We start from the raw sequence: 540,995 nt of genomic DNA, 5'->3' as shown, positions 1-540,995 counted from the left end.
TTCTTTTGGTTCGTATGTTTTTAATATTTATTTTCCCACTCTTATACTTTCTGTAGCATAAAATTATGTTATTAAAATTCAGGGACTTCCCTGGTGGCACAGTGGTTAAGAATCTGCCTGCCAATGCAGGGGACTCAGGTTTGAGCCCTGGTCTAGGAAGATCCCACATGCCACAGAGCAGCTAAGCCTGTGCGCCACACCTACTGAGCCTGTGCTCTAGAGCCCACAAGCCACAACTACTGAGCCTGCGTGCCACAAATACTGAAGCCCACTTGCCTAGAGCCCATGCTCCACAACAAAGAGAAGCCACTGCAATGAGAAGCCCGCACACCACAACCAAGAGTAGCCCCCTCTTGCTGCAACTAGACAAAGCCCGTGCACAACAATGAAGACCCAACACAGCCTAAATAAATGAATTAAATAAATAAATTTATTTTAAAAATCAATCAGATAATCTTTGTCTTTTATTTATAGCATTAAGTCTACTGCATTTATGGTACTGATCAATTTTTCTATATCTAGAAAACAGATATTTCTGTTGCCATTTCTTTTTTTTTTTTTTGCGGTACGCAGGCCTCTCACTGTTGTGGCCTCTCCCATTGTGGAGCACAGGCTCCGGACGCGCAGGCTCAGCAGCCATGGCTCACGGGCCTAGCTGCTCCGCGGCATGTGGGATCTTTCCGGACCGGGGTAAGAACCCGTGTCCCCTGCATCGGCAGGCGGACTCTCAACCACTGCGCCACCAGGGAAACCCATTTCTTAATTTTTTAAATCTTATTTCTTGTCTTCTTTTGAAGTATCCTTTTTCACCTCTTTTTTTAAATTCTGCTGGTTTTGGAAGTTATATATTCTAAATTCTTTTTAAAAAAATCTTTTTATTGGGTAACCCAAGAATTATACCATATATCCTTAATTTTTTAAAGTTTAAACTTAATTATATTTACCCTTTCCCCAAACAGGAACTAAAAACACTTTTAAATTCCACTTGAGACCACATACCCTTTTCTAACGGTAAACTCTGCTTGTCAGTCAGTTCTAGTCCACTACTGCCAATCAGAAATGCAGACTTAGAATGGGATATGAGATCTCTTGATTTTTAAGTGTTGGCCAAAAATGTGTAAACAAAACAAAAACATGTTGACAGTTCAGTTATAAGCCTCTGCTAGGGTCTACAAAAGAGAAAATTTCATCATGGCTCTAATCAATACTGGTTACAACTATTTTCATGCAGAAAGCCTAACTGTAGTTCCTTGCCACATGTGCCATGCTTTTTTTCCCTGTTAGGTAAGAGAAATAAAAACTTCTAGTAGTCTCTGCTTGCCAATTATACCATATATCCTTAGCTTATTAATGAAGTCAATTATTTTTAACCTATTCCTAAATAGGGATGTAAAAACACTTTAATTCCAATTGCCTGTGGAAGACTGCATACCCCTTCTAAGGTGGTAGCTGTGAGTTAGTTGCAGTCCACAACTGACCACCAGGAACATAAGCTCAGTTCTTGATGTTTAATCTCCTGAGGTTTTTTGTTATTGTTTTTTGGTTTTGGGGGGTTCTTTCTTGGCCAATGTGTTGTCAGCCAATAGTTTACAAACTTTGCAAACCAGAAATGGTTAACTAGCAGCCAGTTTTTAGCCTCTGCTAGAAACTAATAAAGAGCTAATTATAATGTTCATTCATTCATTCATTCATTCAATACATGTTTATTGGGCCCTATGATGGTTAATTCTGTGTGTCGACAGAGCTAAGGGCTGCCCAGATAGCTGGTAAAACACTATTTCTGGATGTGTCTGTGAGGGTGTTTCCAGAAGAGATTAGCATTTGTTTTGTTTGTTTGTTTGTTTTTGGTGTTTCTTGATATATATATATTTTTTACATCTTTATTGGAGTGTAATTGCTTTACAATGGTGTGTTAGTTTCTGCTTTATAACAAAGTGAATCACTATACATATACATATGTTCCCATATCTCTTCCCTCTTGCGTCTCCCTCCCTCCCACCCTCCCTATCCCATCCCACTAGGTCATCATAAAGCACCGAGCTGATCTCCCTGTGCTATGCGGCTGCTTCCCACTAGCTATCTATTTTACGTTTGGTAGTGTATATATGTCCATGCCACTCTCTCGCTTTGTCACAGCTTACCCTTCCCACTCCCCATATCCTCAGTTCCATTCTCTAGTAGGTCTGTGTCTTTATTCCTGTCTTACCCCTAGGTTCTTCATGTCATTTTTTTCCCTTAAATTCCATATATATGTGTTAGCATATGGTATTTGCCTTTCTCTTTCTGACTTACTTCACTCTGTATGACAGACTCTAGGTCCATCCACCTCATTACAAAGAGCTCAGTTTCGTTTCTTTTTATGGCTGAGTAATATTCCATTGTATATATGTGCCACATCTTCTTTATCCATTCATCAGATGATGGACACTTAGGTTGTTTCCATCTCCGGGCTATTGTTAATAGAGCTGCAATGAACATTTTGTTACATGACTCTTTTTGAATTACGGTTGTCTCAGGGTATATGCCCAGTAGTGGGATTGCTGGGTCGTATGGTAGTTCTATTTTTATTTTTTTAAGGAACCTCCATACTGTTCTCCATAGTGGCTGTACCAATTCACATTCCCACCAGCAGTGCAAGAGTGTTCCCTTTTCTCCACACCCTCTCCAGCATTTATTGTTTGTAGATTTTTTGATTATGGCCATTCTGACCGGTGTGAGATGATATCTCATTGTAGTTTTGATTTGCATTTCTCTAATGATTAATGATGTTGAGCATTCTTTCATGTGTTTGTTGGCAATCTGTATATCTTCTTTGGAGAAATGTCTATTTAGGTCTTCTGCCCATTTTTGGATTGGGTTGTTTGTTTTTTTCTTATTGAGCTGCATGAGCTGCTTATAAATTTTGGAGATTAATCCTTTGTCAGTTGCTTCATTTGCAAATATTTTCTCCCATTCTGAGGGTTGTCTTTTGGTCTTGTTTATGGTTTCCTTTGCTGTGCAAAAGCTTTGAGGTTTCATTAGGTCCCATTTTTTTATTTTTGTTTTTATTTCCATTTTTCTAGGAGGTGGGTCAAAGAAGATCTTGCTGTGATTTATGTCATAGAGTGTTCTGCCTATGTTTTCCTCTAAGGGTTTGATAGTTTCTGGCCTTACATTCAGGTCTTTAATCCATTTTGAGCTTATTTTTGTGTATGGTGTTAGGGAGTGATCTAATCTCATACTTTTACATGTACCTGTCCAGTTTTCCCAGCACCACTTATTGAAGAGGCTGTCTTTTTTCCATTGTATATTCTTGCCTCCTTTATCAAAGATAAGGTGACCATAGGTGGGTGGGTTTATCTCTGGGCTTTCTATCCTGTTCTGTTGATCTATATTTCTGTTTTTGTGCCAGTACCATACTGTCTTGATTACTGTAGCTTTGTAGTATAGTCTGAAGTCAGGGAGCCTGATTCCTCCACCTCCGTTTTTCATTCTCAAGATTGCTTTGGCTATTCGGGGTCTTTTGTGTTTCCATAAAAATTGTGAAATTTTTTGTTCTAGTTCTGTGAAAAATGCCAGTGGTAGTTTGATAGGGATTGTGTTGAATCTGTAGATTGCTTTGGGTAGTAGAGTCATTTTCACAATGTTGATTCTTCCAATCCAGAACATGGTATAGCTCTCCATCTATTTGTATCATCTTTAATTTCTTTCTTCAGTGTCTTATAATTTTCTGCATACAGGTCTTTTGTCTCCTTAGGTAGGTTTATTCCTAGATATTTTATTCTTTTTGTTGCAGTGGTAAATGGGAGTGTTTTCTTGATTTCACTTTCAGATTTTTCATCATTAGTGTATAGGAATGCCAGAGATTTCTGTGCATTAATTTTGTATCCTGCTACTTTACCAAATTCATTGATTAGCTCTAGTAGTTTTCTGGTAGCATCTTTAGGATTCTCTATGTATAATATCATGTCACCTGCAAACAGTGACAGCTTCGCTTCTTCTTTTCCCATATGCATTCCTTTTATTTCCTTTTCTTCTCTGCTGTGGCTAAAACTTACAAAACTATGTTGAATAAGAGTGGTGAGGGTGGGCAACCTTGTCTTTTTCCTGATCTTAGTAGAAATGCTTTAGTTTTTCACCATTGAGGACGATGTTGGCTGTGCGTTTATCATATATGGCCTTTATTATGTTGAGGTAAGTTCCCTCTATGCCTACCTTCTGCAGGGTTTTTATCATAAATTGGCGTTGAATTTTGTCAAAAGCTTTCTCTGCATCTATTGAGATGATCATATGGTTTTTCTCCTTAATTTGTTAATATGGTATATCACATTGATTGATTTACGTATATTGAAGAATCCTTGCATTCCTGGAATAAACCCCACTTGATCATGGTGTATGATCCTTTTAATGTGCTGTTGGATTCTGTTTGCTAGTGTTTTGTTGAGGATTTTTGCATCTATGTTCATCAGTGATATTGGCCTGTAGTTTTCTTTCTTTGTGACATCCTTGTCTGGTTATGGTATCAGGGTGATGGTGGCCTTGTAGAATGAGTTTGGGAGTGTTCCTCCCTCTGCTATATTTTGGAAGAGTTTGAGAAGGTAGGTGTTCGCTCTTCTCTAAATGTTTGATAGAATTCGCCTGTGAAGCCATCTGGTCCTGGGCTTTTGTTTGTTGGAAGATTTTTAAACACAGTTTTAATTTCAGTGCTTGTGATTGGTCTGTTCATATTTTCTATTTCTTCTTGATTCATTCTTGGCAGGTTGTGCATTTCTAAGAATTTGTCCATTTTATTGGCATAGCATTGCTTGTAGTAATCTCTCATGATCTTTTGTGTTTCTGCAGTGTCAGTTGTTACTTCTCCTTTTTCATTTCTAATTCTATTGATTTGAGTCTTCTCCCTGTTTTTCTTGATGAGTCTGGCTAATGGTTTATCAATTTTGTTTATCTTCTCAAAGAACCAGCTTTTAGTTTTATTGACCTTTGCCATCATTTCCTTCTTTCTTTTTCATTTACTTCTGATCTGATGTTTATGATTTCTTTCCTTCTGCTAACTTTGGGGTTTTTTTGTTCTTATCTCTCTAATTGCTTTAGGTGCAAGGTTAGGTTGTTTATTCGAGATGTTTCCTGTTTCTTAAGGTAGGATTATATTGCTATAAACTTCCCTCTTAGAACAGCTTTTGCTGTATCCCATAGGTTTTGGGTCATCATGTTTCCATTGTCATTTGTTTCTAGGTATTTTTTGATTTCCTCTTTGATTTCTTCAGTGATCACTTCGTTATTAAGTAGTGTATTGTTTAGCCTCCACGTGTTTGTACTTTTTACAGATCTTTTCCTGTAATTGATATCTAGTCTCATAGCGTTGTCGTTGGAAAAGATACTTGATACAATTTCAATATTCTTAAATTTACCAAGGCTTTATTTGTGACCCAAGATATGATCTGTCCTGCAGAATGTTCCATGAGCACTTGAGAAAAATGTGTATTCTGTTGTTTTTGGATGGAATGTCCTATAAATATATCAGTTAAATCCATCTTGTTCAAAGTATTATTTAAAGCTTGTGTTTCCTTATTTATTTTCATTTTGGATGATCTGTACATTGGTTAAAGTGGGGTGCTAAAGTCCCCTACTATGAATGTTTTACTGTCGATTTCCCCTTTTATGGCTGTTAGTATTTGCCTTATGTATTGAGGTGCTCCTATGTTGGGTGCATAAATATTTACAATTGTTATATCTTCTTCTTGGACCGTTCCCTTGATCATTATGTAGTGTCCTTATTTGTCTCTTCTAATAGTCTTTATTTTAAAGTCTATTTTGTCTGATAGGAGAATTGCTACTCCAGCTTTCTTTTGGTTTACATTTGCATGGAATATCTTTTTCCATCCCCTTACTTTCAGTCTGTATGTGTCTCTAGGTCTGAAGTGGGTCTCTTGTAGACAGCATATATATGGGTCTTGTTTTGTATGCATTCAGCCAATCTGTGTCTTTTGGTGAGAGCATTTAATCCATTTACATTTAAGGTAATTATCGATATGTATGTTCCTATTCCCATTTTCTTAATTGTTTTGGGTTCGTTATTGTAGGTCTTTTCCTTCTCTTGTGTTTCTCGCTTAGAGAAGTTCCTTTAACATTTGTTGTAAAGCTGGTTTGGTGGTGCTGTACTCTCTCTCAGCTTTTGCTTGTCTGTAAAGGTTTTAATTTCTCCATCAAATCTGAATGAGATCCTTGCTGGGTAGAGTAATCTTGGTTGCAGGTTTTTCTCCTTCATCACTTTAAATATGTCCTGCCAGTCCCTTCTGGCTTGCAGAGTTTCTGCTGTAAGATCAGCTGTTAACCTTATGGGGATTCCCTTGTGTGTTATTTGCTGTTTTTCCCTTGCTGCTTTTAATATGTTTTCTTTGTGTTTAATTTTTGACAGTTTAATATGTGTCTTGGTGTATTTTTCCTTGGATTTATCCTGTATGGGACTTTTTGTGCTCCCTGGACTTGATTAACAATTTCCTTTCCCATATTAGGGAAGTTTTCAACTATAATCTCTTCAAATATTTTCTCAGTCCCTTTCTTTTTCTCTTCTTCTTCTGGAACCCCTATATTTCGAATGTTGGTGTGTTTATTGTTGTCCCAGAGGTCTCTGAGACTGTCCTCAGTTCTTTTCATTCTTATTTCTTTATTCTGCTCTGCAGTAGTTATTTCCACTATTTTATCTTCCAGGTCACTTATCTGTGCTTCTGTCTCAGTTATTCTGCTATTGATCCCATCTAGAGTATTTTTAATTTCAATTATTGTGTTGTTCATCATTGCTTGTTTCATCTTTAGTTCTTCTAGGTCCTTGTTAAATGTTTCTTGCATTTTGTCTATTCTATTTCCAAGAATTTGGATCATCTTTACTATCATTATTCTGAATTCTTTTTCAGGTAGACTGCCTAGTTCCTCTTCATTTGTTAGGTCTGGTGGGTTTTTATCTTGCTCCTTCATCTGCTGTCTGTTTTTCTGTCTTCTCATTTTGTTTATCTTACTGTGTTTGGGGTCTCCTTTTTGTAGGCTGCAGGTTCGTAGTTCCCATTGTTTTTGATGTCTGTCCCCAGTGGCTAAATTTGTTTCAGTGGGTTGTGTAGGCTTCCTGGTGGAGGGGACTAGTGCCTGTGTTCTGGTGGATGAGCCTGGATCTTCTTTTTCTCGTGGGCAGGTCCACATCTGGTGGTTTGTTTTGGGGTGTCTGTGGACTTATTATGATTTTAGGCAGCCTCTCTGCTAATGGGTGGTGTTGTGTTCCTGTCTTGCTAGTTGTTTGGCATAGGGTGTCCAGCACTGTAGTTTGCTGGTCGTTGAGTGAAGTGGGTTCTGGTTTTGAGATGGAGATCACTGGGAGATTTTCGCTGTTTGATATTATGTGGAGCTGGGAGGTCTCTTGTGCACCAGTGTCCTGAAGTTGGCTCTCCCACCTCAGAGGCACAGCACTGACTCCTGGCTGGAGCACCAAGAGCCTTTCATCTACACGGCTCATAATAAAAGGGAGAAAAAGTAGAAAGAGAGAAAGAGAAAGAAAGAAAGAAAGGAAGGAAGGAAGGAAGAAAGGAAGGAAGAAAGGAAGAAAGGAAGGAAGGAAGAAAGGAAGAGAAAGAGAAAGAAAGAAAAAGAAAGGAAGAAAGAGAAAAAGAGAGGGAAGGAAGAAAGGAAGAGAAAGAAAGAAAGGGAAGGAAGAAAGGAAGGAGGGAAGGAGGGAGGAAGGAGGGAAAGAAGGAACGAAAGAAATAAAAGTAAGATAAAATAAAATAAAGTTATTAATATAAAAAATAATTATTAAGAAAAAATATTTTTTTAGAAAAAGCAAAAAAAAAAAAAATAATAATGGACAGATAGAACCCTAGGACAAATGGTGGAAGCAAAGCTATACAGACAAAATCTCACACAGAAGCATACAGATACACACTGACAAAAAGAGGAAAAGGGGATAAAATAATAAATCTTGCTCTCAACGTCCACCTCCTCAATTTGGGATGATTCATTGTCTATTCATGTATTCCACAGATGCAGGGTACATCAAGTTGATTGTGAAACTTTAATCCCCTGCTCTGAGGCTGCTGGGAGAGATTTCCCTTTCTCTTCTTTGTTCTCACAGCTCCCAGGGCTCAGTTTTGGATTTGGCCCCACCTCTGCGTGTAGGTCGCCGGAGGGCATCTGTTCTTCGCTCAGACAGGACGGGGTTAAAGGAGCCGCTGATTCGGGGACTCTGGCTCACTCAGGCTGGGGGGAGGGAGGGGTACATTGTGCGGGGCCAGCCTGCTGCGGCAGAGGCCAGCATGACGTTGCACCAGCCTGAGGCGTGCCATGCATTCTCTTGGGTAAGTTGTCCCTGGATCGCGGGACCCTGGCGGTGGCAAGCTGCACAGCCTGCCCGGAAGGGGGGTGTGGAGAGTGACCTGTGCTCGCCCACAGGCTTCTTGGTGGCGGCAGCAGCAGCCTTAGCGTCTCATGCCTGTCTCTGGGGTCCATGCTGTTAGCCGCGGCTCGCGCCCATCTCTGGAGCTCCTTTAAGCAGCACTCTTAATCCCCTCTCCTCGCGCACTAGGAAACAAAGAGGGAAGAAAAAGTCTCTTCCCTCTTCAGCAGGTCCAGACTTTTCCCCGGACTCCCTCCCGGCTAGCCGTGGTGCACTAACCCCCTGCAGGCTGTGTTCACGCTGCAAGCCCCAGTCCTCTCCCTGCGCTCTGACCGAAGCCCGGGCCTCAGCTCCCAGCTCTGTCTGCCCTGGTGGGTAAGCAGACAAGCCTCTCGGTCTGGTGAGTGCTGGTCGGCACCGATCCTCTGTGCGGGAATCTCTCCGCTTTGCTCTCCTCACCCCTGTTGCTGCGCTCTCCTCCGTGGCTCTGAAGCTTCCCCCCTCCACCACCTGCAGTCTCCGCCAGCGAAAGGGGCTTCCTAGTGTGTGGAAACCTTTCCTCTTTCACAGCTCCCTCCCACTGGTGCAGGTCCCGTCCCTATCCTTTTGTCTGTTTATTCTTTTTTCTTTTGCCCTATCCAGGTACGTGGGGACTTTCTTGCCTTTTAGGAGGTCTGAGGTCTTCTGCCAGCATTCAGTAGGTGTTCTGTAGGAGTTGTTCCACGTGTAGATGTATTTCTGGTGTATCTGTGGGGAGGAAGGTGATCTCCGCTTCTTACTCTTCTGCCATCTTCCCCTCGTCCCCGAGATTAGCATTTGAATTGGTGAGCTGAGTAAAGCAGATGGCCCTCCCCAGTGTGGGTGGGCATCATACAATCCCTCCAGAGCTCAAAGAGAGCAGCATGGCAGAGAAGGGTAAATTTACTCTCTCTCTCTGCTTAGCATGAGACATCCATCTTCTCCTGACTTCTGCCATAGGCACTCCTGGTTCTCAGGATTTCCAACTCAAATTGGAACTATACCATCATCCCCCCAGTTCTCAGTCCTTGGAACTCAGACTGAATTATATCATGGACTTCCCTGGCCCTCCAGCTTGCATATGGCAGATCCTGGGGCTTCTTGGTCTCCACACCATGTGAACCAATTCCTATAATAAATCTCCTCTTACATATATCTCTTTCTATATATCCTATTGGTTCTGTTTCTCTGGATAACACTGACTAATACAGGCCCCTAGAATGGTCATGTACATTAATCCTTTGTTTTGTTTAAACCACTTGAGTAGTGCCTCCAAATGTCTGACAGAGCTAATTCTCTTTAGAGGACCCCACCTTCATTTTAGGCCTCTAGGAATTTCTCATGACAGAAATTAACCTTTCAGTCAGGTTCATTCAGATTTACCATCATATTTACTAGTTTATTCTTCTTCATTCCTTCTTGTATTTCAGACTTCTATCTGGGTTCACTCTCCTTTGCCTGAAGTACATCCTTTATGCTCTTCAGTGGGGAGTTTTCAGATTGTAGATTCTCAGCTTTTGCCTGATCAGAAATGTCTTTATTTTAATCCTCATTATGGAAAGTAATTTTTTGAGTATAGAATCATATATAGAAGAGTAATTTTCTTTCAGCATATTAAAATACCATTTATTTTTTCTGATTTCTGTGTTTGTTGCTAAAAAGTCAGCTGTCCATCCTATTGTTGCTCCTTTTTCTCTGGCAACCTTTAAGGTGTTTTAGTCTTTTTTGCTCTGTAGATTCATAATGATATGTTTAGGTATGGGTTTTTGTTTATTATCTTTCTTAATAGAGTTTTTGAATCTGTGCATGGGTGACTTTCTGGAATCTTTTCAGCCACTATCTGTTCATTTTCAGCATCTGTTCCATTCTCTCTTTTTAAAACTCTGAGTAAGACTTTTCTTACTCAGACTTTTCCTTTTTTTACTCTTTACTTCATTACTCTTAACCTTTTGTTTTCTTTTCATGTTCATTCTGGGCTACATTCTGCATAACACATTCAGTTCTTCCAATAATATCTTTCCCTGTATCTACCCTGCCATTAACTATATCTGTTGAATTTTTTAAGTTTCAGTTATTATATTTTTCATTCTCTTTGAGTATTTCTTCAACTCTGCTTGTAATTTACTTATTATTTTCAAACTCCTTGAAGCATATTAAGCAAAATTATTTTCATGTCTGAATATTCTCACCTGTGAAGTTTTTTCAGCTCTGATTCGGCTCACTGCTGTTTCAGCTATTCTCACTTATGGGGTCTTATGTCCTTGATGTTTAGTGCTTTTATTTTTATTGTGATCTAAGTGTTCATTTTCCTCACATGGTAATTTTTAGAGGCCTAGAATGAATGAAGTTTCCTCCAAAGAGGGTTAGATTGTGTCAAGCATCTGATGGTAGTACTAGTCCATCACAACTTTTAATTCATGATTTGAGGTTTTATGGACTACCAAAATAACAAATTCAGGCTGCAAACCTGCTTGAAGGCCAGCTTGTGAATACAAATTCTCAGGGGAAATCTTCCCTACTCCCAACATGCCACAGTTCTCAAACTGATCATTTTTCTTGCAGTCCCAGTGGTTGAGGGAGTGTGGGGGGTTATTTTTAATTCACCTTTACACTACAGGGTAGACTTCTGTGGTCTTATTTTTGTAGGACAGTCTCCTATTTGACATAAACTTTCTTTTCCTTCTTCAGAGGGAAGGCTGTAAAAACTGATGCTGAGGTTCATCTTGTTCAGCAAGTGACTCAAAGCAGAAATCAACTTCAGTACTCAAATTCTCAAATTTTCTGCATTCCTGCCTTCAATAAGTTTTCTCCTGTGTTCCTTCTTTCTTTCTAGATTATGGACCCATTTAGGAAGATTTTTTAAATATTTGTGCAGACTTTTGGGTTATTTTCAGTGAATTCTATTCTTGGCTTTGTTTGATAATGTTCATTTTCATCAGATGGTTTGGAATTTTCACCTGCAGATTCATTTTCAGTGGGAGTTTTTTTCCTCCTCTCCTTTTTTCTGTGCTCACCCTTCCCTATTTGGCAATTTTGTGGTTTCCTCCCTCTACTCCTCCAGGACCCTAGTCCAAAACTAGGCCTCCATGGCTAAAAACTCCTGCCCCAGAATGGTTTGGAGCTATCACTGGCCCTGTATCCAAGGCGGTATGCAGCTTTACTAAGGTCTCTGTGCAGTTTTCTCTGCTTTTCTTACCAATAATAAAGTTATACAGGTTTACATAAGCAGTTATGTCAGGCAGAAATCACCAACTATTTTCACACAAAGAACCCAACCATACCATGGTTCCACGCCACATATGGAGTGATTTTGCCACCTCAGAGTAGTAAATGCTCCCAGTGGCTTCTGGCTGCTTCCTGGACCTAGAAATCTGCAGGGCTGTAGCTTTAGCTACATCTTTCTGTTGATACTTTGTTGCCTTCTGCTTATGACCCAGAGAAATTCTTATTTTGTATTTGAGCATGAGTCAGGCTTTTTCTTATTGTTAATTGAATCTATAATTCACATATGTAGAGCAGGAAGAGAGTTTAAAGTGTGAATTTACCACACTCTTGACCTAAAATGTCCCTTTCATATTTCTCTAAGTTTATTTTGTTGTCCTCTTTCTAGCTTCTTTATTTGGATGCTTAGATCCTTTTGAATCATTCTTGTTTTCTAAAAATTAGTTTAAGGTGCTTATATTTTACAGCTAACATTTACTAACCATTTGCTATATGCCAGGCATTAGGCCAAAAGCACTTTATATCAATTATGTGCTATAATTGTCCCCCAAATCTTATGAAATAGAAATTATTAGTGCCATTTGTAAATGAGGAAACTGAGGCACAGAAAGAATAAGAAATTTGTCAAAGATAATCAAATAGGTAGTCTGTTTCTCAAAAGCCTGAGCTTTTGACTAGAATTAGACCAACCAGTTAAATGATACAATATGTATAAAGAAAATGTAATAGACTTTCTCTGTTTCTCATTTACACCCCCCTTACCCAACACACACAAAGTAACCAATGATAATAATCTGGTATGTATCATTCCATTCTTTGCACTCATATAAACATATAAATGCACACGTATATGCATGCACATACAGGCACATACAGATTTGCTTTTATGTGCACAAAACAGCTCTGTAAAAGCTCTTTAAACAAGGAGTACAGTAGGGAGGGGAAGTAGATGCCTGGGGGTCTGGGGTGTGATGAAGACTTTTCACTTTATACTTTTACGTACCTTTGGCATTTTGAACTATGTTAGTGAATTGCCTATTCAAAAATCAATTAAATAAAATACCTATTTTAAGCCACTAAATTTATAGTAATTTGTTACGCAGCGCAGAAAACGAGTAAAGGTTGTTTTCAGTTTTCAGCCATCATAAGCTGCTATGAGCATTGTATACAAGTCTTTGTATGGACACATGTTTTCATTTACCTTTGGTAAATACCTAGGAGTGGGATGACAAAATCACATAGTAAGTGTTATGTTTAATTCTTTAGGAAATTGCTATACTCTTTTTCCAAAGGGGCTACATTGTTTTATATTTTCATCAGCATTATATGAGAGTTCCAGTTGTTCCATATTGCCACCAGCACTTGTTATAGTCAGTCTCTTTAATTTTATCCATTTTAGTGGGTGTGTAGTAGTATGTTTATTGTAGTGGTATATCAGAGAATATACTCTACATGATATTAACCTTTGGAATGTGTTGCAAGTGTCTTCATGGTTGAGTAAATGTCAATTTTGGTTAATGTTTCATATGTACTTGAAAAGTATATATATATTCTGCAGTTGTTGGGTACAATGTTTTATATATGTCCACTAGGTCAATTTTATTAATTTTTATGATTCAAATCTCTTACATCCTAACTGATTTTTGTCTACTTGTTTTATTGCTTACTGGGTAATGTTAGTTAAAATCTCACTCTGATTCATATGTTACTCCTTTCAGTTCTTCAGTTTTTTGCTATATTGCAACCACTGACATAGTCTCTGTTACTACAGTTTTGTCTTTTTGAGAATGTCATATAAATAGAATAATACCTTATTTAACCTTTTGAGACTGGCTTCTTTCAGTCAGTATAATGCGTATGAAATTCATACAAGCTGTTCCATATATTAACAGTTTGTTCTTTTTTATTGCTGAATATCCATTATATGGATAAACCAAGTTTATGCATTCATCTATTAAAGCACATATGAGTTACTTCTTGTTTGGTGATTATAAGTAGAGTTGGTATAGACGTTCATGTACATAGTTTTATGTGACCATAAGTTTTCATTTCTCTTAGGTAAATACCTAGGAGAAAGATTGCTGGGTCACATTGTAAATGTATGTTCAACTTTATAAGAATCTAAAAAACTGTTTTCCAGAGTAGCTACACAGTTTGCATACCTAACTTTTCACATTTTACTTAGGATAAGTATTTTACCTCATAAAGTGGAATGTAGAAAACTTACCACCCTATTTCCCTTTATCCTCCTTATGTTGTGTTGTAATTGTCCTATATATTACATCTACATTCATTAAAAACTCCATTAGATAGTGTTATAATTTTTGCTTTTAAGCATCAAATATATTTTAGACTTCAAGAGAGAATAGTTTATTATATTAGAAATTACCATTTCTTTTGCTCTTCCTTTATTAATGTTGTACCAAGTCTCCTTTAGGTGTCATTTCTCTTTCCTCTGAAGAACTTCCTTTAATAATTTTTTTAGCATAGATCTAAATGGCAACAGATTCTCTTAGTTTTCCTTCATCTGAGTATGCCATTATTTCACCTTGGCTGCTAAATAATATTTTAACTGGATATTGCATTTTAGGTAGACAGATTTTTTTTTCTTCACTTTCAAAAACATACCATTTTGTTTGTGTCTCCATGGTTTCTAGTAAGAAATCAGTAGTCATTTGATTCATTGTTCCTCTATAATAAGGTGTTGTTTTTCTTTGGCTGTTTTCAACTTATTTTCTTTGGTTTTCAGCAATTTGATTTTGGTATGTTTGGGTGTGAATTTCTTCGGGATTATCCTATTTGGGATTTGCTGACTTCTTGAATCTGTAGGTTTCTGTCCTTTGCCAAATTTGGGAAGTCTTCAGCCAGGGGGAACCCTTTTTAAAAATTTTGGTAAAATATACATAACATAAAGTTTACTATTTTAATGCTTTAAGTGTACAGTTCAGTGACATTCAGTATATTCACCATGTTGTACAACCATCACTGCTATCTATTTCTAGAATTTTTTATTAGCTCAAACAGAAACTCTGCCCATTCAGCATAACTCCACATTTCTCCTCCCCCTAGTCTCTGGTAACTTCTATTCTACTTTCTGCCTCTGTGCCTTGTATAAGTGAAATCATATAATATTTGTTGTGTCTGTATTATTTTATTTCTATATTATTTCACTTAGCATAATGTTTTCAAGGTTCATCCATGTTGCAGCATATTTCAGAACATAATTCTTGTTTATAACTGAATAATATTCCCTTGCATGTATATATCACAGTTTGTCCATTTATCTGTTTATGGACATTTGGGTTGTTTCCACTTTCTTTTTCTTTCCTTTTTTGTCTTTTGGAGTATTTTTTTGTTTTGTTTTGTTTTGTTTTTTGGCCAAGCCAGGTGGCTTGTGGGATCTTAGTTCCCCAACCAGAGATTGAACCCAGGGCCACAGCAGTGAAAGTGCTGAGTCCTAACAGGGTTGTTTCCACTTTGTACCTACTGTGAATAATGCTTCCCTGAACATTTGAGTACAAGTATCTGAGTCCTTGTTTTCTGTTCTTCTGGATGTACACCTAGGAGTGGAATTGCCGAGTTGAATTGTAATTCTACATATAACATTTTGAAAAGTTCACAAACTTTTCTACAGTGGCTGCACCATTTTACAACACCATCAGCAATGCACGAGGGTTCCAATTTCTCCACATCCTCACCAAAACATACTAATTTCAGGGGTTTTGATACTAGTCATTTTAATGAATGGTATTAGCTGTTATTTCTTTCTCTTTGTCTGGAACTCTGTTAACACAAACTTTAGACCTCTTGGTAGTGCCTCATAGGTTCCTTAAGCTCTGTACTTTTTAATGTAATATTTATTTATTTTTAATTAATTAATTAATTAATTTATTTATTTTTGGCTGTGCTGGGTCTTCATTGATGTGTGCTGGCTTTCTCTAGTTGCAGCGAGCGGGGGCTACACTTGGTGGTGGTGCACCCACTTCCCATTGCAGTGGCTTCTTGTTGCAGAGCACGGGCTCTAGGCTCGTGAGCTTCAGTAGTTGTGGCATGTGGCCTCAGTAGTTGTGGTGCATGGGGTTAGTTGCTCCATGGCATGTGGAATCTTCCCAGACAAGGGCTCGAACCCGTGTCCCCTGAATTGGCAGGTGGATTCTTAACCACTGCACCACCAGGGAAGTCCCAAGTTCTGTACATTTAAGAAATATTTCTCTCTCTGTTTTCAGACAAGGTAATTTCTGTTGATCTATATGCTAATTAACTGACTTTTTTTTTTTGCCATCTCAATTCCATCGAGTGAGATTTTTTAAAATATAGTTATATTTTTAAATTGTAAAATTCTCATTTGGTTTGTCTTTTTATCTTTCGTTTCTTTGCTGGGACTTTATATCTTTCCACTCACATTGAGTGTTGCCCTTACTTGCTGGAACACTTACAATAGCTTCTTTAGTGCTTTGTCAGATAACTGAAACATCTGTGTCAAATCAGCTTTGGTAATAAAGTAGATAAGGAACACAGATATATTGTGCAGCACTAGGAAATATAGCCATTGTTTTATAATAACGTTAAATGGAGTATAATCTATAAAAATATTTAGTCACTACGTTTTACACCTGAAACTAATAAAATCAACTATACTTCAGTTTAAAAAATCAGCATTGGTATGTGTTGATTGTCTTTTTCTCATGTGAGTTCAGATCTGTCTGGTTCTTCATTTGCTGAGTAATTCTGGATGGTATCCTGTATGTTTTGAATATTATGTTATGAGACTCTGAGTTTTGTTTAAGTCCTATGGAGAATGTTGATATTTTTGTTTTAGCAGGCAATGAACCTGGTTGGTTCCAACCAGCCATCTGTAAGTTTTAGTTTCAATGTTAGTTCCATTTTCAAAGCCTTCAGTTTATATTCAAATCTGTCTCATATGTATGCTGCTCACTGGCCAATCTGAGTCCTGGGCAGTGGTCTCTCTCTCTTAGTTCAGTTCTCAGTCTGTGGTATGTCATTTATGATCAGAACCATAAGTGCATTCATCAGAAGTGATACCAGGAGTATTGTCAGGTAATTGTCAAATCTTTCTTACCAGGTAATTATCAAAAGCTTCTCCCTCTAACTATTCTCCTGAGTACTTCCCAATTTCCTGGGGCTCCCTTTTGATCTTCCATCTATAATGCTGGGGCTTTGTTTACTTCATTCTGTATCACACTTACCATAATTGCCCTCATGTCCAGCGCTAAGAGGAGGAAAGCCCATGAAAGCTAAAAGAGCAATGGGTTGTCTTTTCTTCTTGTTTATGAAGTACCACCTCACACTTGTCAGAATGGCCATCATCAAAAAATCTACAAACAATAAATGCTGGAGAGGGTGTGAAGAAAAGGGAACCCTCTTGCACTGTTGGTGGGAATGTAAATTGATACAGCCACTATGGAGAACAGTATGGAGGTTCCTTAAAAATGTAAAAATAGGGCTTCCCTGGTGGTTCAGTGGTTGAGAGTCCGCCTGCCGATGCAGGGGACACGGGTTCGTGCCCTGGTCTGGGAAGATCCCACATACTGCAGAACGGCTGGGCCCATGAGCCATGGCCGCTGAGCCTGCGCGTCCTGAGCCTGTGCTCCGCAACGGGAGAGGCCACAGCAGTGAGAGGCCCGCGTACCGCAAAAAAAAAAAAAAAAAAAAAAAGTAAAAATAGAACTACCTTATGACCCAGCAATCCCACTACTGGGCATATACCCTGAGAAAACCATAATTCAAAAAGAGGCATGTACCACAATGTTCACTGCAGCACTATTTACAATAGCCAGGACATGGAAGCAACCTAAGTGTCCATCGACAGACGAATGGATAAAGGAGACGTGGCACATATATACAATGGAATATTACTCAGCCATAAAAAGAAATGAAATTGAGTTATTTGTAAGTGAGGTGGATGGACCTAGAGTCTGTCATACAGAGTGAAGTAAGTCAGAAAGAGAAAAACAAATACCATATGCTAACACATATATATGGAATCTAAGAAAAAAAAGAAACAGATTCTGAAGAACCTAGGGGCAGGACAGGAATAAAGATGCAGACATAGAGAATGGCCTTGAGGATGCAGGGAGGGGGAAAGGTAAGCTGGGATGAAGTGAGAGGGTGGTATGGACATATATACACTGCCAAATGTAAAATAGATAGCTAGTGGGAAGTAGCTGCATAGCACAGGGAGATCAGCTTGGTGCTTTGTGTCCCCCTAGAGGGGTGGGCTAAGGAAGGTGAGAGGGAGATGCAAGAGGGAGGAGATATGGGGATATATGTATATGTATAGCTGATTCACTTTGTTATAAAGCAGAAACTAACACACAATTGTAAAGCAATTATACTCCAATAAAGATGTTAAAAAAAAGAAAAAAAAATTCAGTGTTCAGGACTTCCCTGGCGGCGCAGTGGTTGAGAATCCGCCTGCCAATGCAGGGGACACGGGTTCGAGCCCTGGTCCGGGAAGATCCCACATGCTGTGGAGCAACTAAGCCCGTGAGCCACAACTACTGAAGCCCTTGCGCCTAGAGCCCGTGCTCTGCAACAAGAGAAGCCACTGCCATGAGAAGCCTGTGCACCGCAACAAACAGTAGCCCCCGCTCACTGCAACTAGAGAAAGCCTGTGCTCAGCAGCGAAGACCCAACACAGCCAAAAATAAATAAATAAATTTATATATATATATAATTAGTGTTCAAGCTACACTCTAGACAGAGAAATTATGAGTAGGACCCAGGCATCATGATTTTAAATCTTTATAGTTGATCTGTTTCTGGCCAAAGTCGAGTGACCTAGAGCATCATAGCATATAGTAAGCATTCAATAAAGAGCTGAATGATTGACTAACTTGTAATTTGAGAAACGCAACAAGGACTTGATAAAAGTATCAGCTTGGTGACGAGTGTTCTGGCTTTCAGAAGCATGGTTGCCAATGCAAAGTTGTCCGTGATAGATTGTGACGTGTTTAAAACCTGATTCTGGAGGTTACTTGATGCTATGAGCAGAGAAAACAGTCCTCTCCTAGGACAGAGGGTGAGAACATTTTTATTTGCTGCAGTTAAGCCACCTACCAAAATTTTATTGCCAGAATAACAGCTAGGCTTCTAAAGCTACTTTCAGATATATAGAGCCAATAAATAAAAGATAAAGATCCAGGGTGAGACCTAGAGATTAAACTTCTTTACCCAAATATGCAGTCTCTAGCACTTGTTTTCACTTTAAATGTTAAAAGTGTTTTCCGGATGAGGAAAAGGTGATTTCTCCTCAAAATACCTGTTACTGCCTATCCACCAATATTTGAGAGTAGGCAGTTTATCTTAACTAGCCTTCTTTGGTTTCCCTCAAGCATTTTACCTGGAAGGGTAGTAGAACACAGTAGATTCTAGTGGAAAATTCGTTGTTTCAAACTAATGAATTCATCTACACAGTCACCCTTTCCTATGAACTTTCTCTTAATATTTGTTTCATTATATATAAGCTTGGAGATTTGAAAGAAGTGTTCAGGGATTAGTTAACCTTTAGCTATTTACTATAGTTACTTAAATAATACTACTGCTGATTGGCTGTCTTTCAGTAGCACGTGTACTGGAGTGAGGCTGTTGACTGGCTGACTTTCAGAGGGGGCTGTCATTGATTGGCTGATTACTGGTGTGAAGTTATTATTGATAGATGAGGATAGGTTTTTAATTGGTTCTGGTTGTTATTGTTGTTAGGGCCAATAAATGGTCAACGCTTTTCTAGAAGAATAAGAACGTTTTTCGTCTCAGCACTTTGTTACTTTATTTCACTCACTTGTAAAATAAGTGAGATCATAGCAACTTTTCTCCAAGTATATCCCACACCTTGGTTCTACGGCATGCAAATAGGAGTGTTGTGTGTAAATAAGTGTTTTCTGGCAAATAAATAAGGTTCGTTTCATCTGGATTAGGCAAAGATAGATGTTTCTTTATTGCATAAGTTTTCAGAGAGTTAAATATCCACAGCATGAATCTACAACTGAGAAATATAATATGCAGCTTTTTATAATGTTATTTTACTTTTTATTCTTGAGAAAGATTTCCTAGGAGTAGAGTTCCTCAAAGCACATTTTAATAAATACTATTTTAATGACCTTATAGGTTAGGAGTTGGCAAACTATGATCCAATGTCCAAATAAGGCTTACTGCTTGTTTTTGTACTGCCTGTGAGCTAAGAATAGTTTTTATGGTTTTTAATGGTTGGAAAAAAATCAAAAGGATTATGTTTTGTGATACATGAAAATTATATGAAATTTAAATTTACATGACCTTAAAGTTTTATTGGAAAACAATCTCACTTATTTGCTTACATACTGTTAATGGCTGCTTTTACACTCAATAACAGAGTTGAGTGGTTGAAACAGAGATCATATGTAGCACTCTGATCACTTCACACTGCTGTTTGATGCCACTATAAATTGCAATGATGCAGTTATAACTGAACCGTGTTTCAAGTGTCATGTGTACTTCCAAAGTGCAACATTTTATTTTACTTTTATTACCAGTGCATCCTCACTATGTCAAAACAAGTTAGGCAGGTAAAAGTGGACTCTAAATGTCTCATTTTTAAGGCACAGTGGAGCGTGGAATACTTTGTTGTCAAATTAGATGGCAAATCATTGTATTTACTATGCAATAACTTTATAGTTGTGCTATAATGGACCCTTTTGACAAAGATGCTATTCCAAATCAGAGGAGAAATAAATCCCCATTGGGATGAAAAATATGAATTTGACCTTACCTCACATTATACATGAAAACAATTCAAGGTGGATTATAATCTAAGTGTGAAAGACCAAATGATAAAACTTTGAGAGATAATGTAGAAGAATGACTTCATGACTTTGGGGTATGGAAAGTTTTCTTAAACAGAATACAAAAAACACTAACCATAATGGAATATTGATAAATTTGACTAAATGTTACTTAAGATCTTCTATTTATCAAAAGATAACACAAACAGAATAATAAGGCAAGCCACAAACCTTTGGAATTTAGATGGCCAATCCCATGACAACCAAGAGTTCAATTAAGTGACCCTTGTAGGTATCAAGTTTCATTCAAAATATTAGCAATCACAGAGCTCAAAGTATGCAGAAAAGAGAGCTAACAATCTTACCTTCCTAGTCACAAAAATATATACTAAATATAATACTCATTCTCACATATAAAAGTTAATTTCTCAAATGAGCAATAAATAACTTGATATTTATTAACACTATTAAGCAGTACTTAGAAAAGTACACAATAGATGGTATTAGAACTAATATGTTCAAACACTTTAAAATACAGTAATACAAATAAATTGTTGTTCATTCATATTACGCCAACCACAACATTTGTAAGGCACTAGTTCTGCTATATACAGAATTAAACCTGACTAAAGTGAAAAGAAAACACATTACAATGCAATTATCGATGTGGTTGTCATTTAGAGCCCTGGGTTTACTGAAATAATCATTAGACTAGTAAATAAACCTCAACAAAACCAGTGCACTATTTTATGTTGGTAGATGCATTAGCTTTATTGTAGCTGGTGGGCAAAGACAATTTGATGAAACTTCCGGAGGATAACACATTTCACAGTGAAATGTTTTTGCATCCTTTGCTTCATCTGGTAAATATAGGAACCATTAGGAGTTTAAATGTGGCCAGTTTAGGTCAATTAAAAACTCTGAATACAAATATTTAAAGTCATTATTTTGAGATCAGAGATAGAATCCCAACAGACAAATGTTAATGAGGCTCAATCAAGTGATTCTATGATGTTCATATATAACTACTAAAAAGAATTATTTCAGGAGTATAGTATTACTCATCAAAATTTCCTTCATATAACCTAAGTCTTCATGCTAAAAAGAAGCTTTCAAAAAGTTCTTCAGCTGAAAGAATATGGGGAAATCTCTACCATCCCTCTAAATTTTGCTGTGAAATTAAAGCCTTCCCTGGTGGCGCAGTGGTTGAGAGTCCACCTGCCGATGCAGGGGACACGGGTTCGTGTCCTGGTCTGGGAAGATCCCACATGCCGCGGAGCGGCTGGGCCCGTGAGCCATGGCTGCTGAGCCTGCGCGTCCGGAGCCTGTGCTCCGCAACAGGAGAGGCCACAGCAGTGAGAGGCCCGTGTACCACACACACACATACACACACACAAACCTATCTAAAAAAACAAATTCTTAAATAAAAGTGGCTGAAGAGGGCTCTCCCCTTTTAGGGACATTCACATCTTTTTACACTCCTACTTAAAGTGATGAAAGGGAAAAAACCTACAATCAAGAATACTCTACCCAGCAAGGCTATCATTCATATTTGAAGGAGAGATTAAAAGTATTAAAGACAAGCAAAAGCTAAAAGAGTTCAGCTCGATGAAACCAGCTATCCAAGAAATGTTAAAGGATCTTCTCTAAGCAAAAGGAAAAGGCTGCAACTAGAAATATGAAAATTATGAAAGGAAAAATCTCTTTGGTAGAGGCAAATATACAGTAAAATTAGTAAATCAACCACTTGCAAAGCCAGAAGGAAGGTTAAAAGACAAAAGTAGTAAAATGAATATGGTGTGAATGTTCTAATTTCATTCTTTTACATGTAGCTGTTCAGTTTTCCCAGCACCACTTACTGAAGAGACTGTCTTTTCCCCATTGTATATCCTTGCCTCCTTTGTTGAAGATTAATTGACCATAAGTATGTGGGTTTATTTCTGGGCTCTCTATTCTGTTCTACTGAACTATGTGTCTGTTTTTGTGGCAGCACCATGCTATTTTGATTACTGTAGCTTTGTAGTCTGAAGTCAGGGAATGTGATTCCTCCAGCTCTATTCTTTCTCAAGATTGTTTTGGCTATTTGGGGTCTTTTGTGTTTCCATACAAATTTTAAAGTTATCTGTTCTAGTTCTGTGAAAAATACCCTCGGTATTTTGATAGGGATTGCATTGAATCTGTAGATTGCCTTGGGTAGTATGGTCATTTAAAAAATATTAATTCTAATCCAAGAACACAGTATATCTTTCCATCTGTTTGTGTCATCTTCAATTTCTTTCATCAGTGTTTTATAGTTTTCTGAGTACATGTCTGTAGGTAGGTTTACTCCTAGGTATTTTATTCTTTTTGATGTGATGGTAAATTGGATTGTTTGCTTAATCTCTCTTTCTGATAGTTTGTTGTTAGTGTACAGACATAAAACAGATTTTCGTATATTAATTTTGCATCCTGCAACTTTACTGAACTCTTTGATGAACTGTAGTATATTTTTGGTGGCGTCTAGGATTTTCTATATATAGTATCATGTCATCTGAAAACAGTGACAATTTTAGGCCTTCCTTTCCAATTTAGATTCCTTTTCCTCCTTCCTTCCTTCTTCCCTCCCTCCCTCTCCCTTCCTTCCTTCCTTCCTTCCTTCCTTCCTTCCTTCCTTCCTTCCTTCCTTCCCTCCCTTCCTCCTCCCTCCCTCCCTCCCTTCTTCCTTCTTTCCTTCCTTCCTTCCTTCCTTCCTTCCTTTCTTTCTTCCTTTCTTTCTTTCTTTCTTTCTTTCTTTCTTTCTTTCTTTCTTTCTTTCTTTCTTTCTTTCTTTCTTTCTTTCTTTCTTTCTTTCTTTCTTTCTTCTTTCTTTCTTTCTTTCTTGTTGCTGTGGCTAGGACTTCCAATGCAATGTTGAATAAAAGTGGCAAGAGTGGGCATCCTTGTCTTATTCCTTATCTTAGAGAAAATGCTTCCAGCTTTTCACCATTGAGTATGATGTTTGCTGCAAGCTTGTCATATATGGCCTTTACTATGTTGAGGTATGTTCTCTCTATGCCCACTTTCTGGAGAGTTTTTTATCTTAAATGGATATTAAATTTTTTCAAAAGCTTTTTCTTTATCTATTGAGATGATCATATGGTTTTTATTCTTCAATTTGTTAACATGGTGTATCACATTGATTGCTTTGTGGATGCTGAAAAATCCTTGCATCCCTGAGATAAATCCCACTTGATCATGTTGTATGATCCTTTTAATGTATTGTTGCATTTGGTTTGCTAATATTTTGTTGAGGATTTTTGCATCTATGTTCATCAGTGATGTTGTCCTATAATTTTCTTTTTTGGGATATCTTTGTCTGGTTTTGGTATCAGTGTAATGCTGGCCTTGTAGAATGAGTTTGGAGGTGTTCCTTCCTCTGCACTTTTTGGGAATAGTTTGAGAATGTTAGGTGTTAACTCTTCTTTAAATGTTTCATAGAATTCACCTGTGAAGCCATTTCGTCCTGGACTTTTGTTGGGAGTGGTTTTATTACTGATTCAATATCATTACTGGTAGTTGGTCTGTTTATATTTTCTATTTCTTTTTTGGTTCAGTCTTTGATATTGTACATTTCTAGGAATTTGTCCATTTTTTCTAGGTTGTCCATTTTATTGGCATATAGCTGTTTGTAGTAGTCTCTTATGTTCCTTTGTATTTCTGTGGTGTTGGTTGTAACTTATATTTCATTTCTGATTTTATTAATATAGGCCCTCTCTCTGTTTTATTTGATGAGTCTGGCTAAATGTTGATAAATTTTGTTTCTCTTTTCAAAGAACCAGCTCTTAGTTTTATTGACCTTTTTTTTTCTTTCTTCCTTTCTTTCTTCCTTTTCTTTTTTTTTTTTTTTTGTCTCCATTTATTTCTGCTCAATCTTTGTCATTTCTTTCCTTCTACAACTTTGGGTTTTGTTTGTTCTTCTTTCTCTGGTTCCTTTAGGTGTAAGGCTAGGTTGTTTATTTGAGATTTTTCTTGCTTTCTAAGGTAAGTTTTTTTTTTGCTATAAACTTCCCTCTTAGAACTGCTCTTGCTGCATTCTCTAGATTTTGGATCATTGTGTTTTGGGGTTTTTTTGTCTCCAGGTATTTAAAATTTTCCTCTTTGATTTCTTCAGTGATTCATTTGTTGTTTAATAGCACATTGGTTAGCCTCCACATGTTTGTGTTTTTTGCAGTTTTTTTCTTGTAGTTGACCTCTAGTCTCATTGTGTTGTTGTTGGAAAAGATGCTTGATATTATTACAATTTTCTTAAATTTACTGAGACTTGTTTTGTGGCCTAGCATCTGATCTATCCTGGAGAATGTTTCATGTGCACTTGAAAAGAATGTGTATTCTGCTGCTTTCAGATGGATATTCTATATATATCTATTAAGCTCATCTGGTCTAATGTGTCATTTAAGGGCAGTGTTTCCTTATTGTTTTTCTGTTTGGATGATCTGTCCATCAATGTAAGTAGGGTGTTAATGTCCCTTAGTATTATTGTGTTACTGTCAATTTCTCCCTTTATGTCTGTTAATATTTGCTTTACATATTTAAGTGCTCCTATTTTGAATGCATATATATTTACAATTGTTATATCTTCTTCCTGGATTGATCCTCTGAGCATTAAGTAATGTCCTTCTTTGTCACCATCTTTATTTTAAAGTTTATTTTGTCTGATATAAGTATTGTTACCCCAGCTTTCTTTTGATTTCCATTTGCTTGGAATATGTTTCTTCATCCTCTAACTTTCAGTCTCTGTGTGTCTTTAGATCTGAAGTGAGTCTTTAGGCAGCATATATACAGGTCTTTTTTTTTTTTTTTTCCATTCAGCAACTTAATGTCTTTTGATTGGAGCATTTAGTCAATTTATATTTAAAGTAATTATTGGTATGTATACTCTTATTGCCATTTTATCAATTGTTTTGGGGTTGTTTTTAAAGGTGTTTTTTTCTTCTTTTGTTCTCTTGTGATTTGATGACTATCTTTAGTGTTATATTTGGATTCCTATTCTTTTTTATGTTTGTATCTATTACAGATTTTTGCTTTGTGGTTACCATGAGGTTTATATATAGCTATATATCAATATCTATCTCTATATTTATGTGATTTTTTAAACATTGCTTATCTCTTAATTTCAAATGCATTTTAACAACCCTGCATTTTTACTCTCCTCCCTTCATGATTACTGTTTTTGATGTCATATTTTACATCTAATTGTTTTGTGTACCCCTTAAGTGCTTATTGTGGATTTAGATGATTTTACTACTTTTGTATTTTAACCTTCCTACAACCTCTGTGGATGGACGATTTCCTACCTTTACTATATGTTTGCCTTTCCTGATGAGCTTTTTCCTTTCACTATTAAACTGTCCTCATTTCTTCTCATTCTTTTTTTCTTTTTTCTGTTCAGCATCCATGATTTCCACTACTCTGTTTTCCAGCTTGACAATCCATTCCTCTGCATCATTTAGTCTACTCCTGATTCCTTCTACTGTATTTTTCACTTCAGTTATTGTATTCTTTATCTCTGTTTGGTTGTCCTTTATATTTTCTAACTCTGTGTTAAAAACTTCTAACTTCTGACTCTGTGTATCCATTCTTCTCTTGAGTTCTTTGAGCATCTTAATAATCACGATTCTGAACTCTTTCTTGCGTAGATTGCCTATCTCCACTTCATTTAGTTCTTATTCTGGGGTTTTATCTTGTTCCTTTGTTTGGAACATGTTATTCTGTCTTCCTGATGAAGGACCCCTGGGATGGGGAGCCCTACCTGGGGCCTGGACCTTTGACTCCTTTGAGAGAACTCTCTGCAATTGTAATTCTTATCCCATTTGTGAGTTGCCCACCCAGGGGTATGGGATTTGATTATATTGTGATTCTACCCCTCCTGTCCATTTTGTTGTGGTTCCTTCTTTATATCTTTATTTGTAAATCTTCTCTGGTAGGTTCCAATCTTTTTCATCAATGATTATTCTGCAATAGTTGTGATTTTGGGGTGCCTGTGAGAGGAGGCAAGCTCAGGGTCTTTCTATTCCACCATCTTAGCCAATCCTCCATCAACTTCTATTCTATCTCTATGGATTTATCTATTCTAGATATTTAATATACATATGTAATCATACAATATGTGATCTTTTGTATCTGGATTCTTTAACTTTTTATAACATTTTTGAGTTTCATTCATGTTACAGCATGTATCAGTACTTCTTTCCTTTTTATTGCTGAATAGTATTCCATTGTATGTACATATCATAATTTGTTTATCCATTCATTTGTTGATGGGCATTTGGGGTGTTTTCACCTTTTTCCTATTGTGAATAGTGCTGCTATGAATGTGCATATACATGTGCCTGTTGAAGACTGTGTTTTCATTTCTTTTGGGTACACACCTAGGAGTGGAATTGTGGAGTCATATGGTAATTCTATTTTCAACTTTTTGAGGAACCACAGAATTGTTTTCCACAATGACTGGACCATTTTACTTTATTACCAACAATGTGCAAAGTTTCTAATTTCTCCACATCCTCACCAGCACTTGTTATATTCCATTGTTGTTTTTATTATTATTATCGCCATTCTGGTGAATGTGAAGTGGTACTTCATTGTAGTTTTGATTTGCATTTCCTTCATAATTAAGGATATTGAGCATTTTTCATGTACTTCTTAGCCATTTGTATGTCTTCTTTGGAGAAATGTCTATATAAGTACTTTGCCATTTTAAAAATTGGGGTGTTTGTTTTTTTTGTTGTTGTTGAGTTGTAAGAGTTTTTATGTATCCTGTCCCTTGTCCGATATATCATTTGTAAATATCCTTATCTATTCTGTATGTTTTATTTTCACTTTTTGATTATGTCCTTTGATGCACAAATTTTATATTTTGATGAAATCCACTTTATTTTTTTGTTTTGTTGCTGTGCTTTTGATGTGCAAGCTAAGAATCCATTGCCAAATCCAAGGTTATGAAGATTTACTATATTTTCTTCTAAGAGTTTTTAGTTTTAGCTCCTATACTGATCCATTTTGAGTTAATTTTTGTATGTAGTGAGAGATAGGGGTACAACTTCATTCTTTTGTGTGTGATATCAAGTTGTCCCAGCATCATTTGTTGAAGAGACTTTTCTTTTCCCATTGAATAGTATTGGTTCTCTTGTTTAAAATTAATCAATCAATGACCTCAAAGACACAAGCAACAAAAGAAAAAATAGACAAATAGGACTATATCACAATTTTGATATTTGGTTTCTCAAAAGACACTGTCAACACAGTAAAAAGACAACCCACCAAATGGAAGAAAATATTTGCAAATCATATAACTGATAAAGGATAAATATCAAGAGTGTATAAAGAACTCCTACAACTCAACAACAACAAAAAACCCACTTCAAAATGGGCAAAGGAATTGAATAAACATTTCTTCAAAGAAGATAAAAAATTATCAGGAAGCACATGAAAAGAGGTTCAGCATCACTAATAATCAGGGAAATGCAACTCAAAACCACAATGAGATAGCACCTGACATCCATTGGGAAATCTACTGTCCAAAAAAAAAAAAAAAAATAGTAAGGATTGACAAGGTTGTGGAGAAATTGAAGCACTTGTGGACTGTTGGTGGGAATGTAAAATGGTGCAGCCACTGTGGGAAACAGTTTGTTGCTTCCTTAAAAAATTAAAAATAGAATTACCATATGGTCCAGCAATTCCACATCCAGACCTATACCCAAAATAATTGAAGGCAGGGTGTGGAAGAGACATCTGTACACCCAAGTTCATAACAGCATTATTCACAATACCCAAAGGGTAGAAGCAACCAAGTGTCCATTGATGAGTGAATGGACAAACAAAATATGGTATACACATCCAATGGAATATTACTCACTGAAACTCTGGCACATGCTACAACATGGATGAACCTTGAGGACATTATGCTAAGAGAAATAAGGTGATTACAAAAAGACAAATACTGTATGATTCCACTTGTATGAGCTACTTAGAGTAGGCAAAATCAAGAGACAGAAAGTAGAATGGTTGTTGCCAGAGACTGGAGGGAGAAGATAATTAGGAGTTATTATTTACTGGGTATAGAGTTTCAATTTTGCAAGATGAGATGTGTTCTGGAGATTGGTTACTCAACAGGGTGAACATACATAACACTACTGAACTGTACACTTAAAAATGGTAAAGATGGTAAATTTTGTAATATATACTTTACCATAATCTTTTTAAAGTCTGTACAGTAAGTACATTTTGAGAGGTAGGATGGGGTTTTGATGAGGAAGGGGCATACCTATTTATTGCCATTTTACCCCTTTACTATAATTTTAATGGAATTTTGGGAGTTAAGCAAAATTGTAAATTTAAACTGTTGCATAGATTTTTGTTTGTTTTTTTATTTTTTTTAGGAGATAATATTCAAATACCAATGTGTGAAGGATAGGCTGAAATCAGGAAAACCTGATGGCAATAGAAAGCTACAGGGAGCAGTTATAATAGTCAAATTTAAACACACTCATGGGGTTGGACTCCAGCCTGTAAGAGTATTTGCAAATTAGCTTCAATTATTTATCAAGGAAATCTCTCTCTCTCTTCCAGTATCTCTAGGACTGATAAATACAGCAACAATCCAATTCAAACAACAGACATCTTGGTATGCTCACATTACTGTGATTCTCAAGAGCTTCTAATTTATCTAAAATCACTGTACCCCACAGTTTCATTTCTATCAAATATTGGAATTTGACATGGAATATTTTCTTCCTCCCATTTTAGGTCAACCTCAGCCTCATACTGTTACATGGCATTATCCAACTTATAGATTTAGAAAAGTGAAGTCCAAGATACATTCTACCTGGGGAAGATGAAAAGTGGTAGAAAACTGGAAGAGAGATGGTGGGAACCAGCACCTATTGAGTACATCTCTAAAGCTGTATTATTGATTTTAAATAGGTTATGTCATTTAATATTCATGACAACCCTATGAGGTATATATTGTCATTTTCTGTTGTATAAATTAATAAAAAGAGACTTGGAGAGCTTTGATAACATTCCCAAAGTTAACTAAGTCATACAGAATAAGAAAATTGAGTTTAGAACTCAGGTGGTCTAAAGCTGTTCTGAGGTTGTTTTCTGACCTGCCAGGGGTGGTTAGCCCTGAGCTTAGCTTGATTTTAACCAGAAAGTTGTCAGAAATTGGCCTTTGATTAAGATAAGAATGCATCACTGGGTTTTCTCATTTCTTCATGCACATTTTCCCAGTTGCTGTAACAAAGATGCTTCATCAAATGGAGAACAGATCCACACTTTGCCAATAGGAAACAGGATTCACACTCAACAGTTGCCTTTGGTGCCCAAATACACTACGAGAGGATAAACAGATTCAAATTCTGTATTTTTAAATTGAGAGCTATAGAATAAAACATCACAGATTCAGTGCTGATTATGTTTAGATGTTAAATCTGTTCTTGCTACCAAATAAAAAAACAAAATAGTGATGAGCATTGAATTTGCACCAATGCACTCTTTGTGCTTACTTATTCATGAATGCTACACTGATTTTTTCCCAACTCATAAAAGGTTTATAAGAATACAAGAGGGGACATGCTGAAAAGTTTTAAAATATTTACTAATTGAATGGCAAGTTTTCAAATTATGCTAGAAAATTAAAGTCATCTTTCTCGTTCAGTGGAACAAACTTGCATTAGAATTTTGAAGTAGTTCGTTGCTTAAATAGATCAAAATCCTGTGTTTAGAATCTGCTTCTCTTATATGGGGATATGGAAAATAGTGAATATGTTTCTAGATCTTCATAAAGCAAACCTTTGTTAGAATATCACTTCCTCTAATTTCTCCATCCCAAGCTGACCTATATAGCTGACCGCTCTCTAAACTTGTGTTCCTACTTATTGTGAGAAGCACCTGACCATTGAGATGACTGTTAACTCCTTGAAGAAAGCTTCAGACTTCAAATCTCATTCTTTGCAATACCCAGAGCAGCGCTTCTCAGCCTTGCCTACAGGTAAGAACAAATTGTGTTGGTTAATTTTATGTGTCACCTTGACTCGACTGTGATGCCCAGATATTTGGATAAACGTTATTTCTGGGTGTGTCTGTGAAGATGTTTCTAGACAACATTAACATTTGATGGATAGATTGAGTAAAGCAGGTTGCCCTCCCCAGTTTGGGTGGGCCTCATCCAATCCACTGAGGGCCTGAATAAAGTGAGATAGAGTGAGAAAGAAATATTTCTCAGCTACCTTTTCTGAATCAGTCAATGTTCCCTGGGCAAAAGCAAATCTCTGAATTGTTATCCTCTACTCTGAATCTAGCTCCGATATTTCTTCAATATCTTGTACATTTTTCAGATGCTTTTAAGAATATGATTGTTTTATTCTAACACTTTTAAAGTTGTCTTCAACAGGAGGATTGATTCAGATTATCTAGTCCATCATCACAAGAAGGGAAGTCCTAATCATGCCTAAATTAGGGATTGGGGTTTTAATGTTTTTACAGTGACTTGGCTAACTTTGGGCTATAGCCTTGAGTCCAAATAAAGAACTGGAACAAAGCCCCCAGAATAAAACTAGGATTCCCCCCCCCCCAAAGGGGATCACACTTTTTGTTTCTATGAAAAGGAAACTAGAAAAACTTCACCAATGAAGTTTTGGAAAGATGCAAAGTAGCCGGTCATTTGCCTGGTTTTGTGACATGGGGGCGATTCAAAGTCTAAGAAATTGAAACCTTGAGGCCACTCCATCAGTGGTCTCACTGTGGGCGTGATGTAGAGGATCTGAATTTATTTTAGCCCATAGTGTAAGACCTTAATTTAAAAATTATCCCTAACTATTACAATAATTTGGGGCATTCAGCAGGGAAAAAAAGAAACCACAAAATTGCTCCATGGAGATCTTTCCACACCCCAGAATTCATTAACTCACACATATAAAGCAAACCCCCATTAAAGTTAAGCTAGCAATAAAAATTTACAGACAGCATGAACATGAGATGATCTGACATGAGGAAGAGCCACCAGACACAGCAAACTAGAGAATTAATAGGCTAAGAACTTGAGGTAACAGAATATTCTCATAAAGTCTACAAAGCAAATTTGTTTAAATGATCAAAGAGATGAAAGAAGTAGTAGAAATCACACTGATGAACAAGCCACTGTGATGATAAAAAAAAAAAAAAAAAAGAGGCAAGGGCTTCCCTAGTGGCGCAGTGGTTGAGAGTCCGCATGCCGATGCAGGGGACACGGGTTCGTGTGCTGGTCCGGGAAGATCCCACATGCCACGGAGCGGCTGGGCCCGTGAGCCATGGCCGCTGAGCCTGCGTGTCCAGAGCCTGTGCTCCGCAAAGGGAGAGACCACAACAGTGAGAGGCCCGCGTACTGCAAAAAAAAAAAAAAAAAAAAAAAAGAGGCAAATAGTTAAAAGAACCAAGTATATTTTTATTAATGAATATAGTCATTATAGTCATTGGAATTTAAAACTCAGTAAATGTTTAAATTGTGAAAAAGAGAACTAGTGACATAGAAAATAAATCTCTGGATATTACACAAACACAGATTAAAAATATAGAAAACAAAAGAAGTTATAAGACATGAAGGGTGTAATTAGCAGGTCAAACATGTCTCAAAACAGTTCCACAATGAAAGAACAGAGTTGCACCAAGGTTTGAGGAGAAAATGTCTGCAAATTTTCTAGAATTGAAGAAAAGACACACACACCAAAAGAAAAGACATGAATATTCAGACTGAAGGTACATTAAGTCCCCTGTTCGATAAATCAAATGAAATGCAGAAGTAGACACACTGTCACCAAAGTAGAGAATACCAAAGATAGAAGGAAAAATTTAGAATACACCAAAGAGGAAAAGACAGTATATTTATAATGCAAATAAAACCTCAACTGATTGACTGAAGACTTGTTATATTGACAGTCATAAGATGATAGGATAATAATTTCAAATGTTGAGGAAAAATAACTCTCAGTCTATAAATCTACACCCAGATGAATTATCTTCAAGAATAAAGAAAAAATAAAATCCCTTCCAAACAAGCAAAGAATAAGTTTATTGTACTCAGATCCTTGGAGAAAGATTTATAAAAGTAAATACTTTAGGAAACTTAAACCAGAGTAAAGTGTGGGCTGTAAGAATAATATGAGCAAAACAATGTAGATAAATCAAATTAATAGTTGAGTATATAAAAATAAAAAGTAAATGAAGAATCACTATTATGGGACTGGAAAAAAAAAGAAGGTGAAACTGAGAAATAGTCCAAATTAACATGGCTCGTAGGTGCTTGTTGTAATCAGAGTCCTTACATTTTAAGGAGGAAGAACTATTGACTAATTTTAGATTTTCAGTCAAGTACGATCAGTAACCCTTTCATCCATAGAGGGGGGATCCGTGAGTAAAGAAAACTCAATCAATCAAAAAAAAATACATAAAAGTAAGTAAGCAAAGTAGAAGGAACAAATAAAAAGCCCGGAAAGTAGAAAACACAATACAATATGGTAGGAATTAAACCAAATAATATGAGTGATCATGATAAATGAAAATAGAATAAACTGGTCTTTTGAAACACAAAGATTGTCAAATAGGATTTCAAAATATAATCTAAAAAAAATACAATCTAGCTATATGTTTTATACAAAAAACTCATCTAAAATATTATGACACAAAAAGAATGAGGACTTGCGGTCCTTGCTGTGACAATGACCCCATTTGTACCCAGGCCAGGGAGGCCATGGAAAACTCATAATCTGCTGGATCTGTAGACAAATGGTGATTCATGTTTACTGACCCTGTTACTAAAAAAGATTAGTTCTCCAGTCTTCCAATTTTAACATACTCATTTAGAACAGAAGCATTATTAATTCTTCAGTATTTGACGAAATGACTGTGGACAAAATGTGTCTTTTGGGTTTTCACATGCCAATCTAGAAATGGTGCCAAGGTTCATTCACTACTTGTACCCTTCTGCAGTCTAATTCAAAATGTGCCAGCTCATTCTACCTCAGTCCTAATGAACTAGATCTGCAGTGCAATCAGACAATCACTGTTTGCTGAACTAAACATAATACCAATCATTCCTTGGAGGTTACCATAAAACTACAAAATGATTTTGTTATGTTAGAGGTCTAAATAGGGTAACTAAATATAATACTGTTAAGTTCATTTCACTGATGCTAAAAGATCAAAATTTTCCTAGTATCCTTTGTTATTACATTTTTCTTTTTAGAGTTATTATTTTAATCTAATATAAACGTAACACTCAATGATATGTATTACATAGTATATCTGAAAGACTGATACTTTGCATTCAGTTTATTAAAATTATAAGCTGAACATTTACTTATCTTTCTCATGATAAGATGCGGATAGAAGATAGATGCACACTCCTTTCTCAGGGCAAGATTGTGAATATTATCAACACTTAATAATAATATTATGTATGACTAGAAAGATTAATGGAATAATAGAATCCATAAATGAAATCTAATAGTTATATGACGAAGGTGGCATTAGTGGAGAAAAGCCGGATTCTTCAAATAAGTCATGTTCAGACAACTTATACCAAGATATATTCCATGTGAAGCTAAATTTGATGATAAAAATGACTCCATAAGGTACTAGAAGAAGACATAGATTGCTATATATAATCTTGGCATATGGATGGCCTTTCTTGGTATGATATAAAACCAGGATCATATAAAGGAAAAGAATAAGTAAATCTATTTAAAAATTAGTAACATTTCCATGAAAACTTTATATAGTAAAGTTAAAAACAACATATTGGAAAAAAATTTGAAGATAAATTACAAAGTGCCATTTAAAAATCCACATTGAGGGCTTCCCTGGTGGCGCAGTGCTTGAGAGTCCGCCTACCGATGCAGGGGACACGGGTTCGTGCCCCAGTCTGGGAAGATCCCACATGCCGCGGAGCGGCTGGGCCCGTGAGCCATGGCCGCTGAGCCTGCGCGTCCGGAGCCTGTGCTCCGCAACGGGAGAGGCCACAACAGTGAGAGGCCTGCGTACCGCAAACACACACACACACACACACACACACACACACACACACACACAAATCCACATTGAGTTTTTATAACTCAGTAAGTAAAGATGAACACCACCAATAGACACATGGGAAATGATATGAAAAGTCATTTCATATATAAAAAATACTGAGTGAAAATAAATGCTCATCGAGCAAATACTTTAAAAGATGCAAGTTAAAAAAGCAAGGGGATACTATTTTCTAATGTATAAGCTTAACAAAGATTTAAAACTTTGTTTAATATTACCCCATTATGGGCTTCCCTGGTGGCGCAGTGGTTGAGAGTCTGCCTGCCGATGCAGGGGACGCGGGTTCGTGCCCCGGTCCGGGAGGATCCCACATGCCGCGGAGTGGCTAGGCCCGTGAGCCATGGCCACTGAGCCTGTGCGTCCGGAGCCTGTGCTCCACAACGGAAGAGGCCACAACAGTGAGAGGCCCACGTACTGCAAAAAAAAAAAAAAAAAAAAATTACCCCATTAGCAGGATATTGAGGTACAGGTGCTCTCATAATGTGGGGATGCAAATTAAATTAGTTGTAACTGCTATAGCAAAAATTGACTACATAAATAATTTTGTGTCAGATTTACTGAGATATAATTACATACAATTAAATTTATTCTTTAGGGTGTATGATTTGATGAGTTTTGACAAGCACATATATTACTATAAATATTTCCATTTCCATCATTCCCAAAAGTTCCCTCCTTCCTCCTTGAAGTAAAGCCCTTTTCTTGATCCCTAGGCCTTTGCAACAATTAATATACTTTCTGGCACTATATAGTTTTGCCTTTTGTAAAATATCATCACTTTTTTTAACTGGCTTCTTTCATTTATTAAAATGCTTTTGACTGTTGTTGTATGTATCAGTTTATTCCTTTTCATTGCTGAATACTATTCCATTGAATGGATGTGTCACAGTTTGTCTATTGATAACTTGGGCATTTGAACCCAGTTTGGAGGCATTATGAATAAAATTTCTATGAATATACATGAGCAATTATTACATGGATATATGCTTTCATGTTTCATTGGTAAATATCCAGGAAAGGGATTACAGGGTTATATGGTAGATGTATGTTTAGTCTTATAAGGTACAGCCATACTGTTTTCCAGAGTGGTTTTATGTTTTGAGCATTTTAATTACTCCATATCCTCACTAGCACTTGGTATTGTCAGTCTTTTAAATTTAACCGTTCTAGTGGGTGTATAGTAGTATTTTATTGTGGTTTTAATTTGCATTTTCCTAGTGACATACTGCGAATCTTTTCATGTGTTAAAAGAAAACATAATGATAACACCAAGTGCTGGCAACATGAAGAAACTGGATCACTCCTACACTGGTGGGCATGTAACATGGTGCAGCCACTCTGGAAAACAGTTTGGTAGTGCCTTAATAAACTGAACAGGCAAGTACCATATAACCATGCAATTGTACTCCTAGACATTTATCCCAGAAAAATTAAGAAGTATGTTCATAGCAACATCTATACATTAGTGTATATAGCAGCTTTTTTCTAATAGCCAAAAACTGGAAACAACATAGGTGTACTTCAGTGAGTGTATGGTTAAACAAATTGTGATAAATCCATATCATGGAATATGACTCAGCACTAAAAAGAAATGAACTATTGATAAATGCAAGAGCCTGGATAAATCTCCAGAGAATTATACTGAGTAAAAAAAGCTAACCCCAAAAGGTTACATACTGTATTATTCTGTTTATATAATATTCTTGAAATGAATTCTAGAAATGGAGAATTAATTAATGTTTGGTTAAGGAGGGAAATGAATGTAGCTATAAAAGGACAAAATGAAGAATCCTTGTGGTAACAGAAACATTCTGTATTTTAACTTTATTAATGTCAATATCCTGGTTTTGATATTATAGTATAGTTCTGCAAGATTTACTACTGGGGGAAAACTAGGTAGAGTGTACTCAGGACCTTTGCAATATGTTTTGCAACTGCATTTGAATGTTCAATTATCTTAAAATAAAAAGTTTAACTTAAAAAAGTTAAACATACACCTACCATATGATCTAGCCTTTCCATTTCTAGGTATTCATCAAAGAGAAATGAAAGCTTATGTCCATACAAAGAGTTGTATAAGACTGTTCAGAGAAACTTTATTTGTAATAGCCTAAAACTGAAGAGAACTCAAGTATCCTTCAACAGGTAAATAGATAAACATATTGTGATATATCTAAACAATGAAATACTCAGCAGTAAAAAGAACTGAACTTTCGGTACATGCAACAAAATGAATGAATCTTAATATAATTAGGCTGAGTCAAACAAATATAAAATTCTACAAATGCACTTGAATCTTTGATGACAGAAAAGAGATCAGATGAATTTACAGGTGCATTTCAAAGCTTGTCAAATTGTACACTTTTAAGTGCATAAAACTTATTGTATTTTAAAATATAACTCAATGAAGCTGTAAAAATAGTCATTCTCTGTGTTTTTACAGAATTTTATTTAAAATCTCTATTGCCGTGTGAGCTGTGGAGTTAGAGGCCTGGGATGGAGTCCCATTTTCATCATTTATTAACCATGTAACTTTAGGGACGTTAAAATCATTTCATCATCTATAAAATGGATATAACAAAAGTGCCTATCTCAAAATGTTCAGAGGATTGAATGTAAAAATGCAGCTCTTGACACACTGCCCATCTAGTAAGTGCTCAAAAATGCCCAGTGCTATTATCAATAACATTACATAGTGACAATTTAAAGGTTAGGAGGGACCATGGCTTACCCATTCTTGTATTCCCACTGTCTGTTTTGTGTGTGTGTGTGTGTGTGTGTGTTTGTTTTTTTGTTTTTTTTGCGGTACACGGGCCTCTCACTGTTGTGGCCCCTCCCGTTGCAGAGCACAGGCTCCGGACGCGCAGGCTCGGCGGCCATGGCTCACGGGCCCAGCCACTCTGCAGCATGTGGGATCCTCCCGGATCGGGGCACGAGCCCGTGTCCCCTGCATCGGCAGGCGGACTCTCAACCACTGCGCCACCAGGGAAGCCCTGTTTTGTGTGTTTTTTAAAAATCGTTATTGGAGTATAATTGCTTTAAAATGGTGTGTTAAATTCTGCTTTATAACAAAGTGAATCAGCTATACATACACATATACCCCCATACCTCCTCCCTCATGCATCTCCCTCCCACTCTCGCTATCCCACCCCTCTAGGAGGTCACAAAGCACTCAGCTGATCTCCCTGTGTTAATTCGGCTGCTTCCCACTAGCTATCTATTTTACATTTGGTAGTATATATAAGTCCATGCCACTCTCTCACTTTGTCCCTGCCTACCCTTGCCCTTTTCCGTGTCCTCAAGTCCATTCTCTACGTCTGCATCTTTATTCCTGCCCTACCCCTAGGTTCTTGAGAACATTTTTTTTAAACACCATATATATGTGTTAGCATATGATATTTGTTTTTCTCTTTCTGACTTACTTCACTCTGTATGACAGACTCTAGGTCCATCCACCTCACTACAAATAACTCAACTTTGTTTCTTTTAATGGCAGAGTAATATTCCATTGTATATATGTGCCACATCTTCTTTATTCATTCACCTATTGATGGAAATTAAGGTGGCTTCCATGTCCTGGTTATTGTAAATAGTGCTGCAATGAACATTGTGGTACATGACTCTTTTTGAATTATGTTTTTCTCAGGGTATATGCCCAGTAGTGGGATTGCTGGGTCATACGGTAGTTGTATTTTTAGTTTCTTAAGGAACCTCCATACTGTTCTCCACAGTGACTGTGTCAATTTACATTCCCAACGACAGTGCAAGAGGGTTCCCTTTTCTCCACACTCTCTCCAGCATTTATTGTTTGTAGATTTTTTGATGATGGCCATTCTGACTGGTGTGAGGTGATACCTCATTGTGGTGTTGATTTGCATTTCTCTAATGATTAGTGATGTTCAGCATCGTTTCATGTGTTTGTTGTCAATCTGTATATCTTCTTTGTGGAAATGTCTATTTAGATCTTCTGCCAATTTTTGGATTGGATTATTTGTTTTTTTAATATTGAGCTGCATGAGTTGTTTATATATTTTGGAGATTAATCCTTTGTCCATTGATTCATTTGCAAACACTTTCTCCCATTCTGAGGGTTTTTTTTGTCTTGTTTATAGTTTTCTTTGCTGTGCAAAAGCTTTTAAGTTTCATTAGGTCCCATTTGTTTATTTTTGTTTTTATTTCCATTACTCTAGAAGGTGAGTCAAAAAAGATCTTGCTGTGATACATGTCAAAAAGTGATCTTGCTGTTTTCCTCTAAGAGTTTTATACTGTCCGGTCTTACATTTAGGTCTTTAATCCATTTTGAGTTTCTTTTTGTGTATGGTGTTAGGAAGTGTTCTAATTTCATTCTTTTACATGTAGCTGTCCAGTCTTCCCAGCACCACTTATTGAAGGCTGTCTTTTCTCCATTGTATATCCTTGCCTCCTTTGTCATAGATTAGTTGACCATAGGTGCATGGGTTTATCTCTGGGCTTTCTATCCTGTTCCATTGATCTATATTTCTGTTTTTCTGCCAGTACCATACTGTCTTGATTACTGTAGCTTTGGAGTATAGTCTGAAGTCAGGGAGCCTGATTCCTCCAGCTCCGTTTTTCATTCTCAAGATTGTTTTGGCTATTCGGGGTCTTTTGTGTTTCCATAGAAATTGTGCATTTTTTTGTTCTAGTTCTGTGAAAAATGCCATTGGTAGTTTGATAGGGATTGCATTGAATCTGTAGATTACTTTGGGTAGTAGAGTCATTTTCACAATGTTGATTCTTCCAATCCAAGAACATGGTATATCTCTCCATCTCTTTGTATCTAATTTATTTCATCAGTGTCTTATAATATTCTGCATACAGGTCTTTTGTCTCCTTAGGTAGGTTTATTCCTAGATATTTTATTCTTTTTGTTGCAGTGGTAAATGGGAGTGTTATCTTGATTTCACTTTCAGATTTTTCATCATTAATGTATAGGAATGCCAGAGATTTCTGTGCATTAATTTTGAATCCTGCTGCTTTACCAAATTCATTGATTAGCTGTAGTAGTTTTCTGGTAGCATGTTTAGGATTCTCTATGTGTAGTATCATGTCATCTGCAAACAGTGACAGCTTTACTTCTTCTTTTCTGATTTAGATTCCTTTTATTTCCTTTTCTTCTCTGATTGCTGAGGCTAAAACTTCCAAAATTATGTTGAATAATAGTGGTGAGAGTGGGCAACCTTGTCTTGTTTCTGATCTTTGTGGAAATGGTTTCAGTTTTTCAACATTGAGGACGATGTTGGCTGTCGGTTTGTCATATATGGCCTTTATTATGTTGAGGAAAGTTCCCTCTATGCCCACATTCTGCAGGGTTTTTATCATAAATCGGTGTTGAATTTTGTCGAAAGCTTTCTCCGCATCTATTGAGATGATCATATGGGTTTTCTCCTTCAATTCGTTAATATGGTTTATCACATTGATTGATTTGCGTATATTAAAGAATCCTTGCATTTCTGGAATAAACTCCACTTGATCATGGTGTATGATCCTTTTAATGCTGTTGGATTCTGTTTGCTAGTATTTTGTTGAGAATTTTTGCATCTATGTTCATCAGTGATATTGGCCTGTAGTTTTCTTTCCTTGTGACATCCTTGTCTGGTTTTGGTATCAAGGTGATGGTGGCCTCATAGAATGAGTTTGGGAGTTTTCCTCCCTCTGCTATATTTTGGAAGAGTTTGAGAAGGATAGATGTTAGCTCTTCTCTAAATGTTTGATAGAATTCGCCTGTGAAGCCATCTGGTCCTGGGCTTTTGTTTGTCGGAAGATTTTTAATCACAGTTTCAATTTCAGTGCTTGTGATTGGTCTGTTCATATTTTCTATTTCTTCCTGATTCAGTCTTGGCAGGTTGTACATTTCTAAGAATTTGCCCATTTCTTCCAGGTTGCCCATTTTATTGGCATAGAGTTGCTTGTAGTAGTCTCTCATGATCTTTTGTATTTCTGCAGTGTCAGTTGTTACTTCTCCTTTTTCATTTCTAATTCTGTTGATTTGAGTCTTCTCCCTTTTTTTCTTGATGAGTCTGGCTAATGGTTTATCAATTTCGTTTATCTTCTCAAAGAACCAGCTGTTAGTTTTATTGATCTTTGCTATCGTTTCCTTCATTTCTTTTTCATTTATTTCTGATCTGATTTTTATGATTTCTTTCCTTCTGCTAACTTTGGGGGTTTTTTTGTTCTTCTTTCTCTAATTGCTGTAGGTGCAAGGTTAGGTTGTTTATTCGAGATGTTTTCTGTTTCTTAAGGTAGGATTGTATTGCTATGATCTTCCCTCTTAGAACTGCTTTTGCTGCATCCCATAGATTTTGGGTCTTCGTGTCTCCATTGTCATTTGTTTCTAGGTATTTTTGATTTCCTCTTTGATTTCTTCAGTGATCACTTGGTTATTAAGTAGTGTATTGTTTAGCCTCCATGTGTTTGTATTTTTTACAGATCTTTTCTTGTAATTAATATCTAGTGTCACAGCGTTGTCGTCGGAAAAGTTACTTGATACAATTTCAATTTTCTTAAATTTACCAAGGCTTGATTTGTGACCCAAGATATGATCTATCCTGGAGAATGTTCCATGAGCACTTGAGAAAAATGTGTATTCTGTTGTTTTTGGATGGAATATCCTATGAATATCAATTAAGTCCATCTTATTTAATGTATCATTTAAAGCTTGTGTTTCCTTATTTATTTTCATTTTGGATGATCTGTCCATTGGTGAAAGTGGGGTGTTAAAGTCCCCTACTGAGTGTGTTACTATCGATTTCCCCTTTTATGGCTGTTAGTATTTGCCTTATGTACTGAGGTACTCCTATGTTGGGTGCATAAATATATACAATTGTTATATTTTCTTCTTGGATCGATCCATTGATCATTATGTAGTGTCCTTCTTTGTCTCTTCTAATATTCTTTATTTTAAAGTCTATTTTGTCTGATATGAGAATTGCTACTCCAGCTTTCTTTTGGTTTTCATTTGTATGAAATACCTTTTTCCATCCCCTTACTTTCAGTCTGTATGTGTCTCTAGGTCTGAACTGGGTCTCTTGTAACAGCCAATATATAGGTCTTGTTTTTGTATCCATTCAGCTAATCTGTGTCTTTTAGTGGGAGCATTTAGTCCATTTACATTTATGGTAATTATTGATATGTATATTCCTATTCCCATTTTCTTAATTGTTTTGGGTTCGTTATTGTAGTTCTTTTCCTTCCCTTGTGTTTCTTGCCTAAGGAAATTCTTTTAGCAGTTGTTGTAAAGACGGTTTGGTGGTGCTGTACTCTCTCAGCTTTTACTTGTCTGTAAAGGTTTTAATTTCTCCATCAAATCTGAATGAGATCCTTCCTGGGTGGAGTAATCTTGGTTGCAGGTTTTTCTCCTTTATCACTTTAAATATGTCCTGCCAGTCCCTTCTGGCTTGCAGAGTTTCTGCTGAAAGATCAGCTGTTAACCATGTGGGGATTCCCTTGTGTGTTATTTGTTGTTTTCCCCTTGCTGCTTTTAATATGTTTTCTTTGTATTTAATTTTTGATAGTTTGCTTAATATGTGTCTTGGCATATTTCTCCTTGGATTTATCCTGTATGGGACTCTCTGTGCTTCCTGGACTTGACTATTTCCTTTCCCATACTAGGGAAGTTTTCAACTATAATCTCTTCAAATATTTTCTCAGTCCCTTTCTTTTTCTCTTCTTCTTCTGGAACCCCTATAATTCAAATGTTGGTGTGTTTAATGTTGTCCCAGAGGTCTCTGAGACTGTCCTCAGTTCTTTTCATTCTTTTGTCTTTATTCTGCTCTGCAGTAGTTATTTCCACTATTTTATCTTCCGGGTCACTTATCCGTTTTTTTGCCTCAGTTATTCTGCTATTGATCTGCTTTAGTTCTTCTAGGTCCTTGTTAAATGTTTCTTGCATTTTGTCTATTCTATTTCCAAGATTTTGGATCAGCTTTATTATCATTATTCTGAATTCTTTTTCAGGTAGACTGCCTAGTTCCTCTTCATTTGTTAGGTCTGGTGGTTTTTTATCTGGCTCCTTCATCTGCTGTGTATTTTTCTATCTTCTCATTTTGCTTATCTTACTGTGTTTGGGGTCTCCTTTTTGTAGGCCACAGGTCAGTAGTTCCCGTTGTTTTTGTTGTCTGTCCCCAGTGGCTAAGGTGGGTTCAGTGGGTTGTGTAGGCTTCCTGGTGGAAGTGACTAGTGCCTGTGCTCTGTTGGATGAGGCTGGATCTTGTGTTTCTGGTGGGCAGGTCCACGTTTGGTGGTGTGTTTTGGGGTGTCTGTGGAGTTATTATGATTTTAGGCAGCCTCTCTGCTAATGGGTGGTGTTGTGTTCCTGTCTTGCTAGTTGCTTGGCATAGGATGTCCAATGTATCTTGCTGGTCATTGAGTGAAGCTGGGTCTTGGTGTTGAGATGGAGATCTCTGGGAGATTTTCGCCATTTGATATTATGTGGAGCTGGGAGGTCTGTTGTGGACCAGTGTCCTGAAGTTGGCTCTCCCACCTCAGAGGCACAGCACTGACTCCTGGCTGCAGCACCAAGAGCCTTTCATCCACACGCCTCAAAATAAAAGGGAGAAAAAGTAGAAAGAAAGAATTAGTAAAAGTATAAAGAAAGAAAGAAAGAAAGAAAGAAAGAAAGAAAGAAAGGAGGGAGGGCAGGAGGGAGGGAGGAAGGAAGGAAGGAGGGAAGGAAGGAAAAAAGGAAAGAAAGAAGATAAAGTAAAATAAAGTAAGATAAAATATAATAAAGTTATTAAAATAAAAAATAATTATTAAGAAAAATTAAAAAAAACAAAAAAGAAAATGGACGGATAGAACCCTAGGACAAATGGTGGAAGCAAAGCTATACAGACAAAATCTCGCACAGAAGCATACACATACACACTCACAAAAAGAGGAAAAGGGGAAAAAATCATAAATCTTGCTCTCAAAGTCCTCCTCAATTTGGGATGATTCGTTGTCTATTCATGTATTCCACAGATGCAGAGTACATAAAGTTGTGGAGCTTTAATCCGCTGCTTCTGAGGCTGCTGGGAGAGATTTCCCTTTCTCTTCTTTGTTCTCACAGCTCCCAGGGGCTCAGCTTTGGATTTGGCGCTGCCTCTGCATGTAGGTCGCCGGAGGGCGTCTGTTCTTCGCTCAGAGAGGACGGGGTTAAAGGAGCAGCTGATTCGGGGGCTCTGGCTCACTGAGGCCGGGGGGGAGGGAGGGGCACAGAGTGCAGGGCGAGCCTTTGGCAGCAGAGGCCGGCATGACGTTGCACCAGCCTGAGGCGCGCCGTGCGTTCTCTCGGGTAAGTTGTCCCTGGATCCCGGGACCATGGCAGTGGCCAGCTGCACGGGCTCCCCGGAAGGGGGATGTGGATAGTGACCTGTGCTCGCACACAGGCTTCTTGGTGGCGGCAGCAGCAGCCTTAGCGTCTCATGCCCATCTCTGGGGTCCGCGCTTTCAGCCGCGACTCGCGCCCATCTCTGGAGCTCCTTTAAGCAGCGCTGTTAATCCCCTCTCCTCGCGCACCAGGAAACAAAGAGGGAAGAAAAAGTCTCTTGCCTGTTCGGCAGCTCCAGACTTTTCCCCAGACTCCCTCCCGGCTAGCCGTGGTGCACTAACCCCCTGCAGGCTGTGTTCACGCTGCCAACCCCAGTCCTCTCCCGGCACTCCAAACGAATCCCAAGCCTCAACTCCCAGCCCCTCCCTCCCCGGTGGGTGAGCAGACAAGTCTCTCGGGCTGGTGAGTGCTGGTTGGCATCGATCCCCTGTGTGGGAATCTCTCCCCATTTTGCCCTCCGCACCCCTGTTGCTGTGCTCTCCTCCGCGGCTCCGAAGCTTTCCCCCTCCGCCACTCACAGTCTCCGCCCGAGAAGGGACTTCCTAGTGTGTGGAAACCTTTCCTCCTTCCCAGCTCCATCCCACTGGTGCTGGCCCCGTCCCTATCCTTTTGTCTCTGTTTATTCTTTTTTGTTTTGCCCTACCCACGTACGTGGGGGGTTTCTTGCCTTTTGGGAGGTCTGAGGTCTTCTGTCAGCGTTCAGTAGGTGTTCTGTAGGAGTTGTTCCACGTGTAGATGTATTTCTGGTGTATCTGTGGGGAGGAAGGTGATCACGTCTTACTCTTCTGCCATCTTCCCAGAAGCTCTCACCTTTCTGATTACTGTACTTTTGTGGTATAATCTGAAGTCAGGGAGACTCATTCCTTCAGTTCCGCTTTTCTTTCTCAACATTGCTTTGGCTATTTGGGGTCTTTTGTGTCTCCAAACAAATTTTAGATTTTTTTGTTCTAGTTCTGTAAAAAATGCCATTGGTAATTTGATAGGAATTGCATTGAATCTGTAGATAGCTTTGGATAGTATAGTCATTTTTACAATATTGATTCTTCCAATCCAAGAACACGGTATATCTCTCCATCTCTTTGTATCATCTTTAATTTCTTTCATCAGTGTCTTATAGTTTTCTGCATGTAGGTCTTTTGTCTCCTTAGGAAGGTTTATTCCTAGTTATTTTATTCTTTTTGTTGCCATGGTAAATGGGAGTGTTTCCTTAATTTCTCTTTCAGATTTTTCATCATTAGTGTATAGGAATGCAAGAGATTTCTGTGCATTAATTTTGTATCCTGCTCCTTTACCAAATTCTTGACTAGCTCTAGTAGTTTTCTGGTAGCATCTTTAGGATTTCTATGTATGGTATCATGTCATCTACAGTGACAGCTTTACTTCTTCTTTTCTGATTTGGATTCCTTTTATTTATTTTTCTTATCTGATTGCTGTAGCTAAAACTTCCAAAACTTTGTTGAATAATAGTGGTGAGAATGGACAACCTTGTCTTTTTCCCGATCTTAGAGGAAATGGTTTCAATTTTTCACCATTGAGAACGATGTTGGCTGTGGGTTTGTCATATATGGCCTTTATTATGTTGAGGTAAGTTCCCTCTATGCCTACTTTTTGGAGGGTTTTTATCATAAATTGGTGTTGAATTTTGTTGAAAGTTTTTTCTGCATCAGTTGAGATGATCATATGGTTTTTCTCCTTCAGTTTGTTAATATGGTTTATCACATTGATTGATTTGCATATATTGAAGAATCCTTGCATTCCTGGGATAAACCCCACTTTATCATGGTGTATGATCCTTTTTATATGCCGTTGGATTTTGTTTGCTAGTATTTTGTTCAGGATTTTTGCACCTATGTTTATCCGTCATATTGGCCTGTAGTTTTCTTTCTTTTTGACATCTTTGTCTGGTTTTGGTATCAGGGTGATGGTGGCCTCATAGAATGAGTTTGGGAGTGTTCCTCTGCTATATTTTGGAAGACTTTGAGAAGGATAGGTGTTAGGTCTTCTCTAAATGTTTGATAGAATTCCCCTGTGAAGCCATCTGGTCCTGGGCTTTTGTTTGTTGGAAGATTTTTAATCACAGTTTCAATTTCAGTGCTTGTGATTGGTCTAATTATATTTTCTATTTCTTCCTGGTTCAGTCTCGGAAGGTTTTGCTTTTCTATGAATTTGCCCATTTCTTCCAGGTTGTCCATTTTATTGGCATGTAGTGGCTTGTAGTAATCTCTCATGATCTTTTGTATTTCTCAGAGTCATTTGTTACTTCTCCTTTTCCATTTCTAATTCTGTTGATTTGAGTCTTCTCCCTTTTTTTCTTGATGAGTCTGGCTAATGGTTTATCAATTCTGTTTGTCTTCTCAAAGAACCAGCTTTTAGTTTTATTGATCTTTGCTATCGTTTCCTTCATTTCTGTTTCATTTATTACTGATCTGATTTTTACGATTTCTTTCCTTCTGCTAACTTTGGTTTTTTTTGTTCTTCTTTCTCTAATTGTTTTAAGTGTAAGATTAGGTTGTTTATTTGAGATTTTTCTTGTTTCTTGATGTAGGATTGTATTGCTATAAACTTCTCTCTTAGAACTGCTTTTGCTGCATCCCATAGGTTTTGGGTCGTCGTGTTTTCGTTGTCATTTGTTTCTAGGTATTTTTTAATTTCTTCAGTGATCTCTTGGTTATAAAGCAGTGTATTATTTAGCCTCCATGTGTTTGTATTTTTTACAGATTTTTTCCTGTAATTGATATCTAATCTCATAGCACTGTGGTTGGAAAAGATACTTGATAAGATTTCTATTTTCATAAATTTACAGAGGCTTGATTTTTGACCCAAGATATGATCTATCCTGGAGAATGTTCCATGAGCGCTTGAGAAGAAAGTGTATTCTGTTGTTTTTGGCTGGAATGTCCTTTAAATATCAGTTAAGTCCATCTTGTTTCTTGTATAATTTAAAGCTTGTGTTTCATTATTTATTTTCATTTTGGATGATCTGTCCATTGGTGAAAGTGGGGTGTTAAAGTCCCCTACTCTGATTGTATTACTGTGATTTCCCCTCTTATAGCTGTAGGCATTTGCCTTATGTATTGAAGTGCTCCTATGTTAGGTGCATAAATATTTACAATTGTTATATCTTCTTCTTGGATTGATCCCTTGATCATTATGTAGTGTCCTTCTTTGTTTCTTGTAATAGTCTTTGTTTTAAAGTCTATTTTGTCTGATATGAGAATTGCTATCCAGTTTTCTTTTGATTTCCATTTGTATGGAATATCGTTTTGCATCCCCTCACTTTTAGTCTGTCTGTGTCCCTAGGTCCACTATCTAACTGTTGAAGAATGTACACTCTCAATCTTTAATAAATTGAATTGAATAAGATGGCTTATTATTATAATACTCCAAAGTACCTTTACCTTTCCTCAGCATTTGAACATTTGGGCCATTTCCAGGTTGTTTTTTTCTGTTGAAACATACACAGCTACCATATGTTGTCACAGTAATCACACAGACCTTCCCCAACCCATTTCAACTTACTTCTTGGGATACGGTCTCAGGAATAATATTATCACAGCAGTGGGCATGATTAGAATATTGGATTGTGGTGACTTTTATTTTGTGTAGGATACCTGTCATCTGGTGCCATCATCTTTACTTTGAGGGATGCATGAGGAGGAGAGTAGTCTGGAGAGCGTGGTCATTCATGGTGTCCACCTTCACTGGTGAGTCTCTCATTATCCTGTATACCTCTGGGCAAGTGACTGGTTTGTTGATGGGAGGGCATGTGACCTAAGTCTATCCAGTAAGTGTCCAAGTTGGAGATCTTGGATCTTGAGATGTAGGATATAGGCCTCAGATGATCAACTGCTCAATCTTCAATAATGTTATCAACTCTAGTCCTTCAAAGTTATAGAAGAACGCTTTTTTTGCTTAAATATAAAAGAAGTCTTGACCAATATGATTAGTTTTATGGTTTTTCCCCCTAACTCTCATTTAACTTACTGTACTTAAAACTTACTCATTTGTAGTGTTACCAGAAACATATGAGTTTACTTAATCCCCTTTGCCCACACACACACGATTTTAGAATTTAAAAAAATTATCTTTTACTAATTTAATAGGTGCAAGAATTGTCTAAGTTGAGGGTTCTAAACCTGCAACCCATCTTGTCACATTGTTTTTCTCAGACTCTTTAAGAAATGCAGTACAGAAGACTCTGCAGCCCAATGCATAGTCTACACTCCTAACTAAAGCTTCTGATTCCATCTTTGTCTGCTTTAAAACCCTGGTGAGCTGGCCTGGACAGTAAACAAAATGATCTGATTCACCCACTTCTCTGAAATCCTGAGACAGGCCTAAAGTCTGGCTATGGCTCTCCGCAACATTCCAGAGCCTCCTCTATCCCTTGCTACTACTTACTGCAGTAGAGAAATACAAAGAAGACAGAGGGCAAGCAAGAAATAGAGCAGAAGAAATTTTCATTATTTCTTCACTCTTCCCACCAAAGGTTTTATCTCCTAGTCCTGAGAGAGTGATGAGCAAAAACACTGTTAATACATAGCTACCATGTATTTAGTGCTTATTAGGAGCCAGGTCTTATTTATATATATAGCCAGTTTAATCCTCATAACATTTCCATGAGCTTGGTGTAGTTATCCCAGTGAAGCTAATGAAACTGATCTAAGGGAGATTAAGTAAATATCACAGGCTCACATGTTCATAAGGGACAGAGCCAAGATTTGACCCCCCAACCCAGCCGACTGACCTCCCTGACATAGAGCACGCTGCCTCTCAGCGGTCACACCATTTAGAATGTTAAATTCTTGGCAGTGGCCCTCTCTCCCTTGGCAGGTACAGAAAGACAGTAGATACTTTAAAAAGCCTTATTAATAAGAAAACACCTCTGTCATAATATAAATTTTGAACATAGTTTAGGGTCAAGGGAACCATCTTGTATGCCTTTTCTTGCTGTAGGAAAATTGATCAAAAGAAAAGGAAAGCATTGGTGCACATAACCTTAATAGCTTCTAAGTGATCCTTGGACCACCAAATGCTACCAAAGTGCTTCTAAACTCTAAAATGCTGTCAAATTACTTTTAATTTTTCAATCAATTTAAAATACATCATTTATATTTATGTTCCTAATGTGCTATGCTTGTAATTTACAATATGTTGTGATTCTCTGCATGAGCAATATGTTTACAAAAATATCTTTGGAACTTGGAGCATAAGTTTTCTGTTTTAAGATACAATGAAAAGTTATAATTATATGTATTGTCAAGCCAATAAATCCACAATCACAAAGCTGTTTCTAAGTGAAAATACTTATGCTGTGTTAAAATTTCTAGTATCTCATCGTATAGTAATGGCCCAGTTTCTCCTTTTCAGCTGCTCCCTGGTACCCTCCTAAAAAATTTGTAGATTTAAAAACAGCAACCTTTACCTTATACTTTATAATAAGTGGCACTCCTGTTCTTATCCTACTGAAGACACTTAATGCCTACAGTATGTAAGTGTAGTTAAGTAAATGACAAAAATTCAATGGTTTCTAATTACTGTGTAACAACTTTTATTAGTTTTTCTCTTGCAGTTAAGTAGCAGACTTCTCCAAATATATTTTAAATATATATATATTATTCTTTTTTCTTGTTTCCCTCATTTTACTTGGGATTTTCAGAGCATTTTTGCTCTCAGAATCGCATGCCATTTTAAAATAAGACCCTTCTCTACATGTATCTTGTGTCAAAAAGTCTTTGGGTATAAATTCTACTTCTATTAATAATTGAGAGTCCTGGTGGCTTTGTTTCTCTGCTTGTTAGTATTCGGCTCTCACTAACTTTTCTCTGCCAAAAAGTGTTAATAACAACTTGGCTATTATATACTTTAAGTGAGCTATGCACATGAAAAGGATTATTGAAATGTTACATGAGATATAAATTCAAAAGTATATAATTATCCATGAAAAGCAAGAATATGGCTAAAATACCACTATACCTACTGAATAAACAGAAAAGACATGTCAGAACTTCACTGGTTTTGCTAAAACTAAGAGCAGTCAGGAGAAGGGTTGGTACTTCAGTAATAATATCCTTGGGGGCCTCCCATATACAGGTTGCAAATAATTAACCCTGAGCTACAAAGCCACTTATTCTAGCCTACACAGTATCAGGCCATGTGACATTTAATAACAGTGTAATTATGCACCCTTTTAACATTTTCAAATGCAGCTTCAATTAGAGATAAGGAAAATGAAAAATGTGCATATTTTTCTTCTGTGAAATTTGCATAGGGCTGAAGAGTTTTATCTGTCATGAATTAATATATTTTTTAACATCTTTAATGGAGTTTAATTGCTTTAAAATGGTATGTTAGTTTCTGCTTTATAACAAAGTGAATCAGTTATACATATACATATATTCCCATATCTCTTCTCTCTCTTGCACCTCCCTCCCTCCCATTCTCCCTATCCCACCCCTCTAGGTGGTGACAAAGCACCGAGCTGATCTCCCTGTGCTATGCAGCTGCTTCCCACTATCTATTTTACTTTTGGTAGTATATGTATGTCCATGCCACTCTCTCACTTTGTCACAGCTTACCCTTCCCTCTCCCCATATCCACAACTCCATTCCCTAGTAGTAGTCTGTGTCTTTATTCCCATCTTGCCCCTAGGTTCTTCATGACCTTTTTTTTTTTTTCTTACATTCCATATATATGTGTTAGCATACGGTATTTGTTTTACTCTTTCTGACTTACTTCACTCTGTATGACAGACTCTAGGTCCATCCACCTCACTACAAATAACTCAATTTCGTTTCTTTTTATGGCTGAGTAATATTCCATTGTATATATGTGCCACATCTTCTTTATCCATTCATCTTTTAATGGACACTTAGGTTGCTTCCATGTCCTGGCTATTGTAAATAGAGCTGCAATGAACATTTTGGTACATGACTCTTTTTGAATTCTGCTTGCTCAGTGTATATGCCCAGTAGTGGGATTGCTGGGTCGTATGATAGTTCTATTTTTAGTTTTTTAAGGAACCTCCATACTGTTCTCCATAGTGGCTGTATCAATTTACATTCCCACCAACAGTGCAAGAGTGTTCCCTTTTCTCAACTCCCTCTCCAGCATTTATTGTTTCTAGATTTTTTGATTATGGCCATTCTGACCTGTGTGAGATGATATCTCATTGTAATTTTGATTTGCATTTCTCTAATGATTAATGATGTTGAGCATTCTTTCATGTGTTTGTTGGCAATCTGTATATCTTCTTTGGAGAAATCTCTATTTAGGTCTTCTGCCCATTTTTGGGTTGGGTTGTTTTTTTGATATTGAGCTGCATGAGCTGCTTGTAAATATTGGAGATTAATCCTTTGTCAGTTGCTTCTTTTGCAAATATTTTCTCCCATTCTGAGGGTTGACTTTTGGTCTTGTTTATGGTTTCCTTTGCTGTGCAAAAGCTTTTAAGTTTCATTAGGTCCCATTTGTTTATTTATTTATTTTTTTGTGGTACGCGGGCCTCTCACTGTTGTGGCCTCTCCCGCTGTGGAGCACAGGCTCCGGACGCGCAGGCTCAGCGGCCATGGCTCACAGGCCCAGCCGCTCCGCGACATGTGGGATCCTCCCGGACTGGGCACGAACCCGCATCCCCTGCATCGGCAGGCGGACTCCCAACCACTGCGCCACCAGGGAAGCCCCCATTTGTTTATTTTTGTTTTTATTTCCGTTTCTCTAGGAGGTGGGTCAAAGAAGATGTTGCTGTGATTTATGTCATAGAGTGTTCTGCCTATGTTTTCCTCTAAGAGTTCGATAGTGTCTGGCCTTACATTTAAGTCTTTAATCCATTTTGAGCTTATTTTTGTGTATGGTGTTAAGGAGTGTTCTAATTTCATACTTTTACATGTATCTGTCCAGTTTTCCCAGCCCCACTTATTGAAGAGGCTGTCTTTTCTCTACTGTATATTCTTGCCTCCCTTATCAAAGATAAGGTGACCATATATGCGTGAGTTTATCTCTGGGCTTTCTATCCTGTTCCATTGATGAATATATCTGTTTTTGTGCCAGTACCATACTGTCTTGATTACTGTAGCTTTGGAGTATAGTCTAAAATCAGGGAGGCTGAATCCTCCAGCTCCGTTTTTCATTCTCAAGATTGCTTTGGCTATTTGGGGTCTTTTGTGTTTCCATACAAATTGTGAAATTTTTTGTTCTAGTTCTGTGAAAAATGCCAGTGGTAGTTTGATAGGGATTGTGTTGAATCTGTAGATTGCTTTGGGTAGTATAGTCATTTTCACAATGTTGATTCTTCCAATCCAAGAACACGGTATATCTCTCCATCTCTTTGTATCTAATTTATTTCATCAGTGTCTTATAATATTCTGCATACAGGTCTTTTGTCTCCTTAGGTAGGTTTATTCCTAGATATTTTATTCTTTTTGTTGCAATGGTAAATGGGAGTGTTTTCTTAATTTCACTTTCAGATTTTTCATCATTAGTGTATAGGAATGCCAGAGATTTCTGTGCATTAATTTTGTATCCCACTACTTTACCACATTCATTGATTAGCGCTAGTAGTTTTCTGGTAGCATCTTTAGGATTTTTTATGTATAGTATCATGTCATCTGCAAACAATGACAGGTTTACTTCTTCTTTTCCAATTTGGATTTCTTTTATTTCTTTTTCTTCTCTGATTGCTGTGGCTAAAACTTCCAAAATTATGTTGAATAATAGTGGTGAGAGTGGGCAACCTTGTCTTGTTCCTGATCTTCGTGGAAATGGTTTCAGTTTTTCACAATTGAGGACGATGTTGGCTGTGGGTTTGTCATACATGGCCTTTATTATGTTGAGGAAAGTTCCCTCTATGCCTACTTTCTGCAGGGTTTTTCTCATAAATGGGTGTTGAGTTCTGTCAAAAGTTTTCTCTGCATCGATTGAGATGATCATAAGGTTTTTCTCCTTCAGTTTGTTAATATGGTCTATCACATTAATTGATTTGCATATATTGAAGAATCCTTGCGTTCCTGGAATAAACCCCACTTGATCATGGTGTATGATCCTTTCAATGTGTTGTTGGAAGATGTTTGTTAGTATTTTGTTGAGAATTTTTGCATCTATTGTTCATCAGTGATATTGGCCTGTAGTTTTCTTTCTTTGTGACATCCTTGTCTGGTTTTGGTATGAAGGTGATGGTGGCCTCATAGAATGAGTTTGGGAGTGTACCTCCCTCTGCTATATTTTGGAAGAGGTTGAGAAGGATAGGCGATAGCTCTTCTCTAAATGTTTGATAGAATTCGATTGTGAAACCATTTGGTCCTGGGCTTTTGTTCGTTGGAAGATTTTTTTTTTTTTTTTTTTTGCGGTACGCGGGCCTCTCACTGCTGTGGCCTCTCCCGTTGCAGAGCACAGGCTCCGGACGCGCAGGCTCAGAGGCCATGGCTCACGGGCCCAGCCGCTCCGCGGCATGTGGGATCTTCCCGGACCGGGGCACGAACCCGTGTCCCCTGCATTGGCAGGCGGACTCTCAACCACTGCGCCACCAGGGAAGCCCCGTTGGAAGATTTTTAATCACAGTTTCAATTTCAGTGCTTGTGATTGGTCTGTTCATATTTTCTGTTTCTTCCTGGTTCAGTCTTGGCAGGTTGTGCATTTGTAAGTATTTGTCCATTTCTTCCAGGTTGTCCATTTTATTGGCATAGAGTTGCTTGTAGTAGTCTCTCATGATCTGTTGTATTTCTGCAGTGTCAGTTGTTACTTCTCCTTTTTCATTTCTAATTCTATTAATTTGAGTCTTCTCCCTTTTTTTCTTGATGAGTCTGGCTAATAGTTTATCAATTTTGTTTATCTTCTCAAAGAACCAGCTTTTAGTTTTATTGATCTTTGCTATCGTTTCCTTCATTTCTTTTTCATTTATTACTGATCTGATTTTTATGATTTCTTTCCTTCTGCTAACTTTGGGGTTTTTTTGTTCTTCTTTCTCTAATTGCTTTAGGTGCAAGGTTAGGTTGTTTATTTGAGATGTTTCCTGTTTCTTAATGTAGGATTGTATTGCTATAAACTTCCCTCTTAGAATTGCTTTTGCTGCATCCCATAGGTTTTGGGTCATCGTGTCTCCACTGTTATTTGTTTCTAGGTATTTTTTGATTTCGTCTTTGATTTCTTCAGTGATCACTTGGTTTTTAAGTAGTGTATTGTTTAGCCTCCATGTGTTTGTATTTTTTACAGATCTTTTCCTGTTTTTCATATGTAGTCTCATAGCATTGTGGTTCGAAAAGATACTTGATACAATTTCAATTTTCTTAAATTTACCAAGGCTTGATTTGTGACCCAAGATATGATCTATCCTGGAGAATGTTCCATGAACACTTGAGAAAAATGTGTATTCTGTTGTTTTTGGATGGAATGTCCTATAAATATATCAATTAAGTCCATCTTGTTTAATGTATCATTTAAAGCTTGTGTTTCCTTATTTATTTTCATTTTGGATGATCTGTACATTGCTGAAAGTGGTGTGTTGAAGTTCCCTACTATGATTGTGTTACTGTTGATTTCCCCTTTTATGGCTGTTAGTATTTACCTTTTGTATTGAGGTGCTCCTATGTTGGGTGCATAAATATTTACAATTGTTATATCTTCTTGGATTGATCCCTTGATCATTATGTAGTGTCCTTCTTTGTCTCTTGTAATAGTCTTTATTTTAAACTCTATTTTGTCTGATATGAGAATTGCTACTCCTGCTTTTTTTTTTGATTTCCATTTGCATGGAATATCTTTTTCCATCCCCTCACTTGCAGGCTGTATGTCTCTAGGTCTGAAGTGGGTCTCTTGTAGACAGCATATATACCGGTCTTGTTTTTGTATCCATTCAGCCAGTCTGTGTCTTTTCATTGGAGCATTTAAACCATTTACATTTAAGGTAATTATTGATATGTATGTTCCTATTCCCATTTTCTTAATTGTTTTGTGTTTGTTATTGTAGTCTTTTCCTTCACTTGTGTTTCTTGCCTGGAGAAGTTCCTTTAGCATTTGTTGTAAACCTGTTTTGGTGGTGCTGAACTCTCTCAGCTTTTGCTTGTCTGTAAAGGTTTTAATTTCTGCATCAAATCTGAATGAGATCCTTGCTGGGTAGAGTAATCTTGGTTGTAGGTTTTTCTTCTTCAGCACTTTAAATATGTCCTGCCAGTCCTTCTGGCTTGCAGAGTTTCTTCTGGAAGATCAGCTGTTAACCTTATGGGGATTCCCTTGTGTGTTATTTGTTGTTTTTCCCTTGCTGCTTTTAATATGTTTTCTTTGTATTTAATTTTTGATAGTTTGCTTAATATGTGTCTTGGCTTGTTTTTCCTTGGATTTATCCTGTATGGGACTCTCTGTGCTTCCTAGACTTGATTAACTATTTCCTTTCCCATATTAGGGACGTTTTCAACTATAATCTCTTCAAATATTTTCCCAGTTCCTTTCTTCTTCTCTTCTTCTTCTGGGACCCCTATAGTTCAAATGTTGGTGCGTTTAATGTTGTCTCAGAGGTCTCTGAGACTGTCCTCAGTTCTTTTCATTCTTTTTTCTTTATTCTGCTCTGCAGTAGTTATTTCCAATATTTTATCTTCCAGGTTACTTATCCGTTCTTCTGCCTCAGTTATTCTGCTATTGATCCCTTCTAGAGAATTTTTAATTTCATTTATTGTTTTGTTCATCAGTGTTTGTTTGCTCTTTAGTTCTTCCAAGTCCTTGTTAAACGTTTCTTATATTTTGTCTATTCTATTTCCAAGATTTTGGATCATCTTTACTATCATTATTCTGAATTCTTTTGCAGGTAGACTGCCTATTTCCTCTTCATGTATTAGTTCTGGTGGGTTTTTACCTTGCTCCTTCATCTGCTGTGTGTTTTCCTGTCTTCTCATTTTGCTTAACTTCCTGTGTTTGGGGTCTCCATTTTGCAGGCTGCAAGTTCGTAGTTCCCATTGTTTTTGTTGTCTGTCCCCATGTGGCTAAGTTTGTTTCAGTGGGTTGTGTAGGCTTCCTGGTGGAGGTGACTAGTGCCTGTGTTCTGTTGGATGAGGCTAGATCTTGTCTTTCTGGTGGGCAGGTCCACATCTGGTGGTGTGTTTTGGGGTGTCTGTGGCCTTATTATGATTTTAGGCAGCCTCTCTGCTAATGGATGGGGCTGTGTTCTTGTCTTGCTAGTTGTTTGGCATAGGGTATCCAGCACTGTAGCTTGCTGGTCGTTGAGTGAAGCTGGGTCTTGGTGTTGAGATGGAGATCTCTGGGAGATTTTCGCCTTTTGATATTACATGGAGCTGGGAGGTCTCTCGTGGACCAGTGTCCTGAAGTTGGCTCTCCCAGCTCAGAGGCATAGCAGTGACTCCTGGCTGCAGCACCAAGAGCCTTTCATCCACATGGCTCAGAATAAAATGGAGAAAAACTAGAAAGACAGAGGATAAAATAAAGTTATTAAAATAAGAAATAATTATAAAGAAAAAAAAATTTTAAGTAAAAAAACAAACAAACAAAAAAATGGATGGAAAGACCCCTAGGATAAATGGTGAAAGCAAAGCTATACAGAGAAAATCACGTACAGAAGCATACACACTCACATAAAGAGGAAAGGGAGAAAAAATAATATATCTTGCTCTCAAAGTCCACCTCCTCAATTTGGGATGATTGTTGTCTATTCAGGTACTTCACAGATGCAGGGTACATCAAGTTGATTGTGGAGATTTAATCCACTGCACCTGAGGCTGCTGGGAGAGATTTCCCTTTCTCTCCTTTGTTCGCACAGCTTCCGGGGCTCAGCTTTGGATTTGGCCCCACCTCTGTGTGTAGGTCGCAGGAGGGCATCTGTTCTTTGCTCAGACAGGATGGGGTTAAAGGAGCAGCTGATTCGGGGGCTCTGGCTCACTCAGGCCGGGGGGAGGGAGGGGTAGGGATGCAGGGTGTGCCTGCGTTTGCAGCGGCTGGCATGACATTGCACCAGCCTGTGACGCGCCATGCGTTCTCCCAGGGAAGTTGTCCCTGGATCCCAGGACCCTGGCAGTGGCGGGCTGCACAGGCTCCTCAGAAGGGAGGTGTGGAGAGTGACCTGTGCTCGCACACAGGCTTCTTGGTGGCGGCAGCAGCAGCCTTAGTATCTCATGCCTGTCTCTGGGGTCCATGCTGATAGCCGCGGCTCGTGCCCGCCTCTGGAGCTCCTTTAAGCGGCGCTGTTAATCTCTCCTCGCACACCAGGAAACAAAGAGGGAAGAAAAAGTCTCTTGCCTCTTCGGCAGGTCCAGACTTTTCCGGGACTCCCTCACGGCCAGCTGTGGCGCACTAGCCCCCTTCAGGCTGTGTTCACACTGCCAACACCAGTCCTCTCCCTGGGATCCGACCGAAGCTTGAGCGTCAGCTCCATCCCCCGCCCGTCCTGGCGGGTGAGCAGACAAGCCTCTTGGGCTGGTGAGTGCTGGTAGGCACCGATCCTCTGTGCGGGAATCTCTCCGCTTTGCTCTCCGCACCCTTGTGGCTGTGCTCTCCTCCGCGGCTTCGAAGCTTCCCCCCTCCGCCACCCGCAGTCTCTGCCCGCGAAGGGGCTTCCTAGTATGTGGAAACGTTTCCTCCTTCACAGCTCCCTCCCACTGGTGCAGGTCCTGTCCCTATTCTTTGTCTGTTTATTCTTTTTTCTTTTGCCCGACCCAGGTACGTGAGGAGTTTCTTGCCTTTTGGGAGGTCTGAGGTCTTCTGCCAGCGTTCCGTAGGTGTTCTGTAGGAGTTGTTCCACATGTAGATGTATTTCTGATGTATTTGTGTGGAGGAAGGTGATCTCCACGTCTTACTCGTCCGCCATCTTGAAGCTCCTCCCTGGCTCTGTGATTTTTAATCAGTTTTTATACCCTGAGTTTTATGTCTTCACTTGCCATCTGTGTCCAGTTTTCTTTTTTTTTATTTGGAGCACCTAGGAGGTAGACAGTAAGCACTTACGAGGGGAAAATCTATCAATAAGAAGGATCATGATGCATCCTTCAAGAAATTTCCAATATGTATTATTATTTACCTCACACCATACACAACAGTTAGCTCAAAATGTGTCATAGACATCAGTGTAAAAACTAAAACCACAAAATTTGTAGAAGAATACACAGGCAAAAATTTTTGTGACTTTGGGTTAGGCAAAGATTTATTATATATGATACCAAACGCACAATTCATATGGAAAAGTGATATATTGGCCTTTGCCAAAATTAAAAAGTTTTCCCCTTCAAAGGACACCACTTAAAAATGAAAAGACAAACCACTGGCTGGGGAAAATATTTGCAAATCATATATCTAAAAATGGACATGTACACAATACACAAAAATCAACTCAAAATGGATTAAAGATTTGAATGTAAGACCTGAGGCCATAAAACATCTAGAAAAAAATATAGGGGATAAGCTCCTTAACATTGGTCTTGGCAGTGATTTTTGGATTTGACACCAAAAGCAGAGGCAACAAAAGCAAAAATAAACAAGTTGGATTACATCAAATTAAAAGCTTCTGTAAAGCAAAGGAAACCATCAACAAAATGAAAAGGCAATCTATAAATCAAGAGAAAATATTAGAAACTTATATATCCAATAAGGGGTTAATAACCAAAATATATAAAGAACTCATACAACTCAATAGAAAAAGAACAAACAATCTGCTTTAAAATAGCCGAACCTCTGTCCTAACAAATACAGGAGCCCAGTGTAGGTAGAGTAGTGTGTGAGGAATCCAGAGCGGTCAGGGTTAAGGGGGATTCGGGAGTACGGGAGTGAAGGAAGCTCATGTGGACAATCCTTATCAGTATTTGTCAGTAAATAGACCATGAGCAAGGCATGAGCACTTGAAGAGATAATAAAGACATGGGACAGAAACTTGCTTAGGGAAGCTGTTTGTTTTAAAAAAGGGTAAGTATATTCATAAGCTAAGGCTTGAAATAGTTAAACTAATACAGTTTGCTGCTACATTAGCCACTGATGAATATAAGCCAGTTTAGGAATAAATGCTATGAAAATAAACACTATGAACAGCAAGAGTGGAAACTTCTGTTAAGTGCTTCTTAATAGCAGAATTTACGTTTCTACAAATCTACTGCATTGATGTTGCACTTTTAACAAAATTAAAACCATTTTATTAAGTCAAATAACCTTAATCTGGTTTGATTATGAATGAGATTATATTAGTCAAGCAACTACTATACGTACATTATCACATTATTTAAAGAATCCTCTTGCAATCATTATGACAAGAGGTGAGCATGCAGTAAACTTAGCTGAACATGAGGCAGGACATTTTCTGCATCTTAAAGATATTTAAAAACAAATTTGTATGGAGATTTTGTAGCAGAGATATAGATATGTCGGTATATACAAAAGATATACAAAACAAAATATTTGGCAGTGGTTAGGTCTGGTTTATGTACTTTCTTTTTGTTTATTTGTAATTTTTGCATTTCTGACAATAAAAATTTTTTAAAGAGGAGAAAAACTAACATTTTAAGTTTAAAAATCTTCTTTCTCCCAAACTGACATTAGTTGAAAGGAAACTAGTTAGTTGAAGGTGGAAGTAATAGATGTAACAAAACATAAACATGCACTCTGAACTGGTTTTACTTTTGTAAAGGAAGATGAGGAACAACTTCCAGAGTCAAGAGCGCTCTTTAGCTGTAAACATGCCTTTGACTGTGGTCAACTCTGTTACCCCTGTGCAGGACAGGGATTTTCCACAAGAGTCTAAGATTAAAATGGTGAATGGAAGTGACTGTGATGAGCTAAGGTGTGTTTTTAGGATAACTGAGAGTCCGGAGAAGAACTGAACAAAATGACCCAGTGGAGAAGTTGGAGAAATACCCTGTCAAGCAGGTAGTACAACCTTAAAATCCGAGGACAGGAGTGTTTGCTTGGGCAGAGCTGATGGGAAAGGCACTTGGAATGGGCTCCTGGGGGAGGCCCCAGATCAGAGAAGTGGAGTCTGGACTAGGAAACTGTAGCATTTTCCTTTGAGGAAAACCCAGGGAAGAGTTTGGCTGAGGTGGGAACAAAGGCAACTTCCAGCATGGCTGGTGGAGAAGCAAAGACCCTGCTCTGAGATTTGGAGTGTTACGAGAAAAGGAATGTGGGTGAAGTAGGATGATTAGTAATCCCAAAGACTGAGCCTAGAAGAGAAATCTCTGGACTGAAAAAAAAGGCACTATCACTAGGGAGACGCCAAAAGTTCCCAGAATTTTATATCAAAGCGTTGTGAAATTGCCTCATTGTAAGTTTAAAATTGTTTGTCTCAGCTGTGTAACTATATGAAGCACACACCTCCAGATGTCCCCCTGCTACAGGAAGTTATATCTGTATATTGACACTACAGTGCACCCTGATGGGAAAAGAAGCACTGGTGGAGACTAGAGGGTTAGAAAAGGAAGGGTACTAACATCAATAGAGAAAATGCTCCTTCACACAATTTGGCTACGTAACAAATTACAAAATTTGTTAAGCATGCAAGGTTTTCTTTCGATTTTCACAAGGACCTTGTGCAGTCAATATTATTATCCTTGTTTTATAGACATGGAGAGAAAGGAGTTTGATAAGTTGTGGCCTAGTTGACCAGTCCGCTTCAGTCTGCTCTGAGCCCAGGCCCTTATTTCTCATTTCACCACACCCATAAGTACTTTCTGACTTGAAAATGGATATTAAATTTAGGTGAGTCAAGATACATAATTCAAGTGGGAAGAATCATGTGTTTGGCATCGTTTTTTACTAGAAGGTGTAATAGTTTCAGCATATTGCCTAATTTCCCAAAGATTCCCAAGAAACACCTCCATACAAACTATTATGTATAAAATAAGCTACAAGGATATATTGTACAACACAGGGAATATAGCCAATACTTTATAATAAGTATAAATGGATTATAGCCTCTAAAAATTGTGAATCACTATATTGTACACCTGTAACATATAATATTGTACATCAAGTATACTTCAATAAAAAGTTTTTAAAAACAAAGATACACATTTCAAGACCCAAAAAGCAGAAACATTCCATTCTTTAAGTGAAAACATTATAAGTAGTTTTTTTTTTTTTTGCGGTACGTGGGCCTCTCACTGTTGTGGCCTCTCCCATTGCAGAGCACAGGCCCCGGACGCACAGGCTCAGTGGCCATGGCTCACAGGCCCAGCCGCTCCGCGGCATGTGGGATCTTCCCGGACCGGGGCACAAATTCGCGTTCCCCTGCATCGGCAGGCGGACTCTCAACCACTGCGCCACGAGGGAAGCCCTATAAGTAGTATTTTTAAAATGCAGCATCTTTATAACTGGTGCTAATGGAATTAGATACACTCAGCTATATAAGCAGGGCACACCATGTCCAGCTGGCCTGAGAGGGTGAGGAAATCAAATATTATTAAATGTGATTTAGAGATGTACAAAGATAGCTCTCATAGAGGAAGCTGTTAGTAGGTTTATACTATGTCTAGATTTTTCTTTTCTATTTTTGTATTACAGCATAGCTGTTGATAATCAAGAAGGATTACTTGTTTCCAGGGTGAAGGAAAAGAAGCAGCCAATTACACTGAATCAGAAGTATCATTTGGTAAGGAATAATAACGGATAGGAGTGATGAGTGACAAAGTTTCAACAAAGAATTTTAATGAGAACATTTTCACTCACTCATTCATTCATTCATCATTCATTCATTATTCATTTTTTTCCTTCCAGTGCCAGGCCCTGATAAGTGTCAGAGAAAAGATAATGAGTAGGGCACAATCCTTCCCTCACAGAATTTGCAGTCCAGTGAGGGCAATAGATACGCATAGCTACTACCTTGAAGTGATGGGCTTTACAAGGACAGGATGAGCAAAGGGCTGTGAATGCCAGAAGGAAAGAGGCCTCTAACGCACCTAGAACTGTGTGACTGTTAAAGTAACCCAGGGGCCAGAGGCCAGCCCCGGTCCCCGCAATGCTGCCATTGTAGCAGCTGCAGAGCCGCCGTTACACCGTCGCTGCAACAGCTAGAGAGCAAGGTGAAGCCAGGGCCGGCAACCTCAGTGTTGTGGTTAACAGGTGTTGAAGCAAGTATGAAGAAAATGTTAAGATCAAGCCACAGCCGGGTTTTGAGAGGTAAGAGCTCTATTAAATGCATAAAGAAATAACATGAGCAGGCAACGTTGGTATTTCACTGAAGTTTAAATCCATCTTCAAATTATCAGGATCCCAATACTTTTTCTTCAGTTTTTCTCAGGCTTGACACTTATCTTGGTTATAGCCCTGATGTGGAAAGGATGGAAGTGTTGAGAGTTAAATGTTTGGAAGTGAAAGATGAACTTCTGTAAGAATGTGTCTGGAGTTTTGATTAGACCCTCATCTGGAACTTTCTCACCTGCTAATTCCTCACACTCTTTTCATTATTCTTTAAAAATTGTAGTGCCCCATTCATCCACTAAACACATATCAAGTGCCTAATGTGAGCTAAACACTGAGGATACAGAGGTGAGCAAGTGCTATCATTCCTCTCTGGGAGTTCCACCTTGATGAGAGGGCAACACTGAATCCCAATATAAGACAGTAAATGTGTAAGACATACACTGGAAACACAGTGGAGAGACTGACTGATCTGCTCGAGAACGATGTCACAGCAGACAGCACCTTTGAGCTTGGTTCCCAAAGATGGGCAGGAGTTTTCAAATGGAGGATGGCAAGGAGCTTTCCAAAGAGCCTAAGCCAAGATACGAAGGCACGGAATTGCATGAAATGTTCAACAAAGGTGACCAGTTTTAGGTAAGAATTGGAGTGGCAGGAGATGAGCTGCTGGAAAGGTAGGTTGAGACTACTGTACAGAAAAGAGGAAACAAGTAAATGCATTAAAAGCTTTAGCCCCTCCGAACGTGTGGGTTCAGAGATAAGGGGGTTGCTTCTAGTTGACCTTAGATTGGCTTTTGCCTGTTGTCTACCAGCCCAGTCATTTCTCAAAAGTTTTGAAGCAAGCAGAGTGCATATAGAATGTCCCTCTCCCCCACTTCCTCTTCCCCTCCATCCTTCCCAAGAGTACCCTCTGTCTCCAGACTCCTTTCTAGCTTCTTTTACTCTGGTGATCTAACGGAGTCGACCAGCTAGAGACTCCCTTCCTCCTGGCTTTGCTCCAGGCTCAAACAAATTTGATAAACATATTAAAAAACACAGTAGCTTCACTGTGTCACTTCTCAGTACAATATAGCTGACTCTTAGCAGAAGTGTTCAATGTGTTACATACATTTTTGGATCTGGCAAGTGCATGCATGTGTGTTTGTGAAGATTTGGGGAGGGAGGGAGCAGGTGCCTTTTGGGCTACTGAAGTCATCACCTGGATTCCCATTTCAGTGAGAGTAAGGAGCTGGTCACATCTAATCACTTATTGGCTGGTGTGGTTGTGGTCCTGTCGCCAATAGTCTGGTGGTAGACAGTGGTGGTTGATTGCAGCTTCAGTGTACAATGTTCACATGTTTAAAATATTTATGATTATAAATTACCTGTGAAAGATGTAATAAATTATTTACACTAGCAAAACAACCATCACCACTACAACAGATTTCATTCATAAAGTTCCACTGTATGTTAGGAATCTGTAGGCTTCCTGCTTTAAGACTACTTGGTGTTTAATGAGATGCTTTGGACAAATTAAAGAGAGAAAACATAAATAGACAAAACTGTAAATTATATGATGGTTTTGTTGCCAGAACCAATCAGTGACCTAGGAGCAGAAGCATCACTGTCATAGTCTATGAAACCAAAAGATGTTTCCAGGATCCTACTATTCTTTCTTTGACACACAGCCCATTATAGTAGATATAGATTTCTACTACATTCTCCATTTCCTAAGTGAGGGTTCTAGAAGATATTGGGATGAGAGTGTTTAATATTATCAGTATGGATAGGGGAATATAAGTCTATCAGGGCGAGCAAACAACTGCACTGTGGTAGTAAAGGAAGAGCCATTTGCCTTGCAGTGTGTATAGTCTAAGACTTTCACAGTCTCTGGTGGCAACGTTAGGGGGCAGAAGTAAGAGATGATACTAATAAGCTCTGATCTTGCAGATGCAGAATGCTGGGCCAGGAACTGACTATAAAAGGCTTTGCCAGCTGGGGATCCAAGACTGTCACTTAAATTAAAATATGAGAACTTCACGTTTTTACACGACCTCTTTCCTCCCTACAAAGGAACAGAGGGCCTACAGTACTCTTTTCCTAATTCTACTGAGGGGTTTTAGCTTCATGAGCAAAGGGAGATGGAAGTTTTCTTTTAAACCAACATCCTAAGCAGGTCAGCTGGGAACTCTTCTACACCCCCCCACCCCCCCCCACACCCCCACACCCCGGGGAAAGGTAAAAATAGTAACATGCTCCCTTGAGGGGACGATGTCAGAAAGCGGGGGGTGGCTCTATTATATAGGGCTTCGCCACAGCAACATGATCTAGGCTTTGGCTGTGAGGGAGTATTTAAAATGCTCATTGCCAAAGGGGATGAGCTACCTCCATGCAGTCATGGGAAACAATTGTTGGAGGCTGGTGAAGTGGAGTCTGGAGAATTTTGAGCATTATCTCTTCTGAGTTGAACTCCTTCCCTCGTTTGATAGTTGCTGTGTACAAAGCAGGTTAGCCCATCGCCTTGGGGAAAGGAAAATCCAAACCGAGGGGCCACAGAAGCATTATCCATCTGCAACTTGGGCAGGGCTTTTGCATATTAGTACAGAGCTCAACGAGCAGCAAGAGGGTTGTTTGTGTTTGGCTTATGTTTGCTGTGTTTCAAAACTAAGGTGAAATCTGGCCTCCGATCCCCGAGGTCTAACTAATCCAGCAATGAACTGAGACAGCTTGATAGGCAATGTTTCCACCCAATTCCCAGACTGTTCTGTTCCAGGAAGATATTTTCTAAGTTGAAAATGGGGTAAATGTAATGCGCCCCACTCAAAAACGACAAATCTCATTGTAAAATCATCTATAAATGAATTGAGCTGGTGATGCCTTAAAATATTCCTCTGTTCCTAAAGTTATAGTCAAGAGTCTTATTGTCAAGAAGACATGATAGGTTTATTAAATACCCTATAGAATAATATACTTGAAGCGTCTGCCTTATGCAATTTTTCTGTTTAATCTGAGTTGTATGTATGCTACCGTAGCTTCAAAACATCTGGGCACAGCAATTTTTTTTTTTTTCCTGCACCTGCAAGGGTAAGTACACACATAAACAAAAAAGAAATTAAATCTTCCGCAGAGGCGGGGAAAAAAAGAACCCAACCAGCCATGAAGCTCAAGGGAGCTGTATGACAAGTGCTGAGCTGTAAACAAGCTTGAGAGGGATTTAATTCTTATGACAAGTGCCAGTGGTGGCATCTCACATGGACGCAGCATATGCACACATTTCAGAGAGGAGCCACACAGGATTTAATGCAAATAGAAAAGAAGAAAAAAAGGAAAAAGCTCTCAGTGCACCAGCTTCTCCTCATCTATAAATAGCCAAGCGAATCAGGATGAGCTAGTGTTGTAATTATCTTGATCTTCAGAATTTTTGCCACTCAGAAGAGATTTTTAGAGTCTCCTCCCTGCTCTTTATAATTATAGCTGCTGTTCCAGCCTCTGCCAAGTGTTGGTGGTTGCAAAGTGATATTAACCAGGTGGCTGCTCTGCAGCAGAGAAAATTACCGAGTTTCCTTGGTTGGTCCGGTTTTGTCACTTAGGATCCAAATCAAAACTTCAGAGGGCAGCCATTCATCATCTTGTGACAGCCACTTCTTCACTTTGCTTGTGCCTTCTAGACTCGGGTGCTGTGGGGCCCTCCTGCACTTGAGTAAATGACATGACTAAGATACCAAGTAGCTGTGTTCCACTTCGCTTAGAATCACAGACACCTGTGTCAGGAGAGGGTGAGAAACCAAGTCTTGTTAACAGCCCAGAAACTGGACCCCTTCCAAATGTGAAATGCCATGTTTACTGATCCCTATTCTCTTGGTGTGTTTAAGAACTAGAATGCAGGATGGGAAAGGAGAATAGAGAGTGATTCTTAAAAACAGACGGGTAGGATGGGAGACCTTGCTCTTTGCCTACCTAATATCTGTCTCCTACATCAAGAGTGGGCAAACTATGGTCCACAGGCTAACTCCAGCCTGCTGCCTATGTTTATAAATAAAGTTTTATTGGAACACAGCCTCACCATGTATTACCTACGGCTGCTTTCATGCTACAAGGGCAGAACTGAGCAGTTGCAACAGAAACCATCTGGCCCACAAAACCTAAAATATTTACTGTATAGCCATTTACTGAAAAAGTTTGCTAATCCCTGTCTTATACTAACAGAGCCCCATTTTGATTGTGGCAGCTATATGCCAGTTTTGTTTTTTTTTAAATCACCTTCTTGAAGCTAGGGGTAGACACGTGATCCAGTTCTGCCTAATGAGATGTAAGAAAAAGTGAACTTGGTGAGGGTGGGCTCTAGGAAAAACTATTGTTTGTCTAGATTGTAATGGGAAAGCTCCCTGAATCTCTTTCCCAAAAGTCATCTGCCTTTGTGGTATACATTAGCTATTCCTTGTGGTCAATAGTAGCGTTATGTGACGGTATAATTCTCTGACTTAGTAGGTAAACATGGTTGAATTTAGGATGTGAGAAGAGGTGGAACCAGGTAGAATTCTCTCCAGTTCTGTATTTGGAGATTTTCTTTTTGTTCCATCTATGAGGAAGTAAAAACTATTTCTAAATGATTTCCCCAGCTCTTCCCGCAAGACTTCTTCTCTCCCTTTTCCCTGCTCTCCTCTTCCTTCTCTCTGCTGTGGTTCCCATGTTTGATACGCAGGGGATGGGGGTGGTGAGAGAGAGGAAAGTGGGAGGGGCAGGGATTTTATGAAATACGCAGTGCAATGTCTTCCCCTTACCTCCTCATAACTTGATCAAACTGCATCCATTAATGGACTTTACTCAAAAAGTGATCATCACAGTTACGAAATCAGTCCATGCCAAAACAATAGCTTCAGTGCGGACGCTACCAAAACCATCCCACAGCTTCCCCTGCTTCCTTCTCTGAGCCTCAGTAGGACAGAAAGATTCTGAAAGAAACCCTTGAAATTCCTAATCTTTTCTCATAAAATCTGAACAATATCCAAAGAGACAAAATGCAGTCAAAGTTTCAATGGAAGATAATATGCCTGATACCTTCCTCCTTTGAATCTTAAAAGTCTACAATCAAATAGCTCATCTTATATAAGACCCATGTTGATTTTTAAGATACAGAGAGGGTAAAGTTTTGGAGTTGAATTACTATAAATATTTACCAGTAGGAATTTTAAATGAAAAAAATCTTTAAAAGGATTCTAATGTGGTCATTTGCATGAATGTTTCTATCTGAGAGACATCATTCAGGAAAGCATTAAAAATACTTTTTTTTGGTATTAAGTTTAAACATTATTTGGTCTATTAATGCTATCTTGATTTGGTTGTAAACAGTCTGTACCTGGTTTAACTTTTCATGGTTTTGTCTAAAAATTATTGTAGACTCTGGCTACCATGCTTATGAAGTTTTAAAGAAATATGATTGAATCCATAAGGCACTTGGTGCTTCAAAAATCACATTTCCACAATTTAAAGCAGCCATTCTTTCCTCTTTGTTCTTTTGAGAATGACATCAGATCCACCAAACCCCTTCATCAGAAATTGTTCTAAAACACAGGCATAGCTACTGATACCCCAGCCTCCTCAACATGCATCTCTGAAAATATAAATGGCCTGGAAATATTCCCAAGTTAAAACAAAACAAAACAAAACACTCTAGACTTTAAAGATTTGAGGTCAGTATGACAAATGTAAACAGACTTTTTACTTGAAAAAATATCTAGGAACTTTGAAGAGCACTAGAACTTGCAACACTGTGAAAGGCAGAATTCTGCAGCAGCCCCCAAGATTCCATCCCCCTGGAATGAACGCCCTGTATATATATCCCCTCCCCTTGAGTGCAGGCAGAACCTGTGAATATGATGAGATATTAGATATCAGGTTACTAATAAATAAGTTGACTTTGTTTAATCAAGAGGGAGATTGTGTAGGTGGACCTGACAGATTGGAAGTGTGAGAGGACTTATGGAGAAAACCATGTACCTAAATTTGAGGGCAGCCTCTAGGAGCTAAGAGCAACTCCTGGCCGACAGCCAGCAAAAAACAGAGGCCTCAGTCCCACAGCTGAAAGGAAATGAATCCTGCCAACAACTTGAATGTGCTTAGAAGAGGCCCCCAACCTCCAGATGAGACCCCAGCCCTAGTCAACACCTTGATTTCAGCCCAGTGGGATCCTGAGCAAAGAATCCAGTTTACCTATGCTTAGACTCCTAACCCAGAGAAATAATAAATTTGCGTTGTTTTAAACAGCTAAGTAAGTTTCTGGTAATTTGTTATGCAGCAATAGAAAACTAATACAATCACAAAAAGAACCCTATCTCTGATAATGCTTACAGCTATGGGACTCCATATTCTGTTGTGGGGAGGAGATGTCTCTCTTTATAACTTTCCTGCTGAGATGGATGTTCTGTTGACTGGATGTTGTACTTGGCAAGAATAACACAGGAGTAATATTCCATTGTATATATGTGCCACATCTTCTTTCTCCGTTCATCTGTTGATGGACACTTAGGTTGCTTCCATATCCTGCCTATTGCAAATAGAGCTGCAATGAACATTGTAGTACATAACTCTTTTTGAATTATGGTTTTCTCGGGGTATATGCCCAGGAATGGGATTGTTGGGTCATATGGTAGCTCTATTTTTCGTTTTTTAAGGAATCTCCATACTGCTCTCCATAGTGGCTGTGTTAATTTACATTCCCACCAACAGTTCACAAGGGTTCCCTTTTCTCCACACCCTCGCCAGCATTTATTGTTTGTAGATTTTTTGATGATGGCCATTCTGACTGGTGTGAGGTGATACCTCACTGTAGTTTTGAGTTGCATTTCCCTAATGATTGATTAGTGATGTTGAGTGTCCTTTCATGTGTTTGTTGGCAATCTGTATATCTTCTTTGGAGAAATGTCTCTTTAGGTCTTCTGCCCATTTTTGCATTGGGTTGTTTGTTTTTTTGATACTGAGCTGCATGAGCTGCTTGTAAATTTTGGATATTAATCCTTTGTCAGTTGCTTCATTAGCAAATATTTTCTCCCATTCTGAGCGTTGTCTTTTGGTCTTGTTTATGGTTTCCTTTGCTGTGCAAAAGCTTTTAAGTTTCATTAGGTCCCATTTGTTTATTTTTGTTTTTATTTCCATTTCTCTAGAAGGTGGGTCAAAAAAGGATCTTGCTGTGATTTATGTCATAGAGTGTTCTGCCTGTTTTCCTCTAAGAGTTTTATAGTGTCTGGTCATACATTTAGGTCTTTAATCCACTGTGAGTTTAATTTTGTGTATGGTGTTAGGGAGTGTTCTAATTTCATTCTTTTACATGTAGCTGTCCAGTTTTCCCAGCCCCACTTATTGAAGAGGCTATCTTTTCTCCATTGTATATTCTTGCCTCCTTTATCAAAGATAAGGTGACCATAGGTGGGTGGGTTTATCTCTGGGCTTTCTATCCTGTTCCGTTGATCTATATTTCTGTTTTTGTGCCAGTACCATACTGTCTTGATTACTGTAGCTTTGTAGTATAGTCTGAAGTCAGGGAGCCTGATTCCTCCAGCTCCGTTTTTCTTTCTCAAGATTGCTTTGGCTATTCAGAGTCTTTTGGGCTTCCATACAAATTGTGAAATTTTTTGTACTAGTTCTGTGAAAAATGCCATTGGTAGTTTCATAGGGAGTACATTGAATATGTAGATTGCTTTGGGTAGTATAGTCATTTTCACAATGTTGATTCTTCCAATCCAAGAACATGGTATATCTCTCCATTTGTCTGTATCCTCTTTAATTTCTTTCATCAGTGTTTTATAGTTTTCTGCATACAGGTCTGTTGTCTCCCTAGTTAGGTTTATTCCTAGCCATAAAAAGAAACAAAATTGAGTTATTTGTAGTGAGGTGGATGTACCTAGAGCTGTCATACAGAGTGAAGTCAGAAAAAGAAAAACAAATACCATATGCTAACACATATATATGGAATCTAAAAAAAAAAAAAAAGGTTCTGAAGAGCCTAGGTGCAGGACAGGAGTAAAGATGCAGACCTAGAGAATGGACTTGAAGACACAGGGAGGGGGAAGGGTAAGCTGGAACAAAGTGAGAGAGTGGCATGGACATATATACACTATCAAATGTAAAAGAGATAGCTAGTGGGAAGCAGCTGCATAGCACAGGGAGATCAACTCGGTGCTTTGTGACCACCTAAAGGGGTGGGATGGGGAGGGTGGGAGAGAGACCCAAGAGGGAGGAGATATGGGTATATATGTATATGTACATGTATAGCTGCTTCACTTTGTTATAAAGCAGAAGTTAACACACCATTGTGGAGCAGTTATACTCCAATAAAGATGTTAAAAAAAATGAATATAACCTAGAAATTATTAGTCATAAACAAAATGCTTTCATTTTCTGGTCTTATCTATTCCCAATAATAATAGCATTTATTGAAAAAAAAAAGAATCACACAGGAGTTCATAAGGATGGCTTGATCAACAGTAAAATTAGTTGATTAATCAATTTATTTATTGGAAAAATATTTGAGCACCTACCACATGCCAGGCATGCTTCCAGTCTCCATTTTATATGATTTTCTTATATGATGGCGCTCAATTTTTTGTTTTCTCCTCTAGATACTATCTCCACTTGTTTCTGTATCTTAGGAGGCTGAATTTTAGGGCCTTCCATGTGCTCTGGATTCAGCTAATGGAACAAACCAGCAGGAAGATGGAAGTGTAGAAAGAGAATGAAGTCAGGAAACTTGTTTCCCTGGATTTTTCCTTAATGGGCTACTTAGAGTTAGTTGCAGCCCCCAGCTCTTGTTGGTGTTCCTCTCCTAGGCATCTCTCTTTCGGAGCAGCCCCCTCCCCTCCTCCCAGCCCCGGGCTGGTAAGAGCTCCCCACTATTGCTAGCCTTGGCATTACTGCACCCTCCCTACTGGTATACCTAACCCTGGCCACACCTTTGTAAACAATTCCCTTATCAAACTCTCTTCATTTCTTTGATGTTTGACCGTGCTCTTTCCTACCAAGACCCTGAGGATACAGCACTAATAATCCCTCCACTAAAACTTGATATTTAGAACCAGTGGATCAGGGGACATGGACGCCAATCTCAGTTCATCGTCTACTTAACGGCAGGAACATGGTCTTTCAGGGACATGTTTCTTTATCTGTATAATGAGAGAAGAGGGTTAAAGTATTTCTAAGGTTTCTATCAGGTTTATGACATTGGTAAGTGGGCTGTAAAACACATTATGTGATGTTCAGAGAAAACGTAATACATTTATCTGTGACTGATCTGGACTTCCTCATGTTTCTCAACCCATGCATGGATCATGTAACCAAATAGAGTTAGAGAAACTATATTCAGGCCAATCTAATGAAATAATAGAACTAACCCTGTAGATAACACTCACTCTTTCTAAGTAAAAATGCTCAGCCTCTTAAATTTCTTCATTTAGTCTTTAGTCCCTATTCCACCTTCTCTCCAGGACAGTTCCTGGGTGTATAGAGGAAGCGGAGTGGCTTATGTTATATGACCTTATGATGAAGGAAAAGGAGTCAGCTTCTTAGATTTTCTTGGTATCCTCTGGCTCCTCTGATCTCCAAGGTACCATCTCTTGTTTGCCTCATCGCAGCCTGTCCTGCAGCCTTTCATAAGGTTTAGGGCAGGGGTTGGCAAACTTTTCCCATAAAGGGCCACATAATAAATATTTTAGGCTTTGTGGACCTTACAGTCTCTGTTATAATTACCTAGCTCTGCAGCTCAAAAGCAGCCATAGACAACATATAAACAATTGGGCATTTACCTTGTTTACAAAATTGGCCAGCAGGTTGGATTTGACCCACGGACCATAGTTTGCTGACTCCTTGGCTGACTCAGCTTCCCCGAACTCTCACTCTCGTAGACCCTGCCTTCTGCATGCTTACCACTCAGGGCTCAACTGGCTCCATCTGGAAACCTGGCCTGAGGGGTCCACTCCAAGTCTCTGCTGTGAGGTCATCTCACCACCTCCAGGGTTAGCCCTCAAGGCCCCCGACTCAGAACCAGGGCACATGGGAACAAAGGCTCTAGTTTCTTTCTGTTGTACCCCTCCCTGCGTTGTATATGCCCCTCAGTTTAGTTGGTGTTTCCATAACCACCCTGTCTTAAAGCTTGGCCCCAAGAAGAGAGAAAAAATTAAGAACTCTGGAGTCCACTGTCTCTAGTTCCCTTCTTCTCACTATCCCTTAGGGTCAGAAGGGTCAGGTTTTTTTTTTTCTCCTGACCTATATTTTTACTCTTATCACAGAACAATAAGCTTCCTGGTCTAGCTGCCTTAGTGGAAGGGGTCTCTTCTCTCTAATATGAGAGAACTCTTTGAGTTGGTGCTTCCATACTTAGTTCTTAAAATGTTTAACGGGAAATAAAGGAATTTTGAAAATCTTGTCTTGAGAAAATAATCTGTTTGCAGACTAACATCTTTCTGCAAAATTCTCTTTTAAATATTAAAAGCTGGGTATTAACTATTTCATTCTCTTTATATGCTTTTTGGAGCCACCACTACCAGTAAACATACAAATGTCTTTAGTGGAAGTACGAGACTGGGGGGAAAGTCTTGTATTCAGGAAAACAAACGAGGAAAGCACATTCATGCTTTTTCTCTAAATACTACCCCTGTTACAAGTGAAAGGAGAAGCAAAATGTGGCAGCTGTGGAAGAGTCGCCAGAAAAGCAGCCTCATTCCTAAGTAGTTGTTTTATCTTTTATTCAAATCAGTATTGATCATTCACCTTATTTAGCACCTGGGGCTCCAAATGACTCTGGGCTGTTTATTCTCCAATATACTCTCAAAAGACTAACTTTCCTGCCCAAGGATGTCAGAAGCATGTGCTGGTGGCTCTGAGGCACTTCCTGAAAGAGAGGTGTGGAATGGATGCGAGAACTTATGCTTTAGGGTCTTACAGGACCACGTTCCCATCTCTGCTTTGCCCTTCAGTTGCTATGAAATCATGGACTAGTTTTTTTTACTGTTTCTGAGTCTCATGTTTCTGATTTCTAAAATTAGCTTTGTGATATGTAGTGTTATATAACTGACTAGAATAGGGCCTGATTTTATGGTACCTATTCACTACATGGACTTTGATAGCTAAAGCTATTATCAGGAGCAGTCTAAGATGTCTTTAATTCAGTCATAGTAGTGGATAGTCACAACTCTGTTTTGTAATCTCTGTGTCTTTGTAAAGGATTTTTAGCAAGTTGAATTGAACTTGGATTGAATTGGACAGTGTCTACATAAATCTACCTTTGACTGTTTCTTCACTCATTACAGGTGGCCTCCAGTGGAGAAAAGCAGTGATAGGTTGGTTGGTACTGGATTTCAAGTACAATTTATGATAAGAATTACACATAATTGTCTTTTCTTTAAATTTTTTTTGCCTTTATATTTTAAAAATCATAATTCTTGGCTGGCAAAGAATAAACACACCAGCAGAACATACCACTTTAATTGACCAAACTGACATTTAGACCCTGTAGTTCATGCAAGAAAGGTGTGGGTTTCAGATACGTATAAGCAATTCAATAGTTGTAAGGGTTTAGTTCCATTTGTCCCTTTTGCAACAAACAGACAAGAAAAACTTGTCTCCCCTGACCCCTGTCTTTTGGCTTTACTCATAATACTTACTGGGAAATGAAATGTTAAATGAGGTCAAATAATAAATAGGTACAGGACTGTTTAAAAGTCAATACCAATTGTTACATTTCCCACAACAACTTCACACCAGAAAATAATTAGATTTGGTACCAAGCTCACTGATGCTGAGTCTTACTCCACTGATTCCTATTCTCTGTGGAGAGGCAGACTCAGTGTTATTGCCTGAAGACTGTTTTATGGATTTTAGTTTTTTAATTCCCATGAGAGAGTTCAAATGGCCACAGCTGCTGGGCTTATCAAAGTGTAGCTGCAGACATATGCGCTGTGTCTCCTGCTGTTTTTGATATTCCCTATGCTTATTTAAATGTACTGTGACTGACCTTTAGCCCAATCAGTTTAACTTTACATTGAGAGTTTATTGGGGATAGTGGAGATGGGGAGAAGAGTGAGTTTCATGATGAAAACTCATGTGAGGAGGTAAAAAGGCGTCTTTGGAGAGACCCTTTGTCTATGAAAATGAGGAAGTAGATCAAAGAGAAGAAAAAATTAAATGCACAAAGGCTGCCCAGGTAAAAACTCCATAATGAGAATGGAAGAACTGTGGAAAACAGGAAATAAATTTGAGAAATTAATAACACGTGCTTGGTCCATCCTATGCCCATTCTCTTTCCTTTGACTTTTGGCATTTCCTCTACTGCTCTCCTGGCCCAGGGACACTTACCCTAACTTCCCCTTTCTTCTTGCCCTGTCCTTAATCTTCATTAGGATGTACTTCCTCTGCATCCCTGGCCCAGGTAATGGGATTGCTAATGTGATGGTCTGATAATAGGTGTAAGTATGTTGGTATCTGCAAGGCACTGTCTTTAAAGTCTAGAATGAAGGTTTGGGTAGCCTGGGACTTGTCTGACTCTAGTGGAGAGAAAATCAATCATGGAAGCAGGACAGCTGGGGAGATCACTGTGGGTGGGAAGATGCACTGAAAGATCAGAGCCCCTCAAGTCATACCTGCTTACTGTAAGTGATGAACCAGCCCAGGACATGCATATCAGAATATAAAATTTAAGTTTGACGAGGATAAAGTTGCAAGACCGAGGGAAGAGTGTAGGGTGGGAGGGCACAAAGGTGACGACAATCACAGCAGCATCCCATAAGGGCAATTTAATAGGTCAGAGATGCTAGGAAAGTGTAGCTCCCAATCTGGTGCCTGCTGCTATCTACAGAGTAGTAGAGATGGAATTCCACAGAAAGAAGGGTGAGGTGGCAGAGTCATTGACAAAATGGAACTTCCCTACAATTTAGCTTCAGTCTCCATAACACTACACATTGGTGTTTCACAACACTTCTTTAAGAGGGTCTCTTAAAGACAGACACTCATTAGAAATCTATGCAGATTCCCACGATGGAGCACGCATCCATTCATTCAATTATAGTTATAGGAAGGCTGTGTTTTTTAGGCATGTTCCGAGGATGCCAAAATAAGACAGACTTCATGTCCTCAAGGAGCTCATGATCTAATCCAGGAGAGACACGTGAGCAAGTAATTGCAATGCCATGTGACGATAGTTACATAGGTGGGGGAAGAGCAGGTGAAGGAGGAGAAAAGGCAAAAATGTGTTCACAGAGGAGATCATGTTGAATGAATAGGAGTTTGCTGGCTGGACAAGTAGGGAAAAAGCATCCCAAGCAGTGGAAGTAGCCAGTGCAAAGACACAGAGGAATGAAATAATCTAGTGTCTCTTTAGGGAGCAGATAGATAGAAGTTCAACGAGGCTGAAGGGAGCAGGGGTCAGATGATGAAAAGTTTTGAATGTATTACTAAGGATCTTGGGTATTATTTTATAGGTGATGGGCAAGTTGAGGAATTTCTGACACCTTTGGACCTTGAAGCAATAGAGATTCGTCCCAGGCCAGGTTAGCGCTCTGCACTGTCTCTTTCTTCCATTCAATGGGCTTGCTTCCCCTCAGGTGCCAAGAGCTGAGTTAGTCACACTCTGGTTCATGGCACTCTGTTGACATGGGTCTATGCACAGCCCCTCATTTATTTCATTATGTTATATTTTAATTTTTATTTCATTTTCCCCCTTCAACCATGATCCCTACACCCATTCCTTCCTCCCCACAGAGGCCTCCAGTCTGGTGGATTTGGCAGATGTCCTCAGATATTTATGTATCCTTGTAACTTATGCTGTGCTCTTTTGTATGTCTTTTTGTTTTCTGTTGTATTTATTTATTTATGTTAGCACGTAAAAACGATTTAAAATTTTTATTTTATATTGGAGCATAGTTGATTAACAATGTTGTGTTAGTTTCAGGTATACAGCAAAGTGATTCAGTTATACGTATACATGTATCTATTCTTTTTCAAATTCATTTCCCATTTAGGTTATTACAGAGTATTGAGCAGAGTTCCCTGTGCTTTTCGTATGTGTTTTTAATTCACACAAACAGTATTGTGACGTAACTATTTACATTCAGCACTATGTTTTATAACCTATCTTATGGCTATATGTATACTTGAATTATTACTTCCTACTCCTGCATAATATCCCACAGAATCTATTCACATTTCCTGATCCCTTCCGCTAAAGTTGAACAAGAAGTTCACTGCCCTCTAGAACAAACAATGCAGTGATAAACATCCTCCTATATGAACCTTATGGATCTGGGTAGGAATTTTTTTAGGTTATGTAATCAAGACTGGGATTGTAGGTATGAGCTGTATGTATCTTTGGTTTACCAATTTGGCAGATTGCTCTCCAGAACAGCTATACTAGTTTACACTGCAACTAATTATACATGAGAGTACCATGTCCCTTCATCCTCACCAACATATAGTATTTTCTGACTTTGTAATTTTTACCAAACTCAAATATGTCAAGTGGTACCTCATTTTTTTGTTTTTGTTTTTGTTTTGGCGGTACGTGGGCCTCTCACTGTTGTGGCCTCTCCTGTTGCGGAGCACAGGCTCCGGACGCACAGGCTCAGCGGCCATGGCTCACAGGCCCAGCCGCTCTGCGGCATGTGGAATCTTCCCGGACTGGGGAACGAACCCGTGTCCCCTGCATCGGCAGGCGGACTCTCAACCACTGTACCACCAGGGAAGCCCGATACCTCATTTTAATATAGGTGTTTCTCTGACTGCTAATGTGGTTGAGCATCTCTTCAATGATTTGGTAATTGTTCAGATTTCCCTTTATGTGAATTATTCACTTATATACTTTCCCTATTTTACTCCTGGGTTTCCTTTCCTTTTCTTATTTATTTTCAGGTATTCCTCATGTATTGAGATATTAATCCCTTGGCTTCTTCAATCATTGCAAACGTCTTTTCCCATGGTGTCACCTGTTAATTTTGTCCATAGTGTTCTTCATCCAATAGAAATACTCAATTTTGATAAAGTCAAAACCATCAGGTTTTTTTCTTTATCTTACAACATATACTTTTAGGCCTTGTTTAAAGAATTTCTCTTCAACCCCCAAGTGGACAAAGATACTCTTTCACATTTTCTTCTTTTGGCTATATAGTTTTAATCTTTTATACGTAGGACTCCTTGATCTGAAGTTCACTTTTGTGTATGGTATAAAGGAGGGATCTAGATTTGTTTTTCTCCAAAGAGCAAAAAATTACCCCAACTCTGAGTACTAAGTAATCCATTTTTTCCCACCTATATGTCATCTTTTTCATTTATCGAGTACTCATATGTCCGTGGGTCGATTTCTGACGACTCTATTTTGTTTCATTGTTCTTTTTGTCTATTTCTATAGCATTGCCACAATGCTTTTTAAAAAATATCTCTTGTTTCTGATAGGGTAAATGTCCCTCAACCCCATCCTTCTTTTTCACAACTGGTGATGTTATCTGTGGACTTGTATTCTTCCATATAAATTTTGGAATGTTTGCAAATCTCCTCAAAAATTGCTGCTGAAATTTAAATTGGGATTCCTTTGCATTTATGGGTTAATTTGGGGAGAACTTATTTTTAAAACAAATAAGTCAGGACTTCCCTGGTGGTGCAGTGGTTAGGAACTCGCCTGCCAATGCAGGGGACATGGATTCAAGCCCTGGTCTGGGAAGATCCCACACGCTGCGGAGCAGCTAAGCCTGTGCGCCACAACTGCTGGGCCTGTGCTCTATAGAGTCCATGTGCCGCAACTGCTGAGCCTGCGTGCCGCAACTACTGAGCCCATGCACATAGAGCCCATGCTCCACAACAAGAGAAGCCACTGCTGTGAGAGGCCCACACACCAATGAAGAGTGGGCCCCTCTCGCTACAACTAGAGCAGCCCATGAGCAGCAATGAGGACTCAATGCAGCCATAAATAAATAAATAAATAAATAAGTCATTTCATCCATTAACATGAAAAATCTCTACATTTATTCAGGGTCTTTTTAATACCCTTTTAAAGTTCTAGATTTTTCTCCATTGATGTCTTATGCATGCTTTATTATTTCATTCCTAGATATTATATAGCTGTTGTTATTGTGAGCAGTGCCATTTTTTAAAAATAAATTTATTTATTTATTTTTTAAATTTTTGGCTGTATTGGGTCTTTGTTGCTACGCGCGGGATTTCTCTATTTGCGGTGAAGGGGGGCTACTCTTTATTGTGGTGCACAGGCTTCTCATTGTGGTGGCTTCTCTTGTTGAGGATCATGGGCTCTAGGCACACGGGCTTCAGTAGTTCTGGCACGTGGGCTCAGTAGTTGTGGCACATGGGCTTAGTTGCTCTGTGGCAGGTGGGATCTTCCAGGACAAGGGCTCGAACCCATGTCCCCTGCATTGGCAGGCAGATTCTTAACCACTGTGCCACCAGGGAAGTCCCAGTAGTGCCATTTTTAAAATTACATTTTCTCTTTAATTGCTATTAGTGTAATGAAACCACTAGCTCTCTTATTCTGACAGGTTGTTGGTTTTGAGGGTTTTCCAAGTAGGGAATTATGATATCAGCAAAAAATGATATAATAAAGTCTCTTACCTCTTAAAACTTTTAGTTCTTGCTTCTTTTTCTGTGTTATTGCACTGTCCACAACTTCCAAAATCATACTGAACAAGAGTAGTGATAGCTGTTTTCTTGCCTCGTTCCTGCTTTTAAGATGGCTACATTTAGAGTTACTCTAGTAAGTATGAAGTGTGCTGCAGGTAGCAATACAGAGCCTTTAACAAGTTCCAGACATTCCCTTCTATTCCTAGTTATCCGAGAGTTTATATTTTTATATTACAAATAGAGGTCAACTTTTTTCAAATGCTTTCTAGGCTTCTATGAGATAGTTGTGTATTTTCTTCCTTTTTTGTTCATTAATGTGGTGATTTACATGGACAAATTTTCTGTTATAAAACCATCCTTCATCCCTAGGATAAGTCCTATTTCATTATAATATATTATTTTTAAAAAACTCTGCCAGGTTCTGTTAGCTATTTTTTTTTAGGATTTTACATCTATTTTCATATATGAAATGGTTATAATTTTCTTTTACTACCATCATTTTGTATTGGAATCCAGGTTATACTGACTTTATAAAGTGAGTTGACTAACTTTCTCTCTTTTTCTACTTTCTGTAACAACCTACATATGGTAGAAATAACATATCTCTAGAATATTTGGTAGAATTTACTTGTAAAACAGTCTGGGGCTAGGGGATTTTTATTCTTTTCATGAAAAGGTGAATTCTTATTTTTCCAATTTCACTAGTGGTTTTAGCCTATTCACATTTTAGATTTCATCTTGTATTAATTTTTGGCATTTGTATACTTTCAAAGACATTTATTTATTTTGTCTAGGTTTTCAAATATATTGGTTATGTATATATGTGTGTACAATTTTAAATTTCTAATTTCTTTCTGTATTTTGTTTATTTGCAGTTTCTCTCTCTCACTTTTTTCCCCTTTAACATTCTTGCCAGAAGCTGTTCTGTTTTATTGATCTTATAAAAAAATTCAGGTCTTAATTTAGCTAAATTTCTCTATTTTTTGGTGTTGCTGCTGTTCGGTATTTTATTGATTTTAATCTTATGTTTATTATTTCCTTCCTTTGTATATCTTTGGCTATCTCTGCTGTTCATTTTCCAATTTCCTGATTTAAGCACGTAACTCATTAGTTTTAAATCTTTCTTGTTTTCTGATAGATATAAGTTTATTAAATCTATAAATTTCCTTCTAAGTAGTGATTTAGCATGTCCTACAGATTTTGACTGGTATAGTTTTAATACCATCTAATTTTAAGTTTCCTCTTTAAACAAAGGGTTTTGGTACTTATTTTTTAGTTTCCAGACAAGTACATTTTAATATTTTTTTCTTGTTACTGATTTCTTATTTTATTACATACAGTCAGGTAACACGGTATCATTTGATTCTTTGGAATTTATTGTGGCTTCCTCTGTGTACTATTACACAGTTGCTTTGTGTAAATGTTTTGTATGTGCTTGAAAAGAAGTGTATTCTCTCTTAAGGATAATAAATAGATACACGATAGATAGGTAAAAAGACACAAGCTTAATTTTGTTCTTTAAATCTATCTTCTTTATATTTGATTTTTAAAAATCTGAACAAAGTTGGCCATATGGACTTCAAATTTCCTAATCCAGGGTTGAGTGAGTGTCAATGAAACAAGATTGGGCATGAGCTGGGTGATGGAGGAGGGAATTTTTTTTACCCTCTGTGTCCAATTTGACTGTACTATGCTAATAACTTATTTTTATAGAGACATGTGTTTTATTGGCAGTGGTTGTAAGAAGAGTGGAGAATGAGGAAAGGAAATGAATGAGGTTTGGATGAATGCCTCCCCACAGTGGAAGGAGAATTAAAGAAAGTTGCTCCAATTTGCTCTAATTTGGGCCCTGTGGATGGCTTAAAACCTGGAGAAAGGTAATGTGTGTATGTATGTGTGAGTGTGAGTGTATGTATGTGTGAGTGTGAGTGTGTGTGTGTGTGTGTGTGTGTGTGTAGGTGCAGGTACCTTTAATGAACTGGAACATTTGGGCACCAAACTGCCTTGTTTTGGGACATCTTAGATGGAAGGGAAACACAAAGAAGAGAGAACACTTTGGTATCACCTCCAAACTGCTCCTTCCTGAACAAAACAAGAAAGCTCTATGCTGTGGTTGGCAGGAATAGGTAATTATTTTGGAATCATTTTTTTTCATAATTCTTGCTTTGTGTGAACAAATCTCAAAATTACCATAAATGTAGATGGAAGTTACACATTAATGCAGCCATCGGGTCTGAGACTAATATTTGTTTATGCATGTGAGCTCCCCTGGGGCTTTTAGAAATATTTTGGGAAGTGGACTTTGTAAAAGACTGGATAATCAAGCAGCAGAAGAGCTCAGGGCCATTGGATTTTGGCCATTAAGTGTTAAAATGACAATTTGTACTCACAGATAGTGACATACTAATTTTTATATGTGTGTATCTTTGTGTGTGTGTATTACCAGATTATATGTATTTGGAAAAAAATATATAAGCACATATATAACATTTTCCACAACTAGCATACAGCTTTGTAAACCTGCTTCATCCATTCAACCATATGTCATTGTTGTGATATAACAGTCAATAAAAATATTACTAGTGGGCTTCCCTGGTGGCGCAGTGGTTGAGAGTCTGCCTGCCAATGCAGGGGACGTGGGTTCGTGCCCCGGTCCGGGAAGATCCCACATGCATCCGGAGCCTGTGCTCTGCAACGGGAGAGGTCACAACAGTGAGAGGCCCGCGTACCACAAAAAAAAAAAAAAAAAAAAAAATTACTAGTAATCTGCAGTTGGGAAGAATTAATACATTTGAAAATTTGAGGAATTCACCCACTACTGGCTTGTCTGATCAGGCCAAATTTATTTAGCAAGGTAGTATCCAAACATTTAAGTATGCAAATATATAAAGCCAAGTGAGACATCATTTAATTCCTTTATTGTCTTACAGTGAAAGAGAGCAAATGAGCAAGTTGATGGCTTTATGCCAATTATTTTTACTGTGATTTCTTTTATGCTAAGGTATAGCTGAAGGCAAGCCGTCAAATTCTAGCATGAACATGCAGCAGCAATAACATGAATATTTCAGGGGCTATAAGATTCTTTTCATGGGTTATGGTTGGAAATACAAGATTTAAGTTACAACTGCTTTGGCAAATGTCATAAACGACTGGGACTAAATGTAAGAGTGTGTGTAGCCTCAATCCCAGATTTGCTTTAAAAGACCCAAGTTTAGGACTTCCCTGGTGGTCCAGTGGTTAAGACTCCACGCTCCCGATGCAGGGGGCATGGGTTCAATCCCTGGTTGGGGAACTAAAATCCCGCATGCCGCATGGCGCGGCCAAAAATAAATAAATATAAAAGACAAAGACCCAAGTTCTGGATGTTCAAGGCCCTCCACAATGTTACCCTCTTTCTTCCTTTCTTTCTAGATTAATCTTTTACCACTCACCCCACTTAATGCAGCTCCACACCTCCTTCCAGACACACAGACTTACTTAACAGGACATGCATTTTCACATTCAAGGAATATGGCCTAAGGACTATCTTCAAATATCAAAGCCAGCAACCCTGCAGTACAATGGTGGCAACACCAAGAAACTCAGATGACTGAGGCTGCCTGGCTGAGTCCCACAGAACAGTGGGTTTACATTACTTAGGTCATGACCCCCAGCATGACAACTACATTCCCTCCAGTCCTCTACCAGACTGCAGGCTTACCTTCATGCAGTCCTCTTGAAGACTGTGTCTATTGGTCGCAACGGTGACCACAGCAGGGACCACATAAAGACACTCTCCCTGTCCGAATGACAGCTTGTTGGGAACATCCATTCACACTGAAAGGGAGACATTACTAATCTTGAGGAGAATTAACCAATCAGAGTATTTAACCTATTTGTGTAAGGGTGGTTTTTCCCATTCCCGGAAAAAAAAAAGTACAGTATTTCTGTGTTTAAAGCACATCAAGAATTAATGAACCTCATTCTCTTTTTCTTACCCAAGGCACATCACTGCTTAAAACCACAAAGTGCTGACCAAGCCAGTGGTTCCAGAACCCGGGGCCTCCACACAGCATTTTAAAGACTCATCCTCATAATAACTTACTATTTTAATGATAGTCCAGGTAACATATGGTGAATGGAAAACACTTTCTGTAGATTAAGCAACATAGTTCCCATTAATGGTTTACTATACTTGAGACCTTAAAGAGATTTAAGTAATTGTTCATTTGGTGCAGTTTCTGCTGAATTATTTAAAATGCCTCCTTACTGCTTTAACTTTGAATCTGCATTAGAAAGTATAATGCCAATTAGGATTCCTCCATTGCTTCAAATGCTCTAAAAATAAATATAAGCTAAATCCCACTCCCAAATACATTTCTCTCTTTACACTGTGAGCTATCATCTTGAGCTTAGGCATAATAAATAAACAACACACAAAAGTTTGTGAAAGGAGAGAGCCAGAAAATTTGGAAATAATTAAGGTAACAAAAATTAAAGTCTAATGGACGGCATTTTGGCAGTGCCAAAGATACATGGTTCAGAGTTGTACACTTAGGTAAAAAAACTCAGCGTTTACATTTGACTAGTACAAGTTCCAGAATTACATAATCTAAAATATAAATGTAAGTACTTACACTTATATAAAACCAGAAATGAAAGATATTGGCTCAGTTGACTGATTTGAATTTTATTTACTGTGATAATCAAAAGTGAAAATCAGATGCAAGGCAAAACTTTGGCTGACCATATTTTATTTTTGTTTATTTTTGCAAAGCTGAGTATTGCTCTTGTTTCTCCTCACCCACCTGCACCACTTTCTTCTCATGATAGGAAGCTTAGGTGTTAACTTTAAGCCTCCTTCAGATAAGTTTCCCAAAGTAGACCCAAACTGTTTCATATTCCTCATATACACTTCTTTGGCTCCCAAGAAACCTTTCTGCAGGCCACTTCTCCTACCTGGAATGTCTGTCCCTTGCTGCCTCACGTCCCTTCCTCTCCATTCAAAGCACTCTACTTAAGGAAGCTCTTCCACAAAAGAGTTCTCAACTAATCCCATCTGGTGCCAGGCATTCTGATCTCTCTATAAGGATTGTGCCCTATATCCTTGTACACGCCAACTCTCCTAAAATAGTTTGCAGATATGGTTTGCATTACTTTTGTTACCACACATTTTCACCTGGATACATCTCAGCTGATTGGTACACTGTCTTCCTCACAGTTACTGCTCAGGACCTGTTCCTGCTGGACCACTGGAGGCTTAGAATATCAATTTGAACCAGAGTGCCATCTACTGGTAGGAAAGCTATAATACATCAACATAACTACCTTCTGCCCAATGTGTACACACACACACACAAACACACACACCATTTCTCACAGTGTGATTAAAGAATAAGGAATATGCTATATCAAATCAAAACTTTACTCCCACCTTTCGTAAGATCTATGTATTCAAAAAGAAATGACAAAGAAATAAGAAAAGGTCCCCATTTGGATCCTCTAAATGAACCTGTCATCTTCAAAAGATGGGTGTGAATTTTAGACTATGTCCCCAGGCTGCTTTGTAACTTTTTCCTTCTATTTATTAAAAAGATTATATATGAAATGAGGAACTGGAGCAATATACAATAAAACACCTGAATGCCATTAAGTTTCTGTGGAAATGGCACTGTTTTATGAGGAAGACTAATTTTTGTTTTTGTTTTACTCCAAGAATTGAGGCCTTCCATAAGGTGAGCCATCCCTCCAGGACTGACCATATCTTTGAGTCATGAGTCTCTGAGTGCATGATTTCTCAGCACATTATGAAAGGAGTACATAAAAGAACAAAATGAGAAATATTTAGTCCCTGTTTTTCAGGCTAACATTTTAGCTTAGTCAATAATTCCTCAAACCCTTTAATAGTGCCAATCTTTCTACTCACTATAAAGCACATCACACTGTGGGTGAATTTAAATTGCACAGAAATGGGTCTGTAAATTAAGAGAAAACTTCTCTTTCCCCACACAGAGGCTGATTTAGATAGCATGGGATCATTAGTGACAAAACAGATGCCCCCATCTATAACCCAGAGACAGCTCTCAGCTGTACAGAGAACCTTTCGTTTCCTACAGAGAGGTGAACTCAAAACTTGTCACTGATTTTTGCACCCTCTTAATCTTCCTGTTTATTCTGTGCTTCATTAAAGTCAGTCTCCACGGGGCAGGCTGTCATCCGAGCTCGGCCTGTCCTGCTGTCTGCTCTCTCCAGAGAGCATCCTTCATCCTGATAAACGGGCTATGAGCTGAGCACGTGACTTCTTAAAGTAAATAGATTACAGAGAGCTGCTCCTTCCACACTCGCTCAACAGAATTTGATAAGCAGGAGCTCTGACGTGGGCATCACGGTGGAGACAATGCTTTCCCAAAAGATGGGGTTTCAGATTTACTGTTGTAAAATGAGATAGAGGATATTTATCTTTATCACTGTGTCATACCATCCGTTTAAGACTGCATTAGCTAATGTTGTTTATCTGCCAAGTGCCTCCCTCAGGATTTGGCATCATTATAGGATGTCTGCTGCGTGCCAGGCTCTGCGCTAGGCACTGGAGACGTAAAGATATTTAGAGGGAGGGACAGTGATGACCGTGGTGGGAAACACAGTGAAGCTCCGTGGGAAGCCAGAAAGTATGCTACTATTACAATGCCAGCCCATGTTCTGAGCTTAGGGTGTGCCTGTTTGTTGGACTCACAGACCATGTTATCCCAGAGCAACTGTTATATCTGCATGAAAAAGCAACACTGGGGCCCATGACTGGTTTCTAGGCAGCTCTGCTTCTACCCTGACTCATGCTGACAGATAAAGCAGCAAACCTACCCCGAGGGTGCACGGCTCCTTCCTACCTAGGAAACCAGACGCAGACCAGACGCTGGAGAAGGAAAGTCTCATTTCTCAGAGAGGAGGTTTAGAGGCATCTTGGATGCCTGAGCTGAGGACAGTTGTGTTCCCGTGACCACCAGTGGAGCACTGGAATCACTTCCCAATACCTGGACAATGGGAACTGTGAAAAAGACACCCCATGTGTCATGGCAAGGGTAAAGGTATGGGCAGACCCATAAGACTTTGGAGGCATCCATTCCTGGATGGCCAGGGCAAGAAGCTCCCTTGTACTGAGCTAAGAAGCAGGATGAGTTCACGGGAGACTCTCAGCCACCCCACCCCAGTTTTCCCAAGGTCTGAGTAGCAGAAATCAAATCCAAGAAGTGTCCCGATGATTGGCGCTTCTTAATAATGATTGCAACATCTGCCTGGGAGGCTTGAAGATCAACAAGAAGACAGGACTCCAAGGAGATGGTGTCCTGCTCCACCAGGGGCGGCTCTGGGCTCCTGACTTGCCTCTAGTTTACTTGGTGATAATAGCAGCAGTGAAGAGCCTGCCCGGGCAAGGCATCAAGGGGAAGGACTGCAACATCTGTGGGGCTGTTGAACTGTGCAAATCCACCCACCATCAAAGCTTAGTCCAGCTAACTTCTCTTCCTTTTGGTTCTCCAGGCCCTTGTTGGATCACATGCGTCTCTCTCTCCGCTGAGCTCCTCTTACAATGTGCAATTTAGCATTTTATCACAATCAGTCTCGTAATCTAATTGTTCCTGGTACATTGAGCTACCGCAACAAAACCACATTTGTGTCTTTCACTTCTTTGAAATGAGAGAGACACGGTATCAGGTGTGCAGCAGGTGTCTAATACTTAATCTAATTGGGAATCAGAAAATAAGAGCTTGTAGAAAATGTAAGTATAGCTTCCTCCTTTCAAAGAATAGTGCACAGATCCAGAGAATTGCTGCTTTATTCATTCCACAGGTGTCTAATGAAACCTTCAAGTCACTGTGCTGGGCACTGTGCAGGAGACAGAGGTGCCCAAGAGATGGGCCCAGCTCTCACGGACCTTTCAGTGAGGCATGGAAAATAGGAGTCGTGCCCCAATCACCAAAGGGCGAAACCCAGCAGGAAGGTAAAATAAGTCTGAGGGGGGATCTCAGGTGAGGGAGATGATGGGTCATTTAAAGACTCAGGGTGGTTTTATGGAGAAGGTGGCAGCTGAATTCCATGTTGAAGGATGTGCTCTGCGGGAATGGGGGAAGAGTATTCAAGTATGAATGCGCTGTGGCCTTCACCAAGCTTTACATCCAACTCAACACCGGGCACAGGAGTCCGCTGGGACAAGTGTGATTGTGGCTGCCATCCACGCTGAGCCTCCTGAGGGTTTGCTGAAGGAGGACACGACCGTGCACCAGAATCAGAGCTGCTCTTGACGTGGCTACCCCAGCTCTCCACACCCAAAGAGGGCTGCCTCTCTCCTCTCATTTCTCAGGTCTAATTGTCCCCTCTTGCCCCCACCAAGGGCAGGGAAGCTTGTAGTCCGACTTGCCTCTGGCAGCTGAGATGCGCTCTGACCTTCTCGGGTGGCCCCAGCCCCAGGGCCCTAGACCAAGGCCCAGCTGTGCCCAGAGCCCCTCTGCCCAAACGTGCTGTGAGTTTCTGCTCTGCCCGGGCCCGGCCTGGTTATCGCGCCCCTGGAGGGGAGACAGGTGCGGCCCACTTCTGTCTCGGCTCCGCCTCCGCTCCGCCCCCGGGTTTGCTCTTCCCGGGAGGGAAGCCAGACTGGACCTGTTTCTGGGAGAAGAGGGGAGTGGTTGAGTGAGCTCGGAACGCACAGGCCAGGAGCTTCCGAGCCCTCCCCACTGAGGCCCCAGCTCGCCCCTAATTCTGCCTTCACATGTCTCCGCCCCGCCCTCCCGCCTGCACAGAAGGCTCACTCTCCCCGACGCTGCCTGCGACCCAGTTCCGCCCTCCCCCGTCCACCGGAGTAGCGGCTTCAGCCCTGGGGGCGCTTCTGCTCACCCGGCTTCCCCTCGCTGGGCATGTGCAGTGGCCAAAGCCATCTCCTCTCCAGGTCTGCTTGCTTTCTTTTGTCTCCTGTCGCTTATTCCCTTTGGATTTAGGGAGAGAGGGAAAGCATCAGGATGCCAACACAGCAGCACAGGGAACAGAACAGAGCAGAGAGGTGCTGGGTAACATGCTTCTCTTCTTAGCTTCAAAGCCTGTCCCACAATTTCCTCTCCGTTCTCCCCTCTAGACCTGGACCTTCAACTTCCTGTCTCCAACTTAACCGCCACATCAAGGGGAGTTCTGAAAGTGGCATCTGGATGAAAAGTCAGCCTCTTGGGCACTCCAGCAGCTGGTGAGGCCTTCCTGCCTTCTGATTGTTTAGGTTTCTGTCTGGTGGCGACGGGGGTAGGTAGGGTGGGGAGATGCTCCAAGCCAGGGTACCCTAATGTCCTCCCTGTTGGCTCTGAGGCTTCTTGTCCCTTTGGCCTGGGCAAGCTTTAAGTCACTAATTCTTTAGAGGTACGATATCCTTTTTACCTTTTATTTAAGTTCCTCTATCCCAAAGTTTAGTTTAAGTAAACATTTATATATGGCAAAAATATATGATTCACTTCTAATCCTGTGGTAGATGTGCATTTCACACTGTTTAATGTCACCCTGTTTGAGGTAGGACAGTACATCAGGGCTGTACCCAGTTTCCCTTTTTCCACCTTCCAACTACACCTCATTCTTATCACCTGCCCGTGGATGGGGGCCTCCATCTTCATGTCCGTCTGTCAGGCAGGCACTGGCAGTGCTGATGCTGGCCAGACTGAGCTCCCATTGCTGCCTCAGAACTTCCGGGTACTTAAAAAAACACCTTGCTTAGGGCTATCTGTGGATTTGGACTGAGGGAAAAGGCTAGAGGGGTGACTTCTTTGCTGTAATCTCATATTTGAACGTGTAGGCAGCAAACTCTGGTCTCCTGGCCTGATAATATGACAGCCCTGGGAACCAGTGGTCACAGACCACCCCGGCTTCAGTCTGAGCAAGCAGGGGGGTCATTGGACAGGGTTTCACCTGATCCTTCTCTACTTCCAGCCCCCCAAACCCCCATTAGCTCACGGTTAAGATTCAGGAGATATTCACAGACAAAAATGACATAAAATGTGCAGACGTTAAGTACTTCATATTGATCTCCTCAAAAGAGGTTTAACACCAGTAAAAACTGAAAACAGACTCAAAATAATTTTCATTTTAGAAATTGTCCTATGGAAGCATTTGAATGTATGATAAAGAGTATCCTTCTCAATCTACTAAGCAAATGTAGGATCCGTGAACCCAAGGCTGACTGAGCCCGGAAGCTTTCTCTCCAGCCTACAGGCCATGGCTCCCTCTAGTGTCCCTGACTCAGCCTTTGTTTCAGGCTTCAAATGCCCAGGGCCTGAGGAGTCTATTTATATGGAGATTCAAAGCCAGGTTCAAGGAACTTCTCTTCCTCTTAACCTTCCACGGGTGACTCTTGACCCCATGCATCTCCTCCCTCCATGAGCTCCTTTGTTATTTTCTGTTGCTTACAACTAACATTTTATCATAGTCTGTTTATAAGTTAATTCTTTCATGTCTTTACCAACCCCCCGCCAAAAAAAAAAATATCCCACAATATCAGTCATGCAATAAGTATCTAATACTTACTTTAAATTTGGGAATCAGAATATTAGAGTCAGTAGGAAAGCTAATATAGCTTCCTTCTTGCACAAAATGGGAAACAGATCCAGAGAATTGCTGCTTTATTTATCCCACAGGTGTCTAATGAAACTTTCAAGTCACTGTGCTGGGCGCTGTGCAGGAGACAGAGGTGCCCAAGAGATGGGCCCAGCTCTCACGGACCTTTCAGTGAAGCATGGAAAATAGGAGTCGTGCCCCAATCACCAAAGGGAGAAACCCACAAGGAAGGTAAAAATAAGCCTGAGGGATCTCAGGTGAGGGAGATGATTGGTCTGCTGAGGGACTCAGGGTGGTTTTATGGAGAAGGTGGTACTTGAGCCCCATCTTGAAGGATCTGGCTATGAGGGAATAGGGGAAAGTGTGGTGGTGTGAAAGCACATTCACGGAAGAAAACATGAAGGAGAATATTAGAAGCTAAGACCAGAATGCCTCAGGGTCAAATTGTAGCAGACCTTGAATGCTGGCCAAAAAGCTTGCACTCTAACCAGTAAGCAGGAAGCACTACAAAGGAAGAATTTATAAAAATTTCCAAATTCTTGAACATGTACTGAACTCTTTTTCAAAAGTGAATTCTCCATCCTTGGAGGTTTAAGGACCAACTGGATGTGCTTTTATCCACCTATCCACTTAGGATTTATAGAGATTCACAAAGAGGGTTCATGCATGGACTAGGTAACTGCTACGGTTACTTCTGATTGAGATGACAAAATCAGGATTTTGGAACTAGAAATTGACCCTAACATCACAGGAGGGAAGACTGAATTTGTATTAAGTAGGTGCTAAATGTATGCTTCCACAATTAATGAATGACATGAACAGAGCTGTGCTTTAGGAAAAGGAATTTGGCTGCAATGTTTAAACTAGATTAGCAAGAAGGGAGAGACTGGATATAGGGAGATCGCTTAGGACGCTGTTATTCATTTTCAAGGCCTAAACTAGGTTAGTGGAAATGGGAATGGAAAGTAGATAAACACGGTGGATGTAGAATCAGGATGACTACTTTGTTGTAATTATCTGTGACTCTCTTCCTCAATGGATTGAAAATTCCATGGGAGCAAGAAGTGTATCTTATTTGACTTTCTATCCCCATTGCCTAACGATGACTAGCACATCTAAGTGCTCAGCAGGTATTGAATGAGGTTGTGGAGTCGGGTGTTGCCTGGCTGAATGAGTAAGTAGTTGAGATGGTATCACTTGAGGGGCACTGGATATCCAAGCTGCTGGACAAGGGGCAGCCAGAGTCCCTGGATCTGAGCCCAGCACTTGGGTGGTCCTGGGGCAGAGAGAACACAGGACACAGCATCTGTCTCTACTTCCTCACTCTCCACGCCAGGCAGGCCTTCATCCCCACAGCCCCACCAGAAATTTTCACATTTAGGTCACCCCACTCTTGCCCTGTCTTCCCTCTTTGACTTAACTTCTCATCAGCATTTGACACAGCTGACCATTTCATTCTTGGAACATACCCTTCACTTAACTTCCAAGACATTACTCTGCTGGTTTTCTTCCTACCTTACTGATGGCCCCTTTCATTCTAGGCATTTTGGCTTAACCTCCTATTCCCAGTCTTTACATCAATGGTTCTAAGTCTTAGCTGCACATAAGAATCACCAGGAGCTTTTTTTTTTTTAACATCTTTATTGGAGTATAATTGCTTTACAATGGTGTGTTAGTCTCCGCTATATAACAGTGAGTCAGCTATACATATACATATATCCCCATATCAACTCCCTCTTGAGTCTCCCTCCCACCCTCCCTATCCCACCCCTCTAGGTGGTCACAAAGCACCGAGCTGAGCCGATCTCCCTGTGCTATGCAGCTGCTTCCCACTAGCTATCTATTTTACATTTGGTAGTGTATATGTGTCCATGCCACTCTCTCACTTCGTCCCAGCTTACCCTTCCCCCTCCCTGAGTGCTCAAGTCCATTCTCTACATCTGTGTCTTTATTCCTGTCCTGCCCCTAGGTTCTTCAGAATCTTTTTTGTTTTGTTTTTTTAGATTCCATATATATGCATTAGCATATGGTATTTGTTTTTCTCTTTCTGTCTTACTTCACTCTGTATGATAGTCTCTAGGTCCATCCACCTCACTACAGATAACTCAATTTCGTTTCTTTTTATGGCTGAGTAATATTCCATTGTATATATGTGCCACATCTTCTTTATCCATTCATCTGTCAATGGACACTTAGGTTGCTTCCATGTCCTGGCTACTGTAAATAGTGCTGCAATGAACATTGTGGTACATGAACTCTTTTTATTAATAAATTTATTTATTTATTTTTTATTTTTGGCTGCCTTGGGTGTTGTTGCGTGTGGGCTTTTCTCTAGTTGTGGCGAGCGGGGGCTACTCTTTGTTGTGGTGCACGGGCTTCTCATCAGGTGGCTTCTCTTGTTGCAGAGCACAGGCTCTAGGTGCGTGGGCTTCAGTAGTTGTGGCCCTCGGTCTCAGTAGTTGTGGCTCACGGGCTCTAGAGCGCAGGCTCAGTAGTTGTGGCGTATGGGCTTAGTTGCTCCACAGCATGTGGGATCTTCCTGGATTGAACCCATGTCCCCTGCACTGGCAGGCAGATTCTTAACCACTGTGCCACCAGGGAAGTCCCTGAGTAAATGTTTTTGTCATTCCCCACATCTAATCCATCATCAAATTCTGATAGTTTATTTCTAAATTACATTCTAGACCCAACCACTTCCCATCACCTCTGCCACCACCATTCTCAGCCCTCACTGTTCCACAGCCATGGCTTCCCGACTGTTCTTCCTGACTTCACTCTTGCTGTTTTACAGCTCACACAGCCCTTAAAGGGCTCTTCAAAAACTTACATCATATCATATCTCTTCCTCTTTAAAAATCTGTCCAGTGGCTCCCTATTATATAGAGAACAAAATTCAAACTCTCTAGTCTGGCCTTCAAGGTTCTTTGTGATCTGACCTTTCCTACTATCCAACCTCTCCCTCACTCTCCCCTTCATTCACTCTGTTCCTGCTGTGCCTCCTTTTTGCTGTTTGTGATAGCCTTTGCCTCGCAAGCTCTTTGCCTAAATCTTCATGTGGCTTGATGCTTACAGTGTTCAGATCTCTGCTCACATGCTATCTCTTTAAAAGAGTCTTTGCTGACCTAGCCTCTCACAGCTAAAATGGTCACTATCCCTCCCCGCAGTGGTCCTCTATTTTAACCTTGCTTTATTCTCTTCTTAGCTCTTATTATTATATGAAATCATGGTATTTGTTTATTTCTGTCTCCCTCCCCCCCAGGAGGAGACAGGGGACTTGTCTGTTTTGTTTATTACCAGTAGTTTCTCAGTAGTTATCTGTTGAATGAATTGTTTTTGTTTTGTTTTGTTTTGCGGTACGCGGGCCTCTCATTGTTGTGGCCTCTCCCGTTGCGTTGCGGAGCACAGGCTCCGGATGCGCAGGCTCAGCGGCCATGGCTCATGGGTCTAGCCGCTCTGCGGCATGTGGGATCTTCCCGGACCGGGGCACGAACCCGTGTCCCCTGCATCGGCAGGCAGACTCTCAAGCACTGCGCCACCAGGGAAGCCCTGAATGAATTGTTAAATGCAGACTTGGAATTCAAACTGATAGTGAAGCAGACTGTACTACCAAGTTGTCACTGTGAGGTAGATGAATAATCTCAGCACAAGGCATAATTAATTAAAGACCCTGTCAAAGGTGTTTTAGGAGAGTCTCTGCCTTAGCCGGTAGGCAGGCTGTCTGCCCTAAACTTCCTTCCTTCCTCTAGTCATGGTGTCTGAAACTCTCCCATTGGCAATTCAGATTCATGCCTCTATGTTGGAAGGTTTTCACCGCCTCTTGAATTCTCTACCAAAATTCAAATGCCTTCAGCATGTGTCTATTGGCTAATAAAAGATTCAGGAAAAAGGATTTTCTGAGAGATCAGACCAAGAATAGAAGGGACTAAAAGCAGAGGGAAGGCAGCTGATGGACATACTAAATTTTCTTTACCATGCTGTAATGCCTTTGACAGAGTCACTGGAGGGAATCAGTCCTATAGAAAGCTGGATTGCTATAGGTCTTAACAAAAGACTTTCTGTGTGGATTCCAGTGGGACCAGCAACCTCCTAATCTCTCCCTCTCCCGTGTACTTCCTGTTCCACTCCGCAATCCCCAGTATCATTTCCTGCATATGGGGGCTTGACAGTTTGGTAGTCTACCCTCCTGACTGTTTTTCTGTCACAGTAAATCAACCAGCCCAACCTAAATCCTTAAGAAAATAATGATTTTTAAATGCCTAAACAATACGTTATAGTATTCTTAAATGCTAGTTGAAAACATTTCCTTATTATAAGGTAATACTTATATTTTAATAACACGTTAGAAACAAAGAATTTAATTTCCCTAGTATTCAAATTTGGGTTCCCTGAGAAGTAGACTCAGAGATGGAGATTAGCATGCAGAGCATGTAGCAGGGAGCACTCTTGGGGTCAACGTTTGTGGAAGGGAAGGAGGCAGGACTGGGCAGAGGGAAATGCTGAGATCAGTGCAGCTTCCACAGAGGCCTCAGCTCAGCCTCTGCAGAGCTCTTCAGAAGAGCTGGGGTGGCCTTTTAGAGTTGACTCCCCTTGCAGTGAGGAAGCTAGGGTTTCAAACTCCCACATCAGACAGACGTTGGATGCAAGCTGATCCCGTGTGAGAGGGGGCTGTGTGGCCAAGGGCAATTTCTGGAGAGGACTGACAGCTGAGGGGTATCTAGTGACAGCACTCCTAACATCTAGGAAAATAAGTCCTTATACCAGAATACAGATCTGGGCAACACGACACAGCATCCATTACACCTAGTGTTTTCATGTTAATGTCGCTTTTTGGTTGCTAATATTAGTCTGGGTATCGATTGCAAGGCAGTTTGATTAATTATGTACTAAGAATCTCCCTCCACTGAGTTGGCTTTACTACTGAGAAATCTTTTCTTGTTCATGCTGTGCTTCTGAAATACTTTCACTTTTCTGTCCATAACATGTGCTATATTCATATGCAGACGAGAACTTTGTTTTTTGATGTTGTTGTCATTCTTATTTAGCATTTTGTGAAGCACTCACAGGATGTACGAGGGTTCTCAGATTGTTTCTTGGCCATCTGCAGTGGCCAGTCCGGCTGATTAGAAAAGTAAGATTCGACTCTCATTAATCCTGCAGACTCATTTGAGTCCATGTCCCAGAATTTTCTTTAAAAGAAATAAATAAAACCCTCAGCCTAGATGATGTTGGAGGAACTAATTACCCAGGCTTCCCATTATAGTTTTGTCTGTGTAAGGACTGCCAACTGGGGCCCTGAGTAAGCGTAATTGAGAATTAATGTGTTCTGTGGCTCAGAGATGGGAAATAAAACTGAGACAACCCACATAAAGGAAAAAAAGATGATTCTTATCATGTAATTGAGGCAATAAGGACCCATGATTGTTGGCTTTATTGCTCAGGCCTAGCACACGGACAAAGACAAAAGGACCTTCTTTCTGCTATGGTTTTTCAATCTGGCAAATTTGGTCTCTGAAATAAGACTAAATTATACCTTGTTCATCTCTGCAAAAACATGGACATGAAAGAGCAAAGAAGTTATACTTAGTAAGTTCAACACATGTCCCAGTGAGCATTAAGCAAATAATAGATTCTTTCTTTTTTTTTTGCGGTACGCGGGCCTCTCACTGTTATGGCCTCTCCCATTGCAGAGCACAGGCTCCGGAGGCGCAGGCCCAAGCGGCCATGGCTCACGGGTCCAGCTGCTCCGCGGCATGTGGGATCTTCCCGGACTGGGGCATGAACCCGCGTCCCCTGCATTGGCAGGCAGATTCTTAACCACTGCACCACCAGGGAAGCCCCACAAATAATAGATTCTTATTTGAGATGGTCTACTTGTCTGGAATTCTAATATTGTGGTTGGAACTAGGAGTTGGTATCAGGTGCATCATGAGCCTATATCCCTCTCCCTGCACTACTCCCAGCAACTGAGGATGATGACGGAAGTTCCCTTTTTTCCTTGCAGCTTTGGTTTATTGCTAGGGAGGCTCTACTCAGTGTTTTTGTTTGGATGGCAATATAGTCCAGTGGCTTGGCATGTGACTCTGAAATCCTGGCTTCATAACTTAGTAGTTGTATTATGTTAGGCATCCTAAACTATCTGCTCTGATCCTCAGTTTCTTCCTCTCTAAATTTACAATGACCAGAGCTCCTACTCCTAGAGTTGTTAAAATAATTAGACAATGCATGTGAAGTGCTGATGGTGCATAGTAAAACCAGTAAATATTAGGTATTATTGTTTGCTCAGAATGAGTTCACAGGTATAAGATTAGGTTGAGAGTCACTTGGACAATTTCTGGGACAAAGAAAGGGGCAGATAGATTTGGTTGAACTGCTAATTCTTTTAATATATACAGTTAAGTAAATAAAATAGCAACAAAGAAGTTTCCATGCAGAGTTGAAACCAATGAGATAGATTCCCTCTTTAAAGTTAGATTCAACAGTGGGAACTGGATTAGATAATTTATTGGTAGCAAAGGTAATATTAAATGTTAAGTTAGGAGTGGCCATTGCTGTCATTGCAAGTCCAGGAATAGCCATTTCTGTCCATCACAAAAGATATAAGTCAGTCAAGGAATTGTATTTTCCTATACCGAAAAGCCTTCCCTAGCTGAAAAGAACAAGATGTAGACTCACCAAACTCAACAACCTGCTTTTCTCACAAGAAAGCATAAAACTTAAGAACAGAATTTTAAATTTTGATCTGGTAGCCGACTTAGGCTCTGCTCCACTAAGGTATTATTAACTGGGTAGGAAAAACAGGTCTCTGTAAAACCTAAAACGTTTCTAGCACACGTATTCCTTAATCTACGTATTTTATTTGGAAATTTTAAACTTCTATGTTAGAATGCCTGTTGATTTTTATGTTTAAGAGAAGTGTTTCTTCCTATCATGTTGTCTTTTCTAGTTGAATTTGCTCCGTCTTTATTCACTCAACAAATAGTTATTGAAGGGCCACTATGAACCAGTTAGGTAGTAGGTGGGTGTTCTGAGTGGAGGTAAAAGGAAGAGGATAAAAACAGTTAACAGGCAAATGTCTTTGAAAATTCTATTGAAAATGTGTGTTATTTTTATACTTTACATTCATGTGTCTGAATGAACTCATCTCTATGCTTCCTTAGAGTTGGGACCACATCTCCATAGTATTTTGGTAAAATTTCTGTTATCTCTGACAAGCATCCACTTGACACATTTGCTAAGGGATGCTAAAAGATTGTTGTAGTCAGTAGCAGGAGACAGTGACTCTAAGGGCAACGTGATTACCAGTAATATAGTTTCTCTGATTGGAAGAAAGTTAGCTACAGGTATAAATGCAACCTGAATAAATGATACAATTTGTGGATCTGTTTCTAGACATCAAACTTTAAGAAAGTTTGAGGAGTTAAGTTTTATTTATTTAAAACCAAACACAAGAAAATCAAGCTGCAATAATCAGAAAAAGAAAAAATGGAATAGAGAGAAAAGGGAAGTTAAAATGAAAACCATAGTTTCTCTCTGAAATTATAACAGTGTTGGTAAAGGCTTTGGTATCTTGCCCGCTACAGGTGAGAATAATTTCTAAAATATAAAGTCAAGGTTTCACTGAAGGCATCCGGAAAGATTAGCATCCAGTAGAATTGAAAGGAATCAGGTTTAGTTTTTTATTTATTTATACTGCATTCTTCTATTGCTTCTTCCATCCTACTTCCTTTCATTTAAGGGAATCTCAAATAATTTGTTTTGGCTTTTCTGTGAAGACTGTGAGAGGGGAATGCAGGGCTCTACCCATAACCTCCTGAATCAGACCATCTGGAGAGTGTGATTCATTCACCTGCACACTTTTTTTGGTAGTAAAATAAACATAACATGAAATTTACCATCTTAACCATTTTTTAGTGTACAGTCCATTGGCATAAGTATATTCACATTGTTATGCAACCATCACCACCATCCATCTCCCAAACTCTTTTCTTGCAAAACTGAAAAGTCTGTGCCCATTAAACAATAACTCTCTGCTCTTGTCTCTTCCCCCAGGCCCTGGCAACCACCATTCTACTTTCTGGCTTTATGACTTTGACTATTCTAAGTATCTCATGCAAGTGGAATCAGACAGTATTTGTCCTTTTGTGAGTGGCTTATTTCACTTAGCACAATGTCTTCAATGTTCATCCAGGTTGTAGCATGTGTCAGAGTTTCATTTCTTTTTAAAGGTGAATAATATTCCCTCGAATGTATATGTCACATTTTGTTTATCCATTCATCCATCTGTGGACACTTGGGCTGCTTTCACCTTTTGGCTATTGTGAATAATGCTGCTATGAATTTGGGTGTACAAATATCTCTTCAAGACCTGCTTTCAGTTACTTTGGGTATATGCCTAAAAGTAGGATGGCTAGATTGTATGCTAATTCTATTTTAATTTTTTTAAGGAAGAACCAAACTGTTTTCCATGGCAGCTACACCATTTTATATTCCCACCAACACAAGAGTTCTGATTTCTCCACATCCTTGCCAACAATTGTTGTTTCCTTGTTTTTTTTTTAATAGTAGTTATCCTACTAGGTGTGAGATGATATCACACTGTGGTTTTGATTTGCATTTCCCTAATGATTAGTAACGCTGAGCATCTTTTCATGTGCTTGTTGGCCATTTCTATCTCCTTGAAGTGTCTATTCAACTCCTTTGCCCATTTTCAAAATTGGTTGGGTTTTTGTTGTTGTTGACTTGTATGAGTTCTTTATATATTCTGGATATTGACCCCTTATCAGATATATGATTTGTAAATATTTTATCCCATTCGCTGGATTGACTTTTCACTCTGTTGATTGTGTCTTTTGATGCACAGAAGATTTTTATTTTTACGTAGTCCAATTTATCTATTTTTTCTTTTGTTACCTGGGCCTTTGTTGTCATGTCCAAGAAAACACTGTCAAATCTAATGTCATGAACTTTTTACCCTATGTTTTCTTCCATGAATTTTACAGTTTTAGCTCTTAGGTTTAGGTCTTTGATTCATTTTGGATTAATTTTTGTGTATGGTATAAGGGAAGGGTCCAATTGATAAAACTGAATTCCCATTCAGGATTAAAACTCTTCACAAACAAGGGAATAAAACACCTACAGTGTGAAAAGCAGTTTCCAATGTGTAACTTTTATATTACAGCATATACAGTATAATTTCTGTTAAAAATCTATAAGTATATATGTGCACAGTTCACTAAAGTGTTAATAGTCATAATCTCTGGGTAAAGAAACATAGTGTTCTGTTCTTATATTTAGTTATCTATATTCTTGCTTTCTAACAATGTACATATAATGCTTTTTCAATAATAAAGCAAAAAACAAACAAAATCTGCAGCAAACATCATACTTAGAGGTGAGATGTCAAACATATGTTAAGGTTGCCCCTATTAGTTCTTCTATTTGTCATTTTATTGTAGGTTCTAGCCAGTTCAATAAGGAAGGGGAAATTTTTAGTGGTATAAGGAGAGGAAAGAAAAGCAAAAAAAGTTTATAAACATGGAAACTCAAGAGATAACAGAAATGATTATAATTTTAAATGGAATTCAGAAAGACTAGTGGATGTAAAGTCAATATGCAGAAATAATTTGCATTCTTATATAACAGCAATAAGCAGAAAATTAATTTTGTAAAAGATACAGTGCTGGATGTCTATTTGTCCCTCCGTATTTACTCTCTACTCTTGTCCATGCTTGGTAATGCCTTATTGACTAGTGATAAGAGGCTCCCTTGTTCTTTGGCTTCTCATTAGTTTAAGCAGCGGGAGATCAAGGAAGGGTGAAAGAGGATGGGGATTATATTGCCTCACCTCTCTTCCTGTGAGGTTGTTCCTGGCTGGCTGTATCCCTTGACCAAAGCTCCCAGCTCCCATCAAAGTAGCAGTTTTTTACTTTGGGTTCTGGAAAATTGCCTCTTCCCCTTGCCTTTAGGGTTAGGAGTGGTAACGGTTCCCCTCAGTACTGTACAATTTCCGGTTTCCTTAAACCCTGCTTACATCTTTGTAAATGACCCAGATGAGCTGCTCTTTCCTACTTGGACCTTAAATGATATAGATATTATTTGTGACAGCAGCAAAGAATTTAAAGTAACTAGGAATAAACCTAACAAAAAGAGGCACAAGATCTTTATAGAGAAAATTAAAAAACTTAATTAAAAAATTTTTAAAAAGGCATTCTAGAGATGTACCGTGTACATGGATGGGAGGACATACTACCATAAAGACACAGGGTTTTCTCCAAATTGGTCCACAGATTCAGTGAAATTCCAATCAGTTTTTTTTTTCCATGGAACTTGGCAAGGGAAATTTAAGTTTATATATATGAACTGAGGGCAGAGAATAGCCAAGGAAGTTTGAAGAACAGCAAATCTGGTCAAATATTATTATAATTTTACATAATAATAGTATTATATAAAAGTATTATAGGAAACACATAGTAATTAAATAACCATGAAATTGGTGCACTGTAAATTATTAGGGAAAGATAATGATGCTGGGACAATGGTTATCCATATGGACAAAAGAATAATAAAATTGTATACTTATATCACATTATATAAAAGATATGTAAATTCTAGGTGAATTATAGATGGATCATGAAAAGCTTTATGAACTCACATTATTAAAGGATTGTTTAAATAAGGCAACCCCCCCATAAGACATAAAGGAAACAATTGATAGATTTGACTACATTGGACTTAAAATTTGTGTGCATTTAAAAGGGATCTTAGAGAAAGTAAAAATATAAGCCAGAGCTTGGAGAAAACAAATAAAGTAGATGTATGGGTACTACCATGTAATTTCACAAGCACAATGTGGAATTAAAAGCTATTTGCAGAAGTATGGCTCAGTTTTATCATTAAAGCATGCAAAATAATATCACATTTTTTTCAGAGATTGAATTGATTCATGGTATTAAAAGTATAAAGACATGCATGAGAATGATAAATGCTATTAAATACAGAATAGTGTTATCTCTAGAAGGACAAAATGAGACAGGGTGATATTTACAAGTGCACAAAACAGCTTCCATAGTTTTTCTTACGTTGTATGAAAACATGGGTGTCATATTATTCTCCATATCTTTCTGTAATCAGAAATATTACCAATGAAAGTGGACATGATATAAAAGTAGAAACTAGATACCAGCAATCAAAGTTCAAGAAACTAAAAGTTGTGGGATTTAAGTTTTAAAATCTAAACTAGATATGACTGTAATATTTAAGGAAAAAGTAGGAAAATAAAGCATTGTTTAAATGAATAGATGTTAAAAGGAGGATAACATAAAACATTTCCTTATTAACGGGAAATCGAAACTGTGGGGGTTTTTTTGTTTATTTTTTTGCTAGAAAATTTACCAACGTCTTTTCTACTAGTAATTCAATGTTGACCCAAGGTAAAGGCTATTTATGGAAACTCAGAAGCCAAAGAAGAATAAGAAAAACATAATGGAATTAGATGAAGTAGGTGTGGACAGAACTAAAATCCCTGATCAGATGTCCTTGAGCACTTGGTAAAGAATTTCACAAAACCACTGTCTATCATTTTATAAAACTCTGGTAGAGTTTCTGCTGAGGTTCTGAATGCAAAAAAAAAAAAAAAAAAGGTCAGCACAAAGACTTTTTTCTTTAATGGAAAAGAACGGCCTTAGTATTAAGTCTGTCAAGTCAAATTCCTTGCCCAGGAAGCTATTGAACCTGTTTTGAAAGGATTAATTTGCAAATCTTAAAAAATAGTGTTGGACTTAAAATCAACATGAATTGGTAAAGATTAGAATCTGTCAGTTGAATCTAATTTTCTTCTGTGATGGGTCTGTTAAAGGGCAGCGACAGTGTAATTAATTGCTTGAGGCTGAGAAACCCAATTAATCTTTAAGCTGACTTTTATTTCATATAATGTTAGTGCTAGAAGAGGCCTCAAGGATCATCTAGACTACTCTGTTCATTTTATAGACGAGGAAACACACATCAGGGAGGTTAAATGATTTGTTCAAGGTCAAAGATACTGTCTGTCCTTGCCACTGAGTCCTGTAACTAGGTTCATATTGCATCCTTAAAGCTTTTATGAGTTTCTTTGCATCTGATCATGAAATATTATTTGAACATGGGTTTTTCTGGGAGTTCGTCTCATGAATGTCTCCTTGGAAGGATTTCCAAGCCTCCGTTTTTAAAATTTGAAGCCTGCTCCATAATGTTTATGCAGCAAAGGGGGAGTGGGGAGGGGCCGTGTCCTGGTCTACACACTCCTGGAGACAGGAGCAGCGCTGTGTGGACTTGTGGAAAAACAGGGGTCCCAATTTGACGGTGTGAATGACACCTAATCCTGATGGTAACTTGCAAGCCATGCCATCCCTTAAGGATTCTATGGGCCTGATTGTAAGACGTAAGTAGAAAAAGCTGGTATGCAGAGTATTTTTTGAGAAGTTATCAGTCTGGTAGCTATGATAACAAAGATGACATATGAGAAGATTAGCGGAAATGAGACAGCTACTGTAATTGCGGGAAGCATGGAGGCATGCCCTTTGTCAGTGTGGCAGCCAGGAGGTGTTCTGCTCAAATCTCCCTTTAAGAGAACCTGTTGCAAGGGTAATGGGTGTCCAAGAACCTCCAGTTGCTGTGCATTTGGATCTCAGCAGCATTCATGCTGAGCCCTCGCTCTCCCGAAGCTGTTCCCAGCCAATGCCTGAGCATAGCTGGGTGTTTTGGGCCCAACATGGGACACCTCTAATGCAGAGTCTTTGCTTGGGGACTCCCCATTGGCCTGGCAGAGACTTTCTCAGTTGTGCTGCAGTTTGAGGCTCCTCCTTTTTTGTTTCCTCTCTCCTTTTACAGGTGTCAGATCTGTAGCAGTTCTGAAGGCTCTCCCTGCTTACGTCTGCTTCCCCTCCTCTTTCATCCTTTATAGACCCGTCCCAAAATAAATGTCTTGACAGACCAATTCTGTCTTGGCATCTGCGTCTCAGAAGACCTTAGCTGATGCAGAGTATAACAATTGCCTTGGTTGATGCCAAGGAGGGATAAAAAAAAATAACTTGAAAAAGAATTAGGATCCTACTCTGCTGGTGAGGGCTGCATAGTAATTGTTTCTGTTTGGTTGTTGTCGTTCCCATTATTATAATTCCTTAACTGTGCTCCTTCATGAAAAAATTCCATGTTTCATAGATTCTAAGCTATACTTTTTTTTTTTTTTCCATTTTAACCTTTCTGAAATTGGGATAGGTCTTAAAATTGATGATGTGTGGCAGAGTTTTTTTCTTCTTTACTGATGAATAAAATAACGGTGCATCCTACCACTGATGTATTGTAGATTCAGTAAAATACATTAGCTTAATTCAGGTCACCAGATGCTAGGTACTATAATGGATTTTAAAGAACTAAGGGGCTGGATTAGCCTTAGTGGGCTGTAATTTTGCTATTTCTTAGGTATATCTATGAGGAAAGGAAAACCCTAAGGAACAGAATTGTATTATAGAGAGATGTACAGCAGATAACTGTTGCCATGGGTATATTAATATAGAAAAGACTAGAGATCCAGTGAAATATTAAGTAATCATAGAAAGCAAGGAAATATGTTCTTTCACTTCTGGCTCTATTCATTCCTTTATTCTTCCTTTTTTGGCTACTTTCATGACTGATACTTCCTTGCAGGCCATAGTCACCTTGTTTTCCTGGTTATTCTGTCATTCTCCCCATAGTATCTTGTATACCGAAACCTATGATAATAAAGGTTTTCCCCTCTATGTGTTGAACCCCATGTTGGTATGTGGGCAAGAAGCACTGCATGGAAGACCAAGCAAATTTAGTAAGCTTGCTAACAGTCTCCAGGGAGATGGGTTAGATGGAAGGATCTGTTGCCTGGAATCCCATAAATGTATCTGCTTATCTAAAATTGGAATCCTTGGCACTGACTGTTTCTAAAATTAGGATTGAAACCATTGTTTCCCTTCTCTCCAGGCACAGCCTTTATGCCTGGATAAGTTTCCCCTAGCACTCCCCGTTTCCAAAATGGGGAAGTCTCTGCCTCTGAAGAAACATAATTGTTATTCCTTATCTGGACACAAATCAAAGAGTACTGGATACTCAGTAAATAGTTACTATTCTTGTTCTATAAATCCTATGCAGAACATAAACTGTGTAATGTATATACTATTAGTATATTACATATTTTATTATGTATAAATTAAAAGTGTGTTATGTAATCTATGATCTATTGTTAACATATGCATTTTATTATAGACATTAATTATAATGCATATTTTAACAAAACTGAAGGTTAGGTTTGCATAGGAAAGAATAAATGAGGATCATCTTGATATACTAATCCATAATCGTTAAAAGGACTGGTATAGTTTGTGGAAAACATTCCGTAAAATGAGAAATTTGCTATAATTCAGAAGTGAAGAGCATCTCCCTAAGATTGGGAAAGAGAGGCAATGTGATCTAAGTCAGTAGTTTTTAAACTTTTTTGAGCTTGACCCATAGTGAGAAACACATTTTACGTCATGATCCAATATATACATGCATTCTTTCTTTCAATAACTGAAGTTTCACAAAACAATACCCATCTTACTAGATTTGATGCCCTCTAATGTTTTTCTGGCTATTCTATTTCTATTTAAATACTGTTCGTGATCCACAGTTTGAAAAATTCTGAACTCATGAAAAGAGCATGAGCTGGGGAGACAGACTTGGTACAAAACTCTGTCCCACTATTGTCCCTCTCTGTGAACTTGGCAAGTTGTTTCTTCTGAATCTTGTTTTCTGCATTTGCAAAACGAACTGGGTTGTTCTGATGATTATAGACAATTATATACGAAGTGACTGGCATGTAGTAGGTGCTCAATAGATGATAAGGTACCAGCATAATACTTTCTAATATTAACTGTTTTCCACTACATTTCTGTATACACGTTGCCATCTATTACCTCAAGGTAAGCTTGTTACAGAATTTCTGGACCATTCTTTTCTGTTAGCTCTATCACTTGATGGATACAGCTTCTCTCTTTCTCTCTTTCCCCCTCACACTCCCTACTCCTCCCTCCCCTCCAGCAATGGACGTAGCAGGGCTGGGTCTGAGGACAGAACAATGGAAACAGCCTAGTACCATTACTTCTCTGCCTGGCTCCAAGTTCCCGCAGCCAGCTTGGGTCCTTTGACTCCCTCCCCAGGGGGCTGCCTTCTTCATCTGCCATTCCTCCTGGAGGGTTATTGTGTCCCTGTTCCTCTCCTAGGACCTTAGAGTTACTCCTCAGGTTCTGAGTGCCCAGTCGTTCTCCTTTCCTGTGAGGGTGCTTAGGCTCCCCACAAATCACCTCTCCCTGGCCTGCCCTCCAGCCCTCCAGACACACCCACATTTCTCTAGGTACATAGCTGATGTGCTATCATTTACTTTAATCATTCTTTTATCATTGCATATTTCAATCACCCCTCATTTTTTGCTAAATTAGAAAATTTTACAATGAATAAATGCATTTAGTGGTTTGTAAGTTGGAGTCTTGTTAATTTTTAATTAGAAAAAATTGCCATAAATGTACCAAATTTGATCAAATTAGGCACTTTTTCTAAAGCTAAGAAATGAAAAAAAATACCTTTATAAAGGTAGTTTATATATATATTAATATGTATACTTCTAAAAATCATTGAGAGCTTTATAATTCAGAAGCGGATGCCTCTGCTCGTCACAGTGAATTAAGTGTGGTCATCTTTGCTTCACCACTAACCAAATTACAGTCTCTGTGCACTGTAACACTGGACAAATCCCTAAGCAACTGTTATTTCATATCACAAGTTCCATACCCTGTTTATGTATACATGATTTTTTATATATTCCAATCCCCTATTTTACTACTAATTTACATCACTTTCATTCAATTCTGTCTCTATACCTGTTTGTCTCTACTTTTTCTCCTATGCTTAGAATTTGACATTCAAGGCACAAAAAAAGGACATTTGAGGCAATTATCTGGATGAAGGTAATTTTTTCCCAATTATATGGTATTTTAAACAAAAGTGGCTTTTTACAAAATTACCCAGATAAAATTGTGTTCGTATCTACAACGAATAAGGCTTCTTTCTGTGTAGTGTTCCCCAGCCCTGGAAATGAGTATATAGCAATTCTGCAGTTATTTTCCAGTTTTACTTTAGAATTTACAAAGTCAGCAACTTCCTGGTCCCTGTAGACTTGGTGGGTGAGGGTGCCAGAGCAAGAGTGAAAGTGGGAGAGCAGGAGAGGAAGAGACCCACTACTCTAGGTTTAAATGGGGCAACAAATAAGCCATTTAATAGTGCCCTTCCCCCCACCCCAAACAATTATGTGACACTTGATCCCATCCTCACATAGTCAATGTGATTCCCAGCTTATGGTGGCTAAAATATCTAGAAACAGATTTCATTGTCTTAACAGAACAACCAGATCCAACACATGGAAGCTGGCCTATTCTGAATCAACCAGAACGTAGTCATTTCCTAACTGCATATAATAGAGAGAAAAAGTACAAAAGGAAGTTATATACGATGAAACCATTAAATGCAGATTTGCCACAAGGCAAGTTGGTAATGCTTGAACATTATGAAGTGCAAAAACTGCACACATTATATTTTAAACAGTCCGTCTATTTAACAAACTATGTACGCTCTTCAGCTAAATAAGATGAATTGAGATTCAAGAGGCAGCACCGTACTGGCAAATCTCATCCTAAAGGCATCCATTAATATAAATCAACAGTAGCAATTTGGTTTGATCATTTATTTGCAAGAATCATTAAGGTTTATTAGCATAATTATTCCCTGTGGGATTTCATGTCAAGGAAATGAAAAATGGCATTATCAATATTTAAAAGATAAGTATGTAATGTTCAGAGTACTTAAACAGTCATCTGCAGGTGGTGTCCAGCTGCAGCAAATTAGATTAGATTTGGGCATTTTTCTAAACAAAAGAAAAATTGTTTTGTTCTAATTGCTTCATTTTATAAAGCAATACGATTTTGTAAATAATTTCTCCTGCATAGTTAGAACTTACAGTGTGTACCTATTAACATGACTTATTTCATATCAGCACCTCCGATATGTTCCACCCTTTTATGTTGTAACTATTGGGGAACATTAATCAGTATAATCCATCATTTATTATCAGGGAAAGCTTTTTCCCTTCAGTAATCTAGACCTTTAGTCTAGACCTGTGAGTGAAAAGCTATATCCCAAGGGGATATGAACCAGGAGATTTCCCCTTAATTCTGGGAGGGCATAAATCCGTCCTTAACAATGAAATATCGTTTATAATAGTAATAATTTATCATGAGACATCTTTAAATGTGATAATTTTGAAATATATTTTTTTAATTTATTTATTTTATTTTTTTATTTTTGGCTGTGTTGGGTCTTCGTTGCTGCACGCGGGCTTTCTCTAGTTGCGGCGAGCGGGGGCTACTCTTCGTTGTGGTGTACGGGCTTCTTATTGCAGTGGCTTCTCTTGTTGCGGAGCATGAGCTCTAGGCATGTGGGCTTATAATTGTTTTTTTAAAAAGCCATACAATGGAATATTATTCAGTGATAAAAATAAATGCTCTATCAAGCCATGAAAAGACACGGAGGAACCTTAAATCCATATTACTAAGTGAAAGAAGTCAGTCTGAAAAGGCTATATACTGTATGATTCCAACTATATGACATTCTGGAAAAGGCAAACTATAGAGACAGTAGAAAGATTAGTAGTTTCCAGAGGTTTGGGTGGAAGGAGGGAAGGATAAATAGGTGGACCACAGGGCATTTTAGAGCAGTGAAATTATTCTGCATGATATTGTAATGGTGGATACATGACATAATGCACTTGTCAAAATCCATGTAGACCTGCACAAAACAGTGAACTCTGATGTAAACTATGGACTATAATGAATAATGTATCAATATTGGCTCGTCAGCTGTAACAAATGTATGGTGCTAATCATAGTGGAAATTGTGTGGGTGTGAATGGAAGAGGGCACATATGGGAACTCTCTGTATTCTATCAATTTTTCCATAAACCTAAAACTGATCTAAAAAGCAAAGACTATTAATTAAAAAAAAATTTAGGCTAATTTTCTTCAGATAAAATCAGTTAATCGTTGCAACTGATTAAATTTGTCTTTGTTTTAGATGAACAGTCAGGCCAAAAATCTTTTTCTCTGGCAGACCCCCTATTAAATAGCATAAATTATTGTAGAATCTTTCTACAATACCCATGTGTGGACTAGACACAAGGAGCTACAACTAAAATTTCCTTTAGAGTCAAAGATCCTCAGTTAGAGAAGCAAAATAAATGAGAAGCATACATGTTTGCTAAAATACTTTGCAATGCTGCATGACATTTCACTATTAGGAATTAACAAATTCTAGGCTACTGAACCTGTTATATCCTGAACTGATCCTCATCTCTTACCCTCACTTCAAGGAGCCTAACACTTTGAGAAGATGGTTATGTCAAGAAATTTGCAGTAGGCTTCATCTCAAGTCAATTTATATACAACACCAAGAGGGTAACCTTCCTCTGTTCCTCTTAGACAGTGTTGCCAATGAGTAGAGCAGTAGAGGTAACGCTGATATGCAATCATGTGACCAGTGACTCAAGGAGAGAGGGGAGCAAAAAGTTTGCAGCTCCCAAAAACTCTTTCAAGGCTCAACGGAAGCTTTTTACTCGTGCAGTGTATTCTTTTTCTCATGGTCTCAGTGTTTGCCACATACAGTGGTCCTTGGGTATCTGCGGGGAACTGGTTCCGGGACCTGCCCTGGATACCAAAATCCACAGATGCTCAAGTCCCATATACAGCCCACGGTGCCCGTGGTTCTGCATCTGCAGATTCAACCAACCAGTGATCCTGTAGTACTGTATGTATCTATTGAAAAAAATCCCTGTATATGTAGACCTTTGCAGTTCAAACCCATGTTGTTCAAGGGTCAACGGTATATACCATTTAACCACAATTTCCTTCAAGGTGACTGTTGCATGTTTTAACTTGATTATGTATGGCTCGATTTTTTAATCAGTGTTTCTTCATTAGTACACTTTGTTCTTATTATAATGTCATTACCTTAAGGTAGAGGTCCCTTTGCTAGGGCAACCGGGAGTACAGTGTGAATACTCTATAACTGAGAACTTGAATTGTACTTGGTCAAGAATCCTATTGGTTTTATTCAGCTCCCCCTCACTATTGTGTTTAAAAGTGTGGCAACCATTCCACAAATCCTTCTTTTTGTCTCTCATAACTTCTGATGACCTACATGGCTTCCCCTTAGTTTATTTGTACTAACTGAATGCAGTGCTTCCCCCACCACCACATAATAGATTCCCTACCTGAATTACCCTTCTAATCATCCTAACACTCAAATTAGTACATTCTAAATATAATGTTAATCCTTCAATGGATATTTATTGAGCTATGCTATGTTCAGGGCTCTGTGCTAACCACATTTTGGTAAATTTAGACAATTAGTACTGCATTTAAACTACTGCTGTGTGTGATGTTATGAAATATTAATTGCATGTTTTAAGAAGAAAATAGTATTGATATATTTAACTGCCTGATGAAACAGATAATCTATATATCGATGAGTGACATACTTTGTGTATTTGATTAATGAGTAGTCTCAAAGTTACAAATATTTCCTCGCAAAAACTAATATCCTATTGTGATTTAGAAGTCCATTGTACATGATAGAGCTTACCTTCATCAAGTAACTAAACATTTAAAGATCAGATTTGTACCCTGTTAATGTTTCAAAGACATTTCTATTTATTGATGTGTGAGCATTTCAGATAAATAATGTTGACTTGAGTCTATGTTTGCAACCAAAGAATTTGTCATTTGGATGCCAAGCAATTAATTAGATTGTGTTAGGTGGATAAGGAAATGAAGAAATCATAATGTATCTAGACTTTAGAGAAGTCTTTTTGGAGAATTCCCTCATTATATTCTTATAGAAGGGTATAGAAATATTGGCAGTATATTAGTAAAATTAGTGCATTGGTAAATTGTTGAATGATTGTACTCAGAGTTTGCTGATCTAGGTCCACCTGGACAGATACTCTAGTAGTGTGTATCAGGGCTCTGCGTTCTCCCAGTCTTACTCAGCATTTTTATCTATGAAGTATTTGAAAATATGAAAGGCATTTTTATCCAATTTGTAAATGATGTCAACTGAAAAAGCACAATGTAAGACCTATGAGTTAAGTTTTATTTGGGGCAAAATGAGGGCTATAGCCTGGGAGACAGCATCCCAAATAGCTCTGAGGAACTTCTCTGAAGAGGTAGGGGGGAAGGTCAGTATTATAGGTGATTTTAGTGGAGGTGGATACATGCAGTCAAGTTTACTTTTTTTTTGTAAAAAGTAAACTTGACTGCTAGGCTCATGAAGGTTGCTGCTAGTCATGAGGAGCAGATGTCTCTGTTAATGATTTTAGTGTCTTACTGCACATGAGAAGATGCAAGTATTTGGGCTCATAAAATCTTCTCCTAAAAGTTTCTAACTATCTGAAGGCCTGTTCTGCTAGTTGTTCCCAGAGCACAGAATGCCTCATTCCTGATCTCCACCCTGAACTCCTTTCAGGGTGTATTGAAGGTCAGTTACTGCAGTGGCTAGTGACTTAATCCTCGTAAAGGCAGATGGCAAGTGCCAATTTTTAGATAGCAATGACATGACTCTGGGTTATCGAATTACTAGACAAACATGTTGCATGGATATTTTGGAGAACAAAACCAAGAATTAAAAATTGTAGTCAAGACTGAGATCACAGGGATTAAAGGAAGGAAACTGGGTAGTAGCTTCTAGAAAGTAAAGAAGGGAGAGAGGAAAATGTGAGAAAGGAAATTAGAGGTTTTCCACTCTAACTACTAATAATCTTTAAAATCAAACACTGATTTTGATTTAAAAAGGCAATTAATGCTGCAAAAAGTTTTGTTTTTCTTAATCATTTTCACCCATGAAATTAAACAGAGATAGTGGTTGTATCAGTTAGGAATTGCATTTGGATAACTGTAATAGAATCCCGGGTGGAGAAGAGGACACAGAGGCTTAGACAAGTTAGTTTACTTTTCTGTCAGATAGCAGGAGGTCATGAGTTAGGTAGCCCAGGGCTGGTGTGGTAGCTCTGTGGTCATAAAGAAGCAAGGCTCCTTCTCTTTTTCTGCTCTGCCATCCAGAGCATGTGTTATCTCATTGGCAAGACAGCTGGTGGACTTTGTCATCACATACTCTTATTAAGGACAGAAACCCACAAATACAAAGGCCCTCTGACAAGAAAAAGCTCAGAGAAGTCCATTTTGGCCAAAGTTTGAAGAAGAAACCTGAAGGGCTAGATATATAAGCCTTTACAGGTCAGGTTGATGGTTTTAGGCTTTCTTTAAAGGCCAAAAGAAAACAGTGAATTCTTATCATTAAGGAAAGTTTTTCCAGTATGAGACACCAGAGACCTAGTGTGCCAAGACCTGTCTAAAATGCTGAGACTGGACCAGGATAACAGAGAACCCCCTTCCTCCCACCTCCTGGCTAGTAAACAGGAGCAACAAAGAAGAGCAATCTGCTCGGGAGGAGACGAGTATGGAGAGAACCTCTGACATGCAGGAATACAGGGAAGGCCTAAAGGTAAGGGTGAGTCAGGAATGTTGAGAGAAGCAATCTGGAAGACCAACCCCCAACATAAGCACAAGATAACACGGGAGAAATTTGAAGACAGTGGTGCACTGAAGATAACCGAAGCAACACAAAGTTCAAATCCAGCTCAGCTTCTGACTATACAGAGTCAACCTCCTACATTCACTGTAGGAGAATAGGTGTGCTATTGCCAGGCATAGATATGACTTATCTCGGTCTCTGCTGTCTTACACATGATGTCTGGCATTCAATCAAAAAGTATGAGACACACACACAAAACCAAGAGAAAACACTGCAAAAAGTGTACAAAGGTGAAGCAGTCAACAGAACAAAACTCATATGACCCAGATGGTGAAACTATCAGAAAAATTTAAATACTATAATTAATATACTCAAGTCTCTAATGGAAAAGACAGACAATATATGTGAAAAGATGGGTATTTTTAGCTGAGAAGGTAGAAAGTATAAGAAAGAGATAATGGAAATATTAGATAAAAACAAAATAGTAATGAACATGAAGAATGCCTTTGACAGGCTCATCAGAAGACTTGACATAGCTGAGGAAAGAGTCAGAAGATTTGAAGATATGGCAATAAAAACTACCTAAAGTGAAACACAAAGATAGAAAGATTGGAGGAGGAAAAAGCAGAGCATTTGAGAACTTCATGACACTATCAAATCACCTAATATATGTGGAAACCTATGTATTGTGGATTTATATATGTAAATAAAATGTATGATAACAATAGCACAAAAGATGGGATGGAGGAATTGAAATTAAACTGTTGTAAACTGTATACACACACACACACATATACATATATATAGTAAATCTTAGGGCAATCACTAAAAAATAAAGAGGTATAAATAATAAGCTGATAATGAAAATAAAATGGAACTACAAAAATTAATCAAAAAGAAGCAAGAAAAAGAAGAGAAAATGAATCAATAACAGATGCAACAAATATTTTAAAATTTGCAAAATTGTAGATATCAATCCATGCATAATATCCATAATGATATGTAGATATAAATGGCATAAACACACCAATTAAAGGATGGTGATTGTCAGATTGAATAAAAAAGCAACACCCAACTATACACTATCTACAGGAAAGCCATTTTAAATATAAAGACACATTAAAAGTAAAAGCAAGGAGAAAGATATATTATGTAAACACTAGTTAAATAAAATCTGGACTGCCTACATTAATATCAAAAAGACTTCAGAACAAACACTATCACCAGGGAAAAAGAGGGTCATTTCAGAATGTTAATGTCAAAATACTTTTAGGACATAATAATCTTAAAGGTGTATACCTCTAACAATAGAACTTTAAAACACATGCAGCAAAAAAAGAGCTGAAAAGAGAAATAAGCAAATCCACAGTTATTCTTGATGACCTCAACACTCCTCTCAGTAATTAATAAAGCAAATCGATAGAAATACAGTAACAATATAGAATACCTGAACAGCATTCTCAATCAACTTGACCTTATTGAACATCTCACCCAAAACATCAGAATACACATTCTTTTCAAGGACACATGAAACATTCACCAGAACAGACAGTATTCTGAACAATAAAACAAACCTCAATTTAAAAGATTTGAAATCATACAGAGTGTGTTCTCTGACCATAATGGAATTAAACTAGAAATCAATAACAAAAAGACACCTGGACAATCTGAAATGTTTGGAAAGTTAACAAAACGCCTCTAAATAATTCATGGGTCAAAGACGAAGTCTCTGAATATTCTGAATTGAACAAATGAGAATGCAGAACATATCATAATCTGTGGGAGGCAGCTAAAGCAGGGCTCAGAGGGAAATATAAATTATACATTTATATTTGAAAAGAAGAATGGTGTTAAAGATTTAAGCTTTCACCTTATGAAACTATAAAAAGAAGAGCAAATTAAACCCAAAGCAAACACAGAAGAAAATATGATGGTAAGAGCAGAAAACAATGGACTTGTAAATAAAAAAAAAATAGAAAAAAAATTAATAAAACCAAAAGTTTGCTCTTTGAAAACATAAATAAAATTAATAAAACTCTAACTGATGAAGAACAATATTTCTTCAAAGTTATTTCTGGTAGGGCTTTCTCTTGTGTGCATAACAGTAATATAATTTCAATCATTTGTTCATTTAACAAATATTTATTTATCACTTACTATATTCCAAGCACTATTTTAAATGCTTGGGATACATTAGTGTTCAAAACAACAACAACAGGGCTTCCCTGGTGGCGCAGTGGTTGAGAGCCTGCCTGCCAATGCAGGGGACATGGGTTCGTGCCCTGGTCTGGGAAGATCCCACATGCCGTGGAGCGGCTGGGCCCGTGAGCCATGGCCGCTGAGCCTGCGCGTCCGGAGCCTGTGCTCCGCAATGGGAGAGGCCACAATAGTGAGAGGCCCGTGTACTGCAAACAAACAAACAAACAAAATTTCTGCTGACAGCCCAGTCAACAAGGTGTAATTAGAGGCTACTTTAAGAGAAGCTATACATAAGCCATGATTTTCGGAGAGTTGTTTTGGAAGTTGCTAGACTAACAGGGGATTAAATGCAAATAATAGTTACATCCTGGTTTCAAAGTGCTTTGTACTGTACACACCCTGTTGTCAATTTTACTTTTGTAGTAACTGGGTTTATAAGACTCCCAAAAGACAGAAACATTGACAATATTCTCCCTATACACACACACGCATACACTTGCACAAGTCCCTTCTGATGTTAGAAAGCAATTTGAGTCTAAGGTGAGGTCTAAAAGCCCATTAGGGTTATCTATTTGCTATTATTCTCTTTGCATTTCAGTTTGGGAGGTTTTTATTGACATATCTTCAAGCTCACTGATTCTCTCTTCAGTGGTGTCCAGTCTTCTGATATCCTATTAAAGGCATTTCTCATTTGTTACAGTGTTTTTGATTTCTAGAATTTCCTTTGGATTCTTCCATTTCCATGTCTCTGCTTAAATTACTCTTTTGTTCTTGTATGTGGTCCACATTGTCTGTCAGATGCCTTAGTATATTAATCATAGTTATTTTAAATTCCTGTTTGATTCCACATGTGTGTGAGAGCTGAGTCTAGTTCTGATGCTTACTTTGCTTTTCAGACTGTGCTTTCCCTTGCCTCTTAACAATCTGCCTTTAGCCTTGTAATTTGTTGTTGAAAGGTGGACACGGTATATTGGGTAACGGGAACTGAGGTAAACAGGGCTTTAGTGTGAGGTTTTTTTTTATTATATGGCTAGGAGTTAAGCTGTGTTTAATGTTTGCTGTAGCTGTACGTTCCAGAGGCTTCAGATTCCTCTGTTTTTGTTTTTATCTCCTGTTGTCTTTGGATTCCCTAAGAATTCCTTGTTAGAGTGTGTTTTGAAGGACTTCCAGCTGTAATCAACTGTTATTACACTGGAGCATTGTTGGTGTGGTGATGAAGTGTGGGAAAGGGGAAGCATTTTATGGTTAAGTCTTTTGGTAGAGCTGTGTCCCTGGGCTGGGATCTTCACGCATATTTCTTAGATCCCCTTTGTCCACTTAGGTGAGACAGAAAGGCTGGAGGCAGAGAAATGTCCTTGCCCCAGCTAGAAGAAGGCTCTGGTAAAATCTTTTCCTCTGTAAAGTAGGCCTTTATTGTGGAGAAGGCTCTGGACATATTTCACAATGATTCTTCTTCTCAGCCTCCTGCCATGACCATGGGCGATCTTTTTCGGTTCTTCATTGTGAGAACCTGGTGAGATTCCTGGAGACAAAACCCAGAGAAGTGTGGAGGCCTCCCTAACATGGCAGCCCCCACTAGTTTCACTGATTCTAGTCCATACTCAGTCTCCAGCAATCCATCAAAATTACCATTTAATTATTCCTAATTCATGGCTTCAGGGGCTTCTGCTCCATGTAAGGAGGTTTTGACTGTGACTCTCTGGATTTACCTCTCCCCACATTTCAGGGTGATGGGTTGCCCTGTGACCTCAGTTTTATGATGAATGCAAGAAAAGTCATTAGTTTCGAGTTTATCCAGCTTTATCTGGTAGTAAGGGGGGAAGTGATAACTTCCAAGTTTTTTATATTTTGAAGCTGAAACCATAAGTCCTATTTTTAATTAATCTTTAAGCAGACATATTGCTACACAAGATGGACTTCAAATTAGCCCCAACTAAGCCAAGTTCACATGCTAACTACCTTAACAATTTTTTTTTTTTAGTTTGGACAAGAGTTCTCTAAATATGTCATCTCTAAAATCAATATATTTGACTAATTTCTCTGACCCATTCCTGTTCTTAAGTTCTTCCATTTAAAATGGACTTCAGTGTGTAACTTGCCAATAAAATAAACCTAACCAAAATCCTGCCATCATCTGTCTGCTCTCTCATTGGTACCTGGACCTTGTATTACATAGAATAAGATCCATGTGGCCCATATATTTTATTCCCTCAATTTACCAATAGCTTCTTTGGGTCCCCCACAGTGCACAGTTACTCAGCTAGGGAGACCGTGACCGTGCCTCCCACTGCTGAAACGAATGCCGTCATCAACCCTGCAGAACATGCATTGACGGTGCAGTAAGTACTGTGCACGGAAAGTGACTTTGGCCTCATGTCTTAGGAGTTTGCCGTATTTCTCTGTAAACAGTTTCCACACCTCAACTTGGCTCCCAACTCCACCAAACCGACAGATAGTGGCTTGAGGGAAATCTTGGCTCCTAACAGACTGCAAAGGGCCTGCCTCAGGACACATTTATACTCCCCCACCCCATCTCCTTAAAATTTATGATAAAACAAAAACAAAAACAAAAACTTACGGAAGTAGCCGCCCTGCCAAGCCTCCCAAGAAGCTCAGCGCTCATTGGATAGGGCTGCGCCCAATGGGAGACGGCGGCCTTCGCGGGTGGCTGGCGCGCTGCGCCGGCAGTTGCCGGGAAACCGTATCAAAACCGGAGAGCTCTGCTGGCGTCTTGGTAAACCGCCTGAGTTGGTGGCCGCCAGAGCGAGCGAGGGGGAGTTTCGTCGGCCGAGATGGTGAGCCTGTCGGGGGGTCTCAAAACTAGTTGGTTGTCTATTGATTTAATTCTAGTTCAGAGCCAGCCTGCTTCTAAAAATGGATTTGAAGTGCCCAATCTGAGAATAAAGTGGGAAACTCGTATTTGCTTTCAGAGACCTCAGGTGCTATTATTTAAGGGACTACTTGGTTGTCTATTGATTTAATTCTAGTTCAGAGCCAGCCTGCTTCTAAAAAAGGGTTTGAAGTGCCCAATCTGAGAATAAAGTGGGAAACTCGTATTTTTTTCAGAGACCTCAGGTGCTGTTATTTAAGGGACGCTCCTGGTGGCTTCCAGCCTTTTTTCGCATTTCTCCACAGCATATTTAATCTGCCCGGTAAAAATCTTACTTGCCACACAAGTGGAAATTTGGGAAATGTTTAAGAACCGCTGAACAAATGAGTGGAAATGAAGGTCCAGGAGAGAGCGAATGAATAAATAGCAGCGGGTTGACCTATTAAATGTATATTGGAAAAACGTGACCTTTTTAAAAACATCTTTATTGGAGTATAATTGCTTTACAGTGTTGTGTTAGTTTCTGCTGTATAACAAAGTGAATCAGCTGTGTATACATATATCCCCATATCCCCTCCCTCTTGCATCTCCCTCCCACCCTCCCTATCCCACCCGTCCAGGTGGTCACAAAGCACTGAGCTGTTCTCCCTGTGCTATGCAGCTGCTTCCCACTAGCTATCTGTTTTACTTTTGGTAGCGTATATAAGTCCATGCCACTCTCTCATTTCGTCCCAGCTTACCCTTCCCCCTCCCCGTGTCCTCAAGTCCATTCTCTACGTCTGCATCTTCATTCCTGTCCTGCCCCTAGGTTCTTCAGAACCATTTTTTTTTTAAGATTCCATATATATGTGTTAGCATATGGTATTTGTCTTTCTCTTTCTGACTTACTTCACTCCGTATGACAGACTCTAGGTTCAACCTCCTCACTACAAATAATTTCATTTCTTTTAATGGCAGAGTAATATTCAATTGTATATATGTGCCACATCTTCTTTATCGATTCATCTGTCGATGGACACTTAGGTTGCTTCCATGTCCTGGCTATTGTAAATAGTGCTGCTATGAACATTGTGGTACATGAACTCTTTTTGAATTATGGTTTTCTCAGGGTATATGCCCAGTAGTGGGATTGCTGGGTCCTATGGTAGTTCTATTTTTAGTTTTTTTAAGGAACCTCCATACTGTTCTCCATAGTGGCTGTATCAATTTACATTCCCACCAACAGTGCAAGAGGGTTCCCTTTTCTCCACACCCTCTCCAGGATCTATTGTTTGTAGATTTTTTGATGATGGCCATTCTGACTGGTGTGAGGTGATACCTCATTGTGGTTTTGATCTCCATTTCTCTAATGATTAGTGATGTTGAGCATCCTTTCATGTGTTTGTTGGCAATCTGTATATCTTCTTTGGAGAAATGTCTATTTAGGTCTTCTGCCCATTTTTGGTTTGGGTTGTTTGTTTTTTTCATATTGAGCTGCATGAGCTGTTTATATATTTTGGAGATTAATCCTTTGTCTGTTGATTCGTTTGCAAACATTTTCTCCCATTCTGAGGGTTGTCTTTTCGTTTTGTTTGTAGTTTCCTTTCCTTTGCAAAAGCTTTTAAGTTTCATTAGGTTTCATTTGTTTATTTTTGTTTTTATTTCCATTACTCTAGGAGGTGAGTCAAAAAAGATCTTGCTGTGATTTATGTCAAAGAGTGTTCTTCCTATGTTTTCCTCTAAGAGTTTTATAGTGTCCAGTCTTACGTTTAGGTGTTTAATCCATTTTGAGTTTATTTTTGTGTATGGTGTTAGGGAGTGTTCTAATTTCATCCTTCTACATGTAGCTGCAGCACCACTTATTGAAGACTGTTTTTTCTCCGTTGTATATCCTTGCCTCCTTTGTCATAGATTAGTTGACCAAAGGTGCGTGGGTTTATCTCTGGGCTTTCTATCCTGTTCCATTGATCTATATTTTTGTTTTTCTGCCAGTATCATATTGTCTCGATTACTGTAGCTTCGTGGCATAGTCTGAAGTCAGGGAGTCTGATTCCTCCAGCTCCGTTTTTCTTTCTCAAGATTGCTTTGGCTATTCGGGGTCTTTTGTGTCTCCAAACAAATTTTAAGATTTTTTGTTCTAGTTCTGTAAAAAATGCCATTGGTAATTTGATAGGGATTGCATTGAATCTGTGTATTGCTTTGGATAATATAGTCATTTTCACATTATTGATTCTTCCAATCCAAGAACATGGTATATCTCTCCATCTGTTTGTATTATCTTTAGTTTCTTTCATCAGTGTCTTACAGTTTGCTGCATACAGGTCTTTTGTCTTCTTAGGTAGGTTTATTCCTAGGTATTTTATTTGTTTTGTTGCAGTGGTAAATGGGAGTGTTTCCTTAATTTCTCTTTCAGATTTTTCATCATTAGTGTATAGGAATGCAAGAGATTTCTGTGCATTAATTTTGTATCCTGCTCCTTTACCAAATTCATTGATTAGCTCTAGTAGTTTTCTGGTAGCATCTTTAGGATTCTCTATGTATAGTATCATGTCATCTGCAAACAGTGACAGTTTTGCTTCTTTTCTGATTTGTATTCCTTTTATTTCTTTTTCTTCTCTGATTGGTGTGGCTAAAACTTCCAAAATTATGTTGAATAATAGCAGTGAGAGTGGGCAACCTTGTCTTGTTCCTGATCTTAGTGGAAATGTTTTCAGTTTTTCACTATTGGGAATGATGCTGGCTGTGGGTTTGTCATATATGGCCTTTATTATGTTGAGGTAAGTTCCCTCTATGTTTACTTTCTGGAGGGTTTTTATCATAAATGGGTGTTGAATTTTGTCGAAAGATTTTTCTGCATCTATTGAGATTACCATATGGTTTTTATCCTTCAATTTGTTAAAATGGTTTATCATATTGATTGATTTGCGTATATTGAAGAATCCTTGCACTCCTGGAATAAACCCCACTTGATCATGGTGTATGATCCTTTTAATGTGCTGTTGGATTCTGTTTGCTAGTATTTTGTGGAGGTTTTTTGCATCTCTGTTCATCAGTGATATTGGCCTGTAGTTTTCTTTCCTTGTGACATCTTTGTCTGGTTTTGGTATCAGTGTGATGGTGGCCTCCTAGAATGAGTTTGGGAGTGTTCCTCCCTCTGCTATATTTTGGAAGAGTTTGAGAAGGATAGGTGTTGGCTCTTCTCTAAATGTTTAATAGAATTCACCTGTGATGCCATCTGGTCCTGGGCTTTTGTTTGTTGGAAGATTTTTAATCACAGTTTCAATTTCAGTGCTTGTGACTGGTCTGTTTATATTTTCTATTTCTTCCTGGTTCAGTCTGGGAAGGTTGTGCTTTTCTAAGAATTTGTCCATTTCTTCCAGGTTGACATGACCAGCTTTTGAACCTCACTTTACAGCCAAATGGGAAGGGGTAGAGGGTGGAATGAGTAGGAATTCCCTCCGTAGTGGTAAAGAGCTGGGTCTATAGAGCTCAGCTGCACGTCTTTGAATTCTAGTATGGCTGTTTATTAGCTGAGGAAACTTGGGTCAAGTTGCTTTAATTTTCATGCCTCATATATAAGATGGGGAACACTAATAGTACCTGCTTCATTGATATATCATGTAGTTACCTACCACATTTGCTTTTTTATTATGATATATTTCTTTGAATTTAGGAAGGAAGCCTAAAGCCTTTCGTTTTTTACTGTTAACTATCTTCATTTCATTTGTTTCTGGGGCTACATCAATATATTAAAAAAAATTAGATCCTGGAGCACTAAAGTATGCTTTCCCCCTCCCCCCCCCCCCATTTTAGGCTTCCAGAAGGAGAACTCTGAGCTCTAGTGAAAGGCATCAGAAATTAGTAGATGTAAACTATTGCAAACAAGTGCATGTCGAGGCACTACAAAGGCTGCAGAATCAAATCAGGGACCAAATGGTGCAGAATGAGAATGATGACCGGGCTGAGCGCAAAAGGTTCCTCCGATTATTACAGAATGAACAATTTGAGTTGGATATGGAAGAGGCCATTCAAAAGGTAAGTTTTACTATTCATTTTTACATCATTTTTTTCCTTCATTTTCTCTTTGGAAACAATGAAAGCCAACTGGAATTGAGTAGAGAGACTAAGTATCAGGCAAAGGATGCCTCCCAGTGAGTCAGCCCAGTATAGTGGGAAAGAGCTGGGGTTTTGGAGCTGGACTGTGTATCTTTGAGTCCTAGTACTACTATATGTTAGCTGTGGAACCTTGGGTAGTTTGCTTTTACTTTCTCTGTCCCATCTAGAAAGTGAGAAGAATAATAGTACCTACTTCATAGGATTGTTTTAGTAATTAATCAGTTAATACAGGCAAAGCCCTTAGAATAGTGCCTGGAAGAGTAAGCACTCAGGTTTTTTTTTTTCATAAATATGAAATTCATAATTACTAACTTCCACAGTTTTGTTCACATAAGTATAATTCTGTTGCTTTCCCTAAAATTCTAAAGACAAAAATTTAAGAATACCTTTTTTGAATTTATTGAGATTAAACATGTACATTAAGCGGTAGAAAATGAACACATTTATTAGCTATGAATTTACTTGTATTTTTGATTTTTGAAATACTGCCTTGAAAAATTCAGGTATAATACGTAGGTATGTAACTACTAAGGTGTGGTGACAGTTTTTCAGTGCATATTTTAAGGGATGAGGGAGGTAGAAAAAGGGAAACCACCGAGAAAAGAAATGAGTTCTCATAAATGTGAAAAAGATGTTCTGATATTTCAGTATTTTTTGAGTGTCTGCTATATGTTCAACATTTTGTAATATATTGTGGGGAATGGCAAAACCAAGTTTTAAAAGTGGTATTCATCCTTCTGAGTTTCAAATTCCAGAAGCTTAGACATGACTTTCTAACCCTGAGCAAGAAGATCCTTGGGGATTAGATTTTTTTGCCTATTCTTTTTATTCTTATTTTTCTTTAATTTTAAAGAAAATCCCAGATATCATATCAACTCTCTCGTATACTTCAGTATACATCTTACAAAATATGGATTTATTTTTATATAGCAGCAGCATAGTGCCATTATCTTACCTGATAGAATTATCAATAAATTCAAGGTATCATTTAATACCATTCCATAATCAAATTTCTATGATTGTGTCAGAAGACTGCTTTTAGAGTTGGTTTGTTTTAATCAGATCCAAACAAGGTTTATCCAGTGTATTTGGTTATGTCAGGTCCCTTTTAATCTAAAACAACCCTTCCCTGTGCTTTTTTTGTTAACTTCATGTTTTTAACTTGTTAAAGAAGCTAGGCCAGTTGTTTAATAGGATATCCCACTTTCTGAATTTATCTATTTGCTTCCTCAGTTGTTCCTTTACTTTGTTCCGCTATCTCTTATATTTCCTCTAAATGGAAGTTAGCCCTAAGGGCAGGATTAGATTTAGGTACAACTCTTTTGGCTGTGACTCCATGGCAGTGCTATCTTTGTTATCTTATCCCACCAGCAGGCACATACTGGTGCTGATGTTGATGCTAATGTTGATTAGTGGGTTTAATGAGACAGCCTGGTTCCTCCATTGTAAAGATCCCCATCAAACTTTAATCTTTGGTTTCACCAATAAATCTTTTTCATTATTAGGGGTTGCAAAACACTGATTTTCTAATTTTGTTGTTCCTTTCACATTTAATTAGCTGCAATTCCTCTGTAAAGAACTTTCCCTCATCAACTAGCGTAATTTGGTACCCTGAGATATAGTTTTTACTGGAAAGGGAGATAAATAATTTTCAGAGTAAGAACTGGTGCCCTAGTCACTTCCATTGGTGTATGCCTATGTTGCTTTTTAAAATTTTATTTTCTTGAGCTTTGGACTTTTTCCCTTAAAAAAAATTTTTTTTTTGGAGTCATGGGCCTTTATATACTTGAATTAATTGTATTTATTATTCTTTTTCATGCTCAGATTGTCCTACATTTGGCCAGTGGATGCCCTTTTATTGCTTCTGTGTCCTTTTGACAAGGCTCCCTTTATTTGTGGTAGCTTTCTTGCTTTTTGTCAGAATACAGTGTTACAGGCTAGGGATGGTTAATTTTACGTGCCAGCTTGACTGGGCTGGGGGGTGCCCAGATATTTGGTCAGCCATTATTTTGGGTGTTTTTGGATGAGATTAGCATTTAAATTAATAGACTGAGTAAAGCAGTTTTTTTTTTTTTTTCTGTATGCGGGGCTCTCACTGTTGTGGCCTCTCCCGTTGCGGAGCACAGGCTCCAGATGCGCAGGCTCAGCGGCCATGGCTCACGGGCCCAGCCGCTCCGCAGCATGTGGGACCCTCCCGGACTGGGGCATGAACCTGTGTCCCCTGCATCGGCAGGCGGACTCTCAACCACTGCGCCACCAGGGAAGCCCGAGTAAAGCAGATTTTGAACTGAAACAATTCTTACTGAGTCTCAAGCCTGCCAGCCTTCAGGCGGGAACTACACCAGTGGCTCTCAGGCCTTTGACCTTAGACTGGAACTAAACTATTGGCTGGCTTCTGTCTCCAGCTTTCCAACTCACCCTGCGGATCTTGGGACTTGCCTGCTTCCATAATTGCTTGAGCTGATTCCTTATTATATTGTTTCTGTTTCTCTCGAAAACCCTAATACAAGGTTCATCTTGTAAATTTCTTGCTTCATACCTGGTATTGGCCATTGTACCAAGGAGTTCTATTATCATTTAGTGGAGACAATTTTGGTTTTAGGTATGCTTATTACTCTTGGGTGTTAGATATGCTTATTATATTGGTTCCAGATCTTTTCAGCAGATAGAACTTGGGCATATGCATATTTTTAACTTTTTGAGATAAGTTTAGTTTTACAGAATAGTTGCAAAAATAATACCCTTGACCTGACTTCCCTTTATGTCACCGCTAACATAATCATAGAATAATTATCAAAATGAAGAAATTAGCCTTGCCACAATACTATTAACTAAACTGTGAGATTTATTCAGATTTCATCAGTTTTTCCACTAACACCTTTTTGTTGTTGTTGTTGTTGTTCCAGTATCACAAATTGCATTTAGTTGTCAGGTGTCCTTAGTCTCCTCTAAGTCTCCTCCATTCTGTGAGTTCCTCCCTTTTTTTTTCTTTCATGACCTTGACAATTTTGAAGACTATAGTTCATTTGTTATATTAGTTTTCTGTTGCTGTGTAACAAACTTCCACAAACTTAGTGGCTTAAAACAATATCCATTTATTACCTCACAATTTCTGTAGGTCAGAAGTCCAGGCATCGTGTAGCTGGATTGTCTGCTTGGTCTCACAAGGCTGAAATCAAGGTGTTGCCTGGGATGCATTCTCATCTGGATCTTGGGGCCTCTTCTTGGCCCGTTTAAGTTGTCAGCAGAGTTCATGTTCTTGTAGTTGTAAGCCTGAAGTTTTCATCTCCCAGAGGTTGCTGACATTCCCTGCCACGTGACCCTCTCTACACATGCAGTTTACTTGCTTTCTGGTACCACAAGATGTTCCAGGCTCAGCTTATTCTTCCCTTGCCTTGGAATCAACCAGTTCTCTAAGAAGACTTGGTTCCTTTTATTGGAAAATGGTATTTAGAAACCAAGGTCTGAATGATGGACGTGTTCATTATTACTGGGGTTTTACTGCTCTACTCCCTCTAGGTGGAAAGAACTAGAAAACAAACTAGAAAATAACCATACACACACATCTGTGTTTACATTTGTGTGTCTATCTGCATGTATTTATTAATAAAAAAACCCATGAGCCTGAGTTGGTACTGCTGACTCCAATCTGCCACCACAGGGGTCATTTTAGTCTTTCTCCTTTCCTTATTTGTAATTGCATTCTCCCAACAAAAAGAAAGCTGGCTTTCATTATCTACAGTATATTTATTTATTCTTTCAACCCTAGAATACAAATAGCTTCAGAATTGCTAACCTGCACCCTTGTGAACAACAAATTTACTAACTACAATACAGACTTAGGTACAGTTCTTTGTGTCTTTAGCCTTGCAATATCTAGTCAAACTTTTTTCCAAAGTTACTTATGTCCACTCCTGCCTATCTCCTCCATTGTGGTTATTTGATTGATTTTTGTTTGGTTGGTTTTTTTGACTGATTTTTAATACAGTTAATTTGTTATAGTCTGCATTCCATTGTCCTCTCCAGTCTGATTGATTGTCCTCAATCAATCTGATTGATTTCTTTTTTTTCTAATGTTGAAATAATTACATATCCTTGGGAAGGTGCAAAGATAGTGCAGAGAGGTCCACTGTGCCCTTGGGCAGTTTCCCCCAACGGTTATATCTTACACAACTGTAATATGATATCAACCCTGTAAAATGTCATTGCTATGTTATGCGTATATATTTCTGTGTCATTTTATTACATGTGTAGATTTATGCAACCACCACCTCATTCAAGATACAGAACTAGGGCTTCCCTGGTGGTGCAGTGGTTGAGAGTCCGCCTGCTGATGCAGGGGACACGGGTTCGTGCCCCGGTCCGGGAAGATCCCACATGCTGCGGAGCGGCTGGGCCCGTGAGCCATGGCCGCTGAGCCTGCGCATCCGGAGCCTGTGCTCCGCAATGGGAGAGGTCACAACAGTGAGAGGCCCGCGTACAGCCAAAAAAAAAAAAAAGATACAGAACTATTCCATCACCACCAAGACCTTATTCATGCTACCTACCCCATTATTGTCACACACTTCCTTCAAACCCCACAATGACTGGCAATCACTAATTTGTTCTCCATCTCTATAATTTTGTTATTTCAAGAATCTTATTTTTTAAAAAAGATGTTATATAAACAGTCCTGCATGTGATTCCATACATATGTGGAATCATACGTCTATAACCTTTATTTATTTTTTTAAACATCTTTATTGGAGTATAATTGCTTTACAATTGCATTACAATGGTGTTAGTTTCTGCTTTATAACAAAGTGAATCAGCTATACATACACATGTATCCCCATACCTCCTCCCTCTTGCGTCTCCCTCCCACCCTCCCTATCCCACCCCTTTAGGTGGTCACAAAGCATCAAGCTGATCTCCCTGTGCTATGCGGCTGTTTCCCACTAGCTAGCTATTTTACATTTGGTAGTGTATATATGTCCATGCCACTCTCTCACTTCGTCCCAGCTTACCCTTCCCCCTCCCTGTGTCCTCAAGTCCATTCTCTACGTCTGTGTCTTTATTCCTGTCCTGCCCCTAAGTTCTTCAGAACCATTTTTTTTTTGTCTGTAACCTTTAGAATAGGCTTTTTTCACTCCACATAATGCTCTTGAGATTCATCCATGTTGTCGGATGTGTCAACAGTTGATTCCTTTTTATTATTAAGTAGTAGTACACAGCATGGATGTACTAGTTGATTTCATTTAAAATTTACATATTATAAAATTCGTTCTTTGTTATGTACAGTTCTATGGATTTTAGCAAATGCAGATTACTGTTTCCACCATCACAATGTCATACAAAGCAATTCATCACACCAAAAGTCCCCTCATGCTTCCCCTTTATAGTCAACCACTCACACCACCCCCCAATTCCTGGAAACAATTGATTTCTTTTTTGTCCAATAGGTTTATCTTTTCCATAGTATCATATAAATGGAATTATGTAATATGTCACCTTTTGGGTCTACTTCTTTCACTTAGCAAAACAAATTTAAGATTTTGTGTTGCATGAATCATTCATTTTAATTGCTGAATGGTATAGTAGTATTCTATTATATGGAGGTACCACAGTTTGTTTATCCATTCACAGTATGAAGTAAATTTGAGTTATTTACAGTTTTGGGCAAATGTGAATAAAACTGAATACAAACTTTTTTATGAACATAAATTTTCATTTCTCTTGGATAGATATCTGATAGTAGGATGGTTGGGTCATATGGTATGCGTAAGTTTCATTTTATAAGAAACTGCCAAATCATTTTCCACAGTTACTGCACTACTTTGCATTTCCTCAAGTAATGTATAAGAATTCCAATGGCTTTGTGTCCACAGCAGTACTTGCTGTTGCTTTTTGTTCATTGAAATTTTTATTGAGATAATTATAGATTCATATGAAGTTGTAAGAAAAATACATAAGGTTCCTATATATCCTGTACCCAATTTCTCCCAATGGTACATCTTGCAAAAGTATAGTACAATATCACAAACAAGATATCAACAGTGATGCAATTCACCAGTCTTGTTCAGATTTCCTCAGTTTTATTTGTGTGTGTGTGTGTGTGTGTTTAGTTCTATACAGTTTATAACACGTGTAGCTTTGTATATATAATACCATAGCCAAGATCCAGAGGAGTTCCATGATCACAAGGATCCCACGTTTTGTCCTTCTATGTACATACCCTTCTCTTTCTTGTCTATCCCTACCTCATCCTTAACTGTAGAAATCACTAATATGTTCTCCATTTCTATAATTTTGTCACTTAAAGAACATTACATGTACAACTCATCAGTAAAATGAGCAAAGGATTTCAATAGCCATTTCTCCCAAGAAGATATACAAGTGAGCAATAAGCCCAAAAAGCAATGCTCAACATCATTAATCATTAGGGAGATGCAAATCAAAACCACAGTGAGATAACCACTTCAGACCCACGAGGACTGCTGCAGTTGGAGGAAAAAAAAAAGGAAAATAAGTGTTGGAACCCTTGTACATTGCTGCTGGAAATGTAAAATGGTGTAGTGGCTGTACAGAACTGTTTGGTAGTTCCTCAAAAAGTTAAGCATAGTTACTATATTACATAGCAGTTACACTCCTAAGCATATGACCAAGATAATTGAAAATCTATGTCCACACAAAAACTTTTACACAAATGTTCATAGCAGCATTAATCATGATAGCCAGATAAGTGGAAACAACCCAAATGCCCATCAGCTTGTGAATGGATAAGCAAAATATGTTATATTTGTACAATTGTATATTATGCAGCCATAAAAAGGTATGCATTACTGATATGTACTGCGACATAGGTGAACGTTGAAAGCATTATGCTAAATGAAAGAAGCCAAACACAAAAAGGCCACATATTGTATGATTTCTTTTCAATGAAATATCTAGAATAGGCAGATTCACACAGATAGGAAGTAGATTAGTGGTTGAAGGGTAAGTGGAATGGTGAGTGACTGCTAACAGGTATGGGGTTTCTTTTTCGGGTGATAAAAATGTTCTGTAATGTTAAAAACTTACATCCACACACAAAACTGCACATGGATGTTTATGGCAGCTTTATTCATAATTGCCGAAACTTGTAAGCAACTAAGATGTCCTTCAGTAGGTGAATGGATAAATAATCCACAAAATAGAATATTATTATTCAGTGCTAAAATAAATGAGCTATCAAGCCATGAAAAGACATGAAAGTGAAAGAAGCCAATCTGAAAAGCTACATAATGTATGATTTCAACTATATGACATTCTGGAAAAGGCAAAACAATGCGGTTAGTGAAAAGTTCAGTGGTTTCCAGGGGTTTTGGAGAGGGTGGGATGAATAAGCAGAACAAAGAGGATTTTTAGGGCAGTGAAACTACTCTGTATGATATTGTAATGGTAGGTATATATGTCATCATACAGTTGTTTAAACCCATAGAATATATAACACCAAGAATGAACAGTAAGGTAAACTATGGACTTTGGGTGTTAATGATGTGTCAGTGTAGGTTTACTGATTGTAACAAATGTCCCCTCTGGTGTGGGATGTTGATAAGGGGCTGTGCATGTGTGTGGGCAGAGTGTTTATTGGGAACTCTGTTCTTGTCAGTTTTGCTGTGAACCCAATACTGCTCCAAATAGTAGTCTATTTAAAAAAAAAAAGTTCTGGAACTAGGTAGTGGTGTTGGTTGCACAACATTGTGAATGTACTAAAAAACTGCTGAGTCGTGAATTGTGAAATGTGAATTTTATGCTGTGTGAATTATGTTTCAGCTTTAAAATAGAACATGTTCCAAGAACATTATATAAATAGGATCAAACAGTATGTAACCTTTTGGGATTGGATTTTTTCACTCAGCATAATTCCTGGAGATTCATCCAGATTGTAGTTTGTATGAATACTCATTCTTTTTTGTTGCTGAGTGGTGTTCCACAGTATGGATATACCACAGTTTATTTGACCATTCACCTGTTGAAGGATGTCTGGGTATTTTCAGTTGGGTATTTTGAATAAATCTGCTGTAAACATTTGGGTACAGGTTTTTTTAATAAACATAAATTTTCATTTCTCTGGGAGAAATGCTTAAGAGTACAACTGTTGAGTTGTATTGTAAAATCTATTTTCCAGAGTAGCTATACCATTTTACATTCCCACCCAGTGAATAATGCTGTTTCTCACCAGCATTTGTTTTTGCTGCTACTTTTTGTTTTAGCCATTCCAGTAGGTATGTAGTGATATATAATTGTAGTTTTAACTTGAATTTCCTGATGTCTAATGATATTGAACATCTTTTCATGTGCATATTCTTTCCTAAATACAGAATTTAATCAAGTCTCTAGATCTTTCTACCATTTTATAGGAAATACAAAAGAGAAACAAGATATCCTGGTGAAGCAATCAGTCGAATTCAGAATGTGAGACATTCTGTGGGACATATGTCCTAATTTCCACAACAAATCAGTGTGCTGGTGGGGGGTAGTCTGTGAGGAGACTGTTAAAAAATAAAAGAGACTTAATAGAAATCATAACTAGATACAATATATGGACCTTGTTTGGATTTTGATTTGAACAAACCAAAAAAAAAAAGATCTTCGAGACAGCTGGGGAAATCTAAATATGGAAAAGTTATTAGACCTTACTAAGGAATTATTGTTAATTTATTTCAGTTTATTACTTGTATGGTTATATAAGAAGAAATTCTTGTCAGGTAGAGATCAATATTGAATTATTTACATGGTAATGATATATCTAGGATTTGTTTTTAAATACTCTAGTAAAAAAATATATATATAGGAAAAAGTGGGAGTGGAGTGGAAGAGTAGAGAAAAAAGATTGGCAAAATACTGATAATTTTTGAAGATGAGTGATGGCTACCTGAGGGAGTGTTTCAGTATTCTTCTTACTTTTGGTGATGTTTGAAAATTTCCATGAAAAAATGTTCAGAAAAAAAAAACATTCAGATAAAATGTTCAGAAATTTTCCGTGATAAAATGTTCAGAACATTTTCCAGATAAAATGTTCAGAAAAATTATTTATTGAAATTATATTTTGTATTTTAAAACATAAACAGTTGACTGCTCAGAAGGTACTTGTAGTTTTTTGCTATAAAACAAATTCAACCTTAATGAAAAAAAATCTGGTTCTGGGGGACAAATGACTAAAGTTATTTATTTTTTTATTTAGGCAGAAGAAAACAAAAGATTGAGGGAGCTCCAGCTTGAACAAGAAGAAAAATTAGCTATGGAATTGGCAAAACTTAAACATGAAAGTCTAAAGGATGAAAAGATGAGGCAACAAGTAAGAGAAAACAGGTATCTTGGCTTCCAAAAATTTCATTTATTTAGTCTTTTTGGCCACTTAAAAAAATTTTTTTTTTTGCATTAGGTCCTTGGTTATCTATTTTAAATATAGCAGTGTGTACATGTCAATTCCAAACTCCCAATCTACACCTCCCCTCTGCCATTCCCCCTGGTAATCATAAGCTAATTCCCTGAGTCTCTGAGTCTGTTTCTGTTTTGTAAATAAGTTCATTTGTATCATTTTTTTTAAGATTCTGCATATAAGTGATATATGATATTTGTCCTTCTCTGTCTGACTTACTTCACTTATCTTTAAACTTTTATGTAATGCTTAGCATCTGAGAGTGAGATTTCTTTCTTTATGTCATTGTACTTAGTTAATATTTTGACTAGAAATACTGCTTTAAATCCTATATATATGTTCATCTGAGAAAAGAGGTAATATTCTTAGAAATACAGTGTTAATATTTAAGGTGAAAATCAGTATCAATTCCCTCTTCTCTAAAGATAATTTTTAAAATGACCTCTTATAAAAAATAGACTCATGAATTCTACTTATAAGAAAAATCTTAGGTGATACCTAATTTAATTTTATGCCCCTACATAAATTTCCTACAGTATTTCTGGAAGGTGACTGGTCAGCTGTGGTTTAGCACGTCCAGTGACTGCCATAGGAACTTTTTCATTCAGCCCTATCTTTGAATAATCCTTTTTTCCCTATTGTTTCAAAATTAATTTCCCTGTAATATCCAGGCATTTATCTTAGTTCTGCTATCTGATTGAAAAAGAAATAAATTGAGTTTTTCTTTAGGACATCTCTTCATATTTATGAATCCACTAAACATTTCCTTCTGTAAGTTAAATGTCCCTTATTCCTTCATTTGTTCCTCAGATAACATGATTTCAAGCTTCTTTACCATCCTGGTTCTCTTCTGTAGATGTAATGTAGATTTTTAGTATTCCTTAACAAAATATTGCCCCCACAATTATGTGTAATACTCTAGGGTACTGTTTATTTTATTTAATTTTTTAAAAAATATTTATTTATTTATTTGGTTGCACCGGGTCTTAGTCGTGGCAGGCAGGCTCCTTAGTTGCAGAGCACCGGCTCCTTAGTTGCAGCATGTTGTCTTCTTAATTGTGGCATGTGGGCTTCTTAGTTGTGGCATGTGAACTCTTAGTTGTGGCATGCATGTGGGATCTAGTTCCCTGACCAAGGACTGAACCCAGGCCCCCTGCATTGGGAGCATGGAGTCTTATCCACTGCACCACCAGGGAAGTCCCTAGGGTACTGTTTAGTACTTCTAATAGTGAGACTATTAACCACATTGTTCTAGAATATGTTTCTTAATGTTGCCTCATATAGAATTACTTTTCAGTGGCAGCCTATCACACTATTGATTAAAACTCAGACTAACTAAATGCCCATTCTGTACTTATGTAGTTGAATATATTAGGAATTTACTTTGATAGTTGTTACATTTTATCTTTAACTGAGCAAGGCTTCTATAGAATATTGTATAACCCATGGATGAGCTCCAGAGATTTTGAGCCCATTAAATTATATATGTATGTTTGGCAAATGTACCCATGTGTATTTTTCTGTGTCCACAACTTTTATCACATTCTCTAAGGGATTACTAATTCTTAGAAGAAAAAAAAAGATTTAAAATTGCTGCTAATGTCTTCGTATTGCTCTAGTCTCAAACTGTCTTTTTTGATCTTAATTCTGCAATTATTGTTAGCTATCACTCACACTTTTATGTTTTCTGAAGATGAAATAAATGTTTCATATATCTTTGTCTGATTCACTGATAAAAGATTTAAATATAGGACCTATCTAGCAATTGAAGGCTAGGTGATTCAGATAAAAGCTCCCTCTCAGAGAAGACTGTCTAGAGAAAGTAAAATAATAAGATATGGGAGAGGAAGGAAACCAGAATGGTGAGCCTGGCATTTGTAGCTGCATTTCTCCTGGAAGTTTCTGCAGATGGCAAAAGTATGGCTGAGAGTAAACAAGTGAAGCAGAGCTTGGCCAGTAAGCATATAGTAAGGTGTTCAACATCATTCTACACGCTGTATGCTTAAGAGTTGTGTACTTTGGTGTATGTTTTACTTTAATAATCCAGAATTTAATTAGATTTTATTAGATAGAAACAGATGAAGAGATACTGTGCAGTTTAGTGGAAAATATCCACAATAAGCATAGAGAGACAAAAAGGTAGAAAAATACAAAAGAGAACTTAAAAGAGATAAGGGCTGTGCTGGAAAGTGCTACCACAGGCGTCCCCAACCTCTGGGCTGTGGACCAGTACCGGCCCACTCCCTTTTAGGAACCAGGCCACACAGCGGGAGGTGAGCGGCGGGCAAGTGAGTGAAGCTTCACCTGCCGCTCCCCATCGCTCACATTACCACCTCAACCATTCCCCCCACCCCTCACCCTCTGTGGAAAAATTGTCTTCCACAAGACCAGCTGGTCCCTGGTGCCAAAAAGGTTGGGGACCGCTGTTCTACCAGATGTATAATTTTCATTCTGGTAGTAGAAATGAAAGTGGATGATGCAGAAGCAGTATTCAAAGAGATACAGTCTGAGAATTTCAAAAATAAAAAAGGCATAAAGCCACAAAGACACAGTAAATAATTAAAAATACATCATGCTCATCCTAGTCAAACTTCAGAAATCTAACAATAAAGAAAATCATAAAAATCACAAAAGTAGCCACACAAAAACGACTACTGCCTTCAAAAGAGCAACAGTGAGAAGTATGACTGAACTTTGAGCAGCAACATTAGAAACTAGAAGACTGGATTTAAAGGACTGAAAGAAAATTTAGTAATCTATACATTGTGGAAAGTTTCTTCAAACATAAGGCAAAAGTCGTTCTTGAGTATTCTTTCAAATAGAGTATGTTTCCTCTCAGCAGTGTCAAAACTGCTAAGAGTTTTTAATTTTGTGCATAAGCCGTGGTAAAATTTTGACTGACATGCAGAAATGGACCATTTTCTGATCAGTGTATTCATCTGGAAATTGGCAGGTCTAAATTGAAGGAAATGTTTGCTGTGGTGCTTGAAATGTATCCAAAGTAATTAAAAATCACCTATATCATGATTAGGCTCTTTAAACTTAAAAGAAATTAATTTTTAAAACCCAGGGTAGGGCTTCCCTGGTGGCACAGTGGGTGAGAGTCCGCCTGCTGATGCAGGGGACACGGGTTCGTGCCCCGGTCCGGGAGGATCCCACATGCCGCGGAGCGGCTGGGCCCATGAGTCATGGCCACTGAGCCTGCGTGTCCGGAGCCTGTGCTCCGCAACGGGAGAGGCCACAGCAGTGAGAGGCCCGTGTACTGCAAAAAAAAAAGAAAAAAAAAAAAAACCCAGGGTAAATTTTTAAAACTCAGTGAAATTTATTTTGAAAATAATTGTTCAAGTTCAGAAGTCATGAGACTCTTTTGTATTATTTAGAACACATGATTTTTTTTAATCCAAGAAAATATTTAAAAGACAATCTAATTTTATTATAGCTTTTAACTGGAGTTGAGAAACTCACTGTCTAGTTTTATTTATTTTTTATTGGAGTAAAATTGCTTTACAATGTTGTGTTAGTTTCTGCTGTACAATGAAGTGAATCAGCTATATGTATCCCTATATCCCCTCCCTCTTGGGAATCCCTCCCACACCCCACCACCACCTATCTAGATCGTCACAGAGCACCGAGCTGACCTCCCTGTGCTATACAGCAGCTTCCCACTAGCTCTCTATTTTACACCTGGTAGTGTATTTATGTCAAACCTAGTCTTCCAATTCGTCCCACCCTCCCCTTCCCCCCCATGTCCACATGTCCATTCTCTACGTCTACATCTCTCTTCCTGCCCTACAAATAGGTTCATTTGTGCCGTTTTTCTAGATTCCACATATATGTGTTAATATACGATATTTTTTTCTCTTTCTGGCTTACTTCACTCTGTATGAGAGATTCTAAGTCCGTCCACATCTCTACAAGTGACCCAGTTTCGTCCATTTTCATAGCTGAGTAATATTCCATTGTATATATGTACCACATCTTCTTTATCCATTCATCTATTGTTGGACATTAAGGTTGTTTCCATGTCCTGGCTATTGTAAATGGTGCTGCAGTGAACATTGGGGTACATGTGTCCTTTTGAATTATGTTTTTCTCAGGGTATATGCCCAGTAGTGGGATTGCTGGGTCGTATGGTAGTTCTATTTTTAGATTTTTATGGAATCTCCGTACTGTTCTCCGTAGTGGCTGTGTCAATTTACATTCCCACCAACAGTGCAAAAGGGTTCCTTTTTCTCCACATCCTCTCCAGCATTTATTGTTTGTAGATTTTTTGATGATGGCCATTCTGACTGGCATGAGGTGATGCCTCATTGTAGTTTTGATGTGTATTTCTCTAATAATTAGTGATGTTGAGCAGCTTTTCATGTGCCTCTTGGCCATCTGTATGTCTTCTTTGGTGAAATGTCTGTTGAGGTCTTCTGCCCATTTTTTAATTGGGTTGTTTGTTTTTTTGATACTGAGCTCCATGAGCTGTTTATATATTTTGGAGATTAATCCTTTGTTAGTTGCTTCATTTGCAAATATCTTCTACCATTCTGAGGGTTGTCTTTTCGTCTTGCTTATGGTTTCCTTTGCTGTGCAAAAGCTTTTAAGTTTCATTAGGTCCCATTTGTTTATTTTTGTTTTTATTGCCATTTCTCTAGGAGGTGGGTCAAAAAACATCTTGCAGTGGTTTATGTCAAAGAGTGTTTTCCCCTAAGAGTTTTATAGTGTCCGGTCTTACATTTAGGTCTTTAATCCATTTTGAGTTTGTTTTTGTCTATGGTGTTAGGAAGTGTTCTAATTTCATTGTTTTACATGTAGCTGTCCACTTTTCCCAGCACCACTTATTGAAGAGGCTGTCTTTTCTCCATTGTATGTTCTTGCCTCCTTTGTCATAAATTAGGTGACCATATGTGCATGGGTTTATCTCCAGGCTTTCTATCCTGTACGATTGATCTGTATTTCTGTTTTTGTGCCAATACCATACTGTCTTGATTACTGTAGCTTTGTAGTATAGTTTGAAGTCAGGGAGACTGATTCCTCAGCTCCGTTTTTCTTTCGCAAGATTGCTTTGACTATTTGGGGTCTTTTGTGTTTCCATACGAATTGTAAAATTTTTTGTTCTAATTCTGTGAAGAATGCCATTGGTAGTTTGATAGGGATTGCATTGAATCTGTCAATTGTTTTGGGTAGTAGAGTCATTTTCACAATATTGTTTCTTCCAATCCAAGAACATGGTATACTTCTCCATCTGTCTGTATCCTCTTTTTGCATCTATGTTCATCAGTGACATTGGTCTGTAATTTTCTTTTTTTGTAGTATCTTTGTCTGGTTTTAGTGTCAGGGTGATGGTGGCTTTGTAGAAAGAATTTAGGAATGATCCTCCCTCTGCAATTTTTTGGAAGAGTTTGAGAAGGATAGGTATTAGCTCTTCTCTAAATGTTTGATAGAATTTGCCTGTGAAGCCATCTGCTCCTGGACTTTTGTTTGCTGGAAGATTTTTAATTACAGTTTCATTACTTGCGATAGGTCTGTTTATATTTTCTATTTCTTCCAGATTCAGTCTTGGAAAATTGTACCTTTCCAAGAATTTGTCCATTTCTTTGTGGTTGTTCATTTTCTTGGCATATAGTTGTTTGTAGTAGTGTCTTAGAATCCTTTGTATTTCTGCAGTGTCAGTTGTGATTTCTCCTTTTTCATTTCTAATTTTATCAATTTGTGTCCTCTCCCTTTTTTTCTTGATGAGTCTGGTTAAGGGTTTATCAATTTTTTTTAACTTCTCAAAGAACCAGCTTTTAGTTTTATTGATCTTTGCTATTGTTTTCTTTGTTTCTATTTCATTTATTTCTGCTCTGATCTTTATGAATTCTTTCCTTCTGCTGACTTTGGGTTTTCTTTGTTCTTCTTTCTCTAGTTTCTTTAGGTGTAAGTTAGATTGTTTATTTGAGATTTTTCTTGTTTCTTTAGGTGAAATTGAATTGCTATAAACTTCCCTCTTAGAACTGCTTTTGCTGTGTCCCATAGATTTTGGGTTGTGTGTTTTCATTTTCATTTGTTTCTATGTATTTTTTTATTTCTTCTTTGATTTCTTCAGTGATTTCTTGGTTGTTTAGCAGTATACTGTTTAGCCTCCATGTATTTGTGTTTTTTACAGTTTTTTTCCTGTAATTGATTTCCAATCTCATAGCATTGTGGTCAGAAAAGATGCTTGATGTGAGTTCAATTTTCTTACATTTTCCGAGGCTTGATTTGTGACCCAGGATGTGATGTATTCTGGAGAATGTTCCGTGTGCACTTGAGAAGAAAGTGTATTCTGACACTTTTGGGTGGAATGTCCTATAAATATCAATTAAATCTATCTGGTCTGTTGTGTCATGTAAAGCTTGTGTTTCCTTATTTTCCGTTTGGATGATCTGTACGTTGGTTAAGTGGGGTGTAAAGTCCCCTACTATTATTGTGTTACTGTCGATTTCCCCTTTTACGGTTGTTAGCATTTACCTTATGTATTGAGGTGCTCCTATGTTGGGTGCATAAATATTTATAATTGTTATATCTTCTTCGTGGATTGATCCCTTGATCATTTTGTAGTGTCCTTCCTTGTCTCTTTTAACATTCTTTATTTTAAAGTCTATTTTATCTGATATGAGTGTTGCTGCTCCAGCTTTCTTTTGATTTCCATTTGCATGGATTATCTTTTTCCATCCCTTCTCTTTCAGTCTGTATGTGTCCCTAGGTCTGAAGTGGGTCTGTTGTAGACAGCATATATGGGTCTTGTTCTTGTGTCCATTCAGCCAGCCTGTGTCTTTTATTTGGAGCACTTAATCCATTTACTTTCAAGGTTATTACTGATATGTATGTTCCTATTACCATTTTCTTAATTATTTTCATTTTGTTTTTGTGGGTCCTTTTCTTCTCTTGTGCTTCCCACCTAAAGAAGTTCCTTTAGCATTTGTTATAAAGCTAGTGTGGTGGTGCTGAATTCTCTTAGCTTTTGCTTGTCTGAAAAGCTTTTGATTTCTCTGTCAAATCTGAATGAGATCCTTGCTGAGTAGAGTAATCTTGGTTGTAGGTTTTTCTCTTTCATCACTTTAAGTATATCCTGCCACTCCCTCTGGCCTGCAGAGTTTCTGCTAAAAAATCAGCTGATAACCTTATGGGGATTCCTTTGTATGTTATTTTTTGCTTTTCCCTTGCTGCTTTTAATATTTTTTCTTTGAATTTAATTTTTGTTAGTTTGATTAATATGTGTCTTGGTATGTTTCTCCTAGGGTTTATCCTGTATGGGACTCTCTGCACTTTCTGGATTTGGGTGACTATTTCCCTTCCCATGTTAGAGAAGTTTTCTGCTATAATCTCTTCAGATATCTTCTCAGACGCTTCCTTTTTCTCTTCTTCTTCTGGTACCCTTATAATTCGAATATTGGTGCATCTAATGTTGTCCCAAAGGTCTCTGTGATTGTCTTCAGTTCTTTTCATTCTTTTTTCTTCTGTTCCTCGGCAGTTATTTCCACCATTCTGTCTTCCAGCTCACTTATTTGTTCTTCTGCCTCAGTTTTATGTTATTGATTCCTTCTAGTGTATTTTTCATTTCAGTTATTATGTTGTTCATCTATGTTTGTTTGTTCTTTAGTTCTTCTAGATCTTCTTTTTTTTTTTTTTTTTTTGTATTATGTGGGCCTCTCACTGTTGTGGCCTCTCCCGTTGCAGAGCACAGGCTCCGGACACACAGTCTCAGCGGCCATGGCTCACGGGCCCAGCCACTCCGCGGCATGTGGGATCTTCCCGGACCGAGGCACGAACACATGTTCCCTGCATTGGCAGGCGGACTCTAAACCACTGCGCCACCACGGAAGCCCTCTTCTAGATCTTTGTTAAACATTTCTTGTATTTTCTCAATCTGTGCCTCCATTCTATTTCTGAGATTCTGGATCACCTTTACTGTCATTACTCTGAATTCTTTTTCAGGTAGCTTGCCTATTTCCTCTTCACTTATTTGGTCTTATAGGTTTTTACCTTGCTCCCTCATCTGTGACATTTTTTCGTTGTCTTATTTTATTTTATTTTTTGATGGGTGGGATTGTGTTCCTGTTTTACTGGTTTTTGGCCTGAGGCTTCCAGCATTGGAGTTTGTAGGCTGTTGGGTAGAGCTGAGTCTTGGTGCCGAGGTGAGGACCTCGGGGTGACCTCACTCTGATGAATATTCCCTGGGGTCTGAGGTTTTCTGTTAGTCCAGTGGTTCAGACTTGGAGCTCCCACAACAGGAGCTCTGGCCTAACCCTCTGCTCATGAACCAAGATCCCACAACCCACGTGGGGCGGCAAAAAAAAAGGAAGAAGAAGAATAAAAGGAGCAGAACAATAACAGAGTAAAAAATAAGATTAGAAAACTAACAGATATGTTAGAAAGAATAAAAAAATAAAAATATAGATGAAACAACAACCAGAAGCTAAAACAGAACTACAATAGTAAAAAAGAGGAGAGGAAAGAAACAAAAAAAAGCCAGAAAAGGCCTTGGCTGTGTGGGGGGGTGGGGCTTAGGCAGGGGTGGGGTTTATGTGGTGGGCAGGGCCTATGCTTAGGACCCACAGGGCCGGAAAAGACCCTGGGTGGCTTGTGAGGCTTAGGCTCAAGGCAGCAGGAGGGACCCAGGAGTGCCTCTGGCCTTGGAGGTCAGAGCACCAGGTCCAGGACCCCAGCAGGCTCACTGGGCCCTAGTGGGTGGGGGGAATGCAGGGTGCTTTCCCCCGCATCCTCCGATCCTAGAGGTCCCCTCCCTGTTGGCCTCTCTTCTTCTTTCCCCTCACCTCCCTCCTGTGCCCCTAGGAGCCACGTGGCCAGAGGGAGCCCCAGAAGGCAGGGGACCAGACCTGGAAGCCCAACAGGCTTCCCGAGGCTTAGTGGGTGGGGGAAATGCCCTCCGCCCCTCCCCTATTCCTCCAATCCCAGAGGGCCCTCCTATCTGCCTCTCCTCCTCTTACCCCCCTTCTCCCTCCATCCTATGCCCCTAAGACCGTCACAACCCGACAGGGCCCGGGAGAATGGAGGACCAGGCCCGGGAGCCCAGCAGGCTTCCTGGGCCATAGTAAGCAGGGGAAACACCCTCCATGCCTTCCCTGATCCTCTGATCTTGGAGGGCCCCTCCCTGTCCACCACTCCTCTTCTCTGCTCAGTCCCGCCCCCCATCTCCCTCCTATACCCCTAGGACCAACGTGGCCCGGAGGGGGCCTTGGAAGGCGGAGGACCCGGCTGGGGAGCCCGGCAGGCTTCCTGGGGCCCGATTAGGCAAGGGAAACTCTAGGCGTGCTCCCACTGATATCTGAGCCCCTGAGGGTCCCTCCAGGCATGGGAACCGCTCCCCGCTCCCAGCCACCACGTCTCCTCCCCCCTCACTCCCCCCACGTCCTACCCATTGCTCAGGGGGTACTTCTCATCTCCTTGGGCGTCTAGGTCCCCCACTAGCGTGTGGCAGGCGCCCTAGTTGTGGGGAGACGTGAACTCCATGTCTTCCTACACCGCCATCTTGACTGCCCCCACCACTGTCTAGTTTTAGAAATCCTATTTTAATTGTAGCATTAATAATTATAATTAGTTGTACAATTAGTTATAATTATTTACAGTTATTACAACTAATTGTATAATTATGACCATACAATTTATAATTATTAAATAATAGCAATTTATATTTATTATATAGCTAACACATAGCTTTATGAAAGAAAAAATAAGTACCTTGTTTATAACTTGTATTTAAGTTCAGCAAAAACTATCTCAAAGAAGAGACAGTCTGCCCTTATTAAATGTACAACTAGTTCCTTGCTGATGCCAGTACTATTATATTACATTTCTGACTGATAATCAATATGTTAATTATTAAAATAAATAAGATGGCTTAAAAAAATAACATTTTCAGTCAAACAAAATAGAGAATTGATCACGATAACCCTGCATTAAAGGAAATACTAGCAGTTGTTCTTCAGGTAGAAGAATAAAAATGATCCCAACATTAATCTCAAAACTTCAGGGAGGAAAATGCGTAGTAAGTCTAGGTGAAATATGAATCTGTAAATCACTTATTGTAATGTCTTTGGGATTTAAAATATATAAATAGTTAAAAATGTAACAAACCATAACAAAAGTGAGGTAGGAAGTACATACATGGAGTTAAAGTGGTCAAGAATCTCTCATTGTTTGGTAAAAAATGGACAAATTTTATCAGACTTGAAACAAACATGTAATCTCTGTAATACAAATTTGGAAAAGAATATACAATTAACAAATTAATAGAGGGAAAAATGTGATAATAAAGAATGATGAGGCTGTGCAGAAAAGAGTTGACATAGCACACTTGAGGCTAATTTCCTCAGATAGCCCTGCTTTGCAAGTTTGTTCCTTGGCTGGCATCTGGAAACTTGGATTTCAAGAAGGTTCCCATCACTCTATGATAAGAGTGCCTAATTGTTTGGAAAAACAGTATGGTTCATTCTGAACTCTGTTCCTTCTGGTAGTCGTAATTTTGGTACTTGGTAGGCAGAGGGTACATGCATGACTAGCCCCTAATGAAAATCTTGGGCCCTAAGTCTCTAGCGAGCTTTCCTGGTAGACAATTCTCACATGTTGTCACAACTTATTGCTGGGGGAATTAAGCGTCTCCTGTGTGACTCCACTGGGAGAGGACTTTTGGAAACTTGCAGCTGATTTCCTCTAGACTTTGCCGACATGCTTTTTTTCCTTGTCGATTTTGCTCTGTATTTCACTGTGATAAATCATATGCATGAGTATGACTATATACTAAGTCCTGTGAGTCCTCTGAGTGAGTGATGGAACCCAGTGTGGGGGTGGTCTTGGGGACTCCAAACATAGAGACAAAAAGAAGAGAAGAGAGAACACAGAACAGGTAAGACAAATAGAAAGAATATATTAAGATTGTAAATGTAACCCAACTATATTGGTAGTTATAATAAACATGTTTGAACCATTTATGAAAACAGACCATTTGTTATGCCAGAACAAATACAACAGATTTTTAACACATTTATTTCATACATAGTATGTTCTCTGACCACAGTGGAGTTAAACTAGATATACAGTAACAAAAAGACCCCAAAAAACTAGACAATCTTTGTATATTTAGATATTTTAAAATGTACTTCTAAATAACCCCAGGCTAAAGGAGCAATCAGAATTGAAATTAGAAAGTATTTTTAACTGAATGATAATGAAAATGCCACATAGTAATGGTTGTAAGATTGGAGTGACATCTGAGAAATGGTGTAGTAGGCAGCTCCAAGTTCCTGTCCTCCCAGTCAAACTAGCAGAAACTGTCAGAATCAACTTTGTAAGAACTCTGAACAACAAAGTTTTATAGCAACCAACTGCATGCTCAAACAAGAAAAAGGCAACTTAGCAATGGAAGCAAAGTCTTTAGTGTTTTTACTTTTCCTTGCTCCATCCCCTCCCAGCTATGAGGCAGTCTTGAGGACAGCAGCCCATAGAGTACCAGGCCCTGGTTCTGGAGGAAGAAGAGCAGATCTTATTTGCAAATTATTGTGTCTGTATATTCTAACCTACCTGGGAGCTACCTGAAGGACTGACACAATGTGCTTATCTGTGTTTCTCCTAATTCAGAACTCAGGCCAGAAAAGCAAATTGTATCTCTGGTAAGATTTAATTTCCATAATATATAAAGGATGCCTACAGTTCAACAACAAAAGACAAACAACCCAATTCAAAAATGGGCCTGGTACTTAAAGATTTCTCCAAAGCAGACAGACAGTGGGCAATAGCACATGAAAAAGTACTCAACATTTGTTATTAGGGAAATGCAAATCAAAACCACAAGCAGATACCATTTCACACCTGGTAGGATAGCTGTAATAAAAACAATGGAAAATAAGTGTTGGTGAAGATGTGGACAAATTGGAAACCTCAGACATTGTTGGTAGGAATGTAAAATGGTGCACTGTGGAAGACAGTTTGGCAGTTCCTCTAAAAGTTAAACAGAATTACCATGTGGTCCAGCAATTCCACCCTTAGGTGTACGCTCAAAAGAATTGAAAAATTGAAAACAGGGACTCAATCAGATAGTTGTACGCCAATGTTCAATGCAACATTATTCACAATAGCCAAGAGGTAGAAGCCACCTAAGGGTCTATCAGCAGATGAGTAGATAAACAAATCGTGGCATATACATACAGTAGAATATTATTCAGGTATAAAAGGGAATGAAGCTCTCATACATGCTGCAATATGGTTGAACCTTGAAAAGCATTATCCTAAGTGAAGTAAGCCAGAAACAAAAGGATAAAGACTGTATAATTCCACTTACTTGAAATATCTAGGGACAGATTTGCAGAGACAAAAAGTAAATTAGCAGGGAAGGGAGGAATGGGGAGTTATTGCTTACATGGGTACAGCATTTCTTTTTGGAAAAAAAGTTTGGAAATAGTGTTGATAGTTGCCGAGCATTATGAATGTAATTAACACCACTGAATTGTACACTTAAAAATGGTTAAAATGACAAATTTTTGTTATATATATTTTACAAGAAAAAAATTCTAGGATTAAAAACCCTCCAGAACTTGTCCCATAAATAGCTAAAGCTATTCCTTGAGGATAGCTTATAATCTAAAATGACTATTAGAAAAGAAGACTCCATCTGGAATTATTTGAAAACAAAGAGAAAATTCCCATCTGGAGTGATTAAAAAATAATGTAGGATAAAGATAAGGTCAGAAATGAGCAATTTAGAATGTAGACATAAAGTAGAATCAACAAAGCCAAAAATTGTCCCTTTAAAAAGGCCAATAAAATTGATAGTCCCTGGCAGGAATATATAACTGTAAAAGAGAATGTACAAATAACCAATTCTAGGAATAGATAGTGTGATATAACTGTAGATCGTACAAATGGGAGATCACTGTAGGTCATAGCAGGATATTGTGAACAATTTATGCAAATTTGAAAATTTAGGTAAATTACTAAATAGCACATTTACCAAACTGACTAGCAGTAGTAGAAAGGGAAACTGGCTCTGCAGTGCCAGTTTTGTCATAAAATAAGTGTGCATATGTGCATGCATCTGTTTTTGCATTTTTCTATCCCATCCTTCCGCAACTGGGGTTCCATAAGAGAAGCAAGTGTCACAGAAAGTTGAGTGATTGTATTTTTAATTTTCTCAAAGACAGTATATAGCTGGTATTATTTTAGATCCAGAGGAACCAAGTTAATTCACTGCACATAATAGATGCTTAAGGGCATTAGGGCTTAAAACTTGTAGTTGAGAAGAGCTGCTCTAGTCTATTTCATTGATCCATTTGTTCATCCTGTGCTAAAACTACACTATCTTAAATATTGTGGCTTTATAATAAGTATTCATATCCTGAAGAAGTCTCCAATTTTGGTCTTCTTAAAGATTGTTTTAGGGCTTCCCTGGTGGCGCAGTGGTTGAGAGTCCGCCTGCCGTTGCAGGGGACACGGGTTCGTGCCCCAGTCTGGGAGGATCCCACATGCCGGCGGAGTGGCTGGGCCGGTGAGCCATGGCTGCTGAGCCTGTGCTTCCGGAGCCTCTGCTCAGCAGCGGGAGAGGCCACAACGGTGAGAGGCCCATGTACCGCAAAAAAAAAAAAAAAAAAAAAAAAAAAGATTGTTTTAGCCATTCCTACTTTGCATTTCCATATACATTTTAGAATCACTGCAGGGCATTCAGAAATAGACATTTAAAAAAAATGATACTGTATCAATTAGATATCCATATGGAAGAAAATGAACTTGATTTCTACCTCACACCACACATAAAAATCAATTCCTGGAGGATTATCGTCTAAAAGTTAATGGTGAAATAACAAAGCTTTGAGAGACTAATACAAGAAAATGTATTTATGTCTGTGGGGCGGGCAACATTTCTTGAAACATGACACAAAAGTTACTGACAATGAAGAAAAAGATTGGTGGATTAGAATACTCTTCATCTGAAGAAACCACTGTGAGAGTAACTGCAGACTGGAAGGAGGTATTTGCGATGCATATAACCAACAAGAGACTTGTATCCGGAATATATAAAGAACTTTTGGGCTTCTCTGGTGGTACAGTGGTTGGGAATCCGCCTGCAAATGCAGGGGACATGGGTTTCAGCCCTGGTCCAGAAAGATCCCACATGCCGTGGAGCAGCTAAGCCTGTGTGCTACAACTACTGAGCCTGTGCTCTAGAGCCCGCGAGCCACAGCTACTGAGCCTGCGTGCACAACTGCTGAAGTCTGCTTGCACAACTACTGAAGCCTGCGTGCCTAGAGCCTGTGCTCCGCAACAAGAGAAGCCACCGCGGTGAGAAGCCTGTGCACTGTAACGAAGAGTAGCCCCCGCTCGATGCAACTAGAGAAAGCTGGCGTGCAGCAACGAAGACCTAACGCAGCCAAAAATAATAAGTAAATAAATAAATTTTAAAAGACTTCTATGCAACAATAAGAAGTAGACAAACTAGTATAAGAATGAAAATATTTTTTTAAATATTAAACAAGAACTTCATAGAAGTTATACAAATGAGTCAACATATGAAGAGGTCTCAGTTCCATTAGTAGTTGGGAAACATAAATTAAAACCCCAGTGATAAATTACATCCCCCAAAAGAATGGTTAAAATCTATGAAAAGACGAAAGTGTTGCTGAGGGTGTGGAGTGGTGCAAGTGCTTAGACACTGTTTATGAGAGTGTAAATCTGACTAAGCTTTGGAAAACTGCCATTATCTACTCAATTTGAACACAGCCTACCCTGTGACTCAGAAATTTCACTTCTAGGTGTATATCCAATGGGTATGGGTGCCCTTGTCCTTCAAATGAAGGTCGTTTATTTGAATGTTGGTTGTTTGCAACTTAATGCACATTTTTTTGTAGAGACAATATTATAAATTGATTGGGTTTGTATATTGGTGCATAATCATTAGTACCCAACTCTAACAAAAATCTTTGTAAATGTATCTCAAACTCTTAGTGGAATAAAATATGTAGACTAACCTAGAAACTTAATCCTCGTTTCTAACACTTTTTATGTAAGAAGGTAATCTTGTGTCATATACATTTGCACCTACAATGGTAAGGGCAAGAAGGACCCACACCATAATACCAGGAATATCTCTCTTCCCTTACCCCTTATGATTGTTTCTTTGTAGGTAGGGGGTACTTGTAAGTTGAGTTTATAGGTAGGTGAGTGCCTCTTTGTTCCAGTAAGAATTAACATGTACATCTTGGTGACATCTCAGGGCCCTTCCAACTCAGAATTCTCATATTCTGTCATATTCAGAATTATGACTGGCACAGTAAAATAAAAATTTTTGTATGGCATATTGTTTTCATTAAATTTAGGAGAGTGATAGATTAAAAAGTAATTCAGAGATTATCTGACGCCAATCCCCATTTTTTTTAACAGATAAGTAAACAAGCCCAGAGAAGTGACCTAAATTTGCCCATGTTACTCCCTCTTCATCATCATCAAAAAATAGTTACCATATGTAGTAGAGTGTCTGCTGTTATACACATTAACTTATTTAATTGCCAAAACTACACCTTTTACAGATAGCAAAACCAAGGTACAAAATTTAAGTAACTTGTATAGGTTTAAACCTCTCCACTATAGTTATTCTTTTAGCCTAATAGTACTGGTAACTGGACAGAAATTTTAACCTATATTGATATAGCACCTTTTCTGAGCCAGGCACTGGCAGAAAGATTTTTAGTGATGATTATTGAAAATAAAAGTGTTGTTTTGTCTAGAAAAATTAATTACAATGTCTCTTTTCACATGCATTCTGATTTTTCTTGGGATGAATGGAGAAAGGGGTATTTTTTCAAAATATTTTAAAAATAATGTAAATATCTTTTATGCATTTAGAAAAAAATTCATTTAAATTGCAGATACATATTATTTTTAAAATGGTAAGAGATACATGGTCCTCGAATTTAAATTTCTGTCTTTTTTAAAACAGTATTGAGCTCAGAGAATTGGAGAAGAAATTAAAAGCAGCTTACATGAGTAAAGAAAGAGCAGCTCAGATTGCTGAAAAGGATGCCATCAAATATGAGCAAATGGTAATCATGTTTCTGGTCATTATGTTTTCCATATTTTTAGCTTCATTTAGAAAACCAAAAATAGACCAATTTTTGGAAAATTGTTACATTCTATACAGAATTTACACTGTTAGATTTCTCAAATACTTTTATACTTTGCAGATCCTTAAGGTGTAAGAAATTATGGATATTGAGCTTTGTGTAATTTAATAGTAGAACCTTTCAGAGACACAAGGAATTAGGTTGATGCTTAGAATGAACAGCTATATTCAGTAACTCCCAGCATTCTTGATGGTCTCTAACTGATTATTCTCTGACAAACCAATACAAGTTGTTAGCATAATCAGTGTATTTTAGAATGTTACTAAATTTTTAATTTTTAAAATGTTTTAAAAAATAAACTATAAGCAGGAAACTTTTCTGTTTCATAAATATCAATCTTTTCTTCTCATGTTTTCCTCTATTTTTATCCTCTTTTCTTACTCCTGACCTACTGTGCATTACTGGTAATAGTTACTCTTGGGCAAAGGAGTTTCAGACACATGCAGCAGTAGTGTTGCACAGTATAATATAAAATAGGGTTTATTAACACTTAAAAGCAGGGTGTACGTCATCACTTGAGCTCTCGTTGTCACTCATAAAGGCTAGACATAGATGAAAAGGTCTGATTGCAATGTTACACAGTCTTTTAAGTTCCCTTCTCTCATTTCTCTATTACTTTGTAGAGCATTTTGATAGCAGAGTTCCCCCTCTCCTAGATCCCTTTCAAAGATGTTATACGGCTATTAAAGAGAAAGAGGTAAAGGGAAATAGTTTGGCTTTTAAAGTTGGCCAGAATATATTATATGTTAAAAGGAAAAAAAGCAAGTTGCAAAAAAATTTGGAGAATAATACATTTCACAGTACATTTTTTAAAACTTGTACATGTATGTATGTGTATATCAGCATCTGTGTGTGCATGTATATACACACACATATGTGTTCTGTATATCAACACACATGTTCACACACACATAGAATTAGAGGGGTGATATCAAAATACTTGACCAGTGCAGTGTTATACAGGCTTCAAATAAGAACAGATGCTGGCCATAGTGAAATGTGTGTGTGCATGTGTGTTAGTATAGAAGAAGTCTGGTGGGTTGTACAGCATGCTGTTAACATGATAACCTTTGGTGTGACAGGTGGTAGGAGAGGGTAAGGAGACTTCACTTCATGAGCCATACTCTACCCTTTAAAAAATAAAGTAGAACATAAACAATGTACTATTTGACCAGTAGATTGCAGTTTAATTATTTTGATAATTGAGATTATTCGAGGCAGTTGTAGATATTTATTCTGGCTGTTGAAAGAATTGCTGTTATTTTCTAAATAAAATTGATCCACAAAAATTAAAGTCAAATACTCCTAGGACTTGACTAGGTGTCAGGATATTTAGGTGCTAGTTTTGGCTCGCTCTCTCAGCCTTAATTTTCTTATCTGTGAAATGAGAACATTGTACTTCTATAAGTGTGTGATAATTTGTACATACATGTTTTTGTCTTGTCATATTTTTTCTATAGAGCCTAGTACAACATGTGCTAAGAAAAGAGAAGGAAAGAAAGAATTTTGGTCAAGTCATATTAACAGTGTATATGTTAAAGGCATCAATTAGATCAGGAATGGCATTAGCATTCATTCTGTTTCTTCTTTTATGTTTGATGCTGCTAGCCATTCTAGCATTTGGGATGTGATCCTAATGGTAAAGGATGACTTTTTTTTTTTTTTTTTGAGGTACGCGGGCCTCTCACTGTTGTGGCCTCTCCCGTTGTGGAGCACAGGCTCTGGACGCGCAGGCTCAGCAGCCATGGCTCACGGGCCCAGCCACTCCGCGGCATGTGGGAGCTTCCCGGACTGGGGCACGAACACGTGTCCCCTGCATCGGCAGGCGGACTCTCAACCACTGCACCACCAGGGAAGCCCAAGGATGATTTTTTTAAAGTGCCCTAATATATTTACTTTAAAACATTTTGTTAAATGATTTCAAAATGCTCAAAACAAGTAAGGAGGTTAACCCATTCAAGAAGCAGGGTTGTGTCTAACTCAGAAGGAATTGTCTTGAATGAGTGAATTAAAACCTAAGAAAACAGGCACAGTGACATATGTGACCCTTTTATTAAATTAAAGTGATTACCAGGGGCCTTTAATAAATGAGAAAGAGGAGACTTCAAAGGCCAGTAGCAGGAAAGAAAATTTAGGCTGAGAGAAACTTAAGAGCTGCTCAGAGCTATTTAATAGCAGACCTGTATAAAAAAGATAGTACTGTCCTTACTCTAAATAGCAGCCAATACCCAGTGGAGCTAAAATTTGTGAAAATTGCCTACATCAACTTTTAAATAGATGAAAAAGATGACTACTGCTCTGGCAGTTAACATAGTTGTTAACAAAGCACTTCTAATTTTACTTACTGTTTTTCAAATGTGGAGTTTATTCTCCTTATTGCCCTGAGAGAGCTACTTGAAGGAATAGGAAAGCCTCTTTAGGGTTTGACTCATCATTCAAACCCTTCAGGTGACAGTGACTTACCTTTGCTTTTTACCTACACAGTTACATAATATTTTATATAACAGGCTTTATAGTATTCAATTCCATCTGCTAAAAGTATTCTATCCTACTGTGCTCAGATTTGAAAGTGGAAAGATGAATTTTGTTTTAATAACAGAAACGTGATGCTGAAATTGCCAAAACTATGATGGAAGAACACGAGAGATTAATAAAGGAAGAGAATGCTGTGGAGGAAAAACGAAACAAAGTAAAAGCACAGTACAATCGTGACTTAGAGAAACAACTTGAAGAACAAGGAAAGAAGAAGCAGGAAGCTTATGAGCAACTGCTGAAAGAGAAACTCATGATTGATGAAATTGTTAGGAAAATCTATGAAGAAGATCAATTGTAAGTTTATCCCAACTTTCTTACATGCCTAAACATTTACATTAGATTTATCTCAGGCTTGTCATGAAGAGGAAATCACCTAAACAGTGCCCAGTACATGGTAAGTTCCAGTAAATGTTATCACATAAACTGAGACCAAGTCTTCTCTTTTTTTATAAATTTCTTTCTTTCTTTCTTCATGGCTGTGTCGGGTCTTTGTTGCTGTGTGCCAGCTTCCTCTAGTTGCGGCGAGCCGGGGCTACTCTTTGTTGTGGTGCGCAGGATTCTCATTGCAGTGGCTTCTCTTGTGGCGGAGCACAGGCTCTAGGTGTGCGGGCTTTAGTAGTTGTGGCTAGCGGGCTCTAGAGCGCAGGCTCAGTAGTTGTGGCACATGGGTCTAGTTGCTCCGCGACATGTGCGATCTTCCTGGACCAGGGCTCGAACACGTGTCCCCCACATTGGCAGGCGGACTCCCAACCACTGTACCACCAGGGAAGCCCCCAAGTCTTACTTATCTTTGTTAGCATGATAATTAATTGTCTGATAGTTAAGAAATACTTATTGACAATGGCTAAACTTTGATTTTCTTAAGTAAGCCCATATCAAGAGAATTTGTTTTCTGTTCAGTTTCCCTGGTAGACAGCTAAAGTGTAGAGTGCTGTGAAACATATATAAACAGGTGGTGGCCTTTCTGAAGTGAGATGCATAAAACATCATAATAGGTTAGAGAAGAGGCATAGTAGTAGTTGACTCAGAGAAAATTCATATCTGTTGTTATATTTAGTGGCACATAGTAAACACTCAAAATGTTTGTTGCATGAAAGAATGAAAAAATTGTAAATAGGGAAGCCATTTTTCTCCACATCATTATCAACTGAAGGAAATGATACTTACATTTTTTGATATTTTATTATTATTTCTGTTACTATACAACTGCATTCACTATTGCTTTTTAGGGAAAGACAACAAAAGTTAGAAAAAATGAATACAATTCGAAGGTATATAGAAGACTTTAAGAAAGAGCAGGCTCTCTGGAGAAAAAAGAAACATGAGGAAATGGAAGAAGAAAACAGAAAAATCATAGAGTTTGCCAAGATGCAGCAACAAAGAGAAGAAGATCGGATGGCAAAAGTTCAAGAAGGTGAAGAAAAAAGGCTACAGCTTCAGAATATGGTATTAAAATAACCATTTCTTTAACACTGGAGAAATTCTGAAATATTTGTCATAGAATTTGATTCCTTTACATGTTTGTGTGTTTTTTTAAAATTTAATAGCTGACTCAGAGATTGGAAGAAATGCTGCGACAACGTGAAGATTTAGAACAAGTGCAACAGGAATTATACCAGGAAGAACAAGCAGAAATACATAGGAAGAAACTAAAAGTAAGTTTTGGAAATTGAAGGAATGATTAACATAGAGAAGAGTATCATTTTGAGATGAAGCAGTAGAAAGATAATAGATTTAAACCTAACCATATTGATCATTACCTTATATGTAAATAGTATAAACACTACAGTTAAAAGAGATTTTTAGGATGGGTAAAAATGCTAGACCCAGGCAGCAGTTCACAAAGTGCATCAAAAGCATGATGCAAGTATATTATCTACAAAGGAACATAATTTAAATATGAAGACACATATGGTTTAAAAGCAAAAGGATGGAGAAAGATATACCATACCAACACCAAACAAGAGCATGTTAGAGTAGAAATCATGATGAATAGGCTAAATTCATGTAGAGGATGTAATAGCCCTAAAGGTGTGTGAACCTAAGTAAAACTTCAAAATACATGCAGCAAAACTGGAAAAACTGAAAGGAGAAATAAATCCATAATTATTTATATTTGAATGTTTCAATACTTCTCATTACTATATAAAATAAGTAGTCAGAAAACCATGGAATATAGTGTTGAACAATAATATCAACAAATCAAGATTTGTCAGTTTTCTAAATGGGTGTTTTTTGTTCACTTATTGTAGAATTTTAAGAGTTCTTTATGTATTCTAGGTACTAGTCCTTTGTCAGGTGTGTGTTTTACAAATATTTTCACTCAGTCTATAGCTTGTCTTTTCATCCTCTTAACAAAGTCGTTTTCCAAGTAAATGTTTTCAATTTCTGTGAAGTCCAATTTATCAGTTTCTGTTTTTATGGATCATACCTTGGTATCAATTCTAGGAAGTCTTTGCCTACATCCTGAAGAATTTCTCCTTTTTTTCCCTAAAAGGTTTCATTTTCAGTTAATTTTTGTTTATAAGCTATGAGAGTTAGGTCAGGTTTCATTTTTGCTTCTCTGTGTCCAGTTGTTCCACACTATTTGTTGAAAAGGTTTTCTCTCTTACATTGAGTTGCTTTTGTACCTTTGTTTAAAACACAGTTGAGCATATTTGTGTGTATATTCCTGGGATCTTTATTTTGTCTGTTGATCTATGTGTCTATCCCTTCAGCAGTACCACAGTTTTTTTTGTGGTTGTTGTTTTTGCGGTACGCGGGCCTCTCACTGTTGTGGCCTCTCCCGTTGCAGAGCACAGGCTCCGGACATGCAGGATAATCTTGTCTGTATCTACAAATAGTCATTGGGGAATTTGATAGGAATTATATTAAGTCTGAATATCAATTTGGGGAAAATTGACATATTCATTATATTGAGTCTTCCAGTCCATGAACACAGAATGACTCTCCACTTACAGTTGCCCCTTGAACAACACGGGTTTGAATTGTGTGAGTCCACTTATCTTCAGATATTTTTCAGTAGTAAATACTACTATTTACACAGTCCATGGTTGGTTGATTCCACAGATATAGAGCAACTGTGGATATAAAGAGCTGACTAAATTTTGTGGATTAACCCCTGTGTTGTTCAAGAGTCAAGTCTATTTAGATGATCTTTGAATTTTTTCATCAATGTTTTATAGTTTTCAGCTTACAAATCCTGTACATGTTTTGTTAGATTTACATCTAAGTATTTCAGTTTTTTGAGTGATTGTAAATGGAATTTAAGTTTTAGTATCATTGTCCACATACTCATTGCTAGTGAATTGACTTTTTTAATGTTTATCTTGCGTCTCATGACCTTGCTGAATTCACTTAGTAGCTGTAGGAGTTGGTTTGTTTGTTTTTCCATACATAGTCATGTCCTCTGCAAACAGGGACAGTTTTATTTCTTGCTTTCTTATCTATATACCTTTTATTTACTTTTTTTGCCTTATTGTACTGGCTAAAACTCAGCACTGGCTAGCACTATGTTGAATAAAAGTGATGAGAGTAGACATCACCTTTCTTTGTTATCTATCAGGGGAAAAGCATTCTGTTAATTGTAGTTTTTTTTTGTAGATGCTCTTTATAAAGTTGAGGACTTTTTCTCCTATCACTGTTTTTCTGAAGATTTTTGTCATGAAGGGTGTTGAATTTTTTCAAATGCTTTTTCTACATCTATTGATATGACCATGTACTTTTTCTTCTTTAGCCTGGTTGATTGCATTGATTGATTTTGGGGGGTTACTGAACAACCTTGCATCACTGGAATAAATCTCACTTGGTCATGGTGTATACTTCTTATAATATATGACTGGATTTTAGTTTCCTAATAATGTGTTAAGGATTTTTGCATCCATATTCATGAGGAATATTGGTTTTTAGTTTTCATTTTTTATACTGGTGTCAGGGTAATACTGTCTTCATAAAATGAATGGAGAAGTATTTCCTTCTATTTTCTAGAAGAGATTGTTTAGAATTGGTGTTAATTCTTTAAACATTTGGTAGAATTTTCCAGTGAAACTATCTAGGCTAGGAGTTTTATTTTTTGAGAGTTTTAAAATATTAATTCAATATTTTATTGTATATTTATTTATTTTAAAGTTTTTATTTTATATTGGAGTATAGTTGATTTATAATATTGTGTTACTTTTAGGTGTACAGCAAAGTGATTCAGTTATACATATATCCATTCTTTTCCTGATTCTTTTACCATATAGGTTATTATAGAATATTGAGAGTTCCCTGTGCTATACAGTAGGTCCTTGTTGATTATCTATTTTATATATAGTGGTGTGTGTATGTTAATCCCAAACGCCTAATTTATCACTCCCCCCCACCTTTCCCCTTTGGTAACCATAGATTTGTTTTCGAAGGCTGTGAGTCTCTGTTTTGTAAGTAAGTTCATTTCTATTGTTTTTTAGATTCCACATATAAGTGATATCATATGATATTTATCTTTCTCTCTCTGACTTCATTTAGTATGATAATATCTAGGTCCATCCATGTTGCTGGAAATGGCATTATTTCATTCTTTTTTATGGCTGAGTAATATTCCATTGTATATACGTACCACATCTTCTTTATCCATTCCTCTGTTGATGGACATTTAGGTTGCTTCCATGTTTTGGCTACTGTAAATAGTGCTGCAGTGAACTCTGGGCTGCATGTATCTTTTCGAATTATGATTTTCTCTGGATATATGCCCAGGAGTGGGATTGCTGAGTCAAATGGTAGCTCTATTTTTCGTTTTTTAGAGAACCTCCATACCATTCTCCATAGTGGTTGTACCAATTTACATTCCCACCAACAGTGTAGGAGGGTTCCCTTTTTTCCACACCCACTCTGGCATTTATTGTTGTAGACTTTTTGATGATGGCCCTTCTGACCAATGTGGTGTGATATCTCATTGTAGTTTTAGTGATGTTGAGCATGTTTTTGTGTGCTTTTTGGCCATCTGTATGTCTTCTTTGGAGAAATGTCTCTTTAGATCTTCTGCCCATTTTTTGATTGGGTTGTTTGTTTTTTTGATATTGAACTGTATGAGCTGTTTGTATACTTTAGAGAGTAAGCCCTTGTCAGTTGCATTATTTCCAAATATTTTCTCCCATTCTGTGGGTTGTCTTTTCATTTTGTTTATGGCTTCCTTTGCTGTTCAAAAGCTTTTAAGTTTCATTAGGTCTCATTCGTTTATTTTTGTTTTTATTTCCATTACTCTTAGAGGTGGATCAAAAAAGATATTGCTACAATTTATGTCAAAGAGTGTTCTGCCTATGTTTTCCTTTTAAGAGTTTTCTAGTATCTGGTCTTACATTTAGGTCTTTAATCCATTTTGAGTTTATTTTTGTGTATGGTATTAGAGAATGTTCTAATTTCATTCTTTTACTTGTAGCTGTCCAGTTTTCCCACCACCACTTATTGAAGAGACTGTCTTTTCTCCATTGTATATTCTTGCCTCCTTTGTCATAGATTAATTGACCATAGGTGCATGGGTTTATTTCTGGGCTTTCTATCCTATTCCATTGATCTATATTTCTGTTTTTGTGCAAGTACCATACTGTTTTTTGTTTGTTTGTTTTTTTTGGCTGCATTAGGTCTTCATTGCTGCACGTGAGCTTTCTCTAGTTGCGGCAAGCAGGGGCTACTCTTTGTTGTGGTGAGCGGGCTTCTCACTGTGGTGGCTTCTACAGTTGTGGAGCATGGGCTCTAGGTACGTGGGCTTCAGTAGTTGTGGCACGTGGGCTCAGTAGTTGTGGCACACGGGCTCTAGAGCGCAGGCTAGCAGTTGTGGCGCATGGGCTTAGTTGCTCACGGCATGTGGGATCTTCCCAGACCAGGGCTCGAATCTGTGTCCCTTGCATTGGCAGGCAGATTCTTAACCAGTGCGCCACCAGGGAAGCCCTACCATACTGTGTTCATGACTGAGGCTTTATAGTATAATCTGAAGTCAGGGAGCATGATTCCTCCAGCTCTGTTTTTCTTTCTCAGGATTGCTTTGGCTATTTGGGGTCTTTTGTGTTTCTATACGAATTGTGAAATTTTTTGTTCTATGAAAAATGCCATTGGTAATTTGACAGGGATTGCATTGAATCTGTAGGTTGCCTTTTGTAGTATAATCATTTTAACAATATCGATTCTTCCAATCCAAGAGCATGGTATATCTGTCTATCTGTTTGTGTCATCTTTGATTTCTTTTATCAGTACTTTATACTCTTCAGAGTAAGGGTCTTTTGCCTCCTTAGGTGGGTTTATTCTCAGGTAATTTATTCTTTTTGATGCAATGGTAAATGGAATAGTTTTCTTAGTTTCTCTATCTGATCTTTCATTGTTATTGTGTAGAAATGTAAGAGATTTCTGTGTATTAACCTTGTATCCTGCAACTTTACCGAATTCATTGTTGAGCTCTAGTAGTTTTCTGGTAGCATCTTTAGGATTTTCTATGTATAGTAGCATGTCATCTGCAAACAGTGACAGTTTTACTTCATCTTTTCCAATTTGGATTCCTTCTGTTTCTTTTTCTTCTCTGATTGCATGTTAGGACTTCCAAAAATATGTTGAATTATAGTGATGACAGTGTACATCCTTGTCTTGTTCCTGATCTTAGAGAAAATGCTTTCAGCTTTTCACCGTTGAGAAGGATGTTTGCTGTGGGTTTGTCATATATGGCCTTTATTATGTGGAGGTATGTTCCCTCTATTCCCACTTTCTGAAGAGTTTTTATCATGAAAGGGTGTTGAATATTTTCAAAAGCTTTTTCTGCAACTATTGAGATGGGCATATGGTTTTTATTCTTCAATTTGTTAATGTGGTGTATCACACTGATTGATTTGCTTGCAGATATCGAAAAATCCTTGCATCTCTGGGATAAATCCCACTGGATCATGGTGTATGATCCTTTTAATGTATTGTTGGATTTAGCTTGCTAGTATTCTGTTGAGGATATTTGCGTCTGTGTTCATCAGAGATATTGGACTGTAATTTTCTTTTTTGTGGTATCTTTGTCTGGTTTTGGTATCAGGGTGATGGTGGCCTCATAGAATGAGTTTGGGAGTGTTTCCTTCCTCTGCAATTTTTGGAAGAGTTTCAGAAGGATAGGTGTTATCTCTTCTCTAAATGTTTGCTGGAATTCAGCTGTGTTTGCTGGAGTTCTGGTCCTGGGCTTTTTTTTGTTGGAAGATTTTTAATCACAGTTTCAATTTCAGTACTTGTGATAGGTCTGTTCGTATTGGGTTGGCCAAAAGGTTCGTTTGGGTTTTTCCATGAAATGTTACAGGAAAACCTGAATGAACTTTTTGGCCAACTCAATATTTTCTATTTCTTCCTGGTTCAGTCTTGGAAAGTTGTACCTTTCTAAGAATTTGTCCGTTTTTTCTAGGTTATCCATTTTATTGGTGTATAGTTGCTTGTAGTAGTCTCTTATGATCCTTTGTATTTCTGTGGTGTCCATTGTAACTTTTCCGTTTCCATTTCTAATTTTATTGATTTGAGCCCTCTCCCTTTTTTTCTTGATGAGTCTGGCTAAAGGTTTATCAATTTTGTTTATCTTTTCAAAGAACCAGCTTTTAGTTTCATTGACCTTTTCTATTGTTTCCTTCATCCCTGTTTCATTTATTTCTGTTCTGATGTTTATGATTTCTTTCCTTCTACTAACTTTGGGTGTTGTCTGTTTTTCTTTCTCTAGTTGCTTTAGGTGTAATGGTAAGTGGTTTATTTGGGATTTTTCTTGTTTCCTGAGTTAAGATTGTATTGCTATAAACTTCCCTCTTAGAACTGCTTTTGCTGCATCCCATAGGTTTTGGATCATTGAGGTTTCATTTTCATTTGTTTCTAGGTATGTTTTGATTTACTCTTTGATTTCTTCAGTGATCCATCAGTTGTTCAGTAATACATAGTTTAGCCTCCATATGTTTGTGTTTTTTACAGTTTTTTTCTTGTAGTTGATTTTTTTTAATTTATAAATTTTAAAATTTATTTTTGGCTGCATTGGGTCTTTGTTGCTAAGCACGGGCTTTCTGTAGTTGTGGCAAGCACGGGTTACTATTCGATGTGGTACACAGGTTTCTCATTGTGGTGGCTTCTCTTTGTTGTGGAGCATGGGCTCTAGGCGTGCGGGCTTCAGTAGTCGTGGCATGCAGGCTCAGTATTTGTGGCACACGGGCTTAGTTGCTCCATGGCATGTGGGATCTTCCCAGACCAGGGCTCTAACCCGTGTCCCCTGCATTGTCAGGTGGATTCTTAACCATTGCGCCACCAGGGAAGTCCTTGTAGTTGATTTCTAATCTTATAGCACTGTGGTCAGAAAAGATGCTTGATATGATTTCAATTTACTTAAATTGACTGAGGCTTCCTTTGTGGCTTAGCTTGTGATCTATCCTGGAGAATGTTCCGTGTACACTTGTCCCTCCTCCCAACGCCAGACCCTCAGGCTGGGGAGCCTGACGTGGGGCTCAGAACTCTCACTCCTGTGGGAGAACCTCTGCGATATAATTATTTTCCAGTTTGCATGTCACCCACCTCGCAGGTATGGGATTTGATTATATCATGAAAGCACTCTTCGTACCGTCTAGTTGTGGCTTCTTCTTTGTCTTTGGATGTAGAACATCTTGTATGGTAGGTTCCAGTCTTTTTTGTCGATGGTTGTTCAGCAGTTAGTTGTAATTTTGGTATTTTCATGAGAGGAGGTGAGCTCAAGTCCTACTACCCCACCATCTTGTCTCATCCCCTCAATATTCTTATTAGTTACTGAATAGAGTTATTCAAATTATCTTATTTCATATTTGGTGAGTTTTGGTGACTTGTGTTTTTCAAAGAAGTGATCCATTTTGTCTAAATTGTCAAACTTAGGTGTGTAGAATAGTTTGTACCATTATCCTTCTAATGTCTGCAGAGTCTCTAGTGTTTCATTTCTGGTATTGATAGTTTGTTTCTTCCTTTTTTTGGTCACTCTTACATTAGGATTTAATTTTATCTGATTTTTCTTTAAATTTCAGCTTTCTTGAGGTATAATTGCCACATAAAATTGTAAGATATTTAAAGTGTACACTGTGGTGATTTGATAAACATTTACATTGTAAAAAGATTCCCCCCATCTAGTTAATTACACATCTGTCACTTAACAGATTTGTTTTTTTATGTGTGAGAATATTTTAAGTTCTACTCTCTTTGGAAATTTCATTTATACAAGAAAGTGTTATCAACTATAGTCACCATGTTTTACACTAGATCCTCAGACCTTATTTGTTTTAGATCCAGAAATTTGTACCGTTTTACCAATCTCTTCCTATTTCCCCCGCCTGCCAGCCTCTGGCAACCACTTTTCAACTTTCTCTTTCAATGAGTTTGACATTTTTTTTCTTTTTTGATTCCACACATAAGTGTTACCATGCAATATTTGTCTTTCTTTGTCCAGCTCATTTCACTTAGCATAAAGCCCTCAGGGCCCATCCATGTTGTCAAAAATAGCAGGATTTCATTCTTTTTTATGGCTGAATAATATTCCATTTTATATAGATGTACCACATTTTTTTATCCATTCATATGTTGATGGACAATTAGGTTGTTTCCATATTTTTGCTATTGTGAGTAATACTGCAATGAACATGGGAGTGCATATACCTTGTTAAGATCCTGTTTTCATTTCCTTTGGATATATACCTGGAAGTGGGATTGCTGGATCACATGATAGTTCTATCTTTAATGTTTTGTGGAACCTCTATACTGGCTACCAATTTACATTTCCACCCACAGTGATAAGGGTTCCCTTTTTACCACATACGCACCCAACTCTTATTATCTCTCAGGTTTTTTTTGATGATAGCCATTCTAACAGGTATCTCATTGTGATCTTGATTTGCATTTCCCTGATGTTTAGTGATGTTGAGTACCTTTTCATGTACCTGTTGGCTATTTGTATATCTTCTTTGGAAAAAAAATCTGTTCAGATACTCTGCCCATTTTTTAATTGGGTTTTTCTGTTCTTTTCTGTTAAATTTTATGTCATCTTTATGTATTTTGGACATTAACTCCTATCAGATACAGGATTTGCAAATGTTGTCTCCCATTCCATAGGTTGCCTTTTCATTTTGTTGATGATTTTCTTCGCTGTGCAGAAGCTTTTTAGTTTGATGTAATCCCACTTGTCTCTTTTGCTTTTGGTGTCAAATAACAAAAAAAATATTGCCAAGACTGATATAGAGGAACTTACCCCCCTGTGTTTCCTTCTAGGAGATTCATGGTTTCAATTTCATTGATATTTTAAAGAGAGCCAGCATTTTGCCTAATTGATATTGTCTATTGGTTTTCTATTTTCAATTCCACTGATTTCTGCTCTTCATTTACTTCCTTCTGCTTCCTTTTTATGGGTTCCTGAGGTGTAGTAGCTTAGATTATTATTAATTTTAAAATTCTTTTTCAGACTCTTTTTCCTTATAGGTTATTACAGGATATTGAGAATAGTTCCCTGTGCTATACAGTAGGTCCTTGTTGGTTAAGATGTAGTTTTTTGTTTGTTTTGTTTTTAGCTTAGATTATTGATTTGAGACATTTCCTACATGCATGCCCTTAATGCTATAAATGCATTTTACAAAATGTATGCATTTGGTGCTATAAATTTCTCTCAAAACTGTTTCAGTTTCATCTTACAAGTTTTGATGTCTTGTTTTCATTTGCATTAACTCTGATGTATTTATTTTCTTGAGACTTCCTCTTTAACCAATGGATTACTTAAAAGTGTGTTACTTAGTGCCCAAATGTCCAGAAATTTTTGTGTTTTTTTTAAATTATTGATTTCTAGTTTGATTCCATTGTGATCAGAGAACACACTCAATATGATTTTATTTGCTTTAAATTCTGTGAACATTTAAAAAGAATATGTATTCTGCTATTTTGGGTGAAATGTTCTATAAATGTCAATTAGATCCTACTGATTGATAGTTTTGTTGAGTTCTTCTATATCCTTGCTGATTTTCTATTTAGTTGTTATATCAGTTGTGGAGAGAGGATTGCTGATGACTCTAACCATATATTTGTGGATTTGTGTGTTTGTCCTTAAAGTGTTTTTTTTTAATTAAGGTAAAATTCATGTAACATAAAATTGACTACTTTAACTATTTTAAAGCAGCATTTAGTACATTCACAATATTGTGCAACCATTATCTCTGTCTAGTTCCAAAACATTTTCATTACCCCAAAAGGATACCTGCATAAAGCAGTCACTGCCCTTTCTGTGCTCTCCTAGACCCTGGCAACTACTAATCTGCTTTCTGTCTTTATGAATTTGGCTATTCTGGGTATATCATATAAGTGGGATCATACAATACGTGATCTTTTGTGTTGGGATTTTTTTCCCCCTTAGAATAATATTTTGGAGGTTTATCCATTTTGTAGCAGGTAGCAGTATTTCATTCCTTTTTTTGGCTGAGTAATAGTCCATTGCATGGATATGTAACATTTTGTTATCCATTTGACAGTTTATGGATATTTGGTTTGTTTACACCTTTTTTTTGACTGTCGTGAATGTTACTGCTATGAACATTTGTGTACAAGTTTTTGTTTGAATATCTTTTTCAAATTCTTTTGGGTAAATACCTAGCAGTGGTATTGCTGAGTCATATTGTAATTCTGTGTTTACTTTTTTGAGGAAGTGCCCAACTGTTTTTCCACAAAGGCTGCACCATTGTACATTACTACTACCAGTGCAGGAGGGTTCCAATTTCTGCACATCCTTGCCAACACTTGTTATATTCTATCATGCTATAACACAAAAAAACTGAAACTAAAAAATTTCTAGACGAAGACATAAGAGAAGGTTGTTATAAACTTGAGAATGGCAAAAATTTTTTAGAAGGATAAAAAAGTCATGAGGCATAAAAAAAATTTATAAACTGGCTACATTGAAATTAATAATTTCCGGACTTCCCTCGTGGTGCAGTGGTTAAGAATCCGCCTGCCAAGGCAGGGGACACAGGCTCGATCCCTGGTCCGGGAAGATCCCACATGCCATGGAGCAGCTAAGCTCGTGTGCCACAACTACTGAGCCTGCGTGCCTACAGCCCGTGAGCCACGACTACTGAAGCCTGCATGCCTAGAGCCCATGCTCTGCAACAAGAGAAGCCACCGCAATGAGAAGCATGCACACCACTAAGAAGAGTAGCCCCGCTTGCCGCAACTAGAGAAAGCCCACGTGCAGCAATGAAGACCAAACGCAGCCAAAAAATAAATAAATTTTTTTTAAAAATTAATAATTTCTTAACATGGTTAGGAAAATGAAAATGCAAGCCACAGTTTGGGAGAAAATATTCCCTATATGTATATCTTACAAATAACCTTTATCCAGAATATATAAAGAACACTCATAACTTGATAAAAAATATAAAAAACCCATTTAAAAAAAATTAATTTATTTTTGGCTGCATTGGGTCTTTGTTGCTGTGCGCGGGCTTTCTTTCTAGTTGCGGCGAGCAGGGGCCACTCTTCACTGCAGTGTGTGGGCCTCTCACTGCGGTGGCTTCTCTTGTTGCAGAGCACAGGCTCCAGGTGCATGGGCTTCAGTAGTTGTGGCTCACGAGCTCCAGAGCGCAGGCTTAGCAGTTGTGGTGCACGGGCTCAGCTGCTCTGCGGCATATGGGATCTTCCTGGACCAGAGCTCGAACCCATGTCCCCTGCATCGGCAGGTGGATTCCCAACCACTGCACCACCAGGGAAGCCCCCCAGTTTTTTTAAATGAGCCAAAAGTTTGAACACTTTGTTTGTTTGTTTGTTCTGGCCACACTGCATGGCTTGCAGGATCTTAGTTCCTTGACCAGGGATTGAACCCATGCCCTAAGCAGTGACAGTGTGGAGTCCCATCCACTGGACCACCAGGGAATTCCCAAAAGTTTGAACAGTTTGTAAAACTAGATATATGAATAGCCAAGTACACAATATATTATAGCTATTAGTACTATTATTTGTAATATTATCAGCTATATAAAAATGGAACATTATTTTAGATACTGTTTCATTAATGAGGAGGAAATAGATACCATGTAAAATATCAATACTTATTTCATGTAAATCCTTAATTAACTGCATGTAAGAATATAAAATGTGTCCAGTTTTTTAAAAAAAGTATCTTAATGTAATCCACTTATAGATACCTAATGTCAAATAACCCCAAAAGCATTAAGAATAAAATGATGGAGGAAGGCATAACAGGCATATATGACCAAATGGGAAGCAGGTAGGCAGGGTTATCACTAGGTAAGTGGAACATCAAATGAATCCCAGATACCACAGATAAAAGGTATAATCACCAAGGGAGGTATAACAGAATGAACATTTAATCTTCCATGTAACGTTGTACTGAAGTACGCAACTTTAAAAGTTGTTAGATCGCCAAAGAAAATTTACTGGAATAATACAAGGGGAAAGCGTGTTTAAACATCACTAGAAATTAATAACAAATATTTTAAACTACTAACCGAAAATCTAAAAACTTTCTTTTCAGTTATTATTGGTTGAAGAGGATATTTGCACAAAATTCAGAGGATAAGATTATGACCTATCAAAATCTATCAGGCAATTAATTATTAAATGAGAAATATTAGAAAAAACTGTGTAAGCACCCAACTCAGTAACTGAGAAAACAATATAAATTCAAGTATGAGGCAAGAATATGGAAGGAAATAATAAAGATACAAGTAGAAATAAACCAAAAATCAGGAGAACACATTAGCATTTATTAATCCAGTTGCTTAATATTGGGAGGAAAAAGATTTTACTCTGGAAAAACGTAATAAAAAAGAAAAAAGGTGAAAACAAAATTTGAAGGAATAAAGGGTCTATAAAGAGAGTAGATTAGAAAAATACTGAAAAGTTGTTCAATTATCTACTAATAAAATGAAAATCTCAATGGCATAATTTTCTGCATTAAAAATACAGTGATTTCAAAAAATGTAGGAAAACTAGACAAAATAAGATTATTAAGGATATTTCCTCTATCACAAGACTTTTGTGCCCTGCCTCACATCTTCTCAGTCTCACCTCTGATTTCAGTGACAGCTTTGGGGAACAGTTGTGAGGGCTCAGACGGACTCTGTGCTGACGGCTTCTTAAAGTGCAGGGGTGTGTGTGGGGGCAGGGAGGTAACATCCTTTGGGGCATCCCTCAACCAACAGTGGACAGAAATTGAGGGATAAATTCTTCTCTGCCTGGCGGCCTTTGGGAAGGTCCTAAAAGGTGCTCCATGCATTCCTCACAAGGTCCTGGCAGGATTAAGCCTCAGTTGTCTGAGGCGGTAACCAGCTCAGTGATGTACCCTTGTGTTGGCTTTTCTTCTTTCCTTGTTTTACTCTGTCCCTCACCACTGAGATTCCCTCCCCAGTAAAATATCTATATATAAGTCCTTGTTTAAGGCTCTGCTTTCAGAGGAGAACCCAGACTAAGATATCTCTAAAAAGTTTCCAGCCTCAGAGTAGTTTTACAGCAAATTACTTCAAACCTTCAGTGAACAGCTGTTCCTCAAACCACATAATGGGTTTTAGAACACAGAAAAGGATGGAAAATTATACAGTTCATATTATGTAACTACATAATCCTGATCCAGACACATCAGAGTACATGAATACTTTTCTGGTTGAAAAAACATAATAAATGGTGTGTTGTTTTGCCAAACTCTTCCCTGTTCTTTAGCCAGATGTCTTCACCATTGGATTAAACTAAAATTTGTATGGGAGATGGTTGCCAGGCATGTCAACAGTTCATTTAGTTCAATATGTACTGAATTTCTCTGTGCAAAGTATTATGATAAGCTCTGGAGGAATTCAAAGCTAACTGACACAGCATCTCTGCCTTCAGTGAGCCTTTGACTTCTATGAGATATATGGCAAATAAACACAAACTATATATTACAAAATCACTACGTGCCCAGCATCCCAAAGGAATATAAGATATGCCACCTATGAATTTATTTTTAGTGAGGAGATGAGGCATGTATATATGGAATAAAATTAAATGATGGAATATTAAATGGTATAAGAGCTCACAAAGAGAAGTTTGAGTTAGAGTGATTAGAGAAGACTATGGAGGTAGGATTTGAAAAGAGGATTAGATAGGGATAAATGAAAAAAAAGAGGCTGAATGATCAATATAATGAACAAAGTTGCTGTAACTGATACTGCAGATTGGCTCTCTTAAAACCCACTCCTACTCCTACCACATCCTACCCCGTTTTAAATTCATTTGTCTTTATTATAAAGACTATAAAGTTAAAACTATATTTCTCTTCTTTTAGCTAGAATTCTTCATATGAACTATGTTACCTCCAACAGTCATCACCCCCACTTCAAGGTGTGAAGATGGAAGTGAGCAAAATGAGATAGCAGTCAGAGTTACCATAATAGGACTTGAGCAGTGTGAGGGCAGCTTGGTTCCCTGGCCTTCCTGGAAGTTCTGTATGCCACCTGATGGCCTATAGTAAATCCCTTGTAGTTTGTTTTATCTGTAGGTAAGAACCTTGGCCATCTGGGTGTTGTTAAGGCAATATTTTGAATGCTTTGAAGATTCTGGCCTACCTGGAGCTTGTATTAGAATTGAACAAAGTTTGTTAGATTAGCAAATGATTCAAATTTACATCGGTCCTAATTGAATAGATAGATGATACAGCAAAAATGGGTGATGACTGTAAAATTCTTTGTATTTTTTGAAATTTTTCATAATAAAATGTTGGGGAAATTAAACCTTGTAGGAAAGGACTTTAACTGCTTCAAGTAAATTTGAATTTCCCTGAAATACTCTGATTGTCATTGCTAGATTATTGTTCTGAAAAATATTTATCAATGATTTGAACACAAGTTTCTAGAATGATTCATAGTTGGTACAAATTATACAGATGACAAATTTGATAAACTGAGATATGCAAAAATTTTTTATATCAGCTATTTTCAAAGTTAATGCGTTAATTCTGACTACAGAAACAAGGTGGTAAATATATATTAATTAAAATAAGTAATAGGAGGCAATCCAAGGGTAACATGTACTTTGTGTAACTATTAGTTTTTAAAGGATGGGGCAAGTGTTACCTTGAAAAGCCTTAATTTTTCAGTTTTATTTCATATCGTAACACTAAGCTTAATCAAACTCTGTCCTACCCTCTCTTTATAAATCTGCTGTAAAGACATAGTTACTGAATTAACTTTTACATGTATTGTGATTTAGGAAGAAGCAGAAGAGAAATCGAGAAAGCAAAAGGAGTTGAAGCAAAATTTTATGGAACAAATGGCCTTGAAGGAACTAGTACTTCAGGCTGCAAAAGAGGAAGAGGAGATCTTTAGAAAAGCTATGCTGGCGAAATTTGCTGAGGATGATCGAATAGAATTAATGAATGCTCAGAAGCAAAGAATGAAGCAACTAGAACACAAGAGGGCTGTGGAAAAACTTATTGAAGAGCGTCGCAACCAGTTCCTTGCAGAAAAAGTAAGGAAAAGTATTTTGGGTTTTTTTTTGGTAATTATCATTGAATAACAACCAGCTAATTTATTTATCCACTAAACATTTAACTGAGAACCGTTTATGTGCCAGATGTTAGATATCCATTTACTAATCATATGATATATAAATTTTCTGACCACTTGTTAATCAATGAATCTAGAAAATATTTATTGATGCTTTCTGTGTGTTAGACATTGGTTGGTGTTGAGAACACAAAGATAAATATGACTAAGTCCATATCATCTATGAGTTTTTGGTGGTGTTTAAGAAAAATACCTTAAAAACAATGATTATAAAGATATATCAAGTGCATGTGATGATAATTATACAGACATGGACATCTTGGTATGGCAGAGAGGAGACAGATCATGAATGCCCTGGCTGCTATTCTAATGGTGGACTTTATCCAGGGAGACCCACTGAAGAATTAAGAAAGCTACATGATAAGATCTGCACTTGGAAGGATGACTCAGGTAGCAGTGTTGAGGACAGATGTGAGGGGAGTAAGACCAGAGACAGGAAGATCAGTAAGGAAGTTATTATAGTTATCCCAGTGATAGGTGATGAAAACCCATGTGAACAGAGAAGGGATCCATCTGTGAGATGTTAGGAAGGTAGAGTTGATGGGGCTTGGTGACCAATTAGTTCTGGAGAGTTGAAAGAAGAATTAGGCTACTACTAATAAATAATGCTATTATATACTTCCATCTTCAGTGAGTGGTGATGTGCTACAGAAAGTGTATGTACAAAGAAAAACAGATTTTGAGGGAGTATATAATTCCATTTTGTCCACATTGATTTTGAGGCCCAGGGGAAGATTTCTTAGTTGGAAATGTGGATTTAAGAATTGGTGAGGAAACTAGGTTTGTGACTTTGGACACATTGATTTGTGTATTTGTGTTTCATCCGTAAAACTGAAATAATACTTTAAGAACCAAATAAGAAAATGTGTAAGTGTTTTGAAAAGATAAAGAACTCTAAATATGAAAAGTACAGATTAGGCATATGGCAAATATTTTTAAGTAGTAATAGAAGTGGTAGTAATAATAACTAACATTTACTGAGCATTTTCATATGTCATTCACTATTCTATACTCATTACAAGCAAAGTAATAACTTTTAACTTTCAACCCTGTGAATTAGGTACTATTACTACCCCCATTTTAAAGATGTGGAAACTGAGGCATAGAGATTATATGTATTGCCCAAGGTTTCACAGCAAGTAAGTGGCAGAGCTGGGATTATTAAATTAATATCATAATGCTGATCTTTCCTGCATGGGTAGACAAAAAGAAATCTCAAGATATTCTTATAATCAACAGACACTGATCTGCTAGGCATTCTGCTGAGTGTTGGTGAGGGAATCAAAACAAATAAAAGCTCATTCTGGTAGCTTCTAATCTAGCAAAAGAAAATAAGGTCTAGATACCCAAGACTCAACTATATATAGCACTATATTAAGAATATATTTCTTAAATGTACAATGTAAACATTTGTAGAATGTGGTAGTGTGGGATTTACTAGTGTGCAATACCTTTACGACAGAACTATGTGGACTTATCTGGAAATACATACAAAATGAATAAAAGAAGACAGAGGAAGGCTATTCCAAGTTGGCAGCATATGGAATTATCAAATGGAGAAACCTGAATAGTAGGCAGAGGAGTTTGGACATGATACAGTAGAAACTGGTTATCATAATATGGTGTTTAACAAGAGGAGAAAGTAGTAATTTAAGAGTGAAGAGATGACCTGGAATAGGTTAACAGAGCAGTGGAAGGAGAGAGAAAGGGTAGAGTTTAAATATTTTTAAAGGAAGAATAGATGAGACTTGTATGATTATTTTGGACCATATAAGGTAGAATGGAGGAAGGAGTCAAAATAACTCTCAAAGTTTCAAACATGAGAAACTCAAGGAATACAAGTGCTGTTGTTTTGAATTGGAGCAAAAAGATATAATGACTTCATTTTTAGTCATACTGAGTTTGAAATAGAAACGCAAGTTGAAAAATCCTGAAGGCAGTTGAACAGAAGAAAACTTAGGTCAAGTATTCTTAGACAAGCATTTCTGTCATTAAGTAGCACAGAGAGTTTCAAACTAAGGTGATTCTTCCAAATAATATATTATAATGAGAAATAATCAGAGGGCCAGTGACTGAGACTTGGAGAACATTCTAGTTAGGAGGTGGAAGTAGTAGAAAAAATTGCCAAGACCAAGAAATGGTCAGAAAGATAAAAGAATCTGGCAGTCATAGAAAACCAAGAGAGATCAGCTCTTTTGACTGCTGCAATGACGTGTTGAGAGACTTGGGGTTCAATTTTTGGCTTTCCTCTATACTTAATCAACTCTTTTTAAAAAATATATTTATTTATTTTGGCTGCGTCAGGTCTTAGTTGCGGCACGTGGGATCTTTTGTTGTGGCGTGCAGGCTCTTTGTTGCGGCGCCTGGGCTTCTCTCTAGTTGTGGAGTGCAGGCTTCTCTCTAGTTGTGGCCCATGGGCTTAGTTGCCCCGCAGCATGTAGGATCTTAGTTCCCTGACCAGGGATCGAACCCATGTCCCCTGCATTGGAAGGCGGATTCTTAACCACTGGACCACCAGGAAAGTCCCCTTACGCCGTAGTTCTTTTGTCATATTTCCAGATGCCTAAAGGACACAGTTGGAAATCTTGTGGGTGCCTTAGAATTTAGGTTTCCAAAAGTGAATGTAACAGACAAACCTCCAATTTCTGTAGCCTGAATCTTGGTTAAAGACAGGCTTCAGTGACTGAGTGAATACGCTATCACCTAGGAATCATTCCTGGACTCTTCCTATTTCTTACGTAATAATTTTTAGTCAGCCACCAAATCCTATTGATTCCACCTCAACAGTCCTATTGATTTCACCTCTTAAATTCAGTTTCTCTTCTTCATAACTTAATTTAGACATTCAGTATCATTCTGTGGACTACTGAAATTGACTTATAATTGGTCTCCTTGTGGCGTCTGCTACCAGTTAGCAAGGTATAAAAAAAATCTCATTATGTCCTCCTCCTGCTTAACTTAAGTGGATTCCTACTGGATAAAACTTCAATTCTGTAGCTTTGATATAAACCAACCATTATCTACTGTAACCTTTAAGGGAGATAATTACCTTTAAAGCACCTAGCATTTTGCCTGGTCAGAGCAAAGTGATCAAGGAGACTGAAAATTAAAAGCCTTTTGAAATTGACCAGAAAACTTTGAATACTCCTTGTATAGAAAGAGGTAGAACCAGTGACTGTGACTGTCCTACTATCTCATGGCTTACAGAGCTAATCTGAAAGCTATTGGAAAAGTTAGCAAGACAGCTATAAATGGAAGAAATCTGAAAATATTACCTAAAGCATAAATACTTTTACAAAAAATTTATATCTTAATTTTTTTAAAATTGTAAACGTTCCCAATATGAAGCTGTGGGCTTAATTTCAATATCAGTGAGATTGGGTCGCATTTCTATTCTGGTCCAAGGGCAAGGATGAATTTTCATGATCATAGAATCATGAATCCATTCTATTACACAATCATATAAGGCTCTGTTTTTCTTTTTGTCCTCATGAACAAATTGGTTTCATACCTTTCTAAAATATTTACCCTAATTAACTATAAAAATGTTTTTTAGGATGAACAGTTAATGTGGTCTACCACATCCTAAAAAGGGAGATCCTGTATTACACCCAAATTAGAGCCCATGTACATCACTGGACAAAAATCTAATGAGTGAATTTTTCTCATAACATTATAGAACTTCTTGCACCTCCCTATTATAAGGAATAGATCAGTTAGGATCGTGCTTGGCTACAAGTAGTCTCAAATTAACAGTGGCTTAGTAGATAGTTTACTATTCCCTCACATGAAAGTCTAGAAATTGAGACTTTATTCATAGTCTTCAGGAACCCAGGCTCCTTCTAGCTTTTCGTTATGGCTTCTGTAGGCTATAGCCATCATCTTCATGGTTTAAATTAGATCTTCAACCTTCATATCCATGTTTCAAGCAGCAGATGGAAGAAGTGCAGAAGGGACAAAGGATATAAGATTGATTCCTGGAAACTGCCACCTGACACTTTTGCTTATATTCCATTGGCAAAATCCTAGTCCTGTTGTGACCACATTTGACCCTAAAGGAGTGTTAGAAATGTAGTCTAAAAAAAAAAACAGGTATAGTGATTCTATGGTAGATTCTATTACCCTGTTTCATCTTAGAGATAAAATAATTAAGAGCAACTCAACCCTTTGATTCAGTAGCAACATGGGTGAAAGTGTAAGTCTTTTCTCAATTAGCTGTCAGTGATACTTCTAATTCTGTAATACAAATGAATCTGACATGATAGTAGACAAAATATTCTCAGGAGAAGCAATTCCAGGTTTAACTGGCATTGGATATGGCTGTGTCCTAGCATTCCTCTGTATTTTCATTCAATAACTTTAAAGAGATTATATTGAAGCTTGCCTCTCACTGTAGCAAAAAAGACATATCCTGCTTTCTGGTTTACATGACTTTAGTTATTTCAAACAAAAGTTCAGCATTAATACTATTTTAAAGTAATTCTTGGCAGAAATTCATCAATGTTTTTTCAGTGGTCTGCCTTTAGTATCCTTCACTATCCAATAGGACTATTTGGATATATTTCCATAAGAGTTCTTTTAAGCCCTAAAACGTGTTAAAGCTAGTCAGCTCTTCCATATTTATATGGCACAGAAGTTTGGTGTGGTTGTCTATCAGACGTTTGTTTGTTTATTTTTGGCTGTGTTGGGTCTTTGTTGTGGCACGCGGGGGCTATTCTTCGTTGTGGTGTGCTGGCTTCTCACTGCGGTGGCTCCTCTTGTTGCAGAGCAGGGCTCTAGGCACGCAGGCTTCAGTAGTTGCGGCTCATGGGCTCTAGGGTGCAGGCTCAGTAGTTGTGGCGCAGGGGCTTAGTTGCTCCACGGCATGTGGGATCCTTCCAGACCAGAGCTCAAACCCATGCCCCCTTCATTGGCAGGCGGATTCTTAACCATTGCGCCACCAGGAAAGGCCCTCTATCAGAACTCTTGCCTGTTGGAACTCTTGCTCTTACTCTTTTGCTTCATACAGGCTTTACAAAACTTCATATGGCAGTACTTACCTTTTAGATATCCCTATTCTGTTTTATCTACCTTTTTTTTCATCTTACACTGTAAGCTGCTTTCAGTACCTGGAGTATGGTAAGCACGCAATAAATATTTGTTGAATTAATTAGGAAATAATTTCTTTGAATCTTTTTTCCTTGGTAATGAAGATACTTGTCCTGAAAATATGTACTTGCCTCCCTAAAATCCCAGTCATAGCTGGGATTTTTCTTGTAACTTTAAAGAAATAGTGACTGTAATATATACATATATATATATAAAATAAGGTAAAAGATATATTATTATCTAGTACTTATCAGTTTTATCTGATTTACTGCAAGAGTAAATTAGACAAATTTATCGGACACATTCTTAGTTTAATGTGTTTTCTGACAATAAAATAAATTTTATTTATATTTCCAGCAACGTGAACTGGAGGAATGGCAGTTGCAGCAAAGAAGGCAAGGATGTATTAATGAAATTATTGAAGAAGAAAGACTAAAACTTCTCAAAGAACATGCTACAAAATTACTAGGATATCTCCCTAAAGTAAGTGACATTTAACATATAACCTCTAATAGTGGGGAAAAAAACATGGTATTAAGATTTCAGAGGGAAACTGAAGATGGTGGAGTAGGAGGACGTGCACTCGCTCCCTCTTGTGAGAGCACCAGAATCACAACTGCTGAACAATCATCAACAGGAAGACACTGGAACGCACCAAAAAAGATACCCCACATCCAAAGACAAAGGAGAAGCCACAATGAGATGGTAGGAGGGGCACAATCACAATAAAATCAAATCCCATAACTGCTGGGTGGGTGACTCACAAACTGGAGAACACTTACACCACAGAAGTCCACCCACCCACTGGAGTGAAGGTTCTGAGCCCCACATCAGGCTTCCCAACCTGGGTCTGAATGTTTGCTCATTAGACACAGAACTGAGGCAAGAGCCAATCCCATGCATGAATCTGGCAAAGCTCAACCTCTTCACCCTGACCTCCCTCATATCATACATACTATAGGGCTGTTTCAAAACAAGGATAGAGGGTATAGTATGGATTAAATTAATTCCTATTCAGCCCATCAAAGCAGTAGTACTTGTAGTAATAAAGCAGAAGAGCCCAGATTCCTATGACAAGTTCTAACACAGGATCTGGTAAATCAGGAAATCAGGTCAGGCTAAGAATATTTTGTATATATCAAGTAATAATTTCAGAAAAATTTTTTTCATAAATATATTAGATCTTGTTATCTTGGAAATAACTTTACAAACCTCATGTCTGTATATCTGTTAGCGTTAATGAACATTTAGTGAATTATTCTGGCATTCACAGTAACCCACAAAATATTTTTCTTGTAGGGAGTATTCAAAACAGAGGATGATATTGATATGCTTGGTGAAGAGTTTAGAAAAGCATATCAGAAAAGGAGTGAAATTTGTGAAGAGAAGTGATATCATCAAAATTTGGTAAACCTGGATTCTTTTGTACGTTACCACTAGATGTCAGTGTAACTTCTGTTTTACAGTTCGGTGAGGGTAGGAATCCATTCTTTGTCTTTGGATTTTCTAAAACATCTGTATTTCATCATTTATAAACAATTATTTATAAGAAAACATTTGTTTTTGATAAAAATTAAATTACTGAGTATTTTTTCACTGCAAAATTAATGGCAAAGTTAATTGCTTTTAATCAAACTGTTGTTTTTGTACTAATAATTTGAAGATCTGAATTCTGCACCACACTCCATATAGAGGAATATATATATATATAAAATCCAACAACCCAGGGGACTAACCTCTTCATACCACTTCTATCTATGTTGGTGTCTTGGAACTTTACTTCCCTTATTTGGCCAGGGAAAACTTTACTTTTCTCCTCTCACAGTAGACAGGAAAAGAGTGAGGAATTTCAACGTGCTTTACTAGCGAATGCACTTAATTGTCAGTAAGAACACAAACAGTTTCTCTCATATAAACATCATTTAAAACCTAGAGTTACATCTCTAGAACATAAGTGCAGTTGAAAAAGGGCTAGATGGTCATAAGAAAGATATCAAAAGTTAAATTCCTATTGCTTTATTTCATAAAATATTTCCATTTTGTAATAGATATCAATTTTACATACCCAGATCTACACAGGGAATTTGGAATTATTTTGATTTATCAAGTATCTTCATTTCTTAGAGTAAAAATAATTCAAACCATTACAACTTAAGTTAAATAAAGGGTATATCCACCAGGCACTATAGGTTAAAAGGTAGATCACTTATTTCCCCATTCGAGTGCCTTCATAAATTCCTCTTCAGTGAAAGACAACATCTTGGCAGCTTCAATATGCATCTGTGTTTAAAAACAAATATTGTCTAATTTAGTGTTAAGAGTAGACCACAGAACAACAGGAAATTTATAAAAGTGTGTGTATAATATGCTATCAAATTAAGTTTTGTTGTAGGAATATGTAATTCTAATTACAGTGTGACATTTGAAATGGTCAGCCTCTAAAAACCTGCGTTCACTGCTGGTATTGTACCAACCTGTTGAGAGAACAATTCAATAATATTGTAATACCTAATCTTTGCAAAAAGGGACAGTGGCAAAGCCATGAATTCATATCCTCTTACCACTAGGTAACTCGTGTAGTGAACAGAACAAAAGTGGTTTGTAATCAGTTTTCACTCTTCAGGAGGCAAACGGATCCCCTAAGTTATTTCTATATATGGTATCTTCTTTAGTTAGGGAGTATCCATATTGTATTTAGTAGTCCTATTTCTACATTTCTAATTTACTTGCATTGATGTATAGGTAAAATTTTGTGACTAAGCATGTCAAAATAAACATATCTAAAGTAGAAATACTAAATATCTTAGTAGAAAGAGCCAAATAACATCTACGATTTATTTTAACTTTGTTTTTTAGGATAAACTCACCTTCTGCCTTTTCAAAACATCGATTAATTTTAATTGTTTCTTGAACCCTATCATTAATTCTCCTTTTTGTCTTTCTAGCTTCTTGTTTTCTGATTTTAACACTTCAATTTTTTTGTGTTCTTCATTTGCTATATCCTGCAAAAAGAAAAAAATAATCCCATTTATTCTTTGCAGTATTTGAATGGAAAAAATGATATCAGCAATAAAAGCTATTTTTAGTTTTTGCATTACTAAATTACTGTAACTCTGATAACTTTTAATGATGCTCACACCTCTAGCATTTTAAAAAACGTTTTTAAAATAACAACTCAGTTCTAATTCCAATAATGCCAAAGTAGCTTATATTTGAAGGCAGAGATGAGTAATCAGTAGTAGGCAGAAACTGGAGACGGTTATGAGCCTTGAAAAAAATGGAAGCATACTGGTTGAGATCCACATTCAGCTGGTTTCTGAGAGCACTTTTCAGTTCATTGGTTCACAGGGACAGACCTGAAGCAAAAAGTATCAGTCTTATTGGGCTAAGGAATTGGACAGCATGGCTGCCACGATGGTAGAAATTTCCAGGTGGGAAATCCCTCAAAATCTGCATACACAGTTCCCTCAAATCCTTGGCACCTAAATAACACGTGCAGGGTGAGACTCCTAGGAACCCATGAAAGGTAACAGTCGTGGTCTAAAGAGCTGAGCAGAGAATTCAGCCACTGCCCGTGATAAGGAAGACCGAGTTTGTAATCTCGGTAAAAATTAATTGGATGAGCTCTGCAGCAATTTGGACAATGGAGAAAAAGGACCAGTGAACTCTAAGACAAGTAAGTAGAAACTATGTAAGTAGAGGAACATCTGGTACTTGGAAAAAATGTGAAAGGATGTCTTTCATGCAAAAAGGGAAATGATACCAGAAGGAAATCTGAATCTACATACACACACATTTAAAAAAAAAGTATCAGAAATAGTAACACGTGGTAAATAACGTTTTTCGTTAAAAACTTCTCTTTAAAAGATAATTGACAGTGGGTTAGATTAGATTTGGTTGCCAAGATGGCAGAGTAAGACCCTGAGCTCAACTCCTCCCATGGGCACACCAAAATTACAACTATGTACAGAACAACTATTGATAAGAAAGACCTGAATCTAACAGAAAAGATCTTCTCCAACCAAGGATATAAAAAAGGAACCACAATAAGATAGGTAGAAGGAGTGGAGGTGCAGTATTGTCAGGACCCATACCCCAGATGGGCAACCCACAAACGGGAGGCTAATTACAATTACAGAGGTTCTCCCTAAGGAGCAATGGGTCTAAGCCCCACATTGGGCTCCCCAGCCTGTGGGTCTTGTACTGGGAAGACAAGCCCCAGAATGTTTGGCTTTGAAGGCCAGTGGAGAGGAGACCCAGAGGGCTGTGGGAAATAGATATTCCACTCTTAAAGGGTGTACACAAAATCTCAAATGCTGCAGGACCCAGAAAAGAAGCAGTAATTTTTGAAAGGAGCCTGGGTCAGACCCACCTGCTAATCACCAAGAGGTTAGAGGCAACTGAAGTTCATCCTTGGGACATAGGCATTGGCAGCAGTCATTTGTGGGAGCCCATTCTATCACGTGGACACTGATGCTGGGAAGCACCACTTCAGAGTCCTCCTCTAGCTTACTAGCAATGGGACATGGCTCCACCCACCAGCCTGTCAGCACCAGTACTGGGAAGCCTCAGGCCAGGCAACTAGCTTGGTAGGGAAAAAGCCCCATCCACCACCAGCAGGCAGGCTATCTTAAGACCCCTGAGCCCATAGCCACCTGGAACACAGCACAGCCCTGCCCACCAGAGGGCCCAGGACCCTGTCCCACACACACGAGCAGAAGCACTAGCCCCAGGATCCCCAGGGCCTTGCAGCCAGAGACCCTGGGACCCAGCTCCACCCACCAGTGGGCTGACACCAGCCCAGGACCACCACAGCTTGCCATGGCAGGACCCAGCCCAGCCACCAGCACTGGGTGCCTCCCTACCGCTAGACCCTGGCCCCGCCCACCAGCAGTCCAACACCATCTCTGAGACACATTGGGACCCTTGGCAAGATTCAACACACTTTCATGATAAAAAAACACTTAAAAAACAAGGAACAGAAGGATTCTATCTACTTCAACATGATAAAAGCCATATATTGACAAGCCCACAGCTAACATCAAACTCAGTGGTACAAGACTGAAAGCTTTCCCTCTAGGATCAGAGACAAGACAAGGATGTTCACTTTTGTCACTTTTATCCAACACAGTACTACTGCAAGTTCTGGTCAGAGCAGCTAGGGAATAAAAATAAAAGGCACCCAAATCAAAAAGAAGCAAGATTATCTCTGTTCACAGATGACATTGTCTTGTATGTACAAAACCTTATAGATTCCACAATTTATCCATCCGAATAAATTAATTTGGCAGAGTTGCATGATATAGAATCAACACACACACAAAACCAGTTGTGTTTCTATATACTACTAATGAACATTCCTAAAAAAAATTAAGAAAACAATTACAAATATAATACCATCAAAAAGAATAAAGTACTTAGGAATAAAAGTAACCAAGGAGGTGAAATGCTTTTACACTGAAAACTTCAAAACACTGCTGAAAGTATTTAAAGACAAACGAATGGAAGGATATTCTGTGGTCATACATTAGAAGATGTCAATACTACCCAAAGAGATCTACAGATTCAGTATGATCTTTATCAAAACCCCAATGGCATTTTTACAGAGATAGATCCATGCTAGCTAATATTTATATGGAATCTCAAGGGAACGCAAATAGCCAAACAATTTTAATGAATAACACAAGTTGAAGATCTCACACTCCCCAATTTCAAAACTTATTACAAATCTATGGTAATCAAAATAGTGTAATTACGGACATAAAGAAATATTTACCAATGTAATAAAGAGCCCCCAAATAAACCCTTGCATATAAAGTCTAATGATTTTTGACAAGGATGCCAAGACCATTCACTAGGAAAAGATGGCCTCTAACAAATTGAGCTGGGAAGCTAGATATCTCCATGCATAACAATGAAGCTGTACACCTATTTCATATCATATACAAAAATTAACTCAAATTTGGTCAAAGACCTACATGTAAACCCTAAAACTATAAACTATTAGAAGAAAATGTAGGGGAAATGATCATGACACTGGGTTTGGTTGTGGATTCTTGGGTATGAAACCAAAAGTACAGGCAAACAAAAGAAAAAAATAGATAAATTGGATTACATCAAAGGACACAATCAACAGAGTGAAAAAGAAACCTACAGAAAATATTTGTATATCATATACCTGATAAAGAGTTGATGTCCAGAATACAGAAATAACTCCTACAAATCAATAATTAAAACACAATCAATTAATAAATGGGCAAAGGACTTGAATAGATAATTCTCCAGAAAAGATATACAAATGGCTAACAAGCACATGAAAAGGTGGTCAACATTACTAATATTTAGGGAGATTCAAATCAAAACCACAATGAGATACCACCTAATAAACATAGGATGATGACTATTAAAAAAAAGCAACACAAAATAACAAGTTGGCAAGGATATGGAAAAATTGGAACCCTTGTGCACTGTTGCTATGGATGTAAAATGGTGCAGCCACTATGGAAAAACAGTATGGTGGTTCCTCAAGTTAAAAATAGAATTACCATATGATCCAGCAATACCGCATCTAGGCAAATATCCAAAATCATTGAAAGCAGAGTCTTTAAGAGATACCCATACACTCAGGTTCATATCAGCATTATTCACAATAGCCAAAAGGTGGAAGCAACCCAGGTTGCTTTATCCAATGAATGGATAAACAAAACCTGTTACACACATACAACGGAATATTCAGCCTTAAAAAGGAATGATATTCTGATACATGCTACAACATGGATGAACCTTGAGAACATTATGCTAAGTGAAATAAGCCAGTCACAAAAAGACAAATAGTATATGATTCCACTTAACATTAGGTACCTAGAGTAGTCAAAATCATAAAGATAGAAAGTAGAATTGTGGTTGCCAGGGATCAGGGAGAGGGGGATGGGGAATTAGTTTTTAATGGACATAGGTTTTCAGTTTTTGCAAGATGAACAAGGAGTTCTGGAGTTTGGGTACACAACAGTATGAATGTATGTAACACTAGTGAACTGTAAACTTTCAAAAATTAGTGTAAATTTTATGTGTAGTGTTAATACAAAGGTTTTTTTTTTTAATTCAGAAAGTTCATTAACTCCTCAAAGCAAAAAAGTAACAATGTAGGGTGGAGTTTGTGTATAATAAATAAAATGTATGACAACAACAACAAGGGGAGGAGAGAAGTATACTGCTGAAAGGTTCTTACATTATTCATAAAATGCTTGAAGGTAGACAATGATAAGTTAAAGGTGTATCTGATAAAAGATAAAATGTCCATAAAAAGAAGTAGAGATAATAATCCAGTAAAAGAGATAAAATGAAATTGTTAAAAATATTCAAAAGGAGAAAAATAAGAAACAGGAAGAAAGCATGAACATATAGCAAGTTAATAGAAGAGAACAAATAGCAAGTTAATAGAATAAAACCCAACCATTACTAATAATCATATTAAAGGTAATGGTCTAAGCCTCCTAATTAAAAAGTCAAATTGTCAGATTGGATTAAAACAATAGAAAAACAACTATATGTTGCCTACAAGAACATACAAAGGAGTTACAAATGAAGGGATGGAAAGGACAACACTAATGTCAAGACTAATTAAAAGAAATTACACGATTTCAGGATTTCTTTTCTTTTTTTTTTTTTTGCGGCATGCGGGCCTCTCACTGTTGTGGCCTCTCCCATTGCGGAGCACAGGCTCCGGACGCACAGGCTCAGCGGCCATGGCTCACAGGCCCAGCCGCTCCGTGGCATCTTCCCGGTCGGGGGCACGAACCCGTGTCCCCTGCATCGGCAGGCGGACTCTCAACCACTGCACCACTAGGGAAGCCCCAGGATTTATTATAAAGGTATAATAAGACAATGTATTAACATGAAGACAGACATACAGATCAATGGAACAAGAGAGAGATTCCAGCAACAAATCCATACATATCTGGGCAACCGATTTTCAACAAAGGTACCAGGGCAATTTAATAGTGAAAGGATAATCTTCTCAACAAATAGTGCTGCACATATTCCAATAATGAACCCTGACCCCTTATATCATGCACAAGAACTCACCAAAACATAAAAGCTCAAGCTATGCAACTTCTATAAGAAAACCTAAGAGCAAATCTTAGTGACCCTTTAGGTTCAGCAAAGAATTCTTAAATAGGACACAAGAAGCATAAATTATAAAAGAAGAAAAACAACAGATTGGACTTCATCAAAATTTTAAACATTGCTCTTCAAAAAAACTGTTACAGAAATAAAAGGCAAGAGATATTTACAAAGCAGGTACCTGACAAAAGACTTGTAGTTAGGATATATAAAGAACTCTTAAAACTCAATTATAAAACAAGTCAACTCAATTCTTTAAAATGAACCAAAGAGATAAAAACTAAGGAAATATGAATAAAGTATGGTCTTTAATAATAGCGAATCATAATAATGATTCATTCATTAACGGTAACAAATGTACCATACTAATGTACATATTAGTTGCAGAGGAAACAATGTGTAGAGATTATAAAAATTCTCTGTACTAATTTCCCATTTTTTATGTAAATCTAAAACTGTTCTAAAAATTAAAGTTCATTTAACAATTTTTTAAAAGAAGGAAAGACTTATACAGACACTTCACCAAAGAAGATACCAAGACTCTCCTGAACAACCAACGGATGAAAGAAGAAATCAGAGAGGAAAAAAAAATGATCGTGAAACAAATGAAAAAAGAGACACAACATACCAAAACTTATGGGATGTAATAAGAGCAGTTCTAAGAGGGAAGTTCATAGGAACAAATGCCTACATTAAGAAAGATCTCTGCATTTTTACTCCTCCCTGCATGTTTAATGTTTTCGACATCGTATTTTACATCTTTTTGTTTTGTGTATCCCTTAACTACTTACTGTGAATATAGATGATTTTACTACTTTTGTCTTTTAACCTTCCTAGTAGCTTTATAACTGGCTGATCTACTACCTTTATTATATGTTTGTGTTTACCAATGATTTTTCCTTTTGTAATTTCCATATTTCTAGTTGTGGTCTTCTCTTTTTCACTTACAGAAGTCCGTTTAACATTTCTTGGGAAGCTGGTTTAGTGGGGCTGAATTCTTTCAGCTTTTGCTTGTCTGTAAAACTCCTTCTCTCTCCTTCAAATGTGAATGACAGCCTTGCTGGATAGAGTATTCTTGGCTGCAGGGTTTTTCCTTTCATCACGTTAAATATATTGTGCCACTCTCTCCTGGCCAGCAAAGTTTCTGCTGAAAGTCTGTGGACAATCTTATGGGAGTTCCCTTATACTTAACTAGTTGCTTTACCCTTGATGCTCTTAATATTCTCTTTATCTTTAATTTTTGCCATTTTAATCATAATGTATCTTGGTGTTGATCTCTTTGGGTTGATCTTTTTGGGGACTCTCTGTTCTTTCTGGACCTGGATGTCCGTTTCCTTTCTCGTGTTAGGTATGTTTTTAGCTACAATTGCTTCACATAAGTTCTCTGCCCCTATCTGTCTCTCTTCTCCTTCTGGGACCCCTATAATGTGAATACTAGCATGCCTGATGTTTTCCAAGAGGTCTCCTAAACTGTTTTCATTTTTTTAAATTCTTTTTTCTTTTTTTTGTTCAACTTGAGTGATTTCCACTACTCTGTCTTCCAGTTTACTGATCCATTCCTCTGTATTACCCAATCTAATGTTGATTCCTTCTAGTGTATTTTTTATTTCAGTTACTGTATTTTTCAGCTTTGTTTGGTTCTTCTTTATATTTTCTAACTCCTTCTTAAAATTCTCACTGTGTTCACCCATTCTTCTTCCTAGTACATTGAGCATTTTTATGGTCATTACCACGAACACTTTATTGGGTAGATTGCTCATCTCCAGGGTTGTTAGAATGTGTTCAAACTTAAGACATCTTCAACTTTCAATATTCACCTGTGTATGTTGCTATATATAAACCTCATGGTAACCACAAACCAAAAAATCTATAATACACAAAAAGAGATAAAGGAATACAAATATAACACTAAGATAGTCATCAAATCACAAGTGAAGGGAGGAAAAGAAGAAAGGATGAAATAAGAACTACAAGGACAACCCCCAATCAATTAACAAAATGGCAATAAGTATGTACCTATCAATAATTACTTTAAATGTAAATGTACTAAATGTTCCAATCAAAAGACCCAGTGGCTGAACAGATACAAAAACAAGATACACACACATACACACACACACACACACACACATGCTGCCTATAAGAGATTCACTTCAGATCTAAATACACACACAGACTGAAAGTGAGGGGATGGAAAAACAAAGTCTGTAACGAGAGACAAAGAAGGACTATGTAATGAAAAAGGGACAAAGAAGGACATTACATAATGAACAAGAATACATAACACTTGTAAATATTTATGCACACAAACTGGAGCATTTAAATGCATATAGCACATAATTCCAAATATAAAGAAAGATATTGACAGTAACACAATAATAGCCAGGAGCTTTAACACTCCACTTACATCAATGAACAAATCACCCAGACAGAAAATCAATAAGGAAACACAGGCCTTAAACAACACATTAGATTAGATGAACCTAATAGATACATATAAAACATCCCATCCAAAAGCAGCGAATACACATCCTTTTCAAGTGCACATGGAACATTCTCAGGATAGATCACATGCTAGGCCACAAAACAAGTTTTAATAAATTTTAAGACTGAAGTCATACCAAGCCTGTTCTCTGACCACAACACTATGAGACTTATAAATCAACTATTAAAAGAAACCAAAACACATGGAGGCTAAACAATATGCTACTGAACAACCAATGAGTCACTGAAGAAATCAAAAAGGAAATAAAAAAATACATGGAGACAGAAACAAAAACACAGTGATCCAGAATCTATGGGATGCAGCAAAGCAGTTCCCAGAGGGAAGTTTATAGTGATACAAGCTGACATCAGGAAACAAGAAAATCCTCAAAAACCCTAACCTTACACCCAAATGAATCAGAAAGAACAAACAAAACCTACAGTTAGTAGAAGGAAAGATCAGAGCAGAAATGAATGACATAGACACGAAAGAATGAAAAAGAGAGAAAACAAGAAACAATCAAAGAAATTAAGAGCTTTGAGAAAATAAACAGAATCGATAAAGTTTTAGCCAGACACATTAAGAAGAAAAAGAGAGTGGGCCCAAATAGGTAAAATCAGAAATGAAGTTACAGTTGACACCACAGAAATACAAAGGATCATAGGAGATTACTCTGAATAATGACACACCAATAAAATGGACGACCTAGAAGAAGTGGACTAATTCCTAGAAATATACAGTCTCCCAAGACTGAATGAGGAAGAAATACAAAATATGAACAGACCCCAATTAACACTAATTAGATCAGTAATAAAAAAATACTCCCAACAAACAGAAGTCCAAGACCAGATGGCTTCACAAATGAATTATGCCAAACATTTAAAGAAGACTTAATTCTTATCCTTCTCAAACTATTCCAAAAAACTGAAGAGAAGGGGATGCTTCCAAAGTCATTCTTTGAGGCCATCATCACCCTAATACCAAAATCAGATAAAGATACCACAAAAATAAGAAAATTACAGACCAATAACACTGGTGAACATAGATGCAAAAATCCTCAACAATATTAGCAAACTGAATTGAACAATACATTAAAAGGATCATACACCATGATCAAATGGGATTTATCCCAGGGAGGCAAGAACAGTTCAATATCTGCAAATCAATGTCATACATCACATTAATAGGATGAAAGAAAAAAATCACATGATCATGTCAATAGACACAGACAAAGCATCTGACAAAATTCAACATCCATTCATGATAAAGACTCTTAACAAATCAGGTTTAGAAGAAATTTACCTCAATGAAAAACAGACCATATATGACAAGCCCACAGCTAAAATCATACTCAATGGTGAAATGTTGAAAGCTTTTCCTCTAAGGTCAGGAACAAGGCAAGTGCCCACTCTCACCACTCCTACTTAACATAGTACTAGAATTCTAGCCAGAGAAATCAAGCAAGAAAAATAAACAGTATCAGAACTGGAAAAGAAGGAGTAAAATTGCGTCTATTTGCAGTTGATATGATTTTATATATAGAAAAGTCTTATAGACTCCACCAAAAAACTGTTAGATCTCATCAACAAATTCAGTAAAGTTGTAGGATACAAAATTAACATTAAAAAATTAGTAGTTTCTATACACTAACAACAAATTATCTGAAAAAGAAAGAAAACAATCCCATTTAGAATTACATCAAGAATAAAATACTTAGAAATAATTTAACCAAGGATGTGAAAGATCTATACACTGAAAACTGTAAGAAATTGATGAAAGAAATCAGATAAGGCACAAATAAGTTGAAAGGTATCCTGTGTTCATGGATTGGAAGAATTAATATTTTTTAAATGTCAGTACTACCAAAGCCACCTATAGATTCAATGCAATCCCCATCAAGATTCTGAAGAAATTTTAAACAGAATTAGGAAAAAAAATCCTGAATTTATATGGAATCACAAAAGACCCCAATAGCCAAAGTAATCCTGAGACAGAACAAAGCAAGAGGCATCACACTTGCCAATTTCAAGCTACATTATAAAGCTGTAGTAATCAAAATTTGTATGGTACTAGCATAAAATCAGAAACATAGACCACTGGAACAGAATCAAGAGCCCAGAAACAAACCCCAGCATGTACAGTCAACTAATATTTGACAAAGGAGCCAAGAATACTCAGTGGGGAAAGGACAGTCTCTTCAGTAAATGGTGCTGGGAAAATTTGATATTCACATGTAAAAAGAATGAAACTAGTCCTATATTACATCACTCACAAAAATGAACTGAAAATGGAATAGGAACTTATATGTAAGACTAGAAACCATAAAACTCCTAGAAGAAAACACAGGATAAAGCACCTTGACATTGGTCTTGGTAATGACCTTTTTGGATGTGATACCTAAATCAGAACTTACAAAATGAAAAATAAACAGGTGGGACTATGTCAAAGTAAAAAGCTTCTGCACAGCAAAAAAAAATGATCAACAAAATGAAAAGGCAACCTACAGAATGGGAAAAATACTGTAAACCATATATCTGAAGAGGTTAATATTCAAAACATATAAAGAATTCATACAATTCAACATACAAAAAAGCAAATTATCCAATTTAAAAAATGAGCAAAGGACATGAATATACAATTTTCCAAAGATTTACAAATGGCCAACAGGTGCATAAAAAGGTGCTCAACATCTCTAATCATTTAGGAAATGCAAAATAAAACCACAATGAGGGGGCTTCCCTGGTGGCACAGTGGTTAAGAATCCGCCTGCCAATTCAGGGGACACGGGTTTGAGCCCTGGTTCGGGAAGATCCCACGTGCTACGGAGCAACTAAGCCCATGCACCACAACTACTGAGCCTGCAAGCCACAACTACTGAGCTCATGTGCCACAACTACTGAAGCCTGTGCACCTAGAGCCTGTGCTCTGCAACAAGAGAAGCCACCTCAATGAGAAGCCCACGCACTGCAATGAAGAGTAGCCCCCACTCGCCGCAACTGGAGAGAGCCCACGCACAGCAACGGAGAACCAATGCAGGCAAAAATTTTAAAAAAATAAATAGGTTTAAAAAAAAAAAAACCCCAATGAGGTATCACCTCATGACTGTTTGAATGGCTATCATAAAAAACACAGAACAAGAGATAACACATGATGGTGATGATATGGAGGAAAAGGAACTCTTGTGCACTGTTGATAAGATTGTACATTATATTCCAATCACTATGGAAAACAGTTTAGAGGTTCCTCAGAAATTAAAAATATAACTACCATATATCCAGCAATTCCACCACTGAGAATATATCCAAAGGAAACAAAAATACTTTGTCAAATAAATATCTGCACCCCAATGTTCACAGCAGCAGCATTTGCAATAGCCAAGACATAGAAACAACCTAAGTGTCCAGTGACAGATGAATGGATAAATAAGTTGTGGGATATATACACAATGGAATATTGTTTAGCTATGAAAAAGAAGGAAATCCTGCCATTAACATCATGGATGGGCTTTTGAAGGCATTATCTAAGTGAAATAAGTCAGAGAAAGTCAAATACTGTATGATCTCACTTATGTGTAGAATCTAAAACAACAAAAACAAAAAAATAAACTCACAGAAAAAGAGATAAGATTTGTGGTAACCAGAGGCAGAGGGTGGTGGGAGGGTGGGATTGGATGACGGTGGTCGAAATGTATAAACTTCCTGCTATAAGACAAAAAGTACTAGGTATATAATATACAACTTGATGACTAGAGTTAACACTGCTCTATGGTATATTTAAAAGTTAAGAGAGTAGATCCTAAGAGTTCTCATCATCAGAAAAAAACCATTTTTTTCTTTTTCTTTTTGTATACATATGAGATGATGGATATTAACTAAACATTATGGTAATCATTTCACAAAATATGTAAGTCAAATCATCATGTTATACATCTTAAACTTATAGAATGTTGTATGTCAATTGTATCTCAATAAAACTGGAAAAAGGATATCAAGATGGCAAATAAGCACATGAATATGCTCAACATCACTAGTCATTAGGGAAATACAAATTAAAATCATAATATGAAATACCACTAGGCACTTATTAGAACAGCTAAAATATAAAAAACCGACCACAGTAAGTGTTGGTGAAGGTATGGAACAGCTGCAGCTTTTATACAGTGCTGTTGAGAATGTAAATTGGTAAAACCATTTTAGAAAACAGTTTGGCAGCTGAACGTACATGTAAAATACAACCCAGATAATTGACTCCTAGGTGTTTACTCAGGAGAAATGAAAACACATGTCCACACAAAGACTTACACGTGAATGTTCATGTGGGCTTTACTTGTAATAGCCAAAAAGTGGAAACAACCCTAATGTCCATCAACAGGTGGTATAATTTGGTAGATTTACACCATGTGTAAAATTATTAAAAGTGAACTACTGTCACATGCAGTAACGTGGATGAATCTCAAAATATTTTACTGAGTGAAAGAAGTTACACTTTTAAAAAATATGAAATTCTAGAAAATATAAATGAGTTATCTGAAGATAGGGATTGGGAGAAAGGCATGATTATAAAGGGTCACAAGGAAACTTTTGGGAGTGATAGATATATTTATTATCTCTATTGTGGTGATTTATCATAGGTACACACATAGTCACAAATCATCAAATTTTACACACTTTAAATATGGGCACGTTTATTATATGTCAATTATACCACAATAAATGTGATAAAATAGAAATAAAAATACATACACTTAAAGATAGGCAAATAAAAAATTGTGAGACAGCTAAAGTATCATTTTGAGGAAAATTTTAGTTTTAAATGCTGTATTGGAAAAGAAGGTTGAAATATCAATGATCTAAGTCTTCAATTTAAGAAACTGAAAAGATTGCAAATTAAAAAGCAAAGCAGGGCTTCCCGGGTGGTGCAGTGGTTGGGAATCTGCCTTCCAGTGCAGGGGACACAGGTTTGAGCCCTGGTCTGGAAGATCCCACATGCCGTGGAGCAACTAAGCCCATGAGCCACAACTACTGAGCCTGTGTTCTAGAGCCCACAAGCCACAACTACTGAGCCCACGCACTGCATCTACTGAAGCCCATGCACCCTTGAGCCCGTGCTCCGCAATGAGAAGCCACTGCAATGAGAAGCACGCACACCGCAACGAAGAGTAGCCCCCGCTCGCTGCAACTAAAGAAAGCTCATGCGCAGCAACGAAGACCCAACACAACCAAAAATAATATATAACAATAAATAAATTTATTTAAAAATATGAATATCAATAAATATATTTAAAAAAGCAAAGTAGACAAAATTGTATAAGGAGAATTCAGTGAAAATAGAAAAGAGACAATAGAAAAAATTTTTAAAAAGTTGAAAAGATTAACTGATAACTGGTTAGCAAGACTGATCAAGAAAAAAAAACCTGACAACATGGATCAATCTCAACATTATTGTGTAGTGAAGGAAGCCAGTCCCAAAGGAGTACATTCTATGCAGTTCCATTTACATGAAAGTCAAGAACACAAATATCAGAACATCCTCCACTTAGGAGGATGGAGTACTTAAAAAGAGAATATAAGGGAACTTTCTGGGGGTGATGAAAATATTCTATCTATTGACTGAAGTGGTGGTTACACAGATGTATGAGCCCAAACTCACTAAATTATAGATGTACTGGGTTGGCCAAAAAGTTCATTCGTTTTTTTCCGTAGGATGGCTCTAATAACACTTAGTTGTCTTTAACTTCATACAAAACAATTTTGTTAGATTGTGACAGCTGTCATATCAGCGTGCATTTAAAAAAACACATCAAAATTGGTGAATTTTTTTTTTTTTTTTTCAGTATGCGGGCCTCTCACTGTTGTGGCCTCTCCCGTTGCAGAGCACAGGCTCCGGACGCACAGGCCCAGCAGCCATGGCTCACGGGCCCAGCCGCTCCACGGCATGTGGGATCTTCCTGGACCGGGGCACGAACCTGTGTCCCCTGCATCGGCAGGCGTGGACTCTCAACCACTGCGCCACCAGGGAAGCCCCTGCATCATTCTGTATAAGAGACTTGAGCACCCGTGGACACTGAGAGACGACTGTACTTCCAGATGCATGTCTGATCATGGCATCATCTCCTGTCATCTTTTTCAAAATAACAGTGCAGTGGCTTTACACTGCCCTTTGGATAAAATCCATAATACTTAACATGGCCTGAAGGCCTAGATGGTTTGGCCTCTCCCTGTGTTTGAAGCCTCCCTTTGCAACATCCCCTTCATATCCATCCCTGCCTTTCATTACCCTGTCTTCTTTCTTGCTGCAGAGCCATTTTTTTACATGCTATTCCTTCTGCCCACAATCTCTCCCCTGATATATAACTCCTGTATGTTTTTCAGATCTTAGCTTAGGATTACATTTTTTAAAATTCATTCACTGATCTGGTTACCTGCTCAAAGCACCATGTACCCTCCTTCATGGCATTCATCACAGTTGCACCTTAATTTTGCTTGATGTTTTGTCTAAATAACATCTAACTTCTCCACTGTAAGGTGCATGACTACAAGGACCATACTTATTTTTTATCACCTTTATATCTCCAGCCTCTAGTAAAGATCTGACAGGTACATAGCAGGTCCTCATAAATATTTATAAATGAATTAATGAAGAATTAGAAATTATCTGTTCCTAAATGAAGTAACATGTAGTTGGTGACATATTTTAAATGAACTTCAAGCAACCATCTAATCAAATGCGCAGTTAAACCATCACAGGGTTGTCTTTCATCATTCCTCCCTTCAGTGTGTTTCAGAGGCAATTATTATGTTCCAGGCACTCAGGCATAGGAGTGAAAGAGACAGGGTTCCTGCACTAATGCAGCATCTGGTTTAAGTTGACTGACTTTTCAAAAGTTACTCTAAACCAGTTTACTTGTTTCCTAAGCTCTGTGCAGAATGAGTTTATCATTATTTTTAAAATAAATCTTTAACTTTCTGATGACTGTGAGACAATATTGTTCTATTTTATGGAAACCTTACTATTTCTTACACATATAAACCTGAATAATTTTACTTGCCTACCTAACTATAATAATATGTCTAATCAGAAAGAGAATCAAGGTACAAAGAATTAAAATGGAAAAAAATATAACTACTCACAAAAGAAAAACTTATATACAGATTAGACTCCAAGGAAAATCTTACTGCGTATCTTGAAAACACCCCTCAAAGTTAGAAACAAGGCAAAATAATTTAAAAATCAAAAACTTAAGACACATACACATATTTTTTCAGAAATCTGAAACAATATACATGTAACAAGTACATTTAAGAACTCTGATCTCAAAATGTCTACTTGATAGTAAATACTTAAGAAACATATACAACAAAATGTCATCCCACTATGTTTAAATCGATCACCAAAATGCAGACCTAGGGTCAGAAGTTTGTCTTGAACACATCTAAGTTGTTTTTATAGTGTTGATGGTTTTGAACTGAGATGTTCACATACCAAGTCCTGATTACTTGAATTTGCAAAATGGCTGGCTAGAATAGGACAGTCATCTGTTGTCATGGAAATAAGTTTTTCTTTCTACTTCTCTAATGTATGTGCTAAAATAGAGCTCAAATCTGAAACCAGAATTAGCAAATACTGACATTTACATGATTATTACATTTTATTTTCTTCAAAATCCCTTTAGAATACACCAAAATTAGAAATAGTACTCCAATAACATAATTACTGGCAAGTCTGTAAAGCTGACTTCCTAACTTGTTCATTAAATACATTCTATTAATAATTCCCAGTCATCATACTATGGATGGCTCTTGAATGTTAACACAGTCTGATCATACAGCATAAACTATCACACAGACAATATCTTAAAACTCTGGGCTTCCCTGGTGGCACGGTGGTTGACAGTCCGCCTGCCGATGCAGGGGACACAGGTTCGTGCCCCAGCCTGGGAGGATCCCACATGCCGCGGACAGGCTGGGCCCGTGAGCCATGGCCGCTGAGCCTGCACATCCGGAGTCTGTGCTCCGCAACGGGAGAGGCCACAACAGTGAGAGGCCCGCGTACCGCAAAAAAAAAAAGAAAAAGAAAAAGAAAAAAAAAACTCTGTAATCACTGTAATATATTTGCCTCTGTTAAAAATATTGTACTTACCAAGATTGATTTAGTTCTATGTCCTGTTAAGTGTTACTAATTTAATCCAAAATGTATCATCTGTGCATGTAAGGAGGGTGACACCTAAATCCATCATCCAAGGCACTGTTAAATAACTAAGTATTGTCCTAATGGAGTGTCACTTTCAGGTTGACACAAACCCAAAAACTAATAGCCAGTATTTATAGAGTGTACAAAAGGCTTTCACACCCATTGATATTTGAGTCTTCATTTATTCAACAGATATTTCAGGAACTGAGTGTTAATTCTACACCAATCACTGGCTAGATGCTAGAGACACAATGGTGATCCTTATAATAACTCCATAACAGTGGTTAACAAAATGTCATCTCAGAATCACTAGCATCAGCATCAGCTGGTAACTTGTTAAACCCGCATATTTGGACTTTCCAAGATGGTGGAGGAGTAGGAGGACGTGGAGTTCATCTCTCCCCACAAAGGCATCAAGAATACATTTAGAAATAGAAAAATTCTCATAGAGCACCTGCTGAACCCTAGCAGAGGACCTCAGACACCTAAAAGGACAAGAAAGATCCCTATATATAACTGGGTAGGACAAAAGAAAGAAGGAAAAAGGAAGAGGAGAGGAAGCAGGACGGGACGGTCTGTGCCACAGTCCTGTGCACCTCAGCCTGAGACAGGTTTCTGCTGGTGGCTGGAATGTGGGGTTTGGAGAGCAAACCTGGGGAGGGGACTGCTGTTGGGTGTGAGAAGACAGCCAGAGGGGACGGGAGTAAGGAGCTCCACAACCAGGAATGCTCGTGGAGGAAGCCTGGACCTCCACAGAGGCAAAGAACCATTGTTGAGTGATGCGCAAAGGGCGGGGCGGCCATTACAGCCTCTCCCGTCACGCACCAGCCCCTGCATCCATGGGCACTAAGGAGGGCTCCCGCTGGAGCTGGCTCTCATGGCTCTGCTATTGCCTCCTCCACCCCTTCCCTCAGCCTGGGGGCCCCACTCACCTGATCGCTGCCTGATGGGCTCACATGTTCCAATCCCTACCCCAGCACCCTCCCGCCTGGGGAGCCTGCTCACCCCGATCACCACCACGGTTCCTTCCTGCCTGATGGGCTCTTGTGCTCCGACAACCTCTGGAGCAGACTCTGGTGGGAGGAACACACAGAGGTGTGAAACCACAGCTGAACCCCAGGGGCCATGTGACTAAGGAAGAAGAGCTGAAATCTCTCCTCATGGCTGCGTGAACTGCGGAGTTACACCTCCGCTGATGGCTTCCTAAATTCAGTGCCTGCAAAACATCTGAAAGGACAAGTGCTCCAGCAGGTGGGTCGAGTCTGGCTTTAGCAGCTGTGGGCTTTGTGGGCACATACATGCAGAGGTTGGGCCAGGCCAGAGTCTCAGCTGCTTCCATAGCTCCACAGCAGGTCCAGGTGCACGACTACTGTAGTCCTGGGACCTGACTTCAGTCAAGCTGTGCCAGTGGCCTGGTGAAAACAACGTCTGAGAGTCACCAGAGCCAACTGCTGGCATACCCACAGTTAAGGTGGGACCAAGATCAGTGCCAACAACAGTGTACTTTGTGAGCCCGCACAATGGGCGAAAGGGGACAGAACAGAGCACATTCACGGTGAACAGCTCCAGAGGAGGAATACTCAGTGGCTTATCTCCCAGTGGGAGTGCTCCATTCCCACCTACCTCACACCACAGTACAGAAACACAGCTAAGAAACAGATCTGGGGCCTCTACTCTAACAACCAGGGAGCAGACTCCACCCCTGACAGGACACTGACAACCACAGAGCAAAGGGAGGCCCCACTCAATATCCAGGGCAGGCTCTGGTCACCACAACACCAGTCAAACCTCCTATCAAGGGGATAATGGCACAAGCCTCTGGACAAACCTCACCCACTAGGTGAGACAGACACCAGAAGCAAGAGGAACTACAATCCTGCAGCCTGCAGAAAGGAGACCACACATACAGTAAGTTAGACAAATTGAAAAGACAAAGAAATATGTTGCAGATGAAGGAGGAAGACAGAAACCTACAAGAACAATTAAATAAAGAGGAGACAGGCAATCTACCTAAAGAAAAATTCAGAGTAATGATAGTAAACATGATCCAAGATCTTGGAAAAAGAATGGAGGCACAGATAGGGAAGATACAAGAAATGTTTAACAAAGACCTAGAAGAACTAAAGAACAAAAAACCAGAGATGAACAGTACAATAATTGAAATGAAAATAGACTAGAAGGAATCAATAGCAGAATAACTGAGGCAGAAGAACAAATAAGTGACCTGGAAGACAGAATGGTAGAAATCTCTGCTGCAGAACAGAATAAAGAAAACGAATGAAAAGAAATGAGGACAGTCTCAGAGACCTCTGGGACAACATTAAATGCACCAACATTCTAATTATAGGGGTCCCAGAGGAAGAAGAAAAAGAGAAAGGGCCTGAGAAAATATTTGAAGAGATTATAGTGGAAAACTTCCCTAACATGGGAAAGGAAATAGTCACCCAAGTCCAGGAAATGCAGAGAGTCCCATACAGGATAAATCCAAGGAGGAACACACTGAGACACAAATTAATCAAGCTAACAAAAATTAAATACAAAGAAAAAATATTAAAAGAAACAAGGGAAAAGGAACAAATAACATACAAGGTAATCCCCATAAGGTTATCAGCTGATTTTTCAGCAGAAACTCTGCAGGCCAGAAGGGAGTGGCAGGATATACTTAAAGTGATGAAAGAGAAAAACCTACAACCAAGAATACACTATTAGGTGGGGCTGAAATGAGAACCCAGCAAGGTTCTCATTCAGATTCAACAGAGAAATCAAAAGCTTTACAGACAAGCAAAAGCTAAGAGAATTCAGTACCACCAAACCAGCTTTACAACAAATGAACTTCTAAACTCCTAAAGGAACTTCTCTAGGCGGGGGATGGATGGGGGAAGAGGTCACAACTAGAAACAAGAAAATCAAAAATGCGAAAGCTCACTGGTAAAGCCAAACATACAGTAAAGGCAGGAAATCATCCATACACAAATATGATATCAAATCCAGCAACCGTGAGAAAAGTACAAATGCAGAAAATGGGAATAGCATTTGAAATTAAGAGACCAGCAACTTAAAACAACCTTGTATATATAAAGACTGCTTTATCAAAGCCTCATAGGACGTGCAAACCTGAAAATTACAATAGATAAACACACAAAAAAGAAAAAGCAACCCAACACAACACTAAAGATGGTCATCAAACCACAAAAGAAAACAACAAAGGAGTAAGGGAAGAAAAAAGACCCACAAAAACGAACCCATGACAATTAAGAAAATGGCAATAGGAACATACATATTGATAATTACCTAAAGTGTAAATAGATTAAATGCTCCAACCAAAACACACAGACTGCGTGAATGGATACAAAAACAAGACCCATATCTATGCTGTCTACAAGAGACCCACCTCAGACCTAGGGATACTTACAGACTGAAAGTGAGGGGATGGAAAAAGATACTCCATGCGAATGGAAATCAAAACAAAGCTGCAACAGCAATACTTATATGTGACAAAATAGACCTTATAACTGTTACAAGACAAGGAAGGATGTTACATAATGATCAAGGGATCAATCCAAGATGAATTTACAATTGCATATTTAAGTACACAATTGTAAATATATATGCAACCAACATAGGAGCACCTCAATATGTAAGGCAAATGCTTACAGCCATAAAAGGAGAAATTGATAGTAACACAACCATAGAGGGGGACTTTAACACCTCTCTTACACAATGGACAGATCACTGAGACAGAAAATTAATAAGTAAACAGAAGTATTAAATGACACATTAGACCAGATAGACTTAACTGATATTTATAGGACATCCCATCCAAAAGCAGCAGAATACACTTTCTTCTCAAATGCACACGGTACATTCTCCAGGACAGATCACATCTTGGGTCACAAATCAAGCCTTGGTAAATTTAAGAAAACTGAAATCATATCAAGCATCTTTTCCAACCACAAAGCTATGAGATTAGAAATAAATTACAGGCAAAAAACCCTGTAAAAAACACAAACACATGGAAGCTAAACAATATGTTACTAAATAACCAATGGATCACTAAAAAAATCAAAAAGGAAATTAAAAAAACACCTAGAGACAAATGACAACAAAAAGATGAGAATCCAAAACCTAAGGGATGCAGCAAAAGCATTTCTAAGAGGGAAGTTTATAGCAATACACTCCTACCTCAAGAAACAAGAAAAATCTCAAACAACCAAACCTTATGCCTAAAGCAACAAGAGAAAGAAGAATAAACAAAACCTAAAGTTAACAGAAGGAAAGAAAACATAAACATCAGAGCAGAAATAAATGAAATAGAGATGAAGAAAACAAATAGCAAAGATCAATGAAACTAAAAGTCGGTTCCTTTAGAAGATAAAATTGATAAACCTTTAGCCAGACCCATCAAGGAAAAAAAGGGAGAGGGCTCAAATCAATAAAATTAGATATGAAAACGGAGAAGTTACAATGGACACCACAGAAATACAAAGGATCGTAAGAGACTACTACAAGCAACTATATGCCAATAAAATGGACAACCTGGAAGAAATGGACAAATTCTTAGAAATGCACAACCTTCCAAGACTGAACCAGGAAGAAATAGAAAATATGAACAGACCAATCACAAGTACTGAAATTGAAACTGTGATTAAAAATCTTCCAACAAACAAAAGCCCAGGACCAGATGGCTTCACAGGCAAATTCTATCAAACGTTTAGAGAAGAGTTAACACCTAGCCTTCTGAAACTCTTCCAAAAAATTGCAGAGAAAGGAAACACCCTCAAGGTCATTCTATGAGGCAAGGGCACCGTCACCCTGACACCAAAACCAGACAAAGGTATCACAAAAAAAGAAAATTACAGGCAAATATCACTGATGAAAATAAATGCAAAAATCCTCAAACAAATACTAGCAAACTGAATCCAACAACACATTAAAAGGATCATACACCATGATCAAGTGGGATTTATCCCAGGGATGCAAGGATTTTGCAATAACAAAAATCAAACAATCTGATACATCACATCAACAAACTGAATAGGGACTTCCCTGGCAGTCCAGTGAAGACTAGTTAAGCAGGGTTAAGACTCCTTGCTCCCAACGCAGGGGGCTGGGTTCGATCCCTGGTCAGGGAATTAGATCCTGCATGCTGCAACTAAGTATCCTGCATGTCGCAACAGATGCCGCATACGGCAACAAAGATCCTGCATGCTGCAACTAAGACCCTGCGCAGCCAAATAAATAGATTAATATTAAAGAAAAAACAAATTGAAGAATAAAACCACATGATCATCTCAATAGATGCAGAAAAAGCTTTTGTCAAAATTCAACACCCAATTATGATAAAGAATCTCCAGAAAGCGGGCAGAGGGAACACACCTCAACATCATAAAGGCCATACATGACAAACCCACAGCAAACATCATTCTCAATGGTAAAAAACTGAAAGCAGTTCCTCTAGGATCAGGAACAAGACAAGGATGTTCACTCTCACTACTATAATTCAACATAGTTTTGGAAGTCCTAGCCGCGCAATCAGAGAAGAAAAAGGAATAGAAGGAATCCAAATTGGAAAAGAAGAAGTAAAACTGTCACTGTTTGCAGATGACATGATACTACACATAGAAAATGCTAAAGATGCTACCAGAAAACTACTAGAGCTCATCAATGCATCGGTAAAATTGCAGGATAGAAAATTAATACACAGGAATCTCTTGCATTCCTATACAATAACAATGAAAGATCAGAAACAGAAATCAAGGAAACAATCCCACTTACCATGGCATCAAAAAGAATAAAATACCTAGGAATAAACCTACCCAAGGAGACAAAAGACCTTTCCTTGAAAACTATGAGATGCTGATGAAAGAAATAAAAGATGACACAAACAGATGGAGAGATATACCATGTTGTTGGATTGGAAGAATCAACATTGTGAAAATGACTCTACTACCCAAAGCAATCTACAGATTTCATACAATCCCTACCAAGTTACCAATGGCATTTTTCAAAGAACTAGAACAAAATATTTTACAATTTTTATGGAAACACAAAAGACCACAAATAGCCAAAGCAATCTTGAGAAAGAAAAAAGGAGCTGGAGGAATCAGGCTCCCTGACTTGAGACTATACTACCAAGCCACAATAATCAAAACAGTATGGTACCGGCACAAAAACAGAAATACAGATCAATGGACCACGATAGAAAGTCCAGAGACAGACCCACACAGCTATGGTCACCCAATCTATGACAAAGAAGGCAAGAATATACAATGGAGTAAAGACAGTCTCTTCAGTAAGTGGTGCTGGTAAAATTGGACAGCTACATGTAAAAGAATGAAATTAGAACACTCCCTACCACCATACAGTAAAATAAACTCAAAATGGATTAAAGACATAAATGTAAGGCAGATACTATAAAAACTCCTAGAGGAAAACATAGGCAGAACACTCTCTGACATAAATCGTAGCAAGATCTTTTTCAATCCACCTCCAAGAGTAATGAAAATGAAAATAAAAATAAATAAACGGTACCTAGTTAAACTTAAAAGCTTTTGCACAGCAAAGGAAACCATAAACAAAAGACAACCCTCAGAATGGGAGAAAATATTTGCCAATGAGGCAATTGACAAGGGATTAATCTCCAAAATATACAAACAGCTCATGTAGCTCAATATCAAAAAACCAAACAACCCAATCAAAAAATGGGTGGAAGGGCTTCCCTGGTGGCGCAGTGGTTGGGAGTCCGCCTGCTGATGCAGGGGACACGGGTTCGTGCCCCGGTCTGGGAAGATCTCACATGCCGCAGAGTGGCTGGGCCCGTGAGCCATGGCCGCTGAGCCTGCGCATCTGGAGCCTGTGCTCCGCAACGGGAGAGGCCACAACAGTGAGAGGCCCGCGTACCACAAAAAGAAAAAAAAAAAAGGGTGGAAGATCTAAATGGACATTTCTCCAAAGAAGACATACAGATGGCCCAGAGGCACATGAAAAGATGCTCAACGTCACTAATTATTAGAGAAATGCAAGTCAAAACTACAGTGAGGTATCACCTCACACCAGTCAGAATGGCCATCATCAAAAAGTCTACAAACAATAAATGAGGAGAGGGTGTGGAGAAAAGGGAACCCTCCTGCACTGTTGGTAGGAATGTAAATTGATACAGACACTATGAAGAACAGTATGGAGGTTCCTTAAAAAACTAAAAATTCAGGTACTATATGATCCAGCAATCCCATTCCTGGGCACATATCTGGAGAAAACCATAATTTGAAAAGATACATGCACCCCAATGTTCACTGCAGCACTATTTACAATAACCAGGACATGGATGCAACCTAAATGTCCATCAACAGTGGAATGGATAAAGAAGACGTGGTGTGTATATATATATGTGTACACACACACACACACACGCACACACACACGATGGAATATTACTCAGCCATAAAAAAGAACAATATAGTGCCATTTGCAGCAACATGGATGGACCTAGAGATCGTCATAGTGAGTGAAGTAAGTCAAACAGAGAAAGACAAATACCACATGATATTGCTTATATGTGGAATCTAAGAAAAGGGTACAAATGAACTTATCTACAATACAGAAATAGAGTCACAGATCTAGAAAACAAACATGGTTACCAGAGGGTAAAGGGGGGAGGGATAAACTGGAAGGTTGGAATTGACATACACACAGTACTGTATAGCACAGGGAACTCTACTCAATTCTCTGTAATGGCCTATATGGGAATAGAATCTAAAAAAGAATGGATATATATATATATATATATATATATATATAACTGATTCATTTCGCTGCAGAACAGAAACTAACACAACACTGTAAATCAACTACACTCCAATAAAAATTTAAAAAAAACAAAAAACAAAAAAACCTGCACATTCTCAAGTCTCACCCCAAATCTACTGAATAAGAAAATCTGTGGGTGGGACCCAGGAATCTATGTTTAAATAAACCCTCCAGGTGATTCTGATATATGCTCAAGTTTGAGAACCACTGCCCTGTAAAATAGCCCCTTGCATTATATATTAGAAAATTGAGGCTCAGAGAGGTATAGAACAGACTTGAGATTCAAAACAGACTTTTCCCCACCATTTATTTATTCCAAGAGATTAGAAAGGTGTCTGGCATATAAGATGGGCACACAATAAAGATCTGTTGGATGAAAAAATGAATGAATTCTCCAAAGAGTTGTGCTATCACCCAAGTATGGCACTAGTCCAAGCAATATAATTCTAACTTATTGGAAATGTACATATTGCTAATAAGGATATTTCTTCTGAAAAGAGGTGTGTTTACCGTGACATCAAGAATTATAATTTAAAAACTATCACTTTCGAGTCTTGCCTAAAAGAGAAAGTTACCAAAGGTGATCACTACCCAAATTATTCAGTTTTTCCATACCTTGTTATTTTGCTTTAGTTTACTTAACTCCAGTTTATACTTTTCTGCTTCTTCTAGAGCTCTATTCAAGCGAACTTCCATGGCACTTTGACTAGCGGCAGCTTGTTTTTGCAGTCTTCTTTTATTCTCTAATTCCTGTACAGTAAGAGAGATATGTAGAACATTTATAAACATATCATAAGTTCTTTCTATTATTCTGAAACGTTTTCCATTTCCATATTCCTTGCTTTCTCCTAAACTGTATACACACACACACGGCCAGAGACTGAACACTGAGTGACAGAGGTTTCAGGGCATTCTCACTCTGAACTGGTTTTAGGAAAATATATCCTTAAAGATGTAGTCACAAATTAGGCTTCCAAATTGCTTTTTGTTTGGAATTTTCTGCCTTTTTATTGATCCCAAGAGTCAGTATACATGTCTTCTACATTTACTTTATAAACAACATTTTATAATCATGGTTCTTCTCTTGGGAACCTCCTAAAACACCAATGTAAGACATAAATTCTCTCATAAATACTGTGTTTGTGTAAACCTGATGAAATATATCACTTAAAAAATATTTGTTAAATACAGAGCATTCTATTGTACATTAGCAATATAGGAAAATCCCAATTCTGAGCAAAAACAACAGATTCTATGGATATTTTCCATATCTTGGTGTGGGTTTAGACCTGCATTTCTGCAAATATTCTAGAGTTGCTGTTGCAGAGTCTACAGGCCACAAAGGAAGAAACATGAACATACAGGATAAGCTCCAAACTCCATCACAATCTGGTACCATAATCTCATCTCCTCCCACAAATGTTACCTTCAGCTACAAGAGCAGTACTTGCTTGGATCTCTCCCAAACAGCCATGATATTTCCTGCAACTATTCATCCTTCAAGACTCAGGGCTATACACTGGGGTTTTACCTTCTCCCAGAAGCCTTCCCTCACTGTCTTCCTCACTCTCCTCCCAGGTTGAATTAAGTACCCTTTCTTCAGAGCTTCTATAGCACCTTGATATACATATATCATAGAACCTGCTTGTGTGGAACCGAAACTATCCATTTACTTCATTTCCCCCACTATATTGTAAGCTCCTTAAGGATAGAACTACTTTAATTTCTATATTTCCAGCACTTCAGCAGCACATAAAAGGCACTAGTGACATGTTTACTGAACTGAATTTATTTTGTAATATTTAACTTACTCTTCTTTGCATGTCCTACAATGCCTGGTACAGAGCATTATACAAAGCAGACACTCTCAGTAAATATCATGGAATTGAAATGATGCAGTTAACAACGTAGTTGTCTGTTTTCTTCTTTTACAATTTTTTCTCCTGGCTGTATCACTATGTTTTATTTGAACACTGATCTCCCTGGCTCTCAGTAATTAAGGGGAAAACAAAACAAAACAAAACACATGCTGCTCTTTATGCAGGTTTCTACACAAATCAAACTGTGCCTGGATACCATCTGCTCTCACCAGCCTTCTTCACAGCTTTGTGGGTGGTAGCTACACTAAGAGCAGCCTGATTTCTCTCACTGTTCACACGGAAAAGGCAGAGACTCTCATTAGCTACCAAGGCACAATTCTTGCTGCCTCATTTCAGCCTCTTCTCATAAGAATATGGAAATGAATCTTTGCCCTTCTCTTTCCTGCTAGTGGCTCTGTAACCTACTTCATAGAAAAAAGAAAACCTTTCTTTACCACATGATGTTCCCCTACTGCTGAATCAATACTGCCCCACTTCTTGGGAAAAAGTGAAAAAGAAAAAGGATAGTCAGAAGAATAGTAAAGTAGGAAATAAAATTTTCCTATGCGAGAAAATCCATTAAGAAAGGGATAATCTTAACAAAAACTTGAAAACACTTCTGTTTTCAATCATACTTAAGTACTTTTTACAAAGTGCAGACAAGATACCAATATTGAGTAGTTTTAGGATGAAAACTCTCTCCTAAAGCAAATCTATTATTACCTCCCAAATTAAGAAGTTTACAGGTTGCTAGAGAAAATTTTTATGAAAAATCTCAAGTCTTGAATTTCACATTAGTTTTAAAAGAAAAAGCTGGACAGCTTAAAGAAAATCAAGTCTAAGTTTAAAACTCAAATACTAAGAGATCTAAGAAGAAATAATTTGTGATTCTCCCATAATTTTTAAAGCATTCATAAAGTACTGGGATAGTGCGAGAAAGAGGCATGCATCAGTAACAGTACAAAACAAATGTAGCAAATGCTTAAAGAGTAACAAAAACAACCATAGTATTTCTGATGAGGAGAAATCAGATGAGGACAAATAAATGATCAGATAAGGTTCTAGAAACAAGTGGCTGAGGTTCAAAAAGCAATAAACTTGGAATCAAAAAATCTGCCAGCTGTGGTAGATTCAGTTTCTACATCTGAAATTGGGAGTAGTAATATCTATGTCTAATAGGTTTTACTTATTCAACACATTTATCGAGCACTTACTACGTTGCCAGGTACTATTCTACATGATGGGCACATGACAATTAACCAAAGTTCTCCTCTAGTAAAGCTTGCACTCTAGAGGAAGAGACAGATGATAAACACATACATACATACACACTCGTATGTAACATCTGACAGTGATAAGGGCTATGAAGAAAAAGAAAGGGAATTCCCTGGCAGTCCAGTGGTTAGGACTCTGTGCTTCCACTGCTGGGCTTGGTTCGATCCCTAGTCAGGGAACTAAGATCCCACAAGCCGTGCAGTGAAGCACCACCAACCCCTCTAAAAAAAAGGAAGAAGGAAAAAAAAGAGGACAGAGCAACGGGGAGGGACATAATTATTTAAAATACAGTGGTTAGGGAAAGGCTTCCAAATGAGGGAATGATTCATGTATAGATCTGGAGGAACAAAGAAGACAAAGACCCTGAGGCTGGAATGCATTTAATATATTCAAAGATCACCTACATGGTCAGTGTGGCTTCAGCTCACTGACACAGGCAGTGTTAGGTCTCGAGATTGCAGAAACACCCAGGGTGACCTTAGGTGGACCTTGTAAACCCTGCCTCATAGTTTGGATTTTATTCTGAATGACATGGGAAGTCTTTGGAGGGTTTTTAGTCGATGTGTGTGTGTGTGTGTGTGTGTGTGTGTGTGTGTGTGTGTAATCCTAAGTTTTTTTAAGGATTGCAGTTAAGCCAACATGGGTTTCAACTATGTGGGTCCACTTACACGCAGAAATTTTTCAATAGTAAATACTACAGTAATACAGGATCCACAGTTGGTTGAATCTGCGGATGTGGAACCACAGGTACATAGGAACTGGGGATACAGAGGGCCGACTATATATGGGGATTTTAGATTGTTCAGAGGATCGGCGCCCCTAGACCCCAGGCTGCTCAAGGGTCAACTGTACTCTAGCTACTGTGGTATTGCTACTGAGTGTAGGAAATCTAGGAGGTCATTAGAATAGTATAAGTGAAACACAGTAGCTTGGGCTTGGGTGGGAGTAATGAGTTTTTGAGAAGTAGTTAATTCCATGTATTTTGAAAACAGAATTGGCAGGACTCATTGATGGATTGGATGATGGTGTGAGGAAAGAGAAGGATCAAGATGACTCTTGGATTTTGGCCTAAATAACTCAATGTTTTTCCTGAGAGGGAGAAAAGGAGAAGGTCTGCAGAGAGCAGGGAAGCAAGAGCTCCCTCTTTAGGACATAGGATGTTTAACATACCAAGTACTGATATCAAGTGGGAAGCAAGATGTTAATAAGAGTCTGGAGCTCAAAGAAAGATCCGAGCAAGAAGTAGAAATGTGAGAGTGAACAACATATAGATGGTACATAAAGCCATGGAAATGAATGAGTGCATCTCAGAATTGGATGTAGACAGCACAGAGCCAAGGACTGAGCCTTGGACACTTCAACATAGAAAGGTCAGGAAAACAAGAAAGAAAATTACAAGTGTGATGCTCCAGAAGCCAAATCAAGTGTTTCAAGGAGGGAGAAATCAACTATGTCAAATGTTGCTGAGCTATAAATTACTATGAGGAATAATAACTGACTAGAACTGGCAATGTGGCTTACTAGTGACCTTGTTAAGAATGGTTTCAGAAGCAGAGTAGAGATAGAAGCCTAACTGTTGTAGTTTCAAGAGAATGGCAAATGAGGAATAGAAAAATTGAGTAGAGACAACTATTTTAAGAAGCTTTGCTATAAAGGAGAGTAATGATACAGGGCAAGAGGTACATATGAGATCTATGGAGGTTTTAAAATATATATATTGGAGATCTATGGCATGTCTGTATGCTAATGCAAATAATTTCATAGATAGAGTAAATGTGATTTTTGCAAGAGAATGGAAAACAGGATAATTGTAGGAGCAAAGTCCTTGAGTAAGACAGACTATGGGATCCAGTGCACAGTGAGGTGATCAGCTTTAGACAGAAGAGATAGTAATCCATGGTAATGAGGGGGAAAGAAGAGTAGATGGGTACAAAGGCCAAGAGACTGATGTAAAATTTACTGTTTTCTTAGTAAAATAGGGAGAAGTTTTGAACTGAGAATGGTAATGTTGGAAGAGGTATTGGAAACATGAGGAGAAAAAATAACCTGTTTAATAATCAACTCTGAAAGTGGGAGAGGGGACTACCTTCTCAGAAAGTAGGAGAGGAAAATAGCATTACACTTGATATTTGTAAATAAGTTAAAGTAGGACCAATCCACTTGGTTGTGTATTTTTGTCCAGCCATATAGACAAGCAGTATGGGGGAAATTAGGTTGGGTTTTGCCACGCACTACACTGGCAGGGAAATTAAGAATATATTCAATGGATAATTAAGTTGTGTACCATGGAACCTAAGCTGGAAAAGAAGGAAATAAAGAATATGGGGGAAGGGGTAGAGCTATGTAATAAAATATATAAAAATGAGAATATACAACTCTTATATGTATATGATAGATATACAATATTAAACAAAGATAAGGTACATTCATATAATGATTTTGCAGGATAAATACAGGCAAAAATGAAAAAAGCTTTGTTTACAATATAAGGAAATGAAGAAGGTGAGAAAATGCTTTTGAAGAGTTTTTACTATGAAAGCAGAAAAGAACAAAGCAGCTTTAGGAAATGACACAGAGATCAATTTTATCTGGAGCAAGATAACAAGAGGGCAGACATTTTTTTTAAAAAGGTGAGTTACTGATGTTAATATGAGTGTTAATATGACAAATCCATGGTCAGAGAAACTTGTGGAGTGCACCAATAACTTTAATTTAACCAAAACAAAAGTGAGATTAAGTCTTCCGGCCATGAAGAAATAATAAACACGTAACACAAAAATGCACTGTAAACAACTAGAAAAAATGATTAAGATATGTTTAATAACTGTTTAGAAATACTGGAAAACAGTAGGGTTGTGATTCCTGAGAAAAGGGAAAATCAGAACAAGTCCTACAATCACCCCAGCATTCTTCTGGGAAGCAATATCCACACTGAGGCTACAGGGAAGAGAAAATACAAACAGAGCCCAGAGGTCCACTGAGTTGAGGAAACAGAACACAGCTGGAGGAGACAGGCAGCTGGGAATTTGTGTGAAGGTTCAAGTAAGGAGGAACTACACTAGGAGAGAGCTTCACGAATCTACACAGGAAATCCCTTGAGTCTATTAGGCTACACCTAAATACATGAAAATTCAAGAAGGCCAGATAAAGCACAATTAGGGAGCTGTAAATAGAACAATTCCCATAGCTCACACAGGGCAGGAAGACATCTGAGGTCTAATCACCCAGAATGACAATCCTCAGTGATCATCAGGGACATTCAGTGGAGATCCTGAAAGGTCTCTTTAGGGGAAGACTTAAGGATAGAGCTGAACTATTCCTGAAGGCTGCTCTAGACACACTCTAGCAAAACTTAAAAACAGGTCTCAAAGTGATTAAACTGGCAAATAACTACCTGTCAAAATTCAACACTGTCTTCAAAAAGCACACTAAAGAGAAATGCTCAACAATATAATATTCAGTGTCTAGCATTTGGTAAAAAATCACTAACCAAGTCAAGAAGCAGGAAAATGTAACCGATATCCAGGAGAAAAAGAATCAGTCAATACAAACAAACCCATAAATGAGAAATATAATGGGTACAGTGAACAAGGCTGTCAAAACAGCTATTTTAATTATACATAAGTGATTAAAGCAAAACATTAATATAATGAGAAAATAAGCTGAAGCTATAAAGGAGAATCAAATGGAACTTCTATAGATGTATAATATATCAAAATGAACATCTCTCTGCTTAAGAATAGGGGCATACTAGACACTACAAAGAAAAGATCAGTAACCTACTGAAGACATAGCAATAGAATCTATCCAAATAAAGAACATAAGAAAAAACGCTGAAAACAGCTCATCAGTAACCTAATATCACTGATATTATCAATGTGAAAATATCAAGTAGTCTAACAGAAGTATAATTGGACTCTCAGGTGGGGGAGGGAGATAGGGAGTACAGGAAAAATATTTGAAGAAATAATGACCAAAATTTTCCAAATTTGATGAAAACAATAAACCCACAGATTCAAAAAGCTCAACGAACTTCAGGCAGAATAAATACACTCCCCACACAAAACTGAGAAAGCACATAATTATGAAATTGCTGAAAACCACTAACAAAGAGAATGTCTTAAAAGCAGAGAAAAAAGACACATTACATACAAAAGTAGAAAGAGAAGAATTATGTGGACTTTTAGTCAGAAACTATACAACACAGAAGACAAAGGGAGGACATCTTTAAACTAACAAAAGAAAACAAAAATAGTCAACTGAAAATTCTATACCTAGTGAAAAATACCCTTCAAAAATTAAAGGACTCAAAAACACATGAGTGCCTACAAAACTGGTGAAATCTGAATAATGTCTGTGGATTGTACCAATGTCAGTTTCCTGGTTTTAACACTGGACTATAGTTATGTTAGATGTTACCTTTGAGGGAAACTGAAGGATACACAGGACCTCTCTAGAGGTACTATTTTTTTTTTTTTTTTTTTTGCGGTACGCGGGCCTCTCACTGTTGTGGCCTCTCCCGTTGCGGAGCACAGGCTCCGGATGCGCAGGCTCAGAGGCCATGGCTCACGGGCCCGGCCACTCTGCGGCGTGTGGGATCTTCCCGGACCGGGGCACGAACCCACGTCCCCTGCATCGGCAGGCGGACTCTCAACCACTGCGCCACCAGGGAAGCCCTAGAGGTACTATTTTTGCAACTTCATGTGAATTGATAATCATTTCAAAATAAAAAGGTTTTTTTAAGTAAGGAAAATACTCTTTTTCAGAGAAACAAAAACAGAGAATTAGTGACTAGCAAACTGGTACCACAAAAATTGAAAGGGTAGGTATATCAAGCAGAAGTATGGAAAACAGATCTAAAGAATGAAGAATACAAGAAATGGCAAATATCTTCATCTCTTTAAAATATAACTGTTTAAAGAAAAAAATATTGTGTGATGTATGACCTTTAAAAATAAAGGTATGACCACAAACGAAGCAGATGGAGTATGAGAGTGTTATATTATACATGAAATAGTATAACATGATTTAAAGGTAGACTGTGATATGTTAAATATGTATATTGTAAACCTTAAATCTAAGACTAGATACAGCTAACAGTGGAGGGAAAAAATGGAATACTAAAAAATATTCAATTCAAAGGAGGAAAAAGTAACAAAGTTAACAGTTGGGAAAAACAGAAAACAAATAGGAAGATAGTAGGTTTAAATCCAAACATCAAAAACTGCATTAATGTAAATGGACTGAACATTCCAGTAAGAGACAAAGACTGTCAGAGTGGATAGAGAAGCAAAAACCAATTATATGGGTTCTATAACAAACCCATTTTCAGTACAGAGACAGATTAAAAGTAAAAAGATGATAAAAGAGAGTCAAGATGGTGGAGGAGTAGGAAGACGTGGAGTTCATCTCTCCCCACAGAGGCATCAAGAATACATTTACAAATGGAATGATTCTCACAGAGCACCAGCTGAACACTAGCAGAAGAACTCAGTCACCTAAAAGGACAAGAAAGATCCCCACATAACCAGGTAGGATGAAAGAAAGAAGAGAAAAGGAAGAGGAGAGGAAGTGGGACAGGACCTGCGCCCGAGAGGGGCGGTGCTGAAGGAAAGGAGGGGTTATCACATCCAGGGAAGCCCCCTTACTGGTGAGGAGATCAGATGGGACAGAAGGAGAGCCTTGGGGGCTATCAGAGGAGAGCACAGCAACCGATCTGTGGCAGGCAGGACAGAGTGAGACCTACACAGAGGGTCCATGCCACAGCCCTGCATGCCCTGCCTGAGACATGTGTCCACTGGTGTGGACAGGGGTTGGGTGCTGGAATGTGGGGTTTGAAAAGCAAACTTGGGGAGAGGACTGCTGTTGGCTGCGAGGAGGCAGCCTGAGAGGACAGGAGTGAGGAAATCCACAACTGGGAATGCTTGTGGAAGAAGTGCAGACCTCCACAGAAGCGAAGAGCCACTGTTGAGTGACACACAAGGGGCGGGGCCATTTGCAGCCTCTCTCCCCACGTGCCAGTCCCTGCCTCCCCATGCACTAGGAAGGGCCCCCGCTGGCGCTGGCTCTCTTGAGCCTGCAGCTGCTGGATCCCCTGTGTGCCCTGTCCCCACCAGGGCTCCAGTGACCCCAGCTGCCACCACCTCCATGCCCCTCCTCACCAGGGCGGACTCGTGTACTCCGGAGCAGCCTCGGAAACAGACCCCTGTGGGTGGCCCACATGCAGAGGTGGAGCTGAAACCACAGCTGAGCCCCAGGGGCTGTGCAACTAATGAAGAAAAGCTGAAATCTCTCCTCGCAGCTGGGCAAACCATAAATTGACACCACTGCGACTGACTGTAAACTCAGTGGCTACGGAACATCTAAATGGACGACGAGCGCTCCCGCAGCCAAGACAGGTCTACCTTTAGCTGCTGTAGACTATGCAGGCACATACTCATGGGGGTCGGGCCAGGCCAGAGTCTGAGTTGCCCCCAGAGCACCCACCGAGGGTCCAGATCCATGATTACTGCAAACCTGGGACCTGACTTCAGTGGATCTACACTGGTGGTCTGGTGGAAACAACGTCTGAGAGACACCAGGCCAACTGCCGGCATACCCACAGTTAAGGTGGAGCTGAGAGCAGCGCCAACAACAGTGTAATATGACAGCTTGAACAACAGGTGAAAGGTGACATAACAGAGCACACCACAGGTGAACAGCTCCAGAGGAGGAATACTCAGTGGCTTCCCTCCCAATGTGAGTGCTCCAATCCCTCCAACCTCACACCACAGACCAGAAACACAGCTAAGAAACAGATCTGGGGTCTCTAATCCAACAACTTTGGAGCAGACCCCACTTCTGACACGGCAGTGACAACCACAGAGCAAAGGGCAGGCACTGCTCAATATCCAGTGCAGGTTCTGGTCACCACAACATCAGTCACACCTCCTATAAAGGGGACAATGGCCAACATACAGCGAGGAAAGAGGTGGCAGACATCCATACTAAAAACAGCCCTCACACCAAAAAATATTAAAAAACGCAGGCTACACAGGGATGTTCCCACATAAAATGGCCCTACAAGATAGTCTGAGGGTCTGGCATTTGGCAGAAGAACTGCCCTGAGCATTTAGGCTTCAACGCCAGCAGTGCTTGAGTGCAGGAGCTCCACAGGGCTGGAGAAAAAAGAGATTCCACTCTTGGAGGGTGCACACAAGATCTCGTGTGCGCTGGGACCCAGCATAAAGCAGTATCTCCAAAGGAACATGGCTACACCTAGCTAGGGGTCTTTGAGGGTCTCCTGGAGGGGCAAAGGTCAACTATAGCTCACTGTGAGGGCAAGGACACTGACAGCAGAAGCCGCAGGGATACTGATCAGAGTGAGCTCTCCTGAAGGTCCATGTTTTGGCACCATGACCCAGCCCTACCCCACAACCTGCAGGCTCCAGTGCTGGGAAGCCTCAGGCCAAACAACCATCAGGATAGGAACACAGCCCCACCCATCAGAAGAAAGGCTGCCTAAAGTCGTACTGAGCTCACAGCCACCTCAAAACACACCCCTTGACACGGCCCTGCACACCAGAGAGAAAAGACCCACCCAGCTCCACCCATCAAACGGCAGGCACCAGTCCCTCCCACCAGGAAGCTTGCAGGAGCCCCTGGGCCAACCTCACCCACCAGGGGACAGACACCAAAAGCAAGCAGAACTATGATCCTGCAGCCTGTGGAAAGGAGACCCCATACATAAAAAGTTAGAAAATGAAATGACAGAGAAATATGTTGCAAACAAAGGAACAAGATAAAAACCCACAAGAACAACTAAATGAAGAGGAGACAGGCAGTCTACCTGAAAAAGAATTCAGAGTAATGATAGTAAGGATGATCCAAAATCTCGGAAAAAGAATGGAGGCACAGATCAAAAATATACAAGAAATGCTTAACAAAGAGCTAGAAGAGTTAAACAACAAACAGAGATGAACAATACAATAACTGAAATAAAAAATACACTAGAAGGAATCACAGGAGAATAATTGAGGAAGAAGAATGAATAAGTGACCTGGAAGACAGAATGGTGGAAATCACTGCCATAGAACAAAGAAAAAAGAATGAAAAGAAATGAGGACAGTATCAGAGACCTCTGGGACAATATTAAATGCACCAATATTTGCATTATAGGATTCCAGAAGGAGAAGAGAAAGAAAAAGGGTCTGAGAAAATATCTGAAGATATTATAGCTGAAACTTCCCTAACATGAGAATGTAAACAATCATTCAACTCCAGGAAGTGCAGATAATCACATACAAGATGAACCCAAGGAGGAACATGCTGAGACACATATGAATCAAACTGACAAAAATTAAAGACAAAGAAAAAATATTGAAAGTAACAAGAGAAAAGCAACATTTAACATACAAGAGAATTCCCATAAGATAACAACTGATTTTTCAGCAGAAACTGTGCAGGTCTGAAGGGAATGGCACGATATACTTAAAGCAATGAAAGGGAAAAACCTACAACCAAGAATACACTACCCAGCAAGGTTCTCATTCAGATTCGACAGAGAAATCAAAAGCTTTACAGACAAGCAAAAGCTAAGAGAATTCAGCACCACCAAACCAGCTTTACAATAAATGCTAAAGGAACTTCTCTAGGAGGGAAAGAGACCAGCAACTTAAAACAACCTTATACATATATAGACTGCTATATCAAAACCTCATGGGAATAGCAAACCCAAAACTACAATAGATGCACACACAAAAAAGGAACAGAAACGTAAACACAACACTAAAGATGGTCATCAAACCACAAGAGAAAAGAACAAAAGAAGAAGGGAAGAAAAAATGACCTACGAAAACAAACCCACAGGGTTTCCCTGGTGGCACAGTGGCTGAGAGTCTGCCTGCCGATGCAGGGGACATGGGTTCGTGCCCCGGTCCGGGAAGATCCCACATGCCGCGGAGCAGCTAGGCCCGTGAGCCATGGCCGATGAACCTGCACGTCTGGAGCCTGTGCTCTGCAACGGGAGAGGCCACAACAGTGAGAGGCCCGCGTACTGCAAAAAACACACACAAAAAAACAAAAAAACCCCACAACAATTAAGAAACTGGCAATAGGAACATACATATCGATAATTACCTTAAATGTAAATGGATTAAATGCTCCAACCAAAAGACACAGACTAGCTGAATACATACAAAAACAAGACCCGTAAACATGCTATCTATAAGAGACCCACTTCAACTCTAGGGAAACATACAGACTGAAAGTAAGGGGATGGAAAAAAGATATTCCAAGCAAATGGAAATCAAAAGAAAGCTGAAGTAGCAATACTCATATGAGACAAAATAGACTTTAAATTAAAGACTGTTACAAGAGACAAGGAAGGACACTACATAATGACCAAAGGATCAATCCAGGAAGAAAATATAACAATTGTAAATATCTATGCATTCAACATACGAGCACATCGATATACAAGGCAAATGCTAACAGCCTTAGAAGTGGAAATCGACAGTAACACATTCACAGTGGGGGACTTTAACACACCAGTTATACAAGTGGACAGATCATCCAGACAGAAAATTAATAAGGAAAACACAAGCCTTAAGTGACACATTAGACCAGATAGATTTAATTGATATTTATAGGTCATTCCATCCAAAAGCAGCAGAATACACTTCTTCTCAAGTACACATGGAACATTATCCAGGATAGAGCACATCATGGGCCACAAATCAAGCCGCGGTAAATTTAAGAAAACTGAAATCATATCAAGCATCTTTTCTGACCACAATGCTTTGAGATTAGAAATCAATTAGAGGAAAAAAACTGTAAAAAACACAAACACATGGATGCTAAACAATACGTTACTAAACAACCAATTGATCACTGAAAAAATCAAAAAGGAAATAAAAAATATCTAGAGGCAATGACAACGAAAACACAATAATCCAAAACCTATGGGACACAGCAAAAGCAGTTCTAAGAGGGAAGTTTATCACAATACAATCCTACCTCAGGAAACAAGAAAAATCTCAAATAAACCAACTAAAGCAACTAGAGAAAGAAGAACAAACAAAACCTAAAGTTAGTAAAAGGAAAATCAGAAAGATCAGAGCAGAAATCAATGAAACAGAAAGGAAAAAAAACAATAGCAAAGATCAATGAAACTAAAAGCTGGTTCTTTGAAAAGATAAACCAAATTGATAAACCTTTAGCCAGATTCATTAAGAAAAAAAGGGAGAGGACCCAAATCAAAAAAAGTAGAATAAAAAAGAAGTTACAACGGACATGACAGAAATACAAACTATCACAAAAGACTACTACAAGCAACTATACGCCAATAAAATGGACAACCTAGAAGAAATGGACAAATTCTGAGAAGGTACAACCTTCCAAGAACAACCTTCCAAGACTGAACCCGGAAGAAATAGAAAACATAAACAAATCAATCTCAACTACTGAAATTGAAACTGTGATTAAAAATCTTCCAACAAACAAAAGTCCAGGACCAGATGGCTTCACAGGCAAACTCTATCAAACATTTAAAGAAGAGTTAACACCAATCCTTCTGAAACTCTCCCAAAAAATGGCAGAGGAAGAAACATTCTCAAGCTCATTCTATGAGGCCACCATCACCCTGATACCAAAACCAGACAAGGATGTCACAAAGAAAGAAAACTATAGGCCAATATCACTGATGAACATAGATGCAAAAATCCTCAACAAAATACTAGCAAACAGAATCCAACAGCACATTAAAAGGATCATACACCATGATCAAGTGGGGTTTATTCCAGGGATGTAAGGATTCGTCAACATATGTAAATCAATCAATGAGGTATACCACATTAACAAACTGAAGAATAAAAACAATATGATCATCTCAATAGATGCAGAGAAAGCTTTTGACAAAATTCAACACACATTTATGATGAAAAAATCTCTAGAAAGTGGGCACAGAGGGAACCTACCTCAACATAATAAAGGCCATATATGACAAATCCACGCAAACATCAGTCTTAACAGTGAAAATCTGGAAGCATTTCCTCTAAGATCAGGAACAAGAAAAGGATGTCCACTCTCACCACTTTTATTCAACAAGATCAGGAACAAGACAAGGATGTCCACTTTCAACCACTTTTATTCCAATTTTGGAAGTCCTAGCCACGGCAATCAGAGAAGAAGAAGAAGCAAAAGGAATTCAAATTGGAAAAGAAGAAGTAAAACTGTCAGTTTGCACATGACATGTTACTATACACAGAAAATCCTAAAGATACTACCAGAAAACTACTAGAGCTCATCAATGAATTTGGTAAAGTTGCAGGATACAAAATTAATACACAGAAATCTCTGGCACTCCTATACACTAACAATGAAAGATCAGAAAGAGAAATTAAAGAAAAATATCCCATTTACCATGGCATCCAAAAGAATAAAATACCTAGGAATAAACCTACCTAAGCAGGCAAAAGACCTGTACTCAGAAAACTATAAGATATTGATGAAAGAAATCAAAGATAGCACAAACAGATGGAGAGATATACCATGTTCTTGGATTGGAAGAATCAACATTGTCATTGATTCTTTACAGAGCATTTTTTACAGAATTAGAACAAATAATTTTACAATTTGTATGGAAACACAAAAGACACCGAACGCCAAAGCAATGTTGAAAAAGGAAAACAGGGCTGTAGGAAACAGGCTCCCTCACTTGAGACTATATTACAAAGCCACACTAATCAAAACAGTATGGTACTAGCACAAAAACAGGAATATAGATCAAGGGACAATTGTTGCGTTCCTGGGAACACCCCATGGAGAGGGTTAGCCTAAGCAGTACCCTGGGGTTGTGCAACAGGTTGGGGGAACTTGTCCAACAGATCAAGATCAGTGCACAAAAGTATCGTTTATCCATGGCATGATGGAGATAAGCGAGTGAGCCTGCAGACTGATGTCTCCAATTATGGGTGAATGGATCGCTCTGGGTTGGATACTTTCACCTGCATTTACCTGGTCTGAGTTGTACCAAGAGACCAAGTTCTAGTTTCTTCCTAAGAATGGTAGGTTCAGGAAAGGTTGTTTTTCTAGATAATAGATCCTCTTTTCTTCTTTCGGGACCCAACCCTTAGCCACTCTCAGTCCATGTGACTCAGAGGGATGGACTTCATTTCCCACCCACCTCTGTTCCCATGTCCAGAGCTCAACACCCGACCAAAGCTTGTCCAGTGCTGAGTCTGCAAAGCTAAAGTAATTGGTTTGGGGACAAACTAATGGGAATCAACCTCAAGACTCCTGTTGGAGCTGTGGGGAAGCAGGGGCTCTCTTTGTTGGAGTTGTGATAGAAAGTCCAGAGATAAACCCACGCATCTATGGTCTCCTAAACTATAACAAAAGAGGCAAGAATATACAATGGACAAAAGACAGTCTCTTCAATAAGTGGTGCTGGGAAAACTGGACAGCTACATGTAAAAGAATGAAATTAGAACATTCTCTAACAACATACACAAAAATAAACTCAAAATGGATTAAACATCTAAATGTAAGACTGGATACCATAAAACTCTTAGAGGAAAACATAGGAAGAACACTCTTTGACATAAATCATAGCAAGATCTTTTTTGATTCACCTCCTAGAGTAATGAAAATAAAACCAAAAATAAACAAATGGGACCTAATTAAAATTAAAAGCTTTTGCACAGGGGCTTCCCTGGTGGCGCAGTGGTTGAGAGTCCGCCTGCCGATGCAGGGGACACGGGTTCGTACCCCAGTCTGGGAAGATCCCACATGCCACCGAGTGGCTGGGCCCGTGAGCCATGGCCGCTGAGCCTGCGTGTCCGGAGCCTGTGCTCCGCAATGGGAGAGGCCACAATGGTGAGAGGCCCACGAACCGCTAAAAAAAAAAAAAAAAAAAAAATCTTTTGCACAGCAAAGGAAACCATAAACAAAATGAAAAGACAACCCACAGAATGGGAGAAAATGGATGCAAATGAAGTGATGGACAAAAGATTAATCTCCAAAATAAACAAACAGCCCATGCAGCTCATTATCAAAAAAAAACAACCCAATCAGAAAATGGGCAGATATAAACAGACATTTCACCAAGGAAGACATACAGATGGCCAAGAGGTACATGAAAAGATGCTCAACATCACTAATTAGTAGAGAAATACAAATCAAAAATACAGTGAGGTATCACTTCACATCAGTCAGTATGGCCATCAACAAAAAATGTACAAAAATAAATGCTGGGGAGGGTATGGTGAAAAGGAAACCCTCCTACACAGTTGGTGGGAAGGTAAATTAGTACATCCACTATGGAGAACAGTATGGAGGTTCCTTAAAAAATTAAAAATAGAGCTACCATATGATCTAGCAATCCCACTCTTGAGCATATATCCAGAGAAAACCATAATTTGAAAAGATATACATGTACTCCAATGTTCATTGCAGCACCATTTACAGCAGCCAGGACATGGCTAACTGTCTGTCGAAGGAGGAATGGATAAAGAAGATGTAATATACATATACAATGAAATACTACTCAGCCATAAGAAAGAACGAAATAATGCCATTTGCAGCAACATGGATGGACCTAGAGATTTTCATACTGAGTGAAGTAAGTCAGACAGAGAAAGACAAATATCATATGATATCGCTTACATATGGAATCTAAAAAAATGGTACAAATGAACCTATTTACAAAACAGAAATAGAGTCAGAGATATAGAAAACAAACTTATGGTTATCAAGGGGGAGAGGGGGCAGGATGGATAAACTGGGAGATTGGGATTGACATATACACACTAGTATATATAAAATAGATAAGTAAGAAAAACCTACCATATAGCCCAGGGAACTCTACTCAATACTTTGTAATGACCTATATGGAATAGAATCTAAAAAAGAATGGATTTATGTATATGTATAACTGATTCACTTTGCTGTACAGCAGAAACTAACACAACATTGTAAATCAACTATAATCCACTAAAAATTAATTTTAAAAAAAGAGTAGAATAATTATAGTCTCACAGAAACACTGAGAACAAAACTGCAATTACTACACTAATGTTAGACAAAGTAGACTTTGGAACAAAGTATTATCAGAGATTTTTTAAAATAGTGTTTCACCATAAATGAGATGAAAAGACAACCTCAAAAGGGAGAACATATTTGCAAATGAAGCAACTGACAAAGGATTAATCTCCAAAATTTGCAAGCAGTTCATGCAGCTCAATATCAAAAAAACAAACAACCCAATCCAAAAATGGGCAGAAGACCTAAATCAACATTTCTCCAAAGAATATACACAGATTGCCAACAAACACATGAAAGAATGCTCAACACCACTAATCATTAGAGAAATGCAAATCAAAACTACAGTGAGGTATCACCTTACACCAGTCAGAATGGCCATCATCAAAAAAATCTACAAAAAAAAAAAAATCTACAAACAATAAATGCTGGAGAGGTGTGGAGAAAAGGGAACCCTCTTGCACTGTTGGTGGGAATGTAAATTGATACAGCCACTATGGAGAACAGTATGGAGGTTCCTTAAAAACTAAAAATAGAACTACCATATGACCCAGCAATCCCACTACTGGGCATATACCCTGAGAAAACCATAATTCCAAAAGAGTTCATGTACCACAATGTTCATTGCAGCACTACTTACAATAGCCAGGACATGGAAGCAACCTAAGTGTCCATCAACAGATGAATGGATAAAGAAGATGTGGCACATATATACAACAGAATATTACTCAGCCATAAAAAGAAACGAAATTGAGTTATTTGTAGTGAGGTGGATGGACCTAGAGTCTGTCATACAGACTGAAGTAACCGTATGCTAAGACGTATATATGGAATCTAAAAAAAAAAAAAAAAAGGTCCTGATGAACCTAGGGGCAGGACAGAAATAAAGACGCAGACTTAGAGAATGGACTTGAGGACACAGGGAGGGGGACGTGTAAGCTGGGATGACGTGTGAGAGTAGCACTGACATATATACACTACCAAATGTAAAAGAGATAGCTAGTGGGAAGCAGCCACATAGCACAGGGAGATCAGCTCGGTGCTTTGTGACCACCTAGAGGGGTGGGATGGGGGGGTGGGAGGGAGACTCAAGAGGGAGCGGATATGGGGATATATGTATACATACAGCTGATTCACTTTGTTATATGGCAGAAGCTAACACACCAGTGTAAAGCAATTATACACCAATAAAGATGTTAAATAAAAGAAATATCAGGAAGGAAATTAGAAAATACTTTGAACTTAATGAAAATAAAAAGTCTCAAATTTTGTGGGATGCAGATAAAGCAGCACTTAGAAGAAAATTTATAGCTTTAAATGCTTATGTGAGAAAAGAAGCAGAAAATCAATTATCTAAACTTCTGCTTTAAGAATCCTGAAAAATAAGAGCAAATTAAGCCCAAATAAGTATGAAGGAAATGCTAAAGATGAGGTTAGAAATCAATAAACAGAAAACTGACAAACAGTACAGAAGAACTAACAAAGTCAAATGCTGAATCATTGAAAAGTTCAATGAAATTGATAAGTATGTAACTAGACTGATTAAGAATAAAACAGAGAAGAGACAAATTATTAATATCAAGACTGAAATGGGGTCATTATCACAGATATTAAAAATATAAATAAAAATATAATACATGAATATTATGTTCAAATTTATGCCAATAAATTTGACTACTTAGATGAGTTGGAAAAATTTCTTGAAAAACATAAATCATCAAAACTGACTCAAAAAGTTATGGAAAATCCAAATAGACTTATATACACTAATAAAACTCGTGGGCAGAGACTTCTCAAATAGGATGAAAAAAGCACAAAACCACACACTGTGTGGTTTCGAAAGACACTGTTAAGAAAATTTAAAAGCCAATTCAGATTGGGAGAAACTATTCACAATACATATTCTTTCTAGCAAAGAAACTATATAAGGAAGCATAAAGAACTCTTACTACAACCCAATGTTCTTAAATTGGGCAAAAAATTTGAACATACACTTAACAAAAGAAGATATATGAACAGCCAATAAGCATATGAAAACACGCTCGAGATCAATAGTTATCAGGGAAATACAAATAAGCCTATACTGAGATACTACTTCTACCCCTCTAGAGTGGCTAATACTAAAAAGACTGACAATATCAAGTGTTAAGTGAGGATATAGAGTAACTGGAACTCTCATACATTGCTATTGGGAATGAAAAATGGTACAATCACTTTAGAACATAGTTTGATAGTTTCTTAAAAAGTTAAACATATACTCTATATAATACTCAGAAGTTCTACTACTAGGTATTTAATCAACATCATGAATGATACTGAATGTGTCTACACAAAAACATGTATCTACACAAAAACTTGTACATGAAAGTTCATAGTGGCTTTATTTTTTATATTCCAAAGCTGGAAAAAACTCAAATTCCCATCAACTGGTGAACACATGAAATGTGTAAATCCATAAATAAATACCACTCAGCAATACAAGGGAATGAATCACAAAACAAGCAACAACACTGATGAACGTCAACAACATTATGCTGAAGAAGACACATGCAAAGAAGTACATACTTAGGAATCCATCTATATGAAATTTTATAACAAGGAAAACAAATCTGTAGTAAAAGAATACAAATCAGTGGCTGCCTGGGGCTATGATTAGACACTGGGGATTTATGGGGTAGAGACACAAAGGAAATTTGGGGGAGTGATAGAAAAATAAAATCCAAAGCTGGAGTAGAATGCTTTGTGGCCTCTCCCGTTGCGGAGCACAAGCTCCGGACGCACAGGCTCAGCGGCCATGGCTCACGGGCCTAGCCGCTCCGTGGCACGTGGGATCTTCCCAGACCGGGGCACGAACCAGTGTCCCCTACATCGGCAGGCAGACTCTCAACCACTGCGCCACCAGGGAAGCCCTCTGTTTTTATATTTTAAAAATGACTTCATCTGTTACAATCAGCAGCTAAAATAAGTTAATATACATAACAATGTTTTAATAGTTGGTTTTTGCAGGTTTACAGAAGCAGCTACTTAAGCTCTGTTTTGCATTTCTGTGAACTGTACACTAGGTTTGTTTCTAGAGATATAAAAAATGAATTAGCAAGAAAGATTCAATCTTGAGTTTCACATAATCCAGGAGAGTTACGTTATGCCTCTCTGGCTGGTAGGTAGATAGGAATTCAAGCTGAGAAGCTCAGAGCCAGTGCAAATTTTCATAAAAATCTTCAGCTAGCCAGTGTGTCATAATGCCCTAGTACATTCACTGTGAACTAAAAGTTTCAAATATTAATTCTAAATAACGAGATTTTAAAACAGCTGTGTGTTTAAGTCTATTTAATTCTGGGGAGTTGGAGAAAGAGTCTACGTGATTTACAGAGTCAGATAAACAGAGTTTGAATCCTGCTCTGCCATTCCTGTTTGACCTTAGGCAATTTGCTTATCCTCTCAGACTCAGTTTCCCTTTTGTAAAATGTGTTTTACCTGGCAGGTAACACTCAAAAAATGTTAGTTCCTTTTCTGCCCAAATGAAAGTAGAGTTATAATCAATGTGGTCCTTTGAGAATATTAATCTTTTGACAGGGTACAGAATACCGTGGATAAGAAAAAGAGAAAGGACATAAAATAACCAGTGAGAAGGATTCAGAAGTAAGATAATAATAGCCTGAACTAAGAAGTGGCAATGGGAATTGAAAAGAAGAGATGAATGAAAACATTTAGAAGAAAAAAAACACAGGATTGGGTATGAGAGCTAAGAACAAGAAAAGAATCAAAGATGCAGGCAAGTTATGTGGACTAGAGCAGTGACATGACCACATCTTGGATGGATGATGACAAATGGTAAGGTGACAAATTAAAACAGTTGTTTCCCAGATATTACAGCTTGTTTTTTCTTAGACCACTTGCCTTTATTTCTTAGAGCAATAGAAACATAGTACAAACTATGTACGTAATTTTAAATTCCCTAGCAGTCACTTTAAGAAGAAATACTTAAAATAAATTTTATTACTGTATCTCACTTATCCCAGTATATCCAAAATATTATCATTTCAACATGTAAACATTAAAATATTAATGAGACTTTGCATCGTTTTTCGTATTTAATCTTCAAAATTTGATGTTGTTTTACACTTACAGCAAGTTACAAGTTGGAATAGCCACATATGAGTGGCTACCATTTTTGACACCACAGGCTTAGACTATTAGATACTATAATTAATTTTTCTTTCCAGATGAGAAGGTCAACAAAATGTGGAATACCCATTCAATGTTACAGTCAACAATAAAAAGGAACAGACTACAACATGGATGAATCGCAAATGCATTATGCTAAGTGATCGGACTCAGGAAGCTACTATGTAATTCTATTTATATGACATTCTGGAAAAGGCCAAAATATAAGAATCAAAAACAGATCAGTGGTTGCCTGAGGTTGGGAGTAGGGAGAGGACTTGACTAAATTCACAGAGAAATTTTTTGGTATGATGAAAGTGCTCTGTATCTCAATTATGGTGATGGCTATGTGACTATGCATTTGTCAAAATTCATAATAGAACTGTATAGAGTCATCCCTCAGTATCCACAGGGGATTGATACCACCGATCTAACGTGTGTTGGTAGGATGTGGAGAAATTGGAACCCTTATATACTGCTGGTAGAAATGTAAAAATGGTATAGCTGGTTTGGAAAACAGCCTGCAGTTCCTCAAAAGGTTAAATGTAAGGTTATAATTTACCAATTCTACTCCTAGGTATATACCCAAGAAAAACAAAAACATATATCTACACAAAAACTTGTACATGAATGTTCACAGCAGCATTATCCAAAACAGCCCAAAAGTAGAAACAACCCAAATGTCCATCAACTGATAAACAGATAAATAAAATGTATTACATCCATATACTCTATAAAAAAGAATATTACTCTATAAAAAGCAATGGAGTGCTGATGCACGCTACAATGTTGATGAACCCTAAAAACAATACTTAAAGTGAAAAATGTTGGTTACTAAGTATCACATACTGTATGATTCTACATATACAGAAATGTCCAGAATAGGCAAATCTATCAAGACAGAAAATAAATGAGAAGTTGCCTAGGGCTGGAGGAGATTAGGGGAAGAGGCTAGAGGTACTGAGGCTAAAGGGTATGGGGTGACTTTTTGGGTGATGAAAATACTCTAAACTTGAGAGTGGTGATGGTTGTACAACTCTGTGAATACACTAAAAGCTACCAAATTGTATACAGGGTGAGATGTTTGTGAATTATATCTCAATAAACTTGTTAAAAAATACTCTCCTAATAATGGGGGAAGAGTTTTTAGTATACACTAACAAAATAACTAAACAATGAAAAGTGGTATCTATGCAAACATGTAACTTATATGTTTTTGTGCATCTTTGGCATTAGATTAGGAAAAAATAGCAAAATTATTACCCTTTCTACTGAAGACAACTGTTGCTGTAATCCATCACATTTCTTGCTTGCTTCTTCAAAAAGAGTTTTATACTTTTCTGTTTGAGACTGTTGCAAATTAATTGTCCGCTGCTGTCTCATACAATCTCCTTCAGAATTTTTCAGTTGAGACTTTAAATCCTGAATTTCATCCTCCTATAGTTATGAAATTATAGATTATATGGAAAAACATACATGATTTGGTATCAAAACATAAAGCAGAAAACATAAAAGAGCTTCGTATGATCTTTGGTGAGATATTTACACCAATTTCACTAAGAAAAACGAGTTACATTCTATTTTCATCCTCAAAATGGAAGACAGATGTTTTATTTGCACTTAATAGCTTACACTTGTAAGTCTAATACACAGCATTCTAATTGCTGGCAAGTATTTAAAATTCTTCAGCTCTGTGAAAATTCAACATCTCAGAATAAAGTTCAGTATTTAAATTTCTGAATTTAAAAGTTAATTGTGAATTATACTTCAATGAAGCTATTTTTAAAATAAAATTGAAAACTACTCCTAAAATGACTTTGAATATTACAGCATTTATTCTGAAAGGTTTTAAAAACTTACCTTTTTATTGCATTCACATACAACATTATCCAATTCCTCCTGCATAACATGGAGTTTGGCCTTCAGAAATCTGATCTGTGCTTCTGTGTCAATTTAATAATAATATTTATTGTCTTTCACTGAATCTAAGATGCCATCCATTGTAAGACAGACTATTATTTTATGAGGGAAAAAAAGGCTCAAGATGGGGAGTCTAATAGTCTCTCTAATAGGAGATCCCTGTTTGGGAACACTCAAGACACTACATACCCCTCATGTAGAGGTAAATGAAAAATCCATCCAACAGAAAGGAACTGTTACACTGGAACCAAGTAAAGAAAGAAGAAAAAAACAAAAACTTTTCCTGAGAATCGAAACCACAAGCCAAGTACTCACATAAGTTTGCAGACTGAATTCATACTTACCCAGGTGGTTCGAAACACCTCAAACAGAACTTAAAGTGGTCTCAGATCGGTAATGCCCCCAGGTGTTTGGCAGAAGCAAACACAGGTCTAGCAAAACTCAACTTCAATCCCAGCCATTGTAATTATAAAATGCCACTGACTGTAATACACATTCCAATTTCACAGATGTTAAAATGTAGTGACGTGTCTGAGAAGCAAAAAAACGCACTAATACCTTACTACCGAAGCTTTCTTCCACAAACCCCTCACGAACATCTACCTTTGGTATTGCTATCAAAAGTTCTTTATTCAATAATATCAGTAAATCTCTGAGGGTTTTAGGCCTATAAAAGTAAATAATGTAAAAACTGAACTTAGAACTCACTCATAATTCATTCAATCATTCATTAAAAAGATATACATCAGGACTTCCCTGGTGGCACAGTGGTTAAGAATCCGCCTGCCAATGCAGGGGACACGGGTTCAAGCCCTAGTCTGGGAAGATCCCACATGCCGCGGAGCAACTAAGCCTGTGTGCCACAACTACTGAGCCTGTGCTCTAGAGTCTGCAAACCACAACTACTGAGCCCACATGCCACAACTACTGAAGGCCACGTGCCTAGAGTCCGTGCTCCACGAGAGAAGCCACCGCAATGAGAAGCCCACGCACTGCAATGAAGAGTAGCCCCCACTCGCCGCAACTAGAGAAAGCCCGTGCCCAGAGGCAGACTGAATGCAGCCAAAAATAAATAAATTAAAAAAAAAAAAGATATACATCAAGTCTCTACTATGTTCCAGGCATAATACCGATATTACAAGACAAGGTTTGCCCTCATGGGACTTATCTTGAGTAAACACTCTGAATAGCCTCTGAAAGTTATTAGGACAAATTCCACAGAGCACAATAAATCTCCACACATACTTCCTGTTTCAAAGCTCTTCTTATGAAGTCCCCTGTGTTAATGGAGCCAATGAACAATGGTTGGCTCTAACCCCACCTAGCTTCTTCCAGCCTCAACTCTCCTTCTAGCTTCTCATGTAACTCCAGGTTAGCAGAGGACAGAAGGGAAACAATAAACTTAAAAGTGTGAGGTTTGCAGTAGTTGGTCTCTAGGGGGAAAGAAGGAAGAAGCAATGGGAGAGCATGACTTTTCGCATCTCTTTTTCTCCCCAACTCTAACCCCGGTCATCAAGGATTTGAGTGCTCTGTCTCTGTTGGTCCACAGCATTAACCTCCCCAACCATCCCACTCCAACTTTAGTCTTATAAAACACTCTGTGCTCCTAAACTACTTTTTTATTGTTTCCTCCCACACATAACCCAGCCATTCTAGGCAATCATGTGGAATAAGTGAAAACTCCCCTAAAAGGGGAGACACCTTGGCCAAAGATTCTGAAAAGGGAAGACAGGGATGCAAAGAGGTCATTCAGCAATAAGAATAAAAGCAGTAATTTAAGGTAGTCTGTGCTGGTTCCCATACTGGGAGGAGGACCTTTGTTAACAAGGCTATGGGTGACTGTAAACTGAGGAACAGCCAACATCTGACCATTGCATCCCTGAAGGTATCTTAACAGAGGCATGAAGGTTAACTCTTTGCTTCACTTACCTTCGTTCCTAACAATTAGCCCCAGAAAGCTTGGATAGGTCAGTAAACGTAATAAATGCATAAATGAATTAATCTGCGTTTATGACTAACTAGCATGTAGCACAATAATTACACATGTAAATCGTTGTGATTTTCACAGAATCAGAGAATTTTAAGGGTAAACTTCGTGATCATTTAATACAAACTGCTTCATTTTCAAGTGAAGAAATTGCTATTACAGAGAGGCTAAAGCAGTTTGTCTGAACCTACAATTAATTATAGTTCAGCATTAACTGTTCATATACACTCGACTGTCTTTTTTTAAATTTATAATAGCATAGGTGGCTCCTCATAAATTCAACAATTTTAGAGGCACTACTGGTAACTAACATGTTTCTGATGATCTAGACTAAGTATTATTTTTCTAGCGGTATGCAGAGAATGAATTTATAAGAAAGAAAATAATATTCATTAGAAAATTCATTATTTTACCTGATACTACATCAATAATTCATTTATCCTTTAACATGTGTTGACTTAACACACAATAAAGAGAATTCAGTAACATTAAATGGAAGGAATTCAAAGAAATATGGTTTTTAAAAATTTATTTCAATGTTTTAATTTTAAGCTATGGGGCATTTAACTTATTTGAAAAGTGGTCAATGAAACCAATACCAGAGAGTTCTTTTTTTTTTTTTTTTTCTTTTCTCTCTCTTTTTTTTTTTTTAGCCACACCACAGGGCTTGTGGGATCTTAGTTCCCCGACCTGGGATTGAACCCAAGGCCACGTCAGTAAAAGCACCAAGTCCTAACGACTGGACCACAAGGGAACTCCCCAGATAGTTCTTTTTAATTTTACTTTTTATAATGGAAAACATCAAACATATACAACAGTAGTGAGATGAGTTCAATGAAACCCTGGTCACCCATCATCCATTTTCAACAATTATTGACTCAAAACCAATTTTATTTCCTTAAATAAATGCAAGACATCACTACATTTTCTAAATAATTGTGATATAAGGATAAAAATAAACAAAAAACCACCTACCTGTTCCAATGTCTTCACTAACACCACAAAAAATACCATCATCTATATAATCAGGTAAGCCTTCTTCTTCCAGTTGCCCTTCAATTTTGCTAATTGTTTTTGTAAGAGAAAAGTCTGAGAAATCCTCTGGAATGGCAACATCGCTGGCAGTTTGTACATCAGAGTATTTCAATTTTACTCTAAAAAAAAACCACATATAGGCACATTATATATTATATACATATAATAAAAAAGGAGATATGACTCCCAGATATGACCTTTATCCAAATAAAAAAGCAGATCAAAATTATTATAAATTTTATGATGAAATCTACAATTGATACTTTCAAGGACTATATTACAAGAGACTTAGTAGACTTTCAGTTTTTATGAATCACACAACCACTGAGCTAGAGGAGGCTTTATGAGGCCACTTAGACATGGCCAGTGTAAAATATTAATAAACAGAAGCCTCAATTTAACAGTCAGCGGACCAGAAGGGGGAGCTCTCACAACCTGAGACAACAGCAGAGCCCCGCGGTGTGAAGGAAGGCTCCTCTTCACTCCTGGCAACAAGTCAGGTAATGAAAAACCTTTGTTTACTCTAGCCCTCCCAACTTCCTTTTTCCTTCTATAAAAGAGTTCTCCTTGCCTTGCTGTGTGCAGACTTGCACGTGGCTCGCCATCATTTCAGACCCTGAAGTGCAATATTCTGCTGATCCCGAATAATCCCATTTTTTTGCTGGAGAATTATGTGTTCTAGGTCAACACTCCCAAACAAGTGAACATCAAAACTAAGAGTACTGAACTTGGCCTCCTAGGTGAAATCCAGCCTGTGGCTTTTAATTTTACATGCTGCTGGAGTAGAACTGTACAATTTGATATCACTCTAGTCATAATTCTGCAAACACTGAAGAATAATACCTCTTAAGAAAGAATTACAGAGTGAACAGTTCTTAGCTCAAACTCATTTTTCCACCTAAAAAAACATATTTTAAGCAGGATCAAAGTTTACCAAAAGTTGATTTTTTTTTTCTTTAATGAAGAGAGAAATATGAAATGAAAGTCACTTCTAATGGCGTTGAGGAATGGGCCAGGCCTAATCCATCAAGTTTGCTTCCAAAAGCCTTACTTTTAACCTTTTACTTACTTTAAAGCCTAACTTACTTTTAACACATAAGCAAATGCTTTAGAATTCTTTTGGAAAAAGAACCTTTTATTTAAAAAGTAAACTTGAAGTCTGAAAATAAGATAACCCTTTCCAGTTATGTATGTATATACAGTACTGATGTATGTACAGTACTTATGTATGTAACATATGTTCTCTTCTATCAATTTTAGTTTTATTCTTCCTTATCCTTTCACCCTATTTTTTGTCTCTTTTGTTCAAAAAACAAAAATTTTACTTAGCCAATTAAAAGACACAAGGATTAATAAGAATTCTTCTAGAATTATAATGCAATTATCAGTTTGGGTAAGCAATAGACATAAATTTAACAATTTACTGTGAATTAGAAGCTGGTTGGTACCATCCACTGCAGGTGTGACCCTCCTTTTCTAGAAGGTCTACTATCCTAAAGAACCTCTTGGGTCCCCTTTTTATGCTTAAAGTACTAAAAACAGTCTTGAATTCTTTCTCACCAAAAACAATAGAATGTAAATTATAACTATACTATAGTTTTATTGAGAGCATGCCAAAATCATTCTGTATCTCAATATATACAATATACAATAATGCATGGTGTTCAAAAAGTATAAGTCTATTTGAGAGAACTAGGCAGAGAAAGACCTCTAGGTTCTAGTTTCTGATCAAAGAAAATATCTAGCTAAAAATAACGTTTAAAAAATTTGAAATGTGGCAATTTTGCTTAAGAGAACAATACAAAATGTTCATTAACTGTTGCAAGACATTTCTGATTAGAAGATGTTTTAAATTATTAAATGTGGAGAAGAAATACAGAGTACAATTTTGTATATTTTGGGTATAAAAAGATCTAGAGAAACAGATCTTATTAAGAACAATGATAGTATAAATTATAAAATTTCTTAAAAAGTAATACTTTAAAAACTGTACTATACCTTGAATTTGATTTCCTTCCTTTACTTGCAGAGTGTAATTTGTTTTGAACTTTGTTCATTGGATCAACGTTGTTGGTCTTTGGCTACATGAAAAGAATTTAAACGATTAATTAATTAGACTCTAATCACTTGCCAAGGAAGGCAACTGTGTAATACACAGAACTGCTAGATTGCTACACAGAAGAATTCCTATTTTCAGAGAATTAATCAAATTATATTTTAAGGAATCCAAAATTGTATACCTGGAAAAGACCTAGTTAATTACTAGGACCAAGAGATTTAAAGACAAGAAAATGAGTCCCAAAGATTCAAGGATGTTCAACTAGTTAGTGGAATGTTAAACTGGATGTTCTGATTCACAGAATTTAATTCTCCTCACCAATTATTCTTCAGATAGGCCTCCACGCATACTATTCCTTAGGTCTAGATTCCCATGGGTAGGGAATTTGTACATCCCAGTGTGCCCAGCACCTGGACTAGTGATCTCTACACACTGTAAATATTTAAATAAATGAATAAACCTTCCCAATTACCTTCTTTGTATATGAATACTTTTCTTTCTCAGATCTTCTATCTAGTGAATTTGGGCTTTGGAGAGAAAACTTAATTTCACTTAGAATTTTTCCAATGTATCTCCAAATTGTTCAGTGAAGTTATGAGACAAAAAAGGACTCAATTCATTTTACAAGCAACATTTCATAAAGACATCCCTTCTGAATATCAAGGCTAATATTCTATTTCTAGCTGTTACTGGAAGGTGTGCTGTGGGCCCTAGGACCTGCTCCCTTCAAGCTAGTGGGAGGCTGGTGGGACTGGTTGCCTCTACCCCATAGGCCAGTGCACTGTCACAGGGTAGAGGCAACCAGGGGTGGGGGAAGGGTGCCCAGCCAGAATCAGCCGGAGTGCACCGGGTGAGCATCCTGGGTCTTGTAAACAACAGGCAAGCCTGGCAAATACGAAAGCATCTTCCAGGGCAGCGCGGGAAGCAGGCAGGTTGGGGCTGAAGTGCCCACAAGGGGAGCACGGAGAAGCCCAAGGAAAGGGGGTAGGAAGGAGGGAGAGGAAGCCGCTTGTGGGGTAGCAGGGATGCACATCCAGCTTCGTGAGCCCAAGGGCTGGGGTGCTTCTGGGGTTTGGGTTTCTTTTTCAGAGGGGCTGAGGCCGGCAGAGCTGGCCTGGGGAGCCCTTTGGGGGAGGGTCTGCCTGCCCCTTCTTTCCAGAAATGTTGCAGGAGTGACATGTGCCAGCTGCCCACTCATAGGCAGGGGCCCTGGAGTTCTTGTGACTCAGGAAAAGCATTTTAAAGAAAACACCCCCTACCCTACCTGCAATAAACACAATAAAAGTGAGAATAATAAATACCAAAAAAAGAGAGAAAAATCTAAAAAACAACCTAAATTCTACAGAATATAATCACATTCACAAAAAGTTTGATTTCTTACCTTAGTTTCTGAACGTAAATCAACTGTCCCTTCAGACAATAATGGATGTCTACAGAAAAAAAGTAAACACCATATGTTAATAAATGATACTAAACCGAGACATATTAAAACTAATTATTAATTAATTAATTGTAGTTTGGATCTCAGTGAAATTACATACCATCTGTAAGTCCTTAGGCAATCTACTGAACTTCTCTAAGCTTCAGTTTCCTCATTTTTTAAAATGAGAATTAAATGAGATAAAATAGGTAAAAGGTTTACATTGTGTCTGACTGGTATAAGCCCCCAATTATTAGTATTTTATAACTTACCTTATTCTTCAAATTATAGATTTCTAATACTTACACGTAAAAAAAATTATATAATAACAGATCCACATACACTCTCCAAGAAAAATGGCATTCTCCCGATTTCAAGCTATCATACAAAGCTATAGTAATCAAAACAGTATGGTATAGGCATGAAAACAGACACATAGATCAATGGAGCAGAATACAGAGCCCAGAAATAAACTCACTCATATAAGCTCAATTAATTTATGACAAAGGAGCCAAGAATATACAAAGGGGAAAAGATAGTTTCTTCAGTAAATAGTGCTGGGAAAAATGGACAGACACGTGTAAAAAAAAAGAAAGTGGACTGTTATCTTACATCATACACAAAAGTAAACTCAAATGGATTAAACATTTGAATGTAAAACCTGAAACCATAAAGCTCCTAAAAGAAAAATATAGGTGGCTAGCTCCTTGACATCAGTCTTAGTGATTATTTTTTTGGATTTGACACCAAAACCAATGGCAACAAAAGCAAAAATAAACACATGGGACTACATCAAACTAAAAAGCTTCTGAAAAAAAAAAAAAAAAGCTTCTGCACAGCAAAGGAAAGCACCAACAAGACTAAAGGTAACTTACTGAATGGGACAAAATATTTGAAAATCATGTATCTGATAAAGGATTACTATCAAAAATATACTTAAAAAACTCATAATAGTCAATTAAAAAAACAAACAATTGGATTTAAAAATGGGCAAAAGTGGACGAGACGTTTTCCCAAGAGGACAAATAGATTGCCAACAGATGCATGAGAAGAAGCTCAACATCACTAATCATCAGGGAAATGTAAATCAAAACCACAATGAGCTATCACTTCACACCTTTAAGAATGGCTATTATCAAAAGATAAGAGATAACAAATGCTGGCAAGGCTGTGCAGAAAAGGGAACCCTTGCACACTGTTGGTGGGAACATAATTTGGTACACCCTCTATGGAAAACAGTATGGAGGTTCCTCAAAAATTAAAAACAGAGCGGGGAGGAGTCAAGATGGCAGTGTAGAAAGACGCAAAGTTAGCATCTCCCTACAACTAGGGTGCCTGCCGACTGCTGGTGGGGGACTCTGACCCTTGAGATGGGAGGAACCCCAGCGTGAGCTGGTAGGATGTAGGGGGACAGAGGTGGGAGGAGAAGTGGAGGCCAGACAAGATCGGTGCCCCTGAGTGCAGGGAGATCACGAGAGGCAGCTGGGAGGGACTCTCCGGGAAGAGGAAGAGTGGGAGAGGAGTGGAGAGTGATCACCTGGCCCACTCAGGCCAGGGAGCCTGCTGAGCTCCCAGGCCGATCCCCTGCCCTCCAAGCCCCCTCCAGGCTGTGTGGGTCCTTGTGGGCATAGGAGGAAGGCCAGGGAGATCAGGAGAGGCAGGTGGGAGGGGCCTTGCAGGAGGCACCCTGCAGGAAGAGCAGGAGAGGAATTGATGGCATTTGCCCCACCCACTTGGGCCCAGGACACCTGCTGGGCTCCCAGGCCAATCCTCTGCCCTCCAAAGCCCCACTCCAGGTCACGTGGGTCCTTAGGGGCATAGGAAGGAGGCCAAGGGGAGAACAGTAGAGGCAGGTGGGAAGGGCCCTCCAGGAGGAGCAGAGGGCAACTGCCCCGCCCACTTGGGCATGGGAAGCCTGCTGAGATCCCAGGCTGGTCCCCTGCCCTCCAAGGCTCCCCATTCCCCGCCTGGCCGCGTTGGTCCTGGGGGCATAGGAGGGAGGCCGGGGAGATCAGGAGAGGCAGGCAGGAGGGGCCCTCCCAGACCCCAGACTGGAGGAGCAGGAGAGGAGAGGAGAAGAGGGTGTTTGGGCTGCTCAATCGAGCTCAGGAAGCCTGTTGGGCTCCCAGATGAGGTCCCCCACCCTCTGAGATCAGAGGTGGGGGTCATGCCTGGGCCCCTTCTGTTCCTTGAACCTAAGCCCCCCCCTCAGCCCCCAGGGCCCTTTCCAGCCCTGTGGGTCCTGAGCACTGGCCCTACCCACTGCTCAAACCTCACCCTTGCTTAGTCCCTGCTTTCCACCGCCAAGGCCTTCCCCCCCACTTTTTTTTTTCTTTTCTTTTCCCTCCTCCTCTTTTTACTATTGTGGTACTGATGTACCTTCTGGTCGTTGATTCATCTATATATATTTTTTATATTCTTCCTAACATATCTGTTAGTTTCCTAGTCTGATTTTATCTTTTACTTCGTTATTGTTCTTTTTTCTTCTTTTCTGCCCCAGGTGGCTTGTGGGATCTTGGTTCATGAACCTGGGGTCAGGCCGAAGCTCCTGTGGTGGGAGCTCTGAGTCCAAACCACTGCACACTAACAGAGAACCTCAGACCCCAGGGAACACTGATCCGAGTGAGGTCTCTTGGAGTTCATCATCTCAGCATCAAGACCCAGTTCTACCCAAAAGCCTACAAACTCCAGTGTTGGAAGCCTCAGGCCAAACAACCAGTAAGACAGGAACACAATCCCACTAATTAAAAAAAAAAAAAAAAAAAAGGAACAGCAAAAAATATCACACAGATGAAGGAGCAAGGTAAAAACCTACAAGACCAAATAAATGAAGAGGAAATAGGCAAGCTACATGAAAAAGAATTCAGAGTAATGACAGTAAAGATGATCCAGAATCTTGGAAATAGAATGGAGGCATGGCCTGAGAAAATACAGGAAATGTTTAACAAAGATCCAGAAGAACTAAAGAACAAACAAAGAGAGATGAACAACACGATAACTGAAATGAAAAATACACTAGAAGGAATCAAGAACAGAATAACTGAGGCAGAAGAATGAATAAGTGAGCTGGAAGACAAAATGGTGGAAATAACTGCCGAGGAGCAGAATAAAGAAATGAGAATGAAAACAACGGAAGACAATCTCAGAGACCTCTGGGACAACACAAAACACACAAACATTTGAATTATAGTGGTCCCAGAAGAAGAAGAGAAAAAGAAAGGGTCTCAGAAAATATTTGAAGAGATTATAGTTGAAAAATTCCCAAACATGGGAAAGGAAATAGTCACCCAAGTCTGGGACGCACAGAGAGTCCCATATAGGATAAACCCTAGGAAAAACACAACAAGACACATATTAATCAAAATAACAAATATTAAATACAACAAAAAATATTAAAAGCAACAAGGGAAAAACAAATAATAACATACAAAGGAATCCCCATAAGGTTATCAGCTGATTTTTCAGTGGAAACTCTGCAGGCCAGAAGGGAGTGGCAGGATATACTTAAAGTGATGAAAGAGAAAAACCTACAACCAAGATTACTCTGTCCAGCAAGGATCTCATTCAGATTCAATGGAAAAGTCAAAAGCTTTTCAGACGAGCAAAAGCTAAGAGAATTCAGCACCACCAAACCAGCGTTACAACAAACACTAAAGAAACTTCTCTAAGCAAGAACACAAGAGGAGAAAAATACCCACAAAAACAAACCCAAAACAATTAAGAAAATGGTAACAGGAACATACATATTGATAATAACCTTCAATGTAAATGGATTAAATGCCCCAACCAAAAGACACAGACTGGCTGAATGGATGCAAAAACAAGAGCCATATATATGCTGTCTACAAGAGACCTATTTAAGACCTAGGGACACATACAGACTGAAAGTGAGGGGGTGGAAAAAGATATTCCATGCAAATGGAAATCAAAAGAAAGTTGGAGTAGCAATTCTCATATCAGACAAAATGGACTTTAAAATAAAGATTATTACAAGAGACAAAGAAGGACACTACATAATGATCAAGGGATCATTCCAAGAAGATACAATAATTATAATTGTTTATGCACCCAACTTAGGAGCACCTCAATACATAAGGCAAATGTTAACCATGAGAGAAGAAATTGACAGTAACATAATAACAGTAGGGGATTTCACACCCACTTATACCAATGGACAGATCATCCAAACAGAAAATAAATAAAGAAACACAAGCTTTAAATGACACAATACACCAGATATATCTAATTGATATTTACAGAACATTCCACCCAAAACTGGCAGCATACACTTTCTTCTCAAGTGCACATGGAACATTCTCCAGGATATATCACATCTTGGGTCACAAATCAAGCCCTGGAAAATTTAAGAAAACTGAAATTGTATCAAGCATCTTTTCTGACCACAATGCTATGAGATTGGAAATCAGTTACAGGAAAAAAACTGCAAAAACCACAAATATATGGAGGCTAAACAGTGCGCTACTAAATAACCAAGAGATTACTGAAGAAATCAAAGAAGAAATAAAAAATACATAGACACAAATGACAATGAAAACATGATGACCCAAAACCTATGGGATGCAGCAAAAGCAGTTCTAAGAAGGACATTCAGAGCAATTCAATCTCACCTCAAGAAACAAGAAAAATCTCAAATAAACAATCTAGCCTACACTTAAAACAACTAGAGAAAGAAAAACAAAGAAAACCTAAAGTCAGTAGAAGGAAAGAAATCATAAAGATCAGAGTAGAAATAAATGAAATAGAAATAAAGAAAACAATAGCAAAGATCAATAAAACTAAAAGCTGGTTCTTTGAGAAGGTAAACAAAATTGAGAAAATCTTAGCCAGACTCATCAAGAAAAAAAGGGAGAGGATGCAAATCAATAAAATTAGAAATGAAAAAGGAGAAATCACAACTGACACTGCAGAAATACAAAGGATTATAAAAGACTACTACAAACAACTATATGCCAATAAAATGGACAACCACAAAGAAATGGACAAAATCTTGGAATGGAACAATTTCCCAAGACTGTACCAGGAAGAATTAAACAGACCTATCACAAGTAATGAAATTGAAACTGTAATTAAAAATCTTCCAACAAACAAAAGTCCAGAACCAGATGGCTTCACAGGTGAATTCTATCAAACATTTAGAGAAGGGCTAACACCCATCCTTCTCAAACTCTTCCAAAAAATTGCAGAGGAAGGAACACTCCCAAATTCATTCTACAAGGCCATCATCACTGTGATACCAAAACCAGAAAAACATGCTACAAAAAAAAGAAAATTACAGATCAATATCACTGATGAATATAGATGCAAAAATCCTCAACAAAATACTAGCAAACAGAATCCAACAACACATTAAAAGGATCATACACCACGATCAAGTGGGATTTAACACAGGGATGCAAGGATTCTTCAATATACACAAATCAATCAATGTGATACACTATATTAACAAATTAAAGAATAAAAACCATATGATCATCTCAATAGATGCAGAGAAAGCTTTCGACAAAATTCAACACCCATTTATGATAAAAAATCTTCAGAAAGTGGGCCTAGAGGGAAGCTACCTCAACATAATAAAGGCCATATATGACAAACCCACAGCAAACATCATTCTCAATGGTGAAAAACTGAAAGCATTTCCTCTAAGATCAGGAACAAGACAAGGATGCCCACCCTCACCACGATTATTCAACATAGTTTTGGAAGTCCTAGCCACAGCAATCAGAGAAGAAAAAGAAATAAAAGGAATACAAGTTGGAAAAGAAGAAGTAAAACTGTCACTATTTTTTGATGACACAATACTATAAATAGAAAATCTTAAAGATGTCACTGGAAAACTACTAGAACTAATCAATGAATTTGGTAAGGTTGCAGGATACAAAATTAACACACAGAAATCTCTGGCATTCCTATACACCAACAACAAAAAATAAGAAAGAGAAATTAAGGAAACACTCCCATTTACCATTGTCACAAAAAGAATAAAATACCTAGGAATAAGCCTGCCTAAAGAGGCGAAAGACTTGTACTCAGAAAAGTATAAAACACTGATGAAAGAAATCAAAGATGACACAAACAGATGGAGAAATATACCATGTTCTTGGATTGGAAGAATCAATATTGTGAAAATGACTATACTACCCAAAACAATCTACAGATTCAATGCAATCCCTATCAAACTACCAATGGCATTCTTCACAGAATTAGAACAAAAAATCTTACAATTCATATGGAAACACAAAAGACCCCGAATAGCCAAAGCAATCTTGAGAAAGAAAAACAGAGTTGGAGGAATCAGGCTCCCCAACTTCAAACTATACCACAAAGCTACAGTAATCAAGACAGTATGTTACTGGCAGAGAAACAGAAATACAAATCAATGGTACAGGATAGAATGCCCAGAGATAAACCCACACACATATGGGCACCTAATTTACGACAAAGGAGGCATGAACATACAATGGAGAAAAGACAGCCTCTTCAATAAGTGGTGCTGGGAAAACTGGACAGCTACATGTAAAAGAATGAAATTAGAACACTACCTAACACCATACATAAAAATAAACTCCAAACGGATGAAAGACTTAAATATAAGACCAGACACTATAAAACTTTTAGAGCAAAACATAGGAAAAACACTCTTTGATATAAACCACAGAAAGATCTCTTTTGACCCACCTCCTAGAGTAACAGAAATAAAAATCAACAAATGGGACTTAATTAAACTTAAAAGCTTTTGCACAGCAAAGGAAACCATAAACAAAAAGACAACCCTCAAAATGGGAGAAAATATTTGCAAATGAAACAACAGACAAAGGATTAATCTCCAAAATATACAAACAACTCATGGAGCTCAATATCAAAAAAACAAACAATCTAGTTAAAAAATAGGCAGAAGACCTAAATAGACATTTCATCAAGGAAGACATACAGATGGCCAAGAGGCACATGAAAGATGCTCAACATCACTAATTATTAGAAAAATGCAAATGAAAACTACAATGAGGTATCGCCTCACGCTGGTCAGAATGGCCATTAACAAACAAGCTAGAAACAATAAATGCTGGAAAGGGTGTGGTGAAAATGGAACCCTTCTACACTGTTGGTGGGAATGTAAATTGATACAGCCACTATGGACAACAGTATGGAGGTTCCCTAAAAAACTAAAAATGGAACTACCATATGACCCAGCAATCCCACTGCTGGGTATATATCCTGAGAAAACCATAATTCAAAAAGAGACAAGCACCACAATGTTCACTGCAGCACTATTTACAATAGCCAGGACATGGAAGCAACCTAAGTGTCCATCGACAGAGGGATGGATAAAGAAGATGTGGCACATATATAAAATGAAATATTACTCAGCCATAAAGAGAAACAAAATTGAGTTATTTGTAGTGAGGTGTATGGACCTAGAGTCTGTCATACAGAGAGAAGTAAGTCAGAAAGAGAAAAACAAATATCGTATGCTAACGCATATATATAGATTCTAAAAAAAAAAAAAAAAATGGTACGGATGAACCTAGTTGCAGGGCAGAAATAAAGAGGCAGACATAGAGAATGGACCTGATGACATGGGGTAGGAGTGCGAAGCTGGGGTGAAGTGAGAGTAGCATCGACATATATACACTACTGAATGTAAAACAGTTGGCTGGTGGGAAGCAGCAGCATAGCACAGGGAGATGAGCTCGGTGCTATGTGATGACCTAGAGGGGTGCGATAGGGAGGATGAGAGGGAGGCTCAAGAGAGAGGGGATATGGGGACACATGTATGCATATGGCTGATTCCCTTTGTTGTGCAACAGAAACTAACATGGTATTGTGAAGCAATTACATGCCAATAAAGATCTATTAAAAGAAAAAAGAAAAAATATATTAAAAAGAGAACTGTCATATGATCCAGCAACCCCATTTCTGGGTATTTATCTGAAGAAAATGAAAACACTTATTTTTTTATATATAGGCACCTCCATGTTCATTGCAACATTATTTACAATAGGCCAGATATGGAAACAACCTAAATGTCCATCAATGGATGAATGAGAAAAGAACATGTGCCTTTATATATATATGTTAAAGTATTATATAAAATGATATTTTTATATATATAACTATTACTGAGCCATAAAAAAAAAATGAAATCTTGCCATTTTGACAACATGGATGGACCTCGAGGGCATTATGCTAAGTGAAATAAGTCAGAGAAAGACAAAGACAAATAAGTGATCTCACTTGTATGTGGAATCTAAAAACAGACAAATAAAAACAAGCCTATAGATACAGAGAACAGATCGATGGTTGCCAGAGGCTGGTTGGTTGGGAGCAGGCGAAATAGGTGAAAGGAGTCAAAGGGTACAAATTTCCAATTATAAAATAAGTAAGTCATGCGGATGTACTGTACAGCATGGAGACTATACTTAACAATACTAATGGCATATTTGAAAGCTGCTAAAAAATTAGATCTTAAAAGTTTTCATCACAGGGAAAAAAGATTCTGTAACTATGTATGGTAATGGATAGTAGCTATACTTACTGTGGTGACCATTTCACAATATATACAAATACTGAATCATTGTGTTGTACACCTAAAACCAATATAATGTTGTATGTCAAATATACCTTAATTAAAAAAAAACAACAGAAAATAATCTTAAAGCATTTACCCAGTAAAAAGAAAAAACTTTTAAGGTGTTTGGGAATTTAAGTCTTACCTTAAACTGTAATCATCTTCCTCTTCATATGATTTAATTTGTGTTGAAATAGACGGAGATCGTACTTCTTGCTGATCTCTCTAGTTAAATAAAACAAAGTCATGTAGGAAAATAATGTACAAAACTAGGATATATTCAAGTGCCTTTCTGATCATTAATTATTTCAGAGTTGTCCACAATTTCTATAAAATCAAAGCACAGAATTCTAAAAGCTATGGTATCAAAATAAGATCTGTAACAATGTAGCTTCACCCTTTCACTCATTCTTGGTTAAAAGAGTCAGTTCTAAGGCAAAACTGTAAGAATGCCAATGCCTTTATATGATCTTAGCTGACTCCTGCTTCCCAACTACATTAGAGCTTCCATCTTCTGTAACATGCAAAGGAAATAAGGTTCACAAGAAGTGGAAACATAAATCCATTTAATGGATAGAAAAACTTGTCTCAAATCATAAAAACTTCAATGTTAAGACGACCACATAGAAATGAAAGTGCTAAAAATGAAGCACTAAGAGTGAAAGCTTTTGGAGAAAATGTATTAATATGAAAGTGAAAAAACAAAAATTCAATGTGGCAAAAGTTATATCCATTAGAGGACTCTGATCAGAATACATAATGAATCACTCACTCTACCATAATGTTGAGTTTCTGAACATTATTTTCAGAAAAATTATTTTCCTGCTCTTCAGACACTGATAAAAACTAAAAGATGTAATAAAATGTTTACTTTTTAGTAAAATATTTAATTACAAATGCAACTAGTAAATCTGTAACCATTATCTAAATATTCCCATTCCTAAACTAACAAATAATGACAGATCTAAGACATTAAAATATTGCCTATTCTTCCCTGCCTCCATCAACTCCTAAGTGGGGTGGGGGTGGGATTTAAATGAAAGAGAATTATAAATGAATTAGAATAAAAAATTAAAAAGTTTGAAAGCAGCTACTTTATTCCTCTAAGGAATATTACTATATCCTATCAACTAATATTGGGAATGCTGATACTTAGGGAGGGATGCTTAAAGTAGAAATAACCAATTTGGTAGCCAGAATGGGGCAAATATGCTTACATTGTCTAGTGATGTAACCTCACTACATTCTTCCTGACTATAAATCTGATTATGGTCTAGCCCTAAGAATCTGAGTTATATCCAACTGCAGAGTTTAAGAAACGGATTACCATCTGAGCATTAATGGTAGTTGTTAACCTTTATTCAGCTTCTGTCCAAAGACCATTTTATTTCTATCCTTACTGAATTACCAGTACTAATTCTATATAGCTACTTGCAAATATTAATCTTAAAACAGTGGGAAATACTGTTCAATATTAATATTCCTATTAATTAGATGATTGGAATATCTAAATGGAAAACACTTTTTCAGTGGCTTTTAGAAAATGTGTGCTGGGCTTCCCTGGTGGCACAGTGGTTAAGAATCCACCTGCCAATGCATGGGACACAGGTTCGAGCCCTGGTCCAGGAAGATCGCACATGCCGTGGAACAACTAAGCCCGTGTGCCACAACTACTGAGCCTATGCTCCAGAGCCTGTGCTCCACAACAAGAGAAGCCACTGCAATGAGAAGCCCACGCACCGCAACGAAGACCCAATGCAGCCAAAAATAATTTTTTTTAAAAAGTGTGCTTATCAAAAACATATACATGCATGTATACACATACTTATGCATATATTGATGTTCAATTTATGATAATTCACTGAGCTGAAAATTTATGCTTTGGGCACTTTTTTGCATGTATGTTACACATCAAATTAAAGTTAAAAAACTAGCACTGGGCTTCCCTGGTGGCGCAGTGGTTGAGAATCTGCCTGCCAATGCAGGGGACATGGGTTCGAGCCCTGGTCTGGGAAGATCCCACATGCCGCAGAGCAACTAAGCCCGTGCGCCACAGCTACTGAGCCTGCCCGACTGGAGCCTGTGCTCTGCAACAAGAGAAGGCCCCGACAGTGAGAGGCCCGCGCACCGCGATGAAGAGTGGCCCCCGCTCGCCGCAACTAGAGAAAGGCCTCGCACAGAAACGAAGACCCAACACAGCCAAAAATAAATTAATTAATTAAAAAAAAAAACAAAAAAACACTAGCACTTACATGGAATTACTATTAATTGTACATTCACTTACTATTACTTCCTCAGCTTGTCGAACCAGATCAGCCGTTTTTGCCTCTAATTCTGCATTTAAACGCCTAAAAGGAGAAAATAATAATTGTGATAGACTGAAGATTGTAACACAAAAATAAAAGTAATTAAATTTCAATAACTACAATTTAGCTAATCAATAAATGCCAAAACATACACATGACATTTTTATTTGAAAATTAACACAACTATTACAAAGCTTATCTCCAAATCCCCATGATCCTTCTTCTTCCTGGTGGAAGCTCAAACCATGTAACTCCTAGCCTCTCCCTGGCCATTACTTCAGGTGGAATGATTTATTTGGGAAGAATAAACTGGGTGGGTTCAACTCAGTTCCACTCTCCATGTTCTTGGGATCAACTCCAATTGGGAACAGGAGTGGGGTGGGGTGTGGAGGGGGCTGATTTCATCAGGGGTGTTCAGGTGACTGGGGAGGTATATCTGGGGTTTAGTGAGCAGACCTGAGGTGGCTCATACCTCAGCTACATACTTCAATATCAGCTTCATCAGGAACACAGGTGATTACTTTCACCTACACCTGCCACTCCTTTTTTTTTCCCCAATCTATTTGGAATCTAGCAAAGAATAGGAATACTATTTAGTCCCATTAAGACTGTAAGAATAGCAATGCCATTGCGGGAAACCGTTTTTAAAGAAAAAATTGCTCATCATCCTACCACTATCATCCAATCATTTTTAAAATTCCCTTCTAATTTTCATATGTAGGCACACACACAATTTTGTACTGTTCTACCATAACAATACAGATGGAATATATTTATCTCTATATAATTTTTATAATTAGTGCCTTAAATGGCTATGAAATATTCTAGAGTTGAAGTTAACATAATGCACTAAACCGTTCTCCCTGTTAGTTGAAGTCCGCTTCTCAGTTTTAAAGGTTAACATTATAATAAACAACTTCAGAAGCATGTAACTTTTAAATTCTATTCGTAGATCACACTTCTAGACTATCTAGGCTCTTCTGAAGTTTTATGAAGAAAATATGCAGAGCAATTTTTTAAATGAGATACCTTGTTTTTTTAGATATGTGATTCAGAAGTACCACAAACCAGTGATGACCCCCACCCCCAGGAAGAAAAAAGCAGTATCACATCCCTTCTTTAAAAAGTCTGATGTTTTAAGAAATATTTTTGTATCTTAGGATAAGTTAATCAAAATAAAAATATCTGATAAAGACTTAAAGTTGTATTCAAGATGCCTTTACCTGATTTTTCACATTTCCTTAACAAGAACCAATAGAGGTTTCTGGTCAATATAGCAGGCTGAGATAAATCAAAAGGCTATTCTTCTGCTCCAAAACCCATAGAAATCTGGATAAAATACAATGAACGAAATATTGCTAAACTTAAACTTAGGCAGGGAAAATACCCTGGCACTAAAAATAAAGCAGCAACTAAAAATGAGAGCAGTAAACAGGAACAGAAGCCAAAACAGCTTAACAGCTAGAAACTGATGCACATGAGAGAGTCACGAAGGGCTACACCTGTGAACCACATACCACAGAAACACTACCCATAACCTTAGGTGAATGGAAATGAAACTAGAGCCGTGTGTGGAAAAGATTCTCTTGTGAGTAATCAGAGCACACAGGAGTGTACTCCAAGTTCATCTTACCCAGATGGTACACGGACACTATGCCAAAACTTTAATAAATTGGATAAGAACCAGTGAAAACTCTGATAAGCTAATAAAGTTAAATGCAAAACCACACTTAGGGATTTACTCATCTAGAACACATGCAACTCTCTCAGAAAGCAAACCCCACTAAAGATACCCTCACAAAAGTAACAAATTGCATTAAGAAACAAGTGCCTGGACCGGGGGGGGGGGGGGGGGGAAGATGGCGGAAGAGTAAGACGCGGCGATCACCTTCCTCCCCACAGAGACACCAGAAATACATCTACACGTGGAACAACTCCTACAGAACACCTACTGAACGCTGGAAGAAGACCTCAGACCTCCCAAAAGGCAAGAAACTCCCCCACGTACCTGGGTAGGGCAAATAAACAGACAAAGGATAGGGACGGGACCTGCACCAGTGGGAGGGAGCTGTGAAGGAGAAAATGTTTCCACACACTAGGAAGCCCCGGGCGGAGACTGTGCGTGGCGGAGGGGGGAAGCTTCGGAGCCGCGGAGGAGAGCACAGCAACGGGTGCAGAGGGTAAAGCAGAGAGATTCCCGCACAGAGGAGCGGTGCCGACCAGCACTCACCAGCCCAAGAGGCTTGTCTGCTCACCCGCCGGGGCGGGCGGGGCTGGGAGCTGAGGCCCGGGCTTCGGTTGGAGCGCAGGGGTTGGCGGCGTGAACACTGCCTGAAAGGGCTAGTGCCCCACGGCTAGCCGGGAGGGAGTCTGGGGAAAAGTCTGGACCTGCCAAAGAGGCAAGAGACTTTTTCTTCCCTCTTTGTTTCCTGCTGTGCGAGGAGAGGGGATTAAGAGCGCTGCTTAAAGGAGCTCCAGAGACAGGCACGAGCCGCGGTTAACAGCGCGGACCCCAAAGACGGGCTTGAAGACGCTAAGGCTGCTGCTGCCGCCACCAAGAAGCCTGTGTGCGAGCACAGGTCACTCTCCACACCCCTCTTCCGGGGAGCCTGTGCAGCCCGCCACTGCCAGGGTCCCGGGATCCAGGGACAACTTCCCCGGGAGAACGCACAGCGGGACTCAGGCTGGTGCAACGTCATGCCGGCCTCTGCCGCCGCAGGCTCGCCCAGCATCCGCACCCCTCCTGCTCCCCGTCCTGAGTGAGCCAGAGCCCCCGAAGCAGCTGCTCCTTTAACCCCCGTCCTGTCTGAGCGAACAGAGGCCCTCCGGCGAACTACACGCAGAGGCGGGGCCAAATCCACAGCTGAGCCCTGGGAGCTGTGCGAACAAAGAGGAGAAAGGGAAATCTCTCCCAGCAGCCTCAGAAGCAGCGGATTAAGGCTCCACAATCAACTTGATGTACCCTGCATCTGTGGAATACGTGAATAGACAACGAATCATACCAAATTGAGGAGCTGGAATTTGAGAACAAGATTTATTATTTTTTCCCCTTTTCCTCTTTTTGTGAGCGTGTATGTGTATGCTTCTGTGTGAGATTTTGTCTGTATAGCTTTGCTTTCACCATTTGTCCTAAGCTTCTATCTGTCCGTTTTGTTTTTGTTTTTCTTAAAAAAAATTTTTTTCTTAACAGTTATTTTTTATTTTAATAACTATTTTATTTTATCCCCTTCCTTCCTTCCTTCCTTCCTTCCCTCTCTCCCTTCCTTCCTTCTTTTTCTCCCTTTTATTCTGAGCCGTGTGGATGAAATGCTCTTGGTGCTGCAGCCAGGAGTCAGTGCTGTGTCTCTGACGTGGGAGAGACAACTTCAGGACACTGGCCCACAAGAGACCTCCTCCCAGCTCCACATAATATCAAATGGCGAAAATCTCCCAGAGACCTCCACCTCAGCACCAGCACCCAGCTTCACTCAACGACCAGCAAGCTACAGTGCTGAACACCCTATGCCAAACAACTAGCAAGACAGTAACACAACCCCACCCATTAGCAGAGAGGCTGCCTAAAATCATAATAAGTCCACAGACACCCCAAAACACACCACCAGACATGGACCTGCCCACCAGAAAGACAAGATCCAGCATCATCCACCAGAACACAGGCACCAGTCCCCTCCACCAGGAAGCCTACACAACCCACTGAACCAACTTTAGCCACTGGGGACAGACACCAAAAACAATGGGAAATACAAACCTGCAGCCTGCAAAAAGGAGACCCAAAACACAGTAAGATAAGCTAAATGAGAAGACAGAAAAACACACAGCAGATGAAGGAGCAAGATAAAAACCCATCAGACCTAACAAATGAACAGGAAATAGGCAGTCTACCTGAAAAAGAATTCAGAATAATGATAGTAAAGATGATCCAAAATCTTGGAAATAGATAAATTCAAGAAACATTTAACAAGGACCTAAAAGAACTAAAGATGAAACAAGCAACGATAAACAACACAATAAATGAAAATAAAAATACTCTAGATGGGATCAATAGCAGAATAACTGAGGCAGAAGAACGGATAAGTGACTTGGAAGATAAAATAGTGGAAATAACTACTGCAGAGCAGAATAAAGAAATAAGAATGAAAAGAACTGAGGACAGTCTCAGAGACCTCTGGGACAACATTAAACGCACCAACATTCGAAGTATAGAGGTTCCAGAAGAAGAAGAGAAAAAGAAAGGGACTGAGAAAATATTTGAAGAGATTATAGTTGAAAACTTCCCTAATATGGGAAGGGAAATAGGTAATCAAGTCCAGGAAGCACAGACAGTCCCATACAGGATAAATCCAAGGAGAAACATGCCAAGACACATATTAATCAAGCTGTCAAAAATTAAATACAAAGACAACATATTAAAAGCAGCAAGGGAAAAACAACAAATAACACACAAGGGAATCCCCATAAGGTTAACAACTGATCTTTCAGCAGAAACTCTGCAAGGCAGAAGGGACTGGCAGGACATATTTAAAGTGATGAAGGAGAAAAAGCTACAACCAAGATTACTCTACCCAGCAAGGATCTCATTCAGATTTGATGGAGAAATTAAAACCTTTACAGACAAGCAAAAGCTGAGAGAGTTCAGCAGCACCAAACCAGCTTTACAACAAATGCTAAAGGAACTTCTCTAGGCAAGAAACACAAGAGAAGGAAAAGACCTACAATAACAAACCCAAAACAATTAAGGAAATGGGAATAGGAACATACATATCGATAATTACCTTAAATGTAAATGGATTAAATGCTCCCACCAAAAGACACAGACTGGCTGAATGGATACAAAAACAAGACCTATATATATGCTGTCTACAAGAGACACACTTCAGACCTAGGGACACATACAGAATGAAAGTGAGGAAATGGAAAAAGATATTCCATGCAAATGGAAATCAAAAGAAAGCTGGAGTAGCAATTCTCATATCAGACAAAACAGACTTTAAAATAAAGACTATTACAAGAGACAAAGAAGGACACTACATAATGATCAAGGGATCGATCCAAGAAGAAGATATAACAATTGTAAATATTTATGCACCCAACATAGAAGCACCTCAGTACATAAGGCAAATACTAACTGCCATAAAAGGGGAAATCGACAGTAACACATTCATAGTAGGGGGCTTTAACACCCCACTTTCACGAATGGACAGATCATCCAAAACGAAAATAAATAAGGAAACACACGCTTTAAATGATACATTAAACAAGATGGACTTAATTGATATTTATAGGACATTCCTTCCAAAAACAACAGAATACACATTTTTCTCAAGTGCTCATGGAACATTCCCCAGGATAGATCACATCTTGGGTCACAAATAAAGCCTTGGTAAATTTTGGAAAATTGAAATTGTATCAAGTATCTTTTCCGTGCACAATGCGATGAGACTAGATATCAAAAACAGGAAAAGATCTGTAAAAAATACAAACACGTGGAGGCTAAACAATACACTACTTAATAACGAAGTGATCACTGAAGAAATCAAAGAGGAAATAAAAAAATACCTAGAAACAAATGACAATGGAGACACGACAACCCAAACCTATGGGATGCAGCAAAAGCAGTTCTAAGAGGGAGGTTTATAGCAATACAATCCTACCTTAAGAAACAGGAAACATCTCGAATAAAGAACCTAACCTTCCAGCTAAAGCAATTAGAGAAAGAACAAAAAAACCCCAAAGTTAACAGAAGGAAAGAAATCATAAACATCAGATCAGAAATAAATGAAAAAGAAATGAAGAAAACAATAGCAAAGATCAATAAAGCTAAAACCTGGTTCTTTGAGGAGATAAACAAAATTGATAAACCATTAGCCAGACTCATCAAGAAAAAAAGGGAGAAGACTCAAATCAATAGAATTAGAAATGAAAAAGGAGAAGTAACATCTGACACTGCAGAAATACAAAAGATCATGAGAGATTACTACAAGCAACTCTATGCCAATAAAATGGACAACCTGGAAGAAATGGACAAATTCTTAGAAATGCACAACCTGCCAAGACTGAATCAGGAAGAAATAGAAAATATGAACAGACCAATCACAAGCACTGAAATTGAAACTGTGATTAAAAATCTTCCAACAAACAAAAGCCCAGGACCAGATGGCTTCACAGGTGAATTCTATCAAACATTTAGAGAAGACCTAACACCCATCCTTCTCAAACTCTTCCAAAATATAGCAGAGGGAGGAACACTCCCAAACTCATTCTATGAGGCCACCACCATCCTGATACCAAAACCAGACAAGGATGTCACAAAGAAAGAAAACTACAGGCCAATATCACTGATGAACATTGATGCAAAAATCCTCAACAAAATACTAGCAAACAGAATCCAACAGCACATTAAAAGGATCATACACCATGATCAAGTGGGGTTCATTCCAGGAATGCAAGGATTCTTCAATATATGCAAATCAATCAACGTGATACACCATATTGACAAATTTAAGGGGAAAAACCATATGATCATCTCAATAGATGCAGAGAAAGCTTTCGACAAAATTCAACACCCATTTATGATAAAAACCCTCCAGAAAGTAGGCATAGAGGGAACTTTCCTCAACATAATAAAGGCCATATATGACAAACCCACAGCCAACATCGTCCTCAATGGTGCAAAACTGAAAGCATTTCCACTAAGATCAGGAACAAGACAAGATTGCCCACTCTCCCCACTTTTATTCAACATAATTTTGGAAGTTTTAGCAACAGCAATCAGAGAAGAAAAGGAAATAAAAGGAATCCAAATCGGAAAAGAAGAAGTAAAGCTGTCACTGTTTGCAGATGACATGATACTATACATAGAGAATCGTAAAGATGCTACCAGAAAACAACTAGAGTTAATCAATGAATTTGGTAAAGTAGCAGGATACAAAATTAATGCACAGAAATCTCTGGCATTCCTATACACTAATGATGAAAAATCTGACAGTGAAATCAGGAAAACACTCCCGTTTACCAATGCAACAAGAAGAATAAAATATCTACGAATAAACCTACCTAAGGAGACGAAAGACCTGTATGCAGAAAATTATACTGATATAAGAAACTAAAGATGATACAAATAGATGGAGAGATATACCATGTTCTTGGATTGGAAGAATCAACATTGTGAAAATGACTCTACTACCCAAAGCAATCTACAGATTCAATGCAATCCCTATGAAACTACCACTGGCATTTTTCACAGAACTAGAACAAAAAATCTCACAATTTGTATGGAAACACAAAAGACCCCGAATAGCCAAAGCAATCTTGAGAATGAAAAATGGAACTGGAGGAATCAGGCTCCCTGACTTCAGATTATACTACAAAACTACAGCAATCAAGACAGTATGGTACTGGCACAAAAACAGAAATATAGATCAACGGAACAGGATAGAAAGCCCAGAGATAAACCCATGCACATATGGTCACCTTATCTTTGATAAAGGAGGCAGGAATGTACAGTGGAGAAAGGACAGCCTCTTCAATAAGTGGTGCTGGGAAAACTGCACACCTACATGTAAAAGTATGAGATTAGAACACTCCCTAACACCATACACAAAAATAAGCTCAAAATGAATTAAAGACCTAAATTTAAGGCCAGAAACTATCAAACTCTTAGAGGAAAACATAGGCAGAACACTCTATGACATCAATCACAGCAAGATCCTTTTTGACCCACCTCCTAGAGAAATGGAAATAAAAACAAAAATAAACAAATGGGACCTAATGAAACTTCAAAGCTTTTGCACAGCAAAGGAAACCATAAACAAGACCAAAAGACAACCCTCAGAATGGGAGAAAATATTTGCAAATGAAGCAAGTGACAAAGGATTAATCTCTAAAATTTGCAAGCAGCTCATACAGCTCAATAATAAAAAAACAAACAACCCAATCCAAAAATGGGCAGAAGACCTAAAGAGACATTTCTCCAAAGAAAATACACAGATTGCCAGAAAACAAATGAAGGAATGCTCAACATCATTAATTATTAGAGTAATGCAAATCAAAACTACAATGAGATATCATCTCACACCGGTCAGAATGGCCATCATCAAAAAATCTAGAAACAATAAATGCTGGAGAGGGTGTGGAGAAAAGGGAACACTCTTGCACTGCTGGTGGGAATGTGAATTGGTACAGCCACTATGGAGAACAGTATGGAGGTTCCTTAAAAAACTACAAATAGAACTACCATATGACCCAGCAATCCCACTACTGGGCATATACCCTGAGAAAACCATAATTCAAAAAAAGTCATGTACCAAAATGTTCATTGCAGCTCTATTTTCAATAGCCCGGAGATGGAAACAACCTCAGTGTCCATCATCGGATGAATGGATAAAGAAGGTGTGGCACATATATACAATGGAATATTACTCAGCCATAAAAAGAAACGAAATTGAGTTATTTGTAGTGAGGTGGATGGACCTACTGTCATACAGAGTGAAGTAAGTCAGAAAGAGAATGACAAATACCGTATGCTAACACATATATATGGAACCTAAGGAAAAAAATGTCATAAACAACCTAGGGGTAAGACGGGAATAAAGAGACAGACCTACTAGAGAATGGACTTGAGGATATGGGGAGGGGGAAGGGTAAGCTGTGACAAAGTGAGAGAGTGGCATGGACATATATACGCTACCAAACGTAAAATAGATAGCTAGTGGGAAGCAGCCACATAGCACAGGGAGATCAGCTTGGTGCTTTGTGACCACCTGGATGGGTGGGATAGGGAAGGTGAGAGGGAGGGAGACGCAAGAGGGAGGAGATATGGGAACATATGTATAACTGATTCACTTTGTTATAAAGCAGAAACTGACACACCATTGTAAAGCAATTAAACTCCAATAAAGATGTAAAAAAAAAAAAAAAAGAAACAAGTGCCCAGGAGGGACAATCAACAGATTATTTCTTTCCTTCTACTAACTTTGGGTTTTGTTTGTTCTTCTATTTCTAATTCCTTTAGGTGTAAGGTTAGGTTGTTTATTTGAGATTTTGTTTTGTTTCCTGAGGCAGGCTTGTATCGCTATAAAGTTCCGTCTCAAAACTGCTTTTGCTGCATCCCATACAATTTGGATTGCTGTGTTTTCATTTTCTTTTGTCTCCAGGTATTTTCTGATTTCCTCCTTGATTTCTGCAGTGATCCACTGGTTTAGTAGCATATTTTTTAGCCTCCACATGTTTGTGTTTTTTGCAGTTTTTTTCTTGTAGGTGATTTCTAATCTCATAGTACTGTAGTTGGAAAAGATGCTTGATATGATTTCAATTTACTTAAACTTACTAAGACTTGTTTTTTGGGCTAGCATGTGATCTTGAAAAGAATGTGTATTCTGCTGCCTTTGAATAGAATACTATGTGTTCTGTTTGGTCTAACGTGTCATTTAAGGCCAGTGTTTCCTCATTGATTTTTCTGTCTGAACGATCTGTCCATTGATGTAAGTGGGGTGTTAAAGTTCCCTACTATTATTGTGTTACTGTCCTTCATTTCTGTTGTCATTTGCATTATGTATTTAGATACTCCTATGTTGAGTGCATATATATTTACAATTGTTATATATTTTTCTTCGATTGATCCATAATCATTATACTACAAAGCTACAGTAGCCAAAACAGTATGGTACTGGAACAAAAGCAGACACAGAGATCAATGGAACAGAATAGTGAACCCAGAAACAAACCCACGTTTATATGGGCAATTAATCTATGACAAAGGAAGCAAAAATATAAATGAGGAAAAGACAGTCTTTCAATAAGTGGTGCTGGGAAGACTGGACTGCTACATGTAAAAGAATGAAGTTAGAACTTTTTTTCACACCATATTCAAAAATAAACTCAAAATGGATTAAAGACTTAAATGTAAGACCATAAAGCATAAAACTCCAGAAGAAAATAGAGGCAGAACACTCTGACATAAACCACAGCAGTATTTTTTGGATCTGTCTCCTAAGGCAGAGGAAACTAACTAACTAAATAAATAATAGGACCTAATTAAATTGGAAAGGAAAGGAAAGGAAAGGAAAAGAAAGCATTGACAGGGCTTCCGTGTTGGCACAGTGGTTGAGAGTCTGTCTGCTGATGCAGGGGACACGGGTTCGTGCCCCGGTCCGGGAAGATCCCACATGCCGCGGAGCGGCTAGGCCCGTGAGCCATGGCCACTGAGCCTGCGTGTCTGGAGCCTGTGGTCCGCAACGGGAGAGGCCACAACAGTGAGAGGCCCGTGTACCGCAAATAAATAAATAAATAAATAAGAAAGCATTGACAAAATGAAAAGACAATCTACTGAATGGGAGAAAATATCTGCAAATGATATGACCAACCAGGGTTTAATGCCCAAACTATATAAGTAGCTCATACTACTCAATATCAAAAAAACAAATAACCTGGTTAAAAAATGGGCAGAAGACCTGAATAGACATTTTCCCAAAGAAGAATATAGATGGCCAACTGGCACATGAAATGCTCAACACTGTTAATCATCAGAGAAATGCAAAGCAAAACTAGAATAAGATATCACCTCACACCTGTCAGAATGGCTATCATCAAAAAGACCACAAATAACAAATGTTGGCAAGGATGTGGAGAAAAGGGAACCCTTGTGCACTGTTGGTGGGAACGTAAATTGGTGCAGCTACTGTGGAAAACAGTATGGCAGTTTCTCAAAAACTTAAAGATATAACTACCATATGACACAGTAATTCCACTCCTGGATATATATCCAAAGAAAATGAAAACACTACTCTGAAGAGATATATGCACCCCAATGTTCATAGCAGCATTATTTATAATAGCCAAGATATGGAAGCAACCTACATGTTCATCAACAGATGAATGGATAAAGAAGACGTGATATATATATATATATATATATCTGCATACATACCATGGAATACTATTCAGTTATAAAAAAAGAATGAAATTTTGCCATTTACAACAACATGAATGGACCTGGAGAGTATTATGCTTAATGAAATAAGTCAGAGAAAGACAAATACTCTGTTATCACTTATGTGTGGAATCTAAAAAATGAAGCAAATAATGAATATAACAAAACAGAAACAGACCCATATATGTAGAGAACAAACAAGTGGTTACCAATGGAGAGAGGGAAGGGGGGAGGAGTACAGTAGGGTTAAAGGATTAAGAGATACAAACTACTATGTATAAAATAAATAAGATACAAGGATATATTGTACAGCACAGGAAATATAGCCATTATTTTATAATAACTTTAAATGGAGTATAATCTATAAAAGTTTTGAATCACTATGCTGTATACCCAAAAATGGTATAATATTGTAAATCAAGTATACTGCAACAAAACAAAAAGAAAAATGACAAATATTTGAAACTTGAAGAATATAGCAATAAACATAAAACAAAAGACAATACTTTTTTTAAAAAGAGATAATGCTGAGAATGTTCCAGAAATGAATATAGGGAGCTCAAGCAGAATCAAGAAAAAAAATCCACACCTGTACACATCATAGTGAAACTGCAGAACTTCAAAGACAAGGAGAATGTTCTTTAAACTACAAACCAAATATTTAAAAAGAAGAGAGAAAAATAGTCTACCAGCATGACTATCTTAAATGCTGGCAGTAGATGCCTTATCAATATCTCTAGATTCCAATGGACAATGAAATGGTATCTTTAATGGACCATTGGGAGGTGGGGGGGCAGGGCCTAGCCATTTCAAGTCCTATATTCAGCTAAACTATCTTTGAAGAATAAGTGCAAAGTAACAAAATTTTCGGGTAAGACTGGAGAATTTAAGACTCCGATTTTCATACAGAGAAGTAATGAATGGTCTATGCTTCAGAAAAGAGGAAATTGAACCTCGAAAAAAAATGCAAAGAAATGAGAAAACATGATGATAAATCTAAATTAGTACAGAATACGAAAATAACAGGTAAGGGTATTCAAAGCAAAGGGGAAATAAGTATTATATAACTTGACAAATGAGGGAAACCAAGTTAAAACATTCTAAGGTCTTTCCAAACCAGTAAAGGAAAAATAAAGACATAATGAAAACTCATTCAACCAACAAAAGACAGAAAAAAAAACAAAGAAAAGGCATAAATAGAAAAAAAAAATTAGATGGCCCAAACAACTTCAAATTAATAAACAAAATAATATAAATAAATTCACTCATTAGAAGGCAGAAATTACCAGAGAATATAAAAGAAATGCTCTTAATAAAGCTAAATGACATAAAAAGTTTGAGAATAAAGGAATGAGAAAAGATATAACAGACACTACATAATAATGAAAGGAATTATTCATCAAGAGGATTTAAATAAATCAAATAATATAGCCCCCAAACAAAACTGGACACAATTATAAGGAGAAATTTTTAAATCATAATTATAGCCGATTTCAGTACATCTCTAACAGAAACCAATACAGGTACTAGGAAAAAAAATGGTGATGATACTGATGTTATGGACAGCAATATTAACTAGCTTGATCTAAGATATGAGTCAACAAATAGTGAATACACTTTCTATCAAAGAACACACAGAATATTTACAAAAATTCAACACATTACCTGGTCACCACTAAATTTCAAAACATTTTTGAAAATCAATATTATATACATTCTCTGACCATAGTACAATTAAAAATAAATTATAAAATAACAAAACAAACAAGCAAACAAACGGATGCTTGGGAACTACAAAAACACACTCCTAAAATAATCACTATGAAAAATCATAAAATATTTAAAACTAAATAACCACAAAAGAAATATATATATCAAAACAGATACTGAAATACCGATAAGCTGTGGTTGGAGAGAAATATACAGAAATTAAATGTATGTATTAAAAAATAAGAAAAACGAAACTAAAAAAAAGAAGAAATAAATCCACCATTAGAAGAGAGAGAAATAATAGAGATAAGACTAATCAAAAAAAAATTTTAATCACATAGATTAGCAATAAAACCAAAAGCTAATTCTGTGAAAAGACCAATAAAACATATACACCTTCCAGCAAGACTGACAGAAAAGTCCCCAAAAGAAGGTGTGTATAAGGTTACAGATACAGTCAAAACTTAAAACGTAAGAGAATAATTAGAATAAATGTATGTTAATACATTTTAAAACATACATGAAGTGGACACTTTTCCAGAAAACTAGAAAATAACCAAAATTTATTCTGGAAGCAAAAATTATTAAAGAAACTGCATTCACAGGCAAAAAAAAAAAAAACCCACACTAGACTCAGTTTCACAATTTTAATCAAAGGGCAGATGATCTCTGATTACAAGAAGCTTCCAAGAACAGACTAAAACAAAAAAGGAAAACTATTCAACTTATTTTATGTGGCTAGGATAATAATCACATCAAAATCAGAAAGGCAAAGAACTAGAAAAAAGTGCAAGACCAATTTCATTTCTTTTTATAGCTGAAAAAAAACCTCCATAAAATTAAAGCAATCTAATCCAAGGGACTTTAAAAGAAAACAAGAAATCTGCCTTTGTAGTTCAGTATGTTAAAACATTAAATGAGGGGGTGAAAAAAATTTCATTGCCTAAATAAATTTGGGGGGAAAAAGCTTTGTTAAAATTTAACATTCATTCAAAATACAAATTAAGGGTATAATACTGCATATCAGCTATCCTTGATGAAAAAATAATTAAGGGAAACGGCGTCCTTAAGCCTGATTAAAAAAAAAATACCAAAACGCTACAGCAAACCTCAAATGTAGTGATAAATTATTAAAAGTGGGCTCCTGAAAATCATAACTAAGATAAAAATGCTTACCATTACTTTTTCTATTTCATATTGCACTGGAAGTTCTAACCAGATCAAGAAAAAGAATGTAGAAGAAATTGTAAAGGGACAAAACTATCACAATTTGCATATGATATAACTGTCTTTATAAAAAACTCAACGGACTCTGCAGAATAAGAGAGTTCAGCAGAGCTGACAATCTATATAAATATAGGTCTAGGATCAACATACAAAAATCAGTAATGTTTCTATACTTATAACCAATTAGAAAATGTAGTAGAAAAAGAGCCATTCATTATAGCAAGAAAAAACTATAAGGTACCTTGAAAAAATTGTACATGCAAGACTCTTATGTAGTAATATGATAAAATATTATTAATGAATACCCAAAACACCCACATGTAAATAGAGATATATCACATTCGTAGAAGGGCAGATTCAACAGCATAAAGATGTCAGTTCTCTGCAAATTAATCTATAAATCCAATGTAATTGTTATTTATGGGCAAGAAGTTTGGGGGAAGGCTTGCCCTTCCAGTTATCAAGATCAATTAAACCAGATGTCACGTAATCTTATTGTTTAGCTCTCTAGTTTTATGATATACGCACAAGACTTGGAATATCTATTGACTTGAGTGATCAGCATATTCCTTGGTTTACTGTCTCATATAGTGATTATTTCCTCCAACTATTTGACAGGAGCTGATTGTAAAAGATTCTGCATTGGGATCCCTGGAAAGTGCTGTGTTCAGTTGATTAAAACAACATCCCCATATGCTTACCACCAAGACAACATGTGGCAAAATACTCTGTTATGAACTCATAGTCTTGCCTATAAGGATGGCCAGACATTTCACCCTTGCGCATAGTGCTGAGTGATCACAAGTTTCAAGCAGTGCCTGGGAGCTACTCTGTTCAAACGCCTCAGATTTGCACACCTCGGAGTGCATATAACAGAACAAGTAACAAGTGGGAGCCTTTACCACAAAACTTTTGCTAAAATCGAATAGTTACTACAGATGCCTGACTTTGATCAGGAGCATATCCTTAATGAAGGGCCAGATGCAAATAGATCTTTAAATAACCAAATGAATTAACCTAATCAGTGCATGTATTTAGTGCTGTCTGGTGCATGGTAAAGAAAACAAATGTTTTGGGTTGAAAACAGCTGATTCAGAGCTGTATATGAACAACAGATCCACTGATTAAGTACATTCATACTTGAATAACAGGCCCATTTCATCAAGCAGTGGAAGATCATTATGTTTCTACATGCAAGTTGACACATGTCTAGTTTATCTAAAGAAAGGACACTTCAGTTTTAACTCTAAACATGCTTTAATTTTAAGTACAGATCATTTGGTAACTCTATGTTAAACCATTTGAGGAACTGCCAGAATGTTTCCCAAGTTTTAAATTAAATTACTTTAAATTAAAAGGGTGAATTTTTTAAATATAATTTTTTTGGTAAGGGTATATACGAGGGCAAATAAAAGACATGGTCTCTGACCTTGTGGAACTAACAGTCCAGTGGAGGAAACAGAACAAAATGTAAACTAACAAATGAATTTACTGTAACAAGTTATGCTAATTGCAACGAAACTTTAATCACACAATTAAAAAAGAGTAATGGGGAGCCTACTTATCATAGTCAAGAAAGGCCACTCTGGTAGGCAAAAAGGAGAGAGGTCAAGATCATACAAGAGGTAGGAGCCAGGTGTGACAGAGCTTTTGAAGTGCAACTGGAAACCACTGCAAAGTTTTAGACGAGGGAGTGACAAGATCAAATTAAAAGATTACTCTGACATCTGCATGAAAACCGGGGGATGAAGAGTGGAGTGGTCCAAGAATGAAAGCACGTGTTGTCAGGATAGCTCTAATTACACTGGCAGCAGATAAGGAAGAGAAATCCTCCCAACACCACCAAATGTGGATGAGAACGGTAATTCCAAACGCCCTGAGAAACATGCTTTCAGTTTAGAAACCAAACCTAAAAGAAATTTACATACGTAAACTCTAGGAACTTGAAATTAAGTAGAATTCCTTTAAGTAAAAACTGAACTATTCGTGGCAATTCCTGCTATCCAAACTACTTCTAGCGGTATCATCTCGCTGACGAACAGGTTTATTCACTTGGGTTAAATTTTCGCCCACTTTCAACAGCTACGAGGCCGCAGCTCAAGTTAAAAAGAAGGGCAAGCGAATGGGATGATAAACTGCTGGACAGTGAATGGTCCCAAAGATCCAGTCAGCCACCAGGAAAAGTATTTGTAAGCAGCCTCATTTAAGTGAAAGAAAAAAGGAAAAGCTGAACCGCCAAATTTCTTACTTATATTCTTCCTCCTTGGCGAGGAGGTCCCGACGAGGTGTGGCAGGTTGCTGAACGCGTGGTGGAAGCGGAGTCCCTGAAACGCCCCGTCTCTGTAAAAGAGACACTTTCAGACCCAAAGTTAAATGAATTCCGGTGTCCGCAGGGCCGCCCGAAACCTAGCTGCTACCCAGCAGTGTAGAGTTGAACTAACCTTAAAACTTCGCCCCGCCATCTTTCGCGGCCGCGACGCCGTTACCGAGGCAACGACGCAACTTCCCGCGAGAGTTACGACAACACGGGCGGCCTCCAGCCCGGGGGGCGATTCTGTCCACGCCCCTACTGTTGGCAGAAAATAGCGCGAAGCTGCGGCGGGGCTGAGAACTGGGGAGTGGAGCCTGTTGCCTTTCCGCTCCTCGCCGGTAAGGCTAACGTCTGTCCTGCTGCAAGAACAGAAGAAGCCGAAGTAGTGCGTTGATTTATAAATTCTTAAGTTGGCGATGGAGGGCTTTCAACCAAGGAAGACAGGTCCATTTCTAATACTCAGTAGGAAGCAAGCTAGTAAAGCTCCTCCTCCGTTGTGGTTTTTCCAAACTAAGTGGCCAATTTGACCTCCAGCTGTTTTGTTTAAAATGAACTATTTAGTGGGATTCCAAGTTCTGACTTAGCACATTTATTTATAGCATGGTTAAAAGCTCAGGCTCTCAAGGCAGTCGTCTAAATTCATGTCCTGGGTCTGCCACTTATTAGCTTGGGCAAATCATTATCTCCGCTACTTCATCCGTGAAGTGGGGGTAAGAATAGTGCCCATCTCACAGAGTTACTATGAGGGATAAGTGCATTTGTGCTTAGGATTGTGCCCGGAACACAGTAAGCAGTCAAAAATTCCAGGTTTTTTTGGAATTAACTTGGGAATCCAAGAAATAAACTTCACATTTAAGGTCAACTGATCTTCAACGAAGGTAGCAAGACCATTCAATGGGGAAAAGAATAGTCTTTTCAACAAGTGGTCCTGGGTTAAGTGGATGTCAACATGTAAACGAATGAAGTTGGACCCTTATCTCACACCATGTACAAAAATCAACTCAGCATGGATCAAAGGCCTAACCTCAAGAGCTAAAACCATAAAGCTCTTTAAAGAAAACAGGTATAAATATTCATGAATTAGGTGATGATTTCTTAGAAATGACACCACAAACACAAGCAAAGAAAGAAAAATCAATAAACTAGACATCATCAAAATTAAAAACATTTCATTTTAAAGGATACCATAAATAAAGTGAAAAGACAAACCACAGAAAGGGACGTAAATTTTGCAAATCTTTTATTTAATAAGAGACCTGTCTAGAATATATAAAAGAGCTATTTTTAAAAGGGCTAGTATCCTGCATAGGCATTCCTTCAAAGAAGATATAGCCAAAAAGGACATGAAAAGGTGTTCAAAATCACTAGTCTTCAGGGAAGTGTAATTCAAATCATAATGAGATACCACTTCACACCAGCTAAGATAACTATAATAAAAAAAGATGGACAATAACAAGTGTTGGAGAAAATGTGGAGAAATTCAAATCTTCAAACACTGTTGGTAGGAATACAAAATTGTGCAGCCACTGTGGAAAACAGTCTGGCAGTTTCTCAAAAGTTCACACATAAAGTTACCACATGATCCAGCAACCCACTCCTAGCTATATACCCAAGAGAAATGAAAACATATACCCTCACAAAAAGTTGTACACAAATGTTTACTGCAGAAAAGACAAAAAGTGGAAATGACTCAAATGATAATAAACTGATTAATAGGTAAATAAAAAGTAGTATATTGGTACAATGGAATATTATTCAGCACCAGAAAGGAATGAAGTACTGATGCATACCACAATATGGATGAACCTTGAAAATATGCTATATGAAAGAAGCAATTCACAAAAAAACATATCATATGATTCCATTCTAATAGGACCACATATTATATGAAATGTCCAGAATAGGCAAATCTATAGAGACAGAAAGTAGTTCAGTGGTTGCCTAGCCCTGGCAGATGATGGGGGGTTGACTAAAGGGTTGCAAGATTTTTTTGGTGGGGGAGGGGTAATAAAAATGTTCTAAAATTGATTGTGCTGATGCTTGCACAACTCTGTGACTATAGTAAAACCAATTAATAGTACAGTTTATATGGGTGAATGGTGGGTATGTGAAATACATCACTCAAGTTGTTAAAACATGAAAAATAAAATTAAAAAGTCAAAAGATGGGAAAAGTTATGCCATACTAACACTAATCAAAAGAAAGCTGGAGTAGCTACATTAATTTCAAACAAAGTGATTTCAGAACCAGAAAAACTGTCAGGGATAAGGAGGAGCACTACATAATGATAAAGAGGTCAACTCTCCAAGGAGATATAACGGTCCTTAATGTGTATGAACCAAAAAGTTGAGTGTCAAAATGCATGAGGCGAAAACTAATAGGAGTGCAAAGAGATATAGAAAAATGCACAAATACATTGGGAAACATCAACACCCCATTTTCAGTAGTTGATAGTTCAGGCAGGCAGAAAATCAGTAAGGATATAATTGCCCTAAACAGCATTATCAATCTGATCTAATTGACATTTAGAGAATACTCCATCCAACAACAGCAGAATACACATCTTTCTCAAGGTCACACAGAACATTTACCAAGAGAGACTATCCGGGCCACGAAATGCACATTAATAAATTTAAAAGTATAGAAATCATATTAATTCCCTAGAATTGCTGTAAGAAAGTACCACAAACTGGGTGGCTTAAAACAAAAGAAATTTATTGTTTCACAGTCTGGAGACTGGAAGTCCAAAATCAGGGTGTTGGCAGGGCCATGCCCCCTTTGAAACCTGTAGGGGAGTATCCTTCCTTGCATCTTCCTAGCTTCTGGTGGTGGCTGTCACTCCTTGGCATTCCTTGGCTTGTAGCTGCATCATTCCACTCTCTGCCTCTGTAATCACACAGCATTCTCCCTATGTGTGTTTGTCTTCACATCGCATTTCTTCCAGTCATACTGGATTAGGACCCACCCTAATGACTTCACGCTAACTTGATTACATCTTTAAAGACCCAATTTCCAAATAAGGTCATATTCACATGTTAAGGGGTGTGTGTGTATGTGATGGGTTAGGACTTCAGCATGTCTTTTGGGGGACCACAATTCAACCTGTAACAGAAATTATATAAACTATCTTCTCTGAGGCCATGATGGAATTAAACTAGAAATAAATAACAGAAAAATAGCTGTAGAATCCCAAAATATTTGGAGATTAAATACACATTTAAAAATAATACATGGGTCAAAGAAGTCTAAAGAGAAATTTAAAAGTATTTTGAACTCAATGAAAATGAAAATACAATTTATCAAAACCTGTAGGATACAATGAAAGCATCACTTAGAATTTTAGCATTAAATGTATATATTAGAAAAGAAGGTAAATCTAAAATCAACAATCTAAGGTTCCACCTTGGGAAATGAGAGAAAGAAGAGCAATTTAAGCTTAAGGAGAGCAAAAGAAAAGAAATAATAAAAATTAGAACAAATCAATGGAATTGAAAACAGGACAACAACAGAGAAAATCACAGAAACCAAAATCTGGTTCTTTGAAAGGATCAATAAAATCAATAAACCTCTAGCCACACTAACCAAGAAAAAAAGGAAAGGCACAAAATTACCTGTTCTGTTCTTTTATGGGATGGTCAGTCAGGTCAGTCAGGTGCAACCACAAGAGAAGGTATAGAAGAGGCTCATGAAAACAAAGTTCATCATACTCACAGGTCCTAGAATTGGGAGGCACAGCATGGCATGCAGAGATATATGGAAAAGCCTCAGAGTAGTTAGGAGGCAGAAAACATGAGTGAAGGGAAAACCTAGACTACTCTATAGAAAAAGCAAGGCAGAGTGAACAGTTTAGGATTGGCTAGTTTGAATCATTTCAGCAGCCCTTAAGCTTTAGGGTCTGTTCCTACTTGCTTGGTATCTGGCCCTGGGATGATTAAAACAAAGGAATATTGCCTCCTGAGGTGTACAGGCAAGATAGAGGAGGTATGACTCTGCATTAGTCAGTTGGTATATTTAAGGTACACACCTGGCTGAGCCCTTTGCTATCTCCAAGAATTGGCTATGCCAAGGAGTCCCTCCCCAGCCAGAAACCTTTTTTAAGATGTAAAAACATAATAATATACAGAGGGCTTCCCTGGTGGCGCAGTGGTTGAGAGTCCGCCTGCCGATGCAGGGGACATGGGTTCGTGCCCCTGTCTGGGAAGATCCCACATGTCATGGAGCGGCTGGGCCCGTGAGCCATGGCCGCTGAGCCTGCGCGTCCAAAGCCTGTGCTCCGCAACGGGAGAGGCCACAACAGCGAGAGGCCCGCGTACCGCAAAAAAAATAAATAAAAAAAATAATAATATACAGAAAAATGTTTAAATAAACAATACAATACCATTATTAGAAATGGAATAAGGATCATCTTTAATTATCCCATGAACACTAAAAGGAAAATAAAGGAATACCATCAGCAACTGTATACCCAGAAATTTGATAAATTAGATGAAATGAACCAATTCCTTGAAAGATGCAAACTATCAAAATTCACTCAAGGAGAAATAGATAATCTGAGTATCAAGGACTGAATCAATAACATTCCAGGAAAGAAAGCACCAGGCCCAGATGGTTTCACTGATGAATTCAACTAACATTCAAGGATGAAATGATACCAATTCTCCACAATCTCTTCTAAAAAATGGAAATAAAGGGAACATTTCCTAACTTATTCTATGAGTCCAGCATTACCCTAATACCAAAAGCAGTTAAGGACATTATAAGAAGAAAAACTATGGACTGATATCTCTCATGAACATAGATGTAAAAGTCTTTAACAAATATTAGCAGATTGAATCCAATAATGTACAAAAAGAATTATACAACACAACCAAGTGGGATTTATTCTAGGTGAATAAGGACAGTTCAACATTCTAAAATCACTCAGTATAATTTAGTACATAAAGAGGATAAAGAAGAAAAATCATACAAGCATACAAATTGATGCAGCAAAAGCTTTTGAGATAATCCAACAACATTCCTGGTAAAAATTCTCAGCAAACTAGCAATAGAGGGGAACTTCCTCAACTTGATAAAGAGCATCTACAAAATACCTACACCCAGCATCATAGTTAATAGTGAGAAACAATGCTTTCCTCCAAAGATCAGGAACAAGACAAGGATATCCTCTCTCATCACTCTTATTTACTCTCACACCTAAAGTCCTAGCTAATAATAAGGCAAGAAAAGGAAATAAAAGGTATACAGGTTGGAAATGAAGAAATAAAATACCTTCGTTTGCAGATGACATGAGTGTCTATGGAGAAATCCCAAGGAATCAACAAAAATCTTCTGGAACTTATAAGCAAGATTGATAAAACAAAATGTAGTATATACATACAATGAAATTTGGATACACATTGTAAGATGGATGAAACTTGAAAACATGCTAAGTGAAATAAGCCAGACACAAAAGAACAAATATTGTATGATTCTACTTACATGAGGTATCTAGAGTAGACAAATTCAGAGACAGAAAATAGAATAGAGGTTACCAGGAGATGGGGAGAGAGGGGACTGACGTGTTATTTTTTTAATGTACAGAGTTTCTGTTTGGGATGATCAAAAAGTTCTGGAAATGGACGATTGTGATCACTGAACAATGTTATGAATATATTTAATGCCACCAGATTGTAAACTTAAAAATAGTTACAATGGTAAATTTTATGTTATGTATATTTTTCTACAGTAAAAAATTTCCAATAGAGGGGCAGCCTACAAAATACCTGATCAGTACTCCTGAAAACTATCAAGGTCAGGCAAGGCAAGGCAAGTTTGAGAAACTGTCACAACCAAGAGGAGCCTAAGGAAACACGACAAGTTAATGTAAAGTCGTATCCTGGACCGAATCCAGGAGCGGAAAAAGACATTAGGTTTAAAAACCAAAGAAATATGAATAAACTATGGACTTAGTTAATGACAGTGTATCAATAATGGTTCATTAATTCTAACAAATGTACTATACTAATGTAAGATGTTAATAATAAGGGAAATTGGGTGCAGGATATATGGGAACTCTGTATTCTCAATTTTTCTGTAAATCTACTTCTGTTCTAAAAAATAAAGTCTATTTTTTTTAAAAAAAAAAAGCTGAAAGAGACTTCTCCAAAAGAATTGTAAGCTAGATCATCTGGGGCATCCTTGTACTGCAAATCAACCGATTCTATTAAAACAAACAAACCATCAAATGGACAAATATATATGCATTGCTGAAAACTTGAAGGACGCAGAGAAAATTTCTATGTATCCTGCTGACATCTCCCCCTCCAGCTCTTTGCTCCCTCAAATAAGCAAAACTGATTCTGTGAATAGGCAATTAAAAATAAAGAACTAATCTGAGAAAATGCCCATAAAAGAACCGTGCTCAGTCTGTGTTTAAGTCAACAGTAATATGAAGGAGCTGAACTTGAAGACCCTTGCTCTAAGCTACTAAACTAAATGAAAAAGGCTAAAATAGTTCCAGACTCGTAGTGCCCCCAGGCTACCAGCAGAATCAAACACAAATCCTCTTCAGAGAAAAAGATCTCTAAATAAGCCCACCAGATTCCGGGATTAAGATCAAGAAAATGTGAGTTCACCATCAAAAACCACCAAGCAGGGCTTCCCTGGTGGCGCAGTGGTTGAGAGTCCGCCTGCCGATGCAGGGAACACGGGTTCGTGCCCCGATCCAGGAGGACCCCACGTGCCGCGGAGCGGCTGGGCTCGTGAGCCATGGCCGCTGAGCCTGCGCGTCTGGAGCCTGTGCTCCGCAGCGGGAGAGGCCACAACAGTGAGAGGCCCGCGTACCGCAAAAAACAAAACAAAACAAAAAAACCACCAAACATAAAGGAAACAAATCACCATTAGTGAAAAATGGGAAGAAATAATAAATATTTAGAACTCCCAAGAGAGATATTAAAATTGTATCATCTGTGAAATGTAGAATATCTATTTAGAAAATATTTAAAGAAATAAGGGATAGAATCATAATGACGAGCAAGCAACAAGAGACTATCAGGAATGACCAAGCAAATGTGACAAATATTCAAATTAAGCTTTCAGACATCAAATACACATTTGTTGAAATGAAAACACTCAGTGGATGGGTTGAATTGCAGATTAGACACAGATGATTTGCAAAGCATAAAATATCTAAGAAAATTATCCAGAATGAACAGAGAATGATAAGGACATGGGAAATACAAAAGAAATGTTAAACAATTGCAGAAGTTAGACTGAGAAGGTCTGACATATAAATAAGCAGATTCCAAGGACAGATTTTCAGAATTGAGAAGCAATATTACAAAAGTTAATTACTTAGAATCTTCTAGGATTTAGGAAAGAAATGAATGCACAGATTCAAGAAGCACAGAGTGTCACAAAGAGGATAAATTTTAAAATCTATTTGCCTGTCATAAAATCCAAAACACCAAAGAAAAAGAAAAGATCTTTAAAGCAGCCAAAGAGAAAAAAGACAGATAACCTAGAAAGAAGCAATTAGACTGAAAGCAGATGTTTTAATAGCAGTACTGGAAGCTAGAAGACACTAAAATAATGACTGAAATCCTAGGATAATAAGCCCCATTATAAATGAGAATTTGGGTCAAATATGATTGGTGATTAATCACCAATTAATCATTAATGATTGGCTGCCTTTTGCCTAGCCCCAAATTGGTTGGGATAAACTTTTATCTTCTGGGATAGCAATGTGGGTGGGGTACAGGATATGGAAGAAAGGGTAAGGCTGGGTGAGAAAAATGTAAGCACACTATCCCAGGAAACAGGGAGGCAGGGGCCCTTTATTGCCATTATTCTTCTAGCTAAATCTCCTTTGATGAGACTGACTAAATGGGCCCCAGCTAAACAGGAGGTTACTATTAATGCTGCCACTGACCTGGAAGTTCCAGCCAGTGAGACAGGATCCAGAATTGGCACCACTGATGTTTATTTTGAAGCAGACAGCCACCACCAAGTGATGCTAAACCACAACCAGGATGAGCAAAGATTTTAATTATAGAGACAGACCACTAGAACTTCTAGCCAATCAGCTAGACAGACTCAGATGACTCATTTCTTTAATTTTCACAATAAGCCCACCCTTCTTTTTACACAATTGAAATTTTTCATCTTCATGAATCTTATTATGAGGGGGTTTTATTATACCCTCAAAGTGATCAAAGAAAATAATTTCAGTCTAGATCTGTGTACTCAGTCTCTAATATTATATTGCAAGAGAGAGGAAGAAATAAAGATATCTTCAGATAAATAAAACCTAAGAGAGTTACCACCCACATACTCATACTAAAGGAACTTCAAAATGATGTAATTCAGGAAGAAAGAAAATAATACCAGAGGAACATTTTGAGAGGCCAGAAGAATGGTAATCAAATAAAATGGTAAATGTGCATGTAGGTCTAAATAAATAATTTCTCTAAAATTCCTATCAATAATAATGCCTACCATGTGGTGTTTTTTAAAGAAAAAAGTAAGACTAAAAATTGTATTCTCATCAAACTGGGAGTAGAAGGAAACCTCTTCACCCTGATAAAAAGCATCTCAAAAAAAACTATATCTAACTTCATATTTAATGATAAAAAACCAAATGCTGTTCCCTCATATGAGGAACAAAACAGGAATTTCTACTCTCACTACTCCTATTCATAATCATACTGGACATTATGAATGATGGTTCTATCCTGTGCAATAAGGTAAGTTAATCAATCAAGCAATCTTGGAAAAGAGGAAGTAAAACTGTTTCTATTCACAAATGACATGATTGTCTATTTCGAAAATTCTGAAAAATCTACCCCCGAAAATCTATGGAGCTACTTACTGAGTTTGGCAAAGTTGTAAGATACAAGGTCAATATACAAAAACTAATTGTAATTCTATATACTAGCAATGAACAACTGGAAGTTAAATTTTAAAATGCAGCACTATTTACAATAGGACCAAAAGAACATGAAGCACTTAGGTAAAAATCGACCAAAATATCTGCAAAATCTATATGCTGAAAACTGCAAAGCATTGATGAAAGATTTCAAAGAAGAGCAAATAAATGGAAAGATATTCCATGTTCCTGGTTTAGGAGACTCAATATTGTGAAGATGTCAGCTCCCTCCATTCAACATCCCAGCAAGATTTTTGTGGAAATCAACAAGCTGATTCTAAAATTTATGTGGAATGACAAAGGAACTAGGCTAGATAAAACAATTTTGAGAAAGAAGAGCAATGTTGGAGGACTCACAATACCTAATTTTAAAAGTACAGTAATGAAGACAGTGTAGTACTGACAAAAAATGTAGACATGTGGGTCAATGGAAGAGAAGAGGGTCTAGAAGTAGACCCACACATTTTAATAAAGGTGCAAAGGCATTCAATGGAGCCAGAGAATAGGCTTTTAAACAAATATTGCTAGAACAATTATAAATCCATGAGAAAAAGTTAACCTTGATGCACACTCCATACCATATAAAAAACAATTTGGCAGTGTTTTATAAAGTTAGATATATGGTTACCATACAACACAGCAATTTAGTTTGTAATTACCCAAGACAAATGAAAACATATATCAAAGACAAAAGGCCATATACTATACGATTCCACTAATACTAAATTCTGGAAAAGGCAAACCATAGTGACTGAAAGCAGATCGATGGTCACCTGGAACTGGAGGAGGGAGGAAGGCCTTGACTGAAAAGGGCCGCGAGGAATTTTTAGTTGTTGGAAATGTTCTATACCTTGATTGTGGTGGTGGATACCTGAGTGCATATAAGTGTCAAAGCTCATTAAGCTATACACTTAAAATGGGTGAACTTTACTGTGTGTAAGTTATTCCTCAATAAAGCTGGAGAAAAACAGATTGGTTAAGACATTCCTAAAAATTCCTATACTCAGTCTGACTTGTTTGAATCGCTTTTCAACTGACTCAAGGATATCCATCCTTCTCCATATAATACTTTCTTCTGTATCATCAAGTTTAGCTGTGCAACTTTTATTGAGTGCACTACTATTTTCTCCAGATTTTCTTCCATGCTTCTGACTCCATTTTGCAAGTTTTGGAGTGAATATTCAAGCAGTGATGATCACATTGTTTCTGCCACTTATCTCACTGTAACTATAAGATGCCTTCTGACTTCAGATATATTAAAATGTGAAGAAAAAAAAGGACATGTTAGAACTGAAATGTGGTAGAAGAAAGAATGTTTAAATCCTCGTGAAATTAACCTTTTATTATTATGTAATAATCTATCTCCAATAATGCTTTTTAGTTGGTCAATTTTATATGCTATAAAAATAACTAACTTGGCATTCTTTTCATTGGTCATTTTCCTGGTCTATCTTTTCCCCATCTTTCTACTTTTGGACATAAGTCCTGCTTTGCCAATTCAAGGACTCTAAAAAGCCAATGCTGGTGTTCAGCAGAGTTTACAATGCCCAATGGGAGAGAAGTGGATATCTCACAGAGCAGTAGCAGTACCTTTAAGGTAAGATTTGTTTGTAACTACAGGACAGACACCTCTAGGGACTCCTAGTAATAACTGAAGGACACTGCAAAAGTGCGTAATGTCCTTTTTAAGCAGGTGAAGCAAAAGCCAGCCACATCTGAGTATTAATGTAAGAATGATTCCTACCTCTGACCCCAAGTGACCTAACTCAGGATACAAATGTGCAAAGTATATAAACATATTTAAAAGCGAGGAAAGATTCCACTAAAATGTCAGCCTTTGTTATCACATACGATTTTTTAAAATCTGTATGTTCTAATTTACTAAAAAGAGCACATATTACTTTTGTAATATGTATAATGCTAAAAATAAAATGAAACACATATGAAGTTACCCATCTAAAATACAGTGGAAAGACTGAGCAATAAGCAGACTGGGAAAAGATCTCTGGATTTGGCAAGAAAGAAGCCACTGGCCTCAGGAAGGATATTTATAGTAAAGTAGAAGAATTAGAAGCCATGTTATAAGGGAATGAGTGGAAGGCAATTACTATCAACAATATGTTTGAGGAATCTGGTGCCAAAAGATGGTTGCATAATTCTTTTGAATCCGTCCATATCCCAAAATCTGAAGCTTAGGCCTGACCAACTGAATTGCCTCTTGCCAATTTCTTTACATATGGCACTTTAAATTTTTACCACATCATCTCTTTTTGCTAGATTTTTTCCACTTTTTGTTACATTTTATTTTAAATAAGTCATTTAAAACTCACAATTTTAATCATGGTCAAAATTTCTTTTACTAATATTAATGTAACTTTAAAAGAAGCTAGTATTCACAATTCAGAAAGCTGTAGGTTATAATTTTCAAAAGTGTTCTCTATTAATTTAGAGTGCTAATATGGTTTTGTTTTTTTTCCCAGTGTTTTTATAGAGATATCAGAAATTCAGCAGTAATTGTTATTTTCATTTTTTACTTAAAAACATCCAAAGCTGAACATTTCATCGTGGCATCATTGGGAAGTGACTATTCATTTTTCAACATAGCTGTCCTGAAGGGAAATAGCAGAACCAAAAACAACAGCATATACATTAATTTAATTAAATTGAATTAAAACAGGCTTATGAAATCTGAGTATTTCTCAACAAATGCAAACAATATAATAAATCAAATATACTATACACCAAAATGCATAAAGTAGTTATAAACGGAAAACAAGTACAGTCCAGTCAGGGCAATATGAAAAGGACTATGGAACTCACTTAATTTATTTCTTCCTGGTCATAAGTTTAGTAGAAAAACTTTAAATGTGTTTTCCAGCTTCAGTTATCAAAGAACTTTGTGACAAAATTCATACAGGGAAAGTTCTCACTTTCTCTTCACCCACAGAAAATGGTGCTGTTATTAATATATGGATTAGCTCTTCAATATTTTATGATAAGTGTAGATGCCTATGTAAATCCTGTTTATTCAAATTACTTGTTTTCAAATTATTATGAGAAAAAATATTTTTTATAATATTAATTCAATACATGCACCCCAATCTTCATAGCAGCATTATTTACAATAGCCAAGATATGGAAGCAACCATAAATGCCCATTGTCAGATGAATTGAATATTACTCAGCCATGAAAAAGAATTAAATTCTGCCATTAGCAACTACATGGATGGACCTAGAGAGTATTATGCTTAGTGAAATAAGTCAAAGACAAATATTGTATGTTATCACTTATATATGGAATTTAAAAATAAAACGAATGTATATAACAAAACAGAAACAGACTCACAGATAAAGAGAACAAACTGGTAGTTACCAATGGGGAGAGGGAAGAGGGAGGGATGAGAGAGGGGTATGGGATTAAGAGACACAAAATACTATGTATAAAATAAATAAGCAACAAGGAGATATTGTACAGCACAGAGAAATATAGCCGTTATTTTGTAATTACTTTAAATGGAGTATAATCTATGAAAATACTGAATCACTCTACAGGTTGTACACCTAAAACTAATATAATATTGTAAGTCAACTATTCTTCAATTTAAAAAAAAGTCAACCTTTTATAAGAGTCACACTGAATGAATAAAATGAATAGTCAAGAAAAATTTCTTTCCATCTCACCACTGTCCCTAACTAAGCATGTTTAATAATCTATTTGGGGAGGGAGAGATGAGTTCTGGATGTTCTTCTTCCCCAGAAGATTGACAACTGGCAGCAAACAAGACACATTCACACACACTATTCTTTGTTATGTAATTTTCAGCAGCTGTTCCCTACCTTCAAACATTGTGTAATTAATGTCAGATGAGGTCAGAAAAGAGTGTAAAATCCGTAGCCCTTCTTGAGCAAAAGCTGAGCCTTAGCTTTAATTATTCAAAATTTTCTCTATGCCAATGTTTATGTGTAGTAATTATTAGACCTGGTTGAAAAGCTGTACCATATTTTGATCTGTCATCCCCCAAATGACAGAGGTCTCCTCAAGTCCTGCCCTGATAATACCAATCTTCTGGTGTCTTTCAGATAATACTTGTTACCTACAAAATGACTAAAAGACTCAGCTGTCAGTCAAGTCACAGAGGGCACGTATCATCTCTCACAATACCTCTCTTGAATAAGGAAGTACTCTTTGATAAACTTTTGAAACAGTGCTTTTGATTTCCTCCACTTTAAATGGAACTTGCCCATTCAAAACTAGTCTTTCATAATTCAATTCTGCAAATATTTGGAAAAAATTAGGAATGTTTGTAATTCTATGTAGTCACCACATGTATTTTGAAATAATGTTTTGGGGTGATGAGAATGTACAAAACAGAGCATTTAGCTATGGAAACATTGTGAAAACAAGCAGGAGTTCAAAGGATGTTGTGAATTCCGGACCTTTATCCAATAATATTCATCACTTTGAGTGTGACACGAATAAACATTTGCAGTTGATTCAATAATATGGAGCTAGAAACTAGAAACAGAAAAGGTTTATTGGGGGGCGGGTAGCTAATGAGAATTCAGCTCAAAATGTGCATGACGCAAACACAGCTTGGTAATTGTAACCATCGAAGATATCCTTAACGTTAACTAGAATGGAATCCCAACCTACTTAAAGTATTTTTAAAGTTTCAGATGAAATTATACTATAGAATCATCACATTTTAGAGGAGTACAGTATTTGGCATAGGCCCTTCATTTTCAATAATTAGGAAATCAACCTCTAGAGAGATTTAAAAATTCATTCAAGGCTACATGGTTCATTAACAGTAACTTTGGGGTTAAAAGCCAGGTTTTTATGACCCCCAACCCCACTGTTTTTGATAAAATTTTAAATTAGAGTAATACTTTAATTTTATAACCACTATAATAATTTATTTTTCTCTAAAGTGTTTCAAAATCAGAATTTAACCCTTAGACATGTTAAAAGTACAAAGTTTAAGAAAACAATCCTGTCCTGACATTCTGTGTGTAGCCAACTATAAAATTTATAAAAATAAAATACATGCTATTTCCGAGGTATAAATTGGGCTGGATAGGGAAATCCATTACATATAAAGCTATATGTTAGCAGTTTATAAAATGTTTAAATGATGATGGAGGAAATGAGACTGAAAAAATGTAAAAGTCAAGACAACAATATGATAGAATTTGTGATTCAGAAAGGGCTAAAACATGTAATAGTTGTTATAGGAATTCAAGAAGGGAAAGCTCCTAAATGTCTTGAGAAATAAGGAAAAACTTCACAGGGAAGGAAAAAGTACATTTGAAGGATTTGACCTGGGCCTTAAAAACTATGTAACATTTGGCAAACATTGGGAAACAAAAGAATCATTTGTATTTGGAGGGAAGAGAAGAGGAGACTGGGATGTCCCATACAGTGTTAACAGTGCGTAGCAGGGAGGAATAAGGAGTGAAGGACAGTGAGAAAACATCGAAGGCTCCTTGAACTTTGGAGAAGTACTATATATATTTTTTATTTTTAAGGAAAATTCATCCAACAGCAGTAAATAAAATGAATAGGAAGAGGACCTCTGTGTGCAGAGGTCCCAGCTAAGAAACTATTTTGGTAATTAGACATTTAAAGCATTTGAAAGAAACAAAATTATACGTTGAAAGACAATATAGTATTGTGCAAAGAACACCCACTTTAGACTCCGATCTGGGTTTGATTCCTGGTTCCACCACCTAATAGCTGTGCAAACTTGGGTAAGTAACTTACCTACCCTGAGCCTCAATTTCTACTTGTCAAATGGAGAAACCCACATTGTAGAGTTGTCATGACAATCAATAGGTAGTAAATATGATTATTTTAAAATCCTCTAATTCATAGTTTTTGCACATTTAGAGTAGGCTTCACTGTAGTTAGGCCCTGCCTTTGAGAGGCCTCATAACCAGAGTTGTCTGCCAGTAGAATAGAAAGTCTTGTAGGGTAGTGTATTCTTCATCACTAATAAGCATTCACTCAGAGGCTGAATGAGACCACACATCATGGATACAGTAGAAAAAGATTCTGGCATTGGTTGAGACATTTGTTGTGAAACGAACATTTTTGTCCTCCCAAAATTCATGTTAAAACCCCACTCCCTAATGTGATGGTATAAGGAGGTGGAGCCTTGGTAGGTAATTAGGATTACATGAGGTCATGAGGGTGGAGCCCTCTTGAACAGGATTAGTGTCCTTGTAAGAGTCACCAGAGAGCTCGCTTTCTCTCTCTGCTCTCTGCCATGTAAGAATATAATAAGTCAGCAGCCTGCAACCTAGAAGAGGGCTTCTCAAGAACCCAACCATGCTAGCACCCTCATCTCAGAATTCCAGCCTCCACAGCTGTGAGAAATAAATTTCTGTTGTTTATACACAATCCCATTCTATGGTATTTCTCATATACCATATGCCTGAACAGATAAGACAGCATTGAAGTAGATGATTTCTCCAGTGCTAAAATTCTGTTGTTGAAGACTAAAATAATCTTTATAGATGTTACTTCCTAGTAGGAACTTTAGATCAATCAATCATTTAGCACGTAGCCCATCGAGGAGGTGTTATCTAAACCCTGGTTACTCAAAGTGCAATCCATGACCATGGATTAACAGCACCAGTGTTACTTGGAAACTTATAAAATGCAGAATCACAGGCCACACCCCACAGCTACTGAATTAGAATCTGCATTTTAACAAGATCCCCAGGAGATTTGTATGCACGTTAAAATTTGAGAAGTACTGATCTGGGCTTTTTAGGATTGTAAGGAAGAGTCTCATGTTATTTCAATTAATGAGTCTCTGTTGTGGATATACAGGAGGAGGTCACTGGAAGAAACGGAAATCGTCTCAAAAGCCATATAGCCAGGCCGTGGAGAACTGGGGTGTCATTAAGGAAACAACAGAACTTTAGCAATCTACTTACTTCCTCATACAGACAACAGTAGACTTTCATTGCTCTCCATTCTAGCGCTCCACGACTCAGTCACTGTCTTTATTGCTACTGCTCCGGGCAAGAACAGTGAAATAACCCTTTCAAAACAAGTGTCTCATTCAAACTCTCCAAGAGAAGTCTTTGTTGGTATTGGCCAGTTACGGGGCACCTGGGCACCACTCTTGGCCAAAGCTCTCACAATAGGCTCACTCATCTGCTTGCCAGGTCGTTTGCTACCTTTGGGTCTAATCAACTGTGGTTATGGTGTTGAGATCCTATAAACCTGAGCATGGCCACCTATGCTTAAGGGCTGCTACTGGTCTATTTGTTCAGAAAGGGGCTGTGAGCAGGTCAGGCACCCAAACATTAGGCCCTATATTACAAGGATCCAAATATTTATCAGTTTTGTATAAGAATATGAAAGAACTTACCTTAGGTAGTTTAGACAATGAGCTGAATTGGAGAGAAGATGGAGAGGGAAAAATAATTCAAAGATATTTAGAAATGTAGTTTTCAAGCACTCTCATCTAGTGTGAAATTATGTTACAGAGCTTAGTCTTTATTAACTGACTATCTTATTTCAGAGTTTAGGTGGAGTAACTAAAATTTTGTGTATGAAAAGCTTATTTTTAAATTTCAAAGTAATATATTTCTGATGTGATGGCAAACATGTTTCCTGCTATTCAGTAACCTGATATAAAAGCATCATATTACAGTAAGAATACTGAAAACAACAGAGATAATAAACAAGAAGTGCCATCAGCCACTGCATTGTCAAGAGAAGTAAATAATTTAAATAGGTTTATACTAATGGAAGACACATGGCAGAGCTTGAAATAGAAATGCAGCAATTAACATCTCCGCCTGCACCTCACACCTAACACCTCATCACTCAACACTTTCCAACCTACTTCTGTCTGGGAGTCCTTTTAAACCTGCACAAGCTAACTTCCCTGAATGAAGTTAATTCCCCAAAGTATCGAAGTCGCTTCTTTTTCAATCTTGTTCACCTTATAATAGCTTTAAGCTCACTTACAGGGATGGATACCTTCACACCAAGAGCTTCATTATGTACTTATCATGCATCCTCTCCCACTCATCTCAAGTACTAAGGAGAATGACAACAGTGTCTAAAGTGCCTCCTTAACAAAATTAGGTACTAGGATTTAGAGAAATCAAGAGGAAGCATATTGTATACCTCAGCTTGGTATTTTAGTTTAAATAACATTTTGAATGATTAAAGAAACACACAGTGCCAGATAAAACAGCAGTTCTCTCTTTTACACATAACTCAATCTTTGTGACTACATTTTAAAATGATTTTATGAAGCCAGAAATTTTTTGAGCTCAATATTTTGGCAACTGCTAAGTCTGACTGCTTAAGACATTTGCTGAATCTAGAGTTAATAACCTCTAGCTAGGCCTGATATTTTGACTAGCTAAAAATCTAGAGATCAGTCAAGAATTATTCTGCCGTCCTTTCATTTTTCTCCATTCAAAACAATATTATACAACATGCAAATACCACCACACTGGCTGCAGTCCAACCCTTGTGCAGTTTTAGTCCTCTGCTTGTGAAATAATTTTTTTATGTTCAAGTGAAACTACACACTCTGACATTTTGGGGGCAAATCCAGAGGATTTTGCCTACAACAGATATGTTCTTCAAAGGAGGATGGAGTTCTAACCTTCTTATAATTGCTGTTTGGGCTGAAATGTTCAATAATGATGGTATCCTATCATAACTCCATTATCTCATTTGAGACAGTTTATTAGGCAGATCTTTCTTTGTCCTTAACTGGAGACAATAAACAGAAACCTGGCATAAATTTCAAACAAAGTTACTTTGGATCCATGATTGCTATAATGTGAAATGTATCTTTCATAGAAAGGTGCACAAAATCTGGGCAAGACCTACAAAACATGGTTAATAGCCACAAATTATTTTCACCTTTTTCTCAAGAGACAGGGAAAACGTTGTATCCTAAGTGTCTGGGGTTTGATACCCTATGAAGGGAAAATTGACAAGAGTCTCCTGAAACAGTGACCTTCAATCAAGCTATGGAAATGTTTTACAGTTGCCCTTCTTCCATCTTACCAACTCCACTGCCACACATGCTACAGACTCTTTAAACACTCATTATATGGCATATTCTTGCCTGGTCTTGGCCATAGCAAGCTATCAGTTAATTGACTATCTTCTAAACTGTTACTCCTCCCACAAATATTTTCACTTTAGTTAGGGACCTTTTAAGGACCAATGCAAGCTCAAGGCCTAATGAAATGAATCAAAAAATCATGACATTTTTGGGACCACAACTGATATGTCCCCTTAGGCATCTTTGGGTAGCTCTCCAGGCTGCTACTGTTTTATACTTTTCCTAGACCAGGTGTTTTGTTTGAATCAGAGCCTAAGTGGAGTGAGGAATGATGATAGTACCTGATCATCACTACAGCAAGACTTCCTGTACTCCAGCTCTGAAACTTCACATTTATTTTAGAATAACACAGCAAAGTATCTGAGCCAGTGGCAGAGACCTCAAGCACAGAGACTCCAAACTACAGTAGAAAAGTATTTTGTACCTCCACAAATTCTAAAAAGTATTTGTATTCCCTTTTGCACCACTGAGTTGAATAGAGGAATAAAGAAAAAATTTTTCTTTAAAAAAAACTTTTAAAAACTCTTAAAAAGAAAGGAGATGTTTTCTCACTTCTGCTCCTTAGAACTGCATACTGCTACACATTCTGCTTGAAGGAGGAAATTAGACAGATGAAGAAGGAAACAGAGGTGATTAGCTTGTCACTGGAAAGGAATATTAAAGGATGGGAAAACAGAACACATTTGGCAGTTCCTTACATAACCAGGTGAAATAATTATATTTAATTGTTTCTGAATTATTTAACTATGACATACCCCCAAATCCTTAAGAAAGCCACATTTGTCCCTGAGCAGAGTATTTCAGTCCAATGTAAACTCTTGCTTATTTTTCTTACACAGAGGCTTTTTAAAAAGTAATTTACTATCTCTTTAGGAACTCATTGCACTGGACCAGTGTTTAGGTGTGTTTATTTCTGCCACCCCTAATCGCAACACCAACTTTTCTCCAGCACACAGAGCTTCTTTTCTTTCTCTTTAATAAAATACTGAATGTTCTGAACCATAATATTTGCCCCTACTTCCTTCCTTGACCACAGATGGGTAGATGGAAGATTGTTGTCTCAAGTAAAACAGACAACCACAGAAAAAATTATTCTTAACATTTTTAGTTTTTAAAACCAGCTACCATGAAATTCATTTTCTAAAATGAGCAGAGGTGGTCATGTGGCTCATTTGTTTACTAGCTATGCGACAATTACACTTAATCTCTCTGAGCCTTAGTTTTCTAAACTGAAAAATGAGGATAACAATACTTCCTATTTCATAAGGTTACTGTAAAATGTGACAGCAATAATATGAAGTGTTAGAAGAGTTCCTTGCATATTATTAGCTATTATTCTTACAGGGTCACAAGAGTAGTGACCACCAATAATAGCACCAAGAAAATGGGAAAGTGGTATTTTAGTACTGAGTTGAAAGTTCATGTTTAAACTTTTAAAATTCTATACTCTGGGCTTCAGCACAGGGCTTGGCATGGAATTAAATCTATGTCAGTGTAATAGAAAACCGCACTTGCCAAAAAAAACATAGTTGATAAAAAAAGTTGGGTATCGGCATATATGATAAATTGGGAAGATCAATATGAACGCGTAACTTTTTTAAAAAAGAACTATCTTTTCCACCTCTGCCTCTAAAATTATCAGCATTTTTGCCTATCAGTAACTCTCCTGTGTACGTAGAATTAACATTAAAGATTTCCTATTAAAGTGAACATTTTTATAATTATGATTATCTTTTTAAATACTTTATATTAATTTTTCTTTTGCATATTCTCACTTCCTTTCACAGACTCACATTTTACATCAATTCTTAAAATAATAATAATTTTTATTGTTATTTTCCTGCTCAAATATCATAGCTTGAGCAATGGGAACATTTAAGGGACTCCACACTTTTGGTTTTTGTTATTACTCCCCAATAAAATTAACCAGGAAATCTTGGAAGAAAGTAAACAGCATGAGGCCACTTTTAAAAAAAATTTTCCAAATTTCTACTTATTGCTCAAAGTACAAAAGAAGCATTCCAGGTGCATAGGTTAGTGGCTGGGGTGTTAGTAAATGACCGACCTAAAAGTCTAAAAGCCTGGCTCTCTTGCCTCAAGTTGGGAAAACTGTCAGTGTGATTTATATTCCAGAGGACCCAGCCCCATTCTTAAGTCAGACTTAACCTGCGACCTCATCATTGCATGTGCTCTTTCCCCTTCCCTATTCTGCTTGCTTCTATCCCTCTTTTTTTTTAAACTCGTATTTATTATAGAAAAATCCAACAGATTTTATTACATTTGAAAACTTTGCCATGAACTTCTATGTTATTGTATCCATAGAAATCTAACCTATTTAATGTCCTAAAGGCTACATTTGTAAAACTGAGCTATATTTCTTCTATTTTTTTAATTCCATTAAAGAGTCAAAATTAAATGGTCTACTCTTTTTTGATGTTAGAAGAAACTGTTCTTTATTAACATATGATTTAAAATACACATTTATAAACAGTGATTGTGTTGAAATTCAAATCTTTTAGATTGTTTTTGTACTCATGATAGTTGTTCAAAACATTTCCACAGGACTTATATGCTATTTTAGTACTGATCGCTGGTTGGTTTTCAGAATGGGTTCAGGTTTCCTCCAAGGTAACCTAAAAGACACAGGATTCTGGTGGCCCCTTGATGAAACATGCATCATTTATAATGATTTTCCACATGATTATCCCAAATAGCCACAGAAGAGCACAATTTTAGGTGTAAGTTTTCTTTAGAAAATGCTGAAATCTCTGCCCGGACTCAGTAAAAATGCTTCATCATTTGTATTGTTAAGTACATAGCAGAGCAGAAACTCACAATTGCAAATGCCACAGGAACCAGTGCCTGGGTAGGAAAAACAGAACAGTAATTGACAAATTGCTGGAGGCTCAGTACAGACAACTCTGAGGGTTAAAAACTCCAAAGAAATTCAGTCATGGAGGGTACCCACATACTGTGATATTTACCTCTAGGACTCTGACCAGATTCCCACAGTATATAGTGGAGAGAAATCCCCTTGGTCTTTCTTCAGGGGGAGAGGAAAAGAAACCATTTAAAATACACCAGAGCACTGCACTTCTATCTCTTTTAAGTTTCTTCTGGAAGTACACTCCCTCAATAAATCCCCTGCATCTGAATCCTTGTCTCAGCTTCTGCTCCTACAGAGCCTCAGAATGTGTTAGGAATGGGCTAGGAAGTGGACTCTAAGGATGGTATTCAGGAGCTGAATCACTTGCTGGCCAGCTGCCAATGAGGACCTCACCCCTGTGGGTAGGTAGAGTATTGGTAGTCCTGGTATCCTGAAGCAGTAAAATCATTAAGGCTTCCCAATTGTGGCTAATTGGGATATGATCTGGAAGAAGATGCACTGGCTTGTTCAATATCTCTGGCATTTGAGAGGTACCGGAGAAGTAGTAATTACAAGGATTGTGGAATTGCCTAGTTGTTGCTGAACACCATCAATGTTTTGAAGTGAAAAAAGAAAATGATAGGCTAAAGATGACTACTCATCAATTCAAAGCAAAGTGTGAATACTAAAGATCTTATTAGGTAGCACTTAAAGAAGTCATCATTGGCTGAGGACCTCATCTTAAGAGTAGCGGAATTTTAGAAAATATTGCATTTTCAACCCTAGAAAGTTTCCTATGCCAAAATCAGGGCCCTGATATGGAAAGAATGAGACCCTGAGACTTGAGTTAAGGATTCTGGGTAGATCCAGCTCAGAACTTTGAACCCCCGGTATATCTGAACCCTCTGAGCCTACAGATATGCCCCATTCATTCTTGTTAGAAGATGAGCACTGCTCTGCTTGAAGAATATGCAGATGTTTCAAATAGACAGGTGACTTACAAAACAATGCTTACCCTTCTTGGGATCTGCCTCCAACTTATGTCCAGATCAATAACTAGAGTAAAATCTCAACATAATTCGGTAGTGTCGGGTTTGCTAAGGCAGAAGAGAAATGAGCAACAAATGAGCTGTAGCATCTCAATAACATGCAGTGACCCAAAACCGGGACCATATACATGGAAGTAGATCCTGAGGATGCTGAATCACAGGGAACAGAATATAAAGCGGACTGAAGAAGAGTCTGTTGATATACAGGCACTCTCCTATAACATTGGAATTAACACCCTGGCAAGGATCTTGACATCCAGTTCTAGTAAGTTTCTGGGATGGTTCTTAGAAGCTTTGAAAAAGCAATGGCCTATGTTAAATGAAGTGGAAAATTCAACAGCTAATTATATTGCCTGGTATGGCCCTGAAGACATGCTATTTACCAAAGCAATACAAGATGCAATGGTGAGGACGGGCTGCAGCAGCAGGGAGATGCTCAGTAGTGCCTGTTCTCTGTAAGAAGAAGCTGACAGTAAGAAATTTTGTAACACAACTAGCCTCCCTAATAGTGATGGTATAATCCTGGAATAGTAGAGGCCAGGTGGCAGCACCTAACTGTCAGAAGCAAGGTGGGTGTAATTATTCTCTTGGGTAGCAAGGCAACTACGGAAGCCCAACCCACAGTAATTTATAGAACGTGATGTATCCAGGAGCTAGATAGGTATCCAACAAAGTATTACTCACTATAAACAATCAATCAGGGACATATATTACTGGATCAGCAAAAGATTGGGGTCAGCTGCCCCAGTAGGAAGAAAAAATCCCTTGCCTAGTTTCCAGATCTAAGACAGTTCTCAGACTCAGAACCCATCAATTAGGGAAGCCAGATCCCTTGAAGAAGGACACTGCAATACAACAGCAAATGTGTACCACAGTGATTCCCCAGTCCTCCCCCACAAAGACTTTTCTCAGGTAATTATAAACTGAGGAAAGGGAACACATACAAGTTTCTGAGGGATGTTGGATGTAAGGTCTGAATGAACAGAGTTGAATACCCCATGGCCCAAAACGTTATCACAACACCTCTGTTAGACTAAGGAATAGAGTTCTGTTAGAGTAAGGAAGTCAGATAAAAAATGGAATCTTGGCCTAAGTCCATCTCATAGTGCCTCCATTGGTTCCAAGAATAAAAATAAATATAAAATGATCTAAGGGTCATTTCCCTGGTATCTAAATACATAATTGTAGTGGACATTCTCAGCAACTGGCAGAACCCTCACATTGGTTTCCTGACCTATGAAAGAAAAACCATTATAATAGAAAAGGCCAAGCGGAAACCGCTGATATTGCCCTCCCCATCCTTGGAAGACTGTAAAATCAAAAACAATACTGCTCTAGTGGGAACAGCAGAGATTAGTACCATCTTCAAAGACATAAATGATGAAGGTTTGAAGGTACCCATTTTTTTTGTTGTTTTGTTTTTTTCGTTTTAAACATCTTTATTAGAGTATAATTGCTTTACAATGGTGTGTCAGTTTCTGCTTTATAACAAAGTCAATCAGTTATACATATACATATGTCCCCATATCTCTTCCCTCTTGCATCTCCCTCCTTCCCACTCTCCCTATCCCACCCCTCTAGGTGGTCACAAAGCACCGAGCTGATCTCCCTGTGCTATGCGGCTGCTTCCCACTAGCTATCTACTTTACATTTGGTAGTGTATATATGTCCATGCCACTCTCTCACTTTGTCCCAGATTACCCTTCCCCCTCCCCATATCCTCAAGTCCATTCTCTAGTAGGTCTGCATCTTTATTCCCGTCTTGCCCCTAGGTTCTTCTGACCATTTTCTTTTCTTTTTTTTTTTTTAGATTCCATATTTATGTGTTAGCATACAGTATTTGTTTTTCTCTTTCTGACTTACTTCATTCTGTATGACAGACTCTAGGTCCATCCACCTCACTACCAATAACTCAGTTTTGTTCCTTTTTATGGCTGAGTAATATTCCATTGTATATATATGCCACATCGTCTTTATCCATTCATCTGTTGATGGACACTTAGTTTGCTTCCATGTCCTGGCTATTGTAAATAGAGCTGCAATGAACATTTTGGTACATGACTCTTTTTGAATTATAGTTTTCTCAGGGTATATGCCCAGTAGTGGGATTGCTGGGTCACATGGTAGTTCTATTTTTAGTTTTTTAAGGAACCTCCATACTGTTCTCCATAGTGGCTATATCAATTTACATTCCCACCAACAGTGCAAGAGGGTTACCTTTTCTCCACACCCTCTCCAGCATTTATTGTTTGTAGATTTTTTGATGATGACCATTCTGACCAGTGTGAGATGATATCTCATTGTAGTTTTGATTTGCATTTCTCTAATGATTAATGATGTTGAGCATTCTTTCATGTGTTTGTTGGCAATCTGTATATCTTCTTTGGAGAAATGTCTATTTAGGTCTTCCGCCCAGTTTTGGATTGGGTTGTTTGTTTTTTTGATATTGAGCTGCATGAGTTGCTTGTATGTTTTGGAGATTAATCCTTTGTCAGTTGCTTCATTTGCAAATATTTTCTCCCATTCTGAGGGTTGTCTTTTCATCTTGTTTATGGTTTCCTTTGCTGTGCAAAAGCTTTTAGGTTTCATTAGGTCCCATTTGTTTACTTTTGTTTTTATTTCCATTTCTCTAGGAGGTGGGTCAAAAAGGATCTTGCTGTGATTTATGTCATAGAGTGCTCTGTCTATATTTTCCTCTAAGAGTTTGATGGTGTCTGGCCTTACATTTAGGTCTTTAATCCATTTTCAGTTTATTTTTGTGTATGGTGTTAGGGAGTGTTCTAATTTCATTCTTTTACACGTAGCTGTCCAGTTTTCCCAGCACCACTTATTGAAGAGGCTGTCTTTTCTCCACTGTATATTCTTGCCTCCTTTATCAAAGATAAGGTGACCATATGTGCGTGGTTTATCTCTGGGCTTTCTATCCTGTTCCATTGATCTATATTTCTGTTCTTGTGTCAGTACCATACTGTCTTGATTAGTGTAGCTTTGTAGTATAGTCTGAAGTCAGGGAGCCTGATTTCTCCAGCTCTGTTTTTCTTTCTCAAGATTGCTTTGGCTATTCGGGGTCTTTTGTGTTTCCATACAAATTGTGAAATTTTTTGTTCTAGTTCTGTGAAAAATGCCAGTGGGTAGTGTTGTATGAAAGGAGAGAAGGTTAGCACTCCCCTTGAAGGTACCCATTTTATTCATCTGTAACTGCCCTGTCTGGCCTCTAAAATAAAAGGAGGATAATATCTCGAATTTAACTAAGCAGTAATCCTAATTGTAGCTACTATAATGGATGTGATATCATTGTTATAGTAGATTACCACAGCCCTTAATAAGTGGTATGTGGCTATTAATCTGAAATACGTGTTTTCAATACCTAGAAGCAGGAGGAGATTAAGCACTTTGCTTTTACGTGGAATGGACAATAGTATACATTAATGGTCTTGCTCCAGGGTTAACTCTCCATTAAACATAGTGGAGGGCTTCCCTGGTGGTGCAGTGGTTGAGAGTCCGCCTGCTGATGCAGGGGTCATGGGTTCCTGCCCCGGTCCGGGAGGATCCCACATGCCGCAGAGTGGCTGGACCCGTGAGCCATGGCCGCTGGGCCTGCGCATCTGGAGCCTGTGCTCCACAGCGGGAGAGGCCACAACAGTGAGAGGCCTGCGTACCGCAAAAAAAACAAAACAAACAAACAAAAGAAACATAGTGGAAAATACCTGGACCATCTGGACTTCCCATGGAACACCACACTGTTCTATGACATTAGAGATTTCATGTTAGTTGAACTTACTGCCTAAGAAACAGGCAAGTACTCTGTATACCTTGATAAGACACATGCACTCCAGAGTATAGGAGACAAACCCCATGAAAATTCAGGCCTACCCATGTGAGTGAAGTTTTTAAGGTCTGAGGCTTGCTGAGACATCCCCTCCAAATTAATATTGAGATCTATTTCAGGAATGGGTTTAATTTTCCTGCCCAAAGTGCCTCAGACAACACCACTATACAAAGGATCACTGTCTCAGATGAAGTGAGCATTTTTACAAAAGAGATGTGGTGGTGGACCCAGAACCATGAGAGTCACTGGTCCTATCACATACTGTATCCCTCCAAACCTGCAGGCCTGATAGAGAAGTAGAACAGACTTACGAAAGCACAGCATCATGTATGCATGGGCATGATTCTTCAGGATAGGGTTCACACAAATCAGTAGCCATTGTATGGGGATATTTTCCAAACAGGGGAACCCAGGTTGTGGAAGTAGGAGTAGCTTTCTCTACTAGCGCCCCAAGTGATTTCTGTCACTGCAACTTCATGCTCTGCAGGCCTAGAGGTTCTAGTTTGCATAGGGGAAATGCTTCCAAATAGGAACACAGTAATAAGAGTCATTAAACTTTACTATGAGGCTACTGCCTGCTCATTTTGGATTCCTTGTGCCAAGAGGCTGGCTGTCAAGGAAAAGAGTCCCTGTACTGGCGGGGTAACTGACTTGGATGAGGTAGCATTGTGTTACACGATGCAGGGGAAGGAAGCCTATTCTGCACTTAGCTGGTCCACTGGAATGCCCCTTGATAACTTCCCTAGGCAATTTTCATAGCAAATGGACAAAGCCTAAGCGTCCACAACCTAAGACAGACATGGTAACTCAGGACTTAGATCCCTCAAAGAAGGGAGTCTGGATAACCCCACCAGACAAGCCACCTAGCCCAGCAGAAGGGCTAGTTAAATGTTAAGGAGATATAGGATCTGTGGAAAAGGAGAGACATGATGAGTTTCAAGATCAAATGCAATGTTAGGATTTGGAATTTTTCCTACTAACCCTGTTGTAAATTTCTCCAGGAAAAAAAAAAGAGTAAACAGAACCCAGGATAAACTGTCTCCAGATGAAGTTATGTTTCTCAGAATGTTTCTGAGACTACACTCCTATAAACCTCCCACATGCACATCTCCATCTCAATCTGTTTCTCAGAAAACCTAACTTAATATCATACCCACTGAACAAGTTGAGATCATGAGGATATGATGCATAATTTAGCACTGCTATAAACTAACAGACAACAAGGGTTCTGAGGAGAAAAGAAAGTACTCCAACTATATAACCACACACGGGAAGCCGTGATGGCTCTGAACTCGTGGTACTCAGCTCGAATCCAAATTAATCTTCATAAATATAAAGAAATGGATCCTAAGTTGATCCGTTTAGGATCCATTGATCCTAAGGTGTTAAGTGAAACACATGAAGTTGAATCTCTGTAACCTAAATGGCTGTATCTTGTGATATAATCACAAGACATAATACAGTGTTTTGAACTCAAATTTATCTGAATTAAGTAATATTCCTAAACTGCAAAGCAAGTATGAATCACTGGCATTTGAATACACAGCGTTCTTTCCCACACTGTTTATATCTTTTAAGCACATTATCATAATAAACATATAGTTGAGCGGCAACTGAACCAAGTATAAATTCAATGTTCAAATGAGACTGAAATAAAGCATCTCCCTGAAGAACAGCAAAAACCTGGAGTCAATCTAAGTGTCCAACTAGAGAATTAGTTTTATAAGTCATGGTATAGTATATCATAATTAGTGATGATATGAGTAGATTTATATTTATTGACAGAAAGATATGATGTATGGTATTACTAAGTGTCAAAGCAGGCTGCAAGTTAATATTGTAGAATACCTTATTATTATTTTTTTTGTCTGTGTTGGGTCTTCGTTGCTGTTTGTGGGCTTTCTCTAGTTGAGGCGAGTGGGGACTACTCTTCATTGCAGTGCACAGGCTTCTCGTTGCGGTGGCTTCTCTTGTTGCAGAGCACAGGCTCTAGGTGCACAGGCTTCAGTAGTTGCAGCACACGGGCTCAGTAGTTGCAGCACATGGGCCCTAGAGCGTGCAGACTTCAGTAGTTGTGGTGCATGGGCTCAGTGGTTGGGGTGCGTGGGCTCTAGGGCACGTGGGCTTCAGTAGTTGTGGCTCGAGGCTCTAGAGTGCAGGCTCAGTAGTTGTGGCACACGGGTTTAAGTTGCTCTGCGGCATGTGGGACCTTCCCAGACCAGGGATCTTTCCCGTGTCCCCTGCACTGGCAGGTGTATTCTTTTTTTTTTTTTTTAATAAATTTATTTATTTATTTATTTATTTATGGCTGTGTTGGGTCTTCGTTTCTGTGCATGGGCTTTCTCTAGTTGTGGCAAGCGGGGGCCACTCTTCATCATGGTGCGCAGGCTTCTCACTATCGCGGCCTCTGTTGTTGCGGAGCACAGGCTCCAGACGCGCAGGCTCAGTTAATTGTGGCTCACGGGCCCAGTTGCTCCGCAGCATGTGGGATCTTCCCAGACCAGGGCTCGAACCCATGTCCCCTGCATTGGCAGGTGGATTCTGAACCACTGCGCCACCAAGGAAGCCCCGGCAGGTGTATTCTTAACCACTGTGCCACCACGGAAGTCCAGAATTACCTTATTTATGAAAACTTATAGTCATATAAATATATATATATAGAGAAAAATTCTGAATAGAATTACATCAAAATTTTATTCATTAATAATTATAGTTATAATTATTTTGATTATCATCACAGATGCTGCCAGTGTCCCATGTAGTACTGCAGCCAACTTCTAATGCTTCCTCTGTGTCTGACAGCTTTTTATTCCAGAACTGTGGAAGACAGCTTGTCTGGCAGCAGGCTGAAAATGCTGAGGTAGTAGCTCACCCTTGAGGTGACCTCATTCTGAGGCATTTTTTTACAGCATTTCTCAGGATTTCTCCATGAGATTTCTCTTTAGTTGCCCACTGTCATATCTGGCTTAATAACACACCCTTCACTGGTTGGATTCTCTTCGTTATATTACTCCTCCATTCCCATAAGTACTCTGCATTTCCGAAATAATCTGCTTACACTCAAATCCTTGTTTCATCTGTTTCTAGGCATACTCATACGAAGATATCTATCTGTAATTTTCAAATACTTCTACTAAAGCTCAGATGATTTATGTAAAAATTTAATAAAAGTTTAAAAAACATTTTATATATGATGTTTTATAAGTCAGATGTAAAAATACATGAACAGAAGGAAAGTTAAAGAAAAGTTAAAGAACACAGAGTTCTTTCTGTGTTCTTCAATAAAGATATTTGTCTATAAGTGTTTGTTTTAAAGCTGTGATGGGGGCATGAAAACTACTTTCAAATATTTAAAGGGCTAATAAGTAAAAGAAAAATTGATGTATTCATCATGATACTAAAGAAACCATAGAAAAAGAGCCTAGTGGAAGTCACAAGGAGAAGAATTTCTATTTAAATAAGAACTGTCTGGCAGTTAAAGCTGCTTCAAACTGGAATAAACTGTCTCTGGAAAAAGAGCATTTTTGTCAGTGACAAGTGCCAGACTGTGAGTGGAACCTGGCTGACTCTTGACGGGGGCAGTTGGCTGGAAGGATCTTTAACATCCCTCTCAACTTGGAGAGTCTCTAATTCTGAGCCTAATTAATCAAACTATGTGGATATCTGGGAATCATTTATGATTTCTTACTAATGATACTAGGAGTACTGGATTATTTGGAACCATATATTCATTCCTAGACCTTCAAATGTGAGATAAGGGATCACTGTAGCACTTTGTACAAATGGTAAATACACATTCACAAAACATAGAAGTGGAAAAAGATTTAGGAGTCTGGATAAATCATAAAATGTGGATCCAAAAATGTTAATTTAAAAATTGACATTATTGACATTGACTTTAGTCAGACCATGAAATAGGTCTAGTTTCATACAATTTTCCGGCATTTGAAATATGTAAGCCAGAGACCATCAAGAAGTGGTCAGTTTGGGGCTTCCCTGGTGGTGCAGTGGTTGAGAGTCCGCCTGCCGATCCAGGGGACACGGGTTCGTGCCCCAGTCCGGGAAGATCCCACATGCTGCGGAGTGGCTGGGCCCGTGAGACATGGCCACTGAGCCTGCGCGTCCGGAGCCTGTGCTCTGCAACGCGAGAGGCCACAACAGTGAGAGGCCCACGTACCGCAAAAAAAAAAAAAGATCAGAAATAAATTCAAGAAGCAATCTCATTTACCACTGCATCAGAAAGAATAAAATACCTAGGAATAAACCTATCTAAAGAGACAAGAGACCTGCACTCCAAGAAGTATAAGATGCTGGAGAAAGAAATCAAAGAAGACACTAACAGATGGAAATATATACCATGTTAATGGATTGGAAGAATCAATATTGTCAAAATTACTACACTACCCAAGGCAATCTACAGATTCAATGCAATCTCTATCAAAATACCAATGGCATTTTTCACAGTAGAACAAAAAAAGTCTTAAAATTTGTATGGAGACACAAAAGACCCTGAATACCCAAAGCAATCTTGAGAAAGAAAAACAGACCTGGAGGAGTCAGGCTCCCTGACTTCAGACTATACTACAAAGCTGTAGTCATCAGAACAGTATGGTAATGGCACAAAAACAGAAATATAGACCAATGTAACAGGATAGAAAGCCGAGAAATAAACCCATGCACCTATGGCCAATTAATCTATGACAAAGGAGGCAAGACTACACAATGGTGGAAATACAGTCTCTTCAACAGATGTTGCTGGGAAAACTGGACAGTTACATGTAAAAAAATGAAATTAGATCATTCTTTAACACCATGCACAAAAATAAAGTTGAAATGGGTTAGAGACCTTAATGTAAGACTGGAGACTATAAAAGTCTTAGAGTAAAACATAGGCAGAACACTCTGTGACATAAATCACAGCAATATCTTTTTCATTCTGTCTCCCAGAATAATGGAAATAAAAATAAAAATAAACAACTGGGACCTAATTAAACTCAAAAGCTTTTGCACAGCAAAGGAAACCATAAACAAAACTAAAAGACAACCCACAGACTGGGAGAAACTATTTGCAAATGATGTGACCAACAAGGGATTGGTCTCCAAAATTTACAAACAGCTCATGAGGCTTAATATCATCAAAACAAACAACCCAATCAAAAAATGGGCAGAAGACCTAAATACACGTTTCTCCAAAGAAGACATACAGATGGCCAAGAAACACATGAAAAGATGTTCAACCTCACCAATTATTAGAGAAATGCAAATCAAAACTACAGTGAGGGCTTCCCTGGTGGCGCAGTGGTTGAGAGTTCACCTGCCGATGCAGGGGACACGGGTTCGTGTCCCGGTCCAGGAAGATCCCACATGCCGTGGAGCGGCTAGGCCCATGAGTCATGGCCGCTGAGCCTGCGCATCTGGAGCCTGTGCTCCACAACGGGAGAGGCTACAACAGTGAGAGGCCCGCGAACCACCCCCCCCCCAAAAAAAAACTACAGTGATATATCACCTCACACCAGTCAAAATGGCTATCGTCAAAAAACCCACAAACGATAAATGCTGGAGTGGGTGTGGAGAAAAGGGAACCCTCCTACACTGTTGGTGGGAATGTAGATCAGTACAACTACTATGGAGAACAGTATGGAAGTTCCTTAAAAAACTAAAAATAGAGCTACCATATGACCCCGAAATCCATTCCTGGGCATATATTCAGAGAAAAACATGGCCCAAAAGGATACATGCACCTCAATGTTAATTGCAGCACTGTTTACAATAGCCAAGACATGGAAGCAACCTAAATGTCCATCGACAGAGGAACTGATAAAGAAGATGTGGTGTATATATATATATATACAATGGAATATTACTCAGCCACTAAAAAGAATGAAATAGTGCCATTTGCAGCAACATGGATGGACCTAGAGATTGTCATACTGAGTGAAGTAAGTCAGACAGAGAAAGAGAAATATCGTATGACATCCCTTATATGAGGAAGTTAAAAAACAAATGATACAAATGAACTTATTTACAAAACGAAACAGACTCACAGATTTAAAGAATGAACTTATGGTTGCCACGGGGGAAGGAAGGGAGGAAGGGATAGTCAGGCAGTTGGGGATTGACATGTACACTGCTATATTTAAAATGGATAACCAACAAGGACCTACTGTACAGCACAGGGAACTCTGCTCAATGTTATGTGGCAGCCTAGATGGGAGGGGAGTTTGGGGGAGAATGGATACATGCATATGTACAGCTGAGTCCCTTTGCTGTGCACCTGAACTATCACAACGTTGTTAATCGGCTCTACTCCAATGCAAATAAAAAGTTAAAAAAAAAAGCATGAGTAAATGGTGAAAAGATGCTGATATTGTGAAAAGACTTAGCGATTCAAAGAGAGGGACTGAAGAACCAATCTGAACATTCAGCACAAATAACACCCAGCAAAAGAAATATTTTCAGGAAGTAGGGAGGGACTTGAAAAAATTCTTTTACTTGTATCTTTAGTGAAAGTTGAGATGCTATTATGTTGATTTAAAAAGATCAATCTGAAAATAATAAAAAGTTCTTAAAAAGAAAAAAATAAAGTAAATTACAGATATGTAACATGATGTGAGGAATTCCAGGAAGGATTACTCTCCTAAAAAAACCTGAAGTTGTACCATTCATAATTTATTTTGTTAGACAGTACCTTTTGACATTCTTTCTTTTCCCCCTCCTTCTCCCATCCTCTCTTTACCATTCCTCTTACTGTCCTCTTACCTACCTTGATAGGTAAGGTAATATTCCTTTACCATGTAATATTCTTTACCATGTAATATTCTTTACCATGTAATATTCTCTTTACCTCTCTTTACCATGTAATATTACCATGTAATATTCTCTTGTAATATGTAGTGGATTAACATATTAACATTTAGTGAGAATTGTGGTAATATTATTTTGGCCCCTTTGTTCATCCCCCAGACATGTCTAGCAAAACCTTGACTCTAGATTAATTTAACCATCTGCCTTCATTATACACCTGGGCTTCTGAACACTGCTAGAGAAAATTATACAGTCAGGTGTCTTGGATCCACAAAAAAAAACTTAGTCAACAATCCATTTATCATCTCATCAAAAAGAATAAAATATATAGTAATAAAACTACCTAAGGAGCCAAAAGACCTGTACTCAATTATAAGATGCTGATGAAAGAAATTAAAGATGACACAAACAGATGGAAAAATAAACCATGTTGTTGGACTGGAAGAATCAATATTGTTAAAATGACCATACTACCCAATGCAATCTACAAATTCAATGCAATCCCTATCAAATTACCAATGGCATTTTTCAAAGAACTGGAACAAAAAAATTTTAAATTTGTTTGGAAACACAAAAGACCCCAAATAGCCAGAACAATCTTGAGAAAGAAGAACAGAGCTGGAGGAATCATGCTCTCTGACTTCAGACTATACTACAAAGCTACAGTCATCAAAACAGTGTTGTACTAGCACAAAAACAGACACATAGATCAATGGAACAGGATAGAGAGCCCAGTAATAAACCCTCGCACTTATGGTCAATTAATCTGTGACAAAGGAGGCAAGAATATACAATGGAGAAAAGACAGTCTCTTCAATAAGTGGTGCTGGGAAAACTGGACAGCTACATGTAAAAGAATGAAATTAGAATATTCTCTAACCCCATATACAAAAATAAACTCAAAATCAATTAAAGACCTAAGTGTAAGACTGGATACTATAAAACTCTTAGAGAAAAACATAGGCAGAACACTCTTTGACATAAATCGCAGCAATACTTTTTTGGGATCTGTCTCCTAGGGTAATGAAAACAAAAGCAAAAATAAACAAATGGGACCTAATTAAACTTATAAGTTTTTGCACAGCAAAGTAAACCATAGACAAAATGAAAAGACAACCTATGGACTGTGAGAAAATATTTGCAAAAGATGCATCCGACAAGGGATTAATTTCCAAAATATACAAACAGCTTATACAGCTTAATATCAAAAAAAAACAAGCAACCCAATCAAAAAATGATCAGAAGACCTAATGGACATTTCTCCGAAGAAGACATATAGACAGCCAGCAGGCACATGAAAAGATACTCAAAATCACTAATTATTAGAGAAATGCAAATCAGAACTACAATGAGGTATCACCTCACACCAGTCAGAATGACCATCATCAAGAAGTCTACAAATAATAAATGCTGGAGAGGGTGTGGAGAGAAGGGAACCCTCCTACACTGTTGGTGGGAATGTAAACTGGTGAAGCCACTATGGAGAACAGTATGGAGGTTCCTTAAAAAACTAAAAATAAAGTTACCATATGAGCCAGCAACCCCACTCCTGGGCATATATCTGGAAAATAAGAAAACTCTAATTCTAAATGATACATGCACCTCAGTGTTCACAGCAGCACTATTTACAATAGCCAAGACATAGAAGCAACCTAAATGTCCATCAACAGCTGAATGGATAAAGAAGATGTGGTGTATATATATATATATATATATATATATATATATATATATATATATATATATATATCCATACAATGGAATATTACTCAGCCATAAAAAAGGATGAAATAGTGCCATCTGCAGCAACATGGATGGACCTAGAAATGATCATATTAAGTGAAGTAAGTCAGACAGAGAAAGACAAATATCATATGATATCACTTATATGTGGAATCTAAAAAAATGATACAAAGAAATTTATTTACAAAGCAGAAATAGACTCACAGACATAGAAAACAAATTTATGGTTACCCAAGGGAAAAGGGAAGTGAGGGGGGAATAAATAAGGGATTTGGGATTAACAGTTGAACATTACCATATGTAAAACAGATAAACAACAAGGACCTACTGTATAGCACAGGAACTATATTCATTATCTTGTAATAATCTATAATGGAAAAGAAAGTGAAAATGAATATATATATTAAAAATGTATATATATATATATATATATATATATATATATATATAACTGAATAACTTTGCTATACACCTGAAGCCTTGTAAATCAACTATACTTCAATAAAACGTTAAAAGAATTCTTAGACTCCAACTGTAACTAGCATTCAAGTTACCTAGAAGCATTTCTACATGTACTACAATGTCTATTTAAGGCCCAGGAGAATAAGGAATCCTAAAATAATATTAAGAATATTATCGCAATGATGAACCAGAGATGGGGTTCTGGCCAGGAAACAGAACAAAGTTTTCCGTCTCATTCACTCCTTCCATACTAAACTCCTTCCACCCTGCCACCACTTCTGTACAGTTGCAATGTCTTTCTTGATTCCATACTTGCCCCCAAATATTCATTCTCCATATAGCAACCATGGTGAGCTTTTGAAAATGCAAATCAGATCAGATAATTCCCTTGCTTACTCTCAGTGGCTTCCTGCCATACTTAAACTGAAACTCATTCTTATGAAAGCCTATCAGACTTCACATGATCTGCCTGCTCCCCTAACTTTTGCCTACTCCTCTCTCTCCACACTGGCATTCTTGCTGATCCTCAAAACTAAAGCATGTGTCCACCTCTTTTGCACTTGTTGTTCCCTCTGACTAGAACACTCTTCCTTAGAGTTTGACATGGTTCACTTTCTCAGTTCATTCAGGACTCTGTTCATATATTACCTTCCTCTACCTCCACACCTATCCTCTTTCTTATACCATTAGCACAAGTGTTGAGATATATCAGTACTCAAGGTTCTACTTACTACTGCATAAGGGAATTTTGATGGAGCAAGTTACATACTCCCATATACTATTTCTACTGTGTCAGTGGCCTATAATATGCCTACACATGGAAAGGCAGATGTATCTTTGTATCCTTCAGAAAGATATAAACTTGTTAAAGCAACAGTCTAGAGAAGGCTTGGTGGCCATGATGGTGGAGTAGGAAGACCCTGAGTTCACCTACTCCCATGGACATACACAAATTACAACTATTTACAGAGGAACTATCTATGAGACATTCTATGGAGCCCAGCAGCATACTTGCCTCTGGTCACCAGAGCTATATGCTCTAGGGATGCCCTCTACCCAGGCTGTGGCAGGGCTGAGTACTGTGGGTGCACTGATAGGAGGGACTAGTCCCCAGCCTGATTGGCTGTCATGTCCTGCCTCACGTGGTGGCTGCCAGCCCATGTGTGGGAAGGGCTAGGTCCCTGCACAGATGGCTGTGTGGCCTGGGAGTTCTTGGAACTGCTGCTGGTCCACTGGTGGACGGGTCAGTTCCTGGTGCTAATGCACTAGAAGAAAGATTCCAGTATGGCGCTTGCCAGCACCAGTGACCTCATGATAGAAGGAGCTCCCCAAAATGGCTGCTGCCAGTGCCTATATTCCCAGTGGGAGTCCTAGTTGCCTCCTGCCTCACCAGGAGGCCCTTCAAGATCAGCAGGTGGGTCTGACTAGGCTCCTTTCAAATTACTGCCTCTATGAACACAGTGAGAATCTTAACAAAAAATCAGAAAACATAAAGAAGAACCAAACAGAGCTTAAGAATATAATAACTAAAATTTAAAAATACACTAGAGGGAATTCCCTGGCAGTCCTGTGGTTAGGACTTTGTGCTTCCACTGCAGGGGGCGCAGGTTTGATCCCTAGTTGGGGAACTAAGATCCATGATATGGCAAAAACAAGCAAACAACAACAACAAAAAACCCACCAGACGGAATCAACAGTAGAATACATGATACAGAAGAACAGATCAGCAAACTGGAAGACAGAGTAGTGGAAATCACCCAAATTGAATAGAAAAAAATAAAAAAGAATTTAAAAAATGAGGGTCATTTAAGAAACCTCTGGGACAACATCAAGCATACTAACATTTGAATTATAGGGGCCCCAGAAGGAGAAGAGAGAAAAAAGAGGCAAGAACTTATTTGAAGAATAATGGCTGAAAAATTCCCTAACCTGAGACAGGAAACAGACATCCAGGCTCAAGAATCACAAAGAGTCCCAAACAAGATGAACCTAAAGAGGACTACAACAAGATACATTATAATTAAAATATCAAAAAGATAAAGAGGGACTTCCCTGGTGGAGCAGTGGTTAAGAATCCACCTGCCAATGCAGGGGACGCGGGTTCAAGCCCTGGTCCGGGAAGATCCCACATGCCGCAGAGCAACTAAGCCTGTGTGCCACAACTACTGAGCATGTGTGCCACAACTACTGAAGCCTGCGCACCCGTGCTTCTCAATAAGAGAAGCCACCGCAATGAGAAGCCCACATACCGCATCGAAGAGTAGCCCCCACTCAGCGCAACTAGAAAAGCCCGCACGCAGCAACAAAGACCCAATGCAGCCAAAAATTAAAAATAAATAAATAAATTTATATTAAAAAAAGATAAAGAGAAACTATTAAAAGCAGCAAGAGAAAAGCAACAAGTTACATAACTATAAGCTGACTTTTCAAAAGAAACTTTGCAGGCTAAAAGGGAGTGGTACAATATATTCAAAGTGATGAAAGGAAAAAACCTATAACAAAGAATACTCTACATGGCATGGCTATCATTCAGATTCGAAAGAGAGATAAAGAGTTTTACAGACAAACAAACCTTAAAAGAGTTCAGCAGCACTAAACTGGCTTTCCAAGAAAAGTTAAAGGGACTTCTCTAAGTGGAAAAGAAAAGATCACAACTAGATATATGAAAATTACAAAAGGAAAAATCTCATTGGTAAAGGCCAACATACAGTGAAGGCAGTAGAGCAACCACTTAGAAAGGTAGTAGGAAGGTTAAAAGACAAAATTAATAAAATCATTATTGTTAAAATGACCATACTACCCAATGCAATCTACAAATTCAGTGCAATCCCTATCAAAGTAACAAAGGCATTTTACACAGAACTAGAACAAATAATTTTAAAATTTGTATGGAAACACAAAAGACCCCAAATAGTCAGAACAATTTTGAGAAAGAAGAACAGAGCTGGAGGAATCACGCTCCTTGATTTCAGTCTATGCTACAAAGCTACAGTAATAAAAACAGTATGGTACTGGCACAAAAACAGACACATAGATCAATGGAACAGGATAGAGAGCCCAGAAGTAAACCCTTGCACTTATGGTCAATTAATCTGTGACAAAGGAGGCAAGAATATACAATGGAGAAAAGACAGTCTCTTCAATAAGTGGTGCTGGGAAAACTGGACTACATGTAAAACAATGAAATTAGAACATTCTCTAGCCCCATATACAAAAATAAACTCAAAATGGATTAAAGACCTAAATGTAAGACTGGATACTATAAAACTCCTAGAGGAAAACATAGGCAGAATACCCTTTGACATAAATCACAGCAATATTTTTTTGAGTCCATGTCCTAAAGTAAAGTAAATAAAACCAAAAATAAATAAATGGGACCTCATTAAACTTAAAAGCTTTTGCACAGCAAAGGAAACCATCAACAAAACAAAAAGACAGCCTACTGAATGGGAGAAGATATTTGCAAATGATATGACTCATAAGGGGTTAATATCCAACATATATAAACAGCTCATACAACTCAACATCCAAAAAAAAAACTCGATTAAAAAATAGCAAGGGATTAATTTCTAAAATATACAAACAGCTCATCAGCTCAATATCAAAAAAACAAAAAATCCAGTCAAAAAATGGGCAGAACTAAATAGACATTTCTCCAAAGAAGACATACAGATAGACAACAGACACATGAAAAGATGTTTAACATCCCTAATTATCAGAGAAATGCAAATCAAAACTACAATGAGGTATCATCTCACACCAGTCAGAATGGCCATGATCAAAAAGTCCACAAATAGTAAATGCTAGGGAGGGTGTGGAGAAACAGGTACCCTCTACACTGTTTGTGGGAATGTAAATTGATGCAGCTGCTATGGAAAACAGTATGGAGGTTCCTCAAAAAACTAAAAACAGAGTTGCCATATGATCCAGCAATCCCACTCCTGGGCAGATATCCAGATAAAACTGTAATTCAAAAAGATACATGTACCCCTATGTTCACAGCAGCATTATTCACAATAGCCAAGACATGGAAACAACCTAAATGTCCACTGACAGATGAATGCATAAAGCAGTTGCTTCTTTACTTGAGCATTCTGTGCTCTGCCCTTGACTCTGGTTTGCCACATTTGTGTTTTGAGTGTGCCCTGGGACAGGAGGGTTTAAGTGCTAATGTCCAACTTCCAGCCTGGTTACTGCAGCCCTGGTGTATTCTTATTTGACCATTTCACACCCACTAATCATTCACACCCACTGGGAACTCTGACCCATGAATTATATAGTGGGATTGGATTTCCAAGAAGTAGGAAAAATCAGAAAGCACACAGGTTAGTTCCTGAGCCTGGTGCAGCTGCAGCATGAACACCAGGGGTTACCATATCTGGCAGGCTATATTGCAAAGCAGCTTCAACAACCACTGATGAGTCACAAAGCTGCTTGGGCTTTGTCCCATGCATATTAGAGAGGCTACACTGGGTTCTAGCTCTGAATTCACCTTGGAGGCCTCTTCATTTCCAAGTTCTAACCACTACTTCTCACAAGACCCCTGAGAGAGGTATATGCCCAAGCAACAAGGGCAAAGGGAAAGCAAGCAGTACTTTAGTTTTAGGTTAGTGGGACCATATGGCCTAGTTTGTCAGGGCAGTGCTGGATGTGTGGGTATAATTATTGATAACACCTTTTTTACTCCCAAAGTGTACCAGTTTTGATTATAAATTATACGGCTACCCTAATTATATACAGCATACATACTCAACATAAAACTTTCCCCTTCCCCCTGTCCTCTAAGCTCTGGAGGGAATATGGAATCATTAGAAATTAGACAGACAAGGAAAGGCGTATAGAGTCAAAGAAAGGAACCAAAGTCATTCCTAGCATTAAAGTAAAATTGGCAGCCAGAATTTTGTTACACCTCTTAGAGTGAAAACAATGCACTCATAAAGGGAGTTCTCAGGGTAGAATTTTAAGGCTCCTGAACCTAGAGAATGACATCCCAAAAAAGAAGTGTGGTGAAGCAGGAAGGAGATGCAGGAAAGTCATGCAGATTGGACCAGAACAGAGACTAATCCCTTAGCCAAAATGGCAGAAAGAGGAACAAAAAGATAATACCAGAACTCATGATACAGCAGAGGGCCTTATCTTGGGCTCCTTGGATGGACCTTGGGGTCTATGGAACTTCTGTGAATTATAACTAAAACTTCTTGTGTATAAAAATTTTTCTGGAAGATATATCCATAAATTTCATCAGAATCTCAAAAAGTTCCCTCAAAGTTAAGAACAATTGCTTTATGATGTTTTCAGTTCTGATACATATTAAAAGAGATATCAATATTAAAAGACAGTTTTTTCATTCAGGTGTGTGAGTTTAGTCATTCTCAACACATCTACTACTAGTCTTACAAAATCCTGAGTTAAATAAGTCTTAACTGGGCCAAGTGGGCCCTATTTGAGTTTTACAATAACAATTCCAATACCCAGCATGGAGAAAACCAGATAAACAGCATTGTTAACAAAATACTCTGTTAACACAGATTATTTCTGTCTAGGCGAGTTGCACATTACAGAAGCACTTGGTAATTCTGTAATTCCCGAGAGAGAGAGTTTTTCAGCTTCACCACCAGGTTAAGTATTAATAAAATATCATTCGAGATAAAAATAAGAGAGGTACCTTATGTGTAAGAAACTAGACTGGTTCTGCAATGCCGTTTGAGGACACTTTGTTTCCTTTTGACCTGTGGTTTAGTTTCTTCCTTCTGAGTATGTGAGCTAGGGTGTGATTGGCTTACATGGATTTTACTTGTAATAAAATACTGAGTTGTAGTCAACTCTACCTCTGCTACAGTAAACCCCATACTTGTTCCTACCATTAAGTATCTGGATGCCCTTGTGGAACTCACTTAACTTCTCTGGGCCTGAGGTTCCTTATCTCCAGACATGAATGAGAGCACTGGATTTCATTAGATGTTATCAAAGTTTCCTTCCAACTGTCTGGTTTAATGGCACTGTATTTCTAGGAAGGCATCTGTGTTTATCATTCTTAAGTTTGTGCAACAAACTCCTGAGGAGGAGAGGCACATTCTGCTCATTCAGGATAATATCTAAGACAAAAAATAAATAAAGATAAAACATCAATTGAGCACTTTAGATAGCTTGTAAGGGAGCCTCTCGGGGAAGCTTTCTTTCTCCCAATTCCTCTTCTTCCTTCTGGAGAAGACTGATGAGCTACATTCCAGGAGTCTGTTTGGACCACCTGCCATAGTGGATGGGACCATCATGCAGCAAAAGTCACACACACACATGTGCAGCATGAATTCTCTCTTCCTTCTCATACCCACAAGACTTGTTCTAGCTGGCTCTTTTGTATCATCTTTCCCTTCACATAAATCAAATGCAAAACTAAGCCAAGTTCCACTTCTCAGTGGGAAGGGTCCTGGCCTTCGTGCCCTCTTCCCTGTCTTGGGCACAGAAGTTCTTACAGGACTCCTGTCCTTCTGGCCTCCTTTACAGAACATAAGAAGTTCCCGGTATTCAGAGGTAGGACACATGCCTCTATGAAAGTACCAGAACACGGCCCGTGGTGGAGAGAGGAGTGTATGAGGCTGAGGGCCCAAGTAGGCCCATATAATATTTGGTAACCCTACCATAGTTATACACACCATATTATATATAACATTCCCCTGAGGTGAAAGAATTTCTTCCTGATTACAGCCTGACTGAAAATGGGTCCCTCTGTTGGGCAAAATTATGAGGCTTTTAGATTATCCCCAGCTCTAGCACAGCAGTGGCATTCCTATTTAATAACATATGAGCTGTTTTCATTTTGACAATTGTGATGGCCCTGAAGAATGACTACCCCCTCTTTACTTCATGGCTCTTGTAATAGCTTAGATGATACTGGTGGAAATTCAAAATCCAATATATTTTACTCCAGAAATACAAAATCTCCTGCATTTTACTCCAGAGAAAGTAACTTTTAGTATGTGTCATGCCATGCAACATCTAGATCCAAATAAAATCATTGTTCTTCCTTCACAGCTATGACCTTTGTCTTCTTGAGTTAGTATGTAGTTGAATTCTTCTTTATAATGACTTAGGCTGGACTGCAGCAGTCTTCTGTTCTTATGCAACACCGTGATTACTTAAATACTTGGATATGTTTCTTGCTATCTGAATTCTTATTGCTAAGAACCCAGAGCATTAAATCTGCTCTTCTCTGGCTTCTATAAAAGCTCTTAGAGGCCCATACCAATCAAGGCTCAAACTATATTAAAAACCGCTACAGCTTTATGCACGTTGGCTTGGGAATCTCTCCATCTACTCTGAAGGTCTTTTTTATTTTTTTAAAGATTTTTTTTTTGATGTGGACCATTTTTAAAGTCTTTATTGAATTTGTTACAATACTGCTTCTGTTTTGGTTTTTTTGGCCACAAGCCACGAGGCATGTGGGATCTCAGCTCCCCAACCAGGGATGGAACCTGCACCCCCTGCATTGGAAGGCGAAGTCTTACCCACTGGACTGCCAGGGAAGTCCCTACCCTGAAGGTCTTTGCTCAACATCAGCTTCCTTTGGCCTTCACCTCATTCAATTTCAGGCCTTACTGGCTTTCGTTATCTAGCTCCATTTTGACATATGACCAGTTTCCACCCATTTACCTTATCTCTTTTAAAACTTGGATTGGATAATTGTCTTCAGGTAAAAGCTAAAGGGTGAGGAAGCCCATTGATGTGCTCCATATAGGTCAGCTTTCTGGAGGAGAAAACAGGGTAGAGAAGGGTAGAGACGAGGGAGAAATGGAAGAAAGCCAACACAATGGCAAACTGAGGGTCAGGCATTTTGCTCTTCTCTGAGTTTTCCCTTCACTCTGACCCTGAAGCATTGTTCTTTCACCAAGCAAATAGATCTTCAGCAACCTCACCCTATGAGCCCTCCAGCCACATTCAGAAATGCTGAAGTATTGGGGTGAACACAGCTCAGGATGACAACATGGGACCTCACCTCACAAAACAGTGGTACCCAAAGGTGTCTTTCTCGAGCATGAGAATTCTTACGTCTTCTTGCAAATGAATTCTCTCTTCCTTTTACTCTTTCAATGTGAATAAAATAATCAATATATATCCACGTGCCAACAAACTGCCATGGTAGTTCCCAGACTTCAGTCTTACGGCTTTTTTTGAATGGCACGTATTTTTAATGTGGTCCTTCTTTAGTCTATTTTAGGACTATTTATAGCCATTGTGTTAAGTGTTAAGCGTTGTTATGGACTGAATATTTGCATGCTTCCCAAATTCCTATATTGAAGCCCTACCCCAAGTGTAACTGTATTTGGAGATAGGGCCTATATATAGATAATTAAGGGTAAATGATGTCATAAGAGTGGGGCTCTGATCTGATAGGATTAGTGTCCTTATATGAAGAAACACCAGAGAGCTCACTTCTCTCTCTGTACACAGAAGAAAGGCCATGTGAGGATATAGTAAGAACATCATCATAGTGAGAAGACAAGCTAGGAAGAGAGCGCCTACCAGAAAATGAATCAGCTAGAACCTTGACCTTGGAAGCTCAGGTTCATTGCAGCATTATTCAAATTATCCAAGACATGGAAAAAAACGTATGTGTCTGTCAAAGGATGAATGGATAAAGAAAATGTGAAATATAAATACATATATACATGCACAAACATGCACATACACACAGCCACACACATATACATATACAATGGAATACTTTCTTTCATAAAAAAGAAGTAAGTCCTGCCATTTACAACAACATGGATGAACCTAGAGGACATTATGCTAAATGAAATAAGCCAGACAGAAAAATACAAATACTGTATGATCTCAATTATCTGTGGACTCTAAAAAAATTGAACTCATACAACCAGAGAGTCAAACAGTGGTTGCTAAAAGCTGGAGGGCAGAAGAAATGGGGAGATGTCAGTCACACGGTATAACTTTCAGTTATAAGATGAATAAGTTCTGGGTATCCAATGTACACGATGGTGACTGTAGTTAATGATACTGTATTGTATAATTGAAATCTGCTGAGAGAGTAGATCTTAAGTGTTCTCATCTCACACACACACACACACACACACACACACACACAGTAACCATGAGAAAAAAAACAGCAGAATATACATTCTTCTCAAGAGCACATGGAACATTCTCAAGGAAAGATCACATGATAGGCCATAAAAAAAGCCTCAATAAATTTAAAAGAACTGAAATCATACAACATATGTTCTACCACAACAATGGAATAAAATTAGAAATCAATAACAAGGAAATTTGGAAAATTCTCAGATATGAGGAAATTGAACAACACACTCATAAATAATCAGTTGGTCAAAGAGTAAATCACAAGGGAAATTAGGAAATATGTTGAAATGAATGAAAATGAAAACACACACACAAAAAACTTATGGAACAGCTAAATATATGCTTAGAGTGAAATGTATACCTATAAGCACCAGTATTAAAAAAGAAGATCTCAAATCAGTTGCCTAAAGTTTTGCCTTAATAAACTAGAAAAAGAAGCATAAACTAAATCCAAAGCAAGCAGAAAGAAGAAAATAAAGACTAGAGTGCAATAAATGAAATGGAAAATAAAAAATAGAGAAAATCAACAAAATTAGAAGTTAGTTCTTTGAAAAGATCAACAAAATCGACAATCCTTTAGCTAGACTGATAAAGAAAAAGAGAGAAAACTAAAAGTATTAATAGTACAAATGAAAAGGAGCTATTTACTACGTTACAAAAATTAAAAGGAGGAGGGAGGGAATCCAGATGGCGGAATAGGAGAATGCAGAATTCGTCGCTCACGGGTACATTGCAAATTTATCTACAGATGGAACAATTCCCACAGTTCACCCGCTGAACATTAGCAGAAAACTTTGGACACCTAAAAAAAAGAAAGAAAAGAAAAAAAAGAAAAGAGGAATCAAAAAAGGGACCAGCAACCATGGTGAGAAGCTGAAGGTGAGCGGAGGTCCCCACACTCAGAAAAACTCCCTCACGGTGGGAGAATCAGCTGTGACAGAAAAGCACGTTTGGGGGATCAAAGGAGAATGCAGCAGACAGTCTGTGGAAGGCAGGACAAAGTAAGAACTGTATTCAGGGTCTACACCACTGCTCTGCACATTCCTGAATCACGAGTCACCTGTTGCAAAAGGGGGCTGGGTGCTAGAAAGTGGGGTTTGGAGTGTGGACCCAGGGAAGGGACAGCTGTTGGCTGTGAAAAGACAGCCTGAAGGGACAGGAGTAAGAAACTCCACAACTGGGTAAGTCTGCAGAAGAAGCCTGAGATACCATAAAAGCACAGGGTCATTGTCAAGTGGTGTGCAAGGGGCAGAGCCATTATAAGCCCTTTTGCCAACCCCCAACCGCCAGCTTCTTCACCCTCTGCGGGCACTGGGAGGACCTCCCATCTGAGCAGGCCCACTCCCCCGCCCGGGCCAGGGTCTCCTCCTCCTGCGTGGGCTCCGGGGGCCTGAGCACTGCCCATCCCAAAGCCTCCTTGGCAATCAGGCCTGGGCACCCCTGCCTGGGACAAGAGCCTGAAGATGCTGGAGGGGGCTGAGTGCTAAAGCGTGGGGCTGGGAGAACGAATCCAGGGAGAGGAATGCTGTGGGCTACACGGATACAGCAGAAGGGACGGGAGTGAGGGGAGGTGTGGCCAGGGATGACCCTAGAGGAAGAGCAGGCTGCCTGGAAAGGGAGGCACCATTGTTGAGAGGCATGCGGGCGGGCGGGGGCAGGCTGCCCCTGTTCCCATTTGCCAGCGCCACAGTCTTTTCCAACTGTTTGCTGGACCCGTTGCTGCGGGCAACTTGCAGACACTTCAATTGTGGCCACAGTATCCAGGCCACAACATGAGTGAGAAAGGGTGCCCCAAGCAGCCGCTGCTTTTGCTCTCTCCTGCCTGGGCAAGGAACAGACTCCCGAGGGTGGCGCACACAGTGAGGTGGGGTCAAAACCAAAACTGAGCTTCAGGGGCAGTGTGACTAAGGAAGAGAAATGGAAATCTTGCCATGCACCTGCACAAGCTGTGGATTAAATCCCCGATGTCGGCTGGGTAAATCCTGCATCTGTGGAATACCTGAACAGACGACGATTGTTTCAACATTTGAGACTGGTCTAGCTGTCACAGCATTGGACTCTGGGGACAAGTACACTCAGGAATCGGGCCAGGTCAGAGTCTCTGCTGGCTCCACAGTTCCCACAGCAGGTCCAGAGACCTACCTAGAGGTATTGGAGGGCCTCCTGAGGAGGCGGGGATTGGCACTGGGTCACTCTGGGAGCAAGTACACTGACAGAGGAGGCCCCAGGAAAATATTCTTAGTACTAATATTATTTTTTTGGTTTTTTTGCTCAGCTGTTGGTGTTGTTGCTTTTATTATATTTTATCTTTTATATTTGATTTTTATTCTTATATTCTTAATCTTTTTTCAAAATATATTATTTAAAATTTTTCTATTTTTACTTTACTGTTGTTGCTTTGTGGTTTTTTCCTTGCTTTTGTTCTTTGATATCTGTTTTTTATTTTATTTCTTTTTTTTCATTTTTTTGAATTTTATTTTATTTATTTTTTTATACAGCAGGTTCTTATTAGTTATTCATTTTATACATATTAGTGTATACATGTCAATCCCAATCTCCCAATTCATTCCACCCCCACCCCCACCCCCTGATGCTTTCCCGCCTTAGTGTCCATACGTTTGTTCTCTACTTCTGTGTCTCTATTTCTGCCCTGCAAACTGGTTCATTGGTACCCTTTTTCTAGGTTCCACATATGTGCGTTAATATACGATATTTGTTTTTCTCTTTCTGACTTACTTCACTCTGTACGACAGTCTCTAGATCCATTCACGTCTCTACAAATGACACAATTTCGTTCCGTTTTATGGCTGAGTAATATTACATTGTATATGTGTACCACATCTTCTTTATCCATTCGTCTATCGATGGACATTTAGGTTGCTTTCATGACTTGACTATTGTAAACAGTGCTGCAGTGAACATTGGGGTGCATGTGTCTTTTTGAACTATGGTTTTCTCTGGGTATATGCCCAGTAGTGGGATTGCTGGGTCATATGGTAATTTGATTTTTAGTTTTTTAAGGAACCTCCATACTGTTCTCCATAGTGACTGTATCAATTTATATTTCCACCAACAGTGCAAGAGGGCTCCCTTTTCTCCACACCCTCTCCAGCATTTGTTGTTTGTAGATTTTCTGATGCCCATTCTAACTGGTTTGAGGTGATACCTCACTGTAGTTTTGATTTGCATTTCTCTAATAATTAGTGATGTTGAGCAGCTATTCATGTGCTTCTTGGCCAGCTGTATGTCTTCTTTGGAGAAATGTCTATTGAGGTCTTCTGTCCGTTTTTTGATTGCGTTGTTTGTTTTTATAATATTGAGCTGCATGAGCTGTTTATATACTTTGGAGATTAATCCTTTGTCTGTTGATTCATTGGCAAATATTTTCTCTCATTCGGAGGGTTGTGCTTTCGTCTTGTTTGTAGTTTCCTTTCCTTTGCAAAAGCTTTTAAGTTTCATTAGGTCCCACTTGTTTATTTTTGTTTTTATTTCCATTACTCTAGGAGGTGGATCAAAAAAGATCTTGCTGTGATTTATGTCAAAGAGTGTTCTTCCTATGTTTTCCTCTAAGACTTTTATAGTGTCCAGTCTTACATTAAGGTCTCTAACCCATTTCAACTTTATTTTTGTGCATGGTGTTAGGGAGTGTTCTAATTTCATTCTTTTACATGTAGCTGTCCAGTTTTCCCAGCACCACTTATTGAAGAGACTGTCTTTTCTTCATTGTATATCCTTGCCTCCTTTGTCATAGATTAGTTGACCATAGGTGCGTGGGTTTATCTCTGGGCTTTCTATCTTGTTCCATTGATCTATATTTCTGATTTTGTGCCAGTACCATAATGTCTTAATGACTGTAGCTTTGTAGTATAGTCTGAAGTCAGGAAGTCTGATTCCTCCAACTCGGTTTTTTTCCCTCAAGACTGCTTTGGCTATTCGAGGTCTTTTGTGTCTCCATACAAATTTTAAGATTTTTTTGTTCTAGTTCTGTAAAAAATGTCATTGGTAATTTGATAGGGATTGCATTGAATCTGTAGATAGCTTTAGATAGTATAGTCATTTTCACAATATTGATTCTTCCAATCCAAAAACATGGTATATCTCTCCATCTCTTGGTATCATCCTTAATTTTTTTCAGCAGTGCCTTATACTTTTCTGCATACAGGTATTTTGTCTCCCTAGGTAGGTTTATTCCTAGATACTTTATTCTTTTTGTTGCAGTGGTAAATGGGAGTGTTTACTTAATTTCTCTCTCAGATTTTTCATCATTAGTGTATAGGAATGCAAGAGATTTCTGTGCATTAATTTTGTATCCTGCAACTTTACCAAATTCATTGATTAGCTCTAGTAGTTTTTTGGTGGCATCTTTAGGATTCTCTATGTATCGTATCATGTCACCTGTACACAGTGACAGTTTTACTTCTTTTCCAATTTGTATTCATTTTATTTCTTTTTCTTCTCTGATTGCTGTGGCTAGGACTTCCAAAACTATGTTGAATAATAGTAGTGAGAGTGGACATCCTTGTCTTGTTCCTGATCTTAGAGGAAATGCTTTCAGTTTTTCACCATTGAGAATGATGTTTGCTGTGGGTTTGTCATATATGGCCTTTATTATGTTGAGGTAGCTTCCCTCTATGGCCACTTTCTAGAGAGTTTTTATCATAAATGCGTGTTAAATTTTGTCAGAAGCTTTTTCTGCATCTATTGAGATGATCATACGGTTTTTATTCGTCTATTTGTTAATATGGCTTTTCACATTGATTGATTTGCATATATTGAAGAATCCTTGCATTCCTGGGTTAAATCCCACTTGATCATGGTGCATGATCCTTTTAATGTGCTTCTGGATTCTGTTTGCTAGTATTTTGTTGAGGATTTTTGCATCTATGTTCATCAGTGATATTGGTCTGTAATTTTCTTTTTTTGTAGTATCTTTGTCTGGTTTTGGTATCAGGGTGATGGTGGCCTCATAGAATGAGTTTGGGAGTGTTCCTTCCTCTGCAATTTTTTGGAAATGTTTGAAAAGGATGGGTGTTAGCTCTTCTCTAAATGTTTGACAGAATTCACCTGTGAAGCCATCTAGTCTTGGACGTTTGTTTCTTGGAAGATTTTTTAATTACAGTTTCAATTTCATTACTTGTGATTGGTTTCTTCATATTTTTTATTTCTTCCTAGTTCAGTCTTGGAAGGTTATAACTTCCTAAGAATTTGTCCATTTCTTCCAAGTTGTCCATTTTATTGGCATAGAGTTGCTTGTAGTAGTCTATTAGGATGCTTTGTATTTCTGTGGTGTCTGTTGTAACTTCTCCTTTTTCATTTCTAAATTTATTGAGTCCATTTCCTCTTTCTCTTGGTGAGTCTGGCCAATGGTTTGTCAATTTAGTTTATCTTCTCAAAGAACCAGGTTTTAGTTTTATTGATCTTTGCTATTGTTTTCTTTGCTTCTATTTTATTTATTTCTGCTCTGATCTTTATGCTTTCTTTCCTTCTACTAACTTTGGCTTTTGTTTGTTCTTTCTCTAGTTCCTTTAGGTGTAAGGTTTGATTGTTTATTAGGGATTTTTTTTTATTTCTTTAGGTAGGCTTGTATCCCTATAAACTTCTCTCTTACACCTGCTTTTGCTACATCCCATAGGTTTTGGATCTTCGTGTTTTCATTTCATTGTCATCTCTCTCTGGGTATTTTTTGATTTCCTCTTTGGTTTCTTCAGTGATCTCTTAGTTACTGAGTAATGTATTGTTTATCCTCCATGTGTTTGTTATATTTTTTTCCCTGTAATTGATTTCTAATCTCATAGCATTGTGGTCAGAAAAGATGCTTGATATGATTTCTATTTTCTAAAATTTACTGAGGCTTGATTTCTTACCCAAGATGTGATCTATCCTGGAGAATGTTCCGGGCACACTTGAGAAGAAAGTGTAATCTGCTGTTTTTGGATGGAATGTCCTACAAATATCAATTAAATCTATGTGGTCTATTGTGTCATTTAAAGCTTGTGTTTCCTTATTAATTTTCTGCTTGGATGATCTGTCCATTGGTGTAACTGAGGTGTTAAAGTCCCCCACTATTATTGTGTTACTGTCGATTTCCTCTCTTATAGCTGCTAGCAGTTGCCTTATGTATTGAGGTGCTCTTATGTTGGGTGTCATATATGTTTATAATTGTTATATCTTCTTCTTGGATTGAGTCCTTGATCATTATGTAGTGTCCTTCCTTGTCTCTTGTAACATTCTTTATTTTAAAGTCTATTTTGTCTGATATGAGTATTGCCACTACAGATTTCTTTGATTTCCATTTGCATGGAATATCTTTTTCCATCCCCTCACTTTCATTTTGTATGTGTCCCTAAGTCTGATGTGGGTCTCCTGTAGACAGCATATATATGGGTTTTTGTATACATTCAGCAAGCCTGTGTCTTTTGTTTGGAGCATTTAATCCTTTCACGTTTAAGGTAATTATTGATATGTATATTCCTATGAACATTTTATTAATTGTTTTGCATTTGTTTTTGTAGGTTCTTTTCTTCTCTTGTGTTTCCCACTTAGAGAAGTTCCTTTAACACTTGTTGTAGAGCTGGTTTGGTCGTGCTGAATTCTCTTAGCTTTTGCTTGTATGTAAAGCTTTTGATTTCTCCATTGAATCTGAATGAGATCCTTGCTGGGTAGAGTAATCTTGGTTGTAGGTTCTTACCTTTCATCGCTTTAAATATGTCATGCCACTCCCTTCTAGCATGTAGAGTTTCTGCTGAGAAATCAGCAGTTAACCTTATGGGAGTTCCCTTGTATGCCATTTGTTGTTTTTCCCTTGCTGTTTCCAATAATTTTTCATTGTCTTTAATTTTTGCCAATTTGATTACTATGTGTCTCGGCATGTTTCTCGTTGGGTTTATCCTGTATGGGACTCTCTGCACTTCTGGACTTGGGTGGCTATTTCCTTTCCCATCTTAGGGAAGTTTTTGACTATAATCTCTTCAAATACTTTCTCGGGTCCATTCTCTCTCTCTTCTCTTTCTGGGACCCCTATAATGCGAATCTTGTGTTTAATGTTGTCCCAGAGGTCTCTTAGGCTGTCTTCATTTCTTATCATTCTTTTTTCTTTATTCTGTTCTGCAGCAGTGAATTCCACCAGTCTGTCCTCCAGGTCACTTATCCGTTCTTCTGCCTCAGTTATTCTGCTATTGATTCCTTCTACTGTAGTTTTCATTTCAGTTATTGTATTGCTCATCTCTGTTTGTTTGTTCTTTAGTTCTTCTAAGTCTTTGTTAAACATTTCTTGCATCTTCTCGATTTTGCCTCCATTCTTTTTCCGAGGTCTTGGATCACGTTCACTATCATTATTCTGAATTCTTTATCTGGAAGGTTGCCTATTTCCACTTCATTTCGTTGTTCTTCTGGGGTTTTATCTTGTTATTTCAGCTGATACATAGCCGTCTGCCTACATCTTGTTTATCTTTCTGTGAATCTGGTTTTTGTTCTACAGGCTGCAGGATTGTAGTTCTTCTTGCTTCTGCTGTCTGCCCTCTGGTGGTTGAGGCTATCTAAGAGGTCTATGCAAGTTTCTTGATGGGAGGGACTGGTGGTGGGTAGACCTGGCTGTTCGTCTGGTGGGCAGAGCTCAGTAAAACTCTAATCCACTTTTCTGCTGCTGGGTAGGGCTGGGTTTCCTCCCTGCTGTTTGTTTGGCCTGAGGTGACCCAGCACTGGAGCCTACCCAGGCTCTTTGGTGGGGCTAATGGTGGACTCTGGCAGGGCTCACGCCAAGGAGTACTTCCCAGAACTTCTGCTGCCAGTGTCCTTGTCCTCACTTTGAGACACAGCCACCACCCCCCACCTCTGCAGGAAACCCTCCAACACTAGCAGGTAGGTCTGGTTCAGTCTCCTATGGGGTCACTGCTCCTTCCCCTGGGTCCTGATGTGCGCACTACTTTGTGTGTGCCCTCCAAGAGTGGAGTCTCTGTTTCCCCTGTCCTGTCAAAGTCCTGCAATCAAATCCCGCTAGCCTTCAAAGTCTGATTCTCTAGGACTTCCTCCTCCTGTTGCTGGACCCCCAGGTTGGGAAGCCTGACGTGGGGCTCAGAACCTTCACTCCGATGGGTGGACTTCTGTGGTATAAGTGTTTTCCAGTTTGTGAGTCACCCACCCAGAAGTTATGGGATTTGATTTTATTGTGATTACGCCCCTCCTACTGTCTCATTGTGGCTTCTCCTTTGTCTTTGGATGCGGGGTATCTTTTTAGGTGAGTTCCAGTGTCTTCCTGTCCGTGATTGTTCAGCAGTTAGTTGTGATTCTGGTGCTCTCGCGAGAGGGAGTCTTTTTCATGTTTTTTTTGTGTATATTTTATGTTTTCTTTGCTTCTTTTGCTCTGTTTGTTTTCTGTTTTTTATTTTTCATTCTTTGTTTTTGTTAGTTTAGTTCTTACTGTTCTAATTTTAGCATTTTTGTTTTTCTGTTCCTTCATTTTCCTTAAATTTTTTTTCCTCTTTTTTCTGAGAGTGTGTGTGTGCATGTGTGTGTGTTGTGCTGTTGTTGCTGCTGTTTGTTTGATGTTGTTTTGCTATTCGTCTTGGGTTTTGTTCATCTGTTTGCTTCCTTTAATTTTTACTTTTTTTTCCTTTCCTTTTTTTTTTCCTCTCTTTTCTCTCATGTTTTGCTGTGCAGCTGGTGGACTCTTGGTTCCCTGGCCAAGGGTCAGGTCTGTGCTTCTGAGGTGGGAGCACAGAGTCCAGGACACTAGACCGCCAGAGAATTCCTTGATCCAGGGAATATTAATCAGCGTGCGTGCTCCCAGACGTATCCATATTAACACCAAGTCCAAGTCCCACACAACAGCCTGCAGGCTCCAGTACTAGACACCTCACGCCAAACAACCAGCAAGACAGGAGCACAGCCACACCCATCAGTAAACAGGCTGCCTAAAATCGTACTAAGCTCACAGACACCCAAAAACACACCACCTGAAGAGGCCCTGGCCTTCAGAGGAAAAGAATCAACTCCACCCACCAGAGTGCAGGCACCAGGCCCTCCCACCAAGATGCCTACACAAGCCCCTGGACCAACCTCATTCACCAGGGGGCAGACAAGAGAAGCAAGAGGAACTACGACCTTGCAGCCTGTGGAAAGAAGACCATAAACACAGTAGGTTAGACAAAATGAGATGACAGCGAAATATGTTACATAGGAAGGAGCAAGGTAAAAGCCCACAAGACCAAATAAATGAAGAGGAAATAGGCAATCTACATGAAAAAGAATTCAGAGTAATGATAGTAAAGATGATCCAAGATCGCGGAAATAGAATGGAGACATGGGTCGAGAAGATTTACAAGGACCTAGAAGAACTAAAGAACCCACAATCAGTGATGAACAATAACTGAAATGAAAAATACACTAGAAGGAATCAACAGCGGAATAACTAAGGCAGAAGAACGAATAAGTGAGCTGGAAGATAGAATGGTGGAAATAACTGCCAAAGAACAGAAGAAAGAAAAAAGAATGAAAAGATTTGAGGACAGTCTCAGAGACCTCTGGGACAACGTTAAATGCACTAACATTCAAATTATAGGGGTCCCAGAAGAAGAAGAGAAAGGAAAAGGGCCTGAGAAAATATTTGAAGAGATTATAGTTGAAAACTTCCATAACATGGGAAATGAAATAGCCACCCAAGTCTAGGAAGTATAGAGAGTCCCAGGCAGGATAACCCCAAGGAGAAACATGCCAAGACCCATATGAATCAAACTAACAAAAATTAAATGAAAGAAAAAATATTAAAAGCAGCAAGGGAAAAGCATCAAATAACCTACAATGGAATTCCCATTAGGTTATCAGCTGATTTTTCAGCAGAAACTCTGCAGGCCAGAAGGGAGTGGCAGGACATATTTAAAGTGATGAAACGCAAAAACCTACAACCAAGACTACTCTACCCAGAGAGGATCTCATTCAGATTTGATGGAGAAATCAAAAGCTTTACAGAAAAGCAAAAGCTAAGAGAATTCAGCACCACCAAACCAGCTTTACAACAAATGCTAAAGGAACTTCTCTAGGCAGGAAACACAAGAAAAGAAAGAAGACCTACAAGGACAAACCCAAAACGATTAGGAAAATGGTAATAGGGACATACATACAGATAATTACCTTAAATGTAAATGGATTACATGGTCCAACCAAAAGACACAGACTAGCTGAATGGATACAAAAACAAGACAAATGTATACGCTGTCTACAACAGACCCACCTCAGACCTAGGGACACATACAGTCTGACAGTGAGGGGATGGAAAAAGATATTCCATGCAAGTGGGAATCAAAAGTAAGCTGGAGTAGCAATATTCATATCAGACACAATAGACTTTAAAATAAAGAATATTACAAGAAACAAGGAAGGACACTGCATAATAATCAAGGGATCAATCCAAGAAGAAGATATAACAATTGTAAATATCTATGCACCCAACATAGGAGAACCTCAATACATAAGGAAAATGCTAACAGCTATAAAAGGGGAAATGGACAGTAACACAATAATAGTGGGAGATTTTAACATCCCACTTACACCAATGGACACATCATCCAGATAAAATAAATCAGGAAACACAAGCTTTAAATGACACAATAGACCATATAGACTTAATTGATATTCATAGGATATTCCACCTGAAAGCAGCAAAATACAATTTCTTTTCAAGTACACACGGAACAGTTTCCAGGATAGATCACATCTTGGGTCACAAATAGAGCCTTAGTAAATTTACGAAAACTGAAATTGTATCAAGTATCTTTTCCAACCACAATGCCGTGAGACTAGATATCAATTACTGGAAGAAATCTGTAGAAAATACCAATACATGAAGGCTAAACAATACATTACTAAATAACCAAGAGATCACTGAAGAAATCAAAGAGGAAATCAAAAAATACCTAGAAACAAATGACAATGAAAACACGACAACCCAAAAACTATGCGATGCAGCAAAAGCAGTTCTAAGAGGGAAGTTTATAGCAACACAATCCTACCTCAAGAAGCAAGAAACATCTCAAATAAACAACCTAACCTTACACCTAAAGCAATTAGAGAAAGAAGAACAAAAAAACGCCCCAAAGTTAGCAGAAGGAAAGAAATCATAAAGATCAGATCAGAAATAAATGAAAAAAGAAATGAAGGAAACAATTGCAAAGATCAATAAAACTAAAAGCTGGTTCTTTGAGAAGATAAACAAAATTGATAACCCATTAGCCAGACTCATCAAGAAAAAAAGGGAGAAGACTCAAATCAAGAAAATTATAAATGAAAAAGGAGAAGTAACAACTGACACTGCAGAAATATAAAGGATCATGAGAGATTACTACAAGCAACTATATGTCCATAAAATGGACAACCTGAAAGAAAGGGACAAATTCTTAGAAAAGCACAACGTTCAGAGAGTGAACCAGGAAGAAATAGAAAATATAAACAGACCAATCACAAGTACTGAAATTGAGACTGTGAGCAAAAATCTTCCAACAAACAAAAGTCCAGGACCAGCTGGCTTCACAGTGGAATTCTGTCAAACATTTAGAGAAGAGCTAACACCTATCCTTCTCAAACTCTTCCAAAATATAGCAGAGGGAGGTACACTCCTCAACTCATTCTACAAGGCCACCATCACCCTGATACCAGAACCAGACAAAGATGTCACAAAGAAAGAAAACTACAGGCCAATAGCACTGATGAACATAGATGCAAAAATCCTGAAGAAAATACTGGCAAGCAGAATCCAACAGCATATTAAAAGGATCATACACCATGATCAAGGGGGGTTTATGCAGGAATGCAAGGATTCTTCAATATACACAAGTAAATCAATGTGATACACCATATTAACAAATGGAAGGAGAAAAACCATATGATCATCTCAATAGATGCAGAGAAAGCTTTCGACAAAATTCAACACTGATTTATGATAAAAGCCCTCCAGAAAGTAGGCATAGAGGGAACTTACCTCAACATCATAAAGGCCATATATGACAAACCCACCACCGACATTGTTCTCAATGGTGAAAAACTGAAACCATTTCCTCTAAGATCAGTAACAAGACAAGGTTGTCCACTCTCACCAGTATTATTCAACATAGTTTTGGAAGTGTTAGCCACAGCAATCAGAGAAGAAAAAGAAATAAAAGGAATCCAACCTGAAATGAAGTCAAGCTGTCACAGTTTGCAGATGACATGATACTATACATAGAGAATCCTAAGGATTCAGAAAACTACTAGAGCTAATCAATGAATCTGGTAAAGTAGCAGGATACAAAATTAATGCACAGAAATCTCTTGCATTCCTATACACTAATGATGAAAAATCTGAAAGAGAAATTAAGTAAACACTCCCATTTAGCACTGCAACAAAAAGAATAAAATACCTAGGAATAAACCTACCTAAGGAGGAAAAGAAGTAAAACTCTCACTGTTTGCAGATGACACGATCCTATACATGGGAAATCCTACGGATGCCACCAGAAAACTACTAGAGCTAATCAATGAATTTAGTAAAGTTGAAGGATAGAAAATTAATACACAGAAATCTCTTGCATTCCTAAACACTAATAACAAAAGATCAGAAAGAGAAATTAAGGAAACAATCCCATCTACCATTGCAACAAAAAGAATAAAATACATAGGAATAAACATACATGAGGAGGCAAAAGACCTGGACACAGAAAACTATAAGATAATGTTGAAAGAAATCAGAGATGACACAAACACATGGAGAGAATACCATGTTCTTGGATTGGAAGAATCAATATTGTGAAAATGACTATACTACCCAAGCAATCTACAAATTCAATGCAATCCCTATCAAATTACCAATGGCATTCCTCCTGTAATTAGAACAAACAATTTTACAGTTTGTATGGAGACACAAAAGACCCCAAATACCCAAAGCAATCTTGAGAAAGAAAAACAGAACTGGAGGAATCAGGCTCCCTGACTTCAGACTATACTACAAAGCTACAGTAATCAAGACAGTATGGTATTGGCATAAAAACAGAAATATAGATCAATGGAATAGGATAGAAAGCCCAGAGATAAATCCACCCACCTATGGCCACCTAATCTATGACAAAGGAGGCAAAGGTATACAATAGAGAAAAGATAGCCTCTTCAATAAATGGTGCTGGGAAAACTGGATACCTACATGTAGAAGAATGAAATTAGAACACTCCCTAACACCATACACAAAAATAAACTCAAAATGGATTAAAGGCCTAAATATAAGGTCAGACACTATAAAACTCTCCAAGGAAAACATAGGGAGAACACTCTTTGACATAAATTGTAGCAAGATCTTTTTTGACCCACCTCCTACAGTAATGGAAATAAAACCAAAAATAAACAAATGGGACCTAATGAAACCTAAAAGCTTTTGCACAGCAAAGGAAACCATAAACAAGATGAAAAAACAACCCTCAGAATGGGAGAAAATATTTGCAAACAAAGCAACTGACAAAGGATTAATCACCAAAATATATAAGCAGCTCATGAAGCTCAATATCAAAAAAACAAACAACACAATCCAAAAATGGGCAGAAGACCTAAATAGACATTTCTCAAAAGAAGACATATAGATGGCCAAAAAACACATGAAAAGATGTTCAACATCACTAATTATTAGAGAAATGCAAATCAAAACTACAATGAGGTATCACCTCACACCGGTAAGAATGGCTATCATCAAAAAATCTACAAACAATAAATGCTGGAGAGGGTGTGGAGAAAAGGGAACCCTCTTACACTGTTGGTGGGAATGCATATTGATACAGCATGGAGAACAGTATGGAGGTTCCTTAAAAAACTAAAAATAGAACTACCATATGAGCCAGCAATGTCACTACTGGGCATATATCCAGAGATAACCATAATTCAAAAGACACATGCACCCCAGTGTTCATAGCAGCACTATTTACAATAGCCAGGACATGGAAGCAACCTAAATGTCCATCAACAGAGGAATGGATAAAGAAAATGTGGTACATATATACAATGGAATATTAATCAGCTATAAAAGGGAACGGAATGGGGTTATTTGTAGAGGCATGGATGGACCTAGAGAGTGTCATACAGAGTGAAGTAACTCAGAAAGAGAAAAACAAATATTGTATATTAACTCATATATGTGGAATCTAGAAAAATGGTATAGATGACCTTATCTGCCAAGCAGAAATAGAGACACAGACGTAGAGAGCTAATGTATGGATACCAAGGGGGAAAGGAGTGGGTTGGGAGGAATTGGGAGATTGGGATTGACACATATACACTACTCATAGTACGTATAAAATAGACAACTGACAGGAACATAATGTACAGCACATGGAACTCTACTTAATGCACTGTGGTGTCCTAAATGGGAGGGTAATCCAAAAGGGAGGGGATATACGTATATGTATGGCTGATTCATTTTGCTGCACAGTAGAAGCTAACAGAACATTGTAAAGCAACTATACTCCTATAAAAAAAAATTAAAAGGAGTATAAGGGAATGAAAAATTGTTTGCCAACAAATTCAATAGCCTAGATTGAATATATTCTTGTAAAGACAAACTACCAAAACTGAGTCAAGAAGAAATAGAAAATCTGAACAAAATCATGATATGTAAAGATATTAAATTAGTAATTTAAAAATCCACCCAGGGTTCTACTCAGCTTTTAAATAAGACTTAACATCAATCATTTTAAAACTTTTTTGTAAAATAGAAAAGGAGGAAACTTTCCCCAATTTATTATATGAGGCCAGTATTACCCTTATATAAAAATCAGACACCACAAAAGAAGCAAACTACAGACCAATATTTCTTATGAATATAGAGGTTAAAATTCTCAATACCAGCAAATACTAGCAAATCAAATCCAGCAATATATTAAAAGGTTTATACACCAAGTAGGATTTATCCTAGGAATGAAAAGTTTGATTAAATTGGAAAATTAATTAATGTGATATTAATAGAAAAAACCCCAAAAACCACATGGTCTTCTCAATAGACATAGAAAAAAATGTGACAAATTCTAACACCCTTTCTTAATAAAAACACCCAATAAATAAGAAATAGAAGGGAATTTCTTCAACTTGACAAAGGTCATCCATTTAAAACCCACAGCTGTCATCATACTTAACAGTGAAATAATGAATGCTTTCCTCCTAAAATCAAAAACAGGAATATGATGTCTGCTCTGGCCACTTTACTTCAACATTGTATTGGCGATTCTAGCCAGAGGAAAATCAAGAAAAAGAAGTAAAAGGCATTCTGATTGGAAAAGAAGAAATAAAAACTATCTCTATTTTCAGATGACATGATCTTGGACATAGAAAACCCTAAGGAATCCACACAATATACCATTAGGACTAAGAGAAGAATTCAGCAAAGTTGTGGAACACAAGATCAGTATAAAAAATCAATTATATTTCTATACACTATCAAGGAACAATCTGAAATTGAAATTAAGAAAAGCATTCCATTTACAAGAGCACCAAAAAGAATAAAACACTTTGGAATAAATTCAACAAAAGAGCAATATTTACACAATGAAAACTATAAACATTTTAAAAGAAATTAAAGATCTAAATAAATGGAGAGACATTCCACGTATATGATTCAGAAGACTTAATATTGTTAAGATGGCAGTACTCCCCAAAGTGATCTACAAATTCAACTCAATCAGTATGAAAATCCTGGGTAGTTTTTTTGCAGAAATTAATAAGCTGATCCTAAAATTCATATGAAAATACAAGGAATCCTGAAATGCCAAATCAATCTTGAAAAAGAATGAAGTTGAAGGACTCACATTTTTCAATTTCAAAACTTACTACAAAGCTATGCTAATGAAGGCAATGTAGGAGTGGCAGAAGGATACAGATCAGTGGAATAGAATCAAGAATCCAGAAACAAAAGAAACTTCTACTTATGGTCAATTGATCTTTGAAAAGGGATAATATAATTCAATGTGAAAAGGATAATCTTTTCAACAACTGATGATGGGACCACTGGGTATCCATGTGCAAAAGAATAAAGTTGAACCCCTCCCTCACCCAATATACAAAAATTAATTTAAAAATGGGTCATAGATCTAAATGTAGGAACTAAAACTATAATACTATTAGAAGAAAGCAAAGAGGTAAATCTTCATGACCCTGGATTAGGCAACGGTCTCTTAGATATGATACCAAAAGCACAAGCAACAAAAGAAAAAATAGATAAACTGGACATCATTAAAGTTAAAAACTTTTGTCCCTCAAAGGACACAATTAAGAAAATGAAAAGACAACCCACAAATTGGGAGAAAACACTTGCAAATTATGTACTATTTGATGAAGGCCTAGTATCCAGAATATATAAAGAATTCTTACAACTCAACAATAAAAAGACAACTAATTAGAGAATGGGCAAAGGATTTGAATTGATATTTCTCCAAAAAAAGACAAAGAAATGGTCAATAAGCACATGAAAAGATGTTCAACATCATTAATCAGCAAATGCAAATCAAAACCACAATAAGATATCATTTCAGTCCCACTAGGATGGCTATAATCAAAAAGGTGGGCAGTAACAAGTATTGGCAAGGATATGAAGAAATTGGAACACTCATATACTGCTGATAAGATATCAAGTGGTACAGCCAGTTTGGAAATCAGTTTGGTGATTCCTCAAAAGTTAAATATGGAGTACCATATGACCCAGTATTTTCCTTCCTAGATTTATCCTGAAGAGAACTGAAAACTTATGTTCACAAAAAAACTTGTACAGTAGCATTATTCATAATAGCTAAAAAGTGGAAACAACCCAACTGCCCATCAACTAATGAATCTACAAACAAAATGTGACATACCCATACGATGCAATATTATAGGCTATAAAAATAAATGAAGTGCTGATACACACTACAACATGCATGAACATTGGAAATATTAGTCTAACTTAAGGAAACCAGACATAAAAGGCTATACATTATTCCATTTATGTGAAGTGCCCAGAATAGGCAAAACCATAAAGGTATAAAGTAGTCAAGTAGTTTTCTGGGGTTGGGGAAATGGAGACTGGGGAGTGTATGCTAATGAGTACAAGGTTTCCTTTTGGGGTGATGAAAATGTTCTAAAATTAGATAATGGTGATAACTGCACAACTCTACAAATACACTAAAAAACCACTGAATTATACACTTTAAAAGGGTGAATTTATATCTCAATAAAACTGTTATTTTTTAAACGTCTGGCATACAGTAGCCATTTAATAAATGTTGGTTGGTTTCATTCCCATCAGGCTAAATTTAGATAACAGAGCTGAGGCTACTTCCTGCCCAGGGTTTAACAACTTTTACCCCCCTTCAGCCTTGGCAGTGATCAGGTGGGATAGCCTGAGGGTTGCCAGAGAGGGAAACTGGAAACAGCTGTCCATATCTTTGGGCTGGGAAGAGGAGCTGTGATAAAGAATGGGGAATCCAAAGTTAGGGAACAGAGGCAGATTCTCTCATCAGAGGCCATTCTAGACAATAAACTTGGGAGGAGGGTGGAAAATAAAAGTTGAGACAAGAGACCACTGGCTTGTGATCTGGAGGCACCTTAATTCAATTAACAGCTTGCTATATCCCCTTCTCTGACTTTCATTTGGCTGCTAGCTTGAATTCTTTTTTTATTAATTTTTTTATCGGAATATAGTTGATTTACAATGTTGTGTTAGTTTCTGCCGTATAGCAAAGTGAGTCAGTTATACATATACATACATCTGCTCTTTTTTAGATTCTTTTTCCATATAGGTCATTACAGAATATTGAGTAGAGTTCCCTGTGCCATACAGTAAGTTCTTATTAGTTATGTATTTTATATATAGTAGTGTGTATATGTCAATCCCAATCTCCCAATTCATCCCCCCCATATATACAATGGAATATTACTTAGCCATAAAAAAGAACGAAATAATGCCATTTGCAGCAACATGGATGGACCTAGAGATTGTCATACTGAGTGAAGTAGAAAGATAAATGTCATATGATATCACTTATGTGTGGAATCTAAAAAAATGGTACAAATGAACTTATTTACAAAACAGAAATAGAGTCACAGATATAGAAAACAAACTTATGCTTGATTTCTTATAGGGAAGGCAGCTATCCCACTGCTTATAGGCACAGTGGACCGAGTCATTTCCCTGCCAGAAAACTATATCATTTTTCCTATTTTATTGAGGTATACTTGACATATAACATTGTATTTGTTTTAGGTGTACAACATAGTAATTTGATATATGTACTATTGCAAAATGATCACCCCAATAAGTTGAGTTAACATCCATCAACTCACATAGTTACATTTTTTTTCTTGTGATGAGAACTTTTAATACCTAATCTCTTAGCAACTTTCAAATATACAATACAGTTTTATTAACTATAGTCACCATACTGAACATTACATCCCCAGAACTTATTTATTTTATATTTTAGGTAAATAATTATATTACTAGGCATGGCAATGAAGTACAACAAACGACAGCTGAATTTCTAAAATATCGGGCCCCACACCCTGGATATGAGTGAAAAAGTGTTGAAATGTATTGTGCTGCATTAGCAACAGGTAAACCAGGACTGCCTAAATCTTCATTCGACTCGATCTTTTATGCAGATAAAGAATACTATGTATTTATTCATTTAATCAATAATATTAAACAAATTCTTGTGGGAATAGAACTAAAATGTATTAAGAATTGACTGGTTACTGGGCACTGCCTTAAGCACTGTCACAAACGTGATCCAGAAAAACAAAGCCTAAGAGAGAGCCTTTGAATCTTAGGATGGACAAGAGTGGCCTTTGAAAAGCAGTTTCACTGGAGACGTGAACCAGGGTTGGGAGGATCAGAGTGAGTGGCAGTGAAAAAGTGAAAGCAGTAATGTGAGTGGGCTCCTTTTCCAAGTTCACCACTAAAGAAAAGGATAGATGAGACAGCTTGAGGAAGAGGCAGGGTAAAAAAAATTATAGTAACTTATTTTTCTGATTATATAATGAGGGCCCAGTGTAGATAGGAAGAAGAGAGAAGTATAACAGAAAAATAAAATGGTTTATGATCTTTAAACAAATCTACATTTTCTGCATAAATTCATATCAAAGAAACCTGGACACTAAATTTAAAAGCTAGTATACAGTTTAGATTTCTAACTAATCAAAGTATATTTCTATCAAGGATAAATAAAGAAGGAAAGGTCAAAAAGTGGCTTTACTTTTAAGGCAGACGTTTAATTTGAAGGAAAGGTATGAAAGTGACTGAAGCCACTTGGTACTGCTTTGAGATTATTTTCCTTACTGATAACAAGAAACTTGTTGACAGAAGATCTAGAAACTTAGAATAAAAACAGAGTGGCACTCCTGGGGATGCAATGTACAGCATGGTGACTACAGTTAATAATACTGTCTTGTATGTTTCGAAGTTATAAGACAGTAGATCTTTAAAGTTCTTATCACAAGAAAAAAAATCTGTTAACTATGTGTGGTGATGGGTGTTAACTAGACTTATTATGGTGATCGTTTTTGCAATAAATACATCTATCGAATCATTATGTTGCACACCTGAAACTAATATAATGTTATATGTCAATTATATCTCAATTTAAGAAACAATAAAATAAACATATAGGAGCAAACAAAAAATTCTATTCCCATTTAATAATCAAAATTAGAAACTTCATTTATATTTTAGGCTTCTCCTCTCTATATGTGGCTCAGATTTGCTGCACCCAAAGCAGCCTGCAGTCAGAGAAGCCAGAAATCAGGAAAGGGAATATGATCCATTTATTTTCCTTTTCATTGCATTTCTACTGCTCCTCTCATAGTTTTACTACTCTCCAAAGCTGGAGTGCAGAGGGAGAGGAGAGGAAAGCAGGGCAGGAAAATTCTTACTTAACTGATGCTGATGCTGGCTGCCATTGGCTCCTTTTAGACTTGGCAGATGTTTAAATCTGGCTCTTTCTCTCTTAGATGATGTTTGGGTTATTTTGCAAACCTTATCACCATGACCACCACTCTGCATGTGTCCAATCCATCTCTATTCCAGCTAGTCATTTGTGATTTCTTCCATACCCTGAGGATTCTGCGGGTCCACTTCTGGCCTACTTCTACTGAGGCTTCCTCCTGGGCAGGAACTAAGACAACCCCAGACTGACTCTGTCACATTATCCACCCAGATCTGGTCCATGGGAAACCTCACAACTCTTGTTGTGACAGACTCTAAAGGGCACTGATTTCCCAACTGCAGCCATTGGTGACTTCCTCTTAAGCCCTCATTTTTTAGATTTTTCAAGCATTATTCTGACACCGGTCTTCTGAATCCACCAAATGCCAGGGAGCACATATTAAGCTCTTTTAGTGGTTTCCCTAAGTTCCTCTTTCTTGCCTTGATGTGAAGGGGAAACACCCAGACCCTCAGGCTCTTCCCACCATGCATGGTATAATCATACTTATAAATTTATATAAAATTGCATGTGCATATATTAAAAGTTTTAAATAAAAAAGAAATAAGGCATTTAAAGAGCCAAGCACAGTGCTAGGAAGATGGTAAGTACTGAATGAATGTTAGCTATTATTGCTAAATATTAGTTTTCCTGAAAGGGCATCTATATGATTGTTAAGAAACAGAAAAAAAAGCGTCATTTCTTAATTGCCTAGCTAGCTACACACCAGTAAATCGATTCCCATTATTAAAACAAATATAGTTACAAATGTGAAGGACTATCTCGTGTCCCATATATATATATATATATATATATATAGAGAGAGAGAGAGAGAGAGAGAGAGAGAGAGTATATGTTTACAACAAAGATGGAATGACATAGTTAAATGAGATCAGTACATCTGCCAAGGCAAAGGAAGTGTTACCAAAACATGCGACTTCCCTGATGGCGCAGTGGATAAGACTCCACACTCCCAATGCAGGGGGCCCGGGTTCAATCCCTGGTCAGGGAACTAGATCCCACATGCGTGCTGCAACTAAGAGTTCATATGCCACAACTAAGGACCCTGCGTGCCACAACTAAGGAGCTTGCCTGCTGCAACTAAGATAAATAAATATTTTTTTAAAAATGAACCATTATGAAAGAAAACTAAACATACATGGCACAGCATGTTGAACATTGTTAGGATCTTAAAAAAAAAACTAAACAGGGTGGCATGATCAATAGAGCAATTTTGGTGCCATCTAAAAATTTTTTTGTAAATGAGGTGGAATATAAATGAAATAAATTATAGTAGCTATAATTGTTCCTTGCAGATCACACAATCAACATGGCAGAGGCAATTTGGTGGGTCATTAAAAGGGCTAAAATGATCAAATTGCCTCTGCTGTGTTCTTGTTATTTGGGGCAGCCAGATTTAACCAGAGACACTCATGCATTCCATATTCATGCCTTCATTCATTCAAAAATATGCACCTACTATGTGCAAAGTGTTTTCCTAGAGCCTGCGTTGGATATAAAGAACTATAATACAGTAATTTGCCTTAAGGCATGTACTGTCTAGTTGAAGAAGATAAACAAAGCATGCTGCCTTTCAATTTAGAAATTTTGTGGCAAACTAAGCTAGCTAGGTAGAGTGTTAGGTACTTCTCATTAGGAGAAACATTTGCTGTTTCTGTCAAATTCCATATATATTTTCAAATTCAAGGTGTCTATTTTCAAGTTTGTTATTGGGTAGTAAAAGATACATATGGTGAAAAATTATTCAAAAGAGTATTTGTTTTTAAATATTGTGTGTATGTGCATTTCTTACATACCAGGACACAAGAAATGCCCTAATCTTCAAAGACACTAGTTTTTACTTCATTAGCTTATTATTTCACTTCCTTTTCCAATTTACCTCTACGTCCATGGCATGCAGTATATCGAATTTGGTAGAGATATTCTAAGCCAACATAATACTTGGCCAGATATCATTCCCTGTTCTCTTTACAGAATTTCTGCAGTATTTTCTCTAAATGTTTTTTTTTCCTATGACATAATCTCTCTTCCTTTTTTGTTGTTGTTTCCCAATAGGAATCTAAATTTGTAACCTAATAGGGATCTAAAAATCCTTACTTCAGCAGCTTCTAATCTGCTACTGAATTCTTCCCAGACCCATGATTTAACATCTGGGTTCAATATTCTAATCTTCCAATGAGGACTAGAGCTCAGCTTTACTTGCTTCTTTCAACCTGGGAAAGCAACTCAAAAAAAAAAAAAAAAATTGAACTCATCAGCTTCCTGATTTGAGATCTTTGTAATACAGCTTCATTATTTTGACATGAATTCCCCAGACATCAGACTCACCCATATTCAAATTTAAGGGCAAAAACATCCCAAAGACAAACATAAATTCCTTTTGGATTGCTCAACCTCTACTTCTCCCGATGCAGATAATTGAGTTGACAGTATATTTTACACAATGAAAAGTGTAAAAGGACCTTTGGCTAGCAATTAGCTTTTTATATAACTTTGAGATATTGTAGACCAAAGAGATAGCATACAGACTTGTTAATAATTCTTTTTAATGTTACATTTAAAATAACTTTAAAATTGGGTCATAATGAGTGATTCTTGAAAAATCCCCAGTTATTTCAATTGCCTAGCTTTAAATAATGCTGAAACACAATGGCTTCATCTTGAAAATTTGACAACCAAATTGATACTAATTAAAGCCGTGTGTGCAATTTTCCTAGGGCTTTAAAACAAAATGGAATTTGAAACTCAGTGACAAACTAGAATGACTGTCACAAAATTAGATAATTAGAAGATTTTAAAAGAACTCATGTAATACAGTAGACAGCAGGTAGCTCTACAAAGTACTATACGGAATGTAATTTATGTGAATTTTTAAAAGGTATAATACCAGAGTGCATTTAGCAGTACTGAACACTTGTATGAGCTTGACCCTGAGGTATACTGGGGCTGAATCCCGGATGAGACAGGAGGAGGAACAGATCCACGTATAAGTTGGGTCATGGGGCTGCAAGCTAGTGTTCAAATGGCAAATTCTTCACTGATTCAGACTGGCAATGAAAGTTGGTCCATTCCAGTGGGCAAGGGTATAGAGATTAGAAAATAATGAAGTCAGAAGAGATAGTGCTTTGGGGTTTCAGCAGCTGAAGTCTAACAAAGACTTAGTTTACGGAGCACAGGATTCAGCACCTCAAGAGTGGGCTGTTAGGGTCCCATTCACGTGGATTTGGTTCAGTCCTCCTGTTCCAAAGGGGAACTTGAGTTCTGAACAGTTAACTGAGACAGAAATCCAGTCAAATGGCCTGGAAGAGCATAGAAGGATGAGCAGAGCCTGGGCTTCGGGCCATATGAGAAGCCAGGGCTCTTCCCAGGCACACAAAACCCAGGCTTAAAGCAGTAAGATGAATCCCATATTCCAACGACTCTGGTTTGAATCTGATTTTAAACACTGCCTGTTAGGAACAAAGATAAAAGCAATGGCTGCAAGAGAGTCAGGAACCTGGTTTAGCTGAATGTCGGGCTGAGGGTATTGATGCCTTCAAAAGAGCAGGGCTAGTGAAGGCAGAGCCTATAAAACTCAGTCCTCAAGAAGTGATTCGTGACGTAGAAAGGATGGAAACCCAAAAGGAATGGTTTGTACTTGTATACATTCAAAAAAGGATGCTGATTAACTTGTACATCCAGTTAGAACACCAGAGTGGTGTCTCCTTAAGAATACTTGGTGAGAAGTTTTTTAAACCCGGAATGTTATAAGAGCTAATAGTAATGGCTACATTTACTGAGCACCTCAATTGGGCCAAGCACTTTTTGTAAATTATCTATAATGCTCTCAACAACTGACAAGGTACTTAGACTTACTAGTATTTTACAGATACGAAACTAAGACTCAGAGAGGTACAGTAAAGGGTCCCCAGCCACTCAGCTAATAAGGCGCTGCACTGGGTCTGGTTTCAGTAAAGCAGTTGAGAAAAAATAGGCTTATCTTACGGAATAAAATATGTACAGTTTATTACGAGTTAAGCAAAAAAAAAAAATTTCATTTACGTGTATAGTTCAGCTTACTTTAATATATGTATAGCAAAATGAAAATAAAACACAGGCTTTGTTACTGTGATGATCTAATGCTAACTGGTCCTTTCTCATTTGGATATTAGTGAAATCTTTAGATAATGTCTACGCTTCTCAATCTGTGTCTTGGTTTCTTAGTGTCCGCCTTTTTACTCTCCCAATTGGTCTACCAAATGGGATGTATTGGTAGATGTATTACCCCAGTTACTAAACTAATCCTAAGTGAAACAGAACTTGTGTTTAAAATCTGCTAGTATTCAAATTCCAACTTAAATTTCCTTCATATCTTTGGGTCACAGTCATGTAGCCTCCTCCTAGCTCCCAATATCAACTAACACCTGACGACAGGGAAAACTAAGGTATGAGGTGATATTATTATCTAGGATAATAAAACTTCAGAAGAAAATTACCACAGATCTTTAAAAATCATAAAGACAATGCTATGGATGCCCTACTACATCTATTCACAAAGAAGTTTCAATGTAAAGAAACATTTTAACATTAGAAACTCAATTTCAGAGATAAAAATATATAGTACAGGAGTTGTATCTGTGCATCAGATAAAGAAGGATTCAATACAGATTTCCAAGCAAAATAATATCAGATGTGTCAACAAAAGCATACGTTGGGCATCTGAAGGGAGGAGGAGGGTGAAGGTTAGGGGTGAGAGGGGAATATCTGTCCCTGACGCAAGAAAGAGAAGAAAGGAAAAGAAGCAGCATCAACAATAGTCTGAATGGAAAAGCAGACTTTGGTCACGGCAGGGCAGATGCCAGGTCCCAGAAAATGCTGCTGAAACTAAACATCTCTTTGTCAGTCCATCCGACCAGCTCCCCTGCCTCCCAACTCCAATCACATGTACTGATGGGCGGCACTCACTTGGTCCTAGTGATGGTTCCAGAGCTGGAGATGAGATGCCAAGCCAAGTGTGAGAGTTTAGCCAACTGAACACTTAGGAGGAACAGTGTCCACACAAGACTGCCATCACTTAGGACACCAGTTGCAAATGTGGGGTATTCCCCAAACCACACTCAGCTTTGATAATTCGCTAGAAGGACTCAGTATGCACTGAAAGCTGCTACACCCACAGTTATGGGATCTTACAGGGATTAAAATCAGTCAAGGGAAGAGATGCATGCATAGGGCAGAGTCCAGGATGGGTCCAAATACAGAGCTCCTGGTTGTCCTCTTCATATGGAGCCATGGACAGTGTTAACTCCTTATGGCCATGTTATGTGACAATACGCATGGCCAGCCAAGGAAGCAAACCCCAGTCTTCGGTGTTTAGAGTTTTTACTGGGGCTCCATCACACACTATCTACATGGCTGACCTTCACTCTCCAGCCCTTCTGGGAGGTTGGGCTGATATCTTTAGTCTCCAGTCCCTTCTGGAGACAAAACTGATACCTCACGGCCCAAAGCCCCCATCATAGATCACATTTTTAGACGGATAACTAGTGGGCCAAAACCCTCAGGCAATGATACTCCAATCAGGCAGGACATTCCAACGGCCTAGAGATCACCTCCCTGTAGTTGAGGGAAAGGCCAGACCACTCTCGGCATAAGGTTAATTTTCTACTGCATACCAGGCCAACCAGAATTCTTCCCCAGGAATTTTCTTTTTGGAGATGGAGAAGAGGGGACTTCGTTAGTCGGGATCCCTAGAAGCATAGCAAGGACTCTTGTGTAAGTGATTTACTGAAGGAGTGTTCTCAGCAGAAAGTATCAGGATGTAAGGGAAGAACGATAGTACAGGGGAAGATGCTAAGCAAAGAAATGGTTTCAGCTGAAGTCTAGCCATAGACCAGGGGCATGACGTCGATTGCACCTCAGACCTGACCCACCTTGAGAAGAGGCTTTGTATCTCCAAAGCAGTCAGCCATTGGCTTTGGGCCATCACGGGGGAGGGGAGGCATTATTTCCCAGGCATTACTGGGTGAAGCAGCAACTAGTGTCCCAAGGCAATTCTCCAGAGTTGCGTGCAGCTGTGAGCCAGTATCAATAGGCACACAGGCAGCAGCTCAAGGACAGATGCGCTGACCTGGAGAAGCAGGTATGGGTGGGCCACCAATAGCAATGACTGTAGTCCACACCTTGTACTGCTCACATCAGTGTGCTGTTACAGTGAGTTCACTCCGCCCAGTCACGGCTTCTCCAGCATTCTGGAGCATTCACTTCCCCAAAAAGGAAGGTCAGCGGGACAGACTTTAGTCCTCTGCTGCTACATTTGATCACAAGGCCAGATACTCATCATCTCGCTCCTCTGCCGCTCATTCTAGATTCTCCTCTCCACTGGCAAGGGTTTCCACTGGATTAGGTTTGCCTGGTGTAGTATCTCAGACCCTCATTGTGAGCAGGGCTAAGGCCCTTCTCAGGCTATGATTGCTATTTTCATCTATTTACAGTTAAAATCAGGCAGGAGAATAATAGATGCCACAGCAGATCACCTGAATAGCAAAGCCATTTCCCCCTGCTCCTTTAGATATCAACAGTTCTACCTCTTCATAATGATGAAGGTTATTACCCTTGCCAGTGTGGTAGTTACTTTCTTTGTCTACCAACTGCTGTAGAGGGACAAGGATTGCAAAGTGACCAGGAAGTAGTTATAGCTTTAGGTTTAGAGGTACTCTATGTTCCTTGGTGGAAGGACCCACCTCCTTGAAAATTCAGAACTCTCAACCCTCAGATTCTAAACCTGAAAGGATAGGAAGACAAATTCTCCAAGTGAGTCATTGGGAGTGATGCTGAGTAGGGATACTACTATTTCTACCCCTTAGAACCTTAAGCTATGCATTCTAACTACCTGAGACATAGCTCCATATAATAATCATCACTTTAGTATGTACACAACATTCTAAAGAACAGTGCTCCTTTCTCACTCGGGAGTCATCTCCCAGCTAGCACCTCAGCAAAAGCTTCAAAAAGCCATTCCACCACATTATCAGGCTGACAGCTCTCGGGTCATGCTATATGTGGTAGGACCAGTGGATTCTATATTCAAACGCAAGTTGTCTCTTCTCCTTTGCCATAAGATGGGTCCATTGTTCTAAGGAGATATTATATGGGGTCTTATGTCAGTTGATCAAAATCTATGAGCCGTCAAAGAATACAATTAGATTAGGTTCTGTAAACGAGAAAGACACAGCCATACCCAGAACGATCATAGTTAGAATGAATTTTTGATCTTTCAAAGGTGGACATTATCTCATGTAATCAACTTGCCACCAAATGATTGCAAGGGAGACCAAAGGGTCTCCTTACGGGAGTGTAAAGGCTCCTCTCATCCCAAGCAAAAACAAGCGTCGTTGACTCTTCAGCAACATACCACAGTCCATGGTCATGACCAAGTCCAATAGTATCCTTCTTCTCCTGTTCAGACTTGCAACCGCTCTGACCCAGAAGACCTTTCGCATATGTATTTAGAAAAGTGTCTCAGTCTACATTACAATTTGTATAAATAAAGAATTCTAAATTTATCTAAAGCTCCTAGGTGCATTAAAACAATTTCCTTACTTATAAACGGCTTCTATTCTCTTTCCACTTTGTTAGTTCTACTTTTGAATGCTCTTTGCTAGACAAAATGGAAGGAAAATAGGAGTTACCAAGTCCTGTCTTCCTTAGTAAACATTGCTTAACCTGCTAAAATAGCTAAAGTGTGTCTTTTCAATCATTTTAATCCAATCATCTAAACATCTTTTTTTAAAATGGGAGATGGGGCACTTTTCATGTCTTTAGCATATCTTATCTATTGAACTCCAGCCTTCCAGTCTTATACATTCACAGCACATTTTGTTGTCTTTGAATTATGTGACACACCCTCTATTTTGTTTTAGATCATTTTAAAGCCTGGGCTTATCACAAAGCTCCCTATATAGCTGATTTTATTTCTTTGTATGCTGGTTATCTCACTTTCCCAATGATATAATTAATGATTGCATAGTGATAATTTTATAAAAATCTCATATATTTTGAACCATATTCTTTTATAGATATTCTAACCCTAGTATCCACAACATATGGATAATCTTGGCATGTGGCCAAAAACTGATGGCTGCTGAAATCACTAGGGAGGTCAGAGTCTGTACTTAAAGTAAAATAAATTTTTGCCTTTGACAATCCCATTTTCAGTTCCAAAGCCAGAGGAACCATAGAGGACATGGTCTCTCTCTTCAGAGATTCCAATCTCACATTATCCTCGGGTCTTTGTTAGTCAGATTTAAGTCCATAATGGTATTTTCCATTATTGTATGAGAATGTTGCCTCAGGTCTGGCATGCATCTTCACAAATCTCTTTCTTTTCATTAGATTCCACAAAAGTCCAAACTTAAGTTACTTTAAACACTGTCATGAATTCGATTTGGTGGTTTTCTTTATATTTTTCACATAAAATCATCCACCTACCCCTGAAATCTTGTCCTCTTTAAAACTATATTTTCTGAAGAATAAATTCTGTGTTCCAGGCTATAAAATTCCAACATGATCAAAATGCTCTGGAAATTACGAGGTGGGGAAAACTGGAAAGGGTAATGGCTTTCTAAATCAAGAATGGGTTATAACCCATCTTTGCTTGAGATGGAATGAGGACATAGTTCAAGAAAACAGGAAGAACTGGAAACACTCAAGATGTGTTTAGAAGACAAATGAACTAGTTTATCTGGAAGGTTTCCAGAATCAGATGTGAGAGTTAAATCTGGAATGAAAAAGTGGAGAATTTACATGCCAAACTAAGAATTAGGATAATATCCTGGAGTGAGAAGGAAGTCTTCAATGGTGTTTAGGAAGTGAATTGATGGCATTAAAACTTTATTTTGGGAAGATGTGTGATGCATTAAGCAGAACTATCAGAAGGAGAATTAATGATAGTAAAGAAATTTTGAAGTTATTCAAGCATGAGGGAATAAGGCCTCATACTGATGGTAACAAAAATGGAAATAATGAATAGATGGAAGGCCTATTTCAAAACACAGGGGTTGTTTGGCTGTTCCTAAAAAGGTTAACCATAGCATTACCATATGACCCAGCAACTCCACACCTAGGTATATATTCAAAAAAACTGAAAACAGGTGTTCAAACAAAAACTTGTACACATATGTTCATAGTAGCATTATTCATAGTAATCAAAGAGTGGAATCAACTCAAATGTTCAAATAATGAATGGATAAACAAAATGTGGTCTACCTATACAATGGAATACTACTTGGCAAATAAAAGGGATGAAGTATTCATACATGCTATAACATGGATAAACCGTGAAGATATTATGCTAAGTAAAATAAGCCATATACAAAAGGACCAGTATTGTATGATCTCATTTATTTGAAATATTTGGAATAGGCAAATCTGTAGAGACAGAAAGCAAATTAGTTGTTACCAGGGACTGGGGTAAGGGGATGATGGGGAGTGACTATGTAATGAATACAGGGTTTCTTTTCAGGATGATGAAAATGTTCTGGAACTAGATAGTGATAACGGTTGCACACCACTGCGATTCTTAATTCCACTAAATTGTACATTTTTAAATGGCTAAAATGGTCAATTTTACGTTATGTGTATTTTACCACCAAAAAATTCCCAGAAAACAAAAAACACAGGGCTTGCTAAATGATTGGAAAGGTTAAGGAAAAGGGATGAGCCATGATATTATCATTTGAAGTATGGTTGACTGGGATACAGATGACACCATTATCTGAAAGAAGGAAATTAATTAGGGGATTTATTTAGGGGAAAACTATGTGGCAGGTCCCTCCTTAAATGGCAAGAGGGGAGGTCATAGGGGTCAAAATTAGGTTTCCTTTAGCTGGCTTGTTTACTGTGAGTGGTTAAGCCTTATACCCAATAATACACAATGAAGGTGGAGCTGATGCCTGCTGATTTATGAAGGAGGAGACTTCCACCTAAATGCTTCAGATACTGCCTCACCGACTGTGAAGGACAGGACATACCACCTAGATTCCCCTTCATGGAAAGAGTTTGTAACTCCAGCTGCTGGAAGTGCTGTCAGCAGGCAGCCTTTAGCTGTCAGCGCTTATGGGGTCCGCCTCAGGCACAGATAGTGCCTAGCCCAAGGTCATGCTCTTTCCAGAGCAGCTCATAGCCATGACTTATTAACAGGGGAGTATAAAGGCCCTGCCAAATGGGCCCAATACAGGAAAACTCTGATGGGCTATTTTAGCTCCAGAGCTCCTCCCTCCCTTCCACAGCTATTGATCACAATGGCACTCCCTAATAACAACCTGTACCCTAAACTCCAATTCAGTATGCTTCCCAGAAAGTCCAACCTGCAATAATTAGTGCCAGGGTGGTCTAAAACACAGATAAGATAGGGATTTAGAGTTAGTTCATTCACTACCTGCTCGGTAAAGAGGATGCCATCCCTGACAGCAAATGAAGCACGGACAGCCTCTGGAGGCAGGGAGCTCTGCAACGGTCCAAATTTCCACTCGTGGTGAACTGGGAAGGCATACCAGTGGAAAGAAATAACCTAGCTGGTCTGATGTATTAGACATTTGAGAAATATGGATACATTAGTAACTGCAAGGACAATGGAATTCCATAGCTAATGCTAAAGTGGATTGATGCTCTAGAAAAAGACAACAAAACGCTGAGAGCAATTAACACACAATTGAGAGTCAAATGGAAAACCAGGCGGCCCCTTGGCAGCATACAAAGTGGCTCTCCTTTCCTGAAGTAGGAGGGCATAGAAAACTTAGGACCAGGCCCAGAACTTAATTGTTAGAGTAGGTACTTTCCAAAACAGTTCAACTTTCAAACAAGACAGGTCAAGACACTATTTGAGAAAGAATTGGGCCTTAACACTTAGAGTGGGGAAGTCTGGGTTGATACCCTTGAAAATATCAAATTCTCAGGTTTCCTGAAAGCTATCAGGCTACAGAAAGGGCCCAACCCTCCCTATTCAGAGCTACCATGAGTCTCTTGCTTTAAGAAAATGCAGATTTCTCTCTCCTGCCAGACAATATGTGCTCCTCTAAGAATCTGTAAGGTAGGCAGTTGGGGGAATGATTCTGATGGGGGTCAAAGCAAAACCCAGCTGGGGACATGTTGGGCCTAATAAGGACAGAAAGGAAATGCGGGAGCCAGCCAGCATGGGCTGGAAAGAGCTTGGGAAGTATGCCTGGGACTGTATTCTGGAGTGCTTGATCAAGAGGATTAGAACAAAAGATTGTAAAAGGGGTTATTTGTTAAATCCTGAGATATAGGATTTAACAACTATAGCAAAGATCCCAAGAGGGAGTGTGAACTCACTATTGGATAGCACATAGAAGCATGCAAAAAATGATGGTGCATAATAAAGGAAGTCAAAATGCCAGAATCCCTGTGGCAGATGGAAAAGGGGATTGAAAGGCACAAGGAAATAAGCATCCTAGAATAGATATACCATATCATACAAACAACAAACCAAAATAAACCCTCTAGTTATGTTCAATGGGAAGACCTGAAGGATACACAATCTACCAAGACGATACGGATGTGCTGGTGAGAGGAAGACAAGCATCCCCTGAAAACTTCAGTGTTGGTTCTCTTTTGTATGCCTGCACTCTTGATAGGAGAGACAATTAGATAACCAGGTTTACTCATGGCAATAGGGATGACAAGGTCCCAAAAAGATAGAGGACAGGTGGTAGTACCTAATGATCAGAAGCCAGGTTGATGCAATTATTGTAATGAATGGCAAGTTCAGGCTGGGAACTGAGAGGAACTGACCCATGGAGAATTATGGAGATGGTTAGTATAATACAGTATCCCCAGCAGCAAAACAGATGGACAAAACCAAATGTACTATTCAACTTGTACCATCAGAAGAGAGCAAGGGTAACTAATTAGGAGGCTGAGGACAGTTGTCCCAACAAAACTTCATGATCGGGACTTCTGTGGTCCAGTGGTAGAGAATCCACCTTACAACACAGGGGACGCAGGTTCAATCTCTGGTCAGGGAACTGAGATCCCACATGCCGTGGGGCAACTAAGCCCGTGTGCCACAACTACTGAGCTCGGGCACCTCAATGAGAGAGCCCTCGTACCACAAAACTACAGAGCCCATGCACTCTGGAGCCTGCACGCCACAACTACAGAGACCATGTGCCCTGGAGCCTGCGAGCCACAGCTAGAGAGAGAACCCGCAAGCCACAACTAGAGAGAAGCCCATGTGCCACAATGAAAGATCCTGCGCACCACAACGAATGATCCCACGTGAGGTAACTAAGACCTGACGCGGCCAAAAATAAATTTAAAAAAAACAAACAACTTCATGATCTTTTGCCCTGTTTTCAAAATTAAACCAGTTTTTTGGACCAGAGGATGCCAGCTCCTCAGAAGGAATAGCCCTACAACAGCAGGGCAAATGTACACGGTAAAAATCTTTTCCCACTGGGACCTACGGACATTTACTCAGATACACATGTACTGGGAAAAGGGAACTGTCCAAATGTTTCAGAGACTGCTGAATATTGCTTTTAGACTTGGTAGTCATGTCTAAAAACAGCAGAGGTGCCAGCTGAGGATGACAAACATCTGGACTGAGACAAGTTGCAATTACAGGGCTGTAGTTCACCTCACTAACATTCCTCTTCTAAGTTTTCTCCAGTAGGAGAGGCCCATCAGAATCCTAGAGGAGCTTCCTTCCGGTCCTATTTTAAGAAGTAGATTTGAGCTGTGCAGAGGGTATATAGCGATAGACACAAAACTGTGATGCCCAGACCCCTGTTTAGAGAAGGACTTTGCTGCCCAGTCACTAGCTTTTTTGGACCCAGCTCTTAGCTCTTTCCAGGATTGCCTCAGCTGCAGAAACATCCCTCACCCAAGGTCACAACCCTTCTCAATGGCACACATCCAATGACTGATGGACACTAAGAATAAAGGCCCCATCATTTCCACCCCAAATAAAGCAACTCTGACGATTAGCTCCAGAGCTCTCCCTGGCATTGGCAAAAATGTCATCAAGCCTGCATTACAGTTTGGCTTTTCTCTTTGCATCTACCCGCTTCTTTTTTTCCCGCTACAGGTATTAATCCTGAGGGTATTCTGTAATAAACACCTTGCACTCTAAACTCTAACTCAGAGTCTGCGTCCTGGAGGACCCAACCTACAGTAGCTACCTTCTCCAAATCAAATGGAAGAGTATAGACAGATATTTTACTGAGACAAGTGTTGAGTGGTTGGTGGTAGTAGAAAATGGGGTATTGGGTCCCTGGGTTTTAAAATTTGCTCCCTTCTCCATATAAAGCTTCACTCTCTAGACCTTCAGGTGGTAGTTAGAAGATCTACCCCACTCACTTTGAAAATGTCCCTATCTTTAACCTGCTCTATTTTCATCTGCACATTCTGCAGTGTTTGCTTCTCCATTTCCTTGGAATCTGCCACCTGTCCCTACACAACTCATCAACTCCTAAACCCTTCTTGGGACCTGTTGCATATCTACTGCATGTACAAAATCTATTTTGCATCACCCTCATGGGACTTAGGGGTGTAAAGGCAACCAAAGGAAACAGAAAGCTCATGCTGTCTGCTGTGCCATGAGTAAAAAGTCCTTTGTCTCTGACCCAAGAGTCTTGTGTCTTCTGCCAGCATCCCTGAAAGTTTCAGGCTGACGTTTAGCATGCAAGTAAGCCTCAGTTTCAGATCCTTCACTGCTCTTCACACATTTTTTTTTAATAAATAAATTTATTTATTTTTGGCTGCATTGGGTCTTCATTGCTGGGCGTGGGCTTTCTCTAGTTGCGGTGAGCGGGGGCTACTCTCCATTGCGGTGCACGGGCTTCTCATTATGGTGGCTCCTCTTTGTTGTGGAGCATGGGCTCTAGGCGTGTGCTTCAGTAGTTGCGGCATGCAGGCTCAGTAGTTGTGGCATGCAGCCTCAGTAGTTGTGGTGTGCCGGCTTCAGTAGCTATGGTTTGCGGGCTCTAGAGCGCAGGCTCAGTAGTTGTGGCACACGGGTTTAGTTGCTCCACAGCATGTGGGATCTTCCCAGACCAGGGCTCGAACCCGTGTCCCCTGCATTGGCAGGTGGCTTCTTAACCACTGCACCACCAGGGAAGTCCCACTGCTCTTCACACTTCTGTCCCATGAAAAGTTGGGAAAAGAATGGGAGCAGGAAGTTTCCACTCTACCTGTGGCTGGGATTCTTCTCAATAATCATAATCAAACAACGATCAACCTTGAAGTTTAATTTTTTTTAACACATCTCTCTACACAAAAGACTTCTATTTCTCTTACTGGCATAACTTTGATTTTATTTATTACAAACGTAGGCCTTATGTTAAAAGAACATAACATCCTCCTTGACCTGGGCTAAACTACAAAACATTCTGACATTAAGTAACAAGGGACACTCTGCTCATGTTGCTTTTTCCTGTTTCTCCCCTGATTAGAGGAAAAAGAGTACAGAGGTAATTGTCCCAGCTGGCTCTCTCTGTCTCACTGGGAATATAAGTGGTATGGTAATAAATAGGCCACATTTGAAGTGATAGTGGAATACCCAACTAGAAATTTCCAGTAAGCACTTGGATGGAACTTGAGGAAAATGTCAGATTTAGAGATAAAGACGTAGTAATTTGAAAGTTAGTCATAAGCTTGTATAAGATATGCAACTTATTTTATTTTTTTACATTTTAACTTACTTTCTGATCGTGACTTACTTTCTGACTCCATCCCACTGGGATGACAGGAAAGTTGATCTCAGCCACGCTTAAGGATGCCCTTCTCCCTGGGTTGTACCATAATTTCAAGGTCTTATACAGTGCCAGGGCACGGAGGGGAACTTACACAGTTCCCACTGGGAGTCCATTGTCCTGTTTCCATGGACCCTCCAATTCTAGAAGATCTCTGCTGCTTTTGTGCCAATTTAGTGCCTGGGAATCTTTTTCAGACTGCTTATGTTCCATCTGTCTAGATGCTCCAAGAGCCATTTCTCTCTAGCTGCTTTCTTTCTCTGTGCTGTCTCCCTGGTGGTATAGCTGAAAGCAGTACCCCAATGTCTAAGCTCAGTACCTCACAGATCTTTTCATTCCTGCCTCTGAGAGAATATCTGTACAGTCTGAGATAGATCTTTGTTTTTTCATGTCTCTTCTGAGACATGCCATTTATGCCTAGGAATTTTATCCCCACTTCCTTTTAACTTCCCCTTTAAGTTTTTTTAAGGGCTCACGCTTTTGGGATGCAAAATCCAAGGAGACTTGGTCGATTTCTGCTTTCCCTTCTGCTGCATGCCTTCTTCTAGGCAATGATCACAGGGCTACGTGCTTGAATGAGAAGTAAGGAGAAGGGAAATACAGAGATTAAAAACCCCATAGATTCATATCTCACAGCTACACAGTTTTGATCATGAGCTAAAGGTGAAGCCATTAAAATTAATTAAATATTTTTTAACCTATTACATCAAAATCCTTTGGTCTATCTTGCACTTTAAATCACACTTCTGCCATTAAACTAATCAAAGTGTTTCAAACTCCGGTGATTTCATTTTCTTCTGAACTCAAGAGAAGTAATTATCACTAGATTCATTCTTTTGGTAATGACCATGTACTATCTTGTAACTTATCTTGCTCTTTGGATATCCTGAGGTTTTGCCCATAATTGTTTTAAATTGCAAAACTATTATGTTTTCATTATAAAGAATTCGTTTGGGGATTTAATTTTGTGTGATGGCAGGTAAGTATTTGAACTAATGCTTTTACTGAAAACACCAAAAAATGCTGAATATAATATATATGTTTTAATTAAGAGCACTAAAAATCTGACAAGATCATAAGGAACTACCAGGCCAAAATCCAAGGGAAAGCCGAAATCCAGAGAGAGAAGTCACAACACCAAAGCTATTCTTGGCCTGAGGGTTTTGTTATTCCTGGAAAACTTGAATTTGGTTTGGAAAACCTGCAGGGTAGGGGGGACAGATGTCAAATCCTAAGTGGGAGGCGAGGAGTCTAGTAGAAGATTTAGTCAAATTAAACTGAGGCCATAAAACGCTATACTCTCAAGATAGAGATGAAACAAGTAAATCTGCTCTAATTCCGACTTCTGGGGAACTGCAAAGAATCTTGCGTTGGTTCTGGAAGAAGAAGAAGAAGAGGAAGGAGGAGAAGGGGGAGGGGGAGTGGAGGAGAGAAGGAAGAAGAGAAAAAAGAAGGGATTAAAACCTTCTCTAAGAATTTGTGACTACACAGTGTATCCTCCCATGGAAGTGCAGCCTGCATTAATATCACCGGATGATCAATAAAACCTCAAGCCATGAACTTGTTTTGAGAGATGGTTCTGGACTGGAGCCTGGCAGAAGCAAACACAAATACTCTCTGGAGAAGGTACTGTGGTAAGGCAGAATAATGCCTCCTCCCCCAGAACAAAAGGTGTCCATGTTCTAATCTGTGGTGTCTGTGAATATGTTACCTTACTTGGTAAAAGGGACAATGCGGATGTGATTAAGTTAAGAATCTTGAGCTAGGAGCTTATCCTGGATTATCCAGGTAGGCCCAATGCAATCATAAGGCTCCTTATAAGAAAGAGGCAGGAGGATCAGAGTCAGGAGTAGGAGATGTGGTGATGGAAGGAGAGTTTGAAGTGATGCAAAAAAAGAGCCAGAAGCCAAAGACTGCAGGCAGCCTCAGAAACTAAAAAAAAGGCAAAGAAACAGATTCTTCCCTAGTCTCCAGGAAGAATGCAGCCCTGCTGACACCTTGATTTTAGACTTCAGAACTGTAAAAGAATAAAATGTGTTATTTTAAGGTATTAAATTTGTGGTTATTATAGTAGCAATAGGAAATTTTTACAGGTGCCTTAATTATAGGTCCCAAAGAATCCCCATCAATGATTTTCAAGAACAATGAGCCATACACAGTAAAAATACCAAGCATAGAAAAACGCATTTCCAAGCTATAGATGATGTTGCAACAATTAACTTTAAACACATAGTTTGGGAACAAATCTAAGACATAAACTTGTCTATAAAATAAATTGTCACCGCTAACTGAAATATCAACATAGAAAGTTTCTATCTCCATTTCAGATATAGCCAAAATTAGAGACCAGAATATTAGGTTTCAACTTTTCTACAATTCCAAAGTGATGCACTATACTTCTAAGCAAGACATGCAAAAAAATTTGTCAAACCTGTCATTGTTTTTGGTGGTGGTAGTGTCTCTAACTTCTAATATATTCTCTGCACCACCATGTGGATGGTGTCTATAATCCAAAAGTATTGTCCTGGTTGTGTCATCCTATTCATAAACATTTTTATTTCTATAGCATTCTATTGAACACTATGTGAAAGGCCTTAGGCAGATGGATGGCAGTGCAGATTAGAGAAGAAGGAGAAAAGTGTTCAATCCAATAAATTTGGAGATTTTGCCAATTATGATGCTTTCTTGGAAATTTCCCAACTATATAAGCATATAGATGACTTTTACAAATTCTAAAAGCAGGAAACTGATTTTAGTATTAATTATTGTAATTGTTTGCAAATGCATGTGATGAAGAAAAATTTTTAATGAAATCTATTTATATACAAGCTTGTAACATAAATAAAAATTATTCTCAAAAAAATGCAAAGTACAATTAATGAAAACCAGCAGAAACAGCATAATAAATAGAGATACAAAGTATTCGGATATAAGAACTATCAGACATAAATCTTAAAACCCTCTATTCCTTCTGTGTTTGAAGAAAGGAAAGTTTGGAATTTTCTCTAGAGAATAGGTATAAAATAGACTGCAAATGACCAATTAGAAATTGCAAGAAAGAAAAAATACGTACTAACCACAATAAAAAATGTAATGGATGTGCTTATCAGCCAATTCTAGCTAGTGGAAGAAAAAAATAAATGAATCAAAAAATAAGTTAGAATAAATTATCCAGGGACTCCCCTGGTGGCGCAGTGGTTAAGAATCCACCTGCCAATGCAGGGGACACAGGTTTGAGCCCTGGTCCGGGAAGATCCCACATGCTGCAAAGCAACTTAGCCTGTGTGCCACAACTACTGAGCCTGCACTCTAGAGCCCATGAGCCACAACTACTGAGCCCGTGTGCCACAACTACAGAAGTAACCCTGCCTAGAGCTCATGCTCCGCAACAAGAGAAGCCACCACAATAAGAAGCACACACACTGCAACGAAGAGTAGCCCCTGCTCACTGCAACTAGAGAAAGCCCGCGCGCAACAAGGAAGACCTGACACAGCCAAAAATAAAAAAATAATTATCCAGAAAGAAGCATATAAGATAAAAACACATAAAAATTTGAACGAAACATTACAAAACATGGGGATAGAGTGACAAGGTCTAATAAACATTTATCAGAATTCCAGGAGAAAGGAAAGAGAGGGTAGACAGAGGCAATATTTTAAAAAATCATGACCATGGCTAAGAATTTTCCAGAACTGATGAATGACAGCAATCTATAGATTCATATAGAATAAGATACATAAAAAGAAATCATAATCTAGGTATATCATAGTGAAAATGTAGAACACCAAAGATAGAGTCTTAAAGGAAGCTAGATGTGAAAGATCACCTTAAAGATCAGCTGTTATACTTATGACTTATTTTTCAATAGTAACAATGGAAGCCAGAAGACAGTAGAATATCTTTAAATGTTGTTAAAGGAAATAATTGCCAACCTAGGATTCCATGTACCAAGAGAAAACAGTTTTGAGACTAAAGGTAAGTTCTAAAGGCTGTACTTCAGGTAAAAGGAAAGTAATCTCAAATAGAAGGTCTGAGATACAATGAGGAATAAAGAACAAAATGGTGGACATAATAGGTAAATCTAAATGAGAAATAATAACATCTTGTGAAATTAAAAAAATTACAACATAGAATTTTAAAATTCAACAACATGTAAGTGGAGATGGGAAAATAAAGTTAATGTGTTCTAAGAAATTTGTATTGTGCTGGAGGAGAGCAAAGGTATTGATTACACTTTGATAAGTTAGGTATAAATTTTTTTTTTTTTTTTTTTGCAGTACTTGGGCCGCTCGCTGTTGTGGCCTCTCCCATTGCGGAGCACAGGCTCCGGACGCGCAGGCTCAGCGGCCATGGCTCACGGGCCTAGCCGCTCCACGGCATGTGGGATCTTCCCGGACCGGGGCACGAACCCGTGTCCCCTGCATCGGCAGGCGGACTCTCAACCACTGTGCCACCAGGGAAGCCCTAGGTATAAATTTTTAAATTTCTAGTGTCACTATTAAGAGAAGAGAAACTTGATGTATAAATTCCAAACTAATATTAAATTTTTTAAGAAGTCAAAAAGAAGGCAAGAAAAGAGAGAGAAAGAAACAGAAAAGTGAGACAAGTAGAAATCACAGATAAAATGACAGATTTAAACCCAAATATGTCAGGAATTGCCTGACATAGACTTAATGCTCTAGAAAAAGAAAGATTCAGGCTGGATAAAATAACACAATTAACTGTATGACATTTACAAGAAACATGTCTAAAACAATAAGATTTAAATTAAAAAATGGAAAAAGATATACCATGCAAATACTAAACTATTTCCTAAAAACCTAGTGCCGCTGTTGCTATGTTAATATCAAACAAATCAAATGCCGAGACAGAAAACATTACTGGAGACAAAAAAGATCATTTCATAATGAAAAAGGTACAATTGGCCAGGATGATATAAACATTTTTAATTTGTATAATCCTAATAATATAGTCTCAAAATTTCTAAAGCAAAAATTTGCCAAACAACAGGCACACAAAAATAAGTATATAAAAGACTTGAATAAAATAAAGAAAATTGACCTAAACAAAGGATTAATGTAAAACACACACATTTTTTTCCAAGCGCACATGAAACATTAAGTCTCAACAAATCTAATATGGTTAAAATTATATAGAATTGTTTTAATTAATAGACCTTAGTTTTTTGAGTCATTTTAGGTTTACAGAAAAACTGAGTGGAAAGTAGAGACTTCCCATAAACTCCCTCAGCCTACTCCCTCACCACTAAGTTTCTGCTATTACTTTTTTTTTTAAATCAACATGTCCATCACCTCACAATTGCCATTTTTTTGTGTGTCTGGCGAGAACGTGTAATATTTACCCTCTTAAAAACTTTGAAGAATACAATACAGCATTTTGAACTATAGTCACCATGCTGTATATTAGATCTCCAGAACATATTCATCTTATAACTAAAAGTTTGTACCCTTTGACTAATATCTCCCCATTTCCCCCACCTCTCAGTCCCTGGTAGCCAACAATCTAACTTTCCATTTCTATGAGTTCAACTTTTTTAGACTGCACATATAAGTGAGGTCATACTTATGAGGTCATAAGTGAGGTATTTGTCTTTCTCTGACTTATTTCACTTAGCATAATACCCTCAAGTTTCATCCATGTTGTTGCAAATGGCACAACTTCCTACTGTCTTATTGCTGAATTATATATATATATATATACACACACACACACACACATATATATGTGTGTGTGTGTGTGTGTGTGTGTGTGTGTGTGTATGCCACATTTTGTTTATCCATTCATCCATCAGTGGATACTTAGGTCGTTTCCATGTCTTGGCTATTGTAAATAATGCTGCAATGAACATGGGAGTGAAGATATTTCTGAAATAGTGATTTCATTTCCTTTGGATATACACCTAGAAGTCAGATTGCTAAAACATGTAGTAGTGTTATTTTTAATTTTTTTATGAAGCTCCATACTGTTTTTCATAGTGGTTGCACCAATTTACATCCCCACCAACAGAGCACAAGAGTTCCCTTTTCTCCACATCCTTGCCACCACTTATTATCTCTTGTCTTTTTGATAATAGCCATTCTAACAGGGGTGAAGTGATATCTCATTACGGTTTTGATTTGCATTTTCCTGATGATTACTAATGCTGAACACCTTTTCATGTACCTACTGGCTGTTTCTATGTCTACTGAGGTCCAATGCCCATTTTAAAAATCAGATTATTTGACTTTTTCTATTTATATGGGTTCCTTATATATTTTGAATATATGGTTTGAAAATATTTCCTCCCATTCTGTAGGTTGCCTTTTCATTTTGTTGATCATTTATTTTGCTGTGTTGAAGCCTTTTAGTTTGCTATAGTTCCACTCATTTTTTATCTTGTTGCCTATGCTTTTAGTGTCATATCCAAAAAAACACACACAAAAAAACCCCAAAATTGCCAAGATCAATATCAAGGAGCTTATGTTTTCTTCCAGAAGTTTTATGGTTTCAGGTCTTACATTTAAGTCTTTAATCCATTTCGAGTTAATTTTTGTGAATTGTGTTAAGACTGGGGTCTACTCTTTCATTCTTTTGAATGTGAATATCCCATTTTCTAACACTATTGAAAAGACCATCTATTCACCACTGAATATTCTTGGCTCTCTTTTCAAACATTTAGTTGACCATATATACATGGATTTATTTCTGGGGTCTTGATTCTGTTCCATTGGTCTATATGTCTATTTTTATGACAGAACTATACTGCTTTGATTACTATAGCTTTGTAATATAGTTTGAAATCATGAAGTGTGATGCCTCCAACTTTGTTCTTCTTTCTCAAGATTGATTTGGTTATTCAGGGTCTTTCATGATTCCATATGAATTTTAGGATTTTTTTTTCTACTTCAGCGAAAACAAATGTCATTGGAATTTTGATAATTGCATTGAATCTGTAGATTGCTGGGGGTAATAGGGACATTTTAACAGTATTAATTCTTCCAATCCCATGAACACTAGGTATCTTTCCATTTATATATGTCTTCTTCAATTTCTTTCATCAATGTCTTACAGTTTTCAGTGTACAAATTTTTTACTTCTTTGGTTAAATTTATTCCTAAGTATTTTATTGTTTTTGATGCTATTGTAAATGGGATTGTAGCCTTTATTTCTTTTTCAGATAGTTCACTGTGTATAGAAACACAACTGATTTTTGTATGTTGATTTTCTATCCTGCAACTTCACTGAATTTGTTGATTAGATATAACAGTTTTTTGGTAAAGTCTTTAAGGTTTTCTATATATAAGATCACATGGTGTGTGAACAGAGACAATTTTATTTCTTCCTTTTCTGATTTGGATGCCTCTTATTTCTTTTTCTTGCCTAACTGCTGTGACTTGGCCTTCCAGTACCATGTTGATTTTAGAAGAAAAGCTTTCAAATGTTCACTGCTGAGTATGATGTTAACTGTGGGCTTGTCATATATGGCCTTGCTTATAGTGGGGTATGTTCTTTCAATACCCAATTTGTTGAAAGTTCTACCATGAAAGAATGTTGAATTCTGTCAAATGCTTTTTCTGCATCAATTGAGATGATAATATGATTTTTATCCCTCTATTAATGTGACATATTGCATTTATTGATTTACACATGTTGAAACATCCTTGCATCCCAGGGATAAATCCCACTTGATCATGTCATATGATTCTTTTAATGTGCTGCTAAATTCAGTTTGCTAGTATTTTGTTGAGAATCTGTGCATCTAAATTCATCATGGATATTGGCCTGTAATCTTCTTTTCTTGCAGTGTCCTTATTTGGCTTTGGTATCAGGGTAATGCTGGCCCTGTAAAATGACTTTGCGAGTATTCCCTCAAATTCAATTTTTTTGGAAGAGTTTGAGAAGAATTGGCATTAATTCTTTTTAAGTGTTTGGTAAAACTTCCCAATGACACCATCTGGTCCTGGGCATTTCATTTTGGAGAGGCTTTTGATTACAGATTCAGTCTTTTTACTCATTATTGGTCTGTTCAGATTTTCTTTTTCTTCATGATTCAGTCTTTGTATATTTCTAGGAATGTATACATTTCTTCTAGGTTGTCCAATTTGTTGGTGTATAATTTTCGTAGTAGTCTCTTATTATCCTGTGTATTTCTGTGGTATCAGATGTAATATCTCCTCTTCCATTTCTGATTTTATTTACTTGAGTACTCTCTCTTTTTTCCTTGGTCAGTCTAGCTAAAGTTTTGTCAATTCTGTTTATCATTCAAAACCAACTCTTAGTTTTGTTGATCTTTTTTTTCCTGTTCTCTATTTCATTTATTTCTACTCTAATCTTTATTATTTCCTTCCTTCTGCTACCCTTTGTGCTTAGTTTCGTCTTCTTTTTCTAGTTCCTTGAGGTATAATGTTAGGTTGTTTATATGAGAGCTTTCTTTTTTTCTTAATGTAGGCATTAACAGCTATAAACTTCCTTCTTAGAACTGCTTTTGCTGGATCCCATAAGTTTTGGTATGTTGTGTTTCCATTTTCATTTCTCTCAGATATTATTTGATTTTCCTTTTGATTCCTTAGAAATGTTCTCTTGTCACAAAAGAAGTAAGCTAGAAATTAATACCAAAAATCAGGTAGAGCAGAAAGACCAAATGGGAGTGTGGTTTAAGTCCTGTGAGAAGATCAGAACTTGAAAAAAAAATCAAGCCAGTGTCAGTGAGGATGGAGGAAAAAAGGAAACATATATTTAGAAATATATGAGTAGAGAGGTGCATCTGGGGAGAAAACGGGTTTGATTTATCTGCAGGACAACAGTTGTCCAGAAGTCAGTTGGAAATATGTGTCTGGAACTCGGGGGAGATGTCAGGCCTAGAGTTGCCAGAGTCATTAATGTATGAGGTCATGATGTGAATCACCTTGGGAAAGTAAAATATAAGAAAGACGCCAAGGACTTAACTCTGAGGCCCCCGAATTTTTTCCATGTTTTTATCATTCTTTTCTATTTTATATATTTTAATATAAAATGAATATAATAATTAAATACAATTTTATTTTTAATTAAATTATTCTGAATTAAAATAAAATTTGGAAAAAGGATTATTAGAACTATGTGGGGAGTATGAACAATTTTTATTTCATCATACTTTTCCACCTAAAAAGGAAAGCATTATCTTTAGAGAAAATTAGAGTCAAAAAATCACTCATAGTCTCCTCACTCATTTGAATGAGTCATTATATTCAATTTATTTCTTACCCATCTTTTTTCTACATACTTTTAATTTAACAAAATAATAATCATTCAACAAATATATGATTCAATAAATATATTCCTTCTTTCTAGTTGATATTGTACAACAGGCATTTTATATTCTATCCACACATACTTGGTAAAATGGAAATATAATATTCTATATAGAGGATGTCATAACAGCCATTCTGATATTTCTGGACACCACTTTAAATACTATTTAGATGATATTTTTATGCATAAAGTTTTTTTCATATTTAGGATTATTTCCTTAGGTTAGATTCAAGAAGTGTAATTTCTAGGACAAAAGAAATAAACACTTTTAGGGACTTCCATACATATTGCCAAAATGCTTCCTAAAAAATATTTGTACTAACTCACATTGCCATCAGCAATTGACCTAGGCAGCTCACTGATATTAGGAATTCCACTATCAATCTTAAAAAATCTGTTAAATTTATAGATAAAAAATGGAAGGTCATTTTAATTTGCATGTTTCTGATAACCAGTGAGGTTGGACACTCCCATGTTTATTGAAGATTTGTATTTTCTCCTCTGTGAATTCATTTCCTTTGTGTATCAATTGAAGTCTCAGTATTTTATCAAATTTGTATCAGTGCTATCAAATTAAGTGTGATTTTTCCTCCAGGTTTATGTTTGTCTCAATTTTAGTTGTGGCTTACCTTGGGGATAAAAAGAAATGTTAAATGTTCACATAGTTAAATATTTCCCTAATTTTTTCTATTGCTTTTCAGCTATCTACTTCTAAAAGTTTGATAAATATTCACTTCTATTTTTCTTGTTTTAAATTGTTTGTATATTAACTCAAACCATCTGGAATTTATTTTTATGTTTGTTGTGAGGTGAAAATCTACATGATATTTTTTCCAAACTGCTAAACAATGGCTCTAACATTATTCACTGAATAACTCCTTCTTTTTCCATTGATTAATGATATATCCTTTATCTATATTGCTTTCACATTATATTCAAGTCTATTTCTGGGCTGTCTTGTGCCACTGATTATCTCTTCTTGCCCCAGTATTTAATGGTGTTTATAATTGTGTGTTACAATATTCTTTAATTCTAGTAGGACCAAAACTTAACAGATGGTTTTCAAACATATTTTTGTTGTTTTTCTTCTAGAAATATTTTCAGTGGGGATTATTTGCTGATTGTCTGTGTTTCAAAACAGGGATATAAGAAACTTACAACACATTCATAGAAAAAGATGCAAATAATATTGAAGATTAGAAAGCAAACAGAAAAGCTTGCTCCCTCCATGTTCCTTTCAAACTCTCAGTGCTGCTCCTTGGGGGCCACTGTTAACATTTTTTTGGTTGTAGTTTTCCAGAAATTGTCCATATATTTATTTATAAGAACATATATAATGTCCAGTCCCCCTTCCCAATTTTGACACAACTTGGTTCATACTACACATTCAGTTCTTAAACTTGTTTTTTTCCCTTCACCTGTCATAATTGTGGTACATTCCTTATCCAAAAAGAACTCTAAAATAACTTGTGACGTTCCAAAATATCCCACTGAAGTTTTGTCTGGAATCGCATCAACTCCTATAAACACTAACAGGCATATTGAACTTCCTCTACTCCCTCAGCGATAAAGGGCCTCCTCTTGCCCCCGGGTCTCGCTTAGAAATTCCCTTAGATAGGAAGAGTAATCTCATCTGCCTCAGTTCCTTTCTGCCCCCCTTCATCTTGGTAACTCTTAACCACCCTTCAGGTATTAGCTTGTGATATTTCTCCCACTTTCTGATATCCAGTGCTTATCCAGTGCTTTAATAAAATCATACTAATTCTGATGGTTTTGGAAATTCAAATGAAATTTCTTGATGTCAAATAATATAATTTGCAAATAATGAGAGTTTACCTATTTCTGGTTTATCTTTATTGCACTAACCAGAACTTCCAATGTAATATTAAGTGGTAATAGTGATGGTAGACACCCCTAATATTGTGTCTACTTTTAATAAATGTCTTTTCTGTTTTAATTTAAAATATGATGTCTACTGGTGACATGTAATATATACTCTCTACCATGTTAAGGAAGTAACTACCTAGTCCTATTATTTTAGAGGATATGAATGGTTTTGGTTTTATTAAATGCCCTTTTGGCATCTGTTGACATGATTGTGATTTTTATATGATTTATTCATACAATGTATCACAGGAAAAGTTTCCTAATGTTGAATCTTGATTTCTTTCCTGGGATAAATTTCTTTGGTCTGGGAGATTAAAAATACAATTGTTGCTTTCTCTTTCTCACATTCTGTTTAGCATTTTTTGCACCTATATGAATGAGAAGGATTAGTAACAATGATTTGAGAGTGGTAACTTAGAATGAGAGAACATCAACATTTAAAGGAGCAGGGAGTCTCTCAACTTAAGCCAGAAATGCCTTTTATTATAAATGAAAAACAATTGATAATCTGAAAAAAAGGTATCCTGTGAATTTGATTAGCATGAACCCATATCATCTCATCATCTGTGGATGAATCAAATTACTCAATCTGTAGTTCTTAGGGGGGAAACACTGTATTGGGGCAGAAGTATAAAGTATCATAGCCATGAAAACTGCCTGCATGCAGTCAGCCACACCAATTCTCACAAGTTCCTAGGTCAAAGACCTTATTTTCAAAGGGCAAAAATATTACAAAATTACTTCATTATATAGATACCACAGTTTTCTTTTGCTTTTCAGTTATTTTGACTACCTGAGGATTTAAACCCATATACTAACCTCTGTTAACTAATACCTTTTGGGGATTTTCTTTTCATTTGCCTTAAAAGGGTTCTATTTTTTTCCCTTTCCCATTCTGTGACACAAATATCTTTAAAGGCCTATTAAGCATTTAGGAACCCTTATATTCAGAAACACCAGCACTTTTGTAATGCTGAAGGTAATATGCAAGTAACTCAGATGTCATTTAACCTGTTCAGTGCAAGTTTTCTATCACACACACAATAACTTTCTTACCAATCATTAAAAAAAATCCCTGGAGTACCTCTGAACTCAAAAGAATCAAACTTAAATCAAATTAAGTCTTTCTGAAGCTATAAAGGACAACTTTGCTTTGGTTTCTGGTTTAATTCAGTGACTGACACCCCAACACAAACCTTTGGTTGAAATTACTTCAGCAGATCTATGACAGGCATTAGTTATTCATGTGGCTTTGCAATAATGTTGGTTTTTCTAATTAATGTTCACTTTTAGGCATAAAATCTGCATTGAGAATTTAAATGATTCAGCCAGGGACTGACAAATGTGGAAATCATTCCCAGCTCCGATGATTCTGTTACATCTCTCTTCAGATAACTTTATTCAGAACAACAGTTCTCTGAAATTAAAAATATCCTGATGGAGTTACGTTCTTTTGTATCTTTCTTGTGGACAATGTTTCTTTTTCTTATAAATCTGCTAGAAAATGGTTAAAGTAGGCATAACCTTGCTTTTATTTGTAGCAGCCACAACCATACATTATTTAACTTGGCTCATGTAATTTATTCCTTATGCACAGAAATTACATCTATCATTACCACCCCCCATCTTTGCCTTTGGGTAGAATATTCAGAAGATAAAAGGGGGTTATTTACCCCTTCTGGTAAAATTATTCCTGCATAAGAACGTGTGTATTTTCAAGACTTACACAATGTGAGGGTTTAACAATAAAATAAATAACATCCTTTATCTCCCTAACACCAAAGGTAATTCCCACAAAGCAAGCTAAAGTTGTTAGTAAGGATCATAGGGAGGAAATGCCTCCAAATTATCTCTCAATTCTTATAGCACATTTCTGCTTTTCTATACACAAATTTAATATTTCTGAGACATTTGCTTCATGTTAATATAATTACGTTAATAAAAATGTTCTGATATTTGTAAATAAAGCAAAAGGATAAGTACATACCTTTTTCATGTGTTGACTGAAAAAAAATGCACCACCTAAAAGCTGGGAATTATGTTTTATTCAGCAGACTTATTGAGAACTTCAGCCCAGGATACAGCCTCTCAGATAGTTCTGAGGGATTGTTCCGAAGAGGAAAGGGAGGGGCCAGGGTATATAGGAATTTTTGCAAAAAAAAAAAAAAAAACCCCAAAACCCAGGTAGTCTAACATCAAAAGATTGCTGCTAATCGAAGAAAAACCAGACATCTCAAGTTAATGATTTTAGCACTTTTCTAAGTATGGGAAAATGCAAGAGTCTGGACTTAATGAAATTATTCCTTTGATATGAACCTTAACTATCTAGGGCCAGTATCCTCTTTTTCTCCATCCTGAATCCCCTTCAGGGTGCACCACTGGGTAGGGGGTGGGGGTGGCTGCAGTAGCTGATGGCTTGATAGCTGCAACATCCTACTGATATGGCAGGAGATATTGTTTGTCCACACATGTTACTCTAAAGCACTAATGGCTCTGTCCAAAGATTATTTAATTCCTGAGTAGGGAATTTTACCCTTGCTTGACTATTTACTCTTGATTAGGGGCTAGATTCTATAAAATTAGATATTAATTATAGATTTTTTTCTGGCAATAAAGGTAACCCCAGTGGTTACGGCTCTCTTGCCCTATAGGACATTAACTAGTTTGTAGCTGTTAGCAAATACATTTCAGCTTTCCTTTCACTGGATAACCACCTATCTTGGGTTCCTCAGATTTGTTTTTGAATCAGCTTTGCCATCTTTATGATTTCCTCAATAATGGATTAAGAAATCCCTGACCCACCATGCTCACTATAATATTTGCATAATAAACCAGTCTTAATGTTTTAAAGAAACTACACTTTGACAATTCTCATGTTTAACACATAGTTCACTTTTGAGGTCAAAGCTTCCTATGTTATTCTCCTCCCAAGCTCTTCTCAACACAATATGAAGGCATGTAGTTTCAAATACCATAAAACATGAGAAACTATAATCCCTGAGGCGTATTTCTAAATGCAAGCATCAAGTAAACCCCTTAAAAAAAAAAACCCTGTCACTGATAAGTACATGAACAGGGTTATTTTTTTCCCTTAAATTAAAAAAAATTAAAATTCTGAATGCAATTTAATAGATTGCATCAGGCCAATGTTCCAGATGCAACAATTAGAAAAAAATAAATAAATGACAAAAACCACATTTTTAAAGACATCAGAGTGATATTGAAGCAAAAAGGACTGGATAATATTCCAAAGAAGGAAGAACCCTTTCTAATAAGCTATGCTGGCAAGCAGTTTTCTTCCCTGGTGGAATTGGCTAATTCTGGGCTTGGATTACAGATTAGACTTGGTGCATGTAGAAGAATTAGAATGAGTGTAAGAAAAACCTGCAGATCTTTGGGTGGTTACAGAAGGTGACATGACAGATTGGAACTTGAGGAGCCTATACAAATGCTAATCAAAAGAAAGCTGGGAAGGCAATACTAATATCAGAAAATTGGACTTCAGAACAGGAATATTTCTGGGGATAAACAGAAAAGTTACACAATGACCAAGGTATCAGTTCACTAAGAATACACCAAAAAATGCTAAGTTCACATACACCTAACAGAAGACCTTCAGAATACAAGAAGCAAAACTGGGTAGAATGAAAAAATAAAGACAAATGCAAAATTATGATTGGTGATTTCAACATTTTTCTCTCTATAATCAACAAAATAATTAGACCAAAATTCAATAAGGAATTAGAAAATCTGAACAACATGTCGACCAACTTGAACTAATTAGTATTCATAAAACACTCTACCCACCACAGCATATGTTATCCTTTCTAAGAAAATATGAAACATTCACCAAGATAGATGATATTCTGGGCCATAAAAGAAACAACACATTTAAAAGACTTAAAGCCATACAATGTATGTTTTTATAACAGAATTAAAGTAAAAAGAAAGATTTCTGACAAAATCTTCTATTTGGAAAATTTTAAAACTCTTCTAAATAACAAATGGGTAGAAGAAAATCTTGGAAAGGAAATTAGAAAATATTTGGGATTGAATGAAAATGAAAATACAACATATCAAAACTACTGGGATGCAGATAAAGCTGTCCTTACAGAGACATTTTTAATATTAATGCTCATACTCACAAACAGATGGAGAGATATACCATGTTCTTGGATTGGAAGAATCAATATTATCAAAATGACTGTACTACCCAAAGCATCTAGAGATTCAATGCAATCCCTATCAAATTAATATCATTTTTCCCAGAATTAGAACAAATAATCTTCAAATTTGTATGGAAACACAAAAGACCCCAAATAGCCAAAGCAATCTTGAGAAAGAAAAACGGAGCTGAAGGAGAGAGGCCCCCTGACTTCAGACTATAATACAAAGCGACAGTCATCAAAACAGCATAGTACTGGCACAAAAACAGAAATATAGATTAACAGAACAGGATAGAAAGTTCAGAGATAAACCCACACACCTATGGTCACCTGATGACAAAGGAGGCAAGAATATACAATGGAGAAACGATAGTCTCTTCAATAAGTGGTGCTGGGACAACTAGACAGCTACATGTAAAAGAATGAAATTAGAACACTCCCTAACACCATACACAAATGTAAACTCAAAATGGATTAAAGACCTAAATGTAAGGTCGGATACTATAAAACTCTCAGGGAAAACATAGGCAGAACACTCTCTGACATAAATCGAAGCAAGATCTTTTTTGATCCACCTCCTAGAGTAGTGAAAATAAAAACAAAAATAAACAAATGGGACCTAATGAAACTTAAAAGCTTTTGCACAGCAAAGGAAACCATAAACAAAATGAAAAGACAACCCACAGAATGGGAGAAAATATTTGCAACCAAAGTGACCGACAAGGGATTAGTCTCCAAAATATACAAGCAGCTCACGCAGCTCAATAACAAAAACAAAAAAACAACCCAATCAAAAATGGGCAGAAGATCTAAATAGGCATTTCTCCAAAGAAGACATACAAATGGACAAAAAGCACATGAAAAGATGCTCAACTTCATTAATCATTAGAGAAATGCAAATCAAAACTACAATGAGATATCACCTGGCTATCACAGAAAAATCTACAAACAATAAATGCTGGAGAGGGTGTGGAGAAAGGGAACCCTCCTACACTTTTGGTGGGAATGTAAATTGGTATAGCCATTATGGAGAACAGTATGGAGGTTCCTTAAAAAACTAAAAATAGAATTACCATATAAGCCAGCAATGCCACTACTGGGCATATACCCAGAGATAACCATAATTCAAAAGACACATGTACCCCAATGTTCATAGCAGCACTATTTACAATAGCCAGGACATGGAAGCAACCTAAATGTCCATCAACAGAGGAATGGATAAAGAAAATGTGGTACATATATACAATGGAATATTACTCAGCCATAAAAAAGAATGAAATAATGCCATTTGCAGCAACATGGATGGACCTAGAGACTGTCATACTGAGTGAAGTAAGTCACACAGAGAAGGACAAATATTGTATGATATTGCTTATATGTGGAATCTAAAAAAATGGTACAAATGAACTTATTTACAAAACAGAACTAGAGTCATAGATATAAAACACAATCTTATGGTTACTGGTGAGGGGGGAAGGGGGAGAGGGATAAATTGGGAGATTGGGATTGACATATACACACTACTATATATAAAATAGATAACTAATAAGGACCTACTGTATAGCACAGGGAACTCTACTTAATACTCTGTAATGACCTATATGGGAAAAGAATTTTTAAAAAGAGTGGATATACGTATATGTATAACTGATTCACTTTGCTGTATAGCAGAAGGTAACACAACATTGTAAATCAATTATACTCCAATAAAAATTCTTTAAAAAAGAGAGACATGACTATATGTAATGTGGTATCCTGGAAGGGATCTTGAAACAAATAAACAAACAGACATCAGTGGAAAAACTGGTGAAATCCAAATAGTCTGTAGTTTAGCTAATAGTACTGTACCAATGTACCAGTGTTGGTTTCTTAGCTGTGAGAAATGTGCCACTCTGAGGTAAGGTGTTACAATAGGGAGACAGAGTGAGACTTATATGGGAACTCTCTGTATTATATCTGCAAATTTTCTGTAAATCTAAAATGATTCCAAAGTTGAAGTTTATTAAAATAAAAAACTAAAAAAATGCTACTAGAAAATTAGAAAGGTCTCACATCAGTGATCTAAGCTTTTATCTTAAGAAAGTAGAAAACTTATATGAACAGACAAAGGAGCTAGTATAACAAAAACAAAACAGAAAAAAACAAAGGTGGAGGATATTTCCTATATGGTTTCGAGATGTATTACAAATAATCAAATAATCAAGATTGTAATACTGGTGAAAGAACAGACACATAGGTCAATGGAACCAAGTAATCCAAAAATAGAACCATAGCTAACTGGTTTTCAACAAAATTGCAAAGGCAATTCAATAAAGAAAGGATGTCATACTTTCAACAAACAGCATGGAAAAGTACGACATCCATTTCAAAAACAAAACTAAATCTCAGCACATAATATAGACCATACACAAAAAGGAAGTCAAATGAGCTACAGATATATGAAATATCTAAAGCTATAAAACAACTACAGTAAAATACAGGATAAAGTCTTTGTGACCTTAGGTCATGCAAATATCTCATAGACAGATTTCTTACTCAATAATTTATGAACCATAAAAGAAAAAATTGATACATCAAAATTCAAAATTTCAGGTTTTCAAAAGACCATGGTAAGAAAATAAAAGATAAGTGACAGACTGGGACAGAAATATTTCAATAACACCTATCAGTTAAAGTCTCACGTCCTCAGTATATAAAGAACTCTAAAAACTTGATAAGAAGAAAACAGAAATCCTGGAAAAAAACTTGGTGAAAGATCTGAGCAGATACTTTACCAAAAAAGACATATGGAATATGGAATCATTGTTATACACCTGAAACTAATATAATTTTATATGTCAATTATAGCTCAATAAAATAAGTATTAAATAATAAAAACAAAACAAAGCAACTTATAGATGATAAATAAGCACATAAAAAGATAATTTACATCAGTAATTTTTAGAAAAATGCAAATTAAAATCAGAACGAGGTACCACTACACACCTATTAAAATGACCAAAAAACCTGAAAACACCCAGGGCTGATGAAGATGTTAAATTTTTATACATTATTGGTAGGAATTTAAAAACTGTATGACTACTTTGGAAATGAGTTTTCAGTTTCTTAGTTATCAATTAACCATTTACTGATCATATGACACAGCAATCCAACTCCTAGGTAATTACCAAGTAAAAAGGAAAGCATACATTCACACAAAAACCTGTATTGAATGTTCCTAGCAAATCTATTCAAAATTGCCAAAAACTGGTAGCAAGTTAAATGCATTACTACTAATAGTCAAAACATGGGAATAGGGAGAGGGGGAAGATGGCATAAGAGTAAGACGCAGAGATCACCTTCCTCCCCACAGATACATCAGAAATACATCTACACGTGGAACAACTCCTACAGAACACCTACTGAACGCTGGAAGAAGACCTCAGACCTCTCAAAAGGCAAGAAACTCTCCACGTACCTGTGCAGGGCAAAAGAAAAAAGAATAAACAGAGACAAAAGAATAGGGACGGGACCTGCACCCGTGGGAGGGAGCTGTGAAGGAGGAAAGGTTTCCACACACTAGAAGCCCCTTCGCGGGCGGAGACTGAGGGTGGCGAAGGGGGAAAGCTTTGGTGCCGTGGAGGAGAGCACAGCAGCAGGGGTGTGGAGGGCGAAGCGGAGAGATTCCCGCACAGAGGATCAGTGTCGACCGGCACTCACTAGCCCGAGAGGCTTGTCTGCTCACCTGCCGGGGCGGGTGGGGTGGGGAGCTGAGGCCCGGGCTTCGGTCGGAGTGCAGGGAGAGGACTGGGGTTGGCGGTGTGAACACAGCCTGCAGGGGGTTAGTGCACCACAGCTAGCCAGGAGGGAGTCTGGGGAAAAGTCTGGACAAGCTGAAGAGGCAAGAGACTTTTTCTTCCCTCTTTGTTTCCTGGTGCGTGAGGAGAGGGGATTAAGAGCGCTGCTTAAAGAAGCTCCAGAGATGGCCGCAAGCCGCGGCTAACAGCGCAGACCCTAGAGACGGGCATGAGATGCTAAGGCTGCTGCTGCCGCCACCAAGAAGCCAACCTGCAACCTACAAAAAGGAGACCCCAAACACAGTAAGATAAACAAAATGAGAAGACAGAAAAACACACAGCAGATGAAGGAACAAGATAAAACCCCACCAGACCTAACAAATGAAGAGGAAATAGGCAGTCTACCTGAAAAAGAATTCAGAATAATGATAGTAAAGATGATCCAAAATCGTGGAAATAGAATAGAGAAAATGCAAGAAACATTTAACAAGGACCTAGAAGAACTGAAGATGAAACAAGCAATGATGAACAACACAAGAAATGAAATTAAAAATACTCTAGAAGGGATCAAGAGCAGAATAACTGAGGCAGAAGAATGGATAAGTGACTGGGAAGATAAAATATTGGAAATAACTACTGCAGAGCAGAATAAAGAAAAAAGAATGAAAAGAACTGAGGACAGTCTCAGAGACCTCTGGGACAACACTAAACAAACCAACATTCGAATTATAGGGGTTCCAGAAGAATAAGAGAAAAAGAAAGGGACTGAGAAAATATTTGAAGAGATTATAGTTGAAAACTTCCCTAATATGGGAAAGGAAATAGTTGATCAACTCCAGGAAGCACAGAGAGTCCCATACAGGATAAATCCAAGGAGAAACACGCCAAGACACATATTAATCAAACTGTCAAAAATTAAATACAAAGAAAACATATTTAAAGCAGCAAGGGAAAAACAACAAATAACACACAAGGGAATCCCTATAAGGTTAACAGCTGATCTTTCAGCAGAAACTCTGCAAGCCAGAAGGGACTGGCAGGACATATTTAAAGTGATGAAGGAGAAAAATCTACAACCAAGATTACTCTACCCAGCAAGGATCTCATTCAGATTTGATGGAGAAATTAAAATCTTTACAGACAAGCAAAAGCTGAGAGAGTTCAGCACCACCAAACCAGCTTTACAACAAATGCTAAAGGATCTTCTCTAGGCAAGAAACACAAGAGAAGGAAAAGACCTACAATAACAAACCCAAAACAATTAAGAAAATGGGAATAGGAACATACATATCGATAATTACCTTAAATGGAAATGGATTAAATGCTCCCACCAAAAGACACAGACTGGCTGAATGGATACAAAAACAAGACCCATATATATGCTGTCTACAAGAGACCCACTTCAGACCTAGGGATACATACAGACTGAAAGTGAGGGGATAGAAAAAGATACTGCATGCAAATGGAAACCAAAACAAAGCTGGAGTAGCAATTCTCATATCAGACAAAACAGACTTTAAAATAAAAAGTACTATAAGAGACAAAGAAGGACACTATATAATGATCAAGGGATCGATCCAAGAAGATGATATAACAATTGTAAAGATTTATGCACCCACCATAGGAGCACCTCAATACATAAGGCAAATACTAACAGCCATAAAAGGGGAAATCGACAGTAACACAATCATAGTAGGGGACTTTAACACCCCACTTTCACCAATAGACAGTTCGCCCAAAATGAAAATAAATAAGGAAACACAAGCTTTAAATGATACACTAAACAAGATGGACTTAATTGATATTTATAGGACATTCCATCCAAAAACAACAGAATACACATTTTTCTCAAGTGCTCATGGAACCTTCTCCAGGATATATCATATCTTGGGTCAGAAATCAAGCTTTGGAAAATTTAAGAAAATTGAAATTGTATCAAGTATCTTTTCTGACCACAATGCTATGAGACTAGATATCAAAAACAGGAAAAGATCTGTAAAAAATACAAACACGTGGAGGCTAAACAATACACTACTTAATAACGAAGTGATCACTGAAGAAATCAAAGAGGAAATCAAAAAACACCTAGAAACAAATGACAATGGAGACACGACGACCCAAAACCTATGGGATGAAGCAAAAGCAGTTCTAAGAGGGAAGTTTATAGCAATACAATCCTACCTTAAGAAACAGGAAACATCTCGAATAAACAACCTAACCTTGCACCTAAAGCAATTAGAGAAAGAAGAACAAAAAAATCCCAAAGTTAGCAGAAGGAAAGAAATCATAAAGATCAGATCAGAAATAAATGAAAAAGAAATGAAGGAAATGATAGCAAAGATCAATAAAACTAAAAGCTGGTTCTTTGAGAAGATAAACAAAATTGATAAACCATTAGCCAGACTCATCAAGAAAAAAAGGGAGAAGACTCAAACCAATAGATTTAGAAATGAAAAAGGAGAAGTAACAACTGACACTGCAGAAAGACAAAAGATCATGAGAGATTACTACAAGCAACTCTATACCAATAAAATGGACAACCTGGAAGAAATGGACAAATTCTTAGAAATGCACAACCTGCCAAGACTGAATCAGGAAGAAACAGAAAATATGAACAGACCAATCACAAGCACTGAAATTGAAACTGTGATTAAAAATCTTCCAACAAACAAAAGCCCAGGACCAGATGGCTTCACAGGTGAATTCTATCAAACATTTAGAGAAGACCTAACACCCATTCTTCTCAAACTCTTCCAAAATATAGCAGAGGGAGGAACACTCCCAAATTCATTCTACGAGGCCACCATCACCTTGATACCAAAACCAGAAAAGGATGTCACAAAGAAAGAAAACTACAGGTCAATATCACTGATGAACATAGATGCAAAAATCCTTAACAAAATACTAGCAAACAGAATCCAACAGCACATTAAAGGATCATACACCATGATCAAGTGGGGTTCATTCCAGGAATGCAAGGATTCTTCAATGTACACAAATCAATCAATGTGATAAACCATATTAACAAATTGAAGGAGAAAAACCATATGATCATCTCAATAGATGCAGAGAAAGCTTTTGACAAAATTCAACACCCATTTATGATAAAAACCCTCCAGAAAGTAGGCACAGAGGGAACATTCCTCAACACAATAAAGGCCATAAATGACAAACCCACAGCCAACATCGTCCTCAATACTGAAAAACTGAAAGCATTTCCACTAAGATAAGGAACAAGACAAGGTTGCCCACTCTCACCACTCTTATTCAACATGGTTGGGAAGTTTTAGCCACAGCAATCAGAGAAGAAAAGGAAATAAAAGGAATCCAAATCGGAAAAGAAGAAGTAAAGCTGTCACTGTTTGCAGATCACATGATACTATACATAGAGAATCGTAAAGATGCTACCAGAAAACTACTAGAGTTAATCAATTAATTTGGTAAAGTAACAGGATACAAAATTAATGCACAGAAATCTCTGGCATTCCTATACACTAATGATGAAAAATCTGAAAGTGAAATCAAGAAAACACTCCCATTTACCATTGCAACAAAAAGAATAAAATATCTAGGAATAAACCTACCTAAGGAGACAAAAGACCTGTATGCAGAAAATTATAAGACACTGATGAAAGAAATTAAAGATGATACAAATAGATGGAGAGATATACCATGTTCTTGGATTGGAAGAATCAACATTGTCAAAATGACTCTACTACCCAAAGCAATCTATAGATTCAATGCAATCCCTACCAAACCACCACTGCCATTTTTCACAGAATTAGAACAAAAAATTTTGCAATTTGTATGGAAACACAAAAGACCCCGAATAGCCAAAGCAATCTTGAGAACGAAATACGGAGCTAGAGGAATCAGGCTCCCTGACTTCAGACTATACTACAAATCTACAGTCATCAAGACAGTATGGTACAGGCACAAAAACAGAAATATAGATCAATGGAACAGGATAGAAAGCCCAGAGATAAACCCATGTACATATGGTCACCTTATCTTTGATAAAGGAGGCAGGAATGTACAGTGGAGAAAGGACAGCCTCTTCAATAAGTGGTGCTGGGAAAACTGGACAGGTACATGTAAAAGTATGAGATTAGATCACTCCCTAAGACCATACACAAAAATAAGCTCAAAATGGATTAAAGACCTAAATGTAAGGCCAGAAACTATCAAACTCTTAGAGGAAAACATAGGCAGAACACTCTATGACATAAATCACAGCAAGATCCTTTTTGACTCACCTCCTAGAGAAATGGAAATAAAAGAAAAATAAACAAATGGGACCTAATGAAACTTCAACGCTTTTGCACAGCAAAGGAAACCATAAACAAGACCAAAAGACAACCCTCAGAGTGGGAGAAAATATTTGCAAATGAAGCAACTGACAAAGGATTAATCTCCAAAATTTATAAGCAGCTCATGCAGCTCAATAACAAAAAAACAAACAACCCAATCCAAAAATGGGCAGAAGACCTAAATAGACACTTCTCGAAAGAAGATATACAGACTGCCAACAAACACGTGAAAGAATGTTCAACATCATTAATCATTAGAGAAATGCAAATCAAAACTACAATGAGATACCGTCTCACACCAGTCAGAATGGCCATCATCAAAAAATCTAGAAACAATAAATGCTGGAGAGGGTGTGGAGAAAAGGGAACACTCTTGCACTGCTGGTGGGAGTGTGAATTGGTACAGCCACTATGGAGAACAGTATGGAGGTTCCTTAAAAAACTACAAATAGAACTACCTTATGACCCAGCAATCCCACTACTGGTCATATACCCTGAGAAAACCATAATTCAAAAAGAGTCATGTACCAAAATGTTCATTGCAGCTCTATTTCCAAGAGCCCGGAGATGGAAACAACCTAAGTTTCCATCATCGGATGAATGGATAAAGAAGATGTGGCACATATATATAATGGAATATTACTCAGCCATAAAAAGAAATGAAATTGAGTTATTTGTAGTTAGGTGGATAGACCTAGTGTCTGTCATACAGAGTGAAGTAAGTCAGAAAGAGAAAGACAAATAACACATATATATGGAATTTCAGAAAAAAAAATGTCATGAAGAACCTAGGGGTAAGACAGGAATAAAGACACAGACCTACTAGAAAATGGACTTGAGGATATGGGGAGGGGGAAGGGTAAGCTGTGACAAAGCGAGACAGAGGCATGGACATATATACACTACCAAACATAAAATAGATAGCTAGTGGGAAGCAGCCGCATAGCACAGGGAGATCAGCTCGTGACTGCCTGGAGGGTGGGATAGGGAGGGTGGGAGGGAGGGAGACGCAAGAGGGAAGAGATATGGGAACATATGTATATGTATAACTGATTCACTTTGTTATAAAGCAGAAACTAACACACCATTGTAAAGCAATTATACTCCAATAAAGATGTAAAAAAAAAAGTGGGAATAACTCAAATGTTTTTCAATTGGTGAATGGGGAAAGACTGGCTTTAAAGGGACACAGGCACAATTCTGGGAATCACGGAAGTGTAATATACAGGCATACCTCATTTTACTGTGCTTCACTTTATTTTACTTTATAGATATTGCTTTTTTTTTTTACAAATTGCTGGTTGTGGCAACCCTGCACTGAGCAAGTCTCTTAGTGCTGTTTCTCTAATAGCATTTGCTCACTTCATTTCTCTCTGTCACACTTTGGAAATTCTTCAAATATTTCAAACATTTCCATTATTTGTATATCTGTCATGGTGTTTTATAATCAGTGATCTCTAATCAGTGATCTTTTATTTACTATTGTAATTTTGGGGGGCACCTTGAACTGCATCCATGTAAGAGAGCAAAATTAATCAATAAATATGTATGTTCTGCCTGCTCCACTGACCTGTGTTTCCCCCATCTTTCTCCCTCTCCTCAGGCCTCCCTGTTCCCAAAGACACAACAATCTTAAACTTAGGCCAATTAATAACCCTACAATGTCCTATAAGTGTTCAAGTTAAAGGAAGAGCCATATGTCTCTCACTTAAAATCAAAAGCTGGAAATTATTAAGCTAAGTGAGGAAGGCCCATAGAGAGCTGAGATAGGCCCAAAGCTAGGCCTCTTACATCAAACAGTTAACCAAGTTGCAAATGCAAAGGGAAGTTCTGGAAGGAAATTAAGAGTGCTACTCCAGTGAACACATGAATGATAGAACAGCAAAACAGCCTTATTGCTGATATGACGAAAGCTTGAGCGGTCTGCATAGAAGATTAAACCAGCTACAACATTCTCTTCAGTTGAAGCCTAATCCAGAGCAAGAACCCAACTCTCTTCAATTCTATGTAGGCTGGGAGAGATGAGGAAGCTGCAGAAGAAAAGTCTGAAGGTAGCAGAGGTTGGTTCATGAGGTTTCAAGAAAGAAGCCGTCTCCATAACATATCGGTGCAAGGTGAAGCAGCAAGTGCTGATGTAGAAACTGCAGTAAGTTATCCAGAAGATCTAGCTAAGATCAATATTGAACATGGCTACACTAAATAATAGATTTTCAATGCAGACAAAGTAGCCTCATATTGGAAGAAGATGCCATCTAGGACCTTCGTAGCTAGAGAGGAAAAGTCAATGCCTGGCTTCAAAGCTTCAAAGGACAGGCTGACTCCCTCATCACATGCTAACGCAGCTGGTGACTTTAAGCTGAAGCCAATGCTCATTTATCATTCTGAAAATCCTAGGCTCCTTAAAATTATGCTAAATCTTCTCTGCCTGTGCTCTATAAATGGAACAAGAAAGCCTGGACAGCAGTACATCTGTTGACAACATGGTTTACTGAATATTTTAAGCCTACTGTTAAGACCTACTGCTCAGAAAAAAAGGTTCCTTTCAAAATATTACTGCTTATTGTTTTCATGCCTGCTAATGCAACATCCATACTTCAGCCCATTGATCAAGGAGTCATTTCAACTTTCACGTCTTATTCTTAAAGAAATACATTTTGTAAGGCTATAGATGCCATAGATAGTGATTCCTAGGATGGATCTGGACAAAGTAAACTGAAAACCTTCTGGAAAGGATTCACCATTCTAGATGCCATTAAGAACATTAAGCGTTCATGGTAAGAGGTCAAAATATCAACATTAACAGGAGTTGAAAGAAGTTGATTCCAATCCTCATGGATGACTTCGAGGGTTCAAGACTTCAATAGAGGAAGTAACTGCAAATGTGGTGGAAATAGCAAGAGAACTAGCATTAGACATGGAGCCTGAAGATGTGAGTGAATTGATGCAATCTCATGATAAATCTTTAACGGATGAGGAGTGGCTTCTTAAGGATGAGCAAAGTGGTTTCTAGAGATGGAATCTACTCCTGGTGAAGATGCTATGAAGATGCAGTGGCAGAGTTTGAGAGGACTGACTCTAATTTTGAAAGAAGTCCTACTGGGGGTACAATGCTATCCAACAGCATTGCATGCTACAGAGAAATGTTTGTGAAAGCAAGAGCTTACTGATGCAGCAGACTTTGTTTCTGTCTTGGTTTAAGAAATTGCCATAGCCACCCCAACCTTCAGCAACCACCACCCTGATCAGTCAGCAGCACCAACACTGAGGCAAGACCCTCCACCAGCAAAAAGATTATGACTTTCTGAAAGCTCAGGTGATGGTTAATATTTTTTAGCAGTAAAGTATTATTTAATTAAAGTATGTACATTTTTTTAAAAAGACAATGCTATTTCACATTTAATGGACTACAGTATAGTATAAACAACTCTTATATGCACTGAGAAAGCAAATCTGTAAGCTATGCCTGCATCTTGACCGTGATGGTATTTAAGAAAAACTAGTAAAGAAGTAATACAGAATAATAAAATAATTAATCCTAAAAAATAGGAAAGAAGGAAAAAAGAAAGAACAGATGAGAGAAATTAAAAACATAAGCAAGTCAGTTATATGACTAATTATATGAAGTACAAATGGACTAAACCCTTCAATTAAAAGGCAAAGATTTCCAGACTGGATTTAAAAAAACAACTCAAGTGTGTGCTGTTACACTTTAAATATAAGTACACAGATTGAAACCAAAGTAATGGAAATAAATATCATACAAACTATAAAGTAAAGGAAGCTTGTGTGGAAATATTAGTAACAGATAAGGTAAACTTTAAGGCAAGAAGTATACTAGAGATAAAGGGTGGCATTTCCTAAGATAAAAGGGTCAATTCAACATGAATACACAGCAATCCTGAGTTTTTACATCCAAAATAACATAGTTTCAAACAAGGTAATAATACAAAAAAGGAGAAATAGACATAACCCCAAACTTAGTTTAATACACCTATTTCTGGTGTGTTAGACTAAAAAAAGAAAACTAAGTTATATAGACTCTTTGAACAAAATTATTAAAAAATTTAACCTACCTGATATATATATATATATATATATATATATAGGACACTATATATGTACGACACTACATATATATATATGTAGGACACTACACTAAGCAACTGGAGAATACACATTCTTTTCACGTGCTCACAAAATATTTACCAAAATGCACTATATGGTATACATAAAACAAGTCTGAAAAAACTTCAAAAAATTAAAATCACATAGGGTATGTTCTCAGGCTATGGTGGAATAAAACTAGAAATCAATTAATAGATAACTAGAAAATTTGATAACGTTTAGAAGTTAACCAACATTCTTCTAAATAACCCAGCAGTCAGGAAAGCACGATGAAAATTAGATATTGAAAATAAAACACACTAAACTTTATGGGATATGGCTAAAATGGTGTGTGCTGGTTATTACTTACTGCCTTTCAGTTCTAAGTTCCACCTATTAGGCTGCTTTGTGAAAATGGGTTTGGGTCCTTTAAATATTTCCCCTTGCCAACTGGTACTTTGCCATTAGAGGGCACTGTAAATACATTGCAGGAGGGAAAAGTTTTTGCTTCCTGGTTCTGGGGTGCCTGCTGTGCAAGCTTCTCCAGGATGCATTATTTCCCCCTACACTAGACTTCTGCAGTGCACAGTGGCCAGCAGCACCTAGCAGCCAGCGGCTTCCCCTGGCATATCCCTCAGGCACTTTTGTAGCAAAGGGCCTCCAGTGAGATATCTCCCTGTGAAGAGTCTTCCCTGGCACCCCACAAGGTGGATTTCCAGCAAGTTTCAGAGGGTGGATTTCCAGCATATTGAAGCAGGATGGCACCACAGTAACCTTTCTGCCATCTAGTGAGCCACGCTGTGCCTTCTAAAGAAAGGTCTGGATCTCAGGCCTCAGTGGGCCTCTTCCTTGGTGTGCTATCTCAGCTCTGGGGTGTACTAGCTTTTCCCTGTATCTACTATTCCTATATTCTTTTGAATCCTCTTTAATTCTTGCTAACCAATCCCTCATTACTGCCATCCCCTGGTATTGTTAATAATTCCTTATATTAAAATCTTTCTGTTGAAATTACTGTGTGATTTCTCTCTCCTGATTGGACCTGTTGATTCACAGTGCTTAGGAGAAAAATGACTTTCAATGCATATATTGGAAAAAAATGAAAAATCAACTTCTAAGTTACCATCTCAAGAAGTTAGAAAAAGAATAAAAAATAGAAGGAAATTAATAAAAGTGAAAACATAAATTGAAAAAAGAGTAAGCTCACATACATAGACAAAAATCAACAGAATCAAAAATTTTTTCTGTCATAATATCTATAAACTTGATAAACTCTTAGAAAGACCAATCAAGAAAAAGAAAGTATACACTACTAATATAAAAATGAAAGGGAGATATCACTGCAGATCCTACAGACATAAAAAGATAATATAGGGTTATGATACATAGTTTTATATAAATAAATTTAACAAACTAAATAAAACCGATGATTTTCTTTAAGATCACAAGTTATCTAAATTGACACAAGATAAAAATTTTTTAATCTGAATAGTTGTTAAATATATTAAATCCAGAGGGGTCCAGATCAAGATGGCAGAGTAGGGAGATTCTGAGCTCACCTCCTCCCATGGACACAACAAAACAACAACTACATATAGAACAACTATCTCTGAGAATAACCTGATGACCTGCAGAATGGATTTTCTACAACTAAGGAGAGAAAGAAAAGGCCACATCAAGACAGGTAGAAGGGGCAGAGACATGGTCTAGTCAGAACCCACACCCCAAGTGCTGTGACCCACTCATGGGAAAGATATTACAACCACAGAGGTTCCCCTGGAGGAGTATGGGGTCTGAGCACCATATGGGTCGCCACGACCCAGAAAATCTGCACCAGGAAGATGAGCCCCCATAACATTCAGCTTTGAAAACCAGCAAGGCTCACCAGGAGAGCTGGCGGGCTTTGGGAAAGCAAGACTCTACTCCTGAAGAGCTCATGCACAGACTCACTCACTCTGATACCCAGCACAGAGGCAGAAGCTTGAAAAGTACCTGGGTCACACAAGGAGATTCACTGGCTAATTTTAGGGCATATGCTGGAGAGGCAGGTATCTGGTGGAACTTTCTCTGGGGATGGAAGTGCTGATGGGCACCATCTTTTTTTTTTAGCTCTCTTTCTACCTAGCTGGCCCAGGGCTGGCAGGCACCATTTCTGTCACTCTCCATCAACCTAGCTAATGCCATATGTCCTGCCCTGGCATTCCCCTGAGGACCCATCTACCAAGCCTGCCAGCCACTGGCCAGCCCCTCCAAAGTGGCTCCCACCTCGCCCCACTTAGTGGGTACCCTGGCTGGCACTGGCACCCCTCCAAAGCAGCTCCCACTCTGGGGGGCAGCCCTGCACACCAGCATGACTACAGAAGTCACAGCCAGGCCACACAGCCAGTATACCAGGGGATAGCCCCCCTCACCAGTGTGTCTGCAACAATCAGGGCCCAACCACAACAGGAGAGTGCACACAGCCCACAGAGGGAATACTCCTGGAGGCGCTGGTGACCAGGGGGATTGCACTGTTGGGCTCCACAAAACACTTTCTACATAGGCTGTTCTTTCAAGACCAGGAGATGTAACTGATATACCTAATAAAGAAACAAACACAGAAAGTTAGGCAAAATAGGAGACAAAGTAATACCTCCAAATGAAAGAATAAGACAAAACCCCAGAAATAAAACTAAACAAAATGGAGATAAGGAATTTACCAGAGACTATAAAGTAATAGTCATAAAAATGTTCACCAAACTTGAGAGAAGAATGGATGAAATCAATGAGACCTTCAACAAAGATAGAAAATATAAAAAAGAACCAGCAGAACTGAATAATACAAAAATGTAAATGAAAAATACACTAAAGGGAATTAATAGCATATTAGAGGATACAGATGAACAGATCAGCAATCTGGAAGACAAGGTAGTAGAAATCGCCCAATTAGACCAGCAAAAAGAAAAAAGCACTAAAACAAGCAAACAAAAATAAGATAGTTTAAGAGACCTCTGAGACAACGTTAGGTGTAAAAATGTACAAACAAGACTACCATACCCAGCAAGGTTATTATTAAGCATAAAAGGAGAGATAAAGAGTTTTCCATACAAGTAAAAGCTGAAGGAGTTCATCGCCATTAAACCAGCCTTACAAGAAATGTTAAAGGGACTTCTTTAAATAGAAAAGAAAAGGCCAAAACTAGAAACAAGAAAATTATGAAAGAAAAGTATTATTAGTAAAAGCAAACACATAGTAACGATAGCTGATCAACCACTGATAAAGCTAGTATGAAGGTTAAAAGACAAAAGTAGTAAAATCATCTATCTAAAATAATTAGGGACTTCCCTGGTGGTCCAGTGGTAAGGAATCCGCCTTCCAAGGCAAGTTCCATCCCTGGTCGGGGAACTAAGATGCCACGGGGCAACTAAGCCCATGCGCAGCAGCTACTGAGCTCGTGCGCCTCAACAAGGGAGCCCATGTGCCGCAAACTACAGAGTCCATGAGCCCTGGAGCCTGCACGCCACAACCAGAGAGAGAAAACCCACATGCCACAACTAGAGAGAAGCCCACGCACCACAACTAGAGAGAAGCCTGCGCACTGCAACAAAGAGCCTGAGCGCTGTGGCAGAAGATCCCACATGCCACTACGACAATCCCACGTGCCGCAACTGAGATCAAGGCAGCCAAAGAAATAAAGTAAAATAAATAAATTAAAAAATAAAATAATTAGTTAAGCAATACAAAAAATAAAAAGGTGTAAAATATGACATCCAAAACATAAAACATTGGAAGGGGGGAGTAAAAAATGTAGCATTTTTAGAAGCATTCAAACTTAAGTGACCATCAAATTAAAATAGACTGAAATATACATTGGTTTTTATATATGAACCTCATGGTAACCACAAACCAAAAACCTATAACAGTTACATAAAAAATAAAGAAAGGAATCCAGACATAACACTACAGACAGTCATCAAACCATGAGGGAAGAGAGCAAAAAAAGAAGGAAGGAACAGAGAAAAACTACATAAACGACCAGAATACAAGTAACAAAATGGTAATAAGTACATATCTAACAATATTTACTTAAAATGTAAATAAATTCTCCAATAAAAAGACACGGGTGGGGCTTCCCTGGTGGCGCAGTGGTTGAGAGTCTGCCTGTCGATGCAGGGGACACGGGTTTGTGCCCCGGTCCGGGAAGCTCCCACATGCCGTGGAGTGGCTAGGCCCGTGAGCCATGGCCGCTGAGCCTGCATGTCCAGAGCCTGTGCTCCACAATGGCAGAGGCTACAACAGTGAGAGCCCCACATACCATAAAAAAAAAAAAAAAAAAAAAAAAAAAAGACATGGGTGACTGAATGGATTAAAGAAAAAAAAAGAAGACCCATATATATGCTGCCTACAAGAGACTTACTTTAGATGTAAAGACGCAGACTGAAAGTGAAGGGATGAAAAAAGATATTCCATGCAAATGGAAATGAGAAGAAAGTTGGGGTAGCAATACTTATATCAGACAAAATAATCTTTAAAACCCAGACGGTAAAAAGAGACAAAGAAGGGTATTACATAATGACAAAGGGATCAATCCAACAAGGTGACATAACACTTGTAACTGCCTATGCACCCAACATAGGAGCCCCTAAACACATAAAGCAAATATTAACAGACATAAAAGGAAAAGTTGACCGTAATGCAGTAATAGTAGGGGACCTAAACACCACACTTACATCAGTGGACAGATCATCCAGACAGAAAATCAATAAGGAAACATTGACCTTAAATGACATATTAGACCAGATGTACTTAACAGATATATGTAGAACTTTCCACCCCCAAACAGCAGACTACACATTCTTCTCAAGAGCACCTTGAACATTCTCCAGGATAGATCACATGTTAGACCACAAAACAAGTCTCAGTAAATTGAGGATGACTGAAATTATATCAAGCATCTTTTCTGACCATAACACTATGAGACTAGAAATCAATTACAAGAAGAAGACTAAGAAAAAAACACAAATACTTGGATGCTAACCAACATGCTTCTAAGCAACCAATGAGTCAATGAAGAAATCAAAGAGGAAATCAAAAAATTCCTTAAGACAAATGAAAATGGAAACACAGTGTTCCAAAATCAATGGGACACAGCAAAAGCAGTTTTAAGAGGGAAATTTATAGCAATACAGGCCTACCTCAGGAAACAAGAAAAATCTCAAATAAACAAACTAAATTTACACCCAAAGGAACTAGCAAAGAAGAATAAACAAACCCCAAAGTTAGTATTGTAGAAGGAAGACAATAATAAAGATCAGAGTTGAAATAAATAAATTAGAGATTGAATACAATAGAAACAATCAATGAAACTAAGGGCCGATTCTTTGAACATATAAACAAAAGTGATAAACCTTTAGCCAGACTCATTCAAGGAGAGAGAGAGAGACAGACACAGAATTCAAATAAATAAAATCAGAAAGAAGAGAGAAGTACAACTTAGACCTCAGAAATAAAAAAGATTATAAGACATTACTATGAACAATTATACACCAACAAATTGGACAACATAGGAGAAACGGATAAATGCCTAGAAGCATACACTCTTCTAAGAATGAGTCAGGAAAAAATATAAAATTTGAGTAGACTGTTCACTAGTAATGAATCAGTAATCAAACAACTCCCAACAAAAAAAAAAAGTCCAGGACCAGACAACTTCACAGGTGAATTCCACCAAAGATTTAAAGAAGAGTAAATACCCATCCTTCTCAAACTACTAAAAAAATTGAAGAGAAATGAATGCTTCCAAATTCATTCTACAAGGCTAGCATTACCTTGATACCCAAACCAGATAAAGATACTACAAAAAAATTACAGACCAATATCCCTGATGGACACAGATGCAAAAATCCTCAACAAAATATTAACAAACGAAATTCAACAATACACTAAAAGGATCATACACCATGATCAAATGATATTTATTCCAGAGATGCAAGGTTGATTCATTATTTGCAAATCAATCAACATGATACATCACATTAAGAAAACAAAGGATAAAAATAATATGATCATCTGAATAGATGCATAAAAAACATTTGACAAAATTCAACATTTATTTATGATAAAAACTCTCCAGAAAGTGGGTACAGAGGGAACTTACCACAACATAATAAAGGCCATATATGAAAAACCCACAGCTCACATAATATTCAAGGGTGAAAAGCTGAAAGCTCTTTCTCTAAGATCAGGAACAAGATAAGGGTGCTCATATCATCACTTTTATTCAACATAGTATTGGAAGTCCTAGCCACAGCAATCTGATAAGAAAAAGAAATAAAAGGTGTCCAAATTGGAAAGCAAGAAATAAAACTGTCACTATTTGTAGATGACATGATACTATACATAAAAAAACCCTAAAACTACCAAAAACTATTAGAACTAATCAATGAATTCAATAAGATGCAGGATGCAAGATTTTAATATATAGAAAACTGTTGCACTGCTATACACTAATAATAAACTACCAGAAACAGAAATTAAGAAAACAATCCCATCTACAACTGCAATTGCATCAAAAAAGAATAAAATACCTAGGAATACATTTAACCAAGGAGGAAAGACCTGTACTCTGAAAACAATAAGACTGTGGATGAAAGAAATTGAAGACAATACAAATAAATGGAAAGATATACTGTCCTCATGGATTGGAAGAATTAATATTATTAAAATGACCATACTACCTAAAGCAACCTACAGATTTAATGCAATCCCAGAATACCAATGGCATTTTTCATAGAACTGGAACAAATAATTCAAAAATTTGTATAAAACCGCAAAAGACTTTGAATTGCAAAACCAATTTTAAGAAAGAAGAACAAAGCTGGAGGTATCATGCTCCCTGATTTCAAGCTATACTGCAAAACAACTGTAATCAAAACAGTATGGTACTAGCACAAAAACAGACATAGATGAATGGAACAGAATAGAGAGCCCAGAAATAAACCCACATTTACACGGCAAATTAATTTACAACAAAGGAGCCAAGAACATAGAGTGGGGAAAGACTGTTTTTAATAAATGGTGTTGGGAAAACTGGTCGGCTACATGGGAAAGAAGGACACTGGACCATGTTCTTACACCATTTACAAAAATAAATTTAAAATGGATTAAAGACCTAAATGTTCGTTCTGAAACCATAAAATTCTTATAAGAAAATATAGGCAGTAGGTTTCTTGATATTGGTCTTAGGAATATTTTTTTTGGATCTGTCTTCTCAGGTAAGGGCTACAAAAGCAAAAATAATCAAATGGAACTACAACAAACTAAAAAGGTTTTGCACAGAAATGGAAACCATCAACAAAATGAGAAGGCAACCTACTAAATGGGAGATGATAGTTGCAAAAGGGGTTAATATCCAAAATGTATAAAGAACTCACACAACTCAACATCAAACAAAAACAAGTAAAAATTGGGCAGAGGACATGAATAGACATTTTTCCAGGGAAGACATGCAGATGGCCAATGGACATATGAAAACATGCTCAACATCAATAATTATCAAGGAATAGCAAATCAAAACCACAAGGAGATATTACCTCACACCTGTCAGAATGGCTATTATCAAAAAGACAACAAATAATGAGTGTTGGCAAAGATGTGGAGAAAAGGCAACCCTCATGCCCCGTTGGTAGGAATGTAAATTGGTGCAGCCACTATGGAAAACAGTATGGAGGTTCCTCAAAAAACTAAAAATAGAACTATCATATGATCTAGCAATTTCACCTCTGTGTATTTATCTGAAGAAAATGAAAATATAATTCAAAAATATATATGTACCCCTATGTTCATTGCAGCATTATTTACAATAGCCAATGTGGAAATATGGAAGCAACCTAAATGTCCATCTATAGACAAAGGGATAAAGAAGATGTGAGATACATATATATTATATATCTATGTATTATATATATATAAGAGAATATTACTCAGCCATAGATATATACTCTATGTTATCACTTGCATGTGGAATCTAAAATACAAAACAACCCCTCAGGGGCAAAACTGCCCCTGGTTGAGAACCACTGCTTTTGACAAATTATTAAGCAGAGAGTATCTCATACTCCACTCTGAATCTGAATAACCACTGGCAAGAGATGATGATTCACAGAGACCATTTTAATCTTCTCATTAGTCATTATGATGCTTTTCCTATGCAAAAATAAAACTGACAACATTGCAAAAAATACAAAAATACAAAACAAGTGAATAAATAAAACGAAATGAAACAGACTCATAGATTCAGAGAACAAACTGGTGGTTATCAGAGGGAAGGGGAGTAGGGGGTTAAGCAAAACAAGTAAAGGGGAATAAGAGGTACAAACTCCTAGATATAAAATAAGTAAATCATAGGGATGAAATGTACAGCATAGGGAATATAGTCAATACTATTGTAATAACTCTGTATGGTGACAGATGGACTTAGACTTATTGTGGTGATCAGTCTGTAATGTATATAAATGCTGAATCAGTATGTTGTACAATTGAAACTAATATAATATTGTATGTCAACTATACTTCAATTAAAAAATAAAAAGGAGGCTTCCCTGGTGGCGCAGTGGTTGAGAGTCCGCCTGCCGATGCAGGGGACACGGGTTCGTGCCCCGGTCCGGGAAGATCCCACATGCCGCGGAGCGGCTGGGCGCGTGAGCCATGGCCGCTGAGCCTGCGCATCCAGAGCCTGCGCTCCGCAACGGGAGAGGCCACAACAGTGAGAGGCCCGTGTACCGCAAAAAAAAAAAAATAAAAAAATAAATAAACTAAAAAGGAAAAAATGGATAAGGTAAAATAAATAAATAATAAAAGAAAGAAATACATTAAATCTGTAACTAAAATCTATCCCAAAGAAAATTCGAGTATAGATGACTTTACTGGTGATTTCTGCCAAACATTTAAAGAAAGAAATAATACCAATCTTGTACAACCTCTTTTAAGGAATATAGAGATAGCACTTCTTCCTAACTCATTTTATGAGACCAGCATAAGCCTGATACAAAAATATACAAGGAAATTACAAGAAAAGAAAACTGCATAAGTGTACTTCTTATTAATTGATACACACATTAGTATAAAATACTAGAAAATCAGATCCAGAGAATATATGTACTACGTCATGACCAAATTCGCTTATTCTAGGAATAAAAAATGGTATAGGGACTTCCCCAGTGGTCCAGTGGTTAAGACTCTGCCTTCCAATGGAGGCCGTGGGTTTGATCCCTAGCGGGGGAACTAAGATCCCACATGCCATGGGGTGTGGGCAAAAAAATTTTTTTAAATGGTTTAAATTTTGAAAGTTAATCAATATAATTTACTTCTTTAACAAAAAGTGAACATTAAGGCCATATGATTACCTCAACAGATACAAAAAGGCATCCAGGGCTTCCCTGGTGGCGCAGTGGTTGGGAGTCCGCCTGCCGATGCAGGGGACACGGGTTCGTGCCCCGGTCTGGGAGGATCCCACATGCCGTGGAGCGGCTGGGCCCGTGAGTCGCGGCCGCTGAGCCTGTGCGTCCGGAGCCTGTGCTCCGCAGTGGGAGAGGCCGCGGCAGTGAGAGGCCCGCGTACCGACAAAAAAAAAAAAAAAAAAAAGGCATCCAATTAAATTAACCACTAGTTCATGATAAAAACTCTCAACAAACTAGGAATAGAAGAGAACCTCTTTAATATGATTAAGTTTATACATAAAAAGTCTATTGCTCACATATTTAATGGTGAAATGTTGAGTGCTTTCTCCCTGAGCTCAGAACAATTCAAATACATTCGTTTTCATCATTTCTGTTAATTATTGTTCCATAGGTCCCAATTAGTGCAAAAGGGTACAAAACAAGAATTATGAGGTATAAATATTGGAAAGGAGCAAGTAAAAATGTAATTCCAGGTGACGTCGTTGTCAATATAGAAAAACTCAAAAAAATATGTACACTATTAGAATTAATAAATGAATTTAGGTAGGTCAATAGATACAAACTCAATATATAAAAATCTATTGCATTTCTATATATTACACTTGCAAAAACAATTAGTCAATAAAATTTTAGATACAACACTATTAACAATAGCTTTGGAAACGGTCTAATATCTAGGAATGAATCTGATGAAAGACAAGCAAGATTGCTAAACTGAAAAATACAAAACATTGTAGGGAAAACCACAGAACACTTAAACAAATAGATAAATATACCATGTTCATGGATTTGAAGACTCTGTTTTATAAAGACATCAATTCTCCCAAAATTAATTTATTGACTCAATGCAGTCACAGTCAAATTCCCAGCAAGGTTTTCTGTGGAAATTTATCAGGCAATTCTAAACTTTATATGGAAATGCAAGAGCCAAAAAATCAGGAAGAAGAAATTGTTGGAAGATTTACAAGATCAGATACCAAGACTTAGCATAAACCTACAATATTTAAGATAGTGTGGTACTGGTGCAGTGATAGGTAAACAAACAGTGAAATAGAAGAGAGAGTCTAGAAACAGGCCCATGCCTATACAGTAACCTGATATACATCAAAGGTGCTACTGCAATTTTGTGGTAATGAGATTTTTTTTCAAAACTTGATGCTGGAGCAGTTAGATAATTCATACGTAACAAACTTTAACCCTATTTTATACCATTTACAAAACTTAATTCCAATTGGATTATAGGCCTAATATGAAAGGAAATCAATAATTTTCTAGAACAGAGGTTAGTAAATTTTTTCTGTAAAGTACAAGATACTCAATATTTTCAATTTTGTGGTCCACATGGTCTCCGTTGCAACTACTCAACTCTGCTGCTACAGCACAAAAGCAACCATAGACAGTACACTAACGAATTGGAATCGTTGTGTTCCAATAAAAATTTATTTACAAAAACAGGTGGCAGGCCACATGGGCCATAGTCTGCTGACATGTTCTAGAAGATAACATAGACGAATAATTCCATGCCCTTGGGGTAGGCAGCGATTTCTTAAATAAGACCCAAAAAACCATGAACCATAAAAGATTTATAAATTCTGAAATTCTATTTATCGAAGTACACCATCAAGAGAGTGAACCAGAAAGTCATAGACCAAGAGAAGATATTTGTGATATATATGCATATATATATGCATGTTTATATACATATATCATAGATGTAGCATATATATCCAAAAAATATCTCATAGCCACAATATCTAAAGAATGCCAACAAATCAGTAAGAAAAAGATAAACAACACAATGAAGATAAACAGCTCAAACAAAATGAGAAAAATCTTGAGTGGGAGTTTTAGAAAACAGAATATCAGCATGGACATAAGTACATGAAAAGATATTCCATATGATTAGTTATCAAGCAAATAAAAATAAAACCAGAATGTAATATCAGTATGGACTCATCAGAACGGCTAAAATGAAAAGAATTGACAATATGCAGTGGTAACCAGAATATGGAGCAACTGGAACTGGAACTTCCATATACACTAATGAAAGTGTAAATTGTTACAATTACCTTGAATCACTCTACTAAAACCTCCTCTACGACCCAGCAGTTCCAGTACTAGGTATATAAGAGAAATGCATGAATATCGCAGAAGGCATGTACAAGGCAAGCCATAGCAGTTTTCTTCCTAATAGCCCCAAACTGAAAATAACTCAAATGTCTATCAACAGAGGAATGGATAACTAAATTGTGGTGTATTCATACAGTGGGATACTATAAGCAATAGAAAAGAACTGATAACATGGATTAGTATAGTAGACATGATATGAAACTAAAAGAGCCAGACACAAAATTAGAACAAGCTGTATGATTCTATTTCTATGAATTTCAGGGACAGATAAAATAATCTGTGGTGGTGGGTACAATGGAGGACCACAATGGAGCATTCTAGGGAGCAGAAATATTCTACATCTTGATCTGGGTAGTGGTTACATGAGTAATACACGTTTAAAAATTCATTGGGCTATATACTTATAATTTGTGCACTTTAGTCTCAGTATGTTAAAACTCAAAAAAAAACTTTAAAAAATCATAGAAATTTACAGGATATATTTTCACTGAAAGATTCAAACAACACTGAAATATAGAGACTAAAACATTAGTCTTACCTCTGTTTCCTGTCCCTCATTCTTGCTGTCCTCCCTAAAAAAAAACATTAGGTGATTCTACTTCCAAATTATTTTTTATACATTTACATGCACATATATATGTGCATATATATATATGTATATGCATATGTATGTGTAACATTAAAAAATTCACATCCACACTTCACAATAGTTCTGTAATTTTATTTTTAGCCTAAAAATACATCTCTCAGCTCTTTCTGTCGAATACAGATCAGTCTCATTTTAACAGCTGCACAGTATTCTATTGTATCAATGTAACATAATTAATTAATTTCCCTACTAACGGATATATAAATTACTCCTAATTTTTCACTATTTGAAACAATGTTGCAACAAACTTTCTTAAAATTTCCTGGTGCACACAAACAAGTATTTTCTTTTTTGTGCACTATGAACAATTCTTTTGGCTGAAACAGTAGAAACAAAATTGCTGAGTAAAAGAAATTGTAGAGTAAAAATTTTGGTAAATTCTGCTAAATTGCTTTCTAAGAAAGTCTTACAAATTACATTCTGACCAACAGTATATGAAAATACCTGTTTCCCAACATTTTTATAAACACTAGATATTATCAATCTCTTACACATTTGCCAGTTCTAAGGGCAAAAAAAAAAAATGCAATTCACTGTTATTTTAAATTACTTTTTATTCATTATTTACATTTCTCCTTATGGAAGTGGTTATTTAGATCCTTTGCACATGTTTTTATTAGGTTGCTTATATTTTTATTATCAATTTTGGGGTGTTCTTTATTAAATGTAATAATATATATTTTGAAAATATTTTCTCCTGGTTTGCCACTTTTAACTTTCTTTTTCTTATCATATAGCATTAGCCAGGACTCTCAAAGCAATATTGAAAAAACTTTCATAGGAAAGCTTCTAATACTTCATTAGCTATGATGCTTGTGTATGCAGATATCTTTCATTAAAACAGAGAAGTTTCTTTCTATTTCTGGTTTGCAAAAGTGGTTTTCTTTCTAATCAACCTAGGGGCAGGACAGGAATAAAGACACAGACGTAGAGAATGGACCTGAGGACACAGGGTGGGTGAAGGGTAAGCTGGGACGAAGTGAAAGAGTGGCATTGACATATATATACTACCAAATGTAAAATAGCTAGTGGGAAGTAGCTGCATAGCACAGGTTTCTGTGCTTTGTGACCACCTAGAGGGGTGGGATAGGGAGAGTGGGAGGGAGATGCAAGAGGAAGGGGATATGGGGATACATGTATACATATAGCTGATTCACTTTGTTATACAGCAGAAACTAACACAACATTGTAAAGCAATTATACTCCAATAAAGATGTTAAAAAAAATAGACGTCAAATTGTATCAAACGCCATTTGTATCTCTTAATATTTTTTTTATTTTGAATGTAATGATTTGCATTAATATATTTTGAATTTTGAATCAGCCTTGAATACCTTAGATAAATAGCTTAGATAAATCCTTCTTACTTATGACATTTAAAAAATACATTTCTGGCATTAGTAAAGTGTTACTAATACCAATACTTAAGATATCTGTATATGTGTTCATAAGTGAGTGTACGCTTTTCTTGCCAGTTTTAAAATTCAGGCCATGTCAGCTCCAATGTAAATGAGTTAGAAAACTTTCTATTTTTTCCATGCTTTGGATTAACTAATTAATATACCATAGGGATTATTTGTTCCTTACTTATAGAACCATCTTTGTTTGGTGACCTTTTATGAGAGAGCTTTGACTATGCTCTCACTGTTTTTATTGTTGTTGTTTTAAGGTGACTATTTCTTCATGGGTCAATTTTGGTGATTTCTATTTTCCAGAAATTATTTTAATCTAGAATTTTCTAATTTATTATCTTAAATTTTGTATTCATCTCAGATTTTTTAGAATCTACTCTATACTTATAATGTCCCTTTCTTATTTCAAAGGTTGATAATTCTGTCTCTCTTTTTTTTTTAACCTTGATTAAACATTCTAGACTTCTGATATTTTTGCTTCTTTTCAGATGATCAGTTTTAATTTTATTCAGATTAACTCTACTCCTTATTTCATGCATTTCTGGTTTTTTCTTTAGTAATACTTTCCTTATATATTTTTATTTTTCTTCCTTTAGCTTCTTGAACTGTATGCACGATTTACTTCCATTCAATCTTTTCCTATTTTCTAATGCATGCATCCAGGGCTATAAGTTTTCTCTGAGTATGTATAGATTTTGAATTGTATTGATCTCATTGTTCTTCTTGTTGTAGCAGTTAAATATACTGGCTCTGGACTATACTATCTAGGTTCAAATCCCAACTCTGTCATCTATGGACTATGTGCCCTTGGGCAGGTTATTTAACAGAGCTTTGTGTTTCAGTTCTTCATCTGTGAAATAGATGATAATGGAATCAACTTCTCAGGATTATTGTGATAATAAAATGAGACAATCCAGGTGGATCACTTACCACAAAGCTGGTTGTATAGTAATGTTTAATAAATTTTTGGTATTGTTATGTTTAAATAATTGATAGCTTCAGTTTACATTTCTTTTCATTAAAGTTATTCTAAGTTAAAGTTATTTAAAGGTGTGGGTTTTTTATTTCCAAGTTACAAAAATTGTATTCTTTTGTACTAACTCCAAATTTTATTGCAGTGTGATCAAAGAATGTGACCTGAATGATTTCTTATCTGGGAATTTATTAACATTTTCTTTTCTCTCTTTGTTTTAGAAAGTAGTTAATGTTGCATGTGTGTTAGAAGAGATTATGCATTCACCATTTATTGTGTACAGTCCTTTACGCCTATTCAGTCAAGTTTCTTTATTGTGTTATTCAAATTCTCACTACGCTTGCTTCCTTTTTTCCTACTTTATCTGTCAATTTCTGGGTTGAAGTCTTCCAAAATAGCTGTGTATTTTTCATCACTACCTGTATTTCTATCAGTTTTTACTTTATACGTTATATTATAAACATGACTTTTGATGTTATATTGTTAGGTTTGTAAAGGTTCATTATTAATTGACCTTTTAGAACTTTCCTCTTGTCTCTTCATCACACCTTGTCTCTGCCATCTTTATGCTGCATTCATCCAAAACAGGGGTGGCAGGCAGGCTAAATCTGTCCTGCTGCCTGTTTTGTAAATAAAGTTTTATTGGAACACAAACAGGCCCATTCAATTACATATTATCTATGGCTGCTTTCACACTATAGCAGCAGAGCTGAGTAGTTAAGACAGAGTCTGTATGGACCACAAAGCTGAAAATATTTACTCTCTGGTCTTTTACAGGAAAAGTCTGCCAGCATCTAATTAGATTTTAATTTTATGTTACTAATTTTTAAACACAGGCAATAATTAGACAAGTTAACTAGTTTCTTTCCTTTCCACTGTTTCTTGAATATCTTCACCTTTCTTGGATTCATTATTTATTTTATTAAAATTCATCCAAAAGTCAGTTATCCTTTCAAGGAATTTCTATTGATGATACACATCTGCTGAGTTTTCTTATTTTGAAAATCATGTTTTTAACCCCTAAGATCACTGTTTGCTTCCTTTCCACTAATGTAATAATGTCCTAATCTCTTTGAAGATAACTGTTAATTTGTAGCAAGTATATATTTTACTTATAGTTATATTTTTCTTAAAATAAGATGAAATTTATACTTACTTTTCATTTATCTTTCCACAGGTATTATTTCAGTATTTACTGAGTTTGTTGCCTCTACAAACTTGGGTTATTCTTACGTTGATTAATCTTTTACTTTGTAAATGAAAATTCCTTTTAGTGCTCTACTTCTGCTTAATGTGAGTTGACTCCAGTGATTATAGGAGAAGGGAAGGACATACTGCTGGGCAGAGTGATTTCAGAGCGAGGGGTCTCCCTGTCCCTCCTGGAGTCCATTGCTATTATTCTATCTTTGGCTCCCAGGACCCACAGGCTCACTGCTTTAATCTGGGGACGATTCTAAGCAGGAAAAGGAAAGGAGATCAGCAGTCCAGCTGCTCCAACTGCTATGTCTTCATTCATTGCTCTGGTCATTATGCTAGCACCCTCTACGCACTGAATCTGCTCTTTCTGAGATGGGAGCAGCCCTGAAATTGCTTCTAATCCTTTAGCAGTCTTAAGCTTAGGAGTATTTGAGGTTCAGGTGCTCTAATTTGTTTTTCCAAGAAAATTTTCCAAATTTTCTGATACACTGATGACACTTTTTTGTCCCCAGTCCTGTTACCAATTATTCCTCTCCCCCTTCCCCTTTCCCCCATCTCTCAACCTTTTCTGTCATTTCATAAGATTTGGTAGAGGTAAGCTTCCTTCAGTCTGACGTCTTGATTTAATCTTCAAACACAGGATTTTAAAACTAACCCTTTCAAAACACCATTAAATATAATTTATTTGTGGGTGGTAACTTATTATCTTACCATTTTTAAAATTTCAAAACATTTAAAAATATACTCAGAAAGAGCATCTACGACACAGAAAGAACATTGAAGCCCTACTCCAACAGCATCTCTGAGGGGACTCGAAATGAGAAAACGATGTTCACCAATTAGAGTGAAAAGGGGTACTTAGTCTTGAGTCACTTGCCTTTAAAAATAGCTTCGGTGGTCCATTCAATTAAAAAGTGTTCCTTCATGGGGGTGGGAGACACCGGTTGCTGCAGAGCTGTAATCATTTAGCATTTTCTGCCTGATAACAAATGACACATTAGGCAGCAATCAGTGACATCTGTGACATATTCAGTCAGAAAAATCTGACTAACAAGCTCATCCTGTTTTGGAATGCTACCCCCATCCTGCCATACCTCAATCCCTGCCTGCCAAGCAGCCTGTTCAGTTAGCCTGTTTATGAGCTAACTTTAACAGTTTTTAATCCTGATTTAAGGGAACTCTACCCAGAGCAGCTGGAAAACATAAACCCTGACGCCCCCCTCCCTCAATCACACACAAACACGTTATCTGGGCTCTTAAGTCCCCGGGAAGAGTAGCTGGTCTCATTGGGCTTTCTTTCGGGACCTCAGAAGGGATACATATGGATGTGAAATTCCTATGAATACTCTGAGATTCCTCAATTGATTATTAACACCTTCCCTTCTTTCTCCATTTCCAGTGTTGGGTTTATTTGCAGGGGTTGCCTCTGTACATTCTCAGAACTCTCTGAGACAGCATTAGATGAATCTCAAAATTTTCTCTGCTTGGTGTAGGCCAAAAATTTTCCCCTTGCCATTAATGATGCCTATCTCACTATCAACTGTGCCCCAATTTCAACCTGGCAGGGTTTGAATGTCCTTCCACACTGATCAGAAAATCTCCTGTGGCAGCTGCCTCTGGTGCAGTGTGGCTTTGGATGACTAAGACCTGTGCTTTAACAGATTTTCAAGTGGTGGCACACGGTCCCTCGGCTGCTGGCCCATTTGATTTTCAGGGCCCCTGTTACTGTCAAGGTCCTTGTCCTCCACCATCATCCTATGTCTTCCCTTCCCTTCTCCACCTCCTCAGGAATATACAGGAAATTCACATTTATTTGGCTCTTACGAAGTAGAAAACATTGTGCTAGGTATTTTCACAAATATTTTTCATCAAACATTCAGCATAACTATGTAAGGGAGTCCTATTTCCCCATTTCTACCACTTTGAAACCAAGGCTCAGAGAGTTGTGAGGGACTTGTCTGGGACTACAAAAGTGGCAAGGGGTATGGCTGGGATTTGGGTCCTGGACTCTCAGCTCCGAAGCCCAAGGGATGTTCCTGAGAGTGAGCCTCAAGCCTGGCCTGTCCAAGAGTGTGGATCTGAATCCAGATGAGAAACTCGAGGCTGAAGGGAGAACGTAGCTGACTCTTCTACTTAAAAGGAAGAGGGGGCTTCCCTGGTGGCGCAGTGGTTGAGAGTCCGCCTGCTGATGCAGGGGACACGGGTTCGCGCCCCGGTCCGGGAAGATCCCACGTGCCACGGAGTGGCTAGGCCCGTGAACCATGGCCACTGGGCCTGCATGTCTGGAGCCTATGCTCCGCAACGGGAGAGGCCACAACAGTGAGAGGCCCGCGTACCACAAAAAACAAAACAAACCAAAACAAAACAAAAAAAAGGAAGAGGGCTGGCCAAAGTACCTTTAAAACTGGTGAATCATAGCACCAGATGTCTAGCTGAACAGACAATATTTGGCTGCTTGGGAAATTTTTGTATAGTCACAGAGACATGAATTTTAAGTATGAATTAACTAAGTTCTTAGTACCTGCACTATTATTACGGACAAGCTATTGAGTTTTCTTATTAGCCCATTCTGCTTTTTCCTGCATCCTGCCTTTTTTTTTCTTGGCCTAAACAAAAGGAGTTCTCTCTAACTCAATAATTCAATTTAACAAACATTTATTATTTGGTTACTTTATGGTAGGGACTGTACTATATGTAGGAGATACAGAAAAGAATAAAAACATAGGGCTTCCCTGGTGGCGCAGTGGTTGGGAGTCCGCCTAACGATGCAGGGGACACAAGTTCGTGCCCCGGTCCGGGAAGATCCCACATGCCGCGGAGCGGCTGGGCCCGTGAGCCATGGTCGCTAAGCCTGCGCGTCCGGAGCCTGTGCTCCACAACGGGAGAGGCCACAGCAGTGAGAGGCCCGCGTACCGCAAAAAAAAAAACAAAAAAAAAACAAATTATAAAAACATACATCCTAACCACATACAGTTCACAGTACTTGGAGCCAACGGTGGGGAGGGTAAGTACAAGAAATTGACAAGTAAGCCTACAATTACCATATAATGAGATAGTGTCTTTGACATAAGGCTGTGTGAGGTCCTAAAGGACCACAGAAAAGGGACAGCTAACTCAACCTGGGTGCGGGTGAGATGAGGAATGGATAAGGTAAGACTTTCAAGAGGATGCAATTCTTGACATTTAATTGAGCTCTTCAGATGGTCAGGACCATAACCGCATGTGTAAGAATCTTTTGGAAGAGAGAGATCCACCCTAAAGTAAGGTAGCAATGGAAACCTTCTCCTGAGGATCTAAGGAAATAAACCACTTGCTAGAACTGCACTGGAACCTAAATGTTTTAGTTCCCTAGCTCTCTTCAAGTCTGTATGAAGTCACTTAGACTTTCTGCTCCTTGGTTTCTGGTCAGTTATTCTGGATTTCCCCAAGGCCTGGCCAATAATCTGCTCTTCCTCATTTGTGCCCTCTTACTCTGGAGCTCCATCAAAAAATCTCCCGTTTCTATCCACCTCTGGGCCTATTGCTCCTACCATTACTAAGCAACTATCTTATCTTCTGAAAGCCTTTTCTGCTTGTCTTCTCACAGTTGCCTCTTACTTATTCCCTCTACTGGTTGCTGCTGCCTAATGCTTTCTGAGGTCTGCCTCGCTTGTGTCTCTTAGCTACTTTATTTTTTTTTTACCGCCAACTGCCTAACTGTCTCTCTTTATCATATTCATATTCTCCAAGAAAGGAATCAATTTGTTAATTAATTACTAACCTCTTCCTTGAGCAAAGACCTTATAGTTAGCCAGCTCACAGGTCACTGTCCAGCCAGGGGATTGGTTGCCCTTATGTTGGATGCTGAGCCCTGTTCCAACCACAGACCCAGGGTTACAAGTGACAAGGATGGAGGCTTACATCAGCTGAGCCCTTTAGAAGGTAGCTACAGAAGGCAGAAATCTGAGAGCTTGGCCAACTCAGGAGAATGATGCTAATAGGTACACTAGAGGCACTATAAATAGGAAAAACAAAAGATTTTTTAAAAACCCATACTAACATCAAACCACAATTCTTACTTGGTACAACTTCAGGTAATGGGGGCGGGAGGGAAGGATGAAGAAAAACAGGAAGTTCCTGGGAGGATGTATATTTATATACAAAAAAGAGCAAAGAAAATAAATATACCCAAGGCAAGGACACAAGTTGGCCTACTTCATAGGAAAGGATCTTTCCTGAGGTTCCTAAGAAGAAAGTCCAAAGACTTCCTCCTCTTCTCAGATACATGAGGGATGACATAAAGAGTGTAGTGAATGTGACTGTTAGTTTTATGTGTCAACTTGACTAGGCTAATGTACCAGTTATTCAATTAAATGCTAACCTAGGTGTTGCTGTGAAGGAATTCTGTTAGATGTGGTTAACATCTACAATCATTGGACTTTAAGTAAAGGAGATGATCCTTGATATTCTGGGTGGACTCCATCTAATCAAGTGAAAGGGCTTAAGAGCAAAACTAAGGTTTTTCCTAAGGAAGAAGAAATTCCACCTGTAAACTGCAGCACCTGTTCCTGCCCAAGAGTTTCTGGCCTGTCAGCCTGCTGGCCTGCCTTACAGAGTTTGGACCTATTAACCCGCACAATCAGGCAAGCCAGTTCCTTTAAATTATATATTATAATAGAATAATTACAATAAATACTGTGATAAATATGTGATCATAATGAATATTACAAGAAATTTATAATATATTCTACTGGTTGTTCTCTGATACAACCCTGCCTTATACAGCGAGGACAGAAGCAGAGATTTGGAATTTGGTACCCAGCACAACCTTTATCACCAGCTATTCACTCCGGTTACGCCAGTCTCCTGTTTGTCTCTTTAGTCATGCTGATTTTCCTGCTTCTGTTCACACTGTTTTTCCCTTCTGGCTTGCTGACATTCTCTCTCCCACTTTCACAAACTTCTTCCCTTTCCTTACACTCCAACTCTGTCCGAAGCCCTCCGTGAAGCCACCTCTGTTTTACTTTTTTTTGGCCCTCCGTGAAGGCACCTCCATTTGCTCTTTGCTTTCTCTTAACTCCCTCAGCAGTTATTAGCTGTGCCATTCACTGTGATGCTTAATCTTACACATCTCGCTTAACACTGCTTTGTATATAGTATCCACCACTAGTTAGGTTTAAAGCTGTAAGTACAAATTTGGGCGTGCAAGAAATGTCACGTTTCTTTATTGTGTTTAAATCAAATTAAATTCACGTCAGACTTAAATGATCCCAGCCTTAACTCCACTGAAGTAGAAGGAACTCCAATCCCAGTTATTACTGGGCTTCCCTCCGTTCTTCCCTAGAAATGCACTAGAGTCTGGAAGATTTATGTTGAGCCCAGAAAATGAGGGAAGATGGACTTTGACAACTTCATTGTTCAGGAATACATGGTCCCTAGAAGCCAAGCAACAGCTCTGCTCACAGACCAAGAGTGGTAGGGCGATCCAGCCTCCATAGGGTCACCATGCATCTGTCTGAGGTCTGGCTATCACTTGGGGTGATCGAGGAAACAGGGCTGGTGTCCCCACTACTGCAACCCTGAACTTTGACTCTCTTCCAGTTTGGGAAATTTTTTCATTTGCAACAGTTCCACCTACGCACAACCCCTCCTTCCTTCTCTCTCTTTCCTCCTTTCCCTCACCAGATGCCCCTACCTCTTGAACCCCCTAGCAAAATCCCTCTAGGAGCAAGGAACCTGGAAGGCAAATTGCTGGGCACAACTCCAGGGGTAACAGCAACCTAAGGAGTTGTGGTCCAGGAGGCTTCAATTACAATGTGAGTGGTGCCCCCTGGAATGGTCTAATATGGAGCTCCTGTAAACTTCTTTCTGCCTAGAAACACAAAACTCCCTTGAAGCATGTTTGGCATGGAGAGGAGGGAAAATATAAGGGGAACATAAACCAAATTAATAGCTCAATAAATTATCCTGGCACACACTTATTTTTTTGTTTGTCCCCTGCATTTTCACTTCATGTTTAAAAATATGCGTGGGCTGATATGTCTATGTTCCAATTAGATTATGAACTTCTTGAAGATTAGAACAATACTGTATTTACTACTTATTTTTTTAATTTTTTTTTTGATTTATTGATTTATTTTGACTGTGCTGGGTCTTAGCTGTGGCACGCAGGATCTTTGTTGAGGCATGTGGGCTCTTTAGTTGCGGCACGCGAACTTCTTAGTTGCGGCACGCATGTGGGATCTAGTTCCCCGACCAGGGATCGAACCCAGGACCCTGCATTGGGAGCACAGGGTCTTACACACTGGTCCACCAGGGAAGTCCCTTATCACTTATTTTTAAATCTTTCTGTAGTTTCAGCATAATAATTAGTATATAAGAGGGACTTAAATGTGTCTTGAACTGAGGAGTGATGAGTTTGTGGATTACTGACTAGGCTCTACCAGTTCAGACTGCACCAGTGCTGACCTCCTCATTGTGGGACTGGCTCTAGTGTCTTTTTACTGTCACTTTTAGGTTAGGTAAATATGCTTTTCCTTTACCGGCTTCTGTTCATAGCTGCTGCTGGCCTGAATTTCCAAGATATCAAATTTCTACTTGGGACCTTTCTGGCCCCAAGTAAAAGTAAACATTTCTTTTAAAATTCAGACGGATGATATTAACTTGAACCTTCTTTCATAAAAAGAGAATGCAGGTCACAACATAAATGTGTATTGTAACAACAGTGGAAAAATTCTAAATGAAATCAAAGCAGTACCTGGCATTCATTTTCATAATACCTTTCACTTGAAGAGCCAAGTACATTACGAGAACTTTATCCCAATAATCCTTAGGAGTAAGTAAAGGGACCTGACAGAATGACTGGTATAGATAGGGTCACAGAGCCAGGTAGTGACAGGGTTGTTAACACCTTGCTGCCTTACCCAGTATTTGAATAGTTAGGCTACTTCCCCTTAACAAACCATTGTTTTGATGACATAATAGAATATTTGCGCTCTAACAGGAGAAATCATATTTTCACATCATGCTAACATTAGTAAAGTATGGCATGGAGAAAATTTAACCAAATTTGCCAATATGCACTTGGTTTTGAGCCTTCCAACCTCCCTCTTCTGTAATCTTGCTTCCTCTTTGTTGTCTTCCCCCTGACTGCCCTCACTTCCCTCCCTCTAATGCCAGTAAAAGACTGAAAACTCAATTACATTACAGCACTGGAACTTGATACATCAGCTCCCCTTGTACTACATGCATTTTGAAAGACAAGAGCTTAGTCCAAAGAAATTAATCATCACTTTCTGATACACAGAAAGTTTTTTTGGAGATGGAAAGCCTTCCTTCCCTGTTCCCTTAAATAATAACATGTAGATAATTACATATTCCACTTTCAGCTGCTAGAGGGAAAAGTCTGCAATGGAAGAAGGCACAGAAAGTAATGATAAAGGAAAAAAGGATGAGGGAATCCTTTGTTTTTAAGAGGGAAAGGAAAAGAGGGTAGAACCTGATCTTTTCCACATCTGTAAACCACCATACTTGGTGGAAATTAAATGTACACTTTAAGCACTTAACCAATATTAACCAATGATGAGCCTATTTGAGGCCTCATTTTGTCAGAACAATCGTAACTAACACAGAGTAACATTTAGTAAAATGGGTTGTGTCTCCCTCCCCTCCTTTCCCTCCCCTATACACTCCATTAAGGATCTGAGCACAGAGCTAACACTGGGTTCTGCATTATGCACTCATCTCATGTGCCCTTTCATGGCTTCACACCAGTGTTCATGCTGCTCCTTGACCTGAAAACATCTTCCCTCAGTGTACTGCCTGTTGAACTTCTATTCACCCGATGAGACCCCATTCAAATGATAGCCAAGAGGCCTTCTCCAAAAGCTCTTTTACCTTGAGCAGGACCAATCCCTCCCTCCACTATACTCATCACCTTGTGTAACTAATATATATTAATAGGTCTCTCTTCTCCCCAGAATGTAAACTACTTCAAGTTAGGACCAGGTCTTACCTATCTATCTATTTATTTATATTTTCAATGCCTGACACTCTTATGTATGGGGTATAATAAATGTATGATAAACATATGTACATAAACATATGTACTCCTTTAGTTTCATAAAGGAGACAAAGTTTAGACATAAGAGAGCAAGATGGTATAATGTACTGGGCTAAGAAAATTCAGGTTAGGTAACTACTCAATTCAACAAATACGAACACCCAGGAGTAAGGAATTGTGTCCCGGGATTACTAAGATAAAATAAGGCTTCAAGGTACTCACGATACACCTTATAGATTGTCTTTCTCTGTGTACAGCATTTCCCTGGTTTAGGTATCACCTTATGTGTTTCTCACAATAACCCTGTGAGATAGGTCATGATTTTCATTTTTATAGAGATGAGAACAGAGGGTTTGAATTCCTAGGTTTTCTGACTCTCAGACTGGAGTCTTTCTTCCCCACTACATCAGTGTTTCTCAAAATTTTCCACGGGAGTACACTTTCCCAGGGAGAACAGACTTATACTCCTCAGGGTTGAGAAACAAAAGCTCAAAATTTAGTGTATTCTCTTGAAAATTCATGTTCACTATAATGTTTTCCGCTACTTCTCACTGAGTCAAACCGAAGGTCTGAGGAATTCAGCCACATTGATTCTGGGTCCCTGAGGGACCTTAGTACAGAGTTTCATAACCAGAGGGGGGCAAGCACAATTTCAGAAGCACCATGGCTACACTGCCACCTTTACTCGAGGTATCTGGGTTTGGCTTGAGTCCCCACCCACGATTTTGAATAACTTCATCAGATTTCTTTTAGGTTTCTACTGGTATAACCGTATTCACCGCCCTCTCGGAAGACGGTAACAAAACACACACTCCACTCCCAGATTTTAAGTGAGCAGTGGGGGCTGACTCTTTAAAGCCTCCCTGCAAGGATGTCCATTCTGGCAATAAGATCTCTTAAGTCTGACATTATCTGCGACCCCTCTCATTGCTGATTGAACCTAAGAGTCCCAGATGTCAACCCCCCCGTGGGCCCTTGAGGGCCCACAGGCTCAACACTGCCCTCTCGTCAGCACCGCCGCTAGAGGGCAGTTCAGGGTTGCGGCTCTGCTGTGCCCTCTAGTGGCTGCTGGGATGACATGCTCTTTTATGGAACCTATAAAACACTGAAAAATTGCAGTCGGGAAGTCAGCCTGTGTGACACCCGGTAGTAAATTTTAAAAGAAACGTCTTGGTTCTCAGCTTCCTTTTCTTAAGGCGTTTGGCAGTCTCAGATACATTACCCTTCTTGGATGAACCTCCTCCCTAGGGTCTCCCCCTCCCAGGTTGTGGCAACGTGGAGCCATCATTCTCTCTTGGCAAGGTAAAAAAATTAGAACCTGGGCGACTTTGCAACTTTCCCCAATGCCTTTTTACTCCCTCCATCTTCCCCATGGATATACAGCTTAGATATGCATTCAAGATTTTTCAGCATAACTTCATTTTCACCAAGGCTTGTAAGCTCTGGCATTAGACTTCAGGATTCAAATCCTGGCTCCCTCATTTACTATTTGGGTCACTTTAAGAGTGTTAACCTCGCTAAGCTTCTGGTTCTGTAAAATAGGGAGACTAGTACTACATTATACAATTTGGGGATGACAATATATGGAAAGTGCTAGGTCGGTCTTGCACAGTAAAAAGTGCTCAGCAAACATCAGGCATTTTCATTCTTCAAAGCTTCTGTCTAGTGCACAGCACGTCTATCAATTTGGTACAGAAAAAAAGCCTGTTTTTACATAGAACATAAGGGTCCATAAGCAAAATGAATTCATAAACAACTAATATTTTCTAAAAATGGCTAAGCGAATAGTGACCCTAGGTTATGGAAAAGGGGGCTTGTTTGTGTGGCAGAGTCAGTGCGGTGGGTTTCAGGGTGCAAAGGAATCCAAGGGGCTTCGAATCCTCATGGAGGAGCTGTCTAGCACGCAGGTGTCCTTCCTCCCTCCTACTCCTCCTGCTCCCACCACGTGCAAGAACTCAGGGGGAAGCTGGGAGTGGATTCTGTGAGTCAGGCCTGAGGGCACAGTGGTGCAAAAGCAAAAAGGTTCCAGGCCAAGGCAGGGAACCTAGAACTCCAAAGGCCAAGAAACCCAAGCCAATCAGATTCCCCACCCAGGAGGAGTCTAAAAGGTGGCAGGGACTCACTGCCCAAAGTCCAAGCACTGCAGGAAAGTGGCCAGAGAATCTGACAGGTAGAAACCTGATAGAAACTGTCAGAAAAGTTAAAGCAGAATAGCTCATAACACCCACAGGCCCATAGAAAGGTCAGTGTGAGCTGAGCAGCTGTTCCGTCTGGTGCCAGAGGCCTTGGCTGTAGTCTTCTACACCCAGACAGTTTAGGCCTCCCTGATCAGCCCCACCTAGAAAAGCCAATTCTTCTGCTCTTAAAGGGGACTTGCATGTTTCTGGCAGGGAGTCTTACTCTTGGTGGGCAAAGCTAGCTCTTAAAGATGAGTAGCGTGGTAGGGGGCAGAGAGTACGTCCAGGGGTTCAACTGGCTCCGAAGGAAGGACCTTGTGGCTGGAGCCTGAGCCTCCATGTTGTGAGAACTACACGCGTTTCTTTCCGAGGCAGGCAGGGGCCTTAGCTGCCAGGGACCCTGACAAGCCGCGACTTGAGCTGTGCCCGAGAGCTTGGGTTGGCTGGAGAGCGGTATAGAGGAGGAGGGAGGGCAATCCAGGAAAGGGGGTGGGGTGGGGAGGGAGGTGAGAGGAAGAGCACGAGCAAAGGCACGAAGGAAGAATGAGTCTGCGGCGCATTGAGAATGGCATGGAGACTTCACTGATTGGAGCCGGGAGTTCTTGCACGGGGATGGAGGCAGCTATGATTGGATAGCTAAAGTGGGGCCAGATTTGGAGGGCTTTGAATGCCCGACCGAGGAGCAGTCAACCCAGCTCCTGCCTTGCGATTTCCGTTCAAGACTGAATGACCTAAAGGGTGGTTAATTCCAACGGGTGTTCTTCTTTGGGGGCTTCTGAAAAGTCAGCTTATGCTCTTACCTGCTTCAGTTCTCTTCCTTTACCCAAGGAGAAAGTAATCCTCACTTGCCGAGGGGAGGGAGGATAATGTTGATTGATTTCACTTTACTTGCTTGGAGGATGCAAAAAAAAAAAAAAATCCCATTTCCACGCCAAATGTTAAATTTGGTTTCTCCTCCTCCTCCTCACGCAAGTTCTCTTTCTCTCGCCAGCACCTCCCCCCACGTTTTCCTGCTCTCCTCCACCAGCTCGGCCAGTCCCCTCCTCGGCCCCGGCGGCTCACGTTCCGGGCCCAGCTGGCCCGCGCCCGCCCTCCGCGCCCGTGCGCACCCCGCGCCCGCGCGCGTATCCCGCACACACTGGTCCACGCCCCCCCCACCCCCCCCGCGGCCGAGCGGTAGGTGTTTTGCCGTCTGCGCCGGGCCGCAGTGCGGCTGCGCGCACTGGGCTGCCTCCGGGGCTGGCAGGGCAGCGGTGGCCGCGGCGGCGGCGTGGGGAGTGGCGTGGAGCCGAGCCTGGGGCTGCAGCAGCGCGGGGCTGCCGGAGTAGAAAGCCCCGGGGGCAAGAAAGGAAGGCCAGGCCGCCAGGTCCCTGAGCAACCGTTCTCCTTGGATTTGGGGGAGCCCTGCCCCCCACCTCGTGTTCAGACGCCCCCTCCTCACCCCCCCAAGCCCCGGCCGCTGACGGGAGGAGGCGGCGGCGGCGGCGGCGGGGGGCTGAGGGGCGCCGCCATGCCTCTCCCGCGGTGAAGCGCCCCGGCCGTAAGGAGCCGCTCGGTCTCCCCGGTGATGTCCCCCAGGCGGCAGGCGAAAGCGACTCACTCGAGCCCTGGGGTAAAGGCCTAGCTTATCCAGCTTCCTTCCTCCTCCTCGTCCTCCTCCTCCTCTTCCCCTCCCCCCTCCTCCTCTCCCCCGACGTCCTCCCCTCCCCGTCTCTTCCCTCACCCTTCCCCGCGCCCCCATCTTCCCTCCCTCCCTCCCCCCGTCCCTCCCCCCCCCTCCAGCAGCGATGGCAGAGGAACAACAACAGCCGCCACCACAGCAGCCTGATGCCCATCAGCAGCCTCCCCCCAGCGCCCCCAACTCGGGGGTGGCTCTGCCAGCCCTTGTGCCCGGGCTGCCAGGGACAGAGGCCAGCGCGCTGCAACACAGGATCAAGAACTCCATCTGGTAAGAGGATCCTCCATCGCTGGGGTAAAAAAGCCCAGGCACATTTCTGCTGCAAAGCGGGTGGGGGGCGGCGGGCAAGGGAGCCGAGGAGGAGGCTGATGCATTCATTGAATGGGGGTCTCCACAAAGTCGGGTGCATATTCATAGGACCTCTGGAGGTGTGGGGACTTTGCATCAGCTCCTGGGCTCCGGAGCCAAAAAATGCTTTTGCCCCCTCCTCAATTTCGAGTGCAGATAAACAAGTCATTTATGTTTTTCACTTATGTGTAAGAGGAATACGGGTCGAAATTAAGTCATGGTGCATGATGGTAGCATGAATTTGGGACTGAGGAATGTAAAATGTGTTTACTCCTTTTTGCAGTCATACTGGGAGGAAGAAGTGTATTGTGAATTTTCACCAAACAGACACTGTGCGTAAGAATATTAATATGCAGCACAAAACCTAATGTGTCTCTTCCTTTCAGTTGGTTTAGCTGCTGTTTCTGGATGTTTTTGCCTTCTTTATTCTGAGATTAAAATTCTCTTCCAGGGATCTTAATCTTTGCATTGATTGTGAAGAAAGGGTTTCTTTAGTATGAGATATTTTAAGGTGGTAGTTTACACAGCAAAGTGATTTTCTAATTTAAAAGGATGTGTTTAATTTAAAATAAATGTGTTGCCATTCCGTGTGTCTTTTTTTAGAAACCATGGATGAAATATCCTTTGCTATTCCTATACTTTCTTGTATGAGAATTTCCAATATTTCAACATTAGATTAAACTTTGAAAGACTGCTAGCAGTCTTTTAATAATTAAATACACTGACTTAAGTCTGTCCTCTGTTAGAGCCATTGCAAATATTCTTTGAACATGAACTTGCATTATTTTTGTAGGGTTCTTCATTAACTGACATGTTTTAAAAAGTGTACTGCTATTTTAAAAATGGAAAGGATTATTTGGAGTTTAGTCTAAGAGACTGCTTTTAATAGAAGTTTAAAAATAGAATTAAATGTGGTGTTTAAAAAAGCTCTGATTTTAAAAATGAGATCTTGCATGTTCATCATTGAATATGATTACTGAAATATCAAAACTCCTTTTTTTATATTGCAACTTAAAAAGTATAAAACAACTGGCCTTGCAGTACAATATTTACACATTTAAAAACAGTGACAATTTTTGAATAGAAAATTAAAGTTTGTTATATAGTAATTTCATTATTTTCTTGGCATACATCCATATTGTCATGATGATAGTATGAAGTAGGTCAGTGCAGGCTTTAATAGTTTCATACTACACAGTAGTTGGCAGCTGAGTATCTTGCTTTCAGTTTTAATTTTAAAATGAAGTTTAAATATTTTAAAGGAGAATTTTTTAGGGTTAACAATAGTCCTGCTGTGACAGTTTGAATAGGTCAGATAAATAGGATTGCCTTGTGTGTGTGCGTGTGAGAGAGAGAGAGAGAAGGCTTTATTCTTCGATGGATGCCCTACCCCCTTTTAAAGCTGTAATTTAAAGGAAGAGATGCTTAATCTCCTTACCATCAAGGTTTCCAGAAACCAGGGTTTTTTTCCCCCTTATTAACTTGATGTAACTAGTGTCTCTGAAATCTGAATTGAGCACTTTGGTTTTTACATTCAGGTAAGGGACATCCAAGTTAAAGGACTAAAATCTTTTAAGAAAGGCAAATTTTGAAAGTTGAATTAGTAAGTATATGTTTTAATTTATTATGAGAACAGTAGGGGAAAGGAACCTTCACCTTATATTTTTAAAATATGAATAAGTTGTATAGGCAGTGGACTGAAGTGTTTGAATGATAATGATAGTGGAGTGGTGCTCTTTCTGGTAAATCATGTGATTTAATTATTCTTTAATTGATAATTTATATTTACACATCCATTACAACTTAACCGCGCTGATTTTAATGTAAGAAAAACTTCTGAAGTACAGTGTGCTTCAGTTTTTGGTACTTGCTCTGAAAAGAAAAACTGACAACAAACACCTTAATCCCCAAATGTACAATTTTATAGCTTCATAAAATTGTACTGGCACACTTAGTAGCATTTAATTTTAAGCTTTAGAAATCCTATTTGCAAAAATTATTTCTTTATATTTAAAACTTTAGAATAAACAACGTTTGTGGATCATAAACAACGTTAGTGGCTCTATGTAATATATAGACTCATAGCCGCTGCTCCGCAAGACTGGATTTATGTTATTCATCAAGTGACTATATAAAATAAAGACATTAGAAAGTGAAATCTCCTTCACCACAATCTCTTCCTACGAAATAGTGTGTGTATATGTATAAAATTAAAATGACTTTTAATAGGTAAGAGTACAGTTCTTTAGGTATCTCTTTTCATTTTTTTGAAGCAACAGTATCTTTTTACCAATTATTTTATCACTTGATAATGTTCTGAAAGATTATCAGTTTTGTAGTACATCCTGTATCAACCTTTGGTATCATTACTAATGAGAATTTAAAATTGCATTAAACAAATGTGGCATTTAATAATTATCAAAAGGGTTTTGCATTTAGGTTGATCATAGTTTCTAAATAATTGGACTTGCAGGTCACAAACAAGTCTGAACTTGTCCTCCTATTTTACACATATACAGTATGTGATGTAGGCCTTTAGCTGGATAATGAATTATTTATTATGTCAGTTCATAATTAATCTATTCTGTTTAGTAAACTAAAATACTGTTAGATAAAAGTATGACCATGGTTATTTCAAGCATTAAAAATGAGTCTTTGGAAAAAATATTAAGTATTCAGAGTTGAAATCATGGTACTTAATGATTAACATCAGAAACCAGATTTCTTAAGAATTGGAAATATAATGTATTTTTAAGATAGTTCTACAAAATAAAGTTACTAACTTGATAACTTGATAGTCTTGTAGTATTTGTGTAATATATTTACGGGTATCTTCAGCTTAAGTCCAATGTAACGAGCCTGTACCTTTCTTGGTCTTCCTTATTCCCACTCCATAGACAGAGGTCCAGATCACTTACACAACTCACTTGAAAGGAGATTTATTTGCAGAGGTGTGTTTTAATACTGAATATGCTATAACATAGTATTTATATTTTGTAAGTAATAGAAAATAATAGAATTCTGATATAAACTTTTCATTAAAAAAGGAAAGCTAGTAACTCATGCATTTTTTCTAAATAAAAACTCATACTGGCAACCTAAAACAAAGCCACAATCTAACCTCACTGCAAACTTCTTTAACTTACATTGCACCCCTCTTTGGTTACCTGAAAAAAGAATACTGAAGCAAGTTTTTCCTTCCTCTTATCTCCCAGTGTCTTCCCAGTTTTAAAAAAAAAGAATGTTTGTATTTAATTTAGACCAAAAGAATTTAAGTGCTTTTCTTTTCCTTTTTAAAGCAGTTTTTCCTGAAACTCTGATAGAATAAAATTACTGTGGAAAAATTGCATTTGAAATCACTCTGCCTGTTTGTGATTAGTTATGTTTAAGAATAATCATACCTGCATGTTTGGGGGTGATTAGCATATTTGGAATTAGACTGTCACGTAGACGACAAACATTTACCTATAAATTCAAAAGAAATCATGATGTTTCATTGTAGAAAATGTTCTAATACTGTATTTACTCAACAAACAAATTCAGGGATTCTTAAAAGAATTCATTATTATCAGTTATTTTTATTTATGTAACTATTTGCAAGTAAGACCTTAAAAACCATTTTTTTAAAACAGTTCTATATGATGTGTTATTATTCTACACACTTTATGGAAAGAGATAAATTGAGTGACAGGGAAGCTATAGGATTCCTCTGATTCATTGTCAGATCCTGGGAGCAGTGCTGTGGCTATAGTTCCTTGTCTTTATTTAATCCTGTAAGTCATACAGAGGTCTGAATCTGGTACATTTTAGATTTAGAATTTAAACCCAAATTGAGCAATTTTGTTTTACTCTCTTATTTCTTAGTTGCAGTGAGCAAAGTACGGCGATCCATATGTTTTTCTTATTAGCGCCATATTTGTTCTGATTTCTGTCCCCTGTCATAGAACTCAGTAGTTCAGTTTTGTTCTTGGCTCTGGGACAGGCAATTTTTAGCTCTAAGGAATAGTTATTGTTTCTTCAACTTCAGTGGGAAACATTTGCTATAAAGCTCATGACTTTAGAGTTTACTTTAACCATAAGCCCAAGATTTTCATTTTGCTTTAAAATTAGAGACTGACTAGTACATCAGCTGGCTTTTAAACATTTTGATTAGTTGTTTGACATGTCACCTACCGAGTTCAACCTATCTTCCATACCAAGCACACCGAAGACTTAGGGTCCTTTTAGCTTGTCTGTATTGAGGCCAGCTGTGATGGTGCATCCTAGCACTAAGTGTTTCTGATTCCAGAAAGAAGGCAATTCCTTGTTCTCCTCTATGATCAGAAACTGATGAAATTGTCTTCCCTATTGCTCAGATAGGCAAGTTAGGCAGTTTCAAACCCCTCAACTTTATGGCCTCGTTTAACTTAGGTACTGATCATGTGTGTGTATAAATTATTGACCAGTTTGCTCTCCCCATTGGGAGGTGTCTTGAATGATGTAATGTGCAGAACTGATTTGCTTTCTGTGTCAGTATTAGTTTTTGGTATTATTGGGGGAAATGAACTTCACAGTGGTAGGAAAGGCAGAAATGTCTTATTTGTTATGAAAGACGCTTTAAATAAAAACTTACGTCAAATCACTTTTTATATTAGAAAAATGTTACACACTAAAACTGTACAAATGAAAATGAGCATTGTCGTTCACTCAGATTTCAACACTTTAAGCAAGAACAGTGTTTAAGTACTCACCTGAGTACCTGCTGTATACAAAGTACTATTCTAGAGACTGGCATTTGAGGAATGCCCATTCACATGTAATATTAACCTAAGCAAAAATGTGCAATAAAACGTCTCTTTCATTCAGTTAGAGGACCAGGGAATGCGGTGACAAGTGCCAGAGCATGGGAAAAGTAGACCCCTTCGTTTCCTTGTCTGCAAAATGAAAGGTTTATGCTAGATGACCCTGCAAGTTCCTTTAGCTTAAATTTCTATGGCTCTTTTACTAAATTAATATTGACAGCAATAATAAAGCAGACCATAAGTACAGTGAAAGACTAACATTTAATTAATCAACAATCAGCAGAACATTTTCAATGGACGGATTGTTAGGTTTTGTCAGTGTTTTCTTGGGTGCTAGCCCAGGAGAACTACCTGAAGGTGTAATTCACTTATTGTTACCTCGTGCAAGAGTTCTGTTACATGAGATTCAGTCTGCAAATATTTATTGAGCATGTATTACATTTAATGTATTCTAAGAGCTGTTGTTGATTATGCAAAAATATGTGAGACTATGTAGTGCTTCCCTGGTGTTGGGGAGTTTACTAGTTGCTAGTTGAGAGATTGCACTAGGGGGGTTATTTGTGTGATTGTTTTGTTTATGAAGAGGTGCTCAATACTTAAGAGCATGTCACATAGGAACTTTTCTCCTGTAGTAATAATATAATATTTTAAGGCAGTAGAGAGTGTTATATTGTAAATTTGGTTATGTAAATAAGAAAGGTGTGTATTCTTTTCAGAAAATTGAGTGTTGAGTTGAGCTTCACCACTTTATTCATCAAGGGTAGACATTTTTTTTTTTTTTGTGGTACGCGGGCCTTTCACTGTTGTGGCCTCTCCCGCTGCGGAGCACAGGCTCCGGATGCGCAGGCTCAGCGACCGTGGCTCACGGGCCCAGTCGCTCCGCGGCATGTGGGATCTTCCTGGACCGGGGCACGAACCCGTGTCCCCTGCATCGGCAGGCGGATTCTCAACCACTGCCCACCAGGGAAGCCCCCTGCATTTGGTCTTTTTAGTTGCTTTCTTTTCTGCTTCCTTGAGGTTCTAAAAGTTCAGGTTAAAGAAGAGTAACATGGGCCAATAAGAGGAAGACTCTTTCTGCCCTGGGCAGGATAATAAGGAACAATAAGCTCTGAAACCTTAATGCACTTGATTGCTGACTATGAGATTAAGGTAGTTAACGCTTAACCTTAACCCACATGAATAAAAACTTTAAAACATGATTTAATTTTTCTTTCTTGAGACGTTTACTTTTTTCTGTGTCATGGACTGTGTACTTCCTATTCATAAGAGGAAATAGAAAACAATGAGGTTTGGTTAATTATGCACAATACCTCTATCAGGCATCTATTACAGGAGCTCCTATATATATTACAAGAATGTGTGGGAGGTGAGGTTTTGTATCTCAGAACAAACTGAAAACATACAAGTGTATTCCTTGCTATTTGTACCCTATTTGGTTTCTTAATTTGAAGAGTGAGAGGTCGGAGTGACAGGTTCCGAATCTGTTCTGTTTTGGAATTTGGGGAAGCAAGAGTACATATGGTGGGAAATACCATATCCTCCAAATAGCTTTATCTTAAAAAAAAAAAAAAAAAAATTCCTGAACCTGTTTGTGGTGGTCTGGGTTTGGATAGGAAGGGTTCAGATAGCAAAGGATACCTTTACACTCATTTCAACACAGGATTCAAATGGACTTGAACTTGCATGCCACAAGTCTGATTAATGAGTGATGCCTACCAAGGGCATGGGAATAGGAAGTGATGGTACATATACCCTATATTTACCTCCCCTTTTCTTTCTGAAATCCGTGATTTTTAGAATTTGAGCTGTGTTATAGGTAAAGCATCAGAACTATTGGTTGTCTTGGAGGATGATTCCCTAGAGCTTTGGGGTTGCCATCTGTGATTCCTAATTTTAAGATACAAACCAAGCATATAGAGCACTTGGGTTTGTGTTTTTCATTCTTTTCTTGTGTTTTTATTTTTCTGTGGCTTTCCTATTTTGATGATCCTTTGCTGCTAAGTAGCTTCAAGATGGGAATGGGATTACTGTATTAATTGGCTACTTCAGTTTGTATTATCCATAACCCTTTTTCTTTGCTTTCATTATCTTGTTTCTCTGCTTATGCCTGTGCTGGTCTTTTTACCTGCTACCTTAAAAACCCTTCTCTTTTTTCTGTTGATGTAAGTGTCTAACTTTAAGATCCAACTCATGTGCTACTGCTTCCATGAAACTTCTCCCAACTCCTAAGGAACAATGATCTAAAGTGTATAAATTAGTTTTTTTCAGTAATTTAGACTGGCCTTACCTGAGATGAATCCATTTTAGTGAATTTTTACTGAATTTAAATGAAACATTCTCATTTTCCAATATGTAAGGTTTATAGGAATTCAGAGACCGAATATACCTGAAACAAAGCAATCACTGCATAATAAGTAGTTTACAATATGACAGTAAAATATTATTTGTATATGGGAGAGCCAAGAATTTGCCATTGTTTTTGCAGTATACATGAAATTTTTAAAATGTAATTGGATAAGAGGGTCACTTCAGTGATATCTTGCTTGGAGCAAAGTTGGTGCTTCTGTGAGGTTGGGAAATGTATTTGAACAAGATGCTTCAGTTAATGTAAGTGAATCATTTCCGTAATTTGATTGCATTCATTAGCTTTATTAACTGCATTTGTGTATAAGCAATCTATGATCAAAAAATTAACTGTCAAATTACTAAATGCATGATCCCTTTTTCTGCAGTAGAAGATATTAGCAAGCTTTGTTTGGGCAAATTCTGTACATACAAGTTCCAAAGAAGTGAGAAGGTCAACAACTAATCCTGCATTTATGGAATCAAGTGGTCAAAGAAAACTGAATTCAGTGCACATTTATTTTAATGTCTACTGCATACAGGCATAGAAAGATTAAAAAGCAATATGACGCTAGCTCTACCTTACATTCACCCTCTGTGTGTAGTTGTATGCAACATAATTGAATTTAACAAAAGTAAGATTTTGTTACATGCAGTGATGGTGTAATCAATGATATAAACAAATACCGAATTAGATGAGAGAAAGATTCAGTGAGGACAAAATAGTTTTATTGGCAAAATTCAGGATCATGGCCTTAGCAAAAAATCAAGGGATGGGCTATTGATCCAGATACATTTAACGGTTTGCTTACTGGGAGGTCTTTATTCCCACTATCAGGAATTAGATTCAGAGTTGTGGATGACAGTAAGCCTTGCCAGTAATGAGACTAATTAGAGGAAAATAGCTTAGGACAAAGTTTGCTTGACTGAGGAGTGGGGTTTTCACCAATCACAATCCTCTCATCTAAATTTTAATGCACAGAGGTGGAAGCAATAATATAAAGTAGTAATAGAGAAGAAAAGGACGAGGGTGGGTGGAGCTGGGGCAGGGGACCAGAACTGCTCCAATAGCAGTCTTGGCAGGGGACTGTGTACCCTGAATTGACTCAGTGAGTGATGCCACTTCATGAAGAGGATTAGAATATTTAATGTGGGGGTCCCTCATGTATCTCATTCAGCCCATATCTTGGCTCCTATATCTTGGCATCTATATCTATGCACTTTTCTATTATTGGAGGCAGTTTGCTTTCCCCGTTGGATTCATCTGTGTCCATATATTTAGGGAATTTGTTTTAACACATACCCCTTTTCTGTCAGCATCATCAAACTGTTCTTTTCCATAGGCTGCTTTTCCTGTGGCTTTATACATGCTTAGGGCTTCCTTAAATCAGCAGCAAACAACCTTGGAGGTTTTGCAGTAAAACAAACAGTTGATCCCTCAAAGACCTAAAGAGCTCATTCATAGTCATAAGAAAAACGTCATTAGGTAAGTGAATGAAGAATGTAGATACTCATTTTATAGGAAGAATAGCATAAACTATTAACAAATATGCAAAAATCTTTACTCTCGATGATAACAATTATAACAGAAAAGTACTATTTTTCTGACCACTAAGAAAAGGTTTAAGAAATATAGTAATTATTGCTAACTAATCTTACCCCTGGTAGTTTTACTATTTTCCTTATCTCTTTCCCTCCCTCCAGTCCCTCACATATTATCCTGTTGTATGGTATGTAAGCCCACTCATATTTTTGGTAGAATAAGTTTGAACATATATTTTAAAAGTGTTAACTGTGTCTGCACTTAGGTGTTGGAACAACGTATGGTTTTTCCCTCTGCTTTGTTATATTCTCCAATTTTTTTTAAATGAGCAAGTATTAATTTTAGTTTGGAAAAATATCCAAACAAGTAAAATAATGCTCGTTGTCTATCCTGCTGCTCTTCCCTTTAGGCTGCCGTCTGTCCTTCAGATCTTTTCTCTCTCTTACCCATTTTAACTCTTGCAGTCTGGCTTCCTGCTCTTCTTGCCAACTTAGTGGCCTTTTCTGAGACTCTGTTTTCCATTTTGTAACTTTTCTTCTGATTAGTAAGATTCCTTCGCACTTTGGAAATTCTCATTCATTCCTTTTTGAGAGTCACCTTTGTATCAGCTGCTCTGCCAGGCATTGGGGATTCCATGGGCAAGGATGTAGGATCTCTGTTTTCGGGACCTTACCTCTGATTAATGTTTTATCTGTTCTGCTGCTTTCCTCTAGATGCTCTTTAATTGTGCATATCCAAATACTTACTTCTCAGCCATCCATTCTTTTTCTCTTTTTATATCTTTGCTAAAGTCACGAAATAGATAGGCTCACCAGACAACTCTAACCACATCTACTCATTCATTCGCCAGAGTACAGGTTGCCACCATTGTCACATTAAACTTGGCATTTTCACACTAAACCTTCTTCTGTTCCATGATGCCTTGCCACCTCAATTTGCTTTCCTTTCCAATTATTCTAGTTCTTTTGGTAGTAGATACCCGTGTTCCTTCATTCTATAAGGCTAGCAGCATTGGCTTCATATTTGATTTTTCTCTCTCATCCCTTGCCCAATATTTTAACATGTTGCCAAGTTCGCCTTGTCACTTAAGTTTCTCCCTATCTTCCTATTTCTACTGCCAGGACCATAGCTAAGTGCTTTACTATCTCATTCCTGGATTATTACAGCAGCAAAATGGCTGTTCTCTGCCCCTGGCCTTTCCCCCTGTTCAGTGATGCTGTATACTGCTGCTAAAATCAGTCTCTAAAACATCCTTTTTTATGTATCTAAAGCCTACAGTAATTTCTTCTTGCCCCCCGTACCGTGATTGAATATTTGTCAGGTTTCAAAGGCCTTTGTAACCTAGTCCTGTACAGTACATCCAGCCCTACTTCTTGCTGTTCACAAGCATTCAGCTCCACTTCAGTGCAGCAGGCATTCCACTGTCTGTCTTATATTTTGTGGTCCTGCTTTCACTCCTGCTTTGTATCTTTTCTAGAATCTCCACTCCCCTGTCTCCAAATCCTGCTTAATCACATTTTAACTATTTTGAAGTCATAGCACAAGTTATTGTACTATAAAACATTCTTTAGCTACCCTAGTCCATATTTGTTTTTTCTTGGCCTCATGTTGTATATTGAGGTCTGTACAATTAAGCACTTAATCACTCTTAATTTTTTTCCTGTGCTGTTTCAATAAACAACAAGTTCTTTGAAGCTGGGAGCAACATCTTTTGCATCTTTTTATTTCTCATGTAGCAGTAGGTACTACTGAATACCATTTTTGTTTACTATATTCTTAGAGGTATTTTTTTCTACATATTAATGTTTCTGTATTTTATATATTTAATGAGATAATTTCCTCCCCAAACAAGTTATTAAACTCATGCTGCATTTTACATAATAGAGTCCTTATAGCAGTTGTTTTTTTAAAAATTATATGGGCGAAACTGAAGTAATCATGTTTCGAGTTTCAGTTTCACTAGTCAAATGTCTTTCACTGTATTTAGATTAAAAAATGATGTATATCCCAAGTGAGAGCCGTTGTGTCCCTCATTTAAAAAATACTGAGCAGATGACTACTACATAGTTCTGTAACCTTTCATGAGTGAGTATACAGTAGTAGAGTTGACCCTTGAACAACGTGGGTTTGAACTGGGAGGGTCCACATTTATGTGGAATTTTTTCAGTAGGTATGTGCTGTGGTACTACACCATCCGTGGTTGGTTGAAACCGCAGATGCGGAACCACAGATACTTAGGGTGACTGTAAAATTATACTCAGAATTTTGACTGCACAGGGGTGGGCACCCTGTCCTCCGCATTGTTCAGAGGTCAATTGTATTTAGTTAGGGTTTTCTGGACTGATCAGCTGTGTCCCAGCTTAGTTCCCAAGTGATAAACTTGGAATTTTGAAGACTCTCTTAACGTTGAGCTGGAGATAGCTTCTTTTATGTTTGGTCCTGGTGGAAGGTTTGACCTACTTATTTTGGGAGCCAAGATCCAAGGCTAAGGTAACTTGTTGAGTCATGACTGAAGCCTGAAGACAGCAAAGGAAACCTGTGAATGAGGGCAAGTAACTGAGGGAGGTGGATTTATCTGGGAAGTAAGGAGGGAATGACTAAAATATGAAAATAATTCTGAGGGCCTGAAGTATTTCAGATTCATAAAACAGGCTAGTCTGCTGGACCTGTTTATCTGACATGGAGCCTTTTAAATTTATTTGGCCTGCTAGATATTCTTTCAGAGAAATACAGCAATTAGTTTATCTTTAAAAGACTTTTTAAGCTTTAAAATTGTATTTATACGATGCCACTTGGTTTGTTAGAACAGTGGTTGTCAAATGGTGGTCATACTAGCATCACCTGGGAACTTGTCAGAGCTGTAAATTTGGGGACTCTACCTCAGATGTACTGTAACAGAAACTGGGGGTGTGACCCGCAGTCTTTGTTTTAGTAGCCTTTCAAGTGGTTCTGATAGATACTGAGGTTAGAGAACCACTGGCTTAAAGGAGATATCTTCTAATAAAATATTAAGCCCAAGTCTTCTCTGTGGCAGAGCTTTAGTATTCTCAATTCTTGAGTACCCCAGGTAGAGTTAGTAACTCCTTTATTTTAATTTTCATAGTACTTGAATATAATTCTGCTATAGCATCATTTACACTGTGCTGTAAAAGATTTCCACTAAGTTGAAATCTTTAGTTTCAGTAATTGTATGTTAAGTGAACTGATGAATAAAAATAAAACAGTGCATAGTCATCATTGCACTCATCCCTGGTCAACAGTTTAAAGACAGGCAGTCAGGCACACGATACCAGTGACCACATGTGCAAGAAAGTATGGGATGTATAACCCAGGAGTCAGCAAGGTTTTTCTTCCAAGGGCCAGATAGTAAATATTTTTGGCTTTGTAGGACATAGAGTCTCTGTTGCAACTACTTTACTCTGCCGTTGTATTAGGAAATTAGCCATCAATAACATATTAGTGAATGGGGATGGCCAAATCTGTTCCACTGCTGGCAGGATTTGGCCCTTGGGCAGTATTTTGTGGACCCCTGTATACCCCTGCTACCTGGGAGAAGTATGCAAAGAATACAGATAACTGTTCTCAGTCTTCACTATCTTACATTGACAAAGAATGGATGCTAGTCACCTGCTTGATATTAATTGTCTTGTAATTCTCCCTTGGGTAAAACCAGGATTATATGCAACGCATATTAGAATACAAATGAGAGTTATATTTCAGCAGTAGTCGTAACTCAGCTCCCAGTGATGATAATAAAGTATACTGACTTTTGATTTCTGGTCCAACATATAAAGAGCTTGAAAGTCTTCACTCCTGTTGTCGCAACAAGAATAAAAGGAGGAGAAAAATAACCATTTTGAAATACAGCCAGAGAGCTTTGTTCTCTTTAAGAAGGCCTGCCTCAAGGGAAACTTCTACCACGGCCTAACCAACTGGGGCTTTACCAAAACCTAATTGACCGGAGGGAAAGAAAATACCCAACTCCAGTCCCCTCTAGTCTTCTATGTGGGGGAAGGGAAATACCCAACTCAGGCTCACTGAAAGACCTGAGACCAGGGGCTTCCCTGGTGGCGCAGTGGTCGAGAGTCCGCCTGCCGATGCAGGGGACACGGGTTCGTGCCCCGGTCTGGGAAGATCCCACATGCCGCAGAGCGACTGGGCCCGTGAGCCATGGCCGCTGAGCCTGCACGTCTGGAGCCTGTGCTCCGCAACGGGAGAGGCCACAGCAGTGAGAGGCCCGCGTACCGCAAAAAAAAAGAAAAAAGACCTGAGACCTAATCATAGGACAGTAGAATGCTCTTCACCCCCCACCCCCAATTTTACCACGTCAGTAGGGCTTCTGTATAATAATGGGATTACAGCTAAAACAACTATAAACCTCAGACCTTGCTTAATAAGTACCTTATTATAGGTACTCTCAAAGACAACACGGGAGACAAAAACAAGGAAGTTAGAGAAAATTTTAGTTTCAGGCACCACAGCAATGGCAAACAATTAACGCAGCCCAGCTCCTAGACAGATGAACATAACACCTTGCAGTAAGGAGCTATCTATCTCAGTTCCTTTTACCCAACATCATGTCTGTCTTTCAGCAAAAAATTACAAGGCATGCTAAAAGGAAAAAAGCACAATCTGAAGAGGTAAACCAAGCATCAGAACCAGACTCAGATATGACACAGATTTTGGAATTATCAGACTGAATTTAAAATCACTAGATTAATATGCTAAGGGCTCTAATGGAAAAAGTGGACAACATGCAAAAACAGATGGGTAATGTAAGCAGAGAGTTGGAAACTCTAAGAAAGAACCAAAAGGAAATGCTAATAATCAAAAATGCTATAACAGAAATGGAGAATGTCTTTGATGGGTCCATCAGTAGACTGGACATGACTCAGGAAAGAATCAGTATGAAGTATGAAGATATCTCAATAGAAACTTCCAGAACTAAAATACAGGGAGGAAGAAAGAATGAAAAAGGTGGAACAGAATATCCAAGACTGTGAGACGATTACAGAAAATGTAACATGCATAATTGGAGTACCAGAAGAAGAAAGAAAAAGAGGAACAGAAAAAATATTTGAAGTTTAATGGCAGAATTTTCCCCAATTAATAACAGACAGCATACCACAGATCTAGGAAGCTCAGAGGATACCAAGCAGGATAAATAAAAAGTATCTACACCTAGGCATATTGTGTTCAAACTGCAGAAGATTAAAGGCAAAGAGGAAATCTTGAAAGAACTCAGAGGGAAATAACCACCTTACCTACAGAGGAACAAGGGTAAGAATTACAATAAGACTTCTCTTCAGAAACCAAGTAAGCAAGCAAGCAACCAAGAGAGTAGAGTAAAATATTTAGCATTGAAAGAAGGAAACCACCAACCAGTGAAATTATCCTTCAAAAGTGAAGGAGAGTGCTTCCCTGGTGGCAAAGTGGTTAAGAATCTGCCAGCCAATGCAGGGGACACAGGTTCGAGCCCTGGTACGGGAAGATCCCACATGCTGCGGAGCAACTAAGCTCATGTGCCGCAACTACTGAGCCTGTGCCCTAGAGCCTGTGTGTCACAACTACTGAGCCTGTGTGCCACAACTACTGAAGCCCACCGCTTAGAGCCTGTGCTCCGTAACAAGAAAAGCCACCACAATGAGAAGCCCACACACCACAACGAAGAGTAGCCCCTGCTCGCCACCATTAGAGAAAGCCTGTGCACAGCAACGAAGACCCAACGCAGGCAAAAATAAATTAATTAAAAAAATAATAATAAACATATTTAAAAAAAAGTGAAGGAGAAATAAAGACTTTCTCAGACCAACAAAAATTGAGAGAATTCGTTATCAGTAGACCTGCTTTGAAAGAAATGTTAAAAGAAGTTCTTCAAAGAGAAGGAAACTGGTATAGAACAGACACTCAGGTCTGCATAAAGATAGAAAGAGTGAGAAGGAATAAATGAAGATCAAATAAAATCTTATTTTTCTTTAATTGATTTAATGGCTAACAGTTTGTTCAAAATAATGCGTTTGGTAATTATAGCTATGGATAAGTGAAATGAATGACAGTAATGTTATAAGGGACTGAAAGAAGGAATTGGGAATACTCTTAAAAGGTACTTGCACTGACTGTTAAGTGGTATAGTGTTACTTAAAAGTGAACTTCCCTGGTGGTGCAGTGGTTAAGAATCCCCCTGCCAATGCAGGGGACATGGGTTCCAGCCCTGGTCCAGGAAGATCCCACATGCCTCGGAGCAACTAAGCCCGTGCACCACAACTACTGAAGCCTGCACGCCTGGAGCCCATGCTCCGCAACAAGAGAAGCCACCACAGTGAGAAGCCCGCACGCTGCAACAAGGAGTAGCCTCTGCTCGCAGCCACTAGAGAAAGACCGGGCGCATCAACGAAATCCCAGTGCAGCCATAAATAGATAGATAGATGGATAGATGGATGGATGGGTAGAAAGAAAGTGAACTTAGAGCAGTCATAAAAGTATCCTAGGGTAACCAGTAAAAAGATTTAAAAAGGAAGTATAATTGACATGCTAAGAGAGTAGAGAAAATAGAATCATATAAAATGCTCAAATAAAATGAAAGAAGGCAGAAGGTGGAGAAGACCAAAAAAAAAAAAAAAGGCAATGAATAGTAGTTACAAATATGGTACATATATTAATCCAGCTATATCAATAATCACTTTAAATGTGAATGTTCTAAATACACCAATTAAAAGAGGCTGTCAGAGTAGATTAAAAAACAAGCCCCAACTATATGTTGTCTACAAGTATTACTGTTCTTATACTTTGGTACATTTAGTAAGCAATTACTTGTAACAGCTCAGGAATATGTTGTAACTGAATTTGAGAACCTTTGCTATAAAAGTTGCAAGCAAATGGTGAGCAGTTTAAATGGTAAAGAGCTCAAGGAAGAATGGCCATGTTTTGTGCCCAGTTTTGTCTATAAACTATTTAATATCCATTTAAAATTAATTTTACAAGTAATTATTGAGCATTTCTTATGTAGATTCTGATTTTTTAAACAGCTTTAATGAGATAATTTGCATACCATTAAATTCACCTGTTCTAAGTGTACAATTCAGGGGTTTTAGTATATCTACAGAGTTGTGCAGTCATCACCATGATCTAATTTTAGAATGCTTTAATTTTTTTTTAAGCAATTGAGAAATTAATTATATTGACTAGAAGTGGAAAGGTTATTTGTCTAATTGTAATTCTTCAGGGTCAAAGGTAGTAGGAGCATTTGAGGTAGAGTTTTTGTTTTACCTGTTGATAAGACTTAACAATAGTACATGGGTTTCTAGAAACTCAAGAGAGGAAGTTGCATTTGGCTCTGCTCTTTTTCCCTGCAGTCTTTGCTTGTCTTTATCCTGTGTGGACCAGTCTTACATTACTTTAGATATGCTAAAAAGCTTTCTTCTATTTAGGTGCTTTCTGCTAAAAAAATTTTTTCTAAGTATTGCCTTGAGCTTCATCATAACTGGTTAAACACTTGTGTGAGTCTTACTATGGCACACATTATTTTAAGACATTTCTACTTTATGTATTTGTAATTATAAAGCATAATATGTCAGCTCTCACTTTTTTCTTTAACATGTTTTTGAACCAGTGAGGTCATTGTACTGTCCTACATTAATTTTCTCTTTAAGATGGTTAGAAATTTTCTCTGCCAAGCATAAAAACTTACAAAATAGAGTAATTTTTATTTTTAAAATCTTACATATTTAACAGTTTTAAAGTGAAAGTAATCAGAATCACAAAGAGGCCGTCCAGTGCAGTGGTATAAGTCATTATAAGATATTCTGAAATTAGTTGCCTTGGTTTGCCGCTCAAGTCACATAACCTTTTGAAGTTGTCTCCTTTATCAGTAAAATGGAAACAGTAATAGTGTTTACCTGGTAAGGTTGTAGTGAAGATTAAATGAGATAATTCATGTAAAACACTGAGTACAGAATCTGGCACATGGTAAGTACTCAGTAAATGTTGGCTACTATTTTTTAACCACGGTAAAATTCAGAGAACTTTTTCACTTTAACACACAGTCTGTTTACACAGAGATTTCAGGTTACTTCCTGATTCTAATTACTGAATTACTGTTCTGTGATAGAAGGAACCATATTTGAAGGAAGTTTTCCAGGCTGAGGGAACAGCAAATGCAAAAGTCATGAGAAGGCCTCCCCAAGGAGGCCAAGCGATGAGAGTGCATCAGAGTGTACAAGTGAAGTCAGAGATAGAGGGGCAGATTTGTTTAGGGCCTTGCAGGTATAGTAAGCAGTAAGACTTAGGCTTTCCTTCTGAGTGAGATGGCAGCCACTGGAAGACTCTGACCAGAGGAGTGACATGATGCTACTGATGTTTTAAAACGCTCACTGGTCCACACTTTCCCAGCCCTAGTACCCCCTTGGTAAATTTCTGATTATCATTCAGAGCTCAACTCATATAACTCGAAAAGGAAAGAATCTTTCCTGAATAATTTAAGGTAAGTCAGGTCCATCACTCTCCTAGGTTCTAGTTCTTGTTACCATGCATTACAGTTGTAGTAAAATAGTTGAATAACTTCATAGTCTCCTCCGTTAGAATATTAACACCATAAAGACAGGGATTGTATCTCTCAAAGATATTTCCCCAGTGCAGTGAATACATGCATGTATACAGGAGCTAACTTAATAACTATGTACCAGACTTCTTTTAAACTTCAGTTGGAGGTCTGGTGCAGTTTTCCTGCTATTCCTTCTCCCACCTTCCACTGTCTACCCCTCATGTCATGTTTTAAGTTATAAGTTACTAAGTGTAGGAGTTATAAATAAAAATAGCAAACTTTAGTATTTTTACCATTAAAAATCTTAAGTTTTCTTGATAAACCATTTTCAACAGTACAAAAGTATAGCTTATTTAAAATTTCTGTTTAGAGATGATCTTTTTGAATGTCTAAATTAGTGTTAATATAGGCAGCATTACCAAAAATAAATCATTTTATCAGAATTCAAATTGATATGTATTATCTCAAGTTGGTGTTTTTTAGCTTGAAGTATGAAACATTTTTCTGAAACTCTCCCACATATTCCTTTTTCCCTCAGTATGGTAGATTTTACTGGTGTGTATATGTATATAAATTATAGTATGTTTTATTGTGAAGAAGTATTAAGTGCTCTTAATAGAAATTTGTTAAATTTCTTTATAATTTCTCATTGGGGAGGTAGGGGAGGAGAAAAAAAATGACTTTGTGGTGTCACTGCCCCACTTCTTTATTTTTAATATCTGGAAATGATGACATGTCTGATTAATACAGCCTGAGTATACTAATCAGTATGAGGGAAACAGTATGAAGGAAAGTCTGGCATATAGCCAGCCTACGCACTTAGCTATGATCCTTAAGGCTTAATTCTGGGGGGATGTGATTTATTTCTTGAAGGGCATTTCCAGGGAATTCAAGATTAACTAAACACATATGTTTTTATGTCTATCTCAATTCTTTAAAAAATCTTTCTGATCGCTTTTTTCCCCTTGGAGAGTAATAAAGTTTTTATTCACAATTTCTTGCTTGGGGATTTTTGGAGTTTTTTTGTTTTTTTTTTAAACACAGAGAATTCCAAAGAAGTTTCTCCTATGTAAAATGGATCTGAAGAACCTCCAAACATAAAGAAAGCTCTCTTTTGTTCTTCGGCTTGTGGTTCACCACACTTACTCCCATCCCAGTGTTGGGTGCCACTTTTTTTGGGGCTGCACTCTTGTTTTTATGCTCTTCCTCTCTGGAGGGTTTCACACATTATGTGCTCAACTATTTATAGCTTTTCATTCTATATATCATATATACCATAATGATAAGGAAATCTTTGCTTATGGACTTAAATACTGGTGGGTAATTACATCAGGGTCACACTTTTGTCATGTGAAAGAGCAGGTCTTAACACTGTGTAAGTATTTGCAGTTTTCTCGGTATATTACCTTCTTGTTCCATCTTTGCTTCTAGCACATTTAAGTCTGGGTTTTCTTTCTCAGTTTCTTTCATCACTGTCTGTCTTTTTTCCTCCAGTTCTGCCTCTGCAGTTGGCATGTAGCATCTGTTTGTCACTCTTCCCAGAGCTATTCCTTGTTCTCTATCCTTCTCGAGGGGACTTCCCTCAGGATAAGTAACGGTGGATATCTACCCTGTACTTCCTCTTAATCTTCATAGTTAATCATCAGTTTCTCATTTCTTCTAGTCATTTCTTTAGGCAGACTCTCTGTGGCCCCAGAATATTTACATTGGTCTAGTACATTTACTTCTTTAAACTTCTGTTTCATAAATGTGGATCATCTCATCTAAAACAAGACAAGAGATAATTTCCAGTAAATTGTGAAGTGTTTCCTCACAGTGCTCATGTTAGTACAAGGTGTTTATAACAGCTAATTCAAAACCTCCTAGTTTGTCTCCCTCAATTTTTCTCCATCCCCCTTTTTTCTATTATCTTGTTCTCTCTTATTCTTTTCCTTCCTCCCTCTTCTTTTACGTTTTTTTCTGTCTCATACCTTTCTCTCCCCATCATAAAAGAAAAAACTTTATGTAATTTATTAAAATTGTATGTCATTTCTTAAATTTAGAATCTGAATTGATAGCTTTATATTTTTTTTATCAGGGTATTTCAAAGCCTAATCAGGTTTTTATCCTTTTTTTCTTTTTTTGGCCACATCTCTCTGCATGTGGGATCTTAGTTCCCCCACCAGGGATGGAACCCATGCCCCCTTGCAGTGGAAGCACGGAGTCTTAACCACTGGACCACCAGGGAAATCCATAATCAGGTTTTTAAAGAAAAGATGTGATGAGCCTTTGCTATGGAAAAGATTATGCAAAATTATTTAATAATGTACTGTAGAGAAGGTGTTAGTCAGCAGGCAAGTTTAACAGAAGGAAGGGCTGTGCTCGGCTGATTACTTTCTTGCTTTAGTCTCCATATATAAGGCTACCAAATTCCCACCAGTTGAAGACAGATAGGAATTAAGCTAAAAGGACATTTTGGGATACCTGACTCCTGAAGTGAGAATGTGAAGTGTTGTGAATTCTCTGAAATTTCAGCTTATTTGGGTAGACATGCAGCTTAGTCTTGCTTTATTTAAATAACAGAATAAGTTCCCTGTAGTTGTTTAGAATCTTTTTTTTTAAGTAAGTTGGAAGTTGTATTCCAGCATTGGCAATGCAGTATGAAGAATTTAGAGGTTGCTCAGACAATTGCTTTTCTGGATGAAGACAAAGAACTGTGAGGGACTATAAATGAAACCCAGCTAGAGAAATTCAGTTTTTGTTTTTGTTTTTGTTTTTGTTTTGCGGTACGCGGGTATCTCACTGTTGTGGCCTCTCCCGTTGCGGAGCACAGGCTCCGGACGCGCAGGCTCAGCGGCCATGGCTCAGGGGCCCACCCGCTCTGCGGCATGTGGGATCTTCCTGGACCGGGGCACGAATCCGCGTCCCCTGCATCGGCAGGCGGACTCTCAACCACTGCGCCACCAGGGAAGCCTGAGAAATTCAGGTTTATAGGAAATTGTTCTGGGATGCCAGTGCTGTAGTGTGTTTGCTATTTGAGTATATAGCTGAGGTTATATGTGTTTAATCTTTCTGATAATTTAAAGAGATGAATGGGCTTTGGAGTGATCATGGCAGATTAAAAAACAAAACAAAACTGTGTGTTTTAGACCTGTATAATTTGGCTGTTTTGGATTGCAGTTATTCATCCCTTGAGTTCCAAATATAAAGCTGTTACATTAAGTAATATTTAATAATATAATTTTGTTTGTTACTGTCATTTATATTTTTTTAAAATTTAGAATCATAATCAAGTTGTTATTTCAACTGTAATACAAATACATGATAAAAAGGGCACCACAAATGAGCAGGAGGATTATTTAAGAAATGGTGTTAGTACAATTGCTTAAATTTAAAGCTGCAACTCATAGCAGTCATCAATATATTACAGATGAATAAATGGTTAAATGAAAAGAAAAAAAATGGGTCGATTAAAATAAAAGACTAGAACAAAATAGAAATCAGTTTTGGTGTAGTGAAAGATTTTTTTCTGTTAGAAGTAGTAGAAGACATCTCAGAACAAACCAAAAAAAAAAAGAAGAAAAAAACGATTTTACTACTTAAAATGAAAAACAAAAAACTTAGTAATTTTTTTTACCTCCTAGTCCAAATTAGAAGACACATTGAACAGAATAAAATTTAAATGGTTATGCTCCCATTAAAAATGATTGAGGAGAATAAATAAATAAAATATTTTGATAGACTCTTAGTGGAATAAAAAAAATATAGTTGTACATTTCATACACATAACCAAACATACACACACATGTGCACATACACACACACCCACATACAACCTTAATCTTAGAAGAGAGAGTGAGAGAAGAACACACCAAAATACTGCCTTTCAATAATGTTGGGAGTGGTGGTGTGGGTGATTTTCAAAATAATTTATTTTATTTTATTTTTAGTATTTTTGAACCTCTCTGAAATGCTTACTTACTTTACTTTAAAAGATATTTCTTTTCAAATTGCTTACAGGATGAAGTCTAAACACTTCCTAATTTGTTTCCAGCTTTTCTTCTCTGTCTTACTTTCTCTTACACAGTGTGTCTACCAGGGACTAGCCCAATGCTTTTTATAAAATTTTACAGAAATTTTAATGTGAATACCTTCAATTTGTTTGATTTCACAGCATGGCCCACCACATCTTATTTGTATTAGATACTGATGTATCACACATTTAGGTTTTCTGTCTAACCCTGGAGGATATCCTTGCCTTGCATCCCTTGCTTGATAGGTGTTTTGGAGTTTGTGCTGTTCTCTTACAGATCTGTCACATAGTCTTCATCTCTTTTCCTTGGCTTTGGCTTCCCTTTTCCCTCTGCATATTCAAAGACAGTTTTCAAGAACATAATTAGGCCACCCCAGTTTACTGTATTCTTTCCAGTGTTTCTTTTACCCCATTTTAACCTTGTACTTCCAGTATAGCACTTATCACAGTTTGCATGTACTGTATTTTGTGCTGTGTATGTCTTTCTTTCCCAGTAGATGTTGAGTCCCTGATGGGCATATCTTATTCATCTTTGTATCTCCCACAGTGCTACGTTAGCAAATATTTATGGTCTTAAGTTGATATAAATAATAATTTGTCACAGTTTAAATCACTAGTCAGAAAGATGTTTTGGTTCTTTTTTTACTTATATGCATTTATTCTTGTTTGATATGTAATCCAAATGCACTGTCTTTTTCAAAAAGATCATTTATTTTTTACGTCTTCAAAGCAAAGAATATTAATTACAGAAAACTTACAAACATGTTTCTTTTGTTTTTTTTCCTATAAATAATTTTTGTTTTGGTCTAGTTTAAATCATATTGTATAGTTTATCCTTCTTTAATATTCATATAATGATTCATTCAACAAATAATAAGTACCTGCTGTTAAGCAGGGATTCTTTTAGAACTCTGGGGTTATAGCAGCGAACAAAATAGTAGAAAATGTCTGCTTTCATAAAGCTTGCAGTGTAGTTGAGGGAGACAATAAACAATAAATAAATACACACTAAGTAATATGATGGTAAATTATATATACACATATACCACCATTTCTTTATTCATTTATCTATCAGTGGACACTTAGCTTTCTTCCATAACTTGGATACTGAAGTAATGCTGCAGTGAACATAAGGGTGAATATATATTTTTGAGTTAGTGTTTTTGTTTTCTTTGGATAAAGACTCAGCAGTAGCATTGGTGGATCATATGGTAGTTCTCTTTTTAATTTTTTGATGGACCTTCATACTGTTTTCCATGGTGGCTGTGCCTATTTACCTTTCACCAACAATGCACAAGGGTTCCCTTTTCTCCACATCTTTGACAACACTTGTTATTTCTTGTCTTTTTGGTAATAGCCATTCTAGCAGGTGTGAGGTGATAACTCATTGTGGTTTTGATTTGCATTTCCCTGATGATAAGTGGTGTTGTGCATCTTTTCATGTGTCTGTTGGCCATCTGTATGTCTTCTTTGGGAAACTGTTTATTCAGGTCTTCTGCCCATTTTTTAATTAGGTTGTTTTTTGGTAAGGGCTGTAATCCCTAAGAAAAGGAAAACTCAAGAGGTGAGCTCACTCTGGCTTTCCAGACTGCAACTCAGGGAAATAGAGCCCACCGAGAGACCAGAGATTTAATGAGATGGTGGAAACAGTGATTGGAGTGCATGGCTGCTGAAACAGCTGGAATTGGAGGTACTAGAAAGGAAGGAGATACTTATAGAAGGACCTTCAAAAATTTCAACAGTGATTGTCAGATTCTTTGGCTAAATAGTGACCTCCACATGTGCAGGACAGGTCTTTTTTCAGAGAACAACTACTGGGACCTTTAACTCAGCAGGAGATTCTGAAGGTCACATGGTGCTGAGAGACAGAATTTCAACCGAGCAGATTGGAAAGACCTTGCTGAGCACCTTGGGTATTAGTTGAGACCCCAGAAAGTCTTATATTTTAGGGCTAAGGCTATTTTACCCATAGAGTAAGGGCTGTTCTAGACCTACTCCAACAAAGCTTAAAACTAAGCTTCAACAGAATCATGTTGAATTGCCATACATTAACTTCCTGCCAGAATAAAACACACTTTGAAGGAACTTCAGACACTCAACAACATAGTACCCACAGTGTCCAGTTATATAAAAAATTATTAGACATATGAAGAAGAAGGAAAATGCAACCCATATGTAGAGGAAAAAACAATAGGAACAGACCCAGAGATGACAGAGATGCGGAATTAGCAGGCAGATATTAAAAATTATCTCTGGTAAATGGGACTTCCCTGGTGGTCCAGGGGTAAAGAATCCACCTTCCAATGCAGGGGACGCGGGTTCAATCCCTAGTCAGGAAACTAAGACCCCACATGCCACGGGGCAACTAAGCCCGCGTGCCACAACTACTGAGCTCACGTACCTCAACTAGAGAGCCTACATGCCACAACTACAGAGCCCACACACCCTGCAGCCTGTGTGCCACAACTAGGGAAGAGAAAACCTGCATGCCACAACTAGAGAGAAGCCTGTGTGCTGCAACAAAAGATCCTGCTTGCTTCAACAAAAATCTTGCATGCTGCAGCTAAGACCTGACACAGCCAAAAAATAAATAAATAACTTAATTAATTAATTAAAATAAATAAATAAAAATTATCTCTGGTAAATATTTTCAAGGGTGTAAAGGAGAAGATGGGCATGATCCATGTGCGCAGGTAGGGCATCTCAACAGAAGTGGAAATCTAAGTAATTATCAAATGAAAAATCTAGAACAGAAATATTCAGTATCTGAAATAAAAATTCACTGAATAGGTTTAATAGCAAATTGTAAACGGCAGAAGAAAACTTAAGTGAACTGAAGCACAGAGAGAAAAAAGAGAGGAAAAAAATGAACAAGCCTCAGTGATCCATGGGCCACTATTGAGTGGTAGAACGTTTGTGTAAATAGAGCCCAGAAAGAGAAGAGAGATTGGAGCAGGAAAATATTTGAAGATAGTAGTTGAAAGATTTCCAAATTTGATGAAAATTCACAGACCTGTGGTGGTCAAGAAACTCCAAGTACAGTAAACACAAGGGAAGCCATACTAACGTATCAAGTCAAACTGCTGAAAACCAAACATAAAGAGAACACCTTAAAAGTAGCTAAAGGGAGGGAAAGACATTGCATTATAATAGGGGAACAATAATAGCAATCACCACTGATTTCTCATCAGAAGTAATGGAGACTAAAAGACAATGGAATATATTCTTTATAAAGTGCTGAAAGAAAACAAAAATCAACCTGGAATTATAAATCCAGCAAAAATATCTTTTAGCATTGTAGGCAAAATAAAGACGTTTTCAGATGAGCAAAACTAAGAGGATTCATCACCATCAGAATTCACTACTAGTAATACTAAAGTAAGTGTTTCAGGCTAAAGGAAACATACCAGTCAGAAACTCAGCTCTAAATGAGGAAATGGAGAGGGCCAGAATTGGTCTTTATTTAGGTAAATATAAATAACATTTTTCTTATTTCTTACTATCTATAAAAATTCTATTTAAAATTGCCTCTTTAAAACAAAAATGTTAATATATTGTGAGATAAAGTAAAAAACATGGGACAGTAGCACAGGATAGTAGGAAGGTAGATTGAATCACATACTTGTAAGATGATGCAATTGTGTAATATTAACTGAAGGTAGACTGTGATAGATTGAGGATATAATATAACAGATCTCTAAAGCAATCACTCAACAAAGTGGTATGGCTAAAAAGCCAATAGAGATGATAAAATGGAATACTAAGAGATACCAGATGAAGCAAAGCCAACCATATTAATATTTACCTTAAATGTAAATGGACTAAACACTACAGTTACAAAGCAGAGATTTTCAGACTGAATAGAAATGCAAGACCCAACTATATACTGTCTCCACGAGATGCACTGTAACTATAAAGGTCAGACTAGGTGTAAAAGGAAGGAAAAAAGACATACTGGTAAACACTAATGAGAAAGTTGGAGCAGCTCTATTAATATTAGACAAAGTAGTCTTCAAGACAAAGAGCATCACCAGTGATAAGGAGGGACATTTCACGATGATAAAAGAGCCAATTAATCAAAAAGACCTAGAAACCTAAAACACGTATTTGTGTTGTCATGTAATGGAGCTTCAATATACATGACACAGGAACTGATGAAAGAAGAAATAAAAGTAAATATTGTAGTTTTGCCAGTTAATAACCAAGGAATTAATATATTTTAGGTTTTTATAGTAAACTTCAGAGGATATTATGTTACCAACCTTTTCTTTTCCCAGTGTCATCTTGCTCACTAAATTTTTATCTGAACTTGAGTTCCTTCACTTATTTACGTTAGTTTATTCACTGTTCTAATGGACATTAACTCTCTAATTTTGCAGTTAGGTGTTTCTCTTACCTGGTATTGGTAAATAGTGAGTGTATAGGTTTGTAATAAGACAGACCTACATTTGAACTCTGGTTCTTTTTCTAGATTTGTATTTCTTTGTACCTCATTTTATAAGCAATGTATATAAAATACTATGTATTGGCACTTAGTATGTGATAACATTATTACCTGGGAGAGTTTTTGTTTTGTTTTAGTATTTTTTTGCTTTGTTTTGGACAGAGGTGATTAGATCTTTCTTGTTGCTCACTGCACATGCTGTTAAAGTTCAGTCTCTACTTCCTTCCCAAATAGAGAATAACTATTTGTCATCCCTTCTTGCCTCTAGAGGCCCAGGTACTGTAGTTCCAAAAACCAGGCTCACTGTGTTTTCTCCAGTTTCCCAGGTAATCAGCCTGACAGTGCATTGCCCCTGCTGTGGTTTTAGGGACACTATGTTTCTTCTGTTTGGGATGTAAGACCTAAGGGACTAATGATGTACAATAGTCAGTAGTCAGTGAATTGTTGAAGGACTCCTTAGAGCCTACTCTTTAGGGAAGATGTAGAGAAAGATTAAGTCTCAGTCATAACTGTACCAGGGAAGAAGGCAGGATCGAGGGATATTGGTTCTCTTTTTAATATGTGAATTATTGAATATGAGGATTAAACTCTATGCTGTTATTACATGCAGTAGACCTTGGTGCTAGTTCATTACTGGAGAAATAATAAAAATGAAAGAAAAACTGACAAATTGGTTTGGTTGAGTAAAAGAATATTGATAACTATCATTTACCTGAGCTATTTAGCATTTGTGTCTGAATACTTTGCCAGAAAACAAAAAAAAAGCATATCATTAAATTTGGGTCAAATTAAAGCTATAATCAAATAAATCTTACGTGCCATGCAGTTCAGCTAGTGTGTTCTCAGACATCCAAACTGGTGCTCAGATTATATGGACATTGACTCATAACTTAAAATGTTTAGTGAAAAAGATAAAGTATTTGCTTTAGAATAGTCCTTGCATTCACTTGTGCCATCAGGAGGAAGCAATCACAAAAATCCAGAGTATGTGACATTATCAAGTCAACTGTCCTGGACTTGGACTCTTCAAAAAGTGAATGTCATAGGGGAAAAATGGAAGAGACTGTTCTAGATAAAAGATAGAAGAGCCACTTAAAGTATATGAATCTGGATTTGATCTGGTTCTGGGATAAAAGCTATACTAAGATATTCTTGAGATAATTAGGGAAAATGTGAATGTGGGCTACATGCTATCTTGTGGAATTATTATTAATTTTCTTAGGTGACATAACGGAATTGTGGTTATTTAAGAGATTGTGCTTATTCCTAGGAGATGCATGCCAGACTCTTTAGGGATCAAGTGTCTTAGTGTCTACAACTTTTAAATGGTATAGCAAAATGCATGTGTTATATATACTATATATGTGTGTATATATTAAGAGAAAATAAATTTGGCGAATAATTATTATTGAATCTAGGTGAAGCATATATACAGTTGTTGGTTGTAGTTTTTTAAAAATTTTCTTTGCTTTGACTGTTTTTATAATGAAAAGTTTGGTAACACCTCCATGCATTTAGCAATTTAAAAAATATCTTCAAAGAAGAAATGATGATGAATATTAGAAAATAGTAAGAACTGGCTGATAATGAAAAGATTCCCTGTTAGAACTTATAGATGTAGCTAACTGGTACTTAATAGAGAAATTTGTAGCTTTCCTCGCTTGTATTAGGAAAAAAGAAGGATTGAAAATTAATGAGCTAAGCTTTCAGTTTAAGATGAAAAATGAACCACAGAATTAACCCAAAGAAAATAGAAGGAAAGAAGTAATAAAGGTAAGAATAAAAATCAATTGAATAGAAAACCAAGATATGATAGGATCCAACATCAGAGTTCGTTTCTTTGCAAAATCCTGTTAAATGGTCAAGACTCAGGAATGATGAATCAAGAAAAAAGTAGATAGAAATAATATTAGCGATGAAAAATGAGATATAACTATGGATGCAGCAGAGATCAAAGTAAGGGAATTTGTAAGCAACCTTGATGTCAGTAAATTCGAAACATTAAATACAGTAGATAAATTTTTTTTAAACTTTAAATTACTTCAATAACAGAAAAGCTGGTTGCCCTTTAACCATTAAGGAAGTTGAATCTGTTCTTCAAAAATTGCCTACAAAGAAAATACCAGCTCACAATAGTTTTAGAAGTGAAATCTACCAAATATTCAAGGAACAGATCATTCCAATTGTACACCAATTTGGAAATTAGAAAAAGAGAGAATACTCTGTGGTCATTGTAAAATATGTTAAACTCTTTGGGTACTGGCTGGACCTATTGATGCAACCTTTTTTTTTTTTTTAATTTATTTATTTTGGCTGTGCCAGGTCTTAGTTGCGGCATGCCGGATCTTTCGTTGCAGGCTCTTTGTTGCGGCGGGCGAGCTTTCTCTCTCTAGTTGTGGTGCATGAGCTCCAGAGCGTGTGGGCTCTGTAGTTTGCAGCACATGGGGTCTCCAGTTGAGGCACACAGGCTCAGTAGTTGTGGCACGTGGGCTTAGTTGCCCCGCAGCATGTGGGATCTTAGTTAGTTCCCCCACCAGGGATAGAACCCATGTCCCCTGCATTGGAAGGCGGATTTTTTACCACTGGACCATCAGGGAAGTCCCCTATTGACACAGCCTTAACAGAAAAAAAGCAGAAGCGATGGTATGAGACTTTAGAGAATAGTTCTTAAAAGGTGCTGCAGCATCTTCCTCACTCTGTCTGTTGGATTACTCATTCTTGGAATAGCCAGCTAATTATCATGAGGACACTCAAGGCTATGGTGGAACCTCTGTTTGAGGAGGTGAGGCCTCCCACCAACAGCATGTGATTGGGCCATCTTGACAATGGATACTGCAGCCCCTGCTGACATCCTGACTGAAACCCCATGAGAAATGCTTAGACCCCACCCAGCTAAGCCACTCCCAAGTTCCTGACATACAGAAACTGTTAGAAATGTTTGTTGCTTTAAACCACTAAGTTTTTAGGTAATGTATTACACAGCAAATAACTAATATATACTGTTACTCATTTTGTGAGGCTAGGATAATCTTGGCACCCAAATCAGGTAGAATATTTAAAAATAGTCTTTAATTTTACTATACCACTCAAACATAGGAACAGAATGTCCAAAACAAAAATAAGAAGATTGAAGCCAAAAATGTTTAAAAAGGTTGAGTTTTACAGAGTACAAAGTTAGTGCATTAGCAAATCTATTCATATAAATGACCACTTTAACATGCAGGAAGACAAATTATTTATCTGTGATGCAGGAAAAGAATTTAATAACATTCAATATCTGTTTATGATAAAACTCTTAACAATCTAGGAATAGAACTTTCTTGACTTGTTAAAGTGTATCTACAAAGAAACTACAAAAAACATACCTATTAGTGAAAAAGATTTAAAATATACTTTTTAAAATCAGAAACAAGATGGTGATGTTTCTTATCACTCTTATACACATTGTACATTCAGAAATAAAGAAAAAAATAAAATGAGTTAAAGTTAGGAATAATTACAAGGAAAAAGCAAATTTACGGGTTAATTTGTATAGAAAACTCAATCTACATAAAAATTACTGAAATTATTAAAATAATCTAGCAAGAGTCATTTGCATTTGCCTATACAATAGTAATTTTATCTAAAAATTTATATACAAGTATAAAATTTAATTTAAAAACATATTCAGTAACAAAACAAATAGGTACTTGTAAATAAATCTACTAAGAAATGTGCCAACCTTTTAATAGATTTTAAAACCTTATTGAAAGATTTAAAATAATTTAGACCTAAATAAATGGAGAAACTTACCATGTTTATTTAAAGAGTACTGTGAAGATTTTTTTTCATTTCTTACCAAATAGTTCTACAGATTCAATGCAATTTTAAACAAAATAGTGTTTTTCAAAAAAACACACTAATTTTAAGCTTTTTGTGGAAGAGTAGTCAAGGTGCTCCTAAAGAAGGACAAAGTTAAGAACTTGAAATACCAAATGCCAAGGCTAATTATAATTATGACTACAGTATTTATGGCACAAGGGTTCCAATTTCTCCATATCCTTACCAAGACTTGTTGTTCTGTTTTGTTTTTTTGTTTTGTTGATAGTAGTTATCCCAATGGCTGTGAGATGGTACCTCATTTTTCAACCTATGGAATTGCTCCAGCACTGTTTGTTGAAAATCTGTCTTTCCTCCATTATTGCTTTTGCACTGTTGTCAAAAGTCAATTGAGGGCTTCCCTGGTGGCTCAGTGGTTGAGAGTCCGCCTGGTGATGCAGGGGGTATAGGTTCGTGCCCCGATGCGGGAAGATCCCACGTGCTGTGGAGCGGCTGGGCCTGTGAGCCATGGCCGCTGAGTCTGCGCGTCCGGAGCCTGTGCTCCGCAACGGGAGAGACCACAACAGTGAGAGGCCCACGTACCGCAAAAAAAAAAAAAAAGTCAATTGAGCATGTTTGAATGGGTCTAGTTTTAAGGTCCTCTGTTCTATTTCATTCATCTATGTGTGTTATCACTCTGCCAGTATAGTCGTAATCCCAGCTTCATAAAATGAATTAAGTTTTCCCTCCTATTCTATTTTCTGGAAAAGACTGTAGAGTTGGTGCTAGTTCTTAAATGTTTGGTAGAAATCTCTAGCGTTTCTGAGCATTTAAATAAAAGTTTATTTAATTCTAAAATTTTATTAATTTTGTGTCAGCATAATGAAAGTGAAAGGATAAGTCACGAACTGAGAGAACATGGTTGCCACATAACTGAAAGATTAGTATTTGAAATATATAAAGAAGTCCTCCAGATTACTAAGAAAGAGAAACAAGTAAATAGAAATTTGGGCAAAAAATGTAATCAGGCATTCCGTAAAAAGGAGACATGTTTGTTTGTTTATTTATTTATTTTTGGCTGTGTTGAGTCTTCGTTGTGGTGTGCAGGCTTCTCATTGCGGTGGCTTCTCTTGCTGTGGAGCACAGGCTCTAGGCACGTGGACTTCAGTAGTTGTGGCACACAGGCTCAGTAGTTATGGCTCACGGGCTCTAGAGTGTAGGCTCAGTAGTTGTGGCGCATGGGCTTAGTTGCTCTGCGGCATGTGGGATCTTCCCAGACCAGGGCTCAGAACCTATGTCCCCTGCATTGGCAGGCAGATTCTTAACCACTGCGTCACCAGGGAAGCCCTTGCTTTTATTATCTTAATTGGCACCCTTATAGGTATTTTCGATTTCTTTTCATTCTAGACAGTGTAGCTGTTTCATGTGTTTCTATTTACATTAATTATTATGGTTGCTTGTTTACTTTAACTTTGTGCTGTGATGTTCACAAAGTCCTTAAACATGCCTAATTTCAACTGCAGCAGCTTTAGAATCAGATGAGTTTTTGACCCTCACTCCTATTTGATTTCATAAAGTTTCTCTTTTGGTTTGCAGGAGCATAAAGACCAAAATAAGATTTGGGGAGGGTAGGATTTTAATTAAATTAATATTGTATTTCATAGACATTATGACTTGAATATAGGAAGAGGGTAGGTATTACAGCTCTCCAGACAGATCATTGCCTTTTATACTGGACCAAATCAAAAAGGTGTTCCTGATAATTTAGTCCTTAGAGTTTATGTTAGAATATTGTTAGGAACTATACCTTCAAAGCCTACCCTAACAATACAGTATATTCTGTTCTTAAAGCCCTTACCAACACTCTAGCATTGATTCTCCCTGGGGTTGTGGAAGTAGTCTTTCTTACCTGTGCTTCTAGATCATTATTTCACAGCTTGAGATACTGGTTTCTCAAGATGATCCATGAGAGTAAAGTATCTTTGTTAAGTTAGTTGGGAAATGCTGCATACTGTAGCCCTGTTTCTAACCCACTCTAAGATGGAGACAGTGCATGGTAGCATGTTAAGGTGCATGAACAGTCCTGTATTATAAGGATGGGGGAACCTAGAATATGTTTAATTTTATTTAACTCAACAGTTCCTAAATTTACTTGAATATTGGCCACTTTTCACATGGGATACCTATTTGTATTAGGAGGAACAGTCCTCACAAAATGCAACTCTAGAAAAAATACCAGCAATATGTCACTAATGTCTACTAACCTTACAGTTCTCAGTTCCAGATGACTGGCTGCTAACATTTTCATACTCTTTTTTACTTGACAACTAGCTTCTCCCTGTATTATGTTATAATCACTGTATTATGTTATAATCCCTTATTGACTACAGCACATAAATGGTTTATCATCTGTGCCTGTGATTCTTGGTTTTAAGTGAAGGGCAACAGGCTATTAGCTTAGTGACTTGTTTTGGTAGGGACAGATATTGGGATACTGATCCCTTCATTGTCCTAGGAAGATCTAGAAAAAGAATTATTCCACATGAATCATGAAGACAGTCTACCCAAGAGATTGATAGTTTCATATACTTTTTAAGGAGTAAATATAATTAAAGAGTAACAGATGACCTGTTTGGTCTCTGCTTGCTTACCTCTGAAGCCATCATCAAACGTACTTATATTCTTTTAAGCATAGCCCAGGAGACATACTGTGCCATACACCTGTGCTATCCAGTACACTAGCCACTAGCTACATGTGGCTATTAAGCACTTGAAATATAGCTAAATCATATTGAGATGTGTTAAGTAGAAAATACATACTGGATGTCAAAGATTTAGAAGTATGAAAAAACAATCTAAATTATTTTAATGATTTTTGTATTTAAATACTGAGGTGGTAATTTTTTTCTCTCTTAATGGCTTTATTTTTTTATTAAAAATTTTTTTATTGGAGTATAATTGCTTTACAATGTTGTGTTAGTTTCTGCTGTACAATGCAGTGAATCAGCTATATGTATACTATATCCCCTCCCTCTCAGACCTCCCTCCCACCACCTCCCCCCATCCCACCCATCTAGGTCATCACAGAACACCGAGCTGAGCTTCCTGTGCTTTATAGCCATCTATTGTACACATGGTAGCGTATATATGTCAGTCCTAATCTCCTAATTTGTCCTACCCTCCCCTTCCCTGTCCTGTGTCCACATGTCCGTTCTCTATGTCTGCGTCTCTATTTCTGCCCTGCAAATAGGTTCATCTGTACCATTTTTCGAGATTCCACATGTGTGTGTTAATATACGATATTTGTTTTTCTCTTTCTGGCTTACTTCACTCTGTATGACAGACTCTGGGTCCATCCACATCTCTACAAATGACCCAATTTTGTTCCTTTTTATGGCTGAGTAATATTCCATTGTATATATGTACCACATCTTTATCAAGAATATTCTAATGATTTTTATATTGAAATACTGGTGGTAATTTTTTGATGTATTACTTATAAAATATTTAATTAAAATGAATTTCATCTGTTTTTTACTACTTACTGTGACTGCTGGATAATTTAAGATTACGTATGTGGCTTGTATTATATTGCTATTAGTCAGTGAGACTGTAGATAATTTTCCCATGCACTGACAGATCTTCAAGAACTGAACCTCGTTATTTAGGTTTTTATAAAGCTTTCTGGCCCAGGGAAGAATTCTGTTTTTGTTTTGAAAACTTTTGACCTAAGATCAAATGATCCTTCATTCTGTAAGTCTCTTTGAAGTATCCCAAGAAGAGATTATTACCAGACGTTCCTTTATGAAATCATGCTTTAGGCATAGAAAGATGAAAAATCTAGATGTTTCTAACTGTATCATTAATAAATTATTTTACCTATTTGAATTGATAACTATTCTGTCTTTAAAATATATCAGTATCTTCCTTTCTAAAACATCTGAGCATTGAATATCTTTGATCTCCTTGGATGATCTTCTACTTTATAGATTGGAACACTGTTTTTAGGTTAGGCTCTCTGCTTTTGGTTCTTTTAGTGCTTTGGGGGAAATAATTTTAGTATTAACTATCAAATTGGTTTTTACCTTTCTGACAAAAGTCCTTGATTCTTGAGCTTAAATGGCAGACAGTAGGACATTGAACTTGGTGGCTTCGTTTTTTGAACAGATATTGAAATACTGAACGCTCTACAGCCCTAATAAAATCTAGAAAAGGGTAGTAGTAAGTCATGTCTCAAGAAGGCAGTATACACGAGGGTCACTTCAAGTACAATTTTAAGAAATATTCTTGTAGCCGTTTATATGAACCATTAGCATAGTTTCTGATCTGCACATCAAGCATCACTGCCTGCATCTGCCATCTTCAAGGAAGTCTCATTTTAAGTTCAGTCCTCTATAGCCATTCTCACTTTGGTTTCCTTCTTTTAGAATCTCAGTTAAGCATCTAGTAATGACTACCACAGGTTACTATAATGCTTTTTAGTTTAAAAAGACTTACACAGGGCTTCCCTGGTGGCGCAGTGATTGAGAGTCCACCTGTCGATGCAGGGGACACGGGTTCGTGCCCCGGTCCAGGAGGATCCCACATACTGCGGAGCGGCTGGGCCCGTGAGCCGTGGCCGCTGAGCCTGCACGTCCGGAGCCTGTGCTCCGCAACGGGAGAGGCCACAACAGTGAGAGGCCCGCGTACCACAAAAAAAAAAAAAAAAAAAGACTTACACGTATGTCACCTATTGATCACACATAAGGTACCTCCAAAGAAAATGAAGTCACTTACCTTTATCTCTGTTTTTCTCAATTTAAAGATCTGCCTTCTCTCTGATCCTGCTTTTTCATAAGGTAACATAAGATATGAAGCTGCATGGCTGTGTAACTCTTTTTCTGAAACTATGCAGTAGGGGGAGAAGAATAGTTTACCCCACTGGGCTACCCACATGATTCTGTCCTCTGCATAATTTAGTTTGTTTTTGAAAGTTAAATATGTTTATTATAAAAATTCAAACAAAAACAGAAAGTGTAAAAAGTTTTTTTTTTTAAGTTTGAAAAGAAAACAGAGCCTCTCAAAAATCTCATCTCCCAAAGAAAATGGAGTCACCTTTATAGATGGGTCTCTATGTGCATGCACTTGTCTCATGTTTCACTTCGTTATTTTTATGGGCACTGTTAACCTGTTCTGTTTGGAACCTGAGGCTGCCTCTGCAGATCAGCACTAGAGGGCATTGAAGCCCAGCGAAGAGGATATGGCTTGGGAGCTAGTCAAAGCCTTCATCCAGCCCACTTACCGGCAATACCTAATGTTTTTTGGAGAAGTAAGTTCCCAAGTGATGAGACTAGGGCACAGTTTTTCTTCTTAATTAAAATATCAGTGTAAAATAGAGGCATTATTATCAGTTAGTATTTTTTACTGGATAATGGGGCAGTGTGTGACTACCAAATGTAAAATAGATAGCTGGTGGGAAGCAGCCACATAGCACAGGGAGATCCATTTGGTGCTTTGTGACCACCTAGAGGGGTGGGATAGAGAGGGTGGGAGGGAGGGAGACACAAGAGGGAAGAGATATGGAGATATATGTATATGGATAGCTGATTAACTTTGTTATAAAGCAGAAACTAGCACACCATTCTAAAGCAATTATACTCCAATAAAGATGTTAAAAAAAAATCAATGAGTGACCTTGCACAAGCCATTTAATCTTTTTGATCCTTAGTTTCCTTACTATAAATGAAAAAGGATTTGACTATTTAGTTTCATTTAACATTTATTAGCAATCCATTACTTGCTTGTTGTTGCAGTATGGCTTTTATATAAATCATCTTGTTTAATCTTCACAAAAAATTTTGGAGGTATCATTCCTCAAGAAAAAACTGTTCATCTAAGTAAGAAGCATATCGCTGGTAGTGGCAAAATTGGAGTTCCTTCTTTCAAAAACCACAGTATTGGGACTTCCTTGGTGGTCCAATGGTAAAGAATCTGCCTTACAATGCAGAGGACGTGGGTTCAATCCCTGGTCAGGGAACTAAGATCCCACATGCCGCGGGGCAACTAAGCCAGCACGTACCACAACTACTGAGCTCGGGCGCCTCAACTGGAGAGCCTGCACGCTGCAAACTACAGAGCGCATGCACTCTGAAACCTGTGCACCGCAACTGCAGAGCCCACATGCCCTGGAGCCTGCATGCCACAGCTAGAGAGAAGCCCATGCACTTCAAAGAAGAGCCCGTGCGCCACAACGAAAGATCCCGCGTGCCGCAACTGAGACCCGACGCAGCCAAAAATAAATAAAATAAATTAAAAAATAATAAATAAATCTTTTTTAAAAATATTTTTTTCCTGCTACATGTATCATGGTGTTTCTTACTACATAAATTTCTTTGAAGGAGTCTTTTTAACTTTAAAAAGTATATTTATGAGCAAATGCTTTCCTTTTATTTGACTGCACATTTGAATCCTGTTGACTATTTGAACTTTTATTATCAACCTGAAAATCTGCATTGAAAAAAATTGGGCAAATGCATAGATTGAGACTAAAGAGAACAACCAGTATTGTTCAGTACCCTGCCTCCCCAAAGTACAGATTTTTACAGTCCTTTTAGAGCAAATTTTAATGGTAAAAGTCAGCATTTGGAACAACCAGCTCATATAATGAAAGATGCCTGTATGTGGAAGAACAGCAAAAAAAGGAAAAATAACTCATTAGAAACTTTTTATGAAAATGAGTCATTATAGTCTAAACTTTGTAATACAGTCATCCCTCATTATCTTTGGAGGATTGGCTCTAGGACTCCCCTCGGATACCAAAATCTGCGCCACTGAGATCCCTAATACAAAATGGCGTAGTACAGTTAGCCCGCAGATACTGAGGGCTGACTGTACTACCAACATGATTTTTCAGTATCACTCAGTAGACATTGGTTATAGTGGATGATCTTAAGTATTCTATATAGTCCTCTCATAGAATTTAAGTCCTTCAGAGTTTTATCAACATCAGAAGGTTTCTAGGTCTCAAACTATTCTCTCAGCTTTAGGACCTACATGGTCAGTTTGCTTTTCTTTCGAAAAGGAGCTACTAAGTACTCCCACTTTCTAAACGTTTTTTTGAAAAATTTCAGTTGTGTACAGGAGGAGAGAAAATGCAGTGAACTCTCCTGTCCTTATTCAGCCTCAACAACTAGTCTCTAGCTAATCTTATTTTTATATAACCCAATCTATAACCCTCCATTGATTATTTTGAAGGAAATCTCAAACATCATATGATTTCATCTGTTAATAAATATAGCTCTATGATTAACACACACAAAAAATAGTGATTCCTTAATATTTGCAAGCATACAGTCAGTGCTCAAATTTCCACATCTCATTTTGTTTTATTTTTTCCTTTACAGTTTGTCTGAATCAGCATCCATACACTGCTGTTGGTTGATAATCTCTTAATCTGTAGATGTTCTTCTAAATTTTTTCTTGTAGTTTTTGTATTTGTTGAAGAAGCTGGATCATTTGTTCTCGGGATTTTCCCACAGTCTGGGTTTTGCTGGTTTCATTCCCATGGTGCTATTTAGCATATTTTTCTTCCCCTCTTTTTCCTGTATAGTGGTGGTTAGATGTATATATGGTTCAATATGCAGACATGGTTCAGTATTTCAGCAAGAATATTCCCTTTCACTCTTATGGAACATACTTCTTATACTATACTGAACTAGATACCATAATGTTACTCGAGGGAGCTGTTTTTCTGTTGAGGGCCACTGAGACAAAAGTCATTCTAGGTCTCATTCTTTTCTTTGTTTTCTGTTTTCCCCCGCCCCCATTTGACTTTCAGGTTAAGAATGGTTGGGAGGAGACTATTCACCCACCTGTTGATTGTTCCTGTATTATTTAGTTAAGGATGTAGAAGCCACATGACTGTTCTGAATAGTAATAAATACAGCTTACCTCTTAACAGCTTTTCCAATCTCTCTAGGCTTCCTGTGGTACATATAGCCACCTTTCCTACAGGAAAAATTCAGCTAGAGTTATTATATCGAATTCTTGGTATATCTTTGCCCTTTATACTTAGGCTTCGATGAACATTCTGCAAAGACGTGATGTAACAATCAAGTGATGCTTACAACATCACAGTTTTCTGGATTTTTGAACCAATTCAACACCAGGAAGGCCATATTCTCATCCTGGGAGAGAAAAAGCAGAGTCAGTATCAGTTACACATGAGTAATATCTTTGCCTTTAACTTTCAAGAGTTCTGGAAAGTCATCTTCCTGCAGACCACCTCTGAATCTGTTTTAATACCTTTTGACTTGTATGGGTCTGATATTTAGTTTGCACCAAGGACTATGATCTGAATACTTTTCCCCACACTCCCATCCCTACCTTGCCTTCCTTTCTTTCCCTTTTCTTCCCTCTATTCCTCCTTTTATTGATCACACATTTATAACTGCCTAATATGCACCAGGAAAAGTGATTTTAAGAAACAGATTAATAAGACATAGGCCTTATCTTTAAGGGAAAGGGGGGACTGCTGGGACCTTTAGTTATCTATATGAAAGAAAAAAAGCTTATATCACATGCAGAATCCAGGGAGATTTAACCCCTTAAATGTGAAAAGCAAACATTAAAAAAAAAAAAACCTCTGTGGCCTCATGATAAGGAAGACTTTATTTTTTAAAGGAAGACTTAAGACACCAAAAACACTTCTCATGAAGAAAAATACTAATAAATTTGACTATATTAAAATAAAAACTTTCTGTAAAACAATGAATGCCATAAAACGAAAAACAAGGTGCAGCTGGGGAGAAGATATATGTAATTCAAATAATTGGCAAAGGATTAGTATCCAAAGTATAAGTGGGCTCCTCTAAGTAATATATATATATAATATTGGCAAATAACCAAATAGAAAAATGTGTAAAGGATATGAGTAGGTAGTTCACAGTTGAAAGATTAATGGTCATTAAACATGTAAAGATGTTCAGCCTCACTAATAGGGGAATGCATATTAAAACAACAAAATATTTCACACACATGAGATTGGCAAAAGTCTGTCATTACCACATTTTGGAGAGGATAGGGAGAAATCATTCTTATGCACAGTTCATGGAGTGTACTTTGAAGGCAGTTTAACAATAATTAGAAAGTTGAAGATCAACATTCCAGAATTCCCCTGCAAGGTTTGTCTATGTATGTTTCTGTATGTGTCTATCTGAGGAAAAGTCTTGGCAGTGTGTATAGTAAGATCTGTGTGCCACATGTTTGTTGCAATATTGTGTGTTTCAAAAATAGAGCTGGAAATACCATAAAAGTCCTTCAGTGAGAGAAGGTATAAATAAAAAGTGGTATGTTCAAATAATGGGATACTATATGTATTACTTTGCTAGGGCTGCCACAACCAAGTACCACAGATGAGGTAGCTTAAACAACAGGAAATAATTTTCTCATACCTCTGGAGGCTAGAAGTCCAAGATCAAGGTTTCAGCAGGGTTGATTCCTTCTGAGGGGTATGAGGGAAGGACCTCTTTTACAGGGCATTCTCCTTGGCTTGTAGGTGGCCCTCCCCTTATGTCTCTTCACATTATCTTCCGTCTATGTATTTCTCTGTGTTCACCTTTCCCTTTTTTATAAACACACCAGTCATATTGGATTAACGTCCCTCAAATACTGATTAACATTTTGACTTGATTGCCCCTATAAAGACCCTATCCCCAAATAAGGTCACATTCTGAGGTACTGAGGGTTAGGACTTCAACATATGAATTTTGGGGTGGGAGAGATACAGTGCAACCCATCACACTATGTAACAGTTAAAAATGGATAAACTAGAATGAATCAAAGCAGATAAACTTCTAAAGCCTATTAGGTAAAAGGAAAAAAAAAGATAGAGTGATATATGCATCATAACTCCATGTCTATAAAGTAATTTAATTTATAATTTAACAAAATTATAATAAATATATATAAGTTTATATAATATATATATTTTATATATAATATATGTATTATATATATATTTTATATATTATATATATAAAATATATATAAATTTATAATTTCCTTCCATGTCTATAAAGTAAACAAAACTGCTTTATATAGTTTATGAGTAAACTCAACATCTGTAGTAAAAATCTCAACATTTATGGGAATGGTAAACAGCAACTTCTGGATAGTTCTCACCACTGAGAAAGGAATGGTGAAATGCAATTGCAAAAGGACCATAGCAACTTCAGTTTTATCCGTAAAGTTTTCTTCCTTAAGGGAACAAAGGCGTAATGTTCAGATTTGTTCAAACTGGTTGGCAGGTACATGAGTGTTATTAATATTCTTTGTAACTTTGCTATATTCCTGCAACTTGATAATTTAAAAAATAATAAGAGAAAAGAAAATATTAGTGAATGGAATAATGTCACTAAGTTGAAAAGTTAATTTTAATAATATAATCAGTAATTAAATCATAGGCAAAAGTTATAGAGTAGTGACAAGAGTTAATTCTGGTTGAAATTAGTTTTAATGTTCAGAGCAACAAAATGAATTTTATGATAGAATTAACAAACGTTTATAATACAGGCATACCTTGGAGATATTACAGATTCGATTCCAGACCACTGCAATAAAGTGAATATCAGAATAAAGTGAGTGGCATGGATTTTTTGGTTTCCTAGTGCATATAAGAGTTATGTTTACAATATACTGTAGTTCATTAAGTGTCCAATAGCATTGTGTCTAAAAAAAAAAGCAATGTACCTACCTTAATTTAAAAACACTTTATTGCTAAAAAATTCTAACCATCACCTAAGCTTTCAGTGGGTCATAATGATTTTGCTGGTGAGGGTCTTGCCTTGATGTCGATGCTGCTGACTGATCAGGGTGGTGGTTGCTGAAGTTTGGGGTGGCTGTGGCAATTCTTATAATTGCAGTAAAGTTAGCCACATCGATTGACTCTTCCTTCCAAGACTGATTTCTCTGTAGCATGCAGTGCTGTCTGATAGCATATTACCTATAGTAGAACTTCTTTAAAAATTGAAGTCAGTCCTCCCAAACCCTGCCACTGCTTTATCAACTAAGTTTATGTAATATTATAAATCCTTTGATGTTATTTCAACAATCTTCACAGCATCTTTACCAGAAATAGATTCCATCTCAAGAAGCCACTTTCCTTGCTCATCCATAAGAAGCCACTCCTCATCCATTCAAGTTTTCTCACGAGATTCCAGCAATTTGATCACATCTTCAGGCTCCACTTCTAATGCTGGTTCTCTTTTGCTATTTCTACCACCTCTGCATTTACTTCCTCCACTGATGTTTTGAACCCCTCAAAGTCATCCGTGAAGGTTGGAATCAACTTCTTCCAACTCGAATCATGAATGGAATCTAGAGTGGTAAATCCTTTCCAGAAGGTTTTCGATTTACTTTGCCCAGGTTCATCAGAGGAATCACTGTCTGTGGCAGCTATAGCCTTACAAAATGTATCTCTTAAAGAATAAGACATGAAAGTCAAAATAAGTCCTGATCATGGGCTGCAAAATGGTTGTGTTAGCAGGCGTGAAAGCAACATTAATTTTGTTGTACATTTCCATCAGAGCTCTTGGATGACCAGGTATATTATCGATAAGCAGTAGTATTTCGAAAGGTATCTTTTTTTTTTTTTTTGAGCATAGATATTCAATAAACCGTGCTATAAACAGACGTGATTCCATCTAGGCTGAGTAGATTTAGCATAATTCTTAAGGGCCCTAGGATTTTCTTAGTGGTAAAATGAGCATTGGCTTCAACTTAAAGTCACCAGCTGCATTAGCCCCTAACAAGAGAGTCAGCCTGTCCTTTGAAGCTTTGAAGCCAGGCATTGACTTCTCCTCTCTAGCTATGAAAGTCTTAGATGGCATCTTCTTCCAGTATAAAGCTTTTTTGTCTACGCTGAAAATCTGTTGTTTAGTGTAGCCACCTTCATTATTGATCTTAGCTAGATCTTCTGGATAACTTGCTGCAGCTTCTACATCAGCATTTGCTGCTTCACCTTGCACTTACATGTTATGAAGGTGGCTTCTTTCCTGGAACCTCATGAGCCAACTTCTGCTAGCTTCAAACTTTTCTTCTCCTTCATCGAATTGCAGAGAGTTAGGGCCTTGCTCTGGATTAGGCTTTGGCCAAAGGGAATGTTGTGACTAGTTGGATCTTCTTTCCAGACCATTCAGACTGTCTCCATATCAGCAATAAGGCTGTTTTGCTGTCCTATCATTCATGTGTTCACCAGAGTAGCACTTTTAATTTCCTTCCAGAACTTTCCTTTGCATTTGCAACTTGGCTGACTGGTGCAAGAGGCCTAGCTTTGGGCCTGTCTCAGCTCTCTACATGTCTTCCTCACTTAGTTTAATCATGTTTAGCTTTTGATATTAAGTGAGGGACATATGACTCTTCCTTTCACTTAAACATGTAGAGGCCATTGTAGGGTTATTTATTGGCCTAATTTAAATATTGTTGTGTCTTAGGGAATAGGGAAGCCTGAGGAGAGGGTGAGAGATGGGGGATTGGCTGGTCAGTGGAGCAATCAGAACTCACACAACATTTATTGATTAATTTTGCCATCTTATATGGGCTCAGTTCATGGTGCCTCCAAACAGTTACAATAGTGACATCAAAGATCACAGTTCACCATAACAGGTATAATAATAATGAAAAAGTTTGAAATATTGCAAGAATTACCAAAATATGACAAAGAGACATGAAGTGAGCAAATGCTGCTGGAAAAATGGCACCTGTAGATTTGCTTGATGCAGGGTTTCTCATCAACCTTCAATTTATAAAAAATGCATTGTTTGTGGAGAGCAAAAAAGCAAAATGCAATAAAACAAGATATTCCCGTGTCCTTTGTAGAAAGCAAGAAGTTCACTTTTCATACCTGAAGAAGTTTGAACTTTTGAAGTGACTTATTTGTGGAGCATTGTGTTGGGCATGTTAGGGAACATCTCATATGTGACTCAACACATAGCATATATATGACTTTATTCTCTACAGTCTAGAGCAGTGGCTCTTAACTAGGTATGTATGATAGTAGGTGGGGCATTTTTGGTTGTTATAATGTCTCTTGACACTTAGTGGGCAGCATCTAGTAATGCAAAACATCCTGTAATGTATAGGACAAACTTGTAAAGAAGGATGCCAATAAATGTCAATGGCCCATTGAGAAATGTTGGTCTACAGGCTAATTTCCTTTCAAAGCAGATCACCTGAAGGTTCATAAAAGCAGATAAGAACTGTGAAACAGTAACTATTTTTAAAGCATTTTGGGTTATAAAAATAAACAGTACTTTCTTGATTAGTCACCGGTAGCATCAAAATGAATTTTTCTTTGTTTTATGATAACAATTATTTGTTTTTCACTGAGGTAAAATTTACGTAACATAAAATTAACCATTTGAAGTGTACAGTTCAGGGACTTCCCTGGTGGCGCAGTGGTTAAGAATCCTCCTGCCAATGCAGGGGACATGGGTTCGATCCCTAGTCTGGGAAGATCCCACAGGCTGCAGAGCAACTAAGCCTGTGTGCTGCAACTACTGAGCCCACATGCTGCAACTACTGCAGCCCGCGCCTAGAGCCTTCGCTCCACAACAAGAGAAGCCACCACAGTGAGAAGCCCACACACCACAACGAAGAGTAGCCCCCGCTCAACACAACTAGAGAAAGCCTGCATGCAGCAACAAAGGCCCAACGCAGCCAAAAATAAATTAAAAATAAATAAAAAGTGTACAATTCACTGGTATTTAGTACATTCACAGTGTTGTGTAACCAACACCTCTGTCTAGGTCCAGAATTTTTGTCATTACCCCAAAATGAAGCCCCATATGCATTAAGCAGTCACTTCTCATTCTCCTGTCGTCTCAGCCCCTGGCAACCACCAATCTGTCTTCTTAGATATTGTGGGTATTTTATATATATGAAATCATATAATATGTGACCTTTTGTGTCTGCCTTCTCTTAGCACAAAATTTTTAAGATTCATCCATGTTTAGCACATGTCATTACTTAATTCCTTTTTGTGGCTAAATAATCCCATTGTGTGGCTGTATTGCATTTTGTTTATTCGTTCATCCATTGATGGACATTTGGGTTGTTTTCACCTTTTGGCTCTTGTGAATAGTGCATCTGTGAATACTTATATACAGGTTTTTGTTGGCATAGCTGTTTTCATTTCTTTGGGTATATACCTAGGAGTAGAATTGCTGGATTTTATGGTAATTCTGTGTTTAACTTTTTGAGGAAACGCCAACCTGTTTTCCACAGCAAGTCTACCATCTTAAATTCCCACCAGTAGTGTATAATCGTTCCAATTTCTCCACATTCTCACCAACAGATCCCAGTTATATTTAAGATGACACTCTAAGTAATTGAATCAAAATGTCTGGATAGTGGGATTTTTTTATCACTATAAAAAATATAAAATTTTTTATATTTTTCTGGCTACACCTTTTAACCTTTATAGAATTAGCCACTATTACTGTGGTTATTTTTTAATGTAAAATTTTATTTGTTCTCATTTGAGCAAACTAAAAGTAAATGCTTCACATTCATTATTGACAAGTGTAAGGTTAAAATTCGTTTTATATGTTGGATTGTGAGCTGAGTTGTAATCCACAAAAACGATCTGAAGTCTTAATATATTTTAACAGAAGTATTTTACAAGAGAAGAATGTAAGAGTTTGATTGGTCCTGGTAAGACTAGAATGCAAAAGGTTCTTACGGTTGATATATTACACGGCACTCTGCTACCTCAGATTTTCTGTGGGTGAAGTCTTGTATCTAGTGTTCACAGATCTCTATTTCTGCAACACAAGAATTTTGAATCAAGAATATAGGAATTGGGCTTCCCTGGTGGCGCAGTGGTTGAGAGTCCGCCTGCCGATGCAGGGGACACGGGTTCGTGCCCCGGTCCGGGAACATCCCACATGCCGCAGAGCGGCTGGGCCCGTGAGCCATGGCTGCTGAGCCTGCGCGTCTGGAGCCTGTGCTCCACAACGGGAGAGGCCACAACAGTGAGAGGCCCACGTACCGCAAAAAAAAAAAAAAAAAAAAAAAAAAGAATATAGGAATTGTGAGTCTGAATTCAAACTTGGGGAGTCCAAATAAATTTAGAAGTAGTACTGAACTTTTGGATGGAGGCCAAACTGGTGTTGGAAGAGATGAGTGGGAGTCTCTTAGAATGATATTATTTGCATTAAACAAATAGTTTAGAAACAACTTGTTTAAAGTGGGGAAGCAGGTTCTGAAATGTTTTTAGCAAGAGAAGTCTCTAAGTGTTCTTTCACGCATCCTTTTACTTACAGTGTATTTATTATATACCATGTGTGTTTGGCCCATGACTGTTAATTTAGTTATTGTATCATATTTTAAGTCTGAAGAAAGGAAATGTTACAGGGTATTTTTGTGAAGTGTTTCTTTGAGGTAAAGTAGGCTTAGATTAAGTTATTTGTTTTTGTTTTTCAAACATGTGCTTCTTCAATTTACTCTCTTTTGTGTAGTCCTACTGGGTAAGAAAGTTTTCCCCAGCTTCACTCTGTAATTTGATTTAGGGAAAACAAAATATGCTTTCTCAAACTGTACCCCTCTTCCATAAGTTTTTATATGCTCTCCTTGCTGGTGTGTTTTCCCCTTTTTCTTACTCCATTGGTCTAGGATTAAGCTTTACTTTATAACATTGTGGTGATCTGACTTGATATGCGAAGGTTGAACTAAAAGATTTAGAAGATGAATGATTGTCATGTTTCATAAACTTTGTAATTACAATAGCACAGCAAAATTATCATCCTGATATTTTGTTTTTATCTAATACCAAAATACCAGGTTGATACTATTTAATTAAAATGTTTACAAAATAACGATTTTTAAAAAAATAAGTGAGACCAAAAGTTTAATGCATATCAAATATTATCAATTATCAACAATTCAGAAAATGTCAAAAACCTTATAAAAATATTAATGTTAAATATATATTATTTGAACATAAGCTATTTGTGGATAAAATTAACAAAATACATTTTGAATAAAAATACATTTTTATTCAAAAATAAAAATGAAGAACACTTAAGTGCAGGTTCAAATGTGCATCAGTGGTTCATTATCGAGCGATGATCGTATCTTTGTGCATATTTTTCCTGCTGCTGAAGAAGTTTTCTTAAACTTAATGAGTTGAAATAATGGTGAAAAAATAATTATAATCCCAAATATATTCATAGATAATCTCATTTCTTGTTTGATAGCTTTGATATTTTTTAATTTAAATTTTATATATTTAAGGTTCATTTTTGATTGAAGTTTTAATGCTCATAGTTTAATGAGTCAAAAAGGTCTTACAAGACTAGCTAAGAAGAACCACAGTCCCCCAACCACTAACTTACTGCCTTGTCAGAGAGAAAAGCCAAGTGCGGTAAATACCTCCTCTCTCTTTTGCTCTCTCACCTCCTTCTCGTGACTAATATCAGCCCACTGGAAACCAAAAGGGAAGGAAGTCATATAGATACAATGCATAAAGGCCAACCTCCTTTTGCAGAGGGTGGGAATTAGATCTGAAAGGGCAAACAGGAAAAATTTAGCCCAATAGTTTTAATTTCTAAGACACCACTTTTTAGTGACTTTTTTTTTTATATATAGTAATATAGTACCCAGTTTTTGGTTTTTACCTTTGTGAGGATTAAAATTTTTTTCCTTCTTTCATGGTCTTCTTCCTTCCAAGTGACGGTTTCATGCCCCCTTTATAAGGGGAATGTTCTGTCTTCCATATTAGAGATTTTTCCCAATTGTACACCCATCCGAGTGAATTTAAGAGTGAGGCACAAAAAGCTGACAGGAAGGTCTTTGCAGATGGATGGGGCTTCTGCTTTCTCATTCAGTAGGCCTGAAGTGGGACTTACAAATTTGCATTTCTAACTAGTCCCAGGTGTTGCTAGTCCAAGAATCACATTTTAAGAACCACTTTATTAAGGATACTCACATCTATAAAAGGAATGGATTGGAGGGAAGCAGAGAGAAAGGTAAGCTGCAGTGCAGAGTTCTGAAGCTACAATGGCCCATCAGAGATGTTCAAGTTAAGACAAAGATCTGGGCCTTTATTACCCCCATGTTGACCAGCCTCTGGATGTGGGCTGTCCCTGGAAGGAGATATGACCTTAGGGAGTGAAGTTTTCTTCAGTATAGGTATCCCCATAGGGGACTGACAGCTGAGGGCTTTCTGCTGGAAGCACTCCCAGCAGGTGTGAGGGACAGAGTCCTTCTTTCCTGAAAAGGGAAAATGGATATATTACAGTATATTACAGAGTCCATATATGCTCTTTCCCAGTCATTTGCTGAGCTTCTTTGGATATGTAAGTTTGTGTTTTTTGCAAAATTTGGGGAAAATCTGGCCATTATCAGATATTTTTCTGTCTCATTATCTTCTCCAGTGGTACATAATTAGACCACTTGATATTGTACTATGAATTTCTGAAGCTCTGTTTATTATTTTGAAGATCTTTTTCTTGCTCCTTTAGAATCAGTAAAATGTATTGATTTATTTACTGGTTTAGTGTCCCCTTTTCTGCTGTAGCTGATCTTCTTTAAGGTAATCCAATGAATTTTTCATTTCAGATATTGTCCTTTTTACTTCTAGAATTTCCATTTGGTTCTTTCATTTTGGTTCCGTCTCTCAGCTGAGATTCCTCCCAGGTGTACATTTATTATGACCATATTTTCCTTTAAATACTTGAATGTGTTTGTAATACTTGCTTTGAAGTCTTCATCTGCTAATTCTGATGTCTAGGTCATTCAGGATTTGGTTTCTTTGAGCTGCTTTTTTTTCTTGACTCTGGGTCTCTTTTTCCTTTGTTCTGGTAAATTTTGCTTGTGTAATGGGTATTGTGAGTGATATGTTGTAGACTTTGGATTCTGTTATTTTTCTCTGATGAGTGTTAATTTTTTTTATCCTGGTTGCCAGTTAACAGGGCTGGATTCAAACTCTAACATTATCTCTTTTGTGTTAAGTAACAACAAAAGTCTCAACTCACATCTTTACACCTTCCAGCTATTGCTTTTTGCTGGTAACCTTGGAGTCTTCCCAAATGAAGGTCATCCAAATATTTGGGCATAGTTTATACAGAAATTTTGTGACATTTTCCTTTCTGGGATTCATCTTTATTTTACAGTGGCTCTGGCAGCCCTAGACTTTGTCCTGTGGCTCCTCAGCTAGCAAGAAGGCAGATTTCTGCTTCCGTCCTGAGTGATTGTTGCTGTGTGGGCAGATGAGTGCTATCAGGCAACAGCCCTATAAATACAGCTCCTACCTGGTGCAGTTCCTTCTTTTAAGGATGACTTCCCTCCAGTTGCCACCTGTTTTTGGTCTTGTTTGTTTTTATATTTTAATGTTTGTTTTTATATTTTATCCACAGTATATAATTGTTAAGGGTGGGAAGGTTACTCTGATATAAGTTAGCTTGTCATTTCAAAGCAGAACATTACAATATTGAAGCATTATTTTATTTTAGTGCAGTCAAAGCATCCATTATTCAAAGAATATTTTAGGAAATTGTAAAACTTCCAGTAAATGGAATATTACGATACATTATGTTAAATTTTTGAAACAAAATTTGGAAACAAGGATGTCTGCTATCACTGCTACTCTTCACCTTTAGATGAGAGATTTTAGCCAAAGTAATTAGATAAGAAGCGGGGTGTGGGGGTGGGGGGAGGCCTAAAGATTGGAAAGGAAAAAAAATATTTTCATTAATTGTAAGTGAAATTATTATCAACAAGAGAATCTACATACTATTAGAACAGATAAGAGTTCAGGAAGGCTGCTGGATATAAGGTCAGCATAGAATACCAATAGTTTTTCTGCACATCAGCATGCACATTAGCAAAAGCCAATTAGAAAACATATTAAGAAAAAAGAGATACAGTTTACAATACCATCTACAAGCTACCTAGTACTCTGTAACAAAAGATATAGAGAAAATTACATGACATTCTTAAAGAACAGACAAGAATAAATTCAAATTATCAGTCAACTCCCCCAGTTCAATCTACAACATCAGTGCAGTTCAATAAAACTCTTAGGACTTTTGTTGAGTTGGAAAAACAAAAAGCTCACCTGGAAATTAGAGGTCCAAGAATTCTCAAGGCTGTTCCGAAAATGGTTAAGGAGTGTCATACAAATTCAAAGTGTGGTGTTGGCTTAAGTATAGACAAGTAGATTAATAATAAAACTGAAAAAAAGCTGGAAACAGATTCAAACATATATGTAAACTTGACATAATAAAATAGAGAACAAGTGGTTTGCCAGATACCAAACAAGAATAAATTGATTAAAATAAAGATCAAAAACAAAAAAGCTACCTTCAGAAATTTTAGAATGAAATATAGAATGTCTTTAAAACCTTAGCTAGATAGGATTTCTTATGACAAAAAACACAGGTCATAAAGGAAAAAAATTAATAAATTTTACTAAGTCAAAAATTTAAACTTTAGTAAGTTATTAAAATGTACCACTAACAAACTTAAGTATATGTAACAAGCAAAAGATTAGTATCCAGAGTATATTAAGAACGACTACAATTTAGTTAGAAATCATCAACTCCACTTAAAAATGGGCAAAAGCCAAGAACCAACAGTCTATGGAGGAGAACCCATGTGGTCAAAAAGCAGGTGAAAAGGTATACAACAATGCTAGTAATTGGGATAATGGCAAAGAGTTTTTCATACCCATTAGAATAGTAAGTTTTTAATATATGTCAGCATAATATATGTATCATATATAAATGGCATATGTATATACATTTTTTTTTTGTGGAAGTTGACAGGAAAATAGGGACTACATATACTGCTGATGGAAGTATGAATGTATACAAGTGCTTGCGAAAGGAATTCTGTAATACATAATAAAACTGAAAAGATACATCCATGAATCCTAGAAAATCAACTTTTAGACTTATAACTGAGAAATTTTTGATTGTGTATACCAGGAGACATGTGCAAAGACATTATTGCAGCATTGTTTGTAGAAAAACTGAAAAGTACATAATTGGCTTTCAATAGAGGAATGGATGAATAAATTTGATACATTCATTCAATGGAATACTTTGAGCAGTTGAAATAAATGGACTTCATCTAAGTGTGTCAACATGGAAAGATCTCAAAAACAGGGTTGAGTGAAAAGGACATTTGCAGAATATGTACAATGTAATGGCATTTATATAAACACTTAAAAGCTTCGTGGAGCAATAGTGTATGTTGCTTGTAGATCTAATACAGGTATTGAAATACCACCTGGGAAGGTTATACATCAGATTAATGATGGTTGTGTTTGGGAAGGTAGGGGAGGGTGTGAGACTGGACAGAAGAACAAAGGGGACTTAAATGTCTTCTATATCCCTCTATCATGTTTGTGTTAAGTAGGAAGGGCTAGATTTAGATGTGTTCCCATTTTACTTTATAAGTTTATTCTTTAAAAGGCCGTCTTTTACATATTCTTTTCAGAGATTTACCAACTTGTTTGTTTGTGATAGGAAGTCACAGTCATCCTCTTTACATATCCTGTAGAGCAGTCAGTTTCTCGTAGAAGGGGAATATATTTAGATCTATTGTTTTTAAAATAATCACATTTTCAAGTTCATATTAATTTCTCTGAAAACGCTTTCTTAAGTGGTCCCAAAGAGTTGTCTTTATATGGGGGACTAAAGTCATTCATTTATTCAACAGATTTTATTGAACATCTAACATATGCCAAATGGTAATACAGCAGTGAGCAAAACAGATGAATCCTGCTGTCATAGAGTTTAAATTCTAGACAAGGAAGATAGCCAGTAAACAAATAAATTAATAAAAATATTAAATGGTGGTAAGTGCAGTAATGAAATTTAAAACAGGATAAGAGGGCTAGAGCGTGATGGAGAGTATTTTACATGAGGAAGTAGTCAGGGAAGAAGTGTCTGTGAAAGATAATATTGAGCAAAGTCATGAGGAAAGTGAACAGATAAGTTATATGGGAGAAGATTCTTAGATGCTGACCGAAAAAGCCAGTGCAAGGCCCTACTCCTGCCTTGAGAAGCAGCATGGAGGGCAGCGTGGCAGGAGCTGAATGAATGAGGAGTAGACTAATATGAGATGAGATTAGAAAAATAGCAGAGGGCAGGATCATACAGGGCTTTGTTGGCCGTGACAAGGACCTTGGAGCGTAGGACTAATGTGGTGGACGGTATCACTCTGGCTACTTGGTTGAGAATAGCCCACAAGGTAGGTGGTGGGGGTGTAAAGATAGAAGCAGGGAGACCAGATAGAAGGTTATTATAACAGTTTTGAAAAGAAATGATAATGGTTTAGACCAAGGTGGTGAGAAATGGTTGTTTTGGTTTTTTTTTTTGGCTGTGTCGGGTCTTAGTTGCCGCACGCGGGATCAACGTGTGGGCTTCTTTCTAGTTGTAGCACTCAGACTTGTCTCTAGTTGTGGCACGTGGGCTCAGTCTTTTCTCTAGTTGTGGCATGCGGGCTTCTATCTAGTTGGGGCATGCAGGCTCAGTAGTTGCACGTGGGCTTAGTTGCCCCGTGACATGTGAGATCTTAGTTCCCCGACCAGGGATCGAACCGGAGCGCCCTGCATTGGAAGGCAGATTCTTAACCACTGGACCACCAGGGAAGTCCCGGTTGTATTTTTGATATATTACTTTTTAGCATCAATTCTTAATCTGTAGATTACCTTCTTATCTCAGGGAAACTGTGGGAGTTATTAAGAAGAGGGAAAAACAGCACACTTTAGCTGCTAATGAGTGAGAAGCTATACACACAATCTCCAAAGATTTTAAACTTCTAAAGATCTTCTGTGGGATGGTAAGGAGGGGATTTCAGTTCCTCTTACCTAGAGGTATCATTGACTTTTTCCTTTTAGTCATTGTGAATTTTGCAGTTGAGCTTAATCCAGTCATACTTTGTTCTTTAAATAATGAAATTTGAAATTCAAGTACAGGTGTAAAGTTTTGAGGTTACTGATTGAATTAACTGAATTGTGATTTAAATACTTATTTTTACTTACTCTATAGATTAACTGTATAGCTATATACAAAGGTAAATAACCACTTTTTTTTTCATTTATTTGGCTCTAGAACCTTTTATGGAAAATAATTTGGTTTGTAACATCTATTCAAGATAGTATATAAACTGTCTTTGAACTTTTGCATGATTTCATTGCATTTGCACTTTGATATTTTAAAATCCAAATTATAGTTCAGTTATTTTATACCAGCTTCATTTATATTATATATTAATTGTTCACTTATATTCAATAGTTCAGTTAAATTTTTATATAGTGGCTTTTTGTGTTATTTCTAAATACAGTCTTTCTCTCCAACTTATTACCATATTAGCTAATCTTTATTATTACTTTTATGTCTATGGATTCTGTGTGTGTGTGTGTGTGTGTGTGTGTGTGTGCATGAGAGAGGGGGAGAAAGAGAGGAGGGGAAGAGAATCTACTTTTTTTTTTTTTTTGGCTGTGCCATGCGGCATGCAGGCTCTTAGTTCCGCAACCAGGGATGGAACCCGCGTCCCCTGCAGTGGAAACAAGGAGTCTTAACCACTGGACTGCCAGGGAAGTCCTCGAGAGAATCTACTTTGTAATAAGTCTTTAGAAATACAGATAATGTTACACCATTATGGCTTTTAAGTGCTAAACAAATCATTGTCCAGAGTGGCAGGCATAGAATAAAAATCATAATTCATTGTAAACCCTGTGTTCTATTTCTATGTGTAATAATACATCTGCACTTTTATGTATCACTAGAAACAAACTTTGTTCAAAAACATCTTTTACAAAGATAGAACATATCAGCAATAGGGTGACTGTAGCAGTGAACTCAGAAAATATTCTGATCATGCTTTAGGATTGAATTTAGTACAATGAGTGGGAAGCAGACTTGTTTTGCTTTGTGAAACATGCAGTTTTAGGGTATGATGCCTAATCTTAAGAACTTTTGCTTATTTTTTTCATAGTACAGATAACGAATTACCATGTCTGTTTGAAAATGCTTTGAACATTTAATAAATTTATCAGTCTTATTAACTTAACTTTCTTTTTCTTTTAGCAAAACTATACAATCTAAAGTGGACTGCATTTTGGTAAGTAAAATAACTAACCTTAAAGTTCTTTTGTTATAAGGCTTTTCCCACTATATAAAATACATTTTTGAGTAAGTATTTATTTTAAGTAAAACTCAATTTAAGTGAATAAAATTTGACATTTAATTACAACCCTAGGGGTGAACTGGCTATGTGCTGTCTAGATACTTTCCTATATCTCATCAGTGATAATTGCATGTTTTTGAAACTTACTGGCTTTTACTAAAGATCACTTCAGCATTTAATAAAGTGAATGTTTATTTTTCTTTTCTAATAACTCTTAAAGGATTTGTTAAAGAAAAAATTCAAGATGTTTGATGGGTTAAGTTTTGTTGTGATAGTGTATTTTTTGTATTTGCGTTGCTAGACTTCAGGAATTAAAGCCACAATAATAGTTTACATTCAGGTTTGACTTGCAGACTATAAGAACTTGTTTAAATGATAGCTTTTTAAAATACTTTATGGGTTGGTTTTTGTTGCTATAATATACTTTTTATGTTTGGATTGCTGGCCTTCAGGCGTTAAAGCCACAAAAATAGTTTAAATTTAGATTGTGTTTTTAGTTCCGTAGATCTTCTCTTAAACATATGAGGGAAGAAGTATGCAGCTACTGAGACTACTGGAATAGTACTGACTTCTTTCATGGAAGTGTATATTAATGGAATGTTCCCTAGGCTCTAGAATATTCACTGATTCTGCACTGTTAGATTCCCCAAAATGTCACTGTAGTTAGTCCTCTTTCTATATTTGTGATATAAGAACTTTCTTATTCAGGTTCAGGTCTTCACTATAAGCTAACATTTTTTTGTTAGGGAGTAAGTGTCTGTAGTGTCTGGTGCTGAAACAGTATGGGATCTTATTAGCTTATGATATTATTGTTAGTTTCTAGGTAGGTGAGTAGATAACAGTACTTCATAGGAGAACAGGTAACTTGATCAGTTCTCCTATGCCTTTCTAACCTAATAGTTAAGAAAGAGGACTTTGTGGGGATGTTTTCCCCTTTTTTTCACTTACCTTTATTATCTTTTTTTTTCCCACAGTAACCCTCTGAAGCAGATAATCTTGTTACTTCCCTTTTACAAATGAAGAAACTGATGCTCTTGCATTTACTTCAAAAAATAATTATTGAGCGCATGCTAGGTATAAGGGATACAACATTAAAAGGACATGTTGCCTTGCCCTCAAGAAATTCAGTCTGTTGAAATAGATTTAATAGTGCTCTTAAGATCTAGGGAGGTGGTGATTGGGGATGGATTGGGTGACCTTACCCCCAACCCCCAGAGCATTTTCTGAATCTCCCATCTCTGGAGTCTCATTGTTTATATCTATCACTCAGTAACTATTGCATAATTACTCTGTGCTAGACCCTGTCTGGGTGTCAGAATACAGTGGTAAACAAGACAGATACAGTTGCTATCTAAGACCTCCTGCCCTTTTTTTTTTTTTCAGTATCTGAGATAATGTTGGAGAATTATTCAATTTTTTCTTTTCATTGAGAAAATTGAGACAGAAGACTACTATAATTTATTAAATATGGCATTTATAAAATACTAAATAAGAACAAAAAGGTTTTTTTTAATCTTTCAAGAGTTCAGAAGTGTTTATATTTTAGCATAAGTTTTAAACTTATATGTATTTGATGAACAAGATAGTAAGCTCTCTGTCTTCATGAATCTTACATTTTATTGAGTGAAGTAGACATTAAATGAATGGTAAAATAAGTAAACATTATAACTTCAGGTAACCATAAATACTATTACAGAATTTTTAAAGGCAACAGGAGACAACTGATGGTGGGTAGGATAACCTCAGATTGGGTGATTAGGAAAAGTCTCTGAGGAAATGACATTTGAGAGAAGACCTGAATAATAGGAAGCCAGTCTTGTGTGAAGATCTGCCAGTGACACATACTAGGCAGAGGGAACAGAAAGTACAAAAATTCTGAAGCAGAAATGAGTCTGGGATGTTTGAAGAATACAAAGAACCCAGTATGCTGGAACTTATGAAAGGAGGAGAGGATGATAGGAGAAAAGTCTAGATAGGGCTTATTTAGCTATGGCAAATAGTATGTATTTTCTTCTAAGTCAGTGGAAAGCCAATTAAAAGGTTTTAAGTAAGAAAATAGTATGATCTAGCTTTTTTGTTTGTTTTTTTGTTTTTTAATACCTTAGCTGTTGTTGGAAAATGGGCTTGTAGGGGGATGAGAGTAGGAGCAGGAAAGCCAGTTAGGCTATTGGAAAAGTCCAAGTGATAAGACTCTTGCTCGGATGATGACAGTGGAAGATGGGGAAAAAATAGATGAATTCAAGGCATATTTTCGATATAAAGCCAGTAGGCCTTGCTTGCTGACGTATTGAATGTGAAGGGAGAAACAAAGAGGAATTAAGGATAATTTCCTTTGGTCTAAAGGATTTCCTTTAGTATTTCTTACAAGGCAGGTTTGCTCATAATGAATTCTCTTGATCAGTATTTATCTGTGAATGTCTTTATTTTACTTTCAGTTTTGAAGGATAGTTTTCCTCCTTTGGCCTTCATTGTTTCTGATGAGAAGTCAGTCATTAATCATGTTGTTTTATGGTACATGATGAGTTATTTTTCTCTTATTGCTATCAAGATTCATTCATAAATTCATTCACTGTTTGTTCACTCACCCACCTACTCTTGCTTTCAACAGTGTGACTATATATGTAGGTGTGGATCACTTTGTGTTTATCCTACTTTGGGTTTGCTGAGTTTGCATCTGTAGATTGATTTGATTTGGGAAGTTTTCAGCCATTATTTCTTCAAATACTTTTTCTGTCCCTTGGATTCCCCTCTCCATAGAAAGCTGCCATTACACTGCTGTTGAAATTATTGATTTTATCACTCTAGTCTCTGGGGCTTTGTTTCTTTTTTTCTGATTATTTTTCCCTGTGTTCTAGTTTCTCTATTTTTATTAAGATTCCCTATTATTTCATTCCTTTTCATCATGGTTTCCTTTTTATGTTTACACACAGTCAGCCTCATCCATGTGGGATAGGTCATGGGAGAAGCCCCAAGCAAGAGTAAAACAGACTCTCGCAGTTAATACCTGAAGTTCAGCAGTTTTTAATGACCAAAGACTTCTCAGTTTGTTGCCTTTCATCAGTTTCCAAAGCCCTAAAATCATTCTTTTTGACAATTTTTCATCATTTTAGAGTTATTTTGAGGGAAGGATTTGCTGGCTATTCATTTCATTTGTTCTAGATAGCTCAGCTTTCTCACATAGATTTTATCATGTTTTCTTCAAGAAGTTTTATAGTTTTAGCTTTTTCTGTTAGGTCTGTGAACCATTTTGATTTAAATTTTCTGTTTGGTATAAGGTGAACTTCAGTGTTTATTTTTTACCGTATGGATAGATATCCAGTTGTTCCAGCATCACTTATTGAAAAGTCTACCCTTCCCCAATCACTTCCTATATCAAAAACCATTATGCGTGGGTCTTTGGCTAGAGTCTCTTTTTTCCATCAATTGCTATCTCTTTCTTTATGACATCACCACACTGTCTTGTTTACAGTAGCTTTGTCAAAAGTCTTGACATCAGGTAGTGTGATAATTCAAATTGGTTTTGGCATTTCCATACAAATTTCAGAATAACCTTGTCAATTTCTTTCAACAAAAAAGTCTACTGGGATTTGTTTGTGATTACAGTGAATTTATTGATAGATTTGGGGCCAGTGGACATCCTAATGACAAGTTTTCTAATCCATAAGCATAGTATATCTCCATATTAGTGGATTCTTCTATAATTTCTCTCAGCAGTGTTTTCTAGTTTTCTGTGTATAGATCTTGTATGTGTTTTGCTTAAATTATTCCTAGATATTTTAAGATTTTGGATGTTATCACAAACGGCATTAAAAAGTGTTTGTGGGCTTCTCTGGTGGCGCAGTGGTTGAGAGTCCGCCTGCCGATGCAGGGGACACGGGTTCGTGCCCCGGTCCAGGAAGATCCCACATGCCGCGGAGCAGCTGGGCCCATGAGCCATGGCCGCTGGGCCTACGCCTCCGGAGCCTGTGCTCCGCAGCGGGAGAGGCCACAACAGTGACAGGCCCGCGTACCACAAAAAAAAAAAAAAAGTGTTTGTTATCCAATGTTTTGTTGCTAATATTTATATTGACCTTGTGAGTATGCATACTTACTAAATTCTCATATGAGACGTAGAGTTTTTTGGATTTTCTACCAAATCAATCATATTATCCATGAATAAAGAAAAGTTTAATTCCATTTCAGTCTAAATGTCTACTTATTCATTTTTCTCACCTTATTCACAGCTAGGACCTTCAGTTCAATGTTGAATAGAAATGGTGAGAATTGGATTTACTTCCCTGTTCTCAGTCTTAGGAGAAAGCCGTTTATTCATTCGCCTTACAATGTGATGTTAGCATTAGCTTTTTTATGAATGCTCTTTTCAAGTTGAACATGTTCCCTTCTGTTCCTATTTTGCTAAGAGGATTTTTATCAAAAATACATGTTGGATTTTATCAAATGATTTTTCTGCACTTACTGAAATAATCACATGGTACTTCTACATGATTCTGTTAAAAAGGTGAATTACACTGAGGGATTTTCCAAAATCAACCATCTTTGCATTCCCCTGGTAAACTCCATATGGTGCATATATTTCCGTATGTTGTGTTATACTATTATATATTGCTACATTGGATTTGCTGTTTTTTTAAAGACTATTGTCTGTGTTAATCAGGACTTTTGATCTGCTGTTTTCTTATAATGTCTTTTTGTTTTTGCTCTCTGGGTAATGTTGGCTCATGAAATGAGTTTGGAAGTGTTTTTCCTTTATTTTTTGAAGGGATTTATTTAAAATTAATATTATTTCTTCTTTAAATGTTTGGTTGTTTTTTTCTTTTGGCCACACTGCACGGCTTGTGAGATCTTAGTTCCCCGACCAGGGATTGAACCCAGGCCCTCACCTGGACCCTCGGCAGTGAGAGCGCAAAGTCCTAACCACTGGACTGCCAGGGAATTCCCTCTTCTTTAAATGTTTATGGTAGAGGTCACTAGTGAAACTATCTGTGGAAAAGGTGTTAGTTATGAAATCAGTTTCTTTAATTATTTTAAGGTTATTAAATTCTTAAATTTTTTTCTTCACGCAGTTTTGGTGTTTGTGTCTTTCAAGGAATTTGTTCATGTTTCCTATGTTAGTGAATTTGTTAGTGTAATGTTCATAATATTCCCTTATCATCCTTTCCTATCTGTAGGATTTGTAGCAGTTTCCTTTAATTTCTGATAATGGCCATTTGTGTCTTCTTTTTTCTTGATCAATTTAGCTAGAGTTTTAAAAATTTTATAAATAAAATTAATTATATTAAATAATTTTGTTACTTTGTAAATAGGAAGGAAATTTTAAACTTTTTTTTCTTTTCATTGTAAGCATTTAATGCTGCAAATTATCCTCTAAGCATTGGTTTAGCTACGTTCCATAAATTATGTTGTGTTTTATCTTTCAATTAAATTTTTTGTCTATTTTCCATTCTGATTTATTCCTGTACCCATGGAACACTTAGATATAGGCTGATCAGTTTCCAAATAGTTGAGTGTTTAGTGAATCTTGTTTATGGTATATCTTCATGAATGTTTCATGTGTACTTGAAAAGAATGTATATTCTAGTGTTATTGGATGGACTGCGTGCTCTCTCTCTATATATATATTTATATATAGATATATAAACTGATATATGTATATATCAGTTGTATTGTTTTTCAAGACATATTTATCCTTACTGATTTTTTTTTTCACTTATTTGACTTATTGAGAGGGATGCCTAAAATCTCATATTTGTGATTGTGAATTTTTTTTCTCTGATCTTGTCAGGTTTTGCTTCATGTATTGAAGCTGTTAATAGGAGCATAAATTTTTAGGATTTTTATGTATTCTTCATGAATTGATTCTTTTATTATGATATTTTTAACTCTGGTATCATTTGTTGCTTTCAAGTCTGCTTTGTCTGATATCACCATAGCCCCTCCATCGTTCTTATAATTAGTGTTTGTGTGGCATATCTTTTTTCGTCCTTTTACTTCTAAGCAATCTGAGTCTTTGTAGTTAAAGTGTTTTGTTGTTGTTGTTGTTGACATCATATGCTTGTCTCTTAACCAGTTTGACAAGTTTTGTCTTGTGATTGGTTGAATGTATGTATACCATTTTGCTCTTTATCTTCTTGTAGTGTAGGTCTCCTGTTGATTAATTCTTCCAGTTTTAGCTTATCTGAAAAAGGTCTTTAATTTCCCTTCATTTACAAAGGGTATTTTCACTGGGTATAGAATTCTAGATACTTTTTCTTTCAGCATTTTTGCAATGTAGGTCCGTTTTCTTGTGGTTTGCATAGACTCCATTGAGAAGTTCGTTGTCATTCTTAACTTGTTTTCCTGTGTGTAATGTGTTGTTTTTTTCTCTGGCTTCCTTTAAGATTATTTATTAGTGGTTTTTAGCAATTTTATAACCTTAGTATGGTTTTCTTTGTTTTTGTCCTGCTTGTGGTTTACTGAGCTTCCTCAAACCTGTGGGCTTATGATTTTTCATCAACTTTCAAAAATTTCCAGCCATTCAAATACTCTTCTTTGCCCCCTTCCATCTTGGGATTCAAACTATGCCTGCATTGCATTCCTTAGTAATTTTCCACGGGACACTAAGGCTATGTTTATTTTTTTCTCTTTTTGCTTCATTTTGGATACTTTATATTTCTTTATTATTATTATTATTATCACATTCCTTAATCTTCTTAAAGTGTCTAATCTGCTATAATTCTATTCAGTGAATTACCCATTTTAGACCTTGCATTTTTTAAGTTCTAGAAATTTCACTTGGTTATTTTTTTTATATATATATCCTCCGTTTCTTTCCTTGTTTTATCCTTGGGCATGTTTATAATAGCTATTTTAAAGTCCTTGTTTGCTAGTTATATTATCTCTAAGTATCTTTTTATTTACTGAGTTTTTGTTGCAATTATGGGATCACGTTTTTCTGCTTCTTTCCACATCTAGTAATTTTTAGTTTAGTATTTATTTAGAATGTCTAGATTTTGTTCTCTTTCTTTAAAATGTATTGCAGTTTTTCTTTGGCTGGCAGCTAAACTACTTGCAGATTAGTTTGATCCTTTTGAGGCTGTGTTTCAGCTCTGTTGTGGCAAGTCTAGAATAGCTAGACTTTAGAGTTCAGCTTTTACACTAGAATGTTACCACTCTAGTGTCTATACTGCATTCCTTGGGTGTTGACTGAGATCTCAGTGCTGTCTGACTGGAATTTGAACATGTCACAGTCAGTTACAGTTCCCTGGTAGTTCTTTTCCCAGCCTCATGGAGTTTTCCTCTACCCATATATAGTTTAATACTCAGCAGTAGATTCCAAATCTACGTAGGGATTTGTATAGATTTTGAAGATATTTCTGTGTCTTCCTTCCTTTTGGTACTTTGCCTTCTCAGACACTGATCTCAGAAACTGAACTGCTTGGGTTCCTATTCCCTATACCACAGTTCAAAAGTTGCCTTCAGACAGAATCATCTCATTTATTTTTTTCGCTAAGAACATTCCATCCAATGACAGTAGAATATACAACTCTGTTTTCAGAAAATGGACAACAAATGTGCTCTTTTTAACTTAAGCTTCTTTAGCTAAAGTTCCTAAAGTCACTTCTGTTGTCAGCAGACGATCTCACCTCCTACTTCTCTGAGGAAGTAGGAAGATGCAGTGTAGGTATCCCACAAAATTAAAACCACTTCGTATTCCCAACTCAGTAGTTCCTCACTTCTGTACCATGTCTTCCTTCCCTTCCTCCCAACAGAAGAAATATCTTTCTGCCTATCTGAAGGTTGATCTCCTCCTTCTAGGCCCTGGATACCATCTCTTCCTGTCTGAATTCATTTATTCTCTTCCTCCTGTTCTTTTATGCTCTCATTTTCTACTGACCTTTTCCCATTAAGAGTTCAGTGCTTAATTTTTTTCCATCTAAAAAACAATCCTTCCGAAACACACAACCCTTCTTTAGCTACCACTCTGTCCTCTTTCTTTTGAAAGAAGAAAGTCAAGGCTTAGTCAAAGTGTTGATTGAATTCAGTCTCCTCTGAAACTTGTGTTTATCAAGGATACCATGACCTCTCATTGCTAAATATAATGGACAGTCTCAGTTCCTAACTTGACAACCCTTTTTCGGTTGACTCTGTTGACCATCCTTTAACCCTCCCTTGTTCATTCTCATTCTTTTAATTCATTAGATGCCACACTATCCTGGTTTTCCTGTTACACCTTAGGCTGTTCCTTCCCAGTTTCTTCAAGGGCCTCTGTTCCTCAACCTAAGTCCTCTGTATTCTGTCTATATTTGCCCATGGTGATCTCATCTATTTTGTTGGTTTCAGTTAATCTCACTATACTGATGATGCATAATTATACATCCCCAGTTTAAGCTCTAGACCCATACAGCCAAACCGTTATCAATTGACCAGTTTTACTAAGATGTCACATAGGCACTTCAGACTCAGCTTTTCCAGAACCAATCTCACTGTATCACACCCCAAATTCTGAACATATTTCTGTTTGTTTCTTATTGCTGCTGTAACAAATTATCATAAATTTAGTGGCTTAAAACAACACACATTTATTATCTTTTAGTTCTGCAGGTCAGCAGTCTGACACAGGTCTCACCTAGATAAAATGAAGGTGTCAAGAGAGCTGTGTTCCTTTTGGAGGCTCTAGGGGAGAATCTGTTTCCTTGCCTTTTTTTACAGCTTTTAGTGGCTGCATCTTCAAAGCCAGCAATGGCTGCTCAAGTCTTTCTTACACTGTATCACGCTGACACATCTCTTTTTTGTAGTCAAATCTCCCTCAACTTCCCTCTTACTAGGACAGTTGTGATTACATTAGGCCTACTAGATAATCCAGGATGCTCTCCCCACCTCAGGGTCCTTAATTTAATCACATCTGGAAAGTCCCTTTTACCATGTAAGGAAACAGATTAACAGGTTCCAGGGATTCAAGGATTAGGACATGAACATCTTGGAGGGCCATTACTCTTTCTACCATATTGCCTTAGTGAATATCCTCACTCATCCAACCTAAAAGCCTGGTGGTCCTTCTTGTTTTCATCCTCTTTCTCACCTGCCTCACATCTAGTCAGTCACCAAGTCCTATCACTTCTGTCTTCATAATTGTTCCATTTTTGTCTGTCCCTACAGCTACTACATTAACCCAGATCATTGTACTTGTTGGAAATACTGCAGCTAGTTTTCTGCTTCTCGTCTCTCCACTTTTATTCCATTCTTCACATATCATTACAATCATTTTTATGAAATGTGAATCTGTGTATTTTGCACCCTTGCTTAAGACCTTTTGCTGGTTCCCCATTGTTCTATCTTTAAGGCATTGAAGACCCTTCTTCATACTCAGGCTTTACTTTTCTTATTTAATGTCATCTTTCTCTACTCCCTCCACAGGCTGTCAGCAAGCTGTAATGAACATTTGTGGAGTAAGAAAAGAGAATATATACTCTCTCAGTCTAGAACAGCAGTAGCCATTAGAACATTCTGTGGTGGTAGAAATGTTCTGTATATGCACTATTCAGTATGGTAGCCAGTAGACACATGTAGCTATGTATTAAGCACTTGGAATGTGGCTAGTGTGACTGAGAAACTGAACCGTTAATTTTATTAATTTAATTTTAAGTTAAATAGCCACAAGTGACCAGTGGCAACCTTTCTGGATAGTGCATATCTAGACAGTGGTTCTCAACTGGAGGCAGTTTTGCCCCCCAGGAAACATTTGACAATATCTGGAGACATTTTTGTTTTGCTACCTACCAGTTGAGTGGGTAGAGGACAAGTATGCTGTTTAAACATCCTGTAAAACACAGGACATCACTTTATCAGCCCAAAATTGTCAGTAGTGTTAAAGTTGAGAAACTGTGGTCTAGACTATCCTCTCTTTTTTTTTTTCCCTCTATCTAGTTATATTTTAAGATTCATCTTAGATATCACCCCTCGGAAAACCATCTGTGATTTATCAGGTCTGAGTCTGATACATTTTCTGTCCCCTAATGTCCTGTGCTTACCTTTATTTGTTTTACGTAGTCACCTCTATGATAGTCATAATCAGCATTTTTATTTGTTCTTGGCTTCTTGAGTGTAGGAACATATTGGAATATGCCCAAAGGCACATGAGGATGATCAATAAATACTTGTTAAATGTATGAATGAGTATAATCTAACGACTCAATTATTAAACATATTGCAATTTAAAATGTAAAGAAGTGTTACCATCTTCAGTTGAGACCTTTTTAGAGACCATATACTTGATAAAACATTTGAATTTATTTGTTGGAATTACTTCACAGTTTGCCCGTAAGAACAGAAACTGGTCTCATTCCTTTAGAGGGAAAGAACCTTTTTTTTTTTTCCTGGCATTCTCCTCTTTTCCCCTGTTCTTCTCAGCTTAGGTATTTCCCTTCCTCCTACACTAACCTGTTAAGAGAGAACCAGCTGAAACCACTCCCACTCATCCCCAGAGTACAGATGGGGAACTGAAACTTTATTGCATAGATTCAGGAAGGATTTAAGCAAGTAAAGTGGGATAAATAGTTCAGAAACTAAGAGAAACTGGCAGCATAACAGAATGGCTCAGAGCTGAGGCTATAATGACACAGTCCTGAATTTCAATCTTTGCCCCTACCATTATTGCCATTATTGTCTGATTTTGGACAATTTTAACCTATTTTAGTTTTTTTTTTTTTAGTTATATTTTTAAAGGTGATAATAATAGTACCTAAGCCACTGAGTTACTGTGAATATTAAAGGAAATAACAACTGTACTTGTTACAGGCATACCTCGGAGATGCTGAGGGTTTAGTTCCAGTCCACTGCAGTAAAGTGAATATTGCACTAAAATGAGTCACACAAATTTTTTGGTTTCCCAATGCATATAAAAGTTATTTTTATGTATATGTATGTCTGAGTCATTTTGCTGTGCACCTGAAACTATCACAGCATTGTTAATCAGCTATACTCCAATATAAAATAAAAAGTTTTAAAAAGAAGTTATTTTTATACTATACTGTAGTCTTTTAAGTGTGTGATAGCATTATGTCTAAAAAAAAATTGTACATACCTTAATTGAAAGATACTTTATTGCTAAACAATGCTAACCCTCATCTGAGCCTTCAGCAAGTCTTAGTAGTAATATCAAAGATCACTGATCACAGATTACCATAACAGATATAATAATGATGGAAAACTTTGAAATACTGTGAGAATGACCAAAATGTGACTCAGAGACGCAAAGTAAGCAAATAAGATTGGGAAAATGGTGATGATAGATTTGCTCAACGCAGGGATGCCACAAACCTTCAAATTGTAAAAAACACAATATTTGCAAAGTGTGATAAAAGGAAGCTCAATAAAAGGAAGTATGCTTGCAGTATAAATACAGTGCCTGGTACATCGTAAGCACACATGACAGCTTCAGTTGAAGGTGTTGTATGTGTAAATTGTTAATGTGGATCTAATTGACTTTATTGCCACAAATTTATGTTTCTAGAAGTCTAAATGTTAGGCAGGGATAACATTTTATGTTCATCATCACAAAACTTACCATTTAAGAATGAATGCTTACCGTATGGAACCAATGAGGGGAGAATATTGAATCCCTCAAACATAGACAGTGGAAGACAGAGAAGTTGGGAATCACCTGGCTAAAGCTGCCTGGAAGCCAGAAGGTACATATTGTAGAACAGCTGCCAGTATCAACACTCTATGCTCCCTCCCCCTTCAGGCCTTTGTAGGTGCTGTTTCCTCTGCCACCTGTACCCTTCTCAGATTTCTTCACTTGGATAACTCCTAGTCCTTTTGGACTTGGCCCAAAAACCCTTTTCGGAATGCTTTTTATCTATTAGGAATGCATTCAGTTGTAGATAAGAGAAAACCCCAACTATTGGTGGCTTAAAGAAATAAGAGTTTGTGTCATCTAGTAAGTCCAAAGTTAGGCATCCAAGAGTGGTGCAGTTAACTCAGTAATGCCACTGGAATCCTAGGCCCTTTGTTTTTTGCTGTGTCATCTTTTATCCTGTCATGTCATTGATGGCTGCTGCACTTCCATGCCTTCTGTCCAAATGCTAAGGCAGGAAGAAGGGAGGAAGGGTCAAAGGGCTTTCTTCTAGGGAAGCTCTGTCTTTGTTTTCAGTACAGGACTTCTGTTTCAAAAACCCACTTCAGGAACTTCCACCTCCAGGGTAATGTCACTTGGGAGCCTCGAACTGCAACGGAAACTAGGATATGTAGTTTTTTGTTTTCTAGCCTCTATACCTACCAGAAGAAGACCAAAAAGAAGGTGGTTAGTAATATACGTCTGAGTCCAGCCTGTCTGCCATACCTTCTCATGTTAAGGTCCCCTGCTGTCATGCACCTTATAAAAAGCTTTATACCCCTGTTAAAGCTCTTACCATATAGTATGCTAATCCCCAGATTAATTGGTTTTCTTCCCCAAGAATAAGCTTTTGGTAGTAAGGACTGTGTCTTACGGTCTTGGTATCCTCAGTGCTTAGCAGTGTCTAGTACGTGGAAGACACTCAGTAAATATTTGCTGAATGATTATCCACAAACAATAATTATCAAAAAGAATGTATAATATGCACATAATATCCCCAGAGTTTCTTTATACGTGTTGTTGTTATTATTATTAACATTTATTGAGTATTTATTATCATGTGCCAGACAAGTGCTTTACATATTTTATCATTCAGCCCTCATAATTTGCCATTGAGGTTAATCTGTTATCCTCATTTTACAAATGAAGAAACAGGCTCAGACAGGTTAAGTAACTTACTCAAGGTCATAAAACTTGCTAATTGATAAAATTGGGCTTTTAATCCAGATAGTCTGACTCCAGAGCCCAGGCTTTTAAAAAACTGTGATATACATAACATTTTTAAAGTGTCTGAAATATTAGGTTATTATATATGAATTTTTAAGAATTCTACTTCTTCATCTTCCTGTAATTAAGAAATGTTCCTGAAAGTAATTATCCACTTTGAAAATAAATCTGAAAAGAAAAAATGTAAAGCTGTCCTCATTATCTTACTGAATTTTAGTAGTCAGTAATTCTAAATTCAGTCTCTTTTTTTGCAAGCAGGTTGCTTGAATGCCATTTTAAAAACATAATATGCTCATTAAAATAAAATTGCTAAAATGATTTCAACTATTTAAATTGATTACAATTGTGAAGACTATGGTGCTGTGAAATATGCTAGAAGTGACAAATAGAAAATTGTATCTGTGCTATTTTTAAAGCCTAGTATTTTGCCTGCTTATCAGTAAAGACAAATGGAAAATATTTGCAGAAGCATAATTGTGAACAGAGTTTTTTGTTAATATTTTAATGCTTTTGCAATAAAACAATTGATTTTTACTTAATTTTAATAGTAATCAACATGACTTAAACTAAATTTCTCATGAGTTGTAACAATTTTAGATCTATAATGTCATTATATATTTGTAAAGCTGATCCAATTATATTTTTCATAACCAGCTTAATAGTCAAGGCAAAAATCTTACCATTGATACTTCCAACCCCCTAGGATTAGCTAGACCTCAGCAGAGTTTGAAAGCTGCTCATTCCATATTACCTAGGCCCCTTATTTTAGTTGAATGAAAGTTGGACTACCTGAAAGTTACAGCGAGGCCTAAAATGTGAGAGAAATAATTCTGAATGTTTGATGGAGAAAAGGCCTGGTTTGGTGAGGCTCAACCACAGAAGGATGGGAAATAATAGTTAATTTCCCAAAATATGGTCCTTGGAAGAATAATTCCATAGGATGTTAATATGCAAAAAAGGTTCCAAAAGTCAAATATGTTTCATGAACTCTGGATTAAAGGATGTGTCAAGAGCTGTTATTAATATGCTGCTGTGTATTGTGAATCCTAACAAATATTCAATATATACAAGACTTTTTTCCCCTCATAAAACTTCTCATGAAACTGATGTTCATGAGAAGACACACTATTTGGGAAGTGATTGATAAAACTGATAGGGTAAGTTTCTGCACTAGAGAGAGAAATTATTTTCCATGTGCTATCCAGAACTATCAGGATATTGAGAACTTCCTGTTTATATTACTGTATATTAGGTGTGTATGCTACCAGGAAGCAATCTTTCACCAGTTCTAATGTTGAGATCCCCTATATTGATTAGTTGTGTTGGAGTTACTAGAACTAACAAGAGAAGGGGAAAAATGACCATATATTTTGGTTCCCATTAGGAAAAGCTAATGTAAATATTAAAACAAATAACATTTCGCTTATCAGGAAATCAGTTGAAAGCAAGAAGAAAACTATTTCTGTCTCATGGACTGGGCATTTCGACAGCAATCCTAGTAAGATTATAGAGATAAGAGTAGACAATCTTTGTTTACTTTTTTTCCCATCAGCTGGAGAGATAAAAGGCTTAAAAGGAGGAATAAGGGAGGCTAAGTACAGTTGACCCTTGAACAACACAGTTTTGAACTGCTTGGGTCCCTTATATGCAGATTTCTTTTGCTAAATATGGTACTGCAGGATCTGTGGTTGGTTGAGTCCCCAAATGCAACTGTGGTATGGAGGGCCAACAGTGAAGTTATACTCGAATTTTCAACCACAAGGATGGTAGACACCCCTAACCCCCATATTGCTCAAGGGTCAACTGTATTTTAGATCCATTTAAGTCCATATTTTAAATGTCTTAGGAAGAGTATACTGCCTTACTTCTAGGGCTCTCTACTGACCAGTATTCTAAGAGAGGACTCTTATGTATTGCTAGTTACTTCTAAGTTTAATAAATGCAGTGTTGGCGAGTTAACATGGCCTAATAAAGCATGTGCTTTACAGAGCATTCTATGCTCTGCATCGAGAAGGCCAAGTAAACTCAACTGGGCAGAAATTGAACATGTCTAATGATTTCCTTGCACAGATGAGCCTAAAGACTTCTTGACCGAAGTCTGCTATACTGGGAGAGGGCGAGTTATATTCATGCGAGTTGAACCAAGGAGGACTTTCTAGGATTACCAGTAAGAGAGAGAAGTTGAAAGTGATGTGAGGTTGCCAGAATGCCTATTCCTTCTGGAGGGCTAGAGAAACTTGAAATTTGGTGACAGATGCCATCATTCAGATTATTCTGTAGTGAGGCAGGTTCCCTACAGGGGAGAACTCTCAATAGGGTCCTCTTGCAAGGGAATACAGTAGAAAACTTGAAAGGGTAAGATTGTAGGGAATCAATCAATAGTCAGTGTGTGTTAGGTTTTGAATGCTGATTAAGTAGTCCTTCAGTACTCTGCTGTCGCCTCCCACCCACGCTGGACTAGTTTGTCCTCCCTGGGGGAAATGAACAATAATTAACAGTCTAAGCTATGTTCTATAAAAACTTTCCTTCTGTAATGGACACCAAAGTCTATTATTAGATGGATCCTAAGAACCAACTTTCTGGGCACACGTGAGTTGTCCATTATAAATGCTAAAACCTGGAAAGAGAATCACAATGGAGGTACTAACTACCCCATCTGAAAAACCCTGTTTAGCACAGTAATAAGTTGGTTAGAAAACAGGCAGTGGGGGGAGCAGGGCAAGCAATCTGTCTGTGGAAAGTCTATTCATTTATCATGGATATCTAAGTAGAGGTTCAACATTACTTACATTCTCACCAGGGTCATATCTGGAACATTGCAGTAGAGAATATTACCCTGGGTATAACCTTTCCAGTTTCATTTCATCTTGGCTTATAGCATCTTATTCATATAGCTTACTCTGAATCGAAGTACTGTACATTCCAGAGATCCTGGATTTTAAAACATATGGTTGCTATGGACTGGATGGTGATAGCAAGCAGGCCTGGTCCAGCAACTCAAGCATCGTGGTGCTTATGGCCCTGGAAGGAATCAACCCTTAACCCTGTAGACCTGAGGAGCTAAACTGGAGACCCACAGACTAGATCCATTCCACAGAGGTGTTTCCTTTGGCCCACGGTAACATTTTCTAAATTTCAAATTGGTTGCCATATTTCAAATTTGAAATTTTAAAATTGGGAGAGTTCACAGAAAAAAATCAGGTGTCTGGCCTCTCTGAAAACTTAGGACACTGATGAGCCTTTATTTCTATATGATGTGTATTTTCCAGTTTTCTTGCATTTTCCTGCCATGCATTTAACTCCTAAACATATATATTTTTCTTACCTGTAGTCTAGTTTAATCATTTGCATTACCTACCTGGCATTTGAGCTTGTGACCTCTGTGTTAGATCCTTTGGGGGCAAGATTTTCCTGAGAGCCATTCATCACAGGATTGGAGGAGCCATAATAGTATGTATGAGGACAGATAATGAGAAGGCAGCCTCCATTTTTGTCTCTTAGTAATGTGACCTCTTTACTGTCAGTTCTTGCCCTGCCTGGCCATTACAGCAGTCAGTCAGTAGAAAGCAAAAGTAGGGTAGAACAAAGGATAATGGTAAAGATCTTTGAGAAGCTTTCCTATTGGTTAGCTACTGTGTAAAACGTTTTATCTTCATACTTCCCAATGAAACCTTCCCTGACCTCTCTAGTTTAAATTGTACCCGTTACCAATACTTATTCTTTATAGCATTTATCATTATCATGTAACGGATGTTCTACTTTTAAATTTTATTCTCTGTCTCCCTGGTACTAAAATGTAAGGTCATGCATGTCTAAAGCATAGTTGGCACTCAATACTCAATGAATGAATGAATGAATATAATCTCATTTAATTTTTTAAACTTTTCAAATCTATCCCATAGTTAATGTTTTAAGTTAGAAACCAATTCTTTTAATGTGCCTACTGCTGAAGTGGTTGGATGAGAAGTAAAAGATATGTGAAGCAGGGTGTAGGATATCTGCTTCCTGAGAACCAGACTAATGTTATTAGAGTGGGACTTTCTAAGACAGATGACACACTCCCAGAAATACATTCGAGTAACTTGCTCAAGGGAGAATTTTTCACAAAAGACACACCTCCTCTCCTGCCCTCCAGAGATATATGTTACTGAGGGGGCATGTATGAGGTGTATACAATTTGAAAAGACTCCTTTCCTCCCTTTCCTCCTTTATGGAGGAAAGCATGCTTTCTCACCTCAAATCCTTGCTATAATGAATACTAAATGATGACCAAGGTCAATTTCCTGACCCAGTATTGATTGAAACTAAAAATTTTGTTTGGACTATCTAATTAAAATACATCAGACTTGAAAAAGGCTCGTTGTTAGAATAGAAGATAGGGTTTATCATGTGATGTAGCACTGGGGTTACTTTTAGTAAAGACCTAGCTTAGAATCTGACTTTTTCCTTTCAACCACTTGGTGGAGAGGAAATGAGTAACTTTCAAGAGAGCTACTTTTGTGTAGATTTTACCTGTCCTGGCAGGGGTTGGGGCATGGTGCTTGCTGACAGAGGGGCTGGATTTAAATAGCTGCATTTGCTTTGTTTTTTGAGTATCACAAAAAGAAATCATCTGTATAAGGCCATGCCATCCATTCAGAGGAATTTGAACCTTTTATTCCTTTTTATTTACATCAAGTACATGAGTTATTTTATCCCTCAGTATGGGAGGATAATATAGTTATAATGTTTTCAGTTCTTTGGGTTTTCTCCTGTTAGGAATTCAAGTGGACTAAATTGCCGCTAAGGCCCAAATCATGAGTTCTGGTTACTTTTCTCTTTCGTAATTGTAAAGAATGCCTTTATCACTGTCAGCTAGCTTTCAAATTCATTTTATTGCCACTAAGAGGAATAGGATAGACCAAGATGGCAATCTCTCACCCATTTACCTGAAATAAGCCCAATTTTCATTAGTACCTTTATATTCAAAGAATGATACAATACACAATAATGCGTTTTGATAGAAAACAAATGAATTCTTATAGTATTCTAGTTTTTCTATTTTTTCATTTTAAGTTATTTTCAGACTTACAGAAAAATAAACTAAGGGGGAAAGAAGGAAAGGTTACTAGGAGCAGAGACAGGAATTAAAGAACTAACTTTTCCTCTGTGGCCTACACCTTAGTTGAGGCTGCAGCTTTGTGATCTTGAAGAATCAATTAGAACAAATCCAGTTTTTCGGAAACATAATAGTAGCTGGGCTCCCAGGGACTATCCTTTCTTTCCGTGCTATAAAAACAAAAACAAACAAACAAAAAAACTTTAAACACAGTGACTAGAAAGACCTAAACCTTATCCTTCTTGCTAGTGCCCTCAGCCTTATCCCCAACCAGTAGTAGAACCCTAGGATCTTTTCAAACAGCATACAGAAACATTGATAATAACCTTTGCCTCACCTAAATGACCCAGAGAAAGATTACATGATCATTCCGTGATGCTCACTTTTTGTAGCATTTAACTATGGGCAGAAGTATTCTCCCTAGAGATGGCTCTCATTTGAATCCTGTTTCAAAGGGACTCAAATCTATAGGTTTATGTACCCTCTGCCTATTTGAACCCTAGCAATATGCCCTTGTCTCAGCATTGCATTTGGTTTTTAGTCATCTGGGCATTTACGTAGCTGTGGTACTTGCTACCATGTTATTCATTATTTCGGTTTGAGGGATTTAGCTTCCTTTTTTGTTAAGCCCTAAAAAAAAAAATCAAAGAGTATATTTTAGGGCACATTTATAAAAAAATGACCACATGGTTCTCATAGCAGGTTAGGAAACTGAAAATTAAGAATTCTAAGCAAAACGAATTGAAAAATAGAATCCTTATACCTTGACCTTTTTCTCTATCTTCGTTATTCAATCCTGTGGAAGGACAGCTTTCACAACTGCTGGGGCCTGAGAGAATGTAATATCAGGTATGTTCATTGTTTCCATAAATTTTTTAAAAGGCTATAGAATAAGGTTCTACTTTCCCATTCAAGTCCTTCTGTCAGTGATGCTGGTGAAGAAAGAGGCCTTTTAGTAACTGTGCTCCGGAATCAGTGTCTCTTGTCGGGGAAGAAATAATTAGAATTTTTTTCACGTTTTGTTTTGTTTCTGAAGTTCACAAAATTAAAAAACAAATTCAAGTCTGATTATCCTGTCATTGTATATATTTTCGCTCCTTACCTGGTAACTTAACTGAAGAAACTGTCAAACTGGAGAATTTAAGTTTCTGGATTTTAAGCTAACTGTTCTAAATACAAATTTAAATTAAAAATTCTTTTAAAACCTTTTTCTGATACTAGTTTGAAAAGTAAAATTTAAAGAAGTAATCATGAATGTGACACCCTGGTTGGTCATCTTCCATCAAGACTCCGTCATTGTCAACCTGACTAGTTCCTTGAAAGGTGTTTATACATCTCAACAGGAGAGTTTCTGCTTCTTTTGGAAATAAAGATAATGATCCGTTAAGGATTTGCATGAAAGCTCCTCAGTTAAGTCCTTACTTGTTACCATCGTTATAACCATCAACCCTTCCCCAGTTTTGTGACCTTGTAAAAAAAAAACAAACAAACCTAAATAACACCTGAGAGCAAAGTCTCATAACAAGAAACACATCACTGCAAAGAAATTTATTTCAAACAGGGAAAACCTTTTTTAGTAATGTTTGAGAAATTGTGGGGTAAACCTGATTCAGGTTGTTCCCTAAAAACCGGAGCAGATCTCTCCACTCAGACTACCTTATAACTGTATTCTATGCCAGTAAATAGTGGGAACGTTTTTCCTTACCATCTGCTTGAAGGTTTTCAAGTTCTAGTAATAAGACATTGAAAATTCTACCTGGTTCTCTGCAATTCATCTGGTATGTTTTGACAGTTTGGAGGTGACTGTCCTGAGCAGACAAGCTGAAGCACTAAAAATTAACTCAGTTTTCTGAAATATAGAATATTGTTTCAGGTATTTTTTTTAATAACGGAAGACAAATGGAAAGTTATACATTTTTTTCCAAGTCCCACCTAGGGAAAGCTTTTATTTCTGACCTATTCTGCTTAGATTGATTCCTTTCTCTCTAGTATCACAGTTAATCAGAAATATTTTCTAACTTCAGTTACATCTTGATGGCTCAGGAAGGAATAGTGTCTACATTTTTCTGCACTTAGACCCTGACGAAAGTCAGTGCTGGTGGAACATTGTCTTCAGTAATTTGTGGTCAAGTCTGATGCTCACATAAAATCTAGGAACCTTGCTCTTGTGGTATACCTCTTAAGCTAGTGGAGGTCACCAGGCAGAATATTTCCTAAATTTCTTAAGATACCTTGCTTTTTCAAATAAAAGATACTATACTTGTTGATAGAATTTGAATTACAAACTCTTTTGCCAAAATCTGACTTTAAGCAAGTATATATCTCAAAATAATATTTATGTAATAATAATACCTATTATAGATACCTTTTATAAATTTATTTTAATCCTCACAAAAATATTATGGGCATTTTATCACTGTTTTACAGACTTGAAAATTAATGCTCATCTTGCCTAATATCACAGAGCTAATGAGTGGCAAATCTGGAACTCTTCTGATTCTGTATCCTGTACCTTAACACTATATCCTACTGTTTTAGATACATTAGATTTGAAAGGTCCACCAATCAAGCTCAAGTAGCAGCTGCTTTATTCATCTATAATACATGATATAGCTCCTTTATCCTTATTAGCTATTAATTTATCAATACGAGACTTGCCTATTAACCTCAGATTTCTAAAAGTTCCATCAAAACTGCTTTATTACTACACTAATCAGTTACTGGGAGATACTCTTATATGAAAAGTCTGTTTCACAAGTTCAAGAAGGATCAGTGAATCATACATTTTGCTATATGATCCTCTCAAGGATAAGTTGCCAGATTTTTTCTAAGTTAAATTCCAACTCAGTGAAAGTTGTTTTTAAATACTGAAAGTAAAAACAGCATTATTTTTAACCTTTAATAAACAAGAATCCCATAATAGATGTGGCATGAAAATTAGAATTGGTGAATCATTCAATAAATTATACTTGGAAAATTAGCTAACCTTGAGGAAAATTTTTAATTAGGTTTCTACTTCATAACTTAGAGAAAAATAAATTTTAGAGGAATTAAGTACAATACCTAAAGACCTAAATGTGAAAAACAAAACTTTAAAAAGAAAACATGGGATATCTTAATGACATTGGGATAGAGAAGGATTTCAAAATAAGACACAACAAAGCACAGATTATAAATGAAAAGATTGATATATTTGACTGCCTGGAAATTAAAAACTTCTCTGCATCTCAAGACTCCAAAAACAAAATGCAAATACAAGCTACAACTAGAGAAGATACTAGCAACACTTCTAAGCGATAGAAGATTACTATGTGGACTACATAGTAAATATTCCCATCTTTAAATGTGTAGTTCCTTGAGCAGTGGTTCTTCAGATGTGATCCTCTGACTAGCAGTATCAGCATCACTGGGAACTTTTTAGAAATCCAGGTTCTCAAGGTCCCTGCTCCAGACTACTGAATCAGAAACTGTCATCTTTAACAAGCTCTCCAGGTGATTCTGATGCATGATAAAATTGGATAGCCATTGTATTAGAGTAAACTCAAATGGTAAATAATATGATAGTCTCATCGTCAATCAGAAAATGTAAAATAAAACAGATACTTTTTCATACTTATAAGATTAGCTAAAATGGAAATCTTAAGTTTTAACAAGGATGTGGAGAAACTGTAGCATTGCTGTTGGAAATATAAATAGGCATAACAGTTTTGGCGAGCAATTTGGGAATACCAACAAAGTTGAAGATGGGCATCTTATATGACCAAGTACTTCTACTTTTAGGGAGGTTCGTACTGTAGAAAAAACTCCCACTCAAGGACACAACAGTCACAAATAAAAATTTTTATTGCAGCTCTCTTTGAAATAATGAGACTTTATAACGACTGTCTGTCATAAAGAAATTGATAAACTGGTTTCAGTCCATATAACAAACACTACTGTATAATCTAAAAAGTGAAAGAATTCTGAAGCAAATATGGTAAAAAGTTAGCATCTTTTAAATATGGATAGTGATACATGTGTACTACTTTGTATACTTTGGTTGAAATACTTTATCATTTTAAATTTAAAAATTAAATGGAGTATTAAATATTAAAAAGAGTACCATCTGGCTCTGTCTTACATTTCAGGATTCTGCTTCAAAAGGTGATTGAGTTTGGATAAACCAGAATCTTCAATCTAGCTGAGGGGGGAAGGTGTAACTAGATACCGAAAAACTTTTTTTTAGCAATCAATAAATGCAAATTAATTGAGTATAAATCCCTGAGTAATTGCTGTGGCCCAAAGTAAAGGGACAAACAGGCATATTATAGGACCTTGTGTACAAAATCTATTAGAGTTGAATTTTTTAACTAGGTTTTTTTTTTTTTTTAAATGGGAGAGAGCATGAAGGCTGTATATTCTAAACTGGTACTTCTTAACTTTTTTTTAGCCCATGTCTCATTTTGATAAACATAAATATCTTATATTCTTGGTTAATATAATTTGAAATTTCAAAATATGTTAAATACTATTCTAAAAATGAGTGAATGAAAGCTTTTGTGATTAGAGAGGAGCCCAGTTCCTCTCTCAACGTTTTTATCTGCATATCTAAAAGGGATCTTCAGTTCTCTCAGAAGTGCTAGGGGGAAAGGTCTGACTTGCTATATTAAGCAGGATGGGCAAGGCTATGCTGCTGAAACAAAAGAAACTTGAAATATCAGTGGCCTAACTAGAAGAACTTATTTTCATTCACACTACATGTATAGCACAAATCATTGGAGGACCCTGTTCCATGTAGTCCCTCAGGAACCCACATTGACAGACATTGCCATGTTGTAGCCTCACCACTGAAACACAGGACTGCCAAGGTGCCACAAAGGGGGAAAAAGGATATAGAGGTGACACATTGATTCTTAACTATGTCAGCTGAGAAATGAAATGCATCACTTGTGCTAAGTTCATGGCCCTAAACTAACTGCAGAAGAGGCTGAGAAATGTAGGTGAGCAGATGGAATATTTGATGAACTGTCTCTGTTCCTTATTCTCTTCACCACTTTACTTACACCTCATAGAAAGAATTAGATAGCTCCATGCCCTCGTTCCTCATGTGAACATTCTTTTTTTTTCTTTCTTTTTTTTTTTTTTTTTTTGCGGTATGCGGGCCTCTCACTGCTGTGGCCTCTTGCGGAGCACAGGCTCCAGACGCGCAGGCTCAGCGGCCATGGCTCACGGGCCCAGCCGCTCCGCGGCGTGTGGGATCCTCCCAGACCGGGGCACGAACCCGCGTCCCCTGCATCGGCAGGCGGACTCTCAACCACTGCGCCACCAGGGAAGCCCCATGTGAATATTCTTTATCAGCCAAAGTTTCAGAGGGGAAGGGCATAGGAGTGGTAGAACTCGAACACAAAACTCCACCTTGATCCTCCAAAAGTAACTTGATTGTGTATATTTTGCTTTACACCTTTAATTTTCTCTGGATCACATGATATCAAAGTGAATGTTGAATCTGGTTGTTTGCTATATGCTTTTCTGTCTAGGATGTGAAAGAGCAAAGCACTATCTAGGTCATTTGCAACGTTAAGTCTGTAACATTGCTTTGTTTTCATACCCAAAGTTTCTGAAAAACCAGCTACATAAATGTATGCTTATGTAAATGGGATGATCGACACACAAGGTCTGCTTACTTACGGGGAAGTAAACAGGGAGATTTTTACCAAAAATTCTCCAAATAGGTTTCCTGGAATGTCTTTGACATCTAAATCAAACTTTAGTTCCAAGATCCCTTGGATATCTTCTTGCAAAGATTGAACTGTGTGAGAGAGAAGTCCCCATAAGCTTTTGGGCAAGATTTTCAACTCCAGTAGTGGGAAATCATCACCTTAGTTCATTCAACAGACTAGATAATATTTGAGATTCCCCCTAAACTTGAAGACATTTTCAGTAACTTTGCTTTGAGAACTTAACTTCTTCAACTCGAGAAAATGAAGACTTTTAAGACTAATGAGTAGAGATGTTGTTGTTTGTCATTTGACGTTTCAGGTCAGATATTCAGATATATCTGCCAAATATGCCAAGTGCTATTAAAAATTGTGATTTTTTAATTGTAAAATACACTTAACATAAAGTTTATCATTAGTGATATTTATTATAGTATATTCATAACGTTATGTAAACACTGCCTCTACCCAGCTCTAAAACATGATTTCATCACCCCAAAAGGAAACCCATTAAGCAGTCAGTCCTCCTACTCCCCTCTTCCCAGTCCTTGGCAGCCACTAATCTTTCTCTCTCCATGGATTTGACTGTTCGGCGTATTTCATAAAAGTGAAAGCATTTGATATGTGGCTTTTTGTGACTGGCTTCTTTCACTTAGCGTAATGTTTTCAGGGTTCATCCATGTTGCAGCATGTATCAATGCTTCATTTCTTTTTATGGATGAGTTTTTAAATTATAATTTTTTTTAAATTTATGCAGTTGGTCTTTTTCCTAATACTCTAAAAATAAAGCAGCTTTGTCCTTCATTTCATAAATGCATCAAACATATTTCTTTTTGACAACCAATGAATCTCCACTTGGAACAGAAAGCTAATTATTTTTTGGCGGCATTGGGTCTTCGTTGCTGCTCTCGGGCCTTCTGTAGTGGCGAGCGGGGGCTACTCTTCATTGCGGTGCACAGTCTTCTCATTGCGGTGAACTCTCTTGTTGCGGAGCACGGGCTCTAGGCCCGCGAACTTCAGTAGCTGTGGCACGCGGGCTCTAGAGCACAGGCTCAGTAGTTGTGGCGCACGGGCTCAGTTGCTCCATGGCATGTGGGATCTTCCCGGACCAGGAATCAAACCCATGTCCCCTGCATTGGCAGGTGGATTGTTAACCACTGTGCCACCTTGGAAGTCCAAACCTTTTATTCTTGATGTTTAAATCTTTACAAAGTATATCAAATAATCTGAGGTTTAACATACTTGCCAAATGATATTCTTGCCTTGATAATCAAGCAAGGTTAAGGTCTTCTACACCACTGATCATTGTTTTGGAAGCCAGTGATTAGCCGTAAATGACAAGTGTATCCAAACCCAAAAATCCTCGTGGTGAACTCAGCTTTGCTGGACTGGAATGCCATCACTATACACTTGCATCGTTTTGTTCTCATTTGCTTCATAGAATTTTGATAATCAGTTTTAGTAAACTCTCCCAATTTTTTCTTCTGTGTGTTGAGTCCTACATAACAAATAAAAGAGTGATTGACAGTAGTAAGTTTTCATTGTTTGAAAGGCAAAAAAAGGGGGGGCAGCAGTGAATTTGATCTTTTTCAAAACTATTCCGTCTTTAAATTAAATCTCTTTGGCACTTTATCCTAATTTGGATTATCTTCTGAATTCCTTCTGGAATTTCTTCTCTGTTCTTTTCTCTAGCATATATAAAAATTGAAAACTGTAGCATCCAAGGTTTCTCCAACAGTATGAAGATTTTTATTCTTAGTCATCAAAAATGATGTGTTTTTCATTTGATGTTTTTTAAGTGAGGTATAACTGACATAACATTATATTAGTTTCAGGTGTACAACATAATGATTTGATACTTGTATATACAGGTACACCTCATTTTATTGCGCTTTATTACACTTTACAGATACTGCATTTTTTATAAATTGAAGGTTTGTGGTAAGCCAGCCTGCATTGTCAGATGATGGTTAGCATGTTTTTAGCAATAAAGTATTTTTAATTAAGGTATGTACCTTGTTTTATTAAATGTAATGCTATTGCATACTTGATAGACTATAGTATAGGGTAAAGATGACTTTTATATGCACTAAGAAACCAAAAAATTTGTGTGACTCGCCTTATTGTGGTATTTGTTTTATTGCAGTGGTCTGAAACTGAACCTATAGTACCTCGAGGTATGCTTGTATTGCAGAATGATCACCCCAGTAAATCTAGTTAACATCCGTCACCATACATAAGTTTTCTTACCACAGGAACTTTCAAGATCTACCATCCTAGCTACTTTCAAATACGCAATACAGTATTATTAATTGTAATCACCATGCTGTACATTATATCCCTATGACATTCATTTTGTAACTGGAAATTTTTACCTTTTTGACCTCCTTCACCCATTTTCCCCACTCCCACTCCCACCCCCCCACCTCAGGCCACCACCAGTCGTCACTGTATCCATGGGCTCAGGGTTTTTTTGTCTGTTTTGTTGTTGTTTTTAGATTCCACATATAAGGGAGATCATACGCTGTTTATCCTTTTTTGTCTCACTTATTTCACTTAGCATAGTGCCCTCCAGGTCCATCCATGTTGCCACAAATGGCAAGATTTCACTCATTATTATGGCTGAATAATATTCCATTGAGAGAGAGAGTTTCTTTATCCAAAAAAAATGATGTTTTATGTTGTGTTCTCTCAGACTTTGCCCATAATAATATGAATGGATTTTTTGGTAACATAATCTATTTTCGATTTAATATGAGAGGCACTGTTGGGATTAAGTGGGTGATGTTAACAATATTGAACAAGAGGTATTTCAGGGGTGATATTTATTTATTTATTTTATTGCTTATCTCCATTACATCATTTTATTTTATTTTTTTTAACATCTTTATTGGAGTATAATTGCTTTACAATGGTGTGTTAGTTTCTGCTTTATAACAGAGTGAATCAGTTATACATATACATATGTCCCCACATCTCTTCCCTCTTGCGTCTCCCTCCCTCCCTCCCTCCCTCCCTATCCCACCCCTCTAGGTGGTCACAAAGCACTGAGCTGATCTCCCTGTGCTATGCGGCTGCTTCCCACTAGCTATCTCTTACTTTTGGTAGTGTATATATGTCCATGGCACTCTCTCACTTCGTCCCAGCTTACCCTTCCCCCTCCCCATATCCTCAAGTCCATTCTCTAGTAGGTCTGTGTCTTTATTCTTGTCTTGCCCCTAGGTTCTTCATGACCTTTTTTTTTCTTAGATTCCATATATATGTGTTAGCATACGGTATTTGTTTTTCTTTTTCTGACTTACTTCACTCTGTATGACAGACTCTAGGTCCATCCACCTCACTACAAATAACTCAATTTCATTTCTTTTTATGGCTGAGTAACATTCCATTGTATGTGCCACATCTTCTTTATCCATTCATCTGTCAGTGGACACTTAGGTTGTTTCCATGTCATGGCTATTGTAAATAGTGCTGCAGTGAACATTGTGGTACATGACTCTTTTTGAATTATGGTTTTCTCAGGGTATATGCCCAGTAGTGGGATTGCTGGGTCATATGGTAGTTCTATTTATAGTTTTTTAAGGAACCTCCATACTGTTCTCCACAGTGGCTGTATCAATTTACCTTCCCACCAACAGTGCAAGAGGGTTCCCTTTTCTCCACACCCTCCCCAGCATTTATTGTTTGTAGATTTTTTGATGATGACCATTCTGATGGGTGTGAGATGATATCTCATTGTAGTTTTGATTTGCATTTCTCTAATGATTAATGATGTTGAGCATTCTTTCATGTGTTTGTTGGCAATCTGTATAGCTTCTTCAGAGAAATGTCTATTTAGGTCTTCTGCCCATTTTTGGATTAGGTTGTTTCTTTTTTTGATATTGAGCTGCATGAGCTGCTTGTAAATTTTGGAGATTAATCCTTTGTCAGTTGCTTCATTTGCAAATATTTTCTCCCATTCTGAGGGTTGTCTTTTTGTCTTGTTTATGGTTTCCTTTGCTGTGTAAAAGCTTTTAAGTTTCACTAGGTTCCATTTGTTTATTTTTGTTTTTATTTCCATTTCGGCAGATTAAAGTGGGGAAAGGCTGGAGGCAGGGAAAGCAAGTAGTTAGACATTTTTAGTAATTCAAGAATCATTGTAAATTCCTTAAGGGCAGGGCCTATTGTTGTATTGTTCATCTGTCTATTTCCAGTCTTTGTATAGGTTGTGATACACAGTATAAGTTCATAGTTATAAATCATTTGTGGAACATTGCAGAAAGTAAGCTTAGTGAATAAATAAATGAGTAGATGAATTCTCCTTTATTGTTAAAAGAAAGACAGCTAAAGACTTAAACTAATGTGGTGGCTGGGAAATAGACTAGAAGAACATGGTGGAAAGAGTTAAGAAGGCTAAATGAAGGATTAGAGTATAATACAACAAGAGGAACAAAACTAGGCAGACTCAAAACTGAACACTGGGAAACTAGAGAAAAGAAGGTGCTAAGTAACAACTGAGAAAGAAAATGCCTGTGTACGTGTAGGGGTTTTTTGTTGTTGTCAAGGGAAGAGTTATGCAGGATAATTGCTGATCAGTCTATCAGATATTAAAGCAAGAGCTAATTGGAAAATACCCCATAGACAGTGGAATGAAAAAAATATGGATTTGAGAGTTAATTGCATGTAATTGATAGATTAAGTCATTCTATGGATAAATTCTAAGATTAAACTGTTTCATGAATGAATTCTGGTGAGAATAAGAACAGGCTAAATTATATCATTGTAAGCTTTTTTAAAAAATTGGATCTATGTTTGAGCTCTGCTTTATTGTGTAAGAATAAATTCTGCCACCAAGAATGCCAGTAATCTGTCCATATTTTCCATTGCAATGCAATTCAGTTGTAATGAATATGGCTACCAAAATTTTATTATTTTTTTTTATTGCAGTAGGATTTGTGGCACATTTAAAGCTATCCTGTGGCAAACTCAGCTGGGAAAGAAAACTATACAGTCCTCTGCATAGCAGAAATTTTCTTAAAGGGTACATTTATAGACAAAATGACAAAGTTGCACAACAGTAGTGATAGACAGTCTTACAAGTAGGTTCTCCAAATAGCATCCACTGTTGCAAGTCAGAGAGTAATTACATCTGCATAGCATGGAACAGATTGTTAGTTGTACTTTGGAACAGTTGGCCCTCCGTATCCACAGGTTCTGCATTCGCGGATTAGACCAACCCTGGATCGGATTTGATTCCTCAGTTATGGGGGAACTGTGCATAAGGAGGACTAGCTATATAACACCATTTTATATAAAGAACTTGTGTATCTGTGGATTTTGGTATCCGTGGAGGGGAGAAGGGGGTTCCTGGAACCAATTATCTACGGATATTGAGGGATAACTATATTTTTAAACCTCAGTTCCACCCCCAGTGATAGTAGCATCATCAGTCACATGTTCTAGATTTTTGAGAAATAGAAGAGAAGCCTAGAAATCATCTCATTCATTTCACATTTCTAAGGAAAATCCGCCAGAGCATGGAAGCCTCATAACCAGTTAAATAGTTAGGCTAAGGCCAACTAATAAATAGTCTCTTGACTCCCAATCTAGTACTTTTCCTGTAATATTGCACAACCCTCCTTCTTTATATGTGATTTAAGATGAGAAGTTTTCGTCTAAGCATTGATTTATGGTTTTATTTATACCTAGAATGTAAGAATTATTAGGAAAGTACCATTTTCTCTTACCAACTTTTTATATGCAATAAATTTATCACAAAACTTGACTGTATTATTTTACTGATAAGAAAAAAGCCTAGATTCTGTTTTCTTTGGCAAGTGATTCATTCCACCTGGTTTAAATTTAGATAGTATTTTTAGGGAGGTGTTAGTAAATTTTGTTGAGGGAGAAACAAGAATTTTTTAAATGATCTTTCTTTTTAATCCTTTTTAACCAGCAAGAAGTTGAGAAGTTTACAGACCTAGAGAAACTCTACCTCTACCTTCAGCTGCCTTCTGGTCTCAGCAATGGAGAGAAAAGGTAATACCACTTCTTGTCTTTGCCTCAGTTACAGTGTTTATGTGTGTGTTGTGGTTGTTATTGTTTTGCACTATTCCTAAAACCATCAGGAAACAGACTGTCAAAACAGTAGATCTTTTTAGTCTTTGATCATATTTGGTTAAGTGTTTACCCATAGTTTTTGCTAATTCATTTGTGTACCTGGATAAGTGCTGTGAAATGCAGTTGGGTTATGTTTTATAAACAGATTAGTGTATTTATACAGTGTGGCAGATTTTGAAAATTGAACAGAAAGCCAAAGAATAAACAGATAAGTATTGTGAGCAATAAAGTGCAAGAGTTTTTTTAGGTACTGTCAGGTAAGCAGATCACAGAGCATAAAAAAGAAAAAAAAAATGAATTGCCTGTATGGCACATGAATTTATGATAAATGTGTGATGTTTTAAGTGCTTGCGGGGTATTACTCTATTTTCATTAGTACAAATATTTAATAGCCTCATTTAGAAAATATAGAGAAAAGTTGTTGGTTCATGCATTCTGTTCTTAAAGGAGTTTCTCTACCCTTTTAAGTATTTCTCAGAGTTCATTTCATTCATATAAGTTATGCTTAACATTACTTTAAAAGTATAGGTATGAAAAGAATTGGAATGAAAAATCTGTTGCTTTTACTTTTTTCCCCTTGGACCACATTTTGTAACTATTTTAATAATTTTCTGTCCTAGAAATTGCTCAGTAATTTCTTTGAAAATGCATAAATTATTATTTATGAGAGAGGAGCTTCCCTCATGTTATAAGAGACACTGCCAGATAATAAAAATTTATGATGTTTAGTGGAGGTGTTGTCCTGGAGAGGAGGACTGGTTACAGAAAGGACCATAGAGGGAGACTTGTCCTTTCAGGATCTCTCCAGTGTGAATTCCATTCTGGATCATAGAGGCTTTAGTAAGATTCAGGGTAGTTACTTGAGAATGCTAAGCAAATAGAAAATAAACAATTTTTTCCATAACTTTAATTTTATAGTTTGATGATTTGGTAAGTTTAGGCAAATGAACAGGCAAGTAAATAAACAAATATCCCCTTAGAGGTAATTTTGGCCGAACAAATGCCTTATGTTTTCAATGCTCCATCATCTCTGCCAGTTTAGAGACGGTGGTGGGGATGGAACAGGGCGATAACTTTAGTCAGACACTAGCTATAGAAAATGGCTCGCAACCACAGGTGGACAATTTGTATTTGGATAACTAGGCATATACTTTATGTCCTGAGTTTGGTTTGGTCATTTATAGTGAGTTTACACACAGTCCTTTAGTGGAACATTTAGGCCTGGTTCAAAAACTATCAATGAATTGCTGTCTAGTTCAGCTAAAACATGTTTTTGTTTTATGATTAGTGATCAGAATGCCATGTCATCTAGTCGGGCACAGCAAATGCATGCCTTTTCCTGGATTCGGAATACCCTAGAGGAGCATCCTGAGACTTCACTGCCCAAACAGGAAGTCTATGATGAGTACAAGTAAGTATTATGTGTATATGTCAGGCATGCAGTATATTAAAGAGATGATATACTATACTTGGCTACAATGATTTGTTTTATCATTGGCAAATATCATACTGGTATATGAGAGTTTAACTTAGAAATCTCTGGATTCCATTCATTTCTAAGCTCCTCTGGTAGCGTGTGTAATAAAGAACAGGATTACTGAATAAAAGGATTTCTTTAGAGTTCTTCTGGATCACAGGAGGGATGTCTGAGGGCAGAGGGACAATGGAGTAGGTTTGGTGAATAAAAGTATTCCTGTGAAGTTCTTAAGGATGACAAGAAGGGTGTGTCTGGGGTTCGTAGAGGGACAGTGGATGGCAATAAATAAATCAATGCATAAGGAAAAACTAAAACATGTTTTTTATTTAGATTTCTTAAATGTCTTTTTCATGAATTCAAAACTTTCCTAATCATTTTCTGTGCCACCCCGAGAAAAAGCTAAGTATCTAGAATGTTGTGAATAACTTACTCAGACGAAGGAGTTCAGTGGCTTGCACATAGAAGACACTCAAACAGTTTTGATTGTACAGATAACTTATTTAAACACGGAAAACACAAGTATAGAGGCTAATGGGCCTTTCTGGATAAATGTTACAGATGCTGAATCTAGTCTTGTTTAACATTTTATAATTGATTTGGAAGCGGGAATTTGTTCTAGCAGAGTAAGTGAAACCAAAATTTTCTGGGTATTGAAATATCAAAGCAAGGACCACGTATGTGTTGTACTTACACAATGTGGAAGAAAAGTGTCAAATAAGTGCTGCTGTTAGCCAGTGTAAGATGATGCAAAAGAACTACACTTACTGAGAAGATTATTGGTATCTAGAAATAAAACTTTCTGTGCTCATTCAAAATTCTGATTCCCTCACCTTAAGAAATGCAGTAGAACTGGAGAAAGTCTAGAGAAATATGTCTGAAATAATCAAGGGAACAAGGTTAAACTGAACAGCTTTAGATTTTTCCTCTTTAGAAAAATTAAAGCTAAGAGTACATGTGATCCAAGTCTGTAAAGTTCATTTTCTCAGTCTATAACAGTCTACTGAATACCTGCTATGTGCCATGTCAAACCCTGTAAGAAGTTCTGAGGATACAACAAATAAAACACAGCTTCTGCCCTCATCAAGAATATGAAAAAACAAAAACAAACAAAATATATATATATATAAATATATATATAGTGAGCATGAATTCTTAACTACAAGTTAATTCTAATTAAGATAGAGATAACCTTGTGAAACTACAAAGAAGTAAATTTAAATTGATTAAAAGTTTATTAATATCAAGCAAACGTGATATGTTTAAGAAACCCTGTATCGAGGATCAAGAGAATAGGTGCTGTCGTTAAACTTGTGTGACCTGGACAGGTGTTTTAACCACTATTTTTTCAGTTGCATAATCTATAAAATGAGGTGATTGAAGAGGTATGAGGTTTCCTTTAGCTCTAAAATTCTGAAAGTTGTCTGAGGTAGGAAATGAGGAAAACAAATTATCCAAAATGTCTCATGTTTCCCAAAAGGCAAATCGGACAAATTAATGCATGACATTTCCATAATGAATTAATAAGGAAACCGAGGATATTTATATATTTTTGAAGTGATATCCTTCCCCTGCACAACCCTTTGCATCACCATTAGAGACAGCACCCTACATTTGTGGAAGTATGACTCTGAACCATTAAAGCAGTCCTTACGTTCCTAAAAGTTTCCTGCCTTGGGCAAAGCACAGTTATATTTTTCTATAATATTTTGCTGTGAAATCATTTTCTAAGGTTCTCATAAATTCTTACAATTCTTTTCACTAAGAAAAGTTAAAGGTTTTTCCTAAACAAAAGAGAACCAAAACATAACATTGTTTTGGGACAAGGAATGGTAGCTCCAATTTTGAGTGGTTTATTCGCAATTCAGTAGAGAGCAACTGAAATAAAAGGAAGTAACTTAGGCTAGAGTTTTAAAAGGAAGTAGTAGGTAAGGGAAATTCTTGATAATGACGTAAATAGGAAAGAAATACCAGTTCTGTTCATGGAATTTGAAAGTATTATACTAATGATTGTCTCTTTATAAAAATCAGTATATTACTATACAATAGTACTGTAACTGAATCTGAGTATTTTAGTTCAAAACACATTTCACTAAGAATGTACGCTATTCACTGTTGTATTCTACATAGTGTTTCCACATAGTAGGCACTAATTTAATATTAAGAGTGACTAGGGACCAGTCTCTCCCATCAGGAAACTTGCACAAACCTCTTAGATAGCCTCATCCACCAGAGGGCACCCAGCAGAAGCACTTCAGACCTAGGGACACATACAGACTGAAAGTGAGGGGATGGAAAAAGGTATTCCATGCAAATGGAAATGAAAAGAAAGCTGGAGGAGCAATACTCATCTCAGATAAAACAGACTTTAAATCAAAGAATGTTACAAGAGACAGGGAAGGACACTACATAATGATGAAGGGATCAATCCAAGAAGAAGGTATAACAATTATAAATATATATGAACCCAACATAGGAGCACCTCAATACATAAGGCAACTGCTAAAACAGCTATAAAAGAGGAAATCGACAGTAACACAATAGTGGTGGGGGACTTTAACACCTCATTTACACCAATGGACAGATCATCCAAACAGAAAATTAATAAAGAAACACAAGCTTTAAATGATACAACACACCAGATAGATTTAATTGATATTTATAGGACATTCCATCCAAAAACAGCAGATTACAGTTTCTTCTGAACTTCACATGGAACATTCTCCAGGATAGATTACATCTTGGGTCACAAATCAAGCCTCAGTAAATTTAAGAAAATTGAAATCATATCAAGCATCTTTTCTGACCACAACACTATGTGATTAGTAATCAGTTACAGGGAAAAAAAACATAAAAATCACAAACACATGGAGGCTAAACAATGCGTTACTAAATAACCAAAATATCACTGAAGAAATCAAAGAGGAAATCAAAAAATACCTAGAGACAAATGACAATGAAAACACAACGATCCAAAACTTATGTGATGCAGCAAAAGCAGTTCTAAGAGGGAAGTTTATAGCAAAACAAGCCTACCTCAAGAAACAAGAAAAATCTCAAACAATCTAATCTTACACCTAAAGGAACTACAGAAAGAAGAACAAACAAAACCCAAACTTAGTAGAAGGAACGAAATCATAAAGATCAGAGCAGAAATAAATTAAATAGAAACAAAGAAAACAATAGCAAAGATCAATAAAACTAAAAGCTTGTTCTTTGAGAAGATAAACAAAATTGATAAACCATTAGCCAGACTCATCAAGAATAAGAGGGAGAGGACTCAAATCAATAAAATTAGAAATGAAAAAGGAGAAGTTACAACAGACACCGCACTAGTACAAAGCATCGTAAGAGACTATTCCAGTAACTCTATGCCAATAAAATGGACAACCTGGAAGAAATGGACAAATTATTAGGAAGATATAACCTTCCAAGAGTGAACCAGGAATAAATAGACAATCTGAAGAGACCAATCAGAAGTAATGAAATTGAAACTGTGATTAAAAACCTTCCAACAAACACAAAAGTCTAGGCCAAGATGGCTTCACAGGTGAATTCTGTCAAACATTTAGAGAAGAGATAACACCCATCCTTTTCAAACGCTTCCAAAAAATTACAGAGGAAGAAACACTCCCAGACTCATTCTGTGAGGCCACCATCACCCTGATACCAAAACCAGACAAAGATAGTCAAAAAAAGAAAATTACAGACCAGTATCACTGATGAATATAGGTGCAAAAATCCTCAACAAAATACTAGCAAACAGAATCCAACAACACATTAAAAGGATCATACACTATGATCAAGTGGGATTTTTCCCAGGGATGCAAGGATTCTTCAGTATACGCAAATCAATCAATGTGATACAGCATATTAACAAACTGAGAGTAAAAACCATATGATCATCTCAACAGATGCAGAAAAGGCTTTTGACAAAATTGAATACCCATTTATGATAAAAACTCTCCAGAAATTGGGCATAGAGAGAACCTACCTCAACATAATAAAGGCCATATATGACAAACCCACAGCAAACATCATTCTCAATGGTGAAAAGCTGAAAGTATTTCCTCTAAGTTCAGGAACAAGACAAGGATGTCCACTCTTGCCACTATTATTCAACATAGTTTTGGAAGTCCTAGCCACAGCAATCAGAGAAGAAAAAGAAATAAAGGAATACAAATTAGAAAAGAAGAAGTAAAACTGTCACTGTTTGCAGATGACACGATACTATACATAGATAATGCTAAAGATGCCACAAGAAAACTACTAGAGCTAATCAATGAATTTGGTAAAGTTGCAGGATACAAAATTAATGCACAGAAATCTCTTTGCATTCCTATACACTAATGATGAAAAATCTGAAAGAGAAATTAAGGAAACACTCCCATTTACCACTGCAACAAAAAGAATGAAATACCTAGGAATAAACCTTCCTAGGGAGACAAAAGACCTGTATGCAGAAAACTGTAAGACACTGATGAAAGAAGTTAAGGAAGATATCAACAGATGGAGAGATATACCATGTTCTTGGATTGGAAGAATCAATATTGTGAAAATGACTATACTACCCAAAGCAATCTACAGATTCAATGCAATCCCTATCAAATTACCAATGGCAGTTTTTACAGAACTAGAACAAAAAATCTTAAAATTTGTATGGAAACACAAAAGACCCCCAATAGCCAAAGCAGTCTTGAGGGAAGAAAAATAGAGCTGGAGGAATCAGACTCCTTGACTTCAGACTATGCTACAAAGCTACAGTAATCAAGACAGTATGGTATTGGCCCCAAAACAGAAATATAGATCTATGGAACAGGATAGAAAGCCCAGAGATAAACCCATACACCTATGGTCAACTAATCTATGACAAAGGAGGCAGGAATATACAATGGAGAAAAGACAGTCTTTTCAATAAGTGGTGCTGGGAAAACTGGACAGCTACATGTAAAAGAATGAAATTAGAACACTCCCTAACACCATACACAAAAATAAACTCAAAATGGATTAGAGACCTAAATGTAGGACTGGACACTATAAAACTCTTAGAGGAAAACATAGGAAGAACACTCTCTGACATAAATCATAGCAAGTTCTTTGTTTGATCCACCTCCTAGAGTAATGGAAATAAAACCAAAAATAAGTAAATGGGACCTAATGAAACTTAAAACCTTTTACACAGCAAAGGAAAAACCATAAACAAGACGAAAAGACAACCCTCAGAATGGGAGAAAATATTTACCAACAAATCAGTGGACAAAGGATTAATCTCCAAAGTGTATAAACAGCTCATGCGGCTCAATATTAAAAAAAAAAAACAACCCAATCCAAAAATGGGCAGAAGACCTAAATAGACATTTCTCCAAAGAAGTCATACAGATGGCCAGGAAGCACATGAAAAGCTGCTCAATATCACTAATTATTAGAGAAATGCAAATCAAAACTACAGTGAGGTATCACCTCACACCAGTTAGAATGGGCATCACCAGAAAATCTACAAACAACAAATGCTGGAGAGGGTTTGGAGAAGAGGGAACCCTTTTGCACTATTGGTGGAAATGTAAATTGATACAGCCACTATGGAGAACAGTATGGAGGTTCCTTAAAAAACTAAAAACGGAATAACCATATGACCCAACAATCCCACTACTGGGCATATACCCAGAGAGAACCATATTTCAAAAAGACACATGCACCCTAATGTTCATTGCAGCACTATTTCCAATAGCCAGGTCATGGAAGCAATCTAAATGCCCATTGACAGACGAATGGATAAAGAAGATGTGGCACATATATACAATGGAATATTATTCAGCCATAAAAAGAAACGAAATTGGGTCATTTGTAGAGATGTGGATGGATGTAGAGACTGTCATACAGAGTGAAGTAAGTCAGAAAGAGAAAAATAAATATCGTACATTAATGCATATATGTGGAACCTAGAAAAATGGTACAGATGAACCAGTTTGCAGGGCAGAAATAGAGAAACATATGTAGAGAACAAACGTATGGACACCAAGGGGGGAAAGTGGTGGGCTCGGGGGGTGGTGTGATGAATTTGGAGGTTGCGATTGACTAATATGTATAAAATGGATAAGTAATAAGAACCTGCTGTATAAAAAAATAAATAAAATTCAAAAAAAAATGAGTGACTTGAATGGAATCTGATCTTGACATTCATAATAAAATTTCAGTGTTACAAGTCTTCTAGTACACTACCATCCCCATTGTATAGGCAAAACATTAAAACTTGAAAGTTAGGTGACTCTTCCAGTGTTCCAAAATTTGTCAGGGATGAATATAAGGCTAGAACTCAGATTCCATGAGTAGTTCATAATAAGTGAGAAGGCAAACCTGTTCAATTTGAGTGATATGAAGCAGAGTGAGTAGAATAGGTTGGGAAAGTAGTTAGAAATAAAGTTGCCTAGGGCTTCCACTTAGTGTCAATAAATAAGCTGCACAAAATATGAATCTGTTAATATACAGTTAGTATACATGCATACAGATAATGTGAGTGTTGTAAGAGACACAGCACAGTAACATCTATTAGCAGCATGCCATGTTCTAAGAAGAAAGTATGTTTGTGTTTCCACAGAATTACAGCATGTGGGAGCTCCAAGCTATTCTCTCATTTCATTGTACATTGCCTAAAACCATAATTTGCTATGTGGGTTTAAATAACTTGATGAAAACTGTAGAAAGGCTAGAGACAAAAAGTAGATCAAAGTATTAGGAAATAGATACTTAAACGTTTTTAAATTATGTTGTCTAGAGAAAGCAAAATGGAATATAGCTATATTTTTTTAAAGGACAAGAAGTTTAAATCACAGGAGGAGAGATTTCAATTAGACACAAAATAACACTTCCTGCCAGAAGAGATTTTTAGAGAAATTTTGTCCTTTTCTACAGGCCTTTTGGACTAGTCATTTTCCAGTTTGGAATGCCTTAATGAGGTTTCCTGAGTAAAAACATAGAGTGACAAACCTTAAATTGAATCTGTTCTAAATATTCATTGAAAAATATTATTAATGTGAAATGTACATTTATTTTAAGCCATTCCTATTCATTGCAGTGATGTTTAGATATCTTTGTGTGAAAATCAATCCCTTTCATAGCCATTAAAATCAGAATCCCTTTGAGAGAAAAAATGAAGATGTAATCTAAGACAGTATGGTTTCTTTTAACTGTATTTTTATGCTAAATTAAGATATTAATAGAACCAAAGTTTTAAGGGACTTCCCACATGGAAAGACAGTCGATTTACAAACTATTGTGAATTTTTATATTTGTTGAAACTTCTGAAGTCTGATAATCACATGTGTTTATGAAAGTGATGATTAATGTGTTAATTTTTCTAATTATGAAAGTAGTATGTGTTCATCATGAATGTTTTGGCAGGTAGTTATAAATGTATAAAAAGAAAACTAGCACCAGTAATCTTACTACCTACAAGTAACCATTTTGGCTTATTTTTTCTTTTTCTTTTTTCTACCACCTTCTTTTCATGTATATGTTCTTGTTATTGTTTAATCAAATCTTGACCCCACTGGTTACCCAATTCTTGAATGGGGGAACAGTTGCAAATAATACTGCAGTGAACATTCTTGACTATATAATTTAGTGTAGATTATTACAATTGGAATTGCTGCTTATGAACCATTATATATTAAGGATATTAAGTATTGAAATATAAGTTTTTTTCAAGATTGCTGTTTATTATTTAATTTTTTAATAAGTAGTCTGATCTGTCTTCTTTCTTTGCAGCTTGTAACATTGCTATTTTGCTTAGAAAGAACTTCTTCCCAATTCCATTAGCAGCTGAATACTCATGTGTATTTTCCCTAGATATTACTTACTTCATTTTTCACATATAACCCATTAGTTCTTCTAGACCAAATATATACATTTATTTTGATAAATGCCATAAGATAAGGAGCTAATTTTAATTTTTTCTAAATGGTTAATTTCCCAGTCTTATTTATTGACAATTTTTTTCTCAATACTAATCTATAATGTAATTTTTATCTTACTAAAGCCTTTAGGATTCAATTTTCTTCCTTTGTATTTTTCTGTTCTTATGCCAGTACCATACCATTTTTAAGTATTTTAGCCATTAAATGTTTAAAAAGCTAGTGGGACCAGTCTTCCTTCATTATTCCTCTTTTTCAAAAATTTCCATGGTTTTATTTTCATACCACTTAATATTTCTTGTGAAGTTTGGAATCACTTTTCTAACTTTTTTTTAAAAGGGAAACCTCAAAGGAATTTTGATTCAAAATGCATTAAATACGAAAATTTATTTTAGAAAAATTAACTTCAGAGCTAGAAGTATGTTTCTTAACATCTTTCTCGTGTCGTTCAGTAAAGTTTTAGTTATTTTTCCTTCAATTGACTCCACTTATTTTTCTTGTTAAGTTTATTCCTTACAAATTTTTATTATGTTATTTATATTATGAAAAATGTATTTTCTTATTTTATTATTGGTTTGGTTTGTAAGATATCTGTAGACGTCTATTATATTTATGTTGCACATTTTATATTTAGTGAACTTTGTTTAATCCTAATTTTTCAGCTATTACTTTGGACTCTTCTGGGTAGCGTTTATCCTGTATATCTTCCTCATCCTCTTTATTTAATTACATTGAATTGAATTGATTTTCCTTCTGACTTTGAATAATAGCAATAATAGGCATCATTTTGTCTTACAGTTCTTTGATGTTAAGGGTGTATCATTTATAATTGACCAAGACTTTATTGGCTTTCTTATGAGAAATTGATATTGAAATTCATCTAATGCTTTTTGGGCATCTGTTAAGATTATTCATTGCTTCTTCTGTTACCTATTGATATGATATATAAAGATACTACCTAATATAAACCCTTCTTTTATTCCTAGAATGAATGTCTTCTTCATGTCAAGATCTGTAATCTTTTAGCATACTGTTGGTTTCTATTTTCAAGTATATTTTTTAGGATCTTTGCATCTATATTCATAAGTGAATATGGTCTGTAATTTTCTGTTTTTGTGCTGTCTTTGTCAAGTTTTGATATCGGGTTTGGCCAGCTTCATAAATGAATTAGAACTCTTTCCCTAATTTCCTGTGCTCTGGAACAGTTTATATAGTTTGGGAATTATTTGTTCTTGAAAATGTTAAAGAACTCAACTATAATACCATCTAGGCCTGGAACCTTTGTTGGAGGTAATTCATTGACAATTTTGGGGGTTTTTTTTTCTGGTTAGATTTTTACTTCGTTAGTCAGTTTTGGTAATTGGTTTTTCCTGGAATTCATTCATATTTTCAAATATATTGGCATAACATTATATATACTATTTTCTCACAAATTGAATATCTTCTTTAGCTGTTATATCCTTTTTTTATATTTCTAGTTTTAGTCATTTGAATTTTCCCCTTTTTTTCAAAGTATATTTAGCTGTAGTTTATTTTTATTGGTTTTGTTAAAAAAAAAACCCTAAGATTGATAAGTCAGTTTTTTTTTTTTTTTTGCCTGATGTCTCATTTTTAGGTGTCTATTTCTGTTACCCTGATTTTCTCAGGTTTTTTCCTTATTAAATGGAATGCTTACTTCGTTTTCATTCTTTTCATATTTAAGATAAAAAAGACGGCACCATTACAATGGAGAAGCATATGAGGATGATGAACATCATCCTTGGGGTGGTGTTCCTTGTCAGACCTCCTAATATGGCCAGTGAATAACACTCACTGTTGGCATTTTATTTGCAGTAGTGATTGAGTGAAGGACCGTAATCATAATATGCTCACTACTTGCTACTGTTTGTTTTAATATTCAACTATAGTAGTGTTTTAAAAATTAAATGAAGGGGCTTCCCTGGTGACGCAGTGGTTGGGAGTCCGCCTGCTGATGCAGGGGACACGGGTTTGTGCCCCGGTCCGGGAAGATCCCACATGCCGCGGAGCGGCTAGGCCCGTGAGCCATGGCCGCTCAGCCTGCGCGTCCGGAGCCTGTGCTCCACAAGGGGAGAGGCCACAGCAGTGAGAGGCCCGTGTACCGCCAAAAAAAAAAAAAATTAAATGAAGAATAAACTTGAATATAAAAGCTCAAAAAAAAAATCTCCGAATTGGATCTTTATTTTTAATTCCACTTTCATTCTTCTGCTATACACGGCCTGGTAGTCAACATTCTACACGACTCTCTTTCCATTCAGGAGAGCCATCTTTATATCTATGAATTTGCCTCTTATAGTTCTGGCTGTATTCCTTAGGTATGGATATGATTACCTTTATTTTCTAATATACCTTTATTTTCTAATAGTGTGCAATTATAGCTTTGATTTCTTCTTTGACCCAAAATAGTTAGGAGTGGTTTTTTTAACTTTTCACGTGCTTGAGGGAGTTGAGGGCTTTTTCCATTTTGTTTTGCACTTTATTAATTCCTAGTTTTATTATATTATAGTCAAAGAATGTGGCTCATTCAATTTTTGATTTTTTTATAATCATTGAGGTTTACTTTCAGACTAACGTTCAATTTTTATAAATATGTCTGGACGTTCTCTTTATTTGCACTGTATATTGACTTATATTGATAAGCACTGAATCCAGTTCCTGTAATTTTCAGATCCTTCGAATTCTGCAAGAAGTCCTTACTCTTTTGTCTGTTTAATTAGTTTAGCATGAGTACTGTGTTAATCTCTTACAAAAGTGATATTTCTCACAGTTCCTTATGGTGTTTTTAATGGGTTTTGCTGCACAGGTCTTGGGACTGTTAGACAAAAAACATTCATGATTATATATCTTTATGATAGTTAAAGCCTATTGTCAACAAAAAAAAAGATCCTCTGTCATATTAAATGCATTTTGTCTTAAATTCTCCTTTGATACCAATATTTGTAACCCATTCTGGATATCTGTCTAATATAAGTATATAGTTTTCCATCCTTTTATTTTTACCATTTATGTCATTTTGTTTTAGGCAGTTTACATTATTATGTTTCTAAAGTTTTTAATCTAAAATTGTCTTTGGTCTTAAAATCTGACCGATAGGAGAAGCTGGTGGAATGAACCAGTCTGAGAACTCTGATGTTTGCAAACACTTAGCAACAGAGACAGCAGCAGCCACAGTTCCTGCTGCTTTTTCCTGCTGTATGCTAGAGAAACACAAGCATTAATCCTAAGTGGATTTCTTACTAAATAATATGTAGCCTGTTTTAGCATTCCTGAAAATCTGTTTGCTTTCATTCTCGGTAGGATCACAAATGTTCAGATTTATAAACTTGACAACTTTGGCTGCAGTGTTCCCTGGGACACAGATGTTCTCTCCAAATCCATTTTTTTTAAATCTATGTAATATTTTAAGGAATATGATTATTTTGCTTTTTATTTTTTTTAATTTAAAAAGAATTTTTTTTTTTTTTTGGCTGTGTTGGGTCTTTGTTGGCTGCGTGCGGGCTTTCTTTAGTTGCAGCGAGCTGGGGATACTCTTCGTTGCAGTGCACGGGCTTCTCGTTGCGGTAGCTTCTCTTGTTGCGGAGCATGGGCTCTAGGTGCGCGGGCTTCAGTATTTGTGGCATGCGGGCTCAGTAGCTGTGGCTCGTGGGCTCTAGAGCGCAAGCTCAGTAGTTGTGGCGCACGGGCTTAGTTGCTCTGCGGCATGTGGGATCTTCCCGGACCAGGGCTCGAATCCATGTCCCCTGCATTGGCAGGCGGACTCTTAACCACTGCGCCACCAGGGAATTCCCTGTTTTGCTTTTTAGTTTGTGCATGGTCATTAATTTTGTATGTGTGATACTTTAGTGCTTACCCATCTACGTTTGTAATTTGTTGTATTAATCAATGTAAGTTAAATTCTTAGGACAACCTTGAAGGTAGAAATAAATTCTAATAACATACTTGTTTTAAGACCTTTAAAATAGTGAACATTTCATGAGTTAAATGACATATATATGTTTTACAGCAACCTATAATCTAGGTCAGACCTAAACATATGTGTAGAATTTATAAATTTCTTAAATACGTATTGTTTAATGTTACATCACCTGTATGAAATAAATGGAAGCAGATATTATTCCTGCTTTGTGGATGATGTTCTTATGATTCAGAAGTGAATTGTTTTGGACAAATCTGAAACCAGGTTTTCTGACTTCAAAGCTGGGCTCTTTTTACATTAATCCCTATTACCTCTAGAAACTTGTCCCAAATGCTATCCTTTTTCTTTTTTATATAAATTTATTTATTTATTTTATTTGGCTGTGTTGGGTCTTCGTTGCTGCACGCGGGCTTCCTCTAGTTGTGGCACATGGGAGCTACTCTTTGTTGTGGTGTGCGGGCTTCTCATTGCGGTGGCTTCTCTTGTTGCAGAGCACGGGCTCTAGGCACGCGGGCTTCAGTAGTTGTGGCTCACAGGCTCTAGAGCGCAGGCTCAGTAGTTGTGGTGCACAGGCTTAGTTGCTCCGTGGCACGTGGGATCTTCCTGGACCAGGGCTCGAACCCGTGTCCCCTGCACTGGCAGGCAGATTCTTAACTACTGCACCACCAGGAAGTCCCTGCTATTCTTTTTAAAATTTAAAATTTTAGAGTAGCATTTGCCAAGCCTTAATTGTATTTTAAATATATATAACTAATTGGAAATAGTAAGCTAAAACTTAAAAGTGATCAATTTTGGGATTACTGACTTTTTGTTCATATTTGATAGTTAAATATGTACTAAATATGCTTAAGACATAAATTGGTTTAAGATTTTTACCATTTAAATTTACATTAATATTTGTAGTCTGAATTGTTACCCTAAATACATTGTCTAGCCTTTAAGTTATTACTTTTCAGGTAAGTTTTTTTTCACACTTCCTTGGTGTGGCCTGTTTCACAGAGGTCCTTATCCTAGTTTTCTGTTTTCCCTGTGTTTCCTTTGACTTGATTCTCAAGGAGCTAGTTGATAATCTGTCTTTCCCTCACCTTCTCTATGTTTCTGACCTCTGGTACTTTCACAGAGCGCTCATTTACTCTCATCTTCCTCTCCTCAACTCTTTACAATAATAATAGGAAGAGCAGTAACAGCACAGTGGAGAATAAAGCTGGAATTGTAAATATTATATCAGGAAAGGAACTAGTTCTGTTACTTGACACATTTGTAGAGAAGACTGACTGACTTGTCCAAAATTACACCAACTGTACTAAACATATGTTATAGTCATAACTGGAACTACAAAGCAAGTCTCCTAATTTAAAATCAGTCCTTTCCAATACCCCCACCCGTGTAAACTGCATGTTCATGAGCCCAGCTGTTCCATATCTTGAATCTTTCTGTTATCAATCCATCACTGCTCTTACTACCTTAACTTTTTCGTCTGCCACTAACATGATATGTTGCAATTGATAGGCACTGAGTACTTTTCTTTTAGCTAATGCTATTAAGACTTCAACATTACTACTCCTGAGGACAAATTAAAATAAATTATTAAAAATAAATTAATTTGAGTGCATTAATTCACCGAGCATTATATGCACACAATCCCTGCTCTCAAATAGGAGAAACAGACCAGTAAGTAAACAGGTGCAAAGAAAGAGTTACTATAGCTTAACTTGGTGAATTGAAGGCAGACGTCACAGAAGAGGTGACTTCTATAAAAACTGAGAAGTTTACCAAGCAGACTAGGGATTGAGAAGGGGATTCTAGGTGGAAGGTGCAATACGTAATGCATGGAGGCTTATAATCAGAGTTCAGGAGAAGATGTCAGAGACCAGGCCAAAAACGTTAGACTACTTCCATGACCAGGTCATGCAGGCTCACTGAAAACTTAATAAAAACAAACATCGGCAGAAAGTGAGAAACTGTAAGGTTAAGGAGAGAATTAGTATTTAAGAGTTAGGAACAGGAAGAACAAGAGCCCTCCAAAAATGAAGAGGAATTTAAAAGAGAAGCAAGAAAGCACGTTGTGTTATAATGTGAGAAAAGAGATTATTTTGAGAAGGGAATTCGCTCCAGTCTCGTGTGCCTCAGGCAGCTCAAGTAAGAAGGAAGACAAGAAAGTCAGTTAATAGCCTATTTGGAATCTGTTGCCAGAGCAGTTTCCGCATCGTATTAGGGAATGAAGCCTGATTTCAATGTCATGAAAGGTAAATAGGTGGGAAGTAAAGAACTTGAGTAGAGACTTATTTTTAAAGGGTTAGAGAAAGAAAAAGTAGTTAGAAGTAGAGACGTGAGGTGGTGAGAACAGATTTTTTTTTTTTCAGTCTCATCCATTAGGGATCAAGTTAATTTGCATATAGCAACATGCAATGAGCAGTAGCTGCAACAAGAAGAAGGAATTCAGTTTTCCTTTTGCCAGCTCTGTAATATTAGCAGGGATCCAGGCTTCTAAGTCCCCACTCCACCACCCATAATCCCTAGTCTGGTTTTACTTGTTGCGTCCAAAACGAGCTACTATGGCTGATGGGAAAACTAAGCGACTTAGAATTCAGATGCATTATGGAAGGGAGGAAAAGTTTGGAAAATCACTGATTTATGTTACTTATTTAAAGCTAATCATCCTGTCTTCTGGTTTTCTAAATTACCATTTAAATATAGTGTTTTTTTTCTCTTCCCAAATAGATACTTTAAAAAAAAAACCTTTCACTAAGCCTTGCTTATAATAAAACCACATTTATTTTTATTTGTGGTAAAATACACACATAAAATTTACCATCATAACCCTTTTTAAGTTCATAGTTTGGTGGTACTGAGTACATTCACATTGTTGTGCTACCACACCACCATACATCCAGGGAACTCTTTTCTTCTTGCAAAACTGCAACTCTGTACCCATCAAACAATAACCCCCCATTCCCTCCTCCCTGAGCACCTGGCAACCGCCATTCTACCTTTCTGTCTCTATGAATTTGACTATTCCAAGTATTACCTCATATAAGCCGAATCATATGGTATTCTCCTTTTGTGAATAGCTTATTTCACTCAGCATAATGTCCTCAAGGTTCATCCATGTAGTAGCATGTGTCAGACTATTCCATTATATGTATTCACAATTTTGTTTATCCATTCTTCTGTGATGGGTACTTAGCTTGCTTCTACCTTTTGGCTGTGATGAATAATGCTTCTGTGAACATGGGTGTACAGATATCTCTTCAGGACCTACTTTCAGTTATTTGGGGTATATACTCAAAAGCAGAATTGCTGGCTCATATGGTAATTCTATTTTAATTTTATGAGGAACTATCATATTGTTTTTCATAATGACTATACCATTTTACAACCTCACCAGCAGTGTACAAGGTTCTCCATATCCTTGTCAATGCTTATTATTTTCTGGGGGTTTTGATAGTGGCCATTTTAGTGGGTGTGAGGTGGTATCTCATCGTGGTTTTTTTTTTTAACTTCTTATTTTATATTTGAGTATAGCCGATTAACAATGTTGTGATAGTTTCAGGTGCACAGCAAAGCATCTCAGCCATACACATACATGTATCCATTCTCCCCCAAACTCGCCTCCCATCCAGGCTGCCACATAACATTGAGCAGAGATCCCTGTGCTATACAGTAGGTCCTTGTTAGTTATCCATTTTAAATAAAGCAGTGTGTACATATTGATCCCAAACTCCGTAACTATCCCTTCCTCCCACCCGTCCCCCCCAGTAACCATTAGTTCATTCTCTAAGTCTGTGAGTCTGTTTCTGTTTTGTGAATAAGTTCATTCATATCGTTTCTTTTTAGATTCTGCATATAAGGGATATCATATGATATTTCTCTTTCTCTGACTTACTTCACTCAGTATGACAATCTCTGGGTCCATCCATTCTGCTACAAATGGCATTATTTCATTCTCTTTAATGGCTGAGTAATATTCCGTTGTATATATATACCACATCTTCTTTATCCATTCCTCTGTCAGTGGACATTTAGTTTGCTTTCATGTCTTGGCTATTGTAAACAGTGCTTGCAGTGAACACTGGGGTGCATGTATCCTTTCGGACCATGTTTTTCTCTGGATATATGTCCAGGAGTAGGATTGCAAGGTCATATGGTAGCTCTATTTTTAGTTTTTTAAGGAACCTCCATACTGTTATCCATAGTGGCTGTACCAATTCACATTCCCACCAGCAGTGCAAGAGTGTTCCCTTTTCTCCACACCCTCTCCAACATTTATTGTTTCTAGATTTTTTGATGATGGCCATTTTGACTCGTGTGAGGTGATATCTCATTGTGGTTTTGGTTTGCATTTCTCAAATAATTAGTGACATTGAACATCTTTTCCTGTGACTCTTGGCCATCTGTATGTCTTCTTGGGAGAAATGTCTATTTAGATCTTTTGCCCATTTTTCCAGTGGGTTGTTTGTTTTGATGATATTAAGCCACATGAGCTGTGTGTAAATTGTGGAGACTAATCCCTTGTCGGTCACATCATTTGCAAATATTTTCTCCCAATCTGTGGGTTGTCTTTTCGTTTTGTTTATGGTTTCCTTTGCTATGCAAAAGCTTTTGAGTTTAATTAGGTTCCATTTGTTTATTTTTGGTTTTATTTCCATTATCCTGGGAGATGGATCAAAAAAGATACCGCTGCAGTTTCTGTCAGAGTGTTCTGCCTATGTCTTCCTCTAGGAGTTTTATAGTGTCTTTAATCCATTTTGAGCTTATTTTTGTGTATGGTATTAAAGAATGATCTAATTTTATTTTTTTGTATGTAGCTGTCCAGTTTTCCCAGTGCCATTTGTTGAAGAGACTGTCTTGCCCCCACTGTGTAGTGTTTCCTCCTTTGTTGTAGATTAATTGACCATAGGTGCATAGGTTTATTTCTGGGCTTTCTATCATGTTCCATTGATCTGTATTTCTGTTTTTGTGCCAGTATCATAGTGCCTTGATGACTGTAGCTTTGTAGTATAGTCTGAAGTCCAGGAGCCTGATTCCTCAGGCTCCGTTCTTCTTTCTCAAGATTGCTTTGGCTATTTGGGATTGGGATCTTGTGTCTCCATACAAATTTTAGGATTTTTTTGTTCTAGTTCTATGAAAAATGCCATTGGTAATTTGATAGGGATTGCATTGAATCTGTAGATTGCCTTTGGTAGTATAGTCATTTTGACAATATTGATTCTTCCAGTCTGTCAACGTGGTATATCTTTCCATCTGTGTGTTTTGTCTTCGATTTCATTCATCATCATCTTATAGTTTTCAGAGTACAGGTCTTTCACCTCTGTAGATAGGTTTATTCCTAGGTATTTTGTTCTTTTTTTTTTTTTTTTTTTTTGCCATACACGGGCATCTCACTGCCATGGCCTCTCCCGTTGCGGAGCACAGGCTCCAGACGCGTAGGCTCAGTGGCCATGGCCCACGGGCCCAGCCGCTCCGTGGCATGTGGGATCCTCCCCGGACCGGGACACGAACCAGCGTACCCTGCATCGGCAGGTGGACTCTCAACCACTGCGCCACCAGGGAAGCCCTGTTCTTTTTAATGCAATGGTAAATGGGATTGTTTCTTGAATTTCTCTTTCTGATCTTTCATTGTTAGTGTATAGAAATGCAGCATATTCCTCTGTATTAGTTTTGATATCTGCAATTTTTATCATAAATGGGTGCTGAATTTTGTCAAAAGCTTCTTCATATATTGAGATGATCATATGGTTTTTATTCTTCAATTTGTTGATACAGTGTATCACACTGATTGATTAGTGGATATTGAAAAATACTTTCATCCCTGGGAGAAATCCCACTTGATCATGTGTATGATCCTTTTAATGTATTGTTGGATTCAGATTGCTAGTATTTTGCTGAGGATTTTTGCATCTATGTTCATCAGTGATATTGGCCTCTAATTTTCTTTTTTTGTGGCATCTTTGTCTGGTTTTGGTGTTAGGGTGATGGTCACCTCATAGAATGAGTTTGGGAGTTTTCCTTCCTCTGCAATTTTTGGGAACAGTTTCAGAAGGATAGATGTTAGCTCTTCTCTAAATGTTTGATAGAATTCACCTGTGAAGCCATCAGGTCCTGGACATTTGTTTGTTGGGAGGTTTTTGTTTTGTTTTGTTTTGTTTTTGCGGTACACGGGCCTGTCACTGTTGTGGCCTCTCCCATTGCGGAGCACAGGCTCCGGACGTGCAGGCTCAGTGGCCATGCCTCACGGGCCTAGCCGCTCCATGGCATGTGGGATCTTCCCAGACCGGGGCACGAACCCGTGTCCCCTGCATCGGCAGGCGGACTCTCAGCCACTGTGCCACCAGGGAAGCCCTGTTGGGAGTTTTTTAATCACAGTTTCAATTTCAGTGCTTATGCTTGGTCTGTTTATATTTTCTGTTTCTTCCTGGTTCAGTCTTGGGAGGTACCTTTCTAAGAATTTGTCCATTTCTTCTAGGTTGTCCATTTTATTGGCATACAGTTGCTCATAGTAGTCTCTTATGATCCTCTTTTTAAAAAAATTTATTTATTTTTTTCTTTTTGACTGCGCCGGGTCTTAGTTGCAGCATGTGGGATCTTCGTTGCCACGTGTGGTATCTTTAATTGCAGCATGCAGGATCTAGTTCCCTGACCAGGGATTGTACCTGGGCCCCCTGCATCGGGAGCTCGCAGTCTTAAGCCCTGGACCACCAGGTCCTTTGTATTTCTGTGGTGTCAGTTGTAACTTCTCCTTTTTCATTTCTAATTTTATTGATTTGAGTCCTCTCCCTTTTTTCCTTTATCAGTCTGGCTAAAGGTTTATCAATTTTCTTTTTCTTTTTCAAAGAACCAGCTTTTAGTTTCATTGATCTTTGCTATTGTTTTCTTTGTCTCTGTTTCATTTATTTCTGCACTGAACTTTATAATTTCTTTCCTTCTGCTAACTTTAGGCTTTGTTTGTTCTTTCTCTAGTTGCTTTAGGTATAAGGTTAGATTGTTTATTTGAGATTTTTCTTGTTTCCTGTTGTAAGACTGTATTGCTATAAACTTCTCTCTTAGAACTGCTTTTGCTGCATCCCATAGGTTTTGGATCATTGTGGTTTCGTTTTCACTTGTCTCTAGGTAGTTTTTGATTTCATCTTTGATTTCTTCAGTGGTCCATTGGTTGTTTCAAGCATTACTGTTTAACCTCCATGTGTTTGTGTTTTTTATAATTTTTTTTGTAGTTTATTTCTAAGCTCATAGCATTGTGATCGGAAAAGATGCATGATATGATTTCAATTTTCTTAAATTTACCAAGGCTCGCCTTGTGGCCCAGCATGTGGTCAGTCCTGGAGAATGTTCCGCGTGCACGTGGGAATAATGTGTATTCTGCTGCTTTTGGATGGAATGCTCTGTAAATATCAATTAAGTCCATCTAGTTTAATGTATCATTTAAGGCCTGTGTTTCCTTATTGATTTTCTGTCTGGATGATCTATCCATTGATGCAAATGGGATGTTAAAGTCCCCTCCTATTGTTGTGTTACTGTCGATTTCTCCCTTTATGGTTGTTAGTATTTGCCTTATGTATTAAGGTGCTCCTGTGTTGGGTGCATATACATTTACAACTGTTATATCGTCTTCTTGGATTGATCCCTTGGTCATTATGTAGTGTCCTTCTTTGTCTCTTATAACAGTCTTTATTTTAAAGTCTATTTTGTGTGATATGAGTATTGCTACTCCAGATTTCTTTTGATTTCTGTTTGCATGGGATACCTTCTTCCATTCCCTCATTGTGGTTTTGATTTACATTCCCTGAATGATTAGTGGTATTGAGCATGTTTTCATATGTTTATTGGCCTTTTGTATATCTTCTTTGGAGAAATGTATTCAAGTTCTTTTGCCCATTTATGCATTGGGTTGTTTGTTTTTATGTTGTTGAGTTGTAGGAGTTCCTTATATATCCTGAATATTAACCTCTTATGAGCTATTTACATTAATTTGTTTTTAATTCTACAAATAATATACAATATGTGTTCATTATAACAAATTAAAACAGTCTGAAAATATAACATCAAATTAAGATCTTTGTTTATTCCCCCCTTCATCCCACTATGCTCTTGAGATTTAAATATTCCTAACAGCTTTATCTTCCTGTTCTTTTTTTCTGTACCTATGAGTCCTGTCAGTTATTCATACAGTTTTTTATTTAAAATGAAACTATACTGTAAATGTTGTTCTTACTTTTATCACTAAGTACTATATCTTAGGTAGTTCTCCTTGTCTATATATGTAGAGTTATTACATTCTTTTTCTTTTTACTGCTGCACAGTATTTCATAATATAAATGTTCCATGGTGTGTGTGTGTGTGTGTGTGTGTGTGTGTATAGCCTCTATTGATGGACATTTAGGTAGTTCCTGATTTTTTCTACTATTAAAAAAATGCTCAACAGCCTTGAATTAAGTATCTTTGCACTTGTATGAAAGTAACATTGAAGTATACTCTGTGATTGACTCTTGAACATTGCAAGGGTTAGGAGTGCTGACCCAAAGCAGCCAGAAATCCACTATAAATTTACACTTGGTACTTCATATCCTTCGTTCTACATCTGTGAATTCAACCATCCAAGGATAGTATAGTACCGTAGTAGTATTTATTTTAAAAATTTTGCATATAAGTGGACCCATGCAGTTCAGCCTCAGGTTGTTCAGGGATCAGTGGTACTTGGAATTGTTAGATCAAAAGCTACAGTTTATCCATTCTAATTTAATTTTTGAATGATTACATTCACATGATTATAAATCATAAAGCAGAAAAAGTATACAAGGAAGAAATTCCATCTCATCTTTGTCTTTCAGCCACCCATTTTCTAAACCTATAGGCAGCAATTCACATTACAGTAAGTCACCTATATACGAACCTTCAAATTGAGAACTTTCAAAGATGCAAACGTGTGTTTGCATGTCCAGTCACGTAAGTTAGTTCACGTGTCTGGCATATATTGTCATATGCATGCATCCTCTACAAGTAGTTTTGCTTTTATGTACTTTACAGTACTGGATAGAGTACAGTAAGTAGTACAGTATCTTTATTTCAAGCCCAGGATGTCCAGAAGCAAGCGTAAAAGCAACAGTGGTGTAGCTGGTACTTTTCAAGGTACTGTACTGTAAGGTTAAAAAGGTTTTCTTTATTTTTTGTGTTTGTTTTTTCTGTATTATTTGTGTGAAAAGTATTATAAGCCTATTACAGTACAGTACTATACAGCCGATTGTGTTAGTGGGTACCTAGGCTAACTTTGTTGGACTCACAAAGAAATTAAACTTACGAATGCATTCTCGGAACGGAACTCGTTCATGTGTAGGGAACTTACTGTAGTTTCTTTTCTGTCATTGCAGCAATATTTTGTAATACTGTACAGGTAAGCAGTATTACATATTTTTGTTTCCTCTTTCTTTACGTTCTGTCTACATGGTTTTTTGCTTTGCATTTGTTCACCCAGCAACGTATCCTGAGATCTATCCATAACAGAACATTAATTATTAATCGTTTTACTATACTGGCATACCTCATTTTATTGTGCTTTGCTATACTGTGCTTCATAGATACTACAGTTTTTACAAATGAAAGTTTGTGGCAACCCTGCCTTAAGCAAGTCTGTTGACACCATTCTTCCAGCAGCATTTGCTTACTTCGTGTCTCTGTGTCACATTTTGGTTAATTCTCACAGAATTTCAAGCTTTTTCATCATTATTATTCTTGTTATGATGATCAGTGATCTTTGATTTTACTATGCCTCACTGAAGGCTCAGGTGACAGCATTTATTAGCAGTAGTGTTTTTTAATTAAGGTATGTATGTTGTTTTTTAGATGTAATGCTATTGCACACTTAATAGACTACAGTATAGTGTAAACATAGTTTTGTTATGCACTGGGAAACCAAAAACTTCGTGTGACCTGCTTTATGGTGATGTTCTCTTTATTGCGGTGGTCTGGAACCCAACCGGAAATATCTCTGAGGTATGCCTGTATAATTATTATAATTAAATAGTCATAATTAATCTTAATTATGAATGGCCTCATCTCATTCTATCATATGAATCATTATGTATATTTAGACTTCAATTGATCGACATCTAGGTTGTTTCTAGCCTTTTTGGTAATACTGACAGTGCTGCCGTCAATGAACACACACGTATATCAGTAAAACAAATTCCAATACATGAAATTACTAAGGATTTGTGTTTTTGTAATTTGGACAGAAGTCATCTAACACATAGAGATACACATTCTTTTTGGTCTTCATTTCCTGCATTATATCTCTGCTTCTGAATTTTTATTCTTAGTTTATTATTTTTTTTTTAATCTTCTTTCATGTTGGAGATTTTCTTAAACACGTCCAGTGCTCTTTGTTATCTTCATATTTTGAAAGGCAAGCCAGAGCTTGTCTGCTGTTGGGCTTTACTTTTAGGTGACCAAGCTTTATTTTGAGAGATTTCCAAATGTCTCTATGTTCTCCAGGTGTCTCTCTGTTCTTCAGAAGGATTCTTCCAAACTTCTGCTTAGGAAGCACCACTGGCTACTGGGAATAGTTCTGGACGTTGGGCAGGGAAGGGAGAAGTGGACTGTTCTGTTAGCAGACTTTTAACAAATCTGCACTGCATTCCCCTTTCCCCTCCCCACTACCACCCAGACTGGCTTGAGATTTCTGCCTCACCTTTTGCTTTCTCTTGACTGTCACTCACTCCTTTTAAATTGCTCTGGAGGGTTAAGTTATTCTGCCTGGGAGATGATTTCCGACCGCTGTTACTCTGTGCCTTGGGGGTGGGGGGAGGATTTATTCCTTATATTAACTTTTTTTTAAGCATGTGATCTGTCCATTACATTTAACCAGAATTTTTCTTCACTTACTTTGGCATATGACAGTGTAATGCAGCATATGATTATGTAACTATCTCAAGTTTTCTGGCCTTCCAGACTAATCTTAAATCCCCATAGGAACCTAGCACCTAGGAAACACTTAAACAGTGTAAATAACTACCCTGACAGCCTAAGGCAGAATCACTTTTAGATCTCTAAGAAGTTTCTTTCAGTAGAAGTGGGCCATACATTAACTTCCTCATGTCTCATTCACTCTGCAACTCACCATATTCTGTCTTCATTAAAATTTTTTAGGCAGAAGTTATTACATTTTCTAATAATTCAAGTCTGTGAATTTGATGAGATAATATAGAAAAATATTTTAAATGTATGCTTAAAAATATTAACTTTATTAACTGTATTGCTTGTATGCATTACATTCTCTCCTGCAACTCTCTGGAAGAAACTAATCAGTCAACATGAAATCCCTGCATGTCTCTGGGAGCATATACCCTATTTACTTTATCTCCTACACACACACCCCGGCTCCACCCCACCACCCGTCCATTCTCCCTTCCTCCATGGCACCCTACCAACTATAAGCAACAGTACTATTGAATTTCTAAAAACTTTAAAATTGCGTTGGGTGTGTAGGTTAAAAAATTGTTTACTGAAAGTAAATGAGTTTATAACAAGTCTTTTCTTTCCCAGCTCTTAGCACGTCTTCCCTGAGTGTACTGTTTCATCTAGTAGCCAGATTAGACATGACCAGCATATACCCAAAATGCACCTGTCCTCTCTTTCTGAGAGTTCATAGATATCCTGGAAGGGAGAGAGAAATTACATATAAAATTGTCACTTCAGAGTAGTTTGGCTAAAAATTGCAGTCACCTGGGGTGCTTTCAAAACAAGTCTGTTTCTCACCCCTGTCTACCCAGATAGTCCAGTTTAATACATATGAGGTGCAGCTGGGCATTAGGAATTTTAAATGCTTACCAAGTGTTCTTACTTTGAGGCCAGAGTTGACATGTACTGCTTTAGAGTACTGGTTCTCAACTACAGGTAGTTTAGCCCGCCAGGGGACATTTTTGGTTGTCACAACTGGGTTGTATTACAGGACACTTATTAATTCAGGTGAAGTCTAGGTGTGCTACATACGGGCTACTTAACCATTTTTATTTTACTGTTAGATTTGCCTTTATGTTTAGGTTATATTATGTTTAAATTGAAGAGTAAAGGGTACTCTGATTTTTCAGAAGCCTTTAACAAGGTAATGTGCCTGGATGTTTTTGTTTTTGTTTTTTACTGGATCACTTTGCTGAAGGATAGGGAAGTAAAAATGAGGGTAAACAAATAACATCTTTAAAGGAGAAGTACAAACAGCAGGGTAGTCCTCTGTGGGCCATGTAAGAAGAAAGGCAGTTTACGCTGAGCTCTATCAGGCCAAGAATGCCAGCAGTATGTCAACTGTAGGAACGGTCCTAAGGCATATAAGTTGGCAGAAAAATCCACATAAGCATATTTAATCAGGAAACTTCACTGTGGGCAAAAGTAAGTGTATTTAAGAAAATAACCTGTATTACAGGAAGAGGATTTTCAGCTACCTTTTATAAATGGCTCAGGAAGATCTTTATAAATTATATCCTGGGAAGAGTAGCCTAATGTTGTGCCATGGCCAAAAAGATCAATCATAGTGGGTACCATCAGAAAGAAAACAGAATTAGAAAACAAACATTTCACCCTTTCACAAAACCATGATGCTGCCAGGTAACGCAGCCTGAAATTTGCCAAGTAGACACTATACGTCGTACATGAATTCATAGTTTTGGGAATATCCTTACTCTTTTAGATCTCTTCAGCTTCTATTCAGTACTGTCATCATCTACCCTGGAGAACTGTTTTGTGTTCAGGGCAATTTCTCCTCCAACTTCTGTTATCAAAATTTTCAAATATAACAAATTTTGAAAGAATAATGTAAGAATATGCACATATTCTCCACCTAGATTCAACAGTTTTTTTCCTGTACCATATGAAATTAAGTTTTGGATATGATACTTTTACGAGTAAGAACAATCCCTTTTATAACCATAATATCTTTATCACACCTGGGAAAATTAACAATCCTCTAATCCATCTATTACCAGGTTTGGAGCTATTTTAAATATAGAAAAACATTTTTTTCATATTTGGAGTCTGTGTTTTAATGATTTGAGAACAGTGGAGCCTTACTTATGCAAATGTAATTGGCTAGCTTATATCTCAGCAAAGGAGTCACTTCTACTCCCCAGTCTTTTGTTTGTTTATTTATTTTTACTACCCAGTCTTAAAGCATATGATTCAGATTCACATGGTAGTAATGTCTCATTTTACTGCATATTATAGACTAAGACAGTTATTCACAGGTAGGCAAAACTATACATTTTGTTTTGTTTATGAGCTTTTATATTTTGAGATATGTCACATAAAATTCACTTTTAAATTGCACAATTCTGTGGGTGTTAGTTTATTTACAAGGTCGTGCATCAGTCACGTCTAATGCTAGAATATTTTCGTTACTTCCCCAAAACCCCATTATCCATTAGTGGTAACTACCCATTTTTCCTTCCTCCCAGACCCTAGCAACAAATAATCTTTCTGTATGAATTTGCCTATTCTGGACATTTCATATAAATGGGTTCATATATTTTGTGGCCTTTCCTGTCTGGCTTCTTTCAGTTGACATAGTTTTCAATGTGTATCTATGTTGTATCATATATCAGTACTTCATTCTCTTTTATGGCCAAATAATAGTCCATTGTATGAATATACCACATTTTATTTATCCATCCATCAGTTAATGAACATTTGAGCTGTTTACACTTTTTGGTATTATAAATAAGGCTGCCGTGAACATTTGTCTACAAGTCTTGATATGGTATGTGTTTTCCTTTCTCTTGGGCATAGATCTAGAAGTGGAATTTCTGGACCATATTGTAACTCTATGTTTAACTTTTTGAAGAATTACCAAACTGTATTCCAGAATGGCTGCACCATTTACATTTGTATCAACAATGTATGAGGGTTGCATTTCTCTACACCCTCACCAACACTTGTCTGCCTTTTATATTATAGCCATTCTAGTACATATGAAGTAGTAGCTCATGGTTTTGATTTGCATTTCCCTGATGACTGATGATATTGAACATCTTTCATGTGCTTATTGGCTATTTGTATATTTCCTTTGGAGAAATATTTATTCTTTTCCCATTTTTGTTATTTGTTTTTTTATCATTTAGTTATAAGTGCTCTGTATTTATTCAGGATAATAGATCCTTATTAGGTATATTATGATTTGCAGATATTTCTCCCACTCTTTGGGCTTTCCTCATTGTTTTGATAGTGTCATCTGATGAACAAAAACTTAATTTTGATGAAATCCAATTTATTTTTTCTTTGTTTGCTTGTGCTTTTAGGTATCATATCTGAGAAACTGTTGCAGATTTACACTATGTTTATAATTATAAGAGTTTTATACTTTTAGCTCAGGTATTTGGGTCTTTGCATTTTGAGTTAATATTTGTACATGGTGGGAAGTAGATACCCAAATTCATTCTTTTGTACATGGATATCCAATATCCAATTGTCACAGCATCATTTGTTGAAAAGACTACTTCTTCCCCATTGAATGGTCTTGGCACCCTTGTGGAAAATCAATTGACCATACGTATAAGGGCTTACTTCTGGACTCTGAATTCTGTTCCATCGCTTTATGTTTCTTTCTTTGTGCTAGTATTATGATGTATTGATTACTTTAGCTTTGTAGTAATTTTTGAAATTGGGAAGATTATTTTGACTCTTCTGGGTCCCTTGAATTTCCATATGGATTTTAGCATCAGCTTTTCAGTTTCTGTAAGGAAGACAGTTGGAATTTTCATAAAGATTGCATTGAATCTGTATATCAATTTGGGTGTATTGTCATCTTAACAGTATTACTTATTTCAACCCATGAACATAGAATATATTTCCTTTTCCTTAGGTCTTTAATTTTTTTAAGAAATGTTTTATAGTTTTCTTATACTTTTATAGTTATCTTATACTTCTGTTAAGTTTATTCCTGGCTTTTTTTTTAATGATGTTGTAAATGGAGTTAATTTTTAATTTCATTTTTGATTGTTGCTAGTTTATAGAAGTAAGACTAATTTTTATATGTTTGTCTTGTATCCTGCAGTCTTGCTGAACTAGTTTATTTGCTCTGATAATAGTTTTTTTTTTTAGTACATTCCTTAGGATTTTCTGCATATAATGTCATCTGAAAATAGAGATAGTTTTACCTCTTCCTTTCTCATCTGGCTTTTATGCCACTTTCTTGTCTAATTGATCTGCTAGAATCACCAGTACAGTGCTGAATAGAAATGATGAGCCCAGTCTGAAGGGGGAAGTCTTTAGCATTTCATCATTAACTATGATAGCTATGGGTTTTCCATAGATTATCTTTATACCTGTGAGGAACTTACATTCTATTACGAGATTGTTGGATGTTAAAATTTGTCAAATACTTTTTATGCATCTATTTAGATAATCGTGTCAGATTTTTTTCTTATGCAATTAATACAGTGTATTATGTTATTGATTGATTTTTGTATGTTGAATCTGTCTTGTATTCCTGGGATAAATCACACTTAGTCACAATGTATTATCCTTTATATATGCTGACAGACTCAGTTTGCTAGTATTTTGTTAAGGATTTTTACATCTATAATCATAAGGGATATTGGTCTGTATTTTTCTTTCTTTGATATCTTTGTCTAGCTTTGGAATCAGGTAAGATTGCCCTTACAGAATGAGTTTGGAAGTATTCCTCTTCTGTTTTTATGCAAGACTTTATGAAGGATTGGTATTAATCTTTAACTATTTGGTAGAATTCACCAGTGACGCCATCTAGTCTTGGGCTTTTCTTTGTGGGTACTTTTAAAATTCAGTTAAATTCATTTAAATTAAATTTAATTCAGTCTCTTTTTATAGATCAGATTGTCTTACTCCTTTTTGAGTCCACTTTGGTAGTTTGTGTCTTTCTAGGAATTTGCCTATTCATGTAGGTTATTTAGTTTGTTGGCATACAGTTTTTCATGGTATTCTTGAACAGTCCCTTTTATTTCTGTAAGGTTGGTCATAATATCCCTGTTTTATTTCTGATTTTAGTTGAGCCTTCTCTCTTTTTTTACTTTGGTCTGCTTAGCTAAAGATTTATCAGCTTTGCTGACCTTTTTCAAAGAATCAACTATTGGCTTCATTAAATTTTTTCTGTTGTTTTTCTATTTCCTGTTTCATTTATTTCCACTCTAATCCATATTATTCCTCTCTTCTGCGTGCTTTGGATTTGGTTTCCTCTTAACTTTTCTAGTTTCTTAACATGGAAGATTATTCATTTGAGACCTTTCTTCTTTTCTAATGTAGGCATATGCAGCTATAAATTTTCCTCTAAACACTGCTTTCACTACATCCCATAAGTTTTGGAATGTTGTGCCTTCATTTTTATTCTTCTCAATGTATTTTCTAATTTCTCTTTTGATTTCTTCTTTGACGCATTTGTAATTTCCACATATTTATGAATTTCCAATTTCCTTCAGTTATTGATTTCTAATTCCATTCCATTATAGTTGAAGAAAATACTTAGTATGATTTCATTCCCTTTAAATGTATTGAGACTTGTTTTATAGCCTAACATATGATCTATCTTGGAGAATATTCCATGTACACTTGAGAAGAATGTATATTATGTTGTTGGGTGGTGGAGTGTTCTATAGATGTCTACTGTTTCTATTTGGTTTATACTGTTGTATATTTCCTTGTATATCTTCTGCTTAGTTCTATCTATTACTGAAAGTGGAGTATTAAAATCTCCAATTATTATTGTTAAATTTTCTGTTTGTCTCTTCATTTCTGTCCATTTTTGTTTTATGTATTTTGAGCTCTGTTGTTTGGTACATAACAGATTATGATTGTTGTATCTTCTTGATGTTGACCCATTTGTCATGAAATGATAACTTTCTTTTTCTCTAGTAACAATTTTTGTCAAAGTCTTTTTCTCTGATATTAAAATTGGCATTTCAGTTCTCTTTTCGTTACTTTTGGCATGCTGCATCTTTTTCTGTTTTTTTACTTTCAATCTATGTGTGTCTTTGAGTGTAAAATATATATGTAGTACGTAAATGACATGTAGCTTGATCATATATTATTCTAAATCCGTTCTGCCTGTCCCTGCCTTTTCATTGGGAAGTTTAATCCATTTACATTTAATGTAACTACTGATGATATTTACATTTGCTATTTTTGTATTTGTTTTCTATATGTTTTATGTCTGTTCCTCAATTCTGTCATTACTAACTTGTTTTGTGATAAATGGGCATTTTCTAATAAACCATTTTAAACCCCTTCATGTTTCTTTTACTATAGTTGTGTATTTTAAATTATTTTCTTCTGTGGCTGTCCTGGAGATTACAGTTAACACTTATTTGGATTAAAACCAACTTAATTTCAAAAATACATAAAAACTTTTGCTCCTATATATCTCTGTTATCTTCCCCACCCCCATTTATCTTATACATTGTGTACCCATTCAACACAGATTTATATTTGGTGCTTTATGTAGTTGTCTTTTAGATCAGATAGGAGAATAAAGGAGTTACAAACAAAAAATACATTTAGACTGTATTTTATATTTACCTATGTAGTTACCTTTAATGGTGTTCTTTATTTCTTAATGTGGATTTGAATGACTGTTTACTGTCCTTTCATTTAAGCCTAAATGACTCCCTATGGGACCAGTCTGCTACTGATGAATTCTTATATTTTTGTCTGTCCATTGAAGTCTCTACTCAGTTCACTTAATAGTCAGCTGTTGATTGGACAGAGATTTCCTTAAACATCTTAAACCAATAAATCAGTCTTTGCCAGAGGGCTCTGTGTGCATGTTGGGGTACACCATAAACTCTCAAGCAGTTGACAGCTCTTCCTTAGCCTTCACTTCCTGCTTTTTTGGAGCCTTCACTTCCTGCTTTTTTTTTAGCAAAAGGTTAGAGCTTAGGGACTTCTTGGGTCTTGAATTGCACATAACTCTTTGCATGTACATGGCTTTCTAGATTCCCAGGAGTATGTTGGAGCTTTTCAAAGCTTCTTTGGACATCTTACTTCCCAGCTTTGCCTTTTAAACTTTTTGGTTAGTCTATTGTTTGCCCTAATTGATAGCCACTGTCTCAGGCTGTCACGAAGTTAAGATACTTGCCTATAATTTTTTTTAACAACTTATTTTCCCCATCCTTCCACCCCGACAAAGGAGAAAGCTTTTCACAGTGGGCACGTTCCAACACAGGTCAAATACAACCAGTAGGTGGGGTCTACCTAGGATCCACCACACAAGACAAATAATGAGTCTTTGGGATGAGCTTTCAGAGAGCTCTAGCTGTGTTATATTTCTTCTGGTGGCCACCCAAACTAGGAATACGGGCTGTTACTTTTCAAGGCTACTGCTGAAGAATGGGGTATTTTATGGAGAAGTGAATCTTAATGGTCCTTACTCTGCAATGTTCATTGATGTTTCACCAAAACTATAAAATTGAAATTCATAAATGTTAAAGGACCAGAAATGGTATATGCAGTTCTGAGTGCCACACTTCATTGAAGTTAACTGAAATGATACAGCAAATGGAATAGCCGTTTCAAACATAAATAAAATTGTTCAGCCTAGAAGATGAAGACCTCTATACTTCCTTTAAAAGTCTACAATCATAAACTATGAAAGACTCATTCTAAATTATATTTAATATTAACCATTGCTACAGAATAAAGTTCAACACCTTTATTTTTCAGAGGAAGGCAGAATTATATGGTAGAGAAAGATTAGACTTTGGAACTAGCCACATCAAAGTTTGAGACTAATTTAAAGTGTACTGGGGTTTGTAGCCATAGGCAGGTCCTTAATCTTTAGTGTCAGTTGCTTTCTATCCCTTTGTGAAATGTAAAGATACTATACTGTTTTTATTAAGGTTTAATTAAAACCATATATATATAATGTTTGTCACAATGCCTAGAGCATAGTAAGCCCTCAATATGTGGCAGCAGTTGTTACTCAAACTCTTCCACAACCCAACATTTTGGCCTACCTGGTGTAATCCTTATTTTGTATAAACTTCTTCCCCCTCCTTCTTTTTCCTCACCATTCATCCTACACCTTAGCTCTTTTGAACTTACTGAGATTTCAGAAGCACACCCTCCTCTTCTCAGTTTTTGTTCACACTCCTCTACACGAATCACCCCCTCCCACACTAACACCCATATGATTAAATCTGCTTGTTTTTTAAGGCCCAGTTTAAATCCACTTTCTCCATATACGATTATATCCGCAATGACCTAAGTTAAAATTACTCTCTACTCTTTGATCACATTACACCTTTTTTGTATCTCTCTTACCATTTATTTACAGTGTTTTATGTAACTTTCTTTGAGGTGTAACATACACATAGAAAAGTACACACCTTGTAAGTGTACAACTTAATAAATTTTCACGCAGTGAGTATGCATGTATTACTAGCTTCCAGATCAAGAAACTGAGCATCGCCATTATCCCAGAGGCCCCTTGTGTCCTCTTCCAGTCACTACCCTTCCCACCACCTCCACCCCACCCTTGCCAAGAGCAACTGCTCTCCTGGCTTCTAAACACCGTGGATTAGCTTTGCTTGTTTTAGAACATTGTATGAATGAAATTATACAATGATCAACATTTTGTTTGTAAGATTCAAGCATTTTGCTTTCTGTAGTTTTGGTTCATTCGTTCTAATTGCTGTTTAGTATTCTGTTTATGAATATATACCACAATTTCTTTTTCCATTCTACTGTGTATGGACATTAGGTTTTTTTCCCATTTGGGTTTTAATTTGCATTTCCTTGATGACTAAATAAAGTTGACTGATTTTTTAATATTTTTTTTGGCCGGTCGGATATCCTTTTTCATGAAGGACCTATTTAAGTCTTTATTTTTCTCTCCTGTATAATCTTTAAAGGCAGGTAAATATATCACACTCATCATTAACTGCTGACATAGTTTCTAGAAGAATGCCATACTGTATACATCATAGCTTTATATATTTATTGATTGGAAACTTTATGCAGCAGATTAAATTGGGAACTGATCGATGTTCTTCAGAAGGAAGATGTTGCACTGCCACCAGTTAACAAATATATATTGAATACCCATTGTATAAAACTCTGCTTGGCCCATTGGTGATAGAAGAACCATTCACTAATGAACTTGCAAGTCATCTTTACTTCTCTATTCTTTTGTTTCTTCATCTATAACATGGTGTGAATACACAAGATGATGTTGGAGTTTGTTGGGGGTTTTTAAATGTAGACAACCTTGTTCCTGTCTGAACTTACCATTTTACTAAAATTATTTCAGAAATGTTTGAAACTATTGAAGAAAAATTGTAGTAAAATTGGATTTGAGTGGAAACTCAAAGAACAGAAATGGTTGATCAGGAATTAATTGACTCAAGGCCCACTGCTTCAGTATTTTTGTTCATTCTTAATCTGTATGCAGAAACTACATTCATATAATCTGAACATTTTATGTGAGGTTAATTTAAAACAAAGAAAAACTGAGACAATCTAGAAATGAAAGTAAGCATACCAGTATAGTTTGCACTATATACAGAGATATTTTTTTTAATTAAAAAAAAAGCTACAATCCAAATTGAGCAAAAGGATAATTGTTTTAAATGGCTCTTTTATAAGCAATAGTGAGAAATCAAGTCTTTTTTAAGAAATAATAAAAGCAGAAATATTTACTTTTTATTATTAAAAAATTGACACAAATTCCTTTTTAAAATATTGAGGATTTATCAGTGACTACACCTGAGGTTTATATTCTTTTATTAGTAATTTTTAAACTTTGCAATAAGATCCTTGACATACCAATCATGATTCATCATGGCTGAGTCTTTTTCATGGGATTGTTACCTAAAATCATGTCAGCTAATAATCCCATGAAAAAGGAAAGGCAAGTTGGAAGGAAAAACCTGGTTACTAAGGTCATACATGATCATTATGATCATTTGTTTATATATACATGGTAGTTTATTTATTTTTATTTTTTAAATAGATCTTTATTGGAGTATAATTGCTTCAGAATACTGTGTTGGTTTCTGTTGCACAACAGAGCAAATCAGCCATATGCATAACACATGTCCCCATATCCCTGCCCTCTTGAGCCTCCCTTCCATCCTCCCTATCCCACCCCTCTAGGTCATCACAAAGCACTGAGCCTATCTCCCTGTGCTATGCTGCTGCTTCCCACCAGCCAACTGTTTTACATTCGGTAGTGTATATATGTTGATGCTACTCTCACTTCGTCCCAGCTTCCCCCTCCCACCCCATGTCCTCAAGTCCATTCTCTGTGTCTACCTCTTTATTCCTGCCCTGCAACTAGGTTCATCAGTACCTTTTTTTTTTTTTTAGATTCCATATATATGCGTTAGCATACGGTATTTGATATTTGTTTTTCTCTTTCTGACTTACTTCACTCTGTATAACAGACTCTAAGTCCATTCACCTCACTACAAATAACTCAATTTTGTTTCTTTTTATGGCTGAGTAATATTCCATTTTATATATGTGCCACATCTTCTTTATCTATTCATCTGTCAATAGACATTTAGGTTGGTTCCATGTCCTGGCTATTGTAAATGGTGCTGCAGTGAACATTGTGGTACGTGTCTCTTTTTGAATTATAGTTTTTTCAGGGTATATGCCCAGTACTGGGATTGCTGGGTCATATGGTAGTTCTATTTTTAGATTTTTAAGGAACTGCTATACTGTTTTCCATAGTGGTTGTATCAATTTACATTCCCACCAAAAGTGGAGGAAGGTTCACTTTTCACCACACCCTTTCCAGCATTTATTGTTTCTAGATATTTTGATTCTGACCAGCGTGAGGTGTTACCTCATTGTAGTTTTGATTTGCATTTCTCTAATAATTAGTGATGTTGAGCATCTTTTCATGTGCCTCTTGGACATCTGTATGTCATCCTTGGTGAAATGTCTGTTTAAGTCTTCCACCCATTTTTTAACTGGATTGTTTTTTTTTTGATATTGAGCTCCATGAGGTTTTTGTATATTTTGGAGATTAATCCTTTGTCTGTTGTTTCATTTGCAAATATTTTCTCCCATTCTGAGGGTTGTCTTTTTGTCTTGTTTATAGTTTCCTTTGCTGTGCAAAAAGCTTTTAAGTTTAATTAAGTCCCATTTGTTTATTTTTGTTTTTATTTCCGTTACTCTAGGAGGTGGGTCAAAAAAGATCTTGCGGGCTTCCCTGGTGGCGCAGTGGTTGAGGGTCCACCTGCCGACGCAGGGGACACGGGTTCGTGTCCCGGTCTGGGAGGATCCCACGTGCCGCGGAGCGGCTGGGCCCATGAGCCATGGCCGCTGGGGCTGCGCGTCCAGAGCCTGTGCTCCGCAACGGGAGAGGCCACAAACAGTGAGAAGCCCACGTACTGAGAAAAAAAAAAAAAAAAAAAAGATCTTGCTGTGGTTTATGTCCAAGAGTGTTTTTCCTATGCCTCCCTCAAAGAGTTTTATAGTGTCTGGTCTTACATTTAAGTCTTTAATCCATTTGGAGTTTATTTTTGGTGTATGGTGTTAGGGAGTGTTCTAATTTCATTCTTTTAAACATAGCCGTCCAGTTTTCCCAGCGCACTTATTGAAGAGGCTGTCTTTTCTCTATTGTATGTTCTTGACTCCTTTGTCGTAAATTAGTTGCCCATATGTCCGTGGGTTTATCTCTGGGCATCTATCCTGTACTATTGATCTATATTTCTGTTTTTGTGCCAGTACCATACTGTCTTGATTACGGTAGCTTTGTGGTATCGTTCAAAGTCAGGGAGCCTGATTCCTCCAACTCCATTTTTCATTCTCAAGATTGCTTTGGCTATTCAGGGTCTTTTGTATTTCCATACGGATTGTAAAATTTTTTGTTCTAATTCTGTGAAGAATGCCATTGGTAGCTTGATAGGGATTGCATTGAATCTGTAAGTCACTTTGGGTAGTGTAGTCATTTTCAGTGTTGATTCTTCCAATCCAAGAACATGGTATATTTCTCCATCTGTTTATGTCATCTTGGATTTCCTTCATCAGTGTTTTATAGTTTTCTGTGGACAAGTCTTTCACCTCCTTAGGCAGGTTTATTCCTAGGTATTTTATTCTTTTTATTGCAATGGTAAATGGGAGTTTTCCTTAATTTCTCTTTCTGCTTTTTCATTGTTGGTGTATAGGAATGCCAGAGATTTCTGTGCATTAATTTTGTATCTGGCAACCTTACCAAATTCATTGATTAGCTCTAGTAGATTTCTGGTGGCATCTTTAGGATTTTCCATGTATAGTATCATGTGATCAACAAACAGTGACAGTTTTACCTCTTATTTTCCAACTTGTATTCCTTTTATTTCCTTTTCTTCTCTGATTGCTGTGGCTAGGACTTCCAAAACTATGTTGAATAATAGTGGCAAGAGTGGACGTCCTTGTCTTGTTCCTGATCTTAGTGGAAATGCTTTCAGTTTTTCACCATTGAGTATGATGCTTGCTGTGGGTTTGTCATATATGGCTTTTATTATGTGGAGGTAGTTTCCCTCTATGCCTATTTTCTGGAGAGTTTTTATCATAAATGGATGTTGAATTGTGTCAAAAGCTTTTTCTGCATGTATTGAGATGATCATATGGGTTTTTTTCCTAATTTGTTAATATGGTGTATCACATTGATTGATTTGCATATATTGAAGAATCCTTGCATCCCTGGAATAAGTCTCACTTGATCATGGTGTATGATCCTTGTAACGTGCTGTTGGGTTCTGTTTGCTAGTATTTTGTTCAGATTTTTGCATCTATGTTCATCAGTGATATTGCTCTGTAATTTTCTTTTTTTGTGATATCTTTTTCTGGTTTTGGTATCAGGGTGATGGCTTTGTAGAATGAATTTGGGAGTGTTTCTCCCACTGCAATTTTTTGGAAGAGTTTGAGAAGGATTGGTGTTAGCTCTTCTCTAAATGTTTGATAGAATTTGCCTGTGAAGCCATCAGGTCCTGGACTTTTGTTTGTTGGAAGATTTTTAATTACGTTTTCAATTTCATTACTTGTAATATGTCTGTTTATATTTTCTAATTCTTCCTGGTTCAATCTGGAAGATTGTACCTTTCCAAGAATTTTTCCGTTTCTTCATGGTTGTCCATTTTATTGGCATATAGTTGTTTGTAGTAGTGTCTTATAATCCTTTGTATTTCTGCAGTGTCAGTGGTGATTTCTCCTTTTTCATTTCTAATTTTATTGATTTGCATCCTCTCCCTTTTTTTCTTGATGACTTTGGCTAAGGGTTTATCAATTTTATCTTCTCAAAGAACCAGCTTTTAGTTTTATTGAACTTTGCTATTGTTTTCTCCGTTTCTATTGAATTTATTTCTACTCTATATGATTTCTTTCCTTCTACTGATTTTGGGTTTTCTTTGTTCTTCTTTCTCTGGTTGTTTTAAGTGTAGGCTTAGATTGTTTATTTGAGATTTTTCTTGTTTCTTGAGGTGAGATTGAATTGCTATAAGCTTCCCTATTAGAACTGCTTTTGCTGCGTCCCATAGGTTTTGTGTTGTCCTGTTTTTATTGTCATTTGTTTTTATGTATTTTTTTATTTCTTCTTTGATTTCTTCAGTGATCTCTTGGTTATTTAGTAGCACACTGTTTAGCCTCCATGTATTTGTGTATTTTACAATTTTTTTCCTGTAATTGATTTCCAATCTCATAGCGTTATGGTCAGAAAAGATGCTTGATATGATTTCAATTTTCTTTCATTTTCCGAGGCTTGATTTGTCACCCGAGATGTGATCTATCCTGGAGAATGTTCCATGTGCACTTGAGAAGAAAGTGTAATCTGCTGTTTTTGGATGGAATGTCCTATAAATATCAATTAAATCTATCTGGTCTATTGTGTCATTTAAAGCTCCTGTTTCCTTATTAATTTTCTGTTTGGATGGTTGTCCATTGGTGTAAGTGAGGAGTTAAAGTCCCCCACTATTACTGTGTTACTGTCGATTTCCTCTTTTATAGCTGTTAGCAGTTGCCTTATGTATTGAGGTGCTCCTATGTTGGGTGCATATATATTTATAGTTATATCTTCTTGCATTGATCCCTTGATCATTACGTAGTGTCATTCCTTGTCTCTTACAACTATCTTTATTTTAAAAGTCTATTTTATCTGATATGAATATGGCTACTCCAGCTTTCTTTTGATTTCCATTTGCATGGAATATCTTTTTCCATCCTCTCATTTTGAGTCTATATGTGTCCCTAGGTCTGAAGTGGGTCTCTTGTAGACAACATATATATGGGTCTTTTTTTTGTATCCATTCAGCCAGTCTGTCTCTTTTGGTTGGGGCATTTAATCCATTTACATTCAAGGTTGTTATCGATATGTGTGCTCCTATGACCATTTTCTGAATTGTTTTTGTGGGTCTCTTTCTTCTCTTGTGTTTCCTGCCTAGAGAAGTTTCTTTAGCATTTGTTTTAAAGCTGGCTTGGTGGTGCTCATTTCTCTTAGCTTTTGCTTGCCTGAAAAGCTTTTGACTTCATCGAATCTGAATGAGATCCTTGCTGGGTAGAGTAATCTTGGTTGTAGGTTTTTCTCTTTCATCACTTTAAGTATATCCTGCCACTCCCTTCTGGCCTGCAGAGTTTCCGCTGAAAAATCAGCTGATAACCTCATGGGGATTCCTTTGTGTGTTACTTTTTGTTTTTCCCTTGCTGCTTTTAATATCTTTTCTTTGAATTTAATCTTTGTTAGTTTGATTAATATGTATCTTGGTGTGTTTTGCCTAGGGTTTATCCTGTATGGGACTCACTGTACTTCCTGGACTTGGGTGACTATTTCCTTTCCCATGTTAGGGAAGTTTTTAGCTATAATCTCTTCAAATATTTTCTCACACCCTTTCTTTTTCTTTTCTTTTTCTGGGAATCCTATAATTCAAATGTTGTTGCGTTTAGTGTTGTCCCAGAGGTCTCTGAGATTGTCTTCCATTCTTTTCATTCTTTTTTCTTTAATCTTCTCCTTGGCAGTTATTTCCACCATTTTGTCTTCCTGCTCCCATATTCGTTCTTCTGCCTCAGTTATTCTGTATTGATGCCTTTGGTGTGTTTTTCATTTCATATTGTGTTGTTCATCTCTGTTTGCTTGGTCTTTAGTTCTTCTAGATCTTTGTTAAACATTTCTTTTATTTTCTCAGTTTGTACCTCCATTCTCTTTCTGAGAGTCTGGATCATCTTTACTGTCATTACTCTGAATTCTTTTTCAGGTAGAGTGCCTATTTCCTCTTCATTCATTTGGTCTTGTAGGTTTTTACCTTGCTCCTTCAACTGTGACATATTGTTTTGCCGTCTCTTTTTCTTTTTTCTTTGTTTTTTTTGATGGGTGGGATTGTGTTCCTGTTTTACTGCTTGTTTGGCCTGAGGCTTCCAACACTGGGTGTTGTCGGCTGTTGGGTAGAGCTGGGTGTTGGTGCTGAGATGAGGAACTTTGTGAGACCTCATTCTGATGAATATTCCCTGGGGTCTGAGGTTCTCTGTTAGTCCAGTAGTTCGGACTCGGAGCTCCCACCACAGGAGCTTCGGCCCGACCTCTGGCTCGTGAACCAAGATCCCGCAAGCTGCGTGGGATGGCAAACAAAACAAAACAAAACAAAAAAGCAATTACAAAGTAAAAAATAAAATTAGACTAGGAAAGTAACAGATATGTTAGAAAGAACTTAAAAATAAAAATATAGATGAATAAACAACCAGAAGGTACATCAGTACCACAATAGTAAGAAAGGGGATGGGGAAAAGAAAAAAAGTTGCGGGGGGGAGGCCTTGGCTGTGGAGGGGGGGGCTGAAACAAGGGTGAGGTTTGGGTTGTGGGCAGGGCCTATGCTTAGGACCCACAGGGCTGGAAAAGGCCCTGGGGTCTGTGGGGGTTAGAGCTTAGTTAAGCTCAAGGAACAGAAGGGGCCCAGACATGCCCCCACCCCTGGTCTCAGAGGGCAGAGGACCTCACCTGGGATCCCAGCAGGCTTCCTGGGCTCGAGTGGGCGGGGTAAACGCCCTCCTCTCCTCTCCTGCTCCTCCGGTCTGGGAGGGCCTCTCCCGCCTGTCTTTCCTGATCTCCCCGGCCTCTCTCCTATGCCCCAAGAACCAACGTGGCAGCGGGGACAGGGGGGCCTCAGAGGACAGGGACTGGCCTGGGAGCTCAGCAGGCTCCCAGGCCCGAGTAGGTGGGGCAGTCACCCTCCACTTCTCTCCCGTTCCTCCTGGAGGGCCCCTCCTGCCTGCCTCTCTTGATCTCCCTGGTCTCAAGGGTGCCGATCCTGTCTGGCCTCCACTGCCCTCCCCCTTCAGTCCCCCCATGTCCTACTGGTTCACTTGAGGGTTCCTCCTATCTCCTTGGGCATCAGTGTTCCCCACCAGCAGCCAGCAGGTGTCCTAGTTGTGGGGAGATGCTCTATTTCTTCTTTAAATTAATTATGTTGACTTCAAAGTAATCTTTTAAGTATATTGTTTATTATGTAGTTACCACAAAAAGAAGATTTACCACGTGAATTTCAAAGGTGATGTTTGATCTTAGTCTAAGCTCGGCTTAATAGTACTATTAACAGCTCTTAATTTCTCTCCAGGGCCTAGACTAGAAGACACCATAACTAACCAACAGACTTATGCAGTGCTTTTCCAGCTGTGCTATTCCCTGGGGCACCAAACCTTCATGTACTTTACACTGTGTACTTCTGCAGTGTTCTCTGAGTGTTCCTGTCAAATGCCAGACTCTGGTGGACTTTAGCCATGCCTCAGACTCAGCTGTGTATTAGTGTTCTGTCCAGAACCTGGAACAATAAGAAAAATCAAATCTCTTTATGATCAAGGTCAGGCCCCTTCAAAGAGTTTTCTCTCCAGAGACTCGATCTAATTGTACCTTAAAATTATTGGAGGATTTCAACAACTGTTATACTTTCAAAGGCTCAGGCTAATTAGACGTTTGACCGTATTACTTTTACCTCATTTATGTATTACCTAGCGAATGTATTATTTGCTTAATACTTGTAAGAGAATATAATTCTACCATGTCTTTGGGACCTTTCTAAATTCCATCTTTTATTGTCATCTGTAATACATGAATGTTAATAATACTATAGGTTTTGGTAAGAAAAAGACTCCTAATAGAAATTAATAAGTTCTTCTCTTTAGAAGTATTAGAAAAACTTTCAGTGATATAATTTTGGTTGCTTTCCAAGCCATTCAGTTTGCTTACACTCACTGATTAGTAACAAAATCTTCTCACGTATAAAATGAGTGGATTAGGCTAGATGAGCAAATTCTTTCCAGATTCACCTCTCTCTGCAAGTGTCTCATTTATAAAATGTGTATAATAAAAAATACTTGGGGAGAACAGTTCAAGATCTTGATGCAGGAAGCTCTTGAACTCATCTCCTCCCATGGACACACTGAGTCTCCAGCTACATATGGAAAATTTCCTCTTTAAAAAAACCTAAAGGCTGACCGAGTGACGACTACACATCAGACAAACAAGAAGAAAGCCACATGAAGCAGGTAGGGGAGGCTCAGACACAATCTTGCCATAAACCCCACCAGTGACACAGCAACCTCCAATCAAGAGGGAACTCAAAACCCGGAGCTTCTCATTAGGAGCGAAGGGTTCACACTCCACATTGCACACCCCAAGTTTTAAGACCTGCACCTGAGAGATGAACCCTCAAAAAAACATATAATTTTGAAAACCAGTGGGGCTCACAGCCCGAGAACCACAAGACTATAAGGTTCTGAGACATGGCTATTGGAGGGCCTACACACTCGGACTTACCTGCCCCAGGGGCCAGCTCAGAGTCAGCCTGTCTTGCCCAGACATAAGGGAAGGAGGATCACCTACTTATATTAAAGCATCAGCCTGAGGGGTAGGCATCCGATTGAAGACACATCTAGGAGACAGCTGGAACACTGTCCAGGGACAGAGACTTGCAGGTGCTATCTTTGCAGTCTCTCTTTGCTGTGCTCCAGAATATCAGTATCTCCCAGAAGGGAGCTACTACATGTATCTGGTGCCCTGATTTTTGCAGTTTCCGCCCAGGAGACACGTCTTAATTGCCTTGCTTTGGAGGCCAGGGGAGCTTGTGTTCCCGGTCCAATGGAACTGTAACAAACAGTCACCCAGAAAGGAGATCTTACACCCTTGTCTGGCACCCTGATTTTTGTGGCTGCTGCCAGAGGATACCTCTACATAGCATGGCACCGGTGCCAGTGGGGCTTACAGTAAAGGGTCCCACAGGACTGTAACCAACAGAGAAAGAGTTCTTCAACAGCTACCACCTCTAGGCACAGCAGCAGTCACAGACCCAAGAGTTCAGTTTTTCTGTAGAGACCTGTTACCCAGCTGTCACGGCTGCAGCCTGAGGGGCAGGCTTCTACTTAACCGTGTATCTAGCAGCTGATTTTAATCCTTTTCGGAGACCTCAGAGGGCTGGTGCTATCTTCGTGCTCTCCCTCTGCCACACTCCTGAATGCCAGTGTGCCCCCAGGGGGAGCTTTCCATTCATCTGGCAGCCTGGTTTTTGTAGCCATTGCCCAGGGGATGCCCCTAAATCAACTGGCTCTGGTAGCCGGGGGGGCTTGCATTCCTGGGTCATTCCAAAGTAATGTGGCAGTTGGAAAGACAGTTCTTGGCCAGGTACCACCTCCAAGGCACTGCACAGACGGCAGACTGGGACACCCCCTCCCATCCCCAGTTTTTCTGTGAAGGAAGCCTCTGCTTTCCTCGAGCTTTGGCCTAAGGGGTAGGCTTCAGGTTTGGCATATGTCTAGTGGCCTACAGAGCTACTCTCAAGGAACAGATGTAGTCTTGCCTCTTTCCCTCTGCCTTGCTCCAGCTCACCAGTATCTCATACACTTGTCAGGAGCCCTGATTTTTGCAACTTCCCAAGTGACACCTCCAGATTGCTTGGCTCTGGTGGCAAGCAGGGTTTATGCTATAGTCATACTGGACTATATATACTTGCATACTTTTAAAAGCTGCTGCCTGAGGGTCCAACTTCCAGTCAGCCTGATTTTAGGTGCTGAGATCCTCCCTTCTGGGACCTTGATAGGTCTTGGTACATACCTAACTACTGGGAGCTATTAAAGATATAATAAGCTGCTTGGACAAGCACAAAAGTTTAAGGGACAACCAAGACCTAGGACAGAGTTGAACAACAAGTTTCATCGCCTACATCCTTCAAGACTGGGAGGGGTGGTAGTTTCATCTACTGCATAGAAACCAACACAGAGTTAAGCAAAATGAAGAAACAAAGGAATATGTTCCAGGGACTTCCCTGGTGGCACAGTGGTTAAGAATCTGCATGCCAGTGCAGGGGACATGGGTTCGAGCCCTGGTCCATGAAGATCCCATATGCTGCTTAGCAACTAAGCCCGTGCGCCACAACTATTGAGCCTGCGCTCTAGAGCCTGCAAGTCACAACTACTGAGCCTGAGAGCCACAACTACTGAAACCCGTGCGCCTAGAGCCCATGCTCCACAAGAGAAGCCACCACAATGAGAAACCCGTGCACCACAACAAAGAGTAGCCCCCGCTTGCCGCAACTAGAGAAAGCCCACGCACAGCAGCGAAGACCCAATGCAGCCAAAAATAAATAAATAAATAAATTTTAAAAATATATATATGTGTTCCAAATGAAAGAACAAGGTAAAACCTCAGCAAAAATTCTTAATAAAATGGAGATAAGACACATTATAATTAAAATGTCAGAAGTTAAAGACATGGAGAGAATCTTAAAAGCAGCAAGAAAAAACAACTAGTTATGTACAAGCAGACCCTCATAAGATTACCTGCAGATTGGTCAGCAGAAACTTCACAAGCCTTTGGGATTGGCACAATATATTCAAAATGCTAAAAGGAAAAAAATCTCCATCTGTGATCAAGAATACTCTGTCCAGCAAAGTTATCATTCAGAATGGAAGGAGAGATAAAGAGATTTTAAACCAAGCAAAAGCTAAAGGAGTTTATCACCCATGAACCAGCCTTACAAGAAATGTTAAAGGGACTTCTATAAGCTCTAAAGAAAGGGTACTAACTAGTAACAAGAAAACATATGAAAGAATAAGTGTCACTGAGAAAGTAAATATATAGTAAATGTAATGGGTTAGTTATAAAGCTAGTATGAAGATAAAAAAACAAGTAGTAAAACTATGATTATAATAACTAATGGATACAGAAGATTAAAAGATATAAAATGTGACATAAAACATTGGAGGGCAGAGTAAAAACGCTGAACTTCAGAATGTAATCAAATTTAAGGTGTTAACCACCTGAAGTAGACTGTTAAAAGTTTTTATATGTAAGCCTTATGGTAACCATAAAGCAAAAACCTATAGTAAATTCACAAAAGATAGAGAGAAAGCAGTACAAGCATATCACTAAAGAAGGTCATCAGACTACAAAGAAAGAGAGCAAGAGCAAGAGAGGAAGCACAAAAACTTCCAGAAAACAAGTAAGATGGCAATAAGTACATACCTGTCAATAATTACTTTAAATGTAAATTTACTAACTCCTTCAATCAAAAGACAGAGTGGCTGAATAGATAAAAAACAAAACCCATTTATATGCTACCTACAGGAGACTTGCTTTAGATATAAGGACACACAGAGACTTGAAAGTGAAGGGATAGAAAATATTCCATGAAAACAGAAACCAAAATAAGCTGGGGTAGCTATACTTTTATCAAAATTGACTTTCAAACAAAGGCTATATAATAAGAGACAAAGAAGACATTATATTATATTGGGCCAACCCAACAAGAAGATAAAACATTTATAAAATATTTTTGTATCCAACTTAGGGGGACCTAAATATGTAAAGCATATATTAACAAACTTGAAGTGAGAAACAGACACCAGTACAACAATAGTAGCGGACTCTAATGCCCCCTTTACCTCAGTGGATAGATCATCCAGACAGAAAATCAATAAGGAAACATCATCCTTAAAAGACACAGTAAGGGCTTCCCTGGTGGCGCAGTGGTTGAGGGTCCGCCTGCCGATGCAGGGGACACGGGTTTGTGCCCCAGTCCAGGAAGATCCCACATGCCACGGAGCAGCTGGGCCCGTGAGCCATGGCCTCTGAGCCTGCGTGTCCGGAGCCTGTGCTCCACAACGGGAGGCCACAACAGTGAGAGGCCTGCATACTGAAAAAAAAAAAAAAAGGCACAGTAGACCAGATATACTTAACAGATATATAAAAGACATTCCATCCAAAAACAAGAGAATACGTTCTTTTCAAGTACAGATGGAACATTCTCCAGGATAGATCATATGTTAAGCCACAAGACAAAGTCTTAATAAATGTAAGAGAATTGACATCATGTCAAGCATCTCTTCCAACCACAGCGGTATGAATCTAGAAATTAATTACATGAAGAAAAGTGTAAAGTTCACAAATATGTGGAACTTAAACAACATGCTACTTGAACAACCAATGAGTCAAAGAAGAAATCGAAAGAGAAATAAAAAATACTTTGAGACTAATGAAAATGGGAATATAACAAAGTTTATGGAATACAGTAAAAGCAGTTCTAAGAGGAAAGTTAATGGCAATAAATGCCTACCTTAAGAAACAAGAAGAGTCTCAAATAAACAACCTTACTTTTCACCTCACTAGATAAAGAAGAATAAAGCCTAAAGTTACTAGAAGGAAAGAAATAACAAAGGTTAGAGCAGAAATAAATGAAAGAGACAATAGAAAATATCAATGAAAATAAGAGCTGGTTCTCTGAAAAGATAAACAATACTGAAAAACCGTAAGCTCGACTCACCAAGAAAAAAAGAGAGGACTCAAATAAATAACAACAGAAGTGAAGAGAAGATGGTACAACTGATAGCACAGAATACAAAGGATCATACGAGACTACTTTGAACAGTTATATGCCAACATATTGAACAACCTAGAAGAAATGGATAAACTCCTAGAAACATACAACCTACCAAGACTGAATCATGAAGAAATAGAAAATCTGACCCAACTGATTACTAGTAAGGAGACGGAATCACTAATCAAAAACCTGCCAACAAACAAAAGTCCAGGACCAGGCAGGTTCACTGGTGAATTCCACCAAACATTCAAAGAAGAATTACTACCTATCCTTCTCAAACTCTTCCAAAAAATAGAAGGGGTGGAAACTCTTCCAAACTCATTTTGTGAGGCCAGCATTACCCTGATCCCCAAACCGGACAAGGATGCCACAAAAAAAGAAAATTACAGGCCAGTATTCCTGATGAATACAGGTGTAAAAAATATTAGCAAACAATTCAACAATACATTGAAAGGATCATACGCCATGATCAAGTGGGATTTATTCTAGAGATGCAAGGCTGGCTCAACATTCACAAATCAGTCAATGTGATTCAACACATTAACAAAATGAAGGATAAAAATCATATGATCGTTTCCATAGCTACAGGAAAAGCATTTGACAAAAATCAACATTCATTTATGATAACAACTCAACAAAGTGGCTATGAAGGGAATGTACCCCAACATAACAGAAGCCATATATTGTACAACAAGCCCACAGTCAACATCATACTCAAAAATTGAAAGCTTTTCCTGTAAGATTAGGAACAAGACAGGGATGCCCACTTTTGCCACTTTTATTCAGCATAGTGTTGGGAGTCTTAGCCAGAGCAATTAGGCAAGAACAAGAAATAAAAGGCATCCATATTGGAAAGGAGGGAGTAAAACTGTCACCATTTGCAGGTGACGTGACGTTATATATAGAAAACCCTAAAGACTCCAACAAAAAAACTTCTAGAACGAATAAACAAATTGAGTAATGTTGCAGGATACAAAATCAATACACGAAAATCTTTTGCATTTCTACACACTAATAACAAACTATCAGAAAGCAAAATTAAGAAAACAATCCCATTTCCAACTGCATTAAAAAGGATAAAATACCTAGGATTACATTTAACCAAAGATGTTCAAGACCTGCATACTGAAAACTACAAGACATCAAGGAGAGTAGTTGAAGAAGGCACAAATAAGTGGAGAGATATTTTGTGCTCATGGATTGGGAGAATTAATAGTGTTAAAATGTCCATACTACCCAAAGCAGTCTACAGATTCAATACAGTCCCTATCAAAATTCCAATAGCATTTTTCACAGAAATAGAACAAAGAATTCTAAAATTTTTATGAAACCACAAAAGACCTCAAGCGGCCAAAGCAATCTTGAGAAAGACGAACAAACGTGTAAGCATCACACTCCCTGATTTCAAGCTCTATTTCATATCTATAGTAATTAAAGCAGTATGGTATTGGCATAAAGACAAACACATAGTTGAATGGAGCAGAATAGAGAGCCCAGAAATAAACCCACACATATGTGATCAATTAATTTACAACAGAGGAGCCAAAATTAGTGGGGTAAGGACAGTCTCTCCAATAAATGGAGTTGAGAAAACTGGAGAGCCACATGCAAAAGAGTGAAACTGGAACACTATCTTATACTGTACAGGAAAATCAACTCAAAATGGATTAAAGACTTGAACATAAGATCTGAAATCATAAAACTCCTAGAAGAAAACATAGGTATCAAGCTCCTTGACATAGGTCTTGGCGATGATTTCTTTAATCTGACACCAAAAATAAAATTTTTTAAAAGCAAAGATAAAAAGTGGAACTATACCAAACCAAACAACTTCCACACAGCAAAGAAAACCATCAACCAAATAAAAAGGTAACCTACTGAATGGGAGAAAATATTTGCAAGTCATATATCTGTTAAGGGGTTAATATTCAACGTGTATAAAAAACTCATACAACTCAATAACGGAAAAAAAAAAAAAGTAATTGGATTTTAAAATGGGGTAGAACATCTCAATAGACATTTTCCAAAGAAGACATAAAGATGGACAACAGGTACGTGAAAAGATGCTTAACATCACAAATCATCAGGGAAGTGAAAAAACCACAATGAGATATCACCTCACACCTGTCAGAATGGCTGTTATCAAAAAGAACTCAAATAACAAGTGTTGGTGAGGATGTGGAGAAAATTGAACCCTCGTGCACTGTTGGTAGGAATATAAATTGGTGCAGCCACTATGAAAAACAGTATGGAGGTTCCTCAAAAAATTAAAAATACAACTATCATATGATCCAGAGTTCCACTTCTGGGTATATATCTGACAAATGAAACACTAACTCAAAAAGATAAGCACCTTCATATTCACTGCAGCACTGTTTACAATAGCCAAGACATGGAAACAACCTAAGTGTCCAATGATGAATGAATGGATAAAGAAATTGTGTGTATATACAGTGGAATATTATTCAGCTGTAAAAAAGAATGAAATCTTTCCATTTGCAGCAACATGGATGGACCTCAAGGGCATTATGCTAAGTGAAATAAGTCAGACAGAGAAAGACGAATACAATGTGATCTCTCTTACACGTTGAAACTAAAAATCCCTTTAAAAAAAAGCTAACAGATATAGATAATATATTGTTTGTTGTCAAAGGATGATGGTAGAGGGTGGGAGAGATGAGTGAACTTGGTCAAGAGGTTAAAAATAAAAAATCTTGAAATCATACATTAAGTCAGAAGTATATGCCTTGAATTGTAGGAGTCCATAGGCAAATTAGAATTTTTGGTGCACAAATTGAAAGCATGTTCTTATAAATAAAAGCAGTTGGACTTTATAACATTTTATACACATGCTGTTTTCTTTATTTTCTACATAATAGTGTAAGGATTATCTTTTGCATCAGTCTTTTTATAGGTAATAATGTGTCATTGCAAGGAGACAGCTTAATTGCATTCTAGGAGCTACTGTCACCATCCTCATTAACTGGCATTTAGGCAGTATAGGTAACATATACTTTATGTATACTAAAGTATGTGTGAATGTTTTCATATAAATAATGTTGAGGCCATTTTTTTTAACATCTGTAAGAAAATAGGGGCTTATTTATAATGGGTTTTGAAATTTAATGTCTCGAACTATAAAAACAGCTTCACAGGAAAAAAAACAAAAAAAAAACAAAAAAACAACCTGCCTCAAGGTGGTTGGGGGGATTAATTGATGTAACACATACAAAGCAGTCCAAAACTGTCCAGGTATTGTTATGTATCCTATGACTATATTTTGCCACAAGTCTTTTATGATTTTTATTTGTATTTTTGTACCTTTAAGCAGTGTTTACCTTTAACTTAATAGTTTATTTGTAAATGGTATGAATAAACATTGAAGACTGACTTGCTACTGAGGATTTTGAGTGACATGTTCATGGCCATATTAAATATTAAGCTTAATTTCAAAGTCTGTAAAGCATACTTTTAAAAAAAGAGCAAGACCAAAGGAAAAATCTCATTTTAAGAATGGCATTAGAGTGTTAGTTATCCTGTGAACAGAACATTCTCTGTACCTTCCCCTTTTTTGAGTCTTGCATAAATATAATCTGACGCTGAGTTAGGTGTTAACTGACACCATATCTTGCTTGATCAACCTGCAGTTTAGTTATGAAGCAGGAAAACAAGGTGTAAACTATCCAAGATCTCCACATGGCCTGGAATGACCTATGGCATCTTATATAGCCCTGGTTTCAAAATTATGAATAGATAGCCTATAAATACTTAATTATATTAAACAGTGTCACTGAATGTCTAGAACTTCTCAATGGGGAAGAGGCTGTAATAAGTTATTTTTCTTTGAAAATTAGAACCACTGAAAATTGGATAGGCCAGGTCACAATATAGAGCCCTTCCTATCAGGAGAAGTGTTCAGAGGTAACCCATCATTCAGGAGGATAGCCATTTCCACACCTGGCAGGAAGTTGAACTATACAACCTTCTGAACTCATTTCCAGTTCATTAATTTCACAAAATTAAAGAAATTGATGACCTGTCTGGGTATTGTCATTGTTACTTTCAAATTGAGGCGCTCTTTATTTTCTCTTTGACATGTAAGGTGTCAACGTATAGAGTCTTGAACCATAAGCAGTTTTATTCTTAACATTGCCTACTATATGATTCAGGAGGTATAATTTGAGTTGTTTATTATATGTCTCCAAAGTATTGGGTTGGCCAAAAAGTGCCTTCGGTTTTAAGTAAAAATAAAAGACATTTTTCATTTTCACCAAGAACTTTATGGAACAACGTATTCACCTTCTGCCATTTTTCAGGCAACTTCATAATTCCATCTTCCCAAAACTTTATCTTTTTGAGCAAAGAACTGTTCCAGGTGCCTTTTACAGTCTTCCAGGGAATTGAAATTTTTTCCATTAAGAGGATTTTGTAAAGACCAAAATAAATGGAAATCTGAAGGTGCAATGTGTGTTGAATATGGTGGATGAATCAGAACTTCCCAGCCAAGCTGTAATAGTTTTTGCCTGGTCATCAGAGAAACATGTGGTCTTGCATTGTCCTGATGGAAGATTCTGTGTTTTCTGTTGACTAGTTCTGGATGCTTTTCGTGGAGTGCTGCTTTCAGTTGGTCTAATTGGGAACTTGTTTGACTTAATCTTTGATTTTCCAGAAGGAGTTCATAATAGAGGACTTCCTTCCAATACCACCATATACACAACATCGCCTTCTTTGGGTGAAGACCGGCCTTTGGTGTGGTTGGTGGTGGTTCATTTCGCTTGCCCCATGATCTGTTCTGTTTCACATTATTGTACGGTATCCACTTTTCATCGCCCGTCACAGTTTGTTTTAAAAACAGAGCGTTTTCGTTATGTTTTAGTAGAGAATCACATGTGGAAATACGGTCAAGAAGGTTTTTTTCGCTTAACTTACGTGGAACCCAAACATGAAAGCGATGAACATAACCAAGCTGGTGCAAATGATTTTCAGCGCTTGATTTGGATATTTTGAGTATGTCTGCTATCTCCCACGTGGGATGACGTTGATTGATCTCAATTAGTATCTCTATTTGATCACTATCAACTTCAATTGTCTACCCAACCGTGGAACATTGTCCAACGAGAAATCTCCAGCACAGAACTTCGCAAACCACTTTTGACACCTTCAGTCAGTCACAGCACCTTCTCCATGTGCTGCACAAATCTTTTTTTGCATTTCGGTTGCGTTTTTACCTTTCTTGAAATAATGTTGCTTTTTTTCTTCCATCTTCAATATTAAAATGGCTACACAAAAATTCACCAGTTTTGATGTCTTTTTTTAAGTGCACGCTGATATGACAGCTGTCACATACAATCTAACAAAATTGTTTTGAATGAAGTTAAAGACAATAAGTGCTACTAGAGCCATCTTACAGAAAAAACCAAACGAACCTTTTGGCCAACCGATACTTTATATATTTATCCACTAAAGAGTATTTTAAAGGTAAGTTCATTGTTATCCTTCCAAATAGTGAATTCCCTGCTTCTAGTGGAATAAATAAGAATCAAAAACCAGATGAAACTAGATGGTCACATTCTGAAATCACACTCAGGATTAGTTCAGTTTGACAAACAAATTTTGCATTCGTCATCCTGATACTTAATTTTGTCAACCTTCCACCTACCCCTTCTGCCAAAATAAAGAACTTCGGTATACTAATATAATGGAAAAAATATCAAAACCTAAATCACAAAAGGAGAAGAGAATGGATATTATATCTCTCATTAGACTCATTGCTTTGATTCTCTTTATTTGGTTTCAGTTTTTTTAGGCCCCTCTGCCAGTGCTGTCATAGGAGCCAGTGGGCACTGTTTTCTTTTTTGCTTTGTTTGTTTTATGTGTTTCTTTAAGGTTTCTTGTCATTTTAAATGTGACATACTTATTAAGTCATATTTAAAGTCATTTTAAGTTGTATGTCATATTAAGGTTTAATGTGACACGTGGGCATAATATGACTCTTCAGTCTTGTTCCGAGTGCTAAGAATACAGTGATGAACCAGATAGATATGGTCACTGCCCTGGTTGAACTTACAGTCTAATGGAGGATACATAACAAATAAATTGGCTGTTACATAATTTTAAGTCAGGCATTGAAAAGAAAGTACACACACAAGGAATATGGTGAGGGTATGGCAGGAGAGCACTGCTTTAGATAGGGTAGTCAGTAGAGACCCTTTCAAAATCATAACAAGCAGGGGATTGAAGGGTAAGAAAATATTCCAGGTAGAGGAAACAAGTATCAAGTCCCTAAGGTGTAAAAGAGATCATTCACATTTTCTTTCTGCGCTGGTTTAAACCATAAAGATGACCAATTTAACTTGCTACTGAGATGGTTATGATTTGATGCAATTCATTTAAATTGTCAGCCCCCCAAAATAGTCACTCCTTCACTTTGTGCTTTAAACCTTGGCCCCCAGACACTTGGAGTATTAGTCTCAACTTACATATGATGTATCTGATATTTCTTATAGAGGGAGTTTTCGATACATATTAGCTCCTTTCCCTTCTCCCTACTGTGCAGCATTGTTGAGAATGCACTTGCCAGGCAACTCTTCTCCTTCCCCTCAGCCCCACCCCCAGCAGAAGTGTGTGGTATTTGGTGCTGGGATAGGGAGGGCACAATCAAGAAAAACACCAGTCTTCAGACCTACCCTGTTCTCTCTATTAAGTCTCCCAGGGGTCCCAACCTTCTCCTGAGTCTACCAATTTGACTTCTGGAATTCAGGTCACTTCAAGAAGTGTTGCCAGGGTATTCAGCCATCTACAAGAACTCAAGTCCCAGTTACTGTTATATGCTGCCCATTCCAGGGGTTTTCCTTCTTCATCCTAAACCTCTCTCCTTGGCTCTCTACTGCATGACTGCTTCATCAAGAAGCTGCTCTAGTTGATGCTGAAATGGGGGATGAGCTGGGGAGATTTGATTGAGTTATTTTGGAATTCCTCTGACTTGCTCTTTGGTAGCGGTTCTCCTCATAACTGTTGGCCTTGGTAGCCAGAACAGGACATGGCATTTTCCTGCTGCTGAACTGGTAGAGAAGGAATTGGCCTTTTACCCATGACTGGCAGCTGTATAGAAAAACAGAACACCTGATCTAGTAGTAGGTGAGACTTGGCTTGTTTCCCTGGTCCCACTTGAAGTTACTGCCTTACAAGGTACCTTCTCCTCGCAATAATGGGGGAAGGGGGGTGAGAACACTGTGCCTTCATTTTTTTCCCTTATTGGTAAAATGAGAGTGTTGGTATAGATGATCCCTAAGGTCCCTTTTAGTTCTAATACATCGTGTTTCTATTCCAAACCATGTAGTAGTTTTGTCTCTAATGTCTGACACACATAATGTTTACATTGGAAATTATTCCAGTATGTGAGCTTGATATATATGTGGAAACGTATAGCCTTACTGGTCGAGCCTGGATATTCTCATTTCAGAATGCACGTTTGGATTGTAGCTGGAAAACTTTGTACTGCCAATGTCTTACTGCAAGTTTTTGCTATTAAAAGCAGTAGTACTGTGTACCCTGAGGATGAAACAAGCTAAGTAAGCCTGAGTTAGTCTTTAAAGAAGGATGAGCATGTATCAATGAAATTTGTGGTGAATGACTTGAAGATGTGTTTTTTCACTTTGTCATAGGGGTCAAATTGGACTGAAATAACACTGTGCTAATATGATTCTGAATTCTGTTGCTCTCTCTGAATTGATCCCTCCTTCTTTTGCAGGAGCTATTGTGACAATCTTGGTTACCATCCATTAAGTGCTGCTGACTTTGGAAAGATCATGAAAAATGTCTTTCCAAACATGAAGGCACGTCGTCTGGGCACGAGAGGCAAATCTAAATATCCTTTACCAGAATGGTTTTTAGTAATCTCTTTAAGTTCTCCCTTATTACAGAACATCTGCTGCTGTAGTTCAACTAGCAACTATATTTAGAAATAAATTTAAATCAACAAATATAAACGACTCAAAAGTACTTAGAATAATTGTAAATTGTATTTTCCCAGCTGTTTATCACACTGCAAGAGAAATAACAAATAGTGGTTATTAGGATTGTGATAGATTTCACCTTACTCTGTCACTATAATGTGTTCTTAATGGTCTGATCTTCTTTTCCTTAACAATAGAATTACTAAGGCACGCCACAGTACAGCAGTTGTAAATTATGTCAGTGAAAGTGGAGAAAGATGTTAGTTTATCATCTTTCCTTCCTCTAATTTAGAAACATAGGGATCTCTTTGGCAATATATACAACATTCAAACAATTTTTTTGTGGAACTTGTGCTGTAGGATTAGTGTTCTCTTTGTATTTTCATCCAACCCTTTAAAGGCTGTATTAAAATTAAAGCCAGGGCATAGAAAAGGCCCCTCTCATGATAGAGAAATACTTAGGAGCAAACAGAAGTAAGGAAATTAAAATTAAGAGTTTACTAAAGTTCTTCCTACCCTTGGAAGAAGATTGTAACATGGAGGGTCTCTGTATCATATTAGAAATGCATCATTTCTCTCTGCTTAGCTTTTGGCCTTTTCCAAAACATAAAAATTCTGCTGTGGGGGAGATGAAGAGGGGAAGGGGAGAGGCTGCTTTTCTCAAACGGCTCCAGGTGTTCTGTAACCAGTTGTTGCACGACCGAGTCTTGTTTCCTGAGTACAAACAAAAATGTCTTCATGTGTCTTTGGCATGTTACAGGTGATAATCCTGTACGTTTCAGTGGAAAAAGAGAAGTGAAAAGGTTAAAGCTCTTGTGACACTCATAAGAGTTGTTTTTGTCCCAGTGCCCTGGGCTAAAGTTTCCCTTCTCTCTGCCAGGTTTCCATCTGGATATTCCTTTCCTTCTGACCTGTTTGTTACTGGTGGCTGGCACCGCTTATTAGGAACATTTATTCATAAAATTTATAACAGATGAAAATCATTTTGTTCCATTTGAGCCAGTAACATTCTACAAGGACTGTTTCAGTTTCAAAAGAGTAAAGATGTCCTGAGCTTCTAATAATTAAGTTTTCTTTTACAGAAGAATTCAGAAAGTCGATGGTATCTCAGGCTGATTTTATTCTCATTTCATATATGGTTACTTTTCAAGTGCTAACTATATAAACAGTTCATTTAATTTCGAGTACTTCAGACCTTAACCATTTATTACGTATTGCTACAGTGGACTAAGAAAAAAAGCTTTTGTTCATATGCCAACACTACCCAATCTTGATTTTCACAAAACTGGGGATGGGGTAAGAATTTCTGCCTTTTCTTTTTGATAAGTAGAATTATACCTTATTATCAACATTGAAACGATTCTGCATGGTCTCATTTGGATAAAACCAGGGACCAGGAACTGTCTTTTACTAAATAAATGAGCCAAAAAATTCAACAGTGGCTGGTAACTGTTAGCATATATGACTTATATCACCGTGGTTCGTGAAATTAAGGAGAAAAAAGATGGATCTAAAGTTCCTGATTGGTAGATATATCTATGGTATATATTGTCAAGAGGAAAATTTAAGTTATAGAATAACGTGTAGAACGAATGTTTTCAGAAGAGGAAATACGGCTTATGGCATAGCTTGTTTTCTTGATGTTAGAAAAGGCTTTTTAAAAAATTCAAAAGATCTGTTAGTCTCCATATATGTTTAACAATATATGTTTAAATGTTATATTCACAACACTGCTGGTGGCTGTGCACCAGTGGGTATAGGCATAGACCTCATATTTGCAGTACTTTTATGCCTGCCAGTACCACTCACTTAGTACTACTTTGACTCAATAGTTTTATATTGTGTCTTCTGATTAAGAACATGTATCTTAAGTGTGCTTCAATTTAATTTCTCTGAACTTTCTTTTAAAAGTTTTTTCCTTTTTCCTTTGTTTAGTTGGAAGGAGCTGAACCTTCTGGGCAGCTTCAAAATATTGATGAGGAAGTTATCACTTCTGCTTGCCGTCTTGTGTGTGAATGGGCCCAGAAAGTGTTAAGCCAGCCATTTGACACGGTCTTGGAATTAGCCCGCTTCCTTGTAAAAAGTCACTATATAGGCACCAAGTCGGTGGCAGCTCTAACTGTAATGGCCGCAGCACCACCAGGTACAAAATTATTAACAAGCTAAAACTGACAGGGTGTTAACTGTCTTTAGAGTTGGTAGTAAAAAGAAGAGCTTAGCTAAAAACCTCCTTTGTCTTTTTAGTATTTGTATGCGTCCACTCTTACTTCCCTTAATACTAAATTCAGATGGGCTTGTTGAGCTAACAAAAATAATAATAGTTCTTTCATGATAAACTTTAAGTTATAGCTTTGTATGTTGCTCTGCTTAAGTATGAAACTTTTATGATTTCCTAGTTGGTATTTCATTAATTTTTCCATTGCTGTTTTAAAGTTTAAAGAAGATGTGTATGTGTACTTTTAAGTATATATGTATTTCTAAATTGATAAATTAAATATGACAAATATAAAGTAAGATTAAGTTTTTTAATTACTTGCTAAGACTCCTATCCCCAAAACTAATACTTATAAGTGAAATGATCTTTGGACAATGTGAAAGGTACCTTAGTCTCACAAAAAATAAACCATGTGAAGCATTACTATGAAATAGCAAGAGTGATTTTTTTTAATATGCATTCAGATGAGTATTTTTATTCAGATAGCAACTTAAGAATTAACAGTATTAGGACTGACAGTATCGTTGGAATAATAACTCCCTCCTAAATTAATAGCTGTGTAAAGTATCTATTTTAATGAAATTTTTAAAATGTCTTATTTCAGTCATACTTTATAAACCTAAAAAAAGAGTGAATACATTTTTTATTACTCTGGGAAATTATAACTTCTATAAAAAATTTATTAATATGAAACAGTAGATTTATCACAGCCAGAATTATAATTATAATTATACTCTTAAATGACTTTACTTTTCTATCTTAACTTCATTATTTTAATAAGGAATCCTTTTTCTCTGTTTAAATTTATCAGAAGCTTTAAGCATTTTCAGTATGTGTGTGAGAGAGATTGTTCTGTTCTCTCATTTTATTGTCAATTGAGGACCATAAATATCAGCAAAATAGCTTTTTACAAGAGCCTCCTCATAGTTTTTCCTGTCTCGATATAAAATGGATGGCTCTAATCTGTATAGTTATGTAGTTACACAGGGGCAGAAGAGTGCTTAGGCAGCCTTATCTAGCTAGATAGCTCACATCTGTTACCTCATTTATTCTCCCAGCGGTCCTGTAAGGTAGGGGATATTTATTCCCATTTTACAGATCGGGAAACAGATTCAGGGAGGTTAAGTAATTTGTCCATAGTCAAATAAGTAGTGGAATTAGCCAGAATTTGAATCCTGGTTTGTCCTTCTCCAAAACCCAGGTTACTCCTTTACACCAGACTGTCTTCCTAGCTTCTGGCAAAATGAGGTTCTAAAAGATATGGGCCCTTCAGCTTTCTGTGTTCTCTTTCTGCTACCCCTACTGACACCCAGAAGAGTACTTCCACAAGTTGAGGACTTAGGAGGTATCATGGGGTAAAGAAACAGAGACATCTCTATCTTCTTATTTCCCACATTATTCACATAGTCTCACTGAAAGAAATGTTGAATGAATGGATTTTTAAGGCTAAGTGTGAAGAAAGGTATATTTTTTAAACCAAAATACTAAAAAATCACATATATAAGTAGGCATTTTCACTTTTTGAAAGTAGCTCGGGAGGCTGACTGTTTTTTTAACAATCTTCTGAAATATCGTTCGCAGCCACTGCCACTTTTTTTTTTAAATTTATTTTTGGCTGCAGTGGGTCTTCGCTGCTGCATGCAGGCTTTCTCTAGTTGCAGCAAGCGTCTTTCTCTTCGTTGTGGTGCACAGGCTCCTCATTGCGGTGGCTTCTCTTGTTGTGGAGCGTGGGCTCTAGGTGCACGGGCTTCAGTAGTTGTGGCACCTGGGCTCAGCAGTTGCCGCTCACAGGCTCTAGAGCTCAGGCTCAGTAGTTGTGGCACACGGCTTAGCTGCTCCGCAGCATGTGAGATCTTCCCGGACCAGGGCTCGAACCCGTGTCCCCTTCATTGGCAGGGAGATTCCTAACCACTGCACCACCAGGGAAGCCCCATTGCCACTTTTAAAAATATCTTTGGTAGTGATGAATCTTCTTCCTTTGAAGGTGCACTTGGTTTTTTGTAAATATCGTCTCCATATTAAGAACAGGTTGTATTACAGACGTCCTTTGTAAGCAGCTGCTTGGAACTCATGCCTGTCCAGAAACCCTAGCAGGAGGCATGAGACAGCGAGCTTGAGCGGTTGGCACAGGCCCTCGGGTTCAGGTGCTGAGCAGCCAGAGCCGAGGCTGCGGACTGGATGGGAGCAGCGCAATTCGAGTTGGATTTGAGGAGAAAGAATAGTACTTAGGTGATAAAAAGGCGGTCAGAACATGTGGGATTGTTGAGCAGTGAGTGTGTGGGTTAGAGTTTACAGTCCCTTTCTCTCCTTCCCGCCTCCCACTCACGAAGCTGTTGCTGTTGACAAGATGAAAAGCAGAAACGGCTGGGGAAGGGAAGGTCAGGATGTGCCAGCAGGACAGGGGTGTCCTCCCTTTGCCTCTCTCCACTGTTTCTACTGACCCCTGCTCACTATCTAATGATCTTAATGCCACTCCCTAAATGTGAAATGAGCTTTTGAAAAATTAGTTGTATTACATAATCAAGTTTTCTTAAAATTTATCCCTTGCTTATTTTATCATTCCTTTTCCTCAGTGTTGATCTTACTACTACTTTAAAAAGCTTTCTCAGTGACCCTTTTTTAGAATATCTTAACCTCAGTCTTATTAAGAAGCTCTGCTTAGTTTCTCCTAGGTCATACTGGAGTAATTAATTAATTAATTAAAGCGGTTAAAATTGTATTACCTGTTTTCATGAAATTCATGTAGAATTAAAGACTTGTTTTCCCCGTACAATTTTTTTCTAAGATATGGATGGTTTCAGCAAATATTTATTGAGTACCCCTTGTGGACTGAGAATTAAAATCATGAAAATGCATGAATTTCTTAGTTAGAGAAGGGGGAAGGAAGATTTTTCTGACATCTACTGATAATATGTAAAACATGCTCTCTTGGCATTTATCTTAGCTTTTGCACATTAGTGACATAGCTACTACTCTTTTCAAAATCTTCATCTATTATTGCAGATATAACTACAGCTGTCACCCAAGTTGAACCGTTTTTTAAGGTGTCAGTTAAAACCGTATTGACAAATGTTTATAAACTGGAAGTGTAATATTTATGCTTCATAAAGAAACTGTGAGTTAAAATTTGCTGGGTTTGGTTGCTTTGTCCAGTAAATGGCTACATAGTCTTAGAAATTGAGTTGTAACCGCTTTCTATAAAGAGGAGTCTTTTAGCTTTACTTTCTGTTTATTTTCAGGAATTAAAGGAATTACCCAGCCTTCTGCTTTTATACCTACAGCTGAAAGTAATTCCTTTCAGCCCCAAGTGAAGACTCTGCCATCTCCTATTGACGCTAAACAGCAATTGCAACGGAAAATCCAAAAGAAACAACAAGAACAGAAACTACAATCCCCTTTGCCAGGAGAATCCTCAGCAAAAAAATCAGAAGGCGCTACAACCAATGGAGTGACTAGTCTTTCTAATGGAAATCCTGCAATCCTCTCTCCTCAGCCTATTGGTATCGTTGTGGCAGCTGTCCCTAGCCCCATTCCGGTAATATCATTAAATAGCATTTGGCCTTACTGGGATTGTGGGAAGTCAGTTGTTTAGTTAAAAGTGGCACAGAAGAAGGAGGCAAGTATAGGTGTAGATTCAGTTATAAACTGATTTTGTGACCACACACAGATTTCACTTCAGTCGGTTCTTTTATTCAGGATATACGTTGTTGATTACAGCGTGAGCTATAAAAGGAACAGAAGTGCAATTACAAGACATACAAGTTTGCACATAACCAGTCAGAGCTTTATGTAAGAGATGAGTCATTTTCAGAGTTGTTTCATCTCTAGCCAAGCAAAGGTGACAAAATTGCAAACTTTTTTTGGTTTATATTTGTTTCCTTTTTAACATTCAGATGGAGCAAAATTGTAATATGTGTTGGTAGTACATTAACATAGACTTGTCTCAGTGGTGGGACCTTGGTCAAGTCTCTAAGCTACTCTGAGTCTCTTTCCTTATCAACAAATAGAGGTTATGGTCTACTTGTCTGTCTCACACAACTGAGTTTATGATGAAGAGGCTTTTAAAATGAGAGTGCATGGGCTTTCCTAGTGGCGCCACGGTTAAGAATCCGCCTGCCAGTGCAGGGGACACGGGTTCAAGCCCTGGTCCGGGAAGATCCCACATGCCACAGAGCAACTAGGCCCGTGCACCACAACTACTGAGCCTGCGCTCTAGAGCCCGTGAGCCACAACTGTTGAGCCCGCATGCCACAACTACTGAAGCCCGTGCTCCTAGAGCCCATGCCGAACAACAAGAGAAGCCACCGCAATGAGAAGCCCATGCACAATGAGAAGCCCGTGCACCACAACGAAGAGTAGCCCCCACTCGCCGCAACTAGAGAAAAGCCCACACGCAGCAACAAAGAGCCAAAGCAGCCAAAAATAAATAAATAATTGTTTTTTAATGTTTAAAAATAAAAAAATAAAAATAAAATGAGAGTGCATCATGCTAAAGCAAGATGGTATTTTATGTTGTTATTTATGATGTTATTAGGGAAATATAGTATCTTGTGGTTTTTCCTGTTCTTATCATTATCCTTATCATCGTCATCATCATGTTATTGAAACATGGAATACCTGGGAACCATACTCTTGCACTATTCATTGTAGAGCAAACTGGGGAAGGCAGTAGTTTTATCTGAGACCTTATCCACAGTGGTTTATTAGTAATGCCCAAGGTAGATCCATTTATAAGACAGTCTCCCCTGTGAGTGAGTCATCTTGCCACAGACTCCAGTTAGATACCTTTATAGTTGCATGTTTCTTCAAGATTTTATTTCTGCTCCTATAACCTCCTTCAAATTCATTGTTTTAGCAAGTATTCATCACAAATGTGAAGTTTTTCATTGAAGTCTTAATACTCTTCTTACATATCATTGTATTTGGTAACTGTATTACACTGTGTTGCATTTATTATAGTATTTACTCGTCTGATCCTATCGAATCTGGTCTAAAAACTTGTCTAACATACGAACTGTCTTTTTTTTTCTTTTTAGCATTACATGTATTAACTGCCTTAATACTAATGAATATATGAATTGCTATTTATATTCTAGACTTGTTACATCTGATATTTTTGTTTTCCGCCTTTTTAACAGGTCCAACGGACCAGGCAACTGGTAACTTCACCAAGTCCAATGAGTTCTTCTGACGGCAAAGTTCTTCCCCTCAATGTACAGGTGGTCACTCAGCACATGCAGTCTGTGAAGCAGGCACCAAAGACTCCTCAGCACGTCCCAGCCAGTCCTGGGGGGGATCGCTCTGCCCGGCACCGCTACCCTCAGATCTTACCCAAACCAGCCAACACCAGTGCCCTCACCATCCGCTCTCCAACTACTGTCCTCTTTACTAGTAGTCCCATCAAAACCGCTGTTGTACCCACGTCACACGTGAGTTCTCTAAATGTGGTGAAAATGACAGCAATATCCCTCACACCCAGCAATAGTAGTGCCCCTCTGAAACATTCTGCCTCAGTAAACAGTGCTGCAGCAACAACGGAAGAATCAAGGACCATTCCACAGATCAAGAATGGTTCTGTTGTTTCACTTCAGTCTCCTGGATCCAGGACCAGCAGCACCGGGGGACCATCTGCTGTGGAAGTCAAAATGGAACCTGAGATGTCATCAGATGAGCATCCTCTACAGTGCCAAGAGAACTCTGATGGGGCTGACGTGCCCAAAACAACACCTAGTGCCCTCTCAGGGCAGAAAAGTAATACAGAGGGAGTAGTGCAAAAACCTTCAAATGAAGGTGTTAATGAAATAAAAGCAACTAAGGTCTGTGACCAGAGGACCAAATGTAAAAATCGCTGTAATGAAATTCTGCCAGGCACTTCAACAGGCAATAATCAAAGCACTATCACTCTCTCAGTTGCCACTCAGAACTTAACTTTCACCAGCACCAGCTCACCATCTAATGGTGACTCAATAAATAAAGACCCTAAATTATGCACTAAAAGTCCAAGAAAGCGGCTGTCTTCTGCATTGCAAGAGTCCCAGGTGCCTCCTGTAAAGAAACCAATTGTGGAACAGCTTTCTGCAGTTATCTCAGAAGGTCAGAAACCAGGCAGTGTTAAGAAGGACCAAAAGGTTCCACATTCAGGGAAAACGGAAAGTTCAGCAGCAGGTTCTCAGATTCCTAGCAAGGTATCAACAAATGTTAACTCACACGTAGTGGCAAGTCATCCTCAGCAAGTGAATTCCTCTGCTCTTGTTACCAGTGATTTAGCTTCAGAACAGCAAACCACACCATCATCATCTCCAGATATAAAAGTAAAGCTTGAAGGCAGTGTCTTTCTCTTGGACAGTGATTCAAAATCGCATGGCAGCTTTAATCCAAATGAATGGCAACAGGTCACTAAGGATTCTGAGTTTCTATCTGCCGGCTGTGAACAACAGCAAGATATCAGTGTCATGACAGTTCCTGAGCACTCTGATATCAATGACTTAGAGAAGTCTGTTTGGGAATTAGAAGGAATGCCACAGGACACGTATTCCCAGCAACTACACAGCCAGATACAAGAATCTTCTTTGAGTCAAATGCAAGCACAGTCTTCAGATCAGTTACCTCTACAGTCCGAACTGAAGGAGTTCGAGCCTTCTGTTTCCCAAGCAAATGAAAGCTACTTTCCTTTCGATGAGGAGCTTACACAGGACAGTATTGTAGAGGAGCTGGTACTCATGGAGCAGCAGATGTCAATGAACAATTCCCATGCTTACGGTAACTGTTTGGGAATGACCCTTCAGAGTCAGTCTGTGACTCCAGGCGCTCCAGCGTCATCTCACGCCCCCAGCACCCACTTCTATCACCCCATCCGTAGCAATGGCACTCCGATCCCCACCCCCACCCCGACCCCCACCCCGACCCCGACCCCGACCCCCACCCCCACCCCTACATCTGAAGTGGTTGCTGGGTCTCAGAGCCTGTCACGGGAGAGCCCTTGCTCCAGGTTGGCCCAGACCACGCCCGTGGATAGTGCTTTAGGAAGTAGCCGACATACACCCATCGGTACTCCGCATTCTAACTGCAGCAGCAGTGTCCCTCCCAGCCCCGTGGAATGCAGGAATCCATTTGCATTTACCCCAATAAGCTCCAGTATGGCATATCATGACGCCAGCATTGTCTCAAGTAGTCCTGTGAAACCGATGCAGAGACCCATGGCCACACACCCCGACAAAACCAAGCTTGAATGGATGAATAATGGGTATAGTGGGGTTGGTAATTCATCCGTTTCTGGCCATGGCATTCTCCCAAGCTATCAGGAACTAGTGGAAGACCGTTTCAGGAAACCTCATGCTTTTGCTGTGCCTGGACAGTCCTACCAGTCTCAATCCAGACATCATGACACTCATTTTGGTCGTCTGACTCCTGTCTCTCCTGTGCAGCATCAAGGTGCCACTGTAAGTAGCACCAACAAACAGGAGGGCTTTGCGGTCCCTGCCCCTCTTGATAATAAAGGAACTAACTCTTCGGCCAGCAGCAACTTCCGGTGCCGAAGCGTGAGCCCTGCTGTTCATCGCCAACGTAATCTTAGTGGAAGCACCCTCTACCCAGTATCTAATATCCCCCGATCTAATGTGACCCCCTTTGGAAGTCCAGTAACCCCTGAAGTTCATATTTTCACAAACGTTCACACGGATGCATGTGCCAACAACATAGCTCAAAGAAGTCAGTCGGTTCCATTGACAGTCATGATGCAAACAGCCTTCCCAAATGCTCTTCAGAAGCAAACAAACAGTAAAAAAATAACCAATGTTTTGTTGAGTAAACTTGATTCTGACAATGATGATGCAGTGAGAGGTTTGGGCATGAACAACCTGCCCTCCAATTATACAGCCCGGATGAATCTCACTCAGATTTTGGAAACTTCCACTGTCTTTCCTAGTGCCAATCCGCAGAATATGATCGATTCCAGCACTTCTATTTATGAATTCCAAGCACCATCTTACCTCACCAAAAGTAATAGCACCGATCAGATCAGTTTTTCTCCTGGCGATAATCAAGCACAATCAGAAATTGGAGAGCAACAATTAGATTTCAGTAGCACTGTTAAAGACCTGTTGAGTGGAGACAGCTTGCAAACCAACCAGCAGCTGGTAGGTCAGGTAGCATCTGATCTCACTAATCCTGCATCTGATTTTTCTAGCGACATCAGGTTGTCTTCTGAGCTCTCAGGCAGCATCAATGATTTGAATGCTTTAGATCCAAATCTACTGTTTGATCCAGGTCGTCAGCAGGGACAAGATGATGAAGCTACACTGGAAGAATTAAAGAATGACCCATTATTTCAACAAATTTGCAGTGAATCCATGAGCTCTATGACTTCATCAGGTTTTGAATGGATAGAAAGCAAGGACCACCCTACTGTTGAAATGTTGGGTTAAATTGTATTTTATAATATGTAGCACACTGTATCGAAAGACACATGTATTGTATTTGTCTTAATGGAAGTGCCTCCCGCAGCAGAAACACTTACTATTCATTGTGACATTTTAAGAGTTTGCTGCAGAAGCGGTTTCTTCTTCAGTAGGAAATGGTTAGACTCGCCTCAGCTCTTAACAAGTTTCTGAAGAGAGTAGGCTGTAGAAAAACAAATATTAGGTTTTCAATTTTATAATGTTCCCCATTTAATCACATTGTTTGCTAGTAAGCAAAAGAATAACCAGCTTTTACGAGAGCAGTCTAGATCTTTATTTTGTATAAGTTTATTTTAATTCATTGGTTGATCTGCACAGATTTTAGAGGAAACCATTGATTTTAGGTATAGGATATTTTTTGTTGTTGGCATTATCATTTAGATATGAAATCATAGTTAAGGTGAACTGTAGACAAGAAGGTCTTCCTTGAAACAGGGATAATATTCAGGTTATTATAAATATTTAGGCTTGAAGCATAGAGCTACTGTAGAATGAAAAAAAAATCTCTGTAGGACTTTCTGGGACTTCAGTACCATTTGCACCTGCAACGAAGGGCTTAAATAGGAGAAGATAATGGAAAATTAAATATTAATGTAAGGAAAGCAAAAGCTGCGCTAAAATATTTAAAAGGAAAAAACTAGTAGCCATTTATATTTGTGACCTTGCATTAGTCTTCTTTTAAAATGTTGATTTTAACATGGAGCTTACACAGAGACATGCCCGCACGTGCACACACACACAAACAAAACAAGTACGTAATTCCAAACATTGTAATTTAATAGAATAAATAAAAGCATGTTAGAAGAATATTTTATGTTTTATTATTTGGTAGTTGAGATAGGGGAATTTAGAAGGAAACTAAAAGCATTTTCTTAGTTTCATCACAGTATGTCTGCATGCACATATTAAAATTCTATTTAAGATTTATTTTGAAGGGTTTTAATTATAAGTCCTCGATTTAGTGACTGACTCCTTCACTGCTCCTGAATATAGAAATGCAATTTGATCATGGGAATCCCTTTGAAAGACAAATAAGCAGGAGAGAACATAAAAAACTAAACAGAAAACATTTCACCACCTGAGGTCTGAAGTCACAAATCTTTGTATCTCTGATAAAACAAAGGGGATATCAATAGTACTTGAAGAAGAGGAGCATTTTATAACATGCTTAATTTTTATTTATTGTGATAACCACAATTGCAAAAGAAGCACTCAGGATTTGTTTTAAAATGTTTCTCTCTGCGGCTCCCATTTTGTTTTGTGAATAATTATTTATGAATTTCATGCTGACACAAATCTTCTCATTAGTTGACAGCTCCATTTAAGTGAGCTTCAAGATCAGTTTCAAATAGACTTAAAAATTGCCGTTAAGTTTTTAAAGCTAACATTAAACCATTTCTATGCTACCTTGAGCCTAGCTAAGCTTTCCTTTACCTTAATTAGTAAGCCAATCAGAAGACTACAATCCATGAATATTTAACATGTGATGAAGGGTTTAATTTAATAAGATTTCATTGTTCAATAAATTTGCAAAGTAGGGTATTAACATTTTGATAAATAAATGGTGCTAGGTTTGGCTCAGAGGTTTATATATTGATATGTCCTAGTTATTGGCATTTGTGTGTGTTTGCTGTTATCTTGATTTAATGATCTGTTAGACTTTCTTTCTTGATGCTAGTTATTTCTTCACTGTACATTGAGACACAGCACTACTGCACACCAAAGTATGCAATACCCAAAGGAAACTGTGTGATTTCTTTTAACAAATGATGGGAGCCTTTCTACATGAGATACTCTGAAAAGGAGATTTTGAGGCCATTCTAATCCCTTGTTTACATTATTAACTTCCTACTAATACAAAAATAATGGAAATCTTTTTTGATAAAAATATAAAGACTGGAGGATTTTTAACCCCTTGTACAGTATTGCAGCAAACACTTTAAATTTGGTTGAATTCGTCCAGCAAACTTTCTGGGGTTCATATATTGCACTAAATTTGTTGAACCTGTGGTAGGCACATCTCTTAGGATAAATGCAACCAATACAGTCCACAGATTAAACTTTTTAAATGTGTTTCATTATGAAAAGACAAAATGTCATCAAAGTGACAGATAAAATTGTCTTATGTAGCAATGTGCATTAATCTCAATGAGATATTTCTATTTCTTATTCTCTTACATGAGAATATTACAGCAGGAAAAGTTAAGTTTAGTTTGCTTCACCATGTTAATACATGATCACAAAATGTGCATGAGTGTTATTGACTTATCTTGTACAGTACTAGGTATTCCTGTAACCACTTTTTTTTTTTTCTTGGCTGTACTGAAACTGGTTCATTGTTAACCAGACAAGCATAGTTATTCACAAGTTATTTGCTTTTTTATGTTTACTAATTCTGCTTAGTTATTGTTGAATATGTTCTTTTCTCAGATTATTTTCATTGTTTTGATGTTTTAAACATTTTGCATACTGTTTATCATGATAAGACTTCATGAAGTAAATAATTTTGCATATGATTGCAATAAGCACTGACTTTTGAACTGAAAAGAAGGAAAGTGTTTTTTTGTGCAGTGCATCAGAGGTTCATATAACAGTCTTGTACTATAATGTGTTTTACTACACCATAAATGACAAAAACAAGCCCTGTTTCATGTTTTCATTTAGTGCAAAAATTCAAGATTTCCCCAGTGTTTTGTTGTCTGTTGTACCTGCTGAAACTACAGTAGTTGAATATTGCAGTAGCATTTCAGTTCTCTTTTTTTATTGAAAGTGCTCAAAAATTGTTTTTTAAATGTTTTCAAAAACAATTAAAAACATTTTATATTAAACTGACTGGATCTTAAGGTGATTTATGGGATCCGTTTTATGTAGACAGCATGCCATTTTGTAAACAGACCTGAAGCATTTCTTCCTTTGATCTCATGAAAGTTGAGAAAATGGGAAAAAATCAGCATCAGGAGGAACAGTGCTGCTAATCTATTCTCTGCTATTAATCCGGAGGGCTACACAGATCTTATTTTGTTCATCAGAACTCTGCTACTAACTTAGAGTTTATTACCAATGAATGATACATGGCATAGAGCTTTATGTTGTCCAAAAAAAAAAAAAAAAAGGTCTTTCCTTTCGTTCACTGACATATACTGTTTGCTTTCAAATGTTAGTCTGTGTAGTACCTAGATATGGGTATTTGGGGAACTTTGAATAGAAAAGTAACAGAAAATTTTAAAGCATAGCTATGTGCAAAAGCATTATAGGCATTTTGGTGAAGAACAGGCAAGCAGAACAGGAACCAATGGATATAATGAACCAATAAGAAATTCTGGAGGAAGAAGTGTTATGTAGTATCTGAGGTGCTTTTGGCTGCAAGTAAGAGAAAACCTAACACTGACTTCAGCCATAAGGACATTTATTTTTAGCTTAATAAGAATTTTGGTGATAGGAGGTGCTCAGGTTCATTCAGTGACTCAGTGTTTTTTTCTGTGTTCCATCAGCTTCAGCGTTGCTGTTCTGTGTCTATTGCCTCATGGTCACAAGATGACTACCACAGCTCCAAATATGGTATCTTCATACATCCCAAACAAGGTGGTAAGGGCAGCTCTCAGCCTTTTATCAGAGAGAAAAATATCTTTCCCATACTCTCCCATTACTCCCTCCCACTCCACCCCCTACTTAATCTTGTTAGAAAAAAGAAGGTCAAGGCCCACCATAAAACTAACTAGTTTAGATTCTTGATTCATCTTTTATAGCTAGGGGAGGGGCCCATTTCCAGGAGCATGTGATCATCCACTGAAAATGAGTTCCATAACCTAGAGAAGATACCAGGGACTTAAGATATTGTGCCCACCTTTGAGAGAGGCTCATAGTCTTGTGAAGAACTGATTGCATGTTCTTTGATAAGTGCGAATTAGAAGTATATATGGCATGCTATCTAGAAGAAAAAAGGTGAGCGTTCACACTCTGAGGATCCATGAACTGGGCAAAAGAGGTCGTTAGTAAGGACTACATTTAGAAGTAGCCTGTAAACTAGTGTAAACTGTTAACTTGTGTCTTGCCTCCCTCTCTTGAGTTGAAAATCAGATATTATGGAATATCATAAGTGTAAATTGCCTCAGTACCTATTACTGTCATAGAAGACCGAGATTTTGATTCTGTTGAGTCTGTAGAGATTTATTTTGATATACATTGCTATCAATGAATTTTTAAATAATTAGAATTACAAATTTGTGAATGGGATCATTTATCAATAGCACATGATCTGGAATTTTTAAAAAATATGTATATGACTAGTCCTGGAGCTATAAGTTTAGAAGGGGAAAAACAAAAAGGCAACAACTTTCAAGATAGGTTTTATTTCTAAGAACTACTTAATTTTAGAGAGAAGGGAAAATAGTTTTATAAGTGAAATGTATCATGAGAATGGTATTACTACCATATATAGAATATTTCCTTGCACTAAACCTTGTATTAAATACTTCACATATATTCTGATTTTCTCATTGTAACAATTACGAAAGAATATCATTTTTCAAGTGAGAAAATTTTAGCTCAGATATTAACTGGTAGGAGTAACAGCTAATAATAGGAAGAGCTGCAATTAACTTGGTTCCAAAGCCAAGTTCTCAACTATTATGCTGTACTTGAAGATACTTGTTCAAATTACCTACAGTAGTAGTTTGATTTGGTGGCTTCTTTGAAATTTTCATTCTGGCTTAAAATTTAAAATTAAATTTGATTTTCGTGGGAATTTTGTTTCTGTTTAACCTCTGATCCTTATATTTCTTATACTTCCTTTGCATTTTTGTTGCTTTTGGATTTTGCCTGTATTTTGTAAGTTTCCTCTAAATTATTTGCGTTCCTTTCCCCTTCTCCCCCCCCCCTTGGAAATACATGCCCTAATGTATTGGAAATCAAGGGAGAAGTAAGATTTAAATAGAAAATTTTGTTTTACGCACAGATTTTCAAGCACGTCTTACAGGTATACCTAATCATATCTATTTTAAAACCACCTCTTAAATTTCATCAGGAAATAAAAACTAGGCAAAAAATGTTTTGTTGAACAAATGATAAAGTGCCTAAAATATGTCAGTGTCTGTGCCAGGAGTAGGAGAAGACATCTGCCATTTTTAAATTTTACAATATGATGAGGAAGATGCACAATGAACAGGATTGCAGGATGCAGTGATGTCACTGTAGCAGAGACTGCTGTTTGCCACTAACACATTCTCCTAGCCATCTGCACAAAAGACATTTACCAGCTTCCCTTGTAGCTAAGTGGAGCTGCTTACCAAGTACTCAGCCAAAAAGAATCAAAAGGTTTGTGTGTTTCTTCGAAGTGTTCCTGCACTCCTTCCTCTCAGCTGGCTAGAATGTAGATATGATGACTAGAACTCCAGTAGCTCCCTTGGACTTTGCGGTAAGGCCACAGAGGATGATGGAGTAACAAGATAGAAAGAGCCCGAAGCCCTGATGACTGTGAGGGAAGCTGCCCTACTAGTCCTGACTGTTGCCTCTGGATGTGTTTTATGTGAGGCAGAAGTTTCTTTCTGGTTCAAGTCATTCTGAGTTTTCTGTTACTCAACGCAAATGCAAATTCTAACCAATGTAGCCACTAGAAGGTTTTAAGCAGGAGTGGGGAATGTTAGATTAGCATGGGGATCACTAAACCATCGTGGGTTCCCCTGCAGAATGACAAACTTGCATCTCCTTTTCGTTGAAATTGGTAAATCAGGAGAGACTCTTGGAAAGAATACCCTGATTTTAGCACAGATTTGAATAGTGTTTCATGACTGCCCAATATAAAGAATAAATTCAGGTGGATTCTAAGCTACTTAAACAACAAAAGAAAATTGATTGAATCAAAAGGAAATACGGCTTTCCGGTCATTGGTGTCAGACCTAGGTTTAAATCTCAGCTCTGCCAATTATAACCATCACCCTACCAAGTTATATGAGTACTAGTAATGATAACCATCTGGAGAGCATTTCCTAGTGGTGTGCCACGTGGTTCTGGCCTGTTCGTTATTTTTGCCAACATCTTGAATGAAGACAAAAGTTTTACTATGGCAAGTACCGTGGAACAGCTTGCTCAATTTCTGTTCCAGCCTCTTCCTCTTATGCAGACCCTGGGAAGCCCAAAACTACATTTTCTAGACTTCCTCACAGCTTGGGTTCTGGATATGAATTGCATGCTGTCTATTCGATGCATTCTTGCAAGATCTGGAGGATGAAAATGAAACAGAAGCTATCCTCCTACCCATTTTGGGTGATTTTCTTGAAAGCAAGCTCATAGCAGCAGCAATGTTCTAGAGGCCATTCTTGAGATTCTTTGGTATCTAGGGTCCACGTCCCAGTGCCAAGTCAGCAGTTCCGTGAATATCAAGATACAGTCGAGTGGCGGCAGTGATGGTAACAGCAGCAGTATCAGCAACTTCCTGGTCTGGCTTCCTGATCCGTGGAGTGGTCTCAGGTATGAACTTGTCCCCCAAATGATCAACTCTACCGTGTTGTTCTGGTTGTCATTTCTGGAGGCACAGTCTAAAGCTTGTTCTTCCATGTTATGTAGAAGTACCAAATTCCCTGCATTAAGTATTTTTTTGCTTAAAATACCTAGAATAAACATTTCCTACACATAACTCTGACTCATGCGCCTACAAGGTAGGAGTCATGAACATCGGAGATCCAGACCTGGTTCTGTCATTCTTTCCCCCTCTTTGCACTTTATGAAGAATAATGACCTCTGTTCTGGTTACATCCCAGAATCTTTTGTGAAG

General features: G+C 37.7%; 3 protein-coding genes, 1 long non-coding RNA gene and 1 pseudogene across 14 annotated transcripts; 4 read left to right on the top strand and 1 right to left on the bottom strand.

The window, feature by feature from the left end:
* Positions 1–87,236: 87,236 nt before the first annotated feature.
* On the top strand, positions 87,237–89,281 carry LOC137231510 (uncharacterized). The gene is made up of 3 exons (XR_010946643.1): positions 87,237–87,389; positions 87,573–87,677; positions 89,110–89,281. It is a non-coding gene; the product is annotated as an uncharacterized lncRNA (long non-coding RNA).
* Positions 89,282–115,562: 26,281 nt separating this feature from the next.
* Positions 115,563–171,171, top strand: MNS1 (meiosis specific nuclear structural 1). Its single transcript, XM_067747760.1, has 10 exons — positions 115,563–115,698; positions 119,526–119,747; positions 129,034–129,161; positions 145,187–145,289; positions 147,970–148,199; positions 149,135–149,351; positions 149,453–149,560; positions 164,124–164,381; positions 169,925–170,050; positions 170,867–171,171. Exons 1-10 carry the CDS (start codon positions 115,696–115,698, stop codon positions 170,957–170,959), a joined length of 1,488 nt encoding a protein of 495 aa, XP_067603861.1. The 5' UTR covers positions 115,563–115,695; the 3' UTR covers positions 170,960–171,171.
* A 236-nt stretch (positions 171,172–171,407) lies between these two features.
* TEX9 (testis expressed 9) lies at positions 171,408–386,830 on the bottom strand. Of its 11 annotated transcripts, none has more exons than XM_067747685.1 (16): positions 386,714–386,830; positions 385,914–386,004; positions 375,769–375,874; positions 371,203–371,232; positions 253,109–253,337; positions 252,916–253,007; positions 236,782–236,845; positions 234,643–234,722; positions 225,872–225,920; positions 224,430–224,512; positions 222,372–222,550; positions 219,350–219,432; positions 218,753–218,926; positions 196,788–196,922; positions 172,435–172,569; positions 171,408–171,847 (listed from the first exon to the last, which is right to left on the bottom strand). In XM_067747685.1, exons 3-16 carry the CDS (start codon positions 375,858–375,860, stop codon positions 171,770–171,772), a joined length of 1,503 nt encoding a protein of 500 aa, XP_067603786.1. In that variant the 5' UTR covers positions 375,861–375,874; positions 385,914–386,004; positions 386,714–386,830; the 3' UTR covers positions 171,408–171,769. The 11 variants fall into 11 exon arrangements, with proteins under 11 accessions (XP_067603786.1, XP_067603792.1, XP_067603812.1 ...); XM_067747691.1 differs by lacking the exon at positions 386,714–386,830 and adding an exon at positions 386,555–386,687; XM_067747711.1 differs by lacking the exon at positions 375,769–375,874 and having other exon boundaries at positions 371,203–371,236; positions 386,714–386,829.
* On the top strand, positions 278,046–278,099 carry LOC137208090 (U6atac minor spliceosomal RNA; annotated as a pseudogene).
* RFX7 (regulatory factor X7) lies at positions 386,826–537,054 on the top strand. Its single transcript, XM_067747679.1, has 9 exons — positions 386,826–387,061; positions 439,678–439,711; positions 469,327–469,409; positions 470,779–470,901; positions 523,351–523,467; positions 524,767–524,851; positions 525,491–525,698; positions 529,010–529,305; positions 530,909–537,054. The coding sequence occupies exons 1-9, from the start codon at positions 386,901–386,903 to the stop codon at positions 534,191–534,193; spliced, it is 4,392 nt and encodes a 1,463-aa protein (XP_067603780.1). The 5' UTR covers positions 386,826–386,900; the 3' UTR covers positions 534,194–537,054.
* Positions 537,055–540,995: the final 3,941 nt, after the last annotated feature.

Source organism: Pseudorca crassidens, chromosome 1 (assembly GCF_039906515.1).
Source record: "Pseudorca crassidens isolate mPseCra1 chromosome 1, mPseCra1.hap1, whole genome shotgun sequence".
NCBI classification, from domain to species: Eukaryota; Metazoa; Chordata; class Mammalia; order Artiodactyla; family Delphinidae; genus Pseudorca; species Pseudorca crassidens.
Note: the sequence above shows the minus strand (reverse complement) of the source record. Positions and strands in the feature narration are given on the sequence as shown.

Coding starts and splice junctions, on each gene's coding strand:
- MNS1 (XM_067747760.1), top strand. Junction 149,561..164,123: donor TACATAGGAAGAAACTAAAA/GTAAGTTTTGGA, acceptor ATTGTGATTTAG/GAAGAAGCAGAAGAGAAATC. Junction 170,051..170,866: donor TACTAGGATATCTCCCTAAA/GTAAGTGACATT, acceptor TTTTTCTTGTAG/GGAGTATTCAAAACAGAGGA.
- TEX9 (XM_067747685.1), bottom strand. CDS start 375,860: ATGATTACAGCTCTGCAGCAACCGGTGTCTCCCACCCCCATGAAGGAA. Junction 219,433..222,371: donor TAGTGAAGACATTGGAACAG/GTAGGTGGTTTT, acceptor AAATTGACACAG/AAGCACAGATCAGATTTCTG. Junction 172,570..196,787: donor AACTAAAGCAAAATAACAAG/GTATGGAAAAAC, acceptor TTCTTTTTGCAG/GATATAGCAAATGAAGAACA.
- RFX7 (XM_067747679.1), top strand. CDS start 386,901: ATGGCAGAGGAACAACAACAGCCGCCACCACAGCAGCCTGATGCCCAT. Junction 387,062..439,677: donor AGGATCAAGAACTCCATCTG/GTAAGAGGATCC, acceptor TTTTTCTTTTAG/CAAAACTATACAATCTAAAG. Junction 469,410..470,778: donor CTCAGCAATGGAGAGAAAAG/GTAATACCACTT, acceptor TTTTATGATTAG/TGATCAGAATGCCATGTCAT.